This window comes from Odocoileus virginianus, chromosome 10, assembly GCF_023699985.2.
Source record: "Odocoileus virginianus isolate 20LAN1187 ecotype Illinois chromosome 10, Ovbor_1.2, whole genome shotgun sequence".
Lineage (NCBI taxonomy): Eukaryota > Metazoa > Chordata > Mammalia > Artiodactyla > Cervidae > Odocoileus > Odocoileus virginianus.
The window spans coordinates 27,551,999-28,108,175 of NC_069683.1; the positions used below are offsets into that span (position 1 = coordinate 27,551,999).

At 43.6% G+C, this 556,177-nt stretch overlaps 11 protein-coding genes, 2 long non-coding RNA genes, 4 other non-coding genes and 1 pseudogene across 41 annotated transcripts; 9 read left to right on the plus strand and 9 right to left on the minus strand.

Moving 5' to 3' along the window:
- Positions 1-870: 870 nt before the first annotated feature.
- Positions 871-61,448, minus strand: SLCO2B1 (solute carrier organic anion transporter family member 2B1). 10 transcript variants are annotated; one of them, XR_011489934.1, is made up of 16 exons: positions 58,675-58,792; positions 48,630-48,760; positions 47,440-47,577; positions 45,359-45,521; positions 40,711-40,944; positions 40,378-40,476; positions 37,689-37,879; positions 25,588-25,690; positions 21,069-21,426; positions 18,655-18,820; positions 13,741-13,904; positions 12,515-12,579; positions 12,052-12,172; positions 10,857-11,033; positions 8,826-8,977; positions 871-7,431 (listed from the first exon to the last, which is right to left on the minus strand). XR_011489934.1 is itself a non-coding variant. In XM_070473238.1 (15 exons), exons 1-15 carry the CDS (start codon positions 58,709-58,711, stop codon positions 7,401-7,403), a joined length of 2,178 nt encoding a protein of 725 aa, XP_070329339.1. In that variant the 5' UTR covers positions 58,712-58,792; the 3' UTR covers positions 871-7,400. The 10 variants fall into 10 exon arrangements, 8 of the variants coding, with proteins under 8 accessions (XP_070329339.1, XP_070329343.1, XP_070329342.1 ...); XR_011489933.1 differs by having other exon boundaries at positions 8,494-8,977; XM_070473238.1 differs by lacking the exon at positions 8,826-8,977.
- Positions 61,449-63,883: 2,435 nt separating this feature from the next.
- On the plus strand, positions 63,884-74,762 carry LOC110150590 (olfactory receptor 2AT4-like). 2 transcript variants are annotated; one of them, XM_070473245.1, is made up of 3 exons: positions 63,884-64,453; positions 66,700-72,468; positions 73,664-74,762. In XM_070473245.1, exon 3 carries the CDS (start codon positions 73,717-73,719, stop codon positions 74,683-74,685), a length of 969 nt encoding a protein of 322 aa, XP_070329346.1. In that variant the 5' UTR covers positions 63,884-64,453; positions 66,700-72,468; positions 73,664-73,716; the 3' UTR covers positions 74,686-74,762. The 2 variants fall into 2 exon arrangements, with proteins under 2 accessions (XP_070329346.1, XP_020769266.2); XM_020913607.2 differs by having other exon boundaries at positions 72,106-74,762.
- Positions 74,763-79,869: 5,107 nt separating this feature from the next.
- Positions 79,870-87,157, plus strand: LOC110150595 (olfactory receptor 2AT4-like). The gene has a single exon (XM_070473246.1). It carries the CDS (start codon positions 83,602-83,604, stop codon positions 84,565-84,567), a length of 966 nt encoding a protein of 321 aa, XP_070329347.1. The 5' UTR covers positions 79,870-83,601; the 3' UTR covers positions 84,568-87,157.
- A 4,941-nt stretch (positions 87,158-92,098) lies between these two features.
- LOC139037115 (uncharacterized) lies at positions 92,099-95,955 on the minus strand. Its single transcript, XR_011489935.1, has 2 exons — positions 92,551-95,955; positions 92,099-92,430 (listed from the first exon to the last, which is right to left on the minus strand). It is a non-coding gene; the product is annotated as an uncharacterized lncRNA (long non-coding RNA).
- A 4,021-nt stretch (positions 95,956-99,976) lies between these two features.
- Positions 99,977-100,998, plus strand: LOC110150585 (olfactory receptor 2AT4). The gene has a single exon (XM_020913595.2). It carries the CDS (start codon positions 100,017-100,019, stop codon positions 100,986-100,988), a length of 972 nt encoding a protein of 323 aa, XP_020769254.2. The 5' UTR covers positions 99,977-100,016; the 3' UTR covers positions 100,989-100,998.
- Positions 100,999-110,248: 9,250 nt separating this feature from the next.
- LOC110150576 (olfactory receptor 2AT4-like) lies at positions 110,249-111,348 on the plus strand. The gene is given in 2 exon segments (XM_020913590.2): positions 110,249-110,630; positions 110,632-111,348. Coding segments are annotated over 2 exon segments (966 nt in total). The 5' UTR covers positions 110,249-110,381.
- A 39,122-nt stretch (positions 111,349-150,470) lies between these two features.
- Positions 150,471-167,541, minus strand: NEU3 (neuraminidase 3). 2 transcript variants are annotated; one of them, XM_070473255.1, is made up of 4 exons: positions 167,194-167,541; positions 165,806-165,858; positions 162,725-162,936; positions 150,471-155,733 (listed from the first exon to the last, which is right to left on the minus strand). In XM_070473255.1, the coding sequence occupies exons 2-4, from the start codon at positions 165,828-165,830 to the stop codon at positions 154,654-154,656; spliced, it is 1,317 nt and encodes a 438-aa protein (XP_070329356.1). In that variant the 5' UTR covers positions 165,831-165,858; positions 167,194-167,541; the 3' UTR covers positions 150,471-154,653. The 2 variants fall into 2 exon arrangements, with proteins under 2 accessions (XP_070329356.1, XP_070329355.1); XM_070473254.1 differs by lacking the exon at positions 165,806-165,858 and having other exon boundaries at positions 167,194-167,538.
- A 12,961-nt stretch (positions 167,542-180,502) lies between these two features.
- SPCS2 (signal peptidase complex subunit 2) lies at positions 180,503-202,477 on the minus strand. Its single transcript, XM_020879869.2, has 5 exons — positions 202,031-202,477; positions 189,633-189,716; positions 188,583-188,743; positions 186,732-186,866; positions 180,503-181,281 (listed from the first exon to the last, which is right to left on the minus strand). The coding sequence occupies exons 1-5, from the start codon at positions 202,475-202,477 to the stop codon at positions 181,095-181,097; spliced, it is 1,014 nt and encodes a 337-aa protein (XP_020735528.2). The 3' UTR covers positions 180,503-181,094.
- On the plus strand, positions 188,293-188,364 carry TRNAC-ACA (transfer RNA cysteine (anticodon ACA)). Its single transcript has one exon. It is a non-coding gene; the product is annotated as a tRNA-Cys (tRNA).
- XRRA1 (X-ray radiation resistance associated 1) lies at positions 202,424-270,147 on the plus strand. Of its 8 annotated transcripts, none has more exons than XM_020879861.2 (19): positions 202,424-202,506; positions 208,827-208,891; positions 211,928-212,025; positions 218,004-218,188; positions 222,015-222,086; positions 223,364-223,436; positions 226,740-226,837; positions 233,227-233,360; positions 243,048-243,176; positions 243,920-244,137; positions 250,621-250,661; positions 253,621-253,746; positions 262,556-262,649; positions 263,436-263,551; positions 266,991-267,332; positions 267,889-268,084; positions 268,859-268,974; positions 269,173-269,278; positions 269,671-270,147. In XM_020879861.2, exons 3-19 carry the CDS (start codon positions 211,932-211,934, stop codon positions 269,922-269,924), a joined length of 2,394 nt encoding a protein of 797 aa, XP_020735520.2. In that variant the 5' UTR covers positions 202,424-202,506; positions 208,827-208,891; positions 211,928-211,931; the 3' UTR covers positions 269,925-270,147. The 8 variants fall into 8 exon arrangements, with proteins under 8 accessions (XP_020735520.2, XP_070329348.1, XP_070329350.1 ...); XM_070473247.1 differs by having other exon boundaries at positions 218,007-218,188; XM_070473249.1 differs by lacking the exon at positions 266,991-267,332.
- Positions 270,148-274,108: 3,961 nt separating this feature from the next.
- Positions 274,109-356,537, minus strand: RNF169 (ring finger protein 169). Its single transcript, XM_070473253.1, has 6 exons — positions 356,012-356,537; positions 325,514-325,587; positions 302,094-302,240; positions 296,403-296,521; positions 279,288-279,387; positions 274,109-278,842 (listed from the first exon to the last, which is right to left on the minus strand). The coding sequence occupies exons 1-6, from the start codon at positions 356,511-356,513 to the stop codon at positions 277,658-277,660; spliced, it is 2,127 nt and encodes a 708-aa protein (XP_070329354.1). The 5' UTR covers positions 356,514-356,537; the 3' UTR covers positions 274,109-277,657.
- LOC139037251 (small nucleolar RNA SNORA57) lies at positions 311,182-311,319 on the minus strand. The gene has a single exon (XR_011490081.1). It is a non-coding gene; the product is annotated as a small nucleolar RNA SNORA57 (small nucleolar RNA).
- Positions 315,161-321,336, minus strand: LOC110128862 (glyoxalase domain-containing protein 4 pseudogene; annotated as a pseudogene).
- Positions 356,538-375,816: 19,279 nt separating the features above from the next.
- Positions 375,817-410,221, plus strand: CHRDL2 (chordin like 2). 5 transcript variants are annotated; one of them, XM_020879866.2, is made up of 12 exons: positions 375,817-376,598; positions 387,399-387,511; positions 391,876-391,969; positions 393,895-394,037; positions 396,677-396,770; positions 398,465-398,520; positions 400,473-400,641; positions 401,562-401,756; positions 404,848-405,021; positions 405,834-405,888; positions 409,294-409,386; positions 410,059-410,221. In XM_020879866.2, exons 1-12 carry the CDS (start codon positions 376,517-376,519, stop codon positions 410,117-410,119), a joined length of 1,329 nt encoding a protein of 442 aa, XP_020735525.2. In that variant the 5' UTR covers positions 375,817-376,516; the 3' UTR covers positions 410,120-410,221. The 5 variants fall into 5 exon arrangements, with proteins under 5 accessions (XP_020735525.2, XP_070329357.1, XP_020735526.2 ...); XM_070473256.1 differs by having other exon boundaries at positions 398,465-398,517; XM_020879867.2 differs by lacking the exon at positions 405,834-405,888.
- LOC139037117 (uncharacterized) lies at positions 377,462-384,247 on the minus strand. Its single transcript, XR_011489936.1, has 4 exons — positions 384,159-384,247; positions 383,265-383,478; positions 378,044-378,168; positions 377,462-377,927 (listed from the first exon to the last, which is right to left on the minus strand). It is a non-coding gene; the product is annotated as an uncharacterized lncRNA (long non-coding RNA).
- Positions 410,222-464,218: 53,997 nt separating the features above from the next.
- On the minus strand, positions 464,219-510,162 carry POLD3 (DNA polymerase delta 3, accessory subunit). 3 transcript variants are annotated; one of them, XM_020879852.2, is made up of 12 exons: positions 509,992-510,162; positions 508,438-508,493; positions 497,275-497,377; positions 492,408-492,447; positions 491,086-491,218; positions 485,926-486,190; positions 485,241-485,313; positions 483,003-483,168; positions 479,444-479,550; positions 471,852-471,961; positions 470,657-470,735; positions 464,219-466,429 (listed from the first exon to the last, which is right to left on the minus strand). In XM_020879852.2, the coding sequence occupies exons 1-12, from the start codon at positions 510,049-510,051 to the stop codon at positions 466,227-466,229; spliced, it is 1,395 nt and encodes a 464-aa protein (XP_020735511.2). In that variant the 5' UTR covers positions 510,052-510,162; the 3' UTR covers positions 464,219-466,226. The 3 variants fall into 3 exon arrangements, with proteins under 3 accessions (XP_020735511.2, XP_070329360.1, XP_070329359.1); XM_070473259.1 differs by lacking the exon at positions 509,992-510,162 and adding an exon at positions 509,805-509,958; XM_070473258.1 differs by lacking the exon at positions 509,992-510,162 and adding an exon at positions 509,470-509,715.
- LOC139037302 (U6 spliceosomal RNA) lies at positions 481,277-481,380 on the plus strand. The gene has a single exon (XR_011490123.1). It is a non-coding gene; the product is annotated as a U6 spliceosomal RNA (small nuclear RNA).
- A 41,259-nt stretch (positions 510,163-551,421) lies between the features above and the next one.
- On the plus strand, positions 551,422-551,494 carry TRNAG-CCC (transfer RNA glycine (anticodon CCC)). Its single transcript has one exon. It is a non-coding gene; the product is annotated as a tRNA-Gly (tRNA).
- Positions 551,495-556,177: the final 4,683 nt, after the last annotated feature.

The following is a 556,177-nucleotide window of genomic DNA, read 5'->3' on the forward strand; positions in this document are numbered from 1 at the left end:
AGAGAAAATATCCCTTCTTAAGACTAGAGTCCTGAACTGGGGGTTTAAAGAAATAGAAAGAGAAGGGAGCACCCTGAACCCCTTGATTTCAGGAAGTTGCCTCCAGCATGAGGGCAAAAGCTCAGTCCTTGGTCTTTGGGGATTCCCCATATTAAGGGGAGATGTATCTTCTGCTTTTATAAAGTCCTCAGTCTATGGCAGAGAAATGAACTTACCTTTGGGAATTTATTAATCTGGTGGAGAAACATCATTCTGCCTTTAACTCAAGCTCAAGTATGATATAAGAGAGGCATAGACCATGCCTATATGGAGCCTCCAGTCTGATGGGGAAGACATTGTCTTGCTCTAGAAAACTCTGTTTGGTTGAAGAGACACTCTTAATTTATGGGGGAGTCTCAATTGTAATAAGAGAGACAAGATAACAGATAAGACATGCTCTATAATCAACCAAAGATGTCAGATCTTCACGTTTGTGATTAAGGTTTTTGGTGCTAGATAATCAGTGTCAATCAAATAAGGCTTTCTGGTAGAGGTGAGTTTGAGTTGAAACTAAAAGCAAGGGACTTGAGCCCTTAGTATTACAATCATGCCTTTTCATTCTTTTATATTCCTTTTGGAATAAGAATAAGCCTGGGCACAGAGAAGGTTCTTATTTAATGAACAATCACCAGCAGATAGAGAGTGGATATACCTGCTTTGTGGGTGTGGAGACTGCAGAGTGCAGCTGAGGTAGGAATCAGGGAGGAGGGTCAGTTGGAATAGAGAGCCCAAGACTGGGTGGGGGACAGCAGTGAGATGGTAATGTGGGCAGAGAGGTAGCTCAATGTGTGTCCAAGCCAGTGAAGCACTACATACAGAGCAACTCCTTCATGCTTTTGGAGCTGGTAAGAGACACTTTATTGAATCTGGGATCATTAAAGCTAGAGACTATTAAATTACAAAATCATAGACTGTGCAGTTTCTAGAGTCACACAATCATGGCAAGTTAGAATATTAAAATCATAACATGTTAGCAGGGGAGAATTACAGTGTGTTGAAATTATAGAACTGTGGCATATTAAAGCCAAAGGGCCAACAATCCATATCAGAGCATCTTAAAATCCAAGAATCTCAGTGTCAAAAAGGAAAAGAAATAGCAATTTATTGACTCTATCTGTATCAGTTATGGTGCTGTGAGTATTAGAGTATACTAGAGTATATGATCCCATTTAATTCCTACCCCAAGTTTTAAGCCATTCAACTCCATTCCTACTCAATGCAGTACTTCTGACAAATGTTTATCAAGCACAGCCTTGTGTCAATTTCATGACAGGGGCATCATTGCCTCTCTGCATACCTCAACCCCCAGCTGAATGGAAGCTAAGTAGCTCTACCTTATATAAGCTGCCTCCCTGTAGTGTCCCCACATTAGTCCAGTTCATGTTCTTTGAGCTACACTAAGTCTAATCTTCCACTCACATGACAGCTTTTCAGATGGCTAAAGACAGTCCTTATTTCTTTCTTGTCTAGGATAAGCGGGTTTGTTCATCATGTATCTAGAAATGGGACAGCAAGTCAAAGAATATTTGAGCTAGAAAGGCCCTTAGAGGTCATCTTGTCCAGAGACTTCCTTTTACTGCAAAGCAGTATAGCATTATGGTTAGGAGCCGGGTCTTTAGACAAGAGAGATGAGCCTGAATTCAGAATCCAAAGATCCAGCACTAACTTGCTCTGTAACCTTGGGCAAGTTACCTAAAATCCCTGAGCCTCAGTCTGCTTATCTAAAAAATAAAGACAATAATAATATTGACATAGCACTGTTGATGGGAGGATTGAATGAGATAATGCAAGGGAAGCTCTTAGCAGAGTGCTTGGCACACAACAAGCAGTCAATAAATATTAGCTATGATTATTGGAGGCCCATAGGGGCAGGGATTTGTTGAAGATCACAGAGCAACTCAGAGACAGAACTGGGGTTAGACCAAGGACTCCTGCCTCCCAGCCAAGGACCCTTTCATGTACCACAGTTTCACTCTACCTTCCTGGGAAAAAGGAAACTCAGAGGGGACTGGAATTCTTTGTTCTCAGTTATAATGCAAGTAAGAGAAAGCCTGGTGGTTTATGAGAGCCACAACTACTGAAGCCTGTGTGCCCTAGAGCCTATGCTCTGCGACAAGAGAAGCCACTGCAAAATAAGCCCACACACCACCACTAGGAAACAGCCCCCTCTCATTGCAACTAGAAAAAAGTCCACTTGCAGCAATGAAGGCCTAGCACAGCCAAAAATAAAGAAATAAATAAAATTAAAAAAAAAAAAAACCCAACACCAAAAAGCCAAATGTCTATGGCACACCACCTAAAATTATTCTGAATGCTCCCATGACTAGGCTTACTACACTTTTGGAAATACTGAGACATATATTGAAAAGAATGTATATTTTAAACTTTCTCTGTTGAGGTAACTATCAAATCCATAAATGAGCATGGAGGACAGGGCAAGGTATTGTGTCTCCTTAAAGTAGTCTCTGTACTGTTTTATCATCAAGCTCCTATAACTTTCTGTCCATCCTCACTTGACCATGCCTTCTAACCCTGTGTGCACTCCTCCAGGTAACAGAGGCCATCATATTAACACACTTCAGTCCCAACACTATTGATCACATGAATCTTAGCTGAAGAGTTCAGGACATGCATTCCCCACTATACTGGACGGCACATCAGCCCAACTGGAAATTTAAATATTTTCACTATATTGCTTTGTCAAAAATTTCACTCAGGTGTCATGTAACCAGCCACCCTTCCTCTCTGATGTATTTATTCCTTTCTTTCTCATATCTCTCAAAATTCCTTTCTCAGATAAGAGGATGTCTCAGGTTTTCTTATGTCACCCACTCTAATCTCCTATCACACCCCTGTCTCCACACAGTAGGGACTCCAGTTAGTTTAAAATTCTCTTTTAGTACTTATACATTTTTCACAATTTAAATATATTTTCCTCCAGGATCAAAAGGGCTTCCCAGGTGGCGCTAGTGGTAAAGAATCCACCTGCCAATGAAGGAGATACAAGAGACGTGGGTTCGATCCCTAGGATGGGAAGATCTCCTGGGGTAGGAAATGGCAACTTGCTCCAATATTCTTGCCTGGAAAATTCCATGAAAAGAGGAGCCTGGCGGGCCAAAGAGAGTTGGACACAGCTGAGCACGCAGAACATACAACCTCAAAACAAACAAACAAAAAACAACTGGTAGGGGACTTCCCTGGTGGTGCAGTGGACAAGAATCTGCCTGCCAATGCAGGGGACTGCATGGATCATGGACTGTAGGACTGTGATGATCCTACATGCCACGGAGCAACTAAGCTCATGTGCCGCAACTACTGAGCCTGTGCTCCACAACAAGAGAAGCCACCTCAATGAGAAGCCCAAGCACCACAGGAAAGAGTAGCCCCCTCTCACCACAACTAGAGAAAGCCCATGTGCAAAGCAACAAAAACCCAGAACTGCACCCCCCCTCCAAAAAAAAACCAAAACTTATGGCTTAAAGTTTTTATTTCCTTAACAAGGAAACCAGAGGGACATGGAGTCAGGATTGGTCTGGCTATTCAACCATGTCTCTGATGACCCAGGCTTTTTCCATTCTATGCCTTGAGAGAGAGGTTCCCCTTGTGATCACAAAGTGGCTGATGTGGCACCAAGCATCGTGACCTCCCAAGCAGGAAGAAAGGGCACAGAAATGAAAAGGATCTTCTCTCATGCCTCTCTCTTATCCAAGAGGGGCACTTTCCAAGAAGACCATCCCCTCACGTCTCACTGACCAAAATAAAGTCACATGTTTATTCTTAGACTACTTTACTGGCAAAGAGGAAGGCATCTCCATGAATGGCTTGGATCACCCTGTGGCTGGGCACCTTGCTATTGGAAAGAGGAAAAGGGGATTGGCTGTTGGAAGGCAACCAACAGAGCATGCCACACTCACCCTCTGTCTCCTCCCTGAAGCCTCCCTTCTCAGCTCCACCTCCGCCCAGTGGCTTTTCTTTACTTCCACCCCTTTGTCCTGTGGATCCTCTTCCATCATGTAATTGAACATTGCCCAGTTCATGTCACAGTCTACTTTGCCAAGCTTTTCATCTTTTCATGTCCAAATCTTGTCTCCTCGGCTAGTCTGTGAGCACTGGGAGAATAATAGCAGCTACTAATGAATAAGTACCTATTGGGTGCCAGGCCCTGTTTTGACACTTGTGGTAGCTTGTTTCCAACAGCTCCCAAAGATCCACACACCTCCTGATATCCACACCTGTGTGTGCTTCTGTCTCACACTGTGCCAAGTTTAGTCTGTGTGACCAAAAGAGTATGATAAAAGTAATGGTATGTCACTTCCAAGATTAGATTATGAAGGATACCGTGGCTTCCATCTTGGCAGATTCTCTTTTTTGGCTCATTCATTTAGTGAAAGTTAGCCCCGGGTCATGAGCAGTCTCATGGAGGCTCTTGTGTAAAATGGAACTGAAATTTTTGACCAACTGCCAGCAAAGAATGGAGACCTGACAACAATCACAGAGGGAGCTTGGAAGTGGATTTTCCAATCCTGGTTGAGCCTTCTGATGACTGCACCCCTGGCTGACACTTGCCTGCAACCCCATGAGACATTCTGAGCCAGAATCTCTCAATTCTGAGTTCTTGAGCCTCAGAAATTGTATGTTGTGCTGTGCTCAGCCATTCAGTCCTGTCTGACTCTTTGTAGCCCCATGGACTGTAGTCCGTTAGGCTCCTCTGCCCTTGGAATTTTCTAGGCAAGAACACTGGAGTGGGTTGCCATTTCCTCTTTCAGAAATTGTGTGAGATAATACATATTTGTTGTTTTAAGCTGCTAAGTTCAGGGATAATTTGTTACTCAGCAATAGTTAACTGCTACAGAGCTACACTATCACGTTAAACCCTCATCACAACTCTTTGAAACATAGGATCTTTCTCTCCCAATTTTCCGATGAGAAAGCCAAGGCTGAGATGAATGCAGTTGACTTCCCACACCTGGAAAGTGATGAGCTGGGATTTGTCCTCATGTCTATTGGATTCCAAAGCAGAGGGAACTTGATTCTGTTTTCCCAGCTGGAATGTCTCCAGCTTCAAGGTGAAGGTTCCAGTCACATCAGTTAGCAGCTACTACATCTGTTGTGTGTGCGTGAGTCAGGGACAAGTAGGTTTATTAGAAAAAACACTAGGGCATAAGAGGGGGATATCTGAGCAACCTTGGACCAGTTCCTGCCTTGGTTTCTCTAGCCACTGTGTGGAGATGATGGTTTTTGTTCTACATTCCTCACCAGGCAGCTCTGAGGATCAGTGTGAAGGGGCTTTGTAAAATGTAGTGCTGTGTGGTGCTGTGATCATGGAGAGGCTCTCACAGTCTGCAGGGGAGACGGCTCTGCAAGGTCACCTCTGTACACAGGCCAGTGCTCCCTCTCTTCTTCCACCTGAGTCTAGGTTCAGGAGACAGAGAAAACTGAGAGCAGTTGAGGATCCCAACCAACTTCTCCAGCATCATCCCTTCACCATGATCTCTCTCTTAGACTATACTGTAGTCCTGCTGAACTAGTGGAAATTACCCAAGCTTGACAGGAACTCTCTGTATTTTGAGCTTTTATCTGTGTAGTTTCTTCTCCCTGGACACTGTTCCCAATTTCTCCACCCGGTATGTTCCTACTCATCTTTTAAGAATCATCTTAGGTGTCCAAACTTCTAGGATGCTGCTGTTGACCTGGTTCAAGGCTTCCTACATCTCCTCTTCATTAGAACACCAGTCTCCTGCCTGAGCTCTTGGCATCCAGCTTCTTGTTTCCATTCAAAGCCCCCATGGCGCAGCCTGCAGTCTTTCTAAAGCACAAATCTTGTCATGTCACTCCCTGCTTAAAATAACCAGTCAATTGACTGATCCATCAATCAATGCTTCAAGGGCTCCTCTTTGCCCTCAGGAAGACATCCAAAGCCTTCAGCTGGAACTCAAGGCTTGGTCCCCACAGGTATCTCCAGCTTTGGCTCTCCTCTCTCTCCTGATGGCCCTGCACATGTAGTACATCCCAACCACACCACTCTTGAACCATATCTCAAACACCCTTTGCTCTGTTTTTTGTTTTTTTTTTTATAAAAATGTGATTTTTATTTATTTATGTTGTGCCAGGTCTTCATTGCTACATGGGCTTTTCTCTAGTTGCTGGAGCAGGGGCTACTCTTCGTTTCAGTCCGTGGGCTTCTCTTGTTGCAGAGTATAGGTGCTAGGTGCACGGGCTTCAGTAGTTGCGGCACATGGACTCAGTTGTTATGGCTCACCTACCCTAGCACACAAGCTCAGTTGGTGTAGTGCATGGGCTTAGTTGCTCTGAGACATGTGGGATCTTCCCAGACCAGGGATGGAACCTGTGTCATCTGTATTGGCAGTTGAATTCTTTACCCCTGAGCCACCAGGGAAGCCCACACCTTGCTCTCTTATTTGTTCCTATCTTTGCTCTTCCCACAGTTTCTCATGCCCATTCACATATTCTCTACCTGGGGATTTCCTGCCTAATCTTCAAGGCCAGCTCTAACTTAACCTTTTCTGGGAAGCCTTCCATGGTGGCTCCAGGGAGAATCCATAGCATCCCCTTCTCCCCTCTCCGAAATGACTACTCATGCTTTTGTTACTATTTGTCAGCTTATCTGCTTATACTGGGAGTTTCCCATCCTGGCCCCAAGGCAGCATCCCCAGCAGGGCCAGGACAGGGGTGTAGAGCAGCCATATAAATTGTTGGTTGGTTGGGTGGTTGAATAAATGAATGAATGAATGGTCAATGGATCCATATTTGAACCATCACTTCTTGGCCAGCGCCAGAACTGTTTCCAGCATTAGCCCATTTTATAGCAAAAGGGAAACAGAAGGAAGGGAATGCTGGAACTGCTCAAAGGGAGAAAGGAAATCAATAAAAATGTAAATCTGGTTGAGAAAAGCTGTCCCAGGCTGGCTGTGGGGAGAGATAAGACTGGGCTGGCTGAGCCCTGGCTGACAGTGGAAGAGAGATTAGGGGACAGGCAGAGCGGCAGCCGGGGCAGGGCAGAGGGAACGTGTCTCCCTCAGTGTGCCTCCTCCCTCTGTCTTCACTGTCCACTCCCTCTGCCATGTGCTCCCTAAATTCCTTCAGGGACAGGAGAAGGGGAGGGAAACTTACAAATATTGATCATCAGGTGTACTGTCTGTGAATGGGCATATTACCATTATTTTGACTTCATACTTTTTTAAGGTACGAGAAGTAGGAAGAATCAACCTCACTTTACAGGTGAAGAGACCGAGAGGCAGAGAAGTTAAATCTTGCTCAGGGTCACACCAGGAGTCAGCGGCAGAGTCCAGATTTGAACTGACTCTAAAATTCTGTTCTTTTTTCTCCACTCCACTGGAGGTCTACAGCCAGGCTTTAGATGATCCCCAACCTCTGAAATCAGATGCACAATTGTGTATAAGTCTGTGTGCATCTTTAATGGGGCATCTATATTTTTTACCTGATTCCCTAAGGTGGTAGTCACCCACTCCCGTTGTTTATAAGATGCTGCGTCCCTGGAGATGGTGGCCTTTGAGTTGGAAGTTTGGGCAGGACTTCAGGAGGCAAGATTGAGAGACTAATAGTGGAGTGGGATGTGAACAATGCAAGCTGGGCAGAGGGAAGAGTACATGTGGGGGTTCTGGGGGGGAAAGAATTCAACACATCCAAGGAATGACAGGAGTGCTGTAGGTTCTTGCTCCTTGGTTATTTGTGCTCCAATCATGGTTTCTGAGGGCGATCTGCCTGCCCTGCAGTTTCTCAGGATGGATCTATGGCCCAAAGGAACTCCAGACCAGGAATCAGTATGTCCAATCGGGTTCCAGTGCTGTTCTCAGCTGGTTTTACCACCATAGAATCTAGCAGGAGACTATACACCTTCTCTTCCAACTCCCAGGGACAGGGTGAGAAGGTCACTAACAGGTGCAACTGCTCATGGCTTTTCATTGGCCAGAAGCCTTGTCAGGGAAGAGGGCTGCTCCCTGTATCTGGGAAGTCTGCTGGGCCTTAGCTGTTCCACCCCTGGCTCTCAGCCCCACGTGTCTCTTGTGATTTACTCCTGGAGTCTCCTCATCCTGACCAGCCTGGATGATTTTAAACACAACTTTGAATCTCAGCTCAACCCAGAGATGGACTCAGCATGAAGCTAAGGCTACTTGAGCATCAGGGCCTCTACCCAGGCCCAGGGAGAGGCCTCTGCAATACATCCCTGTTGTCAAGTTCTCGGGAAATTTGTAAAGGTTGACACTTTCACCACAATGGGTCAAGATTGCTAGTTCTTTCCACTCCAACTTCCCTTGTATCCCAGCTTCCCTTTACGTAAGGTCGTTGGCATGGGCATTTCTGGAATATGGCTAAGGGGGAGTGGAGTTGGAGATCAATTTAACTTGGGTTGGTTGGAATATATTTATGTGGTTATCAGTCACCTCCACAAAGAGATAAATCATTGCTAGCTACCTCTGTATAGAGAATGCCTTCTAGGACTCCTCCTATCCACAGTCCAACTCATTTGGCATTGTGACATCAAAGTGTTAAATTCAGAGATCATCTGGTGACATGAATATGTTTTCTGCTGCCTCACCCTGGAAATATATGGACAATAGAGGAGAAACAGGTTTGAAATCTACAGAACCAGAAGCTAGTCTGTAGAAAATATTTCCAATCATTAGGGGGGAAATTTTGGAAGTGTGCACAACAGATAGTAAAAAAATCTTAGGCTATTTTTCTGAATTGTGAGATATATTGTTTTGACTTCTTTTTTAATTCTAAGTAAACATTCACCTTCTTACCTAATTTTGTATTCTTTTGCTTAAAGAGAACTTCCCGAGTTGTATAAGCTCCAGTTCTCACAAAATTGAAGTCTAATCCTGGCTCCAGCACTTACTTTGTGTAATCTTTGTCAAGTTGCTTATCCTTTCTGAACCATTTCCTCTTCTGTAAACTGTGAATGACAATTTGGGCAGGTAAGGACTTGGAAAACCTTGTGACCTTATTCCACTTGAAAATGTTACTAGGGAAAGTAGCCCAGCCAAATGAAAATGAGACCAGACTATATGGAGCGGGGAAGATGTACTATACAAGAAATAATGGTAAGCAATGAATCCAGTAAAACTTAAATCTAAATAACTGGAAATAATGTGGCTGCAAACTGTAATGCAGTTTGTAAGAAAGATTTCTGTAATAGAAGAGACACTGTGCAAGAACAAATTTATTGATAAGCTATATTTATGATTCCAGATTATTTCTGCAAAACGTGGGAAACAAGAGGGAAGGAGGAGGAATACGAACATAGAAACAGCCTCATCTTGTTGGATGAGACTTTGAAATTCCTGGCACTGATAAATACAGGCTCAGATATTTGTTAAACATTTAAAGGTATCAACCAGTAGAATAAAAATGAGAATTAGGACGTTTGTATCTCCTTCTTCTTTCATATGGGATAGCCCAAAGCCCTGCCACTGAGAGCTGCACAGAAGGCCAGAGCTTCTGGCTAAACCCCCAGCTTCTCCCCTGGCCCCCAGCACAGGGCTGGGCTTGGGTTTGGGAAGCTCCTGCTGATGACTCCCTGTCTCCTGTCTCCCAAGGTTGCATATGGGTGGCGACAGAACAGGCTGGGAGCAGGTTATGAAATTCTCTCCCCTTCCCAGGAAGATAATCAAGCCAGATAAGACCTGGCCAGAAAACCAGACAAGGCCTGACACAGACAAGAGCCTGTTTGTTCAGACCCAAGCAGCCCACAGACCCACTTATTACATAGAATCAGGCATTATTGCTCCTGGATCACAGGGCTGGGCATCACAAAGAACAGGTTCTTATGCCAACCCAGGCATCACAGAGAACCAGATGTTATCCCAATATGTGGGTGTCACAGAATGAGACATTGTCTACACAATCCCAGCTGACACAGGATCAGGCACTGGGGAGGAAATGGTGAAATTAAGATTCTCGTCACAGAAGTCACAGTGGTGGGCCCAAGTCAAACATATGAAATCTTGGTGATACGTGAATACCTGTGAGTCTGTGATGAGTGGGTTTGGTCTTCGAAATTAGAAAATGCCCAAGAGTGGGGCCTGGATCCCCCTCACCACCAGGCAGAGAATAGGCTTCACCCAGACTCTGACACCTTGAGGACAAGGGCTGGGATTTCCTGAGTCCAGAGAGGAGGCTCCCTGCTTAGCGAAGGCCCTTGGGGCCTTCATCAGGCTTCCTGAAGGCCCTGCATATCCTGGATGTCCTGAGTGCCTCCCCGGTGCTCAGGACTCTGCCTCCAGGGGGCGCCAAATAGACACATCTCAGTAGAGGCTGTACTGGCCCAACATTCAGGCTGAGTGGGGCTGGGGAGGAGACCTGAGTTGGATGTCCTGGCCACATAGATGGTCCCAGCTGGAAGAGGCCTGAAAGCTGACAAGTTCATTTCCACCTGACCGAGATGGAGGCTGAGGTTCAGATGGAGGCTGAGGCTCCAGGTGAGCAGCGGAGAGGGGTCAGGACCCAGTGTGTGTGGGAGCCTGGCCTACGATTGTCCACTTCTCCATCCTAGGGCCCTGGGGGGAAAGATATGCGGTCCTTTCACCCAGAAAAGTCTGTTTTCAGGTCAGCCTGTGTGGCTGAGGGAGAAAGGCGGAAGACCCTCATGCTCCAGGAGGGGTCAACACAACAAACCCCCAAGGAACTCTTTGGTTCAGATGAACAAACACAGGCCCAGAGAGGGTCAGTGGCTTGCTTGAAGCCACACAGCAAGTTAGTTGAAGACTCACAATTGGAAAACAGGGTTCCCAATACCCAACTCTTGGCTAGGATGGGGCCCTGGGACAGCTCACACTCTGGATTCCTCAGGCTCCTTCTTTGCCTCTGATGCTAACAGCTGCTGCTGCAGGCCAGGGTTTGGTATGGTCGCCTTGGTCCTCTCCTCTTTGTCCTGCTGCCTTAGGATGGCCAAAATCAAGGCAAAGCAGGCCAGGGAGCCTATCTTGAAGAAGAACTGGAGGCCGATGAACCTGGGAAAGAGTGAGGAACCCTTGAACTCAGGACCTCCCCATTTAAAGCCTGGATGTGCTGGGGCTAGGAGTATAGTCGGGTGAGCAGTCATCACCCATTATGCAGTGGAGACACTGAGGCCTTAACAGGGAGTGGCCTCCAGCCTCAGGCAGTGGATCTTGTCACCATGGCTTTGGCTGGGGAGACAGGGGAGCCCCTGAAGTTGACGCCCATAGGAGTCCTTCCTTGGAAGGGAGGAAAGGCTCTGAAAAGGGAGCCCTGGGTTGGAGGAGAAGCCTGGGCATCTCCCCTGCCCTGTCCTGACGGCCTCATGGCCTAGCTGGCCCTGCCTCTCTCTGGGTCTTTCTAAGGGCTCAAGGGGCCTGTTAGTTGCAACTTTGGATCACCTCGACTGCCACAAGAAAAGGAGGATTCCTGCTTCTCTGTCTAATTCACCAAGGCTCTTCTTGGAGTTTGCCTCCTCTAGGAAGCCCTCCTGGAACCATGCACTCCTCAGAGCTGAAAGTGAACAGCTCCCTGCTTCCAGATCTGCTAGTAAGTCCCTCTCCTCAACAGTCCATCGATCCCAGGGCCAGCAGCCTCTCTGGTTCAGGTTCCTTTAGGCTCCCCATTATTTAGATGGGAAGACTGAGTCCCAAAAAAGGTAGGTCTCACAATGAGGGAGACAGAGCTGGGCCTGGATCCTAGGCCTTCTGTGTCCGAGAAATAGCCATCTTCCTACCCTATGCCAACTTCCTGCCTTTCTCACCACTGCTTGACTTCCCTTAGTCTCCCCTCACTCAGCCCAGCTTTGCTAGTTATCAGCTGTGTGACTTTGGACCACTTACTTAAATCTCACTTTATTCATCCATCCAAAGAGGAGACAATATCTAGCTGGCAAGCCTGGGGATTAGCACTGGATAGAGCCTGTGTCACCTTGCAGGTGGGTGTTAGTGGACCTCCCTTCCCTGATGGGACCCCAAGAATATTTCTAGCAGTTTCCCTATAGCCCCCTGGCAGCTGGCCCCCAGGTCTCACCGGTTTCGAAGGAGGTCGTGGTCATAGTAGCGGCAGACGGCCCGACGCCCACAGCTCTGGGCCCAGTACACACAGGTGGTGTCGATGGCACTGCCGTGGATCACGGGGCTGGGCATCCAGGCTGAAGGAGGAGGTGCTCAGGGGGCAGTGGAACCTTGGCATCCCTGTACCCCTCACCCCGCCCCATCCCCGGCACTGAAGCGCTGGGCTCTGAGCCACTGGGAGCCTCTTGGCCCATTGGCTCCTCAGCCTTCAAGCCCACCCCTCACCCTCGTGTTGGATGCTGTTTCCTGATAGACTGTTTAGCTGCTTGTGCACCCATGTCCAGGGTACCTAGGTCAGATTTGGAGCCCTGCGGACCGGTGAAGCCTAAGGTCAGGGGCTGGTTCCCACTCATCCCTGTGCCCCCCAGGCCTGGCACACAGCAGGTATCTGGACCAGTGATCCCCAGCATGTTCTTTACCCAAAACTCTCATGAGCATGAACTGAATCCCCACAGCCAGAGTCTTGTCTTCTTTCTTCACTCCCCTAACAAGCAGGGACAGGGGAACATGAGGATTGAGAGGGCTCCAGCCTTCAAGGGGTTCTCACCATCCCCCTCTCCCCCACCGCCCAGCATCAGCCTGCCCCCAGTCCGCGGTCCTTGGGGGGTAGGGCACAGGCTCCACACTCCCTTCAACCTATAGAGCCTGGTCCCAGCTACACCCACTGGCCATCAGGGCCCTGTGCTGACCTACCTATGTGTCACAGCACCCCTCTCTTCCCACCCCCTGGTCCCACCAAATTCTCCCCTTCCTTCTACAAAAATTGGCAAAACTTGGAGCTGGTTTAACTGGCTGGAAGTTAAACATGGTTTAACTTCCCTGATCACTATGATACCTCTGCCTGGGTGGCCCTGGTGACCACTGACTGCTCTTAGTAATCCCAGAGTGCTTGCTATGTTTCAGTTATTCTCTAGTGTGCCCACCCCCCACCATGTCACCACCATGTAGTAGTAAGTATAGTATTATGCCCATTTTACAGATAAAGAGGCTGACAGATATTTAGACATGTTGAGTGACTTGGCCAAGATCCCACAGCTGATGGGTGTCAAGAGTCAGAATTTGTGCAGTACCTTGACTGCATTAACTCCTCTTGGGCTGCCTGCTGGGGCATCTGATTCCTCTACTTTTGCCCTTGCAGCCAACCTGATTGATGGATCTACCTGCCTTCTACTATTGTAAGTCATCCCTCTTCTAATTTTCTAGAAAAGAAATAGGGAATAACATAATCCCAGCCTAATGAAAATTTGGAAATATCCTGCTGTGAGGTCCTCTTATTCCAGCCTCCACCTCAGGAGGTGCTGACTCTGGCCTCAAGTGACAATTTGTCAGTCCCAGCAGGTATCCTCAGGACAATGGCCAGGAAGATCTTGGACCAAGAGGGAGTGCACAGTACAGGCTGGGTCCACAGTGGGCACTTAATCCCCTCAACACTTGCTCCTGACTTTCTCTGAGCCTCAGTTCTCCTGTCTATAAGATGGGGAGAAAACTTCATCTCAGCAGCTGCCATGAGGATGATGATATGCCAGCCTGATCTGCTGCAGGGGCCCGGGATACCTTCTTCAAACCCGTCCCTCAGGATTCCCTGTCCTGCCTGTGGTTAGGGACCTCTTGGTATCCCCCAGTTCTGGCACACCCCTGCTTTCACCTTAGGATGAGCATGAAGGAGGGTGTGTGGGTGACACTGGCCAGCGCGGCACCCAGGCTGATCAGGATCATGAAGGGAAGCACCAGGTGGCTGCAGGCCGAGTCGCAGGAGCCGGCTGGCACGGGGCCGCCCCCCGCCACGCAGCTGCAGTTGGTGTAGAAGACCTAGGGTGGGGAGGGAGGGAAGAAGAGGCTTCAGGAACCTCTAAGGACAAGCAGCTGGCCAAAGCGTGAGGCTCCAGGAGGCTTGCGAGAGAGCCACGGACACCAACGACAGCGAACTGGGACAGACCTGGCTGGATGCTGGGACTTCTGACCCACTGGCTGAGTCAGGATAGCTTGAGTGCCAGACAGTATCTGGACACAGGCTGTCTGCACACAGGTGGGTGGAGGCTGTGGGGAGAGGGGGCATGGAGAAGAGAAAAGGGAGAAAGAGCCAGAAGAGAGTCACCCTCAACACAGCACACAGACACACACACACGCGCGTTCACTACACACTCACATGTATGTGCTCACACACTCTCACAGACATACATATAATCACACACTCACTACCTGTACACACATACCTTCACACCTACGGACACTCACACCCCACACACACGCTCATGCACTTACACACACTCACACACCACGTACGCTCACTCATTTTTTTCACCCGGCAATGTTAAGAATGTTTGAAATTCCTGATGGTCTGTGCGAAAGACTAAAGCAGCAAAGAGTATTTGGGGGGAAGGAACTCAGATTTTCCAATCCAGTGTCCACCTCTCTGCCTTCCTGAGGTCTTCCCGGGCACTGGATGCTAGAGTGGATTCTCAAGGAGAGATTCAAGGACAGGATGGAGAGAGAGGCAGACATCACAGGGGGAGTCTTGGATCAGAAGGTTAGGGAGGACCAAGGAAGCCTTCACCAAAGAGAGGAGTTGGGTTTGGCTCTTGAGGAAAGAATAGGAGTTCACCAAGAGGAAAACTGGAGTGAGTAGAGAGAGTGCCAAATATAAAATTACAGTGGCATGAAAGAAGCCAGAAAATCTTTCCTTGTGCAGGAGCAGAGCGCATGTACGCGAAGGCAGAGGGGAGGCCCTCGGGGTGGGAGGACAGTGTGTGCTGGGGCCACACTGAAGAGCCTTGGACACAAAAGGGAACCTGACTACTGTTTCCAGAAGAGGGTGGGCTACGTGCCCTGTCAGCCATCCTGCTGACAGTGATTTAAAACACTGGATAAAATATTGAAAGCAATGTTCCAAAAGCATCCATAGGTTGGAAAAAAGGAAAAAAACCCTCAGGTTCAGAACTAAGTGAGGCGAACCCAGGGAGGCGAGAGGAGTCCTGACAGGTTTTGGCCACCAGGTGTTTGCAGAACCCTGTACGATGGAATGCAGCTTTCCGGGGTTTGGGGGCTATAGGGCCAGAGGACGAGTCCTGGCCCTCCCTCCAGTCAGGTGAGAAGCCTAATAGGAGATGCGCGGAAAACTGGGACCCCACCAAAGGCTGAAGAATGAGGAAAAGCAGACAGCTTTCTAAAGTGCAAGGAAGTGTCCTCAGGCTGGTGTGAGGTGCATTTGATTCCATCCTTCATTCCCACCCCCAGGTGGCCTGGAAAACCCCCAGTTCTTTCAGAATTGGTCTACACCACCTTGGGCGCCTGAAGGCAGCAAAGCTGAGCCAAGAAGACCTGGCTTTGCTCCTCTCCCCTGTAGATCAGAGTTTCCCAACCAGTGTGTCCCAGAGGCCCTTGGCCTCAGCCAAGAGACGGGTGAGCAGGGACACCAGCAGCCCTCAGGATGACCTGGTGAGCTCTGGGTAGAGAGAACCCTCTGGGCCTTTCACCTCAGGCTGTGGCAGCTGTAGCCTCTTCCTAGTGTGGAAAGGACTGGGAAGCCCTGACGTGGATGCCCAGAGCCACAGGGAGATTTTAAGCATGGGAGAGCAGGACCTGATAGCACACAAGCTGCTCTGCTGATTCAAGAGGGTGGACCTGATCCAGGGGGCAGGTGAAGAGGCAGGAGGGAGGGAGAGTGGGAAGGAGAAAAGGGTTTTGATTCAAGAGATACTGCTTTGGCCAGAATGTTCATTCGGGTTTTTCCCAAACATACATCATATGGGAAAACCTGAACAAACCTTTTGGCCAACCCTATATTTAGGAGTTGGAATTAGGGCAAGGTAACACACACACACACACACACACACACACACACACAGGAACAGAGAAAGGAGAGATTGGAGACCTAGGATTCCAGCTTGGGTGACTGGGTGCTCCATCTGTTGCATGACAAGGCTATGCTGGCCACATATGGGTCCCCCCTGAGCACACACCATTTGGACCTTCACTACACTGAGCAACCCACTGGGTTGCAGATAAAACAGAGGGACAGGTAAGTGGAGAAATATATGAAGGCCAGGTTACTGGAAGTGAACAATCCTGTTCTGAGAGGCAGAACGTTGCCAGGAGGGATGAAAAAGCTATAGGCCTTTCTCTTGGGGTTCTCCCAGCCCTTTATTCATATTCAACTAATTCCACAGCAGGAAGTTCTTCTTATGAATGGCTTCAATCTCTCCAGTGGCTTCTGAGTCTTACTCCCTAGGGCCCCACCCCCTGAGTCCTAGATGCCACCAGCCATCCACGTCTCCGTTTTTCCTCTGGTCCTTTACTCATTCATAAATGGTTACTGAGTGGAGCTGTGATGGACACTGACTGATTCATCCATCCCTGGGCTGAGGAGCTCAAGTCGGCCTGAGGAGGCAGGCTCATCAGGAGACAACTCCAGGACTGCCCTGGCAATCCAGAGTGATCCCTGGTCCAGGAGGATTCCACATGCCACGATGTGGCTGGGCCTGTGTGCCACAGCTACAGAAGCCCATGCACACTAGAGCCTGTGCTCTGCAACAAGAGAAGCCACTGTAATGGGAAACCTGCATGCTGCAACTAGAGAAAGCCCGTGTGCAGCACCGAGGACCCAGCACAACCAAAAATAAATAAAGCAATTAAGTTTTAAAAAAGAGAAACAATTCCAGGCCAGTGTGACAGTTCCTGAGTGTCAACCAGGACTCAGTTGCACCCTCCCCCAAATGCCATCCCTAACACCACCTCTGAGGGTGCTCTGCAGAGGGAGCTGGGCTTGGAGGGCCAGAGCCCTTGGTTCTAGTCCCAGCTCTGGCATTAAAACTTTGGGCAATGCCTTGTCCTTTCCTGGGCCTCCATTTCCCATCTGTATAATGGGCATAACAGAAGTGTGTATCACTGCATCCTTAAAATTTCTCAGGCTGAGTGCTTTTCATGGATCATGTCACGTGGCTCTTCACTTAATAAATGTATATAGATGAATTCTGCACAGTGCCTGGTGTATAGCAGGCACTCAGTACTCTCACCCCCACTTTGCAGGAAACGGAGGCACAGATTAAACCATTTGCCGAAGGTAACAGAGCCAGCTTGAAGCAGAACAGGAGTCTGAACCAGATAGCCTGGCCTCAGTGCTCATAGCCCCATATCTGCAGGAGTTCACAGTCACCTTGGGGATCCTGCCCCAGCCGCCAGGGCCTGGGGACCTCTAGAAGGGTCTCAGGGAGATCAAACAAGGTCAGGACAGTGAGTGCTAGGACGCTCGAGAGCCTGGATTGCGATTATTCCAAATGCAAACAGTATACATAGCTCGGGAGGTGCCTGGCTGGCTTCTGAAGTACCATCAACCAGGTGCTTCACTCCATGCCAGCCTGTGGGGCCCAAGTCCTTCCCCATAGGGGTCTTGGGCTTAGAGGCTGTTGCCCAGCAGGATACAATGGCAGGGGTTCTGCATGATATGGGTGGGAACTCTGGAGAGAAGGAGGTGTCATAACAACCAGCCTGACACTGCCCATCCCACCACACACACACACATACTATACTCCAGCCCGGGGACCTAAGGAAGGTGAGTATTGTCCCCATCTGTCCTTCAGGGACAATGAGGAGAGAGGAGGGGAGGAGCCAGCTGGTCCTGGTGGTCTTCTAAGGTTCCCATAGAATGCACTGCAGTTAGTTATGCTGCCCACTCCTCCCCTTCTCCACCCCCCACCCCCACCCCTGGAGCTCCTTGAGAGCAGGGCCTCTTGGCTCTGGGTCAGTCCTCAGCCCCCAGCACAGGACCTGGCACAAAGGTGGGGCTCCACAAAGGTTTGTTGACTGACTGATTGACTAACTGAATGGGCTCATTGCTCCAGCCTCCCCACTCACCTCCCCACCTCCTGGTCTGCATTGTACTCACCTTCCTCCACACTATGGCCTCAAAGGTGATCAAACACAGGTCTGACCTTGTCACTCCCCTGCTCAAAACCCATCCAAGTCTCCCCACTGCTCTCCAGACAAAGTCCCTACTCATGGTCCTTCCCTATTTGAGGCCCTTCCTTGTCTGGGCCTTGCTTTCCCTCCATGAAATCTTAGGCTTCTGCCCCAATTGTATGTGCATGTGTGTGTGTATATGTGCCTGCATGTCATGTGCTGTGCCCTCCCTGCCAGGCAAGTCCTTCCCTAGTTTGCCTGCTCACCCTTGAAGATCCAGCACAAATGCCATGTCCCATGAAGCCTTCTGGGACCCTCCCAGGTGGGCTACATCTCCTTCCATCCTTGACTGTCCTTGTAGGGACCACTTCTGTCAGTCACCACCCCTGGAATTCCTGAGTTACTTCCTTCTGCACCTCCCCTGCCTGGACAGCTGGGACCAGATCTGATTCACCGCTGCACTCGGGGCCCTAGTACAAGACTGGCAATGAAGGCTTATTGAAGGAATAATATTCTGTATCTGCCAACAGGAGAAGACAGGTGAAAAACAGAAAGAAGAGCCAGAGAATGAGAACATTCAGAGGTGGAGGGTGTGACAGGCACACAGAGACAGGGAGAGCAGAGCCTGTGAAAGGCAGAGGGAGCAGCCGGAGGCCTGACCCACCTGGCTCTTGTCTGGAACCTCCTGGACTACCCGGCTTGTGCAGCCTGCATGGCAGGGCGTGATGTACTCCACACGAGTGCTGGAGTCACAGACAGGGTTAAAGTCGTCTGAGGGGCAGGAACAGGACTCCATGCAGCCTGGAAATAGCTCTAGGCCAGGCTGGGTGCTGGTGGGAGAGAAGGCCGGCATGGTTAGTCTGGTTCTCCCTCCCTCAGGCCAGGGCTACCTCAGCCCTGCAACCTCCCCTGAGAGCCATGGTCAGATTTCAGCTCTGCACAGAGGTTTTTACCATCAGAGTTGTTCCATGACATGCAGTGGTGAGCCCCTTGCCAAGGAAGCTGCAAGAGGCCTCCAATGGAGGAGTGGGAAACAGGGTATGGGCCAGAGGCTCTGAGACCCCTTCCAGCCCCAAGATCCTACAAGTCTTTGAGCTGCTTCTGTGAACATCTCTGTTCCTCAGTGACTCTCTTTTTAGGGGACATGAGATAAATTCTTCCCAGAATTTAGTCTCAGATGAAAAGTACCTTATCCAGCTTATCTCGATGAGCTGGATTGCTTCCTTTTCTGATAAAATTAGAACTATACGTGTGGGGTCCGGTCAGGGTACCTGAGTAGCTGTGAGGTCTCCGACCTGTTCCTGCCTCTCTCTGGCCTCAGTTTCTCTGCCACCTCTGTGGATTCCCTCTCCCTATTGCCATCCTGCAGTCTCACGACCTCCCTCTCCCTCTCACTACCCTGTTCACTGCCTAGGGCGTGTTTCAGTCCCATCTGACTCCCTTCGAGGGTCTGTTCCCAAGTCTCAGGAGATCCCCTGCTCTAGTCTGCCCAGGGCCAGGCACACAGGGACAGAAGATCAGAAGGGAGGGCACTCCTTGCTATCCTTGTCTGTGAAATGGGGATAATGGTAGGACCTCTCCCGGAGATCCCACGAGGGTTCAGTGAGATGGAATTTGGGAGCGTCTGAGCGTGTGGAAGACCCTCAGTTCTCGGCAGCTTCGGATACCGTTAGTAATGATGGAGTAGGAAAGTGAAAGTGAAAGTCACTCAGTCGTGTCCGACTCTTTGCGATCCCATGGACTATACAATCCTTGGAATTCTCCAGGCCAGAATACTGGAGTGGATAGATTTTCCCTTCTCCAGGGGATCTTCCTAACCCAGGTCTCCTGCATTGCAGGCAGATTCTTTACCAGCTGATCCACATGGGAAGCCCATGATGAAGTACAAGAAATTCTCAATTTGTTCAGTTGGTCCCCAAAGGCTTCTTCAATGAATTAGAACCCAAAGTTCAGTGAGTAACTTGCAAGAATATAGATGAGAATCTGAGTGAGATGAAATGTCGGGTCAAGGTGAGGGACTTCAGGAGAAGAGACAAATGGGGCATGTGAGGTAGGCTGACTTTTCCCCATTTGCTTTAAAAAAAAAACTGTGGTAAAATATTCATTTACTTTTTAATCTAAAAATGATTAAAAGGCCCTGGCTCCCTCCTCTGACCAGAGGCTTCATGAGGGCCTGGTTGAAGCCCCTCCTCCATGCCCAGAAGGAGGCTCTGCAGACCTTCGAGAAGAGAAGGGACAAGGAAAGAGGGGATAGGTTGACGAGGTGGGACCTGGGACAGGGTGGGCAAGAGCTGAGCATATCTGGACTGAGCCTCGCCCACAGTTACACAGAGGAAGCCCCAGGTGTGGAAAGTTGGCACGTGGATGGAGGGAGGAGAGGCCAAGGGAAAGGAGTGAACAGAGCACGTTGGGGGATGTTAGCTGGGTGTTGTGCCAGCCTAAGCCTGGAGTGGCTTCCCAGGAAAAATGCAATCATTCTGGAGAAGAGGCATCAATGGAACTTCCAACATCCTCTCCAAGATGGTTCCCAAGGGGAAAGAGTCTGTGTCCATGGGGGTTTAGGGGGCAGAAGGGGAAGGGAAAGAGGGATCAGAGGCTTTCCTCCTAGAGGGTAGAGACAGGTGCTGCCCCTCACATCTGGGAAAAAAACTGGTACTTTAGGGTCACAGGACAACAGGATTTTAGCTCCCAGCCTCTACGGACCAAGAATCTCCAAGGTCTCCAGTCCAACTCCCTTCCAGGGCATATGTCCCCTGGGCTGCGTTCCTGAGAAGGGCCTTCTTACATGTATCATCCACACAAGTGGCCTTGCCCTGCCTCAGCCTCCAGCCCTTCCCAGACCTGAGCGGTCCTGCCCACAAGTTCCACCCCTACCTGGTAGTGACTGAATACCTTCACTGAGCCTTTGAGGGAGAAGGCCCACTGCTCACAGCCGAACCAAGTGGGGAGAGGTGGGGAGATGTGAGGTGGGGGGTACTCCACTGCCCTGGCCACCCCCTGGCCTTTTCTGGGCCACCCCCTCCTATGCCCCTGGCACCCTCCTCCAGCTTATGCTCACTGGCTCTCAAACATACTCACCCAGGCTGGTGGCTGATGCCTGCAATCTGATGGGAAGAGCAGCCCATGAAGAAGAGGGGCGTGCTGAGGATCAGGCAGCACAGCGCCCCCAGCAGGCAAAGACTGCCACAGTGCATGGGGCCCAGGCGGAGGCGCTTGACCAGGATGCCCCCTACCACGATGCCCACGATGGCCAGCGGGATGGTGAGGCAGCCTATGAGCAGGTTGGCGTAGGATGCTGTGATGGAGAACTGGCGTTCCAGGAACTTGGGCAGGAAGGTGGCCATGCCTGCCGCCGTGGACGACATGCACACCTGGGACAGGACCACCAGCAGAAAGATGGGGTGGCGCAGGGTCCTCAGCAGCACCCTGGGGAAGACTGTTGGGGTGAGCGGGGGGACAGTCAGGGTGAGCTGGCCGTGCCACACGTTTCTATCCCATCCTGCCCTGCTCAGCTTGTTCCGTGTCTTCCATCCTGTCTCATTCCATTTAATTCTATTGCATTGAGTTTCATCCCATGACATTCCTTCCACTTACTTCTGTTTCATCTTTGAAGTTCGGTTGCATTTCATTCCATTGAGTTAGACTGCATTTTAATCAACTACATTTCTTTCCAATTCAATTCTACTCAAGATGCAATTCCATGTAGTTTGCTTCTATATTATCCTGTTTGATTCTCATTCAGCTTGTCCCATCTCATTTCCTCTGTTCTATTATCCATCTCATTTCCCCCAACTCAGTCCTTTCCAACCTGTTCTGCAATAGCTCTTTCCAAGGTAACCCAGGCCTCTGTCTTCCCTTCTGTGTCTCCAACATGGGACAGCACCCTCTGCCTTGATTCCCCCATTCCTAGTTTATGTTTCTCCATAGCAGTTTACCTAACATACTACACATTTCACTCATTTAGCCATTTGATTGTCACCCAATCAGAATGTAAGCATCATCAGAGCAGGGGTTTCTATTATATCAATTGCTGAATCTCCAGAGCCCAGGGTATAGTAGGCACTCAATAAATATTTATGGAATGAGTGAGAAAATGAATGAATGCACATACAGACTCAAGGTGATCAAAGAGCAAAATGTTGAGGTAGAAACTAAAATCTTCAGAGAAGGTGAAAACTGGGCAGCTTCCTGGAGGTAGGACAGAGGTAGGGCCCTGAAGAAGGGGAAGATTCGGAATGGCAGAGAGGAAGGGAGTCCTACAGGAGAGAAGCCAGGGCAAAAGCCCGTAGACAAGAATAGAAGGGATGGCTCTCCCTTCTGCCACCTCCTAAACCAATGCCTATGTACAGGTCTCCTCGCTGCAAGTCGACTCATTGAGTCAGTCCCGAGGTCTGGGCTTCAGGGCCTTCATCAGCAGGGCCACCCAAGGTGATGCCCAAGAAGGCTTTGTGTGACCTCTCTCCACTGACAACAGAAGAGAAAGACAGGTTTCTGCCCTCAAAAGGCAAGATGAAGTTAGAGACATAAGGCGTGAAGGAGACAGGAGACAAGGCCTTTCTAAGAAGAGGCATCAGGGTATCTGGGACTTCCCTGGAGGTTCAGTGGTTAAGACACCACGTTTCCATTGCAGGGGTCATGTATTATATCCCTGGTCAGGGAACTAAGATGCTGCATGCCGCATTGTGGCAAAAAAAATAAAAGAAAGAAAATCCTCATTCATACCAATAGGCCATTCTATAGGATTATGTCTAAAATAATAAACAGTATTTATCGAAAAAGAAAAAAGAAAAGAGGCTTCAGAGGAGCAAACTACTTGCCAGGCTGGGCTGGTGGGGAGAGATGGACATGGGCTCCTTGGAGCTGAGTTTGCGGGGAGTCCCTTCTGTTCCTGCAGCAGCAGAGCCAGGGTCCCTGTCATGGGAAGTTTCTTTTTGTCCTCAGAACAGGGCGAGAGCCAAGCCAGTTGGTCCCCTAGCACCCTGGCCTGGCCAAGAACACTTCTCCTTGGGCGCCAGAAAATAAAAACAGAGTCTAGGCAGGGTGTAGAGGGGAGAGCTGGGGCTGTGGAATTCCCCCTCCTTCGTGTCCTAGGCCTCCTCCTGTCTGAGTCCTTGGCCACACACACAGCGTATCCAGCCGGCACTTGGAGTGGGAAAGATGTGACACCGGGCCTTCACCCCAGCCAGCTGCTCCACTTTCCTCCCTCCTTGAACTGCCCTGGCCCGGAGTAGCCTGGGCTTGGTCCAAGTCATACAGGTGACCTCATGGTACGGGTAGGGCCAGGAGTGGGGCAGGGACTGGCCCAAGTTCATCTAGGAAGGTCTGAATAAGGCCAGGAGTTGCTGGGGGTTTCCTGACTCTTGGTGTCAGGGTCATTTCCCCTTCTGTGCCCCAACTCCCACCCCAGCCTACATTCCTAGGACTCTGCCTGTCTGACTTCAGAGGGAGGGCTCCATCTCATGGATTGCTTCCATCCCGTTCTCCTGGGCTGATCACTGCAGTGCACTTTATTCCTATTCTCTATCTCCCTTCATCATCTTCAATTGTCCCTAGGACAGATGGAAAATTCCTGGAGGGCAGGGCTATGCCTATAGCTTAGATAAGGGATACTTGAAGGGGAATTCCAGGGATGTCTCTAGCTCAGAGACTTCAGCTAGACAGTGCTTCCCTTGGCTCATTACAATGTCTCCTCCCCTTAGACAAGCCAGGGCCTCTCATCACTTAGAGACTGTGTCTTCCTTATCACACAGAACCTCCTCCAGCACAGAAACCAGGTCTCCTCCATTAGACAAGGCAAGTTCTCCCCCCATTCAGGAGCTAGGTATCCTCTATCACACAGGGACTTATGTCTCCCCATCAAACAGTGCCTCTCCCAGCTTAGGGACGATGACTCCCCCATCAGAGAGCCTTTCCTTAGCTCAGAGACTGTCTCCTAAGAATTTAGGATTCCAGCAGCTGGAAGACTATGTTTATTCTTCTCTCTGCCTCTCCCTCTCCCAGTCCCAGGTTGTCAAGGCCAAACCTTAAGATCAGACTAGCCTCCCTAGAGCTCAGCAGGAAGCCGAGAAGCCGGCCTTTGCCAGCCCTGTCTTGGTCTCTCCCAGGATCATGTAGGAGCTTGAAACCATCAGAGATAATCTGGCCCAGGACACCCACTCTAGGATCCAGTTTCTGCGACTGGCCCCAGCTTTCTTCTGGGCTGAAGCCAAAGCAATGATTAATAAGCTCTTCCATGGAGCAGGGCACTGGGGCCTTCCAGCAGCTGGGGGTGACCTCAGGTTAGGGAGTCTAAGCCCCTGCCTCTAGATCCAGCCTCATAGGTTCCAGGCCTTTCTTTCCCTAGGAATAGAGGGCAACCAGGGCCTAGGTTACTGGTACCCTAACATCAAATCCTAGGACACCAGGGGACAGGTTGCTGATATCCTAACATCAAATCTGAAGATACAAGGGGCTAGATTACTAGTACCCCAACATCAAATCTTAGGAAGCTTTCCCCAAGAAAATCTCCCCTAATTAAGTTCCTAATGCAAAAAGTCCTTGGAGATGGGGGGTGGTTTAAGCAAACCCTGTAGTTATCACCCTCTTAAACCATAGGCAACTCAATTTACTGTCCTGAGATATGGTCAGACTAATAACAGCAGGGCAGGAATGATAATTGAAAAATTAATTGTACTTTATATAAGCATAGTTTTTTAATAGTATGTAAAGGACCCTCCATTCATCATCCCATTTGAGTCTCCTAACAGTCCTTGAGAGAGGCAGAGCAAGGATTACTGACCCAGTCTTGTAGATGAGGAAACTCTGGTTAGGGGAAGAAAGTAACTTCTAAAAGATCGTACACTGGGCAGTGTCAGGGGTGGGTCTCTAAACCACCCCTTCTTCTGACTTGCCATCCTGTGCCCTACAAGATCCCGATGCACAGCAGGCACTGTGTTTGTGGGATTAGACTCTTTAGATAGGATGACGTGGTCACAGCATGGACCTGGTTACTGATCAATTTAGCTCAAAGTCTCAGGATCAGAGGGACATGGATTTCACCCCTCACTGTACAGATGGAGAAACTGAGGCCCAGAGAGGAGGAGCAAGGACCCAAGATGAAAGTCCAGATTTCTGGACTTCAGCCCAGAGTTCCTTTCACCCATGCTACGGCTGAAGAATTTAATTTAAAAATAAATAAATAAATATTTACTGAGAGCCTCCTGTTTGCAGGCTCTGTGGTGGGAGGAGAAAATGGGTCACAGATGAGCCATCACAAGCCAGACGCTCAGGAGCTCACTCTTCAGTAGAAGGGTTGGACAGCGCAGATCTGAGCTGATACAGGAGCCCAAGGGTTCAGAGAGCTGAGAGGAAGGAGAGCCAGGCTGGGGGATGGAGAGAGTGGCTTGACTTAGAGGCACAAGGAAGCTTTTAATAGATAGTGATAAAAAATGATGTTCTAGGCAAAAGGGATCCTATGAGCAAAGTCTTACAAGAAATGTATGGTGCTCATGAGGGGCCTGTAGGTGTGGAAGATGAATCAAGAAAGGCAGGTTGGGGGCTGGAGTCTGTACAGTCTTACCTGCCCTTCTGGCCCCACCTCTGGCCTCAGCTCACTTACCTTTGATAAACTGGATCACAGTCAGGTCTGGGGCCATCTGAGCTAGGTTGTCTTTCTTCTCTAGGGACTCTGCAGGGCTCTGCTCAGAAGAGGAATCCTCACCCTGAGAAGACACACAGCCAAAGGCAGTCAGTTAGATGCCCAACATTCTGCTCAGAGGTGCTGTGGGCGAGGGAAGGGAGCTCTGAGGGAGGAGAAGACGAGGGTTCTGTCACTGCCAGCAGTGTCCCATTTGTTCTTGGCCCCGTAGATACTTAGCAAGTGGTTTTTGAAAAGTGGATGAAATTACAATGGTTGAACTTTGTCATCACCATTATTAACATCATAATAACCAACATGCCCATGAAAATTTCCACAACCACCACCATCATTATTCTCATCATCTTAAATATCACCCCCGTTCATATCACCAATTTCACCACCAATGAACAACCAAGATTGGCCTTACTATTGTTGTTGTCTCCGGGAAGGTCACCAACCACCTGCACAATCTCACAATCATTGTCATCATCACTATTACTTGACCCTTCACATCACCAGCAACAACATCATTATCAGAATCACTAATGTCATTATTTCATTATCACTGTCTCTCCCATCATTGTTATCCCTAGCACTGTCTTCACCACAACCAGCAGCATCACCAGCTTCTATGCAAGGTTATGACCACACTACTATCTTCAGTTTATATCAGTCTTGGCTGTCATCACCTGGAGAGTCACCACGAGCAGGTGCCTCCAGGGCTTGTCCTGTTCCATCCTGTCTGCAGCAACAGGAAGGGATCTGGGTTGGGGGAGGCAAGAGGCAACAGCCCCCTTCTCCTCTTGGAGGAGTCAGATCACAGCCAGAGGGGATTGCTCAGCCCCTGGACCACATTGCAAGGAAGCTCACAGCTACCCTGGGGTGTGCTCTTCCATGTAGGAGAGGATGGCTTCTGTACAACTCCTGAGAAAAAGGTCTTCAATCCCAGAAAAGAGGAGATCAGGGGTGATACAATTATAGTCTTCTGATTGCACCAAGGAGGGAAGATTAAAATGATAAATAACGGTAAATGGTTATTAAGCACTTACTACCACCCCGATGCTGTTCCAATGACAAGTCCATTAACTCATTGAAACCCCACAGCAACTTTCTTAAGAACAGTATAATCCCTGTTTTTCAGGGAAATAAAACTGGGACACAGAGAGATGAAGTAACTTGCCCGGTCACACAACTAGTAAGTGGTCTGGCTAGGACCTGAATCCAGATGTCTTGACTCCAGGGCTGGTGTGCATTTGGTCAGCTCACCCTAAAGGCAGGGGGGAGCTAATGCCCTGAGTGACCCACCACTGAGTGCTGCGTAGTCTTGCTCCAATACAACAAGGTTTTCATACAGGTACTATTACTGTGCACATTTTTACATGAGTAACTAAGTCTTAGAGAAGTTGCTACTGGTACAGGGTCACTCAAATATAAGTGATCTAGTGAAGTCTGATTTTATGACATTAAAAAAAATTTTTTTTTAATTTATTTTTTTGGCTGCACTGAGTCTTCATTGTTGTGCTCCGGCTTTCTTGAGTGGTGGCGAACAGGGGCCACTCTTCATTGCAGCACTTAGGTTTATCATTGCAGTGGCTTCTTTTGTTGTAGAGCACAGGTTCTAAGAGCATGGACTTCAGTAATTGCAGCTCACAGCCTGAGTAGTTTTGGCACACAGGCTTATTTGCTCCATGTCACATGGAATCTTCCCAGACCTTGGATCAAACCCATGTCCCTTCATTGGTGGGTGGGGAAGTCCTGATTTTACTACGTTTTTACGTGCAGTCCAAGACAAGGATTAGAAGCAACAAGTTCCATGGAAGAAGACTGAAGGCCAGTGTGACAAGCAGTTTGGACAAGGCTGTCCTGGGAGAAAGTGAGTTCCCCATAACTAGGAGCATGCTAGCACAAGCTGACTTCCCCTGGTCTGGAGGGCTGTCCACCCTGGGGAAGGGTGGGTTGGGCTGGAGAATCCATCTGGGGTCTCAGGTTCTGCCTCTTTTCTCCCCATAGAGCCTCTGTGAGACCCCTATAAGCTTCACCCTCTGGCTGGTATATGACACCTTCTCTTTTGTGCCCATCTTTTTGTTAAGGAGCAAATGTGGAGTTTCCCCACATTTTAGAACCTCCATGAGGGCTCCCACGCCAAGAGTGCTCTGTTCCAAGCTTCCTCCACCCCTTGCTTCCAGGTGCTGACTGGTTTAAGCCTAGCCTTGCCCCCGTAGGGAAATGTATTCCAAAATCAGTTCAAGTGTGTTTGTTCCTCTGTGAGCGTCTCCCTTCCTCCTCTCTACTTCTATCCCAGCAGGTACTGGGGTCTGGGTTCCCTGGCCTCAGGGGAGGTTTGTGGCAGGGCAAAAAGTCATGGCTGCAAGATTTTCCACCTTCTGGCTTTTGTTTCCCAAGCCTGACTCCATCGAGAAGATTACACTGAGAGTTGTGGGGAGTGTGAGGCGAGAGGGAGGCCCCTGAGCAGTCTGTGGGTTCTCTGAGCAGCAGGAAGCCACATAGCCTCTGCAACAGTGCCCAAGGAAGCAGTTCATTTCAAACGGGCAGGCTGCAGACTGACTGAAAAAGGCTGAGTTCCCACGCACATGGAGCTCCTCAGCCCCCAAACAGGTTAAGGGGCACCACATGGGCCGTGGGGAATTGAGGCTGATGCCTGCTGGGGGTGCGGTGGTGGTGAGGGTGAGACCTCCCTGGTGCCTGGATATCCTGTAAGATCTCAGGACATTGGCTTCACCTTGGTGGGAGAGCCCTGAGAAAGGCTGAGGCTGACTTTCTTTCTTTTTTTTTTTTTTTGAGGTTGACTTTCCTACTGAGCCAGAAGGATGGGCATTCAGTGTAGAAGTTAAGTTGATTTTCAAAGGAAACCAAGAATAATCTACCTTATAGACACTTAAAGTCTGAGTCAAACCTTGTTAATTGTCTCTCTCCTGCTGAACTCTGAGCTCTGCAAGAGCAGGGACTACGTTTACCTCATTCCCTGTTGAAACCCTGGTGCCTAGCACAAGGTCTGGAGTGAAATGGTGGCTGTCTGAGGAACTCTTTTCCTTTTCTATGGAAAAGAGTGCAAGAGATGGCTCCAATGGGCAGTGGGTATAAGCAACACCAGGCTCTTGAAAGAAACATGAGAACATCAACAGGAGAGGCTATTGTGTTGGCAGGAAGCTTGTAGCTATCTGAGATGCTGTCTCCCAGGCTATAGTCCTCCTTTTGCTCCAAATAAAACTTAACTCACAACTCTCGTGTTGTGATTTTTTTTTTTTTCCAGTTGACAGTAACTTGCACATCACCCAACTAGCACAGGGCAGAACTAAGATTTAGCTTAAGCCTGCCTGAGTTGAAAACACACACCTGATCCACCAAGCCTGTGAATCAGAGATCTGGTGCAGGGCTGGCAGAATTAGGAAGCACCATTGTGGGAGAATGTGAAGGGGCCTGAAATCTGAGTCTTATTTTTCTGGATGAGGCACTGTGGATCTGTTATTCATTTGTGTCTCAGAGCTGTGCTGTCTGATGCACCAGCCACCAGCTTGGAACTATGACTAGTCCAAACTGAGATGGGCTGGAAGTATAAAGTACACATTGCATTTCAAAGACTCAGTATGAGAAAAAGGAAGGGAAAATATCTCACAATTTGTTTTTTATACTTATGATATGGTAAAATGGAAATATTTAAAAGATAGATAAAGAAAATATTTTATTAAAATTAATTTCTTTTACTTTTGAATTGTGGCAGACCATTTGGGCTTCCCTGATGGCTCAGCGGTAAAGAATCTGCCTGCCAATGCAGGGTTTGATCTCTGGGTCAGGAAGATCCCCTGGAGAAGGAAATGGCAACCCACTCCTGTATTCTTGGAGCCTGGCAAGTGACAGACAGTCCATGGAGTCACAAAGAGTGGGACACGACTTAGCGACTAAATAACAACTAGACCATTTAGAATGACATTTGTGACTCACGTGATATTTCTTTTGGACTTCCTGCCTTGAGGAGAATTAGAAACTCTCCTTACTCCGTTCTCAGTCCTAGCCTAGCTATAGGAGAGCACGTGGGAGGTCCTGGGTCCCAGAGGGAGAGGGTGCCGCCCCAGGAAGGGGAGTAAGAAGGGTGGGAATACACTGATTTCTTCCCAATCTTCCTGTTGGGGGTGGAGCAGGCCCATCCTTCAGACACGCAGCATCTTGTGAGTTCCGTGCCTGGGGTTCCTTGTCCCCAGGTAAACAGTAAAAGCCACAGTGTCATCTGCTGCGACATGTGCAAACCCTCTGTGGTCTACACTGCACTTTCACATCCACCCTGTCATTTAATTCCCACAACAGTCTGATGGAGGGTTTATTATTGCACCTACTTCGCAGAAGAGGAAACTGAGGGCCTCCCCCAAAAGGGCAAGTGTCACCAGGGAGTAGTTGGCAGTAGTCTCTGTTAGCACCCCTGGCACCACCTAGCCCTCTGGGGCTTGGAGACAGGAGGGGAGGGACAGTCCTGCAGGGGCCGAGGGGCCTGGAGGGCATCCAGGGAGAGGTGAGGTCAGGATCGGATCGACAGGAAGGGGGAGGTTGTTTGAAGCAGAGGCATAGTACTATCAGAAGAGTGGTGGCGGGAAGGGAGGGGTGTGGGAGGTGGGGGGAACCACCCTGCCTCTCAGGACCATGGTAGAAGTACCATCACAGAAAAGCACCCCATCCGCCTCTACTTGTTATAAGAAATGACCAGACACAAAAACCCGCCAGGTTTAACACTGAACAACTATTTCTCTTTTGAAATACTCACAAACTACTCTTTTTTCCCCTCCATAGGTTGCCAAATATATCTGGAAACCAGTTAGAGATTCTTCCCCACTTCCAAAGAAACACTTTCAATAAAAAGCTTGCCAATCAGAAATTGTCTCAGTATTCTTTATACTCTTTAAAACTCACTTTTCTTTCTAACACCTTTGATCCTCTCAAGAAATGAAAGTAACAGCAGATGGGTTCACTTGTCAAGTTTATGAATAAACAGTCATTGTTAACTTTGGGGGGAAAAAAAGAACCCCTCAGGGCAAGAGTGGGGCAGTTCAGAGGGCCAGGCTGAGGGATTTGGGCTTTCTTCTGTGGGTACTGGGTGCACTGACCTCCAGTCCCTGTCTCTGTGGCCTTCAGAAGTCTCTGGCTCCCTCCTCACATCTGTTTCTGAGGACTCCTGACTAAGAGCGGGCTCCAGAAACAAGAATCATTGAGCCTTTGCTCACAGCAGGGTTCAGAGAATGACACATCTGGGCTGCGGTTTGCCCAGGTCAGCAGGTCTGGGATCCGGTCCTAACTTCCCTTCTTGGGCTGCGTGCTGACTGCTGCAGCCCGCAGCAGTGGGGACGCTGTGTATGGTCCAGCACGTGGGAGAACCCGCAGCCTCTGGGGCCTGCAGAGGCCAGGAGCTATCCCCGGAGGAAACTGGGCTCCTCGAAGGCACTGGGCCAGGACTGTGACCCCAGCCCCATGGAGCCAGTGCTGACCCTAGTGGATGGCGTGGAACTCTCTGCCAGCCCTCAGCTTCCATCACATGTGGTCACGGGACACAGCCACAGGATGGATGCTCAACTTGTACACACACACATGCACACACACACACACACGCATACAAACACATGTGTGCACACACACACACACACATGTATACACATGCTCTAATCAGACCAGTTCTACTTTTCCATGTTTTTATACCAGTCTTTTGAGTGAGATATAAATTGAGAAAGGGGTTCTACTGCAAAAAAAACAATTTTTAAAAACACTGGTGCAGTCCAATACAACCCAGTTTTAGAGGAGGAGACTGAGGCTCCTCCAGCGTTTTCTATTCAACTTCTTATCTCCCACAGGAGGAAGATGGTGTTTTCTAGCAGCATTCCTGCGCAAAAGAGATTCTAGGCAGCAGGGGGTGTGGGGGGAGGGTGGTGTGCTCCCAGCTCTCCTACATTCATGGGTTGCTTGCAACTGATCGTGTCTCTTCCCTGTAGCTACCAGAAAGCTCAGGACCAACTGAATGTTTCAATAATAGCATCTAAATTTGTCTCTGTTTCTCTCTCATTCTGATAACCTTTTGCTGTTATTTCCCTTTCTGTCTTGGTTTTGATTGAGTGACTCAGCACAGGCCCTGCTACAGCTTTTCTGAGCCTGAATCCCAGCTCTACATTTTACTAACAATTCTACTAGGTTATTTTATCTCTCTGTAACTCAGACCCTTGGGTGTAAAACAGGGGTAAAAACTGAACCTATTTCATAGGTAAGTTATAGGGATTAAATGGGCTAATTAATACAAAGGGCTTAGAACAGAGTAGGCAATACAAGTTGGCCTATTTCCCACTCTCTTACTGGTACTGTACATGTATTTGGTGTGAGGTTGCCTTAAACCTTTTATGGAATATAGTGGAAGTAGGATACAGAAAAGCATCTAAGAAGAATATCAGAAAGAAAGTCATTTTTCCTTTTAAGAGCTAGACTGATCCATGCTAAGAACAAGCACTTCTGGTTACTGAGACTGCAGGCCAGGTATTGAACCACCCACCTCACAACTTCGCCTCATTTCCTTTTACAACCCCCGACCCCCGGATGTAGATGGTCTGGTGATTCCCATTTTACAGATTTCAGATTAGTAAGTGCCAGAGTTAGAATTCACATGCAGGCTGGGACGGTACAGACAAAGCTGCTGCTGGCCTTTTTCCCTGCCTCAGAGGGAGGCCTTAGACTCAGACACCAAGGAAATTCTTATATGGTACATCTTGGGCCAGATCAGCTAGAGTCAGCTCTCTTCTTTAGCCTCAGTATCCTCTATCATTTGGTGGTGTTGGACTACATCAGTGTTTTTAAAACTGGTTTTTGCAATAGAACCCCTTTCTCAATTTATATCTCATCCAAAAGACTGGTATAAAAACATCAAAAAGTAGAACTTGTCTGATTAAAGTGTGTGTGTATGTGTGTGTATAAGGGAGGAAGGTCCTTGGCCCCTGCTGGGGAACCCCTCTCTTCAGTCTTCTTGTGGTGGCAGCCTTGGGGTCCTATGGGGTGCAGTTTAAAAGCCACAGAGCAGATCATCTCAAGGGACCCTTCACACCCAGTGACTGAGGAAGCTCGGATCTACATCAGGCCAGGGAGAAGAAGCCTCTCTTCAGCCCTTTGGGGCCAAGCCCTGACCTTTTACAGACTGGTGCAGGGGGAAGTGCCGCTGGTCAAGCTTTGGACACAATCTTGACCCAATCCCTCTGTCTGTAAGTTGGAGTGATGGTTGAACTGGATGAGGTGGGGTGAGGATGGAGTCACAACAGCTGGGTCACTTGGGAAGGGGAAGGACTCCTAAACCCACTGGGAGGGTTCTGGAGGCAGTGCCAGCTAAGGAGAGACATTGGGCACAGGAAAGACCTTGTCACCCAGCATCTAGCAGGGGCTACAAGAGGGAGCACAAAGTCTTAGGCCAAAACTGTAGCTACTTGGAAAAGTGAATTTTGGAAGTCACACAGCATTTGAGGCATAGAATCTTAAAGTAGTAGAACACAAATACTTAAGAACCTACAACTGGTATAAACTTAGAACCTTAAAACCAGATAATATTAGAATCCCAGACTCTGGGAAATACCCTAAAATAATAGACATGGAGGCTCCTGGGAAATATGACAGAGGCCAGCGGTGCTCAGAGGCTGGGTGCGGACCTGAGTCCCCAGGGGATCTGATTTCAGTCCCTGGCCCAGGACCACGGGCAGCTCAGAAGGGCCAAAGGGCCTGGAGAGCAAAGAGGGCTGCTGGCTGAATGGGATCCTATAGCCACCGCCCAGATGGGGCCGGATGATCTGCTAGGGTGTACCTAGGAGACCATCTTTACTACATGGGCCCTGTAGAGCCATCTGCCAGGAGCCCTGAGCCTTTGGCGGGACCTTAGAAACTGGCTAATTGAAGACAGAGGCCTGAGAGAGGTGAGGCCTACCCTGGTTCCCTTCTAGAAAGATATCTGTGTAGCCGCCCGAGCTCTGAGGTCACAGACACATGGACAGAGCCAAAGGGAGGGAAGCTGGGCTCCTGACCTTCCTGCACGGGTATGGCCTCCCCCACCCCCCACCTCATAGTCTTCTCTGTGGAGACTGTTAATCCCCTGCGCCCTGGCAGAGAACTCTGTCATTCAGACCTCAGCTGTGTTTCCGTCATCTTCCATCTCTCTGCACCTGGCCTTCTTTCACGACCTGAGAGCTCCCTGGGGCAGGGGCTGTGGGATGCACCCCACTGTCCCCCTGTGAAAGTACTCATGTTACTGCCCCAGAGACAGGTAGCCATTTAGAGGAGACACTAGCAAACCTCCCAGAGCTAGCAGACTTGGTTCAGTCTTCTGCCTATTGCATGGACAGAGAGACTGAGGCCAGAGACCTTCTCTGGGTCATACAATCCTTTCTATTATATACCACCATCTCCTGGACACCAGTAAAAGCTGCAATTACTTCTAGGAAGGTATTTAGAGAACCCCTGTGAGGGGGTGCTTGAAGGGACTTCAGAAATAGCCTCCAGCCTGACCCTTCATTTTCTCTTGCCTGTTTCTACTCTCTGCAAAAGATACACAACAGTGTCGAAACACCTGGATTTTCACCTAATTGGGCCCTTCCTCCTGGTCTATCCATCTCATCAGTCGCCTGAGCAGACTGGGCCAGTCCAAGCAACTGCAAGCCGAGGCAGCCTCAGCAGGCGGGGGAACAGTTCCTCCCACTTCAATATTTATTACCTGAGAGCTGCTGGAAGCAGATCATCATGTTCTTGGCCTTCGGTTCTTTTTTCAGAACCTCTCACCCCCTTCCCTTCCCACTCCCCATCCCCCATGTGCTGACGAATGAATCCAGACAGTCAGACAGGTTCACAGCCTGGGAGCCAGGGTTTCAAGGCATCACAGAGACACAGCTCTTAAAATGAGAATCTCTGCATCACAGCAGCTTTGACTCAAGGAATTGTGTATTCTCAGAATCCGAGGCACACAGGACATTGCTTCAGGAATCTAAACCCAGGGTCTTACACAATAGAACAGAATGGGGAAGTGACTTGCTCAGTCACATGACTGAGCAAGGACATATGACTGAGCCCAGCCTAGCCTAGTCTCACCCTTGCTTCTTCCACTCCATGGCCCAAGTAGCACTTCTGTGTTCAGATTTAGTACCCAACTGGGAGATTACCCATAACTGGTAACCAGTATCTTCCCTTGGTCTGTGATCATCCCTGCTTCTAAGAACTCTTCTGCAAGTTCCAGGAATTCCACCTCATTCATATTTTGGCCCGAGCTAGGCAGAAGCGGGAAGGACCATCTGTGGTTCCAAGTTGTCTTCTTCCTTTCCCTGAAACTGATCTCTCTCCAACGCCTGCCTCCCCCTGCCTCTGAGCCAGCATCAGTCCTTCACTGTCTCTGGTTTGACTGACCCATAGCAGAGCAGGATACAGGTCTATGTGTTTCCCCTCCTGCGTGGTTCTTTGGACTCATCCCCATGCCCTGCCTTACTGCCAGTGCACTGGTTCCTGCCTGGACCAACGCCATAGCTGTCACACCAGTCTTCCTGCCCCAGCTGCTCTCTGCACACCTTAGCTTGCCTTCCAATCCTTTCTGTGCTAGCAGCTGGTGATAAAGCCACAGGACTCCCTCCAGGGCTACCCGCTGCTCCTGAGGCTGGCAGGCAAGGCTTTCATTTTTCTGGCCCCTTCTGGCTGTCCCGACATCAATTTTCTTTAGTCCCCCAGCCTCTCGTATACACCCTTTGCTGCAGCAGCGAGTGGGCAACAGAGTGGTGCAGGTGCCATATCAGACTGATTCGGGGATTGAGTCTCAGCTTCTCCGGCAGAGACATTTTCAGCCCTTTGTCTTAAGCCCAGACTTTCTTGTTCTAAGAAGGAGACACTATCTCACGTTATGGCAAATGTATTCAAATGCACCAACCTGCAACATTAAATTGAATTATTCTTGCTGCAAAATATTTGACAGGAATTTTATAAATTGTCCCTTTGAAATTAGAATTACTTAGCAACAACTAACTTCCTTAATTTATGATTGTTTGTGGTTTCTCAAAATCCTGGCACAGAGATCCAAAAACTCCTGTAAATAAGGGTGCTAGGAAAATCTTTTGTTCTAATATTTAGCCTTTGATCCCGGTTCCTGACCCAGAGCTCCTAAGAGCTTTGTAATTTCCTGAGTGGTAAGAGGATCTGATATCGAGCCCCTAAATCCCTTGGCATTTCCTGGTGATAGGAGCATTGTTTGTTTTAATGAGGTGACTCCACTGGGCTCCAGGTTAGGGCTGGTCACCAGAAAGACCAAGCCATGATTGGAAGCTTGGAACTTTCAGCCCACCACTGCAACCTAATTCTGCAGAGAGGGGAGAGGAGCTAAACATAGATTTAATAATCAATCACGCCGACATGATGAAGCCTGTATAAAAATTCCAACAGTATAGGGTTCCGGGAATTTCCAGGTTGGTGAACACAGCCACGTGCCAGGTAGGCGACGCACCCGGACTCCACAGGGACAGAGCGCCTGTGCTAGACCTCACCCTAGGCATCTCTTTATCTGGCTGTTTATCTGTATCATTTATCATATCCTTTATTATGTAATAAACTGGTAAACAAGTGTTTCCCTGAGTTCTGTTAGCCATTCCAGCAAATAATCAAATCCAAGGAGGGCATTGTGGGAAACTCTGATTTGTAGCCAAGTCAGACAGAAGTTGAAGGTGACTTGGGGGCCTCCTACTTGTGATCAGCGTCTGCAGCAGGGGCAGTCTTGCAGGAGTGAGCCTTACCCTGTGGCATCTAATACTGTCTCCAGGTAGACAGAGTCAGGATGGAGTTAGGTTGTAGGACACCCAGTGGATGTTGCAGGGAATTGATCAGCGTGGGAACAGCCCCATACATCTGGTCACTGAAGTATTGTTTATGTGTTTGTGCGTGGGGGGTGGGGGGTGAGGTGTAAATGTGAAATAGGAGTATTTGTCTTTATACACCCAGACTTGGGAAAAGAGAAAATCTAACGCACAAATTTTCAGAATATAATGAGTGGTGAATATAATGAAACGTGTATGAGTATTAAAGAGAAGTGAATGAAGCTGACTCTAATGACATATAATTGAGCTTTTATAAGACATTTCCATTTTGTCATTTTTCTTTTGTATTTTAGAGCCAATGTATTATTTCTCAGGCCTCATGTTTTTGTGGGTCCCTGGAAAACTTAGAGAACCCTAGCCCCAAATCTTCTCTCCTGTCCAGTGGCTTCACATAGCCCTGCCTTCTCCTGTCACATGTGATCTTGAACACATCCCTGCACCTTCTGGGCCTCAGTACAGTCCACTGAGGAGAGACCACCTGCCCCATGAGCTGAGCAGAATGGTTCAGTGAGATCCTCTTGTAGCACCCAGCCAGTTGTTACTTATCAAAGAGACTTTGTCCTCACTAGGCTATGCCCGTTTTAAGGGTGGGGCTCACATGCTGAGCCCCAGGGTCCAGCCTGATGCCTGGTCCCCAGCCAGGCACTCAACACCTGTTTGTCCCCTCACTGTCCCTGAAAAGGCCATGGTAATTTCTACAGCCAAGTCCTTTGTCCAGGCTGTTTCCCACCTAGAATGGCCCTCCCCCTCTTTGCCATGCTTCCACACAGGCTTCAAAGTCCAGTGGAACCTCCCTCTCTTCAGAGAAGTCTACCTAGACCCTCCTGTAAACCCTCCACCTCCTCCCAGTTCTCAACACTGCTGTAGCATGTTCACAATCTACTAAACACATTCAGCGACAAGCAGAGAGGCAGTAGGCAGTAGGTTAGAGCAAGGGGAGTGGGTTCAGACAGGCTTTGGGTTCTGGTCCCAGCAGTGTCCTGGTGGGCCTTATGACCTTGGGTGGGTCACTTCCGGTTCTGGCCCTCGATCCCCTCAGCTGCGGAAGGGGCAGAGAAGACGCACCATGCAGGAATGCCAGGGAATGTAACAGAGCTCTATGGAGATGGCTTTGGAAGCTATGACGTGCTGTGCCCAGGAGAATGGAGTTGAAGGTTATACAAGAGGACAAGTGTGTGGGGGTTGGAGCTTAGGTTAGGGTGGGGCACGGAGGGGGCTTACCTTGCTGACAGGTGGGTCTGAAACTGCTAAGCCCTTTCGCCGGAAGCGAAGCTCTTGCTTCTCCTTGGGCATCTCCTTGGGGAAGAAGAAGTAGGGGATGGCGGCCAGGGCCACCGCGCCAGCCGAGATGAGGAAGCCCAGCCACCAGGCACCCACCCATCGGGGGTCCTTCGAGGTCAGGTTGATGCCACCTGGAAGAGAAGGTGTTAGGGTCGGGATGGGCTGTAGCTTCTTGGCCACCACCCTCGGACCAGCCTCTGAGGTAGGATGCGACCTGGGCTGGGGTCAGGAGATCTGGGTATCAGCTGTGGCTCTGCCAGTTGTGTCTTGTGTGACCCAGTTGTGTCTTGTGTGACCCAGGCATGTCCCTGACCCTTCCTGGGCCTTGACTTTCTCAACTTTATGGCAGTGTGTGTCATGGTTAAGATCATGGACTTTGGAAATGGCGTGACCTTGGGCAAGTTACTTAACCTCTTTGTGCCTTGGTTTCTTCCCCTGTAAAGGATAGATGCTAGTTGTACCTACATCATAAGGCCGATGTGAGATCATAGAAATTAGTATGTGTAGAGCACTTAGAATCATGCTGGCACATGGATGTCCACACAGTGTTTGGTCTTTGTTTACTGTTACTTTTGTGATTGTTATTATTAAACTGATGGCTAGGATGACTCGGGGTTCTCAGACCTGCATGATGGTTAAAATCACAAGGGGTGCTTATGAAAAATACTCAGCCTTTTCCAAGATCAACTTAGAACTGCCACAGGATGGGGTGGAAAGGTGGACAAGGTATCTGTACCATTAACAAGTTCCCCAGGTGATTTTGAGCCCCATCTAGGTATAATCAGGACAAGATTAACCCAGATATGGGCTTCCCTGGTGGCTCAGGGGTAAAGAATCTGCCTGCCAATGCAGGAGGCACAGGAGATGCAGGTTTGATCCCTGGGTCGGGAAGATCCCCTTGGAGAAGTAAATGGCAAACAACTTCAGTATTCTTGCCTGGGAAATCCCATGGACAGGCAAGCCTGGCGGGCAACAATCCATGGGATTGCAAAAGAATTGGGCACAACCTAACAACTAAACAACAACAACAGTCCCAGATGTGCCTCTTGACTGGAGTGCCCACCTCTGCCATCAGACCTCTTGACCCCAAGGCTGAGTTAGGTACCTCCTTCCTCAACTGCCACAGCACCTACAAACACTTTCTAACAGTACGGATGCATGACGACATCAACCCCATGAGTGGGGCTGGCTCCCAGATGCTTTGTCCTGAGCGCCTCTGGAACCAGGCCCAGAGGACACAGTCAGCACTCAGCAAATACATCTGTAAAACTGGGGGTGGGGTTGACTTTTGTGCAATTTCCTCCTCCACTTATTATTCCCCTATCTTCTGTTCCAGGCGGGTGGGAATTCACGCACATCCATCTCAGATCTTCTGCTTCTCACATACTGGTCTGGGTTTGCAGTGGATGTGACCCACCCACCAAAGAAATCCCCGAGAGAAAGAAGGAATAGGGAGACAGTACCTTGGTTCACAGTGTACAGGAAAGCCATGTCTGCCTGTGAAGGTGTCAGCACCATCAGGATGATGTCAACAGAGCCAGAAACATACTCCCTTCTCCTGAAGCTGGGGTGTGTCTGGGAATCTGAGTCCTGACTTTTAGGACTGTTTCATCAAGGGAGAATGGAATTGCAACCAGAGTCCATGCTGGGCTCCTGGGCCCAGGTTTCTAGAAGGAAGGGGGTTGGGGCAGGGCCACCCCTAGTGACTCCTGTTCAGAGCTGCCCAGACCTATCCTGACTAGAGGTACCCTTGGGCAAAATCTGGATAGCAAGAAACAGAGTCTGCCTGTCCATCTTCTTGTGCATGTGTCACCTGAGGCTTCTAGGGCTGCTGGAAAATCTCCAGGATGCAGAAGGCAGAGCTGGGGGCTTGGAGCTGCTTGGTGTGACCAGCAGGCAGCTGAGATGCCACAGTGACCTGTTCTAGAAACAATCCACTCCCACTCCCCACAGAATGCCAGAGCTCTGAGACCCCCAACACTCCCCCTTCCTATCTTCGGACCAAGCTTCAGTTCCACACCTTGGCCTACCCTGACCACCACCTGGATCAGAGACCCCTTTTCCCCAAATGGTCCCCTCAGCATAGGTGGCCAGGCTTTGAGGTCGTCAGAACTAGAAGGATCCTTAGAGGTCACCCCGAATTTCCCCTCTGAGATGGCCCAAAGTACTGAGTCCTGCTTCAAAACTCTCTCTCTATCATGCCAGTGTCCTCTCTGGGTCCTGAAGTCTGTCCACCATAAAGATGGGAGCACCCCAGAGACCAAGAGAATACATGGCCCTGTCTGCCCCGTAGTATATCTGAGCAGAGGGCTGAGGGCCTGGGGTAGCGGGGAGTCAGGGTGGAACTAGGTGAAGACTCCTAACAACAGTGGCAACAATTACAACTCTCCATCTGATAGCAACTTGTGGCTTATCGCCACATTCTCACTGCATTCTGATTGCAGCTTTGAGAGGTGGGCAGAGAAGAGAGTATCTCAAAGATGGGGAAGCTGAGGTTCAGAGAGGTTAAGAGGCATGTCCCAGGTCAGTGGAGTTGCTGGGTCCTCTGGTTCAGCATCTCCTATGAGACCAGCAGTTGGTCAACTGTGTCTATGTGCCCCTGGGGACAACTGTGTGCTCCGAAGCTCACCTTCTGGCATTCGATCAATGTCCACGTAAAGGCGCAACATGAGGCTGCCCAGCCCATAGGACATGCCTGGCCCCATCATGGTCACTGCAAACAGGATACCTGCAACAGGAAGCCTGGGTTAGTGCCTTCTGGCCCGGTTTCCCTCCACAGTTCAGGGCCTGCTCAGCCTTCACTGGGCAAGAGCAGCCCATCTCCCCTGCTCAGGCCTTGGAAAGCTCTCCAGGGCTCCTCTGGGCCTCTAGTGGCCACAGAGGGCATAAGGCAGGGATTCGTACTTAGCCCGACCTGAGCCCGGCCCTCCCTGAGAGCCCGAGGGGTGGGACAGATTCTCACCGAGGTAGAGGGGCGAGTTGCTGTTGTGGGCAAAGTCATCGATGTAGGAGATGCCAAAGGGCTGAATGGGCACCCCGCCCACGCCGAGCAGAGTCTGGGCCGTGAACATGATCCCCACCACAGCCAGGTGCCGAACCTCTGTGTAGCTAGAGCAGCTGCTGTTGGACGAGGCTGAAGCTGGGGCCTTGGTGCTGAGCAGGCACAAGGAAGCCTTGAAGTCTTGTGGCATGTCTGCTAAGAGATGATAAAAGTATTAAGACAATAGCTAAGACTCATATAGCACTTACTGATGGGAGGTACTCTTCTGAATCTCTCTGACCCCCATAACAAAGCCAGGGGATGGGTACTCTCATTACTCCCATTTTGCAGATGAGAAAACTGATGCTCAGGCAGCAACTAACAAGGAGTGGAGCCAGGATTGGAACCCAGGCAGTCCAGTTCTGAGTCCATGCTCTTAAATCACCCTATGCCACTTCTCTGAGCAGAGGTATGTGGAAGTGCCATGTCAACAGTGGGTCTTGAGTGAGGGTGGGGTAGGATCACTAAAAGAGGTGGTTTGAACTGGGCGGAAAAGAATGAACAAGATTTTCCAGAAAGGGAAGGTGGTGGCCAGGGGTGGGGTCTAGAAAGAGGCCACAGCACATGTAAAACCAAGGTTTTGCTAAGTTCAGCATGGCTGGTTCACAGAGTGTAAGGGTCAAGGCCAGGGCTGAAGGCGGGGCCAACAAGGGAGGGGCGCTGGGTCTGGGCTGTGGAGAGCACTGGAGCCCTTAGGCCTTCATTCTGGGAAGGGCTCCGTGTCAGCTCGGGACACAGAGGTAGAGTGCAATAAAGGGAAATTTCTTAATTTAGTGCCAGACATTTGTTTCCTGTAGCTCACCAATATTTGGTGAGCAAACTTAAGAAGACCCTCATACTATTATTATCCCAAATGTATGTATAGAAGTGGCCTCCTCTCTGCGGCTGGCCAAGTTCTTTCTGGGAGCTGGGTCTCTGAGCCATGTGCACCCAGCCCAGAGAGCCACTCTCTAGGGCTGGAAAAAGCCATGTGAAGCGAGCTCAAGGACTTTGACCCTCAACCAGATTGCCTGGGTTGAAGGACGGGTGAGACTTTGGCAGAGGACCTCAGCCCCTCTGGCCTCGGTTTCCTCATCTGTTGAACAAGCCTCCTAGAATGGAACTTCTACAGAAATATGGAACTTACAAGCAGAAAAATTCAGTGGTCAGAGCAGAGGTTCTAGGGCCAGGCTATCAGGGGATGTCTTCTAGCTGTGGGCCTTGAGGAAGAACCTCCCTCTCTGAAACTCAGTTTCCTCACTTATGAAATAGGATAATGATAACACCTGCTCAAAGGGTTGTAAGCATTTGGAGTGGTGAGTGATGCCTGTGCACAGTGCTTACTAGACATGAAAATGATTATAGGGATCTGTCTCTTTTTCCAGCTCTGAGTCCCCAGCAGAGGGCCTGGCACATAAATATTAATGTGCTGGATGCTAAGTTGCCTCAGTCATGTCTGACTCTTTGCACCTCCATGGAATATAGCCCACTAGGCTCCTCTGTCCATGGAATTCTCCAGGCAAGAATACTGGAGTGGGTTGCCATTTCCTCCTCCAGGGATCTTCCCGACCCAGAGATTGTACCCAGGTCTCTTAAGTCTCCTGTGTTGGCAGGTGGGTTCTTACCAATCAGCACCACTGGGGAAGCCCAAGCATATCTTTTGAAGGCTGTGTGTGTGTGTTAGTTCCTTAGTCGTGTCCGACTCTTTGTAACCCCATGGACTGTCGGCTGCCAGGCTCCTCTGTCCATGGAATTCTCCAGGCAAGAATACTGGAGTGGGTTGCCATTTCCTCCTCCAGGGGATCTTCCCGACCCAGAGATTGTACCCAGGTCTCTTAAGTCTCCTGTGTTGGCAGGTGGGTTCTTACCAATCAGCACCACCGGGGAAGCCCAAGCATATCTTTTGAAGGCTGTGTGTGTGTGTTAGTTCCTTAGTCGTGTCCGACTCTTTGTAACCCCATGGACTGTCGGCTGCCAGGCTCCTCTGTCCATGGAATTCTCCAGGCAAGAATACTGGAATGGGTTGCCATTTCCTTCTCCAGGGGATCTTCCCAACCTAGGAATCAAACCTGGGTCTCCTGCATTGCAGGCAGTTTCTTTACCATCTGAGCCACCTTAATAATGATGAGGAATGAGTGAATGAAATAGCCTTCTATGTCAGTTTAGGGTGGGTACTTAGAAGTCACCAAGTCCAGTTCATGCACTGGACAGATGTGGAGACTGAGGCTCAGACAGGAGAAGAAGTTTGCCTGGGGTTCCATAAGGAGCAGAAGGGTGTTGTATGGTGGTGAGGATGAAGAATGTGTGTGATCCGACCCTGCACAGGAAAAGCTCTGTTAAAGTGAAAATTCTGGATGGGGAAATATGAGTAAGTAAAAGAAGAGAGTGAAAAAGTTGGCTTAAATCTCAACACTCAGAAAACTAAGATCATGGCATCCGGTCCCATCACTTCATGGTGAATGGATGGGGAAATAGTGGAAACAGTGGCTGACTTTATTTTTCTGGGCTCCAAAATCACTGCAGATGGTGATTGCAGCCATGAAATTAAAAGATGCTTGCTCCTTTGAAGGAAAGTTATGACCAACCTAGACAGCATATTAAAAAGCAGAGACATTACTTTGCCAACAAAGGTCCGTCTAGTCAAGGCTATGGTTTCTCCAGTAGTCATGTATGGATGTGAGAGTTGGACTATAAAGAAAGCTGAGCGCTGAAGAATTGATGCTTTTGAACTGTGGTGTTGGAGAAGACTCTTGAGAGTCCCTTGGACTTCAAGGAGATCAAACCAGTCCATCCTAGAGGAGATCAGTCCTGGGTGTTCATTGGAAGGACTGATGTTGAAGCTGAAACTCCAATACTTTGGCCACCTGATGCAGAGAGCTGACTCATTTGAAAAGACCCTGATGCTGGGAAAGATTGAGGGCAGGAGGAGAAGGGGACGACAGAGGATGAGATGGTTGGATGGCATCACTGACACAATGGACATGGGTTTCGGTGGTCTCCGGGAGGTGGTGATGGACAGGAAGGCCTGGTGTGCTGCGGTTCATGGGGTCTCAAAGCGTCGGACACGACTGAGTGACTGAACTGAACTGAACTGAAAATTTTTGACATCTGAGTCAGACCTCTTGACAGTTCTCTGCTCAGGCCTAGGTAACCGCGCTGCTTTCTTCTGGGACTTCCCCCACTTCCCAGCCATTGCCTGAGCAGCTGCTTCTACCTTCTTTCTACATCACAGTCAGACACCACCTCCTCCAGCTCACTCCAGCCTCCAGGGTCCATCCCCTACTCAGGTCTGTACCGGCTCCCCCTGGCTGTCCTGTGCTGGACTCTGGTCTGCAGCAGAGCTGCCCATGCTCACTCACACCAACCCACGCTCCCTCAGAGCTTCTTAGGGCTGGTTGTATCTGCTTTTTCCATCCCTGGGCCTGGCACAGAGTAGGAGCTCTGGGGTCTGAGCTGATGGGAAGACAAGGGAGAAAGGATGCTTTCTGACAGCTCTCCTCCCCTGGGAAGACTTCCATGATGTCAGGATCGGCTGTGGGCTCCTTCCCTGGGCTTCTCCTGCCCAGTTCTTCCTTCCTCACACAGCTGGTACGCTGGGTGGGGGGAGGGGATGTATTGTTTGTTTCTGTTTTCTCTCCCAGACTGGGAGCTCCCAGAGGGCAAGGACTGAGTCCCTCAAGAGGGTCCAGTACAAAGTAGGAAGCACTAATGTTTTCTTGGGTGGACCACCAGATAGATAGATGGGCGGAGAGGGTAGAAGGGGTAATGGAGGGGAGGATAAGTAGGTGGATGGATAGGTAGATGGGTGGATGAATAGATGGGTAGATATGTAGGTGGATGGGTAGGTGAATGGATAGATAGGTGGGTAGGTAGATGGATGAACTGATGAGTAGATGGTTATGTACGTGGATGGGTAGATGGATAGGATGGGTAGGTGGATGGATGGGTAGATGAGTGAATGGGTGGAGAGGTGGAAGGGACAGGGAAGGCTGCTTGAGTCCTTCTCCAAGGGACAGGCATCCATATGTCAAGTTGACTCTCAACAAAATCCCACTGGGCTAAACAGGGGCTTCACTATTCCTGCCTAAAATTCTTTCTTGTTTTTGTTTGTTCTTTCACTCATTCATTCTTTCATCAATGCTTTGACTTCTTGTGTAAATTAAATGCATCAGTACACATTAAGTACTTAGCACAGTGGTACCTAGTAAGTGGTGTGTGATACTCTTAGTATTATTCCACAAATATTTCTTGAGGACCCACACAGGCCAGGGCCTAAATCCACCTCCACCTCAAAAAAAAAAAAAAAGGGCAAAAAAAAAAAGCAGCAACATACAAGCAGGCCCTCACCAAGAGAAACCCAGAGGGCCTCACCTTTCTGCCCCAGGACTACCCCCCTAACACCACTGCCCAGGGCTGCCAGAAGGACTCATCCAGGCTGAAGCTGAAGGAGGCAGTGGGGTGGGGTGTGGGGGACTAGTAGGTGTTCTAGGAAGCTGGTTCCATCTTGACCACTGGAAGCCTGGGGGTGGACCCTGGGTACAGTAATGTGGCAACTCATGTCCACCCTTAGCCCAGCCCCTCCTGTTCTTACCAGGGCTGGTGTGGTCGTAGCGGTACGGCTCTGAGATGAAGTGCGGGACAGTCATGAGTACGCCAGCCAGGGTCACAAGGATGGCTCCACACCCGATCAGGCGGGGCCGATGTACCCGGCTGCCGAAATAGCTCACAAACACAATCAGGGCTGTGTTCCCCACCTGCAAAGGGATGAGAGGACCCATGAAAGTAGAGCAGAGGGCCATCCTTGTCTCAATCGCCAATCTCAGTGTTCCCTTCTGCAGAATGGTTGAATAAGAATCATTCGGGTCCCTGTTAAAAACACAGATTCTGGGTCCTCCTACGATGTGTTCTACTTACTGCTCCAATAGAGGAGAGAAGTAAGAGCAGCATGGACAGGGCTAGAAGTTCAATTTCATTCTAGAATGTGGGTTGGGTCCCATGTTAAAACATGGGGTAGTAGGACAGTCAAGGACAGGGATTTGAGCTTCTGGGACGTCATGAATGAGAAATAAATGAAGCCTGGGTTTCCCAGGTGGCGCTGTAGAATAGAATCTGCCTACCAGTGCAGGAGACATGGAGACCCTGGTTCGATTCCCTAGATCAAGAAGATCCCTTAAAAGAGAAAATGGCAACCCACTCCAGTATTCTTGCCTGGAAAGTTCTATGGACAGGGTTGCCTGGCCGGCTACAGTACAAAGAGCTGGACACGACTGAGCACAGCACAGCACAGAGTAGATATGCCCATGTGTCTTAACCCAGAATCAGATCTTCTATCCTGTTTAGTGTTTCCCTGGTGGCTCGGATGGTAAAGAATCCACCTGCAGTACGGGAGACCTGGGTTTGATCCCTGGGTTGGGAAGATCCCCTGGAGGTGGGCATAGCAACCCACTCCAGTATTCTTGGCTGGAGAATCCCCATGGATAGAGGAGCCTGGCAGGCTACAGTCCACGTGGTCACAAAGAGTCAGACACAACTGAGCGACTAAGCACAAAAAAAGTCTAAAGCCACAGGACTAAGGCTGGTATTTCAAGCCTTAGAATTAAAATGCTTGGATGTGGGTGCTGGAGGGGCACCACCACCTCTGGTAGCCACCCAGAGGAGCTTGTCCACTCCTCGTGGCTGGGTGTGGAGAGCTGGCGGGGCAGGGCAGGTTCTGCTGTCAGAAGCTGGAGTGTGTGTGCTCCCCTCTGCCACTTCCTGGTTGTGACTGTGGGTGGGGCAGAACCTGTGAACCCTGGGTCTTTGCTGATGGAGTGGGGCAGTATCAGCAGAGGGGCCTTGAGGGAACTGATGCTGGGAGGGACAGCCACTCTCCATTTTTTAGATGGGACATTGAGACCTAGAGTCAGGGAGTGACTTCTCCAAGGTCCCACAACTGCATAATGACAGTAATGACATTCTTTTCCCATCTCTGACATCTGGGAGTGGAGTGATAAGGAGAGTCTGGGGACTGAGTGGAGACTATGGGCCTTGGGTTGGGAGGAATGTGACATATCACCCAAGGGGGAGACAATTTCAAAGAAATCTTGAGGGCTGGGGAGAGAGTGTTCTCTGGACAACAGCCTTCTCCGAGGCAGAAAACATCTGGTGGGGGAGGGGTTATGCACAGCTGGACTCTGATCTCCAAATCCACCCAGAGGAGCTAGTCCTGTCCTCGTGGCTGGGCTGTGAGCCCAGAGGCAGAGGCCTGTGGATCCTGCGGCAACTCCATGCCCTAATATCATCCCCTCCCTTCTCTACCCTAAGGTCCCAAAGTTTTGCCTTTGATCTCATTTAAACCTCTCTCCCTACTGTCGAGTTGGCTTCCTCTGATTCCTTCCTGGGCCAGACAATTGCCAGGTGTCTGAAAAGGTGAAGGAACCAAAAGGAGAATGGTGGGGAGGTGAGGGTAATGGGGACACTGCCTAGCTCTAAAATCCTCCCTGAACCCCAGCAGAAGCCCACCCCCCCTCCCCGCCACCAAGGGTGGGATCGGAAGGAGCTGTGATGGGGTTGCACGTGGCACTGGGGGAAGGGTTTCCATTAGGGCCGTGAGGGACGGGGAGAGAAGGTGAGAATCTCCCTCAATTCCCCACCGCCTCCCCCGAGCCGTGGCTGTGCTGCCAGGGCCAGTACCTCATTGAAGGCGGCCAGCAGCCCCGAGGTCTGACTTGAGAGGCCGAAGCGCTTCTCCACTGTGGAGATGGAGCTCTTGAGGTAGCCGGACATCATGAGCTGTGCCAGCTGCAGCAGGCTGTGGCAGAAGACGAAGAACTGGCGGAGGGGCCGCAGGTGGAGACAGTCATGGGGGAGGATGCAGAGAGACAGGGACAGAGAAAGGGAGGCCGCAAGATGGAGAAACAGAGTCAGAGGAGACAGACATACAGGAGGAGCGGAGGAGAGAGAGGAAGGGAGGGAGAGTCCGGGGCAAGAGGAGAGAAAGTGTTATTGGGGTAGCACATGGATTCTCACAGCCCTAAAAAATACGAAAGCTGTCCTGGGCACCCCGGGGGTCTGGGGGACACTTGAAACTCACAGGACTGAGAGTAGGGTCTTCATGGGGCCAAGGATGGTGGGAGCCCTTCTGTCCCCAGAGGTCTCCCAGGCTGGACTAGAAGCCCTCCTGTCCCCAGGAAGCTCCCCAGATCTCACCTCACCCCACCCCACCCAGTCCTCGCCTGAACTTCCCTGGGAGACCACCTGCACACAGCGAACCCCCAAGCTACACTCTCACCTCACTCAGCCCCACACAAACACGCCTGCTTGCCTGCAGCCCTCCTGAAAACCTGGTCAAATTCCTAAGAGAAAAACTTGTCTCAAAGAATTAAAAATAGTGTGTTTATGCTGGAGCTTAAAAAATAGAATGTTTGTTCTGAGTTTTGGTTTCCTCATCTGTTTAACAAGGATGACACCCCTGCGTCCCCAGGTTACTGTGAGAGCTAAATAAGACTGTGGAGTGGCCCCTGGCATAGGGCCTGGTACCGTGCAGGTGCTGGTACAGATTTGGTTGTTTAGGGCTGCCCTTGGTTGAGCCAGCACTCCCAGTATTCACACAGGTTCAGGATCCCCTGGGGGTCCTTCTCTTTCCCCCTAGAAAAATTGGTGCCGAGAAGACTGGTTCCCCAGTGCCCACAGAAGACCCTCTCTGGAAGGAGAGAACATGTGCCTGAAATCAAGCTAAGTGCTTCTAGAGATCACAGTCACCCATTCTACAGATGAGGAAACTGAGGCTCAGGGAAATTGCTTGGCATTTAATGGGTTGTAAGTGGCAGAGCCTGCTCTGCCAGGCTCAGATGACCCTTCTCTTGCCAGGTCCTGAGGGGTACCTTGATGCTGTGGAACACACTTGGCCGCAAATTTTGAGGATTTGGGCTGGCTTTGCCTCCAGGTGTGTCTTCTGTGCCCACCATGGCCTTGGCGTCCTTGTCTGGCACCTGGAGCTCCTCACCAACCGGCCCTGTGGAACAGAAAGCCAGGGGGTGAGAGTGGAGATGTAATCTCAGAGAATGACCCTGACCAGGCAATCCAAGGTGTTTCTCGGGTTGGTGAGAATCTGAGTCAAAGCACCGACAGCCTTCCTGCATCTCAGGAGCTGAAGGAGCCCTTCCTCAGAGGGTATGTGTGTGCTCCATGTGACTAAGCTGGCCAGATCCCACTGGGACCACCTATTCACCTCTTCATTCCATTCCCAGCATAAAGCTTCCTTCTAGTGAGAAGCTGCTGCTGCCGTCACACAGCCTTTGAGCTGTGGCGCTAGTGTAGAAATGCATAGCCCTACCCTCCTGGGGACTGTATCTGTGAGACATCCAGTGTTCCTGGAGGCTAACTCTGGGTCAGGGTTTGTCTGGCTTAGTCTAGGATCAGAGGTCTAGGGCCCCGGGTGTGGTCAAGGCTTGGTCCAAAGTCAGAGCATAAAGGGTTTTCCTAGGGGTAGTTTGGAATAGATAGCAATACTTCCACAGGACACTACATGGCATATAATCACAGAACTCACCAGTCCAATGCTCAAATCATGGTCCCATGACCCACAGTAACCACAGTAACCTCGTCAGTCTCCCTCTCACTGCAGCCCTTTCAGAGGCATCTTTCAGGGTTTCCTGAGGTTTAATCTCAGTGAGCATCCTGGAAGCCCAGTCTTGGGAGACTCCACATCTCTGTTTAGAGGAAAACCACCTGTACCTCAGGCAGCCCAGGCTTCTAGGACTTTCCTCCCCTCCTGGGGCCCTGCTTCCTGCGGAAGCCTCTCCATTGTCTCAAAAGTCTCTCTACTTGGCAGGAATTTCCCCTCATTCAACAAGCTCCTTATGTAGCCTGAAAGCTTATGTAGCCTGAGGACACTCCTGACCGAGAGAAGGGGTGTGGGCCCTTTCACTACATCTCGAGACTTGGAAGAACAACTCAGCAAGAGGGATAAAGGAGCCTGCAACTGCCACCAGTGAGGGTTTTGTGCTCCTTACACAAGGTACCTGGGAGCCTAAGGAATTTTTTTTTAACTGAGATATAATTCATATGCCATAGAATCTATGCTTTCAGTGGTTTTAGTGTATTCAAAAAGTCATGACTATCTAATTAGTTATATACTATCTAATTAGTAATATATTATCACCACTCTCTAATTCCAGAATACTTTCACCACCCCAGTAAGAAATCCCATACCCATGAGCAGTCATTCCCCATTCCTCTATCCCTCCAGCTCCTGGCAACCACTGATCTATTTTCTAGCTCTCTGAATTAGCTTATTCTGGATATTTCAAATGCATTCACATAGAGGAAATCATACATGTGATATTTTGTGACTGGCTTCTTTTATTTAGCATAATATTTCAAGGCTTATCCATGTTGTAGCATGTATCTGTGCTCCATTCCTTTTAATGACTGAAATAATACTCCAGTGTATGTATATATATATAAATACATACAATTACATTTAGTTTATCCATTTATCTGTTGATGGACATTTGGGTTGTTTCAGGTCCAGTGAATACTCATTCATATACCAACTTTTGTGTAGATACATTTTCTCAGTTCTCTTGAGTATATAGCCAGGAGTTGAATTCCTGATCCATAGGGTAACTCTGTTTCACTTTTGGAGGAACTGTCAAACTGTTTTCTAACACTATCTAACACCCATGTGATGGTTCCAATTTCTCCACATCCTCACTAATATTTATTGTCTGTCTCTTTAATTACAGCCATTCTCATGGGTGTGAAATGATATCTCATGTGGTTTTGATTTGCATTTCCCTAATGACTAATGATGTTGAGCATCTTCATTGCTTATTGGCCATATCTTTGGAAAAGCTTGAGTAATTTGGCTGAGGAAACGGAAGCATGTGTGGCTGGGGAGGAGTCCCTTTGGTGGGTATGAAAACTCAGAGGAAACAAGGAGATACTGAAGTAAAAGGACACTTTACAGAGAGGAGATGAAGGATTGACCTAGGTGAGGGAAGTGGACGTAATGTTCCGTGAACATCACTTTGAAGAGGAAGGGAAAGTAAGGGGATTCCAAGCAAACTCAATAAGAGGAGATTGACAGGACAATTTCAGAACTTCAGTTCTTCTCACAAGTAGAGCCCAGTCACCCATAATAACATAAATACTGTGCTACACGCTTCCATGTATGTAAAGGCTTGCATGCACGTTCTGTGAATTGGCCAAAAAGTTAGTTCAGGTCTATCCATTTATGAACAAGTCCGAATGAACTTTTTGGCCAACATGGTAAGTGCTCCTGAAGCCTCTCCACAGCTCCATGCCTTTGGTGCATTCATGAGCTCTGTGCTTCTGATGGGGACACCAAGGTTCACAGGCAACTCGCTCTGCTAGCTCACACTGAGAACTCAAGCCCAGGTGTTAACCTCATGCTGCTCTGCGCTACTTGCACAGATTTAATGAGGGGTAGAAGCACAACATTCTTCTCTTGGCCCAGCTGGTCCTAGCCAGGCACCCTGGAAGGCTGCAGCAGTGCCTACCTCCCAAGGGGCAGGCTAATCAGATGATGGGGGTGGGAGCTGAGGTTGGGAGGGCAAAAGTCACTGATGTGGATCCCCAGCTCTGAAAGAAGCCCAGGGCATGAGTGAGAGAGGGGACAAAAGGTCAATGAACCAGCTCAGAACTTTCCACCCTCCTGTGACAGTCTGTAACATGAGCCTCTGGGGGGAGAAGGGGAAGCCCTGGCCCTGTACCCCTGGGTTCTGAGAGCAGCTGCCAGTCAGTGTGTTGAGTGGCCAGTTGGTCACTGAACAGGGCTGGTCAGACTGGCTGTCAGCCCCCTTTGAGCCCTTCCTGTGGGCTGGAGTCCTCTATAGAGGGGCTGGCAGCAGAGAGTCCGACTCCCCGATAAAGGGTAGAGCTTCCCCTGGAAGGAAAGTCCTGAGTCCAGGGTCCACCTCACCTGCTGTCTCGGAGGTCCTTACCATCCTTTGAAGGTTTTTTGAAGGGCCAGCTCTGCAGGAGAGAGGGCAGCTGAGGGAGTGCACCTGAGCTGAGCCTGGGGGCCCTGTGGGAATGAGGGGAGAGGCAGGCAGCCAGGCCCCAGGAGAAAATCACAGCTTCTTCCTCTCCCAATGGGGCAGCCAGGTTTGGGGGCCCCAGGTAGGCCAGGTGGTTCCAAGGGCTAGCATCCTACAGCCCCAGAGCTGGCAGGCAAGGGGTCTGTGTGCCTGTCGGTGGGTCACATGGCTGGCCATGCACACAGGCACACTCATGTCTGTCAGCTGGGAAGTCATTGGTCTACTAGTCTACTGTCCTTTAGGAGGCTTGTCTGTCCAGGTGTGTCAGTTGGTCACTCACGGTGTGTCAGTTGGTCACTCACGGTCCTGCAGTTGCTCAGAAAGTCAGCAGAAAGTTGCCCTGAAAGTCTGTCAACCAGAGACCTTCAGTTCAATCAGACACTTCAGCTGTCTACAAGGCAGAGTGTCCCGGCCATGGCCAAACCCCCTCCAGGGCCAGGTCTGGGAGATGAGTGCCAGAGATTCAGAGAGCAGCCTGACAGAAAGGGCTGCTTTTCTCTGCCTGTTCTGTATTCTTCGAAGACTCAGGGATCTGCCTGCCTCCAAATCTCAGGCAGATATGGGACTGAGTGTAGGTTTCAAGGGGCTTCCCAGGTGGCGCTAGTGGTAAAGATCCCGCCTGCCAGTGCAGGAGATGTAAGAGACATGTGTTCGATCTCTGGGTTGGGAAGATCCCCTGGAGAATGGCATGGCAAACCCCCTCCAGTATTCTTGCCTGGAGAATCCCATGGACAGAGAAGCCTGACGGGCTACAGTCCACGGGGATCACAAAGCGTTGGACTCGAATGAAGCGACTTAGCACGGACACACACAACGGTTGCAAAGTCCCCAGACTTGGGTCTGAACCCCAGCCCAGCCACCGGTCCTCTGTGGAGCATGGACATGCCCCTGATTAGCTTGTCTCCTCTGTAAAATGAGGATACAGCCTCTACTCAGGGAGGTAAGGCATTTTGGGTGCCTGGCTCAGACCTGACACACCATAGGCCCCCTGAGGGCCTATCTTCCCCTCTCCTGAAATCTTCAAGCACCTCTGAGGCTACAGGCCCAACTGAACCCTTCCACACACAGCTGGCTCCTCGACGTGAACCTGTTCCTCTGACAGTGCCACCATCATCCATCTCCAGATTATCTCTCTCCTTCCCATTCAAGCCCCAGTCAACCACAAGACCCAAGGACCTGGGTTCCTTCCCACCGTGCACACTCATAGCTGTGCAGACAGTTGCATAGGTTTCTATCCTCCAGCTGGGATCCTCATCCTCAATGCAGGGATGACAACCCCTACTTCCCACTGCCGAGAGCGCCTACTGAGTACCTGAACCTTCCCTCCACATTCAGCGAGGACCCTAAAAGCCCCAAACTACACCTTACCAATGACATTAACTTGACTTTGCTACTCCACTGTCTTCATTAGCAATTTTCTTCTTACTTTTCTTAGACTGAGCAGCCCCAGAAAATTGCTTGATTTTTCATTACAGAAACTTCCAGAAAGACGGAGCAACTGTTCAAGAAAAACTGTCAGCAGGGTGTGCGCCTCTGATTCTTTGAATCTCTACCCGCGAAATCCTCACCTTGATGTTTCTGCCAACAAACCCTGGACTGTTGTATCATGATTCTTGCTCAATGCTGTTGATCTTTCCTCCCCATTCTGAGACACTGCCAAACTTCAAGAGGTGTGTTGGCCCTTATCTTGGTAAATAACAGACTTTATCTTATCAACAGGTTGTGTCACTAACCTACGGGAGCCAGCACACATAGATAGTGAGCATTGTTTTCTTCGCTGTCAGGTATAAACACCCTACCTGCCTCCATAATTGCTTTGGGACAGCAAGAGCATTGCTGCATCTAGAACCTGGGAACCAGGAGAAACTTCCACCTGGAAGGGCCAAGGAGATAGGGGCAGGAGACCCAGCTCTCCGGCTCACGGTCACCCCGTGATGGAAGAGGCTCACTTTCTCCCCTTAAGGCTACCCTATGTGCTGCGCTGGGCACACTCACCCATCTGCCTAACAAACCATTGAGGTAGCTGCTGTGACTCCGTGAATGAGGAAACTGAAGAAGAGAGAGGAGAGGGGGCCTGTCCAGGTGCCGGGACTGGTAAATAGCAAAGCCTAGACTGGAGCTCAGACCAGTTTGACTCTTGGGCCCCTAACAGCAGCCATGAAATGGTGGCTACCAATGATGGCCTAAGAACCTATGAAAAACACTCCCCCTGTAGCCATTTCTGATTCTGGCCTGGCTTCCCTCCAGTGAATTGCCAAAGGAGGTTGTACGGGGACAGTTCTACCAGCTGATTTTTTAGCTTATCAGTCACTTAGTTCATTGGTCAGTTCAAGGCTGGACAGAGAAATGTGGTGAGAAGGACATGGCCCCTAGTCTAGGGGACCTGGGTGCGGTGAAAGCTCGGGACTCGTAAAAAGGCCCAGATTTGAACTTTGAGGAGGGACGAGCTGAGGAATGCCAAGAGAGCCTGAGAGGGTTCTCACATCCTGAGGATGGAGCAGGAGGGCTCGGACCAAGGAGGGACGAGAAAAGGGCACTTCCTCTCCAAAATATTCCAGCCTATCCCTCAGCAGAGAGAGCATGACCTAGGATCGCTCAGACCCAATATGGTCTTGGGCCAGCAGTTAGACCTCTCTGAGTCTCTGCAAAATAGAAATAATGAACCTTGACTCTCAAGCCTGCATGAGGATCACTGAGGAAACATCCTTTGTTAACTCCAGGATGGCACACAGTGTCAGTTTTGTCTCCCAAACTTACCTGGGAGCTATCTCCAGGCCTGGTCACCAGGCCTCAGAACTTACTGTCCTCCAGGGGGGCACCCATCCTTGTTATTACTCTCTCACCTCCTCCTGGTCCCTGAAGAGACACAGACCCCTCAGGAAGCCTCCCTCTGCTGTCTTCTTGTCTTCTCTCTGTGCTCCGTAATCACCTGCTGCATTCCATGACCTTTTTTTTAATTTCTTGATAATGATCCCTGGTCAGGAAGCTAAATCCTGCATGCTCCCCACTAAGGGTTTGTATGCTGCAACTAAAGACCTCGCATGCTACAATGAAGATCAAAGATTTCCCATGTGCCGCAACTAAGATCCAGCACAGCCAAGAAAATAAATATCGTAAACTCCAAAAAGAGAGAAGCCTCTCCCGGAAACCTACCACCACACACACTTTGCCTGGGCTGGCAGAGGAACTGGCAGAGAGATAGCACAGGACAGTGGTTACTACACGGAGGCCCTGGACAAGGCCCTCTGCAGCTGCGTGAGCTGTGCGCCGTGAGGTGAAGCGTGCCCTCTGGAGTTGTGCGGTGGATGGCAGTCCTGCCTGGAGGCGCATCTGACTCCTAGCCGTTTTTATTTGGCTTGAACAATGCAACAATGCTGGCTCACTGAGTGTTTTTAAGTTAGTTGCCAGCATTTAAAAGTCAGGAAATTTCACACAAAACTCGAAGTTTTTGTTTTTTCTTGAAAGATTAGCAGATCTGGCCACATTGGGCCTATTTTCCCATATGGAAACAGCTGGTCTAAGATGCTGGCCTTTCATGTGGCGATTTGCCCTGTGAGAGCCTCTTTGAGCTCAACTGGCTTGCTCCAGGACCTTTTACAGTTGCCCGTGGGCTTCCCTGTCTGTGACCCACAGCACCCCTGGGCCCGCGGAGTGCTGCTGGACAGGAAGCCAGGGCTGGGTGAACCCTTTGAAGGATGAGGCAAAAGACCAGAAAAGGCCATGACTTGCCCAGGGTCACCACGGTGGGGACACAGCTGGTCTCTGCTGCTTCTAGGAGTAAGAACGAAGGTTCCACACATGCTGACAGCTCCACAAAACAGGTGGCCAGGGTTTTGGAAGCAAGCAGCCTAGGTCCCTGCTCTCAGGGAGCTCTGAAGGTCTGTGTGTGTGTGTGTGTGTGTGTGTGTGTGTGTGTGTGTGGTGACAGGGCAAATTCTAACACAGAATCAGCATGTGCTCACTATGTGACATAAGGAGTTCCAAGACTTTAGAAACATAGTGAAGAGGCTCTAACTTACTTTGGAACATTCTGGAAGGCTTCCTCAGGGAAGAAACATCAGAGTAAAGGGCAGAAGTATGAAAGTGCAAAGAATGCTCAGGAAACAAATAGTCCAGGAAGACAGGAACACTGGGGTCAAGGTGGTGAGGTGAGGCTGGAGTGGTCAGTCTATGACTGCCCTTGAATGCCAGGCTGGAGGGATTGGGCTTCATCCCGGGCTCAGGGATGAGGTATAATCTGGCCTCCTATGAAGACCTCCGTGCAATTTGGGGAGAGAGTGGAGAGGTCAGGCTGTGGGCCGGGACCAGGGAGAAGGCAGGAGTAAGGAGCAGGGGAGCAGATGGTCGTGGGGCCTGGGCCAGGTAGGGGCTGTAGGGATGCAGAGCAATGAGCTGATGAACCACAGCAGGGAGGTGGGATGGACAGGATTTGCTGGAAAAGCAGGTGGGTGGGGAGTGCAGGAAGCCAAGGAGCCCTGGGGACAGGGGAGTGGGGAGAGGTACAGCTTTTGGTCTGGGTGTACTGCCATGGAAGGTGGGATTGTAGGGTAATGGTGAGCTCAGCCTTAAATATATGTCTGGGCTGGTAGGGGCGCTCCCAGAGGAAGAGGCCTAGGGGCCCATGGTCTCCAGGAGAGCCCATGAGAGGACATGGGCCAAAGCCAGTCCTCTGGCTCTCCATCTGGAAGGCATGTGTGGAGAGAAGGAAAGAAAAGCCACACGTGGGAAACTTGGCTTGGAAGGTGAGAAGACCCATCGCATACATGCCCAGACTAAGGAAAACAGAGCAAAAGGAGGAACCAATGCTGGAACCACATTCAGATGCCAAGGTTGAGGTGATAGAGCAGTGTCACAAAGGAGTCCGGATGTTTCTGGAACACCTACCAACCTCCAACACTCACACACCCACAGCCTGAGCCTTGGGAGGCAAATATTCACAGCAGCAGACACTGGGCAAACCATCTGTCACAATGATGGCAGGTACCTCCCTCCGAATGTGTTGGGATAGGAGGAGGCCAGCCTCATAGTCAACCCCACCTCCAGCCCTTCCTACCTCCTAGATTTCCCTGGGCCTGCTGGCTCCCCCACCTAGCTCCTGCAGCCCATGCCAACTCCCTCTCCCTCCACCTCCCCTCCCTCCCCTGGTTCAGTTCCCTCAGCCCTTTCTCTGGGATGCCAGGCCCATCTAGGATGTCACCCCCCTGCATCATTTATGTCCCCCACCTATCTACCTGATAAGCCAGTGGACTATCCCCAGGCAGAGGCTCTCCTTTCCTGGGTCCTGATGGACTATAGCAGGTCCCTGTTGAAACCCTCTGGGTCAGAAGACTTCGAGTTCAAATATTTGTTTGCTGCAATGTACCCATGACCTTGGGCAGTTTATTTAGCCTCTCTAAGCCTCAGCTACCCTCTCTGGGCACACAGCATTTTTGGTAGGATTAAAGGAGACCATTCTGCCTGGTACACTGTGGTCCTCAACAATGGTTAACCACCCTTCCACCCCATCAGCAGCACGTGAGTCCAGACGCCTCAGCGTCCCAGAGAGCAAGGCCACCCTAGTGAACATTCTTCTGTAACTCCAATAGATGCCTGCCATTCCCCAGATTCATTCTGTTCTCTTCCACCTCTCTGCCTTCACACATGTTATACCCTCAGCCTGGCTTCCCAAGGTGTCCTACCTTCTCAGAAAACCACTTCTCATCTTGCAAGGGCTCAGCTTAAAAACATGATTGTTGAATTGAGCTAAACTGAGTGAGGGAGAAGAGAAGGCTGGAGTGTGGGGGTCTGGGGAAGCAGGGGCTGCAGCACTGGGCTCCAAAGGGCTTCAGTTCCCCATGTGGCCCCATGGGACTTCTGTGCGGTGGGGGCAGGGGGAGGTTAGAATCAAAGACAGGAAGGGGGTCAGGTCTCAGGCTTTGGACTTGGCTTTCATCTTTGGGAAATTCCTCCTAGCAGGACCCTTGGGTGGTCTGTTAGGAAGACAATAACATGCTGCAGGCCTCCAGCTGTTGCTTTTTTCTGGTGGTTTCCAAGCTGGGTCACAGACCCTGCGCTGGGACTTTCTATTCCCGATTCTGACCCTGACTACCCCATCTAGACCCAAGATGACCCTAAAAATAGAGATGAAGGCACAGAGAAGGGAGGGTGAGCCCTGAGCCTGCAGGGAATCCAGGCCGGCCTTCTTAGACCTAGAACACAGGGCCTGAGGCTCAGAGACACATGGTCAATGGCCCAGGCCACACCCTGTCCACCAACCATGAGTCCTGGCTCATCTCTGTCTGTGCTTACATTTACTCCCAAGCGCCTCACTGTAGCCCCATCTCACTCCTTATCATGAATCTCCAGTTCCCAACAAGAGTAGGCTTTCAAAGCAGGTTGGAGGAGGGAAGGAATGTCATGGGGGTGGGGGTGGGGGTGGGAGCATGAGGAAGAAAAAAAACAACTTGCGGGCTGCACCTTCCCCAATACCTGACCTCTGCCCAGCCTGTGAGGGGTTCTGGGGCCTCAGGAATGGATCAAGTCAGACCCCATTCCCAGGGAACTCCAGGCTGGGGAGATGGGCCTTGTTCTCCATTACTCCAAACATTAGCACTTAGGGCTCTGGACTGCAGCCCAGGAGGGGTAGCAGGAGCCAAGTTTATCTCTTCTCTACCCCCAGGGTGTGGATGGGCCCAGACTTGCACCCTGGAGATAGCCAAGCCCCTGCCCCATACAAGAGGCCTCTTCCCTCCAGAGACAGAAAGCTGAGCTTCTCAGCAGTGGAAGGGACCAAGTGACCACCTCAGCCAACCCCTATGATCGACTACACGGATGGAGAAAGTGAATCCCAGAGAGAGACAGACGCAGACTGGGGAGAAGATACCTGGCACCCAATTGTGGGGTCTAAGGAAGCTTGCCATGTGTTTTCCAGCTGCCCGAGATCTGGCCCAGAGGATACGGCCCAGCCTGGGAGGAATAACTCTCCTGCCCCCTCTGCAGTCACTAGCTCCCAGACAACAGCTTGCTTTGTCTGGAGCCAGTGGAGAAGTGCCCAAGGTGGGTGGAGACTCGCCAGTGTGGGGTGTGTGGAGGGAAGAGGAAGCCCCAAAGGCGAGAGGACAGAAGGGAAAGGGATTTGGCATCCGGCTGATCTGGTTCTGGCCCCCAGCTCTGCTGCTTGCTTGCTGGGTGACCTTGGACGTGTCACTTACCCTCTGTGTGTGTTTCCTCACATATTAAAACAAGGGTGAGAGTGCATTCTCATCAGGCCAGTGATGCAGAGCTGCAGTGTGAACCTGGTTCTTCCCCTTGCCCTATCTCCTACCCTGGATTGGCCCACATTTGAACCTAGGACTGGGGAGAACAACAGAAACAATACCAGGAAACTCCCTGCAAAGGGAGGGTCAAATAGCATATGGGAGAGAGGTTACTTCCAACCGGGAGGATCAGTTGGGGAGGCTTCCTGGAAGAGGTGGCATTTGGAAGTGTCAGGAAACAATGCAGATTTTACCATAACGGGATGTGGGCAGGTGCCTTCCTTTGGGTAGAGGGAAAGCTGAGCAAAGGTGCAGAAAAGGGAAAGTGGTTTCTCTGAATCACAGAAATAGGAATGGCCTGGAGAGATCATTTTTCTCAGCACCTCCCCCACAGACCAGGACGCTCTGCCTGTTACCTGAAAGCACATGGTGAGTTGGTGGTGAGGGTTCACTAAGGCCCAGTTCTGACCCTGGATCCTCTCTCTGCTGTCTGCCCCTGGCTGGGACTGCTGGCCCCTCTCCCTCGGGCAAGCTGGGTGTGGGTCTTTTCCCAGGCTCTTTGTCCTGCCCGCAACCCTCAGACCAGAAAGAGGGCAGGGGGGAAGCCTGGTCTCAGCTCAGATTAGGGCTCAGGAAGGGAGGCCAGAGGTAGCTTCTGGTGGCTCAGTGGGCAGCTGCTGGGGTCAGCCTGCCTCCCACTGTATGTGTGGGAAGTGGAGGACCAGCTAGAGAACATTCCAGAAGCAAGCCCTGCTGGCATCAGAATAACAATTGAGGGACAGGTGCAGTACAGCCAAAGTCTCTAGTTTCTTCCCATTCCCATAGGATCACCAGGATCCCACAGCTTGCCAAGTCTGACTGAGAATTTAGTTTGTTGGTGGCCCATCTCCAAACCAACTCACCTGGATCTGACTTCATTGTCATCTCTCCTGTGAGGCCCTCAGAGGAAGCATCCACCCCCACCCTTCCTTCCACACCATGGGCCCCAAATCACGGCTGCAACACAGCCGCGTCTGCCCGCTCGACCCAGGAAGCCCTCACGTCTCCTCCCTCTGGACGCAAGTCAGGCCTCGTCTGAGTGGGTGTGAGGCACACAGACAGCTGCAGGGAGGCCAGAGGTGATCACCACAGGGTGTCCAGCCCGAGGGCCACCCTGTCTGAAGATCCTTTGTTTCTTCCACCTCCCTCTTCCTGCCCCAGAAACTGGGCGCTCCTGTTCCCAGAACCTCTGCCCTCTCCAAACGGTGCTTCCATCACACTCAGGTCTCAACATCTCTTCTCAAGGTTTCAAGACACCTTCCTGCCCGCCTGCTCCCCACCCCAACGCCCAAGGTCTCTGCAGGTCTCTCTCTGATTCTGCTTCTCTTCTCAGCTTTCTGCAGTCTGCTCTCTCCCGATCTCTGTTGGCAGTTTTCCCTCTCTCTGTCCCCGCTTCTCTTTACTTCTCCAGTCTCTTCCGGAGCCCCTGTCTTCCGCACGCTGCAGCTGACACCTGTTGATCTTTGTCTTCTCCTGCCATCTCGGGCCTCTGTCTCTGTCTTTGTCTGACTCTGAGTGTCTCCGGACTTGCTGGATCTCTGACTATATACTTCTGTCTCTATTTTTGTCTGTTTTGTCTACCTTTGCCTGCTTCAGAGAGGGAATAGGGCATGGGGAGTAACAGGGAGCCTGCCCTTCCATTGCCCTTTCGGTCTCTCTGTCTCAGCAGGGAGGTTAAACTGGCTGCCCTGTCTCCAGCTGAGTAAACAGCAACCCTTCTTACCTCTCTAGTCTTTCATTCATTCATTCAACACACCCTCACCAGGTCTGCCCATATGCCTGGCTCTATGTAGGGAAATGGGAGCCCCTACTCCCCCTACCCCAGCGCACATATGTTAGCTCTATAGCCTCACCCTTCACCCTGGGAACATGGCCCCCAGACTCCCTACCAATGCCCCTTTCTTACTTTGTCCAGACTTACCTATCCTGGGTGCCATGACTTCTGGAGTGGGGCGGTGAGTTTCAGCCCCTGTTCCAATCGCAGGACTGGATTTTAGCACGAGAGAGGCAGTGAGAGCTTATGGGAGCTCCGGGAGACAGCAGCTGGGGAGCCGCAGTGGGGATGCACCACTGTGCGGATTCCAGCCACTGGGTTGACCGATGCTTCTTGGGCCACGCTGGACAGCAGCCCCCTCTTCCAGGTGGGTAAGGAAGTCCTGCTCAGACTTGACCCTGCCCCCCAAGGGTCAATCTCCCTTAGTCACTTGTTCCTACTCTCTGTCACTTTCTCTGAATTCCTCTGATTTCTGGCTGGGGCAGCCCAGGACCAGAGTTGTGGAGGCTGGGTTTGTTTAGATCCAGCCCCGCTGATGGGAGGAGGCTGCTGACGAGCCTCCCCTCAGCCTGTTCCTTCCCAGCCTCTTGGTGTGGCATTTCCCTTGGATATTTTCTCCTACTAGTGGTGGAGAGATGGGGGGTGGAGGGAATGTGGACGGCCCCTCCCAGCCCTGGGGTCACTCAGTCCTGATTTTCCAGTCTCCTCTCAGCACTCACTCTGAGCCTCCTCCCTTATCAAACTCTTGTCTCAGTTACAGAACTTTTTTCACCCTTCATGAGCCCCATACAAGGCTATTTCTCCCACTGTCCTCCTTCACTGAACCCCTGTCTCCCTCAAGCTCTCCTCCTCTCTCACTGAACCCCTATCTCTTCTCTAAGCTCCACAGATCCAGAGCAAGGAGGGACCCCATCCACTGGGAATCACAGTGTCCAGCCCTTGGGAGAGGGGGAATCATGGCAGCAGCTCCATAAAGTATGGCCATCTCACTGGAGGGTGGGGTTGGAGAGCAGAAGAGCATATAAGAAATTCCCAGAGTTTTCTGGGCTGAAGACTGGAGTTGGAGGCCTTGGAGCCAGACAGACCTGAGTCCTATCTCAGCTTTGTCATTCCATGGTCGAGTGGCTTTAGGCAAGTCCCTGCACCTCTCTGAGCGTCAGCTGCCTCCTCTGTAAAGAAGGACTGATAGTCCTCACTCACAGGGCTGCCGTGCAAGTTCAGTGTGGGAAAGAACCCAAGCCTGAGGCCCGGAGCTCAGAGAAGGGAGTGGCAGAGTCGGGACTCAGAACAGGGCAGGGAAGGTGAACCTGGTTTGCCTCTTCCGCCTTGCTCAGCACTTTCACACGTGAGGCCCCACTGGCCCCTCCGAATGAACTTTCGGGCCAGGAACATATTCCCCCATTTTACAGACGAGGCATTAAGTCTCAGTAACCACTCAGAGGTCACCTGGCTAGGAGGCGGTGGGGTCTGGCCTTGAACCTCTGATGCTAGGAACCAGGCTTTTTCTTCCGCCCAGGCTGCATTTTCTGAGGAAGACCTCTGGGTTTCCCCAAATCCAAGATACAGAAGTGAACCCGACCCAGTTCCAAGAATAGAGTCTTTGCATGTTACAGGGATGTGCGATTGGAGTCCAGGTTTTGGAGTGCAACAACAGAGAGATAAACATGAGCCCCACTTGGTTCCTAGTGGCATAAGGAATGCTAGAAGGAAGTGGGGAGTATCTGATACAATCACAGATCAGCCTGGCACTTAGTAGGCCCTTGACAGATACTCGTAGTGTGAGTGAGTCTCTGAGAGATCAGAAATGGGAATGCAGGACCACCGCCCAGGGAGGGGTCAACAATTGGCTTCAGTTGATAGGAAACCAGACCCCAATCCTCTTTGAGAAAGCCAAACTGGCTTTCCCTCTCTAAATCCTTCAGACAGGCACTGTGAGTCCTCACAGAGACTGGCAGAGGTGTAGCCTTCCAGACTCCAAATTGCAGGCACGTGGTTGAGAGAGGAAAGGTCTCTTTTAACTTTCTGGAAGCTCACTACCCCCACCGCGGCTCTAGAGGCTGCGGAAGCTCTGCACATGGAATGATATTGGGACCAGCTTGGCTGACTAAGCTCATTGTGAAATCTCTGAGTCTAACCATGCACAACACCCCACAGGGTGCAGAACATTCAGTAACCTCAGGCATGAGCAGCCTTCATTTATCTCTTCAGCCTCCCCAGGCTGACCCAGGTCCAATATTCCTGAATTCAGCTTTGGAAATAGAGGATGAGTCCAATCTCCAGGGCCTTCTGGGAGTTAGGCTTACAGGCCTTCAGATAACTCTTGGACTAATCCGGCAGTGAGGTTTCCCTTTTGGGTGGCCCAGGCTTGAGGTTCAACCGACTGGTTTGCACCCCACCATTGCCACTTACCATCATGGTATTTGCTGAGCCCTGTCCATTTCACAGGGCCCTAGGATGTGCGTGGATTGCAACACCATCTGTGGATACACACAGCTTGCAAAGCTTGATGCCTTTTTAGAATCCCATACTGGTGGCAAAGCCTGGCACAGTTTGCAGAACTCTGCAGCTTTCAGGGTCCCATGATGTTTGCACAGTCCTGCATCTTGTGTCAAGTCTGATGTTGCTTGTGAAACTCCAAGCCGTTTGCAGAACCCAAGCTCTTTTGCAAACCAGGCAAGATAGGGGACTCTTCATTTTGTAGAACTATCTGAATTTGGAGACAAGGGGAGAGCCCCAGGTTTCAGCCTTAAGACCTCAATTCTGGTCCCAGCTCTGTAACAACATTGCTGTGGGACTTGGAGCAAGCCCTTTCTCTTCCCTGGGCCTCAGTCTTCTCATCTGTTAAATGGAGATGCTGACATCAAATGGCCCAACCTCAGGACTGTTCTGAGGATCACTGGGGAAATGTCCAGAAGATAGAGGTCAGGGCAGGGCACTGGGGGAAGGGGAAGAGTGGCAGAGGCTCCTTCCTAAAAAAGGCACTAAACTACCACATCAGCACTGTTGTTCCCACTTCCCTCTGGCCTGGCAGCCAGGGAGCGGATATCTATAAATGAGCCCTCGGCCAGGCAGACAAGCAATGGCCTCCGTCAGGGCCTCAGTCATCCCTACCCCCAGAAGCTGTGCAGGGATCAGAGCCCAAGCTGTGCCCACATGATCCCATGCATGGCTCATCAGATCTGCCCAAGGGAGGCAGTATTATACTTACTTCAGCCATGAGGACGCTGACACTCAGAGAGGCCATGTGACTTGCCCAGGGCTACATGTCGAGGATACAGCCAGGCTGGGGTCTGAGCCAAGGACAGCAAGGATGGCACTCAGAAGATCAGAGCCCAGAAGGAACTTGGAGCTCATTTAATTCAGTCCCTCACTTTTTCAGATTGGGAGACTGAGGCCAGGAGACCAGCAGGTTCTGCTACGTTGTGACCATGGGGAAATGACAGTTTCTCCCTGGGCTTTGATATCTCCCTCTGGTGGAAAAGAAACAGACCCCCATCCTGCCAAGGCTTCGGGACTTTCCCACTGTTGGCATGGCTCCTGGATCAGAACACAGCAAATTTCCCAACTGGGTGAGAAGACAGGTCTGCAGGCAGGTAAGCGTCCAGCCTGGCCACTCAGCCCTATCCACCTTGGCTCAGCACAGCCACTGGTTCCTCCAGCCCATCTAGCCCTGTGCAGCCCCGGCTGTGCTCTCTGCAGCTAAAACCTGGCCTGGAGTTTCTTCCTGGAGAAGCCCATTTGCCCTAACAGCAGTCTTTCCTTGCGGCCAGCTGCCTCTAACTCTCACCAGCCTCTCCCTCCAGCCTGGAGAGAATATGTACTCTGCTAGAAACTCTGCATGCACTGTGCCCAGACAGAGCATGAGTGTGGCAACAGATGGTTTCATCCTGACCCAATAAGATCTCTGAGGCTCAGTTTCCTCATCTGCAGAGATGATGGGAAACCTCCCAGCAGGGCTGCACTAAACCCAGCCATCTCACTCTGTCTTCAACTCTATGTGCGTTGCTCTCCCAGGAAACTGTGAACTCTCCGGAGACCTAGCTGGGTGATCTGAGGTTGGTCTCTTGCCATCTCTGATTCTCAGTGCCCTTGTCTGTGAAATACCTTCCCAGGGCTGTCCGAGGGCTCAGATGAGTTGATGGATTAGTATTAGTGCTCACTAAGTCTGAGAGCTGAGCAGACACAAGCCGTTATTAATATGGTGATGATGGTAATGGCGATGACTCTTGTAGTTCTGGAGGTGGAGGATGAGGAAGAAGTAAATCAGGTGCATGCCAAGGCGGTTCGACCTCACTGACAACCCCACTGACATGGGACTCAATTACCTCTGAGGTAGAAGGGAGTTCAAGGGTGAATTTGGGGCTCCCAGGCTCATGGGGTGGCCTGCTGCAGACTCTTCCTTCTCAAAGGGTCCAGACTGGGCACTGGCTGGCTTGTGGCTCCCAACCCTGGCTCATAACTAACACACTGGCTTTGGTCAGGTCCTATTTCCTGCCTGGTCCTAGGTTTCCTTATTATAAAGTGATCCTTCTGGGTCTCTTCCTGCTCTGCCCCATCTTTGGGGAAGGAACATGTGAGCTAATGGATGTACCACTGCTTTTGTAAAGTATCAGGTGTGGGACATGAGAGATTACAGTTATTAATAATTGGACTTCTGGGAAAGAGGACACAGGGGTGGGGGTGCAGCGGAGACGGAGAGGAGCAAGACTTTGCCCCTGGCTGCGAGCGCCCCAGTGCCCTGCAGACTTTGTAACACTGCCCCCTGGGGGCCAGAGAGGAGATCTGCGTCCCTGGCTCTTCCTTTAAGACTCTAGTGGCGGGGCGCGGGGGCTGGGCAGGAGCGGGCTGAAAAGGAGACTGTCAGAGGAGGCTGAAGTGGACAGGCCAGGGGAGCCCAGTGGGTGCGGTCACTGCCTGTTCCCCTGTCTCCCTCTTCTCCACACTTGTCTCTCAAACCAGCCTATTTCTTCGCATTCTGCTGTCACTGCCCTGGTGCTGACCACCAGCAGCTCTGGCCTGGGCAGTGTCCCAGCCTCTTGCCCATCTCCAGTCTCCATCTTGCTGTGAGCCAGAGGGGACTTTCCAGCCCTTAAATCTGACCGTGCCCCTCCCTGCTTCAAACCCTGCCCTGGCCCACACCCTGGGGCCCTTAGGATCAGCCTCTCTCTGAGCCTGATGTGGATGCCTACTACTCCTCTGTCTTCTGCCAGATTAGAAGTTCCACTTGCAATGAGAGGAAATTGTGGGTGGACAAGAACAAGGCTTTGGGGCAAGAGTACTGGTTTTTCCACTTGGTAGCAGTGTCACTTAATTTTTTTGGTGGGGGGAGGGGTGTGGTGGTTTTTTTCGGTCGCTCAGTCGTGTCTGACTCTTTTGCAGCACTCCCGGCTTCCCTGTCCTTCACCATCTCCCAGAACTTGCTCAAACTCGTGTTCATCGAGTTGGTGATTCCATCCAACCATCTCGTCCTCCAACCATCTTCTCCTCCTGCCCTCAATCTTTCCCAGGATCAGGGTCTTTTCCCAATGAGTCAGTTCTTTGCATTGGAAGAAGTATTGGAACTTCAGCTTCAGCACCAGTCTTTCCAATGAATATTCAGGGTTGATTTCCTTTAGGATTGACTGGTTTGATCTCCTTGCAGTTCAAGAGTCTTCTCCAACACCACAATTCGAAAGCATCAATTCTTTGCCGCTTGGTCCAGCTCTCACATCCATACATGATTACTGAAAAAACCATAGCCTTCTGTGTGTGTGGTTACATATCTAAAACATGAAATTTACCATATTAAACATTTTAAGTTTATGGTTCAGTGACATTAAGTACATTTGCATTGTCGTAGAACCACCACCATCCATCTCCAGAACTTCTTCACCCTCTTCCAACAACACAAGAGAAGACTCTACACATGGACATCACCAGATGGTCAATACCAAAATCAGATTGATTATATTCTTTGCAGCCAAAGATGGAGAAGCTCTATACAGTCAGCAAAAATAAGACTGACTATGGCTCAGATCATGAATTCCTTATCGCAAAATTCAGATTTAAATTGAAGAAAGTAGGGAAAGTTACTAGACCATTCAGGTATGACCTAAATCAAATCCCTTATGATTATACAGTGGAAGTGACAAATAGATTCAAGCGATTAGATCTGATAGACAGATTGCCTGAAAAACTATGGACGGAGATTCATGACATCATACAGAAGGCGGTGGTAAAGACCATCCCCAAGAAAAAGAAATGCAAAAAGGCAAAATGGTGTCTAATGAAGCCTTACAAATAGTTGAAAAAGAGAAGCTAAAGGTAAAGGAGAAAAGGAAAGAGATATCCATTTGAATGCAGAGTTCCAAAGAAAAGCAAGGAGAGATAAGAAAGCCTTCCTCAGTGATCATTGCAAAGCAATAGAGGAAAACAATAGAATGGGAAAGACTACAGATCTCTTCAAGAAAATTAGAGATACCAAGGGAATATTTCATGCAAATGTGGGCACAATGAAGGACAGAAATGGTATGGACCTAACCAAAGCAGAAGATATTCAGAAGAGGTGGCAAGGATACACAGAAGAAGTATACAAAAAAGATCTTCATGACCCAGATAACCACGATGTTGTGATCACCCACCTAGAGCCAGACATCCTGGAATGTGAAGTCAAGTGAGCTTTAGGAAGCATCACTGCAAACAAAGCTAGTGGAGGTGATGGAATTCCAGTTGAGCTGTTTCAAATCCTAAAAGATGATGCTGTGAAAGTGCTGCACTCAATATGCCAGCAAATTTGGAAAACTCAGCAGTGGCCACAGGACTGGAAAAGGTCAGTTTTCATTCCAATCCCTAAGAAAGGCAATGACAAAGAATGTTTAAATTACTGCACAATTGCACTCATCATAGAGTCAGACATGACTGAAGTGACAGCAGCAGCAGCAGCAAAGTAATGCTCAAAATTCTCCAAGTGAGGCTTCAACAGTATGTGTACCGTGAACTTCCAGATGTTCAAGCTGGATTTAGAAAAGGCAGAGGAGGAACCTGAGATCAAATTACCAACATCCATTGAATCATCCAAAAAGCAAGAGAATTTCCTAAAAACATCTACTTCTGCTTTATTGACTACGTCAAAACCTTTGACTGTGTTTGGTCACAGCAAACTGTGGAGAATTCTTAAAGAGATAGGAATACCATTGGTTGGTTGGGAGCATTGGCTCCTGTTAACATTGGTTAACCAGTGATAATGCTACATGTCCTACCCTATACAGGTTAGTGTTGTGCAGTGAGGTCTGAGGTACACATGCAAGTGATGTCCCAGTTCCACAGGCCAGGAGCGTGTGGTGAGACACGAACCATCACCACACTTCCCCTCACCTGAGGAGGCTTTCACAGCATTTCACACTTACTTCTGATGTGACAGATACTACAGCCCCCTCACCTGAGGAGGCTGTGAGAGCAGTGCAGGGGTGCCCCTGACATGACCACTAAGCATAAATTCTCTACCTGAGGGGACTGTGACAGCAGTGTATGGGTACCTCAGACATGGCTGATACCACCCCCCTTCCTCACCAGTGGAGGCTGTCACAACAGTTCAAGGGTACCTCAAAGGTGACTGGTCACCTCAGGTCCCCTTACCTGGGGAGACAGTGACAGTGAGCCTTTGTACCTAAGACCTGACCACCAGGCACATATCCCCTCGCATGACCATGTCACAGTACCTGTACCTTACTTGTGGCCAATAGCACAAGCCACTTCATCAGAGGAGGCTGTCCCCCCTCAGAGGGGAAGACATCTAAGGGGTGGCCTCTCAGTGACTATGGTGGTGATAATGTAGAAATCTTCACAGCACTTCACAGCTTGCAAAGAACTCTCACCTAGAGTGTCTCACTAAACCTTCACTCCAGCCAATATAGCCACTACTGTTACCTACTGTTCTTGAAGGGGAGACAAAGTGACGTCATTGCCCAAATGGAGGAGCTGGAATTTGAACTTAAGTGTGTGGCCCCCAAAGCCAATGGCACACTGCCTCCTGGTGGAAGAAACGATGGTGACAGTGATGAGTGTGCTGGAGGCCCCAGTGATGGCCCTGGATTCTGGACTCTCCTCCCCAGCACTCCAGGAGCCTCCTGCCCACACCCAGTCTCTCCCCCAGTGTATTTATAACTTCCCTTTTCTCCTTGGCACCTTCCTTTTCCAGCCTCTTGGATCTGTCGGAGCCTGACGCCAGGGAAGGTGAGGAGCAGTAGAGGTGAGACGGAGATAGACAGTGTCACTGACGACTTTCCAGGGCAGAGTGGCTTAGGCAGCTGGCCTCCACTGGGGGTGGGAGCAGGGCGGGGAGGAATTTAGAGGGCCAGGCTGTGTCTTCTGTTCAGAGCTCAAAAATATTCCTGAGATGGGACGTCCCTGGTGGCCCAGTGGTTAAGACTCCATCCTTCTGCTGTAGGGAGCACAGGTTCAGTCCTTCGTCAGGAAAATAAGATCTTATATGCCACACAGAATGGCCACAAAAATAAATAAAATAATTTTTAAATAAAAAGTAAAGGAACCTATAAATTTTAAAAAAATGTTCCTGAGATGCATGGACTCCTCTTGGAGACATTTCTGGGCCACCCCATCCACTTTCTTAGATGGAAGAGACCTGGACTGGGAATGTTGTGGGCCTTCCCACAGTCCTGGGAGAGAGGCAGGGTCAATGTTACCTGGGTGGAAGATGCTTCTGACAACTGCTGGCCCCCTTCGCCTCTTCTCACCCTGCACCTCAGCAGTACAGAGCTTGAGCAGAACAGACTCCCACTCAACAGAAGAGGAAATAGAATCCCAGAGAGCTCCAAGCCAGGCTTAAACCCAAATTGGTCTGCCACCAGGGTCTGAGCACATATCCACTCTATGGCCTCCCAGACTCATTCGATGGAGAACAAACTCCATCTAAGACAGATTAAGAGAAGCCAAGGAGAGAGAGAGTGAACATTTGGGAAACCGAGCAACTCTCTGCTCTGTAATACCTGTTCCTCTAGCTTCAAAACCTTCAGAAGTTCCCCACACCCCATCCTCTGGCCAATAGCACAGTTTACCATTACATGGAGATTTTTCCACAAACTTTTTCTCATTTGTATGGTTGGTTGGCTCAGAGGCTAGACTAAGAATTAGCAAACCTGAGATCTCGATTCTGCTTGTCCTGTGTGAATTGGTCAATTCCTTTCACCTCTGCACCTCAGTTTCCTTACCTGTCACATGGGGTTCTGAATTGTTCAATTGGTGGGAAAGCCTCCATAGACCACAGAGTTCTGTGCCCCAGTGAGGACTATTAATATTGTTGTTCTCATATCTAGCAAAGCCCAGTGGTAGCTGCTAACCAGCCACTTGGGAGTCCCCAGAAAAGCAATACACAGGGCCCTGATAGAAGGGGGCCTCAGGGGACAAGACCCCAGCAGGCTAGGGATGAGAGCTTAGGGGACTAATGAAACCAGTTTCAGCCCCAGCCTGGTCCTCCCTACTGAGGTGACACTGGCCTGGGGAGAGGAAGGGGCAGCTGGAGTGAGCTGAGCTGCGGGTGAGCTGAGCCCCCGTCATGTAGACTTGAAGGCTACAGGGACGTGCCCAGAGCCTGTCAGAGCCCAAGGAGGGACAAGGCTCTGGAAGGACATGGTTTAAGGGGGCAGACAGTCAGGGACCTTCACCCCACAATGAGAGGGGCCCCAAGAGAAGGGAAATGGGCTAAACTCTTTCTGCCTCAATTTATAGCATTGCAGGCTGACTTCCCAGTTGGTGCTAGTGGTAGAGAACCTGCGTGCCAATGCAGGAGATGGAAGAGACATGGGTTCGATCCCTGAGTTGGGAAGATCCCCTGGAGGAGGGCATGGCAACCCGCTCCAGTACTCTTGTCTGGAGAATCTCATAAACAGGGGAGCCTGGTGGGCTACATACAGTCCATGGGGTTGCAAAGAATAGGACATGGCTGAAGCTACTGGGCATGCAGGCTGGCTGCTGACTCACTGACTGTGTGACCATGGCTAGGCACAGCCCCTCTCTAGGCCTCCTCCTCCCTATTAGCAACAGTAAGGGAGCAGGGCCAGAAGCTTTCACAGAATCACGGTCTGATTCCACAGAACGCTGGAGGGAAAGCCCTGGGGGTGGTCAGGACAGTTCTGTGGAAACACTAAGTGAGGTGCCAGGCCCCACAGAGATGCTGGTTTTACAGGAGAGGAGCCGGCTCAGTCTCCAGCCCCAAGAAAGTGGCAGGCTGGTGAGGGAAACAGGAATGATCCGGGCTGCCAGACAGGGGCGCTTCAGTGCCTCTTCCGTGGTGGACCCTTGGGAGCCCTGGGCAGGGAGTCAGGGATCTGACTTTCATCTCCTTGTGTGACCTTGATTGAGCAAGTGGCTCCCTTCTCTGAGTTACTTTATTGGATAAATGAGGGGAGGACCATGAGAATTGGACTACCTTGCTTGCTTTTAAGGAGACTTCTGGCTCTGATATTCTGTGGCAGCCATGCAAACCTCGCACGAACCTCATACAACCCACTTACATGGGCTCAGTCAGGGGGGAGAGAACAGCATCTCAGAATTGTATCAGCTTCCCCGGAAATATGGTTTGTATTAGTTTAGATGCTAAAACAAAAGAAAGTAAAATCCCTGCTGATTGTCCATTATGGGAAAAAGTTAATTTGAACTCAGGTTAAGTGTCTCATTCATTAATTCATTTATTTAAAAAGTATTTGCAGAGGGTTTGTTATGAGCTAGCTTCTACCAGGCACAAAGTGTACAGCAGTTTTACTCAGGACGGGTGCACTGACTGCCGTGACTTTTCTGCTTGCAGATTCATCCAGTCCACCTCTTCTTTAAGTCATTTCTTTCTTTTTTAAAAATTTATTTGGCTGCATCAGGTCTTAGTTGCAGAATGTGGGATCTTTCCCTGCATTGCAGACTCTCTAGTTGTAGGTCGCAGGCTCAGTAGTTGTGACACTCAGACTTAGTTCCCCCGCAGCATGAGGGGTCCTAGCTCCCCCACCAGGGATCAAACCTGGGTCCCCTGCATTGCAAGGCTCTTTCTCAACCGCTGGACCACCAGGATGTCCCCTTAAGTCACTTCTTGAGAATAGCTTTTTTTTTTTTCCTAGCCATGCAGAGCCTCTGTTTAGTAACCAGTCCACTTGAAACTGTTTGAAAACACCCTCAGAACAAAAGAGAAATTCATAACAGTCTCTGATAGCAGTCTAAGAAACAGAGAGAGGAAAAGAAAAATTTTGGCCTATTTTTTCTCCAGGTGGAAATCAGAGCTTCTGAATCCTCCAGGTGGCCTGTCTTGGTGGAAAAAGTCTAAGATCAGATCCAAAGGCCTAGATTCCAGGACCAAGGTTGGTGCAGACCAGCTGTTGACCTGAGGCTGCTCCCCATTCCCACCCCAGCCTGAAGATTCATTTGTGAAAGAAAGGGTCAGGGATTCAACTGTCTGCAAGCAATTTTTCGTGCTTACATAATCTTTGACACAAGAAGGTTTTGTTAGAAGAGGGAGGGACGCTGGAGATGGTTCTGGAAAATCAAGTGGATCTGCTCCAGGGGTTCCTGGGGCAGAGAGGCAGTGAACATCAATGTAACCTGGCCCTGGATCGCTCAGTCAAGGTGAAGGGTGAGTCAACACTGCCATTGGCTCAGTTCTGAGGGTTGGAAAGGCTCACTCAGAGGGGCTTGGGCTGCCACGCATCCTCAGTAGCTTTCTTCAGTGGTCTCCCAGGAGTGGAGTTACTCTCTGCAGAGGGCTTGGCCTTCTCTCCTGACACTGCTTCTGAGACGTCTGAGTTCTCTGTGGTGCACTCTGGGTGGGGCCCAGGCAGTGGGCATGAAGTGGCTAAACAGTGATATCTGCCGAGCTGCAGCAGCCGATGTGGGGAAGACCATGGAGTGGTCCAGGAAGTGCCTGGGAGTCTGGTTTTTTCTTTTTTTCCCAATAGGTGGAGAATCCATGTTCCACTTGGATTCACTGGGGAAATGACTCCTTTTACCAAAGGCATATAAAATGCTTCTACCCTTGTAGGGCGACTAACACTCCAGTTTGCCAGGGACTAAAGGATTTCCTGGGACATGGCACTAGGAGTGCTAAAACCAGGCAGATCTGGGCAGAGCAGGATGGTTGGTCCCTGGACATGACGAAGAGACATGATCCAAGGACAGGTCCCAGGGCATTCATGTTAGACTGAGACAGACAGAGCCCCAGCAGCAGCTGCATGGAAAGAAGAGCTGTTCTCAGCTGAAGCAGATGGCATTTTATAGTGGTCCTTGAAGAACGCAGCTGTCTCTATCAATCAGACATCATAGAAAGGGAATCCTCCAAGTTCTGATTAATGTCACTCAGTTATATTACTTTTTAAAAAGAACCAATGGACCTAAGGTCAGACGGTTGCTTAAAGGTTTTTAATCTAGCTCCTATTCTAAACTTCCTCTGCACCATTTTAGCCAAAAAGACCCCAGCTTTGCATACTTCTAGTTATATGAAATTTGCTCATTTTCAAGCCAGTCTTTTGCCACGTGGGATAATGCAGATTGTAAGAAACTTATTTCATGTGTGGGACTCTCTGCATCCCTGGAGCTGCTCACCCTGGCCCAAGTTCTTGGTATGTGCCCTTCAGGGGTTTATGTTCATTTCTCTTCCCCACCAGACAGGACCAGCTTTGCAACCAATGCTCCTTAGACAACTCACCATCCTGGGCATCTTAGTCGTGCAATGAAACTCTAGACACAAAGAAACTGTTAGGATTGAAATCCATGGTTGGAAAGAAAAAGATATGTGTTTCAGTTGACATTTTCATGCTTGTTCTGGTTAACAGGAATGTATTGATATTTCCAGTGTCTGTCTGCTGATATCCAGCACCGACTCACAATGGAAGCCACCTGCAATGGATCAAAGGGCTCCTCACCTGTCTTCTACTTGGTGGGCATCCCCTCTCTGCCTGAATCCCTCTTCCTCCTTGTCTTTGTCATTTTCCTCTTAATCTATCTGCTCATCCTGGTGGGAAATACCCTGATCCTGGTGGCCGTGGTGATAGAGCCTAGCCTTCACAAGCCCATGTACTTCTTCCTGATCAACCTCTCGGCCCTGGACATCCTCTCCACTACAACAACTGTCCCCAAGATGCTGTCCCTATTCCTGTTTGGGGACCACTACCTCAGTTTCTCTGCCTGCTTCCTGCAGATGTACCTTTTCCATGGCCTTAACTGCTCTGAAGCCTTCATCCTGGTGGTCATGGCCTATGACCGCTATGTGGCTATCTGCCGCCCACTGCACTACCCTGTGCTCATGACACCACAGACCAATGCTGCCCTGGCAGCCTGTGCCTGGCTCACTGCCCTCCTTCTGCCCATCCCAGCAGTGGTGCAGACCTCGCACATGACTTTTGAAAACATCGCTCACACCTACCACTGCTTCTGTGACCACTTAGCTGTGGTCCAGGCCTCCTGCTCTGACACCACACCCCAGACCTTCATGGGCTTCTGCATCGCCATGGTGGTGTCCTTCCTGCCCCTTCTCCTGGTGCTTCTCTCCTATGCCCACATCCTGGCCTCAGTGCTTCGCATCAGCTCCCGAGAAGGACGCTCCAAAGCCTTCTCCACCTGCAGCTCCCACCTCCTGGTGGTTGGCACTTACTACTCATCCATTGCCATAGCCTACGTGGCCTACAGGGCTGACCTGCCTCTTGACTTCCACATCGTGGGCAATGTGGTGTTTGCTATTCTCACACCTGTCCTCAACCCTCTCATCTACACGCTGAGGAACAAGGATGTCAAAGCAGCCATCACCAAAATAGCATGTCCCCAGAACCTAGGGAATTCTAGGGCCTTTGATCCTTAGTTACAACTAATTCAGCTCCCTGGACACAAATGACAGTGCCCAGTACAGAATAAACACAATAAACATTTTAAAATGAATTATAGCAACCCAAATTGACTTCATTTGGTTGATCAGACACCTAAAACCTGGTCCTCAAATAATGGATCAAGAAGTCTTCCCACTGGTGCCACAGAATAAGTGATTTTCACAATTTCCCCCAGTCATTAACAGGATGAATAAAATTTGATCATCCAGTGATTCATATTAAAAATCTTTACTTGATCTGCAGGAGACAGAAATAAACCAGACCTATTTGCTGCTCCTATGGTATTTATCGTTTAACTGGAGAGTCAGACCCAAAGAAGTACTATAAGGCAATATGACAGAGAGAAGTAACAGGAGGGGACTGAAGGAGCCAAGAAGTTAGCATTTGATTCAATGTTAAAATTTTCCTGTAAGTTCTTCTGTTTTTGGCATTGATATCACTTGTTTCTTAGCAAATATTCATGAGTCAGCAGTGCAGTTGGGCGAGAGGCTTGAGAAGATTACATAAGAAAACCACTAGCTTCTCCAGTCAGGGAGTGGTCACAGGGTCCGTGTTCTTGTCCAATGGAATGGATCCGTTTTCAGCTTGGATGTCCATTAAAAAGGGATGCTTCCTGCCAAGAACTGGTGGGTGGAAGTTAGAGTGGCTCCACTCATCATTACCCTCAGTGACCCAACTGGGGAAATTTGTGTTTCCAGTCCTGATGACTCTGGCCTCTGTGCATTAAGCAGTCCTGATTCAACTGGAGACACAATGAATCTCACTAAATTTAAAGCTACCACTTCTGCCTGGTCATTTTAAGCTCACTGTGAGAGCAGACCAGCAGTTACCAAGAGGAGTTACCATGTTTACAAGGGCAATTTACTGTGATCTTCAGGAGGAAGGAAAATTGCTCTTCCATAATGGGGACTGGGAGGTTGGCACTCAGGCAAGTAAGCATTTCTTATTTCTGCCAACTCTAACTCTTAATGGACCAAGAAAACAACCACAGCATGATGAGGCATAGCAACCAGGGGTTCAGAGCTGACATGGACGAGGATCTGGATCATGCTAGAAGGGACTCCATCTAGATCCACTGAAATGATTGAATGTGAAGGAAAAGGGGAAGGGGAGCTAGAATGGGTGAACAAGGAGGGAGAAGAGGAGGATTGCTTGCAGCCTTGGGACTGACTGCAGCCGCAGGGGCAGTCGTTAATTCAACTAATCTTTTTCTTGGAAATTTCCCTTGAAAATGTGACCAGTCAGAATTCTGGAAACCCTATGTCCAAACAGAGTGAACTTGTGAAAAGTTAATGAATCTAGGACTTTCCTGGTGGTCCAGTTGCCAAGACTTTGCCTTCCAGTGCAGGGGATGTAGGTTCAATCCCTGGTGGGGGAGCCTAAAATCCCACATGCCTCACAGGCAAAAAACCAAAACAAAAAGAAACAATATTATAACAAACTCAATAAAGACTTTTAAAATGGTCCACGTTAGAAAAACTTTTTAAAAAGTGAATGCATCTGAGAGGTTCAAGGGATAGACTGGAGTAGACAGTGGTCTGTCCTCTAGCAGCTGAGTGCTGGCTGCTAACAACTCACACAGATATACCCTAAGATAGAGGCATGGTGACCCTGACCCTCATTGCTTTCCTTTTTGGGGGAAAGGGAATAAGAGAGCAACTTTATAAGTAGAACAAACCAACTGCTGGGTACTAAGCAGTCTAAGCTTGGATGCCAGCTGTTGACATCCTATAGAAGTACAGTATCTATAAAGCCAGCTATTAGGCATCTAGAGACCCTAAGAACCCATGAAAAGTGCATCTTCCCCTGCAGGAGATAAATATCACTAGTTTCCTGGGAAACTGAATGTATGCAGGCAGCCTCTACCCTGTGTATTGCTAGAAAATGCAAACAAAACTCCTGGAGTAATATTCCATAATTGTGTTTCACTCCAAATACCTTATGTCTGTTATCTCATTCAGTTCAGTTCAGTCGCTCAGTCATGTCCGACTCTGCGACCCCATGGACCACAGCGTTCCAGGCCTCCCTGCCCATCACAAACTCCCAGAGTTTACTCAAACTCATGTCCACTGAGTCCATAATGCCATCCAATCACCTCATCCTCTTCTCTTCCCGCCTTCAATCTTTCCCAGAATCAGTCGTTTCAAATGAGTCAGCTCTTCGCATCAGGTGGCCAAAGTATTGGAGTTTCAGCTGCAACATCAGTCCTTCCAATGAATATTCAGGACTGTTTTCTTTTAGGATGGACTGGTTGGATCTCCTTGCAGTCCAAGGGACTCTCCAGAGTCTTCTCCAACACCACAGCTCAAAAGCATCAATTCTTCAGCGCTCAGCTTTCGTTATAGTCCAACTCTCACATCCATACGTGACTACTGGAAAGATCATAGCCTTGACTAGATAGACCTTTGTTGACAAAGTAATGTCTCTGTTTTTTAATATGCTGTCTAGCTTGGTCATAACTTTTCTTCCAAGGAGTAAGCGTCTTTTAATTTCATGGCTGCAGTCACCATCTGCAGTGATTTTGGAGCCCAAGAAAATAAAGTCAGCCACTGTTTGTACTGTTTCCCCATCTATTTGCCATGAAGTGATGGGACCAAATGCCCTATTCTTAGTTTTCTGAAATGTTGAGCTTTAAGCCAACTTTTTCACTCTCCTCTTTCACTTTCATCAAGAGGCTCTTTAGTTCTTCTTCACTTTCTGCCATAAGGGTGGTGTCATCTGTATATCTGAGGTTATTGATATTTCTCCCAGCAATCTTGATTCCAGCTTGTGCTTCATCCAGCCCAGCATTTCTCATGATGTACTCTGCATATAAGTTAAATAAGCAGGGTGACAATATACAGCCTTGATGTGTTCCTTTTCCTATTTGGAACCAGTCTGTTTTTCCATGTCCAGTTCTAACTGTTGCTTCCTGACCTGCATACAGATTTCTCAAGAGGCAGGTCAGGTGGTCTGGTAATCCCATCTCTTTCAGAATATTCCACAGTTTGTGATGATCCACACAGTCAAAGGCCTTGGCATAGTCAATAAAGCAGAAATAGATGTTTTTCTGGAACTCCCTTGCTTTTTCCATTATCCAACGAATGTTGGCAATTTAATCTCTGGTTGTTCTGCCTTTTCTAAAACCAACTTGAACATCTGAAAGTTCATGTTTCACGTATTGTTGAAGCCTGGCTTGGAGAACTTTGAGCATTATTTTACTAGCGTGTGAGATGAGTGCAGTTGTGCAGTAGTTTGAGCATTCATTGGCATTGCTTTTCTTTGGGATTGGAATGAAAACTGACCTCTTCCAGTCCTGTGGCCACTGCTGAGTTTTCCAAATTTGCTGGCATATTGAGTGCAGCACTTTCACAGCATCATCTTTTAGGATTTGAAATAGCTCAACTGGAATTCCATCACCTGCACTAGCTTTGTTCGTAGTGATGCTTCCTAAGGCCCACTTGACTTTGCATTCCAGGATGTCTGGCTCTAGGTGAGTGATCACACCATCATGATTATCTGGGTCCTGAAGATCTTTTTTGTATAGTTCTTCTGTGTATGCTTGCCAGCTCTTCTGAATATCTTCTGTTTCTGTTAGATCCATACCATTTCTGTCCTTTATCTTGCCCATCTTTGCGTGAAATATTCCCTTGGTATCTCTAATTTTCTTGGAGAGATCTGTAGTCTTTCCCATTCTATTGTTTTCCTCTATTTCTTTGCAGTGATCAGTGAGGAAGGCTTTCTTATCTCTCCTTGCTATTGTTTGGAACTCTGCATTCAAATGGGTTTCTTTCCTTTTCTCCTTTGCTTTTCGCTCCTCTTCTTTTCACAGCTATTTGTAAGGTCTCCTTAGACAGCCATTTTACTTTTTTGCATTTCTTTTCCTTGGAGATGGTCTTGATCCCTGTCTCCTATACAGTGTCATAAACCTTTGTCCATAGTTTATCAGGCACTCCGTCTATCAGATCTATTCCTTACTTCTACAGTATAATCGTAAGGGATTTGATTTAGGTCATACCTGAATGGTCTGGTGGTTTTCCCTACTTTCTTCAATTTAAGTTATCTCATTAAATCCTCTCAACAACTCTATGAGATGGGTAATATTGTTATGTTCTATTTTATAGATGGAGAAATTCAGACTCAGAGTTAAAGTAACTTGCCTAAAGTGACATGCTATGCTTAGTCGCTCAGTTGTGTCCAACTCTTTCCGACCCCATGGATTAGCCCTTCAGGCTCCTCCATCCATGGGGATTCTCCAGGCAGGAATTCTGGTGTGGGTTGCCATGCCCTCCAGGGGATCTTCCCAACCCAGGGACTGAACCCAGGTCTCCCACATTGCAGGCAGATTTTTACTGCCTGAGCCGCCAGGGAAGTCCAAGAATACTGGAGTGGGTAGCCATCCCTTCTCTAGGGGATCTTCCCAACCATAATTAAAATATATGAGAACTGGTATTCAAACCCAGGACCCTATTTAGACCCTCTGCCCTGACCCATATGCAGAGTACGGTCCTGGGGATGAAGTTCTGGGTCTGCCATGTAGCTTTAATACTAAACATTAGCATAAGCATCACTAAGTCTTTTCACTTCTCTGGACCTCAATTTCCTCCTCTTGACCTGCCTGTCTCCCTTGGCCGTTCTGGGAACCAAATGGAATAATGTCAGTAAAAGCTGCCCCATTGGTTGTAAAGTTCTGGAACCCATGAGGGCTATTAACAATGTTGTTCTCACTATCGGCAAATCTCAGAGGTAAATCCCATCCCAACATAAACTCTAGGAGGGGCCACGAAGTCAATCCTGGGCGAATAGGGAGTCAATCCCTGCCTCGAGGGAAAGTACTCCAGCAGGCCTGGCTGAAAGGGAGGGTTAGGGGTTTAATTAGCCACAGCCCATCTGCTACCAGGCTCTTCTCTGCCAGCCAGGTTGGAAGACACATAGGGGACACCACGAGAGGCATCAAGGTAGACAGGACTTGGCAGGTGAGTGAGCTGGGAGTGATGTGCCAGAGCTCAGCAAAGACCAGAGTGTGGAGACAGGGCAAGGATGTGGGAAGGGGGGATAGAACTGGGACCAGGGATCAGGAAGACTGGTTGGATGTGCACAACAAGGAGGCAGCCAGGAGCCAGGTCTGCTGTGTGTGTGGGCGGGGCGGGGGGGGGGATGGGCTGTGGGAGCTTGGACCACATACCCTGCAGCTCTGTGTGCTCAGAGGTGGGATTCAAATTGTCCTGGTCAAGGCCTTCCATGGAAAGGCGAGGCTGATGGCAGCAGTAGCATTGGAGACACTAGCCTACTTGGGGTTTATAGTTGTTCCAGGTTCTTGTGTAACATTGCTTAAGCATTCTCTCTGCAGGACTCAGCAACCCCAGGGGGTCACTGATGAAGGAAATGAGCTGCAGTTAGGAGCTGGGATGGGAATCTGGTCCTTTCTGACTCACAGTGCACACACTTGACCACTAAGTTCCTCAGGACATGCTGCAGATAAAGCCCCTGGCTGGCAGCAGGTGCTCACTAGCTGGGAGAGCCCTCACCCTCGCCCTCTCCCTTTGGGTCATGGACCATGTGACATGTGCTCTGCCAGACACAGAGCGGACCCTTGGAAAAGGATTCATCAGATTAGAAACCCCTCCGAGTTCTTTTCCCCTAAACCCATCACTACACAGATGAGAAAACCAAGTGCTGGAGGATAGAGGGAATGAAAAGTTTCTGCCAAATTGAGAAGGCATTCTGAGACTGTAAAATGAGGCAGGCAGCTCCATATGATCAATGGATCTTTTTTTATAGGGTAACTTACAAGTTGGTTTTATTATAGGGTAACATCAGGATCAAGTGGACAACAATCTGGAAGCATTCATAGCTGCACTATGCACCATGGAGGGGCCACTGGGACAATTTTATAGTTAATCTAGGGCATGGGGGTAAGTGCTTGGAGACAGGATATGCATTCTTAAATCAAGATTAATGACTGGATGACTGGTCTCGTGAGAGCCGGGAGTACATCACAGAAGATTTTCAGCATTGTTTGGGGACTAACAGCATAGAGGCCACATGACCCTAATTATTAAGCAATATTTGTTAACTACAAAGCCCTTGATAACAGAGAAGTGGTTTACTGCACTGTACAATCCTGGTTAGGGTCAGTGGAAGGACAGGAGACACTGAAAGGGGTCAAGATGGTGTCGGTTTTGCTAACAGCCGTACACCAGAGTCACAAGAAGTGAGTGGCAGAGCTGGTCCAGGAGCCAGGACTTCTGGTTGCTAAAGGCAGGGTTCTTCTACAGTAGGCTGACTCCAGAATGACCTGTGCTCTTACCCCTCACCAACCATTGCCTTAAACAAGGGTCTTGTTCCATATGCTGAAGGGAACAACTACTCCCTGGCAAGGTTGGATGATGGGAGAAGATGACGCACATGAAGCAAAGCATCAGGTTGGATCCTTGGTGATTCTCTATCCTTCCCTGTCCCCACCTGCACTGTAACATTCTCCTAGACAATCTCAACAAAGGAGGACCTGCTGGGGCAAGTTCTGTGTCCTGGGAAATAGTACCTATTAGGTCCTGGTGGCTCAGTGGTAAAGAATTCGCCCTCAATGCAGGAGATGCAGGTTCGATTCCTGGATCAGGAAGATCTCCTGGAGAAGGAAATGGCAAGCCACTCCAGTATTCTTGCCTGGGAAATCCCACAGATGGAGGAACCGGGCGGGCTACAGACCACGCGATCACAAAGAGTCGGACAAGACTAAGCAATTAAGAACAGCAACAAAAGACCCTAAGCACGTGACTGCATCCCTCAGATGTGGTGCACAATCCAAAACAAAATGAGAACCTAACGTGTAAAATAGTGTAAGAAAGTCCAGCTAACTCTAGATATTTCCTAAGATCACCAACTGAATTGTGCTTTGAAAGATTAAGTGTCAAATTCTTTCCAAAAGTATTCTTGGTGCCCCTGCTTGGCTGGTGACCCAGCATATGCCTAGTCTGCCTGTTGGAGAGTCCAGCACCAGTTGGTGTGAAAAACCACATGCCACCTCTCCTTTGGGGGTCTCAGCATCCCTATCTCCATCTGCAAGGGGGAAGGGAACTTGACCTGACGGCTCCCGTAGGGCGCCTCTGGCTTCGGCTCCCTGCCTTTCTGCCCCTCCAATTCCCTGCTCTGCCTTACCCAGGGCCAGCAGCCAGAATTGAGCAGAAATGTCCAGGGCAGTGCAATCTACATTCCTTCAGGTGTGAAAAAAACCTGGTGACTGTACTTGTTGGACCAGGGTTCTGGTTAACTGAGAGTGAACCCTTTAATGTGGAGACAGTCAGGTCAGCCTCTTGCCAGGTCCTTGGTGTGACCTCTGAGGTTCTCTTTCCAGGAGCACACACACAGGACAGCTGTCCCTCCCTTGCTGATTTTGGACAATGCAGTTGCCAGTCCCCACTTCCAAATCCAGAAGCCAGGCTGTACAATCCAAATCCATCACAGAGCAAACTAGTGGATTTTTAACAGGTGGGCAAGACGTGTTGGAATTGAAGATATAAAAAAACTTTTTGTTCCAGTCTGACATTCTATGATTGTAGGACATGAGAGGTGTTTGTAGCTAGTCTGCTTTGCATTTATTTTAGAAGAGAAAGTAAGTAGCTGTTGTTCCTAAGAATTTCAAGGAAAGTTGCTTGATGACATCAATAGAGTTCAAAAAGCAGTGATAGAGTTGTAAACATAAAACTACCTGGACCGCTCATTAGAGGCTCATCCTGAAGTAGGGATGAGCCAAAATTGCCTCAGCAGTCCCTGAATTGACCCCAGCACACATTTAATGAACAACCTACGGTATGAGGTTTTTTGTATTTGGGCAGCTACAGTTTTCAGTTCTCTGGGTCCTTCCTATCTCTCATGACAGCTCCTTGTGTCTTCTCAGCTGGTATTTGGAAGAGCCCACAGCACAATTGGCAACAAAGAGCTAAATACAACACTGGCTGGTCAGTGGCAGCCAGGAGGAAGGATGTTGACAGACCCTAAAGGAGGAGAAGATGCCTCGTCAGCTTGGGCTGCATCAGGAAGAGGGCAGTCCCTCTGAAGGCATGGGTCCTTCCCATCACTGAAACATGAGTGAGAGAGCACCCAGAGGACTTGGCAGGGAGAGAAATCAGCAGAGTTGCTGAACCCGGAAAATGAAAGGGGAGCCCGTCTCTGGGTAATGAGTAGCCTGGGCAAGCAGCATGCTGCAGAAAATATTGGAAAAATCAGCTCTTTCTAGTGATGTGGTAGAGTGATGTCACTTAGTAGAACTTGAAACAAGAGCAAAAGAAGAAGCAATGACATAGGAATCTTAAGCGATCATCTAAGATCTGATGCTCAAAAGATACTGTGGGACGTGGAGCAGAGAAGGAACAGAAGCTCTTTCAAGGCACTTATCATAGCTATAACTAATCGTTAACCAAGTGATTGGCTTTTTAAAAAATATTTATTTATTAGTTTGGCTCTTCTGGGTCTCAGTTGCCACATAGGGAATCTTCATCTCAGTATGTGGGATCTAATCCCCTGACCAGGGATTGAATTCAGGCCCTCTGCATCGGGAGTACAGAATCTTAACCACCGGACCACCAGGGAAATCCTATGTGGTTTGCTTTTAAACCCACCATCCTTCTACTAGAATTTAAGCCTTGTAAAGGCAGGGACCTTATGTGCCTTATTTACCTTCTCACAGCCTTGTGCACTGTAGGTACTTACTAAATACATTATGGAAGACGGAGAGTAAATTGTGGGTTAAGATGGAAGAATGATAGCCCCAGTCCTTTAAACTCAGTCAGAAATTATTTGGATTGCAATCATTGTACAGTGAGCTATACAGAATTCTCCTTCCAAACTTCTGTTTTATCTAGTTTCCAGATGCTCTGACTGCCTGTCACCCTGGTATATATCTCTCTCCCACCATGTATGCCTCAGCCTGTAATGGGTCAAAAGACTCTTCATCCATCTTCTATCTGGTGGGCATCCCCTCTCTACAAGATGTCTTCTTCCTCCCTGTCTTCTTCACCTTCTTATCCTTTTACCTGCTTATCCTGGTGGGTAATTCCCTGATCCTGGTGGCCGTGGTGATAGAGCCTAGACTCCATAAACCCATGTACTTCTTCCTGATCAACCTCTCAGCCCTGGACATCCTCTCCACTACAACCACTCTTCCAAAGATGCTATCCCTCCTCTTACTTGGGGACCACTACCTCAGTTTCTCTGCCTGCTTCCTGCAGATGTACCTTTTCCATGGCCTTAACTGCTCTGAAGCCTTCATCCTGGTGGTCATGGCCTATGACCGCTATGTGGCTATCTGCCGCCCACTGCACTACCCTGTGCTCATGACCCCACAGACCAATGCTGCCCTGGCAGCCAGTGCCTGGCTCATCGCCCTCTTTCTGCCCATCCCAGCAGTGGTGCAGACCTCGCACATGACTTTTGAAAACATCGCTCACATTTACCACTGCTTCTGTGACCACTTAGCTGTGGTCCAGGCCTCCTGCTCTGACACCACACCCCAGACCTTCATGGGCTTCTGCATCGCCATGGTGGTGTCCTTCCTGCCCCTTCTCCTGGTGCTTCTCTCCAGTGCCCACATCCTGGCCTCAGTGCTTCGCATCAGCTCCCGAGAAGGACGCTCCAAAGCCTTCTCCACCTGCAGCTCCCACCTCCTGGTGGTTGGCACTTACTACTCATCCATTGCCATAGCCCACGTGGCCTACAGGGCTGACCTGCCTCTTGACTTCCACATCGTGGGCAACGTGGTGTTTGCTATTCTCACACCTGTCCCCAACCCTCTCATCTACACGCTGAGGAACAAGGATGTCAAAGCAGCCATCACCAAAATAGCATGTCCCCAAGACCTAGGGCATTCTGAGGACCTTTGATCCTTAGATATAGTTAATCCTGCACCCAGGATACCTGTGTGTTAAGAGAGAATGCCATAAAAAAATTTTTTTGAAGGAAAGAATGACATAGCAAGACCAAAAATGCACTATTGGAGCTTCCCTTTCCAAAATTAATGAAAAGCTAAGTAATGAAATCAATCCTTTTGTGGAAAGAAATAAGAATGTCAGATACAGTATGTAAAGTATCTTTTTAAAAGTATCAATTAGATTTTTTAACATAATAGGTCTAAAGTAAGAATAAAGACAGGAATGCAGACAAAGTAGTCATTAAGACATAGATAGACATGTAGATCAATGAAATACAGCAGAGAGCCCAGAAACAGACCCTTGAATATACGGGCAATTGATATATAAGTGACACTGTAGATCAGTGTATGACAGTATTATAACTATCAGATATCCACTTGTCAAAAGATGAAATCTGTCTCTTACCTCAAACACACATAAAAATTCATCTCAGATTCCTTAAAAAACTGGAAATAGAACTGCCATATTACCCAGCAATCCCACTCCTGGGCATACACACCGAGGAAACCAGATCTGAAAGAGACACGTGCACCCCAATGTTCATCGCAGCACTGTTTATAATTGCCAGGACATGGAAGCAACCTAGATGCCCATCAGCAGACGAATGGATAAGGAAGCTGTGGTACATATACACAATGGAATATTACTCAGCCATTAAAAAGAATTCATTTGAATCAGTTCTAATGAGATGGATGAAACTGGAGCCCATTATACAGGGTGAAGTAAGCCAGAAAGATAAAGACCATTACAGTATACTAACACATATATATGGAATTTAAAAAGATGGTAATGATAACCCTATATGCAAAACAGAAAAAGAGACACAAATGTACAGAACAGACTTTGGGACTCTATGGGAGAAGGCGAGGGTGGGATATTCTGAGAGAACAGCATTGAAACAAATATACTATCAAGTGTGAAACAGATCACCAGCCCAGGTTGGATGCATGAGACAAGTGCTCGGGGCTGGTGCACTGGGAAGACCCAGAGGGATTGGATGAGGAGGGAGGCGGGAGGGGGGATCGGGATGGGGAACACATGTAAATCCATGGCTGATTCATGTCAATGTATGGCAAAAACCACTACAATATTGTAAAGTAATTAGCTTTCAACTAATAAAAATAAATGAAAAAAAAAATAAAATCTATTTGATAAATTTAAAAAAATAATAAATAAATAAAAACACTTTCTTGGTCAAAAAAAAAATTAATCTCAACCTAAATAGGAAAGGTAGAACTATACAACTGTGTAGGAGACTATAGTCCTGATCTTGGAGAAGGAAAGTATTTCTTAAGTAAGATTTTTAATACTCTAAATGTAGAGAAAAAAACATAAATTTGACTGCCTTAAAATATAATATTTCTATTCATCCAAAAGCACCAAAAAGAGATTGGAAAGCCAGGCTACAGAACAAAAGAAGTTATTTCTTATGTATATTACCAACAAAAAGACTCAAGATTCATAACCAGGATATACAGAAAATCAAATCAATTTTTTAAACAGGTAGTCAAGCCATTAAAAAAAATACTACTAGAGCAAAATACTGCACAAAAGGAAATAAACAAATGTCCAATAAATATAAGAAAATGTGCTCAAGCTCTTTAGTAATAGAAGTGTAAATTACAACAGCAAATAGTTACCACTAGAAACCAATCAGACTGGTTAAAATGCCAAAGTCTGATGATACCCGGGTTGGCTAGGATGTGGATGGATAGAGCTCTCATACACGGAGAGTGGGAATGCTAATTGGTACAGCCATTTTGGAAAATACTTTATCATTCTCTTATGATGTTGAAGACACACATATTCTATGATCTAGCAACAGCAGCATTTCCCCAATTTGTGAAATGTTCCTAAAATGTAACACTATATGCCAATAAAATATGAAGGAATTATGTATATGTGCAACAACCTAGAATAATCTCACAGTATTGAAAGAATCACAACTCAAAAGGACACATGTGATAATGATTTCATTTGTATAAAGCTTAAAGACAGGCAAAGCTAAATACATTTTTTATTAATGCATACAGATGTCATTAACTATGAAGAAAAAAGAAGGCATATTTATTACAAACATCAAAATCATGGTTATTTCTGCAGGATAAGGAGAGGGTTGTTCAGAGATGGCTGCCGAGGGGCTTATGAGGTGTTGTCAATGTTTCATTCTCTGCTAAGTGATGGTGACATGAATATTTTCTTTACAATTAAACTATATATTTAGGCTTTATACAGTTCTGCTCTGTATAAATATTGTATCTCATTATAACCTCTGACAAGGCATCATTCCATTGGGCAGAGTTTCCGATAGTAGTTCTCAATGTTTGGTCCATGTCTTCCCATGGGTTCAATGGATGTTGGTGGTTTTCACACCATGGTAAGCATCAAGCTGCTGAATATAATTTTCTTCACTTGTCCATTCATTTAAGAAGTCTTTTCTGAGCATCTGGGAAGTAGTAATCTATATAGTGGGCTTCCCAGGTGGTGCTAGTGGTAAAGAATCTTCCTGCCAACGCAGGAGACATAAGAGATGTGGGTTCAGTCTTTGGGTTGACAAGATCCCTTGTAGCAGGGCATGGCAACCCACTCCAGTATTCTTGCCTGAAGAATCCCAAGGACAGAGGAGCCTTGTGGGCTACAGTCCATAGGGTCACAAAGAATTGGACACAACTGAAGTGACTTAGCACGCATGCACACCCACACAATCTATACTGTTAAAGCTGAGACAGGTAATTCGGGACCATCACCACCCTCAATTCACTCACAGTCTGGTGAGGAAGACACATGGGTGGAAAAAGTGTAGTGAGGTAGATGGTGTTTCAGAGGGAGGGACAAGGGGCAGCAGGAACACAGGGTAATATGTAATCCAAGATATTAATAAAAACATCTTCCATAAATACCGTTAACCTATGCACCTATTTCTGTTTGTCTGGGAGTCCTCATGGAGTTAATACCACGATGGATGTGAACTGATTGAATGGAAACCCTAAACTGCTCCCATTGGAGAAGGAGAGATTTCACTCTAGTGCTGACCAGGGAACATGGCTTCCATTCCTGGCCCAGGAAGATCCCACATGCCCCGGAGCAAACATGCAACTACTGAAGCCCATGAGCCTGAAGCCAGAGCTCCGCAACAAGAGAAGCCATGACAAGGAGAAGCCTGGGCACTGTAACCAAGAGTAGCCCCTGCTCTCTGCAACTAGAGAAAGCCGGGAGTGAGAAGCAACAAAGATCCAGCACAGCCAAAAAAAGAGAAAGCAATGGAGTTAACACTCAATTAAACCCGAAGGATTTTAACACCCAATCCCTTCAGGAATAACACAAGTCAAAAAGGGATCAGGATGTAGTTCTCTACACTGCTGGGCTCCCCCCAACTCCCAGCGAAACAGGCAGGAAGGAAAAAGCATTCTCAGAATAGTGAATGGAGCAGGCAATGACAGTTTCATGGCATGGGTTAAAGGGAAGAACATTTTCCTTAGCAAATTGTGATAAAGGTGGAGCACTTAAGTGGAACTTAAAGCAAGGGAATTAGCAGAGAGTGAGAATTCCAGTAAAGAATAATGAGTGTCTTCATACCTGACTTTAAAAAAAAAATTATATCAGTTTTTGGCCATACTGCACAGCATGTGGAATCTTTGTTCCCCAACCTGGGATTGAACCCGTGCCCCCTCACAGTGGTAGCAAGGAGTCCTAGTCACTAGACTGCCAGGGAAGTCCCCACGCTGCTGCTAAGTCACTCAGTCGTGTCCGACTCTTAGCGACCCCATGGACTGCAGCCCACCAGGCTCCTCTGTCCATGGGATTTTCCAGGCAAGAGTACTGGAGTGGGGTGCCATTGCCTTCTCCAAAGTCCCCATACCCGATTCTAAAGTCACAAATACAACAATTCTAAGTCAAAATTATGAAACAAGTCATTTTTTTGTGAATTCTAGCCTCCATTTCTGCTCCCTTCACCTGCTGCATCCCCCTTAAAGAAACAATTTTTATTCATTTTTTGTTTTTTTCCTTTCTATTTTTATATAAGCAAAACCATATATTTACAAACATATGCATAATAAATAAACATGACTATATTATTTTAAAATATGGCAATTTTGGTCATATTTCCACTCTGTCTTAGAGGAATGGTAGCATATTATAGTACTGTTAAGGATCCTGATTTTTAAAATTTAATCAGACTTGTGGTTGAGGGAGAGGGGTGGAGAGGGATGGACTGGGAGTTTGGGGTTGGTGGATGCAAACTATTATGTTTGGAATAGATAAACAAGGTCCTAAAGTATAGCACAGGGAACTGTATTCAATATCTTGTGATAAATCATAATGGAAAAGAATATTTTTTTAAAAATTTGTATAAAAATATGTGTATATTGCTGCAAGTTTGTTATAAATAATTTTATGCATAGTATTCATTCAAAGAACACTGTTATTACAGATTAAATATTTAGAGAGTAACATACTAATGTAACTGAAAAATACCTTGATCTAATACACTGAATTATTTTGTATTTTGTATTTACTATTTTCTACTGAATTTGCTTTCACTCTTTAAAGAAATATTAATTACGTCTTATAAATACTGAACTTTGTTTTCCTCCTAATGAACATATTTTGTCATATACCGTCCTTTTCTTACCCCCTAAAATCACAGTCTACCTGTATTTTAAACTTTTTCGAATCCTAAAAAATAAAAATTTCATCAGTAGTTTAAGATGGGAGTTAAAACAGCATATTTGTACACTGATGGAAATAATCCAGGAGAGAGTAAGAAAATTGGTGATAGGAGGCAGAAGGGAACATTATTGAAAGGACTGGTTTCAGACAGGAGCATGAAAAGTTCATGGGAACAAATCAACTTCTTAGGCAGGTGTGGGCACCGATGCTGGTAGGTGAGTGAAGATGTGGTGGAACTCTGTGGGACTTCTCTCCTTATCCGCTGTAGTGACAATGGGAATAGGTATCCATGAACTGAGTAGAGAAGGAATGAAAAAGACATGTAGAAGAGAAGACAAGGGAACAAAGCAGGGACATATAGGATGACTGCCTGCCAGTGTTAAGGTCCTACTTGAGCTAGGTTTATAGCCAACAGACCTTCTTACATTAAACTCAGATAAATTGTACTTACATCAGAAAAATACTTCCTGAAAATCAATTTCATTTTAACCTAAAAGTGTAGTGCTCATCCTGAGTCATAGGGTACACAACTAATAGTCCTAATGTTACTGATTCTTCCCAGTGGAGACTTAAAAAAAAACAGACCCAAAACAACTAAGCATTGGAGTAATCACATAAGCCAAGCTGTATTACAGGCAGAGATGATCGGATTTTTAAAAAGTAATCTGTCCTCACAAATGGCTACCTAAGCTTCTTCTCAGAAAAATCAGATCTGTCAGCTAAATGACACAAGCTGTCATGTATTAAGTACGTATATCATGAGCCTACTATGTATTATATTTCATATTTCAATGCTACTCAATGTTACTTGGAGAGGAGGGAAGAGAAATATTAAAAAATAATTTAAAAAATGATTCTAAGATTTCAAAAGCTAGTTTAAAATACGTTTAAACTTAATTAGAATGTTGAGTTCTAAAGCTGACTTTACTTATCACTTATGCAAAGTGAAAATTCTTTCTTGAAAGCTAAAGTTGCTCAGTCATGTCCAATTCTTTGTGACTCCATGGACTGTAGCCTGCCAGGCTCCTTTGTCTGTGGAATTCTCCAGGCCAGAAAACTGGAGTGGGTAGCTGTTCCCTTCTCCAGGGGATTTTCCCAACCCAGAAACCGAATCCAGGTCTCCTGAATTGCTGGCAGATTCTTTACCATCTGAGCCACCAGGAAAGCGCAAGAATACTGGAGTGGGTAGCCCATCCCTTCTCCAGGGGATCTTCCCGACCCAGGAATCAAATCGGGGTGGATTCTTTACCAGCTGAGCTAAGGGAAGCATATTTATGTAACACTCTATTTTTGGCCACATTTCACTGTACACGGGACCTTAGTTCCCTGACCAGGGAGCAGATGTACACTCCCACACAGTGAAAGTGAGGGTTCTTAACCACTGGACTGACAGGGAGGTCCCTGTAATACTATTTTTATGCATTGATTGTTTATATTCTTTATGGTAAATGAAGTGGTTAAAGTATATTAAATTCTTATTTTGTTCTTTCTGTTTGTATTCCAAATAACATGGTTCTCTTTAATTTCTTCTATCTTCTTATGTTTTTTCAAGTATATTGTCAGAATTGTTCACACTAACTTTGTCTAGTTTCACCTTTGACTTCATTATTTCTACACTAGCTTTTTTTGGTTCTAAGCAGTACATTTTAAAAATAATATGCACACTTTTTCTATGCTTTCTCTAAAATAATAAAGGCTGTCACTGAATGCTGTGCTGTGCTGTGCTTAGTCACTCAGTCATGTCCAGCTCTTTGCAACCCTGTGGACTGTAGCCCATCAGACCCCTTTGTCCGTGGGGATTCTCCAGGCAAGAATGCTGGAGTGGGTTGCCATGCCCTCCTCAGGGGATCTTCCCAACCCAGGGATCAAAGCCAGGTTTCCCAAGTTGCAGGCAGATTCTTTAGTATCTGAGCCACCAGGGAATCTCAAGAATACTGGAATGGGCAGCCTATCCCTTCTGCAAGGGATCGTCCTGACTCACGAGTAGAACTGAGATCTCCTGCACTGCAGTGGATTCTTTACCAGCTGAGCTACCAGGGAAGCCCAAAACAGTGCTTAGAGGGAAATTTATAGCTGTAAATACTTATATTAATATTTACACTTAAAAGGGGGAATATCAAAATTAATAACGTAATTTTTAACTTTAAGGTATTAGAAAAGAAAAGCAAACTAAATTCAACGCAAGCAGTAGGCATGAAATAATGGTAAAAATTTGATTGAAAATAAATGAAAAGAGAATAGAAAAGCTGCAGAGAAGACAGACAAAACCAACACTGATTCTTTAAATGTATCAACAAACTTGACAGAACTTTATCTGGACTGAGCATGAAAAAAGAAAGAAGAGCTAATTACTAAAATAAAAATGAAAAGAAAGACATTAATACCATCTACAGAGACATAAATAAGAAATGTTAAAAGATACCACCATACAACATCTGAAATGAAAAGCTGAGTTCATCACTAGCTTAAGCATGGGAAAGCTATAGTTTCTGGCATGGTTTGTTTCTGAGAAACACAGGGAGCTGATCTTAAATAGAGTTGTGGAAAATGTGGAGATTAAGGGTTGGTGGACTTTCAGGAGTAGGAATATCTAGGGATTGGTTTGCCTTTAGCCATGGAAGTGTGGTTACCGGAGTGAAGCAGTTCTGGGTGACTGATTGATTGGCTGGCGTTCAGCAATATGTGCACTGATACAGAGCTGTCATTGAGAGATGAAAACAGGTTTAAAAAAGTTCTGATGACTATTTGTCACCATAGTTATAGAAGAACCAGTAATTTCCTAGAGGTTTGAGGACATTTTTATTCTCAGAGGTAAAGAAAGAAATCATATTTTATTCCATAATGTGGTAATAGTAAGTCTTAGAATATTGGCTTTTTACACAGAAATCTCAGCCAACTGTTTAGCTCTTCTATTTAGGTTCATTTTCTTTGGTAAAACAAAATAAAGATAGAAACCTAAAAGGAATCTAAATCTTGGTTTATGCTTGTTTTCTCTGACTTAACTGTTGTACTCCATGTAGGTTCTTCTGACCCAAGTTTCCGAGTCTTTGAATTAGTTTCATCCGTAACATCCCAGAAAGCCTTTAGTCATCCTCATGCTGCCAAAAGCTGGCTCTGGTTGTTTATTAAGGAGTTCTGTAGTGTCTGCGAAACAGAAAACAGAACAAAAGAATCCACCTAACAATCTGGTTATTCTATAAAATTCTTTGCCTTTTACTTAAGAATGATTAGATTATCTCTCCCAGAAGCACTTTCAGGATTTACCTTTACCAACCAGAAGCAGAGATCCACATGTATAAATTTATCCCCAACTCAAATTTCTCTCTTTGATCAAAAGGAGTAGATCTGGAGAGAAAGAGAGGACACACATAGTTCTCATTTTTTATTCAAAGAAACTTCCAAAACCATCTTTAGCTCCATCATGAAGTTCATCAGATCAGGAGGGGCTGTGGTACCAGTTTTTGGTTTCCATGAAGTTTTGTATTCAGCTGAAAGGCTTAATAACCTTGTATCCTGCGGTTATAAATCTATAGTGAGTAGAGATTCATTATGGAAGTCTCTTCTCAGTGTTCTCAGACTCTGTGGGTTTGAAGCTGGGACCATCCCTGTCCATGAACACATGCAGATTTAAAAATCTATAAAATCAACTCAAATCTATTCATACAGTAGAAACTAAACAATAGTGCAAAACATCTGTACTCCAATAAAAATGAATTTTAAAAAATAAAAAAAATAAAACAAAATCTACTTACTGCTCACCCCAGAATTCTTGCTTCTAAGAGTCTATCTCAGAGATATATTTGGGCATATGTGCCCCTCAAATGTATGTTAAGAGTCTGTTACAGAATGGAAGAAAAGAACTGCAAATTAAACCACCAACAAAAGATTAATCTCCAAAGTATACAAGCAGCTAATGGAGCTCAACACCAGAGAAACAAACAACCCAATCAAAAAACAGATGGAAGACCTAAACAGACATTTCTCTAAAGAGGAAGTGCTCAGCATCGCTCATTATTAGAGAAATGTAAATCACAATTACAGTGAGGTAAAACTAAGATCATGGCATCCAGTTCCATCACTTCATGGCAAATAGATGGGGAAACAGTATAAACAGTGGCTGACTTTATTTTTTAGGCTCCAAAATCACTGCAGATGGTGACTGCAGCCATGAAATTAAAAGACACATACTCCTTGGAAGAAAAGTCATGGCTAACCTAGACAGCATACTAAAAAGCAAAGACATTACTTTGTCAACAAAGGTCTATCTAGTCAAGGCTATGGTTTTTCCAGTGGTCATGTATGGATGTGAGAGTTGGACTATAAAGATAGCTGAGTGCCAAAGAATTGATGCTTTTGAGCTGTGGTGTTGGAGAAGACTCTTGAGAGTCTCTTGGACTGCAAGGATATTCAACCAGTCCATCCTAAAGGAGATCAGTCCTGAGTGTTCACTGGAAGGACTGATGTTGAGGTTGAAACTCCAATACTTTGGCCACCTGATGCAAAGAGCTGACTCATTCGAAAAAGACCCTGATGCTGGGAAAGATTGAGGGCAGGAGGCGAAGGGGACAACAGAGGATGAGATGGTTGGATGGCATCACCACTCAGTGGACATGAGTTTGGGTAAATTCCAGGAGTTGGTGATGGACAGGGAGGCCTGGCTTGCTGTGGTCCATGGGGTCACAAAGAGTTGGACACAACTGAGTGACTGAATTGAAGTGAACTGATCACCTCACACCAGTCAGAATGACCATCAACAAAAAAAATCTACAAATAATAAATCTGGAGAGGATGTGGAGAGAAGGGAACCTTCTTTCACTGCACGTGGGAATGTAAACTGATACAGCTACTACAGAGAACAGTATGGAGATTACTTTAAAAATTATGAATCATTCTGTCAGATGAACCACCAATTCCAATATTGGGCATATACCCTGAGAAAGTCATAATTCAAAAAGATACATGTATCCCAGTGTTCATTGCAGTATTGTTTACAATAGTCAAGACATGGAAACAGCCTAGATGTCCATCAACAGATGAATGGATAAAGAATCTGTGGTACGTTTTTACAATGAAATATTACTCAGCCATAAAATGAACAAATCTGACCTGGTTGTAGTGAGGTGGATGAACCTAGAGCCTGTTATACAGAGTGAAATAAGTCAGAAAGAGAAAAACAAATATCCTATGCACATACATGAAATCTAGAAAAATTGTACTGATGAACCTATTTTCAGGGCAGGAATAGAGATGCAGACATAGAGAACAGATTTGTGAACACAGTGCGGGAAGGAGAGGGTGGGACAAAGTGAGAAAGTAACAGTGAAACATACCACATGTAAAATAGTTAGTGGGAATTTACTCTATAGCACAGACAGCTCAATCTGGTGCTCTGTGACAACCCAGAGGAGTGGGATGGGGTGGGGGTGGGAGGGAGGTTCAAGAGGAAGGGGACATATGTATACTTATGACTGATTCACATTGTTGTATGACAGAAACCAATACAACATTGTAAAGCAATTAGCCTCCAATTAAAAGTAACTTTTTAAAAAAAGTATGTTAATTATAACATTGTTCATAATGTCAATAATTGGATATAGCTCAAATATTCATTAGCAGGATAATTATTAGATAAAGTATATAATACCCATACCATCAAATACCAAATATCAGATAAAAGAATGAAGTAGATCAGACATAGAAAGATTCCAAGACTTATTAAGTTAGAATATAAGTGACACAATAAGTACAAAATGATTCCATTTATGCTAAAAGCAAAGCACAGCTATGCACACACAAACGTTTAGAAAAGGTCTGAAAGGAACACACCAAATCAGTCATAGTGATGACTTGTGAGGAAGGAAGGGGAACTGTGCGGAAGGGCTGATGTGAAGAAAATTTCCACTTTTTACTCAAAAAAGCTCTGAATTGATGAAAATACTTAACAATGGGATCTATTTGTTACTTGTGAAATTAAATTTTACACACATTAGTGAAAGAATAATGGAAAGAGAGCTGTGGAGCCAAAGGAGAGAATGAGAAAGCCTGAGGCGGGAACAGGCTTTGGCACTGCCCTGGGGGTGGGGCACAGACCCCCACCTCACATATAGCAGCACTGATTATATTCCAATCATGGGAAAGGGCTTCCTAGTTAAGTTCATTAAAATAATAGTTCTGGAGACTTCTCTAGTGGTTCAGTGGTTAAAAATCTACTTTGCAGTGCAGGCACTCGTTCAATCCCTGGCCCAGAAAATAAAATCCCACATGCCATGGTGCAATTAAACCCACAAGCCACAACAGAAGGTCCTTCATGAGGCAACTAAGGCCCAACACAGCCAAGAAAATAATGCTTGACTATTAGCAAAATATTCACCCTCCGTTCATCAAGCAAAGTGTTTAAAGTCAATGTTGCAGTCTATTTGTTTAATTAGAAAAAAAAAAATAGCTCTCACTTAACTGAATGTTTATCATGTGATTGACACTGGGCTAAGCACGAAATCTTCCCAGTAGCCCCTTACACTCTCTTACAAGATAGGGGAAGGAAGGCTCAGTGAGGATAAGGTGACATCATTGGAAAGAACTCAGGTCTCAGCCACAAGATGATCCACTGCTGAACCAGATTTGCGGTCCAAATCCCAGCTCTGCCACCAGCAACCCATGTGACCTAGGTCAAGTCACTCTACTTCTCTTAATCTTGGTTTCCTTGAATGCCACATAGTAGGAATTATCCTACTGGCTGTTGTGAGACCAGTTAGGAAAACAGGAATCAAACTGCTTTGTTAGTGATAAAATTCTGGGACCCATGAGGATGGTTAATGACGCTGTTTTCATTAGCTGCAAAGCCAAGGGCCAAGTCCCCCACTCCACCCTAGGAAGTGTTCCCAGTGGGCAGATGTGGGGTCCCATTGGGGAGCCAACTTGAAGGAGAGCACCCCCACAGGGCCTGGCTCTGGGCTTTAATGGGCCGTGGCTCGGCTCCAACCTGGCTCTTTCCCCAGGGCCAAGTGTGGTGACTCCACAGAAGACGCCAAGGTGGATCAGGCACAGCAGGTGAGCTGGGCTGGGAAGGGAGTGTTCAGAAGGGAGAAAAGTCTGGGGTGGATGGGCAGGCAGTTTCAGGGAAGCCAGAAGCCCAGGCGTACACCCGTGCTGTGCTGGCATCCAGATCCCCGTGTGCACACATAGTCTGACCGTGTGACCCTGGGTCAGCCACCTTGGCAGGACAGACAGGGATGTGCAACAAGCAAGAGGCCGATGGTCTTGTAATAGTTTCTCACAAGGAAGCAAGGCTGAGGATGGTAAAAGAAATGGGAATATTCAACAAGGTGACCGTCAACACTGTGAGTCATAGGGAGTTCAGAGAGGGAAAGTGAAAGAGGGAGGGCCAGAATGGAAACCCAGGTCTTTCTAATTCCAGGTGATAAACCCAAACTCTATAATTCACACCTATTCTCCTTTTCTGTGGGAATAGCACAGGGTAGGGGAAATACAAGAGAACGGCATGGATTTGGGAGTTGTAGAGATGTACAATGACACAACTATAAAGAATGAGGCATGCACCAGGACCTTAATAAATGGGAGAACCTTACTCTCTCTAGAGTCTTAGGCCAAGAGTCATTCAGCTCAGACCCTTTGTGGGGCCAGATCCAGAGGGGACACTAAAAAGTGTGTATTGAGTTGGAGGAGATCATCTCTCCCAAGTTGCTCATTTTGCAGATGGGAAGACTAAGGCCTCGAGGCTCAAAGTCACGGCAAGCAAGGGGCCAGGACTCTGGGTTGCCAGGCAGGGCTCAGCCTTTTGCCAGCAGGCTGACTCCAGAACAACCTCTGCTCTCTCCCCTCACCAGCCTTGAACAAATACCTGTTCTTCTCCAACCCTCAGTTTCTCCTTTGTTGAACGGGCATAACCACTCCATGGCAAGATTGCATGATGGGAAGAGAAATGCATGGTGTCAGGTTGGACGTTCAGTGATTGGTTTTTCTGTTCTCTGTTCCCTCCAGCACTGTAACTGGCTCATAGATAATCTTGACCAAAGAAATGATCTTCTAATAATGTTTAGTGTCCTTAAGTCCTAAAAACACCCCCTGAAATATGTATTCAAAATAAAATCATTTAATCTAAATCACAAAATAAATGTAAAGGATTCCAAAACTTTTCCGATTTTTGCTGTGTTGTTACATCAAATGATGATTTTTTAAAATATCAAATGCTAAATTATTTCACAAACATTTTTTCATACTGTTATCTAGCTAGCACCCTAAACACGTTTTGTTGGTTTGTTGCATAGGCCAACTCTGCCAAGCAGAAGTTTAGGGGAGGAAAGTGTGTCAGTGCCTTTAGGATGAGCAAATAAACATCAACTTACTGATCTGTCTTGTGGCCCCAAGTAGATGAAGCAGCCTGGACTCATTGCTTATCTATCCTGGACTCAAAGTGATAACACAACCCTGTTGATGGTCTAATTCTGGTTCTGTCATTAACTTACTGTGTGACCATGGGCAAATCACAGCCTGCTTCTTAGCCCCATACCTTTTTTGTTCTCTGCATATAAGAAAAGGGTTAGACTAAAACTATTTATTGCTAATGATCCTTTCATTCTAATTTTATGAGTGAGTAGCAAAACACAGTCAGTTGGGAAACTGCATTCTGGCCTGTCTCTGGAACCCCAAGTTCCTGAGAAGGGTGCTGGTGCTTCATTAAATAGAAAATCAGGCCTAGTTACAACCCTGGGCTTCCAGTCTGATGGAACCACAGACACATAAACAGAGAAGAGACAATCCAGTGTGATCATAGTGATGTCCAAAAAAAGCACATGAACAGTGAGAGCTAGCTGAGATCAACAAAGACCTCTTGGAGGAGGGAACACTAGAGCTTAGTTTGGAAAAAGGATGAGACAAGAGCAAGGAGTTGCCATTTGACAATAGAGTCAGGAGAAATAAGGCTATAAGAAGATAAGCTTTAAATGGAGGCAAAGGGATCATCTCTCACGAAAAATCCTTAATGAATACTGGATGGGAGCTTGGACACTGGGTTTAAGACCTACCTCTACTATGAACTGTCAGTTGACCTTAAGAAAACAGTTTCCGGACTTCAGACTCAGTATGTCTCCCCCACTTAAAAGAAATGAGCCAGAGGAGGGAGAAGGAGTTAGACTTGATGGCTCTGAATTTTTGCCCCTCAAACCCCAACTCAGTTTAACTCAGTGACATTCAATCCAAAATTGACTTCTCTGAGCTCTTACAACATGCAAGAAAATAAAGGTGATTTGCATCATTGGGTGTGAGAGAAACCTGGTGACTGGCTTTGGGAGACTGGATCTGGTCAGCTGAGGGTTCACTCTTTTACAGAAAGGTGCAGGAGTTTTTGCTTTTCTGCTTGGTTAATGGAGGCCAACCTCTAGAACATTTTTTTTTTCTTTCAAGGAAGACTTCACAAAGGAGTGGCCTATTTCTGGTGTCTTTTACGAAGACATTTTACCAGCCTTCACCCGCTTACACATCATCCCGCCCTCCACACTTAAGAAACTTAAGAACAATTTGGAATTTAGGGTTGTTGTTGACAGTATCACCTAAGAAAAGGAGATGGAAAGAGAAAATTGTTGCCCAATCTCTCTCCAGATGAAAACTTAAGTTCTAGATTCTCCAGAAGACATAACGTAGAATAAATAGGCTTAGTCTGGCAGTCAGACGTCTGGGTTCTGGTCCTAGCTCTGCTGTGTATTCTCGGGCAAGCTCTTGCCCCTTCTGTCTACAAGGAAAAAAAAAAAAAAACAAAACCTGACTGGACATGTCTAGATTTGGCATTTTTATAATTCGATAGCATGAAAGATATTTTATTAGAAGCAATATCAGGGATGGAGTAATCTCAGAGTCATATTCCCAGAGAAGAAAAGAGCTAGTGATTGTCGGTTCACCTTAGAGGAACCCTCCTCCCTAGAAATCCAACTCATCGCATACTTCTTGCACCTGTGTTTCGCCAGATTACTGAAAAATATATTTGTAATTCACCCAATTTTGCCTAATTGCTGCAGTGGAAGTGTTGGGCTAGTGTGATCTATTATATTCTACACAAAAATGGAAGTACTGACACTTAGCTTAGAAGGAGTCAGGAAGAACCACTATTCGAGACTTACAAGAGAAGAATAAGCTTGATAACTATGTGAACAATAGCATGTTGCAAAGAACCTTGGAGAAAGCAGTCCTTCCAAAGCAACATGGTGGAACTTTTGAGTGCAAAAGAAGAGGCATGAGTTCAAGGACTTGACTTAAGAGAACTGACATCCCAAACTAGATACATAAAATCTAAGATGAAGACTAACAGAAATCTTTCCAGAGAGTTTTTCACAATCATAATTCAACAATCAACTGTTTACATCTGATTATCCTAGTAAAATGTAAAGTCTAAGAAAATAGGGACTTTGCCTGCCTTCTCCATTTTCATCACTGTGTCAACTGAACACGGCGAGTCTTTCATTTGGTAGGTTATTGGTTAATTAATAATTAGTTTGACAAAAGAAAGGAGGTAGAAGTTTTGGGTTCACATAGTAGGAGTTAATACCACAACCTACTAATCAGTCCTCAAGAGCTGGTTGTAATATTACCTTTATATTTTGACTAGAGTGTAAATATTGAAGATTTCTCATTCCAGAATCCTTTGATTCTATTGTTTCCAGATATCCCAGTGCCCAGATGTTCCAGCTGCCCATCTCCCATAAATACAGCTCTGGCTCACCATGGAGGCCACAACCTGTAATGGATCACTGGGTGGCTCACCAGTCTTCTACCTGGTGGGCATCCCCTCCCTGCCAGAGTCCCTCTTCCTCCCTGTGTTTTTAATTTTTCTCCTTTTATACCTTCTCATCCTCACGGGTAATGCCCTGATCCTGGTGGCTGTGGTGGCAGAGCCCAGCCTCCACAAGCCCATGTACTTCTTCCTGATCAACCTCTCAGCCCTGGACATCCTCTTCACCACAACCACTGTCCCCAAGATGCTGTCCCTATTCCTGTTTGGGGACCATTTTCTCAGCTTTACTTCCTGCTTATTGCAGATGTACCTCTTCCAAAGCTTTACATGCTCTGAAGCCTTCATCCTGGTGGTCATGGCCTATGACCGCTATGTGGCTATCTGCCGCCCACTGCACTACCCTGTGCTCATGACCCCACAGACCAATGCTGCCCTGGCAGCCAGTGCCTGGCTCACTGCCCTCCTTCTGCCCATCCCAGCAGTGGTGAAGACCTCCCAGATGGCATATGACAACATTGCTAGAATCTACCACTGCTTCTGTGATCATCTGGCTCTAGTTCAAGCCTCCTGCTCTGACACCGCCCCGCAGACCCTCATGGGCTTCTGCATCGCCATGGTGGTGTCCTTCCTGCCCCTTCTCCTGGTGCTTCTCTCCTATGCTCACATCCTGGCCTCAGTGCTTCACATCAGCTCCCGAGAAGGACGCTCCAAAGCCTTCTCCACCTGCAGCTCCCACCTCCTGGTGGTTGGCACTTACTACTCATCCATTGCCATAGCCTATGTGGCCTACAGGGCTGACCTGCCCCTTGACTTCCACATCATGGGCAACGTGGCATATGCTATTCTCACGCCAATCCTCAATCCCCTCATTTACACTCTAAGAAACAAGGATGTCAAGGCAGCCATTACCAAAATCACACATCTTAAGACACAGGCTGGAATAGGAGCCCTTGACCTTTAGATGCAGCTAATTCTGCTCTCAGGATACCAATAACAGTGCCCAGCACAGATTGTTGTTGTTGTTGAATTGCTAAGTCGTGTCTGACTCTTTGCAACACTATGGACTGTAGCCTGCCAGGCTCCTCTGTCCATGAGATTTCCCAGACAAGAATTCTGGAGTGGGTTGCCATTTCCTTCTCTGAGGGAAATTCCCAACCCAGGGATTGAATCCGCATCTCTTGCATTGGCAGACGAATTCTTTCTCTCTGAGCCACCAGGGAAGACCCCACAGATTAACAACTCAATAAATATTCTTGAGTAAATAAATCAGTAAATATAGAATGGTAAAAGAAAATTCTGTTGAGCAGTCAACTTCAACAGTGGTTGTCATATTTTGGTCCAGGGCTTTCCCCCTAGTGCAATGGAATAATGTTCATCTTTATATGATATCTTGCACTGTATAAGAATTTCACTTCTTCATATGAAGCTTTTTCTTTTTTAAAAAAAAAATCTGCATGGCAAAAAAATCTTTATAAGCAAAGTCAAAAAACAAAAGACTTACATCACAGGGAAAGGGCAAATATCTAAAATAGATAAAGAGTTCTGGAGAAGGAACTGGCAGTCCACTCCAGTATTCTTGCCTGGAGAATCCCATGAACAGAGGAGCCTGGTGAGCTACAGTCCATGGTGGGGTGGGGGGGTCACAAAGAGTCAGACATGACTGAGCGATAACATACTTACCTACCTCCTGAATTTTTAGAAGAAAAATCTAACATACAAATATAAAAGTGGGAAAAATATATGAAAAGATAGGTTACCAGAGAAACACAGTGGTCTTTAAACAATGAAAAAGTAGTCTACTGTATTAAAATACTGTATAAAAAGAATACAAATTAAAACTACAGTGTGAATTTCCCTAGTGGTCCAGTGGTTAAGAATCTGCCTGCCAGTGCAGAGGACTTGGGTTTGAACCCTGGTCTGGGAAGATTTCACATGCTGCAGGGCAACTAAACCCATGTGCCACAACTACTGAGTCTATGTGCTCCAACTACTGAAGCCGATGAGTTCTAGAGTCCATACTTCACAACAAGAAAGCCGCAGCAATAAGAAATTTCTGCACTGCAACTAGAGAGTATCTCCTCACTGCTCACCACAACTAGAGAAAGCCTGGCACAGCCAAAAATAAATATAAATAGTAAATAAAAAAATTTTAAATTACACTGAAATGCCATTTTCCACATAATCAGATTAACAAAACAATATTTTGGTAATATGCATGTAGAAAATCAGAACTCTTGTAAATTGCTTGTGAGGGTGCAAATTGATAGAGCATTACTGTGATACCCACCAAAAGTACATATACATTTACCGTTTGACCCAGAAATCTCATTTCTAGGAGTCAATCTCGAAGATACATTGGCAATAATTCATTAGGGTACTCATTCATCATTAGGGAACAGGTTGAAAAAAAATTATTTTAAGTATAACGCATCTATAAAAAGGAAGTGATAAAGCTGTATACTGATCTAGGATATGCTAATGGACTTCCCTGGTGGTTCAAATGGTAAAGAATCTGCCTGGAATGCAGGAGACACTGGGTTGGGAAGATCCCCTGGAGAAGGGCATGGTAACCCAGTACAGTACTATTGCCTGGAGAGTCCTATGGCCAGAGGAGCCTGGCGGGCTATGGTCCATAGGGTCGCACCAACTTGGACACAACTGGAGTGACTTTGCACGCATGCGCACAGAAGGATGAAACCTCGAATTAATAAAGATGGTTACCTACAAGGAGAGAGAGGGACAGAGTCGGGGGGACAGGAATAGAAACAATCTGACTTTAGATGTATGTGCAATTTTTATATAATTAAAAGAAATAGAAAATTAAAAACGTGATTCCCTCCTTTTTAAAATAAACAGAAACAGTTGATCTTATATGTCTATCAAATTAATGGCATGATCATTAGGAAAATTACCGTAAGAGTCATCGAAACAGTGCTTTGACTGTACATCCTAAGAGGGATACAATTTAACAACAAGGAAAATCATAACAGCTTAAATTGCATTGAGAAGTCTTTTAAAAAATATGTTACAGTTTTACTTACGAAATTAGATTGAAATTAAATCATTCTATAATCATTTAAAATACTTCATTTTGAAATTATTTGATACTTACAAAAAGTTACAAAGATAGTACAGAGTTTCTACTTACCTTTCATCCAGCTTCCTCTAATTTTAACATCTTACATAATCATGCTGCATTCATCAAAACTACAAAACATGAATCTATATAACACATTATCACTCAAAGTCCATAGTTTACATTAGGGCCTACTCTTGGTATTATATATTATTTTATTTTTTGTATAGACATGCAGTTGTTCCAGCACCATTTTTTAAAGCCTATTCTTCATCATTAAATTGTCTTTGAACTTTTGTCAAATATCAAACTACAGTTGTGTCTATTTCTGGGCTTTCTCTTCAGTTCCATTGGTACATTTATCTGTCCTTTTACCAATACCACGTCATATTGATTACTATAACTTTATACTTAGTGTTGAAATTTGGTAGTGTGAATCTCCCAACTTTGTTCTTCTGTTTTAGAATTGTTTTGACTACTTTATTTCCTTTGCTTTTTGATATACATTTTGGAACTAACTTGCTGGGTTTTGACTGGGATTGTACTGAATCTATGTATTAAATTTGGGATATTTGACATTTTAACAATATCGAGTTTTCCAATTTAATAACATGGATATCTCTTCATTCATGTAGATTTTCTTTGATTTTATTCATCAGGGTTTTGTAGATTTTAGCCTATGGATTGTGCACATATTTTGTTGAGGAAAGAAAGTGAAAGTCACTCAATCGTGTCTGACTCTTTGCAATCCCATGGACTATACAGTTCATGGAATTCTCTAGGCCAGAATACTGGAGGGGTAGCCTTTCCCTTCTTCAGGGGATCTTCCCTACCCAGGGATCAAACCCAGGTCTCCTACATTGCAGGCAGATTCTTTACCAACTGAGCTATGAGGGAAGCCCCACATATCCTGTTAGGTTTATATTTAAGTGTACATTTTGGTTAGTCTGTTAATATGGTGGCCTTTTCATTGATTGGTTTTGAATGTTGAACAGATTCTTAATTCCTGGGATGAACTCCACTTGGTTATGATATATTGTCCTCTATAAATATTGCTAGGTTTGATTTTTTAAAATATTTTGTTTAGGATTTCCACATGAGGGATACTGATCTGCAGTTTTCTATTAATTCCTTTGCCTAGTTTGATATTAGGTTAATATTGGCTGGCCTTATAAAATGAGTTGGAAAGTTTTCTCTCCTCTTCTATAATCTGGAAAACATTATGTAGAATTGGTATTTTTTTTCCTTAAATATTTAGTAGTATTTTCCTATGATATGACCTGTGTCTGGAATTTCCTTTTAGAAAATTTTTTTTCTACAAGATCAATTTCTTTACTAGATGTAGAAGTATGGGTTTTTTTGTGTTTGTTTATTTTTGACTGAATCTTTGTTGCTCTGTGTGGCCTTTTTCTAGTTGTGGAGCATGGCTTTCTCGTGGTGGTGGCTTCTCTTGTTGCAGAGCACAGGCTCTAGGCACTCAGGCTTAGTTGCTCAAGGCATGTGGAATCTTCCCAGACCAGAGATACAATCATATTCCCTGCCTTGGCAGGCAGATTCTTATCCACTGCACCACCTGGGAAGTCCTAGATATAGAAGTTTTAAAATTGTCTGTTTATTCTTGAATGGGTTTTGGTAGTTTGTACCTCTCGAGGAATTTGTCCATTTCATCCACATTATAGAATTTATAGGCATAGAGTTATTTGTAGCAGTCTTTCATTATCCTTTTAAAGTCTGTGATATCTCTTCTTTCATTCTGAATGTTGCTAATTTGTGTCTTCAATTTTTCTTCTTGGTCAATCTGGCTATAGATGTATCAATTTTATCGATTTTTCAAAGAATCAGATTTTAAATTTAAATGTCCATCATAAAATAGCTGGAGGGAAGCTCAGGGAATTCAGTGCTCTATGATGACCTGCGGGGGGGATGGAGGTGTGGGAGGGAGGCTCAAGATGGAGGTGATATATGTATAAATAGAGCTGATTCACTTTGTGGTAGAGCAGAAACTAACACAACATTGTAAAGCAATTATACTCCCAAAAAAAAGAATCAGCCTTTAGTTTTATTGATTCTGCTCAGCTGTTTTTCTGTTTTCTGTTGTATTGATTCTTGCTATAATATTTATAATTTTCTTTCTTTTAAGTACTTTGGGTTTAATTTTATATTCTTTTTCTAGTTTCTTAAAGTGAAGATTAGATTGTTGATATGAGCCTTTTATTCTTTTCCGATATAAGTATTAAACTCTATAAATTTCCCTCTAGCTACTGCTTTCGTAATTCCCTACAAATTTTGAAATATTGTACTTCTCTGTTTTTTTCAACTCAGAATGTGTTTTTAATTTCCCTTGAGGCTTCTTAAATTCTGGAGCACTTACTCAGGCCCATCCACTTGAATAGGGCTTGATTCCAACCTCTGCCTCACCAGCATCATGTGGCTGCTAAACTCTTTCTGCAGCTTTGTAACTTCCCAGCTGCTGTCTTCTGTTTTCTCAAAGTCTTTCCCTATACATGTACACCTGAAGAGTTGGTCCCTGACTTGAAGGGAATTTGTACAGATTTTGAAGGGCCTTCCCTGCAGTACTATCCTCCCCAGTATTTTGCCTTTTAATTTCCAGCCCTTTCGGTAATCCAAATTCCAACTTGTATCTCCTCAGTTTATTAGGACTTTATTTTTCTAATTGAGCTCTATTCTTCAGTCCTGCAAATTGGGAAATGCCCTCAGGTAAAAATCTCCGATCGTGTGGAAATTACTTCATGAGCTTTCCTATTTTCAAGGATCACAGTCTTTCAAGGTCTCTGAAGCCTTCAAACAATTGTTTTACATATTTTATCCAGCTTTTACAGTTGTTTTTGGCATGAGGTTTAGTTCCAAAGAAGGTACTCTGTCATAGGCAATACTTAAAAGTCCTCTTTGAGTTTTTGCACTATTGGTAGGAGAAACACAGTGCAGACCCTAGGATTTTAGAGTGAACTATGTGGGGTTTTTTTTTTTTTTTCCTGCTGATAACTGTTTTCCTTTTGAGAAACAGTCCCTGGTCCTAGTGCAGCCAAAAGCCTGAAAAGAAACACTAAAGGACTATGGGTCCCAAGCTGACCCTTACAAACTGGGTATTAATTTGAACAAACAAAATATAAAATTGGATATGTACAAAAACATCCCACTGTCAAGTGGGAAGTCAGGTAATAAACATTATATTAGCTCAAGCAGAACTTGAAGGCACAAGACAGTTGCATGAGTGGGTGGCTCAGACTTCCAAGATGCACCATCTTGCAATATTGATATCTTCCCATCAACTCTGACATAGGGCCTCATGGGAAGTTCCCTATAATCAACTCTCCCAAGAAGAAAGAAATCAGGCTTGATTCACAAACAGTTCTTCCCAATATGCTGAGACTACTCAAACATGGACTGCTGCTATATTACAGCCCATTCAGGAAGGCCCTGAAGGATCAACAGGAAGATGAATCCTGTCAGTGGGCAGAACCTTTGCCAGTGCCTCTTGTCTTTCACCTGGTAGGTTCATCTCACCTGGAAGGTAAAATGGAAAGAGGTTTGGATCTATACAAGTTTATGAGCAATGGCTAATCTTTGCTGGGATATGAAGTAACTTAGAGCAAGGTAACAGGTTTGGTGAAGAAGAGATCTAGAGAGATTTAAGGCAATAGGCTTCTGAGAAAGGCCTCAAACTGTGAAGATATTTTTGTCCCAGTGTGACAATTTACCAAAGGGAACTCATGGTGAGAAAACTCTCTAAGATCAGCAAAAGTAGGCAAAATCAGATACACAAGATGACCCATTCATGAATATCAGTCAGACTTATAATGAGAATGAAGGTTATACCATTGGCATAAAGTTTGAGGCCCCTGAGAGCTGTTAATAATGTTCTAATCATTACCAGCAAAGCCTAGGGACAAATCCTACCTCACTCTTCATGTATGCTCTAGATGATGCCAGGGAGTTTATTCCTGAGGGATGGCGGGTCCTCAAGGGAGCACCATCTTGAAGAAAATAACCCCAGGAGGCCTACCTGAAAGCAGGGAGCCGAGGGTTTAATAGGTCATGGCTCAGCCTCTAACAAGTCTTCACATGGAGACACAACAGGACCCATCAGTATGGACCAGCTTAACAGGTAAGCAGGACCAGGGATGAAGCGTCCAGAGACAGGCAGAGAAAACTGGGACCAGCAGACAAGGGTAGAGAAGCCAGGGTGTATGAACTTGGGCCAGGGATCAGGGAGACTGGCTGGGTGCGAACAAGAGGCAGGAGCCCAGAATATGGGTTGGCTGTGCACACGTGGGTTGTGAGACCTTGGGCCACACATTCTGACAGGTCCAGGCAAAGGAGGACTCTTACATGTGGGGTTCAAACCACATCCTCATCAAATTATTTCCTCCCATAGGAAATCAAGGCTGATGGAGCAGTAACCATTGGAAACACGAGGGCACTCTGCGTGCTTACCTGCTCCAGGCTCTTGTGTAGCATTGTCTAAACGTTCTCTTCGCATTCTCTCCACAAGGACACAACAATCTCGGAAGGTCACAAATGAGGGAAATGAGTTCAGACAGAGAAAAGTGACTTGCCCAAGGTCACACAACTGCAGGTACGAGCTGGGATGGGACTCCAGTCCTTTCTGTCTCATAAGTGCATATTCTTGACCACTAAGGCCCACAGGACAGAGGAAGGTAAAGCCCCTGGCTGGTAGCAGGTACTCAGGAGAGGTGGGAGAGCCATGTGACATGACTCTGCCAGACACAGAGTGGACACTCGGGAAAGGGTTCATTGGATTGGAAGCCCCTCAGAGATTTTCTCTAAACCTCTCACTACACAGATGAGAAAACCAAGTCTCAGGGACCCAGAGTCACAGCAAGCAAGTAGCAGAGCTGGTCGAGGAGCCAGGACTCCTGGTTGCAAGGTGGAGTTCTTTAACAGCAGTCTGCCTCCTAACCATCTCTGCTCTCACCCCTCGCCAGCTGGGACCTTGAACAAGGGCCTGTCTTTCTCCAGTCCTTGGTTTCCCATTTGCTGAGGGGCGTAACCACTCCCTGAAAGGGCTGGATGAAGGAGGAGATGATGTCCATCAAGTGCAGCATCAGGTTGGACACTCAGTGATTGGTCTTTCTGTCCTTCCCTGTCCCCACCTGCACTGTAACTCTCTCATAGACAGTCCCACCAGGGAGGACCTTCTGGGGCAAATTCTGTGCCCCATTAGTCCCTAAAGCACAGGATGGCATCACTCAGATGTAGTGTGTAATCTAAAGCAAAATAAGAGCCCTAACCTATAAAATAAATGTAAGAAAATTCAACCAAATTTGGATATTCCCTTTGATGGGCTAGTTGAATGGTGCTTTGAAAGATAAAATGCCAAGTTCTTTCATAAAGTACTTTTGGTGTCCCTGTTTGGCTGCTGTCCCATGCCTATTGGATGGTCCAGTACCACCTGCAATAAAAAGCCATGTCCCACCCCTCCACTGAGGTATCAGCATCCCTCCTTCATCGTCTAAGCAGTGAGACAGAAGGGATGAGAGTGGGTAGCAGTGGGATGAGAGTGGTAGCAAAACTGATGGCCTTCTAGGGCCCCACTGGCCTCCCCTCTCAGCCTTTCTGCCCCTCAGATCCCCTGCTCTGCCTCACCCGGGACTGCAGACATGACTGCCTGTCTGAGAGCAAAAATGTCCATGGTAGTGCAAAACAGGTTCACTTTTTTTTGCTAGATCCTGGGGTCTGATTTTTGGAATATTATTTTAAAGGAAGATTTGCATTGCCAGATACTAGTTCTTAGTGCTTATCCCATAGCGACTCAAGATAAAAACTTGAATTATAAAGTTGTCTGATTATCAATGAAAAAGTGGGAAGGGAAACAGAAAACCTTGGTCTTAATATGGTCTCCCCTGAAAAGCTGAACTTCTGGATTCCCCAGGAGACATGGGAAGTAGAAGAGTCCTGTCCCAGGAATCAAAGACCTGAGTTCTGGGGATGACTCTGCATCCAGTGCCATTGGTACCTGGGAAAGTTCCTGCCCTTTTTGTGCTTGCCTTCAGGAGGAAAACTGGTTAGATCTGAAAATGAAAGGTTTTTTCCAGCTTTTTCATTGATGGTTTTATGCATAAGAGGTGTTTCAAGAAGAAATTAGAGGCGACTCTAGGAAAAGTGTGGGGCCCTGCTCACAGAATCATCAGGATCAACATGGACTTGCTTGCAATGGGAACAGGGATTGTTTAGCCCAAGGGGCAAGTATCAAGTAGATGGCAAATCAGTATTTCTCTTAATTCAATCCCCCCAGATCTATGAAAACACTTCCTCCTGATTCCTTCTTGGCGGGGGGTAGGGGGCTTCTTTGGCCTTGGAGCAGCCATTGCAAGCAAACCTCCAGTTCCTCTCCATCTAAAATGCTTCTCAAGCAATGACCAGGGACAGAGAAGCCCGGTGGAGAGTGGGTGTGCCAAACAGGAGTTTGAGCTGAGCTGCATGCAGCAGAGAGGCAAGTTCAAGAGTAACACAGATATACTCCCTGGATTCTCTGTTGCTGCCCAGTTGCAGGAGAATCTATGCTCAGTTCCGACTCCAGTCAGGAATGGCTCTTTCCGCCAAAGGCATTTTCAGTGTCACTCCCATCACTGCAATGTGACAAAGAGCCCCACATCCAGAGACAGAAAAGGGAGTACTCAACTTAGAGACAGGCAGAACCACTGCATCCAGCAAACAAGGGAGAGGGAGCCATTCCTGGTCAATAATCATGATGAGAAGATAGAATGTTGCTATAAACTTTAGAGAAATCAGGCCTCCCTAGCAAGGTGGTGACAAAGATGTCACTTTTTAAAAAACTTAAAAGCAATGCCAAAGAGAAAGGAGATCAAGGACATGGTTTAAGAGACTCAACATCCCTGAAGGATCATATGCGACATGGACGGGGGGACCAACAGAGTTCTTCCACAACATTTAGCACAACTGAAATTAAATAATTATGTGATTCTTTGCTTAATGTCTTTCTCTACCACTGAAATTTCAGCTCCATTAAGTTAGAGAACTTCTTTGTTTTGTTCAACTTGTTATATACTCAGCATGTAACACATGGTTTGGTATATCGTAGGTAATTTTGCCACATTATTTTTTAAAAGGAAAAAGGGAATTCTGGGAGAGGATGAAGACAGAGCCCATCATGTCTCTTCTAGTGTTGGTTACATTATACAGTGATCACTCTGTAATTCATATTCCAAATCACCGATTGTTCTGGTTTCCAAGTGCTCCCACTGCCCACTTCCTGGGCATCCAGCTTAAACCATCATGGAGACTATAGCCTGTAATGAATCAGAGGGGTCATGGACCATCTTCTACCTTATGGGCATCCCTTCTCTGCCGAAATCCCTCTTCCTTCCTATCTTCTTCATCTTTCTCCTCCTCTACCTGCTCATCCTGGTGGGAAATACCCTGATCCTGGTGGCTGTGGTGACAGAGCCCAACCTCCACAAGCCCATGTACTTCTTCTTGATCAACCTCTCAGCCCTGGACATCCTCTTCACCACAACAACTGTCCCCTAAGATGCTGTCCTTATTCTTGCATGGGGATCACTACCTCAGTTTCTCTGCCTGCTTCCTACAGATGTACCTCTTCCACAGTTTCTCCTGCTCTGAAGCCTTCATCCTGGTGGTCATGGCCTATGACCGCTATGTGGCTATCTGCCGCCCACTGCACTACCCTGTGCTCATGACCCCACAGACCAATGCTGCCCTGGCAGCCAGTGCCTGGCTCACTGCCCTCCTTCTGCCCATCCCAGCAGTGGTGCAGACCTCGCACATGACTTTTGAAAACATCGCTCACATTTACCACTGCTTCTGTGACCACTTAGCTGTGGTCCAGGCCTCCTGCTCTGACACCACACCCCAGACCTTCATGGGCTTCTGCATCGCCATGGTGGTGTCCTTCCTGCCCCTTCTCCTGGTGCTTCTCTCCTATGCCCACATCCTGGCCTCAGTGCTTCGCATCAGCTCCCGAGAAGGACGGTCAAAAGCCTTCTCCACCTGCAGCTCCCACCTCCTGGTGGTTGGCACTTACTACTCATCCATTGCCATAGCCTACGTGGCCTACAGGGCTGACCTGCCTCTTGACTTCCACATCATGGGCAATGTGGTGTATGCTATTCTCACACCTGTCCTCAACCCTCTCATCTACACACTGAGGAATAAGGATGTCAAGACAGCCATCGCCAAAATGGCATGTCCCTGGAACCCAAATAATTCTGCAAAACCCTGATTGATAGTGAACTTTATTTTCTCACAAACACCAATAACAATAGAGGTAAAATTGGACAATTCAGATAGCCAAATAATTAGAACAATAATTCTTAAAATACAGTCCTAGGTATTCTTCCATTGTAACAAAATAATGATTTTCTTCCCATAATTCACAGACAAAATAGATTGGGCTTTTCAATTTTTAAGCTGTGACTCCCAAATTTCACAAGATTTGTGGTCACATTTCCATTAATTCAAACAATTTTGATTCTCAGAGACTGAAGTATTTGACTAGAAAGAAATTCAGTTTTTTCCCTTGTAGAGCTTCTAATATTTCTAAATGCCCCCAGGATTGCTGACACATAGATATGAATCAGCCTTGCCCTTTTTGCTGGAGTAGTAACTTAGAAATCCTCTTCAAGGAAAATGTCTGAAACTGCTATCATCTCAATTCTCATTTCCTGAAAATACACTGACCAATGTGTCAATACCAGTCATGCAGGAAATTTACCACTGGTGTCTAGGCCTTCATAGTGTCCTGAAAGCAGAGTATACCCTTCCTTGAGCTGATGCTTAGGCAAGAAGTATTCCTTAGCAAACCTGTACAGGCACCAAAGCATTGCATCCATAACAACAAGAGGTAAGTCGTTTTCTCTTATTAGTAGCATGCGGTGTCCAGGACCTGCACTCTTGCTCACAATACAGCCGTAGGTATTCTTCCTGGCCCTAGACGCCAGCCCAAGCTCTTTATTCCCTTTCCCTATGCCAAATTTCCTCTTGAAGAATATTTTCCACCTATCACCTCACCTGCTAATTGACACAGTCTCTCTGTATCTCCTATTTTAAAAAAAGTAATTTCAACTTTTGTGCATCAAATGACACTATCGGGAGAATAAAAAGACAATCCACAATGGGGAAAAATATTCATAAATCAAGGAATTAACATCCAAAATATATTAAGAACTCCTACCACTCAAAACAACAACAGCAACACCCAATTTAGAAAATGGGCAAAATATTTGAATAGACATTTCTCTGAAGAAGACATAAATATGTCAAATAAGCCCATGAAAAGATGCTTGACATTACCATCTATCTGGCAAGTCAAAACCATAATGAGATAGCACTTCTACCCACTAGGATGGATATTATCCAAAAATGGAAAATAGCAAGTGTTAGAGAGAACGTGGTGCAATTGGAAAGCTTGAAAAAAAAATTATGCAGCCACTGTGGAAAACAATATGATAGTTCCTCAAGAAATTAAATATAGAGTTAATGAATGATCCATCATTTCCACTTCTGGGTATATACCCAAAAGAATTGAAAGCAGAGTCCTAAGAGACATTTGTTCACCTGTGTTTATAGCAACATTATTCACAGTAGCCAAAAGATGGAAACAGCCCAAATGTCCATCAGCAGGTGAACAGATAAACATATATACTCAGTGGAATATAATTCAGCCTTAAAAATGAATGAAATTCTGATACATGCAACAACATGGATAAACCTTAACAACATTATAAGTGAAATAAGCCAAGTACAAAGGGATAAATATTGTGTGATTCCATTTACATGAGGCACTTGTCATGGTCAAATCCTAGAAACAGAAAGTAAAACAGTGGTTACGGGGAGCTAGGGGTGAGTGGGGAAGGGAGAGTTACTGTTCTCTGCATATGGAGTTCTGTCTGGGATGACTAAAGAGTTCTGGAAATGTACAGTGGTGATGGTTGCACAACATTGTGAATGGACTCAATACTACTTTATGCACATTTAAAAATGGTCCAAATGGTAAGTTTTATGTTACATATGTGTACCACAATAAAAGATATTTTAACAAATAGTTTCAAATCAGACCACAGGTCACAGGTCCTTGAGTAGCCCATGGGCTGGCTGCGATTTTGTCAGATGTCCATCTCTAGACCCACTGATCAGCTGTGGTCAGAGGAAGATGTATGGAGTTCATTACATGGTTTGACATGAACACAAGAATTGATGGAGCAGTTTGCCTTAAAAAGTGGGGTGGGAAGACATTTGAAACCTGGTACATTTAGGGGACTCATTGTCCTATCGGTGTCAGGCGGGTGTTGGGAGGTTGTTGTGAAGATTTGGGTGAGACTGGGAAATTTCATCTCTCAAATATCTCTAGCCTGCCTCTACTCCTCTCCATCCCACTTCATTCACTCTGGTGCAGGTGTTAGTTACCACCTTCTCTCTCCTGAAGGAGCACAACCATCTCTCCAACCATCTCTCTGCCTCTGTGCCCACCCTCCACTTCATACGTGACCAGAATGGGCTTTCTGGCAGACAGATCTGGTCACCCTACCACCCTCAATAGAACTTAAAGGCTCTCTCCACTCTGGCTCCCCCTAAACGACTTCTTTGACTTCATATCTCACCATTGCCTCTCTCATGGCAATTCTGAATTTCTTTCAGTTTGCCAGACACGCCAACTCATTCTCATTCTCACCAGTCACTCACCCTTCTCTCTTCCTCTTTGTCTATTTCAACTGAAATCTTAGTCACATTCTCAGAGGAGCCTGCCCTGGCACCTTGCCCTGAAAAGTGAGGTAGATACCCTTTGTGTGCGCCCCCTTAGCACTTTATTACTCCCCCATCATAGCGTCATGTTAGTTGCTCAGTTGTGTGACTCTGCGATCCCATGGAGTGTAGCTCACCAGACTCTACTGTCCACGGAATTCTCCAGGCAAGAATACTGGAGTGGGTTGCTATTTCCTTCTCCAGGGGATCTTCCCAACCCAGGGATCAAACCCGGGTCTTCTGCACTGCAGGCAGATTCTTTACCACCTGAGCCACCAGGGAAGCTTCATCATGGCACTTTAAAATTTTTACCTTTGGAACCTTAGGAGAAAAGAGCTCCGAGCTCATGATACCTATTAGACTGTGTAGGCTCCTTGATTGTTTTATCTTCCCCTTTACCTCCAAGCCCCCAATTCCCACTCCACTCCCCTTTCTCACATTATGTATGTCCATAAATATAAGCATATCTTTGAAAAGTAGATGGTGTTGTTATATGCATGTATGTACATGTTGAATTCACATAAAAAGAATTATGTTACACATCTCCACTTATCTCTTACATTTTCATTCAGTGTCTCTGTTGCTATTTATAAATCTGGTTTCATTGGTTCTTACCGGTATTCCATGATATGATTTCACCACATTTTACTTTTTTAGTGGAGGCCACCTAAATTACCTCTAACTCTTTGCTATCAGTGTGTCTTGATAAATGCCCTTGTGTATGTCCTTGTATGAATCCATGGAAGATTCTCCCTGAAAGATAGAACAAGGAGTCAAACACATTAGTCATGAGTGTACACAAACTTTAGCTAAACATAGTCCCTCTTCATTATTTGTAAATTCTGTGTTTGTAAATTCATTTACCTACTGAACCTAAAACCAATACTTCTGGCACTTTCAGGGTCACTCGGGGACACACCCAGAGCAGCAAAATATCTGAGTCATCATGTGCATGTTCCCAGTTGAGGTCTAACAGGAAAATACTCTACCCTCTTGTTTCAACACATATCATGATCAAGTGTCCTTCCCATGGCCTATTTCTGCCATGCTTTTAGCATTTTTGTGCTCTTTTGATAATTTCCCTGTTTAAGTTGGTACCCAAGCATGGTGCTCAAGTGGTGTCTAAGACTCCTAAGCATGAAAAGTCTGTGATGTGCCTTGTGGAGAAAATACATGTGTTATTAAGCTTCATTCAGGCATGGATTATAGTGCTGTTGGCCATGAGTTCAAGGTTAATACATCAATAGTATATATACTAAATGAGGATTTTTAAATTAATTTTTATTGGAGTATAGTTGATTTACAATGTTGTGTTCGTTTCTGCTGTAGAGCAAAATGAATCAGTTATACATATACATGTTGTTGTTGTTGTTCAGTCGGTAAGTTGTGTCCAACTCTTTGTGATCCCATGGACTGCAGCATGCCAGGCTTCCCTGTCCTTCACTATCTCCTGGAGTTTGCTCCAACTCATGTCTATTGAGTTGATGTTGCTGTCTAATCACCTCATCCTCTGCCACCCCTTTCTCTTTTTGCCTTCCATCTTTCCCAGCATCAGGGTCTTTTCCAATGCGTCAGCTCTTTGCATCAGATAGCCAAAGTTATTAGAGCTTCAGCTTAAGCATAAGTCCTTCCAGTGAATATTCAGGGTTGATTTCCTTTAGGATTGACTGGTTTGATCTCATTGTAGTCCAGTGGACTCTCAAAAGTCTTCTCCAGCACCACAATTCAAGTTCCTCAATTCTTCGGCGTTCAGCCTTCTTTATGGTCCAACTCTTACACCCGTACGTGACTACTGGAAAAACCATAGCTTTGACTATACAGACCTTTGTGGACAAAGTGATGTCTCTGCTTTTTAATACACCGTCTAGCTTTGACATAGCTTTCCTTCCAAGGAGGAAGCATCTTTTAATTTTGTGGCTGCAGTCACACCACCCACAGTGATTTTGGAGCCAAAGAAAATAAAATCTGTCACTGATTCTACTTTTCCCCCCTTTTATTTGCCAGGAAGTGATAGGACCAGATGCCCATATATACACATACATATATCCACTCTATATTTTCCCATATAGGTCATTATAGAGAGTATTGAGTAGAGTTCCCTGTGCTATACAGTAGAATCTTATTAGTTACTATCATACATATAATAGTGTGTATATGTCAATCAGAAACACCCATAAAACAAGGTTATATATTTGATCACATCAGTTGACGAAAATGTTGTGACCAGAGGCTCACAGGAAACTAATCTTGTGCTCCTCCTAGAGGAATGACTGAGTGTCTTCGCAGCAACTCAATAGAACACAGCTACCACAAATAATGAGAATTGACTATACTGAACATACTTCAATATTGTTTCCTTGAATGGCTGTGCCTTTTATACTCCAGCAGTAATGGACTATAGACTATAGCTCCCATCCCCCCCCACATCCTCACCAACATCCTCTTCCAACTCTCTAATTTTTTCCTTTGTTATCAGGCTAAAGTGGTACCTCATTCTGTTTCATTTGCATCTCTCTGATTACTAATGAAGCATCTCCTTGGTAGCAACTAGCATTTTCCCATATTGCTTATGGAAAAACTGCTTATTTTCTTTAGATTTCCTGTATTATTTCATTGCTTTCAGGACTTCTGTATGTTTGCTCCCTGTCAACTTTAAATTTTACAAATATGTTTTTCAAGTTTGTAATCTGCCCTGCCTGCATTGAGCAGAAATTCTTCATTTTGATATACTTAAATCCATCACATTTTTTACCTTTTAGTATGTGGGGTTTTAGCCTTTCCTTACCACAATATCACAGCTATTCCTCAATATTTTCTTTCATTAGCTTCCTAGTCTTTTTCTTATACTTTTACCTTGAATTCATGTGGAGCTCTTCTTTAAGTTGTAAGGTAGGAATTCTGCTTAATTTTTTTTCATATTTGAAACCATATTTTCCATCAATCTCTTCTTCTCTCTTTTTTTTGGCCATGCCTTGGGGTGGGATCTTAGTTCCCCATCCAGGGAGGAAACTTTTGCCCCTTGCAGTGGAACCACAAAGTCTTAATCACTGGACTTCCAGGGAAGTCCCACCAATTGCTCTTAAAAATCTTGTCTCTCCTCATTGTTTTATAGCCCTATATTTATCAAGTTTCCATACATCTTGTGTACTTCTGAGTTATTTATTTCGTTCTATTGTCTACTTGCCTATTGGAATGTCAGTTCCATATTATGATACTATTATAGCTTTGTAGTATGTCTTTTTACATATCTGATACAGGAAGCCCCTTCTCACCTTTCATATTTTTTTAAGTTGACCTACCTGTTTGAAGTTGACTTACCTGTAAATTTTGGAAGGTTTGTAAACTCCCTCAAAAATGCAGTGAAAATTTTTTGAGACTTCATTAAGCTACCACTCCCACTTATTTGATACTATTAAAATCTTTTGTCTTTACTTTAAACTTTTCGACAATCATGGTTATCATTTTTGATAGTATAAACTTCATCATTTGTGTTACTATTGTAAAAAGCATTTAAAATTTTTTTCTAGTTATTGCAGCCTGGATGGGAGGGCAGTTTGGGGATAGAATGGACACAGTATATGGCTGAGTCCTTTTGCTGTCCACTTGAAACTATCACAACATTGTTAACTGGCTATGCTTTAATGCCTTTTCCATCTCTATATGCCCAGCATCTTTTGTAGGGCTTGGCGCATAGCAGTTGCTTAATAAAGAACTCAATCCTTGGCACATGGTGTCATTTGATGTTCATTTCCTCCCACTCTCTGAACAAAAACCACATCAGACCCCACGTTTTATAGATGCATATACTCACACTCAGAAGATGTGTTTCCCATGGACTCAGCATAAATTAAAGAAAAAGCTGGAGTCACAGCCTAGGTCTCCTGGCTGAGATCCATTTCATTTCCTTTAAGCTATCTCTGCTGATTAAATGCCCCTTGTCTTAATCTCATGGGAAGAACAGATGGGAGATCCTCTAGTCAAGGTGTAAAACCAGAGACAAAGGTCAGTTTTCCTTGAGAGGGTCAAAACCTGAAGGATGATTCCTGGTGACACAGAATCCCAAGCTGCCCCTTATTCTCATCTCCATACCAGTAGGTCTCAAACTTTTGTGTGGGTTGAAATCACAACGAAGGCTTGTTCAAATATAGGTTGTTTGGCCTCCTGCTCAGATTTTTAAAATTCAGTTTGTTCTAAGTGAGGCTCAAGAACCTGCATTTCCAACACAAGTGAGCACACAGAAGGCACTCAGTAAGCATGAGATTTTAAAATCCGTCTTGCAAAACCAACAAGTTGATAACAGTGCCCATTACAACACTCAGCACTGCCCTATAACTTAAATGCAGTGTGAGAAAAAAAAAGTTTTGTTAAAAGTCAACTCTTTTCTTTTCTTTTACCAGGCAATGAAATCCTTCCTACCCAGATTCTTTTTTGCCTTGTTGGACAGGAAGTCAGAGCCTCTTTCTCACCTTCTGTCCCTCTCTTATTCAAGTGCTTGAAAGTATCTATTGCTCTTTTCCCTCCCTTTAGATTATTTTTTGTGTTTTGTCCTATTTTACATTGTCTTCAATTTCTACAGCTGTCTCAAACCCTTCTTTTACATAGAATATAAATAACATATATGTATTATAAACAAATGCATAGGTATCATTAAGAAGACATCTGCTTAAAACAAATAATGACCACCAGAAAAGTTAAGGACTAGGTACATTTTTGTTTTATTCTCAGTAGATTTTCTAGGATAATCTCTAGTTTCAGGGGATTTTCCAACACCTGAACTGCTTAATTAATGTTAAAAGTGGAGAAATGGTGATCAGAAACCTGAATAAAATGAAGAAAGTACTACGGTAATAAAGGGTAATACTATCAGGCCCTAGATGGGCTTCCCAGGTGGCGCTAGTGGTAAAGAACTCACCTGCCAATGCAGGAGACATAAGAGACGTGGGTTCAAACCTTGGGTTGGGAAGATCCCCTAGAGGAGGGCATGGCAACCCACTCCAGTATTCTTGCCTGGAGAATCCCATGGACAGAGGAGTCTGGCGGGATATAGTTCATGGGATCGCAAAGAGTTGGACACAACTAAAGAGACTTAGCACGCTGCACGCATCAGGCCCTAGACAGCAATTGCTCTCATGGCATGTTCCAAGAGCCTGGTGCGATTCATTGGTATTTCCATGTCTTACAAGAGGCCCCCTCCAGGGCTGGGATCTCCATTCCAGTTGCCAGTGGACTAGTATTCAGAGAAGACTTCATTGCCTCCAGAAGGCTCACAGGACCCATGGGAAAAGGTCTGGCAAGGAGCCTGTTGCCATCTTCTACTGGCTCACCTGCCTAGTTATTGGATCCTATTCATGTGAGTAGTCACCACTGGAAGCTTGTGCAGGCTGGCCCCAAGAAGAAGAGAAGCAGTCCCAAGAAGACAGGGTGGTAGGTGCTAAGGGTGCTGCAGGTACGTGTTTGAGGATCTGCAAGCGTGAGGTCACTGGGCAGGGTGCAGGGCAGGTTTAGGATCAGACAACCAGGACAGAAACTGAACTGGGGACTCTGAACCTAATGCTAACTGCCTGTCCCAGTGCCTCCTCATAAAGGCCTCAGACATCAAAGAAGGTTCTTCCCTGACTTTAATTCCTGACAGTTCAGAGGTCTTAGGGTCCAGTGACCTGTAGTCTGAGCTCAGACTTCTCTGATTCTGAAGATTTATGATTACACAACCAAGATTCTGACAGTAAGATTCAAATATCCTAATACTCTATTATCTTAAACCATTCTTAGTGTATAAGTTGCTAACATTCTCAGATTCAGGGTCTATGGTTTTAGATTGTAAAATTTTAAAACTGAGAAACAAAGATTCCAAGGAAAACAGGATTAAAAATAGAAAATTCCATGATTTTAGAGATTGTAAATTCTTAAGAGTCTTAAATGCTAAGATCTTTGGAATCTAATTCCCATTGACTTCAAATTCTTAAAAATTTTTAATTTGAAAAGTGTAGAAATCTAGAATCTTAAGTTATGACTTTACACCTAACTTTACACCTTATGTACCTGATCAAATAAGTCAACTTTCCAGCCTACCTGCCAGGAGAAGCTTTGCACCTTCTGACATACTTTGCACCTTTTGCTCAGGGGCGAACCTAAATCAATGTCAAAGTTGCTGATCTGCTCAGTCACTTACTGGTAAGGCCAGATTGTGTATAGACTAAATGTCTTCTCTGCCTTCAGTTTCATCACTATGTTTCTGGAATGAACACCAATTACTTTTTGTGTGCCCAGCATCTCTTCTTTTTAGAAACTGCAACTCCCAACTCCATGCAATTCTGACGGGATTGTCAAACACACACAGCATCACCTTCACCTCCTCATGGGCACATGACCCAGTATGGCTAGAAAATTTCCATATCCCGAACACAGCAATCCTTCCACACATGAGCAGAAGCAACAACATATATTAATACAATGAGAAAAAGAGCTCTGTGAGTGCTCATAAACCCCAGGTTATGAGCAGTAAGGACAATGTATATACTGTGAGTCAAGTTTTGCTCCTGTGTGAATGAACCTAGAGTCTATCATACAGAGTGAAGTAAGTCAGAAATAGAAAAGCCAATATCGTATATTAACTCATGTATGTGGGATCTAGAAAACTGTTACAGATGAACCTATTTGCTAGGCATAAACAGAGATGCAGATGTAGGGAACAGATGTGTGGACACAGGGTGGAATGAATCGGGAGACTGAGGTTGTTTTTTGTGCACTTCCATGTGTAAAACAGATCCAGATCCAGATCCTGCCATGTCTAAAACAGTGGAAACCTATCTTATAGCACAGGGAGCCCAGGTTGGTGCTCTGTAGCGACCTAACTGGGATTGGGGTAGGGACAGAGGGAGGTCTAAGAGGGAGGGGATATATGTGTATGTGAAGCTAATTCACTTCATTGTACAGCAGGAACTAACACAACATGGTAAAGCAACTCTATCACAATTAATAAAAAAAAAATTTGCTCCTGACCAACTTTTCCATGTGGTGAGAATAGTCAGGGTTGGCTTATTCATAGACACAGTAGCTACAGTGTTTAAGGCCCGCCATATTTTTTGGAAGCCATGAAAATGTTTTAACTTCTTTTAAAATTAGAAGGAGAAAAGGAATACAATACAGCCTGTATTATATTCATCTTTAATATAATAATATAATCATCTTTAATAATATAATTGTAAAATAAAATCTTTTATGTTTTGATGTAAGGGAAGGAACTCAAAAAGAAAAAAATACTGAGGATCCATTAAAGTTGTATGTGACTTTGGAAAGAACCTGCCTGAGAATGAAACCAGCATGGGAAAAATATCTCTGAGAGATGGAGCTAGGAGAGCACGTGAACCTCTGGATCAGCCATGTCAGTTATGCAACCATCCTCTTGGATCCCCAGTTAGGTGAACAATGGATTCTGCATTTTACTAAAGTTGATGAGTTGGATGCTTGTTATTTTGTTGGCTTCCCAGAAGCTTCCTGTTTGTAGAATTCCCCATCTTCTCCCATTAAAAATGCCTTTACTTGCTTGCCAGCTTCCCTTGCAAGTAGAGCCCAGGAATGTGAACTAAGTTCTCTGGCCCAATAGAGATTTTTGTGAGCTACCTATATCCATTAGTAAAATTATTTGCTGATTAAGCCAGCCACAGTTGGTTTCTGCTGTTTGCAAGGCTCTACAGTACTTTGGCCACCTCATGCAAAAGTTGACTCATTGGAAAAGACCCTGATGCTTGGAGGGATTGGGGGCAGGAGGAGAAGGGGATGAGAGGATGAGATGGCTGGATGGCATCACCAACTCGATGGGCATGAGTTTGAGTAAACTTCCGGGAGTTGGTGATGGACAGGGAGGCCTGGCGTGCTGCGATTCATGGGTCGCAAAGAGTCGGACCGACTGAGTGACTGAACTGAACTGAACTGAACAGGTACAGCTAGTTCAAGCTGGGCTTCTGTCCCTTGCAACAAGTGTTCGAACACACAGCAGAGCCCTCTTCTGCCCTTGCCTCTTCCTTGGGGAACTAAGTCCATCACTGGTGGTATTTTCCCAGCAGTCAAAGCTCATTCATTCCTGGAGAGAGAATGGGTCAGACTGAGTTTTAGCCAGGGAGGGAGGGACCAGGAAAGCTATAGAGTGCAGTTTGAAAAGTCAGTGTGATTTCAAGACTCTCCCTTTTCTCCTAACTCCAGCCTCTTGTTTACCCAGGACCTTCCCTCTGACACCATTTTTAGGAGGTGGGGTATAAGAAAAAGCACTCTTACTTTCTCCCACCCACAAGCACCACAAACATTCTCCCACAGAGAAATGTAAGAGAGGTGCCTCTCCCTCTTTCCAATGTCTAAATGGAGAGAAAATAATTAATAGGGAAGGAAAAAAAATTTTTTTTGTTGCATGGCAAGGCATGTGGGATGTTACTTCCCCAAACAAGGATTGAACCTGTGACCCCTGAAGTAGAAGCACAGTGTCTTAACTACTGGACCTCCAGGGAAGTCCCAGGAAGATAAAATTTTAATCTAATTGGTGTCCTTGAAGTAGAGAACCCAATGACTGGACAGAAAAAGCATCCCAAGGAAAATAACAGGAAAGTTCAATGAAATAAAGAACTAATTCTGCAGCACTAAATTGTACAGCATATTTCAAGGAAACTTGGTGCAGGAAGATTGATACCTACATGTATCTTGATTAAGTTATCAAACTCTAAGGATAAAGGAAATCTATTTTGAGCACTTAGGGAGAAAACATAATTCCTGTATTTCTCCTCAGCATCATGCAGTGTCCCAAATAGTGGAAGGATGTTTCTGAAGTCATTCAAGCCCAAAGGCAACAGGCAAATATTTTGAGACATGAAGGAATTCAGGAAGTGTGGTGTCTATGAGCTCTTCATTAAAAACCTGCTTCATAAAGAAATCCAGACAACCAAGAGATGAGTTAAGTAAAGAATTCTGGAATAGAGAAGCATGATAAAATGATAGCAGTGAGTACTAAATAATCCGCTTAAATGCAGAACTAAGACTCAAGAACTCTGGGGATTAAAACTGCAAAATAGAAATTAATGTTATAAACCTTGACAAATTAAAATAAATTACTACCATTTGTGAGGATCCAAAGGAAATGCAAACAAGTGTTCAAAGTTAATATCTTCTAAAACTGAAATGAGAAATTAAAAACAACTGCAATCTCTTAATGTTTTTTATAATCTTTTTGTTTTTTAATCATTGTGTTGTTTTTAGAAACTAATATCTCTTGATATAACATACATTTATCTGACCTTCATTGGTTTCTTCAGTTTCACTTCAGTTCCTTTTTCTTCTACCAAATTTAACTAAAATTTAACTATTTATTCATATGTGTATATATATATATTCAGATTATTTTCCATTATAGGTTATTATAAGATACTGAATATGGGGAGGAATAAATTAGGAGTATGGGATTAACAGATACAAACTATTATACATAAAAATAGATAAGCAACAAGAATTTACTATATAGCACAGGAATTATTTTTATCTTTAGTGGGACTTGTATAATAATAAAAAATAAAAGAAGCTTCATTTTGAAAATAAATAAAGAGGGTCTCTCCCAGTTATTGAACTAGTAAAACTGTTGGCTTCCTCCCATAATCTCAACCTCAAGGACCCAAAGAGGAAAAACACCGGGATGCTGAGAAAACTGTAATGTGATGGGGCCTTTATACCTTTAGAATTGGTATACTGGAGGGTGGAAGTTTTAGTTTGGGGCAGGAGGCAGCCTTGAAAGGCTGTAGGAGGAAAAAACAAAAGGGGAACTATTGGAGTTCTGCTTTGACTGCTTCCCATCGTTGTCTTTGAACAGAAAGTGCCTGCCCCCCATACCAGAAACAACTCAGAAGCCTGTTCCAAGTAGCCTCAGCAAAATCAGGGCAGTATAGAAACACTTGTGAGGAACTGAGAAACAGAGACGTAAATAACTGACTCAGGCATTTGCCTGGTCATTTTTCCTCTCCCCAAACCCAAAACTAAGTAATTATAGTCTAATTACAATCTGACCTTAATAGTGCGTCTGCCTGTGGGGAAAGGGGGTTACTTGACCTTCTGAGGACTGTCTTGTTGGGGAGGGAGGGATTGATCATGGTTTTCTGGAGGCTCAGCTGCTCTGTACATCCTGAGCTAGTTGGGACTGACAGAATTTGGGTCTTGCCTTTCCTGATAGTGCTAAACCAATATCAACAGGGGAACATGAATTAGTAGACTAAAATAACAAGGCATTTGAAGTGCACAACCTTTTAAAGGAAAAACAATATCCTGGGTAACGTACTTCAACAATATCAGAAATATTGAAGAAGAGAGACCAGGAATTATAGTTAGCTTATTAAATATATGTATAATGACACAGTAAGAAGTTAGCACATGTATAACACAATCAAGGAAATAGAAAAGATCCATACAGAAACAGTAAAGATGAAAAGTATAACAGTGGAAATAAAGAATACTATCTATGAAATTGGGTTTTCCTGGTGGCTCAGTGGTAAAGAATCCGCGTGCCCATGCAGGAGACACAGGTTCAGTTCCTGGGCTGGGAAGATCCCCTGGAGAAGGAAATGCCAACCCACTCCAATATTCTTGCCTGGGAAATCCCATGGGCAAAAGAGCTTGGCAGGCTACAGTCCATGGGGTGGCAAAAGTCAGACACAACTTAGCGACTAAAACAACAACAATCTATTGAAGTTAACAAAAGAATAGACATAACTGAGAAACCAATAGGAAATTGGAGGACTACTTTGAAAGAATTAGAAAGGAAAGAATAAAGAGGAAGAAATATTTAATATTAGATATTTTTCCAAACTCACTTAGAGATATGGAGAATTTCAACAGAAAACAGGAAACTATGGTAAAGAACCAGATAATAATTCTAAAATTGAAAAATACCAAAAAATATAACTGAAATTAAAATTCAATGGATGAGTTTTACAGCAAATTAGACTGCTGAATCAAAAAAATGAGCTGGAACATGTTGGAATAAAATATCCAGAATTAGGCATGAGGCAAGAAAAGCATGATAAATACAGAAGAGAGAATAAGGGATTTATGGAATGAAGAAAGAAAGTCTAACAGGAAACTCCAGAAGCAATGGAGGGAGATAATGGGAAAGAAGCAATATATGAAGATCTAATGACTAAGAATTTTTTAAAACTGACTGAAGCCTACAAACCCTGACTGGGATAAACAAGGTTATCACAGTAAAGTTGTTAAAAACCAAAACGAAAACTAAAGTGTCAGTCGCTCAGTTGTGTCTGACTCTTTGCAACCCCATGGAATGTAGCCCACCAAGCTCCTCAGTCTAGGAATTCTCCAGGAAAAAATACTGACATAGGTAGCCATTCCCTTCTCCAGGGGAGCTTCCTGACCCATGGATCAAACCTGGGTCTTCTGCATTGCAGGAAAATTTTTTACCATCTGAGCCACCACCAAAGACCAATACAAATTCTTAAAGCAGCCAGAGAAAAAAGACAAATTCCCTTCAGGGAACAACCTTTATACATTGACAATAGATTTTTCAACAGAAGCAATGGAAATAGAAGATAATGTAATAATATTTTCAAAGTGATGAGAGAAAATAATTGTCAACCAAAAATTCTAAACCCTATAGTGAAAGTATTCTTTAAAAATGAAAGACATTTTCTGACAAACAAAAGCTAAAAGAATTCATCATCATCAAGTTCATAAAAAAAGGATGCTTCATGAAAAAGGAAACCAAAGATGGGAAGAAACAGACAGAGTGAGATTCCACACCCACCCACTCTCACACACACACAATGTTACTTTAGCAACAACTGACTAACTTCATGGTCCTTATAACGACCATCTCAAATGCTAGCGATATTAAGCCAGTGTTAATTCAATATCCCATCCAATTCACTACATGTGTTAAGACCTCTGCATGGGAAGTTCAACACACTATTGAGAGAAATTTAAAAGACCTAAATAAATAGAGGGATATATCTTGCTTATATACTTACTGTTGTAAAAATGTTACATTTTCCCAAACTGATGTATATGTACAACGAAATTTTAAGAAAAATCCAAGCAGAGTTTTGTGCATGTATGTGTGGAAATTAACAAACTGATTCTAAAATTTAAATGTAAATGCAGAGAACCAAGAATAGAAAGGATAATCTTGAGCAGAAGATGGAGAGGAGGATGAGGAGGAAGGAGAAAGAAGGACGTGGAAGAGAAATAGAAGAAGAAGAATTCAAAGAAAGTGGAGAAGGATGTGGGGAGCGGGAGGAGAAGGGAAGTGGGCAAGGAGAAGTAGGGGTGAAGGATGAGAGAGATTTGAGTGGAGGAGAGTGAAGATTTGAAGTAGCCAATAGTGGCGCAGAGAACGGGAGAGTGAGCTGACACTAAGATTTCTGGGTGATGTTGAAGATCCAGTTAAGATGGGTGAGGATTTGGGGTTAAGGAGACTCAAGTCCCCAACATCACAGAGTTTTCTGAAGAAGTCTCTGGACATGTTGTTTCATCTGATTTTCATAACATGCCTGTGTGAGAAAGATGATTCTCTCCATCGTATAAGAGAACCAAACAGGGGGATGATCAACTTGCATCTCACTGTGAGTGGGTTTTGGATCCCTCACCATAGAGCCTGTGGCCGAGCTGGGTAACCAGGGCAGGGGGCCAGGATCAGCTCACCGGTGCTTCCTCCACAGAAGACTGGACAGCTGAGCCAGTGCATGGAGCTCGCTTGTATGATCTTGAATAAGTCCCTGGCCCCGTCTTGGCCTCAAGATCCCTATCTGGACAGATGGAGGGTGGGGTTCTATGGTATGAGTCTATTGTTCTGGAACTTTATCTTCTATCTATCCCCTCTCCACGCTGGGAGGGTGGCATAGAGCTCAGCCTGCATTTGAGGCTACAGAGAGGTCTCCCCAGAGAGGGAGCTCAGAACACAGGGAGCTCAGGAAGCAGTCAGCGATGTATGAGAGCAAGGCACTTGGAGAGCAAAGCCCTCCCCTCGCCTTTTCTTCTCGCATTCCTGAGGTAAATAACCTACCCCTGGGGCAGAACCCAGTGTGTGTGTTGGGTGGGGGCGGGGTCTGGGGAGGGAAACACACCTTGGCCGGAGACCAGGGTTCCAGTTAAGCTTTGTCCCAACTTTGCAATGTGTCCTCACCAAGTCCTTACCCTTCTCTGAGCCTCAGTTCTCTCTCTGAAAGATGAGAGACTTGGACCAAGATGCCTTTAAACACATCTGAATCTGACCGCTTGGAATGTTAAAAGTTGCTTATAGATTCAGTGATCTCAATGTTCTTAAAAAAGGCTGCCTTCAATGGACATTCTGAACTAACTATTCCCCACTGCCTTTTATTTCAATCAAATTGATAAAATTTGTTCGTTTAATGAGCATTTATGAAGAAAACACTATAAGCTAGGCATAGGAAACGGAGAGATGAACTAGACAGAATCCAATCTTCATGGAGCCTGTATTCAAGTGAGAACACAGACAACAAGAAATAAATAATTATAGTTTAAATAGTGCTATTAATGAAATAAACAATCCCCAAAATACATAAATAAATAAATAATAATGTAACATAAATAAATTAAATAAATAAATAAAACATTAGATACAGGAGTGGCAGACCCAGCTACTAAGGGTGACTTTAAGTAAGTCACTTTCCCATTATGGGCCTCATTTCTTTCTCTAGAATAACAATCCTGGGCTGGGGGAAGGGAAGAGCACAGGGGAGTTTTCCTGCTGCCAGGAAAGTGAGAGAACCTGAGTTACAGGAGGGGCCCACACCCATGATCCAGGTGAGATGAGCAGACTCACCCTTGGGTCACAGGGGGAAGGGGAGAATGGATGGGGGAAGGGAGGAGGGACAGGAGAGAGAACCCTCAATCAGTATCACCGAGCACTTGCTCTGGGCTGTGCACTGTGTCAGGGGATTTACGTCTCGTTTCTAAGTCTCACAACAAACCAGCCATGCAGGTATTTCTGTCCCCATTTTATAGAAGAGAAAAGTTTTGAGAGAGATGATATGACTTTACATAGTAGCAGAAAGAGGATTCAAGTTCAGTTTTCTCTGACTCCAAATCTGATACTGATTCAGGTATTAGAAAGATTTTAATGGGATACAAAGAAGTATAATCTTGAGCCGTATAATAGTGAGCCTTTGCATTCTTTGGAAATGGAAGGGAAGAGATATGTAAGGGCTGAGAGATTAGGAGAATCTTCCTGGAGCAGGTGGGTTGTCAGCTAGGCCTTTTAACTGTAAGTAGTTTGAGGCAAAGAAGAAGAGAGAAACAGAGAATATGGGGCTCTGGACTTAGACCTACTCACTGGCTCAAGGGAGGGGTACCTAAATTAGGTGGCTGCAGAGACATGAGGCTGGAAATGTGGGCTAGCTCAATAAAGAGTCCCAGGCTGCCTCACTGAGGATTATGGTCTTGGTTTCTGGGCATGCAGAAGCTGTAGGACGTGTGCAAACAGGGGAGGGACATAGCACAGGAGTGTAGAATTGAAGTCATGGGACCTAAGCGGTCACGGTTGCCACACTTACTAGTCATGTGACTCTAGACAGTTTGTTTCAGAGAAACAAAGCTCCAGCACCTTGTCTATCACATACCTGACTTAAGAGTTGTGCTGATCATTGTATCCTCAAGCACTTGGTCCAGGATCCATCAAGTAGTGAGTGTTCAATAGTTGTTCACTAAATGAATTAAGATTAAAAACTGCTTATCCCAAAGACCTAAATGTAAGAGCTAAAAGTATAAAACTCTTAGAACAAAACATAAAGGAAAACTCCACAACACTGGATTTGGCAATGACTGTTTGAATACGGCAACAGAAGAAAAAATTAATTGGCTATATCAAAATGAAAATCTTTTCTTCATAAGAGGGTACTATCCAAAGAAGTAAAAAGACAACCCCCCAAATGGGAGAAAATATTTGCAAAGCTCAACTGTAACAATGACAAAAAACAAACAAACAAAAAAAAAACTTCAAACAATCCAATTTAAAAATGGGCAGAAGACTTGCAGACATCTCTCCAAAGAAGATATACAATTGGCCTAAAGCCCATGAAATGATGTTCAACATCACTAATTATTGTGTGTGTGCATGTGCACACAGTAAGGGAAATACAAATTAAAACCACAGTGAAATATCAGTTCACCCATCAGAAAGCTATTATCAAAACAAACAAAAACAAGTGTTGGCAAGGGAGTGGGAAAACTGGAACCCTTGTGCATTGCTGGTAGATCATGAATGAACCTAGGCTAGCCTAGGGCCTGGCCCCTAGTGAGTGCTCAGTATAGGACAATGTTACGGAGGTGGGGGCAATACGATACTTCATATAGTACAACACTGAAGTTCTGTTCTTAGATGATGAAAACAGTTCTGTGATTATCTTTGCACTTGCACTTTTCCTGTAAGTGAACAGGGTACCCCTGAGATCTACTCTGCCCTCAGATCCCAGGACACAGAATGGATGGCCCTGCCTCAAGCATACACACACTCCTGCCTGCCTTCTACCCACCTCCCAGGCTTCCAGATGCCCTAATTGGCCTCCAGAGGGGAACCGAATCTCATTGAAGGGCACTAATTAATTCCTAGAAATCCAGGTCCCCATATCCTCCTCTCACTCCACCCCAACTCCCCTGTTACTTGTTCCAGACAGGAAAGGAACTCTGCAGACTCCCTGAGGAAGGAGAGGCCTTGGGAGGGCATCACGTGTGTGCTCTGTGCTGACTGTTGTAATGAGGCCCCAGGAGACCCGGCTGCACCAAGGCAGACCTGGAACTTGGAAAATGACTGCTGAGTACCTTCCCCAAACCTATTCTGGCTGACACCCATCCCCACCTTTGCCCACACTATAGGCACTGTGTTCTCACCTGGCTTCCCCATGGGCAGTTAATTTTGGTGTCTCTGTTCAAATCGCTCTAGCCGTCCCACGGTTCCGGAGGCATGATCTGTGCCACCGCCCTGGCAGAGTGTCACTGCCGAAGTCCTGCCCTCACAGAGGCATTTCCAAGACACACTTCTGTTCATCCTTCAAGCCCCAGGGCAAACAGTCCTCTGTAAATCTTAGCCAAACGTCAGACAGGCCACCTCTCCCTCCCTGGGGCATCCATGGTTTGTGGCTCCTGGCAGAGCTCTTAGGACTGCGGGCCTGGAAGCAGAACTGGTCACTTGCATCTCACTCCTCCAGGCCAGATCCCAGGTCCACAGACAAGTAGAAGCTGAGGCAAGGAGGCCTCTGTCTCAGTTCTGCTCTGCCATCTCTCTTACTCCAAAGTGATGCTCTGCATTGTGTTCATAGAAGTTTTTTTAACAGATTCTATAGTGAAATAGAAAATAATACATAAAAATTTCCTGACTGCAGGACTCCTCTGAGCCTCCACTGTGTTCATGACCTTTGTGAATCTCTAAGATTACAATTCACATGTACCCAGTTCAATTGGGGGAAAGATCATTTTAGAGCTTTATCTTACACCATATGCCCAAATAAACCCTAAGGGAGTTAAAGAAGGAAATGTAAAAACTATAAAAACTAAAGGGAAATTAGTTCTAGACCGTGGATTCTGCAAACCTGGGACTGAGACTAATTCACAGTGTTCTGTCATTAAATAATGAATAGAATGAACACAGGGTTTATGATATCACTAACAGACAAGCTATGCACATACCTTGATTCTGCATCTTGAGTAAGCTGCTTCAGCTGTTAGATTGACATGCTTCCATTTTGACCATGTTCCTCCTATGAAATTACATCCAGGAAATGAGGAACCTGACACTTGGAAAAGCTCCCTAGTAGTGCCATCTAATTTGACATCACTTTGAGCCTGCATAAAGTAGCCTTTTGTCCAAAGCAGTGACTTACCCGTGGGCCTCTTTCTGGACTCTGCACTCCTGCAGGGCAGGCTGTGTCCATCCCTCTTCACAGAGTACAAGCCCTACTCAGCAGACACTCCTCTCTGTCTCCGCAAAACTTCTGTGCAAGTCCCCGGCTCATCACCCCATGTCACGGCGTGGAATGTGATATGCTAGGCAGGCTCCTGGCTGGGGACCTGGGGCCTTGAATTCGTAACATTCTGGGGCAACTGGGCAAACCCTACCCCATCCTGTACCTCAGTCAGGTAAAGTTCAGAGAACTGCAAACCCTGACAGAACCAGACCACCCATGAGGGTGTAAGCTCAACCAGTAGAAGCACCTGCCCCTCCCTGAGTCCATCCTGCTAGGCTCTCTTACCCTGAGAGGTAGGATAAGCTGGTTGCCCCTCCTGCCCATACCTCTGGAATGTCTTGTCCCTTCCACAGTCCTACCCCAGCCCATGCCCTCACCCCGGACAGCAGGTGCAGGAAGAGCCCCAACCCTGGCTCTGCACTGACTTGCTAGGTGGCCACCGTCCCCTCTGGACCTCGGTTTTTCCATCTGTAAAATGGGAGGAATTATAGAGATCACCTCTGGGCCCTCGGTGGCTCAGACATTCTCTGGTTGTCAGCAGCAAGAGGAAGTACAGGCAGCATCATTCCCACCTGAGACTGTGGGGGCCCCATGGAGCAGGCACCCCAGGCAGTCTGGATCTCCAGAAGCTTCTAGAAGGGCTGGAGAAGGGGCCTGGGACAACACTGACCCCACCCAGTGCTGCCTTCAGGGCCCCAGGGTCTCTGGGCAGTCAGTTTGGGAAGGTCCAGGCCTGGTGTTAGAGTTGAGAGGGTAGGACGAAGGCCTTGGAGAACAGCTTGAGTAAAGTCATGGAAGAGGGGAGTGAGGAGTGCGGCTTGAGAGGGCAGACCGCTGAGGACAGGAGGACGAGGTGGGGCCCGCTCACACCAGGTCTTCAGTACCAAGCTGAGGAGCTCAAATGAGCACAGCCGGGAGCTGAGGGAGGGCTCACCACAGGGAGGGGCAGGCGTGGCCAGACACATGCTTTAGGAGGGTCACTCCTAAAGAGAGTGGGGAGGGGGTAGTAGACACTGGGAAACCAGTGAAGAGGCCACTGCACTGGTCTTGGAGGAAAAGATGGGCATCAAGATGCAAGAAGTGGCCCTAATGGAGTGGGGGATGGATGGATGTGAGGGAACCTTAGAAGGGGGGCTGATGAAATGACTCTGACTGGCTCTGGGCTTGGGGCCCCAAATGCCTCCCAAAGCATGAACAGAAATCTCCCAGATGGGGAATCTGAAACCTGAAGACGTCAAAGCCCTGGCCCAGGTCACGAGCAGCAGGAGGGTGGGGACACCAGTCCAGAAACCCAGGTGCCTGGCAGCCAGCCCCAGCCCCTCTCCCACAGCGACACAAATTACAGAGGTGAAACTGGACTCTGCATTCTCTTCAGACCTCAGACACCAAGCCAAACCCAGGCATGTGGAGCATCAGGGGCCAGAGCAGCTTCTTCATACTTGGCAGCATTTCAGCATTTTTTTTTTTTTTGCCTTCCTACAACAGGGAGTCTTCCAGTGCTGATGCTTAAAGGCTGCCTATAGTCCAACTCAACCCCCTCCGTCTTTTACAAGGAGAAAGCACATAGCTCAGAGGCAAAGAGAACCACCTAAAGCCACACAGCAAGGTAGTAGCCCAGATCTTCCCAAATCCCAGAATAGTTCTCGCATACCCTGGTAATAAAACCCACAAGCCTGAAACCCCGGGCCTGGAGAAGGAAGAATCTGACCGAAGCTCATCAGAAGTGGATGGCAGAAGCAAGACCTCAGGCCTGTGTCAGACCCCTGGGGCCAGGGCAGCAGCCAGCTAGCTGCTTCCCCTGCTGTGTGCCGCCTCCCTGGCTGCAGTCCTGTGAGGGAGTCTGTGCCCTGACTCCATCCCCCAGCCATCACTGTGCCCTCATCTGTCTTGCTGGGGCCGGTGTGGGGATGTCTCCAGGCTGCCTTCAATTATGAGCCAATAAATATGAGATGTGCTCGGCGAGGAGGGGCTGCTGGGGCTGCCAGTCCCACCCCCACCACTCTCCTGCCAGCCTCTGCACCGAGGAAGATTGGATTTTGTGTCGTTCATTTTTTATCTCCAGTTCATGTCGGATGGGGAGATAGAGGGCGTGGGCAGTGGATAATTTTATCCTTCCCCCACAGCCGGGTGCAGCACTGAGATGGGGTGTGTGGTGGCCTTGGATAGCCTGCTGTCCTCCCAGGGGGAGATGCTCCATCCCTGGGCTATCCCTCATCTCTAGCCATCAGCCCTGGGCTATTCTCTCTGCTGGGGCAAAATGACGTACATAGAAGAAAGAGCCCTGGGTAGGAAGACAAAGGACCTAGGTTCAAGCCTTGGCCCTGCTGCCAACACACTCTGAGACCTTGGACAAGTCTCTGCAGACATTCTGTTTGTTCCTTCTCTACACCAAGTCCTGTGCTGGAAGACAGAGGCCACAAACATCAGAACTACTCCCTGCCCTCAAGGAGCTGGTAGTTGAATTCCAAATAAACAGACATCCATGGAGGGGTGGCAGACACTGGCAATGATGTGAAGGGTGAGGATCTGCCAGAAAGGAGTGAAGAAAGGGGGAGAAAGAAGATTTTCAGGTACCTGCTTGAATGAAACCCAGCAGAACACAGTAATGCCTAGAGACCCATGAGAGTGGGTGAAGCAAAAGGTAGGTGGAACAGGGGAGAGAAGAGTTTTAAGTAGGTAAGTATTGTGATCAGATCTGCATTTTAGAAAAATCTCCCCAACAACTGTGAAAAGCAGCTTTCAGGGGGTGGTGATGGAGAATGAAGGCAGAGAGTTCAGTGATGATGATGATGCAATTGTCCAGGAGAGAGAAGATGATGTCCTAGATTAGAGCAATAACAGAGAAGCCAGAAATAATAATTATCATCATTATGATGAATACTGCCATTAAGTGTTACCATGGGACAAGCACAGTGCTAGGTATTTACATCATTGTTTCCAACCCTCACAACTCTCCAAAGTAGGCTATTATCCCCATTTTGTAGATAAGGAAATTAAGCCTTGGGTAAATTAAAAGAGAATTGCCCAAAGTCACATAGCCAATAAGTAACAAAGACAGGATTTTGACCCAGGTCTGTCCAACCCTAAAGGCCATGTTCTTTCTACTGTGTTCTAATTCCTAAAATGGAAGGCACAGCTTCCAGAGAGGCTAATAGGGCATAGAATCCACCTGATTTTTTTGATTGCTTAGATGTGGAAAAAAGGACAGAGAGATTTGAAGAAGATGTGTAGGTTTCTGGCCAGGGAAGCTGGGTGGATAGAGGGAGCACAGGAGGAGCTGGTTTGGGCGCAGTGGATGGGGTTTCAGTTCAGTCGCTCAGTTGTGTCTGACTCCTTGTGACCCCATGGACCGCGGCACACCAGGCCTCCCTGCCCATCACCAACCCCCGGAGTTTACCCAAACTCATGTCCATTGAGTCGGTGATGCCATTCAACCATCTCATCTTCTGTCATCCCCTTCTCCTCCTGCCTTCGATCTTTCCCAGCATCAGGGTCTTTTCCAGGAGTCAGTTCTTCACATCAGGTGGCCAAAGTACTGGAGTTTCAGCACCAGCATCAGTCCTTCCAATGAACACCCAGGACTGATTTCTTCTAGAATCGACTGGTTTGATCTCCTTTCAGTGCAAGAGTCTTCTCCAACACCATAGTTCTGAAACATCAACTCTTCGGAGCTCAGCTTTCTTTATAATCCAACTCTCACATCCATACATGACTACTGGAAAAACCATAGCCTTGACTAGACAGACCTATGTTGGCAAAGTAATGTCTCTGCTTTTTAATATGCTGTCTAGGTTGGTCATAACTTTTCTTCCAAGGAATAAGCTTCTTTTAATTTCATGGCTGCAGTCATCATCTGCAGTGATTTTGGAGCCCAAAAATATTAAGTCAGCCACTGTTTCCCCATCTTTTTGCCATGAAGTGATGGGACTGGATGCCATGATCTTAGTTTTCTGAATGCTGAGGTTTAAGCTAACTTTTTCACACTCCTCTTTCACTTTCATCAAGAGGCTCTTTAGTTCTTCTTTTTCTGCCATAAGGGATAGGGTTTGGTGGTTGGATTAGAGGTCAGTTGGATATCTGGTTGTGGAGTCAAGTTCTACCCAGGAGACAGAGATTTGGGAATTGTTGACAAATAGATGGTCAGTTGTTTGAGTAGGCTAGGTCATTATAGGGAATTGTATAGCAAATGGAACATTGAGACTGGAACTTCGGAGAATTCCAATCCCTAGAGGATGACCAGCAGGAGGACATATAGGGAATCAAAGCGGTGCAATATGAGGTCAGCCCAAGAGCAACAGAATTACTTCAGGAAGGTAAAGAGCAAGTGACTCCTGATGTTGCCAACTAGTTAGTAAGGTGAAAGCTAAAACTGGGAGCCGCAGAGAGCAGACATTTTGAACCTTGCAAAGTAGTCTTCATGGGCACAGTGTTACTAAATGATGGGAGGGGCCTGTGCACATCCTTCCCTTGGCCCTGAGAGCATTTATTGACCCCTGGTATGCTAGTGAATCCTAACCAACCTCTCCCAGAAATCTGAGTCAGATGAGAAAAGTAGTATTATTAGGAAGGGAGGTAGAGGAGATATGTGAACAGAAGAAAAAAGATTGAAGGAGCAAGAGAGAAAGGTTGAGAAATGCATGAAAACTGTTAGAGAAGTATGATAACTGAGAACCCACCAAGAAGAAAAGGAAAATTTATTTTGATCCCACTTTCTAATAAAATTTAGCTATCAAGGAAGAAGCCATAGCCCACCATAGCTGAATGTTAAATGAGTAAAGAGAGAACTATGTGTAGCAAGGAAACTAGAACAGTACAAGTGTTAGTTGTTGCTGTTAAGACACTCGGGCTGTTGCTTTACATTTGAGTGACAATGTTGGCTGGGTATAATATTATAGTGCATGTGGACAGAAAAGCACTCCAGCTGGATAGAAAAGATTTCGACTCAAGGGTCATCATCAACTGGGTTGTACCAAAGTACTCAGCATTTGCCTTTGCTCTTCTTTCTAATTTTGATGAAAAATTTGTTGGAGAACTATTACAACTGTAACATGTTTTGCCATTTATGTAGCTGATTTCATGTTTGACCGATAGGGTTTTTTAGGCTGTTGATGGGGATAGATTTTTTTTCCTCTGGAAAGGTAGGGGTAAAATCTCCACATGCTTAGGGCAGTTTGATGGAGTGGGAGAGGTGGAAGCTAGTGTGAAGAGGGGTGAGAAAGTACAGACAGACAACAAGTGGAGAAACTCTTTTTAGAAAATGGGTTGTGCTGCTGTAATGAAGAAAGAAATAAAAGTAGCTATAGAGTAACATGGAATGGACGATATTTTTGAGATGGGAAAGTCACAAACACATTGAATGCTAAGGAGTCAGTGGAGAGAGAGCTTAAAGAGGGGAGGAGTGATTGATGGAATCAGTTCTTAGAGGAAGTGGGCAGAAAATGGGCTCCAGGGCCTTGAACCAGAAGTCGGAGAGCTCTGTGGCCACTCTGCTATATAGCACAGTGGTTAAGCTCAAGGTCTATAGGGAGATGGTCTGGTTTTGAAAAATGTATCATCAGGACGGCTTGACTTTTTTCAAGTTATTTAACTTAAGGCAGAATTGTCAGTTCCTTGTTTCCAAAATGGGGATACTAACAATTCCTGTCCGATAAAGTTACTATGAAGATCAAATGAGTTAATACATGCCAAATGCTTAGAACAATGCCTGGCACATATTAAGTGCTTGATAAAAGATAGCTGTTAGTGGTCAACACAAATTAGCTATTAGCTAACTCATCTTGTAAGACAGAGAAGTGGGGAGAGATGGGTGTGGCCTATGGAAACGCCACTTGGAAGGAAGGAAAGATGATAGAGCTCACAGCAGCAGCTCTGCTCTTGGGCTAAGGATTTGGAGTTAGACAGAGCTGGGTGCACCTCATCATACCAGCCAAACCTTGGTGTTTTCACCTGGACAGGGCTCCATCTCAAGAGGGATTGTGATGAATTCATAAGTGGGTAAAGCACTAAGCACAGGGCCAGGCACTTGGAGGTGCTCAGGGAGTGGTAACAACTTACAGTGATCACCCTTCACCTTCCCAGGGCATAGACCTGGACAGGAGGTCTGCTGAGAGGGAGAACAGAGCTGGGGTTGGAACTTTATGTGCGAGGTTTGCTGGGGTGCAGGATGAGGAGCGCTAGGTGCTGCAGAGAGTCTAGATCAAACAATCACCCCATCCCAGGTCCAGCCTGACCAGGAGATGAAGAGAGGCCAAGAAGAGCTGCAGGGGCCAGGGGGTCTGAGGCTAGAGGCCTCCAGGAAAGTGAAAACAAAATGACGGGGCCAGGAGAAAGGTCTGTGGTGTGAGACGAGGATTTCTGAGTGTCATTCAGTCAAACTTCTGAGCACTTTCAGTACACCAGGTGCCAGGTGCACTACTTTACACACCTGAGTGCATCAGACCCCCAGTCCTCATCCATTGGAAGCCTGTTGGCCCAGGCACCCATCCCTCCCACAGATCTAGGAGGGCCACATGACCTCAGATCATGTGCAGACCATGAACAGTTCTGTAGTCATTGGCAAGGTTGGGCAGGACAGATGAGTAGGGACAGTCAGATCCCCTCTGTCACGCGCGTGAATTGTGAAGGGTGGGGAGAATCCAGTGGTAAGTGAAGATGGCAATGTAGCCCAGAGGGAGGGAACATGGAGTTGACTTGTAACCTTGAAAAGTCACGTGGAAACAAAGGTCGTGGGAGAGCAAGACCTCTGAGGAAGGAGAAGCTGTGGGCAGAGAGGAGAGGGGTGGAATTAGCCTTAGGAGTAGTGGAAGCAGGCAGATAGCAGCAGAGACCCATGGGAAGGGAGGTGGGGAGAGGCACAGCCCCCTAGTGGCTCCATCCCTCCCAAGGTCTGGGTCTGATTCCAGGCCCCAGGGCTTCCTTCTTCTCCAACTCCCCCTTTTCTGAATGAGTTCAAGCATTTTTCTGTTCTTTGCAGCTAAAGAAATCCAAATAAAGTATCACTATATCCCCATTTTACAGATGGGAAGACTAAGGTTGAGGAGGGAAATGACTTTTGAAAGTCCATAGTTGGCTGGCTAGGTGGCAGAGCTGGAATTAGGATCCAGGCAACTTCTTTCTCCAGAGCCCACTCCTCCTCCTTCCTTAGCCCCCAGGAAGCTGGGATCCATTCTCTTCATCCCTAGCTCTTATCCTCAGACCCTGTTGCTCCTTAAAGTCCAGAGTCCTGCTGAGCAGAGTCAGATGCCAGCAAGAGGCCTTCCTGGCTGAGAGGGATGGCTGCACTCAGGATTGATCGGCTCCCCAGTCTGCCTTCCTCTCAGGGCCTCTTCTTAAGTCTCCCTCAACCCCTCATCCCTTTTGAGGCTCCCCATCCCACTGGAGAGCCTTGGCATTCATGCAAAGAGCACCTGCAGTGACTGGGCATCAAACTTTAGGGTTCTAGGGAGAGGATAACGGGCTTGCAGGATACATGCGGGGGGATAAAGGCCGGATCTGAGCAGTAGGGTGAAAATAAGTTCCCCCAGAGTGGGTGGCAAATATATATAAGGCCCAGGGAATCTCCTTAGAGCTTCACAATTTCCTAGCAAAGTCAACATCATTGTCCCCCTTTTACAGGTGGAGAAACTGAGGCTCAGAGATACAAAGTCCTTCCCAAAGCTACATAACCAGTAAGAGACCAAACTGGGATTTGCTCTCTGGCCTCATGGGTCCAGGTCCAGGCACCTCCTGCTGCTATAGCTGCCTCTTTTCCCCTGAATCAGCTTCACCCAGAGAAGAGCTCTCCCCCTGCTCTGCTCTGGAATGGCTGTGGCTCTGGGTCTCAGTTGAGTGGGGAGGGGGCCACTGGATTTCTGAGGTCCCTCCCTGCCTGCTCTTTCAGTGGGCTACAGGCTCCACAGCCAAGCATCATCCAGGCCACTCCCCCTCCTCCCTAATAATTAATCTCCAGCCAACAGTCCCAGCTGCAGTGCTTTCATCATCCAATTACCGGAGTTGCTGGCACAATAAATCTTGGTCACACAAATGCAGGCAAATCTGCAGCTATTTTCATGGCCATTACTGTGCATAGGACATTGGGACTCAGGTCATTTGCCTTTCTGACGCGAGAGCTGCTCCCTCCCCCCCCATCTTTTCTGTCAGCTTTCATTTCTCATTGGTGGCTGCCCCTCCTCCTCCCCATCCCCTTCTAACCATCATCCCCCTAAGCAGGCAGTCTTCCTTCTCTTCTCCTATCCACAGTCAGCGCGGCCAAGATTAGAAGACTGAGGGCGTCCATCCTAGCCAGCAGTGATGAAAGGAACACAGAGCCAAATTCCAGGAAGGACTCGAAGGTCTCCCTCCCAGTTCTTCTTGGCCACAGGCAGGCATGGAAGGAGATCACAGCAACTCCCAGGCTCCACACAAAGAACACACAGGTTACAACAGGGGAGGAGGGATCCATGGACTGTTCAGATGACCTCAGATCATATAAGGGCGACACCATCCATAGAAGAGGTCGTGCGTGGGGCCTCTGATAGAGTCAAAGGAAAACTCAGCCATCATCTATGAATGAAGTCTTAGCAACAGAGGGGGCAGAGGGGAAAGAATGCTGTTCCAAGAAAACCATGCCCACCATCTCTCAACTAATGACAGTTGTGTAGGTCCACCAGTCTCAAACAGGAGTGGAGCAGATCTTTTGCTCACGCACAGCCAAAACTCCCTCCTCTGGAAAGACACCGCCCTTCTCAGGGCATCTGTTTTCTTTGGGGACAACAGAGTTAATGAGTGATGCCTCAGGACAGTTTTGAAAGACTGGCCAAGACTGCCCCTGGGTCACCACCACCAGGTAGTGCTGTTTAAGATTCCAGGTTTCCTGTGCTCAGCGTGGAGTTGGGGGAGATTGCCACCTGCTGGTCAGTATTGGCAGTGCCATGGAGCAACAGTCAAAATTCTGGCCTGGGAGTCCCAGTAGATCCAGGCTTGACTTTAACTGTATGACCTTGAGCAAGTCACTGCCACCCTTTGAATCTCACTTGTTCTCATCTAAAATGCCAGCCTTGCAAGGCCATGGTGAACATCAAACTAAACTGCGCTAATGTACCTCTCTTGGGCAGGCCACTCAGTAAAGGTTTGCTATACCTGAATCTTGTCCTAACCAGACTCAGAGCAAGGGTCAGCCCCAGGAGACAGAATAGGAGGTGAGTGCCCCATACCCAGATGCAAGGCAAGCGTATCCCAGGCCCAGGTCAACCTCTCTCAGCCATGGCAAGCAGGAGAGTCAGCTCTTGGCCCCAACATCCCCCAGAGGAGCCAGGCATGGATTCCCCAGCCCAGAGCTCGCTCTCAGCCATGCTCAGGCCAGACTCAAACACCCAAACCCAGGATTTCCCAGGACCACCTGTACTAATTAGAAACAGTTGCACCCTCTGGACAGTGGCAGCCTGACAGGTCCATGGACTAGACTGCAGGCCCAATTTGCCTCTCAGAGAGGCACTTTTATATGATACACCAAAAGCAGCAAGGCTGCCCAGAGACAGCATTTACCTGGGCTCCTGACCCTAAAACCCATCTGCCAGGACCTAGCTGACAGGACCAGCCTCAGCTCCCCAGCAGGTATTGTAAGTATGTCTGCAGCTTCGGACCCTTTGTCAGGCCCCATCTGGCTCAGAGAGGTCTGATGAGGCTTCTGCCCTCCATCTCCGACTCCTGAAGCACTGGGCTACTCACTGGCCTGGGAAGTAAACACGGAACCCTACCCCAAGCCTTATCTTACCGTCCTGAGAGTTTGTCTTGCCACTCACACTGTTCATTGAACCCAGGGTAGGTAAGGCATGACTGGGGAAGCTGGAAAAATACTCGAGAAGCTGTGGGGACTACAGACATCTTTATTCTCTCCGGGCAGCAGCAGCAGCTGCAGGGAGTCTTCAAAAACTACTGATGTACTAAGACAGACAAAAGTGGTCCATGGCCAATTGGGTGTGTAGGCCCAGTGCTACCAAGGTCGGCAATATCATTGTTTACAGAACATAAGGTATGAGGCGGTGAGAGAGTGGGGCAAGAGCGCGAGACTGACGCCGTGTTGCCAGTTAATGTCCCCACAATCCACCCCCTCAGGGTCTTCCGTCCCACTGTTTTCAAAGGCTCGGCTCTCTGCAGCCTTTTTCTGGCACACGTTGCTGCCGCTTGCATCCACATTCCACACAACAGTAAAGGCTACATGCCCAATACAGAGCAAAACTGAACGCCAGGTACTGGACAGGCTGGCCCACCACTCCCGCAGTTAGTCTCCAGTAAGGCTTTGCATGTCATGGATTTCTCACATCCTGTGGCTCCACACAGAGCAGAGCAGGGAGCTCATGATAGACCTCAGGGAGTGTACAAATGCACCTTTCAAGACTGAAGCAGCTCCCTGTGGTCCTGGCCAGGTGACATCTGCATGAGGGGACCATGTGCTCGTCACCCAGGGTACAGCCTAAAAGTCCTGTTGCAGCCCCTGCCCCCATGGGGCTAGGAGAATTACCCACTGCATGTGGGGTGCCTGTATCTTCCATAGCCAAGTCCAGTCCACCATCTGTCCTTGTGCAATCTCTGTTGGGACTGACAACAGGATATTACCTTGGGTTCTGTAGCCAGGCTTTAGGAAAATATCTGTTGTTGCCACCTGCAGTTGCATCGGCGCAGCAGCACGATGCAGAAAAGCCTCCACAGGGGCAACTCCACCCTTGCATGATTTTTCATTGAGAACCTGTGAACGCCCCCCATAGGTGTCAGGTCCACTCCTTCAAGGAGGGGGGATCAATAGAGAGCTGCAAGCCTTGTTTTTAACAAACCATTATATCACTCAATCATACCCACTGCCTCTGGGTGATCATCAGTCAATTCAGTTCAGTCACTCAGTCGTGTCCGACTCTTTGCGACCCCATGGACTGCAGCATGCCAGGTTTCCTTGTCCATCACCAACTCCCAGAGCTTGCTCAAACTCATGTCCATCAAGTCGGTGATGCCATCCAACCATTTCATCCTCTGTCATCCCCTTCTCCCACTTTCAATCTTTCCCAGCATCAGTTCTTTTCCAGTGAGTCAGTTCTTCACATCAGGCGGCCAAAGTATTGCAGCTTTGGCTTTAGCATCAGTCCTTCCAATGAATATTCAGGACTGATTTCCTCTAGGATGGACTGGTTTGATCTCCTTTCAGTGCAAGGGACTCTCAAGAGTCTTCTCCAAAACCACAGTTCAAAAGCATCAATTCTTCAGCACTCAGCTTTTTCTTTATAGTCCAACTCTCACATCCATACATGACTACGGGAAAAACCATAGCTTTGACTAGATGGACCTTTGCCTGTGGGTGATATGGGACATGAAATACCCATTGAATTCCCAGTCTCTGTACCCAGTCCTGGACTTCCTTTCTGGTGAAATGGGTACCCTGACCATTCTCTATAATCAGAGGATGGCCATACATGGCTGTCACGTAGTCAAGCGCCTTAAGAGTACAGTGTTGGTCAGCAGCCTTGCATGACCAGACAAACAGAAAACCTGTAGCTGTATCTTCAGCTGTTAAAAGTGAAGCCGGCATTCTCTGAAAGTGGCAGAGGCCCTACAAAGTCCACTTGCCACTTAGTCAAAGGAACTCTCCCCCTCACCACCCATCCAATGGAGGCTGCCAGCCTGTGGGGGTGAAGAGCTAGCTTCCCGGGCACATGTGGGACAATCATGGCAGGCACCTGCTATTTCTCTCCAAGAAATAGGAAGATCCCACGCTTTGGCAATTGCTCATATAGTTTTTGTCCCTGCATGATGTAGGTGTCAGTGTAGCCAAGCCGTCCCCTCATTAGGTTACACTTTTTAAAATCGGAGGATACAACCTTTACAGTACACTGTCTACATCATGGTACACAGCCTTTATAGTACCCTGTATATATCATAAGACACAGCTTTTTACATCTGCAAAAGAATCAGAGATTAGTAACACATCATCAATATAATGAAACAGTTTCACTGATGCAGGGCAGTTCCATGCTTCTAAATCACTTGCAACCAGCCCATGACAGATTGTTGGGCTATGCAGATATCCTTGGGGAAGGACCTGGAACGTCCACTGACACCCTTCCCAAGTGAATGCAAACTGGTCTTGACTTTCAGCAGCTATAGCTATTGGAGGAAAAAGCATTAGCTAAGTCCACCACATAGTGATAAGTGCCCAGCACTGTAGCTAACTGGTCCATCAAGTCGTGGATTGATGGCACAGCAGTATGCATAGGCAGTACCACTTTATTCAGTTCCCTGTAGTCCACAGTCATCCACCAAGAGCCACTGGGCTTCCTGACGAGCCATACAGGGAGGCGAATGGGTTCTGTGAAGGACATACAATGTCCATTTTTGCCAGCTCAGCAATGGTGGTGCTTATTTCTTTGTGGCCACCTGATAAGACATCATTGTCTCATAGTCACTGCCCTCCAGGGTGTCAGCAACACCTATGGGGGATGCTTTGCATATCCCCTCATGACTGCTTTTACAACATGCACTCAGAGACGGAATTCTCCCACAGAGATCCGCAACACAAGACCTTTAAAGACATCTATCCCCAAAACATATTCTGGAACTGGGGACATGTACACAGTGTACACTTGCACAGGAACTCACCCAATTTCCGATGGCAAGGACACAGCCTTTACTTCAATGTTTTGGCCACCATAGCCCTCAATATATGCTCTGTGGCCAGGAAACTTTTCTTGTCTGCCATGTACCAAGCTGCGTGAACGCACCAGTGTCAACCATTACTCTTTGTACACTGGTCAGTGACCAGTGAATTGCAAGTTCCACATGGGGTCTCTGGTGCTCCCTTGGGCTCTCTGGGTGGGTGCCTTGGCTTGAGCCCTATTCAGAACAGAACAGGGCATCAGCAGAGACAGCTCTGGTTGGCATAAAGCCCTCTAACTAAAATGCCCGTACCTCATGCTGCGGGCATGTCCCACATGTAGTAAACGCTGCTCCAGTCTCCACTGCTTCCACAGCTCTAGGAGTACACCATTAGGCTGCTTATCAATTTTATTTCTGTCAAGTCCTGCTGCTAGTCAATCAGCCCGCATTTGGACCTCTGTCACCCAGGTGGGGCTTTTGCCAGCTCAGCTGCCCTTCTGGGTTTTCACAGTCCTAACCCATTTAGCTTGCCACCACCCCTTTGTGTTTCTCAAGCTAGCCAGATTGGGTGCCCCACACAGGGTGTAAGTATAGCAGGCAGGGATCCAAAAAAGGTGGATGGAGCATTGGTTAAACCGGCCTCTCACATACAGCCAGTAAAATGCTCATCATCTGGGCTCTGAGCATTTAGGTTAAACATCGCCTGTCTCATGCCCAATTCTCTCACCACTTGGGTTAACTCGGCCTAAGTATGTTATTTACTCACGATATCCAGGAACTCTCCCGCTTTCATCCACATGGTGCAGATGGCAGCACTGATCCATTTCATCAGACTGTGTGTTAGATGAAGTGCACCCTGCATGAGTTGCCTGACATTCTGTAATCTCATAGTCTGAGACACCATAGTCCCCAAGGTCATGCAGCTCGTGTTCTAGCATCAGTACCTGTTGCTCTAGTTCCTCTGCACATCTCTGCAGTTAGCACACTTGCACAGTATCACAGAGAGCCAAACACAGCCAATAAAATCCACCCCATAGTGTCAGCGGTAGTGTGCACCGCTTTATCCAGCAAGCAAAAGTTTGATGCTTGTAGCGCCTTTACAATACTCTTTGTGCACTCGTACAGCATCACGGAAAGCATTCTCCATGTTCACCTTCAAGGCAGTCAACAAAATCCACCGCATGGTGGCCATGCATGGTGCTTTATCCTGCAACCAAGAGCTCGCCGCTTGTAAGGCTTTTTCAATATTCTTTGTGCGCTCAGGCAGCATCAGGAAGAGCATTCTTCCTGTTTGCCTTCAAAGCAGTCAATAAAATCCACCTCATGGTGTTAGCAGCAATACATACATGCTGCTTTGTCTGGCAAGTGAGAGCTCACCGCCTAAAATGTCTTTTCAATATTATCCAGTGACCCATTCACCGCCTCCCAGTCTTCCATCGGGGCCCACGTCAAGAGGACCATGGCCACCAGGTACCACATGCTCTGTGGTGGCCACTGGCTTCCTCCTTCCATTGGAGTCTCAGGCTCCCCTACCTACTGGGTGAAGACATCTTTATTCTCTCTGGGCAGCAGCAGCAACTGCAGGGAGTCTTCAAAAACTACTGATATACTAAGACAGACAAAAGTGGTCCATGGACAAGTGAGCGTGCAGGCCCAGTGCTACCAAGGTCAGCAATAATGTTGTTTACAGAACTTAAGGTATGAGGCTGTGAGAGAGTGGGGCAAGAGAGCGTGACTGACACCGTATTGTCAGTTAATTTCCCCCACAGAGTTTTAAGAAAGTCATTACTCTTCTGCATAAGAGAATCTTCACATAAGGGATGGAAAGCGATTGAAGCCCAAGATTCAGCTGATTCCTGCTGCCACTATTATGCTGGCCTTTGGAAGCCTGGCTTTCCACTTTCAAGGCTTCAGGTCAAATGTCTTAAAAACAATTCTTCAGTGTCAACAATCCAGTGGAAGCAAGGTTGCAATGTTAGATCAGGCTTTAGGGAAGTAACAGCACAAAACATGGCATGAACCTGGCTTGCTGGAATGGCAAAGAAGGTGTTCCTCAGCTCTAGCCTGAGAGCCACTTAACTGCACCTCCCTGAATCCAGGGTTCACTTTAATTTGAGCTACCAGGGATCATCCTCTGGATCACTTAGATGCCATGAAATCTCAACCAAAGGCATGAGGTCAGGAAAGGCATGAAAGTCTTATCCTGCCTAAGCCCCCTCTTTGAGTTCCCAATTTTGGAGAATCTCTATTTCTCTAAGTAATTGAAACTGGAATGGTCATTCATTCATTCATTCAATGAGTATTTATTGAGTACCTACTATGCTTGGGATGTAATGATATAATGAACAAATAAGCATGGTACCTTCTCCTCAAAGCTCATATCTGTCCATAGGACTTGGCCTTTACATGGAGACAATGGCCTAGAAACATCATTCAATTTCAGTAATAGGAACGTGAGCTTTTAAGCCAGGCACACAGATGGGTGGGTGCTGCTGCTTCCTGATCATTTTCCAATGTCTTGACCCCAAAGAAATCTGGATCTGAGGCCCCTGAGTAGAGGGAGTTAAAGAGAGTGGCAACAGGAAACAGTAAGGAGGATCTTTGCCTTATGGCCACAAACAGTGGGACCAGCAAGGGAAGAACATGCAGTTCAGACCGATACAGGATCAGATTGCTGTCTGACTGATGGGTACTACATCAACAGTAGCACTCAGTTCAGTTCAGTTCAGTCCAGTCACTCAGTTGTGTCCAACTCTTTGCAACCCCATGGACTGCAGCAGGCAAGGCTTCCCTATCACCAACACCCGGAGCTTGCTCAAATTCATGTCCACCGAGTCGGTGATGCCATGCCACCAAATCTCATCCTCTGTCCTTCCCTTCTCCTCCTGCCTTCCATCTTTCCTAGCATCAGGGTCTTTCCCAATGAGTCAGATCTTCTCATCAAGTGGCCAAAGTGTTGGAGTTTCAGCTTCAGCATCAGTCCTTCCAATGAATATTCAGGACTGATCTCCTTTAGGATTGAACTGGTTGGATCTCCTTGCAATCCAAGGAACTCTCAAGAGTCTTCTCCAACACCCTGGTTCAAAAACATCAATTCTTTGGCACTCAGCTTTCTTTATAATCCAACTCTCACATCCATACATGACTACTGGAAAAACCATAGCTTTGACTAGACAGACATTTGTTGGCAAAGTAATGTCTCTGCTTTTTAATACGCTGTCTAGGTTGGACATAGCTTTTCTTCTAAGGAGCAAGTGTCTTTTAATTTCATGGCTGCAGTCACCATCTGCATTTTGGAGCCCCCAGAATTAGTCTCACTGTTTCCATTGTTTCCCCATCTATTTACCATGAAGTGATAGGACTGGATGCCATGATCTTAGTTTTCTGAATGTTGAGTTTTAAGCCAACTTTTTCACTCTTCTCTTTTACTTTCATCAAGAGGCTCTTCAGTTCTTTGCTTTCTGCCATAAGGGTGGTGTCATCTGCGTATCTGAGGTTTTTGATACATCTCCTGGCAATCTTGATTCCAGCTTGCGCTTCACCCAGCCTGGCATTTTGCATAATGTACTCTGCATATAAGTTAAATAAGCAGGGTGACAATATACAGCCTTGACATACTCCTTTCCCAATTTAGAACCAGTCTGTTATTCCATGTCCAGTTCTAACTGTTGCTTCTTGACCTCCATACAGATTTCTCAGGAGGCAGGTCAGGTGGTCTGGTATTCCCATCTCTTGAAGAACTTTCCAGTTTGTTGTGATCCACACAGTCAAAGGCTTTGGGGTAGCCAATAAAGCAGAAGGAGATGTTTTTCTAGAACCCTCTTGCTTTTTCTATGATCCAACAGATGTTGGCAATCTGATCTCTGGTTCCTCTGCCTTTTCTAAATCCAGCTTGAATATGTGGAATTTCATGGTTCATGCACTGTTGAAGCCTGGCTTGGAGAATTTTGAGCATTAATTTGCTAGTGTGTGGGATGAGTGCAATCGTGCAGTGACACTGACAGTCTCAGTTCCCCACAACCATGGAGCTGGTGAGAGTGTGAGTATGATATTGATAAGTAATAGATGAAGAGCTAAGTACTATAACACAGTGCTACTTAGGTGAAGAAATTATACTCAAGCTAACTGCCCAGGTTATTCAGTCTTTACAAGGCTCAGTTGCCCTGCCTGTGGGTAGGAGACAATGTCATGCCTCCCTGGTTGTTGTGAGGATGAGAGACCACATATGGAGGTCCAACAACATTGTGCAATGAGCTCACACCTGGCACTGGTACAGCCCCAGGGACTGGCCCACAGCAGGGAAAGGCAGAGGCAGCATTGCTATCTCCAACTTGTGGCTCAATCAGAGACCTACCCATAGGCCCCTCACCTCACTCGGCACTAAGTCAGCTTCACCTGCTATCAAGTTCTATGTTTAGTCATCAAGGGAACATATGCTCTCATTTCTGATTCTATTCCTAGTTGATGACAAGAAAATCTATGTTTAGGATGACTCTGGGTCTTGGAAGGCAGCTGCTCTGAAAGTAGAGTGTACTGGAAAGTAATTTCCAGCTAGATCCAGGCTCCCAAGGAGAGAAACAAATGCACTTCTCCTGGTTGAAACAGAAGACCTTTGGTTTGAGAGGCCACCCTAGACATCTTGTTACTACAGGGATCATGACCACCAGGCTCTCACTAGCTGCTTAATGCTCACCATGTTCCAGGGACTTAAGAGGCACCATCTCTGCCTCACATTAACCTACAAGGTTAGCATCACCCACTGTTCTGCCTCTTATTTGCCATACGACAGCAATATAGTTTTAGAATCAGGCCTGAGTTCACCACTTACAGGTGTAAGACATTGGACTGTATCATGTAATTGTTGAATTAAGTGAAAATGTATGTGTAACTCAAAACACATAGTAGGTACTTTGTGTTACTTCCCTCACATCTTTCCTCTACTGTGCTATGCCTAATCCTATGGTGGGCACAGAGACCAGCAATGACTCAGACCAAGTCCCTTCCTACTTGAGGTTGAGATTTCCCTCTTCCCTATACAGACTGGGACATTCCTAACGGAGGAAAGGTCTAGGGAAAAGGCAGAAGGTTGGACAAAATTACAAGGCCTGTGGTTTGCTAAGGATGTGATGGTGATGAGGCAAAGTGGCCATCCAGCCTTAGAGTGCCCTCCTCAGTGGGCCCTGCCTTCCTCCCCTCCCTTCCATCCATCACCCTCATTTTCAGCATTCTACTGTCCAGTGTTGCCAATGAAGAACAATGGAAAAAAGATTCTTTCTTATTTACAGGAAATTGTACCATTTTCCCAGACCCTTTTGAGGATTCACTATCTCATCAGATCCGCACAACTCTCTAGTGAGTGGCAGGGCTAGGAGCATGCTCCTGCTGTAGCTGAATATAAGGGTCCCAGAGAGGGCCTGTGGCTGACACCAAAACACCCATCAAGTCAGTGTCATCTCAAAGACCCTGAACTCCAGACTCCTCCTAGTCCAGTCTTTTCTCTACTTATTCCAAAGTCTGAGTAAGGTACCCTTTCAGTAATACTGTTGATCAAATTTTAGCAGACTATATTGAAAGTTAATTTCTCATGGCTTATAGTTCTGCTCCAGGGAGTGACTAACAGGTTGTGGTACCAATTAATCAAATTTTCTGTGAGTATGGGTAGGTAGTCTTTCGCTTGCAAGCTGTGTACATCTAACCCTAACTAACTTAAAAAATAAAATAAAAATCAAACAACTTTTGGGGGTTATAGGTTCCTATAACAGGAAGGACCCTAGTGGATATCATCAGGACTATTGCTGCCTGGCTTTGATTCTCTTAGTCTTCTGCCACACTGTCCACTGGCCAAGGAGAAGGTAGCTGTCTGTTTCCAAGCCTCCAACCTCCCAGTTCAGTGCTTCCAGGAGAAAGAGCTTATCTGAAATGGTATTTGTTTTCCTTCGGATCTGCTATTATTAAATCCCTAGGAAAGTAGGGGGGAAAAGTCTTATAGTAACTAAAACTCTAGAGAGGTTTGAAAGTTAGAATTTCCAAAAGGTGTAATAACAATATGGAACAAAATTAAAACCATGGCATCAGCTCTTTTGTGCTGTTTTGGTATAAGGATATGTTTTACACTGTTTGGATTTATGCTTTATCTACTATTTGAAATATCCAAAAAGGATCAGCTATACTAAATTTGTAACTGGCATTTATGTTTAAGCCAGTTTAATCAAATTTGCCATTGTTTAAATATTCAAGAGGTTTTTAATGTTTTACTGAACATGAGTTTAATAAATTGAGCACTAAAGTCTACACAGTAGTGCACATTCCTCTCAAGCCCAGAGGTCCTTCAGACATTAAGCAACCTAACAGAACACACAAAAATAAAACAGATCACCAGATTTTTCAACTGATTCTATAAACAATTTTTGTAAAACAATTTTAAGAAGTAAATTAGAAGTTCTCTGAACTTCATTTATTCTTTCATCTTTATATGACTATATGATGAAAGGCCCATTTAAAAGTTTTCCAACCATCAATTTAAGAAAGCAGATTGACATATAGAAATATCTGGTGAAATTCAGCCAGTGCAATGACCATTTCAAAGGAACAAACAAGTCAAGTAAAAATCATAAGTTAAAGCTGTCACCCCACTTCACTAAATATCTGTGGCCTCTCCAGCGACAATTTGAGAATAACCTCAAGGTTACTTTCAAAATAGAAAAAGATGTGTAATTACAGCATGGGGCTGGAGTCAGACAGGGCTGATTTGGTACACCCCAGTTCCTATAATAGCTGGCATGTAATACACAACCAAACAATTATATTAATTTCTGCCTTGTTTCCCTCAGTAGGTAACTATGTTCAAAGGACAATGTGCAAAAGTGCAAAGGATTATTATTAGTAAGGGGATTTCTGAAAGTAAAAGTTCTTACAGAATGCAAGAAAGTGCCTCAAATCCAGTGTTTGAGAGAAGCTGGCTACAAACTAGATAGATGTATTAAGATGATAATCACCTTAAAACAATAATAGTCAAAAACAGTAGCCATCAGAATTAAGCTCTTTATTCATCTTCCTTGTTTCAAAGAGTCATGGCAGTTCTTAAGAGTACAGAGAGCATTCCCGGCATGTGGTAACACAGAGCAAGGCACACTGGAACATACTGAGCCCCAGCGTCTCCCTGGAGGAGTGACAGTTATAGAAAATCCAATCAGGGACAGAGGGAAATGCCTGTGAAATAAGAACCCCAAGTCAAGGCTTGGCTTTAGACTTGGGCTGGGATGCTGCGACATCCAGGTATGAACATGCTCAAGCCAGAGAGCAGCTCATTCCAAGGGCGGGCTGTGACTGGCCTGGATGCAGCCCCTACAGAGAAGATTCATTTAGGGTATGTGTTCAACAGGCTGAGCACATCAGCCACAGAGAGACACAACATGCTCCTCCCATGGGGAAACATGCCCTGGCCTCTCAATTAGCTCCAGAAGGCCAAGAGTCTGACTCCTTTGTTCATTCAGCACAACTTTACCGCTGCCTATTCTGTGCCAGGCCCTGTGCTGGGTGCAGAGGACAAAGTGAGGAATCACAGTCTTTAATCATCAGGGAATTCAGAATACGCTAGCAATATCACAAAAATAAGTTGATGCAGAAAGGAAGCAGACAGACTTGGTCCTCAAAGAGTTTACAGCCTAGTGGAGGCCTATGGGCAGTCTGTGCTAAGGACCAAAGAAAGGCACATGCCATATGCTCTGGCAGCGCAGGAAGGATGACATGATAGATACTGGATGACACAGTAGGGAAAACTCACAGCTTCTTAGAGAAGTCTGAACAGCCTCAGTTGGCCAAAGTGGAAGGAATGGATCCTACTGCCTTGTGCCGGGGGCTGTGCAGCTGTGGGCCGACCTCCAAGCGTCCCTCGGGCTACCCAACAGAGAGGGTGCAAGGCCGCTTATCTGTGGATGTGGCTGCATGATATCCTGTGGATATATAAGGGGAGACTGGTGACCAGGAGAAACAGGTCCAAATAACAAGGGCCCAAGGTAAAGGTTAGGGCTTCCCTTGTAGCTGAGACAGTCAACAATCTGCTTGCAAGGCAGGAGACCTGGGTTAGATCCCTGGGTCGGAAAGATCCCCTGGAGAAGGGAATGGCAACCCACTCCAGTATTCCTACCTACATGGACAGAGGAGCCTTGTAGGTTATAGTCTATGGGGTTACTGAGTCGAACATGACTGAGCGACTAACACACACACACAAGGTAAAGGTTAGGAGCTTAGAGTGAATGAACCAGGAGGCAGGGAGCATGAGCAGGACTGGCAGGCTGAGTAAGTGGGAGGCCGGCCTGGGTATACACCAGCAGACGGAGGGGCCTACTGTGCCTTCCTGCAGTCCCAGCAGTGAGTCATCTGTGCTCAATGGGGAGGGCCTCTCAGCTCACAGACCACAGCCTAGCCAGTCCTCTCTTCCTGGCACCTAGTCTGCTTTTCTCTTTTCTTCACAGTTGCCTTCACCTGCTCTATCTTTCCCATTCTCCCAACCCAACTGTGGCTGAAACGGGTTCAGTTAGGAGTCAGGTATCATGGTATAGGTCCCAGGGCCCCGAAGACCTTGGGTAACTGACACTACAGCTGTTTTGGATGGTAACCTGGCACAGAGACAAGCTTCAATTCACGTTGGGTTGGAACTTGTCTGTAGCTCAACCTGTGCAGGACTCTTTCCCTCCCACACATTTTGTGGAACAACTCTGGCCTGTTGTCATGTCTTCCTAACAGCAGCCACCACCTACACCCTCTCTCCATCCTGGGCTTCCTGTGCGTACCCTTCTCTCCCTTCCTAAAGGTGTCAGGACTCCTCCCTGCTGTGCTTTTCCTTCACAGCTGCCATCAGCCCTCTATTCTGCTCTCTGATCCTCACTATGGATTACCCCTGTGTCCAACCCTCTTTTCCTGCTATTATTGAAATATGCACAGACCCCCTTCACCTATTAAGAATTTCATTGCTAGTCACTGAGGAGAAGCGAAACTGAAGTGGAGGGGAAGGAGAAAGGGAAGGGCACTTTAAAGATGGATGAGACTTCTCACGAGGACAGGGCATCTGTGGTCCACCCTGGCATGTGACTGAGCTCCCTTCCTTGACTCCGTTCTTGGATAGTCCCAAAGAAGTCCTCGTATTATCATTTTCTCCATCCTTTAACTCTCGTTTTAGAACCCAGCCATCTTCTCTATTCTGTCAATCTGGGGTGTGGTGCTCAGGAAAGCTTTGCTGAATATAGAGTTTCTAGTCAGGAGGGGCTGCCCATTTAGTCCTTCCCTCCCCAGGTCCTCCCTGTGCCACCGACGCTGCCCACTCTGAAATTGCAGCCCCTGCCACTTGCCAAAGCGACCGAGGTCTTCTCTGACAGCAGCTTCATACAGAGAAGAGAGAAGTATTCATTAGTTCAGCCAACAACTGAAGGTTCTACACGCCAGGCTAAATGTAAACACCCTTTAGTAGGCAGTGAGGAGCCACAAGCAATTTTCAAGCAGGGACTGGCAATTAGAAAGTACCTCACATTACGCACAGGTACTCAATTATGGAAACATTTAGATAAATGTACAAATGAGTAAGTGAATGATCATAACTGTGTATTAACTTCAGCAAATATATGAGAGGTTAAGGGGATTTTTAAAAGCCCCACTAAGCCCTGGGCTTAAGCCATATGCTAAAGTAGGTGAAGTTAATCTCTACTTTCATCCTATAGGACTCTCTGCCATCTGACTAGCACAACTGCATCCCCCAACTTTCTAGGCTGTGTTCCATGACGAAGATTTACTCTCCAGGGTCATTACTCAGCACCAAATATATTTACCTGCTGCCTGTTTAAGGCATTATCTTCCCAAAACAGGGACAAAAAAGGTATCTCTCATGATAAGAGTATCTGTCACAGTAACAGGCTTATGGGGGGAAATGATCTAAAATAACTGCAACCATCTGCTATCATCTGAGAACCAGTAATGGCAAAGTTTGTCCCAAATCTATTAGATAAAGAAGCATCTCTACTTCACTAATAGTAGAGATGGTCCAAATTTCAGTAGGTCCGAACAAATATGCTTGATTCAGAGGTTTGTGAGTCCAGAGACCTTCTGAATGGTGACAACTGTCTCCATTAAAGGAGAAGGCTGAGTGAAGACAACATTTTGAGAAAAACAAACAGCAGCCTGGACAAGTTCTGGGGCAGATGACTCCAGGCACAATTAAGAGACAATTAAAATAATGTCATCAGCAGCTACTATCACTCCCACTTAGAGCCTAACATCTATAAACTATCCCCCAGCTACATTTATTTTCTTGAATTTTATCCCTCTTCTAGCCCCCTAAACTGTGAACTCCTTGACAGCAGAGATAGCGGGAAGTTTTGTCCAATGCTTTGAAGTCCTAACCCATGTTCATTTCTCATCAAGAACTATCCTAATAAATGAACTTCAAGTTCATCTCTCATAGGAATCATGCCATCAGAAACATTAAGTACAATTATTGAAGATCACTGACATTGAACATCTCATTTTCTCCTTCAGAGGTAATGCTTTCTGGACAAGGAAGGAAAGGTTGAGCAGAGCTGCAAAGCTGGAGGTCAGTGACCTATAATTCTGCTGCTTGGCCCAATTCCTCTAGAACAGTGAGTCTGTAGAGCTTCGCACATGATCAGAAGGATGTAAGTGCTTTTGTTATTAAAAACAAAACAGTCCACCCACATCTTCCTTTGTGCCATGACACCTGCTTGTAACCTCATACTTGGATGAGTGGCAAATCATTTGAAAAGCTGAGCCTGCTGACTTCATGTTGAGATAGTCCTATATACAGCTAGGACTTGCTGATCAGGGAGCATGCAGGCACACTGCCTTTCCTAGAGATGGGAAGAAGAGAAATCACAGACCCGACCCTCTCATTTTACAGATGGAGACCTGAGGCCCAGAGAGTACAGGTGACATGTCCAAGGTCCCAAATCAGGCCAGTGGAAGAGCCAAGATGACATCATAGTCTCTCAACTCACTGTTCAGTGCTCTTTCTAATGCAGTAGCTATGGCAAGATGTTCATTTTGCTCTTTGGAGAATGAGCAGTGAAAACAGGTAGGGAGCAGAATATTAGGCATTTCGTTTCTCTGCAGACTTCAGTAACCTCTGTTATCCTGGCCTCCACTGTCCTGGCTGTGACTGCCTTCTATAGTAGCCTTCTATGCAAAGCTGGGTCCTAAGCCAGTTAGTTTTTACTTGGCTCAGAGTTCCTACCAGGGGTGGAGCAGTCCCCTTGCACGTGACTCAGGATCTCTTGGTCTGTAAACAGGCGGAAGGCGATCTGCTCACACTCCCACTTGGTCCCACATTCAAACAAACACCCAAACAAGCCCTCGTTCTCCAGAGCAGCCAAATCAGAGTACCCACAGGGCCCACAGTGCAAGATCCAGGGACGGGACCAGCAGGCAGCCTCCAAGGGGTTCTGGTTGAGGTAGATGCCTAGGTCGACCCTGCGTTTCTTACTGGTTGGGTGTGAGTACAAGAGCCATGATTCTGACAGGGTTCCAGCTTCCAGCTGTGGCCTCACTGAGCTGCACAGCAGAGGACTCTGCTGAAGGGCAGGTGCCTCTTTGCCAGCAAGATCCTGGCATCCACCTGGGATCTCCAGGGGCCGGAAACTCACCACACTGCCTTGGCAGCCATGAGGTGGCTCACAGAGCTGATGGCTCAGGGCTGGTTTCTGAAAGCATTCACCATGGTCAGTGCTGAGGGCCTCGGCCCGGCACCTGTTTGGTGTCCGGGCACTGCAATACAGCACAGGGTGGCCGGCCTTCCCAATCACCTCTGCCACTTCACATTCCACTGTCACCATGGGCTTGATAAGCCTGCCATGTTGCCATGTGGCTCCTAGGTCATCGCTATAGATCATCACGGAATGAGGCCTAGCTTTATATGGCAGCCGAAAGCAAGAGAACCAGAATGGGATGTAGTAGGCGTACGCAGGGATGATGAGCCTCCCCGACTGCAGCTGGATGCCATGACCTGGGCCCACAGCAAAAGTGGCCCAGTGTGCCACCTCTGGGCCAATGACCTCCTCAGTCAGGTCCCTCACCTCGCTCCATGAATAGCCAGCATCCTGGCTGCATATGAAGCAGAGGCGTGCAGCATTCCTGCCTGACATAATCTGCTGACGCTCGGTGACATGGCCTCGCACACAGATGAAGAACAGGTACACACAGCCACTCTTCCGCTCCCAAACAGGACAGGGGTTCATGGTCCGGTGTCCAGGTAATGTGGCTTTCATCAGGGACTTCACGGGTTCCCACTAGACAAGAGGAAGGGAAAAAGCAGGAGTGAAAGACATGAGGCTCATTAAAAGCATTAGGACTTTTCAGTTCAGTTCAGGTCAGTCACTTAGTTGTATCCAACTCTTTGCAATCCCACGGACTGCAGCATGCCAGGCTTCCCTGTCCATCACCAACTCACAGACCTTGTTTAAACTCATGTCTATCAAGTCAGTGATGCCATCCAACCATCGCATCCTCTGTTGCCCCCTCCTGTCTTCAACCTTTCCCAGCATCAGGGTCTTTTCCAACGAGTCAGATCTTCGCATCAGGTGGCCAAAGTATTGGAGCTTCAGCTTTAGCATCACTCCTTCCAATGAATATTCAGGACTGATTTCCTTTAGAATTGATTAGCTTGATCTCCTTGCAGTCCAAGGGACTCTCAAGAGTCTTCTCCAATACCTTAGTTCAAAAGCATCAGTTCTTCACTGCTCAGCCTTCTTTATGGTCCAGCTCTCACATCCATACAGGACTACTGGAAAAACCGTAACTTTGACAAGATGAACCTTCGTTGGCAAAGTAATGTCTCTGCTTTTTAATAGGCTATCTTGGTTTGTCATAGCTTTTCTTCTATGCTCCTCTATGCAAGGAGCAAGCATCTCTTAATTTCAAGGCTTCAGTCACCATCTGTAGTGAATCCAAGAAAATAAAGTCTGTCACTGTTTCCATTGTTTCCCATCTATTTGCCATGAAGTGATGGGACTGGAGCCATGATCTTAGTTTTCTCAATGTTGAGCTTGAAGCCAGCTTTTTCCCTCTCCTCTTTCATTTTCATCAAGAGCCTCTTTAGTTCCTCTTCACTTTCTGCCATAAGGGTGGTGTCATCTGCGTATCTGAAGTTATTGATACTTCTCCTGGCAATCCTGATTCCAGCTTCTGCTTCATCCAGCCTGGCATTTCGCATGATGTACTCTGCATATAAGTTAAAAAATAAGGTGACAATATATAGCCTTGACGTACTCCTTTTCCTATTTGGAACCAGTCTGTTGTTCCATGTCCACTTCTAACTGTTGCTTCTTGACATACATACAGATTTCTCAGGAGGCAGGTCAGGTGGTCTGGTATTCCCATCTCTTGAAGAATTTTCCACAGCTTGTTGTGATCTACACAGTCAAAGGCTTTGGTGTAATCAATAAAGCAGAAGTAGATGTTTTTCCGGCATTCTCTTGCTTTTTTGATGATCCAATGGATGCTGGCAATTTGATCACTGGTTCCTCTGCCTTTTCCAGATCCAGCTTGAACATCTGCAAGTTCATGGTTCATGTACTGTTGACGCCTGGCTTGGAGAATTTTGAGCATTACTTTGCTAGTGTGTGAGATGAGTGCAACTTGCAGTAGTTTGAACATTCCTTAGCATTGCCTATCTTTGGGATTGGAATGAAAACTGACCTTTCCCAGTCCTGTGGCCACTGCTGAGTTTTCCAAATTTGCTGGCATATTGAGTGCAGCACTTTCACAGCACTGTCAGCTTGAAATAGCTCAGTTGGAATTCCATCACCTCCACTAGCTTTGTTTGTACCGATACTTCGTAAGGTCCACTTGACTTTGCATTCCAAGTTGTCTGACTCTAGATGAGTGATCACACCATCATGGTTATCTGGGTCATGAAGATCTTTTTTGTATAGTTCTTCTGTGTAGTCTTGCCACCTCTTCTTAACATCTTCTGCTTCTGTTAGGTCCATACCATTTCTGTCCTTTATTGCGCCCATCTTTGCATGAAATGTTCCCTTGGTATCTCGAATTTTCTTGATGAGATCTCTAGTCTTTCCCATTCTCTTGTTTTCCTCTATTTCTTTGCATTGATCACTGAGGAAGGCTTTGTTACCTCCCCTTGCTATTGTTTGGAACTCTGCATTCAAATGGGTATATCTTTCCTTTTCTCCTTTGCCTTTCGCTTCTCCTTTCTCAGATATTTGTAAGGCCTCCTCAGACAACCATTTTGCCTTTTTGCATTTCTTTTTCTTGGGGATGGTCTCGATCACTGCTTTCTGTACAATGTCACGAACTCCGCCCATAGTTCTTCAGGCACTCTATCAGATCTATCCCTTGAATCTATTTGTCACTTCCACTGTATAATCATAAGGCGTTTGATTTAGGTCATACCTGAATGGTCTAGTGACTTTCCCTACTTTCTTTAAGTCTGAATTTGGCAATAAGGAGTTCATGATCTGTGCCACAGTCAGTCCCATTCTTGTTTTTGCTGACTGTATAGAGCTTCTCCATTTTTGGCTGCAAAGAATATAATCAATCTGACTTCAGTATTGACCATCTGGTGAGGTCCGAGTGTAGAGTCATCTCTCATGTCGTTGGAAGAGGGTTTGTTATGACCAGTGCGTTCTCTTCACAAAACTCTGTTAGCCTTTGCCCTGCTTCATTTTGTACTCCAAGGCCAAACTTAGCTGTTACTCCAGGTATCTCTTGATTGTGTCTCTACTTTTGCATTCCAGTCCCCTATGATGAAAAGGACATCTTTCTTGGGTGTTAGTTCTAGAAGGTCTTGTAGGTCTTCACAGAACCATTCAACTTTAGCTTCTTCGGCATTAGTGGTGGCGGCACAGACTTGGATTACTGTGATACTGAATGGTTTGCCTTGGAAACGAGCAGCAATCATGCTGTCATTTTTGAGACTGCACCCAAGTACTGCATTTCGGACTCTTTTGTGACTCTGAGGGCTACTCCATTTCCTTGAAAGGATTCTTGTCTGCACTGGTAGATATAATGGACATCTGAATTAAATTTGCCCATTCCAGTCTATTTTAGTTCACTGATTCCTAAAATGTCGATGTTCATTCTTGCCATCTCCTGTTTGACCACTTCCAATTTGACTTGATTCATGGACCTAACATTCCAGGTTCCTATGCAATACTGTTCTTTACAGCATCGGACTTTATTTCCATCACCAGTCACATCTACAACTGGGAACTGTTTTTACTTTGGCTCAGCCTCTTCATTCTTTCTGGAGTTATTTCTCTACTGTTCTCCAATAGCATATTGGGCACCTATTGATCTGGGGAGTTCATCTTTCAGTGTCATATCTTTTTGCCTTTTCATACTGTTCATAGGGTTCTCAAGGCAAGAATACTTAAGTGGTTTGCCATTCCCTTCTCCAGTGGACCACGTTTTGTCAGAACTTTCCACCATGACCCGTCCATTTTGGGTGGCCCTACATGGCATGGCTCATAGTTTCATTGAGTTAGACAAGGCTGTGATCCATGTTATCAGTTTGATTAGTTTTCTGTGATTGTGGTTTTCATTCTGTCTGCCCTCTGATGGATAAGGATTGTCCATTTAGTCAAAGCTATGGTTTTTCCAATAGTCACGTATGGATGTCAGAGTTGGACCATAAAGAAGGCTGAGCACCGAGAAATTGATGCTTTGGAACTGTGGTACTGGAGAAGACACTTGAGAGTCCCTTCGGCAGCAAGGAGGATCAAACCAGTCAATCCTAAAGGAAATCAACAAGGAGCTCAAACCAGTCAATCCTAAAGGAAATCAACACTAAATATTCATTGGAAGAACTGATGCTGAAGCTCCAATACTTTGCCCACCTGATATGAACAGCCAACTCACTGGAAAAGACCCTGATGCTGAGAAAGACTGAAGGCTGGAGGAGAAGGGGGTGACAGAGGATGAGATGAATGGATGGCATCATCAACTCAATGGACATGAGTTTGAGCAGACTCTGGGAGATAATAAAGGATAGGGAAGCCTGGCATGCTGCAGTCCATGGGGTCTCAAAGAGTTGTAGAAGACTGAGTGACTGAACAACAACAACCACTTAACTCAGCAATTCAACTTCTAGGTCTGTACACAAAATAACTGAAAGAACAGTCTTGAAGAGACATTTTCATGCACCTTCTTGTTCCATAGTAGCATTATTCACAATAACCAAAAGGTGGGAGCAACTCAAGTGGCCACCAGCCAATGAGTGGATAAGATAAAAGGGATGAAGAGCTAAACAAACTGGATAAGTGAAATAATAGATTAACATACAAATTATTCAGCCTTTACAAAGAAATCCTGACATATTCTACAACATGGATGAACCTTGAGGATACTACCTTGTGAAATAAGCCAATCACAGAAAGACAAAATATTGCATGATTCCACTTATATGAAACATCTAAAGTAAACAAACTCACAGAAACAAAGTACAGTATTAATCTCTAGGGGATTGGGGAGGGGAAATTAGTTGTTCTATAAAGTTATGGTTATACACTAATGAATAAATTCTAGAGACCTGTTACACAACAATGTAATACAGTTAACAATACCACAATGTATACTTAAAATGGTTATGATGGAGGGATTTCCCTGGTGGTCCAGTGGCCAAGACTCCTAGCTCCCAATGCAGGGGTCCTGGGTTTGATCCCTGGTTAGGGAACTAGATCCCATGTGCCACAACTAGTAGTTCGCATGTTGCAACTAAAGATGCCACCTGCCACAACTGAGACCCTGTGAGGCCAAATTAAAAATGATTATGATGGAAAGTTTTACATTAGGTGCATATTACCATAACTAAAAATGTTTTTAAAAGAACAAAAAAAAAATCTGAAAAGGTCTTGAAGGTTTTAGTTGACCATCTATTTAACATTTAAGCAGCTACCAAAAAATAAATGCTACTTTACCCTAGGCTGCATTAAAAGGATAACAGATGGGATAGCCACCCCACTGCTGAGCTGGTCAATCTATCCTTGGGGTCATAAGTTCAGTATGAGTACCATACTTTGCAAAAAGACACTGATCTCCCACACCAGGACTGTAATCACAGTTTTCAAAGACCAGAAATCAAATCAAGACTGTGGCCTAAGGAGCTGCTAAAAGAAAGAAAACCTGGAGGGTGTGGATACTGCTTTCAGATACATCAAAGAGCAGTTCTCCACAAAAGGAACTTTATAATGTACAGATGTACTTCCCCATAAGGCATAACAAGACCAACAGGTTAATTACAGACAAGTACAGAGGATCTCTGAAGCTGAAACTCCAGTACTTTGGCCACCTCATGCGAAGAGTTGACTCATTGGAAAAGACCCTGATGCTGGGAGGGATTGGGAGCAGGAGGAAAAGGGGATGACATAGGATGAGACGGCTGGATGGCATCACCGACTCAATGGGCATGAGTTTGAGTAAACTCTGGGAGTTGGTGATGGACAGGGAGGCCTGGCATGCTGCGATTCATGGGGTCGCAAAGAGTCGGACACGACTAAGTGACTGAACTGAACTGAACTGACAGAGGATCTCATTTCAAAAAATAAGTTAACAGTTGCCACAGGATTAAATTTCTCATTCGAGGAGCTGTGTAAGTAGATCCTTAATAGAAGATGACTAATGTTGAGTTCCTACTATGGAACTGCTATTATTAATTATATTTCACAGACAATGAAACAGAGAAGAGTTAAGTATTCACAGTCAGAGTCAATATATGATAGGTCTTGCCTGACTCCAAAGCCATGCTCTTAAACACTAAGCTACTAGTAGCAACCAATGGAATACAGAAGATTTCTATATTGGGAAAGAAGCTGGGCTGATACTTCTTCTAATTTTAAGATTCTACAATTAAGTAAATGAGAGAATGAATGTGAATAAAATGAAGTGAAAAGAGAATGAATGTGAATAAAATAAAGTCAAGAAAGAATGAGTTAAAGTGGACACATCTGTGACTGAATGTGACTACTGGATAGTGAGGTTATGTAACAGGTATGGTCTGATAAAAAAAAACTTAACTGCCCAACTGTCTGTGGCAAAAAGCAGAGTAACATAACCACAGGCACATCCTGCCCCGGAGGAAACAAAAGAGCTAGAACTCCAAGTTGGGCTGAAGGACACCAGTGATATAAGCAGAGGTTCAACCCTGGGAGGCCATAAGAAAGACACATGATAAGGTGTAAGAGCAGGGAATGGAAATTCCCTAAAGTAAAAAACTTCCCCAAGGGGAAATGTGAGTAAAGCATTAAAAGCAGCCAGGGCTTGCTTGTAAGGCCCACCTTCAGCAGAACAGCATTTGCACTAAAACAGCAAAGCAAAGCATCCCTAAGGACATGAAGTTTTAAAGGTGAGATTTCTGAGAGTAGAAAAAGCAGGGCAGGTTAAGCAGATTAAAATACCTCATAAAAAAAGGTATGTATGATTATGTGTCTATTTATTCAAATTCACTGTCTCACTTGATCCTCACTTCAGCCATCTCTGAGAGATAAGTCAACAATAGCAAAAATGGGTTCTAAACTAACCCTGTAGTTCACAGGCCCAAGGGCAGTAACTATTCTCTCCCCCATTAAGAATACAGTAAAAATGTGCTACCTAGGGACAAGGGCACCAACCCCAGTTCTCATTTATTAAGTGTGTGCCTAAGGCAAGTCACTTTACTTCTTATAAAATGGGGATAATATGTACCTCACATAAAGCATGAAGGAAGATGAGGAAAGGGAAGACAGGGGAGAATATAGATGTTGTTTCCTTCCACTGCGTCTTTTGCTAGTTGTGGTCCTGAACAAGCTACCTATCTGTTGGAGCACCAGGAACCCTCATCAGCAAAACTGGACTAACAATGCTTACTGCTTTCAGTGACTTATGAGAATAAAAGAGAATGTGAATGAAAAGCACACCACATGCTGGCTGAACTGAATACACAAACCATGGAGGCCTCTATTCAGAGACTGGGTTTGAAGCTTGCTTTACTGCTTTTTTATAGCTGTTTGACCTTTAGCAAATAGCAATCACTCTGAGCCTCAGTTTCCTCATCTGTAAAATGTGACTGACAAGTTTCTATGTCACAGAGTGGCTGTGAGATTCAATGTGCCCCTGGTAAACAGTAAGTATTCAATAAGGGAAAGCATTGCTTTTACTGCTTTTTTTTCCCCCTCCTCAGCTTGGACACAAGGCTTTTCCTGCACTGATGAAAAAGGCACAGACTCTGACATGCTCTGAGCAATGCAGAATATGAGACCCAGGCTCAGATCTGGGATAAGGAGTCACCTGTACTGAGTGCCCAGTCCTCAACCCTCGTCTCAGCACCAGGTGGAGAGCATCCTCATCCTTGCTCGAGGAGCGCTTCTCTGCAAAGGCCAGGAAGGTGCGGGCAGGGGGCACGTAGATCAGGGCTGGGATCCGGTAGGTGACCCCTCTCTTGTTCTCCTGCTGGAACAGAGGGCTGCTGAAGGAGCACGATGTCACTTCTTCCATGACCTCTGCAAGGATAGGAGGGAGCTCAGTGTGTGTCCACATCCAAAGGCTTGCTTGGACACAAGTTCTGCTCTATCATTTCATTTCTGGAGGTCACCGGGAGGCAAAGATGTACTCAAACATTTATTTTTTTTATACAAAAGCAACATCACGATCTCAAAAGCACAAAGCAAGCAATATGCATCCTCATCTAACAAGTCTATACTCCAGGCTCTGTGGGAATCCTGTGTAGCCTGTGTCAGGTGTCTCTCCAGAGAGATTCTGTATGTGCTTCTGCCGAGCATTCAGAGGCATTACCAGCCTGGATGGTTTCTAATAGTCAATTTCCTGGCTTGGAGTTTTTAGGCCATTCAGGTAATATATATATAAACCCAAATCCATACGAGAGAATGCCTCTGGTTCAGAATACTCCAGTCAAACTTTTCCCTTCTCTTGGAGCCTACAATAAGAAGCAATCTTCTTTGTCATCTCTGTCAGTAGTAAGATTTCTTTTTCCTACTCCACTTGATCAGAGGATATAGATTTTCAGGGTACCTGGCTTCATGCAGGGATCTCAGTTCCAATCAGAGTCTAACACAAATGGGCCTATAGTGTCATTCACTGAAACAGCAGGTATATTAAAGCCCAAGCTTGAGGTAAGCGAGACCAGCAAACATCTAGGGCAGCTGAGGTCACATAAAGGGGCTAACTTCTCCAGTTTTCAGTTTACTCTTGAAATTTTTAGGCCCCTGGGGATTTCTCTTGCTTTCTTGGAAATTCAACTATAAAAGGCTTTGTTATACTTATCCACCATTTTACAGGTTAGCTAGCTTGCTATAATGCTGAAAATGGAACTAGGTACATTTCTCAGGTGTTCAATTTCTCAGAGGCCCAAAAAGGGAAGCCAGACAGACAGAATCAAGCTTAGAATTATTATTTTTTCTCTCACCACTTGTTGTCCAAGCCCTGTCTTCCAAATCATTTGTAAAAATAATCAGGCTGTAAGAATGAGACCCACAAGGCCTTTTTCATTTATTTAATAAATATTTCTGAGTGCCCACTGGAAGTCAGGCCATAAGGCAGGTGCTGAGGAGACAGAAAGGGATCAGAGGTCCCTGCCCACATCCAGGTGAGGGGAACAGATATATATACATTGACAATTACAATATCATGTAGTAACTGCTGCTTTAAGAGGTCAACATGAGAGCGTGCAGGAAAACAGAAAAAAAGCAACCGTCCAGATCAAGGCAGCAGTGCAGTTTTGAAAAGCTAGTAAGTCAAGTGATCCCCTGTTTCATATCCTTATGCTCTGGGCCTGGGGCAATCAGATAGGCACACACCTCACTCCCTCACCTTCTTCAGCTCTACTCAAACATCATCCAATCAGTGAGGCCTTCCCTGACAACTCCCTTGTCCCTCTCTATCCCCCTTCTCTGCTCTGTTCTCCATGCCACCTATCATCACCCATATGTTACACTTATTTAATATGCCCTACAGAATAGAAGTTCCATAAAGGGCATGTACATGACTGTTTTACTCACTGCTACGCCTCTACACTTAAAACCCTGCCTGGTAATTCATAGGCTTGACAAATATTTGTTGACTGTTTGAATGAATGGGTGAGTTTGATCTTAAAGGCCGAACAGTGGGTTAGCCAACTGAAGGGTAAAAAGGAGAAGAGGGGAGGCAGTGGATATGAAAAGCCTAAAGATCACAGAGGCACACTGTGAGCTGTAGGGACTCAGAGTAATCCAGTATGACTACAGTGGAGTGCAAAAGCTGTGAACAAAGATGGCACTGAAGGAGTCAGGCGAGGGCAAATCCTGGGAGGCTTCAATACCTTATTTATGTGTTTATCCCATGGGTAGAGAGCCACTCAACAGGTTTTGGCAGATGAATGCCAAGATCAAGTACACATTTCAGACCACTCTCTCAGGTAGCCTTCTGGACAATGAACTGAAGGGGAAAGTTACACTGCTTTGGGCTGTAGGTTCCTAGTGTCAGTCAAGACAAGTTTTGTCATTCACAGCATATGAGTGATTTATTTAGCATGTGAATTCACTCAGCATGTGAATAATTCATTTCACTGGTTTCTAACCTCAAGTGAGAAGACTCACAGCTCACTATCCAAAAGGATGGGGAGGTGGCCTCCTAAGTCCAGAAGAAAAACCTCCTCTCACTCCAGTTCTGGGTTCTCAACTGTCTTCCTCACACCATACTTGAGTACACCTCTCCTTAATTCAGGCTCTCCTGCCAGAGGATCAGGCTGTGTAATGGTTTAGAAAATAAGGTTTGGGCCAAGCCAGGACTACATGAACTTGGGCCTGTAATTTAACTGCTAGATCCTCATTTACAAAATTCAGTAGTTTTGGCTGAAAGTCATTCAGTAGAATGGCTGAAAGAATTGAGGTAAAAAGTGTAAACGGCTGTTACAGGGCCCATGACACAATATGAGCTCAATATATGACAGCTGTTATTTTTGGATTGTCAATCACTACATATTCTAGTGTTACTCCTTGAAACCTGTGGAAGAGGAGGATGAAGACAACAACCACAATTACAACTACCCTCTTTACAGTATTTAAATCCCTCCGTCCCTCTGGGAGAGATCACATTTTAAACTCTTATAAGGATATGAGTTAATATCAATACTATTAATCATCAGCCAACACAAGATTACTGGTCAACATCAAAACAGAATGTGTCTGGGTGATAAGAATAAAGCACAGAACAAGCATAGGAATGGGCAGGGAGGACCAGGAAAAAAGAAAGGGACAGGGAATGGATAGAACACATAAGGAAAAGCACAACTTCTTACTGTGTGACCTTGCACTAGTCACTTAATCCAGGTTTTGGATTCCTTGCTTATAAAATGTGGATGACAATAATACTTACCTAAGATGACTGAACGAAGAACCATTCAAAAGTGCTTCATTAACTTTAAGGCACTATGTAAACAAAAGTATAAATTCAGATGCCTTCACAATTTCATTTATGGTTTTGCTATCACTGTAACAATTAGAGTCCTTATCACTGTTTACTAACTATGCTGATCATGTTGATGGCAACGGTAACACACGTGGTGGCTGTGGCATCAATACCCAAACTATTTCACACAAATGATGTGCCAGGAGCTAGAGACAGAGAAAAATCAGATATAGTGTTGGAGAAGACTCTTGAGAGTCCCTTGGACTGCAAGGAGATCCAACCAGTCAATCCTAAAGGAAATCAGTCCTGAATATTCATTGGAAGGGCTGATGCTGAAGCTGAAACTCCAATACTTTGACCACCTGATGTGAAGAACTGACTCACTGGAAAAGACCCTGATGCTGGGAAAGACTGAAGGCGGAAGAAGAAGGGGACGACAGAGGATGAAATGGTTGGATGGTGTCACCGACTTGATGGACATGAGTTTGACCAAACTCCAGGGGTTGGTGATGGACAGGAAAGCCTTGTCTGCTGCAGTCCATGGGGTCGCAAAGAGTGGACACAACTGAGCAACTGAACTGACTGGGGTTGTTCATTTCAGCAGAGAACTCAACACTACTAACTACTGCTCCATATAATCACCTTTCAATCAAGATTTCCCTGCTCTCTTATTGGGAAGTATAGTGTAACATGGACTTCAAGACTGACTTGGCTTTGACACTTATTAGCAAATCCAATTTACTTCTGAGCCTCAGTTTCCTCACTTGCAAGGGAGAAAATGCCACCTATTTCTCAAGCTTGAACAACAATATAATTCCACAGACTCCAATTAATCCAGTACAGCAAACAGCCTCCAGTGAACCCCAAGGGGGACTTCCCTATTTTATTCACACCTAACAACGAATACTTAAGGAGCTCTCATTATATGTTAGGTCTTTGAAGATCCTATGGTCCAAACTCTTCTCATGGTACACAATGGGATTCTCAGACCCACAGAGGGGAATAAACTCCTCTAAAGCCACTCAATGAGTCAGTAACAAAACCTGGATCAAGGTCCAGGACTCATATAAGTTTTAGTTCTGGGCTCTATGAAGCCCGGAGACCCTCTCCAGTAAGAAGAGTTTTCCCAATCTCAGCTCCCTTCCATATCAAAACAAGTTAGGCTTCAGTCGAAGGAAAACAAAAACAGAGCCAGCCAAGAATACCTTCTGGCAGTGTCTGAGAGATTAGCCCACTGGGGTGTCTTTGACCCAATAGACTGGATTTCCTAAACCCAAAGAATGCTGCCGAATCTGTCAGCACGGTCACTGCGCCTCACGTTTTGGGAGACCCTCCAATCTTCCAGCCCCACTCACCTGCGCGGAACCCCGGCTCCTCCATCTCTCTCGGGCTGATATGGTCGCTGGGTCAAGCACTCACGTCTCGGACACTGAAGCCCTGGGGAATGCTCAAGCCCGGGGAGACGGGGGCAGGAAAGAAACTACGGACGCGGACACAAACCACGAAAAGTGAAGAAACACGGCGACAGAGACTTCGAGAGTCTGGCGGCGGGGCTGACAGATTTGGGAAGCCGGTAAGAGATGGTAGGAAAACAAGTCCAGGAAGCTCGCAAGCCGCAACCCGCGGGCGGTTGGGACCGGCAGTTGGCTTCAGCAGTTGGCTTCGGCCTGGAATCAGCTCCGCCCCCTCCGGGCCGGCGCAGCCGAGGCCCCGCCCCTCTCCTTCCCCCGCCCAGTCCCTTAGTGGTCCAATCTGGTTCATTCCTCCGCTTTCTGGTCCCCAGTTCCGGCCCAGCGGCGGCTTGGAACTTGCCCCTCCCTCTCTTGGCACCCGACACCACCCGCCTCAACTCAGGCCCAAGTTCAGTGTCCAACTGCCACACAGCTCCCTGGCTGGGACCCTCACCCTTCCACTCCGCCCACCTCCGTCTTCAGTCCCTTTTCCCCCACGCCGTCCCCTTGGTTGCCGGTCTGCTGATAGGCATCACCGCCTAAAACTTCCCTAGACAACTTGAGTCGAACGAGAAAGTTCCGGATCTCAAAGGGGACGCCACTACAAGGTCCAGCGGTCCAGAGCATTGGGCAACCCACCCTTAGGAAAATAAAAATTATATTTATATGTTATGTGTGTGTGTGCATGTACATATATTTTGAGTAATTGATAGTAGATTACAACCGCTGAACAAGTTAAAAGCCCACGTGTCCTTGTAGATACCACAATTGAATAAACAGGGAAGAAAGGACAGCTCTTCCTATAGTAAGATTCTAATTAATGAATGTAGACCATGCACAAACTGAACGCAGTATGGTTTGTGCTAAATACCTGCTTTCCTTCTGAGAGTCTGGAATTTTCAAACATGCCAGGCAGAGAGTGCACAGGTAACCTGCCCCCAGTAAAAACTGTGGGTGCCGAGTTTCTAATGAGTAGGTTCTCTAGACAGAGACAAGGCTCGCAAGCTGTTTTTGTGTTGCTGGGGAAAGTGTGCTTAGTGTGATCCGTCATGAGAGGGAGTGGGCATAAGAAAGCCTATTCAAAGATTTTTTCAGACTCAGCCTGCAGTCCTCTCTTATGATCCAGTGTGTGTCCTTATTACACTGCTGTAGTCGATGTTAGCCGTAAGTACAACTCTACAACTCTATACCTGGTCCTCTGAGTGCTTCTGATGCTGAGCAGGGCCCTATGGGGCTTCTAGGCATGGGGGTCTTTTTGTCCCCCATTTCTTATAAATAAGACTCCAGCCTCTGTGACCTGAGTTGAAAACGGCAGAACTGTTATTAATTAAAGGTGGAACAGCCAGGAAACCACCTGAAGCAAGATTAAAGGGACCAGAGAGACTCATCAAGATGAGGAGATTGAACTACCTAAGACCCTGAATGTGAAAGTGCAGCCCCTCAGCCCTCCCCACCTTTGCGAACCTATGGACGGTAGCCCGCCAGACTCCCCCATCCATGGGACTTTCCAGGCAAGAACAGTGGAGTGGGTTGTCATTTCTTCCTCCAGGAGATCTTCCGGACTCAGTGATCAAACTCAGGCCTCCTCCATTGGGGGCAGGTTCTTTACCATCTGAGCCACCAGGGAATCCCACCTAAGACTCTGCACATACACTAATCTTGTCAGCAATTCTACCCTTTAGAAACATTGCAGAAGAAAGAAAAATACAAGACTAGTACTGCCTCGATCCTTATCACATACTCCTTCCTGACTCTGTAAACTCTAGCTAGGAAATCAACAGATACCTGGGGTAATAGGCAAATTTGGCCTTGGAGTACATACAAAATGAAGCAGGGCAAAGGCTAACAGAGTTTCGCAAGAGAACACACTGGTCATAGCAAACACCCTCTTCCAACAACACAAGAGAAGACTCTACACATGGACTCTCACCAGATGGTCAATACTGAAATTAGATTGATTATATTCTTTGCAGCCAAAAATGGAGCAGCTCTATACAGTCAGCAAAAACAAGACCAGGAGCTGACTGTGACTCAGATCATGAATTTCTTATTGCCAAATCCAGACTTAAATTGAAAAAAGTAGGGAAAGTCACTAGATCATTAAGGTATAACCTAAATCAAATTCCTTATGATTATACAATGGAAGTGACAAATAGATTCAAGGGATTCGATCTGATAGATGGAGTGCCTGAAGAACTATGGATGGAGGTTCATGACATCCTACAGGAGGCAGTGATCAAGATCATCCCCAGGGGAAAGAAATGCAAAAAGGCAAAATGGTTGTCTGAGGAGGCCTTAAAAAAAGCTGAGAAAAGAAGAGAAGCTAAAGGTAAAGGAGAAAAGGAAAGATATACCCATTTGAATGCAGAGTTCCAAACAACAGCAAGGAGAGATAAGAAAGCCTTCCTCAGTGATCAATGCAAAGAAATAGAGGAAAACAATAGAATAGGAAAGACTAGAGATCTATTCAAGAAAATTCGAGATACCAAGGGAACATTTCATGCAAAGATGGGCACAATAAAAGACAAAAATAGTACAGACCTAACAGAAGCAGATGTTAAGAAGAGGTGGCAAGACTACACAGAAGAACTATACAAAAAAGATCTTCATGACCCAGATAACCATGATGGTGTGATCACTTACCTAGAGCCAGACAACTTGGAATGCAAAGTCAAGTAGGTCTTATGAAGCATCGGTACAAACAAAGCTAGTGGAGGTGATGGAATTCCAACTGAGCTATTTCAAATCCTAAGAGATAATGCTGTGAAACTGCTGCACTCAATATGCCAGCAAATTTGGAAAACTCAGCAGCGGCCACAGGACTAGAAATGGTCAGTTTTCATTTCAATCCCAAAGAAAGGCAATGCTAAAGAATGTTCAAACAACCGCAAATTGCACTCATCTCACAAGCTATAAAAGTAATGCTCAAAATTCTCCAAGCCAGGCATAAACAGTACGTGAACCATGAACTTCCAGATGTTCAAGCTGGATCTAGAAAAGGCAGAGGAACCAGAGATCAAATTGCCAACATCCGTTGGCTCATCGAAAAAACAAGGGAACAACAGAGAAACATCTACTACTTTATAGATTATGCCAAAGTCTTTGACTGTGTAGATCACAACAAACTGTGGAAAATTCTTCAAGATGGCAATACAGAACACCTGACCTGCCTCCTGGTAAATCTGTATGTAGGTCAAGAAGCAAGAGTTAGAACCGGACATGGAACAACAGACTGGTTTCAAATTGGGAAAGGAGTACGTCAAGGCTGTATATTGTCACCCTGCTTATCTAATTAATATGCACAGTACTTCATGTGAATTGCCGGGCTGGATGAAGCAGAAGCTGGAATCAAGATTGCTGGGAGAAATATCAATAACCTCAAATATGCAAAAGACACCACTCTTATAGCAGAAAGTGAAGAGGAACTAAAGAGGCTCTTGATGAAAGTGAAAGTGGAGAGTGAATAAGCTGGCTTAAAACTCAACATTCAGAAAACGAAGATCATGGCACCCAGTCCCATCATTTCATGGCAAATAGATGGGAAACAATGGAAATAGTGACAGACTTTATTTTGGGGGGCTCCAAAACAACTGCAGATGGTGGATGCCCCCATGAAATTAAAAGACGCTTGCTCCTTGGAAAAAAAGATATGACCAACCTAGACAGTATATTAAAAAGCAGAGACATTACTTTGCCAACAAAGGTCCGTATAGTCAAAGCTAATGTTTTTCCCATAGTCATGTATGGATGTGAGAGTTGGACTATAATGAAAGCTGAGCACTGAAGAATTGATGCTTTTGAACTGTGGTGTTGGAGAAGACTCTTGAGAGTCCCTTGGACAGCAAGGAGATCAAACCAGTCCATCCTAAAGGAGATCAGTCCTGGGTGTTCATTGGAAAGATTGATGTTGAAGCTGAAACTCCAATACTTTGGCCACCTGCTGCCAAGATCTGACTCATTGGAAAAGACCTTGATGCTGGGAATGATTGAAGGCGGGAGAAGGGGATGACAGAGGATGAGATGGTTGGATGGCATCACTGACTTGATGGACATGAGTTTGACAAGACTCCGGGGGCTGGTGATGGACAGGGAAGCCTTGCCTGCTGCAGTCCATGGGGTCACAAAGAGTCAGACACGACTGAGTGACTTAACTGAATCGTACTCACCAGGGAGGGGGTCCGAATTCTTGAGGCGACAGCCGCTTTTGCCTGGCAAAGTAATAAAGCCACTCTTTCTCCTCCATAACTTTGTCTCCCTATTTCTGTTTGACATTAGTGTACAGAAAGCAAAGATTTTGGCAATATATCTAACAATCTCTGAATCTAGGGATGAATCTGAATCTTGGGAACCCTCAACCAAATACCATATATAAAGTTTAAAAACATGTAAAATAATAATACCATATATTGTTAATGGATGCATGTGTGAAGAAAATGCACAGGAATAGTAAATAGCAAATTCAAGATTGTTAGTCACTTCTGGGAATGCAGGAAGTAGGGTATGATTAAGCATTCCAAGGGAAATCAGTTGTATTGGTGATATATATTTTTTAAAGGTGGAAGTAGGTTCATGGTTATTCAGTTTATTATTCTTTAAACCTTACTATTTGTCTGAAGTATTTTGTTTTTGAATATTGGCTCATACAAAGTCCGAGGGTTTTTCACCAGACTTCTCTAAACACATAATCACCAACTCTGGATCACCACATCAACTTTAGAAAAGTATCTAAAGCTAATGCCAAATCTCTCTCAATTCTTCTTTGGTGGTCTGTTTAATGCCTGAAGCAGTGAAGTTTAGCAGCAATCTCTGTATTTGGAGGTGAAGAGATCTTGACTTCAATCCTGACTTTTCACTTCCTAGCTGAGTAAAGTTGGCAAGTTATTTAACCTTTTTTTTTTTTTTTTTTGCTCTACAGGCTCTTTGTTGTAGCACACGGGCCTCTCTATTTTGGTGCATGGGCTTCTCATTTGCCATGGCTTCTCTTGTTGCAGAGCATGGGCTCTAGGCCATGCAGTCTTCAGGAGTTGCAGCAAGCAGGCTCAGTAGTTGCAGCTTATGGTCTCTAGAGTGCTGGCTCAGTAGTTGTGGCTCCCAGGCTTAGTTCCTCTGCAGGATGCGGGATCTTCCCAGACCAGGGATCAAACCCATATCCCCTGCATTGGCAGGCGGATTTTTGACCACTGGACTACTAGGGAAGTCCCAAGTTATTTAACTTCTGTGCCTCAGGTTCCTGATCTGTAAAACAGGCACACTTGGCCCCACTCTTCATTCATAGCTCACATCAAAATGAAATCTTCTGTATAAAGACCTCCCAGGCCTCCATGCTAAATAGTTATTTCTCTTCCAAACTACTATACTTTGTACAGATGGTTTCTGATGAATTTTCTGAGTTTGCCAATTCATCGGCTACTCTTAATTAATCCGATAGAGATGGAACCAAATCTATTCTAACGGTCTCATACAGCATTTAATTAAGGATACTATCTGAGTATACATCCAAGCAATAGGATGAGACCAATCTGCAGAACTGGCCTCAACCACACCTAAGGGCCTGGACCCAACATGCTGGAAAAACAACCAAAACAACCATCATAAGCCATTATGATCTACCTCGGAAAACCAGGTGGTATGCTCTAGTTTCTGTATTGACCTTTGTCCCTTGCCTGTGGCATTAATCCAAGTACAGCAGGTTATATTAGCCATGGCAGATTCTATCTTGGCCCACAAAGAAGTCAAGAGCAATTCTATCATTCATAACCACAGTAGCCAGTGAGTTGAGGTTCACTTGAACTTTTCAGGGCTGAGGTGTATCACTGATGACTTCAGTTCAAGTTGGGAATGATTTTCATATCAACATTTCCAATAGGATAACTCTCATGATAGAGATAACCTCCTGCAGAAGTGCATAAATAAATAGGTTACCTCTCCAGAAGTTCCCCTGTTGTAACCAAGGGAAGCCTCATTTTGGAGCCATCTCCACAGGCACCTGAAGGTTACCTGATCTGCTGGTGGTGTGTCCTTAAACACTTGAAGGTTGTTCATGACCCTATGGTTCAAGACACAATGTTTTCAGGGAGGAAGGCAAGGCCATGCCTGGCTTCCACATAGGAAGTACAGTCCTGGGGACATATATGATGTCTCTAATTGCTGGGGCCTCCCAAGTGGGACCTGCATCATTCAGGGGACACAGATTGACACTGTCTGTAATGTAACCTCCTGGCACCTGGTAGGCCTCTGAGTTCCCAGTTTATTCATTTATTTTAATCGTTTAAATTTTTGTTTTTGGTTGCGCTGGATCTTTGTTGCTGCATGAAGCTTTCTCTAACTGCTGCAAGTGGGGGCTACTCTCTAGTTGTGGTACACAGGCTTCTCATTATGGTAGCTCTTCTTGTCGTGAAGCATGGGCTCTAGGGCACTCCAGCTTCAGTAGTTTGGCATGGGCTTAGTCGCCCTGCAGCATGTGGAATCTTTCCAGACCAGGGATTGAACTTGTGTCCCCTGAATTAGAAGGCAGATTCTTAACCACTGGACCACCAGAAAGTCCCCCGTTCATTTAGAATCATTGAAAACAGTTCTTAGTTTTGGAAAGACTGCCTGATGACAATTAGTCCAACCTGCCCCATTTGTCCATATCACCAGTCAGGTGACATCTGTCCATTCCACAGGATGATTAGCTACAAGAATGAGGGTGAGGGACACATGTCCAGAGATTGTGATGTGTTTTGCATGAGACTATAGGAGTTGAAAGTACACCGGATGTTTCTGATAAGATTTCTCAGTATAAGGTTAAAAAGAATCAAACTGTAGTCCAAGCCATCTGGCTCAGTTCAGTTCAGTTCAGTCCTCAGTCATGTCTGAGTCTTTGCGACTCCATGGACTGCAACACACCAGGCCTCCCTGTTCATCACCAACTCCTGGAGCTTACTCAAACATTGAGTTGGGTGATGCCATCCAACCATCTCATCCTCTGTTGTCCCCTCCTCCTCCCGTCTTCAATCTTTCTCAGCATCAGGGTCTTTTCAGATGAATCAGTTCTTTGCATCAGGTGGCCAAAGTATTGGAGTTTCAGCCTCAGCATTAGTCCTTCCAATGAATATTCAGGACTAATTTCCTTTATAATCGATTGGTTGGATCTCCTTGCTGTCCAAGGGACTCTCAAGAGTCTTCCCCAATACCACAGTTCAAAAGCATCAATCCTTCAGCACTTAGCTTTCTTTATAGTCGAACTCTCACATTCATACATGACTACTGGAAAAACCAAAGCTTTGACTAGATGGACCTTTGTTAGCAAAGTAATGTCTCTGCTTTTTAACATGCTGTCTAGGTCGGTCATAACCTTTCTTCCAAGGAGCAAATTGTCTTTTAATTTCATGGCTGCAGTCACCATCTGCAGTGATTTTGGCGTCCCCCCAAAATAAAGTCTGTCACTGTTTCCATTGTTTCCCCATCTATTTGCCATGAAGTAATGGGACCAGATGCCATGATCTTAGTTTTCGGAATGTTGGATTTTAAGTCAAATTTTTCACACTCCTCTTTCACTTTCATTAAGAGGTTCTTTAGTTCTTCTTCACTTTCTGCCATAAGGGTGGTGTCATCTGCATATCTGAAGTTATTGATATGTCTCCTGGCCATCTTGATTCCAGCTTGTGCTTCATCCAGCCCAGCATTTCTCATGACGTACTCTGCATATAAATTAAATAAGGAGGGTGACGATATACAGCCTTGACAATATACAGCTCCTTTCCCGATTTGGAACCAGTCTTGTTATTCCATGTCCAGTTCTAACTGTTGCTTCTTGACCTACATGCAGATTTCTCAGGAGGCAGGTCAGGTGTTCTGGTATTCCCATCTCTTGAAGAATTTTCCACAGTTTGTTGTGATCCACACAAAGGCTTTGGCATAGTAGAAGCAGAAGTAGATGTTTTTCTGGAACTCTCTTGCTTTTTCGATGATAGCAAACCCAGCAGTTAGTGGGATTTAAGGAACCTGCAACAGTTTGAGATAGTTGTACTAGGCCATCTTCCTTTTAGAGAAAGGCTCCAGGGGTGACTCTTTTCCAAATGTCATGATCTAGGACTATGTCAAATGAACAAGAGAATCCAGGTGGCTGAATCAGAATTAAATGTGAATACTCTAGGCCTCCTTTTGGTTAAGCTGGCACCGAGAGGATGTGGCAACCAGGTTGGCCTGTAAATGCTATTTGGACAAAGAAAACATGCCCAGCCATGGTCACAGCATATACTAAAATTTCAAAATAAACCTATACAACAATTTTTAACCCCTCTCATTCTTATCATTACTCAGTAAGCTGCTATAATAGTTAATTGTAAGGTCAACTTGCCTTGAACAAATACTTTGTGTCAACTTAACTTGGACAGTCCCCAGATATTTAGTTAGACATTATTCCAAGTATGTTGAGGGTGTTTTTGGATGAGATTTCTATTTAAGTCAATAAAGCAGACTTCCCTCTCCAGTGTAGGTGGGTCTTATCCAATCTGTTGGAGGCCTGAATAGAACAAAAGTCAAGGAAAGGAAGAATTCACTGTCTTTGCCTGACTGCTTTCAAGCTAGGTAAGTCTTCTGGAATGGAACTCATACCACTGGTTCCCATCAAGGGCCCAATGAGTTAGTCGCTTTGCTTCAGGCAGCCAGTTGGGGAATAACTTCCCTCTGAAGGAGTAGCTGTTCCCTTTTCAAGTAAGACTAAGATGTGGTGGGGCTGGCTGCATCCCAGAACATGCCATTTCCTCTTGGCTAGGGGACTGCTGGGCTCCTTTTGTTAGTTGTCATGTCTGAGTTAATAAGGCCCCAAATGGACTCTTAAGCCAGAGTTAAGAGGCTTCCATGGGTCAGATATTTAGTTTCAGCAATAGCTCTGTAGTAGCCTAACAGTTGTCCACCTTTTTAAAAGATGTACTTGGCACCTGAAAAGTATACTATCATACTGGGAAATGGCCTGAGTACTCCAGCTGTCACCAAGTTTTCCACTAAAACTGTGGTTTTCATTTCTTTCCTCTTAGGAGTCTGCACTACCCAAGAGGAGACAGGGGTTACTTCCCTCTATGGAGCGGTAGTCCTAGAATGGGGGACTCAAGAGCATTCACAGTTCAGTCAAACGTACATTTGATCTCAATAACATTTTGATGCAAAATTGATAAAATGTTAGTACGTTGAATCTGTTTAGAGGCTCCCCCTACAGCTCATTTTAATTTTCCCTTCCCACTGCAAACTGTGTCCAAACCTGTCAGCGGATGCGTGCTAAGTCACTTCAGTCATGTCTGACTCTTTGCAACCCTATGACTCTAGCCCACTTGGTTCTTCTGTCCATGGAATTTTCCAGGCAAGAATACTGGAGTGGGTTGTCATTCCCTCCTCCAGATGATCTTTCCGACCCAAGAACTGAACCTCCGTCTCTTTCATCTCCTGCATTGGCTGGCAGGTTCTTTGCCACTAGCACCATCTGTGAAGTCCCAAACCTCACCAGTTGAATTCTGGTCCTTTCCTCCCATCACAGGAACCCAAACCATGTAGTTTAAAATAGGTATGTTACAGGTCACAGCCAACCAAGAGACTATGCTTTCTCCCAGCCAGGAGCATGAGAGAGGCTAACCTACAGTGTTCAAATGGGTCAGTGACAAGGCCTTTTCTCCTGACTTCTGCTCCGCGGTCCGTGCCGCCTCTCCCCTTGTCAACCTGTTGGCGCCAACAAGCATCTGCAGTTCAGGGACTGCTGGTTTGGTTGTGTGCCCCACTGCGCATCACTGTGGATCTCCCCCCCAGTTTATTGGCATTTCTGACCATTTTGCACCCAGGGCTCCCTGTTCCCATGGGGCGAAGTTGGATGGTGACTTACATATTTATATTCAACAGAGCTATAAAAAGGGAATCCTTCTCCTCCTCAAAGACACCCCAGCATACACAAAGTCTTTCCTTAAGGCAAGAAGAGGGAGTGAGAGGGATGGGTCATGAAAGCACTTTTGCTTCAGTGGTTACCTGCCTGGACTCAACAAACTCTTAGTACTGAGTATTTTTGGTCCACTTAGAAAGCTTTATATCCTTATTTCTGACACTACTCATTTCAGCTTTGGGGAAGCCATTACTCATCAGTCAGCCATACTGCCTTCAACTGGAGCCACAGACTTGCTTGCCTCATCGTCAAACCATCCTCTCATTCTCCTGCTCTGACAATTGAGCTACAACCAGTCGGACAGTATATTTCAATCTCACCTCTTGTTGCTTAGCCTCAAAACATTCATTAACATGTAAGAGAACTAGAGGCCATTACTCCCCTCCTCACACAGCAGCAGTTGGTACCAGGCCCCAGGTTATCCTCTCCTATCACCTGGCCCATGACCTTCCTCTTCTGGAAAGCCTTGTCTGTCAGGAACCCATCCTTGTTACGAAACTATCAACAGTAGCCCATGAAGGGTTTCAAATTTTATCCTCCTTGCAAACAAGTTAACCTACATTTTTCATGAAGGCTGGCAGATGACACGAGACTTCTGGATCAGAGACAAAGAACTTTATTACTTATAATGCAGCAAACAGCAATGAGTAGGTTTGTGCTAGTTCCCCATTCCCCTTCCCCAACAAAACTGACACAGGTAGGCCTAGATGGGTGGCCTACATGTGCAGTAGGTTGTGTCATGAAATCCTCCTGCTCAGAGGAAAGTGAGCACCAACCAGCACACCTTCTGAGCAACTGTCTTTAAACCTACTTCCCAGTACTAGGAGCCTACAACCACCTCCCCAGTCTTCATTAGCAGGCAATAGTATATTCAAAACATTCTGAGAAGGGGGCCACAGAGAATACCAGACTGTCATAAAAGTTCCATGGCATTAAAAAAAAAAGGTTAATTCTTGAAGTATCTGTGGACAGGAGAGGAGTCACCTGAGCAAACGTGCTTTCAGGCTGGACTGTTAAGTAATAACATGAGAGGCTGTCTGTGGGGACAGGGCACATTTTATAAAAAACATTGTGATATTACAGAGCCTCTCTGGTAGCTCAGCTGGCAAAGCCACCTGCAATACAGGAGAACCAGGTTCAATTCCTGGGTCAGGAAGACCTGCTGGAAAAAGGATAGGCTACCCACTCCAGTATTCCTGGGCTTCCCTGGTGGCTTAGCTGGTAAAGAATCTGCCTGCAATGTGGGAGACCTGGGTTTGTTCCCTGGGTTGGGAAGATTCCCTGGAGAAGGGAACTGCTACTCACTCCACTATTTTGGCCTGGAGAATTCCATGGACTGTATAGTCTATGGGGTCGCAAGAGTCGGACACAACACTCACAGAAAGTGAGTGACTTTCACTTTTCATTATTAGTAGAAGCGTCCCCAGATATTGTAACTTTCATCAGGGGGATAAGGTTTAGGTCAAGGGAAGTCAGGGGTGGTGATAAGGTAAGAGGGTTGGTGTTAGAAAGCTCTAAATTGAGTAGGAACTTGGACCCAGAGAAAAATACAACTGTGGGTAGTACAAGGAACTTTCATGGCTGTTCTGAAGCAAAAAGATTGTTTCTAAAAATATATGAAGCACCAATTGTCAAATACATGTTAGCAGCTCAAATTTGCAAATACTGAAAAACACAGCTGTCTCCCCACTCTCCTTAGCAGTCTTATCCTAGAATACCACAACTGGGTAGATGATGGGTAGGGGTGCATGCAGGATGCATGGCTAGGCTGCTAACCCATTTCTTTATTTATTAAATCAATACTGCCTCAACTGGTAACTGGACTCAGGGGAACACCTTAAGACATCCACACAGCCTAAGAAATCTCAAAGTAGGGATTTAAGGGATAATAGCATTCATATTCTTTGAAATAAAAAATGTTTTATATATAGCCATCTCTAGGCAGTAAGGAATCTTCATAATCTCAAAGGGTACCCTGTCTGAAAGCTCTTTTAAAAGGTTCTTTTAGTCCTAGAGAAGAAATGAGATTTGCCCAAGACCACAAATTAAAATACAGCTGAAAACCCAGGTCTCTTGTCTATCACTCAAGGATATCTCTTTTTCTCCCCTTCTCCCAAATTGACTTCTCCCATGGGATAATGAAAAACCAGAAGAAAATAAACATACCAATTAATAAGGAAATATCACAGTTAAATTAAAAGCATTTCTACCATGGAATATTATGCAACTATTAAAAATGCATTTGACCTACGTATACTGACAGGGAAAGTACTTAAGAAATACCAAGTTAAAAAAAAACACAATGTAATTCAATTTTTGTAAAAAAAAAAAAAAAAAGAAAGAAAGAAAATACATGTTCATATATGTAAAGAAAATGGTACAGCTGGTATGAAAGAATTCCAAGGAATTGTCATGGAGAGGGTTATTCCTTGTTTAACAGTAACTCGTTCATTATAAAAATATGATCATCTGATTACACTTCCAAAAGCTTCAAGTGGCTGACAGAACAGAATTACCACTTGGGGAGTGGGGAGAAGAAACTAGGAGAGAACTACAAGGCCTACCCAAGGTTCATGGAAATACAGAATCCAAGACTTCAACTTCCTATCTAGTGATACCCACAATCTTCTACTGTGTGATGCTAAATAGGGCAACATTCCCAAGTCAAAGAGGAAGATGTGATAACTGGGGTTTCTTATAATCCGATTACAGTATTAGGTACTGGGCTCAGCAGGAACTGTACTTACAAGGTGAGCACAATATTCCTATAGGTCACAGGATCTGGGCAACTCCCAGTTCTTCTCTAACCCTAGTGGGAAAATACTAGAAACGATGCTGCTCACAACTCTGGAGCCAGACACAATAGGTTTAAATCCCAACTCTATTGTTAGCTGTGTGGACACAAATTAACCAATTTTTGTGTCTCAGTTTCCTCACCTATAAAATGGGGATAATAACAGTATCTACTTTCTTAGAGCAGCTGGGAGCACTAGTGAGTTAATACACATAAAGAACTTGGAATGCTACTCAGCACAAAGTAAGTACTGAGTGTCATTACTGTCATCACTGGAAAGCGAGCAGTTCTCACCTACAGGTTCTCAGGGGCCTCTGACTAAACAGAAACAAAGGAAACCTATAGTAGTAACACCGTCAACATGTACTGCTCTGTTCCTTCCATCAAGACTATGACTCCATTTTCAGATCTTCTTTCCTTTTATTGAAAAAAATTTTAGAAAATGGCAGTTAATAAAGGGCACAAACAAATCAACAGGGATATACTAGTGGAAAATATAGACAACATAAAACTTACATTGGCTTCTTTAATTGGTTAAAAGCACAAAACATAACAGGCAGAAAGTTTCTCTTAAACAAATTAAAAAGCTATGTTTTTCCCCCCAATTCTCCCCAAGTCAGATATATACACACCCACAAAAATGGTGTGTGAAGGGAAACTGTCATACACAAGAAGTTGTATGAATTAAGGGAAATTAAGGGAAACAGCAGTTGAAACAGGAATTAACATAAAAAGGTCAGCAACAGGTTAACAATTTTAAAAACCGAGTCTTCAAATGCGGCATGGCACAAAGCTATACTATATAAAGTACTGCTAGGTATGAAGGAGGAAGTCTGTACGGCTTTTAGCAAAAATGCTTTTCCAGAAAAGCAAATCAAAACAATGCAATCAGCAGACCAAAGAGGCTATAGCTAGATATCAGAGCTACAACTTCTCATATCTGAGCTAGAAGTTTCTATTTATCCAGAATGCACTAAAATTTCAAGACAAAACAGGGACATTTTTAACATTTCCTACTTTATCCATATCAAGTTCTCTGTTTCTTTCTCCCTCACCCCTAAATTCGGCAAGATCCAGCCAAAAGATGGCAGCTTTTACAAGCAGCTATTTTACTTTTCTTTCTGTGGCAAGACTGTCATGGAGTCTAGATATCTCAGGCTCATATGCGTCCATGACCAGAGTCCCGCTGTGGTCAAAAAACTTAGCAATGGACTTGGTGAACTCAGCTTCCCGTTGCTGCTTCGTTCTTCCACTGATGAAGGTCAGTTTCAGAGTGTATTTATCATCAAACCTAAGCAAAGATGACAAACCAAAAACCAAACACAGACATTCAGTCAGTAACAACAGAGCACCAAGAGTTTTTGAAGAATAGCTACTGGTGATGTAGGGAACATACAGCATTATCCTTTCCAAAAAAAAAAAAATCAGGGGACCTCACCCAGGATAAAAAATCTGATTTGTAGGTGCTGCTATGACCCCCCTGATTTAAGTACTATGTGCCTCCTTTACCTTGTCATACACTGCTAAATCACATGGACTATCTTCTCTCACTTCTGCCCTTTACTTTGCTGCTATGGTAGCAGGATATTGCCAGCAGACACTACTCTCCAGTCTTACCTGATTAGGTTCCATTTGTTAATACTATACTGGGCATAAACTTTTCTGGGAAAACCTTCCCAAACTGAGTTAGATGTCTTGCCTTTGTCATACCTACACCATCCATCAGTCAACCCAAATACTGAGTGCCCATCATCTGCTAGGTCTAATGATAGACTCCTGTGCTGTCAATTAAATTATCTATTGAAATGATAATCATGTATTTGTGTTCTTTACTAGTTTCAGGGATTTTTGAGGGGAAAGATTTTGTCCTGTTTTCTATTCTTAGCTTGGCATTTAATCGGTAATCAAATCACAATGAATAAATGAAGAACCCTTGCTTTCATAGATGTTCCCCAATTCCACGCTGCTGGGTCCTTGCGCCCTGTAATCAACCTAGCCTCAGGTTCTGTCCTGATCCCAGGCCAGCAGTATCTTTTACTCCATGAATTCCAGAGATCCCGTTTAGGTACACCTTAAGGTATCTTGAAGGCCTTTACTATCTCCATTCATTCAAGAGGGTTTATGACATCAACCCCTGGCAGGCCAATGTTCCTCTCCCACCATCCCTACCTGTTTCTGTCTCCATTTAATTAGGGCATATTCAGTGGATTGTCAGGTTGATATTACCTTTAGACGAAGCAGATGCTTGAGTCTCAGATTTCTCCCTGTGTGTTTAAAAGAGGGAAAGTCCCACCCACTTTATAGGATCACAGTGCCTATCATTAACCAGTGCTCAAAAAAAAAAAATCACAGCTCGATAAATTGTTGTGTAGCCAGTTACTTTCAACCTGGATAGACAGGAGTAAAGGTCCTTGAAAACTTTCAACACCTCAAAAAATTTTTTCAAGCTCTGCTCAACTGCTTCCAACTGATATCACAGTGATTTTTGGACTTTTGAGCCCGGTTCCATGGCTATAATGGCAGGACACAATCTAATTTATTTTAAAAAATAGTTACTCATTAATTCAACAAATATTTACTCAGGGCCAACCACTATTCAGGACTAGGCAGTATTGGATGCTAAGGATATACATCAATGAATACAACAGACAAATCTCTGTCTTTTGAGACTTTTAGTGTGTGTGAGGGAATCAATAATAAAATAAAAATTATAATGTTCTTTTAAATATGGAAAGTCGTCACGAAGCAGATGTTTTGAGTATAACCTAAAAGAAGGTGAGAGAACAAGCTATCTGGAAAAAGTATATTCCAGGCAGGACACAGTAAATGCAAAGACCCTGAGGCAAGCACATGCCCAGAATGTCTGAACAACAGAAAAGAGGTCAATGCAAACAGAATGGAGAGGAAGAAGATGAGAATCACAGGCTATGGTGTGTCTGCAAATGTGTGGAGGGTGCAGCTACATAAGTATGGACTTCTAAGCTATGCTTAGGATTTTAGCTTTTCTCTGCGTGAGAGGATTTTGAGATGAGGGTTGAGCTGATTTGCCTTATGTTTTAAAAGGATCATTCTGCGCACTGTATTGGAAATAGACTATGGGCAGAGAGAGCAGCTGCAGAGGTCCATTAGGACATTATTACAGTAACCTAATTGAGAGATGATGGCCATGGTGGAGATATTAAGTGGTCAGAATGAATACAATTAGAAAGTAGAGCTGACAGAATTTGCTGACAACCTATTCAAAGGACTAAGAGACAGAGGAGACAAAACGACTCCAGAGTTCTGATCTGAGTATCTAGAAGGATGGAGCTGCCCTTTACTGAGATGAGGAAAATGAGGAAAAGCAGGTTTAGATGAGGGATAGCAGAATTAGGTTTTGGATATGTTAATTCTGAGATGCTTAGTAGGATCCAATGTCAATAGAAAGCTGCTACATAACTGGAGTTTGGAGAAGAGGTCTAGGATGAAAACACAGATTTAGAAATCTTCATTATTACAAATGGTATTTAAAGTCCTGAAAGTCTGGCTAGGAATACACCTAGTGAGTGAATACAGACAGAGAAGAGATGCTAGGAATAGGCACTAGTGGCATTTCAAATTTAGAGAAAGGGGATAAGGAATCACATAGGACACTAAGGAACATACACACAAAGATAAGAATTATAAGACTATGGTATCCTAGAAGTCTAGTTTTTAAAAAAAAAATTTAACAAGGAGAGAATTATTCACTGTGTCAAATGTGACAGGTCAAATAGGATGAGGAAAGAGAACTGAAGAAAAGCAAATCCAAGAGATGATGGGAGAAGACAACAAAAGGAAAAGAAAAATGAGAAGAAAACGTGAGGAGGATAAGGGAGAAGAAAAACAACTTTTTCAGTTGGGACAAATTACAACTTATTTGTATGCCAGGAAAAAATGACCCAGCAGAGAGGGAAACACCAAGTAATCAAGAAGGGACAGAATCAAGTGGATGAATGGAGTGGAGGCTTCGGATAGGAACTGAGGAAGAAGGCAGAGTGTAATGAGTGCTACCAAGTGGATAAAGATGGGAGACTTGCGGCTGCTGCTCTCTCCCCAGAAACAAAAGAAGCTGAGAGTGAAGTGGGGGAGGAGAGCAAGAGGTTTGAGAACAGAGAAGGTAGGAAAGATACTCAAGGACAGTGAGAGAGTAACTGGAATATAGAAATGCCATGGAAGCTAAGTTAGGTAAGGAGCAAGTGAGACAATGAAGAGAAGAGGGCCAGGGAAAAAGATAGTGGGCTCAAGGATTATGGATGCCACTGGGGCTGAAGAACTGTTGGGGCAAGAGAACAAGAAGGAGACAAACTAGAAAAATATAAAGCAATGGTCAGAGAGTGAGATATTTAAAAAATGAAATTAGTTATCAATAATACCAAGATCTAGGGTATGTCTCACAGAAAGTAAGTATTTAAGACACTGCAGAAAACAAGATAATCAGAGGAGAGAAAGTAAAACTAAGAGGCCAGCATCTTGGAACAATCATCTCCTGGGATACTGAAATCATTGATTAAGCCTTCTGAAAGGAGCTATGTTAAAGAGAGTGCCAGTGAACCAGGAGCCATCTCCAAGCAAAGAGAAGTGAGTCTGTATTTAACTACAAGGAGAATGAACAGAGGTGGCATATTTCCTCTCCACAGGCACCAACAATGTGGCAGTTGATAAAAGTCAGCAGTGAATGTGGAAAAAAAAAAAATCAGAACCCTCATATACTGCTAGTGAGACTAGCAGTATAATGTAAAATGGTGCAGCTGTTTTGGAAAAGAGTCTGGCAATTCCTCAAACAAAGACTTACCATATGACCCAGCAATTCTTCTCCTAGGTATATGAGAAATTAAAATGTTTATCCACACAAAAACTTATACATAAATGCTTATAACAACATTATTCTTAACAGCCAAAAGGTGGAAACAACTAAAATGGCCCTCAACTAGTAAGTGGATTAAGAAAAATGTAGTATATCCATGCAATGGATTATTATTTGGCACAAAAAGGAATAAAATATTGATATGTTTGAACCTTGAAAATATTATGCTAAGTGAAAGAAGCCAGCTACAAAAGATCACATATTGTGTGATTCCATCTGTATGAAATATCCAAAAGAGGGAAATATATAGAGACAGAGAGATTAGTGGTTACTTAAGGTTTGGGAGAATGAGGGGATAGGGAAATGACTTATCTATAGGATACAGAGTTTCTTTTGGTAAGGATAAAAATGTTTTAAAGTTAACTGTGGTGATGATTGCAAACATTTTTAAAAACATAAGAAACCATTGAACAACTTTAAATAGGTGCACTATGGTGTGGAAACTGTATTTCAAAAAGGCTGGTAAAAAAATATTTAAGTCAGAATATATAATGAAATCAGGATGTTGCCTGGGTCTAGAATTCTGCAATTCTGCTTTAGTGCTCTGATACAGAGTATAGATTTATGACAGCTGAGACCAAAATGGCAGCTATGAGTCCTGCCAGGAGATAAGAACTACGGTGCAACATCAGAATGAAGCCCAGCTCCTCCTCACAGGCATCTCCACAAGCTGGTAATGAGAGGCTGTATGGCACTGATGCTACACTTACCTTCATATACGTGAGTAACTGGAGAGCCTACTACGTGCTAGGAACACTACCATGTATTTTTAGGATAGTGACTGAGAGCATGAGTTCAGCCATGGGCTAAATTCACTTCTGGGCTCTATAACCATGGAAAAATTAATTAAACCCTTTGAGCCTGTGTTCTTATCTTTAAAATGGGTTGTTCTAAGGTTTAAATGAGACAATGTGGTTGGCACAATACTCAGTATATAGTAAATGCTCAGTATATACTTGCTATCATAATGCTTGGTGTACAGCTGAACAATAAGGGGGCAGTGTTAAGGTTGCTGACCCTCCGTGCAGTTGAAAATCCACATATAACTTATAGTTACTCCTCCATATAGAAGGTTCCTCTGTATCCACAGTTCCAAATCTGTGGATACAACCAATAATAGATCATGCAGTACTTCAGTATTTACTACTGAAAGGAAAAATTCCATATGTAAGTGGATCCATGCAGTTCAAACTCCTGTTGTTCAAAAGTCAACTATATATACCAGTTGGCAGCCTCACAACAACTCTACAAGTCATTTTTACCCTACTAAAGCTCAACCAGTTTACCCAATACACCAAAAGTCACACAGCTAGAGATGAGCTGGAATTTGAACCCAGTTCTGGATACTTAGAAGACCTGAGATGTCAGTTGCACAAAGTTACACTTATCATTGGTCAGAAACAGACTGAATTGTGCTTCTCTGAGTTGCCCAGTGCATTGCTTCAGAGATTTCTGATTGCACAGACTGCAGTCAGGATCACAGAAGACACAGAAGCTAAGGTGGTTCTTCAAAGACAACTGACTTCATACCTCTGGCCTTTATAGTTTTATATATATAGTTTATAGTTCTGCTCTCTAATTGGCTCCGTTTATTGGCCACAAGGAAACAGAACTGTTCTTCATTCTCCCACCAAAGTTACTTTCTCCCACAATTTATCCTCAGAGCACTTCTGTGACAATACAATCTCAGAAGTGCAACAGGAAAAATCTTCTAGTTCATTCATAATCCTTTCTTCACTTTATATGACTAGCACTCTAATCTGCCAAGAGTAGACATACAATAGTCTGTTGATAATGACTAAACACGCAGAGAAAACCCAACCTCAGGATTTAGGAATCTGTGAGGATAGTAATACCTTTTGAGACTGGACGACAGTTGCCAGATATCATCAGGATCCATGCCTGTAGGATCTTTCCTGTGGGCCACGAGAAAAATGCTCTTCTCCTTATACGAAGTATAAATGGTCAGGATCCCCATCATCACAAAATAGGTGCAGATAAAGTTAAGGGGGAAATACACAACATACACACAAAAGAGAAATAACACAAACTGACAAACAAGGGCTACAAAAACTTCCATAATAGTCCTAAAGAACACAGTTTTTTCTTGCTGTAAAAATACGGAAATTGTAATTACTTTGTATTCATCCTTATGTTTATTGCAAGAGAAGCAAGGATCTCTCTGGTTAGTTCTGTAAAGACCATCTCAGGAAGAAAGGAAAAAGGTAGAGGGTATAAAGCAGCTCTCTCTCTTAGGTTCAAGGACAACATATATAAGAAGATCCTCTATTACCCAGTTTGTCAAGACTGGTGTTTATTTCTCCATACGATAAAAAACAAATAACCACAGTGGACTTGACCACACAACCAATTTCAAAGGTGATTAAAAGAAAGGGAAACTGACTTTAAAGCAGTTTACTAAAGAGTCTCATGCTCCACTAAGTAAGCCAGCTGGGTGATTACAACAGTTTAGCTTACTATAAGAACAATTACTTCATACATACATATAGGCTTATTATTAAACTCATTTTTTGATAGTATTAGCTACGATATTTGGGTTCCTGTGTGCCAAAAACTGGCATAAGAACTCTGTGTACATATATCATTTAAATAGTGCAAAGTGAATGAGCTTTGGAGTAAAGCAGTCCTAAATTTGAATTCTAGTTTTTAACCAATGTAATCTCGACAAATTATTCCTTACTCCAAGGCTTAACACTGTTGCCTCTAAAATGGCAATTAAACAGACTTTTTAGAATTGTCATTAGATTTAGTGATGCTATATATACATTTTAGAGTATAGCACACAGAAGACATTTATAATGGTACTCATTACTATTACGTATAAAAATGGTATGATTATAAAAATGGCAAGATCCTGTTTTGTTTTAAACAAGTATAACCAAACAAAAGAAATTCCATTAAGGCAGTTTCTTGGGAGGCCATATAATTATAATAAGGTTGCTGTCATTGTTCAAACCTCTTTGGAACTCCTTTGGGAACTGTCTCTAGAACCCATGGCATATTCTTTGAACTGCCTTAATTGTGAAAAAGTTCATAATGGGTTGGTTTGTGTGATATTGAAAGGAGTCAAGGTGCAAATTCTGGGACTATGATTTGAGATCAGTTTGTACACAGAGGATGAGATGGCTGGATGGCATCACCAACTCAATCGACATTTGTCTGAGCAAACTCCAGGAGATAGTGAAGGTCAGGGAAGCCTGGCTGTGTGTTATGCTACTAAGTGCTCACACTTAGATTATAACTTCTACATTAATAACAGAATTAAAAATAAAATAACCATATTGAATCTAAAATATCAATAATTATAACAAATTTACAGATGCTTACATTTCATAATGTTAAATCTTAACATTAGCAGGCCCCAAGGTGAAAGTTTGGGTTTTTTTGGTAGGAACTTCCCTGGTGGCTCAGATGGTAAAGCATCGGCCTACAATGCGGGAGACCCAGGTTCAATCCCTGGGTTGGGAAGATCTCCTGGAGAAGGAAATGGCAACCCACTCTAGTATTCTTGCCTGGAAAATCCCATAGACAGAGGAGCCTAGTAAGCTACAGTCCATGGGGTCGCAAAGAGTCGGACACGACTCAGCGACTTCACTGTCACTTCACTTTTACTTTCAGAGAAGAATATCAGTAGAGATTTTAAACAAAAACTGTCAGTAGAAAACAAACCTGAGCTTAAAGGATATGATATAACACACAAGGCCAGAACAGGTTTGGACTCTGGGAAGGGATGCATATAATCCCAAATCAAAGCCACAATGGCGAAGAAACAGGAGATGGTACAGATGATGAGGCGACCATCAATTAGACCAAAATTCTCCACATACTTGTACTTTTCCAGAAGTACCTAGTGAGAAGAACAAGGAACCAAGTTAGTAGGACTACTTCCCTCCTTGTACCTGCTTTTCTTCTTAATTTCCATGATGCTGCTAAGTCACTTCAGTCGTGTCCGACTCTGTGCAACCCCACAGACAGCAGCCCACCAGGCTCCCCCGTCCCTGGGATTCTCCAGGCAAGAATACTGGAGTGGGTTGCCATTTCCTTTTCTAATGCATGAAAATGAAAAGTGAAAGTGAAGTCGCTCAGTCGTGTCCGACTCTTAGCGACTCCATGGACCGCAGCCTACCAGGCTCCTCCATCCATGGGATTTTCTAGGCAAGAGTACTGGAGTGGGGAGCCATTGCCTTCTCTGTTTCCATGATGAAAGTTAAGTTAATCATTTAAATGACCAAGTAGCTCTCTCCAATCAGGATTTTGCCACTCGGAGCAAAAAAAAAAAAAAAAAAAAACTCAATGTGTTTACAAAAATCACAGAGAAAAAGCTCATCAACTTCTGACACATTTTTTTAAATCCTTATCTTCTTCTTTAGACTGAAGCTAAAATTTTCTTTTCCCTTTTAAAATAGAGAGATGATCAATCATGCATGACCATCCTATATTCCCTCAACCCTCTTGCCTCTAGGCTAATTAATCTCAAAAACAACAGATTACTAGTTTTCTGGAATTCAAAAATTAAAGAATTTGAAGAGAAATTTGAGGTAAGTAATAATTATATTTTTAACACATGTTCCCCTATATATACTGCAAGGTTCAGAAAATGCTTTCTGTCTCAATTCCTAATACTGAAAACTAAACTCATTCCAATGCACAGAAAGAAAAAGTCCTGCAAGAGATGTGCCATCAATTGTACACGAACTAATGGACACCGTCCCTCACCTCTGCCCCCAAGAAAGTACCTTTTTGGCAGAATCATCCAAAGAATTTTTCACAGCTGATCCATCCCATTTGTCAATTTTTACAGGCTTATCGTCAATCTTCCACTGTAAAACAAATGGATAAGTTGTGCATTAAGACATGGCATCTTACTAAAAGTACAGTGAACTACTTCCTTAAGAGCATCCTCAAGTATGCATAATATTTATTCTCTCTCCTGATGTTGGACAGCTAAACAACAAAACACTTGAAAATGAATTTGAAGGAAACTAGGTCACTACAATCAGGTGGTAATCATACAATGTAGCCAGTCTCCACCCTGAAAAGTCAAATCTACAAGGGCAGAACACTGACATGGGTTGTAAAGACTGTAGTGTGAACTCAAATATCCCATCTCCATTTTACCCAAATATGGGAACAGAGAAGAATTTCATCTGTTCGTCCTATCACTTTGCGATTACAAAACTCAGACAATATCCATCCACACACTAACAAAAGGATGGTCTTCTTTAATACATTTTTGTCTCCTGACATTTTACCAGCACATCTTAAGTGAGAAAACAGCAGATTCAGTGTAGTCTTTTGGAAAGAACATTTTGAATTAAAAACTGAGTCTTCTCACCAGTTAGGTACGTGACTTTGGACAAAGCCTGCTTCAATTTCCCTCATCTGTAGAGGTTTATAAAGGTTCCCAAATACTGTGCTAATTAAAGGCAAATGATTCTCTCACACACACTGCTGGTAGAAGTTCAAAATGGTGTAACACCTACAGAAGATAACTTAGCATCTTGGATTCAACTTCCCACTTCTGGGAACTTTTCCTTATATGCACAGACATGAAATAATACACAAGGTCATTCACTGCAGCACATTTGCAGCTGTAAAAATATAACTCAAGAGCTCACTTACACCGGACTGGTTAAACAAACTATGGTATACCCAGGAAAAGGCTAAGGGACATGGGTGGGAATGAGACTTTTCGATGAGTACCTCTTTCACTGTAAACCATGTGAATAGATTCTGTAAATTTTTTTTTCTCAAATGTAAGTGATTATGTGAATGTAGGTTAAGTGAAACAGGGTACAGAAATAATCTGATAAACCTGACTTTTTATAGATCATACGTCCAACTCAATTTTTTGAGAACAAGTGAACAAGTATCGTATGTCATAAAAATTACAAACCAGCAGACAATCCAAAATTCATTTGGCTTTAGTATAGATTTTACTGAAGGACAGAGAAGAAATTTTAATATTATTTAACTCTCTGATTGAGCACAAGTTCAGAGATACTGTGGACAAGAAATAAAGAAATGGAATAAACATCTGTAAAACATGAGATTTTAAAGGAACACAAAAATATAATTCATCAAACTTAATTTTGTATTTCTACATGCTATTACACATAAAAGAAAAACTACTCTGTGAAGTCTGTTGGGAGAAAATACATGAGCTAAAACAGTCATACTTCAAGTGCTTAAAACACAAATCAAGGCTTCTCCCCTTTGTGTCTCATACAAACAAGAATTTTGTTTGAGAAATTACTACTGGCAGCATGCTACAATAAGATTCTCACAGCCTGCCAGCCTACAAATCAAACATGACACCTAATTTTAAAAACACAAATTGAAGCAAGAAGAAATTAATAGGATATCTAGCTAAATAGCTCACTTATACTTAGTTTAGTAAATCCCATTTTGGTAACAGTGAGCAAAAGAAAGAAACCTGTACAGCCAGAATCCATGACAGAATTTTAATTATTTATGAATGAAAGTCATTAGGTCTTTTTTGGCTCATTCCAAAAAAATGATGTTCTCATAGAAACTCAGCCACACGTCACTACTTGCAATGCATTATAGAAAAGAAACTTGACTCTACAATTCAGAGGATAATTTCTTGGCAATTTGGGGGGATAAAATGCATAAGAAGCCATCACAATGTGTTCTAATATAGCCTCAGTTCTAATTCCACTGGTACCTAGAAGGATCTTCAATAAGTGGAACAAGAACGTTTCCAGTCAATTACATGACCAAGAAAATTTATAACTGATTTCTGAAGAGATGGGAGCATCATTCATTCGGTGTACATGAAAAAAACCTTGGCCTATGTCAAAGCAAATAGCATCTCTGCTGTAGCACAGACACATCTGGAAAAAGGGCGGGAGGGCGGACATTTTCCATCATTGTCAAAAACTGTCCATCAACTAAAATGTATGATATTGGTCATCTACTCTCCACTGCTATTCAAGGTATTTTAGAAACCATCTTCTTTCCCTCACTTCTCTTCCTCAACCCTGAGTAAATTATCTTCCTTTGTAGTTAATAAATAAGACAAAGCAAAGGTTGGTTTCTTTTATGTTGAACCTCTCAGGATAAATCACAAGAAAATTCTGTGTAGAAAAGAAATATAGATCTTAGATTGCCATCCTTAGAAAAACCTGTGTAAAAGGATGGCTCTTGGGGAGGTTGGCTGGTAAATGGTTTCCTACACTGACATTAAAACTTTCCCTAAGTGATAAAGAGTAGCTCACTATGCCTAAACTGCTTGTATAAACAACATGGTTTATGCTAAATACCTGTTTTTCTTCTAGGAGTCTGGAATTTTGGCATAGAACAGGCAGAGGGTGCCTATTTAATCAGCCCTTTAATAAAAAACTTGGGCACTAAGTCTCTAGTGAGATCCCCTGGCAGACAACACTTCACACACATCATACCACATTGTTGCTAAAGGAATTAAGCACAACCGGTGGGAATTTAGTGGGATAGGACTCTCAGACTCCTGCACTTGATTTCCTCTGGACTTCATCCTATTCATCTTTGCCCTTTCCTGATTTTGCTTTGTATTCATTTGCTGTAATAAATCTCACCCAAGAGTATGGCCCTGCAGGTACTTCTAGTGAATAACAGAGCAGAGCGATCCCGGGGAGCTCTGATAAACAGGCAGTATCGCCAACTGAGAGATAGCAGATGTGGTAACCTGGCACACAATTCCGCTTCCCCTCATTTCCTATGTATTAGAGATACATGTATATTGGGCACAATCAACAATCAGTGTTGACTAAGCTAATATTTGCACCAAGATTTAAAGAGTTCTGTAAGTTATTAAAATTTTTTAAAAAAGATTTAGCAGTCCTGCTTTCCCTCCCGTGAGACACTCCTGACATTGTTCATTTCCCATTCCCCACAGACAGACAGGAATTTCAAATCCTTAGGCTGATTTTTTGGGTATCCACCTCTCTATCTTAGGGAAAAGTTTATGTTATTATTTTCAGTGTTCAGCATTAAGTCTTCTTTTTTCACCCACCATGAAAGATGAGATTTAACCAATTCATCCCTTATCACTTTCACATTTACTTTTCCTGCTCCTCCTTCACCATCTCTTGAATATAGTTATAGTAGACCAATATTGATTTGTTATCACATAATACCTTATTTTTTGCTAGATCATTATTTGGAGTTTACAATATGATCATAAATGCTGTTCACAGATTAAGTCATGTAACTGATTAGGATTCCTTTTCCGTATAGCTTTTTGCTTTCTTTGGAGCTACTACTGTTTTCATGGCTGTTTTTAATCAGACAGTGTATTTCTCACCAATATATTCTCAAATTCTTCTCCAGTTCTTAAATCTCCTCTCAATATTTGCAATCATATTGAGCACTTTGTGAATTTCATCTTCCTAGAGAAACCTCTCTGGAAGCCTTCTGACCTGCTTCAATCTAGGTGGTTCCCTTAACCTCCTCTTGGGCTGATCTCCCTTTTACCACATCTGAGGGTTCCCTTAACCTCCTTTTGGGCTGATCTCCCTTTTCTTAGATACCATGTCTCACTCTTTGCTTGGTTCACTATTCCAGCTTCCGTCCATTATCCCCATCCCTCTCCCGCTATCCATATTCATATATTGAAATCCTAAACCAGAATGTGATGGTTTTAGGAGGTGGTACATTTGAGAAGTAATTAGGTCATGAGGGGCTTCATGAAAGGGATTAATGCCTCGATAAAAAGACATGAGAGAGTTTGCTTCTATTGTTTTCCACTATGTGAGGATACAAGAAGGTTGTGTGCAAGTAGTTAAGAAGGCTGTTACCAGATGCAACCATGCTGGCACTGGATCTCAGACTTCCCAGCCTCAAAACTGTGAGAAATAAATTTATGGTATTTTTATTAGAGCAGCCCAAACTGACTAGCATCCTCTTTTTACAGATGTTACAGATAACATTAAGGGTCTAAGAAATTTGCCTAAGGTGAAAGCTAGAAAGTAGTAAAGCTGGGACCTAATCACGTTCTCATGATTTCAAAACCTACACTCTCACTACTTTACACTGCCTTCCCACAAAATACAAGGAAAGGAATTATTAGCCATCAAAACCAAAAGGAAACAGATCTCTGAAGTGACAGTCACATAAAGAATCTTGATTCTTAAGTTATAGTTAATAACCTAAAAAAAAAGCTTAAAAAGATTTTAATCTTAATATGCCAACAAAACCTATAGGATATAAAATATTTGGAATTTTCCATTTTCCTCCATTTGAAACCAACTGCTATTTGGCTGAAAATATAGTTCAAAAAGTCCTATCTTAAAGAAATCACTTCTCTGCCACTATCAGCACAAAACACTATCAAGCCAGCATATCTGATGCCAAACCTTGATGACAAACCACTCACAAAATTTATGCATTTGACTGCTTTTAGAGAACATTACAAAGACTCAACTTTAGTTATGATCCTCCACTGCAAATTTGAATTAAAAATTTTTAGTACAGTGAAGTAAAGTTATGCAGTGACAAAGATCTCAGTGGATTGCTTCATAAAGTTCCTTAGCCTGAAAACAGGGCAGAAAGACTCAAAAGATTCCTCAATTCGCACTGAAGAGATGAGGATACCAGAGGTAAACTGTGTCAACAGAAGGACCCTGCTCTGATTTTAAAGGAACTTGAAGAAATATTATTAACTCTTTATTAATATTGGCTTGAAGAAATATTAATAAACCCTTTTTCTCCCTTTTTTGGACTCTCAGATTAGATGGTGGCTACAGGCTGCAAAGAGGGAAAGTAGTAGGAGATATGGCACATGACAGAGGGAGTATATCCTAGATGACCTTATTTACTAGGTTAAGGGACTTGAGACTTTATTCTAAAACAAGCAATGGAGAATATTTTAAGCAGGTGAACAACACAACCAATCTGTGTTTTTTTAAAAAGTCATTTTTAGAGGCAACTTAGCAAAAGGTCGGAGGGGAGTAACAATGGAGATAAACACTTCAGACGGGGCCCAATTTAGATGCAGGGCTTGAATTAGAGCAGCAGCAGGGGGATAAAAAGGGAATATTTATGAGGTATAACTGGCAGGACTTACTATCAGACTAGTACAAAAAATGTCAAAGAGAAAAGAGAGGTGAACACTAGACTAGAATTTGGGCTTAGATAACTAAGCTGTCATGTTGTTTTCCAAGAGAAGGAACTGAGCAGGAAAGAAGAGAAATACACATTTGCATATGCTGAATTTGAGATGTTTAAGCTCTACAGTTACAGTGATTTCAGAATTTTCTAAACCAAAATAAGATAGTGAAAACCTATGGCAGACTCAGAAGCTGAGATACTATTTGAGTTGAAAATAACACACCCCTGCCTCCCACATGTACACATTTGTGAAAAGATCACAAAGCAGGAAGTTCAAAATAAGAAAAAAAAAAAGTTCAATTTGGGGAGCAAATGATGTTTGTCTTGAGGAAGCTTACTATCATCTAATTTAGAGTACAATTCAGAAATACCAAGATATTATAGCTCCTGGTAGTATAATCTTCAATTTCCATCTTTTTTTTTCTTTTTTAATAAAAATGGCCAAGAAATACTGCAAAGAAAATTACTTCTTACTAGTGGCTTATTACTGTCTATAGTTATCACTGGAGTTAAGTTGCAGCTTAGAAATTATCACATCTTAGTTATGAGCATGAACATTAGTGGCAACACCAGAGTAAGTAGAGGTAAATAAGTGGAGGTTAAGTAAGTGGAGCTAAGTAAGTGGAGGTAAGCAGACTGGCTCCAGCTACGGCAAGCAGGCACTGAGACATATACACCTGGGGCTCAGAGCAGAGGTCTATATTGAAAACATAAATGTGGAAGTCATTAACTTACAGACAGTATTTAAGCCAGGACACTGTGCATCTCCCTGGGATGATTGTACACAGACAGGGCCAGGGGCTTGCCAGTATTTACAGGTCAGGAAGAAAAAATAACAACAATAAAGACAGATAAGTGGAGGAGGAAAACCAGGATAAGTGGCATTCTAAAAGCCACAGAAAGAAAATATTTCAAGAAAGAAGTTATCAGTGAGTCATATACTCAAGATCAGGGAATAAGAAAAACCACTATTGAGATCTGACAAGATGGAGGTCAGAACAGAGAAACGGTGCAGGCAACAGCTAAAACAGGAGCTGGGCTGTCAGAGGTTATTAACATCTATGATACCACTGTGTTATACTGTGATGAGTAAGTAGTTAAAAAAAATAACTTGATGCTTTAAAGATTACACCATAAACGCTGTAAAAAGAATCAGTTTTAAAAAGAGATCTAATTTACGTATCAGAAAACTCATCATATAAAAATGTGCAATGGTTTTTATTCTACTCACAACATTATGCAACCATCACCATCTAATTCCAAAACATTTTCATCATCCCTCAAAGATACCCCATACCCATAAGCAGTTATTCCAATGACCACTACCCCACTCCCAGCCTTGGCAACCATTACTTTCTGTTTGCATGAATCTGCCTATTCCAGACATTTCTTATCTACAGAATCGTATAATATGTGGCCTTTTGTGATTAGCTTTCTCACTTAGTGTATTTTCAAGGTTCATCCACATTGTGTCATGTGTCAGTGTCTCATTCCTTTCTACGGCCAGAGAATACTCCACAGCATGGATATACCCACACTTTTATGGCTTGCTTCCACCTTTTAGCTATTGTGAATAATGCTGCTATGATCAAGTTTTTCTGTAGACACATTTTCAATTCTCTTGAGTTCACAACTAGGAGTGGGACATGCTTAGTTTTAACTTTTTCATCATTTTACATTTCCATCAGAAATGCAGGAGGGTCCCAATATCTCCCCATCCTCACCAAAAAAGGTTATTTTTCTTTTTTTATTATAGCCATCCTAGTGGCTTCTCATTGCAGTTTTGATTTGCATTCTCTAGTAACTAATGGTGTTGAGATCTTTTCATGTGCTTACTGACCATTTGTATTAACATATCTTCTATGAAGAAATGTCAATTCACATCCTTTATTCTTTTTAAAATTGGTTTGTCTTTATTATCAAGTTAGAAAACACTTTATATAGTCTAGATCCTAGAGCCTTATCATATATATGACTTGCAAGTATCTTCTCTCATGCTGTGGACTGTCTTTCCACTTTCTTGATAATGTCCTTTGATAAGAAAAACGTTTTTTATGAATCAAAAATAACGAGTTTTGACATGTTTTTAAAGTTTGGTTTGCAAAATGCAATTAAAAGTCTGCATCTTACTTCTTTAAACACAAACACAGGCACCACAGCAGTGCCATAGAACTGTTCACTCTGTCAGAGCTTGGTTAGGGTACAGGCATACTACCCTGTTCAAGTTCGGCAAGTGAAGATCCCATTGAAGAGTATATATGACCTAAGGATGCACAGCTGGTGGCTGACAAAGCCATGGCTTCAGCCTAGGTCTTCCAACTTCAAATCAGATGCTCTTTCCACTACTACATTAGCTAGAACACGGTCTGCTCCAGTATGAAAGGCAATGCGCTGAGTAAGGTAAGAGCACTGGATGAAGAGCTGGGCCCAGGTTCTAGAACTGTAACTGACTGTGTGGTCTTGGATAAATCACTTCATCTTCCCCTCTCCAACTGTATCAATGTCTGTATATATGTCTCTAAAATGAGGAGGTTGGAACAGATGAACTTCAAGATCTCTTCAATACAAACACTTCAGAGAAATCACTATTGATTAAGCAGAAGAGTCGAAAACCAAACAAGAAAAAAAAATCTTAAAATGTCTGAATCAGAAGGGATTTAAAAAGTCATCTAAGACAGAAGTTCTCAACCTGGATGTAACTGTTAAAATGTAGAGGAAATAAATAGTTACGTGTGAAACCATGCAGCTGTCAAGGCCCCACCTCCAGAGAACCTGATTCGGTTCTGGGACGAGGTCCAGGAGTTTGTATTTTTAACTAAAACCCCAAGAGGGTCTGAGGCAAATAGTCTTCATAACACGTTACAAAAAATATTACCTAAGAAGTACAGAGAAACTAGCTAGTTAGTGGCAGACAGCTATCTATGTTTCCTTCAATGTTTACTATGTACCAGAAACCACTTTTTAAGGTAAAAACTATTATTATCCCCACTTTACAAATGAGGAAACTGAGATACAAAGAGATTTTTTAATTTGCCCAAGAACACATTTCTGATAAGTGGCAGAGCAAGAATTCAAAGCCAGCCAGCCAGCCTGGCACCAGAACCTATATTCTCAACTACTAAGATATAAAAACTCTGCATTAAGATCAGGTTGACAGTTCAGCCAGGAGACAGAAATACACATAAGAAGTTAAAAGGGCTGGGTACAACTTCTAAAAAGCATATTTTAATACCACATGCCAATTTTAATAGCCAAAAAATCCAGCCAGGAGACAGAAATCCAGCTATGAGATTAAAATTTAGATACAGTTCTGAAAAGCATGCTTTAACAGTGTAGTAGTGTCAGTCACTCAGTCAAGTCCAACTCTTTGTAACCCTATGGACTATAGCCCACCAAGCTCCTCCGTGCATGGGATTTTCCAGGCAATACTGGAGTGTGTTGCCATTTCCTCCTCCAGGGTATCTTCCTGACTCAAGAATCAAACCCGGGTATCCCACAGTGCAGCCAGATTCTTTACTGTCTGAGCTACCATAGAAGCCCTGGTGCTCTAATACCACATGTCAATTTTAACAGCCAAAGCAAATTAAGTAAACAATTTTTTTTTAATAGCCTGCTACATAGAACAAAATACTTTGATGCATTTTGGGGAAACAAGTTATCACAATGATCTAAGTTACTCTGTGATGGAAGCTGGAAGGTTATATCTGCATATCTATTTTTAAGATCAGGAAGCTAGAATTGCTTTGTTCTCCAAGTCAGTTTCAAAGGAGCAGAAACTCACATCTGTTTAGGCAAAACTAGAAGCACATTTGCATCTCTTTATTACATTTCTTCATGGCAAATAAAACTACAGCTGCAAGAAATAAAAACCCTCCAAAAAAACAAAACAAATTGAATTAAAGAAATGTAAGGTGACAGTCCCTCATCTTCTCCATGTTCTCTTCCACAGTACCTGATTTTCAGACAGTTAGAGGCACCATCCTCTAAGGCAGTTTCTGAAGACTGGGGTGGCAGATATGAAGTTTTCTCTTTGTCAAATTCAATGCTTCAGGTACTTATTCTACGTTGATCACCACAGAGAACCTCTTATGGAAAACTGACATACTAATTAGGGGCAGGGTACAAAACAATATGTCATATTAACTGACAGCTAAATTCCCATGTGTAATAAATGCTAAAGACTTCAGAGGAAGAACAACTCAATGTAAGGCTGAAATCAAGCCTTCCAAGTAAAAACACCTAAACAGCTCTGGGTTTATTTTCTCTCTCCTCAGCCCCTCACTTCTTGCTTAATTCTGCCAACGTTCTCTTTTGTGAAGCCTTTCATCTATCTCTGCTATTAAGTTAAGAGTTCTCCTCACCTTGTCATTCTGTTTTTATAGCCCTTTACAAAGGCCATATATCAATTTATTATACAACAATATTCACAGTAAGCCACAATTATGTATGTGTATCCACATTTTTACATCAGGAAATTTAAGCTCAGTAATACCACATAACTTATCCAACATCATATAGTTTTCAACATGCTGCACTAGAATTCAAACATGTCTTTCTTTTTGTATTAAATCCCATACAGCAGTATGGTATGAGGCCTATAAGAAGACTTTTAAATTCTACCACTCCCAACTATCTGAATGATTCTTCTAAAACCACTTTATATATTAGACTCAAAAACCTTCAGCAGGCTTCCTACTCCTACTTCGGGCAATCCACGCCCTTCTCTATCTGGTTACAGTCAGTCAACAGAGTACCTGAGAAGCAACAGGCACTAACCATACACCTTTGCTCAAGGACATTTTTACCCGGTATGCCATCTGTCTCTCAAAATAAGGTCCCAGCTCCACCAGGGCTCCCACCCCTCCTCAAAATGGATCTCAGGGATCATTCTCTCTCTCACTTGAACTTCGTAAAAAGTGCACAAGTGAATGCCAAATTCTTTTATGTTCAGTATTTTGGACTTATACTCTGCTATACTGAGTATTTTCTGACAGCAGGATTTTTTATGTTTTCCTCTACCATTACATGTCTGAATTAGATACTCTTAAATTTCAGAGGTCATTCATGTTTATCATCTCATTTGATTCTCCCCCAAACTCTAGTATTTCAGGTGAAGAAAGGAAAACAGTGACATTAAATGACTTGCTAATCTTCATATTACTTTTCAGTAATCACTGCCTTAGCAGACTGTCTATGCTTAGTATCTGCTTGAAGTGGAGGAAAAAGCAAGAGCACTCAATGGGACAGCATGAACACAGGCCATGAGGTGTTCACCCAACAATTCCCAATGACTATCAATCCCCAATACTTTCACATAGCTTGGAGCAATTTCCCATCCCAACTGCTGGATAGGAACAGGCCAGAACATGTTCCTATCTCTTAAAGGTTAAGAGTGTATGTATGTAGTGTGTTCAGTCCCATCTGACTATTTGTGACCCCATGGATTGTAGCCTGCCAGTGGGATTTAGCAGGAAACCCCATCTTTCTATGAGATTTCCCAGGCAAAAGAATACTGAACACTATTTCCTATTCCAGGGGACCTTCCCGACCCAGGGATTGAACCTGAGCCTCTTGTGTCTCCTGCACTGGCAAGAGGATTCTTTACCACTGTGCCACCTGGGAAGCCCTAAAAGGGTGCTGTACTTAGTCGCTAAATCGTGTCCAACTTTTACAACCGCATGGACTGTTGCCCACCAGGCTCCTCTGTCCATAGATTCTCCAGGCAAGAATACTGGAGGGAGTTGCCATACCCTCCTCCAGGGGATCTTCCCCACCCAGGGATCGAACCCAAGTCTCCCACTTTGTGGGCAGATTCTTTAGCATTGCAGGCAGATTCTTTACCGTCTGAGCCACCAGGGAAGCCCGTGTAATTCAAAACCAGTGACACCCAAAAAGAGAAGCAAAAAGATCTGGATAGGAACCCCTCAATATGATCACCTACTCATTTCTTAAGCACTCAGCAGGTGTTAAACACACAGAAGTCTAAAAGCTGTTTTCAATTAAAAGTTAACAATCCTGACTATGTTAAAAACCCCAAGCTTATCATTTCTCATCAAACTGACCCAGGACCCTACAATGAGAGAACTGGAAGAAACCTTAGGATACATTCATTTTACAGATAAGGAAATAAGACACCGGGAGAAGCACATTTCAAGGTCACACAACTAATTAGAGGCAGAAATAGTACTAGGACCCGGATCTCCACGCAATTGTTTCTTTCAAAATGCTATGTAAAGGGCAAGAAAGGCCAACTCAGGAGAATTTTCATTTTTCCTTTAAGTCCCTGCTGCTAGGCCCGCATTTAAAAAAAATAAAAACTGGATGGAGAGAGGGGAAAAGAGGTCAGCGTGAACAGGTAGCAAGCATATACATCCTATTCACTCAAGACACATTCACCTGGCCTGGTAGCAAGGCGAGAAAAAGGGGGAGGAGGTGCGGGGGTGGGGGGCAGTGTAGAAGGAGAAGGAAAAAAAAGATAAATCTTAAAGACTTCCTGTTAGGCCGTAGGAGAAGTCGGTACTCGAAGTTCAGTATTCGGGTATCGGGATAAAACGCCTAGAAACTTCAGGAAGCAAAAGCCCAAGAGCACTTTGGAATCTGTAGCAGCATGCAAGTGTGGCGGTCGTCGTGGGGAGCTTGGAGACTACTAACTTCGAAGAGTTGCTTTCATTCAGTCGAGATTCAATCTTCCCTGTCCGTGAAATGAATACATTCAACAGTGGCCCCCCAGCACCACCGAGGAAAAGCGATGGCGCTCTGAAGTGTGGGGCTAATTAAATTATCTTAAGCAGCTGTAGTGCCCAGCATTTAGGAGGAACATTTGCCAGAAGAAAAAAAAGTCCTCAAGAGGAGAGAGCCCAGGTTTGAGCTATGTAGGAAGCACCGGTTAAGGTTCCCACGGTGAGCCAACGAGAACTCCCTCTGAGAAGCCGCAGAAGAAAAGGGGGGCGAGGATGGGAAGAAGGGTTCGCCGCCTCCCTGGCGCTCCCCAGGCTTCGACTGTCCCCAAGAATCGACTTCTCACCTTGTCCAGTAAACCGCTACGGCTACTGCCTGTCCCACAGCCGGAGCCACCGCCAGCCCCACTACTGCCTCCGCCACCACCGGCTCTCCCGCCCTGAGAAGCCGCCGCCGCCATCTTGCTTGCCTCTGCGTTTCCCTCCCCTCCTAAACTTGTCCGAAACCGATTGGCTGAGACTGACGGCGTGACGTACTGCGCGGAGTCCATCGGGATCCGTAGTTGGAGCTGGCTGATGCGAGGTTGCCAGCGGAAGTGGCCGCGAGGCTTGCCGGGACTTGTAGTAATTAGAAGCTCCAGCCTTCGGTTGCCGTCTTCTCGGCCAGCCGCCGCGTCGCGGTTACTAAGAGGTGGAGGGGTTAGTGGCAGGCGCCACGGTGGAGCGGCTCCGAGATTCCCGAGAGGCTCAGAGGCGCGCATCCCGCCCGACCGGGACGTCGCCCCCGCCGACATCTCGGAGGCGGAAGCGACGCCGGAGGCAGGTGTGGCTGGAAACTTAGTTTGCGTGAGGGGTTAGTCTCCGCCGCTCCACATGTAGTGTTTCCCAAGGATGGGAGTAGGAACTCGTCCTTATCCTTGTTTAGCCTTGTTACTGCACTTACTGGTTTTCTGGTGACTGTCATCTTATTTTCGTGATACAGAGAACTCACAGTCACTGAGTGCCTGTTGCCTACCAGGCACTGTCTTCGGTCTTAAGTGCCTATATATCCATTCTCATTTAGTCACCTGACGGAACAGTTAGATGAGGAAACTAAGGAACTTAACCAAAGCCAGATAGCATGGATCAGAACCTAGTTTAGCAGTTAGGTGTTCGTGTCATCAAACCCGTGCCATGCTCCCTTTGTTACCACCTGGGGTCCTTGGACTCTAATCAATAGAAATTGATAAGAGGCCAGGCAAGGAATTCAGGCAATATTTTATTGGGACTCCACTTGCAGTAGGCTTCCCTGATAACTCAGTTGGTAAAGAATCCTCCTGCATTGCAGGAGACCCCTGTTCGATTCCTGGGTCGGGAAGATCCCCTGGAGAAGGGAAAGGCTACCCACTCCAGTATTCTGGCCTGGAGAATTCCACGGATTGTGTAGTCCATGGAGTCGCAAAGAGTCGGACACGACTGTGTGACTTTCACTTTCCTTTTGCAGCAGCAGAGAGCAAAGCAAGAAACAGTTGTGTGTGGGGGTGGCGAGTGACACTGTCCGTTAAATGGGGTGAGGGTAAGGAGCCAAATGGGTGAGGTGGGGGAGTGGCTTACTGTGGTCTGCCCACACCTTTTGTGGTGCTGTGTGCAGGGATCATGCACAGTATCCTACTTTTGCTCCTGGCACCTCAGAAGTGGCAGTTGGATTTTGGCCTTTTTATGTGTTATTGTTCATAACTTGCCCCACCTGTGCATGCATGCAGTTATTTTTAGCCCCTTCTAGTTTATTTGTATTAATATTTTTTTGCTGTGCAAAGAGGTGTTTGTCCAGGTACTAGCACTCTAGTAAAGGGTCCCAGGTCCCAGCCTATATCACCTTTGCCTCTTTGCCTTTACAGTTTTCAGTTCAGTTCAGTTCAGTTGCTCAGTTGTGTCCGACTCTTCGCGAACCCATGAATCGCAGCACGCTAGGCCTTCCTGTCCATCACCAACTCCCGGAGTTTACTCAAACTCATGCCCATCGACAGTTTTAGGATGTAATAATATTATAAATTTTTATTAAATTTTTTACACAATATTTATTGAGCACCAACTTTGCTTGCAGCTGTGCTAAGAGATACTAGGGGATCAGAAAAGACCTGTTCCCTGAGTTACCATGTAACAGGACCCAATACACTATTAGCTACCACATTGCCTCATTTTTTTTTTGTTTTTGATTCCTATGAAATTCCTCGTGGTGGTTTAGTCACTAAGTCGTGATAGACTCTTGAGACCCCATGGACTGTTGTCTGCCAGGCTCCTCTGGCCTTGAGATTCTCCAGGCAAGAATACTGGAGTAGGTTGCCATTTCCTTCTCCAGGGGATCTTCCCAACATAGAGATTGAACCCAGGACTCCTGCTTTGTAGGCAGATTCTTTACCAACTGAGCTCAAGGGAAGCCCTTGAAATTCCTCACATAAATGTCCAAGTCCCTGAACAAATTAAGTATTACTATGGAAATGTTAGATGCAGTTTCTTCATTTATGTGAAGCAATCCAGTCAGATGCCTCTGTAGCTTCATGTTTATCTTTTAATAACTTGTTGAGTTTCAAGACCCAGCTCTAATGTCACCTGCTCTGTGAAACCTTTCCTGATCCTCCTCCTTTCTTTACAGACAGAATGGAGAACTCCATAGCATTGTGTTCATGGTTCTGTTTGGTTCAGTAAGCACTCAGTTGAGCCTCTTCAGTGGCCCAGACCCTGTATGAGGCGTGGGTGATAAAGATATGGTTAGGACCCAGGCCTGGCCATGAGAGGCTCCCAGCCTGAGGTTGGGGTGTGAGAAGTGGGAAACAGATAGGTAAGCAGGTCATTGTAATACAGTGTGGCACAGTGCCTCCATTAAGAGGTGGGGTAAGATGGTAGCACAGATAAGGGTCAACCAAAGGAGGAGGATATACAGGGAAGCTTTTTGTATGAGTCAGGCAAAGAAGAGGGGCAAAAGTGTGATAGGCCAGAGGGATGGAAAAAAAGCAAATGTTTGCAGATGAGAAGCATTAGTCTGTGTATGTGTGTATTTTGGAGCTGGGAGACACTACCATCAGATTGAGATTAGCTGCTTCACGTTTGAGACAGAGACGAGAGGTGGCTGAAGCTAATAGGTAGGCAGCCTGTAAGTCTGGAACTTGGTCTTTCTTTTTTCCATCACAAAGGTAAATGTCATACTTTTCTTAGGGATTACTTCCTAGACAATGTAACCTTAGGGTTATGTGCCCTTCCTAACGCATTAGTCATAAATCTACACCTTCTCATCTGGTATTCCTCATAGGAAACTGTAATTTCCAGGATACTTAGTGAATATCTTTTCCCAGATTGTGTCTTTAAGTTTTGTCTTTGCTGCTTTTGTCATGCATAAGTTTATTTTGTGTAAATGGTTGTATAAATGATCCTTTCCTTTCTAATTTGTGATGCGCACTTCCTATTTAAGCTATCTAGACCCAGAGAAAGCTAACCAGTCTGATCACACGGACCACAGTCTTGTGTAACTCAATGAAACTATGAGCCATGCCGTGTAGGGCCACCCAAGACGGATGGGTCATGGTGGAGAATTCTGACAAAATGTGATCCACTGGAGAAGGGAATGGCAAACCACTTCAGTGTTCTTGCTTTGAGAACCCCATGAACAGTATGAAAAGGCAAAAAGATATGACACTGTAAGATGAACTCCACAGGTAGGTAGGTGCCCAATATGTTATGTTACTGGAGATCAGTGGAGAAATAACTCCACAAAGGATGAAGAGATGGAGCCAAAGCAGAAACAACACCCAGTTGTGGATGTGACTGGTGATGGAATTAAAGTCTGATGCTGTAAAGAACAGTATTGCATAGGAACCTGGAATGTTAGGTCCATGAATCAAGTCAAATTGGAAGTGGTCAAACAGGAGATGGCAAGAGTGAGCATTGACATTTTAGGAATCAGCGAACTAAAATGGACTGGAATGGGTAAATTTAACTCAGATGACCATTGTATCTACTACTGTGGGCAAGAATCCCTTAGAAGAAATGGAGTAGCTGTCATAGTCAACAAAAGAGTCGAAAATGCAGTACTTGGATACAACTCAAAAACGACAGAATGATCTCTGTTCGTTTCCAAGGCAAACCATTCAATATCACAGTGTTCCAAGACTATGCTCTGACCAGTAATGCTGAAGAAGCTGAAGTTAAATGGTTCTTATGAAGACCTACAAGACCTAGAACTAACACTCCCAAAAGATGTCCTTTTCATTATAGGGGACTGGAATGCAAAAGTAGGAAGTCAAGAAATACCTGGAGTAACAGGCAAATTTGACCTTGGTGTACAGAATGAAGCAGGGCAAAGGCTAGCAGAGTTTTACCAAGAGAACGCATTGGTCATAGCAGATACTCTCTTCCAACAACACAAGAGACAACTCTACACATGGACATCACCAGATAGTCAATACCAAAATCAGACTGATTATATTCTTTGCAACCAAAAATGGAGAAGCTCTATACAGTCAGCAAAAATAAGACAGGAAGCTGCTGTGGCTCAGATCATGAACTCCTTATTGCCAAATTCAGACTTAAATTGAAGAAAGGAAGGAAAACCACTAGACCATTCAGGTATGACCTAAATCAAATCCCTTATGATTATACAGTGGAAATGACAAGTAGATTCAAGGGATTAGATCTGATAGAGTGCCTGAAGAACTATGGACAGAAGTTTGTGACATTGTACAGAAGGCAGTGATCAAGACCATCTCGAAGAAAAAGAAATGCAAAAAGGCAAAATGGTTGTCTGAGGAGGCCTTACAAATAGCTGTGAAAAGAGAAGTGAAAGGCAAAGGAGAAAAGGAAAGATACACCCATTTGAATGCAGAGTTCCAAACAATAGCAAGGAGAGAAAAGAAAGCCTTCCTCAGTGATCAATACAAAGAAATAGAGGAAAACAATAGAATGGGAAAGACTAGAGATCTCATCAAGAAAATTCGAGATACCAAGGGAACATTTCATGCAAAGATGGGCGCAATAAAGGACAGAAGTGGTATGGACCTGACAGAAGCAGAAGATATTAAGAAGAGGTGGCAAGAATACACAGAAGAACTGTACAAAAGAGATCTTTCATGACCCAGATAACCACGATGGTGTCATCACTCACCTAGAACCAGAAATCCTGGAATGCGAAGTCAAGTGGGTCTTAGGAAGCATCACTACAAACAAAGCTAATGGAGGTGATGGAATTCCAGCTGAGCTGTTTCAAATCCTGAAAGATGATGATGTGAAAGTGCTGCACTCAATGTGCCAGCAAATTTGGAAAACTCAGCAGTGACCACAGGACTAGAAATGGTCAGTTTTCATTCCAGTTGCAAAGAAAGGCAATCCCAAAGAATGTTCAAACTCCCACACAACTGCACTCATCTCACACGTTAGTAAGCTGCTGCTGCTAAGTCACTTCAGTCGTGTCCGACTCTGTGCGACCCCAGAGATGGCAGTCCACCAGGCTCCACCGTCCCTGGAATTCTCCAGGCAAGAACACTGGAGTGGGTTGCCATTTCCTTCTCCAATGCATGAAAGTGAAAAGTGAAAGTGAAGTCACTCAGTCATGTCCAACTGTTAGCGACCCCAGGGACTGCAGCCTACCAGGCTCCTCTGTCCATGGGATTATCCAAACAAGAGTACTGGAGTGGGTTGCCATTGCCTTTTCTGACATGCAAGTAAAGTAATGCTCAAAATTCTCCAAGCCAGGCTTCAACAGTACGTGAACCATGAACTTCCATATGTACAAGCTGGATCTAGAAAAGGCAGAGGAACCGGAGATCAAATTGTCAATATCCAGTGGATCATCGAAAAAGGAATAGAGTTCCAGAAAAACATCTACTGTGCTTCATTGACTCTGCCAAAGTCTTTGACTGTGTGGATCACAACAAATTGTGGAAAATTCTGCAAGAGATGGGAATACCAGACTACCTTACCTGTCTCCTGAGAAATCTGTATGCAAGTCAGGAAGCAACAGTTAGAATTGGACATGGAACAACAGACTGGTTCCAAATAGGAAAAGGAGTACGTCAAGGCTGTATGTTGTCACCATGCTTATTTTACTTATATGCAGAGTACATCATGAGAAATGCTGGACTGGATGAAGCACAAGCTGGAATCACAGATCGCCGGGAGAAATATCAATAACTTCAGATATGCAGATGACACCATCCTTATTTATGGCAGAAAGCGAAGAAGAACTAAAAAGCCTCTTGATGAAAGTGAAAGAGGAATTAGCTTAAAACTCAACATTCAGAAAACTAAGATCATGGCATCTGGTCCCATCACTTCATGGCAAATAGATGGGGAAACAATGGAAACAGTGACAGACTTTATTTTTTTGAGCTCCAAAATCACTGCAAATGGTGACTGCAGCCATGAAATTAAAAGATGCTTGCTCCTTGGAAGAAAGATTATGACCAACCTAGACAGCATATTAAAAAGCAGAGACATTACTTTGCCAAGAAAGGTCCATCTAGTCAAAGCTTTGGTTTTCCCAGTGGTCATGTATGGATGTGAGAGTTGGACTATAAAGAAGACTGAGCACCAAAGAATTGATGCTTTTGAACTGTGGTGTTGGAGAAGACTCTTGAGAGTCCCTTGGATTGCAAGGAGATCCAACCAGTCCATCCTAAAGGAAATCAGTCTTGAATATTCATTGGAAAGACTGGTGCTGAAGCTGAAACTCCAATACTTTGGCCACCTGATGTGAAGAACTGACTCATTTGCAAAGACCCTGATCCTGGGAAAGATTGAAGGTGGGAGGAGTAGGGGACGACAGGATGAGATGGCTGCATGGCATCATCAACTCAATGGACATGAATTTGAGTAAGCTCCGGGGGTTGGTGATGCACAGGGAAGCCTGGTGTGCTGCAGTCCATGGGGTTGCAAAGAGTGGGACATGACTGAGCAACTGAACTGAACTGAGCCCCACCTCATTGTCATAAAATTATTCTCTTCCTGTCTATGTCTCTGTCTTCTTTTCTGCCTATTTCTGGAATCTTTAGTCCTGTGGCATTTTTCTAGGCCCCAGACACTTTGGAGCAAAGTGTCACAGAAGGATATAATTAATGGGAACATTAAAGAGATCTAAATGAGAGACTAAGAAGAAGTGCAATATCTATTTTATAGGTGAAGAAACGGAAGAAACAGAATAAAAAGGACGTCAAGAGGTCTCTTCCAAGATCAAAGATCAAGTAAGTGCTATGCAGAACTAAAGTCATCATATTCTGTGAGTTACTGTAGTTTTATCCAACAGTCATCTTTGACCTTTCCCAGGTAACTGTGTACTCATTCATCCATTCATTTACCCATCTAGCAGATTGTGGTTAGTCCCAAGAGGGATTTCCTGAAAGACAGAGTGACTCCGTAACTGTCTTTCCCCATCCAGTCATCCATTCATCCCTTCATCTTCCTGACACATTTTTAATGAGTTCTAGACTCTATGCTAGGCTCTGGGATTATATAAGTAAATAGGTATTGTAGGCCCCATAGCAGTTGGGAAGTTGATAAGGGAATAAAAATTATAACAAAGTGATAAGTATTATGCTAGGAGAAGTAGTGGGTATCACAGAAATACATGGAAAGGATCTCCAACCCTTTTCAGGGTGGCAGTCAGGAAATTCACAGTGCCCTGTGTTGAATCAGAGGAGATAACAAGATCACTCATTCATTCCATTTGTTCAGTTTAGTCGCTCAGTTGTGTCCGACTCTTTGCGACTTCATGAATTACAGCACGCCAGGCCTCCCTGTCCATCACCAACTCCTGGAGTTTACTCAAACTCATGTCCATTGAGTCATTGATGCCATCCAGCCATCTCATCCTCTGTCATTGCCTTCTCCTCCTGCCCCCAGTCCCTCCCAGCATCAGGGTCTTTTCCAATGAGTCAACTCTTCGCATGAGGTGGCCAAAGTATTGGAGTTTCAGCTTCAGCATCAGTCCTTCCAATGAACACCCAGGACTGATCTCCTTTAGGATGGACTGGCTGGATCTCCTTGCAGTCCAAGGGACTCTCAAGAGTCTTCTCCAACACTACTGTTTAAGCGCATCAATTCTTCGGTGCTCAGCCTTCTTCACAGTCCAACTGTCACATCCACACATGACCACAGGAAAAGCCATAGCCTTGACCAGACGGACCTTTGTTGGCAAAGTAATGTCTCTGCTTTTTAATATGCTGTCTAGCTTAGTCATAACTTTCCTTCCAAGGAGTAAGCGTCTTTTTCATGGCTGCAATCACCTTCTGCAGTGATTTTGGAGCCCCCAAAAATAAAGTGTGACACTGTTTCCACTGTTTCCCCATCTATTTACCATGAAGTGATGGGACCAGATTCCATGATCTTAGTTTTCCAAATGTTGAGCTTTAAGCCAACTTTCTCACTCTCCTCCTTCACTTTCATCAAGAGGCTTTTTAGTTCCTCTTCACTTTCTGCCATAAGGGTGGTGTCATCTGCATATCTGAGGTTATTGATATTTCTCCTGGCAATCTTGATTCCAGCTTGTGCTTCTTCCAGCCCAGCATTTCTCATGATGTACTCTGCATATTTTAAATAAGCAGGGTGACGATATACAGCCTTGACGTACCCCTTCTCCTATTTGGAACCAGTCTGTTGTTCCATGTCCAGTTCTAACTGTTGCTTCCTGGCCTGCATATAGGTTTCTCAAGAGGCAGGTCAGGTGGTCTGATATTCCCATCTCTTTCAGAATTTTCCACAGTTTATTGTGATCCACACAGTCAAAGGCTTTGGCACAGTCAATAAAGCAGAAATAAATGTTTTTCTGGAACTCCCTTGCTTTTTCGATGATCCAGCAGATGTTGGCAATTTGATCTCTGGTTCCTCCGCCTTTTCTAAAACCAGCTTGAACATCTGGAAGTTCATGGTTCACATATTGCTGAAGCCTGGCTTGGAGAATTTTGAGCTTTGCTTTACTAGCGTGTGAGTTGAGTACAGTTGTGCGGTAGTTTGAGCATTCTTTAGGATTGGAATGAAAACTGACCTTTTCCAGTCCTGTGGCCACTGATGAGTTTTCCAAATTTGCTGGCTGAGTTTTCCAAATATACATTCATTCCATAGGTGAAGCCTATTATGTGCCAGGTGTTAGATGCTGGGAGTGAAGAGATGAACATCATAGATGCTGTCCTTCCTCAGAGCCTAATTAGGGAGATTAGAAATATGCATAAAAAAAACTCTGGGCCTTGGGAGGACCACTGTATCCTTCATTTGACTCACATTTGTTTACTGAGTGTTTCTTGTGAGCTTTCCCGGAATAGAAGAGGGACAGTGTATTGGACATGTTTTGAGACTTTCAGGTTCAGAGACCATTGAAAGAGTCCCTTCATGATTGTTAGTAATCTCACGAGGTAGAAGGGGTTCCAGCCACAAAAGATGTACAGAAGAAACACCTCAGAGTTTAGCTAAAGCAGCAGTTATTTCTCTCTGGAAGTTTCAGTGAAGGTATTATGGAAGGGATGATGTCTGGATTGGGTCTAAAAAGAAGCTTTTCTTTTTTCTCTATGACCTCATTAATTCTTAGAACAGTTCTCTGAGGCACAGGTTTAATCCTCATTTTGTATTGAGAAATCTGAGGCACAAAGAGGTAAAGTGATTTTCCCAGGGTCATTCAGCTCAGTGGTAGAAACTACTCTCAAACTTAAGTCCCTGTCTGTAAAATTATTGCCCCCTCCTATTGCACCCATCTCGTTGTCATATTTGTCTCTTCTGGGAAACATTTTCTCAGGACACCTGATCCCAGCTCTCTACTCTGCTCCTCCCATGGACTGAATCTTCCCAGACCCTCCATCTTAGGGTCCTACCTTCTTGCCAGGTTCTCCTTTCCCCTGGCCAGGGGCTTACAGATTCCCAAACCTCTGCTACCCTAAATTGTCTAAAGCTATCCCAAAGCAGGTTTAGGAATTACTGGATCCCTTTAAAGAAAAATCTAAGTCTATAAGAGCTCAAGGTTTAAAAAATTTAGATCTTCTATTAGAAATTTCTTTTCCTGAAGGAAATGGCATTGGAGCCTAATCTTAAAGCACAAGATCAGCGAGATGAACAGGATGGAAGAGCTGTTTGGGGCCAAAGGAACACTAAGAACAGAGGCATGGACCTGTAGGGCCTCAGAGAGAGGCTGTGTGTTGGGGGTGGTCTTGGTGGGCTCATAGGCTGTGTTGGGGTGAGAGCAGCCCTGCCCCTCCTCACTCCTCACTTCCTTGTTTTCCTTGCTTGGCTCTCAGGGTTATGGCCTCCGCAGGACTCTACAAGCTGGATGATGGGAAGCCTCACCTGAGCAACTGCTTTCCAGCCAAAAACCTGCTTCGGATGCCAGAGAAAGGTCAGGTGACTTCTCAAATCAGAACCTTTGCCTCACACTAAGACCCATGTCTTCCTCTTCAACCCATTCACTAATGTTCCCTGCCCCATCCTATCCCTTCCCTTCTAATCCACCTAACCCCCAGCAGTCTCAGGGAATCTAATTTTTTTTTATCCTATTTATGTATGTATTGGGGCTTACCAGGTGGCTCAAATGGTAAATAATCTGCCTGCAATGTGGGAGACCTGGGTTAGATCCCTGGGTTGGGAAGATCTCCTGGAGAGGGGAATGGCAACCCACTCCCGTATTCTTGCCTGGAGAATTCCATGGACAGAGGAGCCTGGTGGGCTACAGTTCATGGGCTCGCAAAGAGTCTGACATGACTGAGCAACTAACACTTTCACTTTCATGTATCTGTTTAAAATGTCATTTTTATACAATTTTTCAAGATTACTATTCATTTACAGTTATTACAAGATATTGGCTGTATTCCCCATGTTGTACAGTACATCTTTGAGCCTAACTTATACCCAGTAGTTTGTACCTCCCACCCCTACATTGCCCCTCCATCCCTCTTCTCTGCTTGGAACCACTAGTTTGTTCTCTGTGTCTGTGAGTCTGCTTCTTCAATTTTTTTATTCACTAGTTTGTTGTATTCTTTAGATCCTACCTATAAGCAATATCTTATATGGGTAGTTTTTCTCTTTCTCTGTCTGACTTATTTCACTTAGTATAATGCCCTCAAGGTCCATTATGTTGTTGCAAATGGCAAAGTTTCTTTTTAATGGTTAAGTAGTACCCCACTGTATATATGTCCCACAGATTTTATCTGTTCATCTGTTGATGGGTGCCTAGGTCATTTCCATGTCTTGGCTGCTTCAAATAATGCTGCTTTGAACACTGAGGTATGTTTTTGAATTAGTAACTTTGTTTTTTTGAATTGATTTTTTAAAAATATTTGTTTTAAATAATTTTTAAATTATTTTAAATAATTAAATGTCTTAATTTTTTGTTTTAAATTATTGTTAAATTATCTTTGGCTGTGCTGGGTCTTTGTTGCTGCTGGACTTTTCTCTGGTTGCAGTGAGTAGCGGCGACTCTTTGTTGTAGTGTGTGAGCTTCTCATTGCAGCAGCTTCTCTTGTCATGGAGCACAAGTTCAAGGGCATGTGGGCTTCAGTAGCTGCAGTGCATGGGCTCAATAGTTGTGGTTCCCGGGCTGTAGAACACAGACTCAATAGTTATGGCACATGGGCTTAGTTGCTTCATGGCATGTGGGATCCTCCCAGACCAGGGATCGAACTTTGTCTCCTGCACTAGGAGGTAGATTCTTTACCATTGAGCTACCAAGGACACCCAGTGACTTTTTTTTTTTTTTATATATACCCAGGAGAGGAATTTCTGCATCATATGGTCTTGCTATTTTTAATTTTTTGAGGAACCTCCATAATGTTTTCCGCTGTGGCTGCACCGATTTCCATGCCCACTAACAGTGTACACAGGTTCTCAGGGAACCTTCTAATGTACACCGCAGTGTTCTCTTCTGTTCAGTGACTTCTCACTGCTGTTCCTTTGCCTTTCTGCTCTACCCCATTCCTTAATTTATGCCCTGTTTCATAGTGTTCTATTTTCACATAGCTTTTTAAAAAATATTGTTTATTTTATAATTGAAGGATAATTGCTTTACAGAATTTTGTTGTTTTCTGTCAAACATCAACATGAATCAGCCACAGGTATACATATATCCCCTCCCATTTGAACCTCCCTCCCACCTCCCTCCCCATCCCACCCCTCTAGGTTGATACAGAGCCCCTGTTTGAGTTTCCTGAGACATGCAGCAAATTCCCGTTGGCTATCTATTTTACATATGGTAATGTAAATTTCCATGTTACTCTCTCCATACATCTCACCCTCTCCTCCCCTCTCCCCATTTCCATGAGTCTGTTCTCTATTCACATAGTTCTTTACCATTTGCCTGGAATGTTCCAGCCCTCGTTCCAGTTGTCCAGGCTCCTCCCATCCCGCAGGCTCAGCTCGTCTCCCACATCTTCCAATAAGCCGTGTTCAGCTCCTCCAGCTCTCAGTGCCCATCCTGTCTTGTGAGCCATCTTCCTTTCTGTGTTTCTTGTTTGACATATAGTCATATTCTGCCTAACTCTTAAATAAAGTGGCTTAAACTTGACTCTGCTAAATAGTTTTTCAAGCATTTATCTAATTATAGACTCCTCTGGGGCAGGGACCCCCCCTAATGCTGAGCAGAGTCCTACACATGGAACACTGCTGAGAAGTATGGTTTCACTGGATTGGATTTGTTGCTTTGAAAGTGTAGAACAAGGGGAAAGTACCACTAGCTTACCCTGGATGGAGTGGCTTGCTGGTCACTCTCTACATGGAATAGTGGAAGAACCTTCTCCTTCAGCTTGTCCTTCCCTCTTCTCTTGAGTGATTTTACTTTTCACATAGGACCTTCTTTGGCCACCTAGTTGTTTAAAACCCTCCTGTGGAGCTGTCAGTAAGAACTCATGATTTCACGCCCACACTCCCTCACACACACATAGATGGACAGAGAAATAAATATAGCTGTATATATCTTCATGTGTTAGTATACATATGTATATTTCCTGGCCCACGGAGGGCAATAATACTTCAGTTGCAAAGGAATGCTTGGCACCTCAGTGTTGGTTTCTAAATACCATTCTCCAATAAAAGAAGCCAGGGCTTCTCAGGCAAAAAGTTGTTTCTAGGGCTAAGTCGGGAAAAAATACACTTTGAGCCAGAAAATAAAGCAGTGCTCAGAAGAATGATGGGGGCAATTTGAAAGGACATAGGTTCCAACCTGAGGGAATGCCCAGTGGGTAAAGCTGGAACAGTACGAGCAGCAAAATAAATAAAGGTAAAATTGGGTTATAATTTGTAGAATTACTTTTGATTTATAGTCATGATCTCATATGATATAATTAAACTCTGATTACTTAAATAAGTGGGGGAGAAGAGCAGCTCTTCCTTACAATGGAATTCTAGTTAATAAATGTAGAAGGAATGAAGGAAATAGAAAATCACTATCAAAACATCACAATAATAATTTTTACAGGCAAGAAGGTCTACAATGTTCTATGGAGAAATAGAACCAGTAGAATATGTGTGTGTATCTCTCTCTGTATGTATATCCTGCAGGTTTTGTTTTCATATACATATATGTGTGTATATATGGGGACAAACACACATAGATAAATTATATATTTCAAGGAATTGGTTTATGAAATGTGGAGGCTGGCAAGTCTGAAATCTGTAAGACAGGCAGGCTGAAAACTCAGGGAAGAGCTCATGCTGCAGTCTTAGGGCAAAATTTCTTCTCACTTTGGGAAGCCTGTTTTTTTGCTTTTAAGGTCTCTTAGGTGAAAGGGTAAGGCCCACTCATTATCCATGGATTGTTTCAGGTACTTAAAGTCAACTGGTTGTCAGAAACACTTAGATTAGTATTTGATTGACTTAACTGCTTACCATAGCTCAGCCAAGTTGACACATAAAAGTAACCATCATAGATGCTCGAATTCATGGGTTAAAGTATGATGAAAAACAGGTTATTTGTATAACATCTTGAACTGTCTTTATTAATTTCAAAGGGACTTCTTAGTAGAGTAACTAAGCTGACACCACCTTGGCTGAGTGATCAAAATGAACATCACCAGTAATAAGACATAATTGGCATCATGCGTGCTCTGATATGTTGTGCTGAGGAGGGCACAGCACCGCTTCTTGCCAAACTACAAGACCTTTAGTCTAAATTATAGGGGGAAAAAAATCAAACAAACTCAAATTGAGAGACATTTTACAAAGCAATTGACTACTGATTAGTACTCTTCAAAAGTGTCAGGATCACACAAGAAAAATAAAGACTGCAGAACTGTCACGGATTAGGGGAGACTAAGGTGATGTGACAGCTAAATGAAATGTGAGATCTTGGATGGGACCCTGGAACAGAAAGAGAACATTAGTGAGAAAACTGACAAAAATCAAATAAAGGCTGTAGATTAATTACTAATGTTATGCCATTGTTAATTTCTTGGCTTCACCCATTGTATTATGATTATATACGATGTTAACATTAGGGAAACTGGGTGAAGGCTGTACAGGAACTCTGTGTTATTTTTACAGCTTTTCTGGAAGTCTAAAATTATCTCAAAATGAAAGTTTACAGGTGGGGGGAACCTTCCTATAGACAGATACTCTTCCTGCTAAAAACCTCCCGCATTAAAACCTAAACTCCTTATTCTGGTCCTCAGGACCTTTCAGATTTGACTCTGCTGACCTCCTCAGCCTCATCTCTCTTCCTTCTTGTCCAACTCCCGACACTCCAGGCCTTCCTTCCTGGGTGTGTTGGCAGTTTTGGCACCAGCTCAGGCTGGAGTGTTCAAGAGTTTGGACTGCTGGGATAGGACAAATGTCCATGTGCTAGATGAGGGCAGCCCTGGGAAATGAGTGCCCGGGCTGTCGGGCCCTGGGTGGGAATAGGAACCGGCTCACATCAGGCATAGGCAGAAGCAGCATCCAAGAGCCAGGATTAGCAGCAGTACTCAGGTGAGCCAAGGCAAGCCCCAGGATTAGCAGCAATACTCAGGTGAGCCAAGGCAAGCCCCTGAGGTGGGGTAGTGGGCTATGTGGCAGGGAGACGGTGTTTAGAGGCCCCAAGCTGGTCCCCACAGCTCTGTGCTGTTCTTTGCAGTTCCAATCTTTCATGCCTCTGAGTACTTCTTGTGCCCTTTTCTCTGCCCAGGCTGCTTGGTTTTTCCCTCTTCACCTGGTCAGCTTTCAATATACAAGACTCAACTCATCCCCTAGGCTGGTAGCTCCCCACTCTGGGCTTCACAGCACTCTTTACATTTAATGAGCACCTTTGAGTCCTCAGTCATATTCTTCTCCATAGCCCCAACTCCTGCCACAAAGTCATGCTCAGAAAAGGTCCGAATGAATGACTGTGGGTGGGGGCTGTGGCTCAGGGTCCATTCAGCCACACTCAGTGGGGTAAGCTCTGTGTAGGCCTTAGGAACATTGAGATGGATGAATCAGAGCCTGTATTCTCTTTGCCCTCTAGAGGACATGACAGACAATAAACAAGTGAACAATGATAGATATAGAACAATGAAGAGTGAACAATGAACAGTATCTGTCCATAGGAAAGTTTACCCCCACCTGTAAATTTTCATTTTGAGATAATTTTAGACTTCCAGAAAAGCTGTAAAAATAACACAGAGTTCCTGTACAGCTTTCACCCAGTTTCCCTAATGTTAAATGAATGAACTACTGATGAAGGAGAGAACAGATTCTAGAATGTTGTCATGATTTTTATCGGATAGGCTTACTAATGAACCTCATATTTTCTTTACTTGTGTACAATTTCTAGTTATTTGTACAGTGGACATGTATTGAGTCTTTTAAAAATGCCGGCTGTCCTTTGATTTTTTTTATCCTGAGCTCCTGACACAACCTTTGCCTTGTAACAACAGAATTGAGGGTAAGGTCCAGGAAGATGGAACCCACTGAGTTGGTGTCACACAATGGACCCAAGAGATAACAAATGGTGCAATAACTAGCTGGCCCAGGAAAAAAGGATCAACTTAACTGAGGATAGTCAGAGAAGGCTTCACAGAATAGGAAATACTTTATCTGTAATCGTGAAGGAACCGTTAAGAGTTCAAAGGCAAAAATGTGGAGGAAAGAACTGGGCAAGTCATTCTACACTTTTGAGTCTTTGCCTTTTTGTCTGTAAAATGGGGGCAGTAGCATGTTTCATTGGGTTTGGAAGCCAATTAAATAAGACAAGTATATAGATGTTCCCCTGCCCCCGCAACCCCAGTTGTAGCACAGTATCTGGTGCATATTAGGTAATGAGGAGCTAATTTTCAATTTTGCGTTAAAGATAAACATTCTGGAAGGGCACTAGTTTTGGCTTTGAAGGAGCTTACTGCTGTTCTCATCTTTTCACTGTTCTCATCTTTTCAGCAGGCCAAGGACACTGGCTAGTGGCTCGGAAAGGTAGCCTCAAGAAGAAGCCCAAGAATGCGACTGAGACAACAGCTGAAGGTCAGAAAGGCCAGAAGGTTTCTTTTGAGGTTGGAGGGAAGAAAGGTTCTCGACAGGAAAACCGAGCAGACACTCCTGGACACGTGTTGGACCAAGCTTTTCTGGTGAGAGTCAATGATTCTGGAAGGGCTGGCAGCACTAGCTTGGTGGGGTTGGGAGGGGGGGTACGGGTGGCAAGGACTTGCCCTGCTTCCCTCTGGTACAGTTACCTCCCATCCATCCCAAACTATTCGAATGGGTTTGGCAAATGGAGTGCAGCCAAGATGCTGAAGGGACCCAGAGCTTTCTTTATATGTAAAGTTTTCTTTACATCCACTTGGTGAGATAGGTGTTATTATCCCTGTTACATTGCTGCCATTGTGCAAATGAGAAAACTGAGGCCCCAAGAAGTAATGTGCCTTGGCCGAAGTTCCTCAGCTAGTAATTAGGACTCTAGTTTACCCTGGATTAGAACTACTCAGAATTAAAACTCTGGTCTCCTGACTGTAAAGCCTTTGCCTTTACATGTTGTCAGGTAAAAAGTCTTAAAAGTCTTCATTGAGCCAGAGAGACAAGGCAGCAGGTCAGAGTAAACAGTAAATTTAAAAATCCTATTCCAGCACCCTGCTGGCTCAGTTGGTAAAGAAACTGCCTGCAATACAGTAGACCTGGGTTTGATCCCTGGGTCGGGAAGATCCCCTGGAGAAAGAAATGGCAGCCCACTCCAGTATTCTTGCCTGGGAAATCCCATGGACAGAGGAGCCTATCAGGCTACACAAGAGTTGGATGCAACTTAGCAACTAAACCACCATGACTGTTCCAGCACATAGTCGGGTATAAAGGCTTCTGCTCTGCTCTGGGGAGACTCTAGGAGCAGGGAACTAGGGAGCCTCACATACCCCCACCTTTGTCCTTGAGGTTTAGTGTCTGGCTGAAAGCCAAGGAGGCCGACTGGATATACCTAGTGTCTGGGTCAGGCTTTACAAAGAGGACTGGGCTGGTAATTTTTCATTTACTCTGTGCAATGCCTCAGTGGCTTTGCACAGAAAGACCTGTTTTGTAAACCAGTATTAATGTGCAGTCCGATGCTCATAGCTTCCCAAGAACTCCCTGGCAGCTTACTTAGTTCCCAGACTCTGCTTGTGGTTCCCAAGAGAAAGGTTCCTGCACAGATCAATGTTGAAAGAGAGCTTTAAGGAGGCATCTCACCTCAAGGTGGGTAGCATAGGCTTTTTGCAGAATACTGTGGAGTTTCTTTGATGATTAGGTCCACTTCTCGTTAGGGATGAGGAAGATTGAAGCAGCAGTACTGGGAACGGGCGGAACCACTTCCCGTAGTGCTCTTCTTTTCCCCTTTATTTTCAGCATTTCAGCATATCCACATTGAGATCACTTGTTACCCATGTTGCCACTTGGAAAAACAGAAGCGTCAATGGTGCTTCTCAGAGCAATGGGAGTACCTACCCCCTGTTGGCTATGAATGTTTCACTGGCACTTCGTAATGCCCTACTGCACAGTCCCCTTATGCCAAGTCCCCAAAATAGCTCTTCTCTAGTGTTTACTAAACTGTCTTAATAATGGCACTGCTGTCTACCCACTCACCAAACAGGTAACCTGGGGTTCTCCTCAACACGTGCCTCTCCCTCACTGCCCCCATCCCTGCTATTCCCCAGCCCTGGTATTTCTACTAGTTGTCAAATCTGTATTCTTATCCTCATCTGCACTGCCCCCACCCTAATCTGGGCCACCATCATCTTTTATAGTAGTAATTGAGTTCCTATGGTAATTAGTAACTTCCTAACTAGTTTGAACTAACTGGGATGCTTTTGTTTCACATAAAAAGAAGCCAGCATCATGGTGCTGCGGCTGCTGCTGCTAAGTCACTCTGTCGTGTCCGACTCTGTGCGACCCCATAGATGGCAGCCCACCAGGCTCTCCTGTCCCTGGGATTCTCCAGGCAAGAATACTGGAGTGGGTTGCCATTTCCTTCTCCAATGCATGAAAGTGAAAAGTGAAAGTGAAGTCGCTCAGTCGTGTCTTGACCCTTAGCGACCCCGTGGACTGCAGTCTACCAGGCTCCTCCGTCCATGGGATTTTCCAGGCAAGAGTACTGGAGTGGGGTGCCATTGCCTTCTCCCAGGGTAGGTTAATTCACTGCCTCCAAGGCCCTGGTTCCTCCATCTTTCTGCTCTTATATTCTTGGCACATTAACTTGTCCTCTCAGGCTGACTGCCTTTATAATTCTGAGATGACTGCTGAAACTCTGGTTGTCACATTTAAAGCATAACATCCAAAGGTAGAAAAGGGAACGTCACTGTCTTATATTGATTTTTAAATATAAGCAGCTTCCCAGAACTGGCCTCCTACTCCCAGCAGCCTGTGTCTCGTTGGCCAAACATGTGTCACAAGTCCCAGCAGTCACTGTTTAGGGGACCATGACCACCATGCTTGGATTAGACAAAGTCAAGACTTAGCCTGTAGAGCTGGGGTTGAAGGATACATCTAGTTAGAGAAATGTGAATGATATTGGGTTCTTTCACAATGAGAAGAAGTGGCTCTAGAGAAATGAGCTGACAATGTCTGGTATAGTGGTTTCTTTCCACCCTTTGCTTTCTTCTCATCCTCTATGTGTGTCAGATAACAGCAGTTTTTGTAAAATTGCCATCAGCCCTCTGCCAAAAAACCTCTTGACAGCTTTCCATTGACTGTGGGCTAAAATCCACAATCCTTTGCAGAGCCACCATGAATATGCCTGATCTAATGAGTGTATCCATAACCTTACCTACCTGTTCAGAAACACCTTGCTTTCATTTGCCTTAATAGCATTCACAAACCCTGCCACCCACTTTCATGGGACCAACTTGTACTTAGCACTTAAGGTATCAGCTGAAATATTCCTCAAATAGGTACTTCCTCACTTCTACACTAAGATAAGGATCTCCTGTTATTATCTCCCATGGCTTCTTGAATTTCTTCTTTAAAATACTTACTGTATTTGTAAATACTTGCTTGCTCATTGGCTTCCATGCAGTTTTAAGCTTTATGAGGCATGAGATACTTCTGCTTTTCCTTTGCTGTCTTTTAAGTTCCCAGTTCCATGCCTAACCATAAAAGGCACCATAATTAAATGATTAACTGAAAGAAGGAATGAGGTTTGGTTAAACAGAAATGGCAACTTCAAAGTTGAGATTTTTCTTCTACCTTTTAATTGTGAAGGACAATATATGGTAGTCCTAAGAGCGAAGTGTTTAGTGATTACAGATTTGGATTCAAATCATAGATCCATCACTTATTGGTTGTGGGACCTTAAGGAAGTAATTTTCTCTCTCTTAGCCTTATTTTTCTCATTTATAAAGAAAGATATTCCCTTATGTTGAAGAGTTTAGTTAGGATTAGGAGAAAGTCCTTTTTTTTGGCCACACTGAGTGGCCTATGGGCTCTTTAGTTCCACAGCCAGGGATCAAACCCTCACCCTTTGCATTGGAAGTACAGAGTCTTAATCACTGGACCATGAGGGAAGTCCCAGAAAAAGTTTCTTGATATATTTAGCACGACACATGGCCCAAAGTAGTGCTTAGTATATAAATATTTGTTGAATAAATGAATGGATGAGCAAACAAAAAAGTTATGACAAGTGTTTTGGTAATGCCCCAGAAATAAAGATTTTATTCTAAGAACCATGTAGAGGAAGTGGTGCTCTGAAAAGACAGAGAAGGAACAGAGAGGAATGCAACCTCCTAAGAGCCCCATCAAGTCTATGTTTCCACCCCCATCTTACAGATGGGAAACAGAGATGGGAGTGCCAAGGTGGCAGCTTGATTCTGAGCAGCTCCAAAGCCTGTTCTTCACTGTACCAGGCTGCCCTCCTTACGAGGGAGTCATTTGTTGTCTTGGCCAATTATATGAGCTTTACTGGGGCCTTGAGTGCTGATTCTTTGTACTGTGTTTCAGCTGAAGCACCACTGTGTGAAGGATCCATCAGACCTCTGCAACGTTAACGTGAGTGGCCTGAAGTTCTCCAAGGTATGACTAGCCACCAGAGGTGTGACTGTGGTGAGCTACACCTGAGGTGGCTCCTGTCTGTCTGACCATCATAACTTCCAGAGTCTCTGGGAACTGGGAATCTGAGCATAGGAAGGAGGAGAGTCACACAGGGACTCACTGGGTGGAAACAACATTCACAGACACTGTCTTTTGCTATAGATTTGGTATTGCCATTATCCCATGTGAGGTGAGTTAAAGGAAGTAAATAACCTTATGGAAGTGGTTTGAATGTGCATAGAATTTTATTGGGGTATAATTCATTCTGTACAGAGAGTTCTCATCAGAAGAGCCTACAGGAGAAATTTCTCTCAGGTTACAGTGCCAGGAATGGTATTGGTTCTCCCAAGATGCTGATAACTGGTTTTTTTTTTTTCTTTTTTTTGGCCATGGCATGCTGGATCTTCCTTGAGCAGCTATTGAACCCATGCCCCCTGCATTGGGAGGGTGGAGTTTTAATCACTCAACCCCCAGGGAAGTCTTGATTTGTTCTTAACTCACAGACTCTGTGACTTATATAATGAGTCATGTTTCTTTCCTTGCACTGGCTAATGGGTAGCTTGGAGCTAGTTTTGTGGCCTACCATCCCCAGTATATATACTATAGCACATATTTTTGATTTGTAGGCCTTCCATGGCATATAAAGAGAGATTGCTTGTAGAATGCCACACAGAAATTAAAATGTATCAACGTAAGTAAATCTCAAAATATCTGTGTATCTCAACACAAGTGAATCTCAAACATGTGGTGTTGAATGAAGAAGGCAGGTTGCAGAATGGTATCTACAGTATGATGGCACTTAATATAAAATTTTAAAACATGTAAATAATACTATATATGGCTTGTGGATACACATACATGTAATGCTAGTACTAAAGAGATGTGGGATAATCACCAATTCGGGATAGCTGTTTTTTATGAGAGGGAGGGTAGTGATATGTTGTGGGGGTATCAACTCTCTATAGTGTTTTATTTCTTTAAAGAAATTTGAAGCAGAGACAGCGTAATATTCAGATTTATTAAAGCTGGATAGTGGTTACACAGGCCTTCAGAGTAACATTCACAACACTTTGCTGACTATTTGAATTATTTCATAATAGGGAAAAGAAGAAGCAGAAAAGCCCTCCCTGCCTTCAGCAAGTAACTGCTCTTGTTCTTAACCCTTGAAGTCTTTCCTCCTTCTGACAGCAGCTCTGGAGCTTCAGCAAGGCCTCCAGGCAGGGAACTAATCTTGTGTTCTTTGAAATGCCCTTTCACAGGCTAAGGAAAAGGATTTCAAGCATTTTAATTCAGTGATTTACATCAATGCCTCAGAAAACCTGCTTCCTCTAGGTAAGTTTTCTTCCTGAAAACCACCTTCTGCTTCCTGGCTGCCAGTCTTTCATGTTAGAAGTTGCCTGTCTGTTCACCTGTAACGCCATACATCTTTCTTTTGGAGTGCAATGAGCTGGGTGTGGGAGAACTCACAGACCTGGATTCCAGCCCAGAGCCAGCACTACCTACGCAGAACACTTCTCTGTGAGCAGCCGCTTCTTTCTCTGTAAATGGAGATAATCCCCTTCCTTCCTTCCTCCCTAAGGCAGGATACTTTGTAGACTTAGACAGAATCAGTACAGTCAGCCCTCCATATCTATGTTTTCCACATTCATGGATTCAACCAAACAGGGATGGAAAAAATTTAGAAAAAATTCCAGAAAGTTCCAAAAAGTAAAATTTGAGTTTGCCAACCACTGGCAACTATTTACATAGCATTTATATTATATTTACAACCACTTACAGAACATGCTTCCTTGGAGGCTCAGTTGGTAAAGAATCTGCCTGCAATGCAGGAGACCTGAGTTCAATCCGTGGATTGAGAAGATGCCCTGGAGAAGGGCATGGCAACCCACTCCAGGATTCTTGCCTGGAGAACCCCCATGGACAGAGGAGCCTGGCAGGCTATGGTCCATATGGAATCACAAAGAGTAGGACATGACTGAGCGACACAGCACAGAGCATTTACGTTATGTTAGGTATTAGTAATCTAGAGATGATTTAACATGTACAGGAGGCTGTGTGCAGGTTATATGCAGATGCTACATCATTTTATACAAGGCACTTGAGCTTCCCCAGATTTCATTGTCCTTGGTGGTGATGCAAGATGGAGGTGGAGGTTGAGGATTGGAGTAGGGAGTGTGTGTGGGGTGGGGATGGTCCTGGAACCAATCTCCCACCCATACCAAGGGACTGTATGTAAAAAGTTTTTTTAAATCCCTGAGAGCTGCTATGGGAGTGTAAAGCCTTCTTGTTTATTCCGCGAATCCACAGCGACCCCTGCTGGGTGTCAGGACAGTATGACTGTTTGGCTCTTAGAAATCAGTGTGTTCAGTTTTCTGTTCTGAGCTCAGTTATAGCAGGATACGGTAAGTGCAACGATAGAAGGAATCAGAAATCAACTGGGCCATCAACTGGGCTTTGAGTGTCAGAAGATACTTGTGAGAAAAGGAGTATGTAAGCTGAGACCTAAAACACGAATAGGAGTGACGCAGAAATTGGAAGGTGAGAAGGCATTTCAGACCAACAGAACAACAGATGGGGGGCAGCAGTGCCTGATCAGGGACCCTTTGTATGTGTATAAGAGATATAGGCAGGGGAGAATGGAGACTAGAAAGGTGGGCAAGGGGCCCCATATTATCAGGGGCACTGAGTGACATGGACTTAACTCTGCAGGCAAAAGAGAACCTTGGAAGGCTTTGAAATAGAGACTCAGTAGTGGCTGTGAGAAGCATGGATTGTAAGATGGGAGCCTGGAAACCTGGAAGATGGTTGCATTTTTCCAGAAGAGGGGAGGTGAGGCCTCAACTGGGGCTGTGGCCCTAAGGGTAGAGGGGATTGAGAGAGACAGCGCGAGAGAGGAGGTAGAAATAAGTCAGACGTGGTAACTAATGGGCTTGTAGAGAAAGAGAAGAACCAAGGGGATTTACTGAGACAGACAGCAGTATAGGAAAGGCAGGTTTAGGGAGAAATAGGATGAATTCAGTTTTGAACGCATTGAGTTTGAAGTGTGTTTTTCAAGAAGTGTGTGACAAAGTCCCTGTCTTTGACGAAACAGTGTGGTCTCTCAGGAGCCTGAGTTTGAAAATAAAGGCCAGGAGGCACATGGAAAGATGCTCAACCTCACTAGTAAATAAAATATCATCCAAGAACTATTTTATGCCTATCAAATATTGACAGAAATGAGAAGGACTGATGACTGCCAGCATTGGTAGGGAAATGGCTACTCTTGTATTCAAGTGAAATAAATTGGTGCAACATCTTTGGAAGGTAGTTTGGCAGTGTCTCTTAACATAGTCTAGTAGTTCCACTCCCCAAAATTTATTCTACAGAAACAGACTTGAACAAGGATGTTCATTGGAAATACCCTGAAAGCACATGTTTCTATTTGACTCTCTAGAACATTCCAACTCACAAAACCAACGTAGGCCACACTTGACACCAGGTTCATTTAGAAGGCTCTGGGTAATTCCTCATGTATGCCAGCAGCACAGCATCAGCACTTCATGTCCAGTGAAATCCTCGGTGCAGTTCATGTAGCTGTTCGGGTAGCCATCCATGAGCCACTCTGGCCACTCAATGGGTTGATGCCAGCACTCTGGCTTAGAAGCCTTATTCACCACAGGAACAAATAGATGTTGTAACACTCCATGGACAAGGCCCCCAGAGTTCCTAAAAAGGACATGTCCAATCATAGGAGTGCCCACACACAGAGAAGCCCAAAGTTATGGCACCCCCTTCAGATAGGTATAGTTCATTTTTAGTTTCTTCTAGTCCAGATGTGACTTACCAACCTGGGGTCATTTTTACCACAGCAGTTTTCTTTATAACACAGTGACTGTACCATTTTTTTTCAGGTTACCAATGGAAGAGGGCTAGAAAGTTAACTCAAGGTCCAGTTCTTAAGCAGAAGAGGAAGTGTTCTTAACCTTTTATTCAGATAATCTAGCCACTATCCCTAGGGGTATGGTTAAATAAAATAGGATATGTCTATACTATAGAACATAATTCAGACATTATGCAGATCTGTATGTTTTGACTTAGAACATCTTTAAATCATATTGTTAAGGGGGGAAAAAAAAGCAAGTCACAGTACAATGTGTGTAGTATGAGTCCCTTTTTGTAGAACGAAGTATGTGTGTGTGTGTGTGTGTGTGTGTGTGTTTCAGTATACACATAAAAAAGTCGAGTATTACACGTGAAACTTTGAATAGTTATCTCTAGGTATTGAGATTAAAAGGAACTTTTATTTTTCTATTTTTTTAAAAAACTTTGGTGGAAATGTTTACTTTTATAATAAGAAATAATAAGGATCATTTTTTAAAATGGGCTTTGGAGTTAGATTCAATTCTTGATCTTTCCATTTAGTAATTCTATTTCTAGCAAATCACTTAGCCTGATTGAGCCTTGGGTTCTTCAGCAGTGGAATGGAAGTAATAATCACTCTTTTTCAGAGTTGTTAAAGACTAAGAGTCCATGTAAGTAAAGCACTTTACATAATGCTGGGCCTAGTCCAGTGGGAACCCAGTAAATGACCCCTATTTTATCTTTCTCTTATGTCTTTTACAAGTTACAGTTTCCCTCTTTCTCCCCCTCCTTTAGAGGCATTTCACACGTTTCCAGTCTTAAAGGAACTGGAGCTTGCATTTAACGGCATCAAAACAGTCTATGTGAAATACGGAGACTTTAAGTCCTTGGAAGTAAGTTGGAGGTAGGGAGTTTTTGGTGCCCACCTGTTTCCCTGTAAGGAATGGGTGTAAGGAGTCTACTGATCATGATTTTGGGGAAGGAGCTCTCTGGGCCTTTATAGCTACCTTGCTTCAGGTGGTCCTCTGGGGATGGTGGTGGAGTTGGTGGTGATGATAAGGGAACAGGTTGGTGGAGGTGATGGCAGTTGGATGAGAATACATTATACCTATGGCCATGGTGCATGGTCTTGGAAAACAAATGCCAAAGGAGTCTGTGCAGGAGAGTGAGTTTAAATAGAGTATTTTAGGCCAGAGAATTTGAGGGGAGATCTGGATCCAGTGGGGGTTGAGGCATGGGGGTTAAGTGCTAGGCAGAGCAGACTGGCCCAGCTGAATGAGAGGTTGTGAACTTATTCCCGAGGCCCACCCTGGTATGAATGAGCCAGATTGGTTCTAATGAGCTTGGATAAGGTTATTGGCCATAGGCTCAGGGATGAGTGTGAAATAAAATAGGACCTCTCTAAGTTCTATAGCAGACTCTTGACATCTGTATATCCACAGCTGTTTTGTATTTGAAAATGTTTTAAAAAATTGCACTCTTCTTGGAAATCTTTCTTCTAGATTTCCCATAGTCATGAATCTTCTGTACATGTTCTCATACTTCAAGTTAATCATGTATCAGCATCCATGAAAACTTTAGGGTAATTTTGTTTCACAAAAAAGTAAAGCTTTTGTCACCACCTGAGAGTCTGCATGCACAGAGAGTAGAGAACAGCAGAACTGAATTGAGGTGGCCAGGCTCACTCACTAAGTAACGGGTTCTTCCTCACGTGTTGGCCTTCTGGAAAAGCTTCAGAGCCACACCTCAGCAAAATGTCTGCATGTTATGATCCTTGGGGTTTACCTCAAAGAACTGGTAACTTAAATTATTTAATGTACAAACATCAAGAGACATCATTCTTCATAAAAACCTCATTTAACCCGGTCTAACCAGAGAGAAACCTTCCGCAAGAGTGCACTTTTAAGAGTTACATGCCAAAGTTTTAAGGCGTTTTAACCATTTGGGATGGTGGTCTTCCTGAAATGGATTATACGTCCTTGTATTTTTAAACCATGCTATACTGAATGTAATGGTACTTTTTCTCCACAGTTTCCAGTCACATTGAGGCTCACAGTGCTTTACTATGATTTCTGACAGGAGTGGTTCTCATACTTATCCAGGAAGTGAGGTTCTTGAAAGTCCAATAAAACAAGGAAAGAGAGAAAATTTACAACTCATGCAGCTTTGTGCTAGGTTAAAAAATGTGTTATATCAGAGTTTATTATAGACAGAGGGAAACAAACTCTAGAGATACAGGGAGCCACTTCTTTACCAACAGGCCTGGGAGCTTCTTACAGTTTTCCATTAATTTGTTATTTTGCTTTAAAAAAAAGTAGTTATTGAGCTCCTGTATGTTGTACATTGTTCAGGGACTCCTACATTCCTTACCCCAACCATTTCAAACTCCTACTTCAAGCGCCTGTGGGCCCACAGGGAGGGGACGTGACTACAGGCTCTGACCCTATAGCTGACTTATTGGTTGATCATTAATTGACTTTTTGGAGGCTCTGCCTCATAGTGTGATTGCAACTGATGAAGATTATTTATCCAGCAGACCAGTCCTGTCCAAGGGAATTTGCTTACATAAGAGAACAAAGTCAAGATTCAGAATGTTAATGAGAAGAGGAAATCTCCTGGTCAGTCATTATTCCCCTCTCTCTATGGTTTGCAAGGGCTCTCTAAGAAAAAGGATAAACCCGTCAGATATCCTGAATTTGCAGCCAATAACAGTGAATACTTTGATGTGTAATGAAACTTGATGTGACTTAGCAGATGCAACATCCAAGTTAGGAATCTTCTCTCCCTGTTTGCCAGAAAGGCTGTCACCCAGAGTAGAACTCTTCAGGAGGCTGATTCATGTCAATGTATGGCAAAAACCACTACAATATTGTAAAGTAATTAGCCTCCAACTAATAAAAATAAATAAATAAAAAGCAGAGACAAAAAAAAAAAGAAAAACAGCTTTGTCATGCTTTGATTCTCTGTACACAAGTCCAAAAAAGAGTCAACTGGAGAACTGCCTTAAAAGTCAGGACACCTTGTTTGTAGTCGTGGTCCACCACTGCTTTCCCCTAACCACCTTGGCCAAATAACTTACCCTCTTGGTGGAACTTATGTCTCCCCTCTGTAAATTCTGGGCCAGCTATGAAATTCTTTGCCCTGCACGTTCTAAGACTGTTCATTTCTTTGAACTGTCCTTGAAAGCAGATTTGGACCCAACATTAAATAGCTGAAACAGCCAGAGCAAGGGTCAGCAAACTTTTTCTGTAAGAGGCCAGACAGTGACTGTTTTAGGGTCTGCAGCCCCTCCTGTTGTAACTGGTCATAACTGTCATAGTGAGTCCACTCTGCTGTTGTAGAAGGAAAGCAGCTTCAGACAAAATGTAAGCAAATGGACAGGGCTGTCCCCATAAAACTTTATGATGTTGAAATTAGAATTTTTTTTAATTCTCATACAGTGTTATATTAATGTGTTTTTCCCCCAACCATTTAAAAACATACAAAGCATTCTTAGCTCATGGGCCATACGAAACAGACAGCAGGCTGGCTATGGCTTACACGCCTTCGTTTGCCAGTTTCTGAGCTAGAACCCTGATGGAAAAGCTCAGTATGGTTGGAATGCAGTGAGACACAGTAGAATATGGTGATAGATGAGCCCAGGAAATAACAGAAGAGACCTTAGAGAGCTTTGGAAGCCTTTTTAAAGACTCCGACCCTTATCCTATGGATAGTAGGGATCCACTGAAGTATTTGGAACTGAAGAGTAACAGGGTCCAAACTATATTTTAGAAAAACCACTGTGGCGTGGCTGTTGTATAAAGAATGGATTGGAAGGAACATATGTGAGAAGTATTAAGGAGATAGAATCCATAGGCCTTGTTGACTGTCCTCATATGTATATGGAGGAGAGAATTATCTCCATCTTTATCTGTTTAACCAAGCCAGATTTCCAGGTGTTCCTTCTTGAAATCTTCTCTCTCTGCCCCTGCCAAGTGGGATAGCCCATTTGTGTGAACTCTCATTGGAATTTGCTGATGATGGTATGAACTCAACACTGCTTCGGTGCTGGGCATCTTTCATGGCCTGTGCAGTCCAATCAAGCCCACTCTATACCATGGGCTCTAGTCATACCCAGACCATTTGTAGATCTCAGAATAAGCAAGGCTGCCTTCTGCCTCCTGACTTCTTTACATGCCACTTGCTGTGCTGTATGTCTTTCTGTCCTTAACAATTTCAGTTCAGTTCAGTTGCTCAGTCGTGTCCGACTCTTTGCTACCCCATGGACTGCAGCGTGCCAGGCCTACCTGTCCATCACCAACTCCTGGAGCTTGCTCAAACTCATGTCCATCAAGTTGGTGATGCCATGCCACCATCTCATCCCCTTCTCCTCCTGCCTTCAATCTTTTCCAGCATCGGGGTCTTTTCCAGTGAGTCAATTCTATGCATCAGGTTAATACAGTCAGTACTTCGCAAAGTATTGGAGTTTCAGCTTCAGCATCAGTCCTTCCAGCGAATATTCAGGACTGATTTCCCTTAGGATTAACTGGTTTGATCTCCTTGCAGTTCAAGGGATTCTCATGAGTCTTCTCCAGCACCACAATTCAAAAGCATCAGTTCTTTGGCACTCAACTTTGTTTTTAGTCCAACTTTCACATCAATACATGGCTACTGGAAGAACCACAACTTTGACTAGACAGACCTTTGTTGGCAAAGTAATGTCTCTGCTTTTTAATATGCTGTCTAGGTTGGTCATAACTTTTCTTCCAAGGGGCAAGTGTCTTTTAATTTCATGGCTGCAGTCACCATCTGCAGTGATTTTGGAGCCCCAAAAAACGAAGTCTGTCACTGTTTCCATTGTGTCCCCATTTGTTTGTTGTTTGCCATTAAGTGATGGGGCTGGATGCCATGAGCTTAGTTTTCTGAATGTTGAGTTTTAAGCCAACTTTTTCCACTCTCCTCTTTCACTTTCATTAAGAGGCTCTTTAGTTCTTCTTTGCTTTCTGCCATAAGGGTGATATCATCTGTGTATCTGAGGTTATTGATATTTCTCCCGGCAAACTTGATTCTAGCTTGTGCTTCATCCAGCCTGACAATTTGCATGATGTACTCTGCATATAAGTTAAATAAGCAGGGTGACAATATACAGTCTTGATGTACTCCTTTCCTGATTTGGAACCAGTCCCTCATTCCATGTCCAGTTCTAACTGTTGCTTCTTGTCCTGCATATAGATTTTTCAGGAGGCAGGTCCAGTGGTCTGGTATTCCCATCTCTTGAAGAATTTTCCACAGTGTGTTGCGATCCACACAGTCAAAGGCTTTGGTGTAGTCAATAAAGCAAATGTTTTTCTGGAACTCTCTTGCTTTTTTGATGATTCAACAATTTGGTGAATACCAGCTAGTCTCTGAGGACAGCCTAAGTGTCACCCGCTGTCTGAAGCCCGTCTGGAGCCCCTGGTAGAGGTCAGACATCTGTGCTAGTAGCATTGCTACTTAACAGACACACATTATGTATCTAGCTGCCCGACTAGGCTGTGAGCTCATACAGGGCATGGATTGGTTCACAGTAAGCCTTCAGTGTACAGGCCTTAAATGAAGGGATGGTGATGACCATGACAGGCATCATTAAGCATTTACTATGTTCCAGGCTCTGCTAAAGGCTTTACCTACACAATTTCTCATAAAAATCCATTATTATTTCTACTTCATAGATAAGGAAGCTCAGCTTAAGTAATGTGTCCAATATCACAGTTAGTCAGGACTTAAAGCCAGGTCTACGGGGGGTATCAGTTAATTACTGCAGTGGAATCAAGCCAAACCCAGCCCTCCTCCAACAGTGACCTACAAACAGTTGTGTTTATGTGTGATTGACTGTGTTTCACTGAAGTGGTAGACTAGGAACCTTGCCCCTGCACCAGCTGTGTAAGATGCTGAAACTGACCCCATTCAGTAGGGGTCAGTGGGTGTGTGTGTGTGGATGTGTTACCAAGTACGGCTCTCCACACAACAGGCCAGTAAATCAAGAGGCAAGTTGTTGGGGCAACGAATAGTGAATTTATTCAGAAAGCCAGTAAACCGAGAAGATGGTGAACTAATGTCCCAAAGAGCCATCTTGCCTGAGTTAGAACTCAGGCTTCTTTTCTACTAAAAGAGGAAGGAATGAAGTCAAACATTTCCTGGTTTAGTCAGCCTCCTGAGGGGAAGTGTTAATTTCTTCCTTCCTGCAGTCATTCAGAGGTGGGCCTGTTCTGGAGTTTTCCTGTGAGCTAAACAGAGGAATTTTAGCTTACGGCTCATTACCTGGGAGGCAGGATTCCCAGAGATGGGCCATTACATATAATTTAATTTTATAGGCAACATCCCTTTAGTGATTAACGGGTAATAAAATAAAAAAAGGTTCTTCCCTATTACAGAGAGGGAGGGAAGGGAGCAAAGAGCTAAAGTAGGTGTCTGGAGAGGCTTTTCCAGAAAGAAAACAAAGAATGGAGTGAAACCATTTATCATAATTGCCTTTGTGTTTGCAGAGAGAAACTCAGTTTCCTGGCTGGCCCCCTAACCCAAGTCGACTATATCATGAATCTCGGTGGCTCGTTAGAATGTGCTTTATGATGAGGTGACAGTTGGGGTCATTGTCCTCATAAGCCAGTTCATTTCAGCTGCTTATTTTATGTGCAGCTAACTGTGCCAGGTCCTGTGCTAGATTACAGTGACAAGGCGCTTCACCTCAGAGAGTTTATAGCCTAGTCTACCACTGTGCACCAGGACCTGCTCGTTTGGCACATCCATGTACCAAAATCTCTAGTCCTCAGACTTACATCCAGTTATCACAGTTGCCTGGCTGACTATGAAAAATACCCTGGAAGCAGTCTAGATAAAGCACTCAAAGTCAGAGGAGGGAGAGATTCCGTCTAGCTGGGAGTGAAAAAAGCTTTCAGAAGGAGGGAGCTTTTGAGCTGGCCTTTTAGGGCTTGGATTTTGTTCCATAGAAATAGGGCATCCCTGAGTGAAAAGCTCAAGCAAAGATCTCTGGGTGGAGTGGGGCAAGGAATAGGGAGGAGTCACTTTGGCTAGCACCAAAAGGGATAAGCAAAAGCTTGCAGCATGGGAGCAAAGGCTGGCAGATTGGTTGGGAATTAACTCTTGTAGACCTTGAATGTTAATCTAGAGAGTCAGGAGGGTTTTAGTCTGTGGTTGATGGGCCCCCTGGAAAGTTAAAAGAAAGTAGCCATCTCCCACCTCATGTATGAGCATGGTTGTCACGAGGAGTGCTTCTGTTTCTCTGTCTTCTATCTTTGCACCATAGTTCCTGGACCTTTCCTTCAACAGCCTGACGGCGGAGGCCATCTGTGACCTGGGGATTCTGCCACATCTCCGTGTCCTGCTCCTCACAGGCAATGGCCTTACCTCTCTGCCACCCAGTTTGGCTGTCGCAGAACAGTAAGTCCCATATCCCACAGTCTGTCCCATGTGTTTCCCTCCTGAGTACAAGTATCCAAAGAAATAATCCAAAGCAGTTCTAAAGGGCTGTAAGGACAGAGCCGGGAGAATGCCACTTACTGAAGCTCCCAGTAAAGGTACCGGTGGAAGCAAGGCCCCAAGAGTTGGGGAGGCCTCAGCTAGAGAGTCCATACCCCTCCCCAGTAGGAAGTGACACGGGTGTCTGCATGTCACTGTCCTTTCCTCTGATTGCTCATTCGTAAGTTGTGGCTATTGCTCTTGCCAGACTATTCCCCTTCATGAATCCTCTAAATAAGCTTTGCGTATTTCCATTCTGCACATTTGTTTTGGCCGTGCCTTCTGGCCAGCATGTACTGGCCCTTTCTCTCTTAATAATAGTAATACATGTGTAATGCTTACTATGTGTCAGATACTGTTCTGACACTCTTAATATATGCTAACTCATTTAATCCTTACAACCCTGTGAGGTAAGCGTCCTATTATCATCACCCTCATTTTATAGATGAGGAAATTGAGGCACCGGTAGATTAAATAACTCAACCAGAGTTACAAAGCCAAGTCGCAGAGGCAGAATTTGAATCAAGTCCATCTGACTCCAGAGAGCAGGCTTATGACCATTACTTTCTCTTCTTATGTTGCTTCTGTACATATTCCAAGGGCTACCTCAGACTGTCCTCTTTCCCTATCAGAAGCCTTTCTATCTTAACCATTTTAAGTGTACTGTTCAACGTTAAGTACATTCACACTGTTGGGCAACCGTCACAACCATCCCACTCCAGAACTCTGTTCATCTTGCAGAAATTCCATCAACTTTGACTAATGGACATTACGCTTTTAAGAGGAATATCAGATAATTCCTTGGATTCCAAAGATATTCCTTTTTGCCTTCAAGGTAGAGCAGCAATCATACCTACTTTTGATAATTGGTATCAGTCACCTGGCCAATATAATAAACCCCTCTTTTCCTGCCTGTTGGTTCAGTGGAATAAAGAACCCAAGAGGCCAGAAGTAAACTTAACTTCTAGTTAAGTCGAACTATTTTTGTGTCCCCTGTAAAAGTATTCCTCCCAAGGAAACTCAGAGCTCTAACTTAGGAACTCAGAGCTGCAGGAATTAGAAGCAAACTGTAAGAGGAGCTGCTTTCATTTTCATTCATTCATTCCTAGGCCTTTATGATCTGGTGTGAGAAAAACAGAATCAGTTTTAGTTGCTAGTTTATGTGACACTCCATCCTGTAAGTCAGCATCCAGTCTCACAGTGGGTAGTCTCCTAGCTAGTGGAATAAATAAGTTGTCAGAAGACTGTTTTACAATTTTGTTAAGTCACCTACTTCTGTGTGATGGAGTACATGACAAAAAATTAAACTCCATATCCTTGAGTCCATTATTGTACTTCTTTGCCATGAAATGTGTTCCATGGTTAGAAGCAGTGTTATGTGTACTGTTGAAATAATGAATAAGACATTCTGTAACTCCACAGATTGTGATCCTTGGCAGAACACTGCAGTTAGGCAGGGAAAATCCATGTCTCAAATACATACATATTTCAGTAAGGAAAAAAAAATCACTACTCCTTTTATGAAAGTAAATGTCCACTCTAGTCATCCTTCTACTGGATGATTGGCTAATCCTCCTAGAAATGGTGCCATGTTAGCAACTCAGCATTAGCCTCTGTTATTGGCAGGTTGGGTGTTCAACAGGACTGGTAGCCAAATGAATTTTGTGGAGGGGAAATATGTAGCCTTCTTCCCTGCTGCCAAGGCCATTTTGCAAGTAGCAGGGTATCTAACTGACATTCATGGAATGGGTCATCTTGTTCACCTGATCATTGAGAGTCTTATCTGAAGTGGATAGTCTTTGGGAGAATTCACACGAGATACAAATAATTCTCATCCTGTTCATTCTGAGAGGTCCATTCATATAATTCTCCCTCAGTCCTCCCTGTCAGCAGTTTTACATTATGTTTTCTAAGCTTTGACTCTTCAGCTAAACCACTGCCCATGACTGCACTTTTGGCTATCTCACCAACCAAGTAAAATGAACAGTCAGATCTTTTGTTCTGGGTTCTATCTCTTGGGAGGATTTCTCCTCCCCTGTCTTTCAGAGCCACCTTGGTATGGAGTTATAATCTTGCAACACTCTGGTTTTGGTTAGTATCAGCATATCATGCAAAATCATTTGTAAATTCATTTGCTTATTGTTCTCTTACACCCAGTGGTCATAGAACATTAGTTATGGGTTGATGGAGAAGAAACAGTACAGCAGGAGTAGGCATTGTAGAAATCTAAGCAATGTTAATTCATTCAACTTTTCCAGATTTGCTTGAGCTGATCTCCAAAGTTATTTTCATGTACTGAGGGAGTTCTGAACATTCAGGTCATAATGCACATCTCAGGAAACGTGGTCACCTTAGTGTCCCATGGTCAGGTGTTCAGTCTCTACCAACATGCAGGAGTAAGCTAGAAGCTGTTTCTCAAAAGGAAAATAGTTCTATGAAGAATAGAGCATAACTTTGCTCAAAAAAATGATTCTGTAACTGGTGCCTTAAAAAGGCTCTATTCATAGAGTGAGTGATCATTCACTCTATTTATCATCCAAACCAGGAACATAGTTGAAAGGGAAAAGCACCACTATTAATTATTTGGCAATAACAGGTGAAAATTCAAACTGTCCTTGAAAACCAGGATATATGGTAACCCTATCTATACAGCCTTAGACAGTTAGAACACAGTTGGACCTGCTGAGTCATAACACCCAATACCTGTGGTAAATGACATAATGCCCAGAGAGCAACTTGCATGGCAGTTGGACCTGTTGGAGAGCCTTGCTTTGCTCTTCCCACACAAAACGAGCAGCCTCAGTAAATGGATCAGAACAGCACAAATGTTTTACATGTAGCTGCCCAAATCAAAAAAAGCCAGCAAAGCTTTGTAACTTTTTCTTAGTAGAAGGCAGTGAGAGATGTCTTTCACATTGGAGGTATATTCCAGCATGCTCCAGATAGATACCTGGTCATCAAGAAAATTAATCACGGTGTCAGTTTCTTGAGTTTTTGTGAGGCCTACCTCCATCCTGTGGCACAGTCCATACTGATGCATCTAAAGTATTTGAATTTCCTGCCCATTAGCTCCAGTCAATATAGTGTTCTGTGGAATACCAAAATAATCAAGATTTCCATGGATTAGATTATGAGTTAATGTAGCCCCAGGGAAGAGAACAAAGGTATACTGCTGTCCCTGTCAGGTGAAAGCAGACTGCTTCTGGTAGTTCTTGTTTATTAATAAAGAGAAAGTAACATCTGGCATGGGCTTCCCTGGTGGCTCAGAGGTTAAAGTGTCTGCCTCCAATGTGGGAGACCTGGGTTCGACCCCCGGGGTCGGAAAGATCCCCTGGAGAAGGAAATGGTTAACCCACTCCAGTATTCTTGCCTGGAGAATCATCACAAGTGCTAGGGGCTGTGTTGATGTGCTATATTAAGAAGAGTCCACATAGGGAACAGTGGCTGAAATTGGAATCACCATGTGATTGAGTAATTTACAGTCATTCTTCAAGACCTGTCTTCTGCACAAGTCAAATAAACAAGATAAACAGGGATGTTATAGGACTCATCATCCTTCTACTTTTCTAGTCTTTAGTGTTTGCAGTAATCTCTGCAGTTACCTCAGAGATGTGGGATTATTTTTGATATACTGTTTTGGAAGCAAAATTCCTAGGGCTTCAATTTGGCCCTTCCTATTATAATAGCCCTCATGTTATTTGGTCAGTAAAAAAGTGTGGTTATTTTGTCAGTGACTTAGTGCATCTTTTCTAATGATGGAAGAACTGGGGAGATAACCACAAAGTAGGTTTGTGAGTTGACCAGGTCCATTCACAGGCTAAATTTCCATTCTCCCTTTGAATCGTCACAATCGCCCACTTTCTGGTATGGACCACCATGCCTTTCATACCCCAGACTTAGCAACAATTTGCAGATATTTTCTAGTTATGTTTGAAAGCGTTCATTAGCATTCTCTATATTGTTGGAAATGTTCTGTGTCCGCATTGTCCAATATGGTAGCCACTAGTCATATTGAGCACTTGAGATGTGGTTAGTGTGACTGAGGAGCTGAACATTTCATTTTATTAAAGTTTGATTAGTTTTAATTTAAATGTAGATAATCAGGAACTGAATGAGAAACCATGACTCCCCCTGTGGGCAACTCAAATCACTTTTTTTCCTCACCAGATCTAGAGTTCTTTTGGCATATAGGTCATCAGTAACTCCAAATCAGCTTAATTCATTTACAGAAATTGAAGTTGTTTGAAGCTGGTCTTCAGTTCCTGCAAGGATCACACTGTTTTCTAGTTCACACTTCCTCTTTGGATTTAGTCCTCTATTGCCCTAACTTAAAACAGGGGCAGTTGATTGGGGCTCCCTTTCTATGACATACTCTGGACTCCAGTTTTTGGCCTCCTGGACTAGCAAGGTTGTCAGAATCTCTACTTAGCTTCTCAGCCACTTCTGGAGTCAGCAGAGGGCCCTAGGTGAAAAGTGACCCCAAATGTTACATGAATCCCTTCAGGTTTTCTCCTTCCAAATCTTGGTGCCCTAACTTCACAGCTCATTAGTTCCCAGATGCCCTAAAGAAGATTGTCTTTTATATATGTATATATATGTATACATAGTCTGGATTTTATAGTTTACACTTGGGAGAGAGTTGGCTCATGGTATTTAGTCTGCAGGACCATAAGCCTTTCCATTTATTTTGGCCAGGTGCCTAGGTGCCTGGTATAGAACCATTTTAAACTAAATAAACTAGCTGGCTATTTTATGAACCACTCCAATGATACAAATATGGGCTGGAGTCTTTCAGGAAGACCAGCTTGCCCTCCCCCTTCCCCTTCTCTGCTCACTCCAAGGCAGTTTACCCTTGGTTTGGGGATGAGAGGAATGGGCTTAGTTCTGCTTCCGAGGGTACCTTTCTTTAGGATCCCAGGTTCAAGTGAGGATCTCCAATTCTATGCCCCACCTTCTCTTTCAGTAATATCAGCAAATATCCTTATGGCAAAAGTAGCTTTTTATGCCCGGTTTATACCTCTGGAGTTTTATTTTTGTTTTTTTTAATGTGGACTATTTGAAAAAATCTTTACTGAACTTGTTATAGTATTGCTTCTGATTTTTGTTTTGGTTTTTTGGCTGCAAGGCCTATGTGATCTTAGCTCCCTAACCAGAGATGAAACCGGCACCCCCTGCATTGGAAGGTGAAGTCTTAACACTGGACCTCCAGGGAAATTCCTGTCTCTGTGGTTTTAGATTTTGCCACAGTCAGTACTTTACTGTCTTCGCATCTCTTGCATCTTATCTTTTTATTTGTTTTTTAAAAAAATTTTTATTGGAATATAGTTGATTTACAGTGTTATGTTCATTTCAGGTGTGCAGCAGCGTTAATCAGTTATACAGTGTACGTGTGTCTACTCTTGCTTAGATTCTTTTCCCATATAGGTCATTATAGAGTACTGAGTAGAGAGGTCCCTGTGCTATACTGTAGGCCCTTATTAGTTAGTCTGTTTTATATGTAATAGTGTGTATATGTCAGTCCTAATCTCCCAATTTATCTCCCTCCCTCCTCCTTTCCTCCCTGGTAACCATAAGTTTGTTTTCTCCATCTGTGACTCTTATTTCTGTTTCATAAATAAGTTCATTTGTACCATTTTTTTAGATTTCATATATAAGCAATATCACATGCTGTTTATCTTTCTCTGACTTACTTCACTCATTATGACAATCTTTAGGTCCATCTGTGTTGCTGCAGATGGCACTATTTCATTCTTTTTTATGGCTGAGTAATACTCTATTGTGTATGTGTGTGTGTGTGTATATATATATATACACACACACACATATATATACACCACATCTTCTTTATCCATTCCTCTTTGATGGACGGTTAGGTTGCTTCCATGTCCTGGCTGTTGTAAATAGTGCTTCAATGAACACTGGGGTACATGTATCTTTTCAAAGTATAGTTCTCTCTAGATATATGCCCAGGAGTGGGATTGCTGGATCATGCAGTAGGTCTAAATGATAGGTCTTTTTTTTTAAATATATATACTTTATTCATCATTCTAGTTGTTTTCAGTGGAAAGTCATTACATGAAGTAAAACAAGTCTTCACCACTCTGTACTTCTATTTCTTTACATATAAGAAAGAGAGAATAAATATACTCCTGCTTATATCAGCATATCAACTGAAATATTTATGCTTTGAAAGCAGTGAGGCTTCAGACAAGTATTATTGTAATTTTCTTCCCACACATCTGTCCACACTCAGTATGCTCTGTCGGTTTCCCTTTTCTGCTAATCTCTTAAATCTTGGTCCCTCATTGTCTGCTCTCAACCCACTGTTTTTCTTGATCTTTATAGTCTTTCTTAGTGTTCTCATCCCTTCCCAAGTCTTAAGTTATTTCTCTACTTCACTTTTGTCATCTGAACTATACACCCATGTATCCTACTTATATCAGACTCATCAGACACATGCCCATGCCAGCATCTCCTCCTCCTATATCCCTGGCCTCACTGACGGGCACTGCTCTTTATCCACTGTGTAGTTTTCCAGGCTATAAACATGGTCATCAGCCTGAATTCTTTCTTTCCTCACCTCTCACAACCAGCTAGGCCCAGAGATGCTTGAGACCAACTAGAAACCACACAACAAGCAAAGCAGCAGTGACACCAGAACCAGAGCCCAGGGCTCCTGATCCCCACTCCTATGCTTTTCCTAATATGGTATTTGAATTCCCACTCCTGAATGGGAACCCAACCACTGGGGCAGACTCTTACCTTCTAAACAATTCCGTTAAAGCTACCAGATTTTAAATGGTATCACTTCCCTTTGCTAAGAGAAGGTATACTAAAAATAGCACTACAGCTGGAAATCTCGGTTTCTTCATTACTGCCGGACTCCTGCCACTTCAAAGAACTCTTCTCCCAGAACTGCTGTGGGAAGGGCTCAGCGGGAGAGTCTGATGTTTCCTATGAAGCTTTGCCTCTTGTCTTCCTCACCTACCTATTGATGGCCCCCCTATTTCAAGGCATGTGTTTTAGAGACAAAATGAAACTCCTCTATGTTATAATTGGAGCTGAACTTTGAAAAGGCAAAGTAGTATGTCTTTTCACAAGAGACAGGTCAGAGCTAACTTTTTTATTATGGAGCTTAAAAGGAATTTTTTGAAGTCTTACTTCTTAGCTGTTTCATATTTCACTGGAGTAAAATAAAGATTGGCCAATTAACTATAGATCAACAGAGCTTCTGTGCACCATCCTATAATTGCTTTCAGGTAGATTAAAAATTCACTGTGTGAAAGTTGGTCCTTTCAGGAAGAGGAAGAGAGTGATCTGTGACCCTGAAAAATACCAGGAGCTAAAGGCTTCTTTCCTGCTCTGTTGAGTGTCTCTGGTCTTTGGATTTCAAGCCTCTTGCCCCTCACTTTGCCAGGGTTCTTTTGGAAACGGTATCTGACCCCTTCCTCTTTTTAGTCAGAATTATCATGGTTATAATCTACAGAAACCCATCACTATTAGAGCAACAAAAAAGGGAAGAATTTACTGTAAACACAACGAGGCATCTAACACTCAGGCCTGGGGCCATGCTGAATATCAGTCCTGAGCATTGTGGAGTACCCCAGAAGTTCTGTCTGTCAGCTTTCAGAACTACCCCTCTCAGTGACACACCCCATTTGTCCACAGGTGAGTGCCTGTGTTGAGGCACATGACCAGCCAGAGCTCCTAAAAATACTACACCTGCAGCCACAGAACAATGATTTGTCTTCCTGTTCCTCTCCTTCTCTCACAGTTCTTAAGAATGTAGCAAATTATCTCTCCTTTTTTTCCTTTGGCCACCCCTCATGGCTTGTGGGATTTTAGTTCCCCAACTAGGGTTTGAACCTGGGCCCTCAGCAGTGAAAGCCAGCAGTCCTAACCACTGGACCAACAGGGAGTTCTTTCCCTCTCCGTCTTCATGGTTTAGTTTAAACATTGCCTTCCCTGGGCTCTCCCCACCTGAGTGGGTGACTCGCATCAAGTTTTGTGCCTGCCTCTGCTCTAGTATTGGTCTCATTGAGTGCTGAGCATCTGTCTCCTCCACGAGACTATAAGAAGAACTTTGAGAGGGGAATGTGTTCTTTTTCTCTTTGTATTCCCTGTGCCTGGCTCCACAAATATGTGTAAAAAAATTCTTGAGTGTGAATGAATGAATGAGTGCACAGCTGGCTGTATGCTCTCTTTAAATTCACCTTTGAAATATTCCTGCCTTTAGGTGAACTGTTAACAGTCCTTTGGGCTTTTGAACTCACTGTCTACCTTTGTCAGCCTCTCTCCCACCCAGCCAGCAGCTACCCTTCCACTTCCCCCCCCTTTAATTCACATAGGGCTTGAAAATGTGATGTGAGAGGTGGGCGCTGTAGTGGAAAGGGCCTGGGGTTTGGAATCGAATTGGTGCTCTACCACTTTCTAACTATGAGATTTTGGGCAAGTGACTCTTAAGTTCGAATTTCTTCATCTGAAAAGGAGATAGATCACACTTGTCCTTCTCAGTACTACTCTGAAATGACATATATAAGACAACACAATGTCAGGAATGCAGTAGGCTTAGAAAAAAGGCTACTTTCCAGTCCTCTTAGTATAGGCCTATGATTCACCTATGTGTATGTGTACATGTGACCAGGTATCCCTATGTGTTTGTTTTTGTGTATAGAGAGGATGGAGTTGGAGGGAGGAATGAAAACACAGTGTGAGTCATCTATCTCTCAGGTGCTTAGAAATAATTACCTAAGCTTCATCCACATGGTGACACAAATGAATCACGTTGATGGTAGTAGCTAAAATACCACTACTTCCTACCCAACGTGTGTGACTCAGGACCTCAGCCTGTTAAATCCCACTCTCAAGTGTTTCTGAAAGTCCTCAGAATTTGAATTTGAATTTAAGAAAAGACTTCTCAGTTCCATACTGATGTGTGCACTCTACAAAGTCATTTAGAGGAGAGCCTCACTGCGGCCAGGAATGGTGCCCTTCATCTGTCCTACCTTATCCCACTTGGCCTCTGCCAGGGTCATTATCTCCAAGTGCTTCTGTGGTTACTAGTTCTTGGGGTGACACAACATACTTGGGAGTCTTCCCTAACCCCAAATTGTGCAGTGTTCTCCCTATAGAATGTTTCCCCTAATTCTGCCAGCCTGGTATTTTCCTTGAACATTACTAATGCCTCTCCATCCTGCCCCAACTTGGCCTCACTGAGTCCATCAGTAGATATGTGCAACCTTTCTCCATACAAAAGATTGAATGTGTGAGTGGGGTTTGGGGAAGGGGGTCAGTTGGAGAGGGGATTACACTTTTTGGTACCTCTCTCTGCAGAAACCATTCTTGGGCACTAGAGAAGTTTCCAAGGTGGTTAGGCTTCTTTTTTTGGGTAGGAGGGGGCCACACCACACAGCATGTGGGATCTTGATTCTGAACCAGGGATTGAACCCATGTCCCCTTGCTTCAGAAGGCTGGAGTCTTAACCACTAGATCATCAGAGAAATCCCCTGGTTAGGCCTCTTGATTGATTCCCTATCCTCCATTTCTTTCTGGGAATGATGGAGCTTGTCCCTTGCCCTTGATCGTTATCCCAGATCTTTGTGCACACAGGGAGGCGTCTGTCACATCGCTGACCACCAAGAGGTACATCCTGAGGTTCCCAGCGCTGGAGACACTGATGCTGGATGACAACAAACTCTCCAACCCCAACTGTTTTGTCAGCCTGGCCGGGCTCAGGAGGTAAAGCTAAAAGCCTCTCTCTGTAGGGCCCTCTGTCACCCCCATCCTTGCTCACACGTTGAGTGCTGCTCTGGAAGCCAAAAGGCCTGGCTTTAAATCCAAGTTCCTCCACTTACCTCAGCTGTGTGGCCATGGGTAAGTCATCTCCCCTCTGAGCTTTAGCTCGAGCCAAAAAAGTGGGGCACTAGTAAAGATATTTCTGATCACATGATTGGTTTAGAAGCAGCAAAGAGGAGAAAACGGGATCCTGACTCTAAGAGAAGAGATGGAATAAAATAAAAAAGAATGAGAATCAGAAAGATAAGTTAAACTCTGAGTTCCACCTATAGACAGCCCTCTATACATCCACAGATTCAACCAACATAGAACCTGTGTGGTTCTATGTGCAGGCCTGACTATATTTGGTTAAAGCAATGAAATGCTGGCCTTTAAATAATTAAGTTTTAAATCTCTGGAAATTTTACTTGGGGTTCAAATGCCATTTACTGAACACTACTTTGTGCCACATTATTTACATATTTTGTCATTTAATCCTCTCAAGAACCTCAAAAGGTTAATAAATGCTACCCCCATTTTAGAGGTAGGGATATTGATACCCAGAGAGGGTAAGTCACTGGCTCAAGGTCACAGAGGAGGAGTAAGTGTCCAAGACTGATTCCATGTTCTTTCCCTAACGTTACTTGGTAAATATCCCTGAGGTATCATTACTGCTGTGATTCTGTATTCACTTTCCATAACTGAAGACTGAAGAAGTTAAGCCTGGACCAAAACAGGATTTTCCGGATCCCGTACCTACAGCAGGTTCAGCTCCGAGATGGGTCTGGAGACTGGGTTGGAGGCAGGGGGAGTCCCCGGAAGCAGCCCCAATCCATGCTGCAGCCCAAGTCGTGGATATATGAGGCCTCAGATGACCAGCCAGATTATACTATACTGCCCATGAAAAAGGATGTTGACCGGACAGGTTAGTGATACCCCTTGTTAAAGAGACTCTTGACCCATAGTGTGAATAAGCATCTAAGAATTGATTCTGAAAGTCTGTGGCTCTCTGGGGAGCTCCTGCTTCTCAACTTCTGGGCCTGGGGAGATTGAGGTCTCACATGAAATATTTCAGTAACTTCCTACCTGTTCTGTCAGTCAAGATGTTTTTACAATCCAGGTACAAGTGGATTTTTTTCTTTTTTATCTCAAATAGTAAGAGGCTAAAAGTAAGGCTTTCCAGTGATGGTTAATTCTGGGGTGCATTGGCATTCTCAGGGGACTCAGGCTCCTTCCAATCTCTCTTCTCCATCCTGGGCCTGCTTGCTTGTCCTTCCTTGCTTGTCCATTTGCATGTCATCTTTGGAAAGATATCTATTCATATCCTCTTGATTGTTTATTTTTTTGCTATTGAGTTTTGAGTTTTTAAAAAATTACTTTTTGGATAGGAATCCCTTGTTCATGTACAGTAATTAAAAATATTTTCTCCCCTTCATTAGGTTATATTTTCATTTTGTTCATGGTTCCCTTTGTTGTGCAGAAGCTTTTTAGTTTGAGGTGTACAGCAGAGTGATTCAGTTATACATTTATATGTTTATGTTTATATTTTTTTCGATTCTTTTCCACTGTCATTTATTGCAAGATTTTGAAAATAGTTTCCTGTGCTATACAGTGCATCCTTGTTGTTTATTTTGTATATAGTGGTATGCATCTGTTTGTTCCATGCTCCCAGTTATGCTTCCTCTTTCTTCCCCTTTGGTACCCATAAGTTTGTTTTCTGTGTGAGTTTTTCTGTTTCATAAATAAGTTCATTTGTACTATTTTTAAAATTCTACATATAAATGATATCATATGATATCTGTCTTTCTCTGTCTGACTTTACTTAATGTGATAATCTTTAGGTCCCTGCATGTTGCTGCAAATGGTATTATTTCACCCTTTTATATGGCTGAGTAATATTCCATTGTGTGTGTATCACGTCTTCTTTATCCATTCATCTATTGATTGACACTTAGGTTGCTTCCATGTAGTGGCTGTCATATATAGTGCTGCTATGAACATTGTGGAGGTACATGTTTCATTTGAAATTAGTGTTTTTGACTTTTCTGGGTATATGCCCAGGAGTGGGGTTGCAGAATCAAATGGTAACCCTATTTTTAGTTTTTGAAACAGCCTCCATACTGTTTTCCATAGCAGCTTCATCAATTTACATTGCCACTAACAGTGTACAAGGGTTCCCTTTTCTCCACACGTGCTCCTACATTTATTATTTGTAGACTTTTAGCTGATGGCCTTTCTGATCTGTGTGAGGTGATACTTCACTGTAGTTTTGATTTGCGTTTGTCCAATGATTAGCAATGTTGAGTGTCTTTTCATCTGCCTGTTGGCCATTTGTATGTTGTCTTTGGAGAAATAAAGGAATGTTCTAGTTCTGTAGAAAATGTCACAGATAAATTGATTGCATTAAACTTTGGATAGTGTGGCCGTTTTAATAATATTACTTCTTCCTATCTAATCTATGGTATATCTTCCTATTTCTTTAAATCATCTTCATTTCCTTTATCAATGTTTTACAGTTCTCAATATATAAGTCTTTCACCTCCTTGGTCAAGTTTATTCCTAAGTATTTTATTCTTTTTGATTTCAATTTTAAAAGGAATTTTTTTCTACTTTCTCTTTCTGATATTTCTTTGTTAGTGTAAAGAACTACAAGTGATTTCTGTATGTTAATTGTTTTTAAATTTTTATTTACTTATTTATGGCTGTGCTAGGTCTTCATTGATGTGTGAGCTTTTCTCTAGTTTTGGCAAGCAGGGACCATTCTCTAGTTGTGATGCACAGGCTCTCATTGCAGTGACTTCTCTTATTGCAGAACATGGCTCTAGGGTGCTCAGGCTTCAGTAGTTGCAGCACCTGGGCTCAGTAGTTGAGGCTCCCAGACTCGAGAGCACAGGCTCAATAACTGGTGAATGGGCTCAGTTGCTCTGCGGCATATGGGAGCTTCCCTGATCAGGATCGAACCTGTGTCTCCTGCATTGGCAGGTGGAATTTTTACCACTGAGACACCAGGGAAGCCTTCTATATGTTAATCTTGTATCCTGCTACCTTGCTGAACTCATTTATCAACTCTAGTAGTTTTGTGTGGAGTCTTTAGGGTTTTATATATACATAGTATAATGTTATCTGCATATATGACAATTTTACCTCTTCCCTTTCAGTTTAGGTACCTTGTATTTCTTTTTCTTGTCTGATTATTGTGGCTGGGACTTCCAATACCATGTTCTGTAAGAGTGGGAGTCCTTGTCTTGTTCTAGATTTTAGCTGAAAGGCTTTCAGCTTTTCACAGTTGAGTATTATGTTGGCTGTATTTTGTCATAAATAGCTTTAATTATGTTGAGATATGTTCTCTCTGTACCCACTTTGGCAAGAGTTTTTTTTTATCATGAATGAATGTTGAATTTTATCAAATGCTTTTTCTGCATCTGTTGAGGTGATCTTGTGGTTATTGTCATTTTTTCATGTATCACATTGGTTTGAGTCAACACATCTGTTCTCTATGTCTGCATCTCTATTCCTGCCCTGCAAATAGATTCATCAGTAATATTTTTCTAGATTTTATATATATATGTGTGTGTGTGTGTGTTAATATGTGATATTTGTTTTTCTCTTTCTGACTTACTTCATTCTGTGTAACAGGCTCTGTGTTCATCCACCTCACTAGAACTGACTCAAATTTGTTCCTTTTTATGGCTAAGTAATATTCCATTGTCTATATATACTACAACGGCTTTATCCATTCATCTGTTGATAGACCTGTAGGTTGTGTCTGTGTCCTGGCTATTGTAAACAGCGCTGAAAACATTGGGGTGTGTATGTTTGTTTTAGTCGCTAAGTCATGTCTGACTCTTTGCGACCCCATGGACTATAGCTTGTCAGGCTTCTTTGTCCTTAGGATTTCCCAGACAAAGCACACAGGAGTGGGTTGACATTGCCTTCTCCTGGGGATCTTCCCAACCCAGGGATTGAACCTGCATCTCCTTTGGTTCAATTCTTTACCAATGGCAGGCAGATTCTTTACCAGTGAGCCAACTGGAAAGCCCCGAACATTGGGATATATGTGTCTTTTTCAGTTATGGTTTTCTCAGGATATATGCCCAGTAATGGGATTGCTGGGTCTTCATGGCTACATGTGGGCTCTTCTCTAGTTGTGATGTGTGGGCTTCTTACTGTGGTAGCTTCTCGTGTTGGGGAGTGCGGGCTCAGCAGTTGTGGCACACAGGCTTAGTTGCTCCACGGCCTGTGGGGTCTTCCCAGACCAGGGATTGAACTGGCGTTTCCTGTGTTGCAAGGTGAGTTCTTAACCACTGGACCACCAGAGAAGCCCAGCACTGTAACCATTAGTCTTTATAAAGTTTCCCTTGCCCTGTTTTATTTTTTCTCCTTCATTCTTAATCCCTCCTCCCATTTCCCATTTTCATGTAAGTATCTGTTTTGTGCTGAGTACGTTTTCCTGGATATATGGATATATCTCTGTGAAATACATTAGTTTGTGTGTAATGTGTTTTTAGTTTATATAATGGTAATATGCTGTTGAGCCCATTCTGTTACTTAATTTTTTTTCCACTCAGCACTCTTTTTAAGGTTTTTCTTATTGCTATATGCCCATCCAGTTCTTTCTTTTATCTAATGCATAATATTCCACACTGTGCTTTAACCACACTTTATTCATCTATTCCCTTGCTAATAGACACCTACGTCACCTAATCTTGTGTATGTTTCTTGCATATACACCTGGCCAGAGTTTTTCTGGAATACTTACCTAGAAGTGAGTTTGTTGGATCACAGAGTATATGCATACATAGTTTAAATAAGTGCCACCTGATTGTCCTTCAAAATGGTGGCTCTGGTATACACTCATACTTGAAGAACATCAGAGTTCCTGTTTCCTTACAACCTTGCCTGCACTTGATATTTCCAAGCTTTCTAATTGTTCTAAGTTTTGTTATTTTGGTAGGTATAAAGTGATATTTCATTGTTTTAATATCTATTTTATAAATATTGGTGATATAACTATTTCTTCATTTACTTAGTTTTCAACTTTTATGAATTGCTATTTCATATCCCTTGATAGTTTTAATATTTTCAATTTCTTCTTTTATTTTGTAATCACCTGACTGTATATTTCATCTGCAATGGTAGAGATGACATTTTGAAGAGAAATTCTTAAGTTTGATTTACCCAAGTATATTAGTTTGCTAAGACTGCCAGAATACCACACACTGTTTGCCTTAAACCACAGATATTTATTTTCTCATGGTTCTGGAGGCTAGAAGTCCAAGATCAAGGTGTTGGCAGATTTAGTTTCTTTTTCAGCCTCTCCCCTTTGCTTTATAGACAGCTGCCTTCTTGCTGTATCCTCATTTGGTCATCTCTCTGTCTGAATTGTCTATGTCCTATTCTTCTCTTCTTACAAGGAGAAACTTCATATTGAATTAGGGTCTATCCTAATGAGCTTATTAACCTCAGTTACTTTTTTAAAGATGCTGTTTCCAAATAGTCTCATTCTGAGGTACTAGGGGGTTAGGACTTCAGCATATGAATTAGGGAGGTGGTGGGGGACAACACAATTCAGTCCATCACACCAAACCTGTGCAGTTTTATCATATGGCTTATGCCTTTGGGTTCTTGTTTAAGTGTCTCCTTTCTCATGGTCACAAAGATAGTGTCCTATGCTGTATTGCTTTTCATTTTGCTGTTTGATTTGATTCTTTCAAAGAGGGTTTGATATAATAGATTTTTCTCAGCCCATAAAGTACCCCAAATTACCTTTGTTTTGTCATCATCCTTGAATGCTAGTTCACTGAATAGAGAATGTAGCCTTAAAATAATTTTTCCTGAGAACTTTGAAGATATTACTTGATTGCCTTCTAAATCCATTGTTGCCATGAGAAGTCTGATACCAATCTGATTCCCATGCCTTTATAGGAAACCTATTTTTGCTTCCTGGAATAAGATTTCCCTTTTTTCCTTTGGAAATTTGGCTAAGGTACTTCCGGGTATGCAGTTCTTTTTTGTTTATTTTGTTAGGTACTTTGTTCTTTCCAAGATAGTTTCCTTTATCTTGGAAAATTTTTATTATCCTTCATTCCATTCTCTTGTTTTATGAATTATCTCTTCAGATGGACCTTTTCTTCTGTATTAAATCTTTTATTTGATTATGATACTTTAAAATTACAAAATTAGTAACAGTTTCTCTTTCATAATGACCTAATTTTGTCTTAAAATAAAATAGTGTTTTGAATTCCTTAGAATCTAGACATTATTCTATTTAAAGTTTTTATTCTTTTGGTTAAACAACCTCTTTTTCAGATGCTGGTTCTTCTTTTATATTTCATAACTTTCTTTCATGGTGCTAATTTTCCTCAAATATTAGGAAGTGCCTGACTGTACATCTCTTGAATGGTTCCCAGTCCGAACCTTAGAACACAGGTTCTGGTTTCTGGAGTTCTTTCTTGTAACTGTGGGAAGGGCCAGGGCCTGAGTTCAGATAGAGTGTACCTCAGTTCATCTTCCTAGATGTGGGGGCTCTCTATCTCCCCAGAAGATCACTGCTTAGCACCCACACTTATGACCATGGCTCATCCTTTAGCTAACTCCTACTTTTTTCCTTGCACAAACCTTTCACAGATTCCTTTCAGACCCTTGTCTTCGGAGTTGTTCTTGCCACATGGTGTTCCACCGTATTATTGCTTATTTCATTTTAATGTAACCTTCTCAATACAGTATCATTAACATGCGGAAAGGGTCCCATTAGTCAGGGCAAAGGTGAGTGATCCCTGCATAGGATCCAGACCCAGCAGATGCTTGGCTTTATTAGGTTGAACTCAGCTCTTTATTGGATCCTCTTTGTCTGATGATTTTGAGAATGAAATCACTCTGCAGCCTCCTTCTCACTTGTCTCTCCTGAATTCACTGTCTTAATGCATTCTATTTCTACTAATATAACAAATAGTATTTTCAAATCCTCCAACAGAATATCTTTTATATACATTTTTCTCTTTTAAAACAGTTGGTTTGCCTTCTGACCAATACTGACTGCCCTATAGTTCTGAGGCTTACAAGAGCTTGCATGGTACAAAGTCAGGAAGAAGATCAGTGTGGCTGATACATAGTGAGGGAGGGCCAGGGTAGCATGAGATAAGACTGGAGAAGTAGGCAGAGGCGAGATCAGGCAGGACCTCCAAAGCCTGGCCAAGGAGTTTGAATTTTGTTCCAAGCACAAAGGGCGTGTTACCCGATGCATGTCACAGCTGGTTCCTCTTCCTAGTTAGCACTGAAGCTCAGGACCAAGGAGTACCCCCTCCGAGAGATACTCTGCTGTACACAGTGGGTGGCAGGCGCAGACCCTGGCCTCCTGGGGATCAGTTAGCGCTCTCACCAATCTCCATTCTTTTCTCTTATATTTCAGAGGTCGTGTTCTCATCTTATCCTGGATTTTCAACCTCAGAGGTAGGAAATGCCTACTTTATATTTGTGTCCTTGCATTAGAACATTAGTTTTAGTAAACAAAAATAAGTTGACGGAGCCATGAGAGGTATTTGCATATATAACACTGAGGAATCCCATTCACTGAATGCATATTTCCTGAGTCCTGACCGTGTGCCTGGCACTATGCTGGCCTATGAAGATGTAGCAGGGGACTCAGCCAACAGGTCCCAGGCCTCACACAACCCACAGACCAGCTTCTATTGTTCTTCAGTAGGGATGATTCCTGCCTCAAGTGATCAAGCTGGCATTAAATTGAGGCTGCCACTAGGATGAAGCCTAGTAGCTCCTTAACAAGAACCCTCACCCCAAAGCTAGAGCAACCCTGGCCAAACACACTGCCATCTGGGATCTAATCCTTGGTGTCACAGGCTTAGACACTTGACTTTTGTCAGCACATAAAATTCTTTTTTCTCAGGGTAGATGCTCACTAAGCAAGTTCAAGAAGACTGACACACTAATATTTATCTATTTATTCACTTACTCATTTATAGTAAGAAGTACCGTTATGCAGTTAGGTAACCTGCATCCTTGGGTCACAACTCAGTGTATACCCCCTCCCCACAGATACAACTGGGTGAGAAATTATGTCAATTGCTGTATTATTGCCACTTAACAAGCCAACACAGATGTTGACTTCAAACAATGGCAATTTATTATCTCTCACAATTATTTGGTTGGTTAGGTGGTTCTGCTGGTGTTTAGCTAGGGCACATTCCTGCAGCTGGCAGGCTGTCTGGGAGCTGGACTCATAGACAGCTGGCAGGACTTGTCATCTTTATGTTATCTTTTCATCCTGGACTTGGTTGCAGCATGGTGGCATTAGACTTCCAAGAGAGCAAGGTTCTGAAATTCAAGTAACGGCATTTTCTGTTGGTCAAAGCAAGCCATAGGCCAGTATAATACTGCAGTGCAGTTCTGATGCTAGCCACCTGGAATTAGCATGAGCCCACAAGAGCAGAGTCCCCAACAAGACTGCCCTCACTTTAGGCGTTAGTTGCAAGTGTGGGGGTTCCCAGGCTATTTGTAATGGCAATAAATTCTACAGCTGCCACAATCCCCTCAGGTTCAGTAATTTGCTAGAATGACTCATAGAACTCAGGAGACCATTATGCTTCTGATTACAGATTGACTATAACGGCTGCAAATCAGGACCAGCCAAATGAAAAGATGCACAGTGAGGGCTGGGAGGGTTTGAAACGTAGAGCCTCTTTGCCCTCTCACTGTGGAATGAATGTGTGTCACGCTCCCAGCACAGCTGATGGGTTCACCAGCCAGGTAGCTCACCAGAGCCTCAGTGGCCAGGACTTTCATTGGAGTTTCATTGCAAAGCTATGATTGATCGAACCATTGGCCACATGATTGAACTCAATCTCTAGCCCCTCTCCCCTCCCCAGAGTCAGGCTGGCTCAAACCTCAGTCCTCTGATCACATGGTTGTCTTTATAGTATGGCCAGCCCCCATCCTAAGTCATCTCATAAGCGTGAACTCAGGTATGATCCAAGGGGTTATGAATAACAAAGACATTCCTATCACTCTAGAGATTCCAAGGGTTTTAGAAGCTCAGTGCCAAAAACCCAGGACAAAGACCAGACAAATTCTTTATTGTGCAGCAGCCAGTCTGGTTTCAAAGGATTAGAGATACAGACTGCAGGTCTGAATGGGAGGAGCAGCCAGGTCACTCTGCATAAAGTTGTGTCTAACGGATATAGAAGGGCTTGTGGCTATAGAAGCCAGAGATTATTGACGGGTTGCTTAGTGCTCAGGTCCCGATTGTATGCCATCTGAGAATGCAGAGTGATTTGAATGGATGGAACTTTTAGTGGCCCCTCTATCAACATCAAATACTCCCCCTCCAAGACAGCACCCTCTGTGACCCCAGCAGAGCCAGTCATGCCCTCAGGTCAGGACCTTCCAGACCCAAGCCTGTCTGGTTTTTTCTTCTCTGTGCTTCAGTCTGACTTACCCTCTTTGGCTCACATGGCCTCCCTCTAGATTGGGAATGGCACAGTTGAGGAGATGCCTTAACAGAGTGCTACCACCTTCCCCTCCAACCTCTGGGAGATTACATTCCGATTTCCCTGAGAGGAGAGTTCCCAAGCACCATCACTGGTTTTTGTTTTACTCTCACCCATGGCTCATCCACTTGTGGCTGTACAAGGTGGAGCCCAGGAAGAAACAAAATACTTGGCCCAAAGTAGGTGCTCCACAAATGGTCATTGAACGAGCAGGTGAAATATAAGTGACTTGCTCAAGATTACACAACAGTTAATGGCACTTAGATGAATCAAGTTCATCTGAAGCCAGTCATTAGTCCAGCATCTACCCTGTGATTTCCTTTGGCTCCATCTAACTCAAGGAATCAGTGAGTAAACTGAGTTTAGCATAGTTAATCCAGCAACTTCCATTTTCAACTTGATCATCATCCAGGACTTAGCTGCTGTTTTATCCTGGAATGAAGAACCCTCCACTGTAGGATTAGATGAGCAAATCAGAGCAGTGCTATCTCCTCACCAGGAAAAGTCCCCTTAATGATGCAGGCATGCACCTGCCCTTTTGCTTTCTGGAGAAATCTTAACCCAACTGTATAGAAGGGCAAGTTCAGGATAAGCCACTATAGGGCAGAACGTGGGAGGTGAGTAGGGAGCTTCTGCTGTCTGCACTGCTGCTGTGTCATCCTTTGGCTTCAGAGAACTTGAGACTGGAACTTTGGGTGCCAGAGAATGAACTAACTATGTGACATCAGAGAACTTGGAGCCAGAACTCTAGGCCCTTGGTGACATCCCCCCTTATGACCCCAGAAGCCTCCTTTGGGCCAGCCCCTCTGGAATGGTCATTCTTTCCACCACCCTCCCTAGGAAGGGTCTGTTGGTCCACTTCTTTACCACCAGGGTGCTTTGACTTTGACTCTTTTCCTTCTAAGACGACCAAGGTATGTGCACTTCCGCCCATATTCGAGATTCTTCCTGTGAAGTCATTGAAGGCGAGGAACCAGACGCTGGCCCCGCCCTTCCCAGAGCTGAGGTACCTTAGCCTGGCCTACAATAAGGTGACTCTCAGCTTCTCTACCTCTCTCCCAAGGAGCACAGATGGGAGGGTGGGGTGTGAATTGCTCTGGCCTGAAAGCCAGCCCTCCCGTTCCCTGCATCAGTAGAATTCAGGCTCAGGAATTCTCAGGGTGGGGGTTCTCAGGGTTGGGGAAACAGAAGGCAAGCAGGCAGAGGCAGGAGTCCATTGATTCAGTCACAGATACTGATTTACCACTCACCATGTGCCAGGCTCTGTGCTGGGCACTGGGGATACAACTGCATGAAGAGATTCGACCTCTGCCCTTGCGGAGCTTGTCACCTACAGGGAAGACGGAGCACGAACAAATAATCACAGTATAAACATGCCCAGTGTTGCGAAGACATTCACAGTGCTCTGAAGTATGTGAAGGGTAGGTCTCACCTCATAATTGGGACCAGGGAAGGTACTCTTGAGAGTGGTGGTTAAGCTGAGATGGAAATCAGGGAGCTTAGTGAGGTGAAGATTGAGGGTTGAGTGACTTGAGACATGTTTAAACCAAAGAGAACAGCACATGTAAAGTCCATGGAGCAGATTTAATATGTGTTTCATTAACAAGTTTTATGTTAACATGTTTTTCCATATCCTATAAAACTTCCTGTAAGCCCCACTAATTGAGCCCTATTCAGGTGTGAAATGCCAGCAACTTTTAAGAAACCTGGCTTACATTGCTTCTGAGGCAAGCAGTTAGTACAGCCAAACTCCCCAGGTGTTTTCCTCTAAGAGTTATAATTTTAGTCATAACATTTAGGTCTTTGATCCATTTTGAGCTAATCTTTATATATGGTGTGAGATAGGGGTCCAGCTTCATTCTTTTGTATGATATGCAATTTTCTCAACACCTTTTATTGAAAAGAGTGTTCTTTCGCCATTTAATGGTCTGCTCACCCTTGTCAAAAATCAGTGGACCGTAGATGTATCAGTATTATGGATTCTCCTTTTGTTCTTGAAACTGGTAATTTTCATCTTTTCTGTTTTTTTATTGATCCAAAATAGAAGTTACCCTTTTATTGACTTAAAAAAATAACTAGCTACTGCTTTCTTTGGATCTCTCTATTGTCTGTTTACTATTTCATTGATTTTTGCTCATAATTTTATTTCTCTCCTACTCACAATTAGTTTAATTGACTCTTCTTTTTCCTAGATTCCTAAGTAGTATAATTTTAGATCATTGATATAGACCTTTCCTCTTTTTAATATAAGCCACTATAAATATCTTCTTTAAGCACTGTTGGAGCTGCATTAAATAAATTTTGTGTTTTGATTTTCATTCACTCAAAATATTTTTAATTTTTTGTGATTTCTTTGACCTATGGTTTGTTTAGAATTGAGTGGTTTAACTTCCAAATATATGGGGCTCTTCCAGATAACTTATATTTGTTCTAATTTAATTCTATTGTAGTCAGATAACATAATCTGTAAGATTTCATCCTTCTGAAAGGATGAAATTCATCCCCTTATTTTATGGTCCACCCTATATTCTAAGTTGGTGAATGTTCTGTGTGCACTTAGGAAAAAAATGTATATTCTGCATTTTAGGGGGATAGTGTTCTATAAAAAGTTATTGTGGTTGCTATAACAGCGAAGTTGAGTAGTTGCAATGGAGGTTGAATGGCCTGCAGAACCTAAACCATTTTTTATCTGGCCCTTGGCAGGAAAAGTTTGCTGACCTCTGGTCTAGATGATCAAATGTCAGAGTCCTTCAAGGCCTACTCTGAGTCTCTTCCTCCTCTTCCTCTGTATTTTCTCCTGAGACTGGCTTCACATATCCATTGCCTATGCCCAGTGCCTCACACACTTTTAACTCCTTATTGTACCCCAGACCTACGTGAATTTCTACTTGGAAGTCTAAAAGGCACCTCCAAAGTACACATATCCAAAGTGAATTAATGATCTTACCAATTCAAATTTGAATGTTCTTCCATTGTTCTGTATCTTAGTCAATAGCTGAGTTACTTGAGCTACCAGTTCAAATTTGAATGTTCTTCCACTGTTCTGTATCTTAGTCAATAACTGAGTTACTTGAGCTGTTGACTCCATTCAGGTACTTGAGCCAAACCCTAGTTGTCATCTTTGATACTTCTTTCTCCTGTACATCCCTCCTCCCCACCCACATCTAATCTATTTCCCAGTCTTGTCAAATTTAGGTCTTCATATTCTTTTATGGAAGTATAGTTGACTTAAAATATTGTGTTAATTTTAGGCATAGAGATTCAGTATTTTTGCAGATTATATTCCACTATAGGTTATTAAAAGATAATGAGTATAATTCCCTGTGCTACATAGTATATCCTTGTTGCTTATCTATTTTGTATATAATAGTTTATATCTCTTAGTCCCATAACCCTAATTTTCCCTGCTTCCTTCTCCCCTTTGGTAACCATGTTTGTTTTCTGTATCTGTGAGACTGTTTCTGTTTTGCATATACATTCACTTTTATTATTTTTTAGATCCCAATATAAGTGACATTAAATAGTATTTGTCTTTCTCTGACTTAATTCACTGAGCATAATATTTCCTAGGTCCATCCATGTAGCTGCAGATGGCATTATTTCATTTTCTTTATGGCCAAGTAGTACCACCAATTTACATTCCTCCCAACAGTGTACAAGATTTCCCTTTCTCTACATCTTCTCCAACATTTGTTATTAGTAGACTTTTTGATGATAGCCATTCTGACAATGTGAGGTGATATTTCATTGTGGTTTTGATTTGCATCTCTCTAATAATTAGTGATGTTGAGCATATTTCATGTGACATCTGGCCTTTTGTATATCTTTGGGAAAATATCTATTAAAATCTTCTGCCCAAGTACTATTTACAATAGCTAGAACATGGAAGCAACCTAGATGTCCTTCAACAGATGAGTGGATAAAGCAACTGTGGTACATATGTTCAATGGAATACTGCTCAGCAATAAAAAGGAACACGTGTGAGTCAGTTCTAATGCGGTGGATGAACCTAGAGCCTGTTATGCAGAGTGAAGTAAGTCAGAAAGAGAAATGTAAATATCATATACTGATGCATATATATGGAGTCTAGAAAGATGGTACCTATGAATTTATTTTCAGGGCTGCAGTGGAGAAACTGACATAGAGAACAGACCTATGGACATGCCGGGAGGAGAGGAGGGAGAGGGTGAGGCGTATGGAGGGAGTAAAATGGAAATTTATGATACCATGTTAAAATAGATAGCCAGTGGGAATTTGCTGTATGACTCAGGGAACTCAAAACAGGAGCTGTGTGATAAAGTAGAAGGGTGGGGTGGGGAGAGAGGTTTGGGAGGGAGGGGACATGGGTGTACCTATGGCTGATTCTTGTATGACAGAAAACCACAAAATTCTGTAAAGCAGTTATCCTTCAGTTAAAAAAATAAAGTGTCAAAAAGGAAAACAAGAATCTTCTGCCCACTTTTCAATTGGATTATTTGGTTTTATTTTTGATAATGAGTTGTATGAGCTCTTTGTTGTAGATATTAACCCCTTGTCAGTTGCATGATTTCCAAATATTTTCTTCCATTCCACAGATTGCCTTTTTGTTTTATAAGTGGTTTCCTTTGCTGTGAAGCTTTTAAGTTTAATTAGACTGCATCTGTTTATTTTTGCCCTTATTTCTTTGGCCTTAGAAAATGCAAAAATATATTGTTGTAATTTATGTCAAAGAATGTTCTGCCTGTGTTCTTCTAGGACTTTAATGATTTCAGGTCTTAAATTTAGGGGATGAAACTGTTTTGAGTTTTATTTTTGTATATGTTGTAAGAGAATGTTCTTTTTTTCTTCTTTTTTTTTTTTTTGCTATGGCATAGTTTGTGGTAATTCCCCAACCAGGGTCTAAGTAACCTGGGCCCTTGGCAGTAAAAGCATGGAGTCCTAAACATTGGACAGCCAGGTGATTCCCAAGAGAATGTTCTAATATATATTTCTTTTTACATGTAACTGTCCAATTTTCCCAGGATCACTTATTGAGGAGATTGTCTTTTTTCCATTGTATATTCTTGCCTCCTTTGTCATAGATTGACTGTAGGTGTGTGACTTTATTTCACAGCTCTTTATTCTGTACCATTGATGTATGTATTTTTGTGTTAGCACCACATGGTTTTTATGACCATAGCTTTATAGTATAGTCTCAAGTATGAGAGGATTACACCTCCAGCTTTGTTCTTTTTCCTGAGGATTGCTTTGGCAATTCTGGGTCTTTTTTGATTCCATATAAATTTTAGTATTATTTCTTCTAGTCTTCAGAAAAAAGTAATGGGCATTTTGATAGGGATTGCATTAAATTTGTAGATTGTTTTGGGTAGTATGTCCATTTTAATAATAATAAGATATCATGGGATATCTTTTCATTTCACTGAATCATTTTTAAATTCCTTAATCAAAGTTTTATAGTTTTCCAAATACAAGTCTTTTATATCCTTGATTAAGTTTATTCCTAGGTATTTTTTGGATGTGATTTAAAAAAAACTTTTTAATTGAAGTATACTTGCTGTACAATGTTATATAAGTTACAGGTGTACAATATAGTGATTCATAGTTTTTAAAGGTTGTACTTCATTTGAATTACTATAGAATAATGCCTATATTCCCTGTGTTGTACAGTATATCATTGTAACTTATTTCATACTTAAGGGTTTATACATCTTTCTTCTCTGCACCTCTATTTCCCCCTTCCCTCTCCCTGCTGGTCGCCACTAGTTTGTTCTCTCTATCTGTAAGTGTGCTTCCTTCTTATTCACTCATTTCCTGTATTTTTTAGATTGCACATATAAGTGATATCATGCACTATTTTCTTTCTCCATCACACTTATTTCACTTAGAATAATACTCTCCAAACCCATCTGTGTTGCTGCAAATGGCAAGATTTTCCTTTTATAGCTGAGTATTAGTCCAATGTATATATCTATATATCACGTCTTCTTTATCCATTCATCTGTTGATAGCCACTTAGGTTGCTTCCATATCTTGGCTATGGTAATAGTACTGCTGTGAACATTGAGATGCATGTACCTTTTCAAATTAGTGTGTTTTTTGTTTTTTTTTTCAGATATTTATCCAGGAGTAGAATTGCTGGATCAGTGGTAGTAAATGGTTCCTTCTAGTGTATTTTTCATTTCAGTTATTGCATTCTTCATCTTTGGTTGTTCTTTATATTTTCTAATTCTTTGTTTAAAAACTTTTAACTTTTCCTCTGTGAATCCACTCTTTGTCTGAGTTCTTTGGTCATCCTTATGATCATTACCCTGAGCTCTTACTCAGGTAGATTGCCTATATCCACTTGATTTTCTTCTGAGGTTTTACCTTGTTCCTTCATCTGGAACATGTTCCTATTTCACCTCATTTTGCCTAAATTGCTGTTTCTATTTTAATGGATTTGGCAGGCTGGTTCTGTTTCTTTTCTGGTAGGTTCTGGTCCTTCTCGTCAATGGTTGTTCTGTAAATAGTTGTGATTTTGATGTGCCTATGAGAAGAGGTGAGCTCAAGGTCTTTCTACTCCATCATCTTGGCCAATCCCTAGTCTGGAATGGATGTTTTTTATGTGGGAGTACCATATGTTGGCTGGGTGTCCCCAGTGTCTTTGAGGTGAGGGCTGGATCTGAGGTGAACACCAGCCCGGTCTTTCCTCAGGGTGTGCTGGCCTCTATGATAGAGGGTGTGGCTGGTGTTGGATTAGCTGGCACTCCCAGCAGAGAGAGAGGCTCCCAGCAGAGACAGAGGCTCCTCTGTCAAGGGGCAGGGTCTGCTGCCTAGTTGCGGGGGTAGAAACCTTGAGGATCTGACTCAGGCTGACTCTGTTCCCTTTAAGTGTGTGTGGTTTTCCTTCTCCCACACTGGGACCTTTGCCCTGAAGGAGGGGAAGGTACAAGTAAGTGGGGCTCCTGTGCTTTACAGAGGTCCAGCGCTCTGCCTGTGTAGGCGTCTGCAGTTCTACTCAGCTGCAGTCCAAGTTGCATCTTTCCCCCTATTACGGTTGGCCCAGATCTAGTGCACAATTGTAGCACAGAGTGGGCAGGGCTGGAGCCTTCACTAGGCTGGGACTGGAAATCTCAGTGTTTTGTGCTTGTGGGAATTGAAGCACTGCTCAAGCTGTAGTAAGTTGGGCTGCTTCTGTGTAAGTGCCAGCAGTGGCCACCACTGCCCACCAGGCCCCCTGCACCACCTCTGCATCCCTAAATGGATTCTTTTCCCAGAATCTGACTGCCCTAGATCCACTGCTGGGCTGGGGTGTTCACTCAGCTCAGATTGAGAGTGTGGCAAGGTGGCAGCTACTAGGGCACACCATCCCCTGCCCTGTCTGGGGGTGAGCCAGCACCCACACCCTCATCACCAATGCAGTCTAGGCTTCAGCCTTTCTCCAGCCTGTCCCAGCATTTCTCCAGACAGCCACGGGGTTTGCCCTTTCTGTGTAGGACCCCAGGACTGGACACCCTGTGTGTGTCCTGACCTACTCATTCCCTAGGGTGGTATCCACCACGCCATCTCCCTCTTCCTCTTAGTCCCCTCCCAGGGACACAGGTCCTGACCAAGTGCCTTTCTTCTCATCCTGCCTGATTATGTGGGAGTCTCTCTTGTAGCCTTGGTGGTTTAGGAGCTCTTCTGCCAGATTCCATAACGTTTTCCATGAAAATTGTTCCACATGTAGATGTAGTTTTGATGTGTTTGTAGGGGGAAGTGAGCTCCATGTCCTCTTTACTCTGTCATCTGGATCCACCTCCTGAAGCAATAGCCTAGGTCTTCATATTTCTAAAAATTCATCTAATAGGTCCTCTATGGACCAGTATCTTTAATAAACTTTGGTCTGGCCGCATCTCCAGCCTCATTTTACACCAACCACCCTTTCTCTCTGCTTTTAGTCACACTAGCCTTCTTTAAATCCATCCAACAGGGTTTCTCCTCTTTGCTGTGGTATCTTTCACACATCATTCTTTGTATGGCATGTTTCTTCTCTGCATTAGAGGAAGTAATACTTCCTGCTATGACAAACTAAAAATATCAATGAACGCAAAAGTGTATTTCTTACTTTTACGAAACCAATTGTGGATATTCCTGGTTGGTAGGTGGCCTTTCACGTGATGATTCTTCAGAGACCCAGATCTCTTCTGGGTCTATCATAGTTCTGTCATCCCATATAGGACCTTAAGAGAACTTTACTGAATCCTATGCAACTGGTCAGGTGGCTCAGTGGTAAAGAATCCACCTGCTGATGCAGGAGACGTAGGTTCAATCCCTGGGTCAGGAAGATACCCTGGAGCAGGAAATGGCAACCCACTCTAGTATTCTTGCCTGGAAAATCCCATGGACAGAGAAGCCTAGCAGGCTACAGTCCATGGGGTCGCAAAGAGTCAGATCCGACTTAGCGACTGAGCACACATGCACACAACTGGTAGGAAGGTAGTTGAGTGAGGAGAGGATCCTGCAGGAAGTTTTGAATGGGCTACGCCTGGAAATGGCATTTATCACTTCCACACAGGTAGCATTGGCTAGAACTGAGTCATAGGCCCACATCTAGCTGCCTAGGAGGCAAGAAGAAACAGTCTAGCTTTATGCCCAGAAACTAGAGGGAATGTTTCGATTAATACAGAGGTTTCTTTGACACGTACTACAACCCCCACTGCATTCACTCATCACCTTCTGCCATCCTTCAGATCTCAGGGACGCCTTCTCTTACCTCTGTGACGAGGTCAGACCACCCTGGTGCTCCATGGGCCTCATTTCTGTGGCATTGATCACTGATGTAAACACATGCTTCTCTGTGTCACTGCTGCTTCAGTGCTTATTTCGCACCAGGTAGTATTCCTCCAGGATAGGAACTGTATCTCCTTCACTCAGCCCCAGCCCAGAGCTTGGCACATAAAGTCATTCAGTAAATATTTGTTGGCTGAAGGAGCCAAAATGAAAGCCAGTGAACAGGTAATTGCCCCAGGGGCCTCTGGCACTACGCAGTGAGGCTCCAGAGGAAGTCAGACTGAGCTGCCGCCCGCTCCCAGCGCTTGGTGCTCTCTGTGGGCCCCACATCTGACTGAGCACCTCCCAGTGTGTCGCGGCATCTGAAAGGCCACTGCCCTGCTTCTGACCACCCTGATTCTGTTTCACTGCTGACTGACACCCAGCCCAAGGTTGTCCCTGGATGTTCTCACCATTCTTCTCAACAAGGAGTGGTTTTTGCCCTTCAGAGGCTGGCCTCATGGGGTCGAGTGGCCTCTGGGCCCTGGACAGCCATGGGTCTCCCTTACCTCACTGGCTGTGCTAATCATTTTGATGCATGTGTCCCCCTGACCTCCTGTCCCCCAGCCCTCCCTTGATCAGTGCCCAAACAGGCTACAGTGAAAGAGACTGTCACTGCTATTGACAGACTGGCATGTGTGTAGAGGTCACACTGAGAAAGGTGAAGTATCAGACAAATTGTATGCTGAAGTCAAAGTCAGTGCCTTGCCAAATTTTCAGGCTTCTTGTGAGACAAGTACTACATATATTTGTTCTTATTTTTGTCACCAACATCCTCAATACTTGGTATAAGCTACAATATGGAGAAGGGGAAAAATTCTTAGATTTCAATGTGAAACAGTGATGGTGAGATTCAGGCCAAGAGGGGCACAGGTATTCTGGGTGCAGACAGGTGAAATTGCAGAGATAAGACAGTCCCAGCAGTAAGTCCTGTCCCCAGCAGTCTCACTCCCCCAGCCCCACTCTGGCCCCAGACCTTGCAGGCATGCAGCCCTGCATTGTAGGGCCTGGAAGCAGTTGGGCAGAGGTGTGGGGTGGTGTCGATCTGATGCTCTCCTGCTTTCCTTACAGATTGCAAAGGAAGATGCCATCCTGCCAGTAGCTCTCTTCCCATCTCTCTGTGAGCTCATCTTTCACAACAACCCTCTGGTGACCCATACGCGAGGTATGGTACCCACAAACCTGCCCCCTGAACCCAGTCCCCAAGAAGCAATGTGGAGAACCTCATCCCTACCTCAGTGCCAAGCCCTGCCCTGCTCTGTGTCATGGGCGGACAAGCTTCATAGTGCACTGGGGGCTGTAGAAAACAGCGGACACTGCTGAGCACATGCTCTGCACTGACTCATCCCAGCAGCAACCCTGTGAAGCAGGCTTTATTGTCCTTATGCACAGAGGATGAAACTGAGGACCAGAGAGAGTCACAGTCTGCCCAAAGTCACACAGCAAAAAAAAAAAAAAAAGAAGGCAGCACTGGGAATGGAATACAGAATTATCTAGATCCTGTGTGAGCTCCATAATGACACTCTGCTCTGTGGGATAAGTCTTCTGCGACCTCACTCCCCACTTCCCAGCTGAGAGGGAGTGTGAAGCCGAACTGCAGAGCCCTTCCCCTCCCAGAGCACACTGAATGCAGTAGCTGCCACGTCAGTAGTGGGACCCACTGTCCAAGATGCAGCAGCTGGAGGCATCTTAGAATCCTGGGTCTCTGGAGTGACACTAGGGTATTCTAATCTCTGCTCTACACTGTCTTCATTGCCTCGGGCAAATTCCTTAACCTGTCTGTGCCTCAGTTTCCTCATCGGTCAAATAGGCATAATATAGGTTTCTACCTCCTAGGGCTGGTGTGAGAATTAAGTAAGGTTATACATGTATATGAACAGTGCCTGGCACATAGAAGCCCCCAGTAATTGTTAGCTAACAAAATAATCTTATTTTCCCATCATGGCTCCAGGGGTCCCACCACTGCTAAAAAGCTTCCTCCAGGAGCGGCTGGGAATCCACTTAATTCGAAGGAAGATAGTAAAGGCTAAGCATCATATTTTGATGCCTCGGAAGGACTCTCGGAAGGTAAGGCTTCAAAGGCAGGACCCCCAAGCCCAGAGGGAGTGGAGTCTATTTTAATGTTACAGATCAGCCTGGCAGAAGAGCCACTCCCACCCACAATGCCTCGGATCCTTCTGTTAGGTTTGTAATAGCAGTTTTGTCTTCTCCTTCCCTCACTGTATGACATACAGATATACCCAGGAGAGGTAAGACAGTCAGAGACCCAAAAATCAGAGTAGGGAGGAGTATGGGAGGGCATTGAGTCTGATCCCAATTTTCCAGAGGAACTGAGTCCAAAAAAGACACTGTGGAGAAGTGGGGGGAAATCAGTCAGAAGACCCACATGTCAGTCTGGTGCCATCATTTTTTATAGCTGTCTAAACTTGGGCAAGATTTCCACTCTCTGAGTATCAGCTTCTCAACTCTAAAACCTCTGAGTGGCTGAGAGGACTGGATGAAATTGATACATTATTAACTCCCCAAACCCCCTACCAGTGCGAGTGACAGTAACCCCTGGTATGAATGGCTGTTCCAGCCCTAGAATACGCATCTCCTGCCTGACTCTTGGGAGGCATTTCCTGGTGTGAAGAGTGGTCCGCCCTTTCAGTACCTCCCCTCAGCTAGTGGTCCAGACTTAACTTCTAGAATGCCATAAAGTAAGATCCCTTTCATCCAAAGGATTTCAGAAATTTCTGTGAAATGCTTCTCCCTCCTGAACTTTGTCTTTCTACAGCCAAAAGCTGGTCTGGGCATTGCTCACCCCAGAATTTAAATAAAGATATTCCCTAGGCCCCTCCCTCTAGAGTCTGCCTGTGTACAGCCAAGCTCTTGTCTTGAGCCCTCAGGGGACCAGAGCAGCATTTAAAACCAGCAATAAAAATCCCGAGGGTTTCCATCATCTTTGCCCCCGTCTGCTGCCTCCTCTAAGGGTCCTACTACCTCCCTTCCCGTCAGGCAGCTGGGGAGGGGCGGAATCGGGGTGAGCCAGATGCTCAGTATGTAATCCTTTCTCCCGTGTACAGAGCACCCATGCTGAGAACTTGCACATGCGCTCCCCTGTAATCCTCACCACAGACAAGGAAGCAGGCTCAGAGAGGTGAAATAACTTAAAAGGGAGTGTAGGGGTCCAGGGGCACCACCATCATTCCAACTAATAGAGGATATACACACATACCAGTGGCAAAATGAGAAATGAATCAATGCTCTGTAAGTGCTGTCTAACCTCCAGCACGGGCTACCGGAGAGTGTGGTGTGGGCTGCAGGCAGGCTGGAGATGCCTGCATGTCCCTAGTGTGCTCCCAGAGCTGGGTTGGATGTACAGCCTTTTACTCAGTTACATAGACCAAGGTTGCTGACAAGAACCTGTCAGAGCAGGTCTGGACCCACCCAACGTGGAACCAGAAACCAGTGTGAGGCTTCTGAGTGAGAACACAGATGGAAGATAACATGGCCTGCCCTGGATGCTCAGCAGTTCAGCATGCAGGACCCAGTGACTCTCATCCTCTGGCCAGTCAGATTATCCAGTCTTTGCTCAGGAGAGTGGTGGTGGGATAGAGGAAGAGCATCCCCAGCACTCCTCCAGCACAAACCTGTGAGAGGGAGGAATCAATGTGGCCCCTTCCCCACCAGCTGGCAAATAATGGCATTTGTTTTGGCCACTGTGAGGCATGGATTCTGAAAAAAGACTGGGTCCCTCAGCCTTCAAATCTAAACACTGAGATTTTATGTATTTCAAAAAGGAAATACTTTCTTAAAAACCTTATTTTATAAAATAAAAATAAAATAGTCATCCTTCCTATTCCCTAGTTCACCAGGCACATTTGAGCACATCATTGAGATCTCACGTGGGAAAACTTTGCAAGATAGGCAGGCAGGGACTGTTTTCCCCTTGTGTGAGCTCAAAAGGTAGACTGTGCTTGAGATCTTTCCACTGCACTGCATGGCCTGTCAAAGTACAGATGTAAGTAGACTAAAGATTTCTGACAAAGAATAAGCTATCCACCAGGTAACTAGGGAGGGGAAGCAGAACTAAGCCCAGCTGAGGGAAGCTGAGCACATGGCTCTCTCCTGGCAGATGAAAGTCTACAAGCAATAAATGCTGGAGAGGGTGTGGAGAAAAGGGAACCCTCTTACACTGTTGGTGGGAATGCAAATTAGTACAGCCACTATGGAAAACAGTGTGGAGATTTCTTAAAAAGCTGGAAATAGGACTGCCATATGACCCAGCAATCCCACTTCTGGGCATACACACCAAGGAAACCAGATCTGAAAGAGACACGTGCACCCCAATGTTCATCGCAGCACTGTTTATAATAGCCAGGACATGGAAGCAACCTAGATGCCCATCAGCAGACGAATGGATGAGGAAGCTGTGGTACATATACACCATGGAATATTACTCAGCCATTAAAAAGAATTCATTTGAATCAGTTCTAATGAGATGGATGAAACTGGAGCCCATTATACAGAGTGAAGTAAGCCAGAAAGATAAAGACCATTACAGTATACTAACACATATATATGGAATTTAGAAAGATGGTAACGATAACCCTATATGCAAAACAGAAAAAGAGACTCAGATGCATAGAACAGACTTTTGGACTCTGTGGGAGAAGGCGAGGGTGGTATGTTTCAAGAGAACAGCATTGGAACATGTATATTATCTAGGGTGAAACAGATCACCAGCCCAGGTTGGATGCATGAGACAAGTGCTCCAGCCTGGTGCACTGGGAAGAGCCAGAGGGATTGGGTGGAGAGGGAGGTGGGAGGGGGGACCGGGACGGGGAATACATGTAAATCTATGGCTAATTCATTTCAATGTATGACAAAAACCACTGCAATGTTGTAAAGTAATTAGCCTCCAACTAATAAAAATAAATGGGGGAAAAAAAAAGAAAGCTGAGCAGTTCAGTGGGAAAGAAGTTATTTCCTTGGGTCTAAACCCTGAGAGAGATTTGCCTTATAGGTCTTTATATAAGGTGCAGGGACTGACACCCTGATAGGGGCCTCGTGCTGCCACCTTCCAGAAAATATGGGACCATCTCCCCCAGGCCCTCCTAGGAATCCCTGAGGGAAGTCATGGGCACTGCAGGACACCTTGATCAGAGGAATGAGGCTACTGAAGGGCAGAGTGATAGAGTCAAGGATCCAGAATGAGGCCCGGAGCCTCTGCCACTGAATAACTCTGTGACCTTGGACAAGTCATTTTACCTCTCTGAGCCCCCATTTCCTTATTTATAAAATGAAGACATTTATTCACTGGGTAGTTTGAGGTGTAAATAAAACATAACATGTCATGTACAGGGCACATCGCAGATGCCCACTAAGTGTGATTTTTGTCCCTTCCCTCCCCATGAGACCTACCCCAGTGCTTTGACCATTATACTGGTTGGCCTTAGGCTGCTTATGTCCAGGAGAGATTCTGACTAGGAAGCAGACCAATTCAGCCCTTCTCCCATGACAGGTGAAAAATCAAGTTCCCAAGGTGCCAAAGCAGCCTATGATTCTCCCTCACCCATCCATGATGATCAAGTCTCCCTCAAAGGAGATGCTGGAGTCAGAGGCAGAGCTGACTAAGGAGCCGCCTGCCACCAAAACCATTTCTGTGGAGCGAGAGATGCCCATCGAGGGCCTGGGGGGCCTTCCCATGCCCCACCGGACCTTTGTGCCACTGCCTCCCATTTGCTCCAACTCCACTGTGCATAGTGAGGAGACATCCCACCGGAGCGATGCTGCTGGCCGCCTCAGCCCAGACCAGCTGTCAGATGAGGACACCAAGAGCACAGAATCCATCTTCTTGACCCAGGTGCCTGGACCCCGCCTGCTCCCGCCCACTTGTTCCCACCTCCCAGGGGTTCCTGTCCAACCCTTAGATGGATGAACTGCTATAAGGCAACTAGAACTAAGCACAAGGCAGATCTGGAAACCAGAAAGCAGCACCCTTGGCAGGGCCTGCAAGCCCCTTCTGGGAGTTTGGAGCCCCCCACTGATCCAAGGTTACTGGTAGGGACACCCATGGGAACAAATCACAGTCCTCCTTTCTCATCACTTGTAGACCATTCCCCAACCCCAGCCTGGGAATGGCTCTCCTGGTTCTTCAAGACTTAGCTTGGGCTAAGGTAACAATCCCTCCAGGAAGCTTCCTGGCCTCCTAGACTGTTCTAGAGCTTTCTGTGGACTCACCCAGCACCCCTGTGCCTCCCCTCTGTTACAGCATTCATCTCAGTGTATGGTCATTGTCTTCATGTCTGCCTCCTCTCAGCCCAGACTTGGGTCTTGCCCTTAACAGGATCCAGCATGGGGACCCACACAGAGCTCAGAGGTGTTAATGAAATGCATTTTCTTTCCCTCCTTGGGCACAGGTCAGTGGATTATCTTCCTCCATCTTCCAGAGGGATGATTCAGAGACAAAGGAGAAAGACCAAAGACCACAATCCACAGCACCCAGAGAGGCCAAGAGTACTCAGAAGCCCCCATCTGCCTCTTGCCCCAGGAAATACCATGGCTATGAGGAGCTGCTGACAGCCAAGCCTGATGCCACCTTCATTGAGCCAAAAGGTATGTGAGGAGAATGTCTCTAGGGAAGGGAGCCCTCTCCATGACCGAGAGCAAGTCAGGGCAAAGCCAAGGCTGGTACCAAACACTCTTTTCCAGGCCAGGGTGCCATTTTCCATCTGAATGTCCGTCAAAGGGCTCCTGGGGGTGTCCTGGTTTAGAGCCCTACTTGTCAGGACCCCTGGCCTGGACCTTCATTGGCTTTGAGGTAATCACAGCTGTTTAGAGATTCTAGCCATTCTGAACCTAACTGCTTTGGTTGGAAGTCTCTCCAGGAAGGGTTTAATGAAGAAACACTCTGACTAGTCAGATTCCCCGGGTCCTCCCCAGCCCAGTTAATCCCTAAAATGAACATCCAGAATCCTCCCTGTTTGGTTTGAGACAGGGGAGGCAGCCTCTTCTCCCACCCCTTATTTTGGACTGATGTGTTTTTGTACTGGTGCTCAGCTGTGCTATCGTGGCTGTCAGTCTCTGCAGTGTAACCCTCCGAGGTTAATGGGCTACCTTTCCCCACTCTTGTGCTGTTTTTCCATTAGGACCTGTTTTTCCATTAGGACCTGTTCAGTGATACAAGTATTCACTGAATGATGGCACCTCTGGCACCACAACAGATCAGGCCAGGATATGGGAACAGTGTCTTCTTGGCTAGAAAGGGTCTTCTTTGGCGCCCTCCATCCTTTTACCCAGGGCTGCTTTGAAATGGGGAATGAAGAAGTCAGGGGAGGCATCCAGGAGGAGGGGGATGTGCCTTGACTCGACCTCGTCCTTTTGACCTAGGAATCCAGAAGAATGCACAGGCCTTGCAGCACATGTTGAAACACCCGCTCGTGTACCGCTCCAGCAAGCCCAGGCTGGATACTCTGCAGAAACACTATGTTCCCAAGGAGAAGCGGGTACGCCTCCACCTCACTGCATGTGACCCGCCCCTGGGGGCCCTAAGGGACAGAAATGGCTCTCACTTGGGACCTTCAGGAGCCATGCTTTTCCCTGGTGCCCCCAGTTCGCCGCTGCCTGTTGTCGTGACTGTAGAGGAGGTGAGGCCACGCAAGTCTGAGCCTGTGCTAACACTCTGCTGTCTCACCTCCTGTCAGACCCAGAGGATCCCTATTCCGCCCCCAAGGAGGACTCGAGCCCAGCTGCTGGATGACATCCTCCTTCGCATGCGGGACACCCAGAACATCACAGAGGCGCCACTAGGTATGGCTCAGGCCCCCGTCCTCAGCAGCCAGGCTCTGAGGTCTAGCCGTTTACTCCCCTGCTGGGATAAGGCAGAGGGCTTGTGTCGGAGCAGGAAGGGCCCTTTAGAGCATCTGCCTGACCTTCCTGTGTGCAGATGGAGGAACTGAGCCTGAGTGCGGCAGAGAGCTGCCTGAAGGCACTCAGCATGTTACCAGCGGCTTGAGACAGATTCAGAAGGCAGTCCCTCTGGCCTTCTAGTGCCCAAGCTGGAGAGACCATTTTCAGGCCCTCAACATCCTCTTCCCACTCCATCCCACTTTATGGGGGTGCTCTGGGCCCAGTCCCTGCTGCTCTGGGATAGGTGGGACCCCAGGTGACCTGGGTGTCCCTCCTGGCTTTTCTCCCTACAGGAGCCGTCCTGCGCCAGCGGACAGAGCGGCGGCTGGTGAACCAGAAGCAGTTCCTGGAGGCCAAAAAGCTGCTGAAGGAGTTCCGTGCGCGCTACCGGCGGCTGGTGCGCTGCTCGCTGCGGTCAGTGTTTGGGACCACAGCGCCGCCCCAGGCCCACCCAGCACTGAGCAGGAGCCAGCCTAAGTTGGGCCACTTCCTCGAATTCATGGATGAATTCTACCAGGAGCCCACAGCCAGTGACTTGAAAGGCTAGGGCTGTGCACAGGGCCATGGGTGCCAACTAGCCTGTGCCCTGCACCCTTCACAAGGGTGCCACACCCTTGACCGCTCCTTGGGACGAGTTCAGGTCTCCAAGCTCTCCTCAGCCTTGCTTGCTGGCCACAGAGAGTGGTGAGCTGGTCAGGACCTCCACTTCCTGGGCCAGGCAGGAACCAGCACCTTGTCCAACAGCAATAAAGAGTGAGTGCATAGAGCAAGGTAGCCCTCATTCCTTTTTGGAGCCTGGGCCAGGTCATTTCACTGTGGGAAAGAGACCCCAGCTAATACAAATCCTTAAGAGTCCCATGGGAAACCTGCCTGAGTCACACAGGTGGTGACACTGTAATCCCTTAGAGCTGGGGTAAGCACTGAGACACAAAACGGTTGATGAAAGAGAGAAGCAGCACAGAAGCTAAGGCTCAGAGAGGTTAACTTGTGCACAGCCAGGTGTGTGCGCGCCAGCCAAGTGTGTGCGCGAGGGGGGACAGGTCCAATAGTGTGTGTCTGTGTTGGGAGCAGGGCTCAGGTGCAAAACTGAGGCCTCCAGGACCTTGAAATCCTTGAGGTTCTCTCTGCCAGGTCACCTTTTCCACTGTGATGGCAAATGGAAGGGAGAAGAGAGGACTGAGGATTTCCTTGTTACATGGACATCACCACAGAGTTGGGACAAGTTGAGGGAAGGGCTTACATGGAGTTTCCCAAGGTCTTCTAATCCAGGATGCAAACCAAAGTCCCATGTGCAAATACAGTGGGATGTGACTCTAAAACTGGGATGTGACTCTAAAACTGGACTGTGGACTGTGCAGGGTTAGCCTGGACTCAGGGTAAGCAAGCTAGTTCTGGTCAAGGCAGCCGAAAGGGCTGCTCCATTACTGTGCGTGCACAGTACTCTGCACCTACTGCAGAGGTGGGTCAGGAGGCGGCCACTCGGGGCTGAATTCTGGAGAGTGCTTTGGGGATGGACACTGGGCGTGACCTAGTCACCTGGCCAATGATTGCTCCTTGGACTGCTCTCCTGGAGGTGCCTACAAGCCAGACCTGGGGCAGGTCTGTAGTTCCCAGGGTCCAAGAAGCAGTGGCATAGAAATGAAGGATCCACGGCAAGGCACAAAGTCTCACAACCTAAGGTATAATTAAAGCGATTACAGAAGTAGTCTGGTTGCCACAGGTCTGTGGTGCAGTATCTGCTGTATCTTGAGTGTGAGACTATTAGGACACAAGTGTTTGCATGTTATCATACTCAACCACAGCCACAAACAGGCGGCCAGATACATGTTTACACCAAGCTGTCATACCAGACATACACATTCAAGTTCAGACAGTCTCATGCACGATCACACACATTCTCATAGACATACCAAGTTACGAAGTCAGTTACATCTCACTCACACAGGCACCTGGACCAATTCAGGTAATACCTACAGTGCTACCCTCCATGGCACTCCTGTGCTGGGGCCTGTTGCTGAATTGCCACATTGGATCACCCAGGCCCAAAACCACCCTTCTGCTAACATAAGGAAAGAGAACCCACCCCAACATTCATGCTGTAAACCTCACTAGGTTCGAATTCAGGAGATCTGGGATGCTCCCTTCAGTCAGAAACACCTATCAAACCATAAGCTCACAGGCCTGAAAGGCTCCTGAGAACATGCTGTCCCAGCTTCAAGGCAGGAAGTCTCTTGCCGTCTCCCCAGCAGACCACTGTCTGTGCTTGCACATCTAGTGACAGGAAGCTCATTCCCTCCAAACGCTGTTCCTTCCTTTGTTGGGAAAACTATTGGATGGCTCAAGTCATCAGGCTAAGCATCTGCCCAAGTCCCTCAGTAATCCTAACTCTGCTTTTTGGCCGAGAGCATATCTGCTCTCTCTGCCCAGTCAGGATCTAGATCAGATGCTCTTACCTTTCTGTTATTCCACATGGATACCATCTGAATAAACTGGTTTTCCTATAATTTTGAATGCTGAAGCAAGACATTACAATATGGGGCATCTTCTAGAGCAAAAATGGCACCAGAACTCATATACAGCCTACACTTAGCTCAGATTTGCTTGAGATTGCTCTCCAGAGATAAGACTTTGACTAGAAACAGAACATTCATGAGTTTGCTTTACTGTATTCTCAACTTGGGCCTCTCCTCAGCCTGGCAAACCTACATTGAGGAATGCACTTTAGTACTGTTCAAATAACACATCATCCCATTTAGTCTTGTGTGGGCAGAAGCTTTCCTGATAGGCATGCCCTGAGTCCTCTTTGTCAGAATGCTCTTTTTGAAGAGTTGGAGAGGAGGCACCTAGCAGGGGCACTGCCAAGGATCAAGGCACCTTTTGTGCTCTACTGCAGACAGCAGGTTGAATAAAACCAAAATCCAAACCATTTTCTTTCTGGGTAGAAGGCGATAAGGCCTTAAGGATAACTGTATGAAGAATTAAGAGTAAATAAATAGTACATCAGTCACACACAGACAAGAAAATCCATTAGTTGGCACTTCAGACAATCATATTTCCCTTACATAATTATCCATTCTCACTGGAACTTTTAAGGCTCTGCTGGAGGTTAAGGGTTGAACCACTGAACAAAAGCCCCTGCCCCCACTAGTGGCAGAGTGGGGAGAGGGCAGGGCCAACAAGGCAAGGGAGAATCTGCCACCATCTGGAGCCAGAGCCCAAAAGCTACTCTTGAGCTCTCACGGCTTGATCTTTGAGGAGTATACTCCCTTAATTATTTTTACCCTTTATTAAATGAGAGGAAAGGAAAAACAAGAAGCCTGGCCTTGCCTTGGCTTTGTGTCCAACTAGTTCTTAAGACCCCAGAAAAGGTAGAAAGGGAGGCACTCCAGTTTGAGGTTGCCTCCCACAACTACTGAGACAAGGTATTAAGGAAGCATTTACTCACAAAGCAAAGTGTGTAAATATTTTTCTTAGGGAAAAAATACTGATAATACATAGTACAATGTGCACATTCAGTCTTGGCATGTTTCCTTCATCCAATATAACCAGTTTCTAAACTGAAGACTTCTGTATATGTATCTTAGTGTGGATGACATGTGTCAGGATGCATTTCTGTATCATCTTTGGAGGACAGTCTTCAAGCAGCCTCTTTTTCTAGTATCCCACCCCTCAAAAAGCAGACCTGCTTCCTCATTGGCACAAGAATAAGTCATTCTCGTTGAGTCACAACATAAGTAGCTATATTTACTTCTAAAAGCCAAGCCCAATGACCAATCTGTGGGTTGATGAGAAATGGCTGGCCAAGAAAAATTAAGTCCCTATGGAGTTTTTGATTTTCAAAGAAGAATGAAGGGCTGACTGGGTTCTAATCCCTGGTAGTTAAAAATGACAGGCTGTTCAATCAAAATATATCACTTCCCAAGATTTCACGTTCACATTACTCACTATGGTTGGGGGGGGCGGGTTCCCTACCTGGATGTGTATTCAAGGGATCTGGGTACATTTTAATTCTATCTGAAAAAAAGCAGGAAGAAAAAGCTGTTAAAATAATCATTTGGATATCTCCTTCATTAGCAAATTGTGTGTGTGCGCAGCTTAGAGGACTTCATTCAGACCCTAGATAACTATAGTACAAAATATGACCCAGGGCACTGAACCCCAAGTTCCTTGTTTCTTAAAGAGAAGGAGGGCATCAGGTGGGATAGTGTGACTTGGGTAATTCCTATGCCCATTCCAGCTATATAACATTCTGTGATTATGATCCAGCCTTCATTTTTCTTCCCCTCCTTACCAGCTGGCCTTCCATCTTAATGGAAAGCCATGCAAGAAAAAGGAAAAAATCCCAAGTTGCTGCCAGCTTTGGTGAGAGGTCTGGTTCATGGGGAGGTTGGTAGGTTGCTAAGTTGAGATTTGAGTCTCCTCTGAACATGTCAGTGATCCACAACCTTCCTCATTTCTCGGGGCTTTATGCTAAAAGCAGCTCGTGGAGAACTGTAATTGTCCTATAATCGTGGGAGGAGAAAGATCATTCTCCTCTGGTAAAAGTACTTCAGAAACAGAAAGCAATATTGCAGTCAGGTTCACAGAACTGATGGGGGTATCTAAAATGTCCAAGGGTGCTGGATGATACCTTGAATGGGCCATCCAAGATCATCACTATGGCCCTTTATGAAACCATTAACAAACTCTCCAGCCACACATACATTCAAATACATTCCAAGAGACACTGAGTTCAAGAGCACAGACTGTCCTTTCCTTCTTTATATCCATGACCCCGCACAGGGTTGGCAAAAGTTCGAAACTCAGGAAATATCTGTCAAATGGAACAAAAAGGATGAGCAGCACAGCCTTCAGTCATCAGCTTCACCAGTCAAACCAGTGGCAGCTTTCCATCTTAGTCAGTTTGTAATCACATAGCAATTAATTAAGCAGCTTTAATCTCTTAAGGGCATTTTTCTTTAAGAGAAAATGAACAACAAAAAAAACACAGAAGGCATTCATCACTAGTGCTTCCTCCAGGCAAAAATTTAGAGATTCCATTTAAAAAAAATAAATGAAGCCATTTACAAAAGGTTTTCCTGGGAAACTTCAGCCAAAAAGAATCAACCTTCTAAAAAGAGGCAATTATATGAAAGGGGCCAGGGGCTGGATACATAATCCCCAAACTTGACATCAACCCAACAGGCCCAGGTAACTTCTTTCCAGCAAATACAATCAACGGATCATGAATATGTTCCCAAAGTATCTTGTTTAAAAGGGCTTCAAGCCCCATTCTCAGGAACCACGTTTTTTGGATTTCCCATTAGAATGACCTCCATCCTCCAACCTCTCATAACTTCCCCTTTAATAAGAAAAAACACAATCCATATACACAAAGAACAAAGTAAACAGAACATGGGAAATTTCTATGGTGAAGCAAATTCCAATGATTTGTGAGAAATGTTTGTTTTGTGAGATAGCGTCTTTCATTCTAGCTCACAAACCCTCCCCATCATTCTGTTTTCCTTCCATGTCTTTTTCTCTAAAGAATTCATGTCAAAAACAAAAAAAGAATTCATGTCAACAACTCCATTTGTGACCAACTTCACAATTAAGCAACAGGGGAGGGGAATTCTTTCAGAAAGAAGTATTCAGGTTTTAGTAGTTAAGTATGGGAAGCATGTTAAAATACAGATAATATCTTAGTGGTTTTACCCTCCTCCAAAGCCAGGAAGATGAAAGATTAAGCCTCTTCCTTCCTTAGCCTAAACTACTTTGCCTATATTTGAAGGACTGCTGCTCAGCTGGAAGTCTGGAAACAACTGTCAGTACCATTCAAGGCTCCACAGTAGGTGGTCACTAAACCGGATTCAGCTTTTGGAATATTCACGTAACAAATTTTCACTATGAAACCTGGCGCAAAACTTGTTGCTACTACTAAGCAATTTCTTAAAATGAAAGTATTACTTTGGGGAAATATTTAAAATATATATCTTTTCTATTAAAAATATTCATCTTTTTTTCCAAAAACTAAAATTAGCTCCAACTGAAAAGTGTTTTTCAAATTATTGGAGATGCAGAAAAAGGTGACAAGTGGAAAAATAAGTGTCTTTGCTACTACCAATGAGACTAGCCTTCCAATAACATTTACTAAGACTGAAAAGGAACTCCATGAAGTGGCAGTAACTGACGTCTTCTCTGAGGGCACTTAGTAAGTCACCGTCCCTATCCTCTACAGACTGCTACCAGCTTTTCTATCCTGGGCACCAATATGCACTCCAGCGGCCTTCGGAGGTCCTATGTTGCTGGGAGGACCTAAAACTGAAGTGGTATGAATATGAAGTAATGAGATTGGTGTATATTTTCTAAACACACATCTGCACATGTGCACGCACAGACACACAGAACACATATATTCAGGTGAGTGACACTCCCCACCAGTAGTCACTGAGGAGGTCCCACATATCTCAGTGATTACCCAGGTACTTCAGACATCTCTGGAACTCCTCTGGGAATGGTGTATGAGTTGCCCAAGAAAACGGCTCTGGCTGCGCCTCATTTCTGACTCCAAACCCGCTTGATAACTTACTTTCTCTTCCAAAGGTTCCCAATAGCTTCTGACTAGTTTCAAATTAAAATTCTCTTTCCTATAACCCAAAGATTAAAGAGAAGAAGGGAGGCAAATCTTCTAAGAATCAAAAGTAGGTGATACAGTAAATCCTTTGTGATCTGGATAAGTGAGTCATTGTTGTGAACCTTAGCTTCTGCCTTAGTAAGAGGAAGAAGCTGGAATAGACAACCATTAACGTCCTTTCCAGTTTGAATATAGATGTCTAGATGTCTCTAGACTTTGAGGACCGTTCCAGAAATGTTTTCACCAATGATGACATCATTGGAAAAACTGTGCAGCATTCAGCTGAGGCCACCGGAGGGGGACAATGTACACTGGGATATATAAGATCTGAAAGGTTTGTTAAAATGCCAGTCACATGACTTTATAGTAACAGCACATACATGCACAGGGAATGCCAGCCCACCAGATTCCCTAAAATCCTATCCTAATCCCTACTCTCAAGGAGGCCAGATAGGCAGAAGCACCAGGCACCACCAGAGATGCAAAGGACACGGTGTCACCTGCTAAGGAGAGGAAACCCCAAAGGTCCATGGGACTGAACTGACCAGCTGCACCAGCTAGACACCGTGTTTCCACAGTAGGGAGTCTCGGTACTGTTCTTGCTTGACTTCTGGGCAAATTTTTTGGATTTTAGAACACTGCAGATAACTCTTGTCCAAAAGGAGAGTAATAATGAGGTCCAATCATAGTTTTATCTAACAGAGTGGAACCCCAGGAAAACAAGGCTGTAAACTGGAGGGATGTGGATAACTGTACAGTATATGTTTACACTTCCAGTCAATCTCAATTATCTGCATGTGGATTTTGCACAATCAATATTCAAAGCCCAGCCAGTTTTCTCTAGGCTCCCCTGGTATGTCCTTGGATTGCTGTCCATTATGGCAACCTCTTAAGTGTGAAAAAAATCCATGGGATTTGTTGTCGGGAGACCCAGCTATCAGTCTGGGCTATGTATGCCCTTAGTAGTTGAGAGAACCTGAACGTCTGCAATGCAGTTTCATCATCAAAAACAGACTAATACCACTTACATATGAGGTCTCCTGAAAAGACCAAATTAAACAATGACTATGAATGTGGTCTGTCAACTATATAGTATTAATCAAATGTTATTTTTTTAAACAAGGAATGTGAATTAACTTTTGTAGAAGCATAAAAACTGATTTCATTAGGTATATTTACTTGAAGCAAAGCTAAGAAGGGGGAACACAATCTTTTCGGATCTGCCAAAGAACTACACTGTTGCACTTCTTGGGGGGGAGGAAAAAAGATGGAACTAATTTTTATCTGCAAGGCTGATTTAAAACACCACCTGCTGAAAGAAGTCAGGAGGTCTATCAATGTAAGAAGGCATCCCCTTTCTCCTCTACCATCTAACCCTGGCCACTCTGCTCCTGAATCTCATGCCAAGCAGGTGCTGCCAGATTTGGCCTGCATGCCCAAGGGGTGGGCCACCCTAGGGAGTGAGGAGTGCTTCTGGCCTGGGTCACAGTGAGGCAGAGACTGAGTTCCCTTGGATATAGTCTACAAAGGCCCCGAAACCTCTCAGAATCATATTTGACAGTGTTTTGCCATTAATTAAAACCCAAAGTGAGAACACTCATTTCTTCATCGTAAATGATCGAGCTCAAAGACCTCTGAGAAAAACAGGTAACACTGTTCATCAGGTGCTACTTGGCCCCCGCCATGCTACTGGACCGCAGGAGATACTGATCCACGCTTCCTTTTCGCCGACTCACAGTCCGCCTCTCGTTGTCAAACATGCGCTGCAACTGCAGAGCCAGCTGCCGGTCCTCTTCCTCTTGCTGCAATTTCTGCTCCATCTCTCGCAGCACTGGGTCTGTTGGGGCCAGACCCAGCTCACCACTGCTTTGTCGCAGTTTCTTAAGGGAGCCATTTTGTTCCAAGTGCTTGGTCTTACAGCGTCTTTTCCTGCCCCGACGCAAAGAAGGAAGTGGCTCCTCACCTAGGTTGTCTGCCAGAACACCATTAGGCAGATCAAAATGATTCACTGTCTTCAACTGTTTCTTTGTTTTGAGGACCCCACCCAAAACACTGTTTTTAGGTAGCACTGAGTTAACTGCCGAGATTTTCATAGTTGCTGTTATACAGGTTTTATCTAACTTGGCATCTGGGGATGACCCTGACCTTTCCAGCTGCTCTCTCTCCAAAGAAGTCCCACTGGCCCCCACTGGGAGTTCTGAAGAGCAGCAGGTTTCCAATGGGATCTCAGTGTTCTTTTTACAGTCACCACCCTGTTCTGCTTTTGTCTGGCTAGAAGAGGAGAAATAATCAAGGTCAGGGGCGGTAGGTCCTGTACACTCAGAGAGAACTTGCCCACTGGACAGTCTTGTATTTAAAGCCAGAAGAGGCTTCTCCTTGCTAGACTGGGTAACTTCAGAGACCAGTAAGTCATCCCCTGTTTCTGGAGCCAGGGAGGTGAGGGTGGCTTTTGAAAGGGTCTTTTTGATCTGCCGCTCCTGAAAGATCTGCTCCCACTTTTTGAGGATCCGTGGACTAGCCTCATAAGAAGTCTGCTTCTGCAGGCTTCTGTTTAGGTTGCGGGGTGTTGATTTGATGATGAGGGGACTCAGCACGCGGCCATCAGGGAGCCTCTTGGGAGGAGTACACGGTGAGCAGACAATGGGCTTGAAATGGTTTAGTTCTTCTGAGATACTGTCGTTACTCTCAGGGCTGATAGAGCGTTCTGGCTTATGTAAGGAAGCTAAGGATGACAGGGAGCTGAAGGGCAGACGTTTTTCAATGGTTAAGTCAGGGGCCGAGAGGCAGCGGTTGTTTTGGGTGGACAAGAGGACGCCAATGATGGGGTTGGAGGTCGGGGTCATGGTTGTGACCTAAAAGAGATTAAAAAGATTATGTATACATAATTTTTTTCTTCATCATTCCTTCTTGATGGTAGAGGGGTAGAGAAGAGAAAGATAAGAAAAGAGATAAAGGGTGATACAAACCTAAGAAATGTAGAAAATCCCTAATTTAGAGTGCACCCACCATTTAGAGAAATTCCTACACATGAAAGAAACAATGAGATTGAAAATCTTTATGAAAAAACCTCATCTAGAATTTTTAAGAAGGTTTTTCTAGGAGCCCTCATTCTACCTATCTTCAAACTCTACCTTCAAACTCTCTTCCTTCACATCTGTTTTGTAAAATTCTCCAACATAATTAGTTTGGCTAGGATCCATTGTGCCTCTTCTCTGAAATCGTTCTTTTGCGGCCATGTGCAGGAGGTTATGGGATGGGATGAAAGAGCCCCAGAAGAAGCCTGTGTCTGAGGTCTACCTTGGCTTTGCTGGTTGGGGCTGCTCTGAGTCTGCTCTTTGCTCTGTCCTGACCGGTGTCACTGCAGCTCTGACTCCTTTCCATCTTGGAATTTAGGTTCCTAAAAAAGAATAGACAAATAGTCAACCATAGCCTATGACTGCTAAGGAAAAAAAAGATGACAATCTCTTCTGTGCTTTCAAAGCTATGCAGCGATAACAGAAAATATATTAATTAACAAAATAATTCTAAGAACAAATCCTGTCCAAAGAGAGAGTTCTCCAGAGAGGACATTTGGTTTAAGCCTTTGTTTCCAAACTTAGATCCTGCCTAAATAACACAAAACCAAAGGCTATTTCACTCATGCTTAGAGAAATGTAGGGGCACCTCACCTTCATTAATAAAATGAATACACGGACTTCCCTGGTGGTCCAGTGGATAAGAATCTGCCTTCCAATGCAGGGGATGCAGGTCTGATCCCCTGTCAGGGAACTAAGATCTCATATGCCTCAGGGCAACTAAGCCCATGTACTGCAACAAGAGCCCAAGCTCCACAAGAGAAGCCCCTGTGTGCACAACTAGACAAAGCCTACGCACTGCAAGTAAGAGCCAGTGCAGCCAAAAAATAATTTTAAAAAATAATCATTTAAAAAATAGGATGGATACAGTATTAAATCATGTTTAGAAACATTTTTCTTTCCTTTGCTTAGGCCCAGACCTCTTCTCAAGCAATCTTAAATCATCCATGAAACAAATATTTAAGTACTTAAAAAACACATAGCAATGCACTAGATTCCCATGTAGGGAATAAAAATTAAATATACTCTCTCCCTTTATCTACTACATTTAAGCTTCCAAAGGCCTATATCCTGGTGATTAAGAGATTTCAAGATCACAAGATTTGTCTTGTGTATTATGATTTTACAATGCAAACCAAAGACCAAAGTAGCTATATGATAACACTGATCTTACTGTGTAACAGCTCTACTCAACAAGCATTTAACATAAACTTACTATATGCCAGTCACCTATGAGCACTATCTGGGCACTGGAAATACAGAAAAGAATGAGGTACAGTCTAGGTCTTCAAGGAATCAGTCTAGTGGAGCGGACAAACAATTCAATGTAACACAGTGAAATGGTACAATGAAAAATTATGCCTAATAATTTTGCCTAATAATGGCATAAAAGAGTTATTAATTAATTACCTGGGATGGAGTGAGAACAGGGTTGGAAAAGCCTTCAGTGGCATATATATTTTGAAGGATAAGTAAGAATTTACCAGAAGACAAGGTGGACACTTAGCCATGTAGATGATCCCAAACAGAAATTATTTCATTGAGTGATTTTATTTAGCTCTGGAATGGAATAGTCATATCTACTCTTTTGAGCTAGAAATTTAAAATTTTACGATAGCAGGCTAGTTCAGAGAAAACTTACAAAGGACGTAATGAGGTACATGTTCTCTCCCAATTTGGGACCAGTCTGTTGTCCCATGTCCAGTTCTAACGGTTGCTTCTTGACCTGCATACAGATTTCTCAGGAGGCAGGTCAGGTGGTCTGATATTCCCATCTCTTGAAGAATTTTCCACGGTTTGTTATGATCCACACAGTCAAAGGCTTTGGCATAGTCAATAAAGCAGAAATAGATGTTTTTCTGGAACTCTCTTGCTTTTTCAATGATCCAACAGATGTTGGCAATTTGATCTCTGGTTCCTCTGCCTTTTCTAGATCCAGCTTGAACATCTTGAAGTTCTTGGTTCATGTACTATTAAAGCCTGGCTTGCAGAATTTTGAGTATTACTTTGCTAGTATGTGAGATAAGACCAGTTGTGCAGTAGTTTGAGCATTCTTTGGCATTGCATTTCTTTGGGATTGGAATGAAAACTGATCTTTTCCAGTCCTGTGGCCACTGCTGAGTTTTCCAAATTTGCTGGTGTATTGAGTACAGCACTTTCACAGCATCATCTTTCAGGATTTGAAGTAGCTCAACTGAAATTCCATCACCTCCACTAGTTTTGTTCATAGTGATGCTTCCTAAGGCCCACTTGACTTCACATTCCAGGATGTCTGGCTCTAGGTGGATGATCACACCATCATGGCTGTCTGGGTCATGGTCTTTTTTGTATAGTTCTTCTCTGTATTCTTGCCACCTCTTCTTAATATCTTCTGCTTCTGTTAGGTCCATACCATTTCTATGCTTTATCGTGCCCATCTTTGCATGAAATGTTCCCTTGGTACCTCTAATTTTCTTGAAGAGATCTCTAGTCTTTCCCATTTTATTGTTTTCCTCTATTTCTTTGCATTGATCACTTAGGAAGCCTTTCTTATCTCTCCTTGCTATTCTTTGGAACTCTGCATTCAGATGTATATATCTTTCCTTTTCTCCTTTGACTTTTGCTTCTTTTCTCAGCTATTTGTAAGGCCTCCTCAGATGACCATTTTGCCTTTTTGCATTTCTTTTTCTTGGGAATGGTCTTGATCACTGCCTCCTGTACAATGTCACGAACCTCCATCCATAGTTCTTCAGGCACTCTATCAGATCTAATTCCTTGAATCTATTTGTCACTCCCACTGTATAACTGTAAGGGATTTGATTTAGGTCATCCCTGAATGGTCTAGTAGTTTTCCCTACTTTCTTCAATTTAAGCCTGATTTTGCAATAAGGAGTTCATGATCTGAGCCACAGTCAGCTCCCAGTCTTGTTTTTGCTGATTATATAGAGCTTCTCGACATCTTCGGCTGCAAAGAATATAATCAGTCTGATTTCAGTGTTGACCATCTGGTGATGTCCATGTGTAGAGTCTTCTCTCGTGTTGGAAGAGGGTGTTTGCTGTGACCAGTGTGTTCTCTTTCCAAAACTCTTTTAAGCCTTTGCCCTGCTTCATTTTGTACTCCAAGGCCAAACTTGCCTGTTACTCCAGGTATCTCTTGAGGCCAAACTTGCCTGTTAATTCCAGGTATCTCTTGACTTCCTACTTTTGCATTCCAGTCGCCTATGATGAAAAGGACATCTTCAGGGAGGCCTGGTGTGCTGCAGGCCATGGGATCACAGAGTCGGACACGACTCAGCAACTGAACTGAACTGAACTAGAAGGTCTTGTAGGTCTTCACAGAACTGTTGAACTTCAACTTCTTTGGCATTAGTGGTGGGGGGCATAGACTTGAATTACTGTGATACTGAATAGTTTGCCTTGAAAACAAACAGAGATCATTCTGTCATTTTTGAGATTGCACCCAAGTACTGCACTTTGGACTCTTCTGTTGACTGCGAGGGCTACTCCATTTCTTCTAAGGGATTCTTGCCCACAGTAGTAGATATAATGGTTACCTAAATTAAATTTGCCCATTCTGGTCCATTTTAGATCACTGATTCCTACAATGCCGATGTTCACTCTTGCCATCTCCTGTTTGACCACTTCCAATTTACCTTGTTTCATGGACCTAACATTTCAGGTTCCTATGCAATATTCTTCTTTATAGCATTGAACTTTACTTCCATCACCAGTCACATCCATAATTGCCTGTTGTTTTTGCTTTGGCTCAGCATCTTCATTCTTTCTGAAGCTATTTCTGCACTCTTCTCCAGTAGCATACTGGGCACCTACCGACCTGTGGAGTTCATCTTTCAGTGTCATATCTTTTTGCCTTTTCATACTGTTCATGGGGTTCTCAAGGCAAGAATACTGAAGTGGTTTGCCATTCCCTTTTCCTGGTTAAATTTACTCATAACAATTCTGTTTTTGTTTTTTGTTTTTTATGCTACTGCAAGATAAAATTGCTTTCCTAATTATATTTTCACAGTGTTCACTGCTAATATAAAAAATGCAGCTGATTTCTGTGCGGTGTTCTTGCATCCTGCAACCTTCCTAAATTTGTTTATTAGCTCTAATAGTTTTTTCATGAATTCCTTAGGATTTTCTATGAATAATACCATATCATCTGCGAACAGAGATGTGAAAGGAAGAATACTTCCTCCTTTGCAATCAGGATGCTTTTCTTTCACAGTTTTACTGAGCTGTGTTTGACATATATTGTATAAGTTTAAGGTGTACAAATTGTTAGCATTTGATACATGCACATTGTGAAAGGATTCCATGGCAAGGTTAGTTAACACCTCCATCACCTTACGTAATTACCATTTATTCTGAGGGGTGAAGAACATTTAAGACCCACTCTCTTAGCAGCTTTCAAACACATAAATGCAGTATTGTTAAGTATAATCACCTTGCTGTACATTAGATGCCTAGAACCTATTCACCTTAGAATTGGAAGTTTATACCCTGTGACCAACATTTCCCCATTTCCTCTGCCTTCTGCCAACCCCCATTATACTCTGTTTTTATGAGTTTGGCTTTTAAAGATTCCATATGTAATTGACATACAATATTTGTCTTCCACTCTGACTTAACTTTGCTTAGCACAATGCCCTCAAGGTCCATCCACACCGTTGAAAATGGCAGAATTTTCTTATTTCTCATGTCTGAGTAATATTATATATACATATATGTATCTCACATTTTCTTTATCCATTCATCCATGGACGGACACTTGAAGATTGTTTCCATGTCTTAGCTATTATGAATAATGATGCAATGAATATAGGAGTGCAGATATCTCTTCAAGATTCTGATTTCATTTCTTTGTGAATATACCCAGAAGTGGAATTGCTGGATCATGTGGTAGTTGGAATGTTTGCTTTTGAATTATATAAGTACCTTAGATATTTTGGATATTAATCCTTTATCAAATATATGATTTGCAAATATTTTCTCCCATTCCATAGGTCACCTTTTCATTTTGCTGTTTCTTTTGCTGTGCATAAGTTTTTTTAGTTTGATGCAGTTCCACTGACATTTGCTTTTGTTGCTTAGTGTCATCTCCAAAAAATGATTGCCAGACAATGTCAAGGAGCTTTCTTTAAGGGGTTCTACCCGTTCAGGTCTTATTGGTTAAAAGTTTAATCTATTTCAAGTTAATTTTTATGAGTGATATAAAATAGGGGCCCAATTTCACTTCTTTCCCTGCAATTTTCCAGTTTTCCCCAGCACCATTTATTGAAGAAACCATCCTTTCTCCATTGAGTTTTTTTGGCTCTCTTGTCTCATATTAGTTGACTGTATATGCATGGCCTATTACTGAACTCATTGGTTAGCTCTAATTAGTTTTTTGGTGGAATCTTTAGGATTTTCTTTTCTTTAGGATGATATAAGATGATATCATCATAAACAAGAACAATTTTACTGCTTCCTTTCCAATTTGGATGCCTTTTATTTGTTTTTCTTCCTTAACTGCTACAGTTGGGACTTCCAGGACTATAGTGAATAGGAGTGGTGAGAGTGGGCACCCTTGTTTTGCTCCTAATCATAGAGGAAAATCTTCAAACCTTTCACTCATGAGTATGATGTCACCTGTGGCCTTGTCATATATGGCCTGTATTTGTGTGCTCCTTCTATACCCAATTTGTTGAGAATTTTTATCATGAAAAGATGTTTGTATTTTGCTGAACACTTTTTCTGCATTAAGATCTTACAATTTTCATTTTTCATTCTAAACAATGTTCATTTTTCATTCTATCAATGTAGTATATCACATATATTGATTTACCTATGTTGAACCACCCTTGTGACCCAAGGGTAAAACTAGTTGATCATGGTGTGAGATTCTTCCAATGTGTTGCTGAATTTAGTTTGCTAATAGTTTGTTTGGAATATTTATATCTGTATTAATCAGGGATATTGACATCTAGTTTTCTTTTCTTATAGTATCTTTATTTGGCTTTGGTATCAGGGTAATGCTGGGTTCATAAAGTGAATTAGGGAGTGTTCCCTCCCCTACAGTTTTTTGGAAAAGTTAGAGAACGGTCAGCATATTAATTCTTCTTTAAATGTTTGGTAGAATTCACCAGGGAAACCTTCTGGTCCTGAGTTTTTCTTTGTTGGGAGGTATTTTACTACTGATTCAATTTCATTACTCATTATATATCTATTCAGATTTTCAATTTCTTCATAATTCAATCTTGGTAGGTTGCATGTTTTTAAGAATTCATCCATTTCTTCTAGGTAATCTAATTTGTTGGCATATAATTGTTCACAGTAGTTTGTTGGGATCCTTTGTACTTCTGCGGTATCGAGTGTGATGTCTCCTTTCACATTTCTGATTTTTTTTTTTTTTTTGAGTCTTTTCCCCCTTAGTTAGCCTAACTAAAAGTTTAGTTTCTTTTCAAAATATCAGCTCTTGGTTTCACTGGTCTTTTCAATTGTTTTCCTGGTCTCCATTTATTTCTGCTCTGGTATTTGTTATTTCCTTCCTTCTGCAATCTTAGGCTTAATTTGCTCTTCTTCTTCTAGTTCTTAGAGGTATAAAGTTAGATTGTTTATTTGAGCTCTTTCTTTTCCTTAATAGGTCTTCCCTGGTGACTCCATTGGTAAAGAGTCTGCCTGCAATGTGGGAGACTGGGGTTTAGTGCCTGGGTTGGGAAGATCCCCTGGAGAAGGAAATGGCAGTCCACCCCAGTATTCTTGCCTGGAGAATTCCATGGACAGAAGAGCCTGGTGGGTTACAGTCCATGGGCTCACAAAGAGTTGGACACAACTGAGTGTCTTAACGCTTTCAGCTTCACTTTTTTCTTAATATAGGTGTTTATCACTATATACATCCCTCTTAGAACTGCTTTTGGTGCATCCCATGCATTTTGGTATGCTGTGTTTCCACTTTTGCTTCTTTCAAGGTATTTTTTATTTCTCTTTTAATTTCTTCTTTGGCTAACAGGTTGTTCAGGAGCATGCAGTTTATCTCCCTTTATTTGTGAATTTTCCAGTTTTCCTCCTCTTATTCATTTTGAGTTTCATACCATTCTGGTCAGAAAAGATACTATGTATGATTTCAACCTTCTTAAATTTGCTGACCTGCTTTGTGACTTATATGATCTATCCTACAGAATATTCCATATGCACTTGAGAAGAATGTGTATTCTGTTGTTGGGTGGAATGTTCTATATATGTCTGTTTGGCTCATTTGGTCTAAAATATAGTTCAGTTGCAACATTTCCTTATTGATTTTCTGTCTGGGTGATCTATCCATTGTTGAAAGTAGAGCGCTGAAGTCCTCTACTAATATTTGTATTGTTGTCTATTTCTCCCATTGGATCTGTTAGTACGTGCTTAAAATATTTAGGTGCTCCAATTTTGGGTACATATATGTTTATGATTATTTTATCTTCTTGATAAATTGACCCCTTTTACATTATGTAATGCCTTTTTGTCTGCTATTACCATTTTTGGCTTAAAGTCCATTTGTCTGATATTAAAATAGTTATTCCCATTCTCTTTTCTCACTTTGGTTTTCATTTGTATAAAGTATCTCTTCCCATCCTTTTCACTTACAGCCTACCTGTATCAGCAGAGCTAAAATAAGCCTCTTATAGGCAGTATAAAGTTGAGTCTTGTTTCTTTATTCAACTTGCCACTGTATGTCTTGTGATTGGAGAATATACTTCATTTACAGTTAAGAGTAATTATTGATAGGTAAAGATTTACTAATGCCATCTGAGTCAGTTCCTAGTAGTTCTGTACTTGTCTTTCTTCTTTAGCCTTCTCTTGTGGCCTGCCTTTGTGAACTGATAATTTTCTATAAAAGTAGGCTTTGACTTCTTTGTATTTTTTGTGACTTTACTGTAGGTTTTTGCTTTGTGGTTATCATGAGGTCTACATAAAACACAGATATGAGAGCCTATTTTATGCTTGATAACAACTTATCTTCAATCATGTACAAAACTTTATGCTTTTACTCTCCATTTTGTTTCTGATGTCACAAAACACTTCATGTCTTTTTATATTGTGTATTCATCAATTAGTTTAGCCATAGTTATTTTTCATCACTCTTGTCCTTTTAACATTTATACTAGAGTTAAGTGGTTAATTGAGAACTTCCCAGGTGGCTCAGTGGTAAGTGATTAATGAGGACAGTCTGCCTGCCAACACAGGAGATGCAGGTTTGATCCCTGGGGCAGGAAGATGCCCTGGAGAAGGAAATAGCAATCCACTCCAGTATTCTTGCCTGGAAAATCCCATGGACAGAGGAGGCTGGTGGGCTGCAGTCCATGGGGTCGGAAAGAGTCAGACACAACTTAGTGACTAAACAATAACAATAAATGTTAACACATCACCATGTTACATTATTATTCTTAATCCTAACCCCTCCCAGCTAGTGACTGTTCTAATGTTTAGATCAGAACATTTCTACAATGATAGTTTTATCAAAGGGGCAGTGAGGGGTGTTTCCTTGGAACTAATGAACCAACCTGACATCAGTTTTCCTTATAATTAGTAACCTCCCTTTCTCTCTGGTTGTGAAGACCACTGCCGTGTCCTGCCCACTATCTGCTGCACACAGTGGGATGTCACTCTAGTACCTTGCTTCAGACATGGAAGATCCCTCTTTAATCCCATTAAACTACTCATGTCTGTATTGCTGCCTCTGGGCTCTTCAGTCTTGAGGCAGGGCAAATACAGGCTTGCAGACCTACTGGGTACAGCTCAACAGACACTGGGAGCATGCACAGGGAGCTGACCACAGGGTGGGAGCATGTGTGAATGAGGCATGTGGAACCACAGGACAACGGGGAGAGGTATCCCCAGTGGCTTCTGGGTGATGTCTGTAATGTAATTAGTAAGAGCTTCATCTCTTTAAAACCCTCTGGAGTCCTATCTACTGCTTTCCCAACCTCTTCCTTCTGCTCAGTCATAGAGCTCAAGATTCAATACCCTGATTGAGGCAGGAGACAAATGGGCTTCATCTACAGTTGGAGCCTTTTAATTGGAGAGTTTATTTACATTTAATGTTGATTACCGATAAGGAAGGACTTCTGCCACTTTTCTATTTGTTTTCTACATGTCTTATACCATTTTTATTCCATAATGCCACCAATAATTCTTTTGTGTTAGATATCTCCTACTGTAACCATTTTGATTTTCTTCTTATTTAACTATATGTGTTATTTTCTTAGTGGTTGCCCCAGGGATTACAATTAACATCTTATTTGAAAACAATATTTCAAATGAATACCGACTCAATTTCAATAGCATATATAAGCTTTTTTCCTATATAACTCTACTCCCCCAATGTTGTTGTTATCACATGAAGGTCACAAAAATCATGAGTGTGAAAATATTGTGGAAACTATCAACATAACATATAGATATTACTATTTCAGTATTTGGTCAGATTAAGAGGCTTCGATACTGGCTGTGAACAGTCAGCAGTAAACTTGATAATGTTCCTAAGATTTAAGAGCTCAAACAATACCTCTGCTAAAACAGGAGAAGTAACTACATCTCCCACCTTTGTGCACATCCATTTCTATATTCCCAAGCCCTAACAAGTACCTGGAACACAGTGAATATGTTTAATAAATTTCTTACAAGTGAATAAAAATATGTACAGAAATACCTATGACCTCCTTAAGGAAAGGATAGAAAACCTCAATATTTATTAGGAATCTATTATCCGTCAGGTATTGTGTGTTTTAAATATATTATATCTCATTTAAACCATATGGAAACCCTGTAAACCAGCATCCCCAATTTTATAGATAAAGAACTGAAGGAAGTGATTTTTTTTTCCAGGTCACACAGCTGAAACCAAAGTTTAACATGAATCTCCAAAATTCTAAGGCATGTGCTGTTTCTACCTCAGCATACTGATCTTAACAGTCTGCTCTAGTCTGCCACAGATCCAGCATATCTAGGGAAGTTCTCTTTTCCAAACACATAATGAAGTCGTAAACAAGAGAAAGCAGCATTGTCTGAAAGGTTACTAGCTTTCCACTGCCAAGGGACCAGATGGTTTCTGGGATGTCTAGTTAAGCTAAAAATACCCACAACCACAATGAATCTGACTTACAAACAAAGAAGAGGAGGAGCAGCCAGTGTAAACATGCAGCTGGAAAGCTAGAAGATTTAAAGCTTATAGAACACTGCTTACAGGGTTTTCAAATGGTAATACATGATATAAAACATGAGATGGCTCATGTTATTAACTGCTTACTCATCACTCTCTCACACATACCCATACCACATTAGTTTCTTCCTGCCCCCCCCACCCCACATTATTTTATTAATCAAACTCTCTGGCCTGGCAGAGCTGAGTCCCACCAAGAAGCTGAAGGCAAGAGAGGACCCTCCTCCCAGCCCCTAACCTGATGTGTGAGGCCCCTCACCCCAATACATACGTACTTGAGTAAAAGCAGCAGCAGCTTCCTAGGGCCCAACTGTAGCTGCCATGCACCCAGAAATGGGCAAGATTTTGTTACAATCCTTCCCTTGAATATTTATTACTGGGTTATCTGCCTTGTGTACACTAGCATTCTTTTTAAGTGTACAATTTAATGGTTTAAGTATATTCACAGAATTATTTAACCATTACAATTTTAGAACATTTCTATCACCTCATAAAGAAACCTCATACCCTGTAGCTATCACTCCTAAACCCCCGCTTCTCCTCCAGCACTAAGCAACCACTGACCCACTTTCTGTCTGTCTGTATTTGCCTACTATGGACACACTGCTATTTGTTTGCTGATGGATGGGACCATTGTTTCCACAGCTACATTTCAAAAGTAATGCAAAAGGATTTGAATTCCCTCAAACAACAGGATAACTGGGCAGCTTCTTAGCCAACTCTATACAACTTTGTGGTTTTTTAGAACAAGACAACGTATAAATTATTTAAACAAACAGAAAGGAGGAAGCTCTCTGTTACAAAGGTAGATTATTTCAAGACAAAGATCTAAGTGGAGAGTCTTTTGTCATAGGATTCTGACAATGGTTTGCTAGAAAGAGCACAGGTTTGTGGAGTCAAGAGAGACCTGAGTTCCAATTTCATCTCTGTCACTTTACTGAGGTGAGAAGTTCTAAGGCGAATTGCTTAATCTCTTTGAACTGTATTTACCTTAGCTGAAAAATAAGAATGTTAGAAATCTTACAGGATTAATGCAGGAGCTAAAGGAAATGAGGTATGTAAAGTACTGAATATGGTAGGAAGACCTGGGAGAAAGCTAGTTCCCTGATGCTACTTGTCACCATCCTGCCATATCCCTCTGAAAACCATCAGTATATTCCTATTTTAGTGTGATAGAGAGGTTCAGTTCAGTTCAGTTTTTGCTACACCTTGGACTGCAACACGCCAGGCTTCCCTGTCCATTACCAACTCCCAGAGCTTATTTAAACTCATGTCTATTGAGTCAGTGATACCTTCCAACCATCTCATCCTCTGTTGTCCCCTTCTCCTCCTGCCCTCAATCCTTCCTATCATCAGGGGCTTTTCCAATGAGTCAGTTCTTTGTATCAGGTGGCCAAAGTATTGGAGTTTCAGCTTCAGCATCAGTTCTTCCAATGAATATTCCAAACTGATTTCCTTTAGGATGGACTGGTTGGATCTCCTTGCAGTCCAAGGGACTCTCAAGAGTCTTCTCCAACACCTTCAAAAACATCAACTCTTTGGCATTCAGTTTTCTTTATAGTCCAACTCTCACATCCATATATTAACACTGGAAAAACCATAGCCTTGACTAGACGGACCTTTATTGGCAAAGTAATGTCTCTGCTTTTTAATTGCTGTCTAGCTTGGTCATAATTCTTCCAAGGAGTAAGCATCTTTTAATTTCATGGCTGCAGTCACCATCTGCAGTGATTTTGAAGCCCAAAAAAAACAAAGTCTGACACTATTTCCACTGTTTCCCCATCTATTTGCCATGAAGTGATGAAACTGGATGCCATGACCTTAGTTTTCTGAATGCTGAATTTTAAGCCAACTTTTTCACTCTCCTCTTTCCCTTTCATCAAGAGGCTCTTTAGTTCTTCATCACTTTCTTCCATAAATGTGGTATCATCTGCATATCTGAGGTTATTGATATTTCTTCCGGACAGAGAGATTACTGACACCTCTAAAACCTACTACTTAAGTTCCACATCACTTCTCCTTAGGCTATCTTTCTTTTCCAACTGTAGCTGCCATGCCTACATGAAAGCCATACTTTTAACAAGATTTGTCCTCTTAACCAGTTCATCTACTTGATTTCTATTCTTTTAGCCCTCCCCCAACACACACACATGTACATACACACATGCACACATACACACACGATCTGCCCTAGACCATCATTAAGCCTTATGGTTTCTTTTAAATCACTACCTCAGTTTTCTCTCATTGTCTCCTTTCCCTGACAGTTAATTGTTTGGACTATTCTCCACATATAACTTGCTAAATCCTATCCTGAGATTTTTATAGAACTCACCAACTGCCCTTACCCCTTCCATTTCATGCCCTGGCCACATTTCCTCCACCCTTTAAAACCCTACTTTAAGTCACTTCTAGATACTTCAATCTTGGAGGTGAAAAGAATCTTAAATCATTCAGTGAAATCCCCTGCCCAGCAAGCAAAAAGTAGGGCATAACAACCTGTATTTTACATAAATCATATAGAATGAGGTCAACTGATTTTACTCAAGCTCACACTATTTCCCTAAAACCTCCCAAGACTGGCTTCTCCATCCTCACACCTCTCTGGCTTGTCTCTTTTCATCAGTTCTAAAGTTAGTCCTCCAGTATCACACCATTTATGTGTCTGGTATCTGTCAGCTGAAAGAGTTCATATTTTCATGTGTTTGTTTTAAAAATGAGGAACAAGTCAGGATAGTTTAATTCATCCCAACACTAACTGGGCATGCAGTTATTATGACTGACTCAGGAGTCAGTCTCTGTCTCTCTCTTCTTACACATATACCTTACAGGAAGCACAGACACTACAAGGTTCTTTTGCTGAGCCCCACTCTGAACCACAAACTTAGGCTTAAGGTATCGGAACATGAGCAAACAAAATAATGTAGTGATTTCTACTTAATTAAGGTCTAATTATGACTTTAGTATAATACAGACTTTTCTCTTACAGAATCTATAAAAGGATCCCCATAAGCTACTGCTAATGCATTAAAGGGAAAAGTTAACTATATAGTATAAAAGCTTTATCAGTGTGGTCACTAGTTCCCCCCCACCCAAATCCCATATTAATCCTATAGAATCTACTCTAAACAACAGCCACCAGCCAATCTGTTTCCTCCACAACTCCCAGAGTCCTCTCCTAGAGACCCTGCAAGTTTGACAATTCTGACAAAAAGCGTCCTTTAACCTACCCACAGGCACAAAGACCTATATCATTAAACATTTCACAAGTATTTACTGAACCTCTACTGTGGGCCAGGTACTGTACTGCCACTGCTTGCCAAGGATTTAAAGTCTAGTGGGAAAGTGACTTTATAAGCGATTTTATAAAAATAGGGATCTATAAGAAGGTCATGGGGGACAAAAGAGTACAGTGGAAAGAGCCAAGAAATCTAAGTTCTAACTCATCGTCCTTCTATTCTAGCAGTCTAAGATTTGGCAAGTCATGTTTTCTTGCTGGCCTTTAGTCTTTTCACTCTGAAATAAAGGAATTAGATAAGACAATATTTATGATCCTTTTCAGCTCTAGGTTCTAAAAGAAGATAACAAAATAGTGGCAGCAATATTCACTGAAGCCTTAACATACGCCAGAAATCTCACTAGGCACCATTTGCGTCACTTACAGTTTTGTACAGCAGTGAAGGCAATACTGCCTCACTTTCCTTTTTTCATTTTTTAAACTGGAAGGAGGATAAACAATTTGACAATATTTTTTTTTAATGCTTATATCCTATTTCCCAAGTAGAAGTTTAAGTGATTTACAGTAAAAATATGTAAAAACTGAGCCTTAATAAAGACCACATTAAGAAATAAATATGAGAAGAATATACCAAATGTTATTTTTGAAAATTATATGTCATGTTGTAAGGCCATGATGACCGAACTGAAAACTCTGCCATAATCCTAAACTTTTTGACAGCCAAAGCACAGAGGAAAATGGAACTGGACATGTAGCTCTTAGAAAAGACACTGGCTGAACAGAGAACGTTTTTCCAGATTGAGCTTTTAGTATAACTTGCAATCATGTTTTTATTTTTGATTCTTCAAGTGGTAAAGAGAGTATGAGGAATGAAGGGAAATAAATTTAAACAAACAACAAACCAGTTTTTCAGATATCTAAAATAAGACCTTAACTTTATGATTTATATCTTATGGTTCAAGTTATTAAATATTTTCAATTCACATATATTTTATTATTAACCTAGAGATGACCTTGGGTTAACTATTACTCTACTTGCCGATTTGAAAGAAGCTTCATTTTCAAAGAGCTATAGGACTTTATTAATAGTGTAGCAAAGCATTCTTTGTTTTGAACGTTTCAAATGCAAATAGTCTGAGCTGCTCTCCCAAGATTCAGCCACAAGCTATTGATGGACTTCTTCCAAATAACCATCCTACCAGGCCTACTCGCTTACCTCCATGCTTCTGGGCTTAAGCAAGAAAAGTTTAAAAAAAAAAAAAAAGAAAGAAAAGTTTATAGAGTAGATAAGTAAAATAAATGCAGATTAATTTGATTTAAATACAGATGTTAAAAAAAACTTTAAAACTTTTACAAATGAACTCTTGTTAGGAAACAAACTTGAAGAGAAAGCCTATTCTTTAGCTGTTGCTTACCAGATAGAAAAAAATGTATTTGAAATATTCCCAAACTATTACTAATGCTAATTCCTTTTTACTTGTGCCAAAACATATAACATAAAAGTTACCATTTTAACCATTTTAAATTCAGAGGCACACTGTTATGCAACCATCACCATGCTAATTCTTTTTTAATATATCCATAAACTTCATCTCAGTGTCAGCACTAACAACTCCACACTACTTTCCTAAATATCGTTTAAAATTGAAACAATATTTTCTTAACTAAGAAATAAAACATGTTGACTCAATAAGAGATGCAGTTCACAGTATTACCATAATAGATTTTCCAACCTTAAGTTTCCATGACATCAACAAATTATTTCCTAAAAAGATAACCATACCAACCAAATCCAATTAAGTTTTTTTTCAATTGTACTAGTAATTGAACTCAGCCCACAACCTTGGATATTTGGAGGAAAATGCTGAAATTCATAAATGTATAATATGACTGTAAACCTCTCTTAACAATAAAATGTTAAGTCAATATTTTCCTATAAATTAAGCCCATTGTGACTCAATGTTACAAACTAAGAGAAAGGATGAGCCAAGGAGCAGGAAAAGAAGATGTACTACAGATATTCCAGAGCCACACATAATCAGAAGCACACCCCTTGGTATATAGACTTTACATTTTGCCCTTCAGAGAAGAATTTTCAAAGTTTCTTGCTAGGCATTTCTAAGTAACGATATTAACCTCCTCATCACTTTAAAAGAATGAATTACAAGAGCAGAGATCAGAATTGGTAATAAGCAGTTCACCGATACAATGTCTACTCCAATTAACTGGGGCAATTCGGCCTTGACATCGTTTGGGGGTTTTAATAAAATTTCCTTTTTTTCCAAGTAATTTCAAATGAAGAGATGTTAATTGACTAATCACAGATTGCCTAGAGCAACATTATATTGTTTCAGGGGATATTTATTGTAACTAGACTGGAATTAATAATATGATCTTTTTCTCTTTTTCAGTAGATCCCTCTAATAATCATTAAGATATATCTGCTATAAATGGGGAAAAGTTCTATATAAATATTCTGCAGCTAACAATTCTTAGTCAAGCAATCTTGAATTTTTTTAACTTTACAGAGCATCTATATTTCAAGCACATATGCACAAAGCAAGAGTTTCATCATCACCATAAATGGTTAAGTACACTGGCTTACACATTATATACTGGGTCCTTATTACATCAGTCAAACTTCAGTAGCTGTAATACAGTGGCCATTCAACAAATTTCAAATGAATGAATAAACAGTTTAGGAAACAGCCTTCCTGGAAGGAGTTACCATTACCCAGAGAAAAGAAGGCATTTAAGGGAAGGAGAAGTTTAATGAATTTTACTCACAGAAATACTCAAATTCTGTAATAATCTATATGGGAAAAGAATGTGAAAAAGAATGAATATATGTATAATTGAATCACTTTGCTGTATACTTGAAATGAACACAACATTAAATCAATTATTCTTCAGTAAAATTTTTTATAAAAGAACAGGAAAATCAGAACATATACAAAAAGGGTTCAGGGATCACAACAGTATGAACTTTATAACATTATTAAACTTGGTAGATTTTTTTGGTCTTATTTATTAGTGACTAACAATAAAGAGCCTTCAGATAAAAAGGATCCAGGTGTATGTCCACAAGAAAAGCAAGGAAAGTCCACTTCATTATGCTGTGGAAAGGAAGAGAAGAACCCTAGAAGTAAGAGTGAGCAACGCCAGCTTTAAACCAAAACAGACAACCAAGTGGGGTAAAGATTGTGTCTTTTCATATTAAAACATAGAGTATGGCATGTAGTAGCTGTCCCCAAAATGTCATTTGAATAAATGATTCAAATAAATGATTCCTTCCAGCCTTCCTCCCTTCTTTCATTTTTCCTTCCCTTCCTTTCCCTCCTATCTATTCATCCTTCCTTCCTTCCACTTAGGCCTTCATTATTCTTCCATCACCCAACATCCATCCAATTCCTCCTTCCTTTCCTCCCTAGTGCCTGCAAAGTCCAAAGTAACAAGAGATTCCTTGACAAGGGTCTTAGAAACTTTTCAGTTTGCCCTCTTGAAACCTATCAAGATATATTTTAGTTCTATGCACTGAAAAAAAAAAAAAACAACTTTGGCTTCAAGTTCCTACTAAGAGAAAAAAGTTCACAAAGAAAATCCATGGCTATTGTCTTTAGTATCAATGGATATTGAATAAGACTTTATTGTTTCCTCCCAGAATAGAAAGTTCTTCTATTCAGCAGAGCAATTAGTAGAATCCTATCCTGAGGATACCAGAAAAGGATAAAGTTTACTTTTCTTTAAAAATTCAGTACAGTCCCTTATTTCTTTCTAATCCATATTTGAAAACCAGTTTCCCCCTTCCCCAACTCCCACCTCCCCCAAAGTAGCTACAATAAATACTTTTGCTGCCCCGCCCCACCCCCCACCCTATCCCTTTTGTCTCATACCCCAAAATGAATGAACCCTGACTGAGTTCATTATCAGTCTCTTACCCTGCCAGGAAAGCTAAGGAGTAGGAGTTGTTCTTGGAAACAAATGCTGAGCGGTGTGTCTGTATCATCTTGCCTCGGGAAGGTTCTTCATTCTCTGAATCTGAGAGACGTGCAGGACACTGGCAGGAGACAAGGGAGACAACACTGTCCATTCGGGGTTCCCATGGAATCTCCCATAGCTATTATTGTTCAAATCTATTATATGCTACTTCTCTCTGAGTCCAATCGATGTTTCTAACTGCCTCCTGGGATCCCAATCTGGATAGCCCAAATACAGCTCAAATTTAATATATCCAAAATCAAACTCACTATTTCTCTTCTCTAAGTCCCACTACCAACCCAGTTAGAAGCCTCAATGTCATCCTTGACTCCTTTCCTTTTTTCAAAGTCATAATAACATTGCATAGAGCTCTTGAGTACCCCAACACACCCAAGTATTTTATTTCATTTACTCTTTAACCAGTTCCACTAAGAAAGGCCTATTATCTTTTACAGATGGCAAACTGAGGCTCAGAGTAGTTAATTTGCCTAGGATTTTAAAGTTAATACGTAGCTAACGCTGGTACTTCGATCCAGAGCATCTGTTTTCAAACTGCCTCCATGTTATTCCTTTGTTCCATTGCACTCCTCAAAAGTCTCAGATCTAACTTTACTTGTGTGTACTCATCATCATTGCCTTTCCTTAGATTCTCATCTCCTACCTTGACTACTGCAATAATCTTACTTACAGGTCTTGCTCTTGCCAGCCTTTTTTCCCTCTAATCCTCTCCATTCTATTAAGCACACAGATCCCATCACTCCCCTGCTTAACTGGTGGTGACTTCAGGATCAAGTCTAAATACCTCAGCATGATCCAATAACCTTCAAAACCTAGATCCAACCTTCTTTAAAGTTTTTCCTCCCAGAAGTTCCAACACAGGTAACTCCTTGAGCTCTACAGCAATCAAACAGCTCTCAACTCTCCACATGTACCACCACAGTCATTCAAAGCTTCTGTTCTTTTGGACATGCTATTACTCCCTTTCCCTAAGATTCTCCTTCCACATTTTCTGCCTATAAAACATTCACTGGCGTTTCAGAGGCATCTTAAATACTACTTTCTCTTGAAAGATTTTTCCATCAGCTTTTTCCAACTTGCTCACACTATTTCATTTACCTTCACTTTATTTTCGAGTTTCTTTTTGAGTCTTTAAATTTATATTCAATGTTTCTTTCACGTGTGCCTTTTACATACAACATATGAGAATTTGCTTATGATTTAATATAAGTTTCTTCTTTCTAGTGTGTACGTATGGGCTAAATCACTTCAGTCATGTCTGACTCTGTACGACACTTTAGACTGTAGCCTGCCAGGCTCCTCTGTCCCTGGGACTGTCCAGGCAAGAATACTGGAGTGGGTTGCCACTTCCCTCTCCAGGAGATCTTCCCAACCCAGGGACTGAACCCATGTCTCTTGCGTCTCCTGCATTGGCAGGCAGGGGGAGCAACTATCACACTGCACTGTAGCTTCTCATTTAGGAGTCTGTCTGACTTCTGTTTTAGACAACTGACTCGGAGAGCAAATGATTTCCTTTTCTCGAAAACATCTGATACCGTTATAGAGTAGGTAAACAAAAAATGTCTAATCATCTAATGATTAACCAGTTTTCTAATGATTAAGTTAATATCAAAGTTAGAGTTAAAGACAGAGGCATGCAAGGCATCTTACAGCTCAGAATATACTGTATTCCTTAAATGTTTTGCTATTCTCTAGGCTGATAGGCACATTCATACAATAGGCTAGGTTTCCAACAGCCTGCAAGAAAGAATTGAAGGATTATAATTTACAGAGAAGCTCTTCAGTTTTGTAGAGTATCTATCACTCCTTAAAACCCTGTTGTACAAACTATTCACTGGAGAGATGTTAATAGCACTAATTCATTACCAAATAGTGTGGGAAGCAAGAAAAACCTTTGACATCAATAGACTCAACAGGGGGGTAAATAATGGCAATTTTTCTTTATTTAGGCTTTTCTACACAATCAATTCAGTACCAAATAAAAGAATATTCAAATTCCAGCTCTACTATTAGCTACCACTGTCACTAAAGGTTAGTTGCTTTACCTTTGTGAGTCTCAGTTTCTCATCTATAAAATTAAGAATGATCTCTCTACTATTAATACACCTATTGTGATAAACCATTAAAAACACATGGTGCATTAGCTCACAAGTAGTAAATGTTCAACAAAAGATAGATTTTGTTTACATCAACTTAAGTACTATTAATCTCTTAAGAAAACACTTTAGTGTTACAATACAAATATGCCAGGTTTCTTTTCATTGTTGAAAATAAATTTACATTATTATAAATAATTACATAAAGAGAAAGTACTTGAAACCCCAACCCCTATATATTTCTACCCCCGCAAAAACCTAAAACCATTAAGATAGGAAAATATTTACCTCTCATCTTTAACATTGCATAAAAATAAACCTATAGCACAGATCCCCTGGAATAGAATATGGCAAACCACTCCAGTATTCTTGCCTGGACAATTTCATGAACAGAGGAGCCTTGTGGCCTACAGTCCATGGGGTCTCAAAGAGTTGGATATGACTGAGAGACTCAGCATGCACGCAGGCAATGAGACATAAGGATATCATCACAGTGGTGGTTTAAGACAGCAAAATATCAACAGAGGATTAATTAAATAAATCCTACAGTAAAGAATAACTAGCAGACCACTAGATAATGATGTGGGATTCTTTATTTACATGGCAAGACATTCATGATTTAGAATTTATTAAAATAATTATAAAACTATGTATACTAGGTTGCATTTTCTGAAAAGAAAAAATGTTACACACACACACACACACACACACTTGGAAATCTGGAAGGATATTCACCAAAATGTTTTTAGGAGTTATCTCTAGGTTGTGGGATGACAAGCAATTTTCCACTTTCAGCTTTATAATCTTTGGTATGGCTATAATTGTTACAGCAAATTATTTTCCAACAATTTGAACTATTATTGGTATTAACTGTCATTAACAGATCATAATAAATTAAACACTGTGCCTATATTATTTCCATTCTAAACAAATAATAGATAACTGCTTCCAGAATCAGCCCTTGCCTTCCTCTATTTGAATTCAACTTGATAAACATGTATCAAACTCTTGTGATGTGCAGGTACTATGAGAGATTTTTTTTAAATGGTAAGACATTTCCTATAACCAACAAACTTACAAATCAAGTAGAGAAACACAAACACACAAATAACCATAACATAAAGAAGAATTAAATAAATCATACAAAAGTTACAAACTGAGGAGAGGAAAGTTGAGGTGGAGAGAATGGATGATGGGAGTGGAGAAACAAGAAATTCCTACCAGTTCCAGAAAGGCAACAGCTTTTGAACTGGGCACAGAAATATTAATGGCTTTTCATCAGGTAAGGTTAATGGCGTATCAAGGAGATGAAATGCAAGAGCAAGGATCCTCAGAAGAGAAAGCATGGGTTATGTTTTGGAGAAAGCAAACAGCTCAGTTCCCTAGAGTTCTGGGATGTAAGCAAGGATAGAAAGATAAGCTAGACTAATACTAAAGACTTAAATGTGAAGAGTTCTCATTTAGTTCCACAGGAAATGGGGAGCCACTGAGGTTTTTTAATCAGGAGGGTAAAATGATCAGTCCAGCTCTAATCATAATACTCTCTCTATTAAATATAATCCTTTAGCTGACTTTCCACTGAGACCACTTGAATGTCTCTTCAGTCCCAATGAATGTATCGTTGGCTAAACTAAACGAAATTACTTGTCCTACATCAAAATTTCTTAAGAAATATTTGATCGTAAAAGTCTCAAAAATATGAAATATAAAAGCAGACAGAAAAAAAGGTAAAATCACAAAATCTAAAACTTGAAGTGTTCATAGATCCAATTTTATTCAATGTACAGGCAATTTTGCAAAACTAGCCATGACCAATCAGAATTGATATTAATACTTCCTGATTCCTTTTAAGATTAAATTTTAGCTTGATGTAATTAATTTCTATTTCAAAGATTGAAGTGGCAAAAGAAAAAATAATTAGAACAAATTTCCATCTTTGTTATGAGTGGATATTCAAGATCATTTCCTCAAGGAAACCTGGGTCTGGCAAGGTCAACAACAACAGGTTCTTTCTATCAAAGGGCCATAGTAAAGATTAAGCTCTCTGAAAAAATTGGTTTGTTCTGAAAAGAAATCTCTTTCTGGGCAGTTTTCGATGAGAACAATAATGGATAGTCCTGTTGGGGTGAAGAGGCAGAGTTTGCAGTTTTTAGCGACCACAGACAACTATTAGTTTGGGGCTATTAGTCAGAAGAAATACTATATGCACAACACTATCATGTATTTTATTCTTGCCTTCCTAGATGAACTATATTCTCTTCAAAAGTAGTCTTTTTCTTTTTGTAGTTCCCAATGAACAGAGTTTTAAGAGTACATAAGCATTTCATATTTTTTAAACTGAATCTTTTCAGAAGGTTGAAAAGGTTGTTTCAACCTTCAAAATGGTTGTTTTTAACAATCAAATAATAACAATTATTATAACTGGGATCAAAAAGCCCCACATACACGTTGACAGTCAGCAAATACTATCAATTCAAGAAAGCTTATGTAGTCTCAGTTTCTAAAGTTCAGGAAAAATGCCTTTGCAAAGAGCAAACCAAAAACACTGAGAAATTAAGTAACATGGCCAAAGTTGTACAATCTGTTATAATGCTGGGACCTGTTTAACAGGCAAACTTCTAGTCTAGAGATTTTTTTCCCTCTATTCTGTTATGCTATCTCTCTTTATATATAATAAAGCTTTATTAATCCACCTAATTAAAAATATAACTTGAAATACTAACAAGACAGAATCATAAAACATTTTAACAGGTATGACTCAAAAGGTATGCTAAGTACATACAGTAAGTAATAGATGACCTATCTAATATAAATTGCTAAAGGAAAAGAAAACCAATTGTAATCATACATTTGAACCATAATCAGTGGACCCTCCAAAGGGCTTTCTTGTATTAGTTAAATATACCATTTACAACCTTTTCCAGTAATTTGCTTGGTAAATAAGTAACGAAAAGAATTCAGGCAAGATTTGGCCCAATTAGAAGTTTAATTAAGTTAAGTTTAAACAAAGTGTCTAATCTAATATTGAGGACTGACCTTGTAAGCCTGGTGGGCTACAGTTCATGGGGTCGCAAAGAGTCGGACGTAACTGAGCACACACACACACACCTTGTAAATAGAGAACTGTGCTGTTTGGATTATTATAGAGCAAAGGGAAATAAAATACAAACTTTAAGAAAAGTTCATTCTCTGAGTTGAGGATATAACACATACAGAACCCCGTAACATAATAACACCTAAGTCAAAATGACAATATATGTATAAAGCTTACCCCAAGTAGCATATACCACACTAGGTTTTTCTTCTCACTCACTATTTTTCCCCACTGCTCCCCCTTAATCTTTCCACACAAGTCTCATTGTCCTGTTCACAAATCATTTTCTCCAGCTCTCCATCTGGATGCTATGTTCTTCAATACTCCTAAGTAGAACAGTCAATGACTGTTATTGTTCACCAACACAGGTTTTTCAGATCCATGTCACCTGGGCTAATGGCTGATTTTGAGACAGGCGCCCATCAAAAAGGTGATCTACTTACACACTCTAGATTTGTCTTCAGTACTAATGGCTCATCTCTTTTTTTCTGTTCATCCATTTTCCTTTTTCCTATTTCTGTGTCCTCTGGTAACAACTTGTGGATTTGATCTTCAGAGGTTTTCTCCTCTGGTAACTTTTCTTCTCGCAGCTAAAAATACAAATCACATCGAGACAGTAGTTTTAGACCACAAAAGACTTAAAAGTATCTTTTATTCAGTAGTCTATTAAAACAAGCAGGGAAGTTCCGAGACTATTTTCTTATTGGATATAAAGCCCTCTTATTTTTTAAGAGCATCAACTTCTACTTGACTCTTGCCAAACATCCACTCATGGCTTAAGATTTAACTGCTCTGCATTCTTGAGCAATATGAAATCACAAAAGCTAAGATAATACACATAATCAAGAACTAAGGTTTATTCACTTAGCCAAAAAATGATCAATCTACAAACTTTCTTTATTCCCATAATCCAGATATAACTGCACTAGGCCAGGAGAATAGCAAAGATGTATGCCACAGAGGGTCAGGGAAGTTGGACTAAGAAAGAGAGGTCTTTGGGCCTACTGGCAACAGAAAAAATGGGATATAAGAGTCCCAATGTCCTACAATTTATGCTGTTATCTCGTTATCTACAGGATAGGTCAAGTACATGGTCTACAAAGAAAGTTAAGGCAGACTGATATGCTCCTCATTTGAGGCAGGTAGCATGGCATTATGAAAATAAGATGGCTTTTGGAATTAAATAGTATCTTGCTATATACTTGCGGTGTATCAAGAGTTCCTTTCCTAACCTCCCTTTATTCTCCTTTCATTGCCTGGGACTTTAATAAAATTTAAATGGCATAATGTATATGAAAGCAATTTTAGGCTACTGGTATTTTTAATCACACTTATAAAAAATAAAACTAGAGAACAAATTTTTTCATTGGCTGTCAACTCAGAGTTATAAAACAACAATAACATGCTCAACATCACTCATTATCAGAGAAATGCAAATCAAAACCACAATGAGGTACCATTATACGCCAGTCAGGATGGCTGCTATCCAAAAGTCTACAAGCAATAAATGCTGGAGAGGGTGTGGAGAAAAGGGAACCCTCTTACACTGTTGGTGGGAATGCAAATTAGTACAGCCACTATGGAAAACAGTGTGGAGATTTCTTAAAAAGCTGGAAATAGAACTGCCGTATGACCCAGCAATCCCACTTCTGGGCATACACACCAAGGAAACCAGATCTGAAAGAGACACATGCACCCCAATGTTCATCGCAGCACTGTTTATAATAGCCAGGACATGGAAGCAACCCAGATGCCCATCAGCAGACGAATGGATGAGGAAGCTGTGGTACATATACACCATGGAATATTACTCAGCCATTAAAAAGAATTCATTTGAATCAGTTCTAATGAGATGGATGAAACTGGAGCCCATTATACAGAGCGAAGTAAGCCAGAAAGATAAAGACCATTACAGTATACTAACACATATATATGGACTTTAGAAAGATGGTAACGATAACCCTATATGCAAAACAGAAAAAGAGACTCAGATGTATGGAACAGACTTGTGGACTCTGGGAGAAGGCAAGGGTGGGATGTTTCAGGAGAACAGCATTGAAACATGTATATTATCTAGGGTGAAACAGATCACCAGCCTTGGTTGGGTGCATGAGACAAGTGCTCGGGCCTGGTGCACTGGGAAGACCCAGAGGGATCGGGTGGAGAGGGAGGTGGGAGGGGGGACTGGGATGGGGAGTACATGTAAATCCATGGCTAATTCATATCAATGTATAACAAAAACTACTGTAATGATGTAAAGTAATTAGCCTCCAACTAATAAAAATTTAAAAAAAAAAAAAAAACAACAATAACAATAAACAACAATATTCAGTTTTTTTAATTAATATTTCTTTTTTATTTTTTAAGTTATGAAAGTATAACTCATTTATGGAAGACTTGGAAAACACAGAACAAAGTTACATATAGTCCCACTACACATTACAATTATTTTTTAAGTAGGCAAATTATGATTTTTAGAGTTTCAATATCAAACTGAAAATTAATAGAATGAATACACAGAAAAGCAGATGAATACAGTAGACTCGAGGGCTTCCCAGGTGGTGCTCATGGTAAAGAACCTGCCTGCCAGTGCAGGATCTCTTGGTCAGGAAGATCCCCTGGAGGAGGACATGGCAACCCGCTCCAGTATTCTTACCTAGAGAAACCCATGGACAGGAGCCTGGCAGGCTACAATCCATAGGGTTGCAAAGAGTCAGACATGACTGAAGCAACTTAGCACACATGCACGCACACACAGCAGATCTGAAAAGTACCAGGAACCAATTCCATTTAAGATTTACACAATTTTCACACAACAGTAGGATACAAATTCTATTCAAGTTCCTATAGACTATAAACTAGAAGACACTGGAACATATCCAGGGACATAAAACAAGGTGTGAAAATTTCACGGTCTAAAGGTAATAAAATCATACAGAGCCTGTTCTCTTATCACTGTGGAATTATGTTAGAAATCAATATCAAGAGATATTTGAAAATAACCCACATATAAGTGCAATGTGACATCTACCAAGAGTTCACTGACTTAGTCATTTAAAGCCTCAATAAAGTTAGACTGAAAAAAACACACATGGTGATTGCAGAGAAGAAAGCATTTAAATGAGAAATTAATATCAAAGATACTTTAAAAACCCCATGCATCTGGAAACTAAATGTCCACTTTAAAATGATGGATGCATCTAAGAAGCCATAACAAGGAAAATAAGAAAACATTTGTAACAGAATAAAAATGAAGAGAATTTATCAGAATTTGTTACATGCAATTGAAACTGCTCAGTGTAACTTAAATACAATGTGGAATCTTGGAAAAGGTATGAAAACAAATAATGGACACTGGCATAAAATTTTATGAAATTTGAACAAAGTCTGTACTTTAGTTAATAATACCATATCACATGTTAATTTCTTGTTTTTGATAAAGATTTAGCCTTGTATTTCCAATTTCCATAGATATGATTCCAATAAGCCTGAACTAGTCTTAACACGCTGGATCTAATTCAAGAGGTTATGAATATGCAAAGAACACCAAATACAATGTTATATAAGGAGGAGATTCAAATGAAATAATGTACTACCAACTTCTCAAATCAAACAAGAACACAAGAGGATGAAAGCTAATCCACAGCTAGAGAGAAAGCAAACCTGAAGTCTATGCTAACTGCCTACATGAAAGATCAATCCCTTTTAACGATCTTAGATGGGAAATTCTTATTCAACAACAGGACCACAGGCTTTACTAAGGAGCATTTCACTTGAAGAGAACAGAAAGGCAGAGTGGCATAAAGAAAACAGGTTTCAGCGTCACCTTACCATTTACTGAACAGTGTGTGTCAGGTGTGGCACTAAAAAAACAATTAAGGTTCACAACTGAGGTTCAGTTCAGTTCAGTCGTGTACGACTCTGCAATCCCACGGACTGCAGCACACCAGGCTTCCCTGTCCAACACCAACTCCCAGAGCTTGCTCAAACTCATGTCCATAGAGTTGGTGATGCCATCCAACCATCTCTCCTGTTGTCCCCTTCTCCTCCTGCCTTCAATCTTTCCCAGTATCAGGTTCTTTTCCAATGAGTCAGATCTTGGTATCACGTGGCCAAAGTATTACACCTTTAGCTTCAACACTAGTCCTTCCAATGAATATTCCAAACTGATTTCCTTTAGGATGGACTGGTTGGATCTCCTTGCAGTCCAAGGGACTCTCAAGAGTCTTCTCCAACACCACAGTTCAAAAGCATCAATTCTTTGGCACTCAGCTTTCTTTATGGTCCAACTCTCACATCCATACATGACTACTGGAAAAACCATAGCTTTGACTAGACAGACCTTTGTTGGCAAAGTAATGTCTCTGCTTTTTAATATGCTATCTAGGTTGGTCATAGCTTTTCTCCCAAGGGGCAAGCGTCTTTTAATTTCATGGCTGCAGTCACCATCTGCAGTCATTTTGGGGGCCCCCAAAATAAAGTCTCTCACTATTTCCATTGTTTCCCCATCTATTTGCCATGAAGTGATGGGACCAGATGCCATGATCTTAGTTTTGAATGTTGAGTTTTAGGCCAACTTTTTCACTCTCCTCTTTCACTTTCATCAAGAGGGTCTTTAGTTCTTCTTCACTTTCTGCCATAAGGGTGGTGTCATCTACGTAACTGAGGTTATTGATATTTCTCCTGGCAATCTTGATTCCAGCTTGAGCTTCGTCTAGCCCAACATTTTGCATGAAGTACTCTGCCTATAAGTTAAATAAGCAGGCTGACAATATACAGCCTTGACGTACTCCTTTCCCAATTTGGAACCAGTTGGCTGTTCCATGTCTAGTTCTAACTGTTGCTTCTTGACCTGCAATACAGGTTTCTCAGGAGGCAGGTAAGGTGGTCTGGTATTTCCATCTCTTGATGAATTTTCCACAGTTTGTTGTGATCTACACAGTCAAAGACTTTAGAGTAGTCAGTAAAGCAAAAGCAGATGTTTTTCTGGAACTCTCTTGCCTTTTCAGTAAACCAACAGACATTGGCAATTTAATCTCTGGTTCCTCTGCCTTTTCTAAATCCAGCTTGAACATGCGGAAGTTCATGGTTCATGTACTGTTGAAGCTTGGCTCGGAAAATTTTGAGCATTACTTTGCTGGCGTGTGAGATTAGTGCAATTGTGCAGTAGTTTGAGCATTCTTTGGCACTGCCTTTCTTTGGGATTGCAATGAAAACTGACCTTTTCCAGTCCCGTGGCCACTGCTGTTTTCCAAATTTGCTGGCACGGTGAGTGCAGCACTTTCACAGCATCATCTTTTAGGATTTGAAATAGCTCAACTGGAATTCCATCACCTCCACTAGCTTTGTTCGTAGTGATGCTTCCTAAGGCCCACTTGACTTCGCATTCCAGGATGTCTGGCTCTAGGTGAGTGATCACATCATCGTGGTAATCTGGGTCATGAAGATCTTTTTTGTACAGTGTGTATTCTTGCCACCTCTTCTTACTATTTTCTGCTTCTGTTAGGTCCATACCATATGTCCTTTATTGTGCTCATCTTTGCATGAAATGTTTCCCTTGGTATCTCGAATTTTCTTGATGAGATCTCTAGTCTCTCCCATTCTATTGTTTTCCTCTATTTCTTTGCACTGATCACTGAGGAATGCTTTCTTATCTCTTCTTGCTATTCTTTGGAACTCTGCATTCAAACTGGGTTTATCTTTCCTTTTCTCCTTTGCCTTTCACTTCTCTTCTCAACTATTTGTAAGGCTTCCTCAGACAACCATTTTTCCTTTTTGCATTTTTTTTTCTTGGGGATGGTCCTTATCACTGCATTCTGTACAATGTCACAAACCTCCATCCACAGTTCTTCAGGCACTCTATCAGATCTAATCCCTTAAATCTATTTCTCACTTCCACTGTATATACATAAGGGATTTGATTTAGTTCATACCTGAAAGGTCTAGTGGTTTTCCCTACTTTCTTCAATTTAAGTCTGAATTTGGCAATAAGGAATTCATGATCTGAGCCACAGTCAGCTCCCAGTCTTGTTTTTGCTGATTGTATAGAGCTTCTCCATCTTCGGCTGCAAAGAAAAGAATCAATCTGATTTCAGTATTGACCATCTGGTGAGAGTCCATGTGTAGAGTCTTCTCTTGTGTTGCTGGAAGAGGGTGTTTGTTATGACCAGTGCTTTCTCTTGGCTAAACTCTGTTATCCTTTGCCCTGTTTCATTTTGTACTCCAAGGTCAAACTTGCCTGTTACTCCAGGTATCTCCTAACTTCCTACTTTTGCATTCCAGTCCTCTATAGTGAAAAGGACATCTTTTTTGGGTATTAGTTCTAGAAGGTCTTGTAGGTCTTCATAGAACCATTCAACTTCATCTTCTTCAGCATTACTGGTAGGGGCACAGACTTGGATTACTGTGATACTGAACGGTTTGCCTTGGAAAAGAGCAGAGATCATTCTGTCATTTTTGAGACTGCACCCAAGAACTGTATTTTGGACTCTCTTTTTGACTATAAGGGCTACTCCATTCCTTCTAAGGGATTCTTGCCCACAGCAGTAGATATAATGGTCATCTGAGTTAAACTTGCCCGATTTCAGAGTTAGCTAATGTGTTCAAATTCAGAGCCATAACCTTCAACCTGGAATTCAAATCTATGTTTACTTTGGTGGTTCTCAGCCAAGGATGATTTTACAGCCGGCGATGTCTGGAGACGCTGTCCCAGCTGAGCGGACAGGTGTATGCTGCTCCTGGCGTCTAGTGGGTAGAGGCCAGAAACTGCTACTAAACGTCCTAAATGCATAAGATAGCCCCCAAAATACATACCTACACAGATGCTGCCATTTCAAAAAACTAAAACATTTCCTGTTTTATGTACTTCAGTGTTACTTTGTTCAGTGCTTAATTGTGTTTACATACAATGTTCTCTGGCTTCTTAAGCGTTTCAGAATGTATCCTTTGCTTCCTAATAATGTTTATTGCTGCTCTCAAAGTTTTTGACAGTGAACTTGTACTATTGACAAAACAACTTTTTCATTGCAATGTTGAGTCTCTGTGAACACAGCACCAACATGAAGTTAAAAATTTACAAAATTGAAAACCACATATATCCATTTAAATCTTCATATGAATCATGTTGGTATTTTCTCTATATTGGAGTCTGTAGATGCTAGTTTTTGGTCCCTTTTGATGGTTATTTATAAGGACGTGAGAACTTGGTCTCTAGGAAAGAGGTTTTATACTCAGGGAAAATGGCTCAGATAGTGTCAGACAACAGCATATAACCCTGAATGAGAAGTATTGATAGCTGCTGTTTATTGAACTCTTCCATGTTTCAGACATGAAGTTTTATAGAGCTTACCTTATTTAATCTTCAAGGGCTTTGTTTGTACCTATCATTACCATTTTATAGACACAAAAATTAACACTCAGTGGTTATTACCTAAAGTCTGTGTTTGAATACTGAAGAGTTTAGATTTTAAAGCAAACCACTGACTTCAAATACTAGGGTTCCCCAACCTCAGTATTATTGACATTTTGGGCCAGATAGTTCTTTGTTAAGGTGAGTAGGTCAGAATCTGAGTAGAAGGTTTATTCATGAATACTTTACTGGGGAGCAGGAGTGAAGGATGGAATGGTACAACAAGAGCCAGCAAGCCAATACAAGTGGCTGGCCTAATGTGAGAAACTGGATGAAATGCAGCTCAAGACTCAATCTGAAGTGAGAAAGGGGGAAGCAAATGATATACATATATATATGTATGTGTGTGTGCGCACATAAATAGACTCCCACCTCCTGCTGACCAAAGTTTGCTCCACTGGATGTTAAACATCCCTCACACTGGCTTGAACAACTCCAGTAAGTTCCCATGGTGAGCACTGTACGGCAACCACAGAGGAGCCCTGGAGCTAAAAGCAAGACGCAAGCAGTGTGAGCCGAAACCAGAGATCTCAGACTGTACCAAGCAAAGCTACCCACTTCTGTAAAGTGGAATGCTTTTTACTGCCTCCATTTTTTTAAATGCTTATTTATTTATCAACCATGCTGGGCAGCTTGCGGGATCTTAGCTCCCTGACCAAGTATGGAATCTGTGCCCCCTGCAATGGAAGGGGTGAGTCCTAATCACTGGACCACAAGGGAATTCCCTGCATCCATTTTTAGATACTATTGGAGACAACTATTGACTTCTGTATAGTAATCTCATTCTCAACCACACTACCAAGAATACCATGTAATTTTTTTCCTCAAAGTATCTTTACTTTGTCATTATTAATTTTTTAAAGTAAACTTTTCTTTATGGCTGTGCTGTGCAGCATGAGGGATCTTAGTTCCCCGACCAGGGATCAAACCCATGCACCCTACAGTGGAAGCGTGGGGTCTTAACCACTGGACCATCGTGGAAGTCCCCAAAATAAACTTTTTGAAATCAAATCACTATACAGTGTACAAATGATAAATGTAACACATGAAAAATTCTACAAAATAAGCACATCCATGTAACTACCACCCAGATCAAGAACCCCTTGTGCCTACTCCTCACCCCAAAGTATTCATGATCCCAGCTTATAACACCAGAAACATACTTTCACCTATTTTTCAGTTTTATATAAATGGAATTTTATGTATGTATTGAATCTCTTCCTTCAGTCAACATTTCATTTGTGATCCAAGGGGGAGGGGATATAGTACACATAGAGCTGATTCACTTTGTTGTATAGCAGAAACTAACACAACATTGTAAAGCAACTACCCCCCAATTAAAAAAAAAAAATTCCATTTGTGAGATTCATCCATGTAGGTGTATTTAGTAGTCTGTTCTTTCTCATTGTTTTACAGTACTCCATTGTTTGACTACAAAATAACTTAATGATTCTATTGTTATAGATATTTGCATAACTATTAGTTTATTTATTTTATTCACAAATAAACTACTATGACCGTTCTTGAAAATGTATCCTGATACATATACTGTTCTGTGGGATACATTCTAGTAGAGAAGCTGTTTAGTCATAAAGTAGGGTACACTGCCATAGTTTCCCCAAATTGACTGTACAAATTACACTCCCACCCCAATCTGCAATGTAGCAGGAATGACAGCTGCTCTCAACCTTGCTAACACTCAGAACTGTCTATGTTAGCTATTTCAGTGCATACATACTGACAATGCATTATGACTTCAGTTTGTATTTCTCTGATGACTAAAGATCTAGAGCAGTTCTTCATGTGCTTATTGACTATTTGGAAATTCTCTTTTTGACATGCCTATTCACATTGTTGCCCTTTCTCCTTTCAAATATTTGGAACTTCCCCTAATAATCTATAGGAGTTATACTTTTTGGATATGAGGCAATTTTAAGAAAAAATACATACATACAAGAAACACACACACACATTATTCCCCCTTCTCATACTAGACTGCCTTCTTCATTCCTTGGTAGTGCCTTTTGAAGACAAGAAGCTCCAGGTTTTAAAGTAGTTTAACATTAGTGATTTTTTTTAAAAGAAACTGTCTCATAGTATCAGTTGTTTTTTTTTTTTTGGCTCTGTGTCCCGGCACTTGAGGATAGAACTGGCTGACTGGAAGCTGCTGGTACCGAAGACATGAAGCCAAGGGGGCCAGAGCCCATTCCTTCTACCTCTGTACATTACGTGGATCGGGAATCCCTGCCAAGAAAAGGACGGTCCACAGGCACCACCCCCCTCCCCAAGACCCCCAGCACAAACCCCATGTCTACAAAGTCACACTCACTCAGTCACCGCCCTCCTCATGGTATCTTAAAGGAATTATTATTTGACATTTCACATACAGATCTACAATTCACCTTGAGCTGTTTTTTTTTTTTTAAATCAACTATGTTAAGGAATAACCTATATATGATCAAATGATCACATACGGAATGCACAGCTCAACGAATTTCAACAAATGTATATATCCATGTAACCATATCCCTAATCAAGATATAGAACATTTTTACCACCAAGAAAGTCACCACAAACCCACTAGTGGGAATTCCCTGGCAGTACAGTGCTTAGGACTCTATACTTTTACTGCCAAGGGCCGAAGTTTCATCCCTGGTCAGGGAACTAAGTGAGATTCCACAAATCACGCAGCATGGCCAAAAACAAAAACAATAAAAAAACCCACTAGTAATCAATCTCCCACCCTACTCAGCACAAACCAACCCTTAATTTTATGACTACAGATTAGTTTTGCCTACTATAAAATCATACAGCATGTATTCCTTTATGTCAAGATTCATTCACAGCACATTTTTTATATTCATCCATGCTACTAAGTTCATTATAACACTATATTCCTTATATTCCTTTTATGGATAAGTTATATTCCATTGCATGAATATACCACAGTATGTTTATCCATTCAAGTATTATACATGTGGATTGCATTTAGTTTGGAGCTGTTATGAAAAAAGCTGCTATGAACATTCATGTCTTTTTCTGAACAGATGTTTTTATTTTGCTTGTCTAAACAGCTACAAGTAGATTTGCTCTGTCAAGTAGTTGCTGCTGCTGCTGCTAAGTTGCGTCAGTCGTGTTCGACTCTGTGCAACCCCATAGATGGCAGCCCAGGCTCCTCCATCCCTGGGATTCTCCAGGCAAGAACACTGGAGTGGGCTGCCATTTCCTTCTCCAGTGCATGAAAGTGAAAAGTGAAAAGTTAAAGTGAAGTCGCTTAGTCGTGTCTGACTCTTAGCGACCCCATGGACTGCAGCCTACCAGGCTCCTCCATCCATGGGATTTTCCAGGTAAGAGTACTGAAGTGGGTCGCCAGTGCCTTCTCCATCAAGTAGTTAAGTATATGTTTAAATTTATAAACTGCCAAAATGTTTCCCATGGAGATTATACCATTTTATACAATCAGTCCTCCATATCCATGGGTTCCATATCAGTAGATTTAACCAACCACAGATCAAAAATCAAATATCACTCTGCCAGAATTCCCTGGTGGTGCAGTGGATAAGAATCCCCCTGCCAGTGCAGGGGACGTGGGTTCCATCCCCGGTCCAGGAAGATTCCATGTGCTGCAGAAAAACTAAGTCCGTGCACCACAACTTCTGAGCTCGCACTCTAGAGCCTGTGAGCCTCAATTAATGAGTGCCTGAGCCACAACTACTGAGCCCATGTGCTGCAACTACTGAAGCCCGTGCATCTAGAGCCTGTGCTCCACAACAAGAGAAGGCACTGCAATGAGGAGCCCACACACTGCAATGAAGAGCAGCCCCAGCTCTCTGCAACTAGAGAAAGCCTGCATGCAGCAATGAAAATCTAGTACAACCAAAAATAAAGTAAATGTTTTAAAAATATCAATCTGCCTTTGGTGGAACCTGTGTACACTGAACCTGCAGATGCCAAAGGCCAACTGTACTCTGTTTTTCATAAGGGACTTGAGCATCCATGGATTTTGGTATCCACATGGTTTCTGGAACCATTACCCTGCAGATATGGAGGGAGGATTATACTCCCACTAATAATTCATGAGAAATCCAGCTTATTTTCATTCTCACACTCATTTGGAGACATGGAATTCTTAGCCTTTTAATTTTAGCTATTCCAGAGAAAGTAGGGGATATCCTACATGGGATGTTAGTGAGTATCTCCCTGTTGAGCATCTTTTCATATTTTCGGTAGCATGTCTTCTGTGAAGTGTCTGTTTCCAATCAAGATTCTTTTTTAAAAAATTCTAAATAAACGTCTGCTGTTAGATATTTTGAGAATATCTTCTCCCAGTATTTGCTTTGTTTATTTTCTAAATGCATAGAGGATTATATATATATAACTTGAATAAAATTCAATGTATCATTTTTTTCTTCTGTGATTAGGATTTTTGGGGTTCTGGTCTAGTAAATCTTTGCCTACCCTAAGGCCAATATTTTTTTCTTCTAGGTCTTCTTCTGCATAATTTTAGCTTTTATGTTTAGTCTATGATCCATGGTATACAGATCAAGACTGACTTATTCACAGGATAAATCTGTTCCAACATCACTGTTGAAAAAACTGCTCTTTTGCCACTGAATTATTTCTGTGCCCTTAGGAATATCAATTGACTATTTATGAGGGGGTCTATTCAGGTCTATATTCTATTCCATTGACCTATGTCTTTTCCTTATGCTAACACTATACTCTCTTGATGACTATCATTTTAAAATCAGGTAGTAAAAGTCCTCCAATACAAACAGTCATTATTCACAGACATGATCCTCCATGTAGGAAATCCACTAGAATCTACAAAAAAAGCTACTGAAACTACTAAATGAGTCTAGCACAGGGATAAAGTATCAAAAAGTATCCTACTTTGTAGGATAAAGTATCAAAATGTAAAAACCAATAGTATTTTTATATACTTGCAAGAATTGTAATACCACTTACAACAATATCCAAAAAATGTGAAATATTTAAGATAAATCTGATAAAAGATCTGGAAAGTGAAAACCACAAACCACTGCTGAGAGAAACTAAAAAGAACTAAATAAATAGAAGGATATCATGTTGATGGGTCTGAAGACTCAATTACTGAGATATCAATTCTCCCCCAACTGATCTATAGACTCTGGGCAATCCCAATCAGAATGCCAGCAAGTGTTTTTGTAGAAATTGTCAAGCCAATACTACAATTCAGATGGATATACAGTGAACCAAGAAGCCAAAATAACTTTGAAAAAGCCAAAATAACTTCTTACTATAAAGCTGCAATAATCAAAACAGCATGGTACTGGTGTAATAATAAACAAATAGATCAATGATACAGATACAATATAGAGTTTGGAAGCAAACCCACAATATGCAGGTAACTAATATTTGACAAAGGTGCAAAAAGCAATCCAATGGAGAAAGGACAGTCTTTTCAGCAAATGTGCCAGAATAACTGGGACATCTATATGCACAACATATATAAAAATTAACTCAAAATGGATCACAGACCTAAACATAAAGCCTAAAAACTATAAAACTTCCAGAAGAAAACACAGGAGAACATCTTTGTTGACTTTGGAAAAAGAACTCTTAGATATAACACCAAAAGCAAAATCTACAAAAGGAAAAAAAAATGTACAAAGTGTATTTTTTGAAAGTTAAAAACCTTTATCATTCAAAGGGCTCTAAGAAAATGAAGACTGATACAGGGAGAAAAATATTTACAAAGCATACACCTGATAAGACTTGTATTCAAAAATCTTTCAAACTTCAACAGTAAGAAAATACAAATAAACACCTGAAAAGATGTTCAACATTATTAGTTATTAGGGAAATACAAATTAAAACCACAATGAGATACCACTACATAAAAACTAGAATTGCTAAAATTAAAAAGACTAACCCTACAAAACGTTGGCAAAGACTGCGAACAACCAGAACACTCATACACTACTGGTAAGAATTAAAATGGGAAAATCACTTTGAAACAGTTTGGCAGTTTCTTAAAAAAGAAATCACACCTCCCATATGATCCAGCCATCTCAAGCTTAAGTATTTACTTAAGAGAAAAAAAATTATTTTGTACAAAGATTTGCAAGTGAATGGTCACAGTAGCTTTATTTGTAATAGCTAAGAACTGGAAACAACCCAAATATCTATTAAGAGGCAAAAAGATAAACAAACTGTGACATGTACAATGAAATAATACTCTGCAGTAACAAAGAATAAATTATTGATACACATAACTAGCTGAATGAATCTCAGAATTACTAGGCAAAGTGAAAAAGTGAAACAGAAAAGCATTAAGCAATTCAGACCAAAAAGAAAAAAACATTAATTGGACTTCATCATAACTAAAAACTTTTGTGCAAAGGATACTAACAAAAAAGTGAAAAGACAACCTACATAGTGGAAGAAAATATTTACAAATCATGTATCTGATAAAGATTTACTATTTAGAATACATTAAAAAAAAACTTACAACTCAATAGCAAAAACCCAACTCGAAATTGAGCAGAAAGACCTGAAAAGACATTTCTCCAAAGAAGAAATACAAAGTTATCAATAAGGACACGAAAAAAGTCTCAACATCATTATTCATTAGGGAAATGCAAATCAAAACCTAATGAGGGGGAAAAAAAAACCCTAATGAGATACCCACTAGGATGGTTATTTTTTTTAAAAATCAAAAAATAACAAGTGCTAACAAGAACGTGGAGTAACTGGGGCCCTCACACATGGTTGGTAGGAATGTAAAATTGTAAGGCTATTGTAGAAAACAGTTTAATGATTCCCTTGACCTGGCATTTCCACTCCTAATTACATACCCAAAATAAGAGAGGGGGAGTCAAATGGACACTTGTATTCCAATGTTTATGCAGCATTATTCACAACAGCCAAAAAGTGAGAACAACTCAAGAGTCCATCAGGAAATGAAAAGATTAACAAAATGAAATGTTGTTGTTGTTCAGTTGCCCAGTTGTGTCTGACTCTTTGGAACCCCATGGACTGCAGCACGCCAGGCCTTCCCGTCCCTCACCATATCCCAAAGTTTGCCCCAGTTCATGTCCATTGCACTGGTGATACCATCCAGCCATCTCATCCTCTGACGCCCTCTTGTCCTTCTGCCCTCAATCTTTCCCAGCATCAGGGACTTTTCCAATGAGTCATCTGTCCATATCAGATGAACAAAACACTGGAGCTTCGTTCAGCTTCAATATCAGTCCTTCCAACAAGTATTCAGGGCTGATTTCCCTTAAGATTGACTGGTTTGATCACCATGCTGTCAAAGAGAGTTTCAGGAGTCTTCTCCAGCACCACAGTTCAAAGGTACCAATTCTTTGGTGCTCTACCTTCTTTACAGTCCAGCTCTCAGAACCACATGTGACCACTGAGAAGACCACAGCCTTGACAAAATGGAATATCCAGCCATAAAAAGGAACAAACTACTAAAACATGCTACAATGTGAATGAACCTTGAAAACATGCTGTGTGAAATAGGCCAGGTCATAAAAGGACAAATATGATATGATTCCACTTACATATCTAGAATAGACAAATCTGTAGAAAGAGAAAGTAGGTTAGAGGTTAATGGGGGTTGGGGGGTATGACAGAATGGGGAGTTATCGATTAATGGGTACAGAGTTTCTGTTTGGAGTGATAAAAATATTTTGGAGAAAGAGAACAGTGATGATTACACAACACTATGAATGTACTTAAGGCCACTGAATTGTATACTTAAAGTGGTTAAACTGACAGATTTTATGTCATATATATCTCACAGCACTTAAAACTTTTTCTGTGTGTCATGTAACTTATACATAAGTATCATGAAGTTCCAGCTAGCATTCTATCCTTTTAGATACTAAATAAATAACCTGTATGACAGGTCCACTCAAGGCAATCATCTAACAGGATGCTTCAACTAATCTTCTGGTTAGAATCAAACAGCTGAATTGTCTGACAGTTAAACACAAAAGCAAATGGAATTCCTAGCCATAGGGCAAGGCTCCACTGAAGGAACAGCCTGTGGAAGCTCACTAGATTCTTCAATCCTGTTCATTCAAGGGTGGAGATACCTACAGAATATTTGTAGCTAATCATGTCGTGAATAATACCCACTTTACCGTGAAAAATTATTTATCTTCATAATTGCAGAAGCTGAGTGATGGGTATACAGATGTTCATTTTATTGTTTAAACATTACAAAAATTAAAAATTTAGAAAACATTTATAATATTTGTTATGCTAGTCAACAAACCTCAGGCACTGGATGACTCCAGAAATAACTGAAGGGCTTATAGGAGCCTCTGCAGAGAAAGTTCTGATTACTGTCTTTCAAATGCTACGTAACTACCCCCAGAGTATGTATTCCCTATTATTAATACTACTTCAAATGTTAACTAGCCATATATTTAAAACACATATGAACTACTTTCAATTTGGAACCATGTCCTATTCATCCTTGATGTCTCCTCTCCCACTTTAGTACTATACATAGAGCCTGTATGCAGTAAGTTTAATTCCACAAACATTTACAGCACATGAGAATCTGTGTTAGGCACTGCTTTTAGAGCTAAGGATATAGCCCTGACCAAAAATGACAAAGTTTTTTGTATGAGGCTTATATTCTGTAAGAATGTGATTGAAATGAAAGATGTGATTAAACTAATAAATTTTTAAGAGGTCTTCCAACAAATATTCCCTGCAATACAAACTATATCTATTTTGGTGACCACAGCAGTCCCCACGTTTTGGAAGAGCTTCTCTCAATTTCACAGTAAAAGATAACCAATGCAATGGTGTCATGAACACAGGCCTGGTGGGAAGAGTGCTGTTCAATCGCACTTAAAAAAAATCTGGATATAACTGTTTTCATTAAAGTTACGTGTTTATCAAAATTCCCTCCACCCCCAACCAAAGGTAATGTTCCATACAGCTGTCTCAGTCCAGAGAAGAATTTATTACTAATGTAATACAGTCACACATAGAGTGTGCCCTTCCAGTGATGGTAAGGATGACAGTGAGAGTTCTCCTCTTAATGGACTAATAATGATGGGATTTTTCTAAAATATATCAGACCTTTCAAAGATTAAAATACACAGATCTTTACCACTCCAACCTCTCTAGCTGTGCAGGAAACAACCAAGTTATGAGAGCATTTATCACAATGCATTAGGTCTCAGAAGTGTTGAAACACTAATGCTTGTTATGCATGATGTCTTCAGTTAACCTGAAGCCTTGTTTTATTTTGTGAAGCAAACTATTCCTCACTTTCATCTTCTGCCATTGCATCAGCCAATAATCTGCTTCTCTCTGGATCCATCTTTCAGAGTTTTTAAAATGCTTCATCTCCCACAAAGCAAATTTCATGTCCATCAGGGTCAGGCAGAATGATCACTTGCACTGTTGCTTTCCCTAGAGTGTCTGGACTGTCAGAATACCCCAGTTCTCCCATTTTATCATGTCACCTGACAACTCTTTCTAGGGGCAAGAAAAGGCAATTTGTCCAAAAGCTGCTGCAAGATCACTGTCTCCTGGATGTCCTGTAGCTCCAGCTTATAATGGTTATCAGCCTGGACCAGCAAAGTCCTCTGCTTCTTTTCATCTTTTTCATAAACTTTCATTTCTAGTAAATTATATCAATAGCTAAAGGACTTTTCAAGATCAGACTCTGGTAGAGTTACTTTTAATATAGGATCTGTCTGCGGTGGACTACAGTTCTGCAAACAGAATTTATATCCTCCAGGGGTTTTGGTTTCAAAAACACCTCCCGCAACCTCACTGAGTGGCCACTCCAGCTTCCTGGCATTGCAAGAAGAGTGAAAAAGTTGGCTTAAAACTCAACATTCAGAAAACTAAGATCATGGCATCTGGTTCCATCATTTCATGGCAAATAGATGGGGAAACAATAGAAACAGTAACAGACTATTCTCTTAGACTCCAAAATCACCGCAGATGGTGACTGTAGCCATGAAATTAAAAGACGCTTGCTCCTTGGAAGGAAAGTTATGACCAATCTAGATAGCATAGTAAAAAGCAGAGACATTACTTTGCCAAAAGTCTATATAGTCAGAGCTATGGTTTTTCCAGTAGTCATGTATGGATGTGAGAGTTGGACCATAAAGAAAGCTGAGCACCAAAGAATTGATGCTTTTGAACTGTGGTGTTGGAGAAGACTCTTGAGAGTCCCTTGAACTGCAAGGAGATCCAACCAGTCCATCCTAAAGGAGATCAGTCCTGGGTGTTCATTGGAAGAACTGATGCTGAAGCTGAAACTCCAATATTTTGGCCACCTGATGCAAAGAACTGACTCATCAGAAAAGACCCTGATGGTGGGAAAGATTGAAGGCGGGAAAAGAAGGGGACAACAGAGGATGAGATGGTTGGATGGCATCACCGACTCAATGGATGTGAGTTTGAGTAAACTCTGGGAGTTGATGATGGACAGGGAGGCCTGGGATGCTGCAGTCAATGGGATCACAAAGAGTCGGACACAACTGAGCGACTGAACTGAACTGGTTAGAAGTGAGTGTGATAATCATGAAGTCATTGCCAAGTTTGTAGTCTCTGATGCCCTAATTGTAAGTCAGTTCTGCAACAAAATGATCATCCTCAGGTTCAAATCCATCCATTGTTTTACTTCATTTTCCATCATTAAGGCCTTCATTCCCAGGACATCACAAGAGAAACGCCATTAGGAAATGGTTTTCCACTTTGAACATGAAGTGCAGAACCCTGCAAGTCACCATGACCTCCTACAGTACCCACCCCTCACACATACAGTGCCACACCACCCACAGATGACGCCAGCACAGTAGTTCCAGTGGCACTTTAAAAATTAGAGACTTGTGCATCCCTAATTGTCTCATTTTCTTATCTAAATTGGTAAAATGGTCTACCCAATGATAGTACACTACAGAAATAATTTGTGAGAGTTGTAGGACCTTCTGGCCTCTTGGTGCTTCCTTAATCTTTCCCCTGTGCTCAGTCATTTCAGTAGAATCACACTCTTTGCAATCCAATAGACTGTAGCCTGCCAGGCTCCTCTGTCCATGGGATTCTCCAGGCAAGAATACTGGAGTGGGTTGCCATGCCCTCCTCCAGGGGAACCTTCCAAAACAGGGATCAAAGAATGAACATAACAAAATTCTTTCCCCAATCAACGCAACAAGATGGAGGGCTGAGCACATTCTAATATTCTCCTTCTGCTTAAAACAACATGAAAAGTCAGGAAACTTCTCTTTAATGGAACATATCTATAAAAGCACAGAAAAAAATAGCATGCCACTAACAAACAAGATCACAAATATGCAGAAGATGGAACTAGTTTTCACACTTAAAGGTGTGAAATTACTAAATAAGCAATTCACAAAAAAACCCAGAAATAGCCAGTAAGCATAAGATGCTCCTCCCCTCTAGTAATCCAGGAAATGTAAATGAAAACAATGAGATATTTTATTCAGGAGATAGCAAAATATTAAAAATAATGAAAAGGGACTCTTTTACTGTTGATAAGAAAGTTAAGTTGAAAAAGTCTTTTTAATATCCACCAAAATGGTATATACAAAGTGTATATACCACTTGACCTGCACTTTCACTTCTAGGAATCTAACTTAATAGTTGCTCAGATATATTCATACATGTTTAATGCAACATCTCTTCAAAATTGGGGGAAAGGGGAAACAATTTAAATGACCAGTGGTTAAATGTATTATGTACACCTCATCCACACCATGAAATATCATTTGGTATGAAAAAAGTACCTACACGAAAACACTTGCTTCCCATCCATACATACAAAAAAAAACATACTGTCAGAAAAAAAAAAACTCCTAGGTTCTTTGAAGTCTTTGCCATTAGACCATAATACTCACAACCCTTCTCTGTGGAGTCACCTACTTGGCCTGTCAACTCCCCTTATTCACAGAAAACCTCAGCACCAAAGTTTCTGCCCAGCTACTCCAGTGATCATTCCTGAAGATTTCAATAGCAATATATTCTCTCAGGTTCTTCACTTCCTTCAGATAAATCTTTTCTTCCATCCTATTTCAGTTACTTCCTCCCATAATCATACCCCAAACTGTCATGTTCAATAACTAAAACTACCTCTCAGCATCACATTTAAGCCTTTCACATTTAGGCCACCACTTCTAGGTTTCCAACTTTACTAATATGCTAGTCACCCTACTTTCATAATTCTTTATCACCATCAAAACTTCCAGTCCACTGACTCTACCACTCTCACTGTCCACCATGTCCCTCATGTTCTCAATTCCTTCCTCAAACAACATCCTTAAAGTAACCACAATCCAAAATTACAACTTCCTTGTATACACCTTCAGGTCCACTGCATCATTCCCTCTGTCATACTTCTTAGCATACTTTCTAATACTGGTTAAACCCAACCCATTGCTTATTCCATGTTCTAATTGGTCTTATTTCCATTTTTGTCCCATGAAGCAGAGATAGCTAGCTGCCTACCCAGTATTCATTTTTTTATTTCTTACTAAAAGAATCCTAATTTTACCGAGGAAGCTAATGTACCCAGGTAAAACACTGTTACCCAGCTTTCCTGACAGCCACAGGGAGTCTGTGACACTACACTACAAAATATAGGCGAAGTCACTGGGTGGGGCTTTGGAAAAAGCTCTTTAAAAGACCAAATTCAGCTGACATATGCCCTTCTGCCTTACCTTCTGTCTAGATGGAATTACAGAGAAGGATCAACCATCTCACACCACAAGGAGACAGGCACACTAGAAGATGTCTAAACAGAAAAACAAAAGGACCCTGAACCTCTGATGTCCTAGAGCTGCCATATTAGTCCTGGGCAGTTTACCTCCAGCTTTTTTGTTACTTAAAAAAATAAAACTCCTAGTTTATTTGAGTCATTATGTTGGGGTTTCTACTGCTCTGCTTAGTTGCTCAGTCATGTGACCCCATGAACTGCAACCTGACAGGCTTCTCTGTCCATGGGATTCTCCAGGCAAGAATATTGAAGAGGGTTGCCATTTCCTCCTCCAGGGAATCTTCCTAACCCAGGGATTGAACCCAGGTCTCCTTGCACTGCAGGTGAATTCTTTTCCATCTGAGCCACCAGGGAAGCCCAAGAATACTGGAGTCTCCACTATTGATAGTAAATACAATTCTTAATTCCTAAGCCCATTACAGTTTATTCCCCACAAGGCAACTAGAGACCTCTTAAAAATATGAAAGTGACAGTCACTCAGTCATGTCCGACTCTTTATGACCCCATGGACTGGTCCACGGGATTCTCCAGGCCAGAATATTGGAATGGGTAGCCTTTCTCTTATCCAGGGGATCTTCCCAACCGAGGGATCGAACCCAGGTCTCCACCAGGCGACTTCTTTACCAGCTGAGCCACAAGGGAAGCCCAAGAATACTGGACTGGGTATTCTCCAGTGGATCTTTCTGACCCAGGAATCGAACTGGGATCTCCTGCATTGCAGGTGGATATGTGAGATCATATTACTGGCTTCCCATCACACTTAAAATAAACTTAGGGTCCTTACTAGGCAACTAGACCCTCTCTGATATGTCCCTCCTCTCTCTCACAACTCACATCATACCAAATCCCCATACCACACTTCCATCCACAACTTGTACACTCAGTTTCATCCAAGGTGTTCCTTTAACAAGGAAGACCTGTTTCCATCTCAGGGCCTGTGTGTTTGCTGTTCCCTTTATTGGGAATGCTCTCTCCTCACAACTTTACTTGGCTTGCTCCCTCACCTCTTCCAGGTAGCAACTCAAATGCTGCCTTCTCTGACATTTTCCCTGATCCCTGTATTAAAAACAGTTGTTTTGTGTCTCAAGTTTCCCTTCCACTCCCCTGTAACTCTTCCTACCTTGCTTTATTAATATATATTAAATACTTTTTTTGCTTATTTACTGTTCATCTTCCCCATTAGAATGGAATCTCCCTAACAGCAAGAACCCTGGGTGTCTTTTTCAGCATCATATCCCTAGTACCTGGCACACAGTAAGGACATAATAAATATTTGCTGAATAAATGAATATACATCATGATCTCATTTATACTGAAAAAGACTAAAGCATATGTGACTGTGTGTGTGTAAGTACATAAAAAATCTAGGATATACACTAAACTGTTGATGCTAGTTATCTCTGGGGAAGAGAGTGGAAAATAAAAAAAACTTTCACAGCTTGCTCTGCATATTTTTGCATAAAAAAGACAAAATTAGCTATAACACATGGCAGGAAGAAAATGTTAAACATATTTAGAAATATAAATCTATTTATAGAATCATAAAATTTAGACACTCACAGTAACCTCAGTAAGCATAACACTACCTCATGGGTAGAAGGATCTATGATTAGGAAGCAAACATCTTTTAAAAGACCTAGAATCAGTGGAATAAAACTTCCTGATAACTTTTTTATAGCCTTTATAAAGGTTTTTACTGTTATTTAAACAAAATAAAAAAAGTATACTAAGCAAAGTGTATTGTACATCAAATTAGTAATGAATTGTGTAGAATTAATTTCCATCACTTGCTTAGTAAAAACTTTTAAATATCTCCCTTCCCTAGGGATTCATCTAGATAATTATATATTTGCTTTGTTTCAGAAAATATGCATTCTAAGACACATTTTTTTTTATCAAATTCTCCATCCAAATGTCTAATATATTAATTTTTTTACTTTATGGAGGCATATTTTTACATGTTATATAATTTGTCCATTTCAAATATATAATTCAATGGTTTTTAGTAAATTTACCAAGTTGTGGAACATACCATAATTCAGTTTTAGAAACCTTTATCACTGCAATAAAATCATTCATGTCCATTTACTATTAACCCCCATTCCCACCTCTACTCAATCAACCATTAATCTACTGTCTCTATACTTTTGTTTATTATAGACATTTTCTATAAATAGAAACATACAATATGTGGTTTCTTTCATGACTTCTTTCACTTAGCATCTTTTCCAGGTTCATCTATCTGGTAGCACGTGTCGGTGTTCCATTCCTTTTTGTTGCTAAATAGTATTCCACTGTATGGATATGCCACAATAGTGGCATATCCACTATAATTTAGTTCTATGACTTGGATTTCCATTCTCCAGATAATACAATGGATGAAGGATAACTTGGGTGCTTGGGGAAGGGGGGCAGGGAGTATCTATGGTTAAATTTATTCAACACAATGACATAGGTGAGTGTTTTTCAAATCCAATCCAGTTTACACAGAATGAGATTGTCTTGGCTTCACTCAACAACATTATGCTATCAGTCACTTTTAAAACTATTTTTTCTGTCCCTCCCTCCTCACAGGAACAAAAGGATAGTTCCCCAAGGTTTCTTTCTCTCTACTAAGGTTTATAAAAAATCTCTGCACTTACTATGCCTTCTGCCCTACTTCTTTTTTCTACCTCCAAGTCCTTATTTTCTCATTATCTTCAAGCTGATAGCTTTAAAATTTCCATATTCTCCAAATTTCTAAAAAGTCACATTAAAACTAAATATCTGCATATTCTGGAATTTTATTTAAGAGAAATCTGTGGTTCTCTTCATGTTGCCCCTGAGAACAATTTCTATGTAGAAAAAAGCTTTGTAACTGATTTAAAATGAAAAACAAAAACCTCACAACTCTAATATAAAAGGAGCAAGAGGACCCATGTCAACATTTGACACTCTCATTTAAAAGAAAAGATCAAATATATAGTAGTTAAGCACAGTCTTTTTTCTCTTTAACATGACCTTTCATTCAGTCTAAAATGCCACAATAATGTTATTGTCTTGCCTCTGCTTTATGATGATGTTCAATTCAGATTAAGTGGATTATTTGTCTTTATAAAATATTAAACATCTACATGTAGAATAATTATCTAATCATTATGATCTTAGGTAAGGGATGGTGGTTCAGGGAGAGGGCTGGGGAAGGATAATACAAATCTTATATTTCTTATAACCAGACTTTTTGAAGTCTTAATTTTTCAAATGATTCCCAGACTATTAGCTTGAAAACATCAAAAATAAGATGATGGGGACACAGATAAAAGCTTTCCCAATGGTAAATGCTCTCTAACTAGAAAATTATTCCACTACCCTTTATCAGTCTAAGTTACAGTTCTTATAGAACACCACATGTAATTAGAGTAACCTTTTAAGATAATGAAAAATAATACAAGCTATTATTATTAAAGGTTAAATGTTAGCTTTTAACTAACATTTAAATGCTAAGAACACCTCTCCTGGTGGCCAGTTACTGTAGCAGGTGTATGATAGGCTCTGTGAGCTACATTTTCATCTGTTTGCTATAATGCAGACAGGTTCTACATTATCAGTTTTAAAATTCCCTATTAAATCTAAACTTCCACTAAGTACTCTTTAATGTCATTATTCCAATTTACTTTAAGAAAATGAATGGCATAATAATATGTATACTATACCTTTTTCAGGCTTTCATATTCCTCACGAAATTCCCCAGGCTTGTTTAATTTGATTGGTGCTCTGAATATAAACTCTGGAGAAATGAGAAAAGAAAACACTTTTTAACAGAACTTTCTAGGAAGGAACCAAGATCTTGTCCTACATCATAAACCACATAAAAATTGTGGTCATCTTCCCACAATTTGAATATTCATTCATTCATTTAACCAATACTTATTAAAGGATATAAACCAGGCACAGTCCTAAGCACTGGGGAGAAGCACTGAACAAATAAAGTCCTTGCTATCATGGAGCTTACAAAATTGTGGAGGGAAACAGATAATAAACACACAAGTGTGTGTGTATAATACCTCTGATGGTACTAAGGGCTATGAAGGAAAATAAACATAAGATGGAAGGAAAAAATAGTACACAGAGTGGTCTAAAGGGTCTCACTGATAAAAGTAACATGGTAAAAGACCTCAAGGAAAACTATATTTAAAGCTCTTAGTTCGGGACTTCCCTGTCAGTCCAGTGAGTAAGACTCCGTGCTCCACTGAAGGAGGTGCAGGTTTGACTCCTGACCCAGAAACTAAGATCCCGCACGCTGCGCCACTGGCACAGCCAAAAATTATTTACTTAATTTTTTTTTAAAAGCTTTCAGTTAAATATTACCAAGTGACATTTTAAATAAGCTAAAGTTTTACTCATACTACTGTTTCTTTCTACTTCTTTTCAACACTGCCAATAGATTACAACCTATAAATATTTTCAGTATATACCCTGATTTTTTCAGTGGTTTTGATCAGCCTATAAAATAAAGTCAAAACTCTTCAATGTCACTGAAGGTCTTCCAGAGACTGATCACAACTTCATCTTTCTAAAGCACTGTCTCTCTCAACTCGACTACCTAATTACAACATACACGCCACATATTTCTAAACCTTTTATGTTGCTTTCTCAGCTGAAATTCTGTGTTCTTCTCTTCTCTATATATAGTTTTAAATCTGAGGTTCCAGGCCCACAAGAGGCACACAATACATATTGATTATATAAAAAATAAAAATCCAACTTAGGAACAAATAAAAGATAAGTCCTAAATGCTATAAAAAAGAAGGAGAAAACACACACTTCAGCCTTCTTAAATGTACATGACACTTCTATACACCCCCATATATATATATAGTGACTTAAACACGGTATTTAAGACTTACTAATAACTCTACATCCATTCAGGTTGATAATATTTGTTGTAGAAAAGTGGGCTCCTCAAAAAGGTGACTTTCGTCCTTTTTCAGTTGTCTCAACTACTTTAGAAAGACTCATTTACACCAGAGAAATGTGGAAGATTCTTAGAAACACTGGACCTAATGCAGATGCAGAAAACAGGAACTTAAAGCTGTACCAAACAGGAGAGAGTTATTAGATCCAGGGCTTGGGAGGAAAACATTCCATCACCTTCATCCACTTAAAAAATAAACTCCTGATGACTATTTTAATCGTATCTCTTAAGAACATTTCTAATTATAGGCAAATAGTATTTAAAAGCAGATGCTGTAAAAGAGCAGTGGAAGAGGGAGGAGAAATGCAAAACCCTTAAGGCAAAAAAAGGAAAATACTTTTAATCCATTTATGAAGAACTTATTCCTGAACAATACTTCATATACATTTTCTCAGTGAATCTTCACAGAAACTTTGTAAAGCAGGTATTATAACCATTTTACAATAAGGAAAAGGAGGGGTTAATGACTTCCCCAAGACCACAGAACTAGTACATTGCAAAATTAAGAGAAAAAGAATTAAGGTATAAAGACGGAAACTACATAATGATGAAAAAGTGAACTCATCAAGAAGATACAATAATTATGAATTTGTATGAACCTACCACAGAGCAAAACAATAAGACTATAAGAGAAACTAATAAATCCAAAATTATAGTAAAAAAATTTAACACATCCCAATTAAAAACAGATCAGGCAGAGCAAAGGTAATAAAAATACAGAAAAATTGAACAATAAAATTAACAAACTTGATTATGTATTTATGAATTCAATGAGCAAAATACATATTCCTTAAAGCAACAAGGAACAATTAAAAATACACTAGGTCTCAAAGAAGTTATAAAAATTTTCAAAAAATTCACATTATACAGACTTTGTTCTTGGATCTTAACTGCCATTTTCCAAGCCAAGTTCTGTAGCTACCTGGCTGATAACTTTAGCTTACCCAATATTCTTTCTCAATAAATTCCTTTTCTGCCAGAGTAGATTTCTACTGATAACAACCACTGGCAGGGGAGTTTGGGGGAGAATGGATTCATGTATATGTATGGCTGAGTCCCCTTGCTGTCCACCTGAAATTACCACAACATTGTTAACTGGCTCCAATATAAGAGATTTAGTCGCTAAGTCATGTCCAGCTCTTACGACCCCATGAAATGTAGCCCACCGGGCTCCTCCATTCATGGGATTTTCCAGGCAAGAATGTTGCCATTTCCTTCTCCAGGGGATCTTCCCGACTCAGGAATCAAACTCTAGTCTCCTGCACTGCAGGCAGATTCTTTACCGACTGAGCTACCAGGGAAGCCAATATAAAATAAAAAGTTGAAAAAAAAAAACTAACAACTTTTTTCACATGGTACTATGAGATGATTCAGAAGCAAAACTCTAAAAACTGGTTAAGGAAAAAAAGAGAGAGAAGACAAATTACTCCTAAGAATAAAAATGAGGACCAAATTAGAGGTATGAAGTGAGTTTAAATCTCCAGTAACTATTAAAACAATGTTACAATGAGTGATCTTGCATATGAATCATTTTGCATGTCTACAAGTATAGCCACAGATTAAGTTGCTGGATTCAGAACCACTGGGTCAAAGAAAATGTGCTTCTGTAATTCTGGCAGACAATATCAAATCCCCCTTCATAAAACCTGTACACACTTATAGTCCCACCAGTGATGCATGAGACTGCAATTTCCTCACACCTTTGCCAGCACGATGAGTGCTGAAATTGCTTAGCTTTCCCAATATAATTGGTGAAATTCTGCATCTTATGCGCTTAATGAATGAAACTGAGTACTTTTCATATATTTGAGTAATTTACATTTCCTTTGATATAAAAAGTATATAATTTCCTTTACTCCTGCTGGAGTTAACTTTTTCTTCCAGATTTGTTAAAGCTCTATGTAAGAACTACCCTTGTGTCACATGAATAGCAATACTTTTCTTAGTTTATCATCTGTCTTGACTTTGCTTACAGTGGTGATTTTTGTGTAGTTATATTAATCAAACTTCTCCTTTATGACTTCTGCATTTTGCATATTTGGAAAGACCTTCCTCAGGCCAAAATATAGTAACAAATTCTATCACAGTTTCTTCTGGTACAAAGTGTAAGACTCTTCTCATATCTACTTTTAAAAATTCTAAATCTATTTTTTATTTGGAAGCAACATAAGGAGCATAATCTTATTCAGGCTTTTAATAAGTCTACTATCCAACACAAGGGACCAAACGTACTTTAGCGACAGACTAGTAAAAACGATTATAATTTTTACTTACTGTTAGAGAATTTGTTTTCTTTAATTCTTGATGGCATTTAGAAGAAAATGTCCAAAGAGCCTAACAGCTTTATTATATAGTGTAAATAGTACAAAATTAAAAGCCTGATCCCAAACTTAGAAGCTTCCAGAGTCTCAAATAAGTCAGTCTTAACTTCCTCTTCTAAAAATCAGAAAAATACCTACTATGACAGCCGAGTATGAGGATCAAATGAATATAATGAAAGTGAAAACACTTTGTAAACTATTTTCAGACAGTAGAGTGGCATGCAGTAGAATCTAATAACTATAAAACTGCCTCTGGTATTGACGAGATTAAGAAATGGTAGTTTGGTCTGGTTTATTTGCAGGTATAACTTAAGAGAAATGAAGATAATTACCCAACTGCTTGGATACATTTATTATATGAAAAGTTAAATTCACTCTGGGATACTTACTAAGAAATCTCAACGTTCATATTTAAGGCCAAGTAAGAACTCGGCATACTGACTGAAATATTACTATACCTTGACTCATTTGAGTGTAAAAGGTAATGACAAGGGTAGGATTAATTTCTACTCACCAAGATTAGTACTGATATAGATTAGCTTACTGTTGGATTAAGAGTAATGAATCTTGATGCTTTAAAAATAAAAAATGCTAAACAGTCACTTTTTGCAAATTCTCCCAACAGGACTGTGCTGCATTAACTGGCATCATGCCCAAAAGTTCAAAAAATTACATAGTCAACAAAGTAATTCTTGAATACAAAAACAGTTAAGTATAAAAGGTCATGAACTGGTCCAATCTGACATTAACTTAAATATTTAAGCCTTTTCCTATTTTAATAATGCCCTCTAGAAATGTCAACAAGGCAAAAATAATTTTTTTCTTCCCTACTGGCTTGCAAAAAGAACATATTAGGTTCTGACACCTGTTCTGTCAATTAAGTGAGAGTATCTAGATATATCAAAGATTCTGTTTGCCTTGGTCTCATCTATCAAGTGGAAATTAAAATATTGGCCAAATCTACTTCACAGGAATGCAGAAGACCACATTTAGTAGTAGCAGTAATCAATGAAGAATCCCTATAATAAAAACACAGCTAACATTTAATAAGAGCACACCACATGCTAAATGCTACACATATATACACACACACAATGCAGAAAAGACAACAACAGCAGGCCTAACTGCCTATCTTAAGGCTTGAGTACAGGGTTAGCCTTTAACTGGTGGCTAGGAAGATTTGGGGAAAGTTCTCAGCCACCTTGATTAGGTACAGGCTCACTGTTACCTCAACTGTCTTACTATGTAAACTGTATAAACTATGTAGTTATGCTGAATACCTTCTTTCCTGATGGGATTCTGGAATTCTGGAACATGTTAGGCAGACAGTCCCTATATGATCAGCCCCTAATAAAAACTTTGGGCAATAATCCTGTAAGAAGCTTCCCTGGTTCACACCACTTAACACATGTAGTCACAACTTGTTGCTGGGGAAAATAAGCATGTCCTGTGAGACTCAACTGAGAGAGAACTCTAGAAGCTTATGCCTGGTTTCCCCTGGACTCTGTCCAATGTTCCTTTTCCCTTTGCTGATTTTAATCTGTATCCTTTCACTGCAATGAATCATAGCCACACTAGGACTATATGCTGAGTCCTGGGGGCACTGCTAGTGAATCATCAAACCTGTGGGGGGTGGGGGGGGGGTGTCTTGGAGCCCTCCTGAGATACATATACACAAGGCATGGACTAAAATCTCTTCAGATCTCAGTTTCTATTGGAGAAATGAGATTAACTTCTAGAGCAAATGATTCAGCACAGGCTTATCTAGCTTTATTGTGCTTCACTTTCTTACACTTGACAGGTATCATGGTTTTTACAAATTGAAGGTTTATGACAACCTTGTTAGTGTCAGATGATGATCAGTATTTTTAAATTAAGGTATGTACTTGTTTTTTAAACCATGATGCTACTGCCCACTTAACAGACAACAGTGTAGTATAAAATGAACTTTTATGTGCACTGGAAAACCAAAAACTTTGGTTTTATTGCTTTATTGCAGTATTCACTTTATATGGTGGTCTGGAACCAAATTCTCCGTATCTCCAAGGTATGCATGTAATAATATTCTTATTTCATTTTCATTTACTACTCATAAGTTTCTCTAAATTCTGAAATGCTCTATTATATAATCGGTAAAAATGCTATTAGGATTTAAACTTACATAAGTGTAGCTATAATATCAAAATAATTTCTTAGAAGCCTTATGAAATATGGTTTCAATCCACCTAGATTATATGAGAAATGAAGCAGGAAAAAAGGTCAGAGAAATGAAAATCTCCCCTTTTAAATCAAAGTCATTTACAATGCCTCTTAAAGCTTACTGGAGAACATTTTAATTATACTAAGATATTTATCAATCATGATTAACCTTTCAGGTTCCCTGAATTTTAGCACAGAAAGAACATTAATTTAACAACAACAACAAAAAAGTTACTGTCTGCTGATGTAGGACTTGACTTTTCTTAATTTTCTCTTTACTTCCCTCTACCTTTCTAGAGTCATGTCAACTCCCTCCACTCCAAAAGCTGAAATTGTAGTTGAAACATCTGCAATACTATCAAAAAAGAAGAGCAACAGGAGAAAATCTACATGATTTGGTAAGGTGATGCTTTTTTAGATAAAATATCAAAGACATGACTCATAAAATAATTCATAAGATGGACTTCATTAAAATTAAAAATTTCTGCTCTGCAAAAGACAATGTCAAGAGAGTGAGAAGAAAAGCCACAAACTTGAAGAAAACATTTGCAACAGATGTATTTGATATAAGACTGTTATCCAAAATAAACAAAGAATATCAAACTTAATCAGAAAACAACCTGATTTTTTTTAATGGGCAAAACCTTAACAGACACCTCATCAAGGAAGATTTAATGTAAAGAAGATGTAGCAAACAAGCAAATGAAAAAAAAAAAACGCCCAACATATGTCATTAGGGAATGGCAAATTAAAACAAGATGCTGCTACACAATGCTATGGCTCAGCAGGGAAAGAATCCGCCTGCAATGCAGGAGACACAGGAGATGCAGGTTCAGTCCCTGGGTCAGGACAATTCCCTGGGTCAGGAAGATCTCCTGGAGGAGGGCATGGCAACCCACTCCAGTACTCTTGCCTGCAGAATCCCATGGACTGAGGAGCCTGACGGACACAGTCCAAAGGGTCACAAAGAGTCTAAGCGTGCACACACACACTACATTCCTAATTAGAAGCGCTCAATTCCAAATCTCTGACAATACCAAATGTTGGTGAGGATGTGGAGCAATAGAATTCTTATTTATTGCTGGTAGGAATGCAAAATGATAGAGCCACTTTGAAAGGCAATCTGGCAATTTCTTATAAAACTAAATATACTTTTACCGTGTGTGTGTGTTTGTGTGTGTGTGTAGGTCACTTCAGTTGTGTCCGACTCTTTGTGACCCTATGGACTTATAGCCCACCTGGCTCCTCCGCCCATGGAATTCTCCAAGCAAGAATACTGGGGTGGGTTGCAGTACAATCCAGCAATTGCACTCCTTTATATTTACCTAAATGAGTTAAAAACTTACATCCACACAAAAACCTGTAAATAAATGTTGATAGTACTTTTGGTCATAATTGCCAAACCTTGGAAGCAACCTAAATATCCTTCAGTAGGTAAATGGATAAATAAACTGAGGTACATACTGTGAAATTATTAATAATCAAAGAAAACTCAGCTAAAATTAGAGTAGGGACAGGCCTGTAGGGGGTGTGCTCATGCCCCTCTGTATCTGTCAATTACTCCTAATAAGAAGAGCTATATACCTGTCTATGACAGAAAGGTGTTGCTTAGTTTACTATCTAGCAAGAAGAAAACTTCTTTCCACCCAAAATCAACTGTACCAATCAGACATGCAGCAGCTCAAGCAATGAGAAGCCTCTATACTTTGTACTCCCAGCCTCCTCCATGGACTCTTTGGCTATTACAGCCCTTCCCAACATCCTTCTTTTCCCTGTAAAAGCAAATTCCCCTTCCTTGTTCTCTGGATTTGCCTCCAGTCTGCCACAGTTTGCATATCTTGAATGTCAATTTTTCTGGCTATTCCCAAATAAACTCACTTTTTCTGGTAATATAACTGTCTATTATATTTGAAAGCTGATAATCCAGACAATGGAATATTATTCAGTGCTTAAAAAGAAAAAAATGAACTTTAGACACTCATGAAAGAAATTAGAGATGACCCTAACAGATGGAAGGATATACCAGGTTCTTGGATTGGAAGAATCAATATTTTCAAAATGAATATACTACCCAAGGCAATTTACAGATTCAGTGCAATCCCTATCAAATTACCAATGGCATTTTTTCACAGAATTAGAACAAAAAATTCTAAAATTTATATGGAAACACAAAAGACTCCAAATAATCCAAGCAATCCTGAGAAATAAAAACAGAGCTGGAGGAATCTGACTCCCTGGCCTCAGACTATACTACAAAGTTACAGTAATCAAAATGGTCTGGTACAGGTGCAAAAACAGAAATACAGACCAACAGAACAGGACAGGAAGCCCAGAAACAAACTCACACACCCAACTAATCTATGATAAAGAAGGTAAGACTATACAATGGAGAAAAGAGTCTCTTCAGTAAGTAGTACTGGGAAAACTGGAAAGTTATATGTAAAGAAAAAAAAAATGAAATTAGAACACTAACACCATGTAAAAAATAAACTCGAAATGTACTAAAGACCTAAGTATAAGGCTGGACACTATAAAACTCTTAGAAGAAAATAAAAAACAGAATGCTCTTTGACATAAGTCACAGCAATATCTTTTTTGATCCACTTCCTTGAGTAAGTTAAACTAAGGAATGTGAGTGATTTATGAGGTGTCACTGTACAGCCATCCTTGGTAACAAAGCTACCATTCTGGTGAGTGATAGTGATAACAGGGGTGGCGGTGCATGTGTGGAGGCAGGGATCACATGGGATATCTCTGTACATTCCTCTCACTTTGCTGTAAAACTAAAACTGCTATAAGAAATATATTTGAGGGCAGGGGAAGCACAGCAACAAGATGTCAAAAGAACCAGAAAAGGCAACATCACCCTCCCTAGTCCAGAGGAATTGGTCCCAAGGCCCACCAATCCCTCCCTGGGATTTTCCAAGTGTTTCAGTAGCACAGAAACAACCATTCACCCTTCCTTCATCTCACAGAAAAGAAATACTAGAAACTATTTCAGGTGTCACTGAATGTTGAGTATCTAAGTATTTATAAATGAATCCAGTGGTGGAAATACTTTCTTAATGCCTGTCCTCTGACAATTACAGTTGACCCTGGAACAACACACACTTGAACTGCACAGGTCCACTTATACACAGGTTGTTTTTTTTTTTTTCCCCAGTAAATACCTACTACAGAATCATATGATCTAAGGTTGAATCCAAGGTTGGCTGAAGCCACTTATCCATCATAAAGCTATATGTAGATTTTCAACTGTGCAGGGGGGTCGGTGCCTCTAATCCTTGCAACTACACCATGTGTGAAAGGAAGGGAAACTCCGTAAGGCTATAACACCCTGAGAATGGCAAACACCCGTGGTCCATGACCAAAGCTGAGCACTGCGCTCAGTCCAACGTGGACTGCAGGAGCAGCTGTGCCTCCTTGACGGTCCTTCCTGAAAAGGATCTTCTCTAGGGTGGCGTGACTGGCTATTAACAAACACAAACCAACAAAACAAACTATAAGGCTGGTATCTTGCTAATTGCAGCAAACCCTCAGGAATAAAGTGTCATTGTCAAAGCACCCACACTCAACACAAAATCAGAAAAAGAATCTCCCTGAACTATACTCAGAAGACACTACCCCAATAACTCTGAAATCCAAAGATACCTATGCTTGAGTTTTTACCCCTGTGGGTTCAATTTCTTATCAGTGCAGCAGAATGAAAAAGAATAAAAAGAACTCTAGACTTAAGAGTCCAAAAATCTAGATCCTAATCTGGACACTCCCACTTACTAGTTATTTGTCCTTGGGCAAATATAAAAATCTCTTTGCTAATTTCCATCTCTATCTCCACCACCAGCATCATTCTGATGACTGCCAGTTATGTAGTAGTTTCATTATGCCAGGTCTATTTCTAAGCACTCTATGTATTTTTAACTCACCTAATCTTCATAATGACCCAATGGGGAGATGCTATTATCCCCATTCTACAGATAAAGAAACTGAAGCACAGAGCATATAATTTGCCCAAAGCTTCACTGTTATAAGTGAAAGAGCTATGGTTTAAATTCGGGCAATCGAGCTCCAGAATCAGTGTTTTTATCCATTATTCTCCATTACCTCTTTAATATAAAAAAAAAAAGAAAATGGGGGGAAAAAAGCTGAACAACCCTATAATAACAATGGGCAAAAGGACATGTACAGGCAGTAGATGTATTTTTTATAGAAAAAAATAAATTCAGATGACTTATATTAAAATATGTTCAATTTCACTCATCTTAAGATATTAAAAACTTTTAATTTTTACTTATTTTATTATGCATTTTTGGCTGCACTGGGTCTTGGTTGCTGCATGTGTGGACTTCTCATTGTGGTAGCTTCTCCTGTTGCAGAGCACTGGCTCTAAGGTACTCGAGCTTCAGTAGCTGCAGCCCGCCAGCTCAGTAGTTGCAGCACATGGGCTCTAGAGTGTGTGGGCTTCAGTAGTTGCAGTGCATAGGTTTACCTGCCCCAGGGCACGTGGAATCTTCCTAGACCAGGAATCAAACCCAAGACCCCTACATTGGCAGGTGGATTCTTAACCACTGGACCACCGGGGAAGTCCTATTAAAAATTTCTGAAACAAAATACTTTTATGTACTAGATTCACAAACATGAAAAAATTTGATAAAGACCAGAGTTAGCATGGGAATTCATTATCTTAATACACACATATGTACAAAAATGTAGAACAAGAATATTCACTGCAGATCAATCACAATACTGAAGAATGGAGACAACCTAAATGTCCTTCAATTTTAGACTAACTGAGTAAGTTATCAGTGACTAGCATACAATGGATCATTTTCTGTACTGTCTGTTTTTATTCCTGGTCTGGTTTCTTGCTTTACATGATAATTTTTTCTAGAATGCCATCTACTGTGCAATGAAAAACTATGAAGGCTGTGGATGATATTATACTCCTATAAAAGATTCACCATGTTCTGTTACTGGCAGTCAGACTCAAAGTGTATCACTTCACAATCTAATCAGGAGAGAGCTGATTCAAGGTTGGCTGCAGGCTTTGTAAAGCTTGAAAACATCTATCCTAGTCGGTAGCCCTCCCAGTCTAGGGTATTTACCAACCCTGCCTTCCTTGGAGAGTCCTGAACTCTCTTCCTCAACGATGAAGAAATGCTGAGACTGCTTTGCTTTTCATTAGCCTTCTGTGGAGCTTTTTAGCCTTTTACCCTGCGCCAAGACTTTGCCTCAAGAGAAAAAAAGCAGGTGGAGAGGCTGTGGAGGTGGGTGGTTGTGGGGAGATGCACCCCCCTTCTCTCTGGGATCTTGGCCTCTCAAGTTCTGGTTGCCTTGGCAGCCCTGAACTATAATTTTTGTATCCCTAGCCACATGAAGAAAGCTCTGCTGGATTTTTTGCTTCTTAATAGCAATACTCACCCTCTGCCAAGAATCCACAAAAGTCTGAAGCCCTGGCTGCCTTGGCAACTTACCAATGCCTTCATATAGATCTTTTTTTTTTTTTAAGTCAGGCTTTTCTAGTTATTCTCAGCAGGAGTTTTGGTCTGCGACAGTCTGCTCCATCAGAGCCAGAAGCAAATCTACATTCTTCATAAGCAGTGGAGAAGACAAGATTTTCATCATGAAACCACAAACCATTACTGAAGAGGGAATAAGCAATGAGGGAGAAGACAAAAGGAGAGAATATTCTTTCGAGAAAGTCAAGAAAGGAATCCAAAAAAGGTAGGAACACATGTGACCAATTCCTAGGGAAACTTACAATCTTACAAGGAAACAAAAAAATGTATGTGAGTGAAACTACTTCAGAATGTCCAAGAGTTATAAAACTAAACAGCTAAGTGCTGCATGAGGTAGAGATGCACAGCAGCAAAAGAAGGCAATGCATCAAAATCCATCTTCTACAACAAAATCTATGTAAGGGCAGAGGTGCACAGGAAACAAGAGGCCATTATCCATATTAATCTCAAGGTTACCTGCTTATACTACCCACCAAACTTCTGAATTACCCTCAATAAGGAGAAACTTAAATGTTCGATTAAGCATTCCATTTAGAAGTAGGAAGGTGGAAACAAGGGGAGTGAACTATAAACATGTTCTAAAACAAAACTAAAGTGCTTTCCATTTTATCTGTATTTTCAGTTTCCCCCTTCTAACTCTCCAAGAATGCATATGACAGTCAAGTGCCAACTGTCTTAAACTAATGCAACTGCCTATTTACCTACTTGCACAAGACAGTAACAATTTACAGTAGGCAATATGAAGAGTGTTTACCCGGAAAGAAGAGGAAGTACACAGAGAAAGAATTAAAAGCTAATAAAATGTTCATGCCAGATTTTAAGCCTGCTTACCTAAGTGCCATAATTAACACTACAGATCACTACTCTAATAACTTAAAGCCATATTTTAAAACTATCTTTGGCAAAGAATTAATACAATCAAAGGTCACCGCTCACGTACCAAGAAGTTAAAATATGTTTATAATTTTTGACCTAATAATTTCATTTTTTGTCAACAAAGGTCCATCTAGTCAAGGCTATGGTTTTTCCAGGAGTCATGTATAGATGTGAGAGTTGGACTATAAAGAAAGCTGAGTGCCAAAGAATTGATGCTTTTGAACTGTGGTGTTGCAGAAGACTCTTGAGAGTCCCTTGGACTGCAAGGAGATCCAACTAGTCCATCCTAAAGGAGATCAGTCCTGGGTGTTCATTGGAAGGACTGATGTTGAAGCTGAAACTCCAATACTTTGGCCACCTGATGCAAAGAGCTGACTCATTGGAAAAGACCTTGATGGTGGGAAAGATTGAGGGCAGGAGGAGAAGGGGACGACAGAGGATGAGACTGTTGGATGGCATCACAGATTCAATGGACATGGGTTTGGGTAGACTCCGGGAGTTGGTGATGGAGAGGGAGGCCTGGCGTGCTGCACTGTTCATGGGGTCGCAAAGAGTTGGACATGACTGAGCGACTGAACTGAACTGAATAATTTCTAGCAATCTAAGAAAATAATCTAAAGTATAGAAAAACTTTATGTAAGAAGATTTTCATTGCAACATTGTTCACAATTGCAAAACAAGGACTGATTATAACCTAAATATCGAATACTGAGGGAATGACTAGGCTAATTATGCAAGTCACTAGACTGAGTGTGCCTTATAATTTCAAACAAGAACATTAAATATGGAAACAGCAATAACAAATGGAAAAGAAATAGTAACATAATTATAGAAGTCACAAAGGGAGAAGAAAATGTTAGTGATAACATATCAAGTTATCATACATAAGTGTGTCAGAATAATGGAAACCATAATCAGAGATCAGGAAGTTAAAAAGGGAAGTGAGCGGTGAGGAAGAGGGAGGTGCTGTGGGAAGAGAAAATACACCAAAAAAAGGCACAAGACCCTTTCCCCAAAGCACTTATTAGTAGAGCTTATTAGTTAAGACAAAGTCATAAAAAGCTGTAAGAGATTTAAATAATTTTAGAGACAATGACAGGTGCAAAATCACAAAATGAACAACTGCCAAATGCATCTTACAAGCAAACTCTGCAATAGACATCAGTAGGAGCAAGACATCAGTAGGAGCAAGAGAACAAAGCCTGGGAAGGAGAGGCAAGGCTTTGGGAAGGTGGGATGAAGCTGAGTCTAACTGGTAAAACTTAGATAAGTCAGAAGATGGAGGAAGAGCAATTCATGTGAACAACAAAGCATAACCAAGAGTGTGGTAACACTACTGAACAGCACACTTAAAAAGTTAAGATGGTAAGTTGCGAATTATGCTTTTATTACCACTATTTCAATTTTTTTAAGCATGAAAGCTGAATAGTAAATAAATATGTTCTACTCTAGCAGAAAGTTTATGTAGGAGGTGGTATAGGCCAGAAAGGATAGGTTGGGGCCAAGATAGGTTAAGAAATCTAAACTCATCCTGTCAACAAGGATAATACTATTAATAAAGTAAAATTATTAATAAACAATAAAACCCCCAGTTATCCAGCATGCTTGGGGAATACAATGTTCCTTAAGTTTATGGGGTAACAATGCCAAATTTGGGCAGGATCTTCCCCATACACAGTTACAGCACTTTACCATCCACACATGTCTGCCTGGTAACTTCCATAAATAGAAAGATCCCAGGCTGTGGAGACCAACCAGATTCCATCACTTACCAATGTGCACTCAGCACAATACAACTTGTCTAGCCCTCAGTTTCCCCAATCCTCAAATAATGTTATAAACGATTAAATGGCATGATTTAAAGTAATGCTTTATACAATGTTGGATATATAACTGATAATTATTAAATCTTAGATACTTCCTTAAAAGGAAAAATTCTACTTGATCTTTTCAGGGATAGCAATTTCTCAGAATTGTAGGAAAGTATAAGGAATTTAATGAAAAAAATGGCATCAGAGATTTTTTTCTCTATATATAGTGCTTATTAACTGTTAATGAAAATTAACTATAAATTTTCAAATTCCAAGTTGTATCTTGCTTCTTTAGTTTAAAAAATTAACATGATTTGTAACTTGATCTGGAAGGAATAACAAAGGAGCCTTTTTTTTTTTTTTTAAAAACAAAGGAGTCTTAAGCAGCCTAAGGCTTTGTAGACTCACGGCCAGATAGTAAATACCCAGTTTTGCCGACCAAGACAGCCTCTCAATTCTACCATTGTAGCATGAAAGCAGTCATAGACAATATAAACAAGTATGGCTGTGTTCCAGTAAAAATTTACAAAAATAAGCAGGAGGCTGGATCTGGCCTGCTGAATATAATTTCCTAACCCTGGTGCTATAGATTGAATGTTGTGTCTCCCACAAAATTCACACATTGAAACCGAATCCCCAACATGATGGTGTTTGGTGATGAGGTCTTGGAAAAGTGACTAGGTCACAAGGGCAAAAAGCTCTCATGAAAGGTTAGGGTTCTTGTAAAAGAGACCCCGGAGAGCTCCTTTGCCCCTTCCACCAAGTGAGGACACAGCAAGAAGACAGCCATCTATGAACCAGGAGGCAGGCCCTCAAGAGACACTGAGTCTACCAGTCTTGATTTTTGACTTGCCACACTCTAGGACTAAGAAATAATTTCTGTTGTTTACAAGCCACCCAGTCCATGGTATTCTGTTGTCACAACCCACATAGATTAACACACCTGGATTAGAGAAAGACAAAGTAAGAGAGAATTTGCAAAAGCAGGTATTAAATAACAGTAGAGTCAAAGTGTAAAGAGTAGAGTCAAAGTGTAAAATTCCTTGCTGAATCCAGCAATGGCCCAAACAATAACGCAGAGCAAGGCAGCCCATACTGGATCAGCACAGTCAAAGCATGAGGCACACAATAAGAGAGGTCACAAAAGCAAATGTAGGTATAGGAATGCTGCAGAGACGAAGGTCCAGCAGACCAAGGTAGATCAAGACCATGTGGCTGTCTCCATCACTATACTCCACAAACACCCTGATAAAAATGGCTTTGGGCTTAACTTCCGCTCTTAGAGTGTAGGATGTGGAACGATATCAACCTGCATTCAAATCTACTATCCACGGGCTTTGTAATTACCAGTATTTATCCTTGTGAAGCCTGTTTCTTCATCCATAAAATAGGAGTAATACCTACCTAACAGTAATACCTACCTTATCATCTAATCTTCCAGTACTTTCCTGGTACAGACTGTTAAATGGTAGCCTAACTGGCCTGTCTCTAAGACTCTTTTTCTATCTATCTCCAATACTGCTTTCCTAGTTCTTTACAGAGATCTGATCCTACCATCCTCCTGCTTAATAACTTTCATTGGTTTCCCTCTGCCTCCCAGATTTATAAACAAGACCAAGACTATCACTCCAGCCACATTTCCATAATACCTCAATACTCCCCCCTTCCCAGTCTTCACACAAGCACTGTTCCTAGATATGCCAGACCCAATCTCTCTCTGACTGTACATATGACACTTTCTCTTCCCACATTGTTTTTCTCTTTTTCACTAGTTAGTTCAAAGCCCTGTTTACTGCCCTCTCTTCTGCAAGCCCTCGCAACATTCTGCACTTAACTCAGTATTGGCATGATTTATTATCTGTGTTATAATTACTTGTTCCTGCCTCTGATTCCTCAAACTAGGAGATTTTCTTGAACCCACGGGGATGATCTCTAGGTATAGTATATATAAAACAGTGGCTTAAAATTTTTTTTTGTTGAATGAACCAGTGAGAAAGTGCTTTAATACCAGCACCACTTTGTACGAAGTTCTTTTAAAGAATTTGTTGTCCGAAAGAAGATCAATTTGTAAAGTTTTTCTTTACAATGAAGGCAAAGGTAAACTTTTGAACCTGCGTATATATGTCTCCTGCTTTGGCAGGTGGATTCTTTACCACCAGTGCCACCTGGGAAGCCCGGGTAAACTTCAGTAAAGTCAAAGTCAACTTCAAATTAACAGAGTCCAGTCTTTTGAGGTTTTACCATAATAGTTTTACAGAAACAAACACTAGACGAAACACAAGAGAAATGGCAAGACATTAGTAAAGGAAAAATAGTTCCACTGCTATTTAGAAAAATAAAAACCAAAACTGGATAAAAGTTGTCTTCAGGCTGAAAAATTTAATTGTACATACCTCTGATGAGGAAGACTGGCTTAGTAGCAGTTTATAAAAAAAAGAAGAAGTTCTAATGCCTGCAGTTTCAGGATAAGCGAGGCCAATGCACCCTTTGGCAGTATTAGTAAGAATTTAGCATCCTGGGGCCTCCCTGGTGGCTCAGGGGTAAAGACTCTGTCTGCCAACGCAGGAGACACGGGTTTGATCCTTGGTCTGTGAAGATCCCACATGTCGCAGAGCAACTAAGCCCGCAGGCCACAACTACTGAGCCTGTGCTCTAGAGCTCCGGCACCGCAACTACTGAGGCCTCAAGCCTAGAGTCCGTGTTCCTCAGCAAGAGAAGCCTCGGCAACGAGAGGCCCAGGCACCACAGCTAGAGAGCAGCCTCCACTTGCCGCAACTAGAGAAAAGCTCATGCAGCAACGAAGACCAACAACAGCCAAAAATATACGTAAAATCATTTTTAAAAATAAAAAATAGAACCAGTTGTTATATAACTTAAAAAAAAAAAGAATTTAGCATCCAGATGGAGAAACAGTAAACCCCACTATGTTTTTTTTTTTTTTTTTTTGCACTGGTCAGGCATTATTTAAAGCATGAGGGTCAATTCTGAGTGGCATATTTAAAGACGAGCAGAAGGGTAAAGGAATCATGATATATATTCAAAAACCTTTTTAAGGATTTTTTAATGTATTAAACATTTACTGAGTATCTAACACAGTCTAGGTACCATGTTAAGTGCTGAATACACAAAGATATAGTCCCTGACCTCAAAGAGTTCAGTGCAATGTCAGAGACAGACACACAAACAAGGAACTGAAATCCAGTGACATGACCAATACACATACTTGCATGGTGACACAAAGGAAGATAATCAACTCCTCTATGAGAAAAAATTCAGAGTACTTGTTTCACCTGAGTATAATCTGACAGAAGGATAAGAGGGAAGAATATTCAAGGCAGACAAAAGGTCAAAAAGGTTTCAAAAAGCATTCTATATTACAAGAACTCTAAGTAATGTAGTATGACCAGAAATTTGGGAAAGGAAGATAGAAGACCAGAGAGATGAATTTGAGAAATATAACCGAAAAATTTAGATGGAAACAATCCCGGTCTTTAAATATCTGAATAATGAAACTAAAGAAGAATGTCTTGATTTACTGGAAACTTAACTCTCAAACACTGGAGAGTAGTGAGTACAGTCACTAGATTGGGAGAAACATCCCTATATCTGTATAAGGTCTATTTTCCCCTGGTATTCTAGATCTCATCCCTAATTACTAACGATAGCAAACATCATTCCAGATGTTTATTGGTCTTTCAGTTTCCCTTTTTTGTGAAATGTCTATTCAAATTCCCTCACCATTTTTCTAATGAGGTGTCTGTCATAATGATTTGTAGTTCTTCATATATTTTGGACATTAATCTTTGGTTAGTTATTACATTGGAAATATCTTCTCCCATGCTATGGTCCATCTCCCTACTTCATCTTTTATCATACGAAGTCTTGATTTTAATGTGACCAGATTATTAATCATTTCCTTTATTCTGCATTTCTTATTTGTATAAAGATTTTTTCCTATCCCATTATAGATACTCTTAGTATTTTCTAAGTTTTACAGCTTGACCTTTTATCCATTTGCTATTAAGTTTTCGTGTATGGTGTGAAGTAAAGATGTTTTCTTGTTCTCTACAAGCTAACCATCCACAACTGAAAATACCTTTGCCCCACTGATTTGTAATGCCACCTGCCCTATATCAAATTCAAATATATGAGGACATATTACTGGACTCTTCAATTACTTTTTTGGACCTGTTAACTATTTAACCCTAGTTCAGTGTTCTTGGCCACTAATCATCTGTATTGACAAATTCCACTAAAAAAATTAAAATTAAAAAAAATATTCCCACCTATTCCAAGTGTTCTAGCTTTTAAAATTAATAAATGAACAATAAATACTATCAAATGCTCTTGAGCATCTACTTAGATGATCATATGGTTTTACTCTTCTTTAATTTAGCAACATGGTAAATTACACTAGAGTCTTAATATTAAGCTGAACTCTCATTCCCAGAATACTACTACTTGATTGTGATTAAAAAAAAAAAAAAATCACACTACTAGACTAGTGCAGATTTCACTTGGACTGGCCTATATTATTCCTTTCTTATATTGTCTTTGTGTGATTTTGATATCACACTGTAAAAGCCCCCTGAAATGAGTCTAGAAACATTTTTTATTCCCTGAAATGGTCTGTACAAGGATTACCCATCTATATCTGAGTAACCTGTAAAACCATCTGTACCTTGTGTTCCTTTAATGGGTAGAATCTTTTCCTGCTTTTTACCATAAAAATGTCTCAAATATTAGAGAGACCAGTACGATGAGCCCCAACATACTCATCACCCAGCTTCAGCAGTCAATCCACTGTCCATCTTATTTCCCTAATCGTGCTTGTCCTCTCTCCCCTTGAATGAATTATTTTGAAGAAATCCCAGATACCATATCATCTAACTTCTAAACTCGGCATCTCTTAAAAGTAATGACTCTTTAAAATATGTAACCAAAAAACTGTCACATTAAAAATCTGGTAACTTAATACCAACATCCAGTCAGTATTTAAAGTCCGACAAATACCTTTATAGTTTTTCAAATAAGAATCCAAATTAGTCCATACACTTAAACTGGTGGCATCTTTTAATCTGCAGGTTTTCTTTTCTTTTTGGCTGCACTGGACTTCCATTGGTGTGCTCAGGCTTCCTCTAGGTGTGGCAAGCAGGAGCTGCTCTGTAGCAGTAGTTGCAGCGCATGGGTTTTTCATTGCGGTGGCTTCTGTTGCAAAACACGGGCTCTAGGGCACACGAGCTCCAGGAGTTGCAGCACGCAGGCTGCGCTGCCCCGTGGCATGTGGAATCTTCCCAGACCAGGTATCAAACCTGTGTCCCCGCCACTGACAGACAGGCTCTTAACAACCGGACTGCCAGGTAAGAGGGAAGTTCCAGGTTTCCCTTCTACAGCTTGCTTTCTTCTTCTTCTTCAGTTACTTGTGAGGAAAAAAATTTGCCACCTGTCCTGTACTTTTCCACATTCTAGATTTTGCTCATTGCATTCACATATTACTTAGTGGATAGATTTTACTATTTGTTCCATTCGTTTTTTTAATTAATTTTGATTAATAAGTTCTACTTATTCTTGACTCAGCTGCAGTTAAGTTGTATTTTTTAGGAAACTGATTGTTTTATACAATTTTTAAAATTCATGGGTATAACCCATACACGTAGAATCCATATTCTACGTGTATGGCTTTTCAAAAATCCTGACATTTACAGCCATATTTCCTGCTTCATTTCTAATATTATTTATGCTTTCTTTTTTTTTTCCTTGATCAATCTTGCCTGAGATTTGTCTATAATACAGAGCCTATATTAACATTTTCAGTGAATTAGATTTGGGGTTTATTAGTCCTCTTCGAAAAAGCAAGAGATTCCAGAAAAACATCTACTTCTGTTTTATTGACTATGCCAAAGCCTTTGACTATGAGGATCACAACAAACTGTGGAATATTCTTCAAGAGATGGGAATACCAGATGACCTGACCTGCCTCCTGAGAATCTGTATGCAGGTCAAGAAGCAATAGTTAGAACTGGACATGGAACAACAGACTGGTTCGAAATCAGGAAAGGAGTACGTCAAGGCTGTATAGTCACCATGCTTATTTAACTTATATGCAGAGTACATCATGAGAAATGCTAGACTGGATGAAGCCCAAGCTGGAATCAAGACGGCTGGGAGAAATATCAATAACTTCCAATATGCAGATGACACCACACTTATGGCAGAAAGTGAAGAGGAACTAAAGAGCCTCTTGATGAAAGTGAAAGAGGAAAGTGAAAAGGTTGGCTTAAAGCTCAACATTCAGAAAACTGAGATCATGGCATCCAGTCCCATCAATTCATGGCAAATAGATGGAGAAACAATGGAAACAGTGACAGACTTTATTTTGGGGGCTCCCAAATCACTGCAAATGGTGACTGCAGCCATGAAATTAAAAGACACTTACTCCTTGGAAGAAAAGTTATGACCAACCTAGACAGCATATTAAAAAGCAGAGACATTACTTTGCCAACAAAGGTCTGTCTAGTCAAAGCTATCGTTTTTCCAGTAGTCATGTATGGATGTGAGAGTTTGACCATACAGAAAGCTGAACGCCGAAGAATTGATGCTTTTGAACTGTGGTGTTGGAGAAGACTCTTGAGAGTCCCTTGGCCTGCAAGGAGATCCAACCAGTCCATCCTAAAGGAAATCAGTTGTGAATATTCATCGGAAGGACTGATGCTGAAACTGAAACTCCAATACTTTGGCCACCTGATGCAAAGAACTGACTCATCAGAAAAGACCCTGACAGTGGGAAATATTGAAGGCAGGAGGAGAAGGGGATGACAGAGGATGAGATGGTTGGATGGCATCACCAACTCAATGGACGTTGAGTTTGAGTAAGCTCCAAGAGCTGGTGATGGACAGGGAGGCCTGGGATGCTGCAGTCCACAGGGTTGCGAAGAGTCAGACATGACTGAGCAACTGAACTGAATCCTCTTCACTGTTTTCTACTCTATTAATTTCTATTCTTTATTCTTTCCTATCTTCTACTTCCTTTGGGCTTAATCTGTTACTCTTGTAGCTTATTCAGTTGGCCACTTACCTAAGTAATTTTCAGCTTTTTTCCTATTCAAAAAGGACATCAACTTTTTCATATTAATATTGCTGAAACTGGGATATTTCTTACAATTAGCCTTACAATCACTGTCAGGAAGCAGTGGTGGTGCCACTGTCACTGTTTATATATGTACTAACATAAAGAATAAGCTTGCAAAAGTAGTAGTTATTTGATAGTTATTTCTGGTGGCATGACTAGACTATTGTAACTTCTCAATGTTAGTCAACAAACTTTTACAGACCATCTGAGAAAGAACTACGAGTCTCACCTGAAAACCTTCTGTTGATACCTTCTGGCCAGTTCAAGAAAACATCAGAATCAAAACTGGATGAGTGTCAGCAGTTTGAAGAAAATGCTGGGGATCGCTTAAGAAATGTTCTTTACCAATGCTTTCAATGACATACTGAGCAATTCTATATAGGAAAACACAAACCTCTATGACTCCACCAGAGTGATTTAGAAAAATCAGACTGTAAATATGAAGTCACAGGAATATTCTAATAATTTATTACTTCACTTCCTTTTATAAATATGTGCCCATATTTAAGTGCCTATATTTCATTGAATCTTAAGATGTCATCATCATGAGATGGACTATTGCTTTCCAAATACAGTGCTTTTCTAAGATTCAATGAAATATGATATAGGCACTTAAATTTTATCCCAGACCAGAGATAGAACCCATGTTACCTTATATTCGCAGGCAGATTTTTATCCACTGTACCATCAGGGAAGTCCAATCCATACATTTTTAGTTTATTTTTGCTTTTAATTTTTAAATTAAAAAGTTAGGAGGTAACGGGAATCAGTCATATCAATATTTGTCATTAGTTTCTAATTTTATCGTATTGGGGTCAGAAAACATGGATTATGTATCAAGCTCTGGAATTTGATGAAATTTTTTGTGCCTAGTTACATAAATATTTTACATTAAAAAGAATTTGGGAAGTGTATGGTTCTATATATGTATAGTAGATCAAGTTATACATTATATTTCTTTTAGTGGTTATGCTTAAATTTTTAATATGCATTTGACTGAAAGCCTAAAGTTAATCAATCCCTCTATCCTCCTCCTGAACTATATATAACTCTTTAATGCTGACCACTCTCCCTCCCAGCTTACACTTTATCATCTGGTATTTTAGTTCCACTTAAATTTTAGCCCTCACAAATCAACCATAATTATTTTTGTTTTATACAGTCAATGCTTAGTTTACCTAACCAATTTATTTGTTCATTATGATTTCTTGTATCCTAGCCTCTCCTCTAAGCTACATTTCTTTCTTCCAGAAGTGCATACTTTCATGTAATAGCTGTTTCAGAAACAGTAAATTCTCCATCTTTTTGTTCATTTGAAAATACTCTCAATTTCACTCTTGAATGATAACTCAGCTGAGTATGAAATTCAGATCTCTCTCAGCACTTGGGAGGTATCAGTCAGTCTTCTGGTTTCTCTCACAGAGACACCTGCTCTCAGCCCGATTCTTGGTCCTCTTTCCTTTTTGGTTGCTTTTTAAAGTGTCTTTGGTGTTCTGCAGTTTCATCGCAATGTATTTAGTTGTGGGGTTTGTTTTGGTTTGCTTGTTTAATCCTTCCTAGGCTCTCATGATCCTTAAAACTTAAAAATTCACTGTCTTTTATTAATTCCAAAAAATTCTCATCTCTTTTAATTCCTCATTTTATTTTTCTCCTTCTGAAACTGCTATTAGATGTTGGGTCTTCTTGTTCAGTTTTTCATTTCCCTACCTCCTTCATATTTTCCTTCATCTTACTATTCTGCATTCTTAGGATTTCCTCATACCTAACTCCCAGCTTACTATTTTCTCTTCATCTGTGTAGACTATTGCTTATTTGTTGTTGTTGTTGTTCAGCCGCTAAGTCGTGTCTGATTCTTTGCAACCCATGGACTGCAGCACACCAGGCTTTCCTGTCCTTCACTATCTCCCAGAGTTTGCTCAGATTCATGTCCACTGAGTTGGTGATGCTATCCATCCATCTTATCCTCTGCTGTACTCTTCTCCTTTCGTCTTCAATCTTTCCCAGCATCAGGCCTTTCTGAATGAATCAGCTCTTTGCATCAGGTGGCCAAAGTACTGGAGCTTCACCATCAATCCTTCCAATGAATAGTCAGGGTTCATTTATTTCTTTAACCTGATTGTATTTTTCATTATATTTAATTCTTTTTCAAAGGTGTGTTTCACGTCTTATGCATTTATTGGGCTGTCAATTAATTTTTAATGTCTTTCATCACTTAAAATAGGCTAATTTAAATTACCTTTCAAACTGCTATTCTACTATTCCAGTTCCTAGAGCTATAATCGTGCTTGTTTCATCTGCTGATTCTCATTTGTGGTAGAAAATGGGTTTCCTTGTGTGTCACTTTTAATTATAAATTTATCTTCTGCTGAGTTTATTTCTTCTGTGAGAATTCCTTGTGGCCCAGGATATGGGAGTACCCCTTCAAGTCTTTCCTTTCTCCAGATGATCCAGGGGTATCACTAGCTTGAAGCTAGTTTTTATATTAATTTCTCAGCATGGAGATACCTGAACTGTATAATACAAATTCAGGTCCCAAATATGAACAAGGCACAGGTCTTGTACTTCAATTCCTCAGAGAAGCTTTTTTCCATTTTCTCTTTGTATGGAGTCCAGGCAAACCAAGACAAGATTTCTTATTAACGATATTTGTGTCAACGGGGAGATTTTTCTTTATCTCACCCTTTCATCTGGGATGCAGCACATCAAGAATCCCAGCTTGATGAAAAAGTCTTGGTCTTGGTTCCTTTTTCCACCCAGTTAAAACTCAATTACTAGGATAAAAAGCCAGAAATAACCCTTCACTCCATTCCTTCATCCTTGTCCAAGGCAACACAGCATGAGCTCAAGGGCTTAATGAAGTTCTGGGTTTTAGTTCCATTTTTTTGGAACGTAAATATCTTTGTCTTTACTGAAAACTCAGAAATGTATTTAATGTAAAAGAACTCTTGTTTATCACCCAGCTTTTCTGCATACCTGTAGCAACAGAGTCTTTAGCTAATCTCAGTGACTCATCTTGCTAAAAGAAATCCGGGATCTACAATCCATTTGCTACATTATTCCCTATAGGAGTGATCTCTCTAAAATGCAGAGATGCTCTCCTCTTTCAAACTCTTCCTAGCATGGCATTCAGAGTCCAGTATTATTCAGTAACTGCTTATTTCTGCAATTCTGCCTCCCTCCACTCTCCCACACACACTCTGTGCTCAAAAACTATCCATATTTTCAGTCCCTACAACTCTGCTTTTGTTTAATACTCCTATGCTTTTTTTTATTAGGGCTTCCCTAGTGACTCAGATGGTAAAGCGTCTGCCTGCAACATGGGAGACCTGGGTTCGTTTCCGGGAGTTGGAAAGATCCCCTGGAGAAGGAAATGGCAATCCACTCCAGTACTCTTCCCATGGAAGGAGGAGCCTGGTAGGCTACAGTCCATGTGATCACAAAGAGTCAGACATGACTGAGCGACTTCAATGCTTTTAAATGTACTGATTTCCCTCACTTTTATCCTGCCTTCATCCACCTACTGAATATTCATGGTCAAGTGTCTGCCTTTCACTGAAGCCACTGCTGACCCATCCAAGCTAGGTTCTCTTTTTTTGTGAAAAGAGCTAACATTTGTTGAGCTCTTTATATGTTAATAACTCACTGTAATAATTCAGTTAGTCTTAACAACAACCTTACAATTTTGTTACCATTACTATCTCCATTTTCAAAATGAGAAAACTAAGGTACAGAGAAGTTAAGCAAGTGCCCAAAGACAAACAGCTATAAATGGCAGACCTGAAATTTGAACACAGTGTCTCCAGATCCTGCTCCATTAACTTGCCCTATTAATATATACCATACTTCCTTCTACAATTATATCTTGCATTAGTTACTGTATTTATTACTCCACATCCCAGTTGCATGCTTATATATCAATCTTCTTAACTACACTGACCTTAAGAGGCAGAATTATGTTTTATTTCTATTTGCAGCCTCAGTGCCTAGTACACAGAAGGCCCTCACCCGTAACTGTTACTAAATTAATGAATAACTAAAGGAAACATCTCCAAAGTCACTTCTTTAGCCCTTATTCATCTCTTGTCTGAACTACTAAAATAGTCCCCTAACTCCCTTCCTCCAATTTCTATTCACGTTTCCTCCACACTCCAACCAACACTGTTTTTCTAAAGCATGTTATGACAATGTCATGCCATTACTTAAATATTTTCAAGGGCTCCACACTGTCTATAGGATAAAGTCCCAAATTCCTTCAGCATGACATACCATGACCTTCATGAATCAACTTCTGTAGTCTCTTCTCTCCTCCTTCCCCACTGCAGCCCCACATTCCATCTATATTTAACTTCCTGTCATATCTGAACATGCCAAGTGCCTTCATGCCTTTGTACATGCAGGTTCTTCTGCCAGGAATGGACATCCTCTCCTCCTTCACCTGGTAAATTCCTACACTTTTTCCAATACACAGTGCAAGTGCCTTCCTCAAGTTTCCTCAAACGACTGTCAGTTACCCCACTGCTCTACTCTTCCTGGAATTATGCATTTACCTATCACTTGGTATTATTATTTGATACAGTGTGCTGCCCCAGCCAGACTCTAGAATCTTAAAGGACATGAACCATGTCTTATTCATCATTTCTACTGTATTATTTTACACAAGTGTGTGCCCTAAATGCTCACTAAATTAGTGAAATGAAATTTGGCAATTTTTTCCTACATCCTACACTAAAGCAAACTCAAATACAAATGAATTCAAGGCAGGCAAGTCTTCTAAGATTAAATGGAAGTTAGAAAGTGGAAATATGAATGAAAAACAAATACCACCTAAATTCCTGCTCCTCAATCCTGAAGCCTATAGCAAGAAGCTATTCTGTCAATGGTGATTAAGGCTTAGTTTATAAGGCAATCTCATCCTAAGTTCTAAAAAACACAAAGAATGTATTTCCACATTAGTAAGACACATGAGGACACTCAAATTCTGGAATATGTGTTAGTATGGATAAAAAGTTGAGTCATTTTATATATCTTAAGACAAATCCCTTCAGACAAGGTAAATTCCTGTCCTTTTACACTACAATCACATGATTTCATTATTCACTAGTCCTCAATGCAATTTAGGTTGCACACATAGCAAACACTGTCTGCCAACTGAGTAATAAACCAGAACTACTTGCTTTTCACAGAAAGAGGAAATTTTTTAAATGTATAAATGTTAACTCTAAGTGAAGAGGGAGGTTGGGATGGGATAAAGGGAAGGAATAAATGGGGCACTATTCAATTTTTTTTTATTTATTCAATTTATGAAATGCATTTTAACATTACAAAGAGAAAAAAAAGTTAAACTGTCAATCTGAAAGATTCATCAGCCTTTGACTACCTTTTCTCTTCAATTATTACCCATGGCAAAAAGAAAAAGAACTGGCCTAAAAGATATTGGTTTCAAGTACAAAGGAAGCATAATTTAGAATTATCATCCTTGATCTCAAATCAAGACTAAATAACTTCTTAAAATTAATTATTATCAACGAGGCTTAAATGTTCTTATAGTTGCAAATCTACCTATGTACCATGTGGTAAATTAAAAAAAAAAAAAAATCAATGGACCACGGACCCCCCTGGTGGTCCAGAGGTTAAGAATCTGCCTTGCAATGCAGGGGACACAGGTCTGATCCCTGGTTGGGCAACTAAGATCCCATATACTGCAGAGCAACTAAGCCCAAGTACCAGCACTATTGAGTCCAAGTGATCTGGAGCCCACATGCCACAACTAAAATCCAATGCAGCCAAATAAATATATAAACATTAAAAACAAAATCAGTGGAGCAGGATTGTTTCTAAATTTAGAATATTAAGTTCTAAGAGGGAAGGATTTCTAAATATTTCATTCACTGATGTCACCCAAGGCTCTAGAACAGTGTCTGGCACAGAGCAGACACTCATTACATATTTGCTGAATATTGCTCAAGATGGTCCAAATACTTTATATGTCAAGACAAACAATGAGCTGCAGATCCTCAAAGAACACAAAGTTGAAGTCTAGGTTCATCTTGAAATGATCAGGGCTGCACAAATCAACTGATCCAAAAGCAAATTGCTTTTGGTATCCAAAAGCAAATTGAAAATGTATATAAGAATAAAGTAAAACATTTTATACAGAAGTTCTTAAGGTTCTGAACTTTAAAGATTGCCCAAAAGCTGACAAAAACAAATACATCACCAGCACAGCCAAAATTTTCAACACACACAAACTCTTGCACTTTTTTTCAGAAAAAAATTCTATTTGATTCAATTTCAAAAGAGCCACAGGGCTTCAAGAAATTAAAGAAAAAAAACTAAGAATTTCACTTAAATACCAGTGACTTTACTACAAAATTGCATTTCCAGTTTTACAAAGCAGGACTACCCTTTCTTTTATCAACAGACCTAAGTATGCCAAAAGAATACTGCTAAGCAATATACTTCAGAATATACCGAAGTATAACAACACTGCTAATTCTGCTGTTTCCCACTCATAAAAGTGTAATGTAAATATTTATGAAGCTGGTGTTTTTTACTTTTTTTATTAAAAGCCATCATGGGACTTTCCTGGTAGTACAGTGTATGAGAATCTGCCTGACAATGCAGGGGACACAGGTTCTATCCCTGGCCCAGGAATATTCCACATGCCACAGAGGGCAACTAAACCCCTGTGCCACAACTACGCAGCCCGAGCACCACAATTACTGAAGTCTGAGTGCTTAGACCCTGCGCTCTGCAACAAGAGAAGCCACCACAATGAGAAGCTCCCGCACCAAACTAAGAGTGGTCCCTGCTTGATGCCGTAAGAGAAAGCCCACTCGCAGCAACAAGATCCAAGACAACTAAAAATAAATACATAAAAGCTATCATGAATATTTAACTGTGAGTTAGGTTATGTTTTAGCCCTTATGTAAAGTTTAGCCTTTCAGCCCTTGTTATCTGCTACTAACCTACAATGACCTGGTCACACTGTTCTGGGCTTCAGTTCTCTCTTCTGTAGAATGAGGGACCTGGGTTAAAACAAAAATTCTTAATCTTTTTCTCTGCAACCCTTTGAGAATCTGATGAAAGCTACAGGGAACTCTTCATAAAACTGTACATAAACATTGTATAACAATTTTATAAACAATAATTTATAATGGCAAAACATTGGAAACAGTCTAAATATCCCCCAGTGGATGATTATGTTACATCCATTCAGTGAAATTCTTTGTAACTATAAGTAGAAACAAAAAAACCTTCTATGTACTGATATGAAAAGATATCCATCATGTATTATTATATGAAAAAAAAAAGCAAGTTACAGAACAATATATATAACACATAACCTTTTGTGTAAAAAGATAAAAAAATAAAATATTTGAATTTCCATGTATAAGCACAAAGAAATTGGAAGAATAAACATGACTCTCTGGTGAAAATGGAAAATGAAGAAAGGGATAGGAGGAACCTTTTCATTGTACAGTTTCCTTTATTTTTGTTTGAATTATGTGAATTGTCTATTAAAGTCTTAAATTTTAACATATTGCACATAAACTCAAGAGACCTAGACAACCTGCTAAAGCTAGGTTATTATTCCCAAATTCTATTCAGCTATATTCTTCTATAATGTTTTGACTTAACAAGTATATAATTATATACACTCAATGATCCAACAATAAGAACATTTAAGGAAAAATATTTTTCATGATGGTCCTCATACAAACATATAAAGTAATTGGTTACCCTAACCCTAACCCAGTGGCTCAAAAGAGCCTAATTTGGAATCTCATTTTCTATCATTTTTCTTAATCACTGATACACAAGTTTATTCAAGGAAAAAGTTTGCACCAATCATCAAGTCATTATGTCCTCTTATGGTTCAAATCTCAGACCTGTTATTTGACAAAGGAGCCCAGGTTTTGGAAACAAATTTCTTTTTTACTTAACCATATAAACCTACAGTACGAGTAGAAGACCAGAGAAATATTCTCTTATTTTTTTTACCATAATCTCAGAATTTGAGGCAAATTAAACAGCACAGGAGATCATCACACGCATTCACAAATTAGATGATGTTTGGGAAGTCCTTCATCTTATCTGAGCAGGAATCAGATGGAACTGGTTTTCATCCTTGGGCAAGTTACTCAACCTCTCTTGGCCTCAGTTCCAGGTGTAAATGGCAATAAAAGTGCCTATCTCATAAGGATGTTATTAAGCTTAAAAGTAATAGGAAGGTACATAGAAAGTAAGACATAGAAATAAAAGGTATCCTAGGATAGTGGCAGGTTATCTGACTGCTTGAATCAAAACAGACTGCATTCTGGAACCTGTAGTTTTTAGGGACTGAACTTTCATATACAAGCAATGCCTCTTTTTCCCTACTGAAAATAACACATGGCAGAATTCCCGACGCAAAAGGTGCAAATATCTGGCGTTTCCTAATTATGTTTCTTGAAAAATCGCTTCCTAGGTAAGCTTTTATCAAAGAACTCTAGCTGTTGTGATGACTGGATATGTCTGAGTCCTAAGTTATAACATAATTTTGTTCTGTGTTTTCAACAGGGCACTTTCTCTGTCAAGCTCAGCACCAGAGTGGCAGGCTGCTGGGGGGCGGGGAGGGGAGGCAAAGCCGTCGAAGGCAACAACAGTCCTTCAACAGACCTGTAACTGGAAGGAAAATAGTAGGAAACTTACACTGCCATGGAGACAGAAGCAGCCGCCGCCAACCAATCTCGACTTCCAAAACTTTTAAACCCCATCCGTCTTTTTTTGCAGAGCACTACTGGAGCTTATTATTAGTATTATTATAAATATAAATAGCAGTTACTTATTACTTCTCTACACGCCAAGCTCTTGCTAAGCATATGTTTTTCAAGATTCTGTGAAAACTGCACATATGAGCTCATACTCTCAACCCACTCTACCCTCAAGTCTGAAAAGCTCCCTTCACATCTTCAAATCGATGTGCCCCCTAAACTTCGTATACTCCACACCTCTCACAGACCCACTCAGGTTCAGGAGTCACATCTTCACAAGCCCACGCTCTTCACCCAACACTAAACCAATTACTTCTAGGAGAGTCCACGGTCCCTGCGAAGTTTGGTACCCTCCTCCACTCACCGATTCCAATCTGGCCCTAACTTGTTCCAAGAAATGCTGATTCCCTCCAAACTTCTGACTCCAAACCCATCGTGCCTGTACTTCATTCCGAAGTTCCAAATTCAGAAACACAAACTGAAACTGGGCAGAGCCCGGTTCCAACCCCACGAGAACTCTTTACACCCGCTCGAGCAGGGCCTGGGACCCTCCACCCTCTAAGCAGGCCAGGCCGGGGCGCGGCGGCCTCGCTCCGGACCCCAACGGGAGGAGGGAAAGCTCCACCTGGCTCCGCGGGCGCGGCGCGCGACTCCTGCTCCGGCCTGGGCCCGGCGGCGGCCGCGCCCCCGTCCCGACGCGGGCGGCAGCGCTCCGGTGGGCCGCGGCGGGCGCGCTCGCCCAGCACCTCCGCGTCGGCCTGCCAGTCGTCGCGGGCCCGACGGCGGGCCCAGCCCGCTCCGCGGGCGCGGCAGCGTGGGCAACCCGGGCCCGCCGCGTCGGCAGCGCGTTGGGCGCAGCCTCGGCACAGCGAGTGGCCACACGGCAGGGCCGCCGCCTCCCCCGGGGTCTCTAGGCACCCGGCGCAGTCCGACTCCTCCGGCCGCGGCGGTGACGGCGGCTGCAGCAACGGTGGCGGCAACACCAGCAGCGCGGGGCCAGCGGCCGGGCCCGGGGTCCCCGTTTTGGCTGCCGCCATCTCGTCACAGCGGCCCCGCCGACCCCGCCGACTCAGAGCTGCCGCCGCCGCCGCGGAAGAAGCCCGAGTACTCGGACCTGCCGCCGCCATCTTGTTTCCCGTTTGTAGGGAGAGTCCGTTGCGAGGGAGAAGAGTAGAGGGCGGGGCAGTGGGCGGTGGGCAGCTCCGTATACATATTCATGAGGGGCGGGCCCCCCGGACGTCGTTCTCCCCGGGTCGGGTTGGCGGGAGGTGAAACCTCATTAATATTTATTAGTTACCCTTTATATATCTGGTCCTCGGCCTTGCTCTCTAGTCTTTGCCACTTCCTCTCAACCAAGTAACGTTGACAACTGAGGGGATTTATTTGGAAATTCTGAGCGATATTAAACTTTATGAAGTTATTACACGTATTTATCCTGCAGTATCCTGATAACTTAGGCTAAAGAGAGTGAGGAGTATGTGAATTATCCAGAACCCTGCCTCAGTGCTTCATTTATTGTGAGGTGAGCTGTTGTGACTTGAGACTAGTCCTACTAGCAGCTTCTTGTCAGTTCACATCTCAGTATACGCTCTCTTCAAATTCCTTCCTGAAATTTCCCTCCCTTGGCTGGGAAAAACCACAGTTTCCTTGAATTTTTTTTCCGCCCTCAGCTCTTTTTCAGCTTTTGAGTCCTCCCGCTTGTTTTAGGGGCTTAAATATGGTTATTCTTCAAGCCTCAGACCTCAGTCCTCTTCTCACTTCTTGCCCTGTATTGCCCCCCAGCCCCTAGCCTATGTCACATTTTCTTCCGGCTGAAACTCCCTAATTGATACTTGCGGTCCAGACCTCCTGAGTCCAGCCCTGCATAGTCCACTGTCTGATGGAAACATTGTTTTGGATATCTGCATCCCTCATGTACCAAACTAAAGTCACTGTCTTCCACCCTCCTTTCAAAACAGTTTTTCTGATTTGTCTCGTTCTAGTTCAGTTTAGTTCAGTTCATTTCAGCCGCTCAGTCGTGTCTGACTCTTTGCAACCCCATGAACTGCAGCACGCCAGGCCTCCCTGTCCATCACCAACTGCCAGAGTCTACCCAAACCCATGTCCATAGAGTCAGTAATGCCATCCAACCATCTCATCCTCTGTTGTCCCCTTCTCCTCCCGCCTTCAATCTTTCCCAGCATCAGGGTCTTTTCCAATGAGTCAGATCTTCGTATCACGTGGCCAAAGTATTGGAATTTCAGCTTCAACATCAGTCCTTCCAATGAACACTCAGGACTGATCTCCTGTAGGCTGAACTGATTGGATCTCCTCGCAGTCCAAGGGACTCTCAAGAGTCTTCTCCAACACCACAGTTCAAAAGCATCAATTCTTCAGCACTCAGCTTGCTTTATAGTCCAACTCTCACATCCATACATGACGACTGGAAAAACCATAGCCTTGACTAGACAGACCTTTGTTGGCAAAGTAATGTCTCTGCTTTTCAATATGCTGTCTAGGTTGGTCATAACTTTCTTTCCAAGGAGTAAGTGTTTTTTAATTTCATGGCTGCAGTCACTATCTGCGGTGATTTTGGAGCCCCAAAAAATAGTCTGCCACTGTTTCCACGGTTTCCCCATCTATTTGCCATGAAGTGATGGGACCGGATATTTCTAGTAAAGGTGCTATTCTTCCAGTCCCTCAAGCTCCAAACCTGGTAATCTTTACTTCTCCCTCACTCCCCACATCTGTCAGTTTCTTAGTCCTGTCAATTCTTCCACCAAAATGAACATTTTCCTACCTATCCTCTCCTCTTCATCCCATTCCCACTGCCCAATTCAGTCTCATCATTCTCTCACCTAGATTATTGCAATAGCTTCTATCAATTGTCTCCCTACCCACAGACACTCTTCCTCCAATCCATCCTCCATAGCTCTAGAGTTACTTCCTGAAGAACAGCTCTGACCACGCCATTCCTGCTTGACTTAGTCACTGAATGAGGTGCTCAGACTTTGGTGCCAGGGCCCTTCGTGGATGCAGAGGGTGTGGGAGAAACAATGGCTTCCCTCTGACAGAGAGATGGTCCTGCTACAGCAATTCTCCCACCCTTTGCTTTTTTTTTCTTTGCACTTAAAGTAGATTTGGAGCAGGAAGGCATTAAGCAAATGGCATTTCCTGTTGGGAATCTTTATAGGAAAGCACAAGTTTCATAAGGAGAGCAAAATAAAAAAAGTACATAATGTAATGGAAGGGATCAGAGGCCCTGGGTTTCCATGAGATTGCCTGGAAACAGTGTCTGAGCTGATAGTAAACCAGTCCAAGGCAAAGTGATTGGTGGAAGTCAGACAGCAGAGAAAAGAAAGACGTGGATTCCCAAAATGAGAACCAGATGGCTACAGGACAGTGAAGAATTGAAGAAGGGTCAATGAGTAATTGAAACAAGGGCTTGTGTGCACGGAGGCCCAGACAGTCCAAATCCTGCCAAACACAGAAGTATGGGCTTAGCCAGGCTGTCCTTCATCCAGAGGTCCTCTTTGTTTCACTTCCCACTTTAGGTTCTTGAGGATGCTTTGGCCAGATTGTGACAAGGGGGGGGGGCCTGTGGTCCCAAGATCAAACCAATTACCGTTAGAGATGGGGCCCTTGGTGTGGGTTGTTCACTCTTGACAGTTTGGGGCTCTTAATCTGAAGTCTGTTTACTATTGGAGAAGCTGAACCATAGAAGTGTAGCATGCCTTCTTAGATATGAATAAAGACAGATTTCTTTTTGCAGTGGGAAAAAGCAAGAGTTCAGAGTAGTACTAAATCAAAAGCCAGGAGATCTAGAATTGGTCATGACCACTTTCTCCCTTTCGTTGGGCTTCCCTGGTAGCTCAAATGATAAAGAATCTGCCTGTAATGCAGGAAACCTGGGTTCAATCCCTGGGTCGGGAAGATCCCCTGGAAAAGGAGATGGCAACCCACTCCAGTATTCTTGCCTGGAGAGCTCCATGGAGAGAGGAGCCTGGTGAGTTACAGTCCATGGAGTCACAAAGAGTCAAAAAATTACTTATTTATTTTTGGCTGTACTGGTGTCTTTGTTGCTTCAAGGGCTTTCTCTTGTTGGGAAGAGCAGGGGCTACCCTCTAGTTGTGGTGCATGGGCTTCTCATTGTAGTGGCTTCTCTTGTGGAGCACAGACTCTAGGATGTGTGAATTTCAGTAGTTGTGGCACATGGACTTACCTGTTGTGGTGCATGGGCTTAGCTGCTCCATGGCATGTGGGATCTTTCCGGATCAGGGATTGAACGTGTCTCCTGCATTGGCAGGAGGATTCTTTACCCCTGAGCCACCAGAGAAGCCCCTAACTTATATAATTTCTAACAGATAAACTCTCTCTGGACCTCAGTCACCTCATCTTTAAAACAAGAGTGCTCAAGTTCATCAGTTCTCAACCTGGGGAGCATTTCAGAAAGACACACACACACACATATACACATATATGCCAAAGTCCCTTCTCAGATCTACTGAACCAAAAAACTGAGGATGGGATGCCAGCATGCAAATTTTTTTATAATGCCACAGGAATTCTAATGAATACTCCTAGATCAGGCCACTACAATAGAGTGGTCTATTCAAAGACCAATTCAAAGGTCCTTTGAATTGGGGGAATGCCCCATTTTATGCAGTTTCGCTGAGACTGGGGAAGCTGTGAGCCACAGAGGTAGTCTTCTCCCTGCCCCAGGGCAGCCAGAACATGACATGTGACCTAGGCTCAGCCACGTGGCCACTCCTCTCTGAACTTTGAATCTTCAGGGGATAACACAAAAACATACTGACAAGTTTAGAATTATTCACAGGAACGGATGGGCTTCCCAGGTGGCATGGTGGCAAAGACCACGCTTGCCAACGCAGGAGATGAAAGAGACACAGGTTTGATCCCTGGGCCGGGAAGATCCCCAGGAGTAACAGTAAGGGACAGAGGAGCCTGGGGTCACAGAGTCAGACACAACTGAGCGCACACACAACAGGAATGGTGTCCAACCACAGTGGGTCCCTTGAGGGTTGCTGTAGAAGGGGGCCTATCCCTACCATGATGACGGTTGTCATGCCCAGAGTGCTCCTGGGCATGTAGTGCTACTTGGCTGCAGTGCCTGCTGCCTGGCCTTCCTAGGTTACAATCTATTTTTCCACATGCAGGTTACCAGGCTTCCTGTCAACTCTATACCCTTTGAGTAAATTCCTTTTTTTCCCCATTAAATTGCTCACAATGTCTGTTGTTTGTAACAAAGTACTCCAACTTAGAAACAGGTTTGTTGTTTCTAAAGCTTCACCTGATCATAGTTGTCAGGGCTGCTTCCTACGTTATGAAACCATCTGAAAAGCTGAGCCCAACAGCCTGGAGCAGAGGAAGCCGAGGTGCAGGTGATGCTTTTCCCCTAAGCTCCCACCTGTGACACAGTCACGTTGATGCACTCATCGAGGATGCCAGCTGGAACAGGTCGTGGCGCAGCCACACCTACCAGGGCTTCCTCTCCAGCTACCTTTGCTCTGCCACTCATGCCATACTTTGTGAGGATTGCATCACTGCCAAAGTTCCCTGCCATCCTTCTCATAGTGGTCCATACCACTGCTCTGGCTTTAGCCCTCCTCATTCGCATCACAGCGAACCTTCCCTCTTCCAGCCAGCTGGAGGCTCCAGCTACTTCCTCCTAGACTGAAGGCTATTGGCTTAGATCCAGGTGGAGACAGGCTGTTGTCCCTGCAGCCCCCGAACCCCTTCTCGCCAGCGCTGAGTCCCTCCTGCAGGCCTCACACACCTAGGAAGGCTCAGGCCCTCAGACCCTTCCAGCCCCACCCCTCCCTCACCTTCCTCATCTCTCCTGGTGGCCTCCTCTTCTCTTCCTCCCTCAAACCAGATTTCCCCTTGTGATTTGGCCCCTTCCCTTTTGCTTTAAAGATTTTTTCCTGCATTCCTAACTATCACTCATCTTCAGGGCCTTCCCTTCTGTTTCAGGGGAAGTAGCAGTTTTTGCAAAACTAATCCTTCTACCTGTCATCTTTCCAGCCTCCTCCAGATTCATTCCAAATACTCTACAAACACAGAAAAGACTTGGTCCCTGCCCCACTCAAGGTCACAGCCTAAACAGAGAGACAAAATTATGCATAAATAATTGTCATGGAAGAAAAAAAGACAATTAGAACTACAAACTTTAAAGCTGAGACACATACAAGGTGCTTTGGAAGCAGAAAGCAAAGTTGGGGTGGGGAGGGAGGGAAGATTTCACAGAGGAGGAGACCTGTGAACTCTGATTGGAGGGTGAGGAATAGTTCGCTAGGTAGACATGGGGAAGGCATTCCAGGCAGAGGGAAACCAGGAGCAGAGGCACGAATGTATGAAAGTTCAAAATCTGTGTGGGACTGATAAAGAATCTGATGTGGCTAGAACAGTGGGTGGACATGAGGCTAGGAAACTGGAGAAGCAAAGAAACTAGAATTTACTGAGTGACTGCCTACAATGAGGGAGACCCAGGTTCGATCCCTGGGTTGGGAAGATCCTCTGGAGAAGGAAATGGCAACCCACTCCAGTACTCTTGGCTGGAAAATCCTATGGATGGAGGAGGGTGGTAGGCTATAGTCCATGGGGTCGCAAAGAGTCAGACACGACTGAGCGATTTCACTTCACTTCACCTACCACATACTAAGCACATGCCCAGCAGTAATCCATCTATCTCATTTAAACCTAAAGTAACCCTGTGAGCTGAGTATACTATTGTCTCCATTTTACAGAGAAATAAATTCAGGCTATTGGGTGATCACTGAAAGGTTTAATATTTGAACCAAGGGAGTGATAGGTACAGATTTGTATTTTATAAGGATGCCTCTTGATCCTATAATTATCAGTGAAAAATAAAAACAGTCTAAGCAGACTTCATCCCACCCCTGTGAAGTTGAGACATCACTGGAGAAAACACGTAACATTCATATATTCAACAAGTATCTAGCAAGTACCCACTATGTGGTAGAATAATACAGTTACGGAGAATTCAGCAGCAGACAAGACAGAGGGGTGTGGATGCTGACCCAGCTTTGGTGGGACCAGTTTTCGTTACAGTATCTGGCACATTCCAGATGTTGTCGAATGAATGCATGTTCCCTCCTTTAGTTATGTCTTTAGTGTTTAGCAAGGTTCAAAGTTCAGCACATTGCCAAAAAAGAAAAAAATTCTGTTTAACACATAAGCACATCGGTAGAGAAAAAGAACTCTTTAATTTCTTCCCTCTAGATACCTAAATTAATTTCTCTCTCTAGATACCTAAAACTCCACCTTGAGTCTGCAATTGGTTTCACTTTCTCTCTCTGCTGCTCCGTCCCATCCCCTTGGTCTTGCCTTCTCCCTTCCCTACCCCCAGCTTCTGGTCCAAGATACCAAGCAAAGAATTCCCTCTTTTATTTGGTTGTTCTTTTAAGGGAATAAAGGTGGCTCTAAGAAACAACCTCAGGTATGCAGATGACACCACCCTTATGACAGAAAGTGAAAAAGAACTAAAGAGCCTCCTGATGAAAGTGAAAGAGGAGAGTGAAAAAGTTGGCTTAAAACTCAACATTCAGAAAACTAAGATCATGGCATCCAGTCCCATTACTTCATGGCAAATAGATGGGGAAACAGTGGAAACAGTAGCAGACTTTATTTTTGGGGGCTCCAAAATCACTGCAGATGGTGACTGCAGCCATGAAATTAAAAGACGCTTACTCCTTGGAAGGAATGACCAACCTAGACAGCATATTAAAAAGCAGAGACTTTACTTTGCCAACAACAGTCCGTCTAGTCAAAGCTATGGTGGTTCCAGTCGTCATGTATGGATGTGAGAGTTGGACTATAAAGAAAGCTGAGTGCCAAAGAATTGATGCTTTTGAACTGTGGTGTTGGAGAAGACTCTCCAGAGTCCCTTGGACTGCGAGGAGATCCAATCAGTCCATCCTAAAGGAGATCAGTCCTGGGTGTTCATTGGAAGGACTGATGTTGAAGCTGAAACTCCAATACTTTGGCCACCTGATGCGAAGAGCTGACTCATTTGAAAAGACCCCGATGCTGGGAAAGATTGAAGGCAGGAGGAGAAGGGGACGACAGAGGATGAGATGATTGGATGGCATCACCGACTCAATTGACATGAGTTTGGGTAAACTCCAGGAGTTGGTGATGGACAGGAAAGCCTGGTGTGCTGCAGTCCATGGGGCTGCAAAGAGTCAGACACGACAGCAACTGAACTGAACTGAAACTGAAGAAGCCCTTTAGGTCCAACAGATAGCAATTAAGGAAATAAAATGGGAAAACACCCCGCCTTAACTCTACTCCAGAGTGAGACACCTAAAAGGCAAAACTTTTAGGGCCACTCAGAGTCCACGCAGGTCAAATTTCTGGGACACAGAACAGGTGGAGTGGAGGGAGAGCATTTCTGGCAGGGCCAACAGAAAGTATCCAGCACACTTTCCATCTCATCCTGCTTTCTTCTGTTTTCTAACTCACAGTCTGAATGATCTTTCTGAAGCATGAATCTGGGGAGTGGGGAGAGGAGGGGCTTAGATGAAGAGAACTCAAAAAGTACAAACTTCCAGTTATATACGATAACAAGTACTGGGGATATAATATACTACTTGATCAATATAATTAACACTGTTGTATGTTATATATGAAAGTTGTTAATGGGAGTAAATCCTGAGTTTTTACCACATGGAAAAGGATGTTTTCTTTTTTTAAAATAATTTTATATGAGATGAGGAATGTTCCCTGATTTTATTGTGGTAATCATTTCATGATTTCTTATTTGTTTGTTTAGTCACTCAGTCTTGTCTGACTCTTTTGCGACCCCATGGACTATAGCCTGCCAAACTCCTCTGTTCATGGGATTTCCCAGGCAAGAAGACTGGAGTGGGTTGTCATTTCCTTTTCTAGGGGCTCTTCCCAACCCAGGGATTAAACACACATCTCCTGCATTGGCAGGCCGATTCTCTACCATCGAGCCACCAGGGAAGCCTCTTTCATGATGGATTTAAGTCAAAACACTATGCCATACACCTGAAATTTATAGTGTTGTATGTCAATTATATCTCAATTAAACTGCAAAAAAAAAAATTACAGCATGAATCTAAAATATAATAATAAAAGACAAACTTTTCTCTGCTAGTATTGATCACCTTTTACAATATAAATAGCATGTCTTATTCTAGTCTGTTCTTCTCATCTCATCAAAAAAGTCCTGCAATTATTGTTGCTGAGAGGAAGGGACAGTTTGGGAATTTGGGATGAACATGTACACACTTTCATTCCCTGGTGGCTCAGACGGTAAAGAATCTGCCTGCAATGAGGGAGACACAGTTCGATCCCTGGGTCCAGAAGACCCCCTGGAGAGGAGAATGGCTACCCACTCCAGTATTCTTGCCTGGAGAATTGCATGGAGAGAGGAGCCTGGTAGGCTACAGTCCATGGGGTTGCAAAGAGTCAGACATGACTGAGCAGCTAACACACACACGTACACACTGCTATATTTAAATGGATAACCAACAAGGACCTACTCTATAGCACATGAAACTCTGCTCAATATTATATGGCAGCCTGGATGGGAGTGGGGTTTGGGGGAGAATGGATACATGTATATGTATGGCTGAGTCCCTTCACTGTTCACCTGAAACTATCACAACATTATTAATCAGCTATACCCCAATACAAAATAAAAAGTAAAAAAAACAAACCCTTCTGCTACTTTCACTTTTTTTGGACCAAGTATCCCAGAAGGAGGGATTCAGGGATTCATGGCCTTTCTCCTGGAAGAGTGGGAAGGAGTGAAACCCTCATTTTGTCATAAAAAATGGATGGACAGTCAGTTCAGTTCAGTTCAGTCATGCTCAGTCATGTCCGACTCTTTGCGACCCCATGAAGTGCAACACACCAGGCTTCCCTGTCCATCACCAACTCCTGGAGTTTACACAAACTCATGTTCATTGAGTTGGTGATGCCATCCAACCATCTTATCCTCTGTTGTCCCCTTCTTCACCAGCCTTCAATCTTTCCCAGCATCAGGGTCTTTTCAAATGAGTCAGCCCTTTGTATCAGGTGGCCAAAGTATTGGAGTTTCAGCTTCAGCCTCAGTCCTTCCAATGAACCCTCAGGACTGATCTCCTTTAGGATGGACTGATTGGATCCCCTTGCAGTCCAAGGGACTCTCAAGAGTCTTCTCCAACACCACAGTTCAAAAGCATCAATTCTTTGGCACTCAGCTTTCTTTATAATCCAACTCTCACGTACATACATGATGACTGGAAAAGCCATAGCCTTGACTAGACAGACCTTTGTTGGCAAAATAATGTCTCTGCTTTTTAATATGCTGTCTAGGTTGGCCATAACTTTCCTTCCAAAGAGTAAGTGTCTTTTAATTTCATGGCTGCAGTCACCATATGCGGTGATTTTGGAGCCCCAAAAAATAAAGTCTGCCACTGTTTCCACTGTTTCCCCATCTATTTGCCATGAAGTGATGGGACCGAATGCCATGATCTTAGTTTTCTGAATGTTGAGTTTTAAGCCAACTTTTTCACTCTCCTCTTTCACTTTCATCAAGAGGCTCTTTAGTTCTTTTTCACTTTCTGTCATAAGGGTGGTGTCATCTGCATATCTGAGGTTATTGATATTTCTCCTGGCAATCTTGATTCCAGCTGTGCTTCATCCAGCCCAGCATTTCTCATGATGTATTCTGCATATAATTTAAATAAGAAATGTGACAGTATACAGCCTTGACATACTCCTTTTCCTATTTGGAACCAGTCTGTTGTTCCATGTCCGGTTCTAACTGTTGCTTCTTGACCTGCATACAGATTTCTCAAGAGGCAGGTCAGGTGGTCTGGTCCGGATGGACAGTAACACTGACCAAACTGAAAAATTTGCCTCAGCTTTGTTCTGGATGTTCAATTGCTCTCCTATAAAATATGTATTGGGTTTCCCTGGTGGCTCAGTGGTAAAACAACCACCTGCCAATGTAGGAGATGCAGATTTAATCCCTGGGTTGGGAAGATCCACCGGAGAAGGAAATGGCAACCCACTCAAGTATTCCTGCCTAGGAAAACCCATGGACAGAGTAGCCTGGTGGGCTACAATCCATGGGGTTGCAAAAGAGTCAGACACGACTGAGCAACTGAACAACACCAATAAAATATGTATTAGAAAGCCTGAGAGGGAGGGTGAGAGTTGGAGGACACTGGGATTCAGGGCTGGAGCTTCAAATTCACCTGTGTTTAGATTCGAATTTGGCCAGGAGGGACAATGGATTTTGTACTACCATCACTGTCTAGTTCTTCTGAACCCAAACTAGCTGGCAACAAGAGGTGGGGCACTAAGGATCAGTGTCTTTTCATGTGAAATGAGAACAAAGAGAGAATGGAGGGTAAAATTCCTCAATTATTCTGAAAACGGGGGGAAAAAAAAAACTTTCCTTAGAAGAGAGTACTGTGATGGGAGCAGAAGAAAGTCAGGGGGAATAAAGACTGACTTCCGCTGGTTTGGACAGAAACAGATACGACATGGGTTTAGTTCCTTCATCTTAAAGGAGGATAGGATTCTATACCAATCCACCAGGGACTGACTGATTTGTTCTCTAGAATGGTCATTGTTCCACAGTTCTTTGTTTTCTAGACTCTGGGCTCGGCTGCCTCCATCCCTGAGAGGAGCCAAAGGCCAAGTCTCCTGGGACTGTAATGTTGCAGAGTGACCACCAGGGGGCAAACCAAGACTACTAAGCTCTCCCCACCAGCCCTTCCCCTCAGTTTCCATGGAGTCAAATTCAGCCGGAATCCGCTTTAAAAATCATCCAAGGCTTTTGATCAAACATCTTTCTTTACAGGCAAGAAAGCCAAGGTCTAAAAAAGAGAAATCATTTGTCAAGACCATGTAGTGAATTAATGGTGACGTTGGAACCAGAAACCAAGTGTACTGGCTATTCCAGTGTTATACTGGTTCTACCACATCAAGCTTTCTTCTGTCTCACATGTTATTCTAGAATACTCTGGGTTTTAGTAATATATTTTCCATAAAAACGACTTGTCTCTCTAGTTAGATTGTAAGTCCTTGGGGCCAGGGACCATGGTTTGCCCAGCACTGGATATCTTCTCCTTCGGAACCTAGCATATGGCTCTGTAGACAGCCCATGCCCAGTACCAGATGCAGGATTTCAACAGACATTGTGAAACTGCTATGTGGTGGGCCAAGCCATGGTTCCTGAGAACACAGCTGCTGCTAAGTTGCTAAGTCGCTTCAGTCATGTCCGACTCTGTGCAACCCCATAGATGACAGCCCACCAGGCTCCCCCATCCCTGAGATTCTCCAGGCAAGAACACTGGAGTGGGTTGCCATTTCCTTCTCCAATGCAGGAGAGTGAAAAGTGAAAGTGAAGTCGCTCAGTTGTGTCCGACTCTTAGCCACCCCATGGACTGCAGCCCACCAGGCTCCTCCGTCCATGGGATTTTCCAGGCAAGAGTACTGGGGTGGGTGCCATCGCCTTCTCCGCCTGAGAAAACAGAGATTGAAACAAATGACTATAATTCAGGAGGTGAGGTGTTTTGTTGTTGTTGTTGTTGTTTTTTAGGCCACACTGTGATCTTAGTTCTCTCACCAGGGATTGAACTCATGTTCCCTGCATTGGGAGCACACAGTCTTAACCACTGGACCACCAGGGAAGTCACAGGAGGTGAGTTTTTAACAGTGGTGTAGACAGAGTGCTGTGGAAGAAGAAGAAGAGGAAGTGACTAATTACCTGGATGGGATACAAAACTGAGTTCTAAAGGAAGAATGAGAACTCATCAAAGACAGGAAACAGGAATTCTGAATAGAAGAAATGGTAGAATAAGCCAACATATAGAGGCATAATAAGCTACCCACTCCAGTATTCCTGGGCTTCCCTTGTGGCTCAGCTGGTAAAGAATCCGCCTGCAATGCAGGAGACCTGGGTTCGAGCCCTGGCTTGGGAAGATCCCCTGGAGAAAGGAAAGGCTACCCACTTCAGTATTCTGGCCTGGAGACTTCCATGGACTGTATAGTCCATGAGGTCGCAAAGAGTCAGACACAATGGAGCGACTTTCACTGTCACTTCCATAGAGGAATGAAGTCATGGTGTGTGAGGTGGTTCTGAGTAGCTAGAGGGTAGTGAAGAAGCTTGCGGTCAGCTGCAAAGCTGGTGTCTACTCGTTCACTTTTCATTCTACAGACAGTAAGTACCCTCCAAGTGCCACGCAGCACTGTTGTACATAATGATGGTTGTGAGATGATAATAAAAGTAAGGTCAGTAATAATAATGATGAAAATACAAGTTTGGTTTAATTCCAAGGATTTGGTGTCTTGAATTTAGGGTTCATTCCTCATGGGAATCAGATAGTCCAGATAAATATTCTATCCTTCATTTAACAAAAACATATTCAGTAAGCCCTTTGTATGTGCTCAGAACTGTTCTATGAACTAGGAATATAACAGTGACCAAGAATTGAGGTCCAGGCTATTATAGAGCTGTCATTGCTCATGGGGGAGGCAGATAATAAACAAATGAAATGCCTTGCAGATAATGATGAGACACAAAGGAAGTAAAAGAAGGCAATATGACAAAATAACTGAAGGGGGACATCATTAGATAGGTTGCACAAAGGACACCCTATTGAGGAAGTGACATTTGAGCTGAATGAACTGTCTTCGGGGGGAAAGCTGAGGGAAGAACATCCCAAGCAGGAGAAATCTCCAGGGCAAAGATCCTGTGGCATGTACAGGCAGCCTGGTGTACCCAGGAACAGAAAAAACTACTAGAGCCTAGCAGGCACCAGGAGGATGGTCTAAAGTCAGAGGGCAGGCAGAGGCCAGGTCATGGAAGGGTGTTCAAAATGTGGCAAAGGGTTTAGATTTTACTCTAAATGCAATGGAGACTTTTGAAGCAAGAAAGTGATGTTGAATGATTTACACTTTTGAAAGCTAGCTCTGATGGCTCCTCACTCTACCTGTGGGTGGATACAGTGCCTGCCACTGTCTGGCTATGGAATCCAAAGTCATGTAACGCTGTTTACTGGTACTCTAGCTTCATCTTCACAGACCTATGGAAGGAAGTCTCTGAGGACAAACTGCTTTTTGAAAGTCCCTCTGAGCCTGGGGGAGGCAGGAACAGAAGGTCCATTCTCCTTGCTGCTTGGTGAGTGATGATGCTGGCAGTGAAGGAGGCCTCTGGTCAGTTGCTAAGCTTAGGACCTGGATGAAGGATGCTCCCACTCCATGCCTTCTATTAAAGATACTTTGTCCCCACTCAGCATCCCTCCTGAGGGCTCTGTGAAATTAAGAGCTGTGTGTTCCTTCATCCTGCTTGCCTCACACCTCCTCCCTCAATCACTGTGTGCAGGCTGTCCTGGGAAGAGACATAAGGAGGAAAAAAGGACTTAGGAATATTCACATAGCCACATAAGTACCCATACAAATAAATATGGATGGGGCCAGGGACCATGTTTTGCCCAGCACAGTATATCTTTTTTCATTCTAAAAGCAATTTATTTAGACTAACTATATGCACAATATCTGGAGATCCAAATGAACATGTCCTAAAATAACTATAGTTTTTTTTTTAAGCATCAAAGCTATTTATTTATTATTTTTGTGGTTGTGTTGCCTGGCATGTGGGATCTTAGTTCCCCAACCAGGGATTGAATCTGCACCTCCTGCGGCAGAAGTGTGGAGTCTTAACCACCAGACTGCCAGGGAAGTCTGAACAGTAGGTCTTAAATGATTTTTACATGGATGAATAACTCTGACTTGACTGAAGGGTGAAAATGGAATGGGGACTGTTCACTTTACAACATCAACTTTAACAGTTCTTTCAAATAAGACTCTCCTCTTAATGTATCTAAATTGGATACAACTTTCAAGAGTCAATTAGTTCACCCTTTCCAGGACATCAAGTAAAGACAGTGTACTGGAACTAGCTTATAAGTGCTCTGGAGAAAGTGAAAGTTGCTCAGTCCTGTCCGACTCTTTGCAACCCCATGGACTGTAGAGTGGGCTTCCCTTGTGGCTCAACTGGTAAAGAATCCACTTGCAATGAGGGAGACCTGGGTTCGATCCCTGGGTTGGGAAGATTCCCTGGAGAAGGGAAAGGCTACCCACTCCAATATTCTGGCCTGGAGAATTCCATGGGCTCTATAGTCCATGGGGTCACAGAGTCGGACACTACTGAGCAACTTTCAGATACACAGAACTATAGATTCTCGAGGCATAGCCTTTCCCTTACTCCAGGGGCTCTTCCCAACCCAGAGATCGAACCCAGGTCTCCCTCACTGCAAGCAGATTCTTTACCAGTTGAGCCACAAGGGACGTCCAAGAGAAATGGAGTGGGTAGCCTATCCCTTCTCCAGTGGATCTTCCTGACCCAGGAATTGAACCAGGGTCTCCTGCATTGGCGGTGGATTCTTTACCAGCTGAGCTATCAGGGAAGCTGGAGAGCCCAATGGTAAATTTTCAGCAATTTTCTAAGCTGATTGTTAAAACTGATCATTACTAAACATTAAGTTAATAAATTTACAATTAAATGTTATACTTAAAACATTCAAATTCTTGCCTCCTAATTAGTTTACTGCATTTTATTATCAGTGTTTTTGAAGTTATTTACATGTACCTGTAAGATGGAAACACTGCATAATTGTGTCCTACTCTTAGTCACAACCCCATATTCAGTGATTCCATTTGTAGCCTGAAATTGGCCCTGATAGGAATATTTATACCATGGGAATTGGCAAATGCTCTAAACCAGGGCTTTTTTCCCCTGGAGAACTGACTGTTAAACATTTATCAGCATACCTCAGGTGTAGCATATATTATGTAGTCATCTTATATTAACTCTCATATGGTGAATCTGCTTTTAGAATCTTACTTACAGAACTAAATGGACTGAGTTCAGAAAACTTGCCTTGACACTGAAATAAGCAAGCAGCCTGTAGTCCAGGAAGCCTGTTGGCCACAAATAACAAGTCACAAGAGGACTATTTGAAAGAATAAGGATGTTGTTCAACAAAACTTTCTTTAGTAGTTACTATGTACAAAGATGTATGCCAAAGGCTAAGGAAAATATTAGATAAATAACAGTGTACTCCTTTTAGAGGAGATGACAAAAAACCTTTGGTGATACAATGTGATAAGTGCTATAATGGAGATACAGAAGCATGGTGGAAAGAAGGTCATCAGAGAGACTTCAGTAAGAACCTGGACTATAAGCATCAGTGTCTCTCTGGCTCTCTACTGTGTTCCTAGCACCTTGCACAGTGCCTGGCACAGGGTTGGTTATCAATAACTGTTGGATGAATGAAGTTTACCTCGATCCTGGAAAAATAAGACAAACAGATAAGAGTGGGTAGAGGCAGGGTGTTTGAAAAACACAGGGACTTCCCTAGTGATCCAGTGACTAAGACTCCGCATTCTCAATGCTGGGGGCCCAGGTTCAATCCCTGGTCAGGGAACTAGGTCCCACAGGCTGCAGCTAAGAGCTCACACGCCGCACCTACAGATCCCCTGTGTCCCATCTAAGACCCGGCACAGCCAAAAAACAAATAATTAAAAAAAAAAAAAGGTAACATGCAGAGACCTGGATAGGGGAGGGAAGGGGAAGAGCTCAGCATCTTTCAAGAGAGAGAAAGTTTAATGTGGCATGAGGGGTCCAGGGGCTAGAACTGGTAAGGAGGAGTGTACAGAAAAGGAGCTCTCTGCCTAAAATCTCTGTAGAGCTCTAAAAAGACCAAAGGAGTTGGCTTGTTCTGTGCAGCTCTGAGGTCAGCGTTAGGAGCAATGTGGGGAATCTCAGAGAAATCAGATTTAGTTAGAGAACTTTCTAATGGATTTGTCCAAAAGTGCGATGGGCAGACTAGGAAGGCTGTGAGTACAAGTTCTCTAAGAGGGTAGCAGACAGGTGGCAGACAAACTTAGTGCAACAGATTGCTATGGGTAGTTTTTTTTTTTTCCTGACTAGATTTTGGAAGAATTTATCAAATCTCCTTTTTAAGAGTATTAGATAATATATGGGCTTCCCAGGTGGCACAGTGGTAGAGTCTGCCTGCCAAGGCAGACCACACAGGAGACATGAGTTTGGTCTCTGGGTGGGGAAGATGCCCTGGAGAAGGAAATAGCAACCCACTCCAGAGTGGGTTTCCAGGCAATTTTCTTGCCTGGAAAATTCCATGGACAGAGAAGCTTGGCTGACTATAGTCCATGGGGTCGCAAAGAGTCAGACACGACTGAGCAACTGAGCACACATAATATATGGACAACCATCATGAACAGCATCTCTATAAAGACACAGAAACTTTCCTCAAGGGCTTGTTTCTTTCTTTCTTTTTTTTTCTTTTTGCTGTTTTTATTTATTTATTTTCTGGCTGTACTGAGAGGCATGTGAGATCTCGGTCCCCAAGCAGGGATCGAACCTGTATCTCCTGCACTGGAAGTGCAGAGTCTTAACTGCTGGACCACCGGAAGTTCCAAAGGCTTGTTTCTTATGTCGATCGCTGAGAGCAATAGGGGTGCTGAAGGGTCTCCCATGAGAAAGTAAATATCTTTTCAAGTCATTGAGGTCTTCACTCCATCATGAAGCAGTTATCTATTCAGTATCTTTGTGTATCAGGGACTTTGCTAAATTCTGAAAATATAGATATAAAAGGGAAAAAAAAAAAAAAACCTGCCCTCAGAGTGCAGGGTGGAAAGGCAAATATTTACACTTCAATAGTTAAAATACCATTTGCTACCAAAAATTTGCTTTGCTTGGGGGACTCAGGGAAGCCCTGAAAGAGAAATGACTTGGAGCTGACTTTTGAAAAGTAAAACAGAATTCACTACATGAAGGAAGAGTAAGAGTCCAGACAGAAGGGAAACATAGATGAAGCTATGGAGATTAGAAAATGCATGGACAGGTGGGGAAGTGAGTGGTTGGTGAAAGTACAGAGTAGGTGGCAGTAAGAGCCAAAATGCGTGTGGCCTTGAATCCAAAGCTAACAATTTTGGATTATAATCTGTTAACGATCGGAAGTCGATAATGTTTTATCCTATTATTTATTTAATAAACTTTTTATTTTGAAAGAATTTTAGACTGACAGGAAAGTTGCAAAGGTAGTACAGAGTCTTTATCTAAGAACCATGGGTCTTTCACCCAGTTTCACCCAGTGTTATCACGTTATAGAGCCATGGCACCTTTGTCAAGACTAAGAAACCAATGTTCGTACATGACTATAAACTAATAGACTTTATTTACCAGTTTTTCCACTCATGTCCTTTTACTATCCCAGAATTCAAGCCAGGATATCACATTGCACTTAATGTGTTTTTCTTTTCTTTTTTTTTTTTTCTTTTTACTTCCAATAATGGGTTTTAAGTGGGAAGATGATGTGATCAGGTTTGTCAGTAAGAATAATCAACATAGTTTTTATAGCAAGTGTGAACAAAATAGATTGGAGGTGCCCACACTAGGGGCGGAAGACTTGCTAAAAGGCTACTAGAGAAGTCCAGTAAGAGATGATGATGGCCTGAACTCTGAGGACATTAAGGATGGAGAGGTGTGTTGACACCTTTTTGATCTTATGCTAGAGACCTTTCCTGAAGTAGAATGGATAGGATATAGGGGAGGGGAATCTCAATCCAACTCCTTTATCTGAGATGAATCTATGTATATAGCAGACTTTAAACAAAGATGGAGAAAGGAAAAGATCTCTGTCCCAGATCCTTGGGATGAGATAATTTCTTCAGTTAAACACTAAACTTAACTCTGAGTGCCCTGAAAGCCTAAGCAAGAAGGGAAGCATGATGACATTTCCTTCTCCAGAGGATCTTCCCCACCCAAGGATCTCATCATCTGTTAAAACAAAGCATACTCAAGGGAGAGGAAGTGGCCAGGTTGGAGAAGAAGAAATTAAGCCTGGAGGGCACCAGGGGCAGATCATGTTTGTCTCTGATTCAGAGGGCTCCGGGGGAGGTTCTGCTTCTTTTATTTATTTTTTTAAGATTTCATTGATGTGGACCATGTTTAAAGTCTTTATTGAATTTGTTATAATATTGCTTCTGTTTTAGGTTTTGATTCTTTGGCTACAAGGCATGTAGGATCTTAGCTTCCAAACCAACTATTGAACCGGCACCCTTCCCACCCCCACCCCTACACGCACTGGAAGGCAAAGTCCTAACTATTGGACTGCCAGGGAGGTCCCCCAGAAGCTCTGTTACTGGGAACGCTGGTTCCTCCAGCGCTCTCTGTTCTTGGAGAACATCAACTGGCAGCACAGGAGGTGGGGACCCCAGCCTTACCCCAGGAAGTTATCTTTACAGACACAGTCAGAAGTATTTCAACCTGGAAATGTGATTCCCTGCCAGAGCAGGATGTGATTCAACATCCCTTCTGTCTTATCTCTTACTCTTCCTAGTCTGCTCCCCTCCAACATTTACTGAGTTTCCAGCAGCTCTGCAAGAAGTTCCTCTGGGGATGAAGTTGAGGTCCAAAATGGGGATGAATGAACTTACCCAAGACATCCAAGCAAGCTAGGGAGAGAGCCAGGACAGGGGCCCTGTCCTTTTGAGTTCGCAGTTTGAGCGTTTCTTGTCTGGACAGAGCTGGTGGTTCTCTTCTTGGTTCCTATTAATTCATACACTCATTTCATTAATTTCATTAATTCATACCACGAGGTATGGGGCACCAAGGCTGGGCTGAGGTGGGGGGTTCTAGGCCCTTGCCCCCACCCCCACCCCCACCCCATCACTTTCAGGTAAGAAAGACAATCCTTCGACCTAAAGCCCTTACTCAAGAGGATTGAGAATGACCAACCTTCTCAGAAAGGTTCAGGCCCTGCCTGCAGAGGCAAAGGAAAGACTGCGTCCTGCTTCTGGAGTGCCAGGGTGGGGTGGGAGGGAGCAGAAGAAGGGCCAAGGATCCTGCATGGTGCCTCTGGATTCGGGGATAACTGGTCAGAGCATTCCAGGCGCCTGGAATTCGGACCCCTTCTTTTTGAGATCTGAGTGCTTTGACGTTCATTATCTCATCCCACGTGAGAAACAATTGTGGGGAGACATTAAAAACATTAAAAGATACTTAAGATACTAAGATCCCCATCTTAGCAAGGGGATCTGGGAAACAGACTCAGGTGGAGTGGCCAAGTGCACACACAATTAAGAACAGCAAGTGTCCCGATTTCATCCAGAGGCGGGGTTCTGTGCAAGCACCGTCGAGCTTCCTCACCTGAGCGCCTCTCGGTTCCGCAGCCCGCGTCGCCTCTCCGACCCCGACATCTCTCCCTTCCCCACCCGAAAGTTTCTAACAGGGTTCGGTCCTCCTGGGCTCGGGGCGCCGCGGGGAGTCAGGGGTTAAAACCCGTGGCCCGGGTGGCTCCTTCCCCCTCCCCAGCCCCCTCGCCTCCTCTCGGCGCGGCGCCTGGAGCGTCTGTCCCAGAGACCGGCACGAGAGAGGAGGGGGAAAGTGGGCCTGTTTCTCGGGTGGCCAATCCACCGAGCCCGCGGTGCCCCAGAGGAGGCGCCAGGGCTAGGCCAGCGCCAGGCCGGGGCTGCCTGCTTCCCGCGGCAAAGTACAAATGCGCCCGAGCGCGGCGCCTGGCGCCCTTGGCGTGCACAGCCGGCCCGCGCGCAGCCTCCCCCCGTGGCCGCCGCGCCGTCGCCGCCGCGGGTACCGCCGCGCCGCCGGGCTCCAGGACCCGGCAGCCCGACCCCGAGTTCTGCGAGCAGGGGGCGCCGGCCGCTGCTAGCCCGCACGCCCGGAGCTGCCCGCCGGTCCCGCGCGCCTGGCCCAACGCTGCGCGCTCGGCGGACTCCGGTCCTCCCTCGCCTGTCTTTCTTCTCCTCCCCTCCCTCTCACCTTCCCCTTTACTTTAATTGCTTTCTCCTCTTGCATACCGTCCTGCATCCCTCCAACTCTTTCCCTCCGTTTGCTTTCCACCTTCCTCCTGTTCCCACCTTGGACCTCCCTTTTTGTCCTCACCACCTTCTTCTCAACCCTTCTCTGAATCTCTAACCCTAACCCTCCCCGGGTCTGCGGATTGCGCTGTGCCCCTGGGCGTCAGTGTCCCCCTCATCTCACTTTCCCCCAAGTCCCCGCCCGGCTCAGCGCCTAAGGGCCTGGCCCTGGGGAAGAAGGATGGTTCCCGAGGTAAGGGTCCTCTCCTCCTTGCTGGGACTCGCGCTGCTCTGGTTCCCCTTGGACTCCCACGCACGAGCCCGTAAGTAGCGGAGTGGGTGTGCTGGGTGGCAGAAGAGGGGGCCCCCGGGATGTGCTGGAAAGTGCCAGGACTTGGAACCCCAGACTGTCCTGCCAGCCATCCAGGGAGCACCTGTGCCGGGAGGGTGGAGGAGGGTGGAGGCTTCTCTGCGGACCAGTTCGGGCTGCCCAGACCCGGGGGGGACTGGGCAAGACTCAGAGCCGAGGGGGCTGCGGCCACGGACCCGAGGGTGAGGGAGCTGAGAGCAGTGGGAGAGAGGGCAGGGCACCGTGCTTTTTCTGGAGGAGCGGGGGATGCTTATTCCTAGCAGAGAGTCTGGCATGTTTGGCGGCAAGGATGTGATGATGAAGAGGCTATTGCATTTAAAGAGAGCTGGTGGAAAGAAAAAAAGAGTTAACTAGGATAACTTTCCCATTGCTTTTCTCTTTTGAGGCTTACAACACTCCGGTCAGGTGGGTATTATCATTTGCATTTTACAGATGAGAAAACTTAGACTGAGAGAGGAAACTCGCTCACGTTGACAGAGCTAGTGAGCCATCCAAAGCCAGAACTCTTCAGTTCCCAATCTGATGCTTTTCCCCCTGGTCCCACAGCATCTGGAAGGAACTCTGATTTTGAACTGTGACATTGGGAGGCATCAGGGCACAGGGAGATAGACCAAGGTCTTCATTATCCCAGATCTGCTGACTACCAGCTGGTAGGAGGCAGATATGTCTCTGAGCCTCAGTTTCCTAATCTATAAAATGGGAGTGAAAATCCCAGGACTGTTCTGAGGATTAAACTGAAGAAAACATGGAAAGCACCAGCACCAGCAACTAGCTGGTCCATGGTAGGTTCTCGAAAAACACATTCATGTTTTTCCACTCGTACACAGTGTAACCTCAGTCAGTTGATATCAACTCTCTGAACATCAATTTCCTCACTCTTTCCACAATAGGCTGGTGGTGGACCTCCTACCCATCTTCTGACCGTCTCTTGGAAAGCTGGGAGGGTGAAGAACAAAACCAAAGATTCTCTTAAAAAGAAGGAAGCATCTTAGTTCAAATGCAGACATACCCAGTAAAGAAACCAAGGCCCAGTATGGGCAGTGGTCCACCCCAGGTTACACAGGGCACAGCCTGGGATGAAACCCCATTTTCCCAGCCTAGAGCACGTTCCTCTCCACAGCTCAGCTCCTCCATCTCTGCCTTCTTTTGCACATGACTTTCTGGAGCCAGCATTACTGGATATTGTTTCATTCCTGTCTCTGATCATCAGGGCAGGCTGCATGTCTGTTCGTCTCTGGGCAGCCACCAGCATGAGATTCACAGAAGTCCTTAGTAACAAATCCTGAAAAGAGCCCAGTGTTAGTTCAAGTCCTGGCTCTGCCCCTTAGTAGTTGTGTGGTTTTTCATAAGTGACAATGTCTCTGAGCCTCACTTTCTGCATCTAAGACACACACTCACCTGAAGGCTTCTTGGGAGGATTAGAGATGACGGGTAAGTGCCCAGCACAATGCCTACTGCTCTGTCAGTGTCTCCTCCTCCTCCTTGAGGCCTGGAGTTTTCCTCCCGACACCTTCTTGTTGCTTCTTAAACGAGAATTAGCACAGGATGCCCTTCATGCCTGCCGCCCTTGGAACATGGCTCTTAACTCCCAGATTTCATTGCCCTGGATGCATCTTAGAAAGATGGCCTAAAATCATCTTTATGTAGATTGCTCACATCCTACCCATGGCTCTCCTCCTTGCCTCCCAGAGCCTGTCAGCCCTCTACAAGCCTAGCTTAGGTCACACCTCTTCCAGAAAACTCTCCCTGCCACCTGATCCACTCTGATCTTCCCTCCTCTGTGCTTCCACTCTTCGGGCCATATTTCTCACTAGATGCTGCCAGTATTCCATCTCCTCTAGACTTGAGCTTAGTTACCGACATGCAAGAAAAACCTTGGAGCAGAATTGTTGAGTTAAGGTGATGTGGAAGTAATCAAAGGGGTGTAAGATGCTGCAATTTCAAAGCTGAAAGAACTTTTGAAAGTCACCTATTTCTACCCCTCAGTGTACCATTCCTCACAGTTAAACTGAAGCCCAGAAAGGGCGAGTGACTTGCCCAAGGTCACACAGCAAATTTGTTAAAGAAAAGAACAGAGACCTGGATCCTAGTCCCTGATTTATCACTTACAGGTTGTGTGAATTAGGACAAACCATTTCCTTCTTTGAGCCTCATTCTGTGTAATGCTAATAACCTATGAATCTAGAAACGATCCTATAGTCATTTGCTAAGGTCTTGTTTGAAGATCTCCTGTGAAGGCCCTTGTCTTAGTTCAGTAAGTTTAGTTAGTAAGATTAGTTAGTTTAGTCAGTTACTTAGTTCAGTAAGTTTAGTTAGTAAGATTAGTAAGTTTAGTCAGTAAGTTTAGTTAGTAAGTAAGAAATCTCCTGGTGACATCTCAGGTGCTTTCAGAAGGGGTACTCACAGAAATTCTCAAACCCTGTGGTGTCTGATTCCTGAGGTGGCCCAGTCCTGCAGAATGTGTAGGGCCTGTGAACATGTATGGCAGCTTGCTCCTTAGTTTAAAGTGCAAGGGTATTCAAGCAAAAGTTATTCTATCCTTGGCTCTATTTCCAGCCACAGATTGAGCCTTGATCCCAGCCCAAACTGAGTCTCAACTCCAGCCGCAGACTGAGCTCTAATCCTCAGACACTACTATGGATCAAGCCCCATTTCCATTCCCACCTAGAGCCCTTAGCCAGGGTGGGCCCCTAATCTGGTCACTGACCAGTACAGTCCCAGGCTGAGCCACATGCGTGTATAGCATCAGTCACTTTGGGCACCTGTCCCCGCTGCTGTCTGTGGAGTGAGAACCTGCCCAGGACCTTGGCTCCCTCGCCACTGCTCTTCCTCCTCTGCCAGCTCCTCTCCTTCGTGCTCCTCCCTCACTGACCGTGCCCCCCTCCTGACCGTCCCCCTGCTGTAAGGTGTACAGCTGCTGCATTTTCTCATCTCTCCCTCCATCCAGTCCTGACTTCAGGAGAGAGTCGATTATCAGGTAAAAACCACCAGCTCTTCTACCTCCAAGGTTTATGTATTCCGTGGAAATCAAAGTTTTTGGTCCCAAGTGACAAAACCCCAGACCCCAGAGGCAGGGTGGGGGCAGGAAAGGAGCTTCCATGATATGACATGGTACCGATGGAATCAGAAGGTCAGGGCTCCAGTCCTGGCTCTGCCTCCAGTTCCAACTGTGACCCACGGCAGGTTGCCTTTCTCTGCCCCTGAGTTTTCCCAGCTGTAGAGCTAGATGGTGGGAGTCAAACAGATAATCTTTGAGGACTTTTCCAGCTTTAACATCCCATGATTCTAAGACCCAAAGATGCTATTGCCTTGGTTCAGGGTCCACTCTGGCCTTTGGAAAAGGGAGTTGGGGGAGTGTGGGTCTTCAGCCTGGTACCCTTGCCCTCCAGGGAGGAGTGGATATTCAGACATCCACTGTTGGTGTCTGAGAACCAGACACCAACAGAAAGGGCGTAGAGGGCCTGGGACAGTGGGTACAGAAGGGCTGACATCTGGTTGCAGTCAGATCCCTCTCTGCCTCTCTGGAGGTTCTGCACCTCTCTCTCCCACCAGTAGAGGTCTCTGTCTCACTCACTCGCTTGCAGGCCGTAGAGCAGAGCCTGGGCAGCAGCTGTGCCGTTGCTCCAGCTGTTGCACCTGTTCCAGGGCTGGCCTCTCAAGTTCCCCCAGCCGCCGACCATGGCACCAGGCTCTGGGAGAGAGACTTTGAATCCCTTGGACTCCCAAAGAAGAGAACTGGTGTGTGAGCCGTGCTGCTGGGAGGTGCAATACAGAGATCGTTGCAGGCGTCCCTCTGCCTCTGGGCAGGATCTCATCCCAGAGAAGCCTGTTTCATACTCTGTTACCCATGCTTATAGTCAGGGTTCTTCCTTTATCTCAGCTGAATCCTTCTGTTTGCAATTTAAAACCATCTCTTCTGATCCTGTCTATTAGGGGATGGGCATTCCTATAAGAAGCCCCCACCCACCTGGATCTGAAAACTGGCATTGGCGTTCATGCTGGCAAAAATCAATTATCTTAGACCAGGCTCAGGCTGTCTCTGAGACTGTGTCCACATCTGTAAAATAGGGCATTGGACATAATCTCTCAATCCCTAACTTTCTAAGATTTTGTGTGTTAGTCACTCAGTTGTGTCTGACTCTTTGTGACCCCATGGACTGTAGCCTGCCAGGCTTCTCTGTCCATGGAACTCTCCAGGCAAGAATACTGGAGTGGGTTGCCATTTCCTTCTCCTTCTAAGATTTTTTGAATCTATAAATGTGTTAATACATGTCCATGGAAGAAGAGAAGGTAAATAGCTTCTTTTCCACCCACTGACCCTTGCCAGGCAACTGAGCTGTCTTTCCTGGCTTGCTGACTGTCTCCTTTGAGGTCCTTCTATGCTCCTGAACATCTGTCATGTGCCAGATAAGAATTCAGGTTCAGAGAAGCCAGGGTCCTTTCCCTAGACTGCACAGCTCATCCACTGTGAGGAGCCGAGGTTTTTATTTCTGATTCCCTTAGGAGGCCTCCCTCATCGAGTGCCAGTACCCAGCACAGAGCTTATGTCTCAGAGAGGAGCAAGTTTGTTGGTGTGAAAGGGAACTATAAATAAATAAACTACAGCAGAGTGGGCCTGAGGGAAGAGATGTAAACGTTCTCACATCCCCATGCAGGCTGGCTCACTCAGGTTTCCTGAGTTCTTGCAGGCTGGGGTCAGACCAGCCACAGTTCCAGCCCCAGGTCCACCTGGTGCCCTTCTCTAGGTTTCATCCTGCCTGTTCTGCAGCCCAGAATATTCTTGTTGTCTTTTCTGCCTCCTCTTGGAAGAATTCCCAGCAACACTACCCACTCCTGACTACCCCTTAAGAGATCTTAAGAGACCATGAGAGTCTTACGGCAGACTGTGGGATAACCTTGGATGGGACAGCTTGGGAATTTGGACTTACATGTGAAGATCATGAAATCACTCAGCCTCATACCTTCCTGGGATCCTGGCTTTTTTGTAAACAATGTTTGGTGAATAGTTTAGGAGTTCAGATGATGGGAACTGGAAAGGGGAGGTCCAGGGCCAATTTCTGTTAGGCGGCAAGGTCAAAGTGCCCAAAGAGATTTGGCTCTTCTGTCACATGATGGAGTTCTCTTTTTGTTGAAGCAGGAGGTTTCCAAGATGAGGGACCAGCAATTGCCTCCTCCTCCCAAAACTCCCTTAACTCCATTCTTTCATCCCATATTCATTTACCAAACATTAACTCTGTGTAGGCTCTGCACAGAATACTGGGGATAGAGAAATGAATGCCATTGGCCCTTGCTCTCAAGAAACTCACAGTTTAGTTTGGAAGAGAAGTCCATTCAAAAAGTACTTCTAACCTAGTATGATGCAAATTGTGGCAGAGGGCTGAACTCAGTCTGTAGGATCACCAGAAAGGACTGGCAAGTGGCTTGGGAGTTTGGGATGGCTTCACAGGATGGCATCTAAATGGGCTTTGGAGGATGAGGAGTTGGTCCAACATTGTAGATGGGGAATCACATTCCAAGTGAAGAAAGATAATAGGTAAATGTACAGAAGCATGAAGGAGTGAGGGTGGGGGCTGGGTGGGGATGGGAAGAGTGAGAAGTTTAGCAGGCAGGATGTGAGGCTTAAAAAAAAGGGCCACCATAGACAGTTCTGCTGGAAAAGCAGGTGGGAGCCTGCTCATCATAGGGTGGAGTGACATGATAACACTATGACAGATACCAGAGTCTGTCTGATAAACATAGCTTCCTTGAATTCAGATTAGGTCAACGAAGTTCAATCATCAGATTCAGCTTTGCCCTAGCCAACTGGGTGTTTCCTGCAGGGAGGGGAACTAGCAGCCAGCACACTCCAGTCACCTTCCGGGGACCACATGGACCACAGTCACTCCCAGCCCTGTGCCTTTGCATGCAGCTTCTACTCTGCCCGACTCCACCTTGTTAACTCCTTCAAGCTCCAGTTCAGGCATCTGCTCAGGGAAGACTTCCCCGAAGATCCCATGTTTCCTCTGTCATAGCATTTGTCTGACTGTATGTATTATATCTATCTGTCTTCTTCATTTGGAGAAGGCAATGGCACCCCACTCCAGTACTCTTGCCTGGAAAATCCCATGGACAGAGGAGCCTGGTAGGCTGTGGTCCATGGGGTTGCTAAGAGTCGGACACGACTGAGCAACTTCACTTTCACTTTTCACTTTCATGCACTGGAGAAGAAAATGGCAACCCACTCCAGTGTTCTTGCCTGGAGAATCCCAGGGACGGGGGAGCCTGGTGGGCTGCTGTCTATGGTGTTGCATAGAGTCGGACAGAACTGAGGCGACTTAGCAGCAGCATCAGTCTTCTTCATTGGGCTGCAAAGGGTGGGCACTATGTCTTATTTAGGCATGTACTAGGTCCATGGGCATGTCTAACTTGATATACAAATTGCCCAGTACATGAATGCAGAAACCAATGTTACTATTACTGATGATAATAAAACATCAAAATTAATGATAACATTTGCTGCCTATGTGCTAAGAACCCCACATTCACTTAGTTATTCAGGCCTGAAACCTCAGTCCCATCCTTGACTGCCCCTTCACCCTCTCTACCCATATCAGTGTGTCTGAAAACCTTCCCACAGTACCTAGTAGGTAGTCCTCAAATCTGTATTTCTGTCTCCCAGCACTGCATCTGCCTTGTTCCAGGCCAGCACGGTCTCAGAAGAGATGACTGTAACAGCCTCCTGTGGTCTCTCTGCCTCCAACCTTGAGACCTAGAAGGTTTGACCTTAGTGGCAGGTACCATGATGTTCTGGGTACCTGGGGGCTGCCCATAGGATTCTGGGAGTAAGAAGACTCCTATGAGAAACAGAAATTGTTAGGGAAATTTGGGATCAGCAACAAGGTCTGCTTTTTCTCTGTGTTTTTAGCCTACCATTTGGCTGAGCATCTAATGTGTGGCAGGCATTAGTCATATTATATATATTATTTGACTTAATTGTGCAATAACCCCCAAAAGGTCAAGATTATTACTCGACCATTTGACAAATATGGAAACTGGGGCCTGAAGTGTTTAAATAGCTTGTCTAAATGCAAGCTAAATGGTTGCAAATACAAGCCAAATTTAATTGGAACCCCAGCCTATCTGACTCTGACATCAGAGTTTGGGGACTATATACACACTGGGTGAGGAGGATAAGACCTGTCACTGTTCTTCTCTGTCTCTCTAAAGCCTAGAACAGCTCCAATCATCCTCCTCAAACAAAAACTTCCTCCACTAATGTCTTCCTGGATTAGACATCACTGCTGGGGCCATTAACTGCCAAAGTCCCCCTGAGAGAAGGTGCAATTGGTCCCTAAGTTGGAGAAAGAGATGATAGGTGGTCGGAGATGTAGTGGTGGGGTGCCAGAGCCAGAGTGGGAAGACCACAGAGGACCACAGAAAGGAGAAGAGAAGGGAGGGAATGTGAGAAGCAGGCTTTGCCTCCTTCTCCGTGTCTCTCAGGATTGGCGGCACTGTTGCCTGGGCCTCGTCCTACCCTCTTTGGAGCCGCTGCGAGCCTAGGTGTACAGAACCATCAACACATCCTGAGTCATGGAAGCTTGAAATGATCAAATCTTAGAATCACAACATCATGCAGTTCTAGAAGCTTTGTTGTCTCATGATATGTAGGCTCTCAGCAGCTTGGAATTCTCAAATCTTAAGTCTTAGAAACTGAGAACCTTGGAGTCTTAGAATGTTGACATCATGGATTCATAAAGTATCTGTACAGAAAACCTGTGAAGATCAGAGTTCATGCCCACTCCTTATTTTGAAGATGGGAAAGTGAGGCCCAGAGAAGGGAAGCAAGGGTCTTTCCTCAACATCACACAGTGAATTCGTGGCATAAGGAGCTAGAGCCCCTACCAGCCAAGCGCAAGGATGGGGCGAGTGCCAGAGCTGCATGACGGAGGGAGCCTGCAGTCTTGCCAGTTCCTCCTCCTGCCTGGTTTTGGTGTGGCCTTGGGCACTCACCTCCCTAGAAGAGGGAGCTCCAGGCAATGCCACCCTTCCTTGTGCTTCTCACCTTGGAGGGCATGGTGGGGTGGGGATTGTGGCTCCTGGGGTTGAGGGACAGTTTGCCAGGCCCCCCATATTCTTAGCTGCTGCCAGGTCCATCAGTGGGGGGAAGGGGCCTCCTGACCTGGGCATGAGCTGATACATTCTCTCTGTCTTCACACTCTGAGCAGGCGAGGGGAGGGAGTGGGGGTGCCAGCTGGCACAAGGGTCAGGCTGCAGGGCTGTCCCAGGGAAGGTGGGACAGGATTTCTTCAACAGCAAGGCTAAGTGCTAAGGCCGCAGCAGTGTTGCAATTGCGCCCTTTCCTGGTCGGGGGAGGGGACTGAGGAAGAAAGACATTATTCAGTCCTTGGAGAGTTGGGCTGGCTCTGACAAGCACCCCAGCTGGGCCTGTGTCCTGCCCTCTCTGCCAGCGGAGGCTGAGAGATAAACACTGTTCATTTGATACGGGCCAGCCGGGGCCTTGCTGGGAATGGGATCTGCTGTCTGATCCCCCCTCTACTTTGTGGGGCTGAGGAGCAGATGGGGAGTAAACCAAGCCATGGTCCTCAGTGGCCCCCGAAGCACAGACCCTGAAGGGCATCATGGCCATGGCCTCAAATCTTTGTTCTGGGAAACCCAAGTGGCACAACAGAAGCAGTGCGGGAAGCCGAGGAGGCTGGTCTTAGCTTCTCACAAAGGCAACTTTCTAAAGGTTAAGAATGGCCCTTAAAAAAAAAAAAAGAATGGCCCTTAACTCCTGTCCTCCATCCCAGCCCACCCTCAACGTGGAGGGGGAACTCCTATCTCGAGGGTGAGCCGCTCCTGCTACTGTACTGTTTTCGATGCTCTGTGATTCTGCAGAGTTTAAGTGTCTAAGAGAATGATTCAGAAAATGTGAGACTCTAGAAAGTGTACAGGACAGAGGCATGGAGAGCAACCTCTAGATTCTAGATTAATAGAGGACCAAGAAAAAAAAATTTGGGAAAGGGGGAATGGTGGCCAGTGGGGACAAGAAACCTTGAGGCCCTGAGTTTGAGCAAAAAACCATAGCAGGTGAGGTGAACTGAAGGGAAGTCTACTTGGGAGCATGGGGTCCTGGGTTCAAATCGATAGCTGGGTGGCCTCAGGCAAGTCAGCTTGGTCTTTGCAGCTCCTCAGTTTTCTCATCTAGTTTTCTTACAATTAACAATTTTAAGTAACAATCCCAATGACCCTGTCAAACTGCCTTATCCTCTTGAATCTGGAACAGATGATAATGTCTATCCAGCAGGGTCATTGTTACCATAATTGTCATAATTACAGCATTCAACTATGTGTCAGGAACTGGGCTAAGTGAGCATTTTCCAAGCATTATATAATTTAATTGTCAAAACATTGATGCTAATAAGATAAGTAATTTATATAAATAGAATGTCATCGATAAACATTGGTTCCTTTCTCCAAATTTCAATCTCATTTAATTTAGTATGTCTTTACGGACACTTAGCTTGTGCTGGGCCTTCCAGATTCCCCCCTAAAAGAGCTTAGATTATTCTTTATGTAATGGAGAGTTTTTTGTAGAATGATAGCATCCCTTCTCTGTTGTAAAAATCAAGAGGTACCTGTATGCAGGAGGGTTGGCAAGGGATAAGGCCAAAGGAAGAGGGGCAGGGCAAGGAGGTCTCAACCCCCGACATGGAGCCCTGACCTGGGGCTGGGTGCAGAGCTAGTAAGGGATGAGGACACGAGTATTCCAGACAGAGCTCAAAAGACTGGGCAACTGACTGGCTATGAAAGGACAGGGTGGAGATAAGAAATCAGGATTGCAGGAGAGATACCTAACCCACATAAGGAAATAAACTATTTCAATCATTCTTAAAAGCATTCATCTACATGTTGACAACATATCAGTTGTTTGTATCAGTTGTAAGTCATTTGTAAATATCAGTTGTAAATCATTACAAAAATAATCAATTGATGTGCAGTCACAGTACCATTGACCATTTTTAAGGATATTTTAAAAGTCAGTTTTGTAACAACCTTTCACTAGGCAGCAGTTTGTTTTCCTGATTCAAGCACTTAAGGATCAGAGCTCACTGAGTATGTATAGGGACGCAGCATAGTATGAAAGCAGGGAGCTGCTTTCAGTAGCTTTATTCGAAAGATATATCACGTGGCCCAGAGTGTGTGTGTGTGTGTGTGTGTGTGTGTGTGTGTGTGTGTAGGCAGGTGAGCAGCAGGGGGCAAGAGAGAGGATGGGGCAGAGGTGTAGTAAATAAATAAGCCAAATGGGACAGAGGAAATGGAAGCAAGAGTGACTATGGAAGCAGAAGGAGCACTGCCCTGAGAGTCAAGAGGCTTCGGATGTCATCCTTGCTTGATGACTGACTGTGTGTCCTAAGAGGTATAGTTTGGCCTCTCTGGGCCTCAGATTATTCATCTGATTATAATAACTAACATTTCTACCACAATTTAAATCTGTAAAAAGCATGTTCACTGCTTGATCCCCTAACCACTCTGTGAGAGAAGTGTCGAAGTTCTCAGAAGGCCAGTGACATGCCCAGAGTCACACAGCCAGTCAAGCTGATATGGAAACTCAGTCATTCTTGCTCCCTGACTAGGAGAGCATGTCCTGTGGATTCTCTTTTGCTTGAGTGTCCAGATGACATCCTTCCTAGAGTCAGAAAAAAGGAGGGATGAAGCAGGGACTCTGGGCTGGAGCCTCCTGGGACTCACAAAGCACTGGTTGGTTTGCCAGGCCCAGACATGTTCTGCCTTTTCCATGGGAAGAGATACTCCCCCGGCGAGAGCTGGCACCCCTACCTGGAGCCTCAGGGCCTGATGTACTGCCTTCGCTGCACTTGCTCCGAGGTAGGTTCCTCTGGCCTCCTGTGACAGGTATGTCTGGGAGATCCCCAGGGAAGCCACCCTGGAGGGAAAGAGGACAGCCTGACTTTGGAGTGGGGGGGTACTCTGGAACCAGGCCCCCATAGAACTGTGGTCTGTCAGCAGCAACTGAGGGACTTGGGGCCACACCACTTCACTACTGACTATCTCAGGCATGGGCATAGATGCCTACTGTGGGCCTCCCAGAGATAAATCGCACAGTGGATCAGTGACTGGGCTGGGATGAGGACATGAACCTACCCTCTCTCACCCAGCCTTCTTTCCTGCTTCCACCAGCCTCCCGTACCCACGCAGCAGAAGGCAGAGTCTTCCTGACCTGACTCCCTAATCCTTCCTTTCCTCCTCCAGCGGCCTTTCTTGCCGCCCAGCCTTAGGATGCATTTCCCAGTGCCACTGGTCTAAATGTTTATTCTTTGCAACTTTGCTCAAATGCCACCTCCACCAATAGCTTTACTTGATCCCTCACCTGAAAGTATTTTCTTCTTCTGGAGGCCACATAACTTTCTCTGCCTCTTTCTCCTGATCACTGTCAACCAGGTACAATGGTTGTCTGTCTGTCAGTTACTGCCCCTCCTCCATGGAGCCCTAGGAGCAGGTCTTCCTGTGTACTTACTCTTGCCCAGATTGGGGTCTTGCCGAAGGCTGCATCAACTAGGGCAGAGACCAGACTTTTTTAAAATTTATTTATTTTAATTGGAGGCTAATTACTTTACAATATTGTAGTGGTTTTTGCCATACATTGACATGAATCAGCCATAGGTGTACCTGTGTTCCCCATCCTGCACCCCCCTCCCACCTCCCTCCCCATCCCATCCCTCAGGGTCATCCCAGTGCACCAGCCCCAAGCACCCTGAGAGACCAGATTTTTTTTGGTAAACCTCTGTCCTCCCAGCCCACCCCAACCCAGCAGAGGACCTTGTACAGTCAACTAGGTGGGGTAAATGAAACCTGCTTGTGGTCCAGAATTCCCAGGCTGGGTGTGGGGCTGGAGGATGGGGAAGGAGAGAGTGATTGAGGAGGCTTGAATCCCCTTGGCCCTGGCTCAGCTGCCAGGGACCAGCCTCATTGGTGTGAAGTCCAGAGGTGTGTCTGTCCAGGTGCTGGTGCTGGAGAGGGGGTACCTAGTTCCAGCTAGAGCCAGCCCCTTGGACCCCTCTTTCCCTGCACAGCCAAGGCTATGAGAGCCTCCCTTGTTAAACCAGTCCTTGGAGTAGGAGCAGAGAAGACCTTCGAGAAAACACCAGAAGGTGGAGGGGGGTGCGCCAGCCCCTCTCCTGACTCTGACCACTGGGGACTTACTCCCCTGGGGTCTTTTCCTCTGATTCCCCACAGCTTCTACCATGTTGGCCGCTGGTCAAACCTGATGCCAGTGGGAGCACAACCCCCCATCCCTGCCTCCCCTTGGTTTCTTAGCACATCTGAGGCCAATCAGCCTTTTCAAAAAGAACTTTGTGAAATATAGCCAAAAAACAAGAAGGAAACCATAACAGAAAATTCCAGACATATCATGCGGTCCAGTTGACCAAGTCCAAGTTTTGTGATCAGTGGAGCTAATTCATTTCTCCCTCCTTGGAGTTCACACATACCCAGTTTCCTCACCCCAAGGGTCTGTAGCTGACATCCCCAAAATACACTCTGAATTCCTTCCTTCTTTCCATCATCATCACTCCCCCTAATCTAAGCCACCTTCCTCTCTCACCTGGGCTGCTGTGTGAGCATCCCAGAGTCTCCCTGTACCCCTTTTCTCTTTTTTTAATATTTTTTTGGTGTTGACCATTTTTAAGGTCTTTATTGAATTTGTTACAATATTGCTTCTGTTTTAGGTTTTTTGGGTTTTTGGCTGTGAGGCATGTGCGATCTCAGCTCCCCCGAAGTTAGGGATTGAGCTCGCACCCCTGCATTAAAGGCAAAATCTTAACTATTAGACTGCCAGGGAAACCCTCTTCCTGTACCCCTTTCTAATCTGTCCACTGCATGGCAGCTCAAAGGATCTTTTCTGAACAGAAAACTAATCATGTCATTCAGAAGCTCTTAAAACCCTTCAATAACTTGTCATTGCACCTGAAGTAAAATTGAAATTGCCAGCTATGGGATCTATGCCACCTGAACCATCTGACTTCTGCCTTGTTCTCCAACCTCATCTCCTACCTGCGCCAATGCTGCAAACTCATTCCAGCTTGCTCCTCCACTCGGAATGTTCTTCCCCCAGATCTTCCCAGGAATGGTTCCTTCTCATCTCCCAGTGCACGACATAAAGTTACCTCCTTATGAGGCTTTCTCTACAGCCGTTTCTAAAATAGTCTAACCTTGTTAACGCAATCACGTTCCCCTGTTTTATTCCTGTTATAAATTTAACATCTGACATGATCTGGTTCCTCCTTGTTAATTTTTTATAGTCTGTCTCCCTCTCTGCTAGGATGGAAGCTCCGTGAGAGCAGAACTCGTGTCTCTTGCTTCCTGTCCCCAGTGCAGAAGAGGACACGGCACCCAGTTTTCATACAGTAAATATTGAGTGAATGAGTGAGGCCCTGCTCCCTCCACCTGAGGCATTTTCTGCATCACGGAAAGTGCACAGACCTACGCAGTGCTCACCTGCTGTGTGTCTTAGGCAACCTCTCAGAGGTTCTTTTCTCATTTTAAAATCATGGATAATAATACATACCACTAGGACTGTTGAGAGTATGCAGTGAGATAATACTTTTCTATATAACATAATGCCCCTACCTAGTAGCCATGCAATAAATGGTAGTTATAACTTTCCTAAGAGGTACCCTTTGACTGCAAGGCCTCTCACCTTGCCCCCTCACCTTTTGCGCCCTAGCCTGTTTCCACCTTACTTGCTGCTGCATCTCACTAATCATCTCCATTCCTTGATACTTTCAAGGCCAGAATCAAGAGACAGATTCTAACTCTTCAGATTCCAAAGTTCCTTGCATTCTATCCTAGTTTCTCATCTGAGGGGCTCCATTCACCCTCTGGATGTTTATCCAGCACCCCTGAGTCCCAGGCCTCAAGAAGACCACTTTTAGAGCTCAGACAGATTCTGTGGACTCTAGGATGCCCTTTAGCACTGATTAATCCTTGTGATCACCTCTGGCCATCTTAGGAAGCAGTGACCCCAGAACTAGGGCCTGGTCCAGGGCTCTCCATGGGGCAGGAAGCTGCTTTGGTAGAAGTGTTTTGGGGGCTCTCAGGTGGGCCAAGGGTCTGGAATCTCACTCGGCAACTTCAAAGTTTAAACAAAGCTAACTCCAGTTGACCACGAAAGAGACCATCTCTCCCTCCCCTGCTGGTTCTCATTCATTCACTCATTCAGACTTCAGCAGGCACTCGCTTGGAGCAAGGCCCCGTGCTGACAATTCAGAGATGAACAGAATGAGGCTTGGTCCTTGTTCCGCTGGATAGAAGAGACAGATGTACTGGGTTGTTACAACCCAGAGAACACCTCTTAGAGCAGAAGGGAGAGGAAGGAGTGGGCCACCGAGACAGGTTGACAAACCTCCTGGGGAAACCTCCAGGAGTGGCCTCTCCCTCCAGGTCTTCCACGTCTGCTCATTTTCCTGTGAATGTTTCTCTGCCCCTTCTCTCTCCTTTGCTGTATTTGAAAAAGCCTAAGAACTTCGGGCCCTTCCTCTGGTTCCAGTCCAAGGCTGTGTGTGGGATCACCCACACCTCTCAGAGACTTAGGGAGCAGATCACAGAGCCCTGAGTCTCCTCCACTTGCCTGTCACCTGCCTTCGTGTGTCACAGTCCTCGTTAGCCATGAGGCTCAGATCCAGAGGTAAAAGAGCAAGTCTTGGAGTTAAGACGGCACAGTCGAGATCAATGCTGCGGAACTTCTCTGGCACTCCAGGGTTAAGACTTTGCCTTCCAATGTAGGGGGTGTGGGTTCACTCCCTGAGGAAGCTAAGATCCCACATACCTCAGGGTCAAAACCCAAAACATAAAATAGGAACAACATTGTAACAAATTAAAGACTTTTTAAATGGTCCACATTAAAAAAAGAAGATCTTTTAAAAAAAGTCAGTGTCAAAATAACCCAAGTCTTATACTTGTATTTCTCTCCTTCGTCCCTCACCACTAAGGGACACGAGATCTGTGCAAATCCAGGCACGCGGTGTGCTCGTCCGTGGTGGGAAGGGACACAGATGAGTGAGCCACAAAAGTGAGCAGGCGGGAGGGAGACTGGACACGTGGAATTTATCACTTTTATCCCACTGCAGGCTTAAAAGGAGTGCAGCGCCCCATAGTCGGGAGGGGGTTTGAGGAGAGGACAGTGGGAGGCAGTGGCTGTTTGGAAGCAGGACTGACCCCTGTGTCCCCTTCAGAATGCCCACGTGAGCTGTTACCGCCTCCACTGTCCGCCCGTGCACTGCCCCCAGCCCGTGACCGAGCCGCAGCAGTGCTGTCCCCGCTGTGTGGGTGAGTGACCTCGCGTCTGCCCTTGGGCCAGCCTCCCACCGGCCCACTGGCCCTTGACCCACTCCTGACACAGCCAGAGGAGGTCCCTGGAATGAGAAGGGCAGACTCCAGCCACCAGAGCTGTTGAGACTCCAAGGTGCTCACGGAAGACATCCTCCATGGATCCCCGAGGAGGGCTGGGGTGGCCACAGACCTCTCAGTCTTGAGTAGCTGTGCTTGCCAGGAGGAGGGAGGGAACATAGAAAAGAGCTGAAGGAAAACAGGCGTGCTTGACCTGTTGATGGCACATGCTGGCTCCGTTCTCTCGGGGGCTGGTCAAAGCCTGAGGGAGTGGATGTACCTCGTGTAAGTGAAGGTGAGTGAGCTGGGGCTGGGAGGCCCTGCAGGGTGACCCTGAGATTACCGCCCGGGGCTGGGAATGGCCACAGGAGTTGAAGCATATGTACTCTGAGACTCCTCCTGTGCTGCGGTTCAGAGGTTCTAATATGTGCCCCAAGGCTAAATGTCCATGATGTTAAGAATCTACTAATAGCCTCTGAGACTGGGATTCCAGGAAGTAGAGATAAGAGAGGAGAGAGGAGAGGTGATCTGAGAAGAAACCGACATAAGCAAGTGGCAAATGAGGGGCAGTCAGTGGGGTGGCCAACTCAGAAGGCAGGAGATGTCAAGAGGAGGACCCGTGTTTAGTAACATCGAGAAGGTGATAAGCGGAGGGAGTCCCAGGTTGCAGCCTCAGCTCCAGACTCTGGAAGCAGCTCTCTTGGGAGACTAGGGACCTGTGTGGAGTATGGGCATAGAGGGGCTTCTTTTCCAAGTGGGATCCCAGTAGGGATCTGACTGTGACTCCAACTTGGGTCATGGTTTCCTGGCCTGGGTTCACTAGGGGAGCAGGGACTCTAGGCTTCATCCTGACCAGTGAGGGGACATTACACCTCCTCCCACCTGAGACCGACCCCAGGAGTCCTGACCGCTTCCCGCTGTGCCTCGGCCTAGCCCCCTTCTTCCTCCCATGCTCCTCACTCCCTCCCTCTTTCCCAGCCTTGCCCCTTTGCCTGCCTGGCTGCGTATTCCTCAAGACTCGTCTCAGCCTTCGGCCCCTTCAGGAAGCCTTCCCTGACCACCCTTCCCAGCTGAGCTAGGGGTGCCTCTCTTATGCTGCCACAACTTCTGTGCTCCCATCTGCCCTAGCCCAGACCATACCAGTGTCACTGCTTGTGGCCTGTCTCTCTACCCAGTGAGACCATCAGTTTCCTGATACAAGGGCTGGGCCTTATTTACACTCCATTCCCAGCATGTAGCATGGCGCCTGGTACAGAGAAAGTGCTTAGTAAAGGTGTCTTGAAAAAAGGAGCAGGTTCCCCTTGAACTGGAGGGCTATCCCCTCTATCTAGCAGGCTGAGGACAGGCTAACTGGCAGGTGATGGGGAGGGTGTCTGGTGGCCAGGGAGTGGCAGGCACTTACTCCAAGATCAAGCACAGTCCAGATCACACCAGTGAGCTCCACTAGGATGAAACTCCATGTGGAACCTTGTTTTGTTCACTTCTGTATCCCCAGAACCTAGAACAGTGCCTGGCACTAGCCAGTGCTTCATGGATGCTTACTGAATGTTGAATGAACTAACACAGGTCTAAACTGAGTGGCACTCAGCGGAGCTGAGGCTTCTGGCCTTGCCTTCTTGCTGCAATCAGAGCCACCTCTGACACTCAGGGGCTTAAAGGCCATGGGCAGGAGTGACATGGTCAGAGAGAAATGTCAAGTTTCCTCTTGATTCATCAAAATGAGGTCTGGCTGGGAAGGCTGAGGCCAGAGCATGGTTTAAATGACGACAAGGGATAAGATAAAAACATTTCAGAGAAGTGGCCCAGTTAGTTCTGATAAAGCCCTAGACCATTTTCTTCTTCCTCCTTCCCCTCCCCACCTACAGAACCTCATACCCCTTCTGGGCTCCGGGCCCCACCCAGGTCCTGCCAGCATAACGGGACCACGTACCAACACGGCGAGCTCTTCAGTGCCCACGAGCTGCTCCCCTCCCGCCTGCCCAACCAGTGTGTCCTCTGCAGCTGTACCGTAAGATCTTCGACTCCCCTCTCGTGCAGGCCAGTGCTCTGGGCCCGGGGGGACTGTCCCTCCTAGTCAAAGGGTGTGAGAATGAATGGGCTCCAGCGAAGGGAACATCTGTGGGTGGGAACCTCCTGCTCAGGGCTCCCACGCCATCCTGAGCTGCCTGGTCACCTTGCACTGACCCTGGCCATGTCTGTGTCCTCTGTAGGCTGCACTCCTTGAGGACAGGAGACATACTCAACTCATTTCTGTATCCTGCAGGGCCCCCAGCTCAGGGCCTGGCACATAGCATGAATGAATGAATGATCAGTGATCAATCCTGGGGTGCAGAGACAGGGCCAGACTGTTTGTAGTAAATGTAATTTAATCTGAAGCTAATTAAACTCCCCCTGCTTTGGTCAGAGCTGGGCCTAGGGTCAAGTCAGGCAGAGCTGAACCAGCAGTGTCATCAGGAGACAGAGACTGAAGTCAAGCAGGACCCAACTTTCCAGGGGAAGAGCTGGAAAGTCTTCCCCTCCTCCTCAGGGGTTCCAGGCATGGCCCTGCTGCACGTTTGTAGGTGGCCTTCAGCGTGTCATCCTCACCCTTGGGCTTAGTGCATCTGTGCACTGGCGGGAGAAACCCCTGCTATCTCGATTTCCCTACCACCTGACCAGCAAACTTCTCTGAGCCTCAGTTCTTCTGAGTGTGTAAGGGGGTCTAGGCTTCCCTGGTGGTGCTAGAGGTAAAGAAGCTGCCTGCCAATGCAGGAGACATAAGAGACATGAGGTCTGGAAGATAGCCTGGAGGAGGGCATGGCAACCAACTCTAGCATTCTTGCCTGGAGAATCCTATGGACAGAGGAGCCTGTTGGGCTACTGTCTATAGAGTTGCACAGAGTTGGACATGTCTTAGCACACATACATGCACACCCGGGAGTCTAACAAGATGATCTCCAAGGTCCTCTCTGATTAAATAATCACCTGATTCAGCAGTGATGAGAGGGTAAGAGGTCCACTCTAGGTGTCAGACACCCAAGTTTCAGCTCTGACTCTGCCACGGTTCCATGTGTGACGATTAGAGACAGTCAGCTCTCTCGGATCTGTCTCCCATCTTTTCAGTGAAAGGATCCCATCACTCTGAGTCTGAATTTCAAGGTATCTGTGCTGCAGAGCAAACAACTTATAATAAGAGGGACCACTTAGAAGTCAACCTAGATAATGGTTATTTTTGCAAGGCCTGGGCCTCTTGAAGTAAACTAGGGTACTGTACCTACTAGGAAATGCCTTATGTTTATATACAGTATCCCAATGATCCTATGAGAAGGCTATCACTAATCATATTTTATAGATAAGAAAACTGAGGCTCAGAGCAATTAAGTGATTGGCTTAAGGTCACATGACTTCCTAGGTGGCACAGAGGTAAAGAATCTGCCTGCTAATGCAGGAGACATAAGAGACTTGGGTTTGATCCCTGAGTTGGGAAGATTACCCGGAGTAGGAAATGGCAATCCACTCCAGTATTCTTGCCTGGAGAATCCCATGGACAGAGGAGCCTGGTGGGCTATATATAGTCCACGGTGTCACAAAGAATCAGACATTACTGAGCACGCACGCGCGCGCGCGCACACACACACACACACACACACACACACGCAGCTAGTTAAGTGACATACTCAGGATTCAGACGCAGGGCCACATGGTTCCAAACCCACACTCCTTTACCTGTACTGTGCTGCACCTGGATGAAGAGGGGGCTGTGGGAAGAGAGAACTCATGGAAGGGGAAGGTGGTGAGAGCATTCTTGTGATCCCTTGTCCCCTCCCCCTGGATACTTGGGTCTCGCCTTCTTTCTTCTCATCCCTGTTTATATGGGACTTGTTTGAAGGATCAGAATCCTCACTTCTGAGACTTGCTGGAAAAGGAATAGGGGAAGGATTCGAAGTAATCTCACTTCCTCCCAGGGACACACTATGCCTTGCAGTTTAAAAAGGGTTTTCATAACCGTTCCCTCATTTGATTTCACAACCAGATGGGAGTGCCCCCATTTCACAGATGAAGAAGCTAAGGCCCAGAGAAGTGACTCACCAAAGGTCATCTGGCCTCCTGACTCCCAGAAGGCCCTTTCTCCTGCAGTCTTGCCTTTCCAGGCTGGGTCCTGAAGTTGGGGACCTAGAGTTTGCATAAGAGCAAGATGGGCCCAAAGAGACATGCAGTCATTCCACTCGTCTATGCTGGGCTCCCTGCTCTAGGCCAGGAGAGAAGGACATTGATAGCAGGAGGAAGAGCCTGAAACATGGGTTCTAGTCCATTCTGCTGGGTGTGTCTCTGACTTCAGGGGGTCCAGGCCCCTCCACAGTGCCTTCCCTTCTGTAGGTTGGGAAAATCTCACCTCACTAGGTTGCTGTGAAGCCTAGGAAGAGCCTGGGTATGAAAAGGCTTAGAAGCTGAAGGATAACTGTTACCTTGGGGCCTGGAGTGAGTGGGAAGCGTGCAAGGACCCTCCTCTGAGCTGCCTGGGTCTTGCCCTGGACACTGTGCTGCTCCCCCTCTGCCCACCTCAGAGGAGACTTCAGGCCATGGACCAGCAGAGCAGGGGCTATCCCAGCCCCAAGGCTGGTCCTCAGCAGAGCTCATCTCCCAGCTCCTGTGTGCCCTGTCTGTCAGGAGGGCCAGATCTACTGCGGCCTCATGACCTGCCCGGAACCAGGCTGCCCTGCACCTCTCCCGCTGCCCCCGTCCTGCTGCCAGGCCTGCAAAGGTGAGTCTGTCCCTACATCTGGCAGTGTGCACCCACCCACCGCAGGGACCTAGCCATGGACTCTTAGGGGGGCCAGGGGTCACCCAGCCCAATTCCTTCCTCGGTGGTGGCTTAGCTGCACCCCTCAGACAGCTGAGCATGTGCCAGAGGCTAATGTGCAGTATTTGTATTGTAATTCCAGGGAGCAGGAAGGAGGGGATGGAAAGTGAAGCAGGGAGGGAGGGAAAAACAGCACAGGAATGTGTTGGGGAGCTGGCCTTGACTTGACATCAAGCGCGCGACCTATTGCTCCAAGTAGCCTTCTGCTCCTCAGAAAGGTCTGGAGGTGATAGAGGGAGAGGAGGAATTGGTCCACCAGCCACCAACTCCCACTGGTCAAAGATTCACCCCAAGGCGGGGTCATTCCCTCCCACTCCCCTACTGTGTTGGGCTGTCCTGGGAATGGGAGATGGGAGTGGTGGGGGGTGGAGGCGGAGATAAGACATGGGGGCGGAGACATGGAGGAGGCGTGGCATGAGGGCACCTGCTGCCAGATTGAGTCTGAAGGAAGCTGGCTGCAGTCCAGGTGAAGAGGGTGCTGTTGCAGTGCCTGCAACGAGGGGACAAAATGCCTGCAGTCAGATGAGGCCAAGAGGATCAGAAGAGGCACAGGAGAGAGATCTGTAGAGCAGAGACCACGTCTCCCCCTGCCTTCCTCATCGCAGAGCTGGGCACAGGCCTGGGTTCACTGGGGCTCCGAGCTCCTGTGTCAAGCAGAATCCAAGTAGCATCTTTGTACAGAACAGAGAGAGGCAACACAGTGGCGAGTGCAGGGTGAACAGCTTGGACAAAATGAAGTGCACAGATGGCCAGACTGTTCCTTGTGGCCTGAGGTAGTCCAGGAAAGCTTCCTGGAGGAGGCAGACCTCGAGGAGGGCAGTACTCCACCGTGGAATGCTTCCCCAGATGTTGGGGTTGTGGAAGAGCACTAGACCAGGAACCAGTTTAGTCCTGGTTCTTCCAGCGAATTCCTGCAGCTTCCTTCCCCTCTGTGGGCCTCAGCTGTGCTGTGTGTGCACTGAGAGACTGCACTTGGTGATTTCTAGCAAGTGGTCTGTTTCCCGTGTTCTGGGTCTTTGAATCCAGATTGCTCAGTGGCAGCCAGACTGTATGTGAGGCAGGGGGAAGGAGGGCTCTAGGAAGCTGCTGGACTTCAAAGGGTTTTAAGTGCTGGGGCCCAGGCGGGTAGAGGATGGAGGAGTCCTAGGCTGTTCCAGTGGGAGCGACAGAGGGGCTAAGGGCAGCCAGGGAGTGTATAGTGTAAGCCAAGCCTGGTGACTTCAGGTGTGGCTGGGCTGAGAGGCTGCTGGGGGACCGCCGCTAAGCAGGCTGTCGGGGTGGGATTTGCAGCCCCTATACCATCCGAGATGAGCACTGAATGACATGCTCTGGCCTAGGCAAGGGGTTCAGTCTTAAATGACCAACAGGCCAGCATGGAGATACAGTCTGCAGTTCAGTTGTAGGGACTGCATCAACCCGAAGGTGAAGAGACGTGTAATGAGAAGCCATGGGGCCAAGGGTGCTACTGGTATGGGAGCTGCAGGAGTAGCACCAGGCTTTGGAGGGGCAGAGCCTAGAGGTGGGGAGGCCCGCAGGGCTCCGGCCAGGAAGGTTGAGGAGGTAGCGGCTGACCGGACTTCCTTTTGGGTTTCTAGATGGGTCCGGTGAGAAGTCGGCTGAGGAGGACACCACGCAGTCATACCGAGGGGTGGTGAGCGCACAGCTTTTTGGAAAGGGTGGGGAGGGGGCGACGAGGGGGCTGGTATCCTGGGCCTGAATCGCCTTTTACTGTGGAGCAGGCAATCCCAGTTATCGTCTTCATGTCTCATTTGTCCCCTGTGTTGGCTCCATTAGCCACCACCAGATTTTAGGTTCCTCTTTAGGCTTCCATTACGGCTCCCATAGGGGCTGGTGAGGAAGGAGGGGTCTGGGGAAAAAAACAAAAACACCACACAGGGCAGAGGCAGGCCTCAAGCATCCTGATTTCCCTCCTGGAAAATTCTGACGGTGTCCTGTTCAGAGCCTGTGTCTGTCCTTATGCAGGCTGCCTCTGGGCAGCATGCCTTCTGAGGGAGTGGACTCTGACTTGGGCCGGCCTTCCATCCTGCTCCTAAGGTACCAGTTCTCTGGGGCTGCCTCACCTTTCCAGCTCCGTCTTGACCCCTCTCCATCTTGGTCTAGCGTTCAGATGGGTTAAACTGCCTGACTCTCTCTGATCAGAGAGAAAAGAGCCGGGAGAATGGGCTTCCACTGGCTCACGTCCCTGTCCACCAGCGGCGCTACGCCTCCCCTCTGAACAGCTCCACCTGCGCTTTCAGCCTGGGTCACCTGGACCCTGGCACACTTGAAGCGGGACTCCTCTCCCCAGAGATTCCCCAGGGGTCTGAAATAATGAGCTCTCCCTTCTCCTCTGCCAGCTCACCCCCTTCCCAGGCTGGGCCTTCTCTAGGGGGTCTTGACCATGCCACCCACCTCCCTCCCCGTCCCTGCCACGGGTGTGCGTATGCTGTCGCTTCAGCTGTGTCCAACTCTTTGCAACCCCATGGACTGTAGCCTGCCAGGCTCCTCTGTCCTTGGGATTCTCCAGGCAAGAATACTGGAGTTGCCATGCCCTCCTCCAGGGGATCTTCCTGACCCAGGGATTGAACCTGTGTGTCTTATATCTCCGGCATTGGCAGGCAGGTTCTTTACCACAAGCGCCACCTGGGAAGCCCCTGTCCTTGTCATAGGAGGCAGCTAAGTGAAACCCACCAGACTTAGTTCCAGTAAGTAGTTTCAGCTATTCACTGAACTGCTGGATGATGTGGGGAAGTCATATAGGGGTGCTGGGCTCTTCCATTCCTTCTGGGTACCTCCTGTGTTCCTTGGCCTGTGCTGGGGCCCAGGACATAGTTTTCACTCTGGGAACTCCTGTGGGCTCAGTCCAGACACTGAAGGACTGTCTCAGAGATTTTACAGTCAGGAAGGGGCTGCAGAAGAAGGAACGTGACTCAGTGTCAGTGAGGGGGTGATAAACTCCACCCCTGCCCCCAGCCCACTTGCTCCTTTCTCAATCCCCAATTTTTGGACCAGGAAGCTCCTGCTCTGTTTCACAGCTGTCTCACATATGCTTTGCTCCCACTGCCAACCCTCTCAAGACCTAATCTGATGGTGTGGGGTTTTGGGGTGTTGCATTAAGAAAAAGGGCTCCTAAATTCCGTCATCTCTGGACAGGACCTGCCCTCAGTCCTCTCACCTGGGGGATTCTGCAGTCAGGTGGGATCTTTGGAGGTCCATTCCCTGTCCCATCACCTAAATCTTCTCAGACAAAGAATTTTCTGATGCTCATCCTCACTCTGTTCCTTAAATATTAAGTTCTCCGGGTCCCTGATCACTTACACTTTTCAGATCAAGACCTCAGCCCCCTCTGCTCACCTCAGCCCCAAGGTTCTGGCACTGCCAGCTGAAGAAGGGCTCAGTGGAGGCTAGACTTTCAAACCACTGACTTCTGAGAATTTTCAAAGATTCGTTGCCTAGGAGTGTCTTTGACCCCATCAGATCTTCCTTCTGCCTAGATCCTATGCCCGGTCACAAGGGCCACCTTCAGGCCTCTCACTGCAGCCTGTTTTTCTGCTTCTGCACTGGCAGTGGACTGTCAGTGATCATCCTTCCTGCCCTTTGCAGAGACATTCCCAGGATCCGTGTTCAGGGGACAGCGGGAGAAAGAGAGACCTGAGCACTCCGTCCCCCACTGGGCCCAGCGCCCCTTTGGGCTTCATCCCTCGCCACTTCCGACCAAAGGAGGCAGGCAGCACCACGGTCAAGATTGTTCTGAAGGAGAAACATAAGAAAGGTGGGAACCAGAGCCTCTGCAGACCCTGAGGTGGGAAAGGGGGCCCCTGTCTGCTCCCACTTCCCATCCCTGCACCTCCACCCAGTGGTTCCCCAGTATCAACTTGGCCATGGGCTGATAGACTCATAGAACCTTAGATCTAAACTTCCATCTGACAAATGAGGACACTGAGGTTCAGAGTACTGAGTTAGACACAGAACCAGTCCTGGAACCAGGACTGCAGGCCATAGAATATTCTTTTGAGCATGACATTGCTGGGAATTGAGAGGCAGAGAAGACAGAGATGAAAATAGTCCCTTTCCTTAAGGGACTCATAACCTAGAAGGGGAGACAGCATGTAAATCAATTATTACAAGATAAGGAGGTATTGAAAGAAAGGTTTTAATGAAGGAAGGGGGAAGCAGAGCTGGGCTGCAGGAGGATGGTTGGGGTGGCTCAGGGAAGGGGGTCAAGGAGACAACTGTGGCAGCAGACAGGGAGAGAGACCTCACTGCAGGTCACCCTGATAGGTGCAGTAGGAGGAGCCACAGTGGCATCCGTAGCCGCTCTCTGACAGATGGGACACGGAGGCTGCAAAACAGACGGGACCTGCTCGCACTCACATGGCCAGATAGTGTCAGCACAGGTCTCCTCTCATCAGGCCACCCCCCTCCGCACCCCACCATAGGTGCCCATGATGGGCAGGAAGGTCTCTTAATCTTCAACAAGAACTTACTGATCCCACCTCTTCCCTGAGTGCTGAGATGGTGGATGTCAGGGACAGGGGACTGGTTTATTCCCTGGCCTCTACTTTACAAGCAGTGTGGCTGGGCCAGACTGGTGAAGCAGGGGCACCCCAAGGACCTACCCCCACCCATTATTGGACTCCGGCCCAAGCCCAAGGTACTGACCCTCCTCCCTTCCTGCCTTCCTTGGCCCAGCCTGTGTGCATGGTGGGAAGACATACTCCCATGGGGAGGTGTGGCACCCAGCCTTCCGCTCCTTCGGACCCCTGCCCTGCATCGTGTGCACCTGTCAGGACGGCCGCCAGGACTGCCAGCGGGTGATCTGCCCCACTGAGTACCCCTGCCAGCACCCCGAGAAAGTAGCCGGGAAGTGCTGCAAGATTTGTCCAGGTACAAAGAGAGCCTGGGGGCGGGGAGGGCACTGGCCAGAGCAAGGCCTGGGTCTCTCTCCCCAGGGCACAGACACGTAGAACATCTCATGTGGGCATGGATAGATGGGGCATGGACTCAGAGTCGTGGGATTCAGGGGCTTTTAGATGCACAGAATGCCAAAAACATAGCAGTGAGAAATGCCCAACTCATATAATACTAGACGTACAGAACCATTTAGTGCTACAGATTCAGAGGCTCTCAGGCATACACAGAATCAAGTAATGTCCTGGATTCAGTGTAGTCATAGAATCTTAGGCTATTAGGACTTTTTAAAAAATAATAATAATATATTCTTTTATTGAAGGATAATTGCTTTACAGAGTTTCGTTGTTTTCTGTCAAACCTCAACATGAATCAGCCATAGGTATACATATATCCTCCCCTTTTGAACCTCCTTTTAAGAGGAATGGTCAACAGTTATTGTGTACTTATTACGTGCCACATAGGTATTTTGCATGAATGCATGCAATCCTTACTACAGTGGACAGGGTAGTCATCTTCATCTCCATTTTACAGAATGAGAAGATAAATACTTTGTCCCAGGTCCTGAAACTGCAAGTGACGAGTTGGGATATGAACCCTGTCTGTCTTATTCCAAAGACAATGCTCTCCTTTTTTTTTTTTCGGCCGTGCCATGAGGCTTGCTGGATCTTAGTTTCCCAACCAGGGATTGAACTCAGGCCACAGCAGTGAAAGCACCTACTGCTAACCACTTAGGCTGCCAGGGAATCCCCACAAAGACGATACTCCTGATCATTGTTGTCTTCCTTCAGTCCTCATCAACATATGGGAAAACTGAGACCCAGAGAAGGGAAGGGACTTTCCTAAGTCACACAACGAAGGAGCAGTGGAGCTGGAACTAGAAGTCCTTCTAAAACCTCTCTCGTATCACACTCATCATCGTCATTACTGCCACCATCACCTCAGCCTCTCCCAAACCTTTCCTTCTGTGTGCGTTCATTGTGAGCCTGTGTTTGGTGGTATGAGTCACTCAAAAGACTTGATTCCTTCCCTTGACCTTATGGGTCTATTTTAGAGAGAAAACACAGCCGAGCAGTTTTAAGGCAATGCAGGGCAATGTGGGATTAAGGGCATGAGTGGAAGGCATAAGCAGGAAGGTTTTAAAAGCCAAGGGTGGGAGGAAACAGCAGAGGGTGGGGGGAACAAAGCTTTTAGAAGTCAGGCTTCCAGAGTTGCCGGCTGAGTTCTTTCAACAGTGACCCTAGGATTAATGGTTGTGCAGGAAAAAACGTCAGAGCATCTCATTGAGAAGAGCAGTCTGTGACTGTCAGCAGGAGCTGTTGTAAGGGGCGGGCCCATTCCCTCAAGCCTGGAAGGAAGGCAGGTGGGGTAGAAGGCACTGTCCTGGTCACATCTCTGACAGGGCTGGCTAGCAAAACTGAAAGGAGGAGAACGGGGAGGAAACAGGAAGGAAACGCTGAGAACCGACTGTGCGCCCAGTACTGTACTATGATTTCATAGAGTTTACTTAATTCTTCCATCTCAGTTATTTCACAAATGAGATAGCTGAGTGGCTATTATTATCCTAAGTCTCCACCTGCTCCAGAATTTGCTGTCAGGAGATGTGAGTTTGCATGGGCTTGCTCCCTGACATACTTATCTACCTAACTTACTCTTCTAGGCAAAGACAGGTTACTTTACCTTTCTGAGCCTTAGATATAGAGTTGATGAAAGTGCTTTATGAATTGCAAATCAATACCTAGACATAAGGGATAACAATTACTTATAGACTAATAAACAGGATGGGCAAGGTGAGGGAGAAGCATGATGGGATGACGGATGAAGGTTCAACTTGAATTCTTTTTATTTATTTGGCCATGCATGCGGCTTGCAAAATCTTAGTTCTCCAACCAGGGACCAAACCCAGGCCCACAGCAGTAGAAGCGTAGAGTCCTAACCACTAGACAGCCAGGGAATTCCTTTTTTTTTTTTCCTTTATTTTAAAATACATTTCCTCTTTTTTTTTTTTTTTTTTTTGCTGCACTGCACAGTTTGTAGGATCTTAGTTCCCCAACCAGGAGTTGACCCCAGGCCCCCAGCAGTGAAAACGCAGGGTCCTAACCACTGGACCACCCAGGAATTCTCTTGAATTCTCTGTGAGAATGGCTGTGGCTTGCTGCTGGGCTCCTTCACAAACACACATGGTCTTGGGCTCACCCTCAGATCCTACTCCATTTCCCCCTAAAGATATTGAGACAGCTTACAGCTTTTAGCTGGATACCTCAAAGGTCTTCATAACTAGCAAAAGTCTAGAAGGTGGGGAGATATGTAGGGATTTAGTCTTTCAGTCCCTGAAAGACAATCAGGGAGTATTGATACATGGAAAGTTCTGGGGAATGTCCCTGAAATTCCAGCATGTCAAGGCTTTAGGACTGGATCCACTTTGCAGGATCCAGAAACAAACATTACCGCCATCCCCACCCCACCCCATCACCCCTACCACCACCACTACAGTCACCATCCTCACACTTATCACCACTTATTCCGTATCACACTCCATCATCATTACTACCATCAGTGCCTCAACCTCTTCCAAACCTTTTCTTCTGTGTGTGTTCACTGTGAGCCTGTGTTTGGTGATGTGAGTGACTCAAAAGACTTGAAGAATAGGATTCCCGCCTTTCCCCCTGTGGGTTTATTTTAGAGAGAAAACATACCCACATGAAACAGTTACAAGGCAATGCAAGGCAGCATAGAACTAAGGGCATGAGTGAGAGGCATAAGAAGGGTTAACAAGCTATGGGTGGGAGGTAGGGTGAAATAAGCTGTTCCAGGTGGGCTGTCTGGAGGAGGTGGAAGATGAACTGGGCCCTGAAGGGTGAGAAGTTTTCTGACATGCTAGTCAATGGGAGGAGAATAGGCGAGAGGGCCGCTCTCTGTTCCCCAGAGATCTCCTTGTCTTCCCAGGGGCACCAGAACTTTCCCAAGGACCCTAATGACCCTGGGGGGGATGTCATACCAGTGGTCCCTCTTCCTGGGCTACCAGGAGTGGGGAGACAGAGCGTTCACAGCTCCTTGTCTCTCCCAGAGGATAAGGCAGACCCTGGCCACAGTGAGATCAGTGCCACCAAGTGTCCGAAGGCATCGGGCCGAGTTCTCGTCCACACGTCAGTATCCCCAAGCCCGGACAACCTGCGTCGCTTTGCCCTCGAGCGTGAGGCCTCTGAGCAGGTGGAGATCTACCTCTGGAAGCTGGTAAAAGGTGAGCACTGGCCCATTCCCACTCTGGCCTGTCCCCCTTCCCGTGCTCCAGCCGCCCCCTCCCAGGGGTGTTAAGGGAATTGATTAAGTGCCTCTGGCCCAAGAAGACCTGCCTCAGGTCATCTTCCAGCTCTGAGTCTCAGATTCCAAGATAGAGGGAGACAGCGACTCTGACAGTTGAGATACTCTCACCCACTCTGAGATGTCAGGGCCTTGAAGTGCTCCCTCTCCTGGGGGAAAGGGGTTGTTACACTTCGTGAGGAGCCAGGGCAGAGTTATGCTTACCCGGGTGAAACAAAGAGCTGTCGATTGGTAGAATTTCAGCAGACTGGGAGGAGAGATCTTTTCAGGCAGGAGGGCCCTCACGGCATCCTCAAATCCTCAAGGCTAGTCTCATCTAGCCTTTCCTTTATGGTGGATCCTAGCCCTCTAAGGTAAGTCGACATATTTCTCATTCTGTGAGAAACTTACCCTGTTCAGCAGGCTGCTTCTATCACCAGCTGAAGGTTAAGAGAAGGGAATTGCTGAGAATTCAGCTTTGGGGCTCTTCTTGTTAAACATAAATCCCCTGGATAGAGTAAAACAAATTAAACCTTTAATTGGGAATTAGTTCTAAGGTCACTTTTCTCTACTGGTGTGGTTGGCTGACAGCGGGGAGGTGGGGGGAGTGGGGGGTGGAAGAGGGAGTGATGACAATGATAATAACAACCAATGTGTGAAGCACTTTGAAATTTACAAAGTGCTTTCACGTTCATCATCTCATTCGATCCTCAACGATCCTGAGAGTTAGGTATTATTATCCCCATTTTACAGATGAGGAAACTGAGGCTCAGAGAGGTGAAGTACCTGGCCCAAGGCCACACAGCCAGTAAGTGGAGGAGCTAGAGCCCAGGTCTTGTGACGTCAGATGCGGCTCCTTCCCTGCTCTACTCCGCCCCCTGCCGTGGGAGGAATGGACCGAGAAAGCGGAGCTGTTCAGCCTGGAGAAGAGAAGACTCAGGGCAACAGGACCGCTGGCTTCATGGCTCTGAAGGACTGTCCCAGGCAGAGGGAGCAGTTGTGCTCTGAGTGGCCACAAGGGTCAAAACAACAAGCAGGGGCTTTGGAATCAGACAGACCTAGGTTTGAATCCCGGCTCTGCCATTTCTTAGCTGTGTGGCCTTGGGCAATCACTTGACCTCTCTGGGCCTCAAATTTCTCTTCTGTGAATGGGGGAGAAGGGGCTTGAGATGCTTAAGTGAAATGACATAGGTACCACCCCTGACCTCATAATAAGTGCTAAAAATGTCTGCATCCTCCTCATCCTACCTCATCAGTAGGGTTAGAATGGCAGAGAAGCAGGTTTCCCTTAAATGAGAGGAAGTGCCTTCTCAACCTGAAAGTCTTCCTGCAGTGGAAGGGAGGGAGCAAGTTCCATTCATGGAAGTTTGTAAGCAAGGGCAGGGAGGGGACTTGACCAGAGGCTAAGGAGGTTCAGTAATCGTATGGTTGCTCTGAGCCTTGGGAGTCCATCAGTCCCTGGACAGGTGGGGTTGCAAGTTTATCCTCCCACCCGCTCTGGCATCACAGAGAGTAACAGGCCAAGCCTCTGTCCTCAGGACCTCATGGCTTGCAGGAGCTCCCTGGGAGTCGAGCTGGTCAGGAAAACCTTCATGGAGGGTGGGCCTGGGCTGGACAGGATGTAAAAAGGCAAGGGGGGCACACTGCAGCGACAGCCTCAAACTCTGGCTCCAGAGCCCGTGCTTATATGTCCGGCGCTCTGTGACTGGTGAGTAGCAGGTACTATGTATAATGTGTGCAGTTCACAGACATAAGAAACCTGAAGGGTATGTATTATATTAATTCCCCATTTTGCAGATAAGAAAACTGAGTCTGAGAGGTAAAATGACTTGCTCAAAATCACACAGTTTAAACAGTAAAGCAAAGATTCAAACCCAGGTTTTACTGTCCCCAGTGCCACCTCCACAAAGGTGACCTTATGCTTTTAGGGGAGGACCTGAGGAAGGCGCAGGATGGCAGAGAGAGGGGGAGGTCATAGCTCAAGGCCAAATCTCATTACCAGGGACACAGTGAAAAGGTAGAAGTAGGAAGGACTCTTCAATTTCACAATGCCAGGCCCTGCCACCCTCTCACTAGCAAACCTGCCCACCCCACCACCTCCTAAGCCCCTGGGTGGCTGAAATACCCCATCAGCACCCCACCCCATTCCCTCCCTGCCCCAGACAGAGAAAGTCAAAACAAACTCTCCCAAGGGCCGATTGTCAGTGGGAGACCGTTACTGTTTCCTCACCCAGACAAGTGGAAACAGCAGGCCTTGGGGCCAGGAGAGGAAGAGGAGAATTGACCTGGAGACAAAGTGAGCTAGAAACTGGGCTGAGGCCACACCAGAGTAGGGCCGGCCCCAGGCCCAGAGTCTGAGCAGAGAACTGGCTTAGTGTTAAGGATTTTTCAATTCTAGCATTTCAGGAGTAGAAGGAACCTCAAGGTTCTCAATTCCTCCCCCGACCTAGGGAAGGAAGGCCCTCTGTTAGCCTCCCTGATGGACTCCAGCCCCTGACTGCACTCAGCCCCTCCCTACCTCCAGACAGGTGGTTCACTTGCCGTTCTAGGAATGGCTCTGCTCGAGAAGCTTCTTCAGTAAGCCGAGCCTGTCCCGTCTCTTGGAACTCAGCCACCACTACCCCTCCGCCTGGGACACAGAGTTCAGCCACTCTCAGGCCTGGCACACCCTTCACAGGTCAAAAGGCACAACCATGACCCTCAGACAAGATCTTGCTTCTAGGCTCAAGAGCCCAGACCTTTCAATCACGATTTACAAGTGACAGCGTGGAGACCTCCCTCCTCCCAGTCACTTCTCCAATTTGTGTTTGGGGGTTTGTGCAGTGGCAGGCTGGGGCACCAGGACCCATCCCCATCTCATACTTGTGATGTAGCCCGGGCCTCTGGAGCAAGTCTCTCCCATATTCTCTCCCTGGCACCTGGGCGGGGGGCCTGAGCACAGTGCTGGGCATTCCCAGCTTCTTGGAGCTCAGTTCCAGGACCAGAGCAGTCTGTGCCCCTAGGTGGGATCCCACCCGGATTCCCATAAGCAAGGCCAGTTCTTGGTTTTCTTGAGGGTGGTACTGGCCTAGCAGAGGCCTTGCTGTCACATCTGTTCTTTCTGGCCACAGCCCCTGGTGGTAACAGCTGGCGCGACCTCATGGCCCAAGTGCTCAGGGTTTTGCACCATGTGTGGTGCCTGTGGCCAGCTCCCTGGGGGATACAAACATCAGGAGATCCAGTTAATACCTCATTCCCCCTCAGGGCCTGGCCTAGAGAGGGTACACATATATTTGCTTATCCATCCATCCAGGGATTCATTCGTTCATTCATTCAGCATGCCTAATGTGGACCAGGTTCAGGGAACCCAAGAAGAGAGTCCTCTCTATCCCCAGTCTGGTGGAAGAGGCAAGAACAGACACAATGATAGCACATTAGAAATAGGAACAATCACAAACAGAAGCCAAGAGCTGTGGGTAACCCAAGGAGAAAATTATAACTATTTAAGGGAGGAGGGAGAATCAGGAAGACTTCCCAGGTAAGGCTAGGAGGATGAGAAGTTCACCTGTGGCAACAGAAGACGGAGTTTGGCAGAGGGGATGGCAAATGGGAAGGCTTGACCCCTTCAGGGACCTCAAGGAGTTGGTTAGGGCTGGAGCACAGGCAAGGGATGAGGTGAACTGAGCCTCGAGCTGAAAGGGAGCCTACAACCCTGACACCTGTAGTGCTTTGGTGTCTGAAGCAAATCACCTGTTGATTTTTATCATACATTCTATGTCCAGAAAAAAAAAGACTGATCAGACCCTGCAGGCCTGGCAGCTTCCCTCCCTCCCTCCCTCCTTTCCTCCTTGCCCCTCTGTGTTGTTGACAGGTGAGGGGTGTGAGCACAGGATGATGGTGAGAGGAGCAGGGTCATGGAAGGAGGGGGTGACAAGGTAACAGGCATGTTTTCCAATGCCTGCAGCCAGGATCACAGATGAGAGGAGGGGTTAAAGGTCAGAAGTCTAGGGTAGTGACCCAGGTAAGACGCGATGGGGCCCAGAGAGGAAGGGTGACACTGAGGGATAGGGTGAACAGATTCAAAATATTGAGGAAACTGAGTCCACAGGATTTGGTGTCTGGTCAGAATAGGGGAGGGAAGGGAGGTGACTGAGTCTGTCCTGTGTCTAAGTCACCCTGTTTCACTGACCACACACCCTCCCTTTCCTGCTCATGCCCTTGTCTTTGCCCTCAGGAATCTTCCACTTGATTCAGATCAAGAAAGTCAGGAAGCAAGACTTCCAGAAAGAGGCACAGAACTTCCGGCTGCTCACCGGCACCCACGAAGGTGGGACCCTGGGCTGAAGACGGGGGCCTGGGAAGAGAGTCGGGCTAGAAGCTGGGGCCTCCTGGGGAGTTCCAGGCTGCTGGTGCCGGGAGGGGGGTGCTGTCAGCCACAGACGTCAGTTCCCGGCACAGGAATCCAGTGGGTGTCTGGGCCAGAGATTTCCCAACTCAGGCGCTCGAGAGCTCGGGAGTGGGAAGGTGAAGCAGAGCCAGCTGGATCTGGTCTTGAGGCAAGGGAGACAGGGCTGTCAGAGGGGACTCTGAGCCCCTAAATCCTGGTGCTGCGTAGCCGCTCTACTGGAACCTCTCCCACTGAAACCTCCTAACCACGTTCCTACAGAGGCCCCCGGCTTACTCCCTACCACCCTGAGGAAGATAGACCCAGGTGGGTGGGGAGGAAGTCACAGAGGGGAGGGTCACCGACAGGTGTCAGGTTGAAGGTGGGCTCCTGTGCCAGAACCCTTGGGATTATGGGGCAGGATGGGGTCCCCATCTCCTTCCCCTCTGTGGACTTCAAACCCAGGCTACCCGGTCCTCCTTGTCCCAAGTTTTCCCCACCCCAGTCACCCTGCCTCAGTTGTACACATGTCTACAGACGCACACACCACACACACACCTTACACGTACATACTCTGCACACCCACACACAGCTCTTCCTCTTTTCTCCATGCAGGTCACTGGAACGTCTTCCTAGCCCAGACCCCGGAGCTGAAGGTCACGGCCAGTCCAGATAAAATGACCAAGACCTTATAACAAAGATCTGAACAGTTGCAGATATGAGCTTTATCATTTTTGTTGTTTTATATTAATAAATAAGAAGTTGCATTACCCCTCAACCCTGCCTGTTGAGTCCATTTCCAGTCTCTGCGTGTTCTCATAGTGATTACAGGCAGGCCTGGTTATCCCCATTTTACAGGCCTGGGAACTGAGGTGCAGAAGGGGCAGAGGCTGGCCCCAGTCCTCCCAGTGAGTGGCTTTGAGAGCCAGGGCTAGTACCCACCCCATCGTGGCCTCCCCCCTGCTCTGGGCTGCTGCTATCCCCAGCCCCCCTTCCCATAACTTTTTGGCACTGAGCCTAGTGAGGGGGACTGACTAGTCAGCCAGCCGAGGGGTGTGCACGGAGCCTCAAAGTACTTTCCCAGCAGATAGGGCAGGGGTCCTGATAATCGTCAGCTACACTTTACAATGAGGACACAGAGTTGGGAGAGCAGGAATTTGCCTGAAGCCACAGAGCAGGGCGGTAGCAGATTCGGAATTGTATGCCAGGTCTCTTGCTCCAAGCTCGCACTCCTTCCCGTTCCACCGTGACCAATGTTATAAACCCGAATATTCTCACCTCAGAGGCTTTCCAAGACTTGGCAGTCAGATTGCCAACCTTGGCACCACGGTCTGGGAAGAAGGCCTAACAGTTACAATTAAAGACAACATCAGTCATTTATCCTGCCCATTGGTACAGTTCCTTTCCCTTTCAAAGACATTTTAATGCCCGTGATTCTACTTAAGGTGAACAATATAGGAATTACTCCCATTTTAGAGAGGAGAAGACAGAGGCTCAGGATCGCCCAGTGTCTTCCCCAAAGCCTCACAGTGATGAGTGGTGAAGCCAGGACCAGAGCTCAGACCTACTGACTCGCAGACCTGTGCTCTCACCTGCAGTCACATGTCACCCCCATCCCCAAATCTGATGGGAAGCCATGGAGAGACGGTGTCAAGTGGCCTGTGAGCTGGATTTTGCCACCTGCAGCCACTTGGCTCTGCTCCGAGCCCGTCTTATCCCTGGGCATCTGAGGTTGTGGAAGTCAGCTAAGCTGCCTCCCAACACTGGCCTCACTGAGCAGGGAGGGGTATCATCCTCCCCCAAATACCCCTGCCCACTCCCCAGGGCCTTTTCTAAGACAGTGGGGTTTGAGGAATATGCTTGGAATCTTCCCCTCATCCTCGGAGTAAGAAGACATCCAGCTCCTCCCAGCTTCTGCCTGTCCCTCCTGGAGAAGACTCCTCATTCCAGCCTTGCTTGCTCACCCTGTTAAATTGAAGTCCAGGGTGGCTTCTGAATCTCCTGAGTTGAAAGCCCAGGAATCAGTTAACACCAATAACTGGTCATCCTTCAGCCTAACTCAGATGTCTTCTACTCAGTGGAGATTTCCCTGCCTCCTGGAACCCATCCCTGTCCCTCCCAGCACAGGGACCCCTTCCCTCACTGGAGAATGGTATTGGAGGCAGGGATCTGTGAGCAGAGGCATTTCCTGGACGTCAGGACAGGAATGACTTCCCCATATACTTGTCCTGGTGTTGCAGGCCAACTGCCTCCCTGGTTTCTCTGATGGACTTATTTGAAAATTGTGCTATACACCCCAAATCTTTCCCACCGTGGGAGGCATGTTCAGCACATCAGAACCTCCTGACTTTGGTCCAGAGCTTTCTGAGTGTGTCAACACATTCAGAATCTCTAAGCAGCTCTCCCAGGGTTTGACATCCCTCTGAGTTGTCTTTTCCTTCTCTTTATTCATTCTTAAAACAGTTTCTGAGCTACTCTGGTCTAGGCCTTGTGCTAGATGACCAACACGATATAAGGAACCAACATGGTTCCCTGCCTGTCCTGAGTGAGCCAAAATCTTGAGCAGGAGATGAATCTTTACAACACCATGAGTTCAAGGGCTGTGACCACAGGGCCATGGGGAACACAGCCCCTGCCCAGATGGAGAACACTTCGCTGGGTCTGAAGGATAAGCAGGAGTTAGAAGAAAAGGTGGAGGGGAGGGAGGGAAAGTTAGGTGGACAGTGGCACAGGAAGAGATCGCTGTGGGGAGATGAAAAACAGCTTCTTACAGGGAGGACCACAAACAGTTCACTGTTGCTGGATAATAAAATGTGAGGCAAAGAGCAGAGGGAGGTGAGGCTGAATACCTAGCCGAGAAGCTTTGGCATCACCCCGAGGGCAGCAAAGAGCCCTGGAAGGGTTTCAGTGCTTCGGTCAGGTTTGTGGTTTAGAGAGCTGGCCCTGCCTGCTGGTGAAGGGCGGGGTGGAGGAGTGAGACGGAGACCAGGTAGGAGGCTGTTGTGGGATCCAGGGAAGGGAGGACAGTGCCTGGGCAGGAGAGAGGAGCTGGGCTGGGATGGATGTCAGGCTGAGGAAGAGCAGGGAGTCTGATGGAGCTGGTGCCTCACGGGGTGGCTGAGGGGAGAACCCAGGAGTTTCAGCTGAGCTGAGTCTCAGGCGAGAACCCTAGCCCTTTAGGTATATTATGGTCCAGAAAGGAGGCTGGACCAGAGACAGAGATTTGGGAGCTGTTGGCCTGCAGGTGGTAACTAACACCTGGAGATGGGAGATGCTGGCCTGGGAGAGACTATAGAGTGAAAAGAGAAGGGGACTAGGACAGAGCCCTGGGGCATCAGCAAAGGAACCGCATGGAGGCAAGAGAGAAGTCAGGAGAGCGCATGGCTGAGTCCAATAGATGAGACCTCGAAAGGGCTCTCCATGGGGAGAGGGGGCTTGTGGGGACCATGGCAATGGGCCATGTCAGGGGAGCTGGGAGGCAGGAGCAGGTTGTGGGGGGCTGAGGCAGTGTCTGGGGGGTGAGGAAACAGATTGAGTGTGACAGAGGAGAGAGAGGCAGGGCAGTGGCTGGCAGTAGACATAAGACAGAAGAAGTGGGTTTTTCAGGCAGGATTTAAGCAAGTCTTGGTGATGAGGAGACCTCACGGGAAAGGAAAAAGTAGAAGAAACAGGAGTGAGGATGGAGGAAGGGAAGGTTTAGGAACAAGTTAAGATCCATTCATACCAGGGGCTTTCCTGGTAGCTCAGCTGGTAAAGAATCCACCTGCAATGCAGGAGACCCTGGTTCGATTCCTGGGTCGAGAAGATCCCCTGCATAAGGGGTAGGCTCCCCACTCCAGTATTCTTGGGCTTCCCTGGTGGCTCAGCTGGTAAAGAATCCACCTGCAGTGTGAGAGACCTGGGTTACAAAGATAACCTGGAGAAGGGAACAGCTACCCACTCCAGTATTGTAGCTTGGAGAATTTCATGGACTGTATGGCCCATGGGGTCACAAACAGTCAGACACGACTGAGTGACTTTCACTTTCACTTTCCATTCACTTTCTATTCCATAGTGATTTTCCATTCTTCCTTAGTCACCAACTTGCTGCCTAACCCTGGCTGCGCTCCCCATGAGTGTGATGGGGAGGAGGATGGAGTGGTCTCCAGGTGCTCCCCAAGACTGCTGTAGGGAGTCCCATGGAATCCGCCATCCTGCTTGGTAGCCAGGCTGGGCATAGCCTGGGCTCTGGATGAAGCATGTACATCCCTTCCCACATGCACGGTCAAATCCAATGTCTCATCTGATGCCCAGGACGACTCAGTGAGGTGAAGACTGTCAACTACACAGTGAAGAAGAAACTTCTGGGAGAGGAAGTGACCTAATCAAGATCAAACATCATTAAATGGAGGGGGTTGTGGGGGTGGGGGTGGGTTCCAGAGGGAGGTCTGGGATTCTGCACCTGAAGGATCCCAGAGCACTGGAAGGACCAGGTCTTGGGCTAGGACAGGCATAGCCTCTGCTCCACTCAACTTTCTCACGGAGCTTTCTGGCCTCCAAACTTGATCATGCTGTTAAGGCCAAGCCTGGCCTCCAGGTTTCCTGGAGATGCTCCCTCCTCCTCCTCCCCTCCTCCTCCTCTAGCAACTGTGAAGCCACCTCCCCTTGTCCCCTCACGAACCCTGGGCTCTGGGAAATGGCAGTATTTCTGAGAAACAGGACGTGGCCTGTGGTTTGGGGCTGGCCTGGGGGTGAGGGAAGGCCTGGGGCTCCACCAGGCACAATGGCATCTCTCTCCAGGGCAGGCCTGGCCACCCTCCTTCCCCTCACCCTGGTCCCTGGAATAGACCCACTGCCGGCCTTCTTCTCCTGCAGGGTCAGTTTGTGGAAGATGAACAGGAAGTGCCTTAGGAGGTTGGCTGAGGTTGGGGTGGGGTGGCATGGGTTTCTACGCACACGAGTTATCTTCAAAGTCAAAGTGTTAGTTGCTCACTCGTGTCCGACTCTTTGTGATCCCATGAACTAGAGCTCACCAGGCTCTTCTGTTCATGGGATTTCCTAGACAAGAATACTGGAATGGGTTGCCATTCCTTTTTCCAGGAGATCTTCCTGACCCAGATTGCAAGCAGATTCTTTACCACCTGAGCCATGACCTTCTCTACTGGGAACTGGGACGAGGATCTCTGGCCCCCAGCTCAAGGCTGTTTGAATGACCACATGACATCTAATGTCTCTCTCTACACTTATCCATCCCCAGCACAAAATAGAGCCCACATAATTTGCCCAAAGTCAAAGAGCAATGAAGAGCTGGGGCTGTGACTGGAACCCACAGGGTCTGACCCCAAAGTCTGCCCCTTCCCTCTGGCTCATGATATCTGGGGTGAGGATGAGATCTGTCTTCTCACAAGCCCCCTACCATCAGCCTCTCCTCTTTACCCCTTCTCCTTCCTAGCAAGTCCTGTCTATCAAAACAGCATGATCTTTAAAAACACAGATCTCACCCTGTCTCCCCTCCATTAAGCACCTGCTTTAATGTCTTCCCTTTGTCCTCAGGATAGTATCGAAATTCCCTCTCCTGGCCCTTGGGGATCTGGCTCTTGCTGCTCCAATTCTCTCACCTCTTCTCCCAGCTGCATCCCAGGGTCCAATTTGCTGCTTCATCTGATCAAGCTGGGATGAACATGGGCTCTAGAAATGCTTGGGTCACAGGTTTCGACACCATCAGGGTGTTCTCTCTCTCTGTTTCACCCTGCATATCAGCACTTCCTTTCCAACCAACTCTTTTAAGAAGCAGACATACTGTGACCTGTTCAGCATCCTGATAGCTCCCTGTTAGATAATATACAAAGGCTCTTCCTTTCTAATTCCAATAGAAAGATCCTAGGGAAGGACTCAGATGGTCCATCTTGGATAATCAGGAAGGAGGTATTAGAATCCTGTGATTGGATTGGGGGAGTAGACTCCCCAAATAAGAGTGTGGACAGCACACACAGGGTCAAAAGGAATCCCTGTTTCCAAGCTATCATTTCTTAAACTACTGTCCTCTCTTCCATAACTTAAACATGCTGTTCCCACTTTCTGGAATGCTTTTCCCTATTCTCTGCCTATAGTGGCCCAGCTTAGATTTTAAGCCCTCCTCTGAATAGCTCTCCTGGTCCCTTCTGCTACCCCCAGCATTGTAGTTTCTTCTGTAATTCAATCTTTTGTATTGCAAAGATCTGTTCCTGAGCCTTTATCCCACTGGTCAGTAAGCTTCTTGAGCCAGAGACCACACTGCAGTCATCTTTGCATTCTCAGCCCCTAATACAGCCCCCATAATACATGCTTTTTGAAGAAGAAAATGAGGGAAATAATGATGGTGAAGACAATGGTGATGTGACGTGGTTGACTACTGACCTATAATAGATTTTCAATAAATGTTGAGCCTTCAGATGATCACCACTACCATTTTCACCATCATCACCACCATTTCCACCACCATTGCTGCTGCCTCCATCACAAAGACCACCCTTCTCATTTGCAGGGTTCAGCCAGGAATACAAATAGAGCCTACTTATCATATCCTAAATATTTAAAAGCTATAAATCAAACTATTAAATAAATATCTTCTATCTTCCAACCTTGACAAACATAATTTCTTAATGACCCAGAAGGCCAAGTTCAAATTTTAAAATTTCTGACTTCTCTGAATTCTTTGCCAGAACATAGAAGCACAGGAAGGCCAATCCCCAGCTTCCAACTCTCGGCTCACCTCTCTTCTCAATCCAGCTCTGCTTGAACTATGAGGGGGCCTCATACACACACGGACTAGGTGGAAATACCCTAGCCTGCATGTCTTTGGTGGTTTTAAAACATGTTTAACATGTCTACAAGTGCTTTTATACTGCTCTCATTGAGAGGTGTCGCCCATGTCCCCTCCCCTTACATTTGGGTAGGCTGTGACTCATTTGTAACCAGTAGATTATGCTGGGTGACTTCCAAGGCTAGGCCAGGAAAAGCAACAGAGCTACTTCTCTCTTTACTAAGATACTTGCTGTAAATAAGAAGTCCAACTACTCTGAGGCCACCATACTGTGAGGAAGCCCAGAGCACATAGGGAGGCCATCCACAGATGCTTCAGTCAACAACCCCAACTGACCTCCTAGCCAACTACCAGTATCACCCATCAGATATACAGATAAAGACCCCTCTAGATGACTTTAGCCCCCAGTTACTGAGTCTTCCCAGCTGAGGCCCAGACATTATGGAGCAGAGATGCACCATTCCTACTGTGTCCCATACGAGTTCTTGACCCACAGAATTCACAAGCATTAAAAAACAATTGTTTTACAAATAGTTCTGAAGTTTGTATTGAAATACAAAAAACCTAATAGACAAAACAATCTTGAGAAAGAAGAACAAAGCTAGTGGTATGGTGCTTCCTGATTTCAGACTATACCACAAAGCTACAGTAACCAAAAACAAAAACAGACACATAAATAAATGGAACAGAATAGAGAGAATGAACCCACACTTATATAGGTAATTAGCATACAATAAAGGAGGCAAGAATGTACAATGGGAAATAGACATCCTCTTCAATAAATGGTATTGGGAAAGCTAGAGAGCTACATGCAGAATAAACTGGACTATTTTTTCATACCATATTCAAAAATAAAGTAAAGATGGATTAAAGAGTTAAATGTAAGATGTGAAATCATAAAACTCCTAGAAAATATAGGCAGTATACACTCTGACATCAGTCTTAGCAATATTTTGGGGGATATATCTCCTCAGGAAAGGAAAACAAAAGCAAAAATAAACAAATGGGACTACATCAAACTAAAAAGCTTTTGTACAGCAAAGGAATTTATCAACAAAATGAAATGGCAGCATAAGTGGATGGAAGAAGATATTTGCAAATGATACATCTGATAAGGGGTTAACATGCAAAATATACAAAGAATTCACATAACTGAACATCAAAAAAAACAATTAAAAAATGAGCAGAGGATCTGAATAGTCATTTTTTCCCAAAGAAGATAGACATATGGCCAACAGACAAATGAAAAGATGCTCAGCATCACTAATTATCAGGGAAAAGCAAATTAAAACCACAATAAGATATCACCTCACAACTGTCAGCATGGGTATTATCAAAAAGACAACAACAAGTGTTGGAAAGGATGTGGAGAAAACTGAACATTTGTGCACTATTGGTGGGATGATAAATTGGTGTAGTCACTATGCAGAACAGCATGGAGATTCCTCAAAAAATTAAAATTAGAACTACCATATGAACCACAATTCCACTTTTAAATACTTCTAAGTCCTTCTAGGTATTTACCCAAAGAAATAAAAATACTAATTTGAAAAGATATGCACATCAATGCTCATTGAAACATTATTTATAATAGCCAAGATATGGAGGCAACCTAAGTGTTCATCAACATATGAAAGGGTAAAGATGTGATATATATACATAGATACAGGACAGAATATTTCTTAGCCATGAAAAAGAATGAAATCTTGCCATTTTTGACAACATGAATGGACTTCAAGGGCATTGTGCTAAGTGGAATAAGTCACACAGAGAAAGAGATACACCACATGATCTTATTTATATGTGGAGTCTAAAAAACAAAACAAACAAAATAAAAACAGACTCATAGATACCGGGAACCAGTGGGTAGTTGCCAGAAGGGAGGGACGTGGGTGGTAGGCAAAATAGGTTTAGGGGATGAAGATAACAAACCTCTAGTTATATACTAAATAACTCACAGGAATGTAATATACAGTACAGCATCAAGAATACAGTCAACAACATTAGAATAACTTTATATAGGAACAGATGGTTACTAGACTTATAGTAGTAGTCATTTCACAATGTATACAAACGTCAAATCATTATGTAGCAACCTGAAACTAACATAATATTGTACATCAATTACATTTCAATAAAAAAATGTAAAATCCCCTCCAAAAATATTTGTTTTAAGCTAAGCTTTGGCGTAATCTGTTATGTAGCAATAGTAACTAGAAAAATGTCCAAATTTCATCCAAATCCTCTTCCTTCTGCCCATTCCCCCCAGGCAAACTCCCCTCAGGCTTAGAGAACAGACCTGGGGAAGAGGACTGCACAGTCCTGGAAGCAGACTTGGGCTGTTTGGGCAGAGAATTCCAGAATCCCGGGTTCCCTGGTCTAAAAATGTTGAAAGGTACACATCCTTTTCAACTTATGGATTCCTTGCACTACATGGGTAGGGGTGCAGCTGAAAGGGGTTCAGAATGGGGCCCTCTAGAGGGTGTGGTCCAGGATGGTGGTCCCCCCTGCCTGGATCTAAGGGTGGTCCTACCCTTCACTGTCACCACCATCATCACCCATTTCTACCAGCACTGATGATGTAACTGTCACTGTGTCCCAGTGAACTCTCAGAAAGATCCCAGTCTGATAAGGAAGAAAGACATAAATATGACAGCTGAAGATGACAAACACTCTGATAAAAAAAAAGCACGGAGGGGCTGTGAGAGACCATGGTATTGGGGGAGGGTTTCCAGAAAAAGCTTCCCAGAAGAGAAGATACCCAACTAGTGACTTTAAGGGAGTAGCCAGAGAAAGTGGGGAAATCACATTCCAGCCCTAGGAAACAGCATGTTCAGAGGCCTGGAGACAAATAAATGTGGTACATCTGGGGAAGTGAAAGCAGATCAGCCCAGCAAAACAGTCGGGCTGGGCAGTGAAGCCGGGCGGTACAGGCAGCTGGGAGCAGGGACAACAGGCTCTAGAGGAAAGCCTGGAGAGGTAGGCAGATGCCAGCCCTTCCAGGGCCCTCGGAACAGGGATGGGGCTCAGGGAGGATGCCCTCCCAAGGCTGTCAATGCTGGTGCCTATTCTGATTGCCCAGAGCCTATGCCAAATCAGTAGTAATTCTGAATATCGCCCCCATATTTTTTTTAAAGCCCGGAAGTGTTTTCAGCAAAGAGGTGACTCAATCAGATTCGTGTTTTATGATGATTCCTCAGGCTTCTGTGGGAGAAAAAGCCTTGGAGGGAGCCAAGAATGGAAACAATGCCATCCATGAGTAATTTATCATAGCTATCATGAGAGAGCGGAGAAGGCAATGGCACCCCACTCCAGTACTCTTGCCTGGAGAATCCCATGGATGGAGGAGCCTGGTAGGCTGCAGTCCATGGGGTCGCTAAGAGTTGGACACGACTGAGTGACTTCACTTTCACTTTTCACTTTCATGCATTGGAGAAGGAAATGGCAACCCACTCCAGTGTTCTTGCCTGGAGAATCCCAGAGACGGGGGGCCTGGTGGGCTGACGTCTGTGGGGTCGCACAGAGTCGGACACAACTGAAGTGACTTAGCAGCAGCAGCATGAAAGAGATGATGGAAGCTGGGACTAGCATGTGGCAACAGAGATGGAGAGAAGTAGATGGGGTTAAGCACCATTCAGAGGGTAGAATCAAGAAAGGCAAAGGTAAGTGAGACATGGCCTCTGTATTCAGTGAGTTCACAGTGCAACAAAGAAGAAACATGTGGACATCATAGCAATTAAAACCAGCTCATTTCATCCTCATCATGAATCTCAGAGGCAGATACCAATATTTCTCTTTTGCAAATATTCTGTGGCAGATGCTGTTGGTTGCCCCCTTGGCAGCCATTCCCCAACCTCCTCTTTGCTAGCAGAACCCCCTTTGGTTAGGTGTTCAGCAACTGGAGTGAACCATGACTGACCAAGTGCAGCTTTGGCAACCCAACACTCTTCTGCCAGTGACTGGTCTAGGGTTGGGCCTCAACCCCATTTCTGGTGGGATGTCAGTGGGGGAGGGGGCACAGGGATTTTCCTCCACATTGTAGAGAGTCACAGGAGAAGAAAGTCTTCTTGCTGCTGCCCTCCCTCTGCTTCCTGCTTCAAATACTATCAGTTAAGGACATAAGACATGGAGTTGAAGCAGCCATCTGTGACCAAGAGGCAGAGGATTATGAAAGTCATCAATGCTGAGGAAGGCTGTAGGTAACTGAATTGATGAACCACATTGAGCCAATCTGGGGACCACTTACATTTTTTTTATTAAGAAAACAACATATATCCTCATAGCTTAGGCCACTGTAGCAATACTGCCAATGACCCTCTCATCCCTTCCATATTTTCATACTTGTACGCTTCCAGTGTGCTTTCACTTCCAACAGTCAGTATCGATTTTTTCTTATCAGAACACTACCCTCAGGTTGCTGGAGCCCACATTGCCTGTGAGTGTGGAAAGCCAGAAAAGCCTGGGAATTTACACACTCCCTCCCACTCAAAGGTGCCCCTTAACCAATGATGGATGAGTATGGAGGTTATCGGTCCTCCAGCTTCCTTGCACTGATCTGTATAGCTCTGAGGAGAGATCTGTACTATCCCCAGAAATCCTCTGCAAGATGGCACCAAAGTTCCCTTTTGTGGGACTTGGTCTGATATCATACTTGCCCTCTCAGTCCCACTTCTCTACTTCCTTACTACTGGTCTGTCTTGGAAATAATTCCTAATACAACATTTTCACACTATTCCTCATCTCAAATTCTGCTGCTGGAAAGCCATCATTGGTCAATTTTATGTACTTGCAACCTAAAGCATCCTAACAGATATAACCCAGCAAGGTGAAGGTCTCATAGCAAGTTGGCTCAAACGTAGGTTTCCTGCTTGCAAATTCTATTTTTCAAATTCACTAATTAACAAACAGAAGATTAAAAACTTAATTAAAAAAATAATACAAACTTAATTTTGTAAAGTGCTGTATTCTAAGCATAATAACAATGGCAACTAATTACAACCATTTACTGAGCATCTCCCATGAGCCTGGCACCAGGCTAAGGCTTTATGTCGCGTGTGGGTGTGTCAGGTAGCTTCAGTCGTGTCCAACTCTTTGTGACTCTATGGACTGTAACCTGCCAGGCTCCTCTGTACATGGGATTCTCCAGGCAAGAATACTGGAGGGGTTGCCATGCCTTCCACCAGGTGAATCTTCCTGACCCAGGGATTGAACCCATGTCTCTTGCATCTCCTGCATTGCCAGGTGGGTTCCTTATCACTAGTGCCACCTGGGAAGCCCAAGGCTTTACTTTAGTGACCTCTTAATCTTTATCAAAACCCTACACAGTAGATATAATTTATATCAGTTTTTTAGACTGAGTAACAAATTACCACAAATTTAGCAGCTTAAAACACATTTATTATGGGTGAGGCACTGGGCAAAATAGGTGAAGTATGTGAGAAGGATTAAGAGATACAAACTTCTAGATATAAATAAATTGCAGGACATAATATACAGCATTAAGAATATAGTCAGTAATACTAATAATTTTGTATGGTGGCGAATGGTTACTGGACTTGTCAAGGTGATCATTTTGTAATGTATTTGATTGTCAGGTCACTATATCATACACCTGAAATTAACTTAATACTGTACATTAACTACTCTTTAAAAAAAAATACATTATCTCAAAGTTTACATAGGTCACAAGTCTGAACACAGCTTTGTTGGGTTTTCTGCTTTAGAGGCTCACCAGTACATAATCCCCATGTCAGTAGGGGCTGAGGTTTCATTAAAAACTTGACTGGGGGAAAGATCCACTACAAAGCACTCTTGGGTTATTGGCAAAACTCAGCTTCTTGTGGTAACAGGACTGAGGTCCCTGTTTTCTTGCTCACAGTCAGCTAGGGGCCACTCCTGGTTTCTAGAGACCACCACATGCCCTTTACATGGGCCCTCTCACAACATAGGGCTTCCCTTGTGTCTCAGCTGGTAAAGAATCCACCTGCAAGTGGGAGACCTGGGTTCAATCCCTGGGTTGGAAAGATCCCCTGGAGAAGGGCAAGGCTACCCACTCCAGTATTCTGGCCTAGAGAATTCCATGGATGTATAGTCTCACAACATAACAACTTACTTTTCAGAAGTCAGCAACAGAGAGTCTCTGACTCCAAGGAGGGTCTGGTTCCTTTTAGGAACTTTTACTTTATTAAATTAGGCCCAGGCAAGATAATCTTCCTTTTGAGTAACTCAAAATTAACTGATTTGAGACCTTAATCACATCTGCAAAATCCCTTCACCTCTGACACACTCCACTGGCCAGAAGCAAATCACAGGTTCCACTCACACTCAAAGATGGGCATTGTACAGTGTGTGAAATCACGAGGGCCATCCCATAGTCTATTTGCTACACGAATATTATCCAAATTGCATAGCTGTGGAAACTGAAGTAAAGAGGGATTTTAGTAATCTTACCCAAAGTCATAGGCTTCCCTGGTGGCTTAGGGTTAAAGAATCCACCTGCCAGTTCAGGAGACTCAGGTTTGATCCCTGGGTCGGGAAGATCCCCTGGAGAAGGAAATGGCAACCCATTCCAGTATTCTTGCCTGAAAAATCCCATGGACAGAGTAGCCTGGTGGGCTATGGTCCATAGAGTCACAAAGAGTTGGACACAACTGAGTGACTGAGCATGTATCTGAAATTATACTGCCAATGATTAGAGGTAGAATGTGGTTTCAAACCCATGCCCTCTAGTTCAAAGTCTGAAGTCTTAACCGTGATACTGCAGTGACTGCCCCAAACACTTTCCCTTTCCTTAAGTCCCCGAATCCCCTCAGTAATCACAAGGAGGAAATAGGGCTCAGAGAGGTTAAGGAACTTGCCCAAGGCCACGTAATCATGGCAACAAATCAGGTTTATCAAACTTCCAAACTCAAGATCTTAACCAGTGTAGATGATAATTCATGCTTTAACAGAGAAGTGAAGAGGAACTAAAAAGCCTCTTGATGAAAGTGAAAGAGGAGAGTGAAAAAGTTGGCTTAAAGCTTAACATTCAGAAAAACAAGATCATGGCATCTGGTCCCATCACCTCATGGGAAATAGATAGGAAGACAGTGGAAACAGTGTCAGACTTTATTTTTTGGGGTTCCAAAATCACTGCAGATGGTGACTGCAGCCATGAAATTAAAAGACACTTACTCCTTGAAAGGAAAGTTATGACCAACCTAGATAGCATATTAAAAAGCAAAGACATTACTTTGCCAACAAAGGTCTGTCTGGTTAAGGCTATGGTTTTTCCAGTGGTCATGTATGGATGTGAGAGTTGGACTGTGAAGAAAGCTGAGCACCAAAAAATTGATGCTTTTGAACTGTGGTGTTGGAGAAGACTCTTGAGAGTCCCTTGGACTGCAAGGAGATCCAACCAGTCCATCCTGAAGGAGATAGATCCTGGGTGATCATTGGAAGGACTGATGCTGAAGCTGAAACTCCAATACTTTGGCCACCTCATGCGAAGATCTGACTCATTGGAAAAGACCCTGATGCTGGGAGGGATTGGGGGCAGGAGGAGAAGGGGACAACAGAGGATGAGATGGTTGGATGGCATCATGGACTCGATGGGCATGAGTTTGAGTGAACTCCGGGAGTTTGTGATGGACAGGGAGGCCTGGCGTGCTGCGACTCATGGGGTCGCAGAGTCAGACATGACTGAGCGACTGAACTGAACTGAACTGAAATAAAGAGCGCTGGAGTAGTTCATGGAAGACTGATGCAGGGGCAGGGTGGGGCAGGAATGGAGGTAGCCCTTCAACAGGGTAATAAAGCAATGACAGGATTTGTCTATTTGAAAATGGGGGAGATGAGAGAAGAACGAAGTGTTATGTCCAACTGGGACAAAGGCAAGGAAGCAGGAAAGCACAGGTGTCTGGGACAGGGTAGGGATGCTGTTTTGGACCAAGATGGGGGACTGTGAGAAAGGAAGCTGGAGGTAAGGCCAGGACCCAATTTAGAATGTTAGGTTGAAAAGTCAGAGTTTTAATTTGAAGGCAGTTGGGATTCACAGAAGAGTGCTGTCATGCACACACAAAAATGCCTTTAGAGGGGCTGGTTAATGGCAGTGTGTGGGAGAGGGGGCTGTTTAGAGTTTCTTTGGGCTAATACCCTTTCCCACAAAAGGGCACCCTTAGTCCTCCCAGAGCCCCAAAAGGGAGTGTGGATGAGCCAGGCTGTGCCCATTTTATGGGCAAGGACACTGAGGTGTAGTGAAGGACATGCTGCTCTATGAGGGGAATGAGGGGCTCAACGTCCCACTTCACTCATGGTGCTGAGGGAGTGGGGACCAAGGATTACATTTTTTCCTGCAGACTATGGAAAAGTCATGGTCTTCATTCACCCTCTGCACACCCCATATTCGCCCACAAGAACCAACACAGGGACTGTTCCAAGCATGGGTTCTGGGATTCCAGGCCATAGGTTGAGATTCAGCGGGTGTGGAGTAAGACCAGGCTTTGGCATTTTAAACAAGCATCTCAGGCAGAGCTGAAGGTCCTGGCTACTCTTCATGAGGCCTCAAGAGTATAAGGGTCAAACCTCAGGTAGTAGAAGGCTGCTCATGGTGGGACCTTCCCCCTCAAGGCCCCCGCCTCACCCCCCCACCCCCAATCTGGCGGCTGCCTCAGCCGCTCATATGGTCCCTCATCACAAGCCACTGCCTCCAGTCCCAACCCTTCAACTCCCTCCGCTGTGGGACAGTTCCCAAGTGAACTTTCCAAAGAGCCAATCTGCCCTTTCTCACCCGTGTACACACCCACACCCACACACACACACCCCCCCCACCCCTCACCCCTGTTCCCCGGCCTCTCGCCTAAGAAGTGTTTTCGGTCGGTGCCTTGCTCCAGGGCTAGCCCTCCTATTTTCCGATGTAAACCCTCCCAGCGCCCACGTTAAGGGCGGGCTGACCGTGTGAATGCTAGTATTAATGGACCCACCGCGGTTCAGAGCGCCAAGAACGTGCCCCGCGTCCCTCCATTATAAAAAGGCGAGATTCGAACTCAAGGCGGCTGCTCGGGAAGGCTCCAGTTCCCGCAGCAGCCAGCAGGGGTACGCGGAGCCCCGGGGATCCGCGAGGCTGAAAGGCGGGGGTCGGGGCGGGGACGCTGGAAGAACGGGGGCTTTGATTCCCATCTCCCGGCGCAGACCCAGACACTAATTAAAATCGCCTGGGCCGCGGGGGCGGCGGGGCGGGCACAAAGCCGGCTTTGACCTGGAGGCGGCGGCGCTGGCGGGCGCGGGGCCGCGCGGCACAGGGGCCGCTTGTGGGACGTGTTTGTTTTCGCTCGTAAAGCGCAGCAGCCTAGTGGTGCCCTGGCGGCGAGGGGGGCCGGGGCCGGGAGAGGGCCCCTGAGGCCACGACCGCCCGCCCCTGCCCGGCCTGCCCCCCGATCGGCGGCTCTTGCCACCGCCTCCCCCCCCATGGGGGTGCCTAGAGCCCCATCTCTTCCCTCTCGGAGTGTCCCCATGCGGTCCATGGTAAGGATGGTAACCTAGTAGTATCACTAAGAATTCAGATTTGTTGAGCGCTTGCTGTAGTCCAGGCCCTGGGCTAAAACTTTCCTCACTTTACGTCTTCTACCGCCCATAGCTCAGTTGATAAAGAACCTGCCTGCAATGCAGGAGACTACGGTTCGATTCCTGGTTGGAAAGATTCCCTGGAGAAGGGATAGGCTACCCACTCCAGTATTCTTGGGCTTCTCTTGTGGCTCAGGTGGTAAAGAATCCGCCTGCAATCTGGCTTGGGAAGATCCCCTGGAGAAGGGAAAGGCTAACCACTCCAGCATTCTGGCCTGGAGAATTCCATGGGCTGTATAGTCCATGGAGTCACAAAGAATTGGACACGACTGAGCGACTTTCACTTCTCAACTCTGTTAATAGCCCCATTTTACAGATGGAGCCCAGGGGAGGTTGAGTGCCTTGCCCAAGGTCACAGAGTTCTAAATGAAGAGCCAGGCCTGCAATCCAAGACCAGTGACTCCAGAAGCTACAGGAGGCTGCCTCTCAGCAGAGGAGGACCAAGGCTCCGGCCAGTGGGGAGTGTCACAGGACAATGGGTTTCAGCTGGAAGTATTTTCCTGCTCAGAACATGCTCTGTGCCTGTCAAGCCGCAGGTCAGAGTGAGCTCCCCAGTGTTGGAGTATTCAAGCAGAGACCCAGCAGGAGCAGGGCGGCTGTCTGAGGTCCCTTCCAGACGGGTCACTAGGATCCCCTGGGAATGTACCCATGGCGCTGCCCTCCAGGGGAGGCTTTCATCCTGGGCTGTCCTGGGTGGTTGGGTGGAATGGAAGAGTGTGTGTGTGTGCAGGGGTGCAGGTCTGTGTGGGTGGGTGGGGACCAAGGAAAGATGAGAGCCTCCTCCTGGGGAGCCCCTGTGTTTGGAAGGTTCCCTTGGCCGCTCATGTCACAGAATCACTGAACCCTAGGCCCACCAGGGCCTCCTGTGATGAGAACTTGCTCCCACCATGTGGAAGTCCCTCCCAACCACTTTTTCACCTGACTTCTACTCATCCTTCAGTTGTCAGCTCTAAGCAGGTGGCACCCTCTCAGCACCCTGGGAAGATACACTGATTGAGCAGTATTTCAATTCAAGGCATTTCTGGTGCCTCAGGATCAAAGTTCAGCCTCAGTCAGAACAGACTCAATGAAGACTGGGCAGGGGACTTGGGATGAGGGTGGGCGTCATCAGAGAGATAGATACCAAGCCTACTGGGAGCCTGGGTTCATCACATGCATGCACTGGGGGTGGGGGGGTGGGGGGGGATGACAGACCAGGCAACTGACAGTTTCCATGCAGTGACGTGAGCACTGACAGAAGGGTCCTGTGTCTAGGACCTTCCCCTCTGAGACTGGGCCTCTGAAGACCCCAGCTATAAGCCTCTTCACCTCCCTTCCCCCACATCAATCCCCCCACATTTGCCCTTTGTCTGCAGATGGCTGGCTGGGGGGGGCTCTGACCTGGATGGAGTCCCCCATTGATCCCAGGCACCTGTGAGGAGAAGAACACTAATGAGGAGGAGGGGAGGAACAAGGAGGGAGGGAGTTCTTCTCAAAGACTCTCTGCCTCCCTAAGCCCTGGGAGCTAGAGTTTGGACAGAGACACTATTAACACAAAATTTGCAAACATGGATTCTAAAAATAGCCCCAGCTGGCAAGGCCCACCTGGCACATGCTGCACCTTTGCGGCTGCTGGCTTGCTCCCCTCCGAGAGCCGCCTTGGTCTGTCAGCAAGCGTGTCACTCTGCCCTCCCCCCACCCAGCGTGAGGGCGGCCACAGCCCTGGGCCCAACCCAAGGGAGAAGCTGAGGCTTGTCCCAGTCTGATGGGGGCTATGGAGATGTGCAGGCCGAGGGGAAGGACGGTTTTGCCTATAACGTGGTTGGAGGAGACAGGGCAGCCTACAGGGAGCTCCCCAAATCAGCGTAGAGGTCAGGGATGGGGATGGAGGGGGGTGGTTAGGACACATAAGTATAAAGAGACCAAAGTGGTATTTAAACGCCTACAAAAGAAAACAGCCCGATTAGAGTAAAGCGTACCAAGAAGATGAAGGAAGAAAACAGGAGGAGAGGAGGGCGGGACCAGGAGAATGGTTTCATGGATCCAGATGTGTGTGAGCATGCTGTCAACTCCCAGCAAATCCTTAGGCCCTCAGGACTGAGAAGCAGCCTGAGGACTCTTCTTATCCAACCCCTTCGTTGAACAGATGAGGAAACTGAGGCCCAGAATGGTAGACTTGCTCCAGGTTCCTTAACAAGCCAGTGGCAGAACTAGATCTGCCGGCCCAGTGCCCTTTCCACAAGGCCCCTTGGTCTCCTCTGTTGGCTGATGGAGTGACCCCTGTTAATAATGAGTCTCAAAATGCTCCTTTCCCATTATTGACTTATTCAGGAAAGATTTACTGAGCAGCTGGTGCATGCCAGACTCGGTTCACAAAGGTGAACTGGAGGCAGGCTCCTGCTTTCTGTTAAGTCCTGTTACTCTCTAATGGCCAGAAGTGCTCAGGTGTACACAGAGCTCTGCTGTGTTCAAGGTGCTTTCACATGAACTCACAAAACAGGATCCGTATTGTGTTTCCCAGGTGACAGTTGAGGAAACCGAGGCTTGGGACAGTTAAAGTCATGTCCAAGGTCGGGCAGTAAAGTTGGGATTGGAGCCTCTGCATATTACCCCAGGAGGCCTTGGATTCCTTCTCAGACAGCCAAGACAGCCTGTAGGAGGCGTCACTTGCCTCTGGAAGCCTTCTGTCCTGAATGTCCGTGTGGATGACAGCTGAGAGGGTGCTGGGACGTCCCGTGACTAGAAACACCAGATTGCCCTCAGTGCCTCATCTTTGGCTGGATTCGGTGGTGGCCTCTGGACACGTTACACAGGTCGATCCTGGCCCTCAGAGAGTCATGGCAGAGCCTGGCTGCTCCCTACTAGCTAGCTTCTCCCTGACGCCCCCATGAATCAGACCAGATGCGAAGGCCGTTTCCTGGGATAAAAGCCAGAGCTGTAATCTTCCTGGCCCTCACACAGGCCACATGCAGGGTCTAGAGCAGGAGGGGCCAGTGGTCAGCAGCGCAAAGACACCTGACTTCCCTCCAGGGGGCCTGACTCTGCCGGGTCCCTCACCAGAGCCCTGAGCATTGCCCCCTGTGTTCTCTAGAACCCCAGGCTCACCCGGAGTGGGGGGGCTGCATACTGTTTCTTCCTCTTATGGCCTTGCCACAGTGAATTCTGCTCTGCAGTGGGCTGGTTCCAGGAGGGCTTCTCTGGGGCCTGCACATTCACTCTAGCCATTCCCCTACACCCATAGGGGCACCTAACCACATCTGCACCTGCCCACTTGTTGCCTAGAACTTTCCAGAACACCTTGATGCCACAATTGCCTTGAGCCCTCATCTATCACACGTCTGGTTGGCTGACAGGTCTCTGACCGTGAACCCACGGAGTCACTGACTGTTTCACTCTGCTCACGCTCTGAGACTCATCTACAGTAGAGATAACTCCTGCCTCAGGGAGCCTGCTACTCTCATAGCCCCTACTGATGAAAATGGCTCCTGTGGACACATAAATTGCCAGGTTTGAGTTATATGCCCCTTCCACCCACCAAACCTAAGGCAAAAAAAAACCCATCGGTAGACTGGACCTCAGAAAGACTAGTGTTCACACTGGCCTGGGAATCCTGCCCTCTGGGGCACTCCAGGATAAGTAGTTGTTGTTCAGTCACCCATTTGTGTCCGACTCTGCAATCCCATGGACTGCAGCACACCAGGCCTCCCTGTCCCTCACTATCTCCCGGAGTTTGCCCAAGTTCATGTTTATTGCATCAGTGATGCCGTCCAGCCATCGCATCTTCTGAAGCCCTCTTCTCCTTCTGCCCTCAATCTTTCCCAGCATCAGGGACTTTTCCAATGAGTCATCTGTTCACATCAGATGACCAAAATACTGGAGCTTCAGCTTCAGCATCAGTCCTTTCAGTGAATATTCAAGGTTGATCTCCCTTAAGATTGACTGGTTTGATCTCTTTGCTCTCCAAGGGACTTTCAGGAGTCTTCTCCAGCACCAAAGTTCAAAGGCATCAATTCTTTGGCATTCTGCCTTCTTTAAGGTCCGGCTCTTATGTGGACCGTATGTGACCACTGGGAAGACCATAGGCTTGACTATACAGACCTGTATCAGCATAGTAATGTCTCCCCTTTTCAACACATGGTCTAGGTTTGTCATCACTTTCCTGCCAAGAAACAAACATCTTCTGATTTCATGGCTGCAGTCACCATCCACAGTGATTTTGAAGCCCAAGAAGAGAAATCTGTCACTACTTCCACCTTTTCCCCTTCTATTTGCCATGTAGTAATGGGGCCGGATGCCATGATCTTAGTTTTTGGGTTTTTTTTTTAATATTTAGCCTTAAGCTGGCTCTTTCACTCTCCTCCTTCACCCTCATCAAGAGGCTCTTTAGTTCCTCTTTCCTTTCTGCCATTAGAGTGGTGTCATCCACATATCTGAGGTTGTTGATGTTTCTCCCACCTATCTTGATTCCAGCTTATAACTCATCCAGCCCAGCATTTCTCATGATGTGCTCAGCACATGGGTTAAGCAAACAGGGTGACAGCAGACTGCCCTGTCGTACACCTTTCTCAATCTTGAGCCAGTCAGTTGTTCCATACAGGGTTCTAACTGCTGCTTCTTGACCCACTTACAGGTTTCTCAGGAGGCAGGTAAGATGGTCTGGTATTCCCATCTCTCTAAGAGCTTTCCAGTTTGTCGTGATCCACACAGACAAAGGCTTTACCATAGTCAATGAAATAGAGAGAGATGTTTTTCTGAAATTCCCTTGCTTTCTCTATAATCCGCCGAATGTTGGCAATTTGATCTCTAGTTCCTCTTCCTTTTCTAAACCCAACTTGGGCATCTGGAAGTTCTTGGTTCACATAATACTGAAGCCTAGCATGCAAGATTTTAAGCATCACCTTATTAGCATGGGAGATAAGTTTGATTGTCCGATAGTTAGCACATTCTTTGGTACTACCCTTCTTGGGAATTGGGATAAGGACTGACCTTTTCCAGCCCTGTGGTGACTGCTGGATCTTCCAGACTTGCTGACATAATGAATGCAAAACCTGGATGGCATCCTCCTTTAGGGATCTGAATAGTTCTGCTGAAATTTCATCGCGTCCACTAGCTTTAATAACAGCACTGTTTCTTAAGGCCCGTTTGACTTTGCACTCCAGAATATCTGGTTCTGGGTGACTAGCCTCACCATCATAGTAATCCAGTTCATTAAGATCTTTTTTATACAGTTCTTCCATCTCTTCTTGATCTCTTCATATATTTACTAGGTCTCTACCATTTTTATCCTTTATTGTGCCTATCTTTGGGTGGAAGTCTCCCTTGATGTTTCCAATTTTCCTGAAGAGGTCTCTAGTCTTTCCCCTTTTATTGTTTTCTTCCATTATTAAACACTGTTCACTGAAGAAGGCCTTCTTTTCTCTTCTAGCTATTCTTTGGAACTCTGCATTTAATCGGATATTTCTTTCCCTCTCTCCCTTGCTTTTTGCTTCTCTTTGTTCTTCTGCTATTTGTAAAGCCTCCTCAGATAACCACTTTGCTTTCTTGCTTTTCTTTTTCTTTGGGATGGTTTTGTTTGCCACTTCCTGTATAATATTACAGACCTCTGTCCATAGTTCTTAAGGTGCATTGTTATCTAGATCTATCCCTTGAATCTATTTATTACCTCCACTGTGAATTCATATGGGATTTGATTTAAATCATACCTGACTGACCTAGTGTTTTTCCTGGTTTTCTTTAGTTTAAGCCTGAATTTCGCTATGAGAAGCTGATGATCTGAGCCACAGTCAGCTCCAGGTCTTCTTTTTGCTGACGTATACAGCTTCTCCATCTTTAGCTATAAAGACTATAATCAGTTTGATTTTGGCGTTGACCATTTGGTGATGTCCATGTGTAAAGTCATCTCTTGCGTTGTTGAAAAGGGGTATTTGCTATGATTAGTGCATTCTTTTGGCAGAATTCAGTTAGTCTTTGCCCTGCTTCATTTTGTTCTCCAAGGCCAAACTTGCCTGTTACTCCAGGTATATCTTGACTTCCTACTTTTGCATTTTAATCCTTGATGCCATCCGGTCCCATCACTTCATGGCAAATATATGGGGACACAATGGAAACAGAGACTTTATTTTGGGGGGCTGCAAAATCATTGCAGATGATAACTACAGCCATGAAATTAAAAGACGCTTACTCCTTGAAAGAAAAGCTATGACCAACCTAGACAGCATATTAAAAAGTAGAGACATTACTTTGCTGACAAAGGTCCATCTAGTAAAAGCTATGGTTTTTCCAGTGGTCATGTATGTATGTGAGAGTTGAACTATAAAGAAAGCTGAGCACTGAAGAATTGATGCTTTTGAACTGTGGTGTTGGAGAAGACTCTTGAGAGTCCCTTGGACTGCAGGGAGATCCAACCAGTCAATCCTAAAGGAAATCAGTCCTGAATATTCATTGGAAGGACTGATGCTGAAGTTGAAGCTCCAATACTTGGCCACCTAACGCAAAGAACTGACTCCTTGGGAAAGACCCTGATGTTGGGAAAGACTGAAGGCAGGAGGAGAAGGGGACGACAGAGGATGAGATGGTTGGATGGCATCACCAACTTGATGGACATGAGTTTGAGCAAGCTCCGAGAGCTGGTGATGGACAGGGAAGCTTGGCATGCTGCAGTCCATGGGGTCGCAAAGAGTCAGACTGAACTGAATCCCTGATGATGAATAAAACATTTTTTCTAGGTATTAGTTCTAGGAGGTCTTCTAGGTCTTCATAGAACTGATCAACTTCAGCTTCTTCGGCATTGGTGGCAGAGGCATAGATTTGGATTACTGTGATGGATAAGTAGAGGATAAGTAGAGGCAAAGTCAATCTGAAGGCAATAAGGATGTTCACACTGGCTCATTTGTAAAGAACCCACCTGCCAATGCAGGAGACTCAGGAGACATGTGTTTGGTCCCTGGGTGGAGGAGATCCCCTGGAGTAGGAAATGGCAACCCACTTCAGTATTCTTGCCTGGAAGATTCCATGGAGGAGCCTGATAGGCTACAGTCTATGGAGTCACAAAGAGTCCGACGTGACTGACCACATGGATAAGGATGTTCACAGCCTAACCTGTCCAACATTTTCTTCTAGTAAAGCAGCTACCCTGAACTCTTTTGAGAAAGCACTGCTGGGCAGGTGATTTTGTCCGGGGAAGGCCACTGATCTGTCGAGAGGTCAGGCGAGCATCAGCTCCCAGGGTCCCTGGGCCCCAGTTGGTTTCTGCAAAGGGTTGGCTGGTGAGATGGTTAGCTCACCGGTGGTGACTAGCTCAGCCTGTCTGCATGTGCCCTGCATGGGTCTGGACTGAGAGGGTCAGAGCAGTGGCATGTGAGAGTGGAGTGGGTGGAGGGCTGCCTTGGTGCCGAGCTCTTCCCAGTTCCAGACCGTGTGTCCCGCCATTGCAGAAATGGATTCCTAAGATGGCCTGAGAGAACTGGTGCTCCTTGCAACCAAAACGCTTGTCTAGCTAACAGATTCTGTGTTTTAGTTGGTTTAAATGGGAGGTACAGAACACAGGCAGGAAAGAGAAGCAGAGACTGCAAGAGGCTGGGTCATGGGACCAGGAGGGGCTAAGGTGGAAGCTGAGGCTGCACCTCTCAAGGGGGCTGGAGGGGCTGCTAAGCCACCAAAGTCACAGTGTAGACCCTGGTATCAAAAAGCCCCTTCCTCCTGAGAAAGCCCATGCTCCCTCACCACCCCAACATGTACCCACGATAATAAATGGGTCTCCATTCCTTGCAACCTGGAGCAACCCACACTTAGCACAGAAGTCCTGCAAAAACCCTCAGGCTAGAAGGGAGAAGAATGCCCCCAGCCATGGCATTAACTGCCAGGTGACCCAGATCAGTTACTCAGCCTCTCTCAAGCTCAGTTTTCCCATCTGGAGATTGGGGCGACCAATCCCCATTTCTCCATATCCTCTTGCAAAACATGATGTTAGCAGGGGGCGGGGCTGTGCGAATAAAATGAGCTCACAAATTGGAAACCACATGGAGACTCAGCATCCACTTACACGCGATTCATCATTTATGACCTCAGCCGTGTGAAAACATCAAATGGCAAATCCTTGCCTTCTCCCCTCTCTCAGGTTAGCAGATTCTTCACTCATTTGGTCAATGGTTCAGAAAAAAAAAAAACTTGGGTGCCTGGCACCATTTGGGTCTGAGGGGCCGAGGAGAAAAAGACCCTAGCACAGCCCTCCAAGGGTTCATTGTCTGGGAAGATGGGACTCACACAGAACATAATTGCCACCATTTTGGAGCGCACCCACTGTGCCGGTGTCATGCAGAGGGTGTGCTCTGTACATGATATTTCATGGAATAAATCAACCCCATCAGGAGACTACCCCATCAGGTATTATTTCAGGCTGCAGATGAGAAACAGATTCAGCGAGGTCACTGCGAGGCTGGTCCGCTTTCTACTGTTAGTGGCAGAGAAGCTGCGCTGTGCCCAGGAGGAGCTGCCTCTGAGTATGCGGTCTTTACAGCATCCCTGGGTGCCTGTGGATTATACTGAGAGGGGTCTGGGTGAAGCAGGAGGGGCTGCCCACCACGACTCCCTAATGTCTGCTCTACCCTGGCCTTGTGCTGGGAACCGGCGTCCAGAGCAGAATCTTGAACTTTTACCCCAAAAGAGCGTGTGGTGGGGCCAGAACTGTCTCTCCGCCCCACATCTCCATGTGTTCCCTCCCAAGACATCTGCTCCTGTCCTGGCATATCTGATCCGTCAGCAGTAAGAATCACAGCATGCACACTGCTAGCTCCTCAGAAAGACTGTGAGTTCTGTGACAGATTAGAAGGAATCCCCCTCACTTTTGACTCTCCGTGGTGTGAAGCCCTGGGTGGGGCATGCTTATTAAGGTCTAAGGAATTGGGTACAGCTCAGGGTCTTGGCAGAGCACCCAGTGTGAGCCTAGGACATCTGCTGGAGACACACAGGTGGCCCTTACTGTAGGTAAATGTGTGTGTCAAGCTCTGTGCTGGGTGCTCGCTCTATACCATCTTATTTAACCTGCACATTGTATGTTATTGTGATACAGTTTTACAGATGAGGGAATGGAAGCTCAGGGATGTTCAATGACTTGCCTAAGGTCACATGAGTAGTAAATGATGGAGCTGGGTCTCCATCCTGTCTCTTGATTCACTACACCTCACAGCATCCTTTTGGGTAAAGATCAAATTCATCTGGTATTTGTAACCTTTTGCAGAATGACCTCTAAACCATGCAGCAGTCTGGTCTCTCTCATCACTGTACTCAGGTGGGCCTGTGCATTCAACCAACACACATCTGTGTTTCAGAAAACTAAAGGAAGGGGACATATGAACACTGGAGGAGAGGTCGTGTCTCCTTGGGACTTGTGAGTTTCTTTCTCCCCGACAGTATGCCAGTTTGGGCAGAGAGTAGGAATCAGGTGACTGAATGCAGCAGGCTGTGCGTGTTATCCTGAGCAAGCACAGCCCCTCTGTGCTCCAGCCCTCTTCTGTCTGGAAGGAGTAGGCTTCAGATGATCTGAGACCTCACCAGCTCTGAACCTCTTCCCATGAATGGACGCAGCTCCCAGGTCTCGGCTGGTCCCATTCACACTCCTGCCGCAGGCGCTGCCTCACTCCAGACATGTGACAGTGGGCATGATCGACCCCCCCATCCCCAACACAACACACCAGCTCCCTGGAAGCAGGTTTCCGGGAGTGGCCCGGCCCTAGTGGGTGCTGCCCCGTGAGAGAGGTCTCAGGGGCACTGAAACAGAGGTAGGAACCCCTGCTTCCTCTTCTCTGTTATCCACCCTGCAAAGTGATGCCGGGCAGATCGGTTCTCCCCTCTCAGCCAATTTCCTCAGTAAACTGGGGGCAAGAGAGGATACTGGATGGTCTCTTAAGTGTGTTTTCAGTCCTGGTCACCAAGGAATTCACTGAAGTGAAGGCATTTCAGACATCGCTGGGGAAGATGGGAGGGACTGGACAACTCTTGGGCAGCAGGACTCCTGCTAGGAGGCAGAGCTGTGCTGTCCACCCGGGCAGCTGCCTGGCCCGGCTGAGCAACTCAGGGGAAGGGGGGCAGTGACCTAGAAGAGGAGAGGTGCCCGAGACAGATGGGACCCCCAGGGGAAGGACTAACAGGAGAAAGCAGTGAGGCTGCGAGGGGAGGAGCCGAGAGCACAGAAAACAGACAGGAGGGGAGGGGATGGCGGGGGCTGCACTGAACCAGGTCCTCAGCGGCACACCTGGGGCGGGAACCACCAAGGGTGATGTGACACTGCTGATCGCCCAGAATCAGATGTGCAGACGTGGAGCCCGTCTAAAGCCACTTTCTGTTTTCCATAAGAAAAAAAAAACTCAGAACCACTAACTGAGGGAGGGTTGGGGACACTCTGCTGTCTTTCCTAAACTCTACTGGAACAAAATTGTAAAATCACAGTGACGTCAACTAACTGAAAGCAATATGCATAGAGAGAAGCCTGGAAGGACCTCTTGTCAGGGAAGAAAGAGATACAATGGGAAACAGGTACACCAGACTTCGATTGTATACATAACAGTTTTCTCAAGCTGGAGGGTGGGTACATGGTTGTCAATAACATTACTCTTTCACTTTTTCATATGTTAAAATATTTCATATTTTAAATCTCATTGTAAGGAAATTGGGCTTCCCTGGTGGTTCAGACCGTAAAGAATCTGCCTGCAATGCAGGAGACCTGGGTTTGATCTCTGAATCGGGAAGATCCCCTGGAGAAGGGAATGGCTACCTGCTTCAGTATTCTTGCCTGGAGAATTCCATGGGCAGAGGAGCCCAACAGGCTGCAGTCCATGGGGGTCACAAAAGAGTTGGACACGAGTGAGAGACCAACACTTTTCATAAGGAAATTTGCTAAAATCTCAGCAGTGGTTCTTTGGCACTATGGAATTATTATGATGGCTTTCTTTATAGTAAATATCTCCATTTATTTAGGTCTTTAATTTCTTTTAACAATTCACTCTAATTTTTAGTGAAGTTTTTCCTTATTTTGTTACATTTATTTCTAAGTATTTCATGTTGTTTTGGTACTATTATAAATTTTTTTAAACTTTTGATTTTATTTTGGAGTATAGTTAATTAACAATGTTGTGATAGTTCCAGATGAACAGAAAGGAACCCAGGCATACATATACATGTATCCATTCTCCCCCAAACTCCCCTCCCATCCAGGCTGCCGCATGACATTGAGCAGAGTTCTTTGTGCTGTACAGTAGGTCCTTGTTGGTTATGGAATTATCATGATTGTCATATCTTCTTTTTGCTTTTAGTATTTTCCAAATGTTCTACTGCTGCTAAGTTGCTTCAGTTGTGTCCGACACTGTACGACCCCATAGACGGCAGCCCACCAGGCTCCTCTGTCCCTGGGATTCTCCAGGAAAGAACCCATTGAGTAGATACGGAAAAAATAACTAAACCTTTTAAAATAAATAGATACACTCTTCCTGCCGTGATCATAATTTTAATTTTTAGTGGAAATTAAACACAACTGTTTGAGCCACCTCATCCTCATATTCTTTTCCTCAAAGATTTCCAGGCTCAGTAAATTACTAGCCTCCTCTTTCACCCTCCATTGCTACCCTAAAGCTTCTTTACTTTTCCAAAGTAAAGCTTCCAGGCCTCTTAGTTCTCAAGCCCAATAATCCTCTAAGTTGAGAGGAAAGACATTAGGTTTATAATAAGTAAGACACAGGTTTGAAACTTAGCTTTAGTAGCTACTGGTTGGTCATTTAACTACTCTAAATCTTAGTTCCCTATTTGTAAAATGATCCAAGGTTTTCATAAAGATCAAAGATGATACATATAAAATACCAGAACTAATTAGCAGTGCCTAGAACATAGGAAGTATTTAATAAATTATCATTATCATCATCTTCATTACCATCATCATCGTTGACTGCCTACCACTTCCTCCAGGAAGCCTTCTTGACTTGACGAAAGAAAGACTTCAGTCTGACTTGGGCACCAAGCTGGCCTTCTTCTGCAGAATGTCTGGATTCCAGTCTCAACTCCATCACTAAAAGTGTGACAGGGAGGGTAAGTTCCTTCTCTTTCCTATGTCTTCATTTCCTCATCTACAAAATGGTAGGCTTGGACTTCCTGCTGTAATAGTCTGTGACTGGGGTAACCATACAGTTTATCCTTCAAGCCAGAATACTTCCAAGAGTGAAAGGGGTGTTGTTATCAGTAATCACCCTGGGAAGACAGGTTTAAGCCAGGATAGCTCGGGCATACTGGGAAGTCTGATCACTCCACCCTGGACAAATCCATACCTTCGGCCCACCAGTGTGGATAATTCTGCAATTATCCCCCCCCCCTCCCCCCCCCACACACAAATATCTGCTTCCTAATCCCTGGAACCTGAGGGTTTGTTAGATCACAAGTCAAAGAGAATTAACTTTGCAGACCAGCTGCTTGAGATGGGAGATAATCCTGAATTATTTAGGTGAGCCCAAGGTAATCATGTGACCCTAATACACTGACATGGGAGGCAGCAGAGGAAGTTAGAGTGATGCAATTTAAGAGAGACTTGACCAGCCATTGCTGACTTGAAGATGGAAGAGGGCCTTGAGTCAAGATATAGAAGCCTCTAGAAGCTGGAAAAAAGTAGGAAAATGGGTTCTCTCCTAAAACTTACAGACAAGAATTCAGAACTGCCAATGTCTTTGTTTTAGCCCAGTGAGACACATTGTGAACTTCTGATCTCCAGGACTAGAAGATAAAAAATATGTGCTGTTTTAAGCCTCTTAAATTTGTGGTGATTCATTACAGCAGTGATAGGAAACCCCGCATGGCTCAATGGGTCCATCTGGCTGGCTGCTCCAGCAATGCTCTCCTTGGAGTGTGAGAGAAATAAACTCCAGGAGAGTTGGGTTCTAGTCCCTGCTCTGATCCTAACTCACCCTGGGACCTTGAATAGCTCAGGAATTCCTCTTGGGACTCTTGTTTTCTCTCTGTAGTATGGAGGTTAACACTCCTGCCTCATCTCTCTTTGTGGCGGGGGGGAGGTTGGGTTGTCAAACATTCAGTGGCTAAAGCTATGCTCAGTTCTGTGCTCAGGCTCAGCTCTGTGCTGGGGAGGAAGGCTCCTAGGTGAACCAAATCTGATCCCAACCCCAGTCCCTGCTCTTGAGAAGCTCCAGTTCTAGATGGGGGAACAGACAGACTTGTAAGCCAGTAATTAAAACAGTGTGACGAACACAAGGATAGATGGTTATGAGCTTGCAGACAGGACATAGATAGAACCACCTGCTAGGAGGATGGTCAGGGAAGGCTTCCTGGAAAAGGTGACATGGGAGCTGGGCCTTAAAGAATGAGTAGGAGTTAGCCAAGTAAAGGAGACAAGGAGGATTGGAAAGAGGGAGAAAAGAACAATCCAGGGACTTCCCTGGTGGTCCAGTGGCTAAGACTCCTTGGTCCCAATGCAGGGGTCCCAGGTTTGATCTCTGGTTAAGGGACTAGATCCTGCATGCTGCGACTAAGAGCTTGCATGCTGCAACTTAAAAAAAAAAAAAAAATCCCATGTGCCACAGCTAACAGCTGGTACAGCCAAATGAACAAATAAATATTTTTTAAAAAGAGAGAGAACAATCCAGACAGAGGAAGTGGCAGAAGCAAGACCCCAGAGATGTGAATCAGCACGGCGGGGGGGGGGGGGGGGGGGGGGGGGGGCGGTGCACAGAGGTACAAACAGTCTGGTGGTGTTGACTTGGAAAGCCTGAGTGTAAACGGGATGCCACAGGGATTAAGTGGGATGACGGGTGAAGGCATGACGTGAGCATAAGGCTGCATTATGGGTCTGTGTGTCCCCCAGACCAGTGCTGGGTCAGGAGATGGTCTGTAACATACAATTCCCTTGACCTGGCTTGAAGTGATCCCTTCTGCTCATCTCATCCTCACATTTCTCCCAGACGGGTGCCAAAGGCCTGGCAGCTTCCCCAGTCTGCTTGGGGGGGGGGGGGGGGGGTGGGATGGTGCCGTGCAAAATTACAGCCGCTGCAGAGAGGCCGGTGTGACCTTAGGAGCTGGGTTTCATCACTCTGAAATCATGCTCCTGGCCTTAGCCAGAGCCAGAGAGGAGGGGAGGGGAGGGTGGGAAAGCAGAGTGGGTGGCAGCAGGTTTGGGCAAGGTGCCGGGGCTGGAGGAGAAAGCAGCTGGGACCAGCGGGGGGTGAGACTCCCACTTGGGTGCCATCCATCATGCTGTGTGACCTCAGGCCACATCCTTGCCCATTCTGGGTCTCTCTGGGTAGTACAGGTCCTGAGTACCATTCCCAAGGCTCCTGCCCCCTGGAGCCTCCTCGCAAAGGGCAAGAGGCTTGGACTCTCCTGGTCATTTCTGTAGAAGTGGCTCTCTGTGGGTGAGCAGGAGCCCAAGCTGGGCCCATTAGGCCGCAGGGTAGGGCTGTCCTGAAGCATCCACACGTGCAGGAGAGCCATGCCTCTGTGAACCTGTGTGAAGTTAATTGGCTCCCGTCGGGGTCAGACCTGGGGCAATATCTCTACGCTTTAGGTTATCTAATGCACACTGCCCAGTCGTCCTCCATGCTTGCATTCTGCCTCTTTGGTTAGTTCTTTTAAGTGCTAGTTCCTGGGTGAGCTTGGGTGTATTAGTTTGCTATGGCTGTCATTACTAAGTACCACATTATTAAGTACAACACAAACAACAGAAATTCATTTCTGGAGGCTAGAATTCCAAGATCTAAGTGCGAGCAGGGTTGGTTCCTTCTTGGCATCTCTCCTCGGCTTGTAGATGGCCATCTTCTCCCTGTGTCCACACATAGTCTTTTTGCTGTGTCTACCTATGTTCTATTCTCCTCCTCTTATGAGGACACCCATCATAATAGATCAAGTCCCACCCCCCAATGACCTCTTTTAAGTTAATTACTTCTTTAAAGGGCTGTCTCCAAATATAGTCACATTCTGAGGTGCTAGACTGCAGCATATGAATTTAGGGGTGAGGCACATTTTAGCCCATAACACTGGGCTTTTCCAGTATTTTCTGACCACCAGTGGAGCCTTTTTTTTTTTTAAACTGGAGAATGATTGCTTTACAATATTGTGTTGGTCTCTGCCATATTATCAGGTCTTCCCAGGTGACGCTACTGGTAAAGAGCCTGCCTGCCAATTCAGGAGATATAAGAGATGCTGGTTCGATCCCTGGGTTTGAAAGATCCCCTGGAGGAGGGTATAGCAACTTCAGTATTGCCTGAAGAATCCATGGACAGAGGAACCTGGTGGGCTACAGCCTGGCGACCATAGGGTCACCAAGACTCAGACAAGACTAAGCGACTGAGCCCGCCCTCCCATATGTCAACATGAATCAGCCATAGGTATAAGTGTGGTTGAACCTCCCTCCCACCTCCCACCCCCAGTGGAGCCCTTGTAAACACAGATGTCTGGGTCCCTATCCAGAAAGTCTGAGTGTAAGCCCCTTGTGGGCAGGGACTTAGCTCGTGGCTGCATTCCTACTGCCTAGAACTGTGTCCAGTATGTGGAAAGTGCTCAGTAAATATTTGGGGAATGAAGGAATGATTAGTAAGTTTGGGATAAGGCCCACATGTTTGCCAGTAGAAAGTTCCATGGTTGATTTTGATTCATCTCAGGGTGAAATCCCCTGAAATGTGATTGGGTTTCATCCTTCCTGTTGCCGGATAGGAAGCGTAAGGCTCAGTAAGGAACAGAAATACCAGGCCTGGCATCCCAGGAAGAATGTGGGCTCACTGTACCTGCCCAGTACCTCTCCAGAAGGCCTTGGTGTCTGAGGAAAGGAAAAGGGTTGGACTTGATAATTCTAGGCTCACCAGCCCCTGTCACCTTGAGTCTGGCCTTTACCCCATAATCCAAAAGGGTATTTCTAGAATGCATGTTTGATCATTTCCCTTCCCTACTCAAAACTTTTCTTTGGCTTCCTAGTCATTAACAGGATCAAGTTCAAACATTTACCTGCTGTGATGCTGTCATTTATCATAAGAAATATATATTTGATCTTTATCCCTATTTCTCTCACTAAAATCCATGGAATTTTCTAAGTTAAGAGAGCTGCAAGTGTGTCTTTTGTTATTTATAACAAGCACCTTTCCAGCACACCTGAGTTGTTGCCAGAGGAGCCCACCCTAGATTTCAGGGTTTGGAACTTTCAGTCTTACTACCCTCCATATCTGACCTCTGGGGAGGGGAGAGGGGTTGGGGTTTGAATCAATCACTGATGACCAATGAGTCAATCAACTGTGCCTCCATAATAAAGCCTATATACAAAGCTCTAAACTACAGGGTTTAGTGAGTTCCTGGGCTAGTGAACATGTCCACATGCTGGGAGGTGGGGATGGGACACCACAGTTCCATGGGAACAGGAGTTCTTGCACTTGGGGCCTTTCCAGACCCTGATCTTTGTACCTCTTTATCTGGCTGTTCATTTTTCTTTTTTTTTTTTGGCTGTTCATTTTTATCCTTTATGATACCCTGTCTAATAAACTGGTGCTGTGCTGTGCTGAGTTGCTTTCAGTCATGTTGACCCTTTGTGACCTCATGAACTGTAGCCCACCAGGCTCCTCTGTCCAAGGGTTTCTCAGGTAAGAATACTGGAGTGGGTGATAAACTGGTAAACATTAGTGAATGTTTCTCTGGGTTCTGTGAGGCACTCCAGAAAATTAAGTGAACCTGAGGAGGAGGTTATATGGACCACCCACTCTCAGCTAATCCGCCAGCAGCACAGGTGGGGGTGTTCTTGTGGATTGGAGCCCTTCACCTGTGGGATCTGACGGTAGAGGATGTCAAAATTGCGTTAATTGTTTGGTGATGTTGGAAAACACACTGTGGACCTGCCAACAGCTGTCTTCTTCTCCCGTGGCCTCAGCCTCACCCCTGCTCAGCCTGTGGATCAAGGCACATGAACCCCGCACCACCCCCTGAGCCTGTCGCCCTTCTCACCTCATTGTGCCCTGGGGATTGTCTCCTCAAGCTCCCATTGAACTTGAGGCCTGCTCTGATGGGCTGGGCTGGGGATGTAGGTGGCATCCCCAGGCCTCTCCCCTGTTCTTCCCTCCTTCATAGACTGCTCATGCTGGCAGCAGGGCATTCTAGCGTCTCCTCAACCGGACGGACTGTGCTGGTAAGCTGTGTCTGTGCCTTGGCGCATGCAGGGGGCATGGTGCTGGGTCTAAATCCTCAGCCGGGCTTCGAGGAAGGAGGATGAACTTTGAAGGGAAGAACAGACGCTCTGGGAGGTAGCATCAGGAAGGGCAGAAGAAATTCCAGCACAGGGCCTCAATAGGAGAGTCATTCTGCAGAAGGTGGCATTCTATCTGTGCCTGTTCATCCCCAATATTGGCAGAAGTGGAGCTGGTGACAGGGTTCCTGACCTCCACCCCTTCCCCTGTATCGCCTGCCCAGGGAGGCCTGTGCACCGGACAGCTAGGGAAGCTGAGGCTTAGCCTCAGGCTGGTAGGGCTGGCCTGGCAGCTCAGGGAGGTGAAAGAGCAGTGGTCTTGAGGGGAAGAGACTGGAAAACAATAGTGATGGGGAGAGGTAGATGGCCAGGGGTGCTGGAATCCTAATTTCTGCTCTCTCCACCATGGTGCAGCCTCAGAGAAGCTCCCCTGATCTGACCTTCCAATAGGTTCTTGTCTCTCCAGGCCTCAGATTCTTCAGCTGAAAAAGGGGGCAAGTAGGCTGGACTAGGTAGAGGCTGAGATTCTCTCTTGCATTGGCCTTGAAGCTTTGCAGAGTGTGGCTGCCTCAGAGGTGCTGTTTGAGGGGACTGTCTCCAGGCTGGCACATAAATTGCTGGGGCTCACATCTAGCCAGGCACTGGGGAGACGTGTCTCTGGGCCTGGAAAGAACTGGAAGCAGCTTCCTCAAGCCTCCTGCACTGGACTTTGTCCCGCAGTGCTGGCAGGCCCAGGGCAGCCCTGGGCTCTAATGAGGCTGGCCACCTGGAGAGTCATAGGAGCCCAGCTTGGCCTATTTCGTGGTGAAGCCATGGTCATCTCTCTACCTAACCCTGAAGTGGTGCTCCCAAATGTGGCCTCGGGGATGGGCAGCACCCTTCACAGGCCACCTGGGCCCCTAAGGAGGACATCTGGCTGGGCAGGGCCTGCAGGAAGCTCCAACCCACAGGGTCCCAGGGTCCAGGTCTATGGCCATGTGGACAACCTCCATTGGCCCCACACTCCCTGGGTCCCGCCTGGCCAGGACAGGGCCTGCTGTCCTGGGCCCGTGCCTGCAGCCATTCCTTGGGCCATGATTTCAGATTCAATTGGTGAAGACAGGCCTCCTGGGATGAGCCAGTTGGCCCCTGTCTCTTATTTGCTTCTCAAAGTTGGAAAAACTACGCTCTGCACCTGGCAGTACTTGCTGCTGCTGGTTTTTCTTTCTTCCTTTTTTTTTAAGACACAGAAAGTAACCCCTGTGCTTACTGCAACCAAATCCATTTTATTGGCCTTCTGCATCTCCCACTGCAATAATAATAATCCCTTACATTTGGTGAGTCTTTTACAGTTTACAAAGCACTTTCTTATGCTTTCTCCCTTTTTAGTCCAGGCAACAGTTTGGGGAGGGGGAGAGAGCTGGCATTATTGTCCCTGATTACAGGTGAGGAAACTGAGCTTCAAACAGTAAGATCAGCTGCCCAAGGTCATGTAGCAAGATAGGTCCTCAGACCCTAGTCCTGGATTCTGTCCCCTGCACCACACACCACTCTTGTCACTGAATACCCAGGGTCTCAGACAACTTCTTCCAAAAAAAAAAAAAAAAAAGAAAGGGCAGAAGGCCCAGGTGCACCCCTGCCCCTGGCTCTTTTTTTTTCCTGAACTTTTTGCCTTGGTAAACTTAATCATCGTATAATCAAGACTATCACCTCTAAGTCAATGACTCCAATCTGTGCTTCCCTCTGAGACCCGAGATCTTCAGAGTCTACCAGGTCTCTCCAGGTATCTTTCATGCTTCCACCTGCTCCTCATTCACCCAACTTAGAAAACTCAGCATTAACTTAGTTTTTTTCTCTTTCAACTTCTAAATCTAGTTGGCCAGGTCCTGGGCATTTAACTTAATTCCTTTATTCGTTCAGCAGATACTGATTATATCCTGTACCTTTTGAGTCTACTCTGCATCCCATTGTTACATAATACACAGTCCTGTGTTCCTGTCTTCTTTTGCTTAGTACCAGATTTATAAGGTACATTCATGGTATGGTATGTATTAATACTTCACCCCTTTTTATGGCTGAATAATACTTTGTTGTATGGATATACCACATTTTACTTATCTGTTCATCAATTGATGGACATTTAGGTTGTTTCTACCTTTTGGCTATTATGAATAATACTGCTATGAACATTTGTGTACAAGTTTTTGTTTTGATATAAGCTTTATTTCTCCTGGATATATATCACTACCTAGGAGTAGAATTTCTGGGTCATATGGTAACAACTATATGTTTAACTTCTTGAGGAGCTACCAAATGGTTTTCAAAAAGGGCTGCACCATTTTACATTTCCACTGGCAAGGCATGAGGGTTCCAAGTTATCCATATCCTCAACACTTGTTACTGTATTTTTTATTAAAGTTATTCTGGTGGGTATAAAGTGTTTTCTTATTGTAATTCTCATTTGCATTTCTCTAATGACTAATGATGCTAAGCATTTTTTTTTTCATGTGTTTATTTGCTGTTTGTGTATCTTCTTTGGAGAAATTCTATTCCGATTCTTTGCCCATTTTTCAGGTAGGTTATTTGTTTATTGTTGAACTGTAACAGTTCATTATATATTCTGAATTCAGTTCCCTTATTAGATAAATCATTTACAAATATTTTCTCCCATTCTGTGGGTGATCTTTTTTTATTTTTGAAAGCATCCTTTGAAGTCCAGTTTAACTATCTTTTCTTTCATCATTTATGCCTTTGGTGTTTTAAGAAGGCTTTATTTAACCTAAGTTTATAAAATTTTAAGAGCTTTATAGTTTTAGCCCTCATATTTAAGTCTATAATCCACCTTGAGTTAAATATTTTTTATTAAAAACTTTTAAATTGTGGTAAAATATCCATAACATAAAATTTACTATCTTAACTATTTTAAAGTACACAGTTCAGTAGTGTTAAGTACATTCATACTGCTGTGCAATCAATCTTCAGAACTTTTCCTCTTGTGAAGCAAACTCTTGTTAAAGAATTCCCCATTCACCCCTACCTCCAGCCACTATTCAGTTTGCTTTTACATATAATGCAAGAAAGGGACCCAAGTTTGTTTATTAGCATGTGAATATCCAGTTATTGAAAAGACTATTCTTTTCTCATGAAGTGTCTTGGCACCCATGTCAAACATCAGTCAACCATAAATATAAGCATTTAATTCTGGACTATGAATTCTGATCCATTGATCCGTATGCCAGCATCAGGCTGTCTTGATTGCTATGTCTTTGTAGTAAGTTTTGAAATCAAGAAATTTGAGACTCCAACTTTCATCTTCCATTTTGAGATGGTTTTGACAATTTATGGCCCCTTATATATGCATATAAATTTCAGGATTGGCTTGTCAATTTTTGCACCAAAAAAAAGCCATCTTTTGCTAAAAGATTTTGATAGAGACTGCATTGAATCTGCAGATCAATGTAGAGAGCATTCCCATCTTAACAATATTAATTTGTTTTTATTTATGAGAGTGGGGTATCTTTCCACTTAGTTGGGTTTTCTTTAATTTCTGTTGACAGTGTGTTGCGGTTTTCAGAATACAAATGTTATATTTCTTTGTTAAATGTATTTCTGTTCTTTTTGATACTATTCTAAATGGAACTGTTTTCTAATTTCATTTTTCGATTGTTCAGCTCTAGTTTGTAGAAATACAAAAATTGACTTTTGTGTATTGATTTTGTATTCTGAAATCTTGCTGAACTAGTTTATTAGGTTTAGTTTTTTAGTGGATTCCTTAGGATTTTCTACTAGAAGTTTATGTCTTCCGAATACAGAGATAGTTTTACTTCTTTCTTTCCAATATGGGTCCCTTTTATTGCTTTTTCTTGCTTAATTGCTCTGGCTAGAACTTCCAGTACAACATTAAATAGAAGCAGTAAGAGACATCCTTGTCTTGCTCTTGATCATACGGGGAAAGCTTTCAGATTTTCACCATTAAATATGATGTTAGCCATGGGTTTTCATCAGTGCCTTTTATCAGGTTGAGGATGTTCTATTTTTTTTTAGTGTTTTTTATTTTTAAATTATGAAACCATGTTAAATTTTGTCAAATACTTTACCTGACTATTGAGATAATCATGTAGTTTTAAACTTTTATTCTATTGATAAGATGTTATAGTAACTGATTTTCAGATGTTTGATCAATCTTACATTCCTAGGATAAATATCACGTGGTCATGGCGTGTAATTTTCTTTATATGTTGCTGATTCAGTTTGGTAGTATTTTGTTGAGGGTTTTTGTATCTTTACTCATAAAAGGTACTAGTATGTAGTTTGCTTGTGATGTCTTTGGTTTCTGGTAGTAGGGTAACAGTGATCTCATAGAATGAATTGAGAAGTGTCTTCTCTTTGAATTTTTGGAAGAGTTTGGCAAAACTGGTGTGAAGTCTTCTTTAAACTTTTGGTAGAGTTCATTCCTTTCTATTGCTGAGTTGTATTCTGTTATATGAATATAGCATAATTTGTTTATCCATTCACCTGTTGATAGATATTTGGGTTGTTTCCAGTTTTGGAATAAAGCTGCTATGAACATTAGTGTAAAAATCTTTATATGGACATATGTTTTCATTTTCTTGGGTAAATATTTACAAGTGGAATTGCTGAGTCATTTGGTAGGTACGTGTTAGCTTTATGAGAAAGTTCCAGACTAATTTTCAAAGTGATTGCATCACTATACTTTACACTCCCACCAGCAATGTATTTTGCTTACTCCACATCCTCACCATATTAGGTATTGCCAGCCTTTTAAATTTTAGCCATTCTAGTGAGCATGTTGTGATATCTCAATGATGTTTTCATTTATTTCATTGATAAATAATGACATTAAGCACTTGTTCATGTGTTTATTGGCCATTTATTTATCTCCTTTTGTTTAGAGTCTGTTTATCTTTTGCCCACTTTTTAAAAATTGGATTTTAACTTGGTGTTCTTAATGTTGAGTTGTAGGAGTTGTTTATATATTCTGAATAAAATTCCTTAGTCAATATAGATATGGCTATAGATAAATGTATAGTGACTATTTATTCTGTCTATGGCTTTCCTAATCATTTTCTTTTTTTTATTCCTAATCATTTTCTTAATGGTGTCTTTTGATAAGCAGAGTGAAGTTGCTCAGTCGTGTCTAACTCTTTGCAACCCCATGGACTGTAACTTACCAGGCTCCTCTATCCATAAGCAGAAGCTTTAAATTAAACCTTTAAATTTTGATGAAAACTATTTTATTAACTTCTCTTTTATGGCTATTTCTTTCTGGGACCTGTCTAGGAAATCTGTGCCTAGCCAAAGATCATTAAAATAATCTATGTTTTCTTCTAGAAAACATTTTCATAGCCAATTGTTTCAGCACGGTTTGTTGAACAGACTTTTCTTTCCACATTGAATTGCCTTTGCTCTTTGGATGAAAATCAGTTGTGCATGCTACGTCTCTTCAGTCATGTCTGACTCTCTGTGAGCCTCTGGATTGTAGGCTGCCAGGCTCCTCTGTCCATGGGATTCTCCAGGCAAGAATATAAGAGTGGGTTGCCATGCCCTCCTCCAGGGGGTCTTCCCCACACAGGGATTGAACCTGCATCTCCTGCTTTGCAGGCAGATTCTTTACTGCTGAGCTACTGGGGAGGCCCGAAAATCAATTAACTACTCATTATTTCTGGACTAAGTATTCTGTCCCATTGATCTATTTTTTTCATCTTTATACCAGTACCACACTGTCTTGATTACTGTGGCATTACTGTAAGATTAGAGATCAGGTAATGTAAATTCTTCAACTATGTCCTATTTCAAGATTGCCATTTGTGACAACATGATGGACCACAGATTATTCTAGATCTTTTATATTTCCATATAAAAATTTTCCCCAATTTTATTGAGAAATAATTGGCATATATCACTGTATAAATTTAAAATATATAGCATGACAGTTTGATTTACATATTTTATAAAATGATTATTGGAGAAGGAAAGGGCAACCCAATCCAGTATTCTTGCCTGGAGAGTCCTGTGGACAGAGGAGCCTGGTGGGCTGCTGTCCATGGGGTCGCATGGAGTCGGACACGACTGAAGCGACTTAGCAGCAGCAAAATGATTATGCCACATTTCATTAACATCTATCATTTCTATATGTACAGTAAGAAGAAAAGAAAAAAGTAATTTTTAAATTTATAAATGTTATAAGAGATAAAGACTTAATAACTCCACTTCTCCTTCCTCATCCTCTTCTCCAAATTTTATCATATTTATATTGATAATTAGCATTTGCATAATTATAACAATGTAAATATTATTTACTGCAGAACATCTTAGAAAACAGTGGCTACATGTCCTTTTTTGTTGTTGCTAATTGAAGTGTAATTGATCTACAACATTGTGAATTCCAGGTACACATTATATGATTTGATATTTCTATAATTACAAAATAATCACAGTCTAGTTACCATCTGTCACCATATAAAGTTACTATAATATTATTGACTATATTTCCTATGCTCTACACCTATGACTCCTTTATTTTGCAACTGGAAGTTTGTACCTTTTAATTTTTCTTGCTTATTTCATTCATCCCATTACCTCCTCTCTGGTAACCATCTTTTTGTTCTCTGTATCTGTGAGTCAGTTTCTATTTTGTTCTATAAAACATTATACATATACATACACCACATCTTTTTTTTTTTCCATTTATTTTTATTAGTTGGAGGCTAATTATTTTACAACATTGCAGTGGTTTTTGTCATACATTGAAATGAATTAGCCATCATACACCACATCTTTATCCATATATCCATGTATCTAATAATGGACACTTAGATTCTTTCCAAATCTTGGCTTTTATAAACAATGCTGCAATGAACAGTGTTATGCCTATATCTTTTTGAATTAATGTTTTTATTTTCTTTGGGAAAATATCCAGAAGTGAAATTGCTGGATTGTATTGTAGTTCTATTTTTAATTTTTTGAGAAACTACCATATTGTTTACCATGGTGGCTATACCAATTTGCAATAGCACCAACAGTGCACAAACATTCCTATTTTTCCACATCCTCACTGTTATTTTTTATTTGTTGTCTTTTTAAGGATAGCCATTCTGACAGTGTGAGGTATCTCATTGGTGTCTCATTTCCCTGATGATTGGTGATGCTGAGCGTATTTTCATGTGTCTGTTGGCCATCCATCTGTCTTTGGGAAAAGGTTTAGTCAAGTCCTCTGCTCATTTTTTAAATGGTTGTTTGTTTTTCTGATGCTGAGTTGTATGAGTTTTTCATGTATTCTGGATATGAATCCCTTGTCAGATATATCATTTGCAAATATATTTTTCCATTCGGTAGGCTGCCTTTTCATTTTGTTGGTAGTTTCTTTTGCTGTCCAAAAACTATTTCATTTGATTATTCTCATCTGTAATGGTAAATTCTTTACCTCTGTTCTATTTCAGGATGGCTATATTCTAGATCTTCTTATATTTCCCTATAAATTTTAGAACCAACTTGTCAATTTCTTAAAAGAGGATTGCTAGAAATTTGATATTGCTTTGAACCTCTTTATCAACTTGGGGGGAACTGACAAATTAATATACTGGGTTCTTCCAATCCATGAACATGATATTTCTCCATTAATTTTGAATTTAATTTCTCTTTTCAGTGTTTATGGTTTTTTATGTAGAGGTCTTGCACATATTTTGTTATATTTATTCCTAAATATTTTGTTTCAGTGCCATTATGGATAGTATTTAAATTTTTAAAAATTTTCTGTTGCTTATTACTAATATATGTTGATACAATTGATTCTTGTATGTTGACTTGGTATCTCATCACTTTACTAAATGTACTTAATAGTTTTTTTTGTTTTTCTTGTTTATTTAGATTTTCTTAGGTTTTTCTATGTTCATGATCATGTTCTTTGAGAATAAACACAATTTTAATTCTTTGTTTTGAAGCCATACTTTCCTTTTTTATGTCTCTTATTTCATTGTCTTATTCTATTGGCCAGAACCTCCAATGATATAATATTGAATGAATTAATAATGGCCAATATCATTGCCTTGTTCCCAAACTTAATTGGAAATTGTTCAGTATTTTACCATTAAGTATATAATTAGCCACAGGTTTTACATACATTCTGCTTTACAGATTTAGAATGCTTTGTTTTTTTTCTAGTTTTTGGAAAATTGCGGGATTTTTTCCCTTTTTATCAAGAATAGGTGTTGAATTTTGTAAAAAGATGCATGGCTTATTTTCCACGCACAGTTGAAAAGAACAGATATCCTGCAGTTATTGAGTGCAGTGTTCTGTAAATGTCAATCAGGTAAAATTGGTTGATAAGGTTTTCAAATCTGTGTATTGTTGTATTGACTGCTTTTCCCCTGTGAAAATGGATCACACTTTCCCATTTCTTTGCATATCTCATTTCTTGTGTTTGTTAGATAATATATTCTAGCAATTCTGAAATCTGTTCTTTCTTCTTTTAGGGGTTGTGTTGTTTTTGGTGGTTTAGTAATTTGCCTGGAATAAATCTGTGGAACCTATAGTGTGCAGCCATTGGTATCTGACTTATTTTTATTTTGTTTCTTGAATTCTTGACTTTATTTTTAAGTCTTGCTTCCTAGGGATTACCTCTGTGTCAGCATTGAGAAGTAGTCAACCAGTGACTGGTTAGAGGTTGTATTTCAACACCCTAAGCCCATAGATTTTTGTTTTCTTCACTTGCTCTATGATGAATCTAATGTGTGGGTTAGAAAGTACATTCAAAATCATAGCAGTTTACAAATCTGCCCCAGCTCTTACTTTCTGTTGAGTGCGCTCATGTCCCCTCTACCTGTTTACATGGCCTTAAGTTCTACCAGGAATATGTGGATAGCCAGGGCACTCTTTGGTCTCTCCTGTGTACAGTGTACACTTTTGTACACAGATCTCTCCTGTGTACACTCTTTGGTCTTTCATGTGTTTTGCTGGAGCCGTTTGGGAGTTTATCAAGGCCCACTGTATTGGCTCATTCCTGGTATATCTCTATTAAAATTTCTGGTCCTTTGCTTGCCCCAACCAACACTGCAAACTCAGGCCACCTGAGTTGTTGGTTGTCCCTGTTTGTGTGTGTGTGTTCAGCCACTAGTGTCTTTCTTATTTTTGTTTTGTTTCTTCCTCTGCATGAACTGACCTCCTTTTAAACATCTTTGGCCTTGAATCTTGCCACTCTGAGCTTTCTTGACTTTTCTTCAGCCATATTGGACTATTTTCTTAATCTATCCAGGGCTTTACACTGCCTTCTTCTCTGTATGAAACTTTATTTTTTTTAATTTAGTTTTTTATTGAAGGATAATTGCTTTATAGAATTTTGTTGTTTTCTGCCAAACCTCAGTATGAATTAGCCGTAGGTATATATATGTCCCTTCCCTCTTGAACCTCCCTCCCATCTCCCTCTCCATCCCACCCCTCTAGGTTGATACAGAGCCCCTGTTTGAGTTTCCTGAGCCATACAGCAAATTCCTGTTGGCTATCTATTTTGCATATGGTAATGTAAGTTTCCATGTTACTCTTTCCACACATCTCACCCTCTCCTCCCCTCTTCCCATGTCCATAGGTCTATTTTCTATGTCTGTTTCTCCACTGTTGCCCTATAGATAAATTCTTCAGAATCAATTTTCTAGATTCCATATATGTGCATTAGAATATGATATTTATCTTTCTCTTTCTGACTCACTTCACTCTGTATAACAGGTTCTATGTTCATCTACCTCATCAGAACTGACTCAAATGTGTTCCTTTTTATGGCTGAGTAATATTCCATTGTGTATATGTACCACCACTTTTTTATCCATTCATCTGTCAATGGGCATCTAGGTTGCTTCCATGTTCTACTATTGCAATGAACAATGGGATACATGTGTCTTTTTCAACTCTGGTTTCCTCAGGATATATGCCTAGGAGTGGGATTGCTGGGTCATATGGTGGTTTTATTCCTAGTTTTTTAAGTAATCTCCATAATATAAAACTCATAGAGGAAAACATAGGCAGAACACTTGATGACATAAATCAAAGCAAGATCCTCTATGACCCACCTCCTTGAGTAACGGAAATAAGAACAAAAGCAAACAAGTGGGACCTGATTAAACTTAAAAGCTGTTGCACAGCAAAGGAAACTATAAGCAAAGTGAAAAGACAACCCTTGGAATGGGAGAAAATAATAGCAAATTAAACAACTGACAAAGGATTAATTTTCAAAATATACAAGCAGCTCATATAACTCAATACCAGAAAAACAAACAACCCAATCAAAAAGTAGGAAAAAGACCTAAACAGGCATTTCTCCAAAGACATTCAGATGGCTAACAAACACATGAAAAGATGCTCAACATCACTCATTATTAGAGAAAAGCAAATCAAAATCACAATGAGATATCACCTTACACCGGTCAGAATGGCCAAAAAGTCTACAAACAATAAATGCTGGATAGGGTGTGGAGAAAAAGGGATGCACTTGCACTGTTGGTGGGAATGTAAATTGATACAGCCGCTATGGAACTTTATTTATATCCTCAACTTGGCTTACCGATTTAGAAATCAGCATCACTTTATTCCCTCATCAAGTGTTTATGGAGGCCCATCATGTGGCCCCCTTGGAGGAGGGCATGGCAACCCACTCCAGTGTTTTTGCCTGGAGAATCCCATGTACAAGAGGAGCCTGTCAGGCTATAGTCCACAGGGTCACAAAGTGTCGGACATGACTGAACGACTAAGCAGAGTGCAGCATCATGTAACAGGTGCTATGATCTAACAGTGAAAAAGGTATATATACATAGTCCTTGTCCTCACTGAAATTTACCCTGCATCCTTACCATATCCACCAAGTCTCGACTTGAGGCCTCTTCTAATCAAGACGTTTCATGGTGTCCTGTACTTCTCTCTCATAGCCCTTCTCTTAAATATTGTAATTATTATACTTCTTACCAACAGTTAACCCTCACTAGATTGTAAACTCTGTGGCAGTATGAACCATGTCATCCTGATCTTCAATTTATTTCCCCTCCCTAGCACCACATTAAACATTTGTTCAATCAACAGTAAATTGCTGAAAAGTCAGCTTGGCTCTGAAACATACCCAGAGCATAGCCTGTGCAGGGCCCTGTAGGAGACAAAAATACAGGCCTCTCCCACCAGCCAAGTGTGGGTAGTGAGCACCAAGATCTCTGACTTTTGGGCCCACATGGGGAGCTAACAAGCCCATTGTGATACTCTCTCGAGTCTGCTGGCAGTGGTCACTCATGCTGACCTCTCCACCGACTCAGCTTCTACTGGAGTTTTCTTCCTTCCCAGTACTTTCTTTACGACTGTGCTGGGTCTTCATTGCTGCCTGTGGGCTTTCTCTAGTTGTGGTGCAAGGGCTTTTCATTGCAGTGGCTTCTCTTGTTGCAGAGCATGGGCTGGAGGTATGGAGGCTTCAGTAGTTGCACCACATGGGCTAAGTAGTTGCAGCTTACGGGCTCTAGAATGTGGATTCAGTAGTTACGGAGTACAGGCTTAGTTGCTCCATGGCATATGAGATCTTCCCTGACCAGGGATCAAACTCATGTCCCCTGCATTGGCAGGAGGTTTCTTAACCAGTGGACCACCAGGGAAGTCCCTTCTTAGTACTTTTTTTGCCCCCAATCCACAGGGTTCGATCAGCTTCACAGACCCTCCGCTTATATCTCCAGGAACCACACGACATTCTAAGCAGCAGCAGCCACGCACCTGAGTACCTCATGGTCAGTGAATGACCAGACCCCATGTGAGGTACCTTCCAGCTTCCTCCGAGGCCTCGGGGAGTTTCCTGTTTCCTATAGCTGTTCCTGTTTCCTGTCCCTATAGCTACAGAGAGAGGAGTAGACTGAAAGGTCAAAGATGAAGTTCTGTCACTGACATGCCCTTGTCTTGGTAAATCACCTGGCCTCCCTAGGCCTGGTTCCTTATCTAAAAAATGGGGTGCTATCTGCACACCTATCCTAGGATGTAAGGAAGATTTCCCTTTGACCTCCCTGTGACTGTACCAGGGCTCTCTCTGTAATGGCAGGTCTTGTCTTCCATGGTTTCCCTTTGTCTTTAGAATGGCACAGTCCTTTCCACAGCCACAGGCTTCTCAACAGTCTGGCTCAGCCTACCTCTCTGGCCTCAGCTTGGGTACAATCTTCCTGTCGATCACTGCACCCCAGCCACATTCCCCCACCAGGGCCTTCTTCACATGTGCCTGAAACCCTTTACCCCCTTTGCCTGACCAACTCCTACTTATCTGTAAAGTCTGAGCTTAAATGCCACTCTTGCTGGGATAGCACCTGGATGATCCCCAACATAGTTAGGCCCATTACATCTTGTCACAGTGGCCTCTACAGATCCTTTGTGGGGCTTATCACAGCAGTCCTTAAATACCTGTGCATGCCATAATTTATTTCGTCGCCTCTCTCTTTCAAAACTCTATGAGGGCAGGTTCTGTTTCTGACTCATTCATGACTGTATATTTTCAGGGATTGGCAGAGTGCTCATCCCAGAGACACAAGGTAACTTTTAAAATATATATTATATATATATATATATATTTGGCTGCACCCAGTCTTAATAGCAGTACATGGGATCTTCTGTCTTCATTGTGGCATGTTTGGGTTCTTTAGTTATGGCATGCAAACTCTTAGTTTTGGCGTGTGGGATCTAGTACCCTGACCAGGAATAGAATCCAGGCCCCACGCTTGGGAGTGTGGAGTCTTAGCCACAGGACCACCGAGGAAGTGTCAAAGTAACTTTTTTTAAATGAATGAACTCTTTTCATCTTAGACCATCAGGGATAGAGATCTAATGGCTTCATTTTACAGCTGACAGAATGAAGGCCCAAGGAAGATAAAATGGCTTTTCCCAGATCGCATGGCCAGTGAGTGGAAAAGGTAGTTTTAGAATTCATTCATTCAAGAAATCTTCTCTAAGAGCCTACTATGTTCCAGGCACTGTCCTAGGTGCTGGAGATGGAACTATGGCCAAAGTAGGCCCTGACCTCCTAGGACTGACTACATTGTGGTGGAGGAGATAAGCAGATAAACAAATAGCACTTATCATCATTTCAGGTGTTATATATCTGTGAAGAAAGAGGTGCTCTGAAGACAAAATCCCATAAGCAGTGAGGACTCAAACCCATGTTTTCTGCTTCCAAGTGCAGGCTCTTTCCACTACACCACGCTGCCTGCCCTAAGTAAACAAACACAACCATAATTTATGAGGCTCCTTCAGCTGCCTGTGTGTGTGCTTGGTGGGGTGAAACCCTCATGAAGTCCATGAAAAAGGGCCAACATCATCAGAAGCAGCAGCTGACTGGCTTGCCTGCTAAAGCAGGTGTCCCGGCGTTAGCCAGCCTGGCCTCTACTGCCTTGAAACTTCACATCTGGCGCCCAAAGAGAGAGGGAGTGTGTTTAAATAAGACCGTTATTGACCAAGTGGATTGAGGAGGTTGGAGTTGGCTCGTCTCTAGGAATGATGCAAACCACAAGGGGACAGTACTCAGGAGGCGGACAGAAAAACAGATGGGCTCAAACTGCAGGCGTGACTATGAGCACCCCAGCCCCCATCACTGGGGGAGGCAGGGGGAGGCTTCTTCGCTGCCGAAGATCTGTTTACTTTTCACTTATAAAAGAGCCCTCTGATGCCTGTTTTTGGAGAAATAGAATGTGCACTGAGACCCCTGGCTTTCCTCTATACTGTTTCAAGTAGAAGTGTGGTTGAAACAAGAATTCGGAACATATGCAAGACACAGCAGCCCACGGAGAGGGACAGGTGCTGGTGGCTCAAGGATCGGACAGGTGATAAGAATCACAAGGCTGACCACTCAAACACTCCCTCCTCACTTCAGCAGAGCATCAGATGTGATAGGCCAGTGTGTTGTCTATAACAAAGGTTAGTTGAAAAACAAACAAATGAAGGATGACAACTCACTTTTCTCACATAAGTAAGATTAAAGTCCAAAGCACTGCTTTGAAAATAATAATAATTATTTACTGACCAAACATTATGAACTGGACACTTCCTGGTCTCTCATCCTCATAGTACTCTGCTCGTAGATACTGATATTATCTTCATCTTACAGATGAGCAAATCAAGCCTCAGGGAAGTTCAGTGACTTCTGAAAAGTCACACTGGTAGTGAATGGGCACTTAGCTCCAATCTGTCTCAACTCTAAAATCCAAGTACTTCCTATTAATACAAAACCAAGACGTGACATCCACTTGCTTGAAAGCAAAAAGTGACACTTTCTAGCTGCTCGGCTGCTTCTAATGTGTCATTGGCTAAGAAGTTATGCAACCCAAGCCATGAGTTACACACAATTCTAAGTAAGGGTGGGGGCTTCACGCAAAGGTTTCAGGATAGCTGGTCCCTTATTTTAGGGTAAACCTAGGAGTTTGCAGCCAAAACTCCTCACTGCTAGAGTAGAAGCCTGTCATTGTCCAGTCCCGAGCATAATGGCTGTTCAGTGAATGCCTGATGTGAACCCTCATTACAATATGCAAGACGGCTTACTGTGTCCCACCCCACTGGAAAAGAACAGATGTCAGGAGAGGATGGTGATGGGACCCTCAGTCTGCCCCTCAAACCCCAGCTTGGCTAATGCTAGCCAGGTAGCCTCTCTTAATTTCTTAATCCACAAAATTGGGCTGGTATCTACACTTCACAAAATTATGAGTAAATGATCAAGTATATGAAAGCACCTGGTGTGTAATAGGTGTACAATAAATACAACCTTAGTCGTATTTATTCATTATTCATAGGAGATGAGTTTAGTTGGCCAGTCTGGGACTATGGGTCATTTTGGCCCAGAAAATTCCAGGGAGATACAGTCAGTTCCAGGTCTAAATCAGAGTGTGTGTTTGTGCGTCAGAGAATGGCCTACATGGTTCCTTAGTGGAACCGTGGAACCAATCCCATCTACATGGTTTAACGAGGACCATGGCTCAGGCAAAAGCCAGAGGATTTCCAAGCATGAGATGACCCAGCAAAAGGCTACTCAGTCCACATTTGAAGTCACCCCAATCCTCTCCTGTCCTGAGTTTCCAAGGGTATCACAGAAATTTGCCTAAAACTGAACTAAATCCAACTTCATATTATGTTCGCCTGCTTGTTCTATCTCAAGATACAGGTGCAGTTTGGCTTTGATTTATGATCTATTTCAGATCGGTGATTCTCCAGGCTACAAAGGGTGATTTTTCTAATGTAGGAATCTCAGATGTTACAATTTATCAATGGCTTTCTACTGCCTATAAAGTCTAGACTACTTAGCAAGCCTCTGTGATGTGGCCCCTGCCTACTTGTCTCAAAACCCACTATTCCGTCCCTCACTAAACTATTCGTGACTCCATTAACACTATGCTTTCTCATGTGTCTATGCCTCTTATGTAATATGTCCTATTCCTTTCGCTGGGGGTGCCCTTCACTTTCCCATTTGACAAACTTTTATTCTTAGTTTAAGAACTTCATCCCGTGAACCCTTAATCCCTAAGGCAGTCACAGACAACCCTTCTCTGGGCCCACACTGACTGTGGGCACATACTTCCTTTATGCAGCAGAGGGAGGACATGACACAGTGGAAAGAAAATAGGTTTCAAGTCAGAAAGCCTAGAGTTTAAACTCTGGCCCTCCTCCCGGGCCAGCTGGAGAGATGTAGCCTTTCAGCCTAATGTATAGTCCACTTGTATGGTTCCCCTTATGTAAAGACAGATGCAGGGACTTGTAGCCAAAAGATTTAGTGACCTGAACCACCAGTAAGGTCATCTCGATCTGACAATTCTGAAGTCGCAATTTATTTACCCCTTTTGTTCCAGCCTCCACATTGGCCCACACATCCATCTGACAGGGAGTCAGCTTCCTATACAGGTTTGCTAATCGTAGTCACTCAAGTATTCTAGTTCCTCCAATTTTTCATTATAAATTATTGAAAACAAATGCATCTCACCTCTGCCACTTACTGGCCAAATCATTTAAACTCTGAGCCTCTGTATCATTTGTAGATGAAAAGTGTTGTGAGGATTAAAGAAAATAGATCTAGCACAAATTCTGGCCCACAGTAAGCACTGTTTTATCATTACAGCACATATTAACTATTTGTTAACTATGTCTCTCCCTCCACTAATTCATTCATCTTTATATCCCCATCATCTAGCACATAGTAAACTTTTGACATAAGTCTGTGAGACGCACAAGACATACATGTTTGACCTTTACAATGACTTTCAGTTCCAGGAAGCAGAGAACTTGTCATGTGCTTTTCTTTTATCTTTCATAGCAGCCACCATGACTGTTGGGCAAATCAGTAAGCATTCATTCAAGGCACGTTCAGGAGAAGACCAACACATTCTTCTTAGCAGTGGAAAAGTTACATGATGTGAAGTCTGAAGACCTTGGTTCTAGCCCTAGTCCACCCCCTTACTGGGAGGGGGATTAAGCATACTTGATAAATGACCTGGGCTTGTTTTCTGCAAAACAGGGTAGAGAAAAACCTTGAGGTTTATCACAAATAAGATTAAGTGAAGCAACACGAAAAGGTGGAATACAACTAACAGGGACAAGAAAAACTATCAGGCTTCATGGTTTCAGGAAAACAGTTCTGCTTCCTGTACCTCCCATACCAGGAGAGGCTAAACCCCCCGCCCCGCCCGCCCATACCAGATTATGCTGTTTATGTAATCATCACACATCTTTTAGGAAAACCTGGTTTGGGGAAGACTCCTTTGGTCTAATCCAGAGCCATCAGAGGCTAACAAGTGGCCTGAAGCCACTTTACTACCTGTGAACTCAACATGGCTTCAATAGGGCAAAAACATGCCAAATTTCTTGACTTTCTTACAGAGGTTAAGTCAAAGGCAAGGCCAAGAATTGGACAATCTTTTCCAAGGAAAAACAGTGTTCTTGATTTAGACTAAAAGCAACTAAATGGATTACTTAGCAAACTATGCTCTATTCAGAAGAATTTCCTGATGATCTAAAAATTAATCATAAAATTTTATTCTAGCCTCTCTTTAAATTCTTCCTAACATTTATTAGTTTACTTATCTAACTATGTAATTTAGTAAGTATGGTATACTGGACATAATTGAATCTTTGTTATAGATTCAAGACCACTTGGCAGGAATGCTGTAGAGAGGACTCAGGCAGAAGATGGGTGGTTGAGTTGGATAACCAGTAAGATCGCCTTCAAATCTGACAGCCTGGGATCTGAACAACCTAGCTGTATTTTCACTTGTAAAAATGAACATGAATCATAATCAGGCAGTATGAGAGTGTGAGCTAATATAGAGCCACAAGCAGTATAGCATAGGGTTAAGGCTGCAGGCACTGAAGCCAAATTGTCATGATTGATAGCCTGCCTGTCACTTGCTGACTCTGTGATCTTGAACAAGTTGTGTTATTTCTGTTTCAGTTTCCTCATGTGTAAAATGGGAATAAAAAAAAAAAAGTACTTGTCTCTTAGGGTTGCTGTAAGGATTAAGAATTAATATATCCGGGAGGAAGAGGCAAGATAGGAATAGGGGATTAAGAGGTACAGACTACTAACATAAAATAAATAACTCACAAGGATTTATAACACAGGGAATATAGCAAATGTTTTATAATAACTATAAACTATAACTTTTAAAAATTGTGAATTACTATATTGTTCACCGAATATTATATATCAACTATACCTCAATTTAAAAAAAAGCTAATACATTCAACCATTCTTGGAACAGTACCTGCCACACAGTAAGTGTCCTGTTTTGTGTTATCTAAAGTGGTAATGAAAGTTGCTCAGTCGTGTCTGACTCTTTGCGACCCCATGGATTATACAGTCCACAGAATTCTCCAGAATACTGGAGTGGGAGCCATTCCCTTCTCCAGGGGATCTTCCCAACCTAGGGATCAAACCCAGGTCTTCATTGCAGTCAGATTCTTTACCAGCTGAGCCACCAGGGAAGCCCTTGTGTTAGCTAAATATATGTCACAACGGGTCTTCCCAGGTGGTGCCAGTGGTAAAGAACCCGTCTGCCAATGCAGGAAACATAAGAGATGATGATTCGATTCCTGGGTCAGGAAGGTCCCCTAGAGAAGGAAATGGCAACCCAATCCAGTATTCTTGCCTGGAAAATCCCATGGACAGAGGAGCCTGGCAGGCTACAGTCCATAACGTTGGAAAGAATCAAGACACAACTGAAGCGACTTAGCACAGTATGCATGTCAAAATACTAGGGACTAACTGCCCATGCATCATTTTATTAGAGCCTGAAAACAACCCTTTAGGGTAGATGGTATAGCTCATTCTAAAGATGAAGAAACAAGTTCTTGGAAGATGAGTACCTCACTCGATGTCAGTGCCTGGCACGGGATTTGAATCCAGAGCCCACTGCCTCCCAACTCATCTTGCTTCCATCACAGCTCCCTGCATCCCCAGTATGTCAAAATTGTTGTGTGTGTGCAAAACTGAGCTGAATTTACACTGATCCAATATATGTAGATCCTGCCTTTTGGAATAACCCTGGGTACATGCTTGCTATCTTGTCGATATTCTCATTTTTAAGGTAGGGCAGAAATAACTCCAGTAAGGATTCACTTTATCATGGTTTACTTACACCATGATTATGTAAATAGTCATGTTCAAACAGCTAGATAAAAATCCACTAAAATGTTGAACCTCCCTCAGCCTGTTTCTTGTCTTAAGTCCTTTGTTATTCTTTACACGGGACTATAAACTTTGCCCATTGTGATTATCCCGGTTCTCTTCTGAATTAAGTCCCTCTTACCACTCACCTAAGCACCATCTCAGCTGCTATACAATGCTATTTATTGTGCTTGTGCTCCACAAAATGCTAACCTCTGAGCTCTTGCAATCCATCAAGTACCTTATCTAGGGCTAAATATAACTAGTATTCAACAACTCCTTGACCCTTTGGATTTGAATGACCTAAAGCAGATGCTGAACAATGTGATTTTTTCCCATTCTTCAAGAGCAGTTCGGTATAAGACATAAGAACCTTGAGAAAGCAAGCCTAAAGGACTGAAAAAAAAAGACTATCCATGAAGAACTTTGAGTGTTAAAAAAAGGGGGGGGGGGCGGGTAGGAGAAGCCAAAGTGAAGCCTCAAGAAATAAGAAGTCTGGCAAAAAGCAAATGAGAAAAAAGAAGGGCAGAGGTGGTGGAGGAGCCAGACGATAGTTATGGGTTGAAATGAAGGGGAATTCTAGAGTTAAGGTGGGTTTGGATCAGAAGCCTTCCCAAGTTTCTCAGGCTCAAGAGCCTGGGTGGCAATCTGTGGGTGGCCCACACTTAAGAACACACGAAAAAAAAAAACTGGACACAGACACAAGTGGTGAGAAGTGTCAAGCAGCAGGGAGTGGCAAGAGTCAATCCTAACTGCAGTCATTTGGGTACAATGTGCCCTTCAGAGAGGGCATGGTGACAACATGGGCTGATTTACAGAGCCGCCAGGGTAATAACTCAGAAAGCAATACTGCCTTTTCCCAACAAAACGAGGCAGCCCCAGAATGTTTCATGGTGGTAAAAAGCTGCATGACAGCATACTGAGGTCCCAGAACCAATGAAAGGAGACAAGTTTACCAAAACGAGTCTTGACACAGAGTACGTTTCTGGCAAATATGTTATTATGCACTCACTCTATTCAGGTCCTGGAGCAACTATTTCATTTCCTTATATGGCCCTTCTCTTCAGCTCTCTCCTGTATAATAACTAATGTCTTCTTAGAGAAACAAAGAGAAGGAATAGAACTGTTCCACTCGTCCTCTGTTTTTTTCAGGGAAATGAGCAGAGGCACATATCACTGAGATGTCAGAGGAGAACTACCAGTTTTTTAAAATCACTTTTTAAACTTGAAATCACTTCTGCTAGAGAAAGCTGTATTGATGCAGGAAGACAAGGGAAAATACTGCAACTGCCTATCCTGACTGCCAGAATTAAGCAGTCTCACTTTAACCAGGACATTTTTAATTCCATTAGAACTTTAAATACCACTAGAACTAAGATACAATGTGCGAGCATGGGTAGAAACATTCCCTATATGGCACACAAAATCAAAGAAAATACCAGCTGTCATGCTTAAATAAAAATCAACTTCTAATGTTACTCTTCTTAAAATTCTTCAGTTGGCCCCCACAGTTTTCAAATAAGATCCAAATTCCTTAGCAAGACCCCGACTTCACTTCTCGATTCCCAAATTCCCTATTCTTTCCTCCCTATTCCCAAATTCTAACAGTTCATTTCCCCCTAAAAGTCATGTTCCTCTGCCTGGAAAATCCTTTCATCTTTGCCTGGCAGAACCCTACTCATCCTTCAGAGAAACTGCTTAGTTTTCTCTCCTTTGGGAAGACTTCCCCAACACCCACCCTCCCATGGGCTCTCAGAAGACCCTGTGCTCATTTACGATTGCACTTACAATGGGATGCTACAATTTCATTTTACTTCCTTGTTTCTTCTACTAGTTCCTGAGGACAACTAGTAGAAGAAACTAGGATTTCTATAGAATTTCTAGGATTCTATATTCTAGTGGTCACGACAGAAGCCTGACATGATGCACAATGTTTTCATGAATAGTCGATAGTCATTTGTGAATCTTACTTTCTCTCATTAGGAAAATATACCCTCTAAAACCTTGCATAAAATAGGATAACAATCTTCCTTCCCTCTTTGACTACATTTATAGCCAGAATGGTGATTTTGAAAGAGTATAACATCTGGGTCATATCCTCGATAACATTTCAGGAAGCTGGTGGCTAATTGCATCATTTATGACATCAAGAAGGAAGCATCATTTGCAAAGCACCTACGTGTTCTGAATTTATTCTGTATATAAATTACTTCACCCTTGACAATCCATGGTAACTTGTCTGAGCTCTAGTTTGATAAAGAACCTGAGGTTTAGAAATCTGCCCATGGTCATACAGCCAGCAAGTGGTGAAGCCAGACTAATACAATGTGCAGGATCAGGACAAGATTTTCTTCTGAAGGAACTAAAAAATGAGGTTGGCTAAAACTAAGATTTCCCACAGGGCTGAAAAGTGATGAAGACAGCAAATAACTTGTCCATCTCAGACTATGGGTATGCTATTTTAACAATATAAACTGAAAACCAGCCTTCTTCCTGTTCAGAGTTTGAATAATTGCATACACTATTGCTGTCCTGTCAAATAACAGACTCATCAGACATTCAGTTTGAAGCACTGTTTTAAAACAACTTCTCAAATTTATTTAACTCATGTGAATAGCATGGTAGGGTTTTTTTTTAAACAAAAAGAAAAAAAACAGCCAGTGCTTACTACTTACCAAGCCTCACAGATGGCTCAGAGTGTAGGCAGCATACTGGGCACAGTGATCACAGGATTTGCGTTATCCTTGCAAAGACAGAACTCCACCAGCACCAGAGGTTTCCAATTCGAAATGTGATTTTATTTGAGATCCCAATGTAATTTTTTTAAAAACGACTGGATTGTTGCTTTTTTTAATTTTCCATTACTAGTTAGAAAAATGACTAGAGGCAATGACAAAAATAACCATTTAAAAGGGATTCCTCTCCAGAAATTTTTTTGTAAAGGTTTAAGTTCAGCCTTTCCAGCCTTCTCTCTGTCCTTTTACGTTTTAAAAAGAAAGGGGTTTGGAATATGTCAACCTTTACTCAGCTTGCTCACAAAGCCTCTGTCTTCTCAAGTTGTAGACATATCGCCAGGACTCATCTCCCAAACCTCTGGTTTTAATCAAGAACATGGGGTGCCTAGCTGGAGGGGCCTGAGTGACAGTTGCTTAAAGAAGCTCCTATTAATTCAAGGTCAGTCACAAACCTAACCTTAAACAGTAGATGGCTGACTGCATCACTTACGACATACACCAGGCGAAGGTGGAAGGAGCAAGAGGCAAGTCAGACATCCCTCCTCTGTTAAGTCATGAGTCAGGCCAGCAGCTGAGCCTGTGTTCCTTTCCTTTCCTCAAAGCTCACAGTGCAAGGTCACTGCCACACCACCTCCATCCCCCAAGCTCACTGTCCAGCCATAGGGGAAGTTGCTTCCACGTTTTCACTGGAATAAATGATTTTCCACGAATAAAAAATGAAAATGTTTAGATGTACCAATGAATGACTTGGCTCTCTCCATCTCTTCTTGGGGAACCTCTACTTTTAAGCACGTGGGGAGTTAAAATTACAGAGGAGCGAGACTGACAGACAAGGTGCTTTACCTCTTCCTCAACACCTTTCTGGAAAACTGCTGTTTCTAACATTCAGGTTCCTTGAAAAGGAGAAATTTTACTTAACTGCTGTACACTGTGTGTAAGAAGGGACTTCTCTTTTTAGCCTTCATTTCACTGTGTGGGTTTCCCTCTCTAGGTCTTGAGAGTGGGAAAGGGAGAGTGGAGAGGAGACAAAAATCACAAAGAGCAATACACAGCACACCCTATGTCAGCAACATGACAAATCCTCTCACATCATCAGTGCTGACTATAGTTTCTGGTGGGGTGAATACAGCATTGCTTTCTGTTTGCGTTCTGCCTCAGGCTTTCCCCAACCACTAATTGCAGGTAAAGGTCTAGAGAGGAAGAGCTTTTGAGAAAGGGCGAGAGCACAAGTAACATGCTGGTCTGGGGCCAGGTGTCAGTGTACTTTATAATGGAAGAAAAGAGGGTTACAGGCAGATTTTTGTCTCAGCCTTAGTCCAAGATTTAAAAGACTTACAGAAAATACTTTACACAGAAGGGTGGCAGTGGGGAAGGGAGGGTGGGGGAATGACAGACACACCCAGTAAAATTCAGGGATAAAAGAATACCTGCACAAGTCCATGGAATACAAAAGAACAAGGAGGATCACTTCCTGAGCCATACATGGATGGATAAGGGCAGAAGATGCGTAGGACACAGTGGATTAGCCATTAACGGCTTCAGTGATAATTCAGAAACCTGTTCCAATTTATTTTTGGAGTGAAATCTTCTCCTGGACAGGTCAAAATTGTGCTTTAAAAAATGTCATTAGAAGGTAACAGCTTTTCAAATATTCTTTTGCCTCTTGCGTCCAGGTGATTTCCTTTTTGTTGAAAACGAGAAGCCATATAAACCTTGCAGGGTGGAAGAACAGTCTTTCGACACAGGTGAGGCGAGGCGCTGGATGAACTTACACAGTAAGTGAGAGTCTGCACGTCCTGGGCTTGTCCCTTGACCACACCACATCTCTGACCTAACAGAGATGGCAGTTCACTTTCTCGCGAAGAAGCCAGTAATGGCCACTTGTCTATTGGCTTTGCCCATAGCAGCAGTTCCCTTCTTGGGGCCTTTTCGTTCCTCTTTAGGTTCCTTTTTCACAGCCATGGCAGGAGGCCTATGGATAGAGGAAGTCTTCATCTTAAGCTCTTCTTCACTATCTGTGCAGGATTCACTCTCAAAGACTTTCTCAGTCACTGGTAGAACAAGGGGAAAAACAGGATATGAATGGGTTGAGTTATTTAGAACACTGCTCTCGCAAGAGAATAAGCTATCTGGTTCACTCCAATCCCCTCAGTCCCACTGACCGAGGGAGGTGTGCTCACCAATCACTGCAGCTTAATACTGCTGGGAGATCAGATCCCAACTCAGGTAGTAGGCAGTATCTTGAGCTCACAGCCTTGAGCTGTGGCTCATAATCAACATTACCCCTTATTCTGTCACTGCTGTGTACCATGACTTTAAGTGGGCCTGTGTCATTTGATTGCCCAAATCCTGCATTTGGGCCTTTGTGCTAGCTAACTGCCTAAACTCTGGATCAGAACTGTCTGCTGATCTCAAACACCTGCTTCTACCTCCATGCTTTCACTGACTTCTTCAGTCTCATCTCCCTGACCCACAGTGCTGCCATTTCCATCTTTGGTTTTCCTGCTCTTAATCTCGGTTCGACCTGCTAGTCCCTGTCCCGTCTAGCTAGGCTCACTGCCACAGTACCTCCTGGCTAGCCCTGCCCTGATGTCACGGAGGGTCTGCATGTCCTAAGTACAGAGAACTGGAGATTAGTTAGTTCCTCCCTTGTTCAGTTCTTGGTTCTCAGTGACCCAAGATTTAGTAGTGGTCTACATCATGAAGATACTATCTCAGGCAAACTCAATCAGATGACAAACTTGATAGTTTTAAGGTAAGACGATGATAAAATGAGAAAGTTACCAGTGCTTTTACTCCTTCTCAGCCAAGGGCATATTTTGCCTTTTCTCCTACCAAAAAATTCACTGAATTTTTCCCACAGGAAACTTTAAAAAAATTTACATGAGTGAGGAGTCACTATAAGAAAGCCCCACAGGGCACAGGCACAGACAATGGCTTCCAACAATGATGTTCCAGAACCGACAATGTTCTCCAGTACTGCTGCAGTGTACACGGCAACCACAAGAAACAGTACAATGCCACCCTCCTGTGACTTTAGAGAGATGCAGCAGCTGTACAACCAACATCATCTAAACCCTTTCTCAGCAAATGATGAAAAACAGAGAACCTTTTCATAGCAGAACAGAGTAACCTAATATGTATAATAAATATTCAAATGAGCAAAGTGAAAGGTATTTTTTTCCCATTAAAGAACTGTTCCTTAATAGTTTTAAGCTGTCAACTATTGATCATTTCTTTCAAATAAAATATGTCAAACTGTTCTAGAGGCATTGACTTTGGAATCAAATACACCTATGTTCTAATACCTAGTCAGTCACTTACCTAACCTCAGATTTTAATGTGTATCAGAATTACTTGAAGCCTTGTTTAAACATGGATGGCTAGGCTTTATTTCCAGAGTTTTAGATTCAGTAGGTCTGGGGTGGACCTGAGAATTTGCTTTTCTAACATGTTCCCAAGTGATGCTGATAAGCTGCTGGTCTGGGGACCACACCTTGAGAATCACTGTTTGTTGCTTCCCTGTAAAAGGTCATTTGCTACCTCAGAGAAAGTACAAATACATCCAGTAATCTCTGGCAAGCTCTCTTTAATGCTATATTTTCCCCTCACAATTGGCATGCTGGAGATCAACTGGCGCTAGCAGTGGAGTATTCCTTCACCTTATCCATCTATTCTTATTAAGGCTGCATAATTAACAGTCGTCCTCCCACCCCCACCCCGCAAGAGTTCCTAGGATTTATCATTACTTTCAAGAGCCTAGAATTCACTTTGGCTGACTCCTGCCAACTTGGAGGCTAAATAAACACTAAAAAGTTTTAAATATATATTGAGTATTCTTGGAGGCCTTAAGGCTTCCCAGACCAGAGGCATTAGCATCTCCCATGAGCTTGTTAGAAACACAGAATCTCAAGTCCTACCCCCAGGGCCTACTGAATCACAATTCAAAATGTGGCAAGATCTTCAAGTAATGTATATACTCAGCAAAACGTAAGAAATGTTGTTCTCAGATATTTAGAGAACTTCCATGGTAGGCTTATACTGCAACAATTATGATCGCAGAACATCATCCCCATCCTGATGCCAAAGTACTACATAACTGGATTTTGGAAAAAAATTATGACCTGTTAATTACTCAATATCTCAATTCAGGTAAGTCTGAAGAGCCATCTACACATACAGAAAAGACAGGACTTACTACAAAACTTGCTCCTCTATAAGCTATATTCTGTATTAAACTGGTGGCATGTCTATAATATTAAACTTCAGCATCAATTAGCTCATTATTTCATGACTAACCATTGCCTGTCTCACTGCCAATTCTGTGCAATCCATTGCTTAAAGGAGTTAAAATCAGTCAGGGCAGCATCAACAGAAATTCTTAAGCAGAACACTTGTTATAGCCCTTAAGAGCTAAAAGGAGCATTTCTATATTCAAAGCGGTAGCTACTTCAAACTACAGAACAAAGGAGATTTCAACTTAAAAATACAGGACCTTTATTTTAGCTGAACAACATGCCACTTTTCTGGGCTGCCATAAAAAAAAAAAGGCCCAGTTTGTGGGGGTAACAGAATTCTTTTCCACTCAACTGTTTTGCTCTTATAAATCTACCCTGTCCAGAAGTCTACCCCACACATATCTCAGGGGCCCAACTCCCCAGTCCCTGCTGTGAACTTACAGAAAGGGAAAGATCAGCTTTTTAAACCCGCAGAATAACTGCTATCCAGCACAGGACAGGACAAGCCCCCTGAGTTGGTGCGTTTGGAACAGTCTGAGCAGAGAGGAAAGCAGAACTCTTTTGTTGGTTACAGGAGCCAAGATTCATTAAGTTGAGCTTGGAATAAAAACTTTTCAAAAAAAATGTGCTATGTGAGCACAGTTTTCATTGTTGCATCCAAGGCTCTTAATAGTCCTGTCTGGAGACAGGAGTACAAAAAAGTTCACATCCCATACCTGGCCAAAACTTGAGAACTGTGTTTTGAACAAAGCAATATGTAATTAGCCACAAATTCCCAATGAACTCTTCTAAAGGTATTTTTGATGCTTTTCTTTTGGGGTAGCAGGAGGAAAAAACTAGCACTGATGCTTCTGTCCTCTTAAATTTAAAATGAAAATGAATTTAAAAATTCAACAGTAAATACATAAATTACCATTAACAGTCAAACCAAGAGACTTGAAATTCATGACTAGAAGACTGAAAGCAAAAACAAATAAAACAAGACCAAAGTCCAGAATTCACAGGCTCACAAGAAAGTTGGCACTGCAAAGACAAAAATCTCCTGTGTAAGGAATTTTACTCCCCAAGCATATGCTACAATGAAAATGGCAGAGGCCTTTTCAGACAAGTGAGGCAGGGAACCAGAGAGGCTCAAGATCGGTGAGATGTCTTCACTAGTTTTAACCACCACACTGTTTGGAAACGTTGGTTCTTCATAGTCAATTAAACCTTTTTAAGACAAAAATGTGAACCAGAAAAGGAAAATCAAGAAAGGGAAAAAATACTTCTCTACAAGAGCTGAGGTGTGGCAAGAGTCACAGGAAAAGAGAAATGACACTTTAGGGCCATCTCACTAACAAGATGTTGAAGAGCCTAAACCTACAACTCTTCACAAACACAAAAGATAGTACCAGGATTTGAACATTTCATCAGGACTCAAGTGATGACTCAAAGCCTGAATTCTATTTTCCCTCTGGATCTCTGTAAAAGGAACATGCTTTTATCTAACATGATTTATAAAACAGGAAACACAGGAAGTGATATGGAAGTCATACCCCTCTACAGAACAAATTGGACAAAATACGAAGAAGACGCCTGACACTCTCTTCAGAGTCTAATCATCTGCAGGAGCCTCTTTTCCACAGTTCAAATGTATAAAATAAACATTCAAAACAGCCCCACTTGTTTCTCAGTGTCTTTGATAATACTTAAAGTTGGTATTGTGGTTTCCATCTTGAAAGTGTTTTTTTAAATCTATTACTTCACGTGAATTTTCACAACGATCTCACGTGTAGGCAAAATGGCTATTTTCCCTTCCACGCCACAGATGAAGAAACTCCCCAGCCAGAGATGCTGCAATTTCTATCCGAGATCTCAAGTGTATGAACCAAAGAGGAAGCAGGTCCTCTGTAGCTGCAGTGTTCCCCATACTCAGCTACTCAGTGTGGGCCACAGCCACGCAGCACAGCATCACATGGGGATGAGGCGCTCTGCTCTGTGAGGGGTTAAGGTGCTCTCTACGGTCATTACTCTATCCCTGCAGCCAAAATTTTTTCTTACCCATGCAGCCCTCCTCATCCATAAAGGTTTTAGATTTTAGCACACGTTTTCGTTTTCTTTTGTTTTCTCCATTGGAGCCCTAAAAGGTCACAGGAAGATCAGAGGATACAACATTAAACTAACCAATCAAGCTGTAGAAAATAACAAAAATTTTTTTATCTTTTAACAATCACCCTCCAATATTTTATGAGCATAAACAGTTAAACAAGGTATATACAAATTTCCCTTTAGGGGACCAGCCCAACCACAGACAAGTTATGCTCATTGATACCTCATTATGAGACGAAAAGCAGCATGTTGAGCAAAGAATTGTGTTCATTCAGTCAACAAACTTTTGTTGGAGAGAGCAGGCACCATGGTTAAAAATACCAATAGGACAATGGCCTTAGTTGGAGGAGAGAGACAAGGAAAACAGACCACTGCAGTCCACTGTGGTAAGGGCTTTAATGGAAGGCCACAGCAGATACTGGAAGTGCCCAGGGAAGGCCCCTAGACTGCAGGTCTCCAAAGCATCCACCCTTGCTGTGGATACCTGCTAGTTCAGCCTCAACACTGCAACATTATAACTGTCTAACTTAGTATTAAAAAGGTTTTACTTATACCAACTTCTTTTTCTCCCCACTGGTCTTTCACTCCATTTTCTTTTAAGCTAATGAGGAATTTAGTGCAGAATTTAAGTGACAGTCAAATGAATTAAGGAAAACTAATAATCATAAAGGAAAAAAAAGCCCATCTTCTCAATCCTTCATTATTTACACTCGAAGATGCAGACAAGACCCAGCTGAAGATTACTGAAAACTATATTTCCCCATTTGCAGCCCTTTTCTAGAAGAGCAACAAACATGTAAGTTGTTTGTTCTACTTGCAAATATAGTTTGTCTTTCACAAACTCTGCTACACTTAACTGTGCACAATGCCAAAAGAAGTTGGATGGCACAGCTGCTCTGAAACTGGAAGCCATGAAAAACTAAAGAGCCCCTAGGATTGACATCGGCTACATTCCTGAGATGATGCCCTATGGCTAAACTTGCCCTTCCTGTGAGAAGAGAGGGAATGCCCATTCTGTACCACCTACAGGAAAGCAGGATGAGACAGGAGCCAGCTACTGCCACATGTGAAGTGTAGAGCAGAGAACTAACACAGCAGAGCGGCTTCATCCTTGGGCGATAAAGGACACATCCCAGTGAAGTTTTACCTTGACAGGAGGCGGCTCCGGCTCAGTCTTCAGCACTGGTTCAGGAGAAGGAGAAGGAGGAGGTGGGGATGGTGACTCAGTTTCATAAGCTCCAGGAGAGTCTGGTATGACTGAAATAAGGGAACAAGCTTAGATAAGAGAACTACGGCAGTGTCTGGTACAATGCCCTCTCTACTGGTTCTCTACACTTCCATGTCCAGCAAAGGGTATTTTGCAAGCAGTAATTCATGACAATCCAGGACTCTGCAGTTATATATCTATCTATTAATATATAGATAACTAGACAGATATCTTTAAAATACACATTTTATCAATTTTCATACAAAGAGAATCAAAGAATCGAAAATTATTAGAGCTGACATCGTAAAACAATTATAGTCCAATTAAAAAAATTATTAGAGCTGGAATGTACCTTAGAGATCATCTTAACTAGCTTCTAATTTTATAGATAAGTCAGGGTATGCAGTTGTTTTAAAAATATCCACTGATTATCTACCATGTGTCATCTATTTCACTGACATTACTTCACTTTCTCCTCACAACAAACCTAAGATACAAATACTATCATTCATACATTATAGAGTTGGGTAAACAGAGGTTCAGAGAGGTTGATTAGCTTGTCAGGGGCACAGAGCTTGCAACTGAGGCAGGAAGTTTTAAACCCCAGTCAGTCTGATTCCACAGCCTGATTATTTCAACTATCCCATGCTGCCTACCACTAAGGTACAGACATTTTCTTAAGATCAAGTAAGTGGAGAGAGTCCTCAGATTATACTAAGTGTGAGCACCTTTCAACTGAAGAGCTACAACTCCATTACATTTGAAACACACCAACACATCCATCATTCCTTATGCTTATGTCACTAAAAGCATACTGAAGGAGAACACTTGGGTTAATAATAAAGACTAAGGCAGACCAATATGGATCCTAACATATGAATGTGGGCAAGTTTTTAAAAAATCTCTTTGAACTTCAGTTGTATGCAGTAATAGTAACAATGATTTTGTGACTGTGACTTAAGGATTATTTGCAATCACCTGAGATGTTTGTTAGACTTAAATTTTCCAGCTGACATTGAACAGCATAAATCGTGGGGTTGTGGAATCATCTTTGAAACAATGATCACAATTATAGCTCTAACAACTAAGACTTGCTCGTTAATATGATTAGCAGGAAAAGAGTACTTTAAGGAGAGAAATATCGCTATGAAAGAGGTACCACCTGAAAAGAGAGCACCACCAGAGGGATCCCATCAGTTTCGAACAGTTCCAGAAACAGTGGTCTTAGTTTAAGGCCCATGAGAAGGGAAGTGAAAATCCTCAGCTGACCCATTGCTTAATTACCGCAAAGAAACTGCTGGTCAAGGGACTGGGGAGCTGCTTAGCCTCACCTGCTCCCTGAATCTCCTGGCTGTATTCAAATTTTTAGCACAAGTCTTGGATTGAAATTCTCCCAACTCATTAGGTCAGTGTTAAAAATTATGACAGTGGAGAGTTCAAGGCCAAATGACCTAAAGAGGTGAAGCAGAACAACAGCCAGAAAGAAACAATAAATTACACACTTCAAGTATGAAATGGGCCCCCAAACTTTATAAGCTCTAGGAAATAGAAACATGAAAGCAAAGTGGTCCAGCTATTAACCAGCACTGGGAGGCTAGAACACAACGGGAGCTTGCCTAAGAAAAAGTCCAGTCAAACCACCAGAACCAAGCACCCATTTTCCTGAAGGTGCAGCTATTAAGAAAGCTCTGAAGCAATGAGCTACAGTGGCAGGAGAGAAGTTTATGCAGTGAGGACGCCAAAGAAAAGGAATTTTGAGTGCTCAGTCATAAATTTATGAGTTCTTATTCTGTTTCCAGTTCTGCAGCCACTTGACTTAACCAAGGAAAACACATAATCCCAGTGGCACTGTCTAATAAGACCCCTCTCACTGCACGTATGGAGCTGTTTAGAGTCCCCCTTCAGACTCTAACTAAGCTCCATACAGGCAGAGGCACCACCATTTCCCTAGTGCTGAATATACAGTAACATTTTTAATAAAAGAATCATTTTCTGAACTATATTTGGGATGAGGAGCTTCCAAGTCAAGGAAGATGCAGCATATGCCTCCCTCTCCCTTTCACACATCCTCACGGAGAAACATTATAACAATAATAAAGGAAAGAAATGTTGTAAACCCCTCATAATAGGGAAGAGAACATCACAGAAGCCAAGAGCTCTTAAGGAATAAGAAATTTCAACAAACCCTTGGAAGATGGAAGGTGGATGGGAAAAAGCTGACAAGAGAAGCATCAGTCAATTAGGTTCAGTATGATAGGAGAGGTTACTATTAATATGTAACTCTTGTACTTTATCTGATTTTTGAAATTGTATATATGTATTACTTAAATTTTTTTAAAAATTGTAATATTTTAAGAAAGGATAGGGAAAACAACTAGAATTTTCTGGGCTTACAAACATTAATCATTCATTTTTATAATAACCCCACAAAAATCACTACTACTATTTGTTTTATACAACCAAGGTTCAAAGAGATTAAAAAAAAAAAAAAACAAAACTTGCCCACATTCATATACTAGAATCCATGTCTGTCTGCCTTAGTCTCTATTACCAAGATGACCATACTCCTTCAACATATTTTTAGTGATATAAGCTATGTAATGATGGATATATTGGTGTGTTTTAAATATATTTGTAACTGATTTTGCAGCTCTTCAGATGAAAGGTACTCAAGTAGTGAAACATCACTTATCCCAGGAAAGCACCCTTCACTGGGGCAGAATAAGAACTGTGGTAAAGATAATTGCAGGGATCTAGCAATGTAACCACTGTTTATCAGTTTTCTGGAAGAGATGGGTAATTAGAATTCCTGGAAACCATTCATAGCTTCCTAGGAAATTTTTTAAACTACTTATCTTAACCTTCAAAAAAGGGGTGGGGGTGGGTCATTTGCTTACCATTCTCTATAAACAATTTGCAAGGACTGAAAACGGTAGCAAAGACTGAAACATACCAGTTAAAACTACTTTTTCCTAGCAATATAGATATTACTCTTAATGTTATTTCTTTCTGGGTCTGGCTTTTCTTTACTTTACAAAAAGAGTATACAGAACTGCTAACGGTGCTTATGATCCTGACAGGGAGAAAGAGAAAGGAATACTTTCTCAGGTATACAGTTAAGAATATGAAGTTGAAGGGAATTTTCCGAGAGAAGGTACTTTCACAAGTATATTATTACCATTAAACGCTTACTGAATTTCAACAGGAAAAGTGGGGTGAACATTAAGAAAACTGATTATATGTTAAGTATTGTCCTGGCACTTTTGAAACAGCATTTTATTTGATGTTCATAAAAGGCCTATCTTATGTGATAACATCCTATCTTAGAGAAAACAAGGAACTGAAGAAGTTAAGTAACCTGCCTAAAGTCACACAGTCAGTAGTGGAGGTAAGATTTTAAACCCAGGTCTGTCTGACTCCAAAGTCTCTGCCATTTGCTCCACTCTTGCTGCTAACTTCTAGCTGAAGATATTATACTGAACTAACAGCACATGTTCAGCATAGCAGAAATAAAGCAACAGTAGGTTAGAGACTGTATGAAAGTTTAAAGTAAAATCCCATTGGCTCTGAGACAAAGAAGAAATTTAGGAATAAAATGGCAATAGTTTATAAATTTAGTCAGATGCCAAAAATTATCTTTCCCAGAAAAAAAAAAATCTGAGAGTCTCTGCTCTATATCATGTTATTATAGGCTGTCCACCTCCTCTTTCACATTTCTTCTCCCTTCTAGGCTAAATAACCCCACTCTTATTTCTTGTCACTTGAGAGTATCATTTTTGTGAGCTAAGGATCAGAACTATAGAGAGTATTTCAGAAGTATGTAAAGAGTGTCAATCAATCACAGCATTACAGCTGACTCCTTCACTAATACTAGAGTATCTAGTTTATTTTTTAATGTATATTAAGGCTAATGGTTTCAAAGACTTATCTAGAATCTTCCTCAAGTTCTTTCCCTGGTTGGAATTAGGGATGACTACTCCAGTTAGCACACATTCCTAAGTTACCTCCTAAGTTATTTTCCTGTGTGTCTGCAGAGTTGCCTCTATTTCCTCAACTCTTAACCAATCAGAATGCTCCTTGAGGGCTGTTTCATCTATACACTTTGAAATCTTCCTTTCTGTGGTCTTGGTTAAAGCATTTTGATAAATGACATGGAATGAGGATTCAGCATCCTCCCTATCTGTTTCACAGTCAACAAAAACCCTAAGTCCAGGGAGGAGTCAAAGATGCAGCTCTGCCATAGACACAGTCAACTTGCTTGTACAGTTTCTTAGGTCTGTTCATTTCCTTTGTGTGACTGTCATCTATATATATAATTTGTTTCTCAACTCACTTGAGTTAATACCACCCCCCCATCCCAGTTTGGATTGCCTCTGTTACCACTTTCAGTGCTTCTTACAGTAGTTTCTGGTAAGACTGGAGTTTAACAAGTTTAGCTCTGTCCTTCAACAGCATAGCAGGTTTCTTTTTTTTGCATTCATTTTTCTTTAATCTCTTAAAGAATCTTTCAGTTTGTTTGCCTTTGTCTACCTTTATATGATGCTGAATCCCTTTGGATGAGAGTTCTGGCCATTTCCTAAAATGCTTTCTATGCCATGAATTCATGGAGAATCAATCATAGCAGCTCAAGCTTTTCACCACCGGTTCTCAGAGCAGGCTTTTCAGAGTTGAAGTCATATGGCATATCAGTCCAACCCAGGAGTCGTTCTCTTTGGTCTTTTTTAAAAAAAAACTTACTTGGCTGTACTGGGTCTTAGTTGTGGCACTAAGGGATCTTCATTGACATGTGCTTGAAGAATCTTAGTTGCATGTAGGATCTAGTTCCTTGACCAGGGATTGAACCTGGGCCCCGTGCACTGGGAGTGCAGTCTTAACCACTGGACCATCAGAGAAGTCCCTCTTTTTTCTATATATTTTCGTTTACCCAATTTGGGACGAATACTTGAATTGGCTCTTAGACTACTTGATATTCTCTTAAAAGGCACATTAATTTTTCAGGCGAGATTCTTGCCCTTACTCTGTTCACTTATTTTATAACAGTGTCTACAACTTAAAATTAGGAAGGTCCACAGTGTCATTCCTTTTCAACAACAACAATGCAGATTGATCTTAGTGTGGTTTTACTTATGTGATACAAAACAGCACCATTATCCTTGATGTCTACAATCTCATCCATTTTATAAGACACACATGAAGGTACCCAAAGGAAGTTCAGTTCAGTTCAGTTCAGTCGCTCAGTCGTGTCCAACGCTTTGTGACCCCATGAATCTCAGCATGCCAGGCCTCCCTGTCCATCACCAACTCCCGGAGTTCACTCAAACTCATGCCCATCGAGTCCGTGATGCCATTCAGCCATCTCATCCTCTGTCGTCCCCTTCTCCTCCTGCCCTCAATCCCTCCCAGCATCAGAGTCTTTTCCAATGAGTCAACTCTTCGCATGAGGTGTCTAAAGTATTGGAGTTTCAGCTTCAGCATCAGTCCTTCCAATGAACATCCAGGACTGATCTCCTTTAGGATGGACTGGCTGGATCTCCTTGCAGTCCAAGGGACTTGCAAGAGTCTTCAACACCACAGTTCAAAAGCACCAATTCTTCAGCACTCAGCTTTCTTCACAGTCCCAACTCTCACATCCACACATGACCACTGGAAAAACCACAGCCTTGACCAGACGGACCTTGTTGGCAAAGTAATGTCTCTGCTTTTTAATATGCCATCTAGGTTGGTCATTAACTTTCCTTCCAAGGAGTAAGCGTCTTTTAATTTCATGGCTGTAGTCACCATCCGCAGTGATTTTGGAGCCCCCCAAAATAAAGTCTGACACTGTTTCCACTGTGTCCCCATCTATTTGCCATGAAGTGATGGGACCGGATGCCATGATCTTAGTTTTCTGAATATTAAACTTTAAGCCAACTTTTTCACTCTCCTCTTTCACTTTCATCAAGAGGCTTTTTAGTCCCTCTTTACTTTCTGCCATAAGGGTGGTGTCATCTGCATAGCTGAGGTTATTGATATTTCTCCTGGCAATCTTGATTCCAGCTTGTGCTTCATCCAGCCCAGCGTTTCTCATGATGTACTCTGCATATAAGTTAAATAAACAGGGTGACAATATACAGCCTTGATGTCCTCCTTTTCCTATTTGGAACCAGTCTGTTGTTCCATGTCCAGTTCTAACTGTTGCTTCCTGACCTGCATACAGGTTTCTCAAGAGGCAGGTCAGGTGGTCTGGTATTCCCATCTCTTTCACAATTTTCCACAGTTTACTGTGATCCACACAGTCAAAGGCTTTGGCGTAGTCAATAAAGCAGAAATAGATGTTTTTCTGGAACTCTCTTGCTTTTTCAATGATCCAGCAGATATTGGCAATTTGATCTCTGGTTCCTCTGCCTTTTCTAATACCAGCTTGAACATCTGGAAGTTCTTGGTTCATGTATTGCCGAAGCCTGGCTTAGAGAATTTTGAGCATTACTTTACTAGCGTGAGAGATGAGTGCAATTGTGTGGGAGTTTGAGCATTCTTTGGGATTGCCTTTCTTAGGGACTGGAATGAAAACTGACCTTTTCCAGTCCTGTGGCCACTGCTGAGTTTTCCAAATTTGCTGGCATATTGAGTGCAGCACTTTCACAGCATCATCTTTCAGGATTTGAAATAGCTCAACTGGAATTCCATCACATCCACTAGCTTTGTTCGTAGTGATGCCTTCTAAGGCCCACTTGACTTCACATTCCAGGATGTCTGGCTCTAGGTGAGTGATCACACCATTGTAATTATCTGGGTTGTGAAGATCTTTTTTGTACAGTTTTTCTGTGTATTCTTGCCACCTCTTCTTAATATCTTCTGCTTCTGTTAGGTCCATACCAAACACCCAAAGGAAGAGCTCCATTTTATTTTTTAAAAAGGAAAACGTCCTTGATAATAAATATAATAATAATCCTTATTCTCCTCCTTTTTGTGTTTGCTACTTTCACAAATTACCAGAAGATTATGGTTCTTGTTAAAAGGTTAAAGTTGATTTTGAACAGAAATAGGTACATTGTGTCTCTCAGTGCTAGGATTACTACTGTCACTGCAACCCATAATAAGCAACTTTTTAGCTTCTTGAGCTAAAGTCATCATAAGAAGAACTGATCCTTCTGTGGACCGAATATTTGTGTTCCCTCAAAATTTGTATGTTTAAGCCCAAATCCTCAGTAGTAGCAGGAAGAGGACCTTTGGGGGATAAAATGAGGACAGGATCATAATGAATGGGATTAGAGACACAAAGAAGATTTCTTTCTTTCTCTACCATGGAGAACACAGCAAGGAGGTATTCTTCTACAAATGAGGAAAAGAGCCTCTCCTAGGAATTGAATCAGCTTGTACCTTGATTTTGAACTTCTCAGCCTTCAAAACTGTAAGGAATAAAGTCCTGTGGTTTACGCCTCCCAGTCTATGGTATTCTTATAATAGCATCCCAATTTGACTGAGACAATCCCACTAGCCAAAAATTAAAACTTTAAATTAAAATTTAAAATAAAAAAGTTAGCAATGCCCACCTTCATCTTCACTGCTATCAGACTCAGGAAGTTTGATTCTTCTCCTCTTTTTCTTCATGTTTTCAGTTTCTTTCGTCTCATCATCAGATAACTCCACTTGCTTCCTCCTGTTGTCATTCGGGAATAATTTAAGCATGTTACACAAAATAAAAATATAAGTACTCATATGCTACTATCGGCCTTGCTTCATAATTCATGAATTTAATTCCAGAGGGTAGAAAATAAAAGTCATAAAAGACCCAAAGGATACTCTGCTAACTGACCACACACAACTAAGTCACTTCAGAATAAAAACTTCCTCTAGCTCTCTAAAGACTACTGTAAGCTACTTACCAGGTTATTGAAAATTTCTCTAAATTCCTTACTTCCCCTACTTTTGATTCAGTCACTCAACAAGCATTATGAATGCATTCATAATTCATTCCTTACTTCAACAAGCATTATGAATGCAACAGTTGAATGATTGTTGATTCAGTCATTCAACAAGCATTAAATAAGCAGCTACTACTTACATAAAGAATTTTTGCTAAACACCCAGATGCAAAGATCAAAAAAAGTACCATTGGTCTCAAAAAGCTCTGGCAGGAAAAACAGATACAAATACCACTGACTATAAAATACAGTATGATAAATTTTTCTGAACAAATAAATGTTAAGTGACATGACTCTTATTTTAAAACTTCAAAATCTAAACAGTTTATCAGATAGAAAAGGGAGACATAATTTTAAAAAGAAAGAACAATATGAACAAAGGCACAGGCAGAAAACATTAAGGTGATTCTAACTCTAAAATCACTGTGGATAGTAACTGCAGCCATGAAATTAAAAGATGCTTGCTCCTTGGAAGAAAAGCTATGACAAACCTACAAAGTGTATTAAAAAGCAGAGACATCACTTTGCTGACAAAGGTCCATATAGTCAAAGCTATGGTTTTTTCCAGTAGTCACATATGGATGTGAGAGTTGGACCATAAAGAAGGCTGAGTGCCAAAGAACTGATGCTTTCAAACTGTGGTGCTGGAGGACTCTTGAGAGTCCCTTGGACAGCAAGGAGATCAAACCAGTCAATCCTAAAGGAAATCAACCCTGAATATTCATTGGGAGGACTGATGCTGAAGCTCCAATACTTTGGCCACCTGATGCAAAGAGCCAATTCACTGGAGAAGACTGATACTGTGAAAGAGTGAAGGCAGGAGGAAAAGGGGACGACAGAGGATGAGATGGTTGGATGGCATCACCGACTCAATGGACATGAGTCTGAGCAAACTCCAAGAGGCAGTGAAGGACAGGGAAGCCTGGTGTGCTGCAGTCCATGAGGTCGCAGAGTCAGACACGACTTAGCAACTGAACAGCAACAATAACATAATAAAAAAACCTAAATCCATCTTGACATCATTTAGCTCTTCTATCTGGATACTCCACCACACTATTCATTCAATCAACAATAATTTATCAAGGGCCTACTGTGTGTTACAGACACAAATAAGGACAAGACATAGTTTTTACCTTCAACCATATTTCTTACATAACAAATATCAATACATTTTTTTACCTTAAGCTAGAAAAAGAATAAACCCAAAGTAGAAGGAAAAATAAAGAGCAGAAATCAATGAAATAGAAAATTTAAAACAGTAAAAATTATTTTTCAAGAAAACTAATAAAATTAGTAAGACTTTTACAAGATTGATAAAAAGTACATATTACCAGTACTAGGAATGAAAGAAGAAATCTGTAGCAATACCTACAGATTCTATAGATATTCAAAGAATAAGGTTATATAGATTAAGAACAATTTTAACTTAGATGAAATAAATTCTTTTAAAAAGAGATTCAAGTGCTCGCTTTGGCAGCACATATACTAAAATTGGAACACAGAGAAGATTAGCATGGCCCCTGTGCAAGGATGACACGCAAATTCGTGAAGCGTTCCATATTTTAAAAATAAATAAATAAATTTAAAAAAACACATTAAAAACTGACCACAAAAGAATAAAGATATACTTGAATAGTTCTATTTAAAGAAATCAAATTCATAATAAATATTTTCCCACAAAGAAAACTCCAAGCCTAGATCCACTGGTGAATTTTATCAAATTTTTAAGAAAAAAATAATACATATCTTACATAAACTCTTTTGGAAAACAGAGGAAGAAGAAAACTCCTCCTAACTAATCACATGAAAGAAGCATAACTTTGATACTGAAATCTGGTAAAGACTACCAGCAAAGATAATATAACTGATTATACCCCCATAAACATAGATGCAAAAAATTCTTAACATTAACAAATCAAATCTATCAATATATAAAAAGGATAATACATCATGACCAAGTGGGGTTTATCTCAAGAATGCAAGGTTGGTTTAAAATTTGAGAACCAGTCAGTATAATTCACCAAATTAACAGAAACACCATACATTTACCTCAATAAATGTAGGAAAAGTATCTGTCAAAATTCAACTCATTTATAAACACCATACATTCACCTCAATAAATGTAGAAGTATCTGTCAAAATTCAACACTCATTTTATAAAACATCAAACTAGGAACAGAAAAGAACTTCCTGAATCTGGTAAAGTTCATGTATTAAAATGCCAACTCTTTGCAACACCATGGACTGTATAGTCCATGAAATTCTCCAGGCCAGAATACTGGAGTGGGTAGCCTTTCCCTTCTCCAGGGGATCTTCCCAACCCAGGTCTCCTGCGTTGTAGGCGGATTCTTTACCAGCTGAACCACAAGGGAAGACCATGTGTTAAAAACACACAGTTAACATCCCACTTGGTGGTGAAATGCTGAATGTGATCCTGGCAATAACCATCAATGAGTGTTGTACTCATGGTAGGAGACATTTTAACCCATCCATATCACACGTTCTGAGGAGGTGAGGCTCGCTGGACAGAGCTCTGACCCTCTGCAACTTCAGCATTTTGTTTATGTTTTCTAATAGAGTAGCCACAACCTTGCCACCAAAGTCAAGTATTGCTGGGCCTATCAGTGCTGACAGTGTCCTTTAGAATTTCTTTCAACAGACTAGTTCCTACCAACTATGAGGTAGTGTCTCAAATTCCTGGATTCATTTTTAACAGCTTGTGTGCTTTTTATTTTCTTTTCTAATTACACTTTACCACTTGAAAAATAAACTCATTGATACAAAAAGAAAACAAAGAACTTTTTCTCTTAAATTTCACTGGAAACAGTAACCCCTCATTTGGCAATCTAAGGTGAAAAACAGACACAGAGACATATACTCAGGCACACTTGTGCCATGTCCACGAATATAAAATGAAGTAACGGGGGAAAGACAATCAATTTATATCAATGGAGCCCCAAAAAACTGGCTTTGAGCTCTACATCATCCAAACTGGTTGATTCAAGTTCTGCTTCACTAGATAAGCTATGGAGCGTCTCTCTTCATTTTGGTTATACAGCTGTATCCCTAAGGCATTAAGTAGGATTTAGTACTCAACTGAAAACTGCCTGCCTGTCAATAAGCCCAAACAGACCTTTTCACCCCCAGCAGAGACACTCTTCCCTCACAAGCAACAAAATTTTCCTACCTCTTTTTTTCTTTCTGTTGCATCTTAACAGGCTCTGCTTTTTTGCTAGATTTCTTCAGGCCCACAGGGGCTGCCAGCTTTGGTTCCGTGACAGACAGTGGAGGTTGCTCCACTTTTTTTTCTTCTTTCACTTCTTGTTCTGAGTCCAAATTGACTTTAAGTTTATCTATAAATAAAGTATAGCAGATGATATATAACCCCGTCGTGCAATATTAATTTATCATTCCTTTGACAGTTTACTAAGTGCCAGGTAATATATTAGGAACATGGGCTAAAGGGATGAAAAACAGTCCTCGTCCTAACAGAGCTCATGGTCTAGTCAAGAGAACATTTCTCCTTTCCAACTACCACTCTAGTTGAAACTGTTTTCATTTCTGCCTCCTGCTAATCCCTCATTATATCATAGCCCCCAGGCCAAATGATAGTAAAAGTAGGTCTTAAGAAAAAAATGAATACAAATTTATGAAGTACCAACATTCTCATTTGTTAGATGAGGAAATTAAGAGTCAGAGGGATTAAAGATGTTTCCCAAGAGTACGCAGCTTATGAATTATGACAGCAGAAAAGCATCTCCTTTTTATACTCAAAAAAATATGAAACACCTTTTTAAGCAAAGAAAGATAACAGATGACGACTTTCTAATTTGTCACCAATGCTGCAATTTTTAAAAATATATAAAACATTAAGGTGCTTGTTACTGAGACAGAATTCATATATCATGAAATTTACCCTTATAAACTGTACAATTCAGTGCTTAATTCCAACACCACTATCCAATTTTAGAACATTTCATCACCTCTAAAAGAAATCCTGTACTCCACAAACCATCCCTTAACAACCACTAATAGACTTTCTGTCTCTATAGGTTTGCCTATTCTGAACCTTTTGTATACATGGAATCATATAACATGTAGCCTTTTGTGTTCAGCTTCTTTTATTTTGCCATTTTCAAGGTTCATCTATTTTGTAGCATGTATCAGTACTTCATTGCTTTTTATGGCTGAAAAATATACATCTATCACATATTGCTTATCCATTCATAAGATGATAGACCTCAGCATGATATGTTTCCACAGAGAGAGCCCTCCTCATGCACTGTGTGTACAGGTGCTCAGTCGTGTCCGACTCTGTGCAACCCCATGGACTGTAGCCCTCCATGCTCCTCTGTCCATGGGATTTTCCAGGCAAGAATAATGGAATGGGTTTCCATTTCCTCCTCCAAGGAATCTTCCTGACCCAGGGATCAAACCCACATCTCTTGTATCTCCTGCACTGGCCTTATGCATTGGGCCTGAAATAATACAGTCATGCTTTCCCAGTAACCTGAAAGTAGCAAATTTTCATCATTTTTTTCAGAATATAAAAATGTTTTCTGATGGCTTTTATGGAAAATAAAAAAACTATCACCCCAATCTATCCCCTAACTACCATTATGACCATCACAGAAAAGCAGATTTCTGACTAATTTTGCTTGCATAGGCATGTAACAAAAATGCTTCCCACAAAATCTTTGTAAAGCATTATGCTCCAAGAAGTGTGCCATAATTACCCTGCAACTCCTGCATTCTTCCTGGTATTCTGGCCACATACCCTCAGGGGATGTGTATTTGATATGAGAAGTACGGAAATATGTGATTATTGGTTCTTTTTATTTGAAAGAAGTCTCATCCAAATATATATTTTTAAATAAAGGAGATTTGCTTTCTCAAAATGTAAACATTTATAAATGGCCATTACTACCTGGGCCCTCCTAATTCAAACCGAGGTCTAGTTCATTACTGTAAGTAATCTGCAAAAATAAGAAAGGCAAAAAATTTGTTTTTGTAGCCCCTTGGAAAACAGAGGCAAAAATGATCATACCAGGCAAATTGACAAAGCATCCAAGATATTAACACTGCACTGTTTAACCAAGCAACTTCCCTTTTAATCACTCATTTTCAAGAACCCTATGAAACAAATATTTAATTCTCTTTCCAAGTCAGGAAGTAAAATCAGAAATAAGTAAACTATCCTTCAGGAGATCTCAACCAAATCAGCTCACCCGTAAAATCCACTGTTCCAGTTGGTTATGTTCATCAATACACAGGTTTGTAGACTGCAAATTTATGTCAGGATGTAGGAAAACCACATAGTAGTGTGTTAGATGGGTAAAAACTGGACAGGTGGTCTTCACCTCAGATAAAAGGTTATTATATTAACATTCACATATTAGTCAAAGGAATGTAAGAACATGCTTACTCATAGCAGCTTTTCCAAAAAAATTGCTTATGACATTCCCTTTCCCTGGTGCCTTGGGGCCTACCGAAGATGCCTGAAAGCAAAGCAAAAGAAAACACACATGATTTTTCTTTCTGTGTTTAGGCTGTTCTTCAAGAAACAGTCCAAAATGTCAACAGTAGAACACACTGTCGTGATCATAGAGCCTCATGCCAAAATGTGTACAGATACTAGGTATAAGAACAAAGCCAGACCATACAGTGTTTGGTATTCATCTCCAAAGCTTAGTTTCTCATAGTTTTTATAAAATTATTATCCATGAATGTGTCTAAACATTTTTTTATTATATTTAAAAACTACTTACTTTGACAGAATTAAAACAGATCAGAGGCAGTATGGTACAAAACGGGGAAAAAACCCCAGAACATTACATTTGTAATCATCGTAAGTGGAAGTGAATTCTGGTTCCACCACTTAACAGCAATACGACATCCAAAGTACTTAACAAGATGATCACAGAACGGAAAATGAGGATTTAAAGATCAAACTATCGGCCCAAGAATTAAATGATTTACACCAAGGTAGAAAAAACTAGAACTAAATATCAGAACCTTATATAATTAAACTACAACCACTGGAATTATTAAATGCTTTTCTAGTTACCCATTCTGAGCTGTAAAAGCACATTTTTTTATAGAAGACTTACATTTGTTACTTCTTTAGCCTCTGTTTTGGTTTCCTTATTGGCATCTTGGGCTTTAGAAGCAGCTTTAGAAGCAAACATGCCCATGATTCCTTTGGGCTGCTGGGAACTCTGTTTGGGGATAGATGGGCCATGACCATTGGTGGTCAACTCATTACTGGCTTGTGTCTCAGGTGATACCGGAAGATCTGACTGCTCAAACGTTTCAGAAGATGAGGATTCAGCAGGGGCTCTAGGGACTGCAGCTGCACACTGGATGGCACTAAACCTGAGGAGAGAAATGTTACATTAAATTAATTGTCAATATCAAACCTTATTTTCAAACTCTTGCTTCTTCTACACAATACTTTCTAACCAAATACTATAAAATTAGGAAATTTTAGAACTAAAATGGATTTTAGAAATGAGTTTGTGCAACAAGTACTACAGAGAGGAGAGTGAAGTCCTAGATTATACATCTTGTTGGTAATAAAACTAAGACTGAAAACAGGTATCTTCTACCAAACTATGGGTATTTTTGCTTTTTTGAAAAAAGCATCCTAATTCAAAATAGTAAGAATATACCAAACAATAAGAAAGTATTAGTAATTTCACCAACTTTGGTAAACCAAATGGTTATCTCTTTATTTTTAAAGACCTCCACCTTACAGGGCTAGATATACCATAAATATTGACTGAATCAAAATTAAAGCTTTAAATATTAACAAATTTCCTGGCAACTCTCCTGACCAGAATGGATCATGCTTTAGAACACGGAATAAACTGGGAACAGAGCCACTAGCTCCTATAACCTGTGGTCCTTTATAGTCATTTGTTAATAATTTATAATAATCTCAACTAACAGCACCAGAGAAGTATGCCCATAGCCAAGTGAAAAATTTGGCACAATTTGCATGCCATATTAAAGGGAACATTCATCTCTTCCTCTGTAATCATCGTAGATGTGCCTGTTTCACAAAAATCCATAATATAGTGTTCTATGTTGTAAATGGGTAACTGATCCATCCTTTTCAAATGGCTGTACTTAAAGCAAAGTTTTCCAACAGTTCCTGACAAAGAACAACATTTTACTTCCCTCAGTCTTTTGCTTCTTGAGGATAGGTGAGAGCTCCTTGAAGGTAAGTGTATTATTCATCTTTTGTATTTCAGGTACCTAAGACAAGACCTGGCACATACAAATATAGATTCAAAGAGAGATTATTTAAGACATGGAAAGTGAGTCTTCTGGCTTCTCTCTCTTCTTTAGTGTATCATCTCACCTTGGGATGGGAGAAGATGGAGGTTAAGAAACTACGTAATGATAGCAATTACCTTAGAAATCAACCAGGCACAACTTTGAGATTAACTGGCCTAAGGGAAAAAACCTGGATAAAATCATTTAATTTCTGAAGTAACTTTAGGCTGAACAGCCCCAAGCAAGAGTTCACAGCTCCAAAAACCTTCCACTGATTTATTACAGTCTACATAGAAAAACCTCACATTAACACAAATATTTTGTGCATCAGACTCAAGAACAGACGGAAATCATTTCCTTTCACCCACCATTCTTCCTCTCTGGCCCTGCAATGCTTCCATGTACAAGGAAAGAGAGCAATGTTTTATTTCATTGTCAGCATCTAAAGTTGGCCCCAAGACAACTCTTTCTCCATTTGGTCTACATTTCCACACCTTAGGGTCAGGACCAGGAACTGGCAATGAGGAAGAGACCAAGTTAGACTGGGAACATGTCTGAAGAGAGAAGAATCTGCTCAATCTAAAATTTCAGCTTTCTTCCTGTCATAGCACTTCTTAAAACACATGAAACAATGAGTCAGATCTCAGTTGACCCATAATTCTCAGGACCAAATACAAACTTCTTTATTGGAAATAAATTCTTTACATTTCTTTTTTATTTATTATTTTCTTCACATTTCTACTGAGGATATTTTAAGTATTTAAGTAAAGTTTCACTGAATTGCTTCCTACTATCACATTTCTACTTGCCATGTTTATTTTAGTGGTCTCTATGCAAATTTGATTTTGGACTTTTGTGTCACTTTTATATTAGTTTCCTTACTTGCTAGACACAATAGAATTGATTTTTAGAGCTTGACATGCCAAAACTAGATTTTAATACAGATTATTTTTGAAATCTAACAGATTACATAAACATATCAGGGTGTTTATGTTTTCTTATAATCCTTCTCTAAAAGACACCAGACATAAATTACTCTTTAGCAGTATAATTGTATTTATTTATCTAATAAATATTTGCATGCCTATTACATTCAAGGTTTTAAGCAGAAAAAAAAAGAGCCAATGTCTACCATTAATTCACTCAACAATCACTTATTTAATAGTTACCAGGCACCATTTTAGGCATACAGTGGTTAACAAAATAGACGATCCCTATTCTCATGGAACTTACAGAAATTATTTTTGGCAATTCTATATCTACCTGGATATAGACCCAACTGTATCAGTTAATCCATCTCTGCCAGTATCTTCAACCATTTCTTCTTTTTATGGCTCTTTACTAATAATACAAGTTCAAGGCATTCTCAACTTTAAAAATGGATACATTTCCCCCACCCCCAAGTCTCAATTCCTCTGTAGCAGGTAACCTCTCTTTTTCCTGTTTTACCATTAAATTTCCTAGAAAGTTGTCCCTATTTGCTCTCTCACTTCCTTATATCCCCATCTACCCAGGTGACCAGAATCTGGCCGCACCACTGAAACTGCTCTTACTGAGGCCATCACTTTTCAGTTCCTATTACATCCCCCTCCTCAACAAGGTCTGATACTATCAGCTAGTCCCTCCTTCTTGAAACTGTCTTCTTAAATTTTTAGAACTCCATACACTTGTGACTTTCCTCTTATCTCTAGCTGCTCCCGCTTAGGTCCCTCTTTTTCTGTCCACCCCTTGCTGCTGCTGCTGCTAAGTCGCTTTCAGTCATGTCTGACTCTGTGCGACCCCACAGACGGCAGCCCACCAGGCTCCCCCGTCCCTGGGATTCTCAAGGCAAGACCTCTTAAAAAATAGCTATTACTTAAATAGCGCTTACTGTGTGCTAAGCATTGTTCTAAGTGCTTTACATGTATTTATTCACTTAATCCTTTACAACCCTGTTAGTCACTCAGTCGTGTCTGACTCTTTGTAACCCCAGGACTATAGCCCACCAGGCTCCTCTGTCCATGAATTTCCCATGCAAGAATACTGGAGAGGGTTGCCATTTCTTTCTCCAGGGGATCTTCCCAACCCAGGGATCAAACCCAGTCTCCTGCATTGCAGGTAGATTATTTCCTGTCTGAGCCACCAGGGAAGCCCCTACAACCCTGAGGTTGATACTATTATTAGTTTCATTTCAGGAAAATGAAGCAGAAAGGTTAAATAATTTGCCCAAGGTTACACAGATACTAACTGTGGCGAGAGTTTAACTTTCTGCTCTTCTTTCATCCTATACATTCTCTCTGCATGACTGTATCTACTGCTGTAGCCCAATTACCTATTTTCTCTGATTCCAAAATGTCTATCTTTACCTCCTATTTCTCTCCTTAGCTCTAGACCCCCGTATCTATTGCACTGGACATCTCCACTTGGACTCCCCATCTGGTACTCAAACTCAACATATCCAAACCCAATTCATCACTTTTCCCTTCTCCCAAAGCTTACTCCTCTTCATCTATTTCCATTCTTAGTGATGGTATCATCACCCATCCAGCAATTCAAACCAGAAATATGGCCATCATCCTTAATGTCATGAACCGCCCTCCTATCTCCACCATAACACACTCTCTTGGTCCCTAACCACTACCATACCATCCAGGTTTTGATGGTATGACTCTATAACCCATGTACTTCTTCTCCATTCCCAATACCATTTCTATACTTCAGATACTATCATTTCTACCCTGAATCATTGCAACATTTCTCCTTCATAATGGACTTGTGTGCAGATTATTTCTGTCTGATCCATTTTCACCATCACAGCCAGAGTGATCTTTCTGTAATACAATTCTGATCATCTCAATCATCTGCTTCAAAATCTTCAGTGGCTCCCCTGTGCAATAAAGCCTAAACTTATCCTAGTAGTCAAAGCATAGAGTCTGACTCCTTGTATTATTATTTCCTGCCCCTCACTCTAGTTTTCAGGTATAGAAAACTACAGTGGTTCTGCATAAGCATCGTGTTTCCTCTCGACCCTGTCTTTCCTCTCCCACTTCCCTCTGACTGGCTACTTCTACTAGGCCTTTAAGCCTCAACTTAGATGCCATATCCTTCTACAAGCCATCTCTGTCTTGACCCCAACAAAAAAGGAGGGGACAAGTGGCCCCTCAACATCCTCCTACACTCTCATTCCTATTGTAGCACTGTCACTCTATACCATAACTGCCTCCCGTAAGACCATCGGTTCCATAAGCAGGTACCAGGCTACAGTCACTCTACAGTATGTGGCATGTCACACGTACTCATCAGATCTTCGCTGAATTCAAATTATCTCGCTTAGTGCATGTCAAAGTAGTAGGTGTTCAATACATGTCTGAGAATCTGCTCCGAACCCTCCATACCACCTCACAAAGTAGGCATTATTATATCCAATTTTAAAATGAGGAAACAAAAGCCCAAAAGAGTTTAAGTAACTTGTCCAAAGCCACTGGGCCATTAGCAATGAAGTCAAAACTCCAGCCCATGACCACTAATTTCCAGAACCACGTATATTATAGTCCACCTCCTCCCCACGCTGTGAAGGATACAAAAGATGAATAAGATCTGATGCTGGCTGTGGAAGATCAACTGATTTTGGATGGAACGTAGAAGGATGTCAAATTAGGAATAGTTTTTTGAAGGACAACATGTCAATTGGTTCTTGAAGGGTGGGTAGAAATTAGACAAGCAGAGACTTGGGTAAAGGAGTAATGAGGGGGCACGAAAACAACATTTCTGGTGGCAGTGACAGGATAAATACATGAGAAGTAGATTTATGGGGAGTCTACTGGGGTTTTCAATATGGGTTGTGGCTATTTTTCACCTTATGATGTACTAATAAAACCAGGCATGTGTCTTACTGCAAGATAAATGAAGTTTTACTAGACTTGGCGTTCACTCTTAAGAGGCAGCCACTGTGTAAACATCTTACAAAATCAATTCGTAAAGAAGCCCACAAGGAACATTAAGGAGCTCACTTGCTGCAGTTCTGCAAGTTGCTTTTAAGGATGTCATAGTCGGTATTGAACAGAGGCCCACTGTCCTTTAGCATGGCTTTCTGGATGCTGTACACATGTACGCTGGCAGTCACCGCTAGCTTGGACTTCACTGCTACAAGTCAACAGGAAAAGCAGTCTGTTAATACACAAACTTCATAGCATGTGGGGATTTTAACAAGAAACCCTTCTGCATTAACACCATTTGTAATCGGTGGTGGTCCAAAAAAGCTCTAAAAGGCCAAACAGTCATATATACAGTATAGTATCAACTCTTCTGTCTGTGACAAGGACATTATGATAGGTAGGTGATGGTGAGTCAGTTCTCAGTACAGTACTGTGAGGGTATCACTCATCAGTGGACACTCAGTAAATATTAATGAATAACTGATGATACTATGATGTGTTTTGTTTTTTTTTTCAGTCAGGGTAGAATCTTATACTCTAGCATATATACATACCAACTGAGGAATAAGTAATTTATACCCGAGAAGTCTTCAATTTTAGTTTATAAAAAGAAACTCTATATAACAATACTACTACTAATCAAATAAGTCTTCAGAGGAAAATCACAAGAACAAATTATAGGTTCCATGAAGGAAGGGACCATGCCTCACTTGTTCCAAGTCCCTAGTGCCTAGCATAGAGCTTGACATAAAGTAGATACTTACTATGTATCTACTGAATGAATAAATCTACCACTGTGGGAATTCAGAAAGAAAATACTGGACATCTTCACTATCTTGAATAATTCAGTTAATGTATAAGAAAACACTCCAGTGGTAGGCATCTTTATATACAAAGTATGACAGTGGGTTTTGTCTTGAGACATCCAAGATCATGTGGATGTTTCAAAATTCCTTTGACTTGGGTATTAAAAAAATAGAACAGTAGCATTAACAGTCTTGAAATGGGTAGACAAATTTAACTTCAAGTTATACTATGCCTTTCTGACTTTATAAAACCATTCTTTAATTTTCTTCCTAAAAATATTGCTATGGAATACAACACAATATTTAGAGATCGTTGTCTTTTTATAGTTAATGAGGTGTTCCATATGATATTCATAAGTGTTTTACATATCTATCACAAGTTTTGAAATTCTGTGATAAAAGTGCTTTATAAATGTTAGCAGCTATTGGCCTTAAAAATGGGAAGTTAGTGAAGTGTCATATTTTAACATGTTTCATGAACTACTAATAAAAGAATATATGGCTCTCCAGTAAAACAGCTAAATATATATGTGATGTTAATGACACTGATGCCCTAAGAGGAAAAACTTGCTAAATCACTAAAATACTTACCTTCCAATTTATCTTCTCTCACTACTGCAACCTTGTGGCACTGTAAGGAAATAACACTTCATTAGTATTTAAGTATTAATAGTGCAACTTGCAGTTTTAAAGGTTCCTTACCAATAATTCAACTGCACTGGGATGTACAATTAGAAACCTTAGGTTCCTATGAAAATATATGTTCCAGACTCATTTTTAACTTGTTTTCTTTAAAATTTCTCAATCAGGTTAAGGAAAGTGAGAGAGATATCAATAACAAAAACAAAACCCCCCCCAAAACCCAAATTAAAAAAATACAGCATCTCAAACTTGCACTTTGCCTATTGCAAGGAAAAGAGGAATTTTCAGTAAGTAACATAATGAGTATTACTGTATAATCATATGGAACCAGTTAAAAATTGGATCTGTCTCATACCATACAAAAAAATAAATTCTAAATGGATCAGAGATCTAAAAGTAAAGAATTAAACCATATATGCACAAGAAGAAAATATGGGTGAATTCTTCTACAAACTAATATAACCTGAGAATAAAGAAAAGTTTCTTGACTGCAATTCAAAACCCAGAAGTAACTGAAATAATCCATAAAAACTAACAAATCATTTTTGGATAACAAAAAGCCAACAATTTTAAGTAAAAAGGCAAATGGTCAAATGGGGAAAATATCTACAACTTACATCACAAAGGGCTAACACATAGCTTCTAAAATAGAGAAAACAAAGACTAATAATCCTTTAGAAAATAGGCAAGAAGTATGAAGACACAGTTCATAAAAGAGAAATGCAGATGATCCTGAACAGAACATGTGCTGTGTAGGAACAGGTGCTCTCATACATTGCTGGTAGGAATGGAAAATGGAGAGTATTTGGCAATATTCAGCAAAGTTCATATATAGCCTACCTCTAGGAACATAATCCTAAAACACTCTGGCAAAAACATACAAAACACATACACATTGAGCTATTTACTGTGGCACTATATGTAATAATCAGATTGTAAATAACTCAAATAACTATCAATAAGGGACTGCTGAATAAACTAAGGTATATCCATCAATGTAGGATCATGTGGCTGTAATGAGGAATGAGAAATTTTACTATAACTGCCAGAGTAATGCTTGGGATCACTTACAAACCTTAACTGCCTTTAGTCATCATATTGTTAGTAAAATTATTGGTTTTGCCTTTCTAAATCTCATGTATCCGGCTAAAGCAAATACATATTCATTTTAATGTTAGGACAACCAAAGTTTACAACATAAGAAAAAAAGAGTACTATAAAATTGAGTAAGTTTTTAAAAAATGTAATTGTAAATATGAACTGAGAATATTGGTATGTCTTCATAATGCATTTTCTCTTAAAAAAAACAAGCATTCTTAAAAATGTCATGTTCTGCAAAATTGTACAATAAAAACTACAGAGCTTATGAGAAAAAGAGCAGTAGGAACTAATCACTCAAACCTATGTAACAGGAGCCCTAAAAACAATAATTGGTACCCTCAGGAGAAAACATGGCAGCTGAGACAGTTTAGTATCTCTAAAGGATGCCTTAGGGGATATTAGAAATGCATAAAAACAATGCAGTGGAAATGCCAGTGCTAAAACAATGTAAATGAGAGTAGAGCTCCGATTCAGTGGGTTCCTGTTAAGGGCAACACATGAGTAAGTTCAGCATCCATAAACCCAGAGCCTGGCTTGGGGCAGGCACCTTGAGCTGTTTATCAAAAAAAAAAAAAAAAAAATTGGGGAAAATATGGCTAGTTGATGAGAGATAGTTCTTCTTTATAGAAACATTCCAGCCAGTAAATCCAGAAGGAATGACAGAATTAGAACATCACCATTTTGTAACTCCTAGAGAAATAATGACCAAGGTAATGATAAAAATCAACCTCAGCTAAAATCATTACATGAAAAGCTAATGGGGAACCTAATTAAAAATGGATCAGGCCAACAACCTCTAACATCACAAAAAGAATCAACCAATCATTTCCTTGAAACATTCAAATAATGCTTTGGCAGACTTTGCAGGATGAGATTAGAAGGAGATTTCTACTTTCTATGTATTATTAAGCAATTTTTACAATAATAATAATCACTGGAAAAATAAAAATTACTTACCTGTTTAAAAAGCCATAGAAAACCTACGCATCAAAAAAAAAAAAAAGAAAGAAAGAAAACCTACGCATCTTTGAATCAGGTCTGCTTAATCTTGTTTCTGATATATAATGACATCTGATTTCATCTACACTTGCAAATATCTAATTAACATCTGGCTTGCCAAACAGTTTACCAACAAGGAAAGAATATGCTAGTCATAGAATATAAGTATCTGATAGCCCTTCAGTTCAGTTCAGTTGCTCAGTCGTGTCCAACTCTTTGCGACTCCATGAGCTGCAGCATGCCAGGCCTCTCTGTCCATCACCAACTCCCAGAGCCTACCCAAACTCATGTCCATTGAGTCGGTGATAACATCCAACCATTTCATCCTCTGTCATTCCCTTTTCCTCCTGCCCTCAATTTTTCCCATCATCAGGGTCTTTTCAAATGAGTCAGCTCTTCGCATTAGGTGGCCAAAGTATTAGAGTTTCAGCTTCAACATGTCCTTCCAATGAACACCCAGGACTGATTTCCTTTAGGATGGACTGGTTGGATCTCCTTGCAGTCCAAGGGACTCTCCAGAGTCTTCTCCAACACACTTCAAAAGCATCAGTTCTTCGGCGTTCAGCTTTCTTTACAGTCCAACTCTCACATCCATACATGACTACTGGAAAAACCATAGCCTTGACTAGACAGACCTTTGTTGGCAAAGTAATGTCTCTGCTTTTTAATATACTTTTTAATATACTGTCTAGGTTGGTCATAACTTTCCTTCCAAGGAGTAAGCATCTTTTAATTTCATGGCTGCAGTCACCATCTGCAGTGATTTTGGAGCCCCCAAAAATAAAGTCTGTCACTGTTTCCATTGTTTCCCCATCTATTTGCCATGAATTGATGGGACCAGATGCCATGATCTTAGTTTTCTGAACGTTGAACTTTAAGCTAACTTTTTCACTCTCCTCTTTCACTTTCATCAAGAGGCTCTTTAGTTCTTTTTCACTTTCTGTCATAAGGGTGGTGTCATCTGTGTATCTGAGGTTATTGATATTTCTCCTGGCAATCTTGATTCCAGCTTGTGCTTCCTCCAGCCCAGCGTTTCTCATGATGTACTCTGCATATAAGTTAAATAAGCAGGGTGACAATATACTCCTTGACATCCTCCTTTTCCTATTTGGAACCAGTCTGTTGTTCCATGTCCAGTTCTAACTGTTGCTTCCTGACCTGCATACAGGTTTCTCAAGAGGCAGGTCAGGTGGTCTGGTATTCCCATCTCTTTCAGAATTTTCCATAGTTTACTGTGATCCACACAGTCAAAGGCTTTGGCATAGTCAATAAAGCAGAAATAGATATTTTTCTAGAACTCTCTTGCTTTTTTGATAACCCAGCGGATGTTGGCAATTTGATCTCTGGTTCCTCTGCCTTTTCTAATACCAGCTTGAACATCTGGAAGTTCATGGTTCACGTATTGCTGAAGCCTGGCTTGGAGAAATTTGAGCATTACTTTACTAGCATGTGAAATAAGTGCAACTGTATGGTAGCTTAAGCATTATTTGGCATTGCCTTCTTAGGGATTGGAATGAAAACTGACCTTTTCCAGTCCTGTGGCCACTGTTGAGTTTTCCAAATTTGCTGGCATATTGAGTGCAACACTTTCATAGCATCATCTTTTAGGATTTGAAATAGCTCAACTGGGATGCCATCACCTCCACTCGCTTTGTTTGTAGTGATACTTCCTAAGGCCCACTTGACTTCACATTCCAGGATGTCTGGCTCTAGGTAAGTGATCACACCATCGTGATTAACTGGGGCGTTAAGATCTTTTTTGCACAGTTCTTCTGTGTATTCTTGCCACCTCTTCTTAATATCTTCTGCTTCTGTCAGGTCCATACCATTTCTGTCCTTTATTGAGCCCATCTTCACATGAAATGTTCCTTGGTATCTCTAATTTTCTTGAAGAGATGTCTAGTCTTTCCCATTCTATTGTTTTCCTCTATTTCTTTGCATTGATCATAGTTCTGTTTCTCCTTATAAATTACTAAACTGCCATTCCAGTCTGGAATCTCACACTCTTAAGACTCTATTGATACAAGACAAATCCATTAAGTATTTTGATAAATCTGGCTTCTGAACTTACGTGTCACAGGGAAAGTCAAAAGAGAAGAGGAAAACATGCATCAGTGATTCTCTGAGGATCTTGATCCTTGGGCTAAATTCTCTAGGGCTGGTGGTATGGGATCAAAAGAGCCTTCAGGTGAGGTTTAGGAAGTGAGAACCAAAAAGGTGTTCCTCAGTTTGGGGAGGAAGCGAGAAAGAAGGAATTAAGTTCCCAAGAATCAGTCCAGTACAGGAGAAGGAATGGAGTTATTTCAGCAGAGCTTCTGGGGTGAAAGCTCAAATTAAAATCAAGTTCACTTAAAAAAAAATTATACTTGCGGAACACCTGTGTGGCTTAACATCTGAACAGGCTGGAAATTAACCACCATTGTCCCCAGTATAGCTTCAAAAGGAAGAAAGTGGAACAGAAGCAGTCTGGAATGTCTTATTGCCTAGGGAAATTGTACAGTGATAATAGTCTCTGTATTGATATTACCCAAACTTCCCAAGAGTTTAGTCTAAAGTTTAGGTTTAGTCTAAAAATTCAAAATAATCACTGTCTTCAAGTAGCTTTCTAAAATTTCCATAATACTGGGATCTTGTTGTTTTTGCTCTGTGTTATGTTACATAACACTATTAATAGCTCAAACACATCTAAACTCATTATAAGATTCTGAGAACTTACAGAATGTCCATTCTGAATGAGACTGCCAGACACTAAATAGGTGACATGCAGTTGGGCTCCTGAATTTTCCTTTCGCTTCCTTTCAACGTAATCATAGAGCATCCTGTTACAAACAAAATGCACAAGTAAGTCATTAGTAAAAGTTTACCTCACCAACTCTTAATTCATGACTTAAAAGTTAGGTATAGTAAATCTGATAGTCCATCAAAAATTATACAGAATATTTTTGCTCTGTTCATGGACAAAAAATTAAAAAAAGATGAATGGAACATAGAGGGTGAAGTCAACTTGTATACAGCCAGCACAGTGACCAAACAACTGAAATAAATCTAATAATCAGTCAAGTGAGACTGAGCCTGAATTAAAAGAAGGCATGTAATGGCTAGAATAATCAATCAAGAATACATTCAGTTACTATCTAGACATGTGACCCTGGATAAAATAGTTTTTCTAGACCTCTTTATATCCTGAGGTATAATTACAGAGGGCTGTATGAGATTGGCAGTTCTTTTACCCTGGGATCCATAACCCTTCACCCCTCAATATTGTAAGCAAAATGTGTGTTTTGCAAGGGGAAGGAGTCGGGGAGAAGGTGGAGATAGTTCAAGGTTTTCAACAGATTTGCAGAAGGATTACTCCAAAATATTTAAGAACCATCTTATAGATGATCACAATGGTCTGGCTCTGAAATTCCAATTTTAGGATCATTCAGAATCAATGTTGTTTCAAAACCACAAAGTAACAGGTTAACAAATACTGGGCAGTGTGAGTAAACTAAGACTGCCAAATATTCAATATAGAAATAATACTGCTTTTAAAAGTAACATTCCCTAAATCCGTTTTTATCCTTGCGATCTGATTAGCATCAGAAGCTGACTCCCCTCAATAACTTACAGTTTAACATCAAGGAAACAGACATCATTTGTGTTGTTTATTTCAAGAAACTTTTACCAAGCCTCTATAATATGTCATACTTCTGCCAAGGATGGCTAGAAACAAAAGTTCCAAGGAAAACTCAACCTATACTGTGGACTACTCTCTTAGCTTCCTTGATCCAATGCCTCACTCATCTCCTGCCACTCTTGAACTGGCTCTGCTCTACTTCCTGCACAGACTTGACTTCCTCCTCCTCTTCTGTACTGCTGGTGTTGTCTTCAGTTACCTTTTCACTCTGTATTAGAGTGACCAATCATCTGGGTTTGCCTGGATCTGAGGTATTTCCTCACATGGATTTTAGTGCTAAAACCAACAGTCTTGGGCACACCAAGGATGACTGGTCACCTTACAACATACTCTCTTTGACCCACTTCATTCACCCTCCTGGCTTCATTTATTCCCAACAACATCATCATCTGCTCAAACCATCCAAGCCAGAAATCTGGGAGTCATTATTCCTCACTTCGCCAAATCTTGTCAATTTTACCTCCCAAGTAATTCTTGACTCCCTGCCCTCCAAATCTCTTGACTGGACTATTTCAATTCCAAGGGTCAATGTCTTCCTCACACCCCCTTCCCACTCACTATTCACAAGGCTGCCAAGGTGAAGTTTTAGAAATGCAAATCAAGACTGTCAACAAAACTTAACTGGGTGGCTACCTCATGCTCTATGCCTTGGGGATAGAATAGTGAACAAAGCAGTCAAAGTTCTTACCCATTTAGAATTTGTACTGCAGAAAAGAGAGACAAATAATAAATAAGAAGTCAGATGGTAGTAAATCTATAGGGAGAAAAAAAAGACTAGAAGAATAGAGTGTCTAAGAAGTTCTGCTATTTATATAAGATTAGGGAAGGCCTCATGAACAGAACCCTGCGGGAAGTTACAGAGCCACCAATGTGGGTATCTCAGCAAAGAATGTTCTAGGCAGAAAAAACAACAAATCTGAAGGTTCTGAGGCAAGGAACAGAAAAGGTGAGTGTGCTGAATATCGAAGAAGGAAAGGAGAGAGCCAAGTGCGAGACATGTAGGGCTTTGTGGCCCATTAGGAAGGAAGTCGTTAGAAGGATTAGAGCACAAATAACATGATCTAACTTTTTAGGAGGATTTCTGACTGCTGTGTGGAGAATATACTATTAAGGAGCAAGGAAGGAAGCAGGAGACCAGTTACAGGGCTACTGCAATAATTCAGGCTAGAGATGATGGTGGCTCAGACTAGGGTGGTACTAATTAGTGGGTGAATTCTGGGTACATCTTAAAGGAAGAAACAACAGGATTTGCTGATGGACTGATTGTGAGGTATGAGAGAAAGAGAAATCAAGGATGACTGGACTAAGTAAGAATGAAGTTGTCATTCACTGAGATGGAGAAAAGCAGAAGGAGGTGATGGTGGGGGGTGGGTGGAGAATAATTAGGAATTAAGTTTTAGGGCATGTTAAATCTGAGATGCCCATTAGCCATTAACTACTGTTGAAAAGGTAGCTGGTTATTTTTATCTGAAGTATTACTCTTTGTTCAAAAGTTTTCAGTAGCGCCCTATCCCCTAAGGAGCCACAGTTCCATTAGTGATATGTATGACTTTTCTTCTTCTGGCCCCTGTATTTCTCACCATTCTCCCATACTCACACTATTTTCAGCCTTATGAAACATTCTGCAGTTCTCCTAGCTCTTTTGTGTGCCCTTCCGTCTGCCTAGAATGTTCTTCTCAGACCTCATCTACCTAATTCCTCATCAAGACAACAGCTCGGTTATTATCTCCTATGTGAAGCCTTCCCGAACACCACTAAGTGAGCAGGGCAGCCTTGCCTTCTAAGTTCTAACAGGAACTATCCCACATCTGTTATTATAGCACTTACCACACTGTATTCTAATTGTTTATGTATCTGCCATCCCCACTAGATTATAAACACCCTGAGGAGGAAAAAAACCCAGCATTTTTGTTGATTCCTCTCTCCTGTTCTCTTTAGTATTTCCTTCCATGCAGCAGTTATGTTAGAAAAGATGAGGAACACAGAGTCATGAACATTTTGGTTTAATTATGCTAGTTAGGACCAGACTAGCAGAAGAAACGGTAGGCAGGGACTAGACCAAGATGCTCTCAGCTTGCTGGTGAAGTGCACTGTCTTTTATCAACAGCTCACAGTCCTGCTTGCACTGTTACAGTCATTGTCCTCTGTGCACCTGTCTCACCAGATCCACCAGTTCTGTTTTATATTAACAAGATGGTCAACACTGCACAAACTCTTTAAAATTTTCTAAATGTCTTCTGAATCTCTAAAACATGTTCATCTAATTTGATTATGTCAAACATCTCAGCAACAAAACATGCAAAATATTCTTAAACATGAATGACAATAAATATGACTTCCTACAAGATGCACTTCCTACCCACATGATTAACTATACATCTCCTCATCCCTCCTGATCAGTTCCACCCACAATTTTCCCTAAGATATATAAGGTGTATAGTCTCTATTATCTTCCCTAATCTAATTCCTTCACAGCATTTTTATAGCCTGAAATTATCTTAATTCAATGATGGGAAAGACCTTGTCTGTCAAGTTTGCTGTTTTATAACAGAGCCTAGAATAATGCTAAAAATGTAGTAAAACCTGAAAAGATATTTCTTTATTGAATCCAGGCAAACTGTAACAACCATGCCCAGTCACTGCCCTCAGTGCCAACAATGATAATTTAAATGCTTTCACTACAGATAAGAGAAAAAAGGACGACAGGACACTCTAAGTCTCTGTTTTCTCATGTGTTAAAAGAGATTGATAACATCCATTATATAGGATTGTTATAAAGATTACATGAGATAAACATATGTGAAAATATCTACCATAGTGCCCAGAACTCACTCAACAAATATTCACTGGCACAATTATGAGCTGGGAAAGATGGAAGGCAAAAGGAGAAGGGTGTGGCAGATGATGAGATGGTTAGATAGCATCACTGACCCAACAGACAAGATCTGAACAAATTCTGGGAGATGGTGGAGGACAGAGGAGCCTCGTGTGCTGCTATCCATGGGGATGCAAAGAGTTGGACATGACTTAGTGACTGAACAACAATATTATGAGCCAGGTGTGAAGATATAATGATTGTGGCAGACTGTATTTTCCAAAGATGGCTGCCACAACATCTCCCATCCTGCATGCTCTTCATCTTTCCATAGATAGGTGGAGTCATCCTCGCCCCTTGAATCTGGGAAGGCTAGAGATTCATTGTAACCAAAAAAATGAAGCAGACAGGACACTGCTTGACTTCTGAGGCCAGTAAGAAAAGGCAATCAGCTGCTGCCTTCCACTGGAGCGTGAGTTTTTAGAGCTGTGAATTGCTGGGTAAGAAGCCTCACTACCTGAAAACATGCTCTTAAGAAGCCCAGGCCATATAAACAGGTCACACACAATGACTGGTCAACAGCCCCTGCTGAAGTCCCAGCTGACAGCCAGCCAACAACTGCCAGACATGAGAATAAAGATGGCTACACATGATCAGGCTTCAGTCACTGACGCCTCTCAGCTGAGGCACCAGACATCATGGAACAGAACCAACCATTCTCATTGCGCCATGCCCAAGTTCTAAATCAAAAGAATCTACGAACATAATAAAACAGTTTTCGAGGAATCAACCTGCCTGACTTCAGACTATACTACAAAGCCACAGTCATCAAGACAGTATGGTACTGGCACAAAGACAGAAATATAGATCAATGGAACAGAATAGAAAGCCCAGAGATAAATCCACGAACCTATGGTCACCTTATCTTTGACAAAGGAGGCAAGGATATACAATGGAGAAAAGACAACCTCTTTAACAAGTGGTGCTGGGAAAACTGGTCAACCACCTGTAAAAGAATGAAACTAGAACACTTTCTAACACCATACACAAAAATAAACTCAAAATGGATTAAAGATCTAAATGTAAGACCAGAAACCATAAAACTCCTAGAGGAGAACATAGGCAAAATGCTCTCCGACATAAATCACAGCAGGATCCTCTATGACCCACATCCCAGAATATTAGAAACAAAAGCAAAAATAAACAAATGGGACCTAATGAAACTTAAAAGCTTTTGCACAACAAAGGAAACTATAAGCAAGGTGAAAAGACAGCCCTCAGAATGGGAGAAAATAATAGCAAACGAAGCAACAGACAAAGGATTAATCTCAAAAATATACAAGCAACTCCTCCAGCTCAACTCCAGAAAAATAAATGACCCAATCCAAAAATGGGTCAAAGAACTAAACAGACATTTCTCCAAGGAAGACATACAGATGGCTAAAAAACACATGAAAAGATGCTCAACATCACTCATTACCAGAGAAATGCAAATCAAAACCACAATGAGGTACCATTACACGCCAGTCAGGATGGCTGCTATCCAAAAGTCTACAAGCAATAAATGCTGGAGAGGGTGTGGAGAAAAGGGAACCCTCTTACACTGTTGGTGGGAATGCAAACTAGTAAAGCCACTATGGAGAACAGTGTGGAGATTTCTTAAAAAACTGGAAATAGAACTGCCATATGACCCAGCAATCCCACTTCTGGGCACACACACACAGGAAACCAGATCTGAAAGAGACACGTGCACCCCAATGTTCATCGCAGCACTGTTTATCATAGCCAGGACATGGAAGCAACCTAGATGCCCATCAGCAGACAAATGGATAAGGAAGCTGTGGTACATATACACCATGGAATATTACTCAGCCATTAAAAAGAATTCATTTGCATCAGTTCTAATGAGATGGATGAAACTGGAGCCCATTATACAAGCGAAGAAAGCCAGAAAGATAAAGACCATTACAGTATACTAACACATATATATGGAATTTAGAAAGATGGTATGGTAACCCTATATACAAAACAGAAAAAGAGACACAGATGTATAGAACAGACTTTTGGACTCTGTGGGAGAAGGCGAGGGTGGGATGTTTCAAGAGAACAGCATCGAAACATGTATATTATCTAGGGTGAAACAGATCACCAGCCCAGGTTGGATGCATGAGACAAGTGCTCGGGCCTGGGGCACTGAGAAGAGCCAGAGGGATCGGGTGGAGAGGGAGGTGGGAGGGGGGATCAGGATGGGGAATACATGTAAATCCATGGCTAATTCATGTCAATGTATGACAAAAACCACTACAATACTGTAAAGTAATTAGCCTCCAACTAATAAAAATAAATGAAAAAAAAAAAAAAACACAAAAAAATGGTTGTTTCAAGTTGCTAAACCTGGGGCAATTTGTTACAAAGCAACAGTGACTGGAACAGTGATGAATCTGATAAACATGTTCCCTGCCTTCACGGAGTTTATATTCTAGTGGGAGGAGGGCATACAATAAGCGAGAAAATGTCAGCTGGAAGTAAGAATTAAGAAATGCTGGAACACTGGATATCCACATCAAAAGAATGAAGTTGGGCCCTTTCCTTACACCATATGCAAAACGATGCCTGAAAAAATAGTTATTATTTATAGGCATACCCCAGAGATATCATAGGTTCACTTCCCGACCACTGCAATAAAGTGAATATTAAAATAAAGCAAATAAATTTTTGGTTTCCCAGTGAATGTAACAGCTATGTTTACATTATACTGTAGTCTATTAAGGGTGTAACACCATTATGTCTACAAAACAATGTATACACCTTAATTAAAAAATAATTTATTGTGGACTTCCCTGGTGGTACAGTGGTTAAGAATCTGTCTTGCAATGCAGGAGACACATGTTCAATCCCTGGTAAGGTAAGTAAGATTCCACATGCTGCAGGGCAACTAAGCCTGCGCATTACGACTGGAGAGTCTGAGCAGCACAACAAAAAAGCCCGTATGCCACAAGTTAAGACCCGATGAGGCCAAGTAACTAATTTTTTTTTTTAATTTATTGCTAAAAATGCTAGCCATCCTCTGAGCCTATAGCAAGTCATAATCTGCTTGCTGATGGAGGGTTTGAAACATAATGAGAATTACCAAAATGTGACCCAGAGACAAGAAATAGGCAAACGCTACTGCAAAAATGGCACTCACAGACTTGCTCAATGCAGGGTTACCACAAACCTCCAATTTGTAAAAAAAAAAAAAAAGGAAAGAAAAGAAAGAAAAAAATGTAGTATCTGCAAAATGCAATAAAGAGGAGTACAATAATATAAGGTATGCCTACACACATTTTAGGGCTTCATTTATAAGTTACCTTGAACCAACATCTAATTTGAAAACTATAGTGTACTCTTAATTGTGAGAAAGTATAATAAGAACAAAGTATGTAGAAATGTTAAAGTGATAATTACTGATTTAAGAGCTAAGACTATAGAACTCTCAGAAGAAAACACAGAATTAAATCTTCATGATTTACTTGGATTAGACCAAGCCTCCTTAGATACAATATGAAAAGCACAAGCAAAAGAAGAAAAAAAAATTAGACACTATCAATAAGAACTTCTGTGCTTCACAGGATACCATCAAGAAAGTGCAAAGACAACCCACAGAATGGGTGAAATCATTACCTGATCAGGACAGTGTATCTAGAATATGTAGAGGGGCTTCCCTGGTGGTCCAGTGACTAATACTCAGCACTCCCAGTGCAGGAGGCCAGGGTTCAATCTCATATGCAGCAACTAAGAGCTTGCATACCGCAATTAGGAGATCGCATGCTGCAACTAAAAACATCCCACATGACACAACCAAAAAGGATCCCTCACACTACAACTAAGACCCAGCACAGTCAAATAAACAAATCCAGACTTGAATACATAAAGAACTCACTCTTACAATTCAATAACAGTAAAGACAAAAAAAAAAAAAAAAAAAAACCCATGGAAAAAAATGGGCAAAGAATCTGGACATGTATTTCTCCAAAGAAGATACACGTATGGTCAATGAGCACAGGAAAACATGATCCATATCATTAGCCATTACAGAAATGCAAATCAAAAACATAATGATAAAACTTCATACTCACTAGGATGGCTAAAATTAAAAGACAGATGGTAGAAAGAGTTGACAAGAATGTTGAGGAAGCAGAACCTCATCCCTTGTTGGTGGGATTGTAAAACCGTGGTCATTCTGAAAAACAGTTAATCACCTCAGCTCCTCAAAATGTTACATATGACCCAGAAATTCCAATCTTAGGTGTATACTAAGAGAACTGAAAACATATGTCTACACAAAAACTTGTACACAAATATTCACGGTAGCATTAATCATTAAAGCCACAAATGTGGAAACTACCCAAATATCCATCAGTTGGTGAATGGACAAATAAAATGTTGTATACCCATATGTTATGGGTTGATTTGTGTCCCCCCAAAAAGATATGTTGAAGTCCTAACCACCAGTACCTCAAAGTATGACACGATTTGGAAACAGGGCCTTTGCAGATGTAAGTAGTTAAGACAGGTCATACTGGAGTAGGGTGGGCTCCTAATCTATGACTGTATCCTTATAAGATGGCTATGTGGAGACAGACACACAGGAAGCATGCCAAGTGACTATGAAGGCAGACAGTGGAGTTACACAGCTACCAAAACCAAGACTGCTAGTAAACCACCAGAAGCTAGGAAGAAGCAAGGAAGGATTTTTCTGTACAAGTTTCAGAAGGAACATGGCCTGGCCAACATCTAATTTTGGACTTTAAGCCTCCTGAACTGAGACAATAAATTTCTGTTGTTTCAAGCCACCTGTTTGTAGTATTCTGTAATGGCAGCCCTAGAGAACTTACACTATATAATGGAACATTATTCAACCACAGAAAGGAATGAAGTACTGACGAATGCTTTAACATAGACAAACCTTGGAGACATGCTAAGTGGAGGGAATCAGACACACAAGATTGCTTATTATATAATCCCATTTATATGAAATGCCCGGCATAGGCAAATCTATAGAGAGAAAGTGTACTAGTGGTTGCCTGATGCTGGGGGGCTGGGGGGCAGGAATGATGAAGGACTGCTAATGGATACAGGGTTTCTTTTCTGGGGTGATGAATATCTTCTCAGATTAACTATAGTGCTGACTGCACAACTCTGTAAATATATTAAAAATCACTGAGTTGTATAGTCTAAATAGGTGAACTGTACGATATATGAAATATATCTAAAGAAAGCTTTTAAAAAATAATTATAAAAAATTAACAGACACAGAGAGAGAGGAGTAGAGCATTAGGAAAGAGCTGTTACATGAAGTAATGTGTGAAATTTGAGCTGAACCGTGTACAGTGAGGAAAGCTGTGAGAAGAGCACCCCAGGCAGAGAAAATGGTACAAATTTCCTTGGGTGAGAACGGGCTTGGCATATCTAAGGAACAGAAAGGTAAATATGGCTAGAGTATAAATGAGGTAGAAAGTGCTATGGGATAAAGTTGGTAGACAGGCAAGGGCTAGAACGTGTATATTAATTCCATAAAAATTATAGGAAATAAGGGTAGCTACAGTAAAATTCCCGGCAACTTTATTTCATCTCCAGTCCTCAATATGCACCTTTAATCTCAATAGACTTATATATTAGTAGTAATAGTTACCTCATTTCATATTTAAACATTCATAACCATAACAAACAATTACTCGTATGGGCATCCAGTCCTAAAGTTACCTGAACCTGCTAGGTTTGGGCCTGGACTAGTCTTAGAGCAATCTCAAATAGTCAAAATCAGTATAAACCTAGCCCTGAGCCAAGAGTTTTAAGTCTTGAAGGTATAAACATCTCAGTCAAAACTAGGGGACTTCCTTGGTGGTCTAGCGATTAAGAATCCATCTGCCAACGCAGGGGACACAGGTTTGATCTCTGGTTTGGGAAGATGCCACATGCTATGGAGCAGTTTAGCCTGTATGTCACAGCTACTGAAGCCCTCATGCTCTAGAGCCCTGGCTCCACAAGAGAAGACACAGCAGTGAGAAGCCTATGCATGGCAACCAGAGAGTAGCTCCCACCTGCAGCAACTAGAGAAAGCCCCCGCGCCAGCAACCAGGGCGCAACGCAGCCAAAAATAAATAAATAAAACTCCTAGAAGCTCTGTAAATACTTAACTGTTGTGCTGAGGAGCTGAGGAGGGACACAAACCTCAAATACCTGCTGGGACTGGAGTGGGGGAGTGGGGCACGGGTCTAGAAATCAAGTTTCTACCTATACCTTATGTAAGGCAGACTCTCCTCTCGGCTAGTTTACCTCAGTTCCCCAGGCAGGAGAACTGGCCCAGGAGCCCCCTGAAGCGCGTGTTCTCGTGTGGCCTAAGTGCAAGCACCTGAGAGCAGGTGGACACAAGTACGGTACACGAGACAGGGACACGAGGCTGGGGCTTTCCATTACAAATAAAGACTGAATTCCTCGTTGCAATGTTTATCATGAATGTGAGATTTTTCTCCCTGCTTCTGGCATTAAGAATAAAAAAAACCTGCGATCTATCATAAAATAAACTTCTATATCTGTCAAACAGCAAGCCAAATCAACCCATTCTAGAGATCAAGGATTTTTCTAAGACTCACAGAATGTTCCTATGATTCAAGGAATAGGGAAAAATCAGACCACCATCAGGAATAAAGCAAATGAAATGAGTATTTAACTCAATATATGTGCTCTCAGTCTATTCACCAATTCCTACCCACTGGACATTTGCAGGTGAAGAAATTTTGAAGTTAATCCAAAAGCCTGCCTTTTCTATTTTGGTTCCAAGTTGGACTACAAGTTTCAGTAAGGAAGGTAACAGGGCAAAATTCAAGAAGGGTAATACTCGGTGTCATCCTAAACCCTCTGTTTTTAGTTTCTCTTATGTGTTCTTCCCTGTCTTATACTGTTATACAGCCTGCGTCAAACACCTGTTGACCTCATTATGGAAGTATTTCAATAACACCCAGAGACCTAAGAAGCACATGTGAAAATGCAAAGAAGACGTTTGAGGTAACAGACATAGAAATCTGAGATGTAAACAGAACTGGCTAGCCCATTTAATAAATTTTTTGAAATAACAAAGTGATTAACCAGAAGGCAAGGGTACAAATAAATCCAATAAACATATCACCACACACTTGTATACAAATCCACCCATCTCTTAACTAATAGACAAAAGCAGTAAAAGGCAATAGAAACACTATGCTTTCCCATTTCCCTGGGTGGGGGGTGGGGAGCGGAGTTCTAATCAAGAGACTCTCTGTAAAGCTAACAACAAAGTAAAAGAAAACAAACAAGCAAAACAAAAAGTTCCAATCTGATTAAAGTTAGTAATAAATTGTACTTACTGTTTGGCCTGATTAACATGAACTCCTAGTGTATAGCTCAGCCATTTGTATGTCACCTGCAAGAAGGAGTTTTTTAAAAAATTTTATTAGATGACTGCAGAGCGCAGGTCAGCCCAAAGGACTCCTAAAGATTCTGAGGCAATTACGCCTTATAAATTACATTAAATGCCACCCCAGTTTTGCCAAGAACCATCCATCTGGGCAGGGAGGACTCAGACATTTATTTTACAAAGAAGTCTGTATCACAGATTAATGCAAGAATCTAAAAAGATTGAATATACACAGAAAAAGCTCTCAACTTCCTTACACTCCCTGTTTCACCCTGGTCCTTCTTTCCACATTTCTCTCCTTTTATGGGGCCATCACCAAAAACTATCCTCAAACTCACTCAGAAACTTAAGTTACTTTGGAGTGTACAACTCAGAAACTTCTGAAGAAAGTTGCAGCCACATAAATATTAAAGGGCACAGATGGTGCAGGGGTCAGGGAATGAGTGAAGTGGATGAATACTCTATCAGAGGTTAGATTGGAAATTACTGGCATCAAGCTTTGCTCTTCCTCCATCCTTCCTTGAACTGTCATTTGCCACTTCCTTGTAACCTGTCACCCTCCCCTCAAAGTCTTACAATTCTAAACGCTGAGTTTCCAGTAACTAGAAGACTGAGCACAGGCTGGGCAAAGGCAGTGTGATGTAGAGGAAAGCACTAGCAGAACACAGACTGGAAAACTGATTATCCCTTGTGTGTGTGTCTTAGTCACTCAGTCGTGTCCTACTCTCTGTGACCCCATGGACTGTGGCCCAGCAGGCTCCTCTGTCCATGGAATTCTCCAGGCAAAACTACTGGAGTGGGATGCCGTTCCCTTCTCCCAGAAGATCTTCCCAACCCAAGGATCAAACCTAGGTCTCCTGCAGACGGATTATCCCTTACTAAACACAAGTTATTTGGGCCCTCTGCTTCAACTACCTTTTCTAAGGCTACTTCCACCGACCTCGATAAGTCACTGTAAAAAAGTAAACGCAATAACGTGTACCCAAAGTTCACAGTAGGCCCTCAATCATCACGATTTGAGAAACGCTCTCACATCCATCGTCTCACTTGATCTTTACTTCAACCCTGTGAAGCAGGTCAAGCCTGAATCAATAACAAACTTCCAGGAAAACGAAACCAACTGACGGTCAGATTAAACAACTTGTTACTTAACCAGGTCAAAACACAGTTTCTTCAACTGTAAACCTGAGACTTCAAACGCCAACCACCTTGCAGGAAATGTGTAAAGACAAACAACATCAATCAAGGCTCCTCCCTCCCCGCCCGACCTCCGTGGCCCTTGGTCTGCGCAGAGCCCAGCACGCCCACCCGAGGAACCTGGATCTGCCGGCGGGGCAGAAGTCCTCCCCGGCGGGTCCTCGCTCTGCCTGGGGCACCAGGAATGGGGACCGTCTCCACTGGACCAGCCCCATGCAGCCACACGCAGAGGATCAAGACCCCTGCCGCCCTCACTGGGCCCAAAACCCCAGTCGCACGCCCGCATTCCCCAGTCCTAGCTCCTCACGATCTTGTTCTGGTCCGTGACGAACTCGTCTATATTTTCCAGATAAAACTGGTCCGCCATGGTGCCGCGGAGCTGTGCCCCGCCGCAGCTGAGCTCCCCTAGCCGCCACAACCGCAGCTCCCGCCGGCGGGAAACGTCTTTTCTCCCTCCCAGGTCCCGGGTCGTTTCCCACGGCAACGAAGGCGACGCGCTACGGCGGCCGCTGGAGGGTCAAACTAGTCTCAGAGACGGCGCAGGCTGAAGTAGGCGGAGCTAATAGGAACTGACGGAAGTGAGGAACGAGGAGCGCGGGCGTGGTCCGGAACGGCTGCCTGTAGAATCCTAGTGTCGAGTCCAGGCTCTGCCAGTTCGTGGCTGACGCACCGCAAAATGCCTTATCTTTCTAGGGACCGTGGTCTTTCCACCCGTAAACTGATAAAATAATCCTTGCCCTGTCACACATTTAATCAAGGAGTATTAATTAGGTACCTCGTCTGTTTCCAGTCACTTCCTAGGCACTGGGACACAGCTGTGAACAATAAAGACAAGTAGATATTTTAGTAAAGTCCTGCAGCTGGGATAAAGTACTGCCTGTTATAATCTCTCAGAACTGAGAAATTAGGGGAAGTTTTTCCAGAATGGATGCGAGAGGGGGTGTTTGCTGGGAAGAGGTGTTTTCATTATAGTTGAAATGTTAGGAGAAAAGGACACGAAGAGAGATGAGACGAAGGAAGAAGCCAAACTATGCGATGCCTACAAGGTTGCGTGAAGGGGCACGTGAACTTTATTCTCAAGGATTAGGGAATTTCAAATAAAATTTCTCCTAATACCAGCAAAAAAAAACAATCCTTCCATATAAACTGTGTATTTCAGTAGGGCAGCACCGTGAATAATGGAGCTGGCACTAGAGTTAGACCCTGGATTTGAATCCTGGTTTTGATATTTGTTGTGTGAACTTAGGCAAATTGCTTAACCACTGCAAGCCTGTTTCCCCATCTATAAGATGGATATAGTAATAGCATCACTTCAAATATTTGTTGCAACATGCATTCATTCAGGATATGGTTAGCAAAAGCCTAGTAGGGGCCAAGAATTGTTCTACAGATACAGCTGTGATCAATAACACAGGAGCCTGCCCAAATGTAGCTTACATTTTCTTGGAGATTTTCGAGTGAGGGATGATAGCAGCTTAAAATAGTATCATTTGTACTAGAAATTGAGAACCCAGTAACTTGGTTCCCTTTTGTTTCTAAGTCAGGAAAACCCGCTAATGAGTTAGATGAGTGGAGAATGAGAAAGACAGTAATAAAAATTGCCTAGACTTGGAACCTAAATCAATATGTTAATAGTGATGTCTTTGTGAGATATGAAGTCAGAGAAAGTGCAGATGAGAAAATTAAAGAATTTTATTTGGCCAGAGTTATAAACCAGATAATATATACATAACCCTTGTGCCATACCTGCATACAAAGAAATCAACAGTTAGTATCTGTACTTGGGATTGGCAGGCTTCCCTGGTGGCTCAGATGGTAAAGAATCCACCTTCAATGTGGAAGACCTGGGTTGGATCCCTGGGTCAGGAAGATCCCCTGGAGAATGGAATGTCTACCCACTCTAGTACCCTTGTCTGGAGAATTCCATAGACAGAGGAGCCTGCTGGGCAGTCCATGGGGTCACAAAGAGTCAGACACAACTGAGCAACTAACACACACACTTACACTGGTGACATTGCTTTTGCTGGTAGCTCAGATGGTACAGAATCTGTCTGCAGTGACAGAGACCTAGGTTCAATCCCTGCGTCGGGAAGATCCCTTGGAGAAGGAAATGGCAACCCACTCCAATATTCTTATCTGGGAAATCCCATGGACAGAGGATCCTGGAACTGAGTGATTAACACACTCTCTGGTGACATTGGGCAGAGGAGTGAAAGAGGCACCAAAGCCAGATTTCAGTGATTCAAGAAGTGAGGAAGAATGAGAAAAGGAGCTGAATATAGAGCGTAGAGACAACTCTGGCTAATTAACTCTGTGAAATAGGAGAGTGGGGTGAGAATCGTGACTTTCACAAGTCTGCCTAAGCAACAGGGGTGGGAGATGGTGGTGGGTGTTTGTCTGGGAAGGAAGGACGATAGGCCTTATGGAGTTTCTTCTATGTAGAAGATCCTCAGTCAGGATTCCCTCAGAAACTGCAAGCCTGAATCTGCAGGAGGAGAGCATGTGACACATCCTCAATTCCCATTGAACGGAAATTTTTCCAAAGGCCTTTTTCCCCCTGGATTCCCAGCACCCAGCATGGCCATCACTGGCAGAGCGTAGGCCCTTAACAAATATTTGTTGACTGATAACTAAATGGCAAAATGAGTAGATGGATGAATGAATGGAATTGAATTAAACGTTGTTCCGCTCTATAATCCCTTTTGTTGGTTTTCAGAACATTGTTTGTGGAAGGTGTTGTCTTTCCTCTCCAGCCCCCTCTGAAACAGTTACATAGTCTGTTAGCAGGGGGAGAATTATTGGTAGGTTAACTGGGGAGATGCAGCTGCCTTCAAAGTCCCAGTGATCAGAAATAGGGGACAAGGGGTGACCTTTTGTGGACAGAAGTCAGGACCAAGCCCAGATCCTAAACAGGCTTGAGACCTGCAAAGAGCACTGCTGCTGGAGACCCCAAAGGGAGGCGCCATGCATTCCTATGTGTACAGTCTTTATAGACAGGATTTTGTCTAGTAAACACTCCATATACTTTGGGTTGACTAATCTGAAGCATCTTACCTTTCAGTATTTCTTCCAAAACTCCATAGAGTAAGAGACAAAATCAGATGGTAGACTCTCCCCAAACTGATTCTCCCGTCTTCCTGTTTCCTATCCCATGAGGAAATGCCTCCATCATCCTTCTGATCTCCCGGGACCTGCTCTATTTCAGACCTTCTTTATCATCAGTCTTCTGTTTTTTTTTTTTCTTTCTTTTTTCTTTTTTTTTTTTTTTTCTATCCATAAGGTTTTCTTTTTATTTTTTTTATTTTTTTTTTTAAATTTTTATTAGTTGGAGGCTAATTACTTTACATCATTACAGTAGTTTTTGTTATACATTGATATGAATTAGCCATGGATTTACATGTATTCCCCATCCCAGTCCCCCCTCCCACCTCCCTCTCCACCCAATCCCTCTGGGTCTTCCCAGTGCACCAGGCCCGAGCACTTGTCTCATGTACCCAACCTGAGCTGGTTATCCGTTTCACCCTAGATAATATACATGTTTCAATGCTGTTCTCCTGAAACATCCCACCCTCGCCTTCTCCCAGAGTCCACAAGTCTGTTCCATACATCTGAGTCTCTTTTTCTGTTTTGCATATAGGGTTATCGTTACCATCTTTCTAAAGTCCATATATATGTGTTAGTATACTGTATTGGTCTTTATCTTTCTGGCTTACTTCGCTCTGTATAATGGGCTCCAGTTTCATCCATCTCATTAGAACTGATTCAAATGAATTCTTTTTAATGGCTGAGTAATATTCCATGGTGTATATGTACCACAGCTTCCTCATCCATTCGTCTGCTGATGGGCATCTGGGTTGCTTCCATGTCCTGGCTATTATAAACAGTGCTGCGATGAACATTGGGGTGCACGTGTCTCTTTCAGATCTGGTTTCCTTGGTGTGTATGCCCAGAAGTGGGATTGCTGGGTCATATGGCAGTTCTATTTCCAGCTTTTTAAGAAATCTCCACACTGTTTTCCATAGTGGCTGTACTAATTTGCATTCCCACCAACAGTGTAAGAGGGTTCCCTTTTCTCCACACCCTCTCCAGCATTTATTGCTTGTAGACTTTTGGATAGCAGCCATCCTGACTGGCGTATAATGGTACCTCATTGTGGTTTTGATTTGCATTTCTCTGATAATGAGTGATGTTGAGCATCTTTTCATGTGTTTGTTAGCCATCTGTATGTCTTCCTTGGAGAAATGTCTGTTGAGTTCTTTGGCCCATTTTTGGATTGGGTCATTTATTTTTCTGGAGTTGAGCTGGAGGAGTTGCTTGTATATTTTTGAGATTAATCCTTTGTCTGTTGCTTCGTTTGCTATTATTTTCTCCCAATCTGAGGGCTGTCTTTTCACCTTGCTTATAGTTTCCTTTGTTGTGCAAAAGCTTTTAAGTTTCATTAGGTCCCATTTGTTTATTTTTGCTTTTATTTCTGAAATTCTGGGATGTGGGTCATAGAGGATCCTGCTGTGATTTATGTCGGAGAGTGTTTTGCCTATGTTCTCCTCTAGGAGTCTTATAGTTTCTGGTCTTACATTTAGATCTTTAATCCATTTTGAGTTTATTTTTGTGTATGGTGTTAGAAAGTGTTCTAGTTTCATTCTTTTACAGGTGGTTGACCAGTTTTCCCAGCACCACTTGTTAAAGAGGTTATCTTTTTTCCATTGTATATCCTTGCCTCCTTTGTTGAAGATAAGGTGACCATAGGTTCGTGGACTTATCTCTGGGCTTTCTATTCTGTTCCATTGATCTATATTTCTGTCTTTGTGCCAGTACCATACTGTCTTGATGACTGTGGCTTTGTAGTAGAGTCTGAAGTCAGGCAGATTGATTCCTCCAGTTCCATTCTTCTTTCTCAGGATTACTTAAGTTTCTTTTCATGGTATAGAGGAAATGCATGCTCATCCACATCTTCTCTAGCCTGATCTCTGTTCCAATCTTCCCCCAACCCCCATCCGGGTCCCTCTTTAACACCAGTTCCAGGATGACATTTCTAAAACACAGAACTGCTACTGTTGTTCCCAGCTTAAAAAACCACAATCCAATTTTGGAACACTTCCATTGCCCCCCAGAAGTGCTCTTGTACTTCTCATTCCCTGCTTACCCAAAGAGTCCCTATTCTCAACCCCCAATACCAGGCAACCAAGGGCCTGCTTTCTATCTCTATTATTTTGCCTCTTCTAGAAATTTCATATAAATGGAACCATAAATATGTAGTTTTCTGGGTAGGGTTTCTATTATGGACTGAGGTGTGTCTCCCCTCCCCCACCATAAATTCATATGTTAAAGTCCTAGTCCTCAGTAGCTCACATTATAACTGGCAACAGGGTCTTTAAAGAGATAATTAAGTTAAAATGAGGTCATTAGGGTGGGTCCTAATCCCTGGTGTCCATATAAGAAGAGGAAGCTAAGACAGGCAACCCACTTCAGATAGAAGACCACGTGAAGACACAAGATGACCATCTATAAGCCAAGAAGAGAGCTTTCAGAAGTCAACCCTGATAACACCCTGATCTTGGACTTCTAGCCTCCAGAATTGTGAACAAATAAATTTCTATTGTGTAAGCCTCCCAGTCTGGTACTTTTTTATGGCAGCCCTAGCAAACTAATATAGCTTCTTTCATGTAGCACAATGTGTTTGAGCTTCTTTTAAAATAGTGTAAATATTAGTAGTTCTTTACTTTTTGTGCTCGGTAGTACCCAATGGATGTACCATATTTTGTTTATGTATTCTCCAGTTGATAGATATTTGAATTACTTCCAGTTGTGGTGCTAAAACTCCTGCTAGAAAATTTGCATACACCTCTTCACGTGAACATATGTTTTCATTTCTCTTGGGTAGATCCATGACTTTTAAGACCAAGTTTAAGTTTATTACTTCTTCAACCTCACCTCTCATCCTTCATTGCTTCTTACCTTTACTTCAGCACCAAAGACTGCTCATAAGTCCTTGCATGTACTATTCTATTTCTCACTGATAAGTCTTTACATCCATGATACCCTCTCTGGACTTTTGTTTCCTCATGGCAAAATGGAGATAATAATCAGGCATATTGAGTGGAATAAAATCTAATTAACAGTACCTCTCATCTAGACAGTGTTTTACACAAGTTTAAAAGCTTATTTACATCCTTTATCTCCTTTGATAAACTCTATCCAATAGTCAGGGATTATAGGTTAGTAGCTATGACTGTCAAAGATAGTGAAAGTCACTCAGTTGTGTCCAACTCTGCAAGCCCATGGACTATACAGTCCATGGAATTCTCCAGGCCAGAATACTGGAGTGAGTAGCCTTTCCCTTCTCCAGGAGATTTTCCCAACCCAGGGATTGAATCCAGGTCTCCCTCATTGCAGCGGGATTCTTTACCAGCTGAGCCACAAGGGAAGCCCAAGAATACTGGAATGGGTAGCCTATCCCTTCTCTAGCGGATCTTCCTGACCCAGGAATCGAACTGGGGTCTTCTGCATTGCAGGCAGATTCTTTACCAGTTGAGCTATCAGGTAAGCCATGGCAGACTGTAAAAAGGGCCAGAAATTACTCTCTTCCATCTATCTATACATTTTGAAAGCATCCTCCCACCCTGACTCTGGTTTGGTTTTGTGATTGACTAGAAACATTCTTGAGCACAGGGGCTTCCCTTCTCTTACTGCACGAGGAGTCCAGAGACCACCATGTGGATGAGCCTAGGTTAGGCTGCTAGAGGACAAGAGGCCACGCTGGTGGAGAATGAAGGTACCCCAAATATGTGAGTGAGGCTACTACCCAATTCACCAGTGGACTATAGATCCAACGAGGAGCCTAGCATAGATCCGTTGAACTAACCAACACCAGGTGATCTATAGCATCTGAGCTAAATAAAGTGATCATAGATTTAAGACACGATGTTTCAGGTTGAGTCATTTTATTTCAATGCTAATTGATATAGATATTCAATACAATAAAGCTTTGAAGCTAAGCAGTGTGGGTTTGAATTCTAGCTCTGCCATCTACCAGCAGCGTGGCCATGGGCAAGCTACTCCATCTTTCCAAGCTTCAGTGTCTTCATCTGAATAAAGAGGGTAATGATAGTGCCCATCCCCTGGGGTTGCAAAGATTCAATAAGATGATAGATGTCAGGCATTCCCTCATGTGCTACTGGGCTCAGCATAACTCCCTGAGAGGGAGCTATTGTTCAGATGAGTAACTAAAGATTAGAAAACTAAACTCCCAGATGTTTAGTGACTTTGTCCAAGATCACACAGCCAGAAAATGACTGAACCTGGTGCTCACACTAGGACTTTGTGACCTCCACCAAGTCTAGGATTCATGATAGACAGTGGAGGAGATTGACTGGTGGTTGGGAAGATCATTCATTGTCCACCTGATGACAGATTTCATACTGGTCTCAGTATGAAAGCCAAAATAGGCCGAAGTTAATGAATGATCACACTGAAGTTTGATGAAGATTAGTTTGGTAACACAAAGTACAAGTCATTGGTGGGCATTGATGGTCCCACATCTTCATTCTCTGAATTCAATGTCTATTCAGGTCTGTTTTTTGTTTGCACTGTTTCTCAAGTCCACTCTTTTCTTTCCATTTTCTTACCTTAACCTGTGCCCCTTTCTGAAGCTTAACTTCCTATGGTGTGTCCTGTTCCAATCCCTTCTTTTCTGCCTGAAGCTTCTACACTTTAGGCTCTGTGCTAGTACATCACTGATGCTCACCATAGAACAGATTCTGCATGTGGGTTTTACCCAGCAGCTGGCTAGATGGCTTCCAGATATGAAGTGAAAGACCTCAAGACATCTCATTCAGAAAACAAAGGGCCTACAAGGATCTGACCAGTTCTGCAGGCCTAATAAAGACTAATAAAGGCCTAATAAAGCCTAATAAAGACTGGCAGGTACGTACCATCCCTGAGCAGCAGATGGCAGTGTCAGCTCTTCCTTTGTCATCTCCCATCAGGAGCCGCTGGTGCTCCCTTTTCACAAGAATAACAAGGAAGATTAGGACCCTAACAATCAATTAGAAAACACTCTGTGGTCAAACTTTAACTGATTTAATTGCCTGAATTGAAAGAAAAAGGGATTTCATATAAAAATAGGGTTTCAGGCTTTATTTATTAACTCAAACATCCAGCTGCAATCTTTTGTCCAGCCTGTGCTCTCCTGTTCAGTTCAGTTGAGTCGCTCAGTCTTGTCCGACTCTTTCTGACTCCATGGACTGCAGCACGCCAGGCTTCCTTGTCCATCACCAACTCCCGGAACCTGCTCAAACTCATGTCCATCGAGTCAGTGATGCCATCCAACCATCTTATCCTCTGCCATCCCCTTCCCTCCTGCCTTTGATCTTTCCCAGCATCAGGGTCTTTTCCAGTGAGTCAGTTTTTGATATCAGGTGGTCAAAGTATTGGAGCTTCAGTCCTTCCAATGAATATTCAGGACTCATTTCCTTTAAGAGTGACTGGTTTGATCTCCTTGCAGTCCAAGGGACTCTCGAGTCTTCTCCAACACCACAGTTCAAAAGCATCAATTCTTTGGTACTCGGCCTTCTTGATGGTCCAAATTTCATATCCATACATGACTACTGGAAAAACCATATCTTTGACTAGATGGACCTTTGTTGGCAAAGTAATGTCTCTGCTTTTTAATATGCTGTCTATGTTGGTCATAGCTTTTCTTCCAAGGAGCAAGTGGCTTTTAATTTCATGGCTGCAGTCACCATCTGCAGTGATTTTGGAGCCCAAGAAATAAAGTCTGTCACTCTTTCCATTGTTTCCCCATCTATTTGCCATGAAGTGATGGGACTGGATGCCATGATCTTCGTTTTTTGAATGTTGAGTTTTAAGCCAGCTTTTTCACTCTCCTCTTTCACTTTCATCAAGAGGCCCTTTAGTTCTTCTTTGCTTTCTGCCATAAGGGTGGTGTCATCTGCATATCTGAGGTTATTGATATTTCTCGTGACATTGTACAGGAGGCAGTGATCAAGACCATCCCTAAGAAAAAGAAACACAAAAAGGCAAAATGGTTGTCTGAGGAGGCCTTACAAACAGCTGAGAAAAGAAGAGAAGTGGAAGACAAAGGAGAAAAGGAAAGATATACCCATCTGAATGCAGAGTTCCAAAGAATAGCAAGGAGAGATACAAAAGGCTTCCTCAGTGATGAATGCAAAGAAATAGAGGAAAACAATAGAATGGGAAAGACTAAAGTTTTCTTCAAGAAAATCAGAGATAGCAAGGGAATATTTCATGCAAGTTCAGTTCAGTTACTCAGTCCCGTCCGACTCTTTGCGACCCCATGAACTGTAGCACACCAGGCTTCCCTGTCCATCACCAACTCCCAGAGTCCACCCAAACCCATGTCCATTGAGTTGGTGATGCCATCCAACCATTTCATCCTCTGTTGTCCCCTTCTCCTCCTTCCCTCAATCTTTCCCAGCATCAGGGTCTTTTCAAATGAGTCAGCTCTTTGCATCAGGTGGCCAAAGTATTGGAGTTTCAGCTTCAACATCAGTCCTTCCAATGAATATTCAAGACTGATTTCCTTTAGGACGAACTGGTTGGATCTCCTTGCAGTCCAAGGGACTCTCAAGTCTTCTCCAACACCACAGTTCAAAAGCATCAATTCTTCAGCGCTCAGCTTTCTTTCTAGTACAACTCTCACATCCATACATGACTACTGGAAAAATCATAACAAAGATGGGCACAATAAAGGACAGAAATGGTATGGATCTAACAGAAGCAGAAGGTATTAAGAAGAGGTGGCAAGAATACACAGAAGAGCTATACAAAAAAGATCTTCATGACCCAGATAACCACGATGGTGTGATCACTCACCTAGAGCCAGACATCCTGGAATGCAAAGTCAAGTGAGCCTTAAGAAGCATCACTATGAACAAAGCTAGTGGAGGCGATGGAATTCCAGTTGAGCTATTTTAAATCCTAAAAGATGATATCGTGAAAGTGCTGCACTCAATATGCCAGCAAATTTGGAAAACTCAGCAGTGACCACAGGACTGGAAAAGGTCAGTTTTCATTCCAATCACAAAGAAAGGCAATGCCAAAGAATGTTCAAACTACCACACAATTGCACTCATTTCATATGCTAGCAAAGCAATGCTCAAAGTTCTCTAAGCGAGGCTTCAACAGTACGTGAACTGAAAACTTCCAGATGTTCAAGCTGGATTTAGAAAAGTCAGAGGAAACAGAGATCAAATTGCCAACATCTGTTGGATCATAGAAAAAGCAAATGTCTATAGCAGCATTATTCATAATGGCAAAAATATGGAAAAGACCTTTAAAAAAACAAAAATCAACAGAGTATACTTGAAGGTCTAATTGGCTTTATTCGATTGTTCTCCTGCCAGTGCAGGAGACATAAGAGAGAGGGGTTTGATACCTCAATTGGGAAGATCCCCTGGAGGAGGGCATGGCAACCCACTTCAATGTTCTTGCCTGGAGAATCCCATGGACAGAAAAGCCTGGGGAGCCACAATTCATGGGATCAGAGTCAGACACAACTGAGAGATTGAACATGCATGCAATGATTCATGAATCTAATAGCAAATAGCGTATTTACTAGATAGGATGCACTCCAAGGAGTTGTACAAAATGGAAGGTCTTTTTAGGTTAAAAAAAAAATGAGACAGGACAAGGAAGTTATTAACAAAAGTAAAGAAAGAATTGTTTCAGGCTAGGTCACCTTCCCTAGGTGAGCAGCACAGGGGGAGTCTTATCACACTTATTACGTCACTAGTGTTGACGGGAAATTCCAGACTGATGGGTTTACAGTTCCACTCTTGGGAGTGACTGAAAGTGCATTCAGGTTAGGTATTAACGCTTGGTGAGGTTTAGCAGAAGTGACTCCATTTTGGGCTTATTTATTTTTAACAGACCCAATTGTCCATTAACAAATAAATGGATAACAAAAGCTGGTATGCAATGGAATAATATTCAGCTGTAAAATGGAATGGAGTACTGATACATGTGACAACACAGATGAACCTTGAAAACATTATGCTAAATGAAGTAAGCCAGTTACAAATGCCACATACCATATGATTTGTATGAAATTCCAGAGCAGGGAAATCTGGAGACAGAAAGTTGATTAGGGATTGCTGTGCCCTGGGAAGGGACAAGGGGCAGGGGAATGATAGTTAAATGATATAGGGTTTTTCTTTTTGAGAAGATAGAAATATTCTAAAGTTGACTGTGACAGTGATGGCATATATCTGTGCATATACTAGGGCTTCCCACCTGGCTCAATGGTAGAGAATCCACCTGCAGTGCAGGAGTTGCAGGAGACAATGGTTGGATCCCTGGGTCAGGAAGATCTCCTGGAGAAGGGAATGGCAGTCTACCCCAGTATTCTTGCCTGGAAAATTCCATGGACAGAGGAGCCTGGTCTGACACAACTAAAGTGACCAGGCACGCGCACATGCATATACTAAGATGTGAACTGTATCATGTAAATGAGTGAATTGTATTTCAATAAAGCAGTTAAATTGGAAAAGAATCTGATGCTGACAAAGATTGAAGGCAGAAGGAGAGGAGGACAACAGAGGATGAAATTGCTGGGTGGCATCACCGATGCAGTGGACATGAACGTGGGCAAACTCTGGGAGATGATGAGGGACAGGGAGGTCTGGCATGCTGTAGTCCATGGGGTGGTGAAGAGTCAGACACAACTGGGCAATTGAACAACAACAACAAAGCTGTTAAAACACAGGCAGAAACAAAGGGAGCCAAGACAGGTACAGCCTCAGCCCAGATCATGCTACAGATGCAATTCAATAAGAACACCTCTTCCACCCATACCCTTGCTCTGAATATTGGACCCAGAGGCCACTATTGACTGTTGATCTTGCTGTCACCAAACCTAGATGTTACAACTACTGCCCCACCACTACCGAAATGAATTCTCCATTGTCCCTGCTTACTTGGAATAAAAATGTCTTATTCTAAGTTCTGGGAGAATGTACCTGATTGTTTGAGCCTGGATCATATGTGCATACCCTAGCTGTGAGAAGGGACTGGGAAAGCAAATATCTGGCCTTCATCACTTCTATAATAGGAGGTAAGGTCTGCCCTGTCCAAGATTCCTATGGTAGACAATTCTCCAAATACAAGAAAGGGGTTTCAATGTTGGGCAAATGAGCAAACCAACCAAACAACAAACAAAAATGAACATCCTGGCCTCTGTATATATGTATGCTTGCTAAGTCACTTAAGTTGTGTCAGACTCTGCAACTCTATGGACTGTAGCCCTCCAGGTACCTCTGTCCATAGGATTCTCCAGGCAAGAATACTGGAGTGGGTTGCCATGCCCTTCTCCAGGGGATCTTCCCAACCCAGGGATCGAACCTATGTCTCTTACATCTCCTGCATTGACAAGAGGGTTCTTTGCTACTAGTGCCACCTGGGAGATAGATGTGAAAGTGAAAGTCATTCAGTCGTGTCCAACTCTTTGTGACCCCATGGACTATGCAGACCATGGAATTCTCCAGGCCAGAATACTGGAATGGGTAACTGTTCCCTTGAAGCCACCCCAGTTAAAATATTCCAAGGGACTTCCCTGGCAATTCAGCAGCTGAGAGTCCTTGCTTCCACTGCAGGGCACTTGGGTTCGATCTTTGGCAGGGAAACTAAGATTCTGCATGCTGCAGGGCGCAGCCAAATAAACAATTCTAATATGCAAGAATAACTAAAATTCCAGAATGCTCATTCAATCATGTATGCCTGCAATCACTGTGAGAATTTATTAAGAACCTAAAAAGTCTTTGTTAGCTCCATGCTAAGCCTCACGGAATCAGAAACAAATAAAACACTGACCTGGACCTCACAGTGATCACTGTGAGAAGGAGAAAAAGATGGAGTGTTATGGGTCACAGGCTAAAAGTACAAGGAGTGAAACAGGGACACACAGGAGAGACTGGTCAGCTCTCCTTGGGGAGAAGGTTAGAGAGCCTTCACAGAGATGACCTCGAGGAAAAGAGGATGACCTCTTAAGAGGTGGGTTGATTCCTTGCTAGGTGGAAGGGAGGATATAGGGGCCTTGTGCACCTAAGCACAGGGGGGAACCAGGAACAATGCTGGGCTGGAAGTGTGGGGTGACTCAGGGCACAGCAAGAGCAAGTGGAGAAGTCACTGGGACCAGATCAGACCAAACAGTTTGGTATTCCCTCTTTTCAACAGAGAGCTGCTGAAGAATACTTTATTTTCAAAACTTTGTTTTGATGCTGTATAGAAGGTGAACTGGAGGAGAGAATGGGCAAAGAAGTCAGATGCCACTGCCATGATCTCAACGTTAGATGGCAGAAGATGATCTAGCCCAGGGTGGTAGCAGGGGCCACAAGAGGGACAGAAATCGATGTGAGATATGTGTTAGTCACTCAGTTGTGTCCAACTCTTTGTGACCCCATGGACTGTAGCCTTCGAGGTTTTACTCTGTCCATGGGATTCTCTAGGCAAGAATACAGGAGTGGGTAGCCATTCCCTTCTCCAGGGGATCTTTCCAACCCAGGGATTGAACTCAGGTCTCCTACATTGCAGGGAGATTCTTTATCATCTGAGCCACCAAAGAAGCCCTAGATACAAGATAATGGGTAAGGAAAAATTTAGTTTACCTTATCTTTGCAGAACTGCCTAAGGGGGACTTCCCCAGTGGTCCAGAAGCTAAGACTCTGTGCTCCCAATGCAGGGGGCCTGAATGGTCAGAGAGCTAGATCCCACATGCCGAAACTAAAAGATCCTGAGTGCTGCGCTGAGTCTCAGTCTCAAAAGAAAAGTGAACTGTTTAATAGAGAGAAGGACCCTGATGACCTTCAGGATAAACCCATGCACCCATCTGCCCCATCTACACACTCACACCCTCCTGCCCCAACACTTATTGAATCAGTGCTGGTGATACAGAAATGATTCGCAATTTACAGGAGCCCTATCTGGAGAGAAGACAGGAATCAAAACAGACAGTTGTTTCTGTCTGTTGCTAGGTTTGTTGCTAGGAAACTGCTGAATGGAAGACACTATGGGAGCATTGTGACTGGGGATTTCAAGGAGGACTTCACAGAGAAGAGTTGAGACCTCTTTTAAAAGATCAAGAGGAGTTGGCCAAAAAGAAAATGCTGGGAAGGAGGCAATGGAGGCAGAGAGAAGAGCTTGTTTTGCACCCATGAAAAGGTGCCTTGCAGATGTCCAACTAGAGGAGTGTAATAGACCAAAGGCAGATGGTATCCAGATGATACTCTTTAGAATCCAGCATCAAGGTTTGCGCTGAAACATCACCTCCCATGAGCTGTTCTCAATGGAGGACAGGGCACAGCAGGGAGACTAAGGCAGGTGTATTCTTAAGAAGCAAGAACTTCCTCTGACTTCTGACAGCCATCTTTGACTTCAGGATAACATAAGCTTTCTTAGACCAAATGGCTGTCTAGGACACTTGAGGGTTCACCCAACCCTCATCTCCCTTCTGCTCACTCAGGGTCAGACTTGAACGGAGGATTCATGATTCAGCCATACTCTCCCTCCCCATTTTTGTAAAATCTTGCAGGCTTAGTGCTTGCTTGGCTTTTCTTCTTGGAGAACCCAGATTGATACATTTGTGTAAAAGTATACATTCTTGAAGGACTTTGGACTTCACTCTGGACTAATTCACAAGACTTTGGACAATTTTAGTGAAGTATAATGAGACAAAATAAAATTTGACACTTGGAAGTGTATGGCCTAGGGTTGCAGAGAGAATGGAGAAGGTATGAGAGAGCAAACAGTTGTACAGTTGACCTTTGAACAATGCAAGAGTTAGGGGTGCCAACCCTGCACAGTCAGAAATCCAAGTATAACTTTATGGTTGGCCCTCCATATTCATGATTCCTTCTTATCCACAGTTTCTTCCCGTCCAGTTTTGCATCCACAGATTCAACCAAACACAGATGGTGCTGTACCTGTAGTTTTTACTATTGAAAAACATCAGTGTATAATTGGGCACACGAAGTTCAAACCTATGTCAACTATGAGGACCTTTTCATGTTTGGAGAGTTTCTCATCTTAAGAAGCCAGAAAGAACTGGCTTCTTAACTCACTTTCCCAGCATTCCCCACAACTAAGACACAGGATGAGATGAATGCCCTGCCAATTAGATATGTCTGCCTTAGGCTTTGAATTGGAAGCTAGTGAGGTAAAGAAGCAGAAGTGTGCAGAATCAATGTTAGCCATGGCTGGCAACAGAGATAGCAGCTGTAGTGGCAGAGTCCAGGATCTTGGATTGGTCATCTTGATGGTACTTGAGTGGTCCCAGTCCCCAGGGCAGGGACTGTCAATGTGTTCATTGAACCAGTTCTATATGGTAAATTTTGGAGTTGATCCTGGGAAAAAGTTCCAAGCCTGGTTCTTCACCTTTCATGACAAAATTGTGTTGTTCAGCCGCTCAGGCATGTCTGACTCTTTGCAACCCCATGGACTGCAGCACACCAGGCTTCCCTGTCCTTCACTATCTCCTGGAGTCTGCTCAAACTCATGTCCATTGAGTTGGTAATACCATCTAACCATTTCATCCTCTGTCGCCTCCTTCGCTTACTGCCCTCAATCTTTCCCATCATCAGGTCTTTTCCAAAGAATCAGCTCTTTGCATCAGGTGGCCAAAGTATTAGAGCTTCAGCTTCAGCATCAATCCTTCCAATGAATATTCAGGATTGATTTCCTTTAGGATTGACTGGTTTGATCTCCTTGAAGGACTTTCAAGAGTTTTCTCCAACACTACACTACGAAAGCATCAATTTTTCGGCACTCGGCCTTTTCTATTGTTCAGCTCTTATATTTGTACATGACTGCAGGAAAAACCATAGCTTTGACTATATGGACCTTTGTCAGCCAAGTGATGTCTCTGCTTTTTAATATGCTGTCTAGGTTGGTCATAACTTTTCTTCCCAGGAGCAAGCAGCTTTTAATTTCATGGCTACAGTCACCATCTGCAGTGATTTTAGAGTCCAAGAAGATAAGATCTGTCAGTTTCCATTTTTTTCCCATGAAGTAATTTTTCCCATCTATTAGCCATGAAGTGACAGGAATGGATGCCATGATCTTGGTTTTTTGAATGTGGAATTTTTTAAGATCTCCTATTTCACATTCATCAAGAGGCTCTTTAGTTCCTCTTCACTTTCTGCCATAAGGATGGTGTCATCTGCATATCTGAGGTTATTGATGTTTCTCCTGGCAATCTTGACTCCAGCTTGTGCTTCATCCAGCCTGTCATTTCACATGATGTACTCTGCATGTAAGTTAAATAAGCAGGGTGACAATATACAGCCTTGATGTAATCCTTTCCCAATTTTGGACCAGTCCATCGTTTCATGTCTGGTTCTAACTGTTGCTTCTTGACCTACATAACAAAACCTATGGACTTGAACAGTGGAAAATCTACTCATGGTTCTGAAAGTTGAGAAGTCTAAAATCAGGTTTCCAGCTGATTCAGTTCCTGGTGAGAGTCCTCTTTCTGGTTTGCAGAGTGTTACCTTCTTGAGGAATCCTCACATGGCAGACAGACAGACAGACAGAGTTCTGGCCTCTCCTGATAGGGGCACCAACCATTTCTAATGACCTCTACCTGAGGCTCTCATCTAAACTCAATTACTTCCCAAAGACCCCCTTCCAAATAATATCAAATAATGTTAGGATTTTAACATATGAATGGCAGGGGTGGGGGGACAATCAGTCTACAGCAACCTATTCACTGAGTGACCTTGAACAAGTCACTCATCCTTCTGAGCTCCAACTATCCTATCTATAAAATGGGCATATTGAGTTTTACCTCCTTCGTTGCTATTACTGTCTGGTCCCTCAATCATGTCTGACTCTTTGCAACCCCATGGACTGTAGCCCACCAGGCTCCTCTGTCCATGGGATTATCCTGGCAGGAATACTAGAGTGGGTTACCACTTCCTCCTCCAGAGGATCTTCCTGATCCAGGGATCAAAGCCATGTCTCTTGAATCTCCTGCATTGCAGGTGGATTCTTTACCAAGCCCCCTGCAAAGCCCCCTTACCACCTTCATAGGACTGCTATGAAGATTAAATGAAATAATGGGTACAAAAATACATTGTAAACAAAAAAGTGAGCTCTACAAATGTTTGTAATTTATTCTAACAGGGCCAAGCACACAGTGTGTTAGACAGAGGTGCTTTTTAAATGTTTCAAGTAAGAAGAAAGGATAATAATTATTTTTAGAGCAATTACTGTGTGCCAGCCATCATAATAAATGTTTTACTAAAATTATCTTTCTAATAGCCTAAGGTGATCAACTTCCCACTTTGCCTGGGACTCCCCTGAAACTCACACATCCTGGGAATCCCCTTAGATCTGAATGTAGGTTTGAGTATCATTTCCATTTTGTAGATAAGAAAAATAAGGCTTAACAAGATTATGCAACATGCCCAGAATCACATTTAATAAGTGACAGAGTCAAAATTTGAACCCATGGAACTTCCCTGGTGGTCCAGTGGTTAAGAATCTGAGCTTCCAATGCAAGGGGTTACAAGTTCAATCTGTTTGGGGCACTAAGATCCCACATGCTGAGGGGCACTGTCAAAAAGTAAGAAAAAAAAAAAGGAAAGAAAAGTAAAGAAAGAAAAAATTTGTAATCAGAGCTATCAAAGAGGAAAAATGAAAGGTAAGTGTTTAGAATGAAAGATAGAGGGTATCAAAACCTGCTGTTTTAACCATATGACTCTAGTCCAGTTTGGTCTCAGTGGCTGGTGCTGGGAAACTGTTTAGAGAAGGTCATAAGCTGGGCCCAGCCCCAGGTCATCTGCTCCTCCAGGGCAGTTTCTGGCAGATCACAGTACTTTGTTTTTCACTTCTTAGAAAGTCTCCTGTTGTATAGGGTAATTAAACCCTCATGCTTCATCCTGTTTATATTTGGCATTTGTCTTTTGTTTTACTTATGAATGAAAGAGCTAGTCAACCTTCCTAATCCAAACTGCTTATCCTCTTAAAGCAGTTGTTTTGGGTCTTACTCTAAATATGTATAGGCTTCCCAGGTGGCTCAATGGTAAAGAATCTGCTTACCAATACAGGAGATACAAGTTTGAGCCCCGGGGTGGGAAGGTCCTCTGGAGGAGGGCATGGCAACTCACTCCAGGATTCTTGCCTGAAAAATTCCATGGACAGAGGAGCCTGGCAAGCTACAGTCCAGGGGGTCACAAGCAGTCAGACATGACTGAGCAACTGAGCATGCACACATAAATAGGTATACAGAGGTGGAGGGATTCTGTGCCCAGCCAGTGTCAGAAGCAGACCGTTTCTTAGATGCTAATGGATAAGTTTTGCTCAGGGTACAGAGGAAGGGTGATCAGGCGAGAAAGAAAGCCTGGTTAACCTCAAAATCAAGATTCCTTCCTGCTCAGATATGTCTGAAGTGGCCTCATCTTGTTGTTGTACAGATGCCCAGGTGTGTCCAACTCTTTGCCACCCCATGGACGACAGCATGCCAGGCCTCCCTGTCCTTCATCATCTCTCGAACTTTGCCCAAGTTCATCTCCCTTGCATCAGTGACACTATCCAGACATCTCCTTCTCTGATAGCCTCTTCTCCTTCTGCCCTCGATCTTTCCCAGGACCAGGGACTTTTCAAATGAGTCAACTGTTCACATTAGGTGACCAAAATACTGAAGCTTCAGCTTCAGCATCAGTCCTTCCAATGAGTATTCAGGGTTGATTTCCCTTTAGATTGACAGGTTTGATCTCCTTGCAGTCCAAGAGACTCTCAGGAGTCTTCTCCAGCACTACAGTTCGAAGGCATGGATTCTTTGGCACTCTGCCTTCTTTAAGGTACAGCTATCACACCTGTTTGAGACCACTGGGAAGACCATAGCTTTGATTATATGGACCTTTGTTGGCAGAGTAATTTCTCTGCTTTTCAATACACTGTCTTTGTTTGTCATAGCTTTCCTGCCACTGGAGGAGGGAATGCAAACCACCTCAGTATACTTGCTGTGAGAACCTCATGAACTATATAAAAAGGCCCCATCTGATCTCCTGTCAATTCTCTCATGCTGAGCTGTTAAATTGAGAGTCCAGAAGCTGGCACGTGGCCCCAACTCTGCCTCTAGTGAAGTGTTTGCCTTAGGTAAGTCTCTTCCTTCTCGGAGTTTCAGTTTTCTCATCCGTTAAACAAAGAGAAATCAGGTAACCAGATTAGGTTCTTTCCTATAGAGTTCCTATGGTGTTGACACATATGATACTATAATAGTACATATAACTGAACTGCTTCCTCAGGATGAGGATAATAAATTACTTATTTACAAAAAAAAAAGAACAAAAAAAAAGCAACAGTTAGAAGTGGACACAGAACAACAGACTGGTTCCAAATTGGGAAAGGAGTATGTCAAAGCTGTACATTGTCACCCTGCTTATTTAACTTCTATGCAAAATACACCATGCGAAATGCCGGGCTGAATGAAGCACAAGCTGGAATCAAGATTGCCAAGAGAAACATCAATAACCTCAGATACACAGATAATACTACCCTTATGGCAGAAACCAAAGAACTAAAGAGCCTCTTGATGAAAGTGAAAGAGGAAAGTGAAAAAGCTGGCTTAAAATGCAACATTCAGAAAATGAAGATCATGGCATCCGGTCCCATCACTTCATAGATGGGGAAATAGATGGGGAAACAATGGAAACAGTGACAGACTTTATTTTCTTGGACTCCAAAATCACTGCAGATGGTGACTGCAACCATGAAATTAAACGATGCTTGCTTCTTGGAAGAAAAGCTATGACCAACCTAGACAGCATATTAAAAAGCAGAGACATTACTTTGCCAACAAAGGCCTGTCTAGTCAAAGCTATAGTTTTTCCAGTAGTCATGTATGGATATGAGAGTTAGACTATAAAGAAAGCTGAGTGCCGAAGAATTGATGCTTTTGAACTGTGGTGTTGGAGAAGACTCTCGAGAGTCCATTGGACTGCAAGGAGATCCAACCAGTCCATCCTAAAGGAGATCAGTCCTGAGTGTTCATTGGAAGGACTGATGTTGAAGCTGAAACTCCAATACTTTGGCCACCTGATGCAAAGAGCTGACTCATTTGAAAAGACCCTGATGCTGGGAAAGATTGAGGGCAGGAGGAGAAGGGGATGACAGAGGATGAGATGGTTGGATGGTATCACTGACTCAACGGATATGATTTGAGCAAGCTCCAGGAGTTGGTGATGGACAGGGAAGCCTGGTGTGCTGTAGTCCGTGGGGCCCAAAGAGTTGGACACGACTGCGCAACTGAACTGAACTGAATATCCTCAAACTGACAAAAGAAGAAAATGTTTCATTTACAAAATATAAGGGATTGCAGAACAAAAATAGGTAGATATGAAATAGAAGCAGCTTGATATGATAAAATTATAAATGCTAGAAATGAAAAAAATATGTATATCGAGGGAAGAATTTAATAAACTTCTGACTGGATCCAGTTAAAAAGTTGGTTATTGAACCACTGGGGGGCATGTACCCTTGTATCTTGTTTTTCCCCAGTGAATTGCTTCTGAAGGCATGTCTGGCTAGGTTGTGTATGGGGGTAGATGTGAATGTGCGCAAGTGTGTTTGCATGAGTATGAGTGAGAGTGTGGGTGTGTATACAGGTCACTGTCAAAAAAGATAACCTCAGGGCTTACATGAAATTCCAGATCTGGTGAAAGCCCTTCACCCATCCCTGCCTGACTCTCCTGAATTGGCTTTTCCAGACTCAGCTCCCCCATAAAGTGGGACGTAAAAGCATTTCTTGTCATGAGACAACACTGTGGACAGGAATGAGCACTAATGCTGGAGTTACACTTGGGCTTGGATCTTAACTCCACCCTGTACTTGCTACTTGATCTTAAGCAAGTTCCTTATCTAATCCTGAATTTCATCAATGGTGACAAAGAGCTAGCAGTCCCTAACTCAGCATAGTTAGAGACTGGAAGGGAAGGAGTTATGTCAAGTACCTGGCTTAGAAACTAATGCATTGGATACTACATCAGGATCAGGTATGCAATTTGTGAGTCCCAGGGTGAAAAAGAAAATGTGGGCCTCTTGTTCAGAAATTATCAAGAATTTCAAGATGGCAAGAACAGAGCATTAAACCAAGCACAAGGCCCTTCTAAGCACAAGGCCCTGGGCATCTACACAGGTTACATCCTCTTGATATTAATTTTCTTTCAGGCAGGTTAGCTAAGCTGTCGGAAGAAGAATGATGGATGGAAGAGGGATGTCATAAGTAATGGTCCCCAAGTAACTCAGGAAGCAGTAATTGAGGCTTGAAAATCTCTCCATCCCCACCCCCTCCCTGAAGCTGCCCTGGCCATGGGAAGGCACAGATGAAGGTCAGAGAAGGTGAGTCACTTGTTTCCTTAACCACTGAGAATATTTTTTTCCCAATCTGTGAATTCAGCCTCCCTCCCTTCCAGATGCAGAGGCTTAGCTCAGGATAAGACAACATGCATCCTTTCCCAGAGAGTCAATCTTCACTTCTTTTACGTCACCTAAGTCCTTCTGGATCCCCAGGAAAGGAACTAAGGGCCTGGGGCCCAATGACAAGGGAAGGAGTGGCTGAGGGAGGTCACTGTCCATTGGGCAGAAGGGATGCTCCAGACCAAAGTACTGCTGAACACTTGGAAGCTGGGAAGTGAGCCAGCGTTTCATCTTTTGTTTTTTCCTCCTGGGGCTTCCTGTCCCAAAGGTGGACGGAGAGGGGTCATGGGGGACTTCCTGACCTCTACAAATAAATCTTTCCATTGTCGTTGGCCAGGCAGTACTCCAGGCCAGACAGCCCAGGTAGATGGGCAGTAACAGAGGGAGACAGCAAAGCTGCCTGCAGAGGAAGCTTACCCCTAGTTTCATCAAAGTTCTCAGCAAGAGGAGGCTACACATTGCTGGGTGGAAAAAGTGGTCATGGAAGAGGCCAGGACTGACTGCCTACAGTATATAGGGGCAGAAACTGGGGTATATAGAAACTGACTTGAGGGGAGCATCAGAGAATGTGAGGGCTGAAAGAGACCCCAGAGTCATCTAGCATGTTCTCTGTCGACTCCCAGTACCCAGACAGTTTCTGGCACATAATAGGGGTTCAGTTGGTATTTAATGAATAAATAAGAGAATCTAGTCCAATACCTTTCTTTAACTGAGCCAGAGAAGCAAGGCCCAGAATGGAAAAGAAAGTTTCTCAAGGACACACAATGAGTTAGTATCAGAACCCAGACTAAAGCACAGAGTTCCTGAATCCCAAACCAATGTTCTTTCTATTGGGCATTGGGGTGTATGTGTGTGTGCTCAGTCATTAGGTCATGTCCAACTGTTTGCAACCCCATGGACCGTAGCCCTCCAGGCTCCTCTGTCCATGGGATTTCCCAGAGAAGAATACTTGAGTGGGTTGCCATTTCCTGCTCCAGGGGATCTTCCTAACCCAGGGATCAAACCCATATCTCCTGCTTGATAGGTGGATTCTTTACCACTGAGCCACCTGGGAAGCCCAGGCGTAGGGGAGAGTAGTGACTTTCTCCTCCTTCTCTATGCTGAGGAAGAAAGGGGATTTCAATAAACCTGCTCAGAGAGCTTGACATGTGACTCTAAAGTTGAGACATCATAAGACAGAGTTTGACACACATTTGAGGAATATAAAAATGAGAGACTGATGAACTTGGAGGACAAAGAGAGAGGTGTTACTGCCAAGAGCTGACTGTTCTCTCAGTGGCCATGGGGCAAAGACACGTGTATCCTGGGGACTGGTATGGATCTAGAAGAAGAGAGCGGACCTGGATCTTCTTAAAAGTGACGTGCCCTCAAAGCATGGATGGCGCTGTGATTCCAAAAAAGAGGATGATGGCCCACTAGAAGCTCAAGAGCTAACCTGGAGGAGAGACCTTGATTTATCAAGGGAAGTGCAGGTAGAGCTCCGGGGGAGGATGTCCAAAGGACCTGCTAAAGCAGTTCTGAACAGAACTGGTTTTAGACATCTGATCTGCTCCAGAGAGCAGTGTCATATCAAAGTTGGTGCTCTGTGCTCCTCATCTCCTCCATGGAGGCAGAGATGATGTTCCTTGAAATTAATGAAGCTTATATTTCAGAACCTCTCACGTGCATGGGCCCCCTTAGGCCCATAAATCTTACATTTAATTTTTATTCTTTTTCCTCAAGAGTGTATTTGTTCTCTAAAGATGTGCAACACATTACCACAAACTTAGCAACTTAAAGCAACACAAGTTTATTATCTCGCTACTATATGCTGGAAGTCTGGTATAGCATGTTTGACTCAATTCTCTACTCAGAGTCCCAGGCTGAACAAAGTATTAGTCAGGTCTGAGGCCCAAGGGCCTCCTTGAAACTCACTGGTTTTTGGCAGAATTGAGTTCGTTATGGTGTAGGGCTGAGATCTTTATTTCTCTGCTGGCAATCAGCTGGGGACCCCTGCCAGCTCCTATAGTCTACTCCCAATACTTTGCCATGTGGCCACTTATTATGAATTGAAGGTTTTGTGTTCCCTCCTCCCCAAATTCATATTTGAAGCCCTAAATCCAAATGTGAATGTATTTGGAAATGGGACCTTTGGAAGTTAAAATTAAAATTAACTGAGTTACCCAAGAGGATCAGTGTCCTTATAAGAGACCTCAGAGCAGGCTCTGTGTGCGGTGTGAGCACCTAGAGAGAAAGGGGCCATCTACAAGCCACGAGGAGTGCTCTTACCAGAAAGTGACCATGTTGGCCCCCTAATCTCAGCCCTCCAGCCTTCAGATCTATGATAAAATAAATCTGTTGTTTAAGCCAGTCATTCTGTGGTATTTTGTTACAGCAGCCTGAGCTAATACATTACAGGCCCCTCCTCCACCCCCTAAATCATAACACAGATGTTTGCTTTCTTCCAGACCAGACAGAGCACATCTCTCTCTGACTTTATCTTCTTTTTAACACTTAATAAGAATTGGAGAAATTTCATTACCTGAGGACCAAAAAATACCTACACATCAAGCAGCAAGGAAAGATCTATTTGGTAACTTAATTTTAGAGAAACTGGTGGGGAAAATAAGTATTCTACTTGAGACAGTATGAGTCCAGCTTGTTCAATAAATTAGTTGCACTTATAAAAGAGGAGGCATAAATACAGTAAAACAAATACACAGCACAACAACACGAGCACATAATGGTTCTGAAAGTGGCCCAAGTGCAGAAATTCCTAGACTGGACGAGGAGGGATTAGATTGTAGTCCTGACTCTCTCACTGACCGCTTAAGTTGCAGTGTGGAATGTAGTTGCAGTATGGAATATACACACAACAAACAACCCACAGAAAAGAATGGACAAATGATAATAATACAAACAGACAATCCATAGAAGAGGAAATGCAAATGGAAAATAAATGTATTAAAGGATGGTCAAATCCACTCTTTGTCAGGGAAATGCACATTTTAAAAAAACAATAAAGTTTTTCAACAGTATGTCTAACAAAAATAAATAAATAAAATATTGAAAATACCCAGCCCTTGTTAAGTAGTAAGGAAATGGACATATTTCACATTACTGGTAAAGGTATAATATTGTACTATAATCTGTTTGGAAAATCTTCTGGAGGAATCTATTTAAATTTAAAATGTACATATCCTTTGGTCCAGAAACCTGTTATAAGACTGAATACCATTTGAGTAAAAGTATCAGTACCTAAATATATATATAAGAATATTTATAAGTACATTGCTTATAGTGGCAGACAAAACAAAACTAGAAATAACCTGAATGTCCAACAGGAAAGAAATAATCAAATACATTTTTATGTACTTATATCACGTTATGGAATATAATCTAGCTATTAAAAACATGAATTAAATCTATATGTATTAACCAGGAGGAATGAGCATTATATATTAAGTGAAAAAGCAAATTGCACAGTAATGTGTATTGCATATTCCTATTTTTCTTAAGGGAAAAAAGAATCCCCTTTTTTATACTTCGTTATTTGTATCAGCAAAAAGAAAGATGTGCAGTTACACAACACAATGTTAATGTTGGGGTGGAAGATGGTATTAAGGGAGTGATGAAGGCATTAAAAGAAAGAAAGGGGGAAATTATTAATGTGCTTTATATGTTAATTTTTCCATTGTTTGACTTACCATCAAGTATATGTATTACTCTAGTATTTCTTTTAAGTATGTTTAAAAATTAAAAGAAAAAAAGAGTAAAAGCATAAGTTTGGCAGTTCAAAAAAACCAAATTTGACCCCTGCTTCACTAGCTGGGTAACCATGAATGACTGACTGAAACCACTCTGAACCTCTTCTTCTCATCTGTTAAGGTGGTTGTGATACCTAGCTCCTAGAGTTGTTGTGAGGATTAAAAGAGATCATGTATTTAAATGCTGAGCACATAGCAGGTATTTTAATAAATAGTAGTTATTATTAGCCCCAACCAAGATTGGGGTGGGGATTGGATTCACTTATGGGTTGGATTGACTTATAGTCATGTATGGATGTGAGAGTTGGACTATAAAGAAAGCTGAGCACCAAAGAATTGATGCTTTTGAACTGTGGTGTTGGAGAGGACTTTTGAGAGTCCCTTGGACTACAAGGAGATCCAACCAGTCCATCCTAAAGAAGACCAGTCCTGAGTGTTCATTGGAAGGACTGATGTTGAAGCTGAAACTCCAATACTTTGGCCACCCGATGCAAAGAGCTGACTCATTGGAAAAGACCCTGATGCTGGGAAAGATTGAGGGAAGGAGGAGAAGGGGACAACAGATAGTTGGATGGTATCACTGACTCAACAGATATGATTTGAGCAAGCTCCAGGAGTTGGTGATGGACAGGGAGGCCTGGCATGCTGCAATCCATGGGGCCCCAAAGAGTCAGACATGACTGAGTGACTGAACTGAACTGAATAGGAACTCTGAGCAGGTTAATGATTTGGCAGCTTTCAGCAGTTTCACCCTTCAGGAAAACAAAATTCACACTAATCATATTAGTAGAATTTCAATATAGAGACTGTAAGGTATAGTCCGGGCAGAGGCAGAAAAGAAGGAAAGACAACCTCAATGGAGGTAGGTTACCTTTATTCAGGCAAGAAGGGGCGACAGTCAACCTAACGACAAGGCTGAGCGCAAGAGGGATCAGGGAGGCTTCATATTTAAAGGGATGTTTGTGGAAGCGATAAGGGAAACTTTAGTCAGGCGGGATGTTTTGGGTAATCTTTAGTTGGGATGGCATTTGTAGTTGAACAGGGGGTGGGAGGTTTTCGGCAGGGGGTGATAAGTCCCAGGTAGATGTAACCGGCCCGGAGCATCAGGGCAGGGGTTAAAGTTGGGTTTTGTTTTTCCCCAAAGTTAGATGATTCAGCAAGGGCCTTTGAGACCGTTGTTTTCTTTTCTAGGCCCGAGAACTCCTTCAGAGACTTGGTTAAATTGGGAGTGGGAAAACTGAAAGTAGAGAAAAAGGCGAGAAAAGAGAGGATGACTGGGACTTCCCTTGTGGTCCAGTGGTTAAGAATCTGCCTTCTAATGCAGGGGACACGGGTTCAATCCCTGGTAGGTGAACTAAAATTCCCCACATACTGTGGAGCTACTGAGACCACTCATCAACTACTGAGCTCGTGCTCTGCAACAAGAGAAGTCATCATGATGAGAAGCCCGCGCACCGCAACTAGAGAAAGCCTGTGGGCAGCAGCAAAGACTCAGCACAGCTAAAATAAAGAAGCAAATAAATAAAATAACGACTGCACTAGCAGTTACCTCCCCAGGCATGGGGGAATACAGAGAAGAGTCATCAAAATCTAGAAGTTTGGAGTTTAGATGTGCTCTGAGAGGGCACCTTCCCCAACAACCCTCAAATCTGGAAACTGGCACCAACTGCTGCTATCAAGGTCAATGACCTTTGCCAGGGAGACACTGACAGGAACAAGAAATAGACCAAAAGGAACAAGTCCCACCTCCCTCCTGCAGTATTCCAGTCTTCCTCCAGTGCCCCTTGCAGAGAGAGCTTCATAGAGGACCAGGCTGGCAAAGGAGAAGTGGGGTTTGCAGACTCGCTGCCCATCTCAGGGTTTGGAATAGTAGACTGGCAGCTAAGAGATTGCCACAACTTCTTCAAACCAGCTTTCTTTAACTATTGTTCTACAATTAGAGGAAGGGCAGAAAGGAGGACTGGAGCTGGTAGGCTAATCCTCACCTTTATTTTCCAGGGCAATCCAGCTGTGAGTCAAATTTGCTTACTCCATTCCACAAAACAAAAGCCCTTTGTTGGTCCAATCCAGACTCCTCAGGAAGCTGTTGAGTGAGCATTCATTGTTATTCATCCTTATCTTAAATTAATCAAAAGTGTCTTTACAAGGACTGGAATTCACTGTCCTAGAAGGGCTCTTATATACATACACAAATTTTCCTACCTTGTTCAACTTCCTAAGTGTTTTGGTATCCAGAGATGTTTGTACATGCCTGTATGCTCAGTCGCTCCAGGCGTGTCTCTCTTTGGATTGTAACCTGCCAGGCTCCTCTGTTCAGGAGATTCTCCAGGCAAGAATACTGGACTGGCTTGCCGTGCCCTTCTCCAGGGGATCTTCTGGACCCAGGGATTGAACCTGCATCTCCTGTGTCTTCAGCATCACAGGTGGATTCTTTACCATTGAGCCACCAGGGAAGCCCACCCAGAGATGTCTGAGCTTCCCTTATAAGCCAGAGTCTTATAAACTGGAGCAGTTGCCTACACTTTCCTCTAGGTCAGATCACCAGCAGGTCACTTTATCTCTTTGGGTCCTCAGTTTCCTCTTTTAAAATAAGAATTTTATACTCCATTTCCCTAAAATTCCTCCCAATTCCAGCATTGTATAATTTTGCCTATTCTACGAACAAAATGAAACATGGCTCTTCTTTTTTGAAGATTAATAAACTAAAAATGGGTTTTCAAGAATGTTGGATAACTCAGGCTAAGCTTAGGGTTTATTACTGCTATTACATTTACATTAAAACTTCACCTTGACATTAAAGAGTTTGATACTTTTGCTGAATCTAGGTATCAAATGTCAATTAGATTTATTAAGGGCCAACATGGGCCAAGTTCTACAATGGAGATCCAGAAGAAAGATAAAATATCACTTTAACTTCTGACAAAGCCATAAGTGTAAGAATAATCAACTAATAATGAAACAGGAGGGAAGGGGGCTGGGCACAACCTTTGAAAGAATAACATAAACCGAGCACACAACATAAACTGGTTAGAACCAAATGGATCCAAGATGGCAGACAAGTCATCTTCCACTAGACTTTGAGCCTCAGTATATGCTCACTGTAACACATCACCAAGCTGTGACACATCCACAGGTGCCATGACAGTTCCAAGGCCGACCATCAAAGACCAAAAAAATGGGCAATGGCCCAATTCCTGTAAATCTCTGCCCCATCCCCAAAATAGTTGGAACAATCCTCACACTCATTAGCCTATGAAATTACCCAACCCATAAAAGCTAACCACACCACATTTCAGTGCCCTGTCACCTTCTCAGACGGCCCACACTCTGTCTATGGAGTGTGCTTCTCTCTAAATAAATTGACTTCTTTGTCTCTCATTACATTCTTTCTGCGATGAGACATCAAAAACCAAAGCTTCATTAAATTCTGAAACCAGGAGTGTGATTTCAGTTGGAAGACTGTGGGCTTTGGCTGGGTTCAAGTCCCAGCTCATGGGTTCAAGCCCCAGTCTGAGGTGCATGGTTTCAATAAGATAACAAAGCAAAAGGTCAATACTCAAGTAATGTACCAAATTTTGTTCTGAAATGAAATTGGCTTGATGCATTGAACTGCTTTGTTGGTTGGTGGTACAAGAGTAGGGAGGTTTCTCAAAGGAAATGAGCTGAGTTTTTTTAAATTTTATTGTTATTGTCCAGCTGCTAAGTCATGTCCAACTCTTTGTGACCCTATGGACTGCAGCACACTAGGCTCCTCTGTCCTCCACGATCTCTGAGAATTTGCTCAAATTCATGTCCATTGAGTCTGTGATGTTATCTAACCATTTCATCCTCTACCACCCTCTTCTTTTGCCTTCAAACTTTCCCAGCATCAGGGTCTTTTCCAATGAGTCAGCTCTTTACATCAGGTGGTCAAGGTATTGGAGCTTCAACTTCAGCAACAGTCCTTTCTATAAATATTCAGGATTGATTTCCTTTATGATTGGCTGGTTTGATCTCCTTGTAGTCCAAGGGACTCTCAAGAGTCTTCTCCAGCACCACAATTTGAAAACATCAATTCTTTGGTGTTCAACCTTCTTTATGGTCCAACTCTCACATCCATACATGACTACTGGAAAAACCATAGCTTTGATTATATGGACCTTTGTTGGCAAAGTGATATCTCTGCTTTTTAATACACTGTTTAGGTTTGTCATAGCTTTTCTTCCAAGGAGCAAGCATCTTTTAATTTCATGACTGCAGTCATCACTCACAGTGATTTTGGAGCCCAAGAAAATAAAATCTGTCACTGTTTCTACTTTTCCCCCTCCTATCTGCCATGAAGTGATGTGACTGAATGCCATGATCTTTCACATCTACCTCATTCATTTAAAAAGAGGGAGAAAAGCCCTCTGGCTACTAACAGGGCAAGCAAACTTGATAATTGGCTCAAAAAGACATTAATCATGGTAGAGGAAATGAAGAAAAATTTAAAAATTAAAACTGATCTAAAAATTAAAATTTTGGATGGAGTTTTATTAGGTACTTCTATACTATATCAAATAGTGCTTGGAGTTGGGTGATCAGACTGAAAGAGTGGATTAATCCCCCATTCCAATTCTGTACTTGTAGTGCTATGTCTGAAATGCTAGGAATGTATTTTGGAAGTCACGAGCACACCAGAAAAAAGTAGTTCTGCTTTTCTTTACTTATGCCACTGGCCCAGCCTAAAGGCCCTTTTTATGGCTTGTCTGAATATTTCTCATCTTCTGTCATCCTCTAGGATCTACACAGTCTAACTCAGTTCCTATCTGAAACCTTGCCAGGGTGTGAAACACTGGCTTACAGTCATCTGTCCTCTCTACTGAATGGACAGGGCTGAGTTGAACAATATCTAACTGTATCCCATCTCCTATCATCCACAATGACAACCTCTCACAAGAACATCTGCTTCAGAAGATATCCGGTCCTAATCTTCGAAACCTGTGTTACCTTATGTGGAAACATGGCCTTTGCACAAATACATAAAGACCTTGTTACAGGAAGATTATCTTGGATTATTAGGGTGGGCCCTAAATGCAATCACACAACACCTTCTTAGAAGGAGAAAGAAGGAGATCTGATGACCGCAGTTGAGGAGGAGGCAATATGACTATGGAGGCAGAGACTGGAGTGATTGGCTGTAGGCAAGCTCTGATAGCCACCAGAAGCTAGAAGAGGCAAGGAATGGAAGGAGGCATGACCCTGCACTGACTCCTTGATTTGGGCCCAGTTAGTGATTTTGGGCTTTTAGACTCCAGAACTATGAGGGAGTAAATTCTGCTGTTTATTTTTTTATAATTATACATGTAAATTATATATATAATTTTATATAAATAATTATTTTATTATAATAAGCCACTAAGTTTGTGGTAGTTTTTCACAGCAGCAATAGGAAATTAATATAACCCCACTGAGATTTAACCATATGAACTAGTGGGGTACTGAACTCTCTGCTGAACCATGGCATTTAGAGCTGGTCCTGCTCACATGAAGACATCAGAATATGGGATAGAAGAGAACTAATGCTTCTGTAATTCTTGCTGTTGCTGGTTGGTTTCTTCAGAAGCAGATGCTCAGATGGAGTCTGGTGTGTTAGATATTTTTTAGGTGAACACCTGTAAAGAGAAGGGAGGTTTCTTTTTTAAAAAATATTTATTTGGCTGCACTGGGTCTTAGTTGCAGCATGTGGAATCTTTAGTTGGGGCATGCAGGCTCTTACTTGTGCCATGTGGGATCTTAGTTCCCTGATCAGGAACCGAACCTAGGGCCCCTGCCTTGGGAGTGCGGAATCTTAGCCACTGGACCACGAGGGAAGTCCCAAGAGGAGAGGATTAACATGGACCAGGAGCAAAACTGTAGATGTATTTTGTGCCCTGTCCATGTGAATATGAACTGTTTCTGATAGTCTTCTCTGATTGAAAAAGAAAAAAATTCATTTTGCAAGTCAGCAACTGCATATCATGTACCTGAGGCCCTGTTAGTCTGTCCCAACAAAGAAATCACAACTTGCTCATTCATAATTGCAACTACTGCTTGGTTGAGTTTGCTATGGTGTGCTATCATCCTCCAGGATCTACCTAGCATAGTATTTAGTAGCTATAAATGAAGGTACTACTTGGTTAAATTTATGAAGCCTACTGTTATCCTCTAGGATTATATTATTTCTGATGAATTAAATGGAATATGATGTGGACCATCTCCCCTGCATCACTTAGATCTTTAAAACTGTCACTAATTTCCAGTCCCCTGCCTAGGGTATGATATTGTTTCTGATTTATCTTGACTGGATAGGAGGTAGTTTCAGAGACTTCTATTTGGTCCTTCCTTCTATGACAGCTCTTATCACACAGGCCAAAGACTCAATGTAGGGTTGTATCAGCTACCAAATATGTCAGCTTCAATCACACATTTGAATAATGGGAAAAATTATCATTGAGTATGGTGGCAAACCTAGTAGACCCACTGAAAAAAGAACCAGCTATTATTGGGTCTCCATTCTCAGAGAGGAGCCATGATAATGCTTTGGATCTCTGGGTATAAATGTCAGCTTGGACCCTATAATCAACTCTCTCCAAAATATTTTGGTGTTCTCATTTTCACAGTAGGGGGAGGACTGCGAGGGAAATCATTACTGTGTGTACCTGCCAGAATGTTACAGGGTTTTTTCCTTCTGGGGACATAGCCTCTTCTTCATTCAATGCATTCTGGTTTAAGTGGCTCAGGATGATCAAATTTTAACTGGGGCCAGAACTTTCAATGACTCTTTCAAAGATCTTAAATTGTATCCCCCTGGTTTCTAGTCATCTCTATAATCTGGTTGTTAAGTACTGCCACCTGGTTTCTATTATTTTTGCGGTTTTAACACGATCATTTCTGCTCACTGTGCCTACTTCTATAACAGTTTCTCCTACCACTAGTTCTAGTGTTCAGAGGAGAGCCAGCACTGAATTTTTCAGTCATGGTGGTGCCCCTCTTAGCAGCACATTCATTGTAGCCTTGGTAAATGGTGTAAAGTTCCTCTGGAGCAGAGTTATCTGTGAATCTTCTGGCCTTCCACAGGGTATCTGCCTCCTGGAACCTTTTCATTCTTTCTTCCACCAACTGCATTGGCACTTGTGACATTTTTTTTTTTTTTTTTTTTTTGTATTTGGAATGTGAGGATTTATTTTTTTTCCCATTTATTTTTATTAGCTGGAGGCTAATTACTTTACAATATTGTAGTGGTTTTTGCCATACATTGACATGAATCAGCCATGGATTTACATGTGTTCCCCATCCCGATCCTCCCTCCCGCCTCCCTCTCCACCCCTTCATTTGAATCATCCTCATCCATTCATTTGAATCAGTTCTAATGAGATGGATGAAACTGGAGCCCATTATACAGAGTGAAGTAAGCCAGAAAAAGACCAATACAGTATACTAACGCATATATATGGAATTTTAAAAGATGGTAACGATAACCCTATATGCAAAACAGAAAAAGAGACACTGATGTACAGAACAGACTTTTAGACTCTCTGGGAGAAGGCTTTAGACTCTGTGGGATGTTCTGAGAGAATAGCATTGAAACAAGTATACTATCAAGGGTGAAACAGATCACCAGCCCAGGCTGGATGCATGAGACAAGTGCTCAGGGCTGGTGCATTGGGAAGACCCAGAGGCACTTGTGACTTAAAAAAATTTTTTTTTTATTTTTGATCCCTGGTCAGGGACTAAGATCCCTTGTGGGATCAAACCTGTGCCACCTGCAGTAGAAGCATGGAGTCTTAACCACCGGACCACCAGGAAAGTCCCTACTTGTGACATTTTAACTTTTACTTAGTGAAAACTATCAATTTTCCTAAGCTAGGAGCCATCCTCAGAGGAAGTTTGCTTATCAACTAAATCAAACTCTCCTCTGTCTGGTCTTAGGTTTTGGTTCCCTAGATCAAGCCTTCTCAGAATCCAGACTCATGTAGTCTGGCTCATGTTAATAAATGATGGCTAGGCCCTGTAGTTCCTTTGCAGTTCCTTTGGTGAATAATCCTGTTCTTCCTTTAATAGGCTCAGCATATCTCCAGCTGGATTTGCTATGACTTTACCCCCAGTGTAGGTCTAGCATGAAAGTGTTAGTCCCTCAGTCATGTCCAACTCTCATGAACCCCATAGCCTGCCAGGCTCCTCTGTCCATGGAATTCTCCAGGCAAGAATACTGGAGTGGGTTGCCATGCTCTCCTCCAGGGGGTCTTCCAGATCCAGGAATCACACCTGGATCCTTTGCATTGCAGCCAGACTCTTTACAATCTGAGCTACCAGGGACTAAGTCCTAGTAGCCAGGGGCATAGGTGGGGACAGTACCTGGAAGGCACATTTTTTTCTTAAGGGTCTGAGTTCTCTGCTTTACTTTCAAGCAAGAAGGGTGTGCTACCTCTTAAAAGGAGAAGAGGGGTCCCGCTGCAAGCTCAGAGGATTTAGAGGAGTCTGGAAGATCAAAATACATCCAGATGTCCCATCCTAAGTGTCAGAGTCCCATTAACCTTGATTCAACCTGCCTTGATTAGTTTACCTTCTCTGGGACTTGCCTACTCTATTAAGACCCCGAACAGGTCTTCAGCTTTCTCTGCCCTCCTTCTGCAGGAAATAAGAACCTCCTTGCTAGTTTTAACACTTGGCTTTCATTGCTTGTTAATCACCTGCAGCTTTCTTTTTTTCCCTAGAATATGCATGGATTTTTTCCCAATAATCACTCAGTCCTGTTATCCTTGTAGTTACTATTTCTCCTATATTTCTCAAATGCTTGCAACATCATACGGAGGACTTCCCCAGTGGTCCAATGGTTAAGACTTCACCTTCCAATGCAGGGGATTCAGGTTCCATCTCTGGTCAGCGAACCAAGATCCCACATGCTGCATGATGAGTCCAAAAAGAAAAAAATGAAGACATCTCACCAATTAGTCTAGTGCATTCCTCTCCATGGGCATATCACCCTAATTTGTCACCAATAAGAACTGAACCACCACCTTTCCTGCCCCATCCACTGCCAGTGATTCTATCCTCACTGCCAACCAGGTGGTTAGTGATCTAGTTTTAAAATCTCATCTTACCACCTGCTTTTTTGGACTGCTTTTTTGGAGTACCAGTTTCCACAGGTTAGTCCTCCAGGTGCTGATGCTGATATCTGTAGAAGGAAGGCCTGCAGAAAATTTATTCAGGATCTGTATCTGTGGAAAGGAGGGAAAGGAAGAAAAACTGGGCAGAGGGAAAAGCTTAGATGCCATACAGGTCTGACAAAGCTTCAGCCAACCCATGGGATCTCTGGAACATTTCTAACCCATAAGAATTGTCCTGGGGTGGGCCAAAGTGGCCAAAAGTTTACCCCTGCTTCACTCCTTCACTGAGAATTGGGTGTCCCCGCAAGACAAGACCTTGGGTAAGGTAAATCTCTAGAAAGCTGAGGCAAAACCTGAGTAAACTGACAGAAGTTGTCTTAGAGCAGCACTCCTAGCATTTGGGGGCAACAAATCCTCCTTGAAATGAGATCTGGGGCAGCATATCTGTAACATTAAATTAGGTTACAGGGCAATTTATTCCTCAGGGCATTGATGAAGAGAGTAGATCAATTGGCCAGCAATTAATGGAGCCAAACATCTTGGTGTGATATCAGTGAGGAAGACAGCTTAACAGAGAAATCAAGGAAAAAAGACAAAGAGAGCCCTGATAAAACCGCTGTTAACCCAGGGTGACAGAGCACATATTGAAGGCTGTGTCATCTGAGAAGTGACATCAGAGGCTTCACACTATGGAGGAAACAGACTTCACTAAACTAGTGCAGCCAAACCCTTAAATGAATGAATAAGCAAACATCAACAAAAGCCTCAGACAGGCGAGAAAGGAATTAGGATCCAAAGTGGCTACAATACGTTACCTAAAATGTCCAGTTTTCAACAAAAATTACGAGACATACAAAGAAACAGGCAAGTGTGGCCCGTACACTGTTTTGTTTTGTTTTTTTTTTTTGCTGCTGTTTTCTTTTTTTTTTTTTTTAATTTTTATTTTTATTAGTTGGAGGCTAATTACTTTACATCATTACAGTAGTTTTTGTTATACATTGAAATGAATTAGCCATGGATTTACATGTATTCCCCATCCCAGTCCCCCCTCCCACCTCCCTCTCCGCCTGATCCCTCTGGTTCTTCCCAGTGCACTAGGCCCGAGCACTTGTCTCATGTACCCAACCTGGGCTGGTTATCTGTTTCACCCTAGATAATATACATGTTTCAATGCTGTTCTCTTGAAACATCCCACCCTCGCCTTCTCCCAGAGTCCACAAGTCTGTTCTATACATCTGAGTCTCTTTTTCTGTTTTGCATATAGGGTTATCGTTACCATCTTTCTAAAGTCCATATATATGTGTTAGTATACTGTAATGGTCTTTATCTTTCTGGCTTACTTCGCTCTGTATAATGGGCTCCAGTTTCATCCATCTCATTAGAACTGATTCAAATGAATTCTTTTTAATGGCTGAGTAATATTCCATGGTGTATATGTACCACAGCTTCCTCATCCATTCGTCTGCTGATGGGCATTTGGGTTGCTTCGATGTCCTGGCTATTATAAACAGTGCTGCGATGAACACTGGGGTGCACGTGTCTCTTTCAGATCTGGTTTCCTTGGTGTGTATGCCCAGAAGTGGGATTGCTGGGTCATATGGCAGTTCTATTTCCAGCTTTTTAAGAAATCTCCACACTGTTTTCCATAGTGGCTGTACCAATTTGCATTCTAAAAGCAGGCAACAGAGACTGCCTATGAGGAGATATTGATGTCAGACTGAACAAAGATTTCAAAGCAGCCATTATGTTTCATATATTCAATGGTCAGCATTCAAAGTTCAAAGAACTCAAAGAAACATGTTTAAAGCAAAGGAATATAAACTGACAGTGTCTCATCAAATTGAAAATGTTAACAAAGAGACAGAAATTATTAAAAGTAACCAAATGGAAATTCTGGAGTTGAGAATTACAAATAAGTAAAATTAAAAATTCAATAGAGTGGCTCAACAGTAGATTTGAATTGGCAGAAGAATCAGTAAACTTAAAGATAAATTGATAGAGATTATGCAAATTAAAGAACACAGAGAAAGAAGAATAAGGAAAAATGAACAGAGCTTGTGAAACACTATTAAGTACACCAACATATGTGTAAAAGAAGTCCAGATAAGAGGAAAGAGAGAAAAAAAAAGCAGAAAAAATATTTGAAGACACCTGGCTGAAAACATCCTAAATTTGATGAAAACCACTGATACACACATCCAGACCTACCAAGCAGGAGACATGAGTTCAATCCCTGGATTGGGAAGATCCCTGGAAAAGGAAGTGGCAACCCACTTCAGTATCTTGTCTGGGAAATTCCATGGACAGAGAAGCCTGGTGGGCTACAGTCCAAGGGGTCGCAAAGGATTTGGACACAACTTAGCAACTAAACAACAACAACAACAGATCCAAGTAGTTTAATGAAGTTCAAGTAGGATAAAAACAAAGAGATGCACACTCATATGTATTATAGAAAAAAATGCTGAAAGACTAAGAAAATTTTGAAAGCAGAAAACACTTGTACAAGTAGAAGCAACTTGTCCAAGAAAGTCCCAGTAAAATTAACAATTGATTCCTTGTAAGAAATAGTGGAAGCCAGAAGGCACTGGGAAGATATATTCAAAGTGCTGAAAGTAAAAAATTGCATCCAGCAAAACTGTCTTTCAAAAATGAAGGTGAAAAAAACACTCCCAGATCAATAAAAGCTAAGAGATTTTTATTTTTTTTTGGCTAGCAGATCCACTTTGCAGGAAATGCCAAAGGAATTCTTCAGCCTGAAAGCAACTCACCCAAGATGGTAATTCAAATCCACATGAAAAAACAAAGAGCCTGGTAAGGGTAATGTTATCTTTATAATTACAAAAGACGAACAAATACGTTATTTCTTCTCCTTTATTCTATTAACTGATTTTAAAAGCAACTGTATAAAGCAATATGTACACTTTTTGAAAATGACATTAAAAGCTAAAACAACAACATTAAGGAAAAGAAAACACAACAGACAGAACAGAGGCACACAATGCTTCCTTTCTCTCTTGTGAGTCTCCGAGTACTATTCTTAATTACATTTGTTTTTATTTTTCTTCATATATCTTTAAATGGGTCCTGACTGTCTGTAAGGGCAGGAAGTGTCATTTAGCATAGTTCAGTGAGTACTTCGATAAATAATTGTTGATAGTAAAGATAGTCTGAATCTACCACTCCAGGGAAAGAACATTTTGAATAGGAGAGAGGTTACATGTGGACTCGGGAAAGTTAGTCAACCTCTATTGTAATCACCTGTGGAATCTAGATAGGAGGTACCCTGGAGCCAGCTCGGATTCCATCAATGTTATTGGATTACTTTTTTAAAAATCCCACAAGCTAAGAAATCTTTCTATCCTGATAGCAATCTGTCTGCTTTAGTTCCTGATAAAATTCTCTGTGAAGTCCAGACAAGTATAATGGCATGGGCCCTAGGCCCCTGGAGGGTATTTAACAGCTGGGGCCATGATTTCTTGGTGGTGTCAGCAACTCCCCACTTATCTGCAGCAACCAGCGCAAGCACGGGACCATGTAGGCCAGCTCATGATGTAAATGAGTGACTAAAACATCAAACAGAGAATTCAAGGCCAGAAACAGAATCTTCAGGAGAAACTTTTATGATAGAAATACTTCAGCCTACACCAGAGGACATCAGAAGATTTAATAATAATCATCTTCAGGTTTTTATAGCCTGGGATCAACAGTGCTGGTAAATGTGTAACCAGTCTAAGAAAAAAAGAAAGCCATTGCTGATTTCAATGGTATAAGTCCTCCAGCCATGGCCAATCTCAAACTACTAACATGCACACCAGAGCTTTGAGAGTAAGTTCACTATTACAGCACTATAAAGTATTTCAACACTGGAGCACACTTGTGCAGTCATTTTATTTTTCTTTTCTTAGTTTATACTTCCCCAAACTCTCTCACTACTTTGCACTTCGCATTCCATGATCTCTTTAAGCATCTAGCCTTTTCCCAATGCTCAACTTCCCATGTCTTTTAAAGCTCATTTCAGGAATCACCTCCTTTGAAAGAACACATGTTTTCAGACTTCCCTGATGGTCCAGTGGCTAAAACTCTATACTCCTAATGCAAGGATCTGGGTTCGATCTCTGGTCAGGGAAGAAACTAGATCCCACATGCTGCCACTAAAAGTTTCCAGGTGCTGCAACTAAGACCCAGCTCAGCCAAATAAACAAATGTTAAAGAGAAAAAAAACACGTTTTGATAATCTCAGCTGGATCAGGTGTCTCTCCTTGCATCCCCACAATCCCCTGCTCTTCCCTTAGTCACTGCACTCATCACATGTCTATTGCTTTGTCTGCTTACCTCTGTTTCCTGACCCTCCTCCATACCCACCATATAGTCCTTATGGGAGGTGCCTATTACACTATACCTTCCCTTTAGTGAGTCCAGGGGGCAGGTGTACAAACGAAGTTAGATGAATCTGAGTCTGGCCATAGGAGTTTTGAACTGGAACTGCAGAATTAAGGCGGTAAATTATGAGATGGGGATTTAAGCCATCACGGCAGAGGCTAATCTGAGAAAAGAACTCCAAAATGCAAAATAAACAGAAATGGATGGACAGATATGTGATAAATTAAATATAGCAAATGTTAACCACTATAAAATTTAAGTGGTAGTATATATATATACACAAATTTTTCAACTTTTCTGTATATTGAATTTTTAATAAATTATTGAAGGAGAGGGTAAGAAATACAAGGGTCACAGAGTGAGAGAATTCTGGGGAGAGTCCATGTGCTGGGTTCAGCTGTCTGAAGAGCATGCCTGAATTCTTGCTCTGCTCATCATGATTACCTAGAAAATTTTTTCCCCTTTTTGCTATGCTAGGTCAAATTGGAATTCTGTCACTTGCAATCAAGAAGGTCCTGACTAAAAGAATGTGTAATGTAGAAGAATGCAACTTTTTTCATGCCTACCTTCTCTGTTGACTTCCTTGGTGGCTCAGAGAGTAAAGCGTCTGCCTACAATGCAGGAGACCCGGGTTCAATCCCTGGGTTGGGAAGATCTCCTGGAGAAGGAAATGGCACCCCACTCTAGTATTTTTGCCTGGAAAATTCCATGGACAGAGAAACCTGTTAGGCTACAGTCCATGGGGTCGCAGAGAGTCAGACACGACTGAGCGACTTCACTTTCTTTCTCTGTTAAACTTTAAACTCTGAGAGGGGCCGTCCCTGGCAGTCCAGTGGTTAAGAATCTGCCTGACAACACAAGAGACACAAGTTCGAGCTGTGGTTCGGGAAAATTATACGTGCTGTGGGGCAATTAAGTCCTCATGGTGCAGCTACTGAGCCTATGTGCTGCAACGACTGAAGCCCCTGTGCCCCAGAGCTCCCGCTCTGCAACAGGAGAAGCCACCGCAGGGAGAAGCCCACACATCTCAGTGAGGAGTAGCCTCCACTTGCGGCAACTAGAGAAAGCCCAAGAACAGCAACGAAGACCCAGCACAGGCCAAAATAAATAAATAAATTTTAAAAAATAAAATTTAAACTCTGAGCGGGCAGGGATCCTGCATTATCTATATATATTTTTTGTCATTCCATGTTCTCCAAAAACAGGCAATTTAACAGAGTGGTAAAAAGCATGGGTTTAGCAGTCAAACAGGCCTAGATATAGTCTAGATCTGCCGTCTTACTATGGCATTGTATATAGCTACTTAGCTTAAATCTTTCTCATACTCGGTTTCCTCATCTGTAAAATGGAGATTATTTGCTGAATAGAATGTGAGAATAAAATAGGTAATGTATGGAGAGCATTCAGCCAAATGTCTAGCCTGCAAAAGCGCTTGATAAATGTTAGCAATACGCACTGTTATCAGGTGATTCATATGACTTCACATTCTCTTATTCTCTGTCCTCAGTTTTTTTAATTATTAAATTTTCTCTGTTCTAAATTGCCACTAGTTATAAACCACATTATAGATTTAATAGCAACTCATCATAAAAATAAGGAAATAATAACACATAAAATATATGGTAAGGCAGTATCAGGGTTTGATGGTTTAAAATGCGAGTGCTAGAGACAGATTACCTCTATTTTAATGATCTTCGATAAATTACTTAACTTTCCTAGGATCGGTTTCTTCATTCAGAAACTAACTGTTCAATAAATGTTAATATTCTTATTAATAGAGTCATTGAATATAACATAGTAGTTTTTCAAATTTTCAAGAAAGAATGGCTAGAGTTCAAAAAGCACTATACCAAAAGGCAAGAACTCCAGATATCTGCAGATTTTCTTACTTGTGTCTTTCAGCTGAGTAATGACCAGCACATCGAATCATTACTACCAAGGAAACTACCAAGACCAGGGAAGGAACCACCTTAACAGGCTAGAGGTGACAATGGCCGGTACTATACAAGAATAGTGTGTCTTCCCACCAGCCAGACTAGGAAAACTTATATTTAATGCCACATTGGGTGGAGCAATCAGGAAGGTCTTGGCTCAGTAGTGGCATAAAGAGGCAGGAAAATGTGACTTTCAATGAGAAGAATATCAACCCATTGAAATGGACCCAGAACTGACACAGATGTTTGAATTAACAGAGCAGAACATTAAAACAGTTGTTATAACTGTATTCCATATGCTCAGAAAGTAAAGGCATGGAAGACATAAAAAGACACAAATATAACCTTTAGAGGTGAAAACCTCAAGTGTCACTGATGATAAATACACTGGATGGAATTAACAATAGATTAAATATAGCAGAAGAAAACAGTGAATTTAAAGGCATAGAAATATAAACTATACAAATGAAATAGAGATAAAAGTGAGTTAAGAATAGTAAAAAGAACATGAGTTAGCTGTGGGACAACATCAGCCTAATACACATGTAATTGGAGTCCCCAAAGAACAAAACAAAGAGGAAGACAGAAAAAATATTTGAAAAAATAACTGAATTTTCTTCAGATTTGAAACACAATGCTCAGTGAATGCCAAGCTGAAGAGACATGAAAACAAGGCACACTGCAGCTTAATTGTTCAAAATCAGTGATAAAGAGACAATACTGAAAGCAGCTAGAGAAAAAGGCAAGTTACATACAAAAGAGTAAAGGTAAGGATTACAACAGTTTTCTTACTGCAAACAATTCAAGTGAGACTATAGTGCAGCAAAATCTTTAAAGTACTGAAAAAAAAAATGTGAACATAGCATTCCATATCCAGTGAAAACACCATTGAAAAAAATCAAAATAAAGAAGTTTTCAGACATAGAAAAACTGGAAGAATTTATCACCAAGTAACCAACACTAAAAGAAATGCTAAAGGAATTTTTTCAGCAGGAAGAAAATACCTGATGAAAACATGAATCTTACACAAAGGAATGAAAAGCACAAGAACGGGTATCTGCATGGAAAAATATATGAGCTATCATTATTTGTATCTCTTTAAAAGAAAACAGGGACCTCCCTGGTGGTCTAGGGGCTAAGACTCTGCACTCCCAATGCAGGGGGTCCAGGTTCCATCCCTGGTCAGGGAACTAGACCCACACGCCTCAATTAAAGATCCTCCATGCCACAGCTAAGACCTGGTGCAACCAAATAAATAAATAAAATAAAAATAAATATTAAGAAAAGAAACAACCATTTAACAAAAAGAACAAAGTAATGTAGAGTTTATAACATATGTAAAAATAAAATGCATGACAGCACTTGCATGAAGGGCAGGAGAAGGGAAATGAAAATACACTATTTTACAATTCCTATATTGCACTAGAAAAACCTTGGTGTGTCTTCTGTGTAGGAGAAAACCTATTTCTTCCTTACAGTGTTTCTCTTCTGTGTGTTTCTTGACTATTCACACAGACCACTTCACATCTGACAATTTTAGCCACTAAATGTGCGGGGGCTTTCCACCACACCAACAAGCAATTCTCGAACATCAAGAGAGCCCCACAAGACTACTCCTTGCCCCTCACACACATTTCAGATGCCAATCAAAAGTCCAGATCATCACCTGGGCTTCTGACCAGCTGGCTATAAATCAGAGGGCTCCTTGAGAAGGTTCAGTTAATTTGCTAGAGCTGCTCACAGAACTCAGGGAAGAAATGTTACATTTAACATTTTATTGAAGTTATTTATATGATAAAGGAAACGGGTGAACACCAAGATGGAAACAATGCATAGGATGAGATATATTGGAAGCGGCATGGAGGTCTATGCCCTCTCTGAGTGCACCAGTCTCCCAAAACACACCTGGAAGTTCTCCGAACCCCATACTTTTGAGATTTTTGTGGAGGCTTCATCACAAAGGCATGATTGATCCATCAACTCCTCTTTTTAAGAGGGAGGGGCTGAAAATTCCCAGCTTCCAATTATGGCCTGGTCTTTCTGGTGACCAGCCCTCATCCAGGAGCCTAACTAGAGTCACCTCTCTGGAACAAAAGATACTCCCATCACCCAGGAAACTACAGGAGTTTCACAAACTCTGTGTCAGGAAAGGTGGTCAAAGACCAAAATTAGAACAAGAGATGACCCTAGTGTTCTTATCACTTAGGAAGTTACAAAGATTTTAGGAGTTCTGTGCCAGGAACTAGGGGCAGAGACCAACATGTAGTTTCTATTATCCCACACAGACTATATGTGAAATGGTAAAATATTGACTGTAAAAAATCTAAAGATTTATAGTCTAAACCCTAAAGCAATCATCAAGATACAAAACAGTTAAAGCCTATTAGCTAACAGAGGAGATAAAACGGAATTATTTTTTAAAATGTATTAGACCAAAAGAAAGCAGAAGAGCAAAGAAGTGCAGAAGGAAAACAATACGGATAGATACTCTACTTGCTGTGTTGTGCTGTGCCTAGTCGCTCAGTCGTGTCTGACTCTGTGCAACCCTATGGACTGTAGCCTGCCAGGCTGCTCTGTCCATGGGGATTCTCCAGGCAAGAATACTGCAGTGGGTTGCCATGAGGTCCTCCAGGGGATCTTCCCAACCCGAGGGTCAAACCCAGGTCTCCCGTATTGCAGGCTAATTCTTTGCTATCTGAGCCACCAGCGACGCCCAAGAATACTGGAATGGGTAGCCTATCCCTTCTCCAGCGGATCTTCCTGACCCAGGAATTGAACCAGGTTCTCCTGAATTGCAGGCGGATTCTTTACTAATTGAGCTACCAGGGAAGCCCAGATACTCTACTTACAGATAAATAAGTAGAATACTTAGAGTAAGGAATAATATAAGTACCAAAGAGGATCATTTCATAATGATAAAGGCATTAGTTCATCTAGAGCAGTAGTCCCCAACCTTTTTGGTACCAGGGACTGGTTTGTGGAAGACAACTTTTCCATGGTCAGAGGAGTGGGAGGGGAGGGGATGGTTTCAGGATGATTCAAGCACATTACATTTATTGTACATTTTATTTCTATTATTATTACATCAATTCCATCTCAGATCATCAGGCATTAGATACATTGGGGACCCCTGATCTAGAGGACATAACAATCCTAAACTTAATTAAGGCAACTTAATAAAAAGTTTTAATATATGAAGCAAAAACTGATATGCCTGCAAAAACAAATCCACAACTGTAATTAGATTTCACTTTCTCTCTCTAAATAATTGGAAAAAAGAATAGGCAGAAGATGATTAAGAATATAGATTTTAAAATTAATATTAAAACACTTAATTGATATTTATAGTACACTTCATCCCAAATAGCAGAATATTCATTCAGTTCAAGTTCATATGGAACATTTCCTAAGACAGCTCGCATTTGGGACTGTGAAACAAGTCTCAATAAACTTAAAAATATACTGAGATCAAACAAAGCATGCTGTCTGAATGCAATACAATTTAACTAAAAGTCAATAATAGAAAGATATCTGGAAAATCTTCCAAGTATTTGAAAACCAAAGAACATGCTTCTAAATAACCCATGGATCAAGAGAGATGTCAAAAGAGAAACTAGAAATTATTTTGAACTGAAAGGAAATGAAAACACAAAATATCAAGATTTGTGGGGTAGCAATAAAGCACGAAAGCAATACTTAGGGAAAACTCTACAGCACTGAATACATATATTTAATATATATATTATGTATGTAATATATATATTATGTGTGTGTATATATATATATACACACACACACATATATATACACACACATACACAAGAAAAAGAAGAGAGGTCTTAAAAGAATTATGTCCTTTTCCACCTAAAACTAAGAAAAGGAAAGGCAAATTAAACCCAAAGAACATGAAAAAAAATGAAGAGCAGAAATCAGTGAAGTCAAAAAGAGAAAAACAGAGGTGAACAAAATCAAAAGAAAGTTCTCTGAGATCAATAAAATCAATAAACCTCTAGACACACTGATGAAGAAAAAAGAAAGATGACAAAATTATCAATATCAAATATGAGACCTGTGACATCCTTACAGATTCTACAGTTATTGAAGGGACAATAAAAGGATATTATGAACAACTTTGTATCAATATATTTGACAACTTGAATGAAATGGACAATTTCCTTGAAGGCACAAACTGACAAGGTTCAGTCAAGAAGAGACATTGAAAACACAAACTATAGTTTCAGAGAGCAGACTAATAGTTGCCTGGAAAGGATAAAGGTGTCAGAGGAAGGGATTGCCAAGGTGCATGAGGAAATTCGGGGAGGTGATGGAAAGGTTCATTATTGTGATGATGATCTCAAAACACATATGTCATATGTCAAAACTTATCAGATTATAAACTTAAAGTATGTGTAGTTTGCCTGAGTGCATGCTAAGTTGCTTCAGTTGTATTTGACTCTATGTGACTCTATAGAGCGTAGCCCACAAGGCTCCTCTGTCCATGGGATTCTCCAGGCAGGAATACTGGAGTGGATTGCCATGCCCACTCCAGAGGATCTTTCCAACCCAGGGAATAGAATCTGCCTCTCTTACATCTCCAGCATTGGCAGGCAAGTTCTTTACCACTAGCCCCACCTGAGAAACCCACGTGTAGTTTATTGTATGTCAATTATATCTCAATAAAATGTTAAAGAATAAAGAGTAAAATGAATCAATTCTTCATGCCATATACTGCAGAAATTCTTCATGCCATATACTGTGGAAGATCCCTTTTCCACACCTTCAAGGGTTTGGGAAGGTGTCTTACCTTCTTCTCCATCAGTCCAGGTTGCACTGGACTGTTTTAGCAGCTCTACTGTTTGGTGCTACTGACCATTGCCTTTGGTCCTTGCTGTTCTATACCTGATGCCCTTTGCCCCATGCTGGACACCAACACCTCCTTTCCTGTCCTTTTTTCTCCCAAAGTGGTATTAACACATAGCTATTACTAAAGAATTGCAGGTGATGGAGAACAGTTACATCACAAAGAAAGAAATTGAATGTCAAATATTTCTTCCCCAAATGTTTATTTGGAGTAGGAAATGGCAACCTACTCCAGTATTCTTGCCTGGAAAATTTCATGGACAGAGGAGCCTGGTGGGTTACAGTCCACAGGGTGGCAAAGAGTTGGACATGACTGAGTGAGCACGAAGGTTTATTAGCCATCTGTATCAGAAGATTCTTTTCTACTAGTTATATCTCTCAGTAGGCTCTTTTTCTCTCTAAATTTCATATATTTCCCCTCTCTATTCTTTTTTTTTTTTAAAGATTTACTTATTTTTGGCTGTTCTGGGTCTTCCTTGCTGTAGATGGGCTTTCTCTAGTTGTGGGGTGAGGGGGCTCCTCTTCCTTGTGGTGCGTGGGTTTCTCGTTGCGGTGGCTTCTCTTGTTGCGGAGCATGGGCTCTGGGTGTGCGGGCTTCAGTAGTGGTGGCTCATGGGCTTAGTTGCTCCATGGTATGTGGGATCTTCCCAGACCAGGGACTGAACCTGTGTCCTCTGCACTGGCAGGCAGATTCTCAACCACTGGACCACCAGGGAAGCCCCCTTCTCTATTCTTCTTTGGTGTTTCGGCAGGGAGGCATGTGAGATCTTAACTCCCTGACTAGGGAGACAGACTCATCTTTCATATCCCCAAAGGCTGTTATGGTATTTTTCTAGACATACACAATCTTTTCTCTACTGATGAATATGGCATTCCCTGGAAGGCAAATAAGACTATGCTAAGTTCTGTTTTCAGTATCCATTTTTTCCTCTTCTTGCAACAATTCACGAAGATACACTACAATAAATGTTATCTCAGGAAATACCCTTCGCCAAGAAACTTAACCTGGCCAC

Bases quoted from the DNA above. Each gene is read 5' to 3' on its own strand.
- NEU3 (XM_070473255.1), bottom strand. From the start codon at position 165,830: ATGGTTCTTCGTTCAGTCATCTTAG. The intron at 162,937-165,805 runs GTAAGTATTATT...CTATCCTTGCAG, and splicing joins TCTTCGTTCAGTCATCTTAG to AGGTCATGGAAGAAGTGACA. The intron at 155,734-162,724 runs GTGACTCCTTAT...CCTCTTGTCTAG, and splicing joins GGACTGGGCACTCAGTACAG to TGGGAACCCGTGAAGTCCCT.
- LOC110150590 (XM_070473245.1), top strand. From the start codon at position 73,717: ATGGAAGCCACCTGCAATGGATCAAAGGGCTCCTCACCTGTCTTCTAC.
- XRRA1 (XM_020879861.2), top strand. From the start codon at position 211,932: ATGGCCTCCGCAGGACTCTACAAGCTGGATGATGGGAAGCCTCACCTG. The intron at 262,650-263,435 runs GTATGGTACCCA...TCATGGCTCCAG, and splicing joins TCTGGTGACCCATACGCGAG to GGGTCCCACCACTGCTAAAA. The intron at 268,975-269,172 runs GTACGCCTCCAC...ACCTCCTGTCAG, and splicing joins ATGTTCCCAAGGAGAAGCGG to ACCCAGAGGATCCCTATTCC.
- POLD3 (XM_020879852.2), bottom strand. From the start codon at position 510,051: ATGGCGGACCAGTTTTATCTGGAAAATATAGACGAGTTCGTCACGGAC. The intron at 508,494-509,991 runs GTGAGGAGCTAG...TCCTTCTTGCAG, and splicing joins TCACGGACCAGAACAAGATC to GTGACATACAAATGGCTGAG. The intron at 486,191-491,085 runs GTGAGCTCCTTA...TTCTCTCCTCAG, and splicing joins AACTTGCAGAACTGCAGCAA to GTTTAGTGCCATCCAGTGTG.
- LOC110150595 (XM_070473246.1), top strand. From the start codon at position 83,602: ATGTATGCCTCAGCCTGTAATGGGTCAAAAGACTCTTCATCCATCTTC.
- LOC110150585 (XM_020913595.2), top strand. From the start codon at position 100,017: ATGGAGGCCACAACCTGTAATGGATCACTGGGTGGCTCACCAGTCTTC.
- SLCO2B1 (XM_070473237.1), bottom strand. From the start codon at position 58,711: ATGGCAAGCTTCCTTAGACCCCACAATTGGGTGCCAG. The intron at 45,522-47,439 runs GTACTGGCCCTG...ATCCCTTTGCAG, and splicing joins TGCTGGCCGCCTTCAATGAG to GTGGGGAACACAGCCCTGAT. The intron at 40,477-40,710 runs GTGAGAATCTGT...TTCCTGTTGCAG, and splicing joins CAACTCGCCCCTCTACCTCG to GTATCCTGTTTGCAGTGACC.
- RNF169 (XM_070473253.1), bottom strand. From the start codon at position 356,513: ATGGCGGCGGCAGGTCCGAGTACTCGGGCTTCTTCCGCGGCGGCGGCG. The intron at 302,241-325,513 runs GTATAGTATACA...TTGTATTTTTAG, and splicing joins AATATGAAAGCCTGAAAAAG to CTGCGAGAAGAAAAGTTACC. The intron at 279,388-296,402 runs GTAAGAGACTGA...ATTCTTTTTTAG, and splicing joins TCCTTAGCTTTCCTGGCAGG to GAACCTAAATTCCAAGATGG.
- CHRDL2 (XM_020879866.2), top strand. From the start codon at position 376,517: ATGGTTCCCGAGGTAAGGGTCCTCTCCTCCTTGCTGGGACTCGCGCTG. The intron at 387,512-391,875 runs GTAGGTTCCTCT...TGTCCCCTTCAG, and splicing joins TTCGCTGCACTTGCTCCGAG to AATGCCCACGTGAGCTGTTA. The intron at 405,022-405,833 runs GTGAGCACTGGC...CCCATTTTACAG, and splicing joins CCTCTGGAAGCTGGTAAAAG to ATGAGGAAACTGAGGCTCAG.
- SPCS2 (XM_020879869.2), bottom strand. From the start codon at position 202,477: ATGTCGGCGGGGGCGACGTCCCGGTCGGGCGGGATGCGCGCCTCTGAG. The intron at 188,744-189,632 runs GTACTTTCTTGG...TCTTCTCACTAG, and splicing joins TGGATGATTCTGCCAAAAAG to GTACTTCTGGAAAAGTACAA. The intron at 186,867-188,582 runs ATATCCTTTAAG...CTTTATCTGCAC, and splicing joins CTGGCCTTGTGTGTTATATC to CTATTTTGTGATGATGGGGA.